The sequence below is a fragment of the Lutjanus erythropterus genome, chromosome 1, assembly GCF_056507025.1.
Source record: "Lutjanus erythropterus isolate fLutEry1 chromosome 1, fLutEry1.hap2, whole genome shotgun sequence".
NCBI classification, from domain to species: domain Eukaryota; kingdom Metazoa; phylum Chordata; class Actinopteri; order Lutjaniformes; family Lutjanidae; genus Lutjanus; species Lutjanus erythropterus.
In genome coordinates this window covers 45,550,299-46,127,014 of record NC_139317.1, presented here as the reverse complement: position 1 = coordinate 46,127,014, position 576,716 = coordinate 45,550,299, and the positions used below count along the sequence as shown (strand labels likewise).

Genomic DNA, 576,716 nt, shown 5'->3' with positions numbered 1-576,716 from the left:
AGTCCTCAGCCCCCCCGTAAGCTGCACAGCAAACAACCCCAGACGAAGCTGAAGTTCGGTCTGACTCTAAAAGGCTTTTCACACTGCACTTAACCCCAGACTAAGAGAGCTGTTAGCCCCAGACCAAGAACTCTCTAAAAGAGCTTTCATACTACCTAGAAACCTGGCCCATTCCAAAGTGGGCTAACTCCTACTTTAGCCTAAGGTTTAGATGACCAGGGAAGAAATATAGAGTGAAATAAAGTTAAATGAATATTATTTATGTCAGGGAAATAAATAGACAGGATTTATCTAATGTCATCATGCTGACTTTTATTTCACTAAAATTCAAACTGAATCCTTTTTTAATTATTTGCTTCCCCAATTATTGCTAATAATTGCTAATAATCGTGAGATGGGGGACTGAACTTTTTTCGGCTTTTGAAGGGGGGCATGCCAGAAGAAGTTTGGGAACCACTGGTGGCAGAATAGGGTTAATCCTGAGTTTGCCAATAGGAAATGTGTCTAAAAGAACGGAGCAGTCATGGAACTTTCTAAAATGTCAGTTGGTATACCAACATACATGTAACCCAGGACTAGATGAGGTGCAGTGTGAATCATGGAGCCCTGTGCTTAGCTTAACCCTGGCTGAACAATGTGTGTGTAAAAAGGAGCTAAATTAGCCCAAGCTTAACTCTTGGCCTAGTGTTCAGAATATGCAGTGTGAAAAGCCATTAAAATGAGTTGTGTGGCTCAAAAGTCAGATCGGAAACAGGTTCAACCATCTAATGGGCTGTAGTAATTATGACGTTACACAACAACATGGTTGGGGGGATGAATTCATCAAACAAACTTGTGACGCATGTGAAACCAAAAGTCAACACTGACTTATAGAGAAGAAAGACTAAACATAAGTACCATACTTATTTAAAACCAAACCATAACCTTTCTTAACCGTAACTACATATCTTAGCAAGCCTAAACCAAACTATGGCCGTTTCACAGCATTAACCACGTGTGCCTGTTACTGGTGCTCTCCACTGGTTGTCATTTTGGGAGTCATTGGCGATTGATCTATTCCGTCTTTTAGGTATGAAGACATGTCGGAATTAAATAAAGCAATGCTGGCCGTTTGAGTAAGATGAATGTAATGCTTGAATGGTACACGCTTGCGTTTGTGTGGACAGAGCTGCAAACAAACGCTTCCTGAACTTTGATCTGATGCTGAACCACATGCAGTGTATAAAGAAAAAACACGGAAATCTGCAGGGAATTGATAATATTCAGTGTTAGCTTTGAGGTGTTTAATGAGATTAGGTGGCATTAATCATTGAGCCGGTACCTCACTCATCACCCTAATTTAGGGAGATCGTCATTTTGAAAGGATGAACCTTCTGCTCGAACAGATATATTTTGGCTGCGGGGCTTTGACTTTAAGCTTGTCATACTGGAACAGCAGGGCCTCGGCGGCTGGCACACACTCTTTCAGGGCCTTAATCCACATTACAGTTGGCTGGCGTTCTCCTTCCCACCCCGCATCTTCTGCTCCATGATCAGACTGTGTGACAGACAGAAACACAGAGAGGGGGTGAGGAGACCTTCCTTCATCCCTGCATGTGTCTATCTGCTGAGTGGCAGGAAGAGAGGCGAGGCGAAGCGCTGGTAGTCGGCTTCATGAACAAATTTCTCTTCCTGTTCCAGTGTATGTTCATGAGTCTGTCCTCAAGAGTAAAAGTCTTTGTATCTGAGTTTATCTGGAGCAGTTTGCACACGCAGGATAATGACGCATTCTCACAAAACTGTAGGACAGTCCAACAAGGTGGACTATGAAAAGGTTCTGCTGCTCTCTTGCTTCTTTACCAGCTTTGCTTTTGTCAGCCTTATGTCTCCTGTTTCTATACATAACCCAGTAGCAGTGGAACAACTGGACAGTGTCACATGAGGTGCCACAGGAGTGACAAAAGTGTTTTGGCAGGGCAGCAGAGAGGTGTGGGACTTGAGTCACATCACTCAAGTCAGATTTAAGTCACAAATTTCAGGGGCTGGTTTCACAAAGATAGACTTTGACTGTGGCTTATACATAAGAGATTATCAGACTTCAGATTGATGTCTAACTTCATCTGTTGCACAAAGCAGTTTAGTTCTTGGCTATCTGATGTAGGACTATGGCACAATGAATTCTGGTTAAATTCAGACCCTTTTCAAAATAATAAAAATGGCAGACTGAGAGACCGCATCCAACCGCTGAGCTCCATTTACCCCAGCAAAATATGTGTCTTTTGGAGGAACTCCACAGTTACAAAGACATTTTACTTGGAAAGTTTAGTCAAGAATGTAACCAATATAAAAAAAAATGATAAATGAAAAAATGTCAGAGACAGTAAACAGAGTTAACTCACTGTGAGAGCAGCATCAAAGATGTTCAATAAAGATATAAAATATGGTACAAGACACAGAAATAAACAAGGTAAGGTGTCTGGCTTACTTTCTAGCAAAATTAAGACTAGTCTAAAACTACAGACTAGTTTAAAATATCTTAGTGAAACTGGCCCCAGGACTTGAGACTTGCTTAATGAAAACTGATTAAAGACTTGACTTTGGTTTGAGACTTGACTCAGACTTGAGACTTTTTTTAAATCAAATATTTAAATTTTTCTTAGCAGACCAGCAGAGACCAACACACATGGCAGCTATCATGGAGGGCCACAAAATGTCAAATATCAGCAAGAGTTAACTTTTCATGACCACTGTACTATTGAATATTTTCATTGGTGATTAATCTGTTGATAATTTTCTCAATTAATTGATTAGTTTTGCCAATAAAATGTTGGAAAATTGTTTAAAGCGCAGAAAAATATATTTCCAAAAGCCTATGATGATCTAAAAAAAAAAAATAGATCTAAAAGACCTAAAAACTAAACACATCAGCACAAAGAGAGTAAAACTACAGATTGATTTAGAAATAGTGGTGGGACAGAGTTTGCTGCCCTGATCTCCTCAGGCAGGTTGTTCCACAGTCTTGGAACTCTGATTGAAAAGGCTAAAAAAAAAAAATGTATATATATATATATATATTTCCAAAATCTCAAGATGTCAAAGGAATTCAGAGAATTTTGACTTTTTTTTTTCTTTAAAAATGACTCAAATGGACTGATCAGTTATCAAAACAGTTGTTAAGCTGTTAATTGTTAATCCAATAACATGGATTATCATTTTGTATAACCTGACTTATGACTTGTTTGACCCGAGCAATGACTTGACTTGCTGGAGTCACTCCACCTCTGGGGTTGCTGCCCTCCATGATATTTGTTTAATTTTATTTTTCTGTGAGGGTTAAGATCATATGTGTTGTATATAACTGTACTGTATCACACAAAAGCTAGACAAAACACATATGTAACATTACTGTATGTCTTTATTTTCCCACAAAAACAGAACATGAATGCATTCAGACTCAGTTAGGACATGAGGTAGTGGTGCACTTCAGCCTCCTGTGGGCGGAATGAATATTACAACAACATCTTCATTGATGAGAGAAACCCGTCTGTGTACATTGCTCTTGTATTATCCACACCCAGCCATGTTTGGCTAAAAACAACCACTCTGATTTGACTGGCAGTTGATACAATTAAAACAAGACTGATTTTCTGTCTCTCAACTGAAGTACAAGTTCCTCAAAAAGTAGAGTACTTACTGTAAAGTTACTGTCCACTTCTGATTATAACTCTGGAAAACTTTTGAGGGATGATTAAAGGATTGATTAAACATTGAATTTAAAATCAATTAACTGACTAATAACCAGGCAGCAGAGGTAAAGCTCAGTGTTATGTTTTAGTATTTTATATATTCTAAGATTCTATGCCAGATATGCTGTTCAATAAAGTTTTTTTTTTGTTCTGTATAGATCTCTTTATTCTTGGAGTGACAGATGGAGCAAACTGAAGGAGTGAGGACTGAAATGGGAGCGCTGGACCGTCAGGTGTGACTGTGGCAAATGGAGAGCCATAAGACTCAGAGGGCCCGTCAGCAGAATTTTGCTTCAGGCCCCAGGGGAGGTCAGGCCTGGCTCTGTTTCCATCCTCTGTGTCCATGTACATCCATCCGTCACATTCTCATGAACACCATATCCCAAGATCACCTTGAGGGAATTTATTCAAACTTGACATCTATACATGTAGTCTTTGTATCCATGTCTGTCCACAGTCATGCATGTTGTAAACTGCAACTTGACTAGTTGGTAGAAGCATACAGCTGCAAGGCAGTACTTTCTAGTTTTCACCTGTTTTCACTTTTACAGGCTGATTGCACTAAACACAGTATGTCTGCCCAGTTTGATTCATCCTCCACACATCTGCAGCCCTCTGTAGCAGTCTTTCACAAGTGTTTCAGCAGCAGAGTGTTTTGCCCACCTGATTATGTTTATTTGTTGAGATTTTGCTGCTCTTTGTGCTTCTACCATGCATAAGTACACTATGTAATTAAACAGTTGTTTTCTGTCTGTCTTTATGATCACAAGTCTGCATGGGTCTTTTATTTTGAAAATTGACCAGATCTTCTCTACTTTTTCTGTGTCTGACTTCCTGCCCGCTCAGTGTAGTCTGTGCAGATTAATGCTGTGCGTATTTGAAGTGGAGAGGACAGTTGCTCTTGGGATGCGCCGAGGCGCTGCTGGTGGAATCACAAACATTGGCCAGGATCAGCACTGGCTGCCAGGGCAAGGCCCGTAACGTGACGCAGCCGTGCCTGGTGGAATTTAACCATTACAGTTAGCTATCTAAACGACAAGTAAGCCAAAGCCACCTGCCAATCACCAAACTCTGTAAATTAATAACCTGAGACTTGGAGCTTAGCAGCCAGAGGATGACAGAGAGGAAACCAGAAAGAATTTGCTCCATAAAAAATGAGTGGTGCTTTTCTACAGTGAGGATCACTCCCAAGAAACACATCACTACACTCTGGTCAAAGGATGTATTTGTCTTCCATGCTCCGCCACGTCATCAGCAAGAAAGTTTTTCACTGAATGAAACTTTAATGCAGGATGGGCCATCATCAGCTATTTCAAATCATTTTGCAGGAAAAGACAAACTATGAAATATCATAAAAAATATCCAAAAATATCTACAAAATGACTTTTTCATCATTGTTGGACCAGATACTAATATAAGATGACATATAGATCAAAACATGTAATGAAAATACAATCAGTTTTGACTTCATGGCAACTACAGCTGCAACAAGTAATCGATTATTAAAGTAATCACCAATTATTTTCAATCAATTAATCATTTTGAGTAATTTTTAAAATAAAAACTGTGATTTCAGCTTCTAAAACATTTTCTGTTTTTTTATATGCTCCTATGACAGTAAACTGAATGTCTTTGGGTTGTGGACAAAACACATTTGAGGACGTCATCTTTGGCTTTGGGAATAACTGATTTTTCATGTTTTCTGACATTTTATGAAAAACACAACTGATCAGTTTATCGGGAAAATAATTGATAGATTCATTGATTATGAAAAAAAAAATCATTAGTTGCAATTCGAATGGCAACTTTAAATCATAAACACAGTAAAAAGATAAAAATTTAGATCAGACTTTGAGGATGGATCACAAGAATTTTTTCTCACTTGCCACTCAGGGCTTCCGTAGGATCATAATTTGACTTTTATATCTTCATACTTTGTATCATGTCACTCACTTATACTGAGTTTAGTTCTCTGTGTTCAGCTTGTCAAAAACAATAAAAACAGTGTTCAGAAACAGGCGGCCTAGTTTGCTGCGATGAACTCGGGTCAATCAGTAAATCAGTAAAGTTTTAAAAGGCGTGTTACCTCAGACCTCCTGCTCTCATTCTCAGCGATCTGTTGATCCTCCTGCTGAAAGATGAGAGACAGAGTTCATGGCGAGTTCGCTGGCACTCCGACTCCCTCAACTCACTTTCATGTCTTCACAGTGAGGCGGCTACAGTAAATGCAGTCTGTTTGAACATGACTGTCTGAATAATGAGCATTTCTATACTGACTTCTCTCACTGTTCATAATAAATATTCAATGACAGAAATCTATGAGAGTTTGATTAACACATCAGATCTCCCTGGATCAGGCAGCTGTTGCTCAAACATTTTATACAGCAATAAATGTTGTCTCAGATCATTATTCTAGTATGGAACACTGATTATTCTTGACAATACAGTATTTAAAATGCACAAAAAGTTTGAGAGGATGTATGTATGGAATGCTGAAGAATCTAAGACAAGCAGTCATCAAAGTGATGCACACGAGCCATACTAAGCTCTCTATTGCCATCGAGTGGTGTTGTTGAACATAACAGTTGTAAAGAAATGGTGACAGAGATGTGAAGGGACTGTCAGTGTAGTTTTAATCTTTCAAATTACTGTGTTCTAAAATGTGCATAAAACAAAAATGAGGCAAATGTTCACAAATAATTGCTTCATTTAACCTCATGACAGATGCAATAAATGTCACATGAAGATATGGCATCAACTTTTTGTAGCACACACGTAGATTTGCCTAAATTGAGTGAAATTTGAAGTCACAGTTGGAATAAAACAGAATGAAAAGAAAAGAATAAATAAAAAAATGTTCTTTTAGCCCCAAGTAACGGTCAAGCTCCAAAAACACTGAATCCTACATTTCCCATGATGCAACTTCATAGCATCTCTGTGTAAGACCCTTCCTGTCCAGCACTGCATTCAAACTCCCTACCACCAGTTCACAAAGCAGGAGCAAAATGGATCATAAATGCCATGTCAGACATGTAAATCTGGTAACTCGAGTGGTAAAAAAGATTTAAGCTATTAAACTATTTTGAGAATCGATTAGTCGGAAAGAAGTTTTTCAGGCAAAATGGCAGAAAATGCTGTTTTCAATCTCTCAAATATGAAGACGTCTTTTCTTTGTTTATGATATCTCTGGCTTCTAGACTGACAATATGAGACATTTAAAGACAGAAAAAATTGATGGACATTTTCCTGATATTTTAAAGACATTACAACCCTAGATTAAACATGACAGTTAACTTTAGCTTTATTGTTATTTGATTACCTCTAATCAATAAAATAATCAAATCAAATGTGCAAAAGTATTACATATCAAGAATGCAATGATATGTGCATTAATATGATACTGATATGGCATGTAGAGGGTGGGGGTGGTGGGTCGGTGTTATGAGAGACAGTGTCATTCAGGGTCCTGGGCCTTATGGATGATCCCAGCTGCATTCAGGGAGGTGGTGTGAGGTTTTGGTCCTGATGTAGCACAGGGCAGGCCTGGCCATTCTCTGTAATCCGCAACCATCTCCTCTATCTCCAGAGAACTGACCTCCAAGCTGTTCTGACTGCACCGGGTCACCAGATGGTCAGTCTACCACCTGTAGGCAGATCATCCCCACCAGAAACCAGTCCAGAGAGAGTGAAGTCATCTGCAAAATTTAGGAGATGGATGGACTGTCATATGTACTATGCTTGAGTGACTCTCCTTCATCTCAGACTAACAGATCTAAAATGTGACTGATAACTGACTGCCTTCATTGTTAAATTTGTAACTTCAGAAGAAATCTGTAAATTGACTTACTGTTCCATCTGACCTCTGGAACAACCTTCAGGTTGTCACGACTTCTGAAAACGGCTGAAAACTTGAGATGATGTAGCTTTTGTTATTGTTGGTGTCAGTAAAGCCAAATCAGTCGAACCTTTAACTCTTTTCCCGCCACTGACGAGATATTCTTTCATTTAAGACACAACGATTCCGTGTGTCATGCGTCTGAAAGTTTAAGAATATGTTTGATATATTCCATATTAAGGAATTCATAGAACTGAATATTCTATGTTGAAAAATCTGTGAATTTTGTCAAAAATGCTGGTGCTGGCTGGCAGCTTTTGTAAAAACACTGGTTAAAAAGCTTATTATAACTATTTTGATTTGTTTGGCTTTTTATTTATTCATTTACTTAAGTTTTATTCCTCCAGGTTTTACATTGTCTTTTCTGTCTCTGTCTGATTTACTGTAAGAGACTAAAAATACCAGAAATAGAAAAACAGAATGGATAATTGGCATTTTGACTTTTAATTTATTGTCTTCACTTGGTTTAGATGTGTGTATGACAGGAACAAATACACAAACACACACACATCAGAGTTATTAGTCATGGTAGCAGCAGAGCTGAACTGCGACTGTGGAGCAGAGTCTAGACTGAGTTGTACTTCCCCGCTGCTCCGTCTCTACTGTGTTTGGTTAAATCTTTTACAACCAATTTATCTTCATTTCAGCAGGCCTACAGCAGAGAGCCGCTGCCGGAGGCTCGGCGTAATTGGACTACAGACTGTATAATGAAGCCTTCCCAACAGGAGAGTAGCATAGACTGAGCCGGAGTTCCACAAAGCAGAACAGACTCCACTTACTGTACTACACTCTACTGTTGTCACTGTCTGCTGGGTCTCAGACACACAAACAGCTCATCTCTGCAGCAGCAGCTCAAGTGTATGGGGATAAAATGTCAGCACCTTTCTTCCCCTCAGCCAATTCTGTCAAGGTGCTCTTTAGCAAGGCACCGAGTGCTCCTTTGGCAATCACTTTATCTCTTCCCACCAGTGTCTTTTTAAAAAAATTGCCAGCCAGCAACTTTGGACAAAAGTCACAGATTTTTTAACACCCAGAGAATATTCAGTTCTAGCTTCATTCGTTCTTTGTTTTATAAGCACTTGAACATTGGTTGGTTGCTTGCATAGAAAAAATACACTTTTTGGACAAAAAACTGAGAAAGAGACATTTTTAAGCAGAATATCGACCTCACACATTCTTGTTTTTAGTCATGTCCATGAAGGTCCACATGGGCCCTCAGCTCTGAAAGACCCTTTATGGGTGTTGTGGATCCATACACTAAATTGACTGGTATTTACAGTTATAATCTTTAGCTGAGGTAATTCACTTTTCTTCTTTAGATAAACTTGAAACTTTGAATTTTAGAAACTCATCAAAAAAAAAAAAACATCAAAAACTGGTAACAGTGAGCTGCAAACCTTATTTGTATTTTTTTAGTGCCTGAAAAATTAAATAGTTTTTATTGAAAATATTAAAATGTTTGGGGTTCAAAAACACTTTGGTTGCTAGAGAGAATAAAGATTGGACTGTGAATCAATGGAAAAAGGTCATGTGGTCTGATGAGTCCAGATTTACCCTGTTCCAGAGTGATGGGGGCATCAGGGTAAGAAGAGAGGCAGATGAAGTGATGTTCCCATCATGCCTAGTGCCTACTGTACAAGCCTGTGGGGGCAGTGTTATGATCTGTGGTTGCTTCAGTTGATCAGGTCGAGGTTCAGCAACATTATGAGTCCAAAAACTGAGTTCAGCTCACTACTGAATATAATGAATGAACAGGTTTTTACATCAATGGATTTTTTTCTTCCCTGATGACACAGACAGATTCCAAGATGGCAATGTCAGGATTCACCAGGCCCAAACAGTTAAAGAGTGGTTCAGGGAGTATGAGCAGTGGCCCGACTCTTCCATCTCCAATACAAGATCTTGGTGAAAAATGAATGCACCATGGACAGAATGAATGAATGAATGAATGGACAGAAATAAATGTTGTGACATTGCATAAGCTTATCAAAATGATGCCATGGTGAATGCATGCCATAAGCTAAGGCGATACAATGAAATATTAGAGTGTGTGACTTTTTTTCTTGGCCAGGCAAGTTTAATACAAATGTGGTGTTTTTATTTTCATTTTACAATCAACAGGACCCAGAACCTACATTGCTGGGGACAGGTACATTTACACTAGGGAGAAATGTGAGAGAGACCACTGGGACCAACCTTGGTCTGGATGCCAAGGCCCAGTGGTTTGACTGGAGTGTCATGGTATGGAGAAACCTCCTCCCCTTCCTCCATCAGTGCCTTTGAGGAAGAGCTGTGCCAGACGTCCTGCTGATCCACTGTGGTGGTAAAGACCTGGGAAAGATCATGAACCTGAAGCTCGTCACAGGGATCAAGCAGCTTGAAAGATCTCCACCAGCAGCTCCTTCAGATGAAGATCATCTTCTCTGCCATCACCCAGCAATGCCAGTGGAGGTGTGCACACTTGATAAAGATGGACAAAGCCTGGCACTTTATAAATGATGTCAAAGCTACCTTTGTTTCATCTCTTGGTGGAGGCATTGTACATCATCCTCAGATAAAGCATAGTGGTCCTGGCCATTTTTTGCATGATGGAGTTCATTTCACGCTTTTGGGAAATGATATATTTTCTAGGTTCTAAAATTTGGCAGCAAAGAAAGAAGTCAGGAATTTTATTCTTTATCTTATTCTTTATCTAATGTTGCTTTATGTATTCATATTTTTAATTATTTTTTTCACACTTGTCGGTTCTGTCACAGCTCTCTCTCCCTCTGGTTTTCTCTTCCATCGTCTTAAAATCCACCTGATGGGACTTCCTCAATTGTTTTCCCAAAAGTCAATATAGCCATGATTTCCCCCAACACTGACTATTTGTCAGCAGGTTGTTGCATTACAGCTCCTCCTTTCTGCAGCGTGGAACAGCAGCCTGCATCCAGAGCTGCAGGAGTGGCTCAGCAAGACCCTCTTTGTCAAGAACCAGACAGGGAGGGCAGTCCTTTTTCAGGACCTCCAGCTCTGGTACCACCCGCCTGGGCCATTTAATAACAGGTCTCAACACCTATCCCTAATCATTTCAGAGAATGCCTGCAAAGACTGATCATTACGGTGTCCAGAATTTTATATGCACTCACAGTAACCAGCACATGTTCTGTTTTCAACTCACTGACAGTTTTGCCAACTTGGCGACTTTCCAAATCCTCTTGGCGACTTTTTTTTGTCTAGTGACAAAACAAGCAACTTTTTCTGGTGTTTTTGGAGACTTTTCCGGTGTCTTGGACACTCTGACGTGAAAGCACGTATCGTTCTGCAGTTTCTGTCCTCGACGAGCAGCGGGTGCTGCCATTAGCCCCTCCCCCATCCCAAAGCACTCACAGGCGGTCAGTCTCACAGTGCCCTCGCGCAGCAGTCCCAGCTGCTGTCAGAGCAGAGAGGAGACCCACACCACTCCGCGTCCAGACTGCAAATGAATTGTGCGTGAGCAAAGCCGCCGCTGATCCCACCCTGGCTTACAGAGCGGGATGAAAATGTCAACATTTCTTAACTGTCACACTAAAATAAATCACTGCATTTGACTCACACAGCCTCAGTCACTCACGTGAGGCTGAAGCCACCATGGCATTAGCTGTTGCTGAACACTGTCCCATGCTGGCATGCAATCAAATTGGGGAAGCATGTAAAGCTGCTTTCTCAGACTCCACTGCTGCTACTCACTTCTAAAAGAATTTCTAAAAAAGTTGGTCGCAGATGTAGGTGTCACGGGTTGATGGTGTGTGTGTGTGTGGCTGGTCCTGGTGGCGGCACTATTTTTAGGTGAAGCTCTCTCAGCTTTGGAGCATTTCTTTACATGACCCCGAAAGACACTGTGGGTGAGCGTGCAGTGATTGGTGGGCTGGGCTTCCTGTGGGTGTCCCCTAACTGTCCCGACAGGGCTAATTAGGTGATGCAGGGCAGGTGCGGAGAAGTGCGGAAGTGAGCGGAGCTCACGGAGACGCAGAGCACAGCGATGTGATCAATACTGGTGTGCAGGAAGAAGACCTACATGGAGAAGAACCTCCACCCTACGGCCCGGTCCGAACGAGTGCCACAGTCCAGGGAACAGCCCGCCGCCACAAGGGTCACCCAGGGAATGCAGAGGGAAGCAGGATCTGGCGCACATGCTGTGCCCACACGCCACTGCAGTGTGGGGGAGAGTGAGACACGCTTTGTTGGAAAGCGGAGGGGTGAACGTGCGCTTCACCCCTCCTTCAGTTAAGTCTCACTAACATATTTTACCTAGGGTTGGGAATCTCTGGCATGAAGCTAATTCGATATGGATCTAGATACATTGGTTACGATTCGATACAAATACTTTTCTAAGGCAGAGCAATTTGATATGATTCAATACAGTTTAAGAACAATACAGTTCAATACAGTGTGAAAACAATATGATAGTTAACATTTGTTGATGTAGACTTTAATCTAAACTATAAATTTGTCATGTCTATAAAATTATATTCTTACATTATTTTAAACAGGTAAAAGACCACATTTCCACAAGCATTTTTGCTTTCTGGGACTGTCAAAAATAAACAACAACAAAATTCCATACCAATGTATTTATTTTTGAGACATGAACAAAAAAGACTTGCTGAATGACCATCATTTTGTTGGATGGGATCAAGAAGAAATCGATGAGAAAATAAAATGTATATTTATAAAAACAGAACATTAGACTTTGTCTTCAGTCCATTTACTGCAGCCATTAATTAAAAAGTGCAAATACTCTCCAAAAATGACAAATATCCTATGGCTTAAATTGTCAAAAGTGGCAAATATTATTCCAGAAAGATATTAGCAAACATAAAACTTTTTCTACACATGTATGTTGTGAAATACTGTTAAGTTGAAAATTTTTAACTTTTCTAACATTCCCATACTGAAAATGTCATAACTGCTTCAGCCTAGTCTTTTGAACTGCAGAGACAGACAACAATAATAACAAAGTACAACGTTTCAGTCTGAGTATACCTTGGTGTTTTGAACACAAAAAGTAGGTAACTAAAGTGCAACATTTCAATGTAAACAACTTACAAACTGAAAATTGTAAGCAGCAGCTCTAGAAAAAAAGAACAATTAAACCTGCTAGTTATTAACCTTTACCACTGGCTTTCAATGTGAAGTGGGGATCCACAGGGTTCCTTAAAGAGTTATTGTTTAATAAGCCAGAGTGTATAAAAACATCCCAAAAGTAATTTGGTTCAATTTACAAACACAGTGTGAAATTATTAAGATTGAAAGAAGGACCTTTCCAATTCAAAAGGTTCAGAACCTCTGACCTATAAACAAAGTATGCTAATATAACCTTGTAATAATGACCCCTGGTGGTCATCTAATGATGAGGCTTCACAGGCATGGGGAGCCAGGGTGACAGGACAAAGCAGCTACTACACTCACCTAAACAATGCTTAACACACAATGAGAAGTGCACTGTGCTGAACAAGTCAAAGAAATGTAACAGCTGCTTTTTGATCTGGGAAAGGTAATCTGATCAAAAGTGCTGCCCTGCATTCCACGGTCACACATGGCATTTTAGCCAGACTGGTCAACAATCATTACTTTTGCCTAATACACAGCAAAGTCATTCACTTATGCCTGTGCTTCCACATTTTTTATTCCTCATCACTGTCCACATCTTTTTTGGAGGGCAGATTTTTCTTGAGGAAGATCAACTGATCCACATGCTCATGTTTAAGTAGACTGCGTTTTGTGGAAACAATATCTCCAGCAGTGCTGAAAACCCTTTCAGATGCCACACTGGTGGCTGGTATACAGAGATATCGTTTGGCCAGAGATGATAGCAATGGCAGGTCCTGCTGCTCTTTCCACCATTGTAGTGGCTTCTTTTTCAGGGCTAAAGACTCACGATCTCTGTACCTCTTCACTTCATCACTAGCCTTGTCCCATACAGATCAAGCTGCCGTCCTCACTTCAAAGTCTTCTCCGAACAGGTGGTCCAGAGCTGACATTTTCTTCTTTTTGCAAGGAGGGTCATCATCTGAAATGAATAACAATTATGGTATATTACTGGCTTTGTTTGCCATGACTCAGTGGTGCTTTTTTCAATCTGACTTTACCATTTTCTGCATAAATATTTATCTAATGTTAAGAATTAATTTATGTGGGCACTTTTGTGCACATATGTAAAAGTTAAATTATCATGATGATGATAGTGTAACTCTTATTGTCATTTGAATAACATTTTGGATTCTCACTATATAAAATGAGTTGTTTTCTGCAAATATTTAATGGCTGTAGCATGAATTCAAGCCAAAGTGAACTCTTTATTGATTACAAGTTATAAAACACACACACAAACCTTTGGGTACCCCTTCGGACTGGGGTCTATCAGTGGTGATGTCTGGGTCTTCATGGGCAGGCTCAGTCTGACATGGATCTGTCTGCACTGGTTCCCTCTCAGCTGGAATCCCTGTTGCTTAGAAGTAAAGAATAAAATTACAGTCAGTGTAAAGTATAGCTGGATGCAGTGTACACAATTAAACAGCCAGTGACAGTAATAGCAGTCAGAATAAATCTAGTAAAAACAACAGAGCACAGCAGACTGACAAACTGATAGGATGTGCTGTAATATGTATTTTAATTTGAGTAAATGACAGTGTGTTACCTTTTTATGCAAGGATGTAGCTTCTGCCAAGATGCTCATGAATGTCCTCTCAGCATCATGGTCACTCAGGAAGGGCAGGGATTTGAACCAGGGGTCCAGAGTGTTGCTGTGTTGCTGCAGTGTTGAAGAGATCATTGAGGCCAGCATTATGTTTCTCCAGATCATTCCCGAATGCCTGCTTCATCTCTCTGATTACCACTGAGTCTTTTTCTGATGCTTCAAAGTTCTTTTTAGGCTTTGCTTTGACTGGAGAAACCATTGAAAGTGTGGGCCGGTGGTCTTCAGACATGGTCGTGGGCACAAGTTTGACCGGTGCCATTAGCTTGACGTCTTCAGCATCACAAAAGTCTTCGTCCGTTAGTGTGTTCACCTCTCCTCTTTTTCTGAGATCCCTGGACAGGACTGCAGCAGAGATGGTAGAGTTTTGCTCCAAAAAGCGCTCCAGCATGTCGTAGGAGCTGTTCCATCGGGTTGACACATCTTGGATCAGCTTGTGGGAGAGCAATGCCAGCTGTTTTTGTTTCTCTTGTAGAATTTTTGCTGCCCTAACACTGTGGTGAAAAAAAAACAACTACTTTCCTCACTCTACCCAGCAACCTTGCTACAGTGTCCACTTTGAAGGCTTTCTGTGTGGTGAGATTGATAGTGTGTGCAAAGCACATGAGGTGAGGGGTCATCTCTGCTTCTTCTCCAGCTAACATCATATTACTGGCATTGTCAGTAACCAGGGCTGGATCCTTATCAAGAAGGTCCCAGTCGACACATGCTGGTTCAAGCAGAGCACCTATATTCTTCCCAGTGTGTGATCCTTTAAACACCCTGGTCTGTAAAACATGGACCTTTAACTGCCAATCTGGAGTGATGTGGTGGGCCGTGAGCGTCACATAGGACTCAGTTGCACACGATGTCCAAGCATCAGTTGTTATTGCCACTCACTCTGCATTTTTTAGTTCTTTTTCAACGTGGCTCTTCACTTGAGCATACAATGCTGGCATGCATGTGTTGGTGATATGCTTTCGGGACGGTACCGTATACCTTGGCTCTAAGGTACACATAAAGTCCTGAAATCCTTCCCACTCAACTATACTGTAAGGACATAAGCCCTTGGTGATGAAACGGGTTATTGCTGCCGTTATTTCCTTAGCTCGTGCTGAATTGTGGCCAAGTTGCCCGAAATAGTTTGAAATAACGTTACCCATTTTCACTGTGTGCTAGTGTAACCAAACTCAGTTAGGCCTGCTGTAACTGCTGGTAAGCAACTCTCAGAATCTGCGTTGTGATATTAATGAAGAGGCTCGTCGTCCATCTTTAAACTGCCATTTATTTCTGTACAGATTAAATACTGGTCAGTTCTCCGTTTGGCTCGTTATAGGCAGCTCTCACACAGCACACTCGGGCACGTCTCTAAGGAACTGGCAACGTTTTTAAGTCTGCTTACTGACACAACAACTTATTAATACAATAATAATAATACAAAAATATGTACCTGAACAGGAACAGATTAAATACTGGTCAGTTCTCCATTTGGCTCATTATAGGCAGCTCTCACACAGCACACTACAAAATAACAGCATGTTATTTAGCACGAAGGCCAACTAGCTTGTTCACAAAGTGCATTATGCCATCATTTAGATATTTTATTACTTAAAAAGTACAGCAACCTGCTTATAACTTTTTCCAGTAACATCTCTATAACTTACAGTGCATATATATTCATATAGTGGACATGTGGACAATATTTGTATCCAGTGCTGTGCTCGACAACTCAGCTCGGGCATGTCTCTAAGGAACTGAGAGAAGGCGCCCATGAACCAATAACAAAATTACAACTGTGTAACTACAGAGGTGCATGACTATAACATTACAGCCATAATAGCAAGTGGAATGAAATACAATACAACTCTGTTACACTAGCACTGTTAACATGCTCCTGCTCGTTGCTCGTCTTTAACTCACCATACTCGTCTCTGTGTTTTCTCATTGCATGAAAGTCAAGATTTGTTGTACTACCAGTGTACTTCAGAGCTGCTCGGCACAACTTGCAAATGGCATGGCTTTTATCGAGTTGCCCATCTTTCTTGAAAAATCCAAACACGCTCCAAACTTTTGACTTTTGTTTTTCTGGTGCGTTGAAAATCTGTTGCTGTGAATCACCACTTCCACCGGTCAAGCTGGCGCCGTTGCTGGCATCGGTGCTCGTGCTGTTGACAATATTTACATATGTTTTTTGCATGTTCTTTCGTCGACTTTGAGTCATATTAATGCTACTTAGTACTCTTAGCTTTGTTACGGAGCATACACAACAGTCGTTTCGTCAGCTCTCGCGTTATTTTAGAGATGAAAACTGTAAAGCCTCAGGCAACCGACTCCTAGTCTCGCGATAGCCGATCCATAGCTCTACAATCGATTCATCTAAGGATTTGTGGCTGAATACTATCGATTGGGGAGTCTGCTACCGACACAGCCATATCTCTCGCCTGTAAAACCAGATATCCGGTCATATCGGTTTATCGTACCCAATCCTAATTTTACCTCCTTGAATCGCTGGATGTGAGAAGCAGAATTAGTTCATGCAGTGGTTTGGAGACATCACAATTTAAAGCAGCTATAAGCTCAATAGGGGAAGAGCCTTTTATTTCCCGCCTGCTTTTATTTGTTTGCTCTTTTTTAACCTGAACGTGTGTTTTATTTGGATTGTAGTGTTTTTAGGAAGTAATTCGGCTCCCCTCGTAGCTTTTATAGCTTGATTGCATGAACTTTGATTTGATGGACTCTTGATGTACCAAGAAACAAATCTGCTGATGTCTGTCTGCCTCTGATTCCATTAGCAGGAGGAGTCTCTGAACAGCAAGAGGCTGGAGACCGGCGGGCTGCAGCAGGAGGCTAGAAGAGGACTGCTTTTACCTGGGCTAGGCCCTGCATGGACCCTTTTAGAGAGAGACTGGGACTTGGTGACATTTTATTTTTGCTCAAGGACTCTTTTTACCCCTTTTTAAAGAAACTGCTTTTAACTTGTATTTTTAATAAATTATTTTATGATTCACGTTAAAAGTCGTTGTCTGCATGCTGATTTGCGTCAGAGATATTCCCCAGTGGCAATTATTAAAATTTCCCTTTAAAAGTCACACCCCTTACCCGTGACATAGGTGACCAGTGTTTCAGCCTCCTCTTCAATGAGTCCACAGATAAGTGTTTCTAAGTACCTGTGTGTTGTGATAAACACACAACTGTCTCAGCATTTCTGGGGCTTGCTGAGTTGGAGGGAGGAGATGCCAGATCTATAGCCCGAGCTGTTGTGGCTTTCCTGGAGAGGTGTTGTCTTAAAAAAAAGAGAAACTCCTGTGGATAGGGACTGACAATGCCTTCAATAGATGGGGATTAACAGTGGGGTCAAAAACGTGCTGAAGGAGGCGTATGGCCTCAAAGATCTGGTTCTTATTCGCTGTGTGTGTCACTGTCTGCAGCTTGCTGCAAGTCATGCTTCCAATGAGACCCTGCCCCGTAGTGTGGAGTATTCTTTTTGTTATCGAAACATTTTTAATGCTCAAACTCTTAAAAATAAGTTGTGTCCCTGAGTCGACTGTCCATCCTGTTTAATAGGATGGCTTTTAACTTAGGATTCTTTGTTTTATTCTATTTAACTCTTTTACCTTTACTATTTTTTGATCATATTGATATTACTTTGTTGTGTACATACACAATACTTTTATGTTTATGCTTGTGAAGCACTTTGTGAACCTGTTTTTTAAACAGTGCTACATAAATAGAGTTTGTTATTATGGTGATACATTGATAATAATAATTTGTCAATTTAAAAGATAGTTTTTCAACACAACACAGTCAAGATTAATGGTACATGTGTTGTAGTTTTATGTGAAGCTGCTCAGTGAACTATATCAAAATATATGTCAACACTAACACATCACGGTTCCTTGTAACATTGTCTTACTGTAAGTGTTTTATTCAGTGACTCCTGGTCTTTTTATCAGCCAGGAAGAAAATGAGGAGGACCCATAGTTGTGTGACTACATCCTGGTCTGAAAGCACACAGGCATTGTAGCTGCAGTGGCTAACATTAGCTTTTGAAGGGAAAAAGTCATGTCAATCACATGACTTCTGGGTGTACGGTCTTCCTCATTACATATGTTCACAGACTGCTTATGACAAAAGGCAACTTAATTGTCTTAATTTGACAAACATCATATGTGTAATGTATAAGAAAAAAAAAACATCCTGTCACCGTCTTCTGACTCTGGTGACTTAATATGTCTAGACATGTCCAATGAAGCTGCTAGACGGAGTGTCAATGTTTCAGGCTGTTTTCAGGTGGTCTGATATGAAAGTAGACTCAAATAAGTGCATCACCGCTGGTGAAGGTGAGGAGGAAACCACTTAACAATGACTAGTAGAAAAAGTTTAAAGGTCACGTCACATTGAGTTACATATCAACACAAATAAGAATTAATTTAATGTAATGTTGAGCTCGCTCACCCTTTCTAGTTTGTATAACAGAATGTCATCAGATTTGCCTGACAGAATGCTCAGTCACTGATCAACCATGCACATCACTGAACCTCCACTTTGCTGAATCATGTGTGTTTGTGAAGGGGCTGAGGAGCCAAGTTGACAGAGGATACCCACTATTATACCTTGTAACAGTACCTATCAGTGATGTGGCCACCCTCTTCTTGTGCCAATTGGCTCAGTGTCTGCTGCTGCCAGCCACCGAGTTCTATTGATCTGATGTCACTTAGTGTCACACGTGGCACCTTCCTCACAGTGCAGATGACAGAGCGGTCAGAAACTACAACTGTACCGGCATTTATAGTCTGCAAACAGCTGTAGAGTGTGCTGCTGACGAGCTTCATTGCAAAGGCTCAGTACTGCAAGTAAAGTTTTTGTCTTTCCTTTTCCAAATTCACCTTCTTATGGTCTTATTTATGGAAAACCAGTGCCTCTGTTCTTGTTTTAACACATTTGTTACTTTTTGAAAAGCAAAGTGGTGTGTTTGTCTCTTTTGCTGAAAATCGTTATCTGTTTCAAGGTTGTATGAGCTTTTCCATTCATCTACATTTTAAGCACACATCATTTGTGTTGGCTAATTTTGTGGGTGTGCACAGTTTTTGTCAGGTTATTACCTGGCTGGCACCCCAAAAGAATAATTAATTAACAACTAATAAAGAACTTACTAAAATAAAAGTAAAACAGTGGTTGCACACAAAAGCCATCACAACTTACATGAAGATTGCACATTTTAAAAATCTGATCTACTAACCACTTAATTGGTGAATAAACAAGCCAGACATCATGCACAGCACCAGCCTCAAGCTGTCTTGAGTGAAGTGAACTCTCCCCATACTTTGCCTCTAAACGCGTGAGTCGTGGGTTGAACCAGGCCACCGAGCCACTACATTTGTGAGCATGGTCATGATTAACATCAGCAAACTCATTCTCATTTGGTGCTTTTATGGCAACATGAGTACAGTTCGTTGCTTTGATTAGATTTGGAAAACCAGACATCGCTAAAAATTGCATGTACATAGGTATGTATGTATGTACTCATTTCAATGAGGCAATTCCAGGCTGCTGACATAATTACACTCAGTGATGGCTGTGATGTCCACGGCCTGTCTGCCAGCTCGAGCTGGAAGGTCCCAGTTGCCAGGATGCTCAGAGAAGTCATTATGGACCTGTTCTGTCGGGTGACTCATCCCAAAACTGGGGCCAACTCGGCACAGATTTCCAAGACAATGGCTCTTGGTAATCTGAATCGACTTATTAGCCATTCATCATCAGGGGCCAGGAAGTCCTCATGGTCCCTTGTTCACACTTGTTCTTGCCTCCTCTACCAATGCCAAAGCAGTCATAATGTTGCATAACACAAGCCACCATGAGCACCATTTATATAACTGGCCTGCACGCAAAGTGACATTAATAATAACATGGGATTACATTCCACTAGTAGCTGTGGATTGTTTCTGACTCAAGTGAACCAAACATTTCCAACAACGTTAGATGTTATAATGCTGCTGACAAGTTCATTGTGTGTCAAAGCCAGCTGATGTTCTTATTTATCATTTGCCCTGCTTGTTATGGGGAAACCCAAAGAAACGTGGAGCAGCAGGAGAGAACTTAAATAAAAATAAAGCCAGCATTTTTCAGGTATCTGTACTTTACTTGAGTATTTATTTTGCAGACAACCTTTCACTTTTACTTCCTACATTCCAACACAAATATCTGTACTCCTTACATTTAAAAAACAGGCTTGTTACTCTAGTTTCAAAGCAGAAGACTAAAAACTACATGATGGATGTAAACAGATGGGAGAAGGAGACTTGATTGTGAAGAAAAGGTGAAGTTCCATCAGCTTTGCATAGAAACAGTCTGTAGAAATGTCCTTCTGATGGCAATGTTTTACTTTTATACTTGGAGTCATGTGTAATATCAGTATTCCCTGCTGTTTCTGTTCATATTGTATATATCAGTTCATTCAAATGATCAGCTCATCATTAAGCCTCTGCAGAGGCCTGAGAATAACCTGATCATTTGAATCAGGAGTGTTGGAGCAGGTAAACATCTAAAACCTGCAGGGCAGTGAGCCCTGAGGACCAGGGTTGGGAAACACTGGTATATATTATATAAATTGCTCATATGTTTTATATTTCCTCTGGTTTATTATGGAATGTTTGTGCTGTTGTAACACAGCAAATTTCCCTGTTGTGGGACTAATAGAGGAATACCTAATGTTTTCTGTTTATTTGAATTCCAGAGATGACATGCTTGATTATCAGTGTGTGGATCCGAAGGAAAGCAGAAAGGGAAGGGACAAGTCACGCTACTGGTAATAGGTAGATTATTTACATAGGTATAATATCAATTTAAATGTGAAGACTACCACTCAAGCTATGGTGACGGGGATGCTCTGTGTCTCTGACACAAACATTATTGCGATGCCCACCTTCCTCTCACATTTTCACACATGAGCGGTTCATCTTTATGTCAATAAATATCATTGTGATGTGTATTCACAATACATTTTAATAAGGGAGGGATAACATAATTTGGTTAAACATTATTTCATTTAAATTGGAACAGTGAACTTAAGCCAATTACAATGGCACAATATATTGACAGATTTTGATAAATAAAGGGGTTTCAACCATTCTGAAATGAAATACTTTTATTCAGTTGTCAAGGTGCAGGCTTCAAGTGGGGACAGTGGACAAGACATACTTAGTGGACTATAAATCACAACGGAGAGCATCACATCAGGAGGATCAGTCACATGCAGCCATCTTTTCTTTATGATTCAGTCCTGTTTAGCAGACTGAAATCACATGGATATGTATTGTTGGTGAGGTTTTCAAAGTTAAAACAGTAAACTGGACTGTGATAAATGTAACGTTCGGAGCAAACCAAACACATTTGGAGGTGGGTATGTGACTGAGATATGTACATGTGACCCAGGAGTCAGTGGTTGTGGCTGTGATAAGTTGAGTAGAGCCTCTGGACTGGAACACTTCTTGTATTGCCTTCTTTCCTCGGCTCAGAAGGTCCCAATGTAAGTCTCCACAAACAATGACTGGCTGGTGACTCCTCATGTCCAAAGAGTCCAAGAGGCTCTGCATATTTGGCAAAAACTTCTCAAGACTTAAGTTTGGTAGTCTGTAGACAGCCGCAATTAGTGCTATGACTGGGGCCTGGACTTTGCCAACTACAAAATCAAGATCACATTTCTCCACCACCATCTTTTTGGGCTATGTCTGGATGGTTTGTGTATGTGTGTGCTGCATGTAAACATGTTGTATCCTTCAAACTGGAACACATGGGAAACACAGGGTCCAGAAAAATGTGTTTCAGTTATGCACAAAACATCAGCAAGTCTCAGTTCATAGTGGCACTTCATGTCCTCAGTGTGAGATGGGAGTCCTTGTGTGTTGTGGTGAATGGCTGTTGGGTTGCTCATTTCACATGTTCCAACAGTGGTCTTGAGCTCTAGAATGTGGCTCGTCTCATATTTTGCAGTGCAGCCATGATTGCAGGATCGACGTAGATTTTCATTTTATTAAAGTCTGTGATGTAAGTCCCTGAGGTGAGGTTGTCCAACCAAGGGCATCATAAGCCATTCTAGGCTCAAACATGCGCTTCAACCACTGCAGACTGCATGGTCTACCCCTAGGTTTTGTGCACAATGCAGGTAAAGACCAACTACATTGGGAACTGATATCGAACCACTTTTTTGCCAAAGCTTTCCTAATTTCTCTTGATGCACACCAAGTTATCTGATGACTCTTATATCCTTTTGTGGAATTTTTGTCCTGCTGTCATGTAACCATTGTAACTGTCTCCATTTTGCTCCCTTCTCTATGTTGCCATTAATGTCCTATTAACAGTGCCATCCTCAATGCTGAGATTCATGATTAGTATTACATGTAATCCAGATGCAGCTTGTATATTGTCAGGCAAGTCTCTTATTTTGCCCTTGATGCCTCCGGTCCAGATCAATTCATTGTCAATGTCAGCCAGATCTTCTTTCTGACATGTCTGTGTCAGTTTGACCATTTGAAAGTTGTCTTTCATACACATGGAGTAGATTGGCGTTATCAAGGGGTGACAGCTGCTAGCAGTCTCCCACTGCTAGGACAGACATCTCTCCAAAAGGTCTCTTGTTGCCTTTGATCTGCTGCAGCCTGCAGTGAATATCCACAAACAACGCCTTAGAAATCATCAATATTTCATCAATCATGAGGGTTTCTGCAATGGGCAGTACTGGTCTCATTTTACCCAGTGCATTTCTGACTCTTTGATGTTGTAGTATCAAATACGTGGGCAATTTAAGGACGGAGTGCAAGGTTTTGCCAGAGATGTTGAAGGCTGCAGTGCCAGTAGTGCAGTCAGTATCACTGCAGATAGGAACATGTCTGCTTGGTTTCAGAATCTGGGGAGCTGGTGCAGAATCTTGGTTACCTCCTCATATATGCACCTGATGACATGAGATTTTCCACAGCCAGCTCCTTCAGAGACAAAACAGAAGAACTGCCCAGGATTGTGGCCGCACACAAGCTTGAGGCACCATTCACATACAGTGTAGAAAATGGATGTCTGGGTTTCACTGAAGCTTTGGTACAACTTTCTCACAAAGTCCAGACTCAATTTTGGTGCCTCTACCCATGTTGCAGTGCCACTGTTCTCACCACTGACTTGGTAGTCAAATATAATGTCTGGCTAATTCTCCTCATTGATGTTAATGGATTCTAGCTGGGTGATGTTCTCCATATGATCCACTTCAGCCTCGAGTGCAAAGGTGTTCCAAGCATTGAGAACCGGGCCTTGCTCTTGAATCTTTCCCATTACCTTATCCATTTTTTTTTTATCACATCTTTCATATTGTATTGTGTATTTTTCAGGTAATTTTGATATTCACACTTCCTCTGCATCTGACAGGATTTCCTGTAACCTGCTCATGGAAGACTCTTTTCTTCTGCATCTCCATCATTCATGAACACCACATTCTGCAAACACTATTTATGGGCAAGCTGCATGTTTGTGCCACAGACTCTTGAGTGCTGACCTCTGTGTTTAGCATGTGACTGCATTCTCTGCTTCATTTCGTCTCGCTCACTGACATCTGTTTTCCATACTTCATGAACAACTTGATACAGTAACTCTGTCATGTTATGTTCCAGGACAGCAATATGACAGGAAATATGGAGAGAGAGTAGGGGAATGACACGCAGCAAAGAGCCGCAGACAGGATTCAAACACACGGCTGCTGCAGAGGACTCACACAACCTCCGTACATGGGGGACACGCTCTACCAACTGAGCTATCCAGGCATCCCAGTAGCTGTACTTGTTGAGCACAAATTGAACGTCTGTATTGGCATTCCATTCTCTCAGCAAATCTGCATTTTATCCATTGACCCAACAGTCCTCTGGACTCCTCTTCGGCATCATTATTGATTCATTTCTTGTATTCTTCATAGATCAAGTTGCATTTCTCCAGTGGCTTGGTTAAGGCATTGAAAAACCCATTTGAGTCACAAAGCAAATTGCTCTGTGGTTGTGTTTTTTTCTTGTCATCCTTTTGGTCCTTTCGCAACAAAGCCCTTCTTTTTGACTTTGGCTTTGTGCTTTCTGATCTTGACTTTTTGCTTTTTGATTTGGACTTTTTGCCTTTTCCTCTCTCCACCGTTGCTTTTCTGGTTAACATCAACATTGTGTAGCTGTAGGTCTGCCTTTTGTTCAAACATCTGGCATATTATGCACTGGTTAATAAACTTGCACAACATGTCATCATCTCGGTCTCCAAACTCTGGAATTTTTCTTTTTTAGTAGTAATTCCTGTAACTTTATTCCCCAGGTGCCATGTTTGTCCACTTCGCTGCACCACCATGCAGAGACTACTGCTGCTACTCACTACAATACAACATTTTCCCATTTCAGTTTAACAGAAAGAGGAGTGTCAGTATTTAGGACAACACTGAAAATCATACTATCAGGATTTTTAATACTCTGGTACATGGTCATACCTTTATACCACCCAAGCATAATTAGCACATTACAGTGACAGGGTTGCTTAATGGAATGTCATGTTTTACATTCCAGTCGCTCTGTGTAAAGTCAGTTTGTTCACCTTGTTTAGCTTTTACTGCCTCACAGAGGGTAAGGAAAAATGTGGTCCCTCACATAGGTTGCATGAAGCACATTGCAACTTTGTTATCAGTCTTTCTACCTCTTCTTTATATTGAAGCATCTTGTTGGAAATGTTGCAGTCATCTGTGGTGATCAGTTAACTTTTATGCAACTGGATTGACATAATATTTGTTTCCAGTTTTGGGCATATTTTTTTATAGCCTGCAGTTTTTTCATCTGAAATTCTGAGCAGCTGGAATATTTGATTTTTTTATTTTTGTTTCTCGTATTGCTTATCATCAAGAGATGTTGGTTTGTCTTCTGTCTTTTTGCTTTTACTTGTGTGTAAAGCTTTAAGGTGCCATTGTTTGTTCAGTTGTTCTTTTACAGCTTTTGTGATTTGATCCATTTCTAACTTTGTGGTTGACCTTTGCCTGCATTGTTTTCTGGGTTCCACATGTTTCTGGACTTCCACATGTACTCGTGGGACAGCTCAACATTTGTGTCAGAGATTTGAGCTGTAACAGTTTCTGCTTGTGGTATGCAGAAAATAGATTGTGACTTGGTTTCCTGGGGCTGTGCAGGTTTCCTGGGGCTGTGCAGTTGTTTCTGGTTGAGGTTTAACCGAAGACATTTTTGACTCCTTCATGTTGCTCTCTGGGGTTTGTGCAGGTGTTCCTGGTTGAGGCTTGACCAAAGGCATATTAGACTTCCCCATATTGAGCTCTGTGAGTGGTGCTGCAACACATCTTTCTGGTGGTGGTGCAGCTGTAGCTCTTTGTGTGATCGCCACATCAACTGTATAGAACTACAGTTGTTCACAGACAGGAACTGGCATAACCATGGTTTTCAAACAGCATGCCCAGGTGGTCGTCACTCAGGTGAGTGAAAGTCGCCATAATCGCATTTCTTCCAAGTTCAGGTAAACCTTTTGCATTTCTTGAGTGAGAATTGAAGCGTCCATACCGTCCTGTTCCGTCATGGATCACTGCAGTGCACTCTGGAGATACAGTGAGTAAAGCTTGGCTGACATCTCGAGGGACTCAAATTATTTGGCAAGAGGTGAGTTTTGGGCCTACAAGTCTGATATCAGACCTGTACACCCTGTAGACATTTGTGACTGCAAGATAATTCTCTGGCAGTTCTTCTATTGTCAGGTGGTCATCTTTGAATCTGTTCTCCAACAAATGCTAGCTTTTGATACCAACAACAGTGAGTGAAGTTCCCTGTTCAAACACTCTGTCAAGGTTGACTGTGTTGAACTGTAATGGTATATGTGAGCCATAAAGGTGCACTGATGATATCAGTCATCATTCTGATGATGACTTGCCCTCACAGACTGTATATGTTGACTTCTTCCTCTTTGTGGCTCCTCAGTCTGTGGCTTCAAGCTTTCCAAAATGTGGCTCTCCAAGTGATTCTCTAAATTATATATTAAACGTTAAACAAACTGTAAAACATAACAGGACAAAATACCTTACGCTTACCTTACAATACACTTATGTTTATGGTGTCTGTGTCATAAGTCTCACAAATTCCTGTAGACTTTAATTGAAAATGTCAGGTCTGATAGATAATGTACAGATTTGAACTTAGACTGGGTCTAGTGCATTGTAGGCAACATACTGTGGAAAAGCAGAAGCTATAAAGGATGTCTGAAGAGAGAAACTCAGAATATATAATAGTTTCAAAAACAAGATTAAAATGAATGATGATTGATTAAAATGATTTCCCCAAATCAAGTTAAATGTTATCTTAATAACTATCTTACTCTTCCCAAAACTACCCTAACCTAACAACAAAACTAAACGAATTATATGTACTATAAATCTAATTTATTCCAAAGTTAATACAACCTAATCTGATGTAATACTGCCCTGCAATCCTAAATAATAAAAGTGTGATAAATATGAAAACTTATTCTGTCTCAAGGACGCTGGATACAGGGAACCAGAAAAAGACAAATACAGTGAATTTCCCTGATGATACAGAACTATTTCAACATTGAAAATCAGTGACCTTTATTTAAACAGGGAAGTCAGAATTAAGATCAAATTCATGTGCAAAATTCAAATTCTTAATTACATTGATGGCCTGTCATAAATAGTAATGTTGTCTTTCCTGTTCACCAGTTGATGGTAATCAACCCATAACCGTTTTTAAATAATCCTCCAGAAAAATGTAGTAATTTATCATTGAGTCATTGCTCTACAAAAGGCAGACACTAGTGAGCATCAGACATGTAACTGTAAAAGCTTAACATCAGAACCATGTAATCATTTATGATTATATGCTGTATTTCTAGAGCTGCCCTCTGAAAGTCAAAGATTTGAATCAAAAGTTGGAGAGCCCTGTCAGTCAGTGTTCTTTACTAATATTGCAGTCAAATTATGCCCATAATATACAAAAACATTAAGAGGTCATAAATCATAAAAGAATATAGAACAATTCTAAGATATGAATATTAAAAACTAAAGTGGATTTTGGTGAGAGTAGCAGCTGCAGATGAAGTTGAATACTCTGTGTGGGGAGTGGGGATCTCTATGTGCATATTTTTGCATATATCATATACAGAGTTCCCACAGTCATGAACTTCCTGGAAAAGTTATGAAATTATGTTTTCTAGGCCTGGAGGTGGTTTGGAATTAACAGAATGTTTTGGAGAGGTTTTGAGTTTACACTGTTTTTGGCTGTTGTTTCTCCTCCTCTCCTCCCTCTGTATTTATATATTCACTAATATGCAGCCATCACATGTTGTAAGCCATTTTCTGAAGGAAAAATCAGTGATCTGATTCAAATTTCAGATTGGTCTAGAATTACTCAGAGTGAAAGCAGTATTTTATAAGATCATAAACATGATTTTTTTAACATTAACAATAACACCTTTTCACTGAGAACCATGAGAAAAAATAATCATAGCTTATGGGAAAAGGCTGGAAACAATTACTATTTGTAATAAGTAAGGCCACTTTGTTTCAAAATTTGAGAGCTTAAACACAAAAATTCAATGAGTTATAGGTGCTGAGACAAAAAGTGTTATAACCATCCCTGGTCTTTCCTATTTTGTTTTTAATTGTGTCAAGTTAATTAATTATGTTTATTTTAATGTCAAGAAATTGTCATATTTTATTCACAGAGACAATGATAGTTGCTAAGCAACCAAGGTGCATCTCCAACTGTGCAAAAAGTAACTATATAACAGCAGCAATTTCCAAGTGGTCAGTATGACCAGCTATGACTGACATCAGGAAAATTATCACAATTTCTTTACCTTTTGTGTAATTTATATTAAAAAAACATTTTAAATGAAAAAACATACACTTTTAAGACATGTCAGGTACCAGCAGCATTGTATTTGTTAATTCAACAAAGTTATTGCATGTAAATTTGACAGTAGAGAAAATGACCATCTTGTCTGCTCTAGTGTTAAGAAAGAATGTGGAGGATTTCAAGTTGGCTGGATCTTTTTCAAGCTGATCTGCCTCAGGTGGAGGCTGACTCTAAGCTGAATAATAAACCTTCTTTAATCCACTGAGACTTCAACTGACAGTTGAACCACCATAGAGCCACTAGAGGGCGCCACAAAGCTGCATTATATGTTCTCGTGTTCAGTCTTCACTGTAGAAGGTGCATCCAGGTTTAGTGATGACTCAGTGCACACAGGGGCAGATGAAATTTAGTGTTATCACAAACAGGAGGCAGCACTGTAATGCTTTAATGTCTCACTGATTAATGGGCCCTACAAAATAATATGCAGACATAAGAACGCTTGCTGGAGCATTTTATTGATTTGTTTTTATCACCTGATGTGGTTTTTTGCACAGCTCGGCTATAATGTGCCCCCTCGCTCATCTCCCTGCTGGGCTTTATTTAGATTGAGGTCTCTTCCTTGATTGCAGCATGTTTGCCTCATACATAAATGATGCATCAGTGCATTAGTGTCAGGCTAATGAATATTTACGTTTGTTCACAGATTTGTTTGGTTTTCTTTATGGATCTGGGATCAAATTGTTTGCGAGCACGCTGGGATTGTAATATTGTGTTATTTCTTCAAAACTTCACAGAAACATGATCATGTAGTCGGCATCTTGGTTTAGCTGTGTCATCAAATTACAAGATAATGAATTTGTTGAAGCCCTGTGAGGATGATCTAAAAGAACCGAAGGAACAACAAAGTGAAAGTACTAGTTGACATACATACCTTCCATGCTGTCTCCCCCAGAGCTAGGTTTAAGACAGGATTATATCTGGTTATCTGGTGGATATTCCATGCCACGGTTGGTGGAGACAGTAAACATGTACCAGGTAGAGCTGCAGAACTTTTCCTAGTAATGAATTACTTTTATATGCAGTAATTAGGGCCTGGAGTGGCACGGTGGTGCAGTGGTTAGCACTGATGCCTGACAGCAAGATGGTCCTCCTCCGCCTGCATGTCCAAAGACATGCATGCTAGGTTAACTGGTGACTCTAAATTGCCCATATGTGTGAATGTGCGTGTGAGTAGTTGTGTGTCTCTATGTGTCAGCCCTGTGATGAACTGGTGACTTGTCCAGGGTGATCCCTGCCTCTCGCCCAATGTCAGCTGGGATAGACTCCAGCTCCCCACGACCCTTTGGGAATAAGCAGTTACAGAAAATGAATGAATGAATTAGGGCCTAAGCAAGGACCTAATCGACTAAAAGAGTCTCTTAATCCCACTATTGTTGAATGCATCAGAGCAGCTAATAGCACCCTAGAAACTGGTCAAGAAGTGTGCTGTGATACGTCAAGGGTGAAGGAAGAGAGAGGTTAAGAAAAAGGACGACACTAAGAACAGGATTAAGTTAAAGGTAACTAAAATATCCCAAATATAAATTGGCCTTAAAGTACCTAGCCCATAAAGATACATAGTCACTGGCTTCAAGTGTCGAGGATGATTTAGACAGGCTTAGTGTAAGCACAGATTTAACTGGTGGGCCACAAAATACATACGTCTCAACAATGCTGGCCTGTTAATCCAAGAGAAATGACCAGAGGTCAAACACTTGCCCATACAGATTATAATCCTCCAAACCGCCCGTCACCAACTCCTCTTCAGACTGAGAAGAGCCACTGTGCACAAATCAGTCCCTCACCTTCTCCCTCACAGACAGTTGATCTGTTAAACCATGCAGAGATCAAACCAGTTTACTCCAGAGATAAAGAGGTTATCCTTGTTTGGCCTTGGTGCCAGTAGGATAATGCTCAGAATGAAAAGGTCAGAGCAGCAGCAGTTAGTGTAAAAACAGGGTGCAGCAAAGACAGATCCAAAGTCCCATCCCTAGAGGACGTGCACGATCATTTCAAACCTTTGACTTGAGCAGCAAATATCACAAAACAGTGCAATTGGCGCTTTCTCTAATGCAGGAAATCCCACTGCATCCCATACAGTGAAGCCTCAACAGCTGAATAGGAATACTGGCTGTAACAAGCTCGCCACACAGGGTAGCTGTCTAAACTATTTGCGCAGTTCTGCTGGTCAACTCCAGTCTCTCTGTAAATTCAGATGATAAATATCTTAGTAGACACTGAAACAGAGAGGGCAGCAACAGTGATGAACAATTTCATGAATCTGATGATGATTTTGACCCCCGTCATAATGAGTACCCTCTGCTTCCTCAACCAGAACTGAGCCATACAACAGTGTCAGTAGCATACTTCTCCCCTATAATGACACAAGTGAGGAGAGATAAACCATCACTTTCTGAATCCAAACCCAGCAGCGCTCATTTGAGAGGCACTAGACCCCCATGAAAAAAAGTGACCTTTAATTCTCCAAATCCACCAGTTAGAGCACAGTACCCTACATGCAATCTGTTCAAATACCCGTCAACAGGCACAGTGAAAGTGATGCTTCCCTTTGTGTCCCGACAGCTGCTATTACCACAGAAAATCCCTTTAACATTCCCCCTAATGAAGACCCTGCAGGCTCAGTGATTCATGATGATTATACACTCAGCTGGGAAGATGCTAATGTTTATGTCACACAAGTTAGACAGACACCAGGGATAGCTGGCACTTGGAATGAGGGTTATATTGATGCAGGTTATGATTGCATGAAAAGTAGTGTTAAATCAGTATCTAGGCAGATGGCAGCCACCTATATTTCTGATCCACAGCAGAGTAACCCTGCACACATACTTGTAACAAGTGCAGCACCTGCTTACTCTAACCTGCAGCTTCCAGGTGTTTGCATGCAGACACCTATACTGCTATAATCTAGCTTTGTAGAAGCCAAGGGCGCCTAGACTTGAAATAAGCGTTAGATTGGAAGTCAAGCCTTTGTCCAGCCAGTGCAGCAATACCTCAAACGTGTGGTAGATCGAGTGCCTGCAGAAGTTTTAAATTCATTGAAAGCCACTCTACATTTGAGCATCAAATATGGGATTGCACTTCCCACAGGTATGAAAGTCCTAAAACCCAGAAACACCATCAGTCGCATGCCCAGCACCGACCCTAATACAGAATTAGAGAAGAAACTTGTGAAAGACTTGCAGTCATGATCCACTATGCTCAGTTTGGCCTTTTTGCAGGTCCAAAAATATGTTGATCTGACAGCCCAGACCACTATGCTTGAGAGAATTTCTAAGCAATACCAGGAAGAAGTCAACCAGTTGCAAAAATAGCCATCTTGTCCCTCCTGCAGCTGTCACAGGTCACAAGTCCATTCTAGATGAGTGAAGAGGAAAAAAAAAAGGCTGGTTATGACCTGAGAAGCAGAACTGATGCAAGTCTGCATAGAGAGGGGTATCAAAGGAAATCAAATCCACCCCAAGCTGTGTTTCAGGACAGGCAGGTTAGAAACCCGAAAAAGGTTTGATTGTACATAAACACTTGGAGGAAGAAGGCATTTCATGAATATATGTAATATGTAGTAATATGTAGCCATGTTTAATGTTCTCCTACACATTTAAAGCAGCTGAACAGAAATGCACACCTCAGGAGAAAACACTGACAGGGGTGTCATGATTTTACAACTCTTTGAGGGACATTGCACAGGGAGCAACTGTTTTCATCTTCTCCCTTTTCTCTCACTTGGTGTAGCCTCTACAGCAAAGCTTGTGGATGCCAAAGGATTGACCTCCAGGTGGGGAAAGTTGGACTTGATACTTCCACAGTCCAAGTTTTTGCGCAACGTAGAGCCAATACCAAAGCTGCCAGAGTCTGAGCCGCAACAAGGAAGAGAGCTGAGGTGGTATGTGTTCACAGACGACAGCAGATGAAACACTGAAGGCGCACATTGTAAGGAAGGAAGAGAAAATTTGGGAAAAAATGGTAGAGTAAGAGGATCTGCTCAGATCACTGAAGTGACAGCAATACTTGAAGTTTGACTATTCTGCAAAAAGAAAAACATTAAAGCTCTGATTGTAGTCACTGACTCTGACTATTGCTGTAGAGCAGGGATAGAAGAGTTTGAAAACTCTAAGCGGAAACCTTTAACCCACACAGAGCAATGGAGAGTAATTGCAAAAACAAGACTTTCCATTAAAGTTAAATGGATAAAAGTTGAGAGCCACACTGAAGCCACTGACTACCTATTTTGCAGAAACAGGGAGGTTAATAAAACTGCTCATGAGCAGCCAGCAAGCCAGGGGCCTTTTTGAAGTGAAAACAGTCCAATAAAAGTAGCACTCCCTGACCAAGTAAACATGCAAGAAAGGTTGGGTCGTGTTGGAGCTGATCGAGTTGTAAAGTGGCTAAATAGTGGAGGGGTATAAATAACTGGAGCTGGGGAAAAAGAGATCAGCTTAAAGAAAAGCTTTCCCATCCCATTTTCCCAGCTTTGTGCATGAGCAGGGGGGTTTGAAAGGACAGAATCTCACCTGCGTTGCATCATCACAAGCACACCTCACACACACTTCATCGCTGATGAGGCAGGGCCTCCATCAAAGCTGTCTAAAAGAGGAAACAAGTATTTCATCCTCTGTGGAGACAATGGTTCAAGTGCAAAGAGACTTTTTCCTTTGAAAACTGCAACAGCAAGAACAATTTCAGCTGGACTTGAAGAGTTATTAATTTGTTAACCTACTATCATCAGTCATTAAAAATGGATAATGGTAGGCACTTTAAAAACACTAATATAAGACCATTCTTAGACTCTAAAGGTGTTCACAAATTTGGTCCATCCCCTACAGGTCCGAAACAAACAGGGTTGCTAAAAGAGCAGTGAGAGCTGCAAACGAGTTGATCATAAAGAACACTCCAGGCAACTGGGATATTCCAGAAAATTAATGCACAAATACCTTCAGGCTCCTAAATTAAACAAAAAAAGTACCTGAAACCCACCCGGACCCTCATCGTTTTCAGGTTGGGGACAGTGTCTGGGTGAACAGAATCCATATGAATCCAAATGACACAGCTGTGCTAAACATTTGGACATTTGATCCAGTTCATTTTAAGCAAATTTGTAAGAAAAATGGATCATAAAATGGCCCTGCCACAGATCACACGTAAATATATTTAGTCAGCTGGTTATTTTGGCTCAAGAGTTGACCTCTTCCAGATGCTGATCCCGAAGGACAGTATTGGAGTGTAGCCAGTCTGCCACCACCTATTGCATTGGATATCCTGCCATCCAGGAGGCTGACATTCTTGGTCTGAAATAAGTGAAACAACGACAGTGTTTTAAGCTATGCTGAATTGTGTGGTCTCCTAAGCAGGCTACAGCTGTTCTGTATTTAGATTTTGGAGACGCATTTGAAACCTAAGCAAATGGGTGGAGGACAGCCGTCTGGTCTGGTGAAACCTTTACACACTCTTAAGAGTCTTGTCATTTTTGTGCTTTTGCCCTTTTCCTTTTTTTATTGGTCTGAATTAAATGTTTTTCATGATTATGATTCATCTTGTAGTTAGATTGGTTCAAGGCTTAAAATTATTACTTATAGGAATTTGGAAATTTAAAGATTACTTGAGAATCTTTCTTGACAGAGGCAATGATAGTTGCTAAGCAACCAAGATGCACCTGCTAAAATTAACAATATCACAGTGGCAAATTCTGTGTTGCCCATAGCTGAAATAGGTACAAATGACCACATTTTCTTTGCAGTCAGGTACCAGCAGCATTGTGTTTTGTAATTCAACAAAGTTATTGCACATATAAATTTGACAATGATCAAAATGACCACGTTGGCTGTTCTAGTGTCAAACAAGCAGTGAAAATGGTCCAATGAACAAAATGTTCTTTTTTTTTTTTCAGAATGTTCACACTCTCACCATTTGGATAGGCTGGATAGGTCAATTATCTTTACACCTGCTCTCATCTCCTCTCTCCTCCACTTCTTTCCATCTCCCAATCCATCCCCTTTTCCACTTTACATTTGATGATGTATCACGTCCTCATTTTTGACCAATAGGCTTGAACATTGATGGAGAACTATCCTCCCACTCAGCTCATTTGCGTAACACAACATATTGCACATGTGTGAACTACTGCTGACAATGACACTCCTGCGTTGATCACATGATCATTTTAAATCGAGGTATAAGATTATTTACAATAATTACAAAACACTTGGTTGTATAATGAAGTTAGAGGTGTCGTTCCTGTATGCTACAAATACATAGAACATATATACAGATAATTAATTAAAGAGTGCTGTGTTCTGTCAGCTCAGAGAACAGTACATCTGTCAAGTGCAACAGCTTGATCTGGGATGTTGTCTCTCTGTGTGGGCACAGTAGTCTCTGGTGTCCCGTTACTTGTCCAACTTATTTCATCCATGTCATTTTCCTGACCGGACATGATTCAGGAGCAGCATTTAGACCAGGCTGGGTTAGCATGGCTCTTATCCCTGCTCACCTCCACTCTGCTTTTTCACTTACATTAACAGCACTAAAATGATGAGCCAGTTTCTTTACAGTTCAAGTACAAGTTCAATCACACAGGTCTCATTACGCTGACATATCACTTCAGTTATTAAACAGGTATACTGACCACTGTACAGTTTAAATAATGAATAATTTTTCCCAAATACATACCAGTATATATGCATGTTAAATACTGCATTAGCACCACATTGAATAAATAGGAAATTAAATTAAATAATTAAAAAACTATTTAATTAAATCTAATTATGTACATACATGTATGTTGCAAACCTGTACATATGCACTGTCAAATATCTAAAATATAATCAGTTTTCAGGTGTGCATGTCAAATTTTCTTTCAGATCATGCAATAGGATGCTAACAAAGGAGTGGCAACAGAAACGGTGTCATTTCCACTGGTCAATACGATGCCGCATGTTCTATTTTAGCCATTCAGAGTGGACTAACAGCGCTGTGAGCAAAACTCTCATTGTATCACATTATGTGACAGGAAAATGCAGTTTGAAATGATTGTTCATCTCTCAGGGGGGTTGAGCCCAAGTTGAGCTGACACACAGCTGTCTGATTTACAGGAACGGTGGTTAGTAATCCAGTTTGAACTGAAATGGCTGATCTCCAGACAGATGGGTACACAAATATCTGCAGAAATCAGCCAATAGAATCATGTCATATCACTGTGACATAACAGAGATGCAGAGTTCTGTGATAATAACCAAAGGTAATATCATTTACAGCTGACAGGACTCATGAGTGTGATGGGTTGGACATCCTCTAGTTCTCAGCAAGGTCAGAGATGTTAGAGTCTTTTGGTTCATCAGTGATCAAAGGTTCAAAGGTACTGAAGTTGAATCAAACACAACCAGCTTTCAGGTGAATACTGGACACCACAGTGGATAAACCAGGCCTGCTGTACTCTGTTGAGTGCTGTTAAAGCTCAAAGCTCATTCACAGTTTAAGTTTTTGTTGTCATGAGATGTCATCAGAAAAAAAAGTTAGAGAAATATTAAATCTTGGAGAAAAAGTAAAATCAACAAGGTAGAAAAAAAAGTAAGATAAACACTGCATTTTAAGAATGGATTTACAACATGTTACTGACTAAGATTATTTTAAAAACATGACTGATGATATGCTGCTCAAAACCTACATTAATATCTAAGCAAATGCATCAGATTTTGTGCATCAGGCTTGACCACAGACAAAAAAAAGACTGAGTCAGTGTGCACTTTACATTTGATAAACATGAAACATATATTTCCAATGGAATGAATGAGTGACAGACATCAAAAACCCTGATAATAGATAAAAAAATTGATTTAAAAAAATTTCAGAGCCAAATATCCTTGCAATGATGTAAAGACAGACAGTAAAGGGGACCTTGTGTATGAGATACTGAGGTGACAAAATGTTGGTTTTGTCGATCTAGGCTTTGAATTGGCTTTAACTGTTTGCTGAATCATTCAAAGGGGTCTGTCTGGATTAAGCAGGTTTTCCATCTGAAGGTATAAGTTGTTACTGGTCCTGATGGAGGGACACATTGGTCAGAAGTGGTCCTCTGGGTGGAGTCAAACAGCCACCAATTAAAACAGAGACATCTGCCATGGTCTCATTCAGCTCTGTGATACTTCTGTTTCTCAGCTTTAATGATGAATTAACAGTCAGGAGCCAAGTGAACAGAAGGCACACACACCATCACTGTAGCACAGAGGCCTCACACACACTCAGAGATGTTGAATAAAATATGAATCATAAGATTACTGACAACAATTCTGATAAAGAAACTCAAGCATTTTTTAAAATAAATCGTCTCCCCCTAAAGTCTACTGGAAACCACTAAACCCAGCAACGTTTCAATCATCTCACATTAACAATTTAAGTTAAAAAAAAGTTTTTAATTTTACAACAGACTAATATCTATTTTTTGCTTTTTAGAGAATCATATTATAACAATTTATTTTACTACGATATGTAATAGGGCAGCAACCAGCTATTATATTTATTTTTGATTAATACATCGATTATATTTCGGGATTAATCAATTAGTTGTTTGGGTCATGGAAATGTCAGAAAGTGGTGCCAAATGTTAATCAGTGTTTCCCAAAGTCCAAGATGATGTCCTCAAATGTCTTGTTTTGTCCACAATTCCAAGATATTCAGTTTAATGTCAGAGACGAGTAAAAAAAAACAAAACAGAAATTATTCACATTTAAGAAGAAATCAGAGAATTTTAAACTTTTTTTCTTGAAAAATGAATCAGACTGATAAATCGATCATTAAAAACATTAGCATTAGCAATTAATTTAACAAATAAAGAGAAATCATTAAACATGACTGACTAAACTGACACTCTCTGCTCTGATTGCTGCTGTCCCTTTAAGCAGTCAGTGTGTCTGTGATTGGACTGATGAGTGTGTGTGTGTTTCAGTCTGAGTGTGTGATGCTCCAGTGGGGCTCCGGCTCAGCAGGTAGCTCCAGTACACACACACACACGCACACACACACACACACACACGCCCACACACTCCAGTCCAGTCAGGCTGTACAGTCCAGCAGCGTGCAGTGTGTGTTCACACACTGACCTGCACACACTCATCTCATGAACAGAGTCACTCTCACACACTGTGAGCAGCAGAGACAGCATGAGTACAGTGTCTGAGCCTCTGGTTGGCAGCAGCAGCAGGTCCCTGTCTGCAGCCAAGAGACACAAAAGTATCAGGAAGAACTCCAGGAGGATTTATTCAGCGTTCCAGGACCACCAGCAGGGGTGAGTCTCACTTCTTTCTTTTACATCGATCACTCTTTTTTCAGGATTCCTGGGAAGCCTGTCTGCTTTTGCCTCCATCTGTCACTCTCAGTCTCTCACTCTTTATGTCTGTCATCTTTCTGAGCCTTAAATGACATCCTGGACGTTACACAATTAGTCTTTAACTAAATCCAATCATGTGGGAAAACTACAAAGAGTTCTCTGTATTTACTACCATCCACTCTGACCTGCTGGTCATGTTTGTCAATTTAGTCTGAGCTCATTAATCACAAGTGGTTTTCAGAGTGGGTGACTCTCAACATTATTGATGTAATGCAAAGAACAAAATTTTTGATCACTAAGCACAGAGAAAAATCCCTTCCTAGAATAAGAGCTGAGCAGCAGGGATGAAAAATAAAAATAACAAGCAAGAAAAAAAGATGAGAATGAAAAAAGGTGGAATTAATAAAATAATAACTTGACCTATATTAATGCAAAAACTACAAAAAAGGGTGAAAAAAGACCAGAAAAAAAGAGGAAAACTGAGCCCCAATGTAAATGCACAAATATACAAATCAATATATTGATCACTTTTGAAAAGGGGTGCAAATTGTGAGCATTTCCCTTAATCAATCATTGAAAATGTTAACTATCAATTAATTGATTTTTATTTTAAAGAAAAAACTTTGCTTGTACCAAAGGAGACTAAATGCATTTTGTTCTTCCTCAATCAAATATTTACTTACAGCAACATGTTGCATATTCTCTGACAGCAGAAACATATAAAGACAGAAAGGCCTGCATATTTAACACATTTTACTTGATTGATCAAATTCTTAATGACTGATTACTCAATAATCGATGAATCGTTATCACTTCTAGTTTTGAATGAAACATTCGCTGTAAAGAAAGAAATGTTCTGCATGTGCATGAATACAGTTCAAACCAGAGAGAAGTCACTTTCATTGTTACATCATCAACCATTTGGTTTCATTTGACATTTTGATCATATTTTAAAAATCCACTGACGGCAAATATTACTCAGATATAATGTGGGCAAAAAGTAAATTCACGTTTCTCTATTGGTGATGATTGTGCTTGAATTGTGGCGTGCTACAGCGGTGACTGATGTATCATTTATTTGAAGCTGGAACGTTTTTCTTGTGCATCATAAGTATGATTTTCCTTCTTTTCTCTCTCTGTTTAGGGCTGCAACTAACAATTTTCATTACTGATTAATCTTTTGATCATTTTATGGATTAATTGATTAGTTGTTGAAAAAAAAAACATTAAAATTACAACAAAAAAAAACTGATAAAACCATGAAAGATGTTGATTACATCCTCAAAAGTCTTGTTCTGTCCACAACTGAAAGATTTCACTTTGGTGGACTAAAGAAACCAGAATATATTTTTGAGAAACTGTAATCAGAGACTTTGAAAAAAAACATTCAAAAAGTGACTCAAAATGATTAGTTTAATAGTGGATTAGTAATTTTTTTTTGTATATATGTTTATTTATTTTTCAAAGCAAAGCAACACAAAACACTTTTGAGACAACTCCCCTCCAAGAAACAAACAAAACAACAACATTTTTTATAAAGATTCCCTATTGATTAGTGATAGAATCACTCAACATCCCCACTAACATGCATTTTGGATCGCTTTCTATATTGATGGTTAAGATTTCACTCATTTTTTTTTTTTTTGGTCTTACAAATACACCAAAACCTCTTTATTTTCCAACAAGACCACGGGCAGAGGAGAGAAGTCAGCATTACAGTTCTGCTGTTGAGAAGAGGATATATGAGCTCTGTGTGAAATCTTCAGTTGAACAGCTTTTATTCTGTTACAGATGCTTAAGGTCTTTAATTAATAATCAATGAATGCAGCTCCATTTAAAATAACATCAGTTAAGTCAAGCAAAACAGCAGTCTCCTTCAAAACTCAGTACTAAGACTTATTTTTAACATTTATACAGCATTTATATATGAGAAGGTGCTGACAACGCAACTGAAGAAGAGCACTGGATATAAAGTTTTTCTTTTGTAAAGGTAAAATAAACACAAGTAATTTAAGACTTTATTTTTAAAATGCTGCACAGGATATGTTAAACCCCAATGAAGATACATCAGATGTAAGTGTCATGCACACAAAGAGCCCGACCCTCTCGGGTTTACAAGACACCAACAAGTACAGTTACAGTGTTAGAGATTACTTTTTACAGCTTGGTCTTAACAATGACACTTCTAGGGGTGTAGCTACAGGTGAAAATGGAAATAAATATTACATCTGTATCATAAATGGGAAAAGATTTTCAAGTACTTCACAAGCAATACAAGGTGTGAGGTCACTCTCCATAAGTAAAAGTACTGGTGTTTCAAATAAGTAAAAGTACAAAGTATTAAATAAACTACTCAGAGTATTAGTAACTTTCAACTGTGATGTCACAGTTACCTCTCCAAATTAGGGTTGCAAGTTTTGTGCGTTTTCTTCCAACAATAGTTTAAAATGCTAATAATCAATTATCATTAATAATTAATAAGATACAAAACTTCATTTTCATTTTTTTCTCCTTTTTTTTTTTTTTTAATAATTTTAAGTCAAAGTTTCCTGATTTAACAAATGGCTCCTCCAGACAAAACAATGTCAGATGAGGTGTAATTACAGTCATGTTTGTTGATTCAGTATCTATGAATAAATTTCTAATTGGGTAACTTGATTGATTAATGATTAATCATCAAGGTTGGTGATCAGATCAGCTGATTGGCTACTAAAATGTAGATGAAAGGTTTGGATATTAATTCAAATTGTACACAGTACTCAACTGTGACTTTAAAAGTAACTAAGTAGATTACATGGTGTAATGAATTCTTAAGTACAAGTAAAAGTACAGACTTGAAAATCTACTAATAAAAGTTCAAGTACTCCAAAAAAAACTACATAATTACAGTAATTTGAGTATTTGTAATTAGTTACTTCCACCCCTGATTCACTGTACACAGCACCTATAACAGATGAGCACTAGGCTTGGGTGGTGTAAATCTATTATAGTATACCAGGGAATTAAGAAATCCTGATGGTGTGATTTTCAATACCGTCATGAATACAGACGCTCCTCTTTCTCATAAACTCATACTGAGATGCTGTATTGTTGTGCACAGCTTCTGCCACTAGTGGTCAGTGTCTATGTGGCAGTGCAGTTGAGCAGACAAGAAGAAGAAACATGGCACCTTGGGGATTAAGTTACAGGACTTTAAAAGAGGTAAATAAAAGAAGAAGAGTTAAAGAGATGAAAAATCCCTCTTTTTCTTCACTGCAATCTGCAGATATTTTTGCAGCAAGTAAAACTACATCATGTTTTTGATTTGCATGCATCATTTTTTATCTATAAACACCCAATTTTTTTCATTAGGCACTACAAGACATGACAGTTGGAATTCACATGATGAAATACTGTATATACAGTATTGATCAGCACTACTGGCAGTTAGGAAATTCATTACCATTCACCAGAGGTTCCACGTTCCCTGTGTTTGTATCGTTTCTCTATTCATCTGAATTTTTCACTGAATAAAAATCAGCCACTTGAGGATGTTGTTATGATTGATAGATGAATAAATTAAATTGAACTGTACAACTGAGGGAGAAAATGAAACAACTTTAAAGGGACAGTTCACCCCAAAATCAGAAATACACATTTTCCACTGTCCTGCAGTGCTATTTATCCATCTGTTTTGGTGTGAGTTGCAGAGCTTTAGAGATATCAGCTGTAGAGATGTCTGCCATCTCTCCAAAATAATGGAACTAGACAGCACAAGCACAGAAAATACAGTTGAAAAACTCCATTATATTGGAGAGAAGGCAGACATCTCTACAGCTGATATCTCTAAAACTACAACTCACATCAAAAGTATCTAGATGAATAAACAGAGCTACAGAGTGAACTGTCTCTTTATGCATGCACAGGCATAAAAGATTATTTTTTTATCTCTAAACACTCAATTTTGTTCATTAGGCACTACAAGACATGACAGTTGGAATTCACATGATGAAATATGCAATATACAGTACTGATCAGCACTATTGTCAGTTAGAAAATGCATTACCATTCACCAGAGGTTTCATTTCCCCTGTGTTTGCATTGTTTCTCTATTCATCTGAATTTTTGACATGATAAAAATCAGCAACTACTTTTATTTCACACATACAGTACAAGTAAGGGGAGAAAATGCAAAGTTGAAATGACAAAACATAACTTCCACTGGGACATGCAGGCTTTGACCTGTGAGTGTCTGCTCTACTTTATATTAAATGAGACAAAAATTAGAAATATGTTCTTTATTAGAAAGAAGTTATACCCTAATTAGAGACTAGACAAATACTATATATAATATGTTCTTCATTAGACAGCATTAAACCCTTTATTAGACAGTTTTAGGCTTTATTAGAGAGTAATTAGGTAATGAATCCCTATTTATCCTCTAATAAAGTCTAATAAGGTTCCAATACACCAATACACTTAAATTTACAGTACAGTTCTATTGTAATGTGAGAAAGTCTTATAAGGGTCTGAGAAGATATAAGAACATATGTTATTTTCTAATTTGATACAAAGTATGGCTTATTATGTTCTGTGCTAGAAAATAAAGTGGTACCCAAAACTTTGCAAAACTCCACTGGTTGCATCTGGCAGTTGTGGTAGCATTGCAGTAGGTGCTTCACCATCTGTTGCCTGGCAGAGATCTGCACTCTACTCAGTGCACTCTTCTAGTTTTTTTTTTTTTTTTTTTTTAAATCAAGCTGTTTGATATCTGATCTCTACAAAATCATCTGGTCTAATTCACATTTATTTTCAGTGTTTGGAATGAGTAGATCAGTAACCATGCTAACCTAATAATGTATCATCTAGTTTCATTTAGTTTTCTTTTTCAGAAACTAAATCATAATGTAACACCATTATTATTTTCCTGCAGTGCCTGAGACAAGATTCTTTATTTTTTTTTTTTTTCTATTACGGTGCAACAGCCCGAGCCGTGTTTCATTGTGCCCCTGTGTCTCATCCTGCAGCTCCTCAGATGATGAAGATAAAGAGGATGAGCGGGTGGACAGCAACGACCCAGAGGAGATGTTCCAGAACATTCAGTACCAGAAAGAGATCATTGCCAACATCCGGACCAGACCCTGGCCGATGAGACGCAAGCTGAAAGTCCTCAAGTACCCCACTGTTTGTTTGTTTGTTTGTTTGTTTGTTCTCTCTCTGCTGCTCTTAACACACACACACACACACACAGAGAGACACACAAAAATCACACACCCTGTGTATATGAGAAAGGCTGCTTTTCTTAATGAAAGTGCTCCGGAAATAAAAATGTCACTGACTTTAAATAGCCAAAACCTGACATACTGAAGTACATCCATACATCAACCCAACCTTTAGAACACAAAGAATCTAACTTATTCTAATCTATTTGATTTATTACTTTGTTATCATTTCTCCATGTGTGCTGGATGAGAACAATGAGATAAAACAATCACTAACTCTTACACCAATCCTGTCTCTTAAAAATGTAAACTTCACGATTAAATGGTCTGTTCAAAACATTATGGTTTTACTGACAGGGTGACAAGTTACCTTTTGGAGATATGTGGTTCACACAGGTCAGCAACACTACAAACTTATAAACCATGATGCATTGCTGTAGATTAAACTAGCCAACAGTATATAAAGTTAAAATGAACTCAACCTTAAACATCTACAGCAGAAATACGGATCAAAAAACATCAGATATAGTGAAACCACTTTTATACATGAGCATTTTACTAGTAATACTTAAAGTATTTTTTGCTGATAATACTCACATACTTTTACTCAAGTAAGGTTTTGAATGTAGGACTTTTGCTTATCTTTTACATATTTTATACAGTGTGGTATTGGTACTTCTACTTAAAGATTGTGCAAAAGGAAAGGGGAGTTTTTCTTCTCAATACTTTACACATGTTAGAAAATAGTTGCTTAAAATGTGAAAACACTGAGAACTATGTAGTGCTGAATGAGTTATAGACCGTTAAACTGTCGTGAACTATTTCTGTGTTCAGGATTTTTTGGGTGGAACTGGAACATGGCTCGGTGACGTGCCAGAGCCATGATCCCCCAAAATTATATAAGCCCCATGTACCGACACCTGAATGACACCGCCTCCCCCTCCCCTCACCCTCACTAACAGTCAATTATGAGCGTACCTTCAGCTCACTTGAGTTCCAACAACCCGACACAGAAGACACAAAAACACCATCCTGTCACCGTCCTCTGGCTCTGGTGGCTCAAACATGTCTGGACATGTCCAATAAAGCTGCTAGACGGAGCGTCCATGTTTCAGGTGGTTTTCAGGACCTAGTGGTGTTTGACACAGACAGCGGAGTGGACACACCCCCAGTGTTTCAGAGCAGAGAAAACTGCTCATTTTTTCATGATTTTGTGACCTAATTGATATACTTATAGTGATTTTTTAATCATTAAAATTTATTTGGGTGGCTAATAACATGTTTCTGTGGTGTGACAAATTCATGACACACATTTATTGTTGTTTTATATGATGTTTAACTAAAAGTTCCAACACTGATCCCGCATGTGGTTTGATTTCTAAAAACACCTAAGGCACATTCATTGAGGAAATATTAATTTTGGTGTTTTCCCAACCCTGGGCAACATAACTATATGAATGATAATCATGCTTTACTTGCCACAAGATATTGAAGAGCAGCTAATATTTTGATACATTAATCAAAAAAAAAAATCCTGATTTTGTTAATACAAAAACAACCTGAAGAAACCCCATCGAAGAATTGTGTGGCCCATATATTAAGTGATTCATTCATTTATTCTTTCCATTTCTTTCCATTAGGGCTTCTTCATACATAAGGCAGAAGACATAAACATATAAATGTATGGTTATTTGTAAGAGACATCTAATATTTTGATTTTGATTAACATAACCATTTACCACCATTTATTAGAAACACCTCTGTGGAAAATGGCTCTACTTGTGTGAAATGCAAACTGATGTCTAAATGCCGATGTCAAGTTTATTCCTAAGTGTTGTGATCAGACATAACAGTGCAGGCTCACTGTGTTCTAACATTTGGCTGAATGTAATTAGACTGGTAGATAGAGAACAGGCTGAGCAGGGAGAACCGGAGTAGATGGAGAGCTTCTGAGATGTGCTGAGTATGTGCCGTGGATAACAGGTTTTATATGGGCAGTTTGTTATTACCGCAGAGGTTTTATTACTATCATCAGGGACGGGATGCAAGTCTGCGTTTTTACACCCTCTTTAATCTCAGGCTGAATGTCTGCGATTACTCCCGCTGCAATAACAGCTCATATTTCACATCACAAACCAGTGATTTTTAGATTTTCTGACAAATTTATTTGAGTTATTCTCAGAATTTGACTCTAACCTCAGCCACCAGCCTAACTAATGGCATCATATCATGAAATGAAACCAGGAGTGTGCCACAGTTATAAAAGCTACAGTTGTTTCAATCGGAGAGTGTATAAAGTGCACGTTGTGTGTCCTCATTGACTGATACATGGCTCATAGCCCTCTGAATGTCCCTGCTGCTGTGACAGGATGAGCTGGTTTTACTGTCTTATGGACTGTAAATCAGGATCACCTCAGACAGTTTATTTTATTGTGACCAGTCTGCAGGGACTGTTTTTTTTAGAAGACTCTGATTTTAGTACTGGTTTGCACCATCATTTAAATTGTTACAGTGGTAGTTTTTAACAATTTTAAAGAGTATACATTTTAGAATATATAAATTAGCCTCCTTAAACCACAGAGCAAACCACTCTGTAATTATAAAAGTAGAACCTAAAAAACAAGAATAAGAGTGCTAAAGCAAGTAAAAAATAAAATGTAAATTACACAGACAGCAGCATACAATAAAAACAGGAACTACAAAAAATAATCAAACAAGAGTCTGAGCCAGGTGAACATTTTGAGAAACATGCATTTCTTTTTTTCTCTGAGATTGAGATGAAAAGGTTTCAAAAATCAATATAAATCTCATATCTGTGTAACAAAATAACCTAAACTCAAACAATCAGACTTAGACTTTTATGGCTTTCAACCACATCTCACAGTCCTCATCAGTGTCTGAATCAGGCTCAGGTATCATCATGTGACATGCGAGTGTGGAGCTTTGGTCACAAGATAACATACGAATAAAGGGTGAAAGCTCCTAGAAGCTGCTACTGTAATTGCGTTCAGGATATGTTGGCACATGTACTATTCCCAAATCAAGCTCAAGGTGAAGTTACCATGGGGACAGCAGCTCATGCAGATGCAGCTGGCAGTTAAGTAGTCATTTTTTCAATTTTATTTCAGAAGCATGCGTTACCTGTGACAAACTTCAGCGTTAAGCTGACCAAGCTGGGACCTAAGGCTATTACACTACTCAGCCTACTTTGTTTAGTTGCTAGACAATAATTTGGCTGAAATAAGACTCAGGCTAACTCAGCAAGAGGCAATCAGAGACTGTTGTACCCTCATTTTTATAGGGACCTGGCTCCACCACAATATTCTGGATCAAGCTATCACAATCTACAGATGGAATGTATTTCACACTGAAAGAGCGCAAGACTCCTTGTAAGACAAGCGGTATTTATAACAATCGTGCTTGCTGCTGAAACGTAGTCTGTTACGACCCCAAGTTGGGCTAGGGGATGAGGGGTACAACATTGAATAAATTTACCTGGGAGAAAAAGGAAGGAAGGAGAACTGAGACAAGATGTAAACAAAAGTTCATTTATTAACAAATGTGTGTCAAATTAAGTTGACAAATTAAACTAACAAAAGAGTTAACCTACTAAATTAAACACACACACACACAAAAGACAGCAAATGTCCATGCTAGCCAGGGATGCTAACAAGAACATAAACACAGAACACAACAAGTGCCTTTGTTAGCTGGCAGGACTAGCAAAGCACATGGGGACACCCAAACGTGTGCCCTTGCCAACCATGAGGTAAACAAGGCACATGAAACACAAAGACAAGTGACTTCACTAGCTGAGCCACAAGTAGTCTAACCTGCTGCTGCAGGATTAGTCTGCCGAATGGCCCACTGGCCCTGACTGGCTGCACTCTCCAGGCTTTTCCTGATTGCAGAGCAGCTGCATGTGATGCCAGTCACTGCAATCTGCAAGGGAGGGAGGGGCAGAACCTGGGCACAGGAGAGCACAGCACCACACAGACACTGTGGCACGTAACATAGTCATAGAAGATGCAACAGCAGAGCCTGGAGACTTAAACACCAACACCAAAGATATATGGCAAGTGATCCAGAACATCACAGGCTACAAAAGCAGGAGTGCCTCCATCATGTGTGAAGCCTTGTTACCACATGGGCTAAACACATTTTATGCACATGTTGATCTCCTCAACAGAAAGACAGCTGTAAAGTTTACTCCATCTTCAGTGTCCCTGTACCTAAAAAGCCTGCAGTGTCTAGTCTAAATGACTAATACCCTGTGGCTCTCACCCCCATTCTGATGAAGTGCTTTGAGAAACTGGTTCTCTAGCACAGAAAAGCATCCCAGCCAGGCTGGACCCTCACCAGTTTGCGTTCAGAAGCAACAGATCCACAGAGGATGGCATTTCCTCTGTTTTCCACTCAGTCTTCACTCAGTCTTCATCAGAATACTGTTTGTTGATTTGATTGCTTTTCGGAGAAACGGGGGAAAGACACACACCCCAGTCTACATTAGTGGAGCAGGTGGACAGTTTTAGGATCCTGGAAATCAACATCACTGAAAACCTGCAGTGGACATCACACATCTCCACCCTGGGAAAGAAGGCTCATGATGTACAGGGCTCAAGACAGGAGGATGCTGCAGTGGGTTTCATTGATATCCATCTACCAAACATCAGTTAGGCTAGCTGTCTTTATGTGTAGCTAGGCTAACCACATGAGTGACCCCTCTGTACTTAAAACACAGACATGAGATTGATCGATCTGTCCGTTAAAGATATGTGCTGCCCGATTCTTTCATCTCATTACATTAAGATCTACATCTTGTCGTGTTTGTGTATGTGGTGGTTGAAGAAGTATTCAGATCATTTACAGAAGTAAAAATGGCAGCACCACAATGGACAGTGGAAAGTTCTCTAGTACAAATCAGAGTGTTTTAATGTCACTAATAAATGCATTAGGTTATTGGCATTAAAATGTAAGAAATTTCAGTCTTCTTTTTCTTTATCTCAGAGTGTTAAATAGCTGATACATAAATGATTTTGTACTACAGAAAATTATGGATGTGGTGGAAGACGCACCATTCGCTTTCACACTGGGGTTGTCCTAAGTTCCTGCTCATTTATTATTATCTTAACCAGAACACCTCAAACTGTGCAATCACACTCCGACCAGCAATCATTAAAAAACAAAAAGAATAAAAACTAATAATCATAGCCACCAGATGAAAGGACAAAATGTTAATATTTACATAAAAAAATATAAAGCAGTAGCAGAAGTGTGGAAAACAGAAATATCTGAGTAAAGAACAAGTGAATGTGAATAAACGTGTCTTCCATCTGTGTGTGTTTGTTTTGTAGGCAGGCCAGGGAGATTGTTCTGAAGTATGAAGGTCGCCTAACCAGAACCAGAGGTTACCAGACTGCAGGAGCTGACGTACGTACACACCAACACAATCACCGCTGTTGTTTTCTTCAACATGCAGTAACACTGATCTCACTTTGTAGAAAATGAAAAACAGTTTGAACTAGAAGAGGTCACTCATGTAGAGTGTAGATTTCTGCTGCACAACCAAAAGAATATTGGATGATGATCAGATGTAACCTGTTTGTAATCACCTACGCTTTGATTAGTCACTGTAATTTTCATTTTAAATTTCCTATTTTTACGTAAAATAAATACATATAGTATATTACAAGTTACGTATGAACACTGCTAGAAGGTAAGCCTTGTTTTTAGTCGACCAGTTGTTAATGACATGCAGTCCCCACCAGCCAGTAAGAGGAGTGAGAGTCTGTATAGATTATGTATAAGTTTTATTAAGATTTTTCAAGGTTTTGTAAAAATTGTGAATCACTGCAACCACAAGAGGTCCTTAAGCATACAGTCATAAATGTGCACAAAAAGTTCAGGCTGATGGGTTCGGTGGTTGGCGAGATTAGCTGCGGACGAGCTCCTCACCACCGATTGCATGGTCAGATAGCAATGGTGCCACAGAAATGTGAAAAGAAGACTCTGCTCTGGCTGACTTGTCACTGTGGGCAGTTTCAGTGAAATGTGCTCTGTACTGTACAGCTGACTCTGTTCTGTCTCACTGTACTCTGAGAGGAGCTTCTCTCTGTTATTTCACTGCACTGCAGTAACTTGATGATCAGAGCCAGAATCATAAAACATGTTTGATTTCCTTTGTGCAGCTGCTGAATTCTGGTGTTAACAAAGCTTTTAATCCTCCTTTGGGCTCAACAAACACACACTGCAGATAACTCTTACTGTCTTGCATCCACACACATGCAGAGAGGAAGACAGACAGAAAGACAGAGAGCGATGCAGCCATAGTGCAGCAGCATGAGTGAATTTATAGCCTGTTGTTATAGCTCAGTTTAATTAAAATGTTCAGGCTGCTCAGGCCCATTAGAATAAATTGACTTTTAGTGAGCGGTCTGATGATGACTTATTAATTCTACAGTTTGGCTCCCAGTTAATTGAAAATCAGAATCACTGGCCCAGCTGACTTTATCTTGATTAATAGTCATCATCTCTCATCTGACTTTATTTTTCATCACATTATAAGATGTTTCACAGTCACATCTTTCCATTCTCATGTGGACAAAATGTATTAGAAAATTCCATCCACAGTGATCCAAACTACACAAGACAATTTGTCAGCAATGTAATAACAGAAAGTTACTATTACTAACTATTGGTCTTTTGTTGAGATAATTTACTTTTCTTCTAAAGAAGAAAGGTACATTATCTCAACTAAAGATTATAAGTCAGCAAAACTTTTTAAGGTTTATTTTCAAATTTAAGAGTTTGAGTTGGACTCAAAACTCAAAAATCTCTTGCTGTGCTTTGACTTGAAATTTTAAGCCATCTCAACTATTTTTTACAGTTTATTAATACCCATGCAAAATAGCCTCTATAACCAACCTAACCAACAAAGGTAACAAGGACTAGTCAATAGGAGGGAACGTTCCTGAGAGCGAGTGGGAAAAAAATAAGTGGTTGATCAGTTAGGGCCTTTGATGTGTTACACTATAGTAATCCCCACCATCTGGTAACTGCATGTGCAAAAGGTTATACTTTAACTGAAAGGTGCTAAATGCAAAAGTGTGAAAAACCTCTTGGAGGAAGTGAATTGTCCTCAGTGGAAGCCACTACAATTGTCCCACAGTGGACAAACTGATCACTGGCTCTGTATACAGCCTTTTGCATTTTTCTGTTCTCCTACACTGTTGGAAGGGGAGAGTGAGGTGTTTGCAGTCTGCAAACTCACTTAGATGCCACTAAATCCTAGGTTTCTAGGTATTTAATCACCAAATGTTTCTTGTACAACATCTGTGTAGATTGCAAAGCTTCTAATCATTATTATAATCATTATAAGAAGATGCCTTCTGTCGTCCAAACTGATCAGATATGAACAGCAATTTGCTATTGATTTGTGTACCTGCCTTTCAGTATTAAAGGAATTGTACAGTATACTAAAATGACAATAACTGGCGTTACTAATGAAACTGTTAGAGATATAAAACCAATTCTCAGAGCTAACAGATTATAGTAAATCAGGGGTTCCTCGTGTTCTTTAAACCTCGGTTTCTCCTCCTGCAGCTGCTGAAGAAAGTTTCCCGGGTGCTGTACAACATCGTTGTTCTGTTTATTCCCTGGGAGGTGAGGATCAAGAAAATCGAAAGTGAGTTGTCTTTTTTCTCTACAGAATTAATGAACGCCATTCTGTCACTGAATAATACCCAAGATGCTGTAATTTAAGTATATTTTTCTCTTTTTTTAATTGGTTGTGTACTATCATATCACTGTTTGTGTGTATGCAACATGTCAGTCAGTCTCAGTCAGATGTTTCCTGTCTCGTTGAGGTCACTTTGGGTCGGGCGTGGCTTCCTACTTTATCTTCCTCCGCTGGTTGTTTGGGATCAACATCGTCCTCACCATTATGACTGGAGCCTTCATCGTGCTGCCAGAGGTCAGCAAGTCTCTGACTCTCTATACTGTACAAATGATCTTATATGCTACATTATCTATGTGAATCATCTGTGACCAGTGTGAATGTGAATGATTCATCATTTTGTGTTTGGTGACCGACAGTGGTCAGTGTGATGACAGGGAATAAGAACCACTTTGGTTTTCTTGCCAGGGCACCAGGCACCCCAGATCTGACTCAGCTAATAAGGCAAATAGCTTCATGGCTAGTCTGACTCACCTGATGTCTGCCATTAGTTGCTTGTTTCACACAGCATCACGACATCTGCTTTCTAAGTTTTCAAAGTCCCTGGGAAACAAGAACAACCTCCAAGCTGCAACCTACAAGCTGAAAACGGCAAATTATATTATTATTCCATACTGCTTGTCTGGCGTAAGTCTCCTAAAGCCCCGACATGCTGTTCACTTGCATATGCACACCATCACACCACACACACACAGTTCAGACGGTGTGCACACACAAACAAGGCTCCAAGATAAGGATCTACAGTGAAGACTGAGTCTATAAACTTTCTTTCAAGTCAACTTGGCATGTTGGGGCTTTAGGAGACCAGATACCACCCAGATTGGCAGCAGATTCTGTTTTCCTGTGAAACTCCAGCAGTGAACTAAAAAACTAACCCAACCTTCAATCAACATGAAGGTGAGTAGATAATAGAGTAGATATTAACTGAATTTTGATTTTTGGTTGAACTATCCCTTTAATGAAAGCACTCAAACATTCATAAATGTGGAGGTGTCTCCTCTCAAAAAGTTTTCCCAAAAACATTACCTCAGCAAAACAACAAAATCCATGAAACTCACCTGATGAACAAACTCTAAAAAACTCTTCTGTCACGTCCTACTTTAATTCAAATTTATCTAATTACAAAAAATCCCCATATGTTTGGTAAATACAAAAAAATGCTTTGTATGATTACACAATGTTTTGGTCAGTCAAATGCTGGTTTTGCATAGCCAGATGTCTCTCCACAGCGCTCACCGTTGGAGAAAGATCTGGCTTCACACATTAACAGTCTGCTATAGGGGGAAAAAAGGCCCTGCCTTGTTTGCATTTCTTTTAAGAAATTACAACCTTCTTGGGTGGTGCTAAACCTAGGATGTAGTGACAGTGCTGCTGCAAAATAGTGTTGAGGGGAAACTCGTTTTGGCAGAACATTTGTACGTCAGGAGGTGAGCTCTGGTATTGTCAGTGTGTTCTTGTTTCCCGGGATCTCTGAAAATGCAGATAGCAGACACTGCAATACCACGAACAGTGGCAGGACTTGACCCGGATTGCGTATCCAATCTGTCAGACTACTGAAATACTAAGTTAAAAAAATTTAAATAAAAAATCACACACTCCAGTTCAGTCACAGCTGATTGGTCGTAAATGTATAATTTTCTGATATTTGCAATGTTGTTAATGTCAGTTATTCTTAGATTCTTGGTTGACTTTGTCACCTCTGTAACTGTTCTGATCATCAGTACAGATCAGAGGATCCTTTATGACAGAGTTCATAGCTGGTGGTTCTCCAGCGGCTTCAGCTCTACAGACTGTAGATGAGAACGAAGAACAGTGGGGAAAAAGGCTTATAAGGATTTATGTTTGTCTCTGACGTGCAGCCACAAGCAATTTTCCCGGACATGACTTATTCCATCATCCCCAACACCTAATCTTCTTCCTCCTTTTATTTCTTCTCCATCTCTCCCTCCCTCCACCGAGTGTTGGGACTAACCTGCCACTGTCTCCTCTCACACATCCCTTTATCTTTATCTCACCTAATATCATCCAACATCAAACATCATGGATGTTCTGTCAGATTTGATGTGCGTGCCTGTGAATTGTGTGACCAAACATTCACTGATGGTCACCTCAGTTATTCTTCATGTTTTTATGTCTTCAGATTGCCTACTTTTTAGGGTAACACTACAGATACACATCGCACCTTAATTTTGTTTCAGCACGGAGGGCAGACAAGTCAAAGGCAATTTCAACATCAGACTTCTGTTTTGTTTTTATTTATTTATTATGGTACAAATTTTGCAACATAGTTTTTGTTGTGACCTCTCAATACTGGGACCCAAAAACAAGCACAGCCTGGAGAATGGAAGAGAGTTTTAACAGTTTATTGTAAATAGTTTCTGAAGACTTGGCGGGGACGGGCAGGATTCGGGATGCAGCAGACTGAGCGGGAGCAGGCAGGAAAGCTGGAGGCAGTGGGCAGAGATGAGGCTGGTTGGAGTGGCAGAGCAGAGCAGGCGACGGAGCGGGTGTGGAGAATCTGAGGCACAGGGAAAAAAGGTTAGAGAGGTCCAAGGAAAAAATCATCCGAAAACACAACAAATTCTTCAGCTGCGTGAGCCTACACGTTTGTACCATACAACTGGCTGAACGATCTGGCAGAGACTGGACTGCAGAGCCGGAGTATTTCTACTGCTGGAGTTGATTGGTGGATGGCCTTCAGGTGAGCAGGCAGATTGGTAGCAGGGGTTGATTGCAGCAGAGCTGATGAGCCACGCCCAGACACACAGACACAGAGAGAGAAAAAACAAGGAACCACAAGAAACAAAGGGGAGGGGGAAACAGCTGACACATGAGGGATGAAGGGAAAGGCAGATTATGACAGTTTTAGGGTTTGGTCACACCAGCATTTGTAACATTTGCTTGGAATAAATGTGAGTAGTAGATTCATTAATGGCAGCTAAGTGAGTCATCAAAAATGAAAGAGGCCTGGATATCATTTCGGTGCTACTGCTGTTACTTTGAATCTTAAGGTAAAAGTTGCATTTTGAAAAGCTGCATTACAGTTTTTTGGTAAAACTAAATGTGTGACAGTGTAACAGTATAGATGAAGCATTGTGCTGCAGAGATGCTTTAACCTGCAAATCATATTCTCCAGACTTAAGGGCACATGCTTCTCTGGTACAAACCCCAGCAATGAAAAATTAGTTGCCATAGTGTTATGACTCTTGTCTGACAGGTGCAAAGAAGGAAGTGGTGTGGTGTTGTTACAGAGCTGAGCTCAGGAACCTGCGGCTCTGGTTCTTTAATCCCTTTCTAGAGGCTCCCTTTTGCTCTTTGATAAAAAAAAATGGAAAGGAATAATAGTTATTTTTTAACATTTTAATTTTAATTTTTATTGGCGCCTGGGTGGTTCTGTGGGTAGAACTTCCACACCATGTATGGTTTGACTCCTGCCTAGCCCCCTTCCATCCCTCCAACCCCCCCCAAACTCTCTCTTCCCCTTTTTTGTCTTCACTTCGCCTGTCCTATTGATTGAAGACATAAAACCGCAAATAATAAAAGTAATTTTCATTTATCATTGTTGTAAGCATAAAGTGTTTTTTAACATTCTTCAGTTGTAAAAATGTGTAGCCTAAACTTTTTAAATATTTGATCAACTAAAACTTGCATAATAGCCTGTGTCAATGGCTGAAGGTCAACAAAGACAAAAAACACTTTATCCTTCTGCACAGTGAGTTCAAGTTTGAGTTCTTATAATCATGAAGAAAATTACAAAAATTACTGTAACGTCATTGGCAATAAAACAATTTTATCTGTACTACAGACATAAAAATATGTATGAACAAAAATCGCAAAAGATGAACAAAATCTGAGACATAAGATAGTGCAAATGCTAAAATACGGAGTGAAATATGATACTGAAGTACCTTATTTAGTAAACTGTATAATCTGTAATCTAAACAAGTTGTCATGCAACTGTAAGCAGTTCTGTGCAGCTCAGGCTGCCACATACAGTCAGTTAGGTGTTAAGACGTGTGGATCTTTGAACTGTTGAACTGAACAGCTAGCTGGAGGCTCCTGCCTCCAGTCTTTATACTAAGCTAGGCTTATTATGCTCTTATTCCAGCTTTGTACTTAACACACCACTACAAGGTTGATAAAGAAAGCAAAATGTTGAACTATTCCTTTATTTGACATGTCTGCTCACCTAACAGTGTGGTGCAGTCAGTAATTACAATGACCTGCAAAGACCTTATGGCTCCTCTTGACAGATTTAATGTCTTTATGCTGTTTTCCCAAACCTTATTCAATACTAAAATCTGTTTAACAAGATAAAAAGTGTGAGCTTTGAGATCCTCTCTCTCTCTGTCTCTCTTTCTCTCTCTCTCTCTCTCTCTCTCTCTCTCTCTCTCTCTTCCTCTCTCTCTCTCTCTCTCTCTCTCTCTCTCTCCCTCTCTCTGTCTCTCTCCCTGTAAGTACAATATAAACACAGTATATAAAAGGTATTTTATGTGTGATTATCCTAATGCATTGAACTGCTATATGTTTGTGTGTATTAGCTGCTGGCTGGAGCTCCGTTTGGAACGACGAGGAGTAAAACTATCCCCAAGGAGCACCTGGCTTCAGCCCAGGACCTGGACACCATCTGGTCTCTTGGGGCAAGCCTCTCTTTCCTTTTACTGTTCTGTCAATAGCACATTACTAACAGACACAATGGAGCATTATTCAAACATTACGTTACTGCCTCCCTGACCTCTAATCCAAGGCACCGTCACTCAACGATTGTCTCCTATGCATAAAGAAAATTAAACTGTGATTAAAGAAATCACTAAATCTTGTGAGTGAGCCAATTTTAACAGCTTTTTAACTACCTGCTGTTCCTCAAGAGTGACACCACTTCCTGTTTAGCAGTGCTGGAAACATGACACCGGGGTAAATCCACTAATTTTTTTTACTCTGTTTCAGCGGAGGCAATGAATGCTCGTTGTCTCTGTCGATTTCTGTGACTCTTTGTTATCTCAGCCACAAATGTCGCCTGTCTCTGATCACGCAGCACTCGAGCATCAAAGTAGTCAGTGTTGATTTTGAAAGAGGGAAACAGGTAACAGATATAAAAAAAATAGGACATAACCACTGTAACATTTCTGCTTTTTATGGTTTACGATTTCACATGATAGTGCCCTTCTGCATACCATGAATCCACTGCAAAATGAATGGCATTTGTGTCCATAGACTGCATAGTAAATAAATAATAAATGGTGGAATTTGTGATGTCACCCATTGGTTTGTACACTACTATTTTGAAGCCTCAAGTTTGGCATTGGTTTTTTGGAACCATAAGTGACCACATTTGGACAAGAGGGTGGATATGCATTGGATATGCATGTTTCTATTCTGACTTAAGTTGCCATGGTAACAACCTGTCAATTAAAAGGTAGCTAAATGCTTTATATGGTACTCTAAATAGGACCATGATTTATAAAATGAACATTGTGCTGTATTGAAGAAGACTTTAGGGAACTGCTGACTGAGGTCATAACTCAAGTGAGAGGTAGGCTCATTTTCTCATAAGCCTACATCCAGTCGAAGCAGATCTGAAAGCTCCATCCAATATACAGTCAAAATAATAAAATACAGTGTATGTTGGGGTGTGCAGTTGTTGTAGTACCTGGCTAAAGTATGATCAGATCATCAAACAGTTTAGCATTCATGATGATCTCTGATGAGTCTGTGTTTGCTTTGCTGTTCAGTTGTTAGATGTGTTAGACTGCATAGGTTTTATACTCCAGATGTAGCTCAGATAGCCTTCTAAACTTATAATCATGTATTGCGCCTCCTTGAGTTTGTTGTGAACGTGTTGTGTGTGTGTTTGATCTCCACAGGGCTACCTGCAGTACTCGGTCTTGTTCTATGGTTATTACGGCAGGGTGAGGAAAATTGGCAGTGCAGGGTACCGGCTGCCTCTTGCCTACTTCCTGGTTGGGATGGCTGTGTTTGCCTACAGTTTCATCATCCTGTTAAGAAAGTAATCATTACATTATGTACAACTCATGCTGTTGATGATGTAACAATGTGATGTAATGATGTATAAACTTGGTCATAGTGACCACATGATGTAGTGAGCCAAGTCACAAAAACTTGTTGCTCATTGAAAGGTTACAGTTGAATGACAACAAAGATTATTTTAATCTTAGATTAGGTCTAATCAGAGTGCAGCAAAATTAGGTTTAAAAGATTTTAAATTAATTGGTTGCAGAAAAAGGAATCTTAGTTTATACTGGAAGATTAAATTTTTTTGTACTTTATATTTGTTCACTTCTATATATTTGTCTCATTGTTCAGCAGCATTCAGAGTGGAAAGCAAAGGATGAACTTCATAGTACAGGAAGACTTGTTTTTAACTGTTATATGATCATAGCTTTGATTTGACTTCGATTTGAGTAAATCCAAGTTTATGTGACCAAAATTACACAGAATAGTAAAAAATAAATAGGACATACTTTTGCTCATATTAAAAGAATAAAAAATAAATTTGAGTGTTGTCTGGACCTAGTGTGTATAAAATATGGAAAACCGTTATCTTACTAAAACATCAGAAAAAAGTTATCGGCTACCTAAAAGTTAACGAAAAGTTAAATTGTTTGCTAGCTAGCTAAAGAGTTTTTTTTTTTAAGTTACATTGCTTGCTAGCTTATTATAAATTAAATAAATAAAAAAAAGTTGTGTTTGGTTGCTAGCTAAAAAGTGACTTAAGTTTTGGTGCAAAATAATTAAGTTTGATCTAGGTTTAGAGTAAAGACTAAACTGAGGTTTAAAGGGAGGTTTAAATTTAATCTTTCTTAATGTTAAGCTAGTTAATTTGGTCTTAAAATGAATCGTTGCTTTGGTTTGGAGGACATGACTACGTTTTAACAGGTTAAAGCCTCGTGTCTAGTCTAGTGTCTCTTAGAGGCAGCAATGTTCATTACAGCCCACAATACAAATGTAGTGGACATGTTGAAAAACATATTGAAGAATGATGAATGAATAGTTCTTAACTTCTTAAGAGTTGTGTGATTGTCATGGGGAAGACACCATAGGAAAAGTCATATAAAGTCAATGAGGTATTCTCATGAATCACTTCACAACAATCTACCAGTTCTAATACATATTGATCATTTTTATGTCAGCCAAAGGAAATATATCATGGTGATAGTGCCAGAAGAATCATCTGCATATTTAATGGATATCTAGCAGAGTTTGTTGAGAATCTCAGTCAGAAGCAAAGTGTTGGACTGGTTGCATGATAATGATATTGTATAATTATATTGTAACATGCTTTGAATAATAATCCTGCTGCAGAATGGCTAAGAACTCTCGTCTGAGCCTGGCCAGCGCCTCTGATGAGAACTTCACCTTCTGCTGGAGGGTTTTCTGTGCCTGGGATTATCTGATAGGAAACCCTGAGGCTGCAGAGAGCAAAGGAGCTGCCATCGTCAACAACATCAGGGTCAGACACTTTTACCACCATTTTTAATACGAATTTTTAGACCATAATTCTTATTTAGCCTTGATTTAGAGGGGCTATAGAGTCGACATGTTATTGTTGAGACACATCAGATAGCAATATTATTTAATGAATTAGTCAAAAATATGAAGATTACCAGTGCACAGGGGTCCTTACAGCTAACCTTTTTTTTATGCCTGATTAATTCATGTTTTTGTAAAAATCTTTGGGTGTTGACAGAAATCTGGGACACAACTCTAAAGGCCAACATAATTTAGGAAAGAAAATAGATTTTGAAACACACATGGTTATAGTAGCACATTTTTACACCTGTGTAATCAGTAGGTATTGTTGGTTTTAGATGTAAAGGCTTTTAACACACAAGGCTATTTTCTGGCACAGAGCAAGTTTAGAAATTTAAAAACATTAAAGCAGAACCAAACATTTCATAAATGACATATATTTCCAAATATATACAAATCCTTAAAGAACAAATTTTCACCAAAAATAAATAAATAATTTTCCCAGTTCATAAGAATGGGTGATATCTTTATTCACTGTTCTAGTAAGGACAACCAACCCCCCCCCTTGTATCTCTGCATAAATGTATTTCTAACACTTTTCACGCACAGATATTATAAATGGAAAATTGTGACGAGCTGCATTTTAAAACCAAATGTTTTTCTGAACAGGAAGCCATTGTGGAGGAGCAGGAAAAGAAGAAGGACACCAGTCTGTAGGAGCCTTTCTTGTTCTTCAGCCTGTGTTCTTGATTAGTGCTCAGTGTTCTCCCAGTTAGATCAACTGAAACAACCAAGCTGTCACCCCAGAAGCCTCTGCTCTTTACTCATTTTCAAATGCAGCTGATTTACAGCAGCCGGCATGTCAAATATCTAAAGTTTAGACACAGTAATAAAGATTCATCCTGACATAAGTAACAGAAAATAATGGTAGAAGGTGATGGTAAATGATAATGGAGTGACAGAAGAGATTAGAATGAGTGCACTTTATCTCCCTCTATATCTCAGCTATGACTCTTTAGATGATCTTTAGATGATTAATATTCTACTAATAATTATGTAGTGTTAAAACAACAATGTAATATTTAATATTTAAATACATTGTGAATGTTTATGAGTGCTTAAACCTATAATTGTAAATTGCTATAAGCACAGTAGAATGCATTATGAATATGTTTACTGCATGCATTATGCATTAATAATGCACTATAAGGCTTTCTTGGTGTCATAGAAAGTGTTAGTATTTCTGTGTATTCTGTGTGTCTGTTCAGGGCCGTTCTGATCAGTCTGCGTATCTTAGCCAACATCCTGGTGCTTCTGTCTCTGGCCGGCAGCATCTACATCATCTACTTTGTGGTGGACCGCTCTCAGAAACTGGAGCAGGAGAAGCCGGAGCTGACGCTGTGGGAGAAGAATGAGGTAACAGAGCAGAGCCGACATCATCATCATCATCATCATCATCATTAGCTTCATTAGATTATCTAACATACAATACACTTCCACGGAATCGATGAAAGCGGAGACCTGAGATGGATCCAGTGGAAGAGGACTGTTGAATGTCAACCTCCATGTGTCAGTGACAGCTCATCATTTCATCCACTTCAGAGAAGCTGCTGTTCTATCAGCCTAATGATCCCATGATCAGTTCAGTGCTCCGCTCTGGATCAAAATATCGTTTACAAGCCATCTATTGTAACCATGATGGCAAGATGATCCCCTTCTAATGAGCTACCACAGCCTCCTGCATGGGTCCAATTTTGCAAACTCAAAGCTGAGAACTAGAACTGACAACATTAATCCTCCCAGATGTCTGACTTGGCCTTCGACAATGTGTTAACCACAATTTGATATTTTCGACTGACTCTTGACTATCAGCTAGCCTACATCACTGTCACATCATACAATGATGTCCAGAATGTGGGGTTGAAGGTTGTGCTGAAGACTTTTGATAAAATCCTGCCAGCTGGTTAGTCTTGATATTGTGTTAGCAAATGTAAATGTTTAATATACTGTACAATCATTTTCATTTCTGGTTTCTCTAAGGAAAAAAAATATTATTGTACTGTATGTGATATATTTTCATTCTCACCTGCTGCCTGCTCACAATTGGTTTATTTCTATTCATGCCTGTACCAGGGAATTTATATAAATATATTTTCTACCCTTTACACAACATTTCTGAGGGTCACTTGCTGGGTACCGACGGGTACCTGACCTGGTGCAGGATTGTAAGCTACTATACTTTACATGGCAATATAAAACTGCATTTGGAGTAGAACGGTAACTGAGAAATAATTTCCTGTTTATCTGTTAAACACCCAAAGATATTCAATTTACAATGATATGAAACATATCTTCACATTTTTAAAGCTATAACTACCTGTGACCAGCATGTGAAGATGGGTTGCAAGGATGGGTTACAATTCTGGTGATACAAATATGAAAGGGCATGTGCTCATGACAGTGTGGGATGTAAGCATTTGTTTACCGTCAGCTGAGCAGTAATGTGAGCGCCACTAAACTAACCGGTGCAGTCTCAGCAACAGCTGGGGATGTGTTTGAGTGATCCTCTTCTCTGACACAGGGAGCATGCTCAGTCAATCCCCACTAATATGGGTGGGCAGAAAGTCAAGATGGACTGGATTTCTGGAGCTCAGGCAAAGAGAATTTTCCCATATGGTCCATGTGCGCTGTTGCTGCATCCCCACCATCCTGCTGCAGTGAACTTCTCCTATTCCCGCTCTTACTTCCTGCTGGACCAAGTGACACCTGCCTCAGGCTTTGTTGTAACAAGCTCTTGGGATGTTGACAACCTCTGCATGTCCAACCAGAACACTGTGATTCTGCCTGGTCCACTGCCTCCTGCGCCCTCCCCTTCCTCCAGATCCTCACTTCAGTGCCAGCCTTGGAGACTCTGATGTCAGTGCAGTCTCTGCAATGCAGCACCTCTCTGGAACTCCTCTGTCAGGCTGCTAAATGTTAGTTGTTGTATGTTTTTTTGGGCTGAACAAGGCAAAGCTACTCAGGCTTTGTGGTAGGCCCTGCCATTTGCAGATGACATGACTGACCTATCATTTGCAAGCCTTAACAGTTGTCAGTGGGGCCTTATAGACCAGTAGGGACCACAGGAGATGAGGAAGGATGCTGCTCTGCTAAATTCAGGTATTGAGTTTCCTTGGCAGCCCTAAATATGTTCACTGCTGTTAACCATGACTCAAGTCCCTTCTGGAGTGATGCATCACAGTCGTATCATGCCTTGGCTCCTGACTGGCTTATCTGAAACAGACAGGATCTGGGTGTCTGCTGGGCAGAAGTGAAACTCTGTTACCCACCCTTGCTTCAACATCAGTGCTGTGGATTTTGTTTGCTTTAAGCACATTCATGTGAGATCATGAATCTTTCAAGGCCTTGGAGGAACCATCTGCATCCAGGCACCAACACAGTTGTCACTGTCAAGTCATCCATCATAGGTACAGATTGTGAAGATGAAACATTTGTCTGTGGTTTTATCACACATGAGGGCTGAGCCTGACGAACACATGTCAATGAAGATCTAATTTCTCAACAGATTAACCCTCACATCAGTGTCTATCAGTTTAAAACCTTTTTGAAATATACCCTGCATGTCCATGACTTTCATACACTTGCTCTCTTTTCAGGTGAGTGTGGTCGTCTCTCTCATCACCATGATCGCTCCATCTGCCTTTGAACTGGTGGCTCAGCTGGAGATGTACCACCCACGAACCTCTCTGCGATTCCAGCTGGGCAGGTACTCCATCACTCCAACCACTGCTGCCTGATGCAACATCAATTACAGACTGCACAAAACATCACAGGTCTTACTGCACACTAATATTTGGTCGTATGTGTTTACAGAGTATTGGTTTTATATCTGGGGAATCTCTACAGCCTCATTATTGCCCTCCTGGATAAGGTCAACAGTATGAGCTCTGCTGTGAGTATAGACATTATATATCCTATCCTATAGAACAACGTTTCCCAGTCCTGGTCCTCAGGTCTCACTGCCCTGCATGTTATAGATGTTTCCCTGCTCCAGCACACCTGATCCAGATTAACAGGTTGTTATCAGGCTTCTGCAGAGGCTTGATGACGAGCTGATCATTTAGTTATCCCAGGATTAACTAAGGATATGCAGAGTGAAAAGCCCTCTGGTCTCACATCACAAAGTACCAATTAGTAGCCTGCATCGGTGTAGCATAGCACACAGCTGATGACTGTTTGTCTTCCAGATCCCAGTGACTCCAGGTAACTGGTCTGAGTCCAGCTCCTTCCTGGCCACCATCTCTCAGTCTGAGGGAGACAGCCTCTCCACATTGGTTTCTGACATCTCTGTGTCTGGGCATCGCAACAGCACCATAGCGACCATCGCCACGGTGCTGGACGTTACAAACAGCGGCAGGAGCAGCAGCTCAGGGACCATCTCCAACCAGACAGCTCTGTTTGAGAAGAACACCCGCTCTCAGCAGGACCAGTGCTGGGAGACCTACGTTGGACAGGTTCAGTCCTCTGATTAATGCACGTTATATTCACTTGACATATGTCTTGTAGGTTTGAAAGTAGGTAGGTAGAAGGTAAAATGTTGAAGAGGTCACACAAATTCTGATCATAGTTCACAATGACTCACATTTATAGAATTTATTATTAGATTCAGGACCATATCTACTAAGAGGATAAAGTCAAGATTCTGAGAATAAAGTCAGGATTAAAGGTTAAATTTTGATAACTGTTTAAGAAATTTGGCTGTAATTTCTTCCATACATATCTGAAAGTGGCTCAATTTAGAGATGGAAATGATTCCATCAATTGAGGTATGAGTTGCAGAGGTTTAGAGATGTCTGCCTTCTCCAATATAATGGGACTAAATGACACTGGGCTTGTGGTGCTCAAAGCACCAATAAATAAATAAATAAATAAATAAATAAATAAATAAATCTAAACCAGTACCTTTTCCTAAAAGTCATGACCCAGTTACTCAAGGTAATCCACAGACCTCGTGAGCAGTTTCCTGTAGGGACTATTTTGTTTCTATAGGAAAGAAAGTAGCTCCAATAAATTCTACTGCAGAAAGAAGGAAGTCATACTGGACAGAAGTCAGACATCATTACAGCTGGTATCTCCAAAACTCTGCAACTCATTCATTCATTCATTTTCTGTAACCGCTTATTCCGTAAGGGTCGCGGGCTGCTGGAGTCTATCCCAGCTGACATTGGGTGAGAGGCGGGGTTCACCCTGGACAAGTCGCCAGTTCATCACAGGGCTGACACATAGAGACAGACAAACACTCACACTCACACCTACAGGCATTTTAGAGTCACCAATTAGCCTAGCATGCATGTCTTTGGACTGTGGGAAGAAGCCGGAGAACCCGGAGAGAACCCATGCAGACACGGGGAGAACATGCAAACTCCACACAGAAAGGCCTTGACCCAGCCAGCTGGGGGATCGAACTCAGGACCTTCTTGCTGTGAGGCGGCAGTGCTAACCACCATGCCTCCCCCCTCTGCAACTCACAAAAAAAAAAAAAAAAAAAAAATTATGGAAGAGAATTTGGGGCACATGTTCTGAGTTTGAAGTCAAAATTCTGAGAATAAAGTCAGAATTTTAAGATTAGAATTCTGACTTTATTCAAGGGCCTATATGTCTTTTATGAAAATGCTGTACAAAATGCAAACATGTTGTAATTAGCAGTAAACACAAACTACTACAGAGACTGGTGGGAGTATCAGTAGTTTTGCAGATATTAGCTCATAAACTGAAGTAGTGGACAAACAGAAATTTTGACCAGATGATGGCGCTTGAGGAAAAGTCATTGCAGTTAAAAAGTTATTGCAGTTCATTCTGATGCTGAGAGTCCATGATAAAACTTGTAATACTTACTGAGACAATTCAGTCTCAACCAAAGTGGACAGTTGACCACCTGACCTGCCAGCTTTAAATATGTACATGAAGGCCACCTCTGCTTTAACTTTACTCTTCTCTATCATTCTCTTTTTAGATGAACAACAAGAAAATTATCAGAGACATTTGTGACATGCTCATCCTAATCAGTCTGTAGATGGATTACACTGACGAGAGAAATTTTAAAGACTCCTCATGCAGGTCCCTGAAACACACAACTCGAGATATTACTGATGTAATGAGCAGGCTTTAGTCTGGTTTGAGTGCTGAGTATATATTAGCATGTTTACCTGATGTATCTATGGGTAAGTGTGTGTTTGTGTCTCCAGGAGATGCTGAAGCTGTCCATCATTGACATGATCTTCACAGTGGCCAGCATCCTGCTCATTGACTTCATCAGAGGTTTGGTGGTTCGATACCTGAGTGACTGCTGCTGCTGGGATTTAGAGAGCAAGTTTGTAAGTTGTACACAAGTTGAATTCTTTGTTGTTTATGCAGTAAAAACTGTTTTTTTAACAGTTACTGTTTTGATTGTCTCCATAAAATCTCACTTAAGTGGATTTAAAAGTCAGGATTCAGGAATCAAGGATTTTCCACCAAAAACACTCAGCGTAAAGGGATGAATATTTTTTCCATTAACATCATACATACACAACATCATACATCTTCCAGACATGTTTTAAGATCTATAAAAATACTCTGTACTGACTTTAAAATAATTTGTGTTTAATGAATTTGTCCTACAAAGTTTAATTAAGTCTTTAAACATTTTTAAAATTACATCTTCTGTTTCTCACTCATTGAAAAATCCAGAATCTATAAATATGCAAATATTTTCCATACAAATCTGGCACAAGATGTTGAGTCTGGTCTGAGTATATGTGACTGAGGCTATCAGGTTTTCTCATCACACTTGTGTAAGATGATATAATAATAATTGGCTTCCAAACCAGCTGCGAAATCTGAATCTCTGTTGTACTTCATGTGTTAAACTTTGACTTCAAGGTGAGTGTCAAATTCTGCACACACCTAAGCAGCTTAAACATCCAAGTGAATTAACAGTAAAAGTAAGTGAAACACTTTTTTGAGTTTTATTATTGGCACAAATTATTGACAGAAAATGTGATGACAGTGTAAAAATATTGGCACAAAAATACTTGATAAAAATGTTTAAGAATGCCACATTATTAATTCCATGTTCATAAACATCTATTAAATCATAAATAAACATCTCTAAAATTTGTAACCTAGTTGAAGTTATTTTAGATAAGTTATCTGTGTGATCAATTCAGCTTCTAAACTGACTGAAACTTTTGAAAATGTCAGAAATTAATACAGCATCTTCAATAACCTCCAAAACCACCCCAGTATTGTACAAATCAGCCAAGCAGTTGCTGAAATATTGTCCACATAAGTAATTATGCTAATTAATGCTAGTTATTCAAATTGACCAGCATATGCAAGTTAGTATCTGACAGTTTTATAATGCTGCTGATCCATAATTTACATTTCTGGCATAAAACTTAATACTCAACGTGTCTCTAACTTAAACTGCATTAATGCTTTTTCTGTCTTTTCTCAGCCTGAATATGGAGAATTCAAAATAGCAGAGAATGTTCTGCACCTCATTTATAATCAAGGAATGATCTGGTAAGTCTGAAATCACTGACAGAAAATGAAAGATTGAGGATGTCTTTCTAACTGCACTGTATCACCTTGGCCCGGCCACAGTGTGTGTAATAGAGGATCTAACTCAGAGTTAATAGTGTGGCCTGCACTGAGCGGTCTCCCTGACCCTGTTTAAAAGACTGTGACCTCTCTAATGTCTTCATTACACCTCTGTGGCCGCTCCGCTGTATTTCCTCAGCTCATTTCAGAAACGTCGCCTCACAGTGATGAACATAATGAACTGAAACCACGAGCCGCTGGACGTAATGTCTTTTATATGGGCTGTGACCCTGCCGCCTGTGGGTGTGTGTGTGTGTGTGTGTGTGTTCCTGCAGGATGGGAGCGTTCTTCTCTCCCTGTCTTCCTGCCTTCAACGTGCTGAAGCTGATTGGTCTGATGTATCTGAGGAGCTGGGCCGTCCTCACCTGTAATGTTCCCCATCAGCAAGTGTTCCGAGCCTCCAGGTCTGACACATACACACACACACACACACACACACACACACACACACTGACTGGACAGCGATCCAGCTCTTATTTGTTGTTTAGAATTTGATGCTTTATTAAGTTTGCTACATGCAATTAAATAACCCACATCACAGACTAGATATAACTGATTTAGAGCAATAGAACTCACCATCTTTCTTTTTATGGGACACACATTAGACACAGGAGAACACTGCCATCTATAGAGACATGTGGACAGGAGTTTTGGTGTATCATTGTGAGTATTATGGTTGTGTCTTGCATGCTTCATGGTAGTGTTTCTACATGACTTTACTAGATGAAAACTGAGTAAGTGCATTTAATCTAAGTTCAAATTGTTTTTTGAGGTGATACATGTGTCATGAGGAACTTTTCAGAATGTATTAAAGCAACTTCCTGGATGTAGTAATGAATATCTGTCCACTCATATGGTTGCTTACAGTTTTTTTAGATTGCTAACATGCGTCAGTCAAAACTGAAGTAAAAAAAACTTCAGATAACTGTAAATGACCTGTCTGTGTGTATTTGAGTGCACATGCCTGAGACTTGGAAATTAGCATAATGCCATATAAGGATATGTTTCCTCCCCCATATGTCAGGAAGTGTTCATTCATGAAAATGGCATCAAAGAGAAAAAAGAAAATTAAAATCCTGCTTCCAGAGATTCATAAAGGAAAATTTGACACTTTTCACAGCGTCAGCAGTGGAATCAAAGGACCTGCTAAACAAAAGGAGGCAAAAGGGAGAAAAGGGGGTTCTGATGATGCCCTGTTACCTGAGGGTTGGACTGTCACTGAAATAAAAGGGAAACATCTGGATATGAAAGTGGCTTCAAAGAAAAAAAAAACATCTTGACAGCAACTTAATAAAGCTGCATGTGGAACATATACAGCCAACACAGCTAACAGCAGGTAATAATAGATGATTAGATTAATAATGAAAGACTTTATGTGTAAATCTATAATTATATTCAATTTGAAATGCAGTCAAACAGGATATTGTCGACATATTTAGTGTAATTTATTTTTCAAACTCAAAATGTCTTCAAACTAGTGAAATATACAGTCATTACTAAAAAATATCGGTTTGGATACCAGCAGACTGTAAATTACGTTCTTATCTGAAAGAGAATTCAAAATATGAGGAATGTTTTCAAAACTGCAAAAAGCACAGTCAAAATAGAATCTATTTTTGAATTTTTGAATTTTTTTTTTTATTTTTTATTCTATAATTTATTCTATAATGAAATACAGAAAAATCATTCAAACATTAAAGATAAAAGTTAAGGATTTCTGTGATTCTCCCTGTTGTCAGTGTTTTTGTAGGTCAGTGTGTGATTTTGAGTGAGTGAGTGTGAATGTTGAAGTGTTTTGCTGGTCTGAGTGAGTTTGGAGGTGAGATTAACTGTTTGTCCAGGATGCATGTTGGTAATACAGACTCTATGAAGAGTTTTGAAAAAGTGGCTTCAGTACTGATTGATGCTTGTAATGATGCTACAGCCAAGGGTTTTTTTTTATTTATTTATATTATATATTTTGACAATACATTTGTAATATTATGAACCAAATACAAGCCAAAACCTATCGGATTAATCACCAACATGACCACAGATATTGGGATATTGAATATTTTCTCATAACTAGAAGTGTTAACTTTATTCTGACAAGTGAGAAAAAAAATGGTGATCAATTTTTCTGATTTAAATTATTATCTCTGCTTTGCCACTGGAAACACAAATGCACAGTAGCCTTCTGACTATGTAATTTAGGGCTTTATGTGTGAATTAGTAAGCATCAAAAAAGTACAAGAAATTAGTTTTGTACACTTTCCTGATACTGGGTGTTGATTTCGGCGTTATGCTGGATATTTATTGTGAAAATAGCGCAAATAATTTCATGAATTGATCATAAAAAAAAATCCATGTCAGTTGCTGGACTTAGTTCAACAGTTGAGAACTAAAAGTGTTATATATCACTCCAGGCTCCTTTTGCAGAAACAGTCATCTTACCTCGCAAAGCACAGGAGGGACTGGATCTGAACTAATGTTCTAAAACACCAAAGTCACACAGTAACACAGATAAACTAACTGATCTAGGCAGCAGTAGAACAGAAAGTCTCATGTTCTGTGAGGTAAAATGTCAAAGGAGTCTGGTGGTCTGAAGAGGAGCATAAATGACGGCTTCAACTCCCCACTTGAAAAGTCTGTCTGACAGCAAAGTCAAGCTGTGAAAATCTTGTAAACATACCATACACTTGAACTGATATTGATTGTTTTTGGTGTCTAAAATACATTTTGCAGCTGATCCTGCCCACAGCAGTACTTTGCTGAGCTTCCTACACTGATACTCCTGAGGGAGCTATCAGTCAAAACACGATCCGTCATGCCTACACAGTCCTGAGGAACGGTCTCAAGAAATGTTTCTTTCAGCAAGGTTTTTTATAATAGTTAGGAACACATACTTTCACTCAGATTTTTGTGGACTACTCTTGTAGTTTTGTGGACTACAAGAGTCTTTTTCATTCAAAACAGGTATCACATTTATTATCTGCTGGCAAGGTATTTAAAGGGATAGTTTACCCAAATATGAGAATCCAGTCATTATCTACTCATACTTATGCTGACTGAAGGTCATGTTTAGTTTTTCAGTCCAGAAAATACTGCTGGAGTTTCACAGGAAAACAGTGTTGCAGAATCTCACAAGCGACCAGTGGTGGTGACCAGTGATCAGTTTTCAAACGTAAACAAAAACAACATAAAATGCCTCCAAACAGCTCATCTAGTTTAATCCAAGTGTCCTGAAGCCCCAACATGCCATTCACTTTTAAGTGCACACCATCACACCACACACACCCAGTTCAGACAGTGTGCATGTGAACGTGGCTCCAAACTAAAGATCTACAGTGAAGATTCAGGATAAAAACATGGTGGAAATGACGTCTTTCACGTCAGCCTGGCATGTTGGGGCTTTATGAGACTTGGATTACCACTAGATGAGCGGTATGGAGGTTTTTTTGTTTGTTTGTTTGTTTGTTTTGTTTTTTGTGAAAACCGGTCACCATTCACTTTAATTACTTAGGAGATTCTGCAACAGTGTTTTTCTGTGTTTCTTGGACTAAAAAACTGAACCTGACGACCAATCAGCAAGAGGGTGAGGAGATAATGACCAAATTTTCAGTTTTGGGTGAACTATCCCTTTAACATTTCTGACACATCTGTCTTTTGGTTAGAAATGTATATATAGTAAATTAAAACTCATCTGGAAGAAAACATGAATTCTTTTAGTCCTATATAAAACATGAGGTAGTGATGCAATCAAGCCTCTTGAGGCCTAAATGAGTATTACATTAACAAACACAAAAAATGATCCTGACTAAATTTTTTTTACCTGTTCTTACGTCACAAAACAGCAGAGATGACCTGCTGTGCATAAAGTAATTCTTATATCATACAGAGACAGATCAGAGTCAGGCTTAATGTCACACATGCACATAAGAGGTGTTTCATCTCACACACAAGGACACATGACTTTATGGCCATATTTTCTCTTACATCACATATTCCATCCTGGTGACTGAGCTGAGCACACTGTGATCATGTGATTGTCTCTCTGATAAAGATGAACCTGAATCAGCACCCTGCTCTTATAACATCTTATCACCAGTGCTTTTCCACGTAATTCATCTCATCCCTCTTCATTCTGCAGCTCTGCAGCGATGGTGGCAAACCAGTGTGTAGTCCTACACTACAGTGTGTATCCATCCTCCTATACATACACACACATACACAGACAGGCCTGAGGGGCTCAGCCCACTCTGATTTATGTAACAAGGCTGTCATTGCTTCTTTCACTGCTTATCAGTCACTCCCAGATGTGGGGGAACATCACATACACACACACACACACACACACACACACACACACACACACACACACACACACAGTCATTAAAAGAGAGATTGATGCTGACATGCTGCTGATAGTAAAGAAGGTTTTTCTTTATGCCCCCTCCTCATAATTATGGAGTGCTGAGACACTTGAATGTGTGTAACACTGACAATATTTCTGCTGGTGATAATGTGGATTTTATTTTGTTATCATTGAAGCGTAGTCTACTGTTTGTGTTTCTTGGTCTCAAAGAAGAAATGCAGTGACTAAAATGAGAGGATAGTTTGCTTGTTGGCTTTCACAGGTAATAACACTGTCATATACAGGAGCACCAACCCTGACATGATAGAATATTACTGGTTAATCATTCATTTTGTTACAGCCTGGGTAAAAACATGTAGCAATGTGGCTTTATTCATGGGGATTGTTTTGTGAATGACTGAGCATGAGCTTTAAAGAGACAGTTCACCCCCTCTGGTCTGTAGTGCTGTTTATCCATCGAGACTTGGTGTGAGTTGCAGAGTTGTGGAGATATCAGACGTAGAGATGTCCGCTTTCTCTCTGATAGGATGGGACTAAATGGCACTCAGCTTGTGGTGCTCAAAGGGCATGATTCCAAAAATCATGACCTGGTTACTCGAGATAATCCACAGACCTTGTTGTGAGCAGTTTCATGTAGGAACTACTTTCTGTCTAACAGAAAAAAAGTAGTTGCTACATGAAACTTCTCACAATAAGGTGTGCTACATACCTAAAACTTATTTAATAGCAATAACTAACTTCTAAACTTGATGAATCCACTTCTGAATCCAGTTTCAAGTACAGCTTAATGTATTTTTTATTCTTTTTATATATCTGACTTAATAATTAATGTGCTGTTAATTTGTCAACATTAAACATGAATATTTATTTAAAATGTATATTTTTGTTATTATAACCTAAATATTTAGTTAAAGGCAGAGTAGTGAAATTATAAGACCTAGAAAAATATTTGATTATTGTTAATAAAATTGCACTTGTTTAATTAACATTGTATGAATTGATTTGATTTGCACCATCAATTTTGTTTGTCAAATCAAAAATAACAGAATACTATTCAGATGTGTTAAAATATCAACTAATATTACTTCACCAATCAGTGAACAGAATATTGTTAGAAAGTTAAAAATAAAATGCATTTAAAATATCACATAACTGAAAAATCATGCAATGACACCAGTGAAGCAGTGTGATTTAAACAGGAATATCCTTGGTGTTACTGGTGTTAATATTTATTAATATTATATCATGTCTTCAGTCATTTCAAAAACCAAAACAATTCATATTAATCAGTTTTTAGGTTTAGTTTTCACCCTTGTGGCTAGAACATGAGTAACACAATGACAGAATTAAATGCTTCAGGCAAAATTCTAAAATAAGTCATGACATTTAAAACAAAAAACGAATAAATCTGACTTTCTATATGCCTGTGTTCATTGCACCTCCTCAAATGACGTCTTTATCCATGAAGAACTTCAAAGGGTGCATTATTTCAAAATAAAAGTGTTTTGTGTTGTAGTCAGACCTGTGACATAACTTTGGGTGACTGATATTTATCTCATATGTTATATATTGATAATGAATAGCTATTTTGTAAAATTTAAATGTTCTATTTAATGTATGCAATGGTAATGTAATGAGATTTAATTTATTTAAAATAAATTGAAAAATACTTGACTCCACAATTCCTTGAATTTGGCATTTTAAATAAATTGCTAAAATTAAACATTGAATGTTGGATGGATAAACTTTGCTTTATCATTGCAAGGACAGTCTTTATTTATTGAACATATTTAATTAATGTGATTATTAATTCAACTGAAATAATTTTTCTGGCTGAAAAAGTAAGTGACAGCACTTCAAAAGTCTAAATTTCACCATTTAAATGCTGGTTAATTAATTTTGTTCTGCTCATGCAAGTCCAGCTTTATTTTAAATAGCACTAAGTCTGTGCCATGTTATTTGCAGTGGGTGTAAAAGTCACATAAAGCTGAAGTGAGGGACGCATGAGTTCAGATCTGTTCGGTACAAACGTCCCGGCTGTCTTTCAACAGGATGTTAATTTACATTAGTGGCTCTACTGGCTTTTTATCTAATGAACAGACTGCAGCAGCCTTGGCTTTGAGGAACAGTGTCCATAAAAAACTATTCAACAGGGTTGTTTTGTTCTTTTAAAACTTGCTGCTATTCACCCTTTCTTGTAAGGAATTAAACCTGTTTCACTGGAACACTTCAATAGATCTAAATGGGACTAACTTGCGCACAGTGGATTACAGGTTCTCATGGCTTCAGACATGTTTTTAGCTTTACATCAATAGATTAAAAAAAAAAACAAGTGAAAGGAAAAATGCTGCATGTTCTTACAAACAGCACAACTCATCTGAAGTAGATGAACAGGGCCAAACATTTTACAGATATCCTGCTTTCATCACATGTCCGCACAATGACTGAAGTTTCTGCTGCAGAAACTGAACTGTTCAGTAGATTGCTATGAAAGCAGCGTTAGAGTATTTTTCTGAAAACAACAGGAATGTGGAAATTGTTCATAAATAACACACCCATGCTGTATTTGCTTTGCTCTCTTCAGATCAAATAATTTCTACTTGGCGATGCTGCTCTTCATGCTGTTTCTGTGCATGCTGCCCACCATCTTTGCCATAGTGAGATACAGACCGTCACAGCACTGTGGACCATTCAGGTAAACTGGAACTCTGTATGTCCAGTACACATTTATTATGGAAGACAGATGGGCTGTTTTTGACTCCATATAAGCAGCTGCTGCACTTTCTATTTTAATCAGGTTGGTTTAAGCTCCTCCTATTACTTTATGCTGTTTAAAAGGCTTATTATTAGAAGCTCAATTTATGTGAATCATTCATGTTAAAATACCCTCTGCTCCCTGCGGCCTTTCAAGTGGACACACTGCTAAGCCAAACTCCATTCTAAAAGCAGGCGTTTTATGATAAGGTCACATTTTTTCACAATAAAAACTTTAATTATACCATCACTAAGACTCTTCTGATTCTATTTGATCAACAAACACAATCGGAACCAATATAATTTAGTCACATCACTAACTACACTGTAAAAAGTGTATTTCAGTCATACAGAATAATATTGAATAAAGTAATATGATGTTTTGAATGAGTCTCAATCAGCTTTCTGCTTCTGTTTTTGTGGATTATAGCAGCAATGTCTTCCCCAGATTTTCATCTCTGCAGTTTAGCCAGAATTTTCTCTTGCTGACTCGGTAAGAAGGTTTAATCTAATGCAAGATATGTATATTATGTTAGTATAATAATAGTAATAATAATAGTTAAATTGGATTGTTTAAGTTTCTCACTGAATGAAACCATCTATATCACATCAATTATTTACACAAGATATAATTTTTTAAATGAAAAAAAAAATAAAAATTAAAATTAAAACTAAAATCATTTTATTCATTTAAAATAATTTTATCCCCTGCCCCCAGAGTTTGTTAGCAGAACTGTGTCCATAGCAACGGTTTGTTATTCATAGCAACAGTCTATTATTCACTAATAATGGATCTTAGATTGTCTTAATTGAATCAAATATATATATATATATATGAAGAATATGCTGACACATGTTCAGTCATAACATACACTTTTTAATTACAGTTAAACTGAACTGTGAACTTTTCATTCACCCCTCTCACTGCAATAAGTTAAAGGAAGTGAATAAATAATCATTCATTATAAAAACATTATTTTATGTTCAGTAAACTCAATATAGTGATAAATAAAGTAGGTATTTTTTAAATATCTTAAAATAGGCGTGTTTCAGGGACCTTTTGACTGACACTCAACATGTTAGTTGGTAGAACCTCTAAACAAATGAAAGTTTTCATTACGAAAACTAAGAGTAATTTATTTGAGCTTTTGGTTTTACAGTAATATTCATAATATTTAACAAAGTGAAATAACACTATGGTTACTATTTCAAAAACATTTTTCCTGAAACTATAATATTAGGTTGTTAAGGAGGAGTATTTTAGGGTAAGGCAATTGATTGAGTGTAAAACTGAAACTTTGCCTTAAATTTAGTTTGCATTAATGCAAAGTGATGATTATAATACGGAATCTGACAAATCGTTATCATTTCACTGCTTCCCAATTAATCAGCTACTTAAAAGACAATTCACAGTGAAAATCCCTGCATATATGTTGCCTGTTACATGCCTATATATATATTTTTTTTTATTTTGTTTTGTTTTTTGGCAGGACATAATGTAGATTTTTATGTGTTAGTTTTATGGGCAGAATTTTAAGTATATTTGATCATTTTTTAATTCAGATCTTTGTGTTTTTTAAATTTGTTTATAATTATTTAGAATTACAATAAAGTTTGTTAAACTGTAAGATATCCTGCCTGTATTGCATGTCTGTGTCACAAGTGTTGTCCACTTTTGAGAGGTCACTGCAAAAAAAAATGTATGTTTATGTATATATTCTGTATTAGGGGTCTCACAGTTCTTGATTTGATTTTACTTTCAAGGTCACAATTTGATTCAGTTTTTCAATTTGAACATGTTATTAAAGGCCTGCGTGCCTTGTCTAAGGTTTTAGTCTATTTAAATATCAAAGCCTTTATGTTTACTGATGTTTACCTGATGGGTTAGCTTAGATACTGAAAAATTGAATTTCAGATTATTAAAAGTCTTGAATTATCCAGATATACAGTGCATAAAAAGCAGGAGCACATTCATTTAACTTCCCACATGAGTTTAGCTTCATTCCATCAGGGTGGCACATGTTGGAAATTTTAGTGCACTAAAAAGAGTGTGACTTTTTACTTTTTTACTTTTATACTTTTTTCTCTTTATATTTTATTTAGGATTTTACCAATGTACAAAATACAAAAACAAAACAAAAACAGAAACCCTAAGCCCCGCCCCCTCCCAAACAAAAAGGCCAGAATATACAAAGTATATTACATTATTCTTAATGTATTGTACATGCATACATAAATACAGGTATGCAGTGTTGGTATTGCCAAGTACCAATACCACAAAAAGTCCAACAGTGGTCTGTAGCCAGAGGAAACTGAATTCAGTCACCAGGAGTGACCGACAACAAATGAGCAGAATTACACAAAACATCCATGTTTGTCTTTAGCAGTCTGGATTATGTCCACATGTTGGGACGTAAGGGGCTGAAGATGACAGAGAGTACTGCTGAGATATTAATGTTTGTTCAGTGACTGGCAGTCAGTACATTTGAACGACAGGCTGCTGTCTGCATCTTTACTGCAGGTATGGTTGTGTTTCTAAATGTTAAAGGGACATTTCACCCCCAAATCAAAAATACACATTAGTGCTATTTATCCATCTATATTATTTGGTGTGAGTTGCAAGGTTTTGGAGTTACCAGCTGTTCTCTCCAGTATAATTTTTCAATTGTATTTTTTGGTGCTTTGATCACAACAAGTTGAGTGCCGTTTAGTTCCATTATATTGGAGAAAAGGCAGACATTATTATGGCCAATATCTCCAAATCTCTGCAGCTCACACCAAAAAAAAATATATAGAACAATAAAAAGCACTATAGGCCAGAGCAAAAATATGTATTTTTGCGGGATCTGTCCCTTTAGCATCAGTAAAAATACTTAGATGTGTGCTTTATTGTAGTGGTCAAGAGAAGATCTATGACATCATCTCTGAGACGGTGGCCAGTGATTTCCCTCTTTGGTTCAGCAAAGTGATGAGTTACATCACCAGCCCTGTCGTAGTGCTGCCAGCACTGCTGCTGCTGTTGTAAGACTGCATACACACACAAGCACACGCATGCACACACACACACACACACACACACACACACACACACGAACATGTCATCTTGACTTGTCCCTGTGTGTTTCAGCATGCTGATCTACTATCTCCAAGCCATCGCCAGATCGCTCAAATTCACCAACAACCAGCTGAGGATGCAGCTGCAGACTGTGAGTTTCTGATGAGTCTGTGTCAGAATGCCGTTGCTATAGAAGCAGTTCTGATCACACAGTCTGGAGGAGCAATCAGATGATTTTTAAATCCATAAAATCATTTAAATATTAATATTTTGTGTCAAAATAGATTTTTTTGGTAGGTGACCATGTAATAGGAGGGATAATGTACAGTGAACAGGTCAGAATGATTCAGATCCTGCATCACCCTGTTAGGGTTTATTTCACAATAACAATGACAACCTTACATGTGATGGGTCATATGAGTGTGTGTTTGTGAGTGTGACCTACTGTCCGCAGGTGATCTCATATATTAGATGGACCCATCAGCCTAATATATTTTGTGAATATTTGTGACTGTATGCTCAAGGACCTCTCACGATTGTGGTGATTCACAGATTTTGGAAAACTTTGAAATACATATTTTATTGACTAAGTTGTTTTATACCAGCTGCCGACTCCTCGCTACTCTTAACAAGTCATCAATATCTGCTATCCTAAAAAACAAGGCTCACCCAGTCTGTTACAGGCTACATCTTGGCCTTTGTTGTGGCTCAAAAACTGACATTGACAAAAAAAGAAAAGGTTAATTTTAAACCAGAGTATCGGCAGATTAATTCCATATTCAATATGTTATGATTCACTCAAGTAAAACACATTTGGCACTTTGGCTGCTGCTGTATGTCACAGTTATGCATCTGTGTGGTCACCGTACTGGAGCATTCAAGGTCCTCTAATTAAACAAATGAGAGATGCAGGCTTAACAACAAAACTGATTGTAACTTGCTTAATTCTGAGCCAGTTTTCTAGAAATTTGATTTGTTATAAATGTGTTATTGAACATGATGAGTGGTTATTTGATGGCACTAAATTCAGTTTCTAGAGGCAATCCAGTCAGCTGTGTGCCAAAATATTCATATCCATAGGCTCCAACACAACATACATACACAAATATGAGTGCACTCTTCTAGTTAAAAATTGTGCCCAAGATTTGTACTGAATGGACAGTTTAAGTGCTCTCTGACAGACAAACTAATGGTTTTCGTGTAGTGGGTGGTAATTACTACGTAACATATTTGATTTTTTTAGAAATTACCCACAAATTACCACCAACTTCATGAAAGAGGTACTTGTTAATTATCACATACCATGAAATTAGTGGGTAATAATACATTTTACATATGTTACTTGGTAATTACCACCTATTTTACCTGAAAGTAAATTGCATTATGGACATTAATTGGCAACAATTTTCATAGCTTTTTTAGAAAATAATTACTGATAATAACCCTTAGAGCAGTCCTTAACTGAACATGACAATGATATCCAATGGTCTTAGTGTGTCTAAAGGTGGAATTTTCCTTAAATCATTTTAGGAACGGACTGAGGACAAGAAGAAAGTATTCCAGATGGCTGCAGGTATTTCTAGTGTTTTTTCAGTTGTTTCATTGTTTTTCTTGTCGTGTCCTGTCCCTCACCCTGTGACATTTAACCCACCTCTATAGCAAGGCTGCAGGCTCCAGAGGCTGCAGCAGACAAAAAGCCAGACCAGCAGGAGAGTGACGTCACGAGCCAGGAGGCCTCCATCCACACTCCATCTCCTCGACGCAACGGCAGCGTCACAAACTTCCAGTCTCCCGTTCGCCGTGGAAACAGCATCCGCACCATCACCCAGTCTGCATCCAGGACGGACCTGAACAGAGGAAATGTGGCTGGATCTGTCAGGAGTCCATCAGTGACCATACTGCCCAAACACAGGCTGGAGCACATACCTAACAGGTCTCACACACACACACACACACTCATGTATTGCTTTAACCAGTCAGGCTGACTTTATACAAGCTGACCTCTTATATGATGGATATAGTGCAAATTAATGGAATGAATTAATTGTAGAATTGAAATAGTGAAAATAAAGCCAATGAGAGTCTAACAACACATTTTGATCAGATCACAGACATATACACATTTTATTAGATTGTACTGGTATTTGTGTGTGTGTGTGTGTGTGTGTGTGTGTGTGTGTGTGTGTGTGTGTGTGTGTGTGTGTGTGTGTGTGTGCGTGTGTGTGTGTGCGTCATCATGGCAAATGCAGATGCAGTCTTTACAGGCCTGTAGTTGAGATCAAAATGAAAATCAAGTTAGAAGATGGGTGTGCTCTGAATAAGAGCCTTGACAGTAGGGGCCAGTGGAGCCCAAACTTTATGCTCTGGCCCAAATTTTTTAAATGTTTATTTTTTTTTCAAATAAGTGTAAATATAATAATATAGTAATGACTACTAAGTAGGGCTGGGTGTTATCAAGGTATTATGGTACCAGGGTATTTAGAAATTTACAATACCATCATCATCATAACTAAAGATATTTGAAACATTGAAGTTGCAAATGTTTTTTTTATTGATGGAAATTAAAATATAAAATGTAATTAATTTCTTACTAATAGTTAATTTATTAATAGTGAACTTAACCAACAGAAGAATTATTTGGAAGTAGAAAAGAAATAATTGGCCTGTCATTTCTGCTCTGTAGCTGTGGCCTCCATGCTAATAAATTAAATATGACTAGATGTGGAATCATGACAATTTTGCCACATATAACTTGATTCTGACATGACTTCTTCCAGCTATAAAAGCAGTCTATTAGTCACATGGTACATCTTTAAATCATCTCTGTTCAGCCAAATGATGTGCTGATAAGTGACAAGTGTCTTCAGGTCCTGTAGAATTTATGGAATAAGGATGCTGATTCCCTATGTCCTTATTTTTCTGTGGGCTATAAGTATTTAAACCTGACAAGTACTTGTCTAAGAAGGCTAATTGAATATAAGCCACAAAGCACTATTACCTAGACAATGTCATATATGCTACAAGTACTTCTACAACAAGCTTTTAATCATTTGTTTTTTTCACACAAATATTGTTGTATACTGTATACCCTGGTGAAATGTCAGGAAATTATGAAAAAGTAGATACCACCAAAAACTACTACTGAGTACTGAGGGGTCTGACTGTCAGCATGTTGACAGGTGGTGTGACCCCATCACAAGATGGTGTCTAGTTTTCCATAAATTTAACTTCAGGTCAGTAGTTATGGTCTAAATATTATTGAAGAAGATATATTTGTATTCTGTTGCTTCTACAGATAAAATGATGCACTTGCTTGTTGAACTCAAAAATACAGAACACTACAAAAAATAAAACACAATGGCAAAATAACAGTAACAAAATATGTTACTGTGATAGCAACAACAATAAACAACAGTGATAATAGTATCCATTTAAAAGCAGAAAATGTGAGTACGTAATGTGTAAAAGAGTGTGTGAGTGTGTTAGTGCACTCAGGAGTGAGTGTGTGTGTATGTGGGGGAGATATTAGTTTATACTGTATTGACCCCTGAGCAGTAATAAAAATGCATCACAATGAGTAAAACTAATAAAACATGGACAATAATACATGAGGAAAATCAGTTACAAAACAGCAGTTAAATGCTTTTCAGGCATCTGTTGTAACATTTTATAGAGATACAGATTTTTGTCAGGTGGAAAAATTCATTTAATTCCCTTAAATCTTATTGAAAATTGATCTCTACAAGTGAGAAATTTAGGAGGATGAAGATGTGATGACTTACGAGTTGAATATTGATGTAACTGTAAATTAGCTTTAAAATAAGTCTTGACAGTACAATCCAGTTCCAAAAAAGTAGGGACATTGAATAAAACGTAAATAAAATAAGAATGATCTGCAAATACTTTTTGTCTTATATTCCACTGAATATAGTACAAAGACAAGATACATAAAGGTCAAACTGGTGAGCTTTATTGTTTTGTTTTTAATATACACTCATTTTTAATTTGTTGCCTGCAACACGTTTCAACATAATGTAAGGATCAACGTTGGTTGCCTGTGACAGAAGACGGACAGATGTAAACATCTCAGACCCTCACTCACACACACATACAACCAAATGCATGATCCATTCCAGGTATTAAAATTAATATAAAATCATTCAGAATTGTTCAGCCCTAATCTTTACATACTTTATGATGGACCTGGGTTTCAGTGGACAGTTTTCTAAATGTTGACTAAGTCTTTTATCCATCCTGACAAGAAATATGTTGTGTGAGAAGAACTGAATACTTGTAAGTTACGGGAATGTTTTCTGGCATGAAGAATTTCAAATTTAAAAATGTTTACTTTTGGCTTTAAAGGATCATACCAGTATTTTTGCATGTTTACGATCATTCTTGAATGAACAGGATACATTACATCACTGCTGACTGCTGAACTCAAGCTTCCATGCAGTCAATGGCTTTCATTCATTTCAGCATCGAAACAGTCATTGAAAGCTGTTTAATTATCCATCACAGTAAACATCATGCCCCTTTAATTTTATCAGAATGATGAGATTGTTATGTGGCAATGCAGCACATATTTCAAATCAGTTCATGCTTTTAAACAGAATTATGCACTAATAACATACCACACTCATTCTTGAGAATTGAGACAAAACTGTATTTTGCAGGTGTTTTCATTTTTAATCTTCAATTATTCTGGAAAATATATTTCAAAAGATCAAACTCTTGGCTATTAAACATTGTAACAGGCCAACCTCCTAGTGACGACAGTTTTAAATTAAATGTAGACGTCAGCTCCATCACATGGAAAATCTGACAGAGCTGACCTCAGAGTTGACAAAATGTTTCATTTTTTCTTTTCACATCATAGTCATAGTGAGCAGCCATTTTATTTTTTAAAGTGTCTCAGAGTTCTCTTAATGTTAATCAAAATACACATTTTTAAACCATAATCCTTATTTATCTTTTATTTAGAAGAACTACAGAGTTGACATGTTATGTTTGAGACACATCTGATAGAAAATATTATTTAATGAATTTATCAAAAAATTGAAAGTTTTCCAGTGCTTGAGCAGTATTCCCTCATTTTTTAAACCAGGAAGTGAGACAGGGGTCCTTTGGGTATAGTTAAACATTTTACATGTAATTAATTCATGTTTTTGTAAAATTCTGATGGAGTTGACAGAAATCTGCAACAGAACTTTAAAGAGCCAAAATTTTCATAAATAATCAATATTAAAACAAAGATTATTATAATGGGACATTTATGTTATCAGTCAGTATTGTTAGGTTTAGATTTTGAAGCCTTTTAACACATTTGTTGTGAATTCTTGTCTAGGACGAGGGTGTTTTCTGTCCCAGACCAAGTTTAGAAATGTAAGAAGTTAAAGCAAACCAAAACATCTTACTTATATGTCACATATATAAATTGTTAAAGCTTACATTTTCACAAAAGAAAAAGGAATTAGACTGTTGGAATTATTAATTTTTATTGGTAGGACATGATTTGTCCAAATTCTCAAGAATGGGTGAATAACAGTAATATAACATAGTGAGAATATTTATTGATTCTTATGTGTTGTCTTCTCTTATAACAGGCCTCCACCTTTTCTTGGTGGCCCTAGTGGCACCTGCAGGTCCAAGTCCTACCACCACATGGCGTACAATCCTCGCTATTCTGACAACATCCACTCTGACCCCCTGTGCAGGAAGACCGTACGCTCTCTACATCCTGTTGAGGCTGCCGGGATCATCACTGCACAGAGTTATGGAGGACGCCGCGGTCACACCACCCGCTACGTGATCGTCAATGAGCACGAGCCCAGGAAGAAGCTGCTGCGCTCAGCTACACGCATCCCACGCCATTACCTCATGGAGGAGTCTGCGGAGATCCTGGAGCTGTACCCACGCAACATTAAACGCTACACACCCCGTGCTGCCCACCACCAACCGCACCCTCACCGCTCCCACCCATCACAGCAGCACCTGAGCGAAGAGGAAGAGGAGGAGGAGGAGGGAAAGTGCAGGAGGAGGATGTCATTGGGCAAATCTCATCGGCCACGCTCCCTCTCAGACCTCCATCAGCCAGCGCACTTCTACATCGGGGACCGTGTGGACAGCCACACGTCGATGACTAAAGACGGCCGCGCCACTCGGGGAAGATATGGAGCGCAGGACGAAGATGAAGAAGAAGACGGTGAAGGAGAGATGGACTGGGGAGATCTAGAGTCACATTCCCGCTTCCAGGCCAGCGTGAGAGGAGCAGACCCTGTTCTTGTGCGAACCAGGCGCCACATCCCCTCCCCAGGAAGACACTATCACCAGTCCCCAGCCAGGACCAGGCACATGGAGACATATGTGAAGCCCAAGACGAGACCAAAGCTGGAGACCCCTCTGACTGAGTCGGACTCAGCCTCGCTGGCCTCCAGCAGCGACCAGCAGAACAGCAGCACCGACCAGTACATCCAGGTCATCCACAACAAGGAGCGCTACCTAAAGTCTGACGCCAGGCAGGGAAAGACGGGCAAGAAGAAGTCCAAGACCAGCTTTGATCTGAATGTCACAGACTCAAATGACCTGGTCTCCTCCAACGTATGACTTCTCTGCTAAATTTATGTATTCTGCTAAAATGTCTCTCAAAATATCATACAGTATTACTAGTAGGGTTGGGTACCAAACACAGTACTTTTAAGGATACCAACTGAATTACATGCCTACTGCCGAGTATCAATTCATGTTCAATCATTTGGTGCCAAACTTCGGTAGCTGGGAGTGCATCTGGGTGAGAGAGCATCTCAGAGCATCTTAAAGTCTAGAGTGTTATGGTACAAGTCCATAGGAGTGTTTCTAGATGCAATAGATCACACCACTTCCCAGCTTTGGACACCTGATGGGCGTGATTGGCAGCATAGACTAGATGAATGACAGGTGATCTCTTTGGAAACCAGTACACAATGGAACAGTTTCCCAGTTTTATTTAAAATATTTGAGCGATAGAAGTGGTGCATAATCACAGGATCATTTGCATAGCCCACTGTTATCTACCATAGATAGAAGAAGAAAGCTAACACTTCCTAGAGGCACCTGATTGGACGAACGCTTTCACTCGTGGGCTTTCTTCTCCCGTATTTCAAATTGGACCAGCATGGCCGCTCTTTTGGAAACTTTCTCTCACATTACAAAAATAGTTCACTGTAACGTGTTTCTGAAAACATTTTAGGCAAGAAATAAACCATGCAGCTGCTGAATGGTCAGTTTATTGGAAGTTTCCAGAGGAGGCGAGTCGAGCTTGAAGCCCCTGATTTGCATAAAGTAGCCTAGACCTCAGCTTTATGCAAATGAGGAGCCACCAACGTGATACCCTGTATCTTGAAACACAAAGTGACACAAAGCCTCATAGATGATGAATGGGAAGCATGAAAATGATGGAACCTATGTACATGTACCATTAGCGCAAACAGCAGCTTGCTGAAGTCACAGAGTGGATTGAGCATGTTGAAAGTGGTCACAAGTGTCGTTAAACTTCTCAGAACCTGACACAGACAACAGTCACTGCAAAATTATGTAGTATGAAATGCCAAACTGACAAGGGCAACGAAAAATACAATATATCTAGGAGCTGAAGGGTAAAGTACAGAAAAAGACACCATTAGGTATCGGTACCACATCAGTTCAAATGTAAATGATACCCAACCCTAATTACTGGAGCTTACTATATTGCGTTGAAAGCACAGAGTTTATATCATCAGTATAAATGTGATTTCTTTCTCCTATGTGTGTGGTCTTGTGTCATTTTGAAACAGATAATCAAATGGATTATTGTGGGAATGTGTATAACAATAAAGCCAAATAACACACTATTGATGTAAGATCAAATATTAAAACATAGTTTACAGAGTTAATATAGATTTGTATTTTTAATACTTTTATTTTTATTTTGTTGCATTTATTTTATTTTATTTAAGACATTTGAGGACATCATGTTGGGCTTTGATTGACATTTCATACACCAAACAACTAATTGATTAATCAACCATGGATAGTGCTCTGACGGTCAAAGTCGTCACATGATCAAATAGATACTTGACAATGGACAACATTTACACACATATTACCCAGCAATCATCATTGCATATGACAAAAATACTTAAGACAATAAGAAAGAATTCATTTGATTAAATATTTTTTTAGTTTATAGTTTTTATAGTTTATGTAGAGTAAATATAAAAATCTTACATATTGCTACTGTTAATTTCACAAAAAAGAAAACTATGATGGAAGTGAGTTTGCCTTTATTAGGGCACATATTGGGAATTTGATTTAATGTGAGTTCTTTGAACAAAGATACATTTCTGAGGTGATAATCTGAATTACTTGCAAGGGCCCGTTCTCTGTCCAACACATTGTTGGAAGGTCCACCCACGTCATGAACCTCTTTTTGTTTTTTGTTTTTTTCTGTATAAGTTTTAGTTAAAAAAAAAAAAAAAATCTAATATGGGTGGTATTTGTCAGGGGCAATATTTAAGAGATTCACAATACGTATTACAATACAAGTGCAACACTTTGTGAAGGCAGCTGAAAATTTGAAAGTTATTCCCTGTATATTTTTATTCTATTTTAGTTACTTTTATAAGTACACGATATTGCTACTTAATGTTTCATTGTATTCAGGTCAGACAGAGCCGGGGTGCTGCCACAGTGCATGGTGGCTCACTGGAAAGGCTCTGCTACACTAAATGGCAGATGACCGTAATTAGTATCAGGGGTTACACCCGAGTTTTCGATGAGATTTCGTGTCAATATGGCTGTTATGATAACCCCTTAGACGTGTCACGATGATCTGACGTGGCCTATACAGTGAATACACAGCGTTTCATCTGGAATGAAGTAACCACTACAATTCCCGGTTTACTTAGCTGCAACAAGCGAGAACACCAGCTGCAGGTGCGTGAAGCCAACCAGATTTGGAGAGAGACTGAGGCGTCTTGCCTTCAAAGTAAAATACGTGGAACTTGGCGCTCAACTATGTATCATGCTCTGTACAAACCAATACAAAATAGTTGATGAAAAACCGAATGCTATTGAAAATATACTTAAAGTGTTATTACTCCTCATGATACGTTTCAACAAACGCTCAAGTTTGTGAATATTGGTTTTATTTTGAAACCAATAACCGGAAGGGCATTTTTTTCTGGATGATTTGACAGCTCTGCTAATGATTCCCGTCGTACTTCAGGGAATTCATTTAGCTCTTTTTAGATTTTAATGTTTTAAGCGAGTCAGGTGGGCTTTCGAGCGGCATTTAGACAACAAGACTGCACAGTTAACGGTATCTGACAGAGTTGTGGATGCTATTTTCTTGTCACATACCTCATAGCTGCGAGCTAGCTGCTAGTTAACGATGCGCTCATCGAACATTAGCACGTTTCATTCATTCAAGCTAACGCTAGCTTTGTAGCAGCGGCTCGCGCTCACCTGAGCGGCTTTTGCTGTACTTGGTAACGTTAGTTTACGCTGTTGTCTTGTATATAGTTCAGCTGCTAAGTGATTTAGGTTAAGAAGGTGACGCTCACTTTTGCTGTCAATTATGGATTATGAACAAAAAGCGAAGGACGTGGCTGACTGCCTGATGAGCTACAAGAGGGACGAGTCCGGCTGGAAAGTCTGCAAGAAATCGGTAAATCTTTGCTCTTATTATTGTCTCATATAAAACTGCATTATTCATCCACGTGTGCTGATACGTGCTGTTTTCTGATATAACCTTACAGTACCAACGGGTATGTCCATTGGTCAGTGTGTCAGATGATATGGCCCTGTCACTGACAGGTATCTTACCTGACTGACAGGAGAGAGTTAAATAACTTTAACGAAACTTGTGGCTCAGCTCTTCGGTTGGCAAGAACCCCATGCACTAAACAAGTGTCTAAACGTCACAGTTTCTGCTGTCCAAACTATACTGAAATTCACCATTTTGTTCATACTTTTTGGAAGACTGAGAGACAACTCAAAAGTTGACTTTGTAATTAAATGTTGTCAGTGTTTGATTATCAGATATGTTCATAGTTCACAGTGTTTGACACTGTCAGCAAATATGGCACTGAGTGTCTCTCAGCAGTGGTTCTTGTTAAGGGTCCACAGCAGGGGTCTGCAACCTGCTGCCAAAAAAATATAAGGAAAGAAATTATGGTATTTTTTTAAGTTTTCATTTGTCTTTGTTTTACGTCTAAAGTCATTCTTCAATTCCCTAATTGTAAAAATGTGTAAATTGAAAACTGTTTACGTAGGCGTGCTTCCTGGACTTGAAATCCTTTTTTTCTGAGATGCTCTTTTGTACTCAAAAATCACAAAAAAGTCTGTTAAGACAATTAAAATGTCTTTATTGCCACAGCATGATTATGTGAAACCTTCATTTCTAAAATTTTAATGTTCTGAAAGAGAGTGCCTTAAAGTTTTTTTGTGATTTTTGAATTAAAAATGTGCACCTTATATACCAAATAATAAAAAATGTTTTATTATTTCATCAACTAAAATGTGTCATATCTCCTGTATACTAGCTATGCTATGCAAAAGGGTATGTGTAAAGGTTGCAGATCCCTGATCTACAGTGACCACTGTACTTCTTTTCAATTTTTCTGTGTCATGTTGGTATGATCATCTCCAAAGCCATAATGTATAATGGTAGATTTATTTAGGTCATTGATGTAGTATGTGTAGTATAAAGTATTTATATCAAACTTTAATAGATGCCCAACTATTACAATCTTACAGTGGGGAGCAATTAGTCTGACAATATTTGCAGGGCACAGACATTTGCACATTCTAGCAAATATGTATCAGGAAATCAATAAACATGAAAAAGTCTGCATTTCATGTATATTTGCCAGTTAATATAATTGTGGTTTTATTTGTAGACATTTAAAATATGTACTACTGACTGTACTACTTATTACCATCTTTAGTCATAAAGCTTATTCTTTGGAATTCAAAATATTTAAAATTTGATTAAACAGAGAAATGATTTAGTTAACTGTTACCAAGTTACAAACTGTAGCCAAGCTATTGAAGTCACAGATAATGTGTTAAACAAAAGCATTTGATTAAAAGAGCAAAAGCGTTTGATTCTTTTAAAGGGACAGTTCACCCCAAAATCAAAACTACATATTTTTCCTCTGGCTCCTAGTGCCCGATTCATCTACATAGTTTTGGTGTGAGTTGCAGAGTTTTGGAGCCATTAGCTGTAGAGATGTCTGCCTTGTCTCCTGTATAATAGGACTAGATGGCACTAGTCCTGTGGTGCTCAAAGTACAAAAAGTACTTTTGAAAAGCTCAACAGCAGTGTCTCCTTCCAGAAATTCTGACCTGGCTACTCAAAATAATCCACAGACCTTTCTTGAGCTGTTTCATGTAGGAACTGCTTTCTTTCTGCAGTAGAATCTACTGGGGTGAACTGTCCCTTTAAATTGGGTTCTTTAACGTGCTACATGCAGAAATAACACTTTGACCAACCAAATGAGCTCAAACAAAAGTAGACATTACAAATAGAAATAGTGCAAAGGAAATGGATATTGAAGGCATAAACAAATTGAATCAGCTTAATAATAAAACATTCAACACAACACTGACAATATAATAAAGTCATAGCACAAAGTGGCTAATAATGACAAGTGGTATCATTAACTCTGTTGCACTGGATACATATTCCAAAAACTATGGACAGCAGCCGATCATGGTGCTCAGTGATGGCTGACTGACAGCTTGGTGTATCAAAAGGTGACTTTTGCTACTCAAGTAGGAATGCAGAGACATAAATGGTGTCTTATTTTGTTGTTTTGAAGTATGTGGTGTGTTAGAGGCAGCGGCATGTACCAAGTCTGCTGATCACATAAAGGCAAATGTGTCTCACTGTAACTGTACTCTTTTCTTTTGCAGAATGACGTAGTTGTGTCTTGGCGTCCCTCGTCTGAGTTTCCTGGGAATGTGTGAGAAAATTCAACTTTTTCTTTCTCATCGAGTTTTGATTCCATCACCAGTTGAAGACAATGATTCTGCTGATAGTAAATAGAAGAAGACTTTGTTGTTGTGAAAGTGTAACGGCAAACACATGATAAGATGACACACAGGATAAGGATAACAGTTAGGGTTTAGACCTCCAACTATGACCATATGTTCATAGAGCTGCAACAGTTAATCAACTATTTTGATAACTGATTAATCAATTATCAATAAATTGACATTTTTCACCATTGTCTGACATTTAATTGGCCAAACAATTGATTAATTTAGAAAATAATCAACAGATTAATCGACAGTGAAAATAATCGTTGCAACCCTGTGTGTTTATAATGCTAACTGCCCTACATCACTAAAACTGCACTGATTAATGAAAAGACTTTTCCTGACTAGATACTGTTTTCTTTTCAGAAATAGATTATGTAGTATTATGTTTAAAGAAGATGAGGTCTAAAAATTGGCCACTTGGTACCACAAGTTTGCCATGTTTTAGTTTTTTCAAGGCTTGAAACATATAGTGAGAAGAGTAGAATAAATGTGGTGTTTATCTGTGTGCAGGGGTTATATTTTTTGCCTGTAATCTCCTCTTCTGACCGCTCTCTGTCATCTGACTTCCTCTGCAGTTATAAGGGGGAGGGTATTGTCAGTGGCAGCCCAGAGAAGGTGTGGGAATGTCTGAAACCAGTGCCCAACGGGATCAGAGTCAAGTGGGACAACAATGTCAAAAAGTTTGAGCTTTTGGAACAAATCACAGAGGTGTGTTACTAATTTCACTCTTCTGAACACAGGATGTTTTGTCATGATCATTCTGTATTGGTTAACCCAATTTTCACTCCATACAGATGTCAGATTTCTTTTGATTTCCATCAAAGATTGTCTGAATTATTTTTAAAGCTGCACTGGGTGTATTAACATATTGGTGGCTTCAGAAAGCAACAAAACTGTCTGGAAAGAAACTTTGAACTGCAATACCAGGAATTTCATGTCAGTAAACTGGTAGAAAGCCTCAGTGAGCAGTTGGGTTATTAAACCATGAGGCATACATATATACAAAGGATGCTAAAGGAAGGCAGTGGTAAAAAGATCCTTTGCACAGGATACCATTTGTAATTATTATTTATTATTTATTTTTATGGAAAAATACATTTAAAAACTTTCCTGGTGCAGCTTTAAGTGCATACATGTGATACCAGAGGTGATACCCATTTTTTGCTTTTGCTTTGTTCAACTCAGTTTTTGAGTACATTCCCTTGTCTCCCATTCTTGCACAGGACATCTCTATCTGCCGAACAGTCACGCCCTCAGCAGCTATGGGTATCATAGCTCCACGAGACTTTGTAGATGTTATTTTAGTTAAGCAATACGAAGATGGCACCATTTCATCAAATGGTGCGTAATGACTCATTCTTGTCTTCTTTACTTGCTCTACTTGTTTATTTTGTACTCTGTAAGATTTATTGTTCCATATAGGGGCTGGACTGTTTTTATTCTGCTGAGGACACACCACAGGTCTGAACAGACTAAACAGATAATGTCACACGTCAATGACAAGTCCCTGAGTGACGCAACAGCCCACAATAAAAGAATTGTGCAGATATGACCTCAATCAAATATCTGATGTTAATGAGATAGCCAGCCAGTAATACTTTGTCAGTACAGCCTTGTTTTGATCTGCTACTGTTTGGCCTTTTAAAGTAACTGCATTACACTTCTGATATAAATTCAACATGTCTATATCTGTTCAAAAATAAAAGACCTCCATGGACAGGAACGCTTTATTACCTAACAAGGCTTTTATTGTGAAACATTTGCAGAAACGTTTTATGGAAAACTTGCAACTTGTGATCAAGTTCTTCTCAGGAGCGTCTGATTATCATGCGATACCTATTGGCAAATTTCAGAATTAACCTTCCAGTCTGGTTTTTCAGTGTGGGGTATTAGTACTTTTGCTTAAGTAAGGTGCTTGAATTACACACCCACTGCACCTGTGTTACCTGCAGAGCCTTCCTCTTCAAGGAACGTGGTCTTGTGTAACCTGACTGACAGAGATCTAAAGGGTTTTGTTGTGATAGTGAGTGTTAGCTAGTTAGCTGCTACAAGTCAGGCTAAACACAATTAAAATAGAGTAAATTTAGAGGTCTTGCTGATATGTTTCAGAGCTGGAAGACATGAATAGAGTAGGAAATGTGATCAGATAATCAGTCATTCTCTCATGTGATTTGTTTTTTTTTTTTCTTGCCACAGTGAAAAATACCACGATTACTTATAGCTGCTAACTAGCTAAGTTAGCTTTTCACATTCCAACTCTGTTATTAGGATTAGGGTGCAGGAAGATGCTGTAGTAATGTTACATGAATGGTGACTTTTCATTTCTTTTCTGTGGCAGTAAACACAACATGCTGTTCAGTAGTTATTATACTGCGATCTGAGCTGATCTACACATATAATGACTGAAGTAAAGTAACTGCCCCTCAGCAGAGACAAGTGGAAACACTGAAAACTACCTTATCACAATATGGTCATCTGACATAACGCACTTTAATTCATACTCAAATGGAACAAATATAATCCATATCCCCCAGCCGTAGAACCTGCAAACACCTGCAAATTTACAAAATTACAATACCCCGGATGCCACAACAGATGCAAGAAAAACAAACAAAGAAAAAACAAAAACCTTTACACCAGTTAATTTATATTAATAGCTATTTGTGTGTTAATGTCTTTGCTTTTCTGTGTTCTATGCAAGGAAATTTTGTTGGCAACTAAGGGGCCAAAATTTCTAAGTCTGGCTCTGACTAGTAAAGATAAACAGAGATAGGGCAATCGATCAGCCTGTCAGCCTCAACATGACCGTAGAGACTGTTAATCTCAGATTTAATTCAGTTCCTGCCCATTTTATTTGGCAGTAGTGTCACTAGAGCTCTGCTACACTGCAAGTTAATATGGTTGTGCTTTTCTGGGTCGCCCCAAAATGGTTTTGGTAAAATCATCATGTCTATAATTGGTCTGGCACAGATATGTAGTATGTCCTCAGTGTCAGGCAGTATTGATCTTGTTGTAACTGTCTGCTGCTAGTCTTATCTTATCGTTTTTTTTTGTTGGTTTTTAGGCAGACTGCAAGCCTGTTCTTAAAAATAATTCAAGCTGACTACAACTTGGTTGTTTTTTTTGTTTTTTTTTGTATGTTTGGCCATCAGTTCTATTGATTCTGATAACATCATACTCAACACAGAGTGAACATACAAATGCTAAAAATAAAGAAAACAAAGAATCTGAACTAATACATAAAAAAGAAAGAAACACAAGTAATATTTGCAATAATTTATCATAGTTCATAGATATGTCTTTACCAATTAAGTGAAGGGGATAAATGGTAAAAGGGGAAGATTAATCTAAGCTTTAACTCCCCATACATAGTCTCACCACTGAATTATCAGTTAAGAAACATTAAGAAAGCAATTCACATGTTCCAGGGACGGACTGGCCACCAAATTTAGGGGCTTGGTGGCCCCTAAGTGTACATATTGGTGGCCACTGTAATGTAACGTAAAACAATACAGAAAAGGCAATTTAATGTAATTTAACACTTAATCAAACTTGTGGCCACTCACATGGGATTTTTAGTGGTCACAGAGTAACTTTTTGCTGCCATGGACCATCAGTGATTAATTGTTGCAAACATAAGTCTTAAAAAATAACATTCAGTAGTGCATTACTTAGATCTGGAAAGTGTGCCTACTTAGTTTGATGAGCATTAACCAGTGGATCATTTTATGATCTGTTGTGTGAAACTCCAGTAACACCCCTGATGAGGAAATAAAGCTGAATGGTAAAAGTTCTTACCCAAATATCCATTCCATCTATCACAGTTTACAGGCCGAATTCCTGGTAGAAAAGTGATAATGCGTTTCTTTACAACCTGACTTATCATCTGACTGGACTGTGTTGTGGTGAACTGGTAGAAGTGATGGCCAAAATGTTGGAAATTCAAGAAACAGCTGAAATAAGGTCCTTTCCTTTCCTTTCCTTTCCTTTCCTTTCCTTTCCTTTCTTGCAGAGATGTTGATGAGAAGGTTGATATAATTCATGTATTGTTCCATTTAAAATGGAACTACAGCTGGGAGATGCTTGAGATTCTTGATACTGATTCTGGTACCTGAATTTTGCGTATCAGCTGGTACCAAGGACAGATCCAATACCAGTGTGTTTAAAAGAAAATAGTATGGGGTGATGCTGGGAAGTCACATGGTCCCATCTCAGGGCAAATAGATTATGTGATATCGAGTTGGTAGGGTGTAAAGAGCCGTAGCTTCATACCGATTGGACAGATATGTGAGTGATATTGATCTTCTCATGTACTTCTAAGTAGCAAAGCGAATAAGTTAGTTTCCCAAAAGTCAAGCTGTTCCCTCAATTGAAATTGAAATCAATTGGAGAGCCACAGTTGTACAGACAGAAGTACAGCCCTTCAGACGATCAATATGATGTAGCCAAACGTGTTTATGTGTGTGTTTTGTTTCATGTCAAACAGCCACCAACGTGAGTCACCCGAGCTGTCCTCCCCAGTCCGGCTATGTGAGGGGATTCAACCATCAATGTGGCTGCGTCTGTGTCCCCATCTCAGGGTGAGCACACCAACACACAAACACCGAACACGTACAGTGTGCCGAATTTTCCACCCACATTTTCTCTTACCCAGGAGTGCTGAATGATGAAGCCCACTTGATCATAAACTGGGGGGTGTGGCCAACTGTTTATTAGTAACAGGTAACACAGTCAAAAACCATATAAGGGCAAATGTTGGGCTGTGTGCAAACACTGTAGCACGACCAGAACTTGAGAGACACCGTGATTAAAGGTCTAACCTAAGAAGAACTTCAGCAGTAGTGAAAACCACATATTAGGATGCTGTAAATACCACGTCAGCAGAGAGACGCAAAGTAACTGAAGTGAGAGAATTGGGGAGTTAAGAAATAAGACTAGATTTGTTATTGTTTTTGATCAGATGGTTGGTGGTAAAGAAAAGGTCTTTTAAAAAATTTTTACCAACTTTGTAGCTTAAAGGAAAAGTTTTCTAGGTCTTTTTACACTTTTATTTCAAATTCTTAACAAACTATTTATTAAATGATAAATTTTGTTATATTTTTGACTTGTCAGATAAGTTTTTATCACATCCTGTCAGTTTATGGGCTCCATGAATGTCCTCAGATTACTGATTTAGTCCAACCAACAGTCTAAAATCCCTTAACTATTGAATTTAAGATGATTTATATGAGATCAAAGCAGCAAATTTGTGAAACAGGAAATAAAAGTGGAAAGACACGTAACTTTAACTGTTAGCAGGTTAATTGCAGAAATCAATGGGTACTAACAAAATAAGAATAAATTGTGGATATGAACAAAAATAAGAGAAACATTGTTCTTAAATGGCTTCCTGCATGAGGCCTATTGTGTGTTTGTAGAGTACATCTCTACTCTTGCTTCTCTTCTGTGTATCATAGTTCCTCTTGTGTGTTTCCTCACTGAATTTCCAGAGAGCCCAACAAAACCCAGGTGTTCAGTTTCTTCCAGACAGACCTGGGCGGCTTCCTGCCTCGCTCTGTTGTCGACTCGTTCTTCCCCTCCAGCATGGCCGAGTTCTACGGCAACCTGGCCAAGGCCGTCAAATCCCTCAAGGACTTCTGACACCGAGAGTTAAGAAATCTACCTTCAGACCTGAGGCACACTGACCTGCCAGGCAAAATGTTTATTCCCTTTTACACTGAGATTATCAAATGATCACTTATTTGAAATGGATCTAATCCTTAGTTTCTCTTTAATGTGCATTCCTTCACTCCTGTGTTACTGCGGGAGGAAACCAGTCAATCTTCAACAGACAAACCCCTTGTTTCATATCAGTTTACACATTGAAAAGTCTTGCATTTGACAAAACTCCAATCTTCTTACATCTCCATCGGTAGGATGAATTTATTTCCTCCAATCTAAACAATGAAACTAGATGTCAAATCTATACTTGTACTGTACATGTGGTAAAGGTACAGACTACCTTTACATTTTACCAGACTGATGACACACCAGACATTCCCTCTGCTTATAATTGCATACTTCAGTGTGTACAGTAAACATGCATGTTGCATGGACTTTATTTACCCTATGCTGGTATCAGATTATGCGTTCAGAGTACTGACTCATACCTCATTTAGTTGTTTGTGTTGTACTTGAATTGCCATAGTTTTGTTCATCTCTGCTCACCTACCTACATGGATATGTCTGCCTCCTTTATCAGCTACACTGAAGCACAGGTGGGATGACACAGGTGGCCTTTTGAAACAAAGGCAGCTTTTTTTTTCCTTTGTAAAAGAACGCCTTTTGAATAGGACATGTTAAGTGCTGCTCTGCTGAGCACAAAATTGTCTTCCTCTTTTTCATGGCATTGGTTTCTGAAGGATATTTCCCTTTTCTGTTTCTTCATAAACATTCCCCGAGACTGCACAGGCAGGTTTAAGATTAGGGCTGAACCAAATACCTGCACTTTCAGCAGAGTCTTAGTATATTTGAGCTCCAGATAGTCAGGCTTCTGACTATCAGGGCTGACAAAGCTGACAGTGGATTTCCAATGCCAGCTAGCAAACCTTTCTTCATCAAAGGCATGTAAGATTAAACTATTGTGGTGAAATGAGGTCACTGCATGTGTAAAATAACAGTGGATAATAATAAAGATAAAGAAAGAAAAAAATAAAGTAATCACTCATTCTTGAGAATTGGGACAAAATAGTTTTTGGGGTTTAGATTTATATTCTACGATTATGCTGGAAAATATATTTGAAGTCTTGGCTATTAAACCTAGTAACTTTACCTCTGTCAGAAGGAAGGTCTGACAGAGTTGACGTCTTACAGATTCAACAAAATACAGAGTTGACATGTTGAGATTCGTGATAGCAATAATATTTAATGAACTTGACAACAAGACAGGGGTCCTTAGGGTATAGGTGACCCTTTTTATGCCTGATTAAATCATGTTTTTGTAAAAATCAGTTAACTAAAATCTGTGACACAACTTTAAAGGACCAACATTTTCATAAAAAAAATCAGTTTTAAAACAGAGATGATTATAATAGCACATTTTTACACCTATGTAATCAGTAGGTGTTGTTAGTTTTATATTTTGAAGGATTTTAACACATTTTTAAATTGTTCGAAATTGTGAATTCTTGTCTGGGACAAGGATGTTTTCTAGCACAGTGCAAATTTAGAAAAAAAAAATACAAACCAAAATATTCACATATATTACCTATATTTCATACTTATAAATCCTGAATGATTTGTTTTTCATTAAAAAATGGAATTAGAGAGTTGGGATTAATCAATTTTAAAGTTTTTTTTTTTTTTGTAGGACATGATTTGTCCCACTTCTGAAGAATGGGTGCTACATGACATTTTATCACACTTTATTTTCTACAGTCTACAATTCTAACATACCTTTAAAAAACTAATATTTCTCCCAGTTCTCAAGAACAGGTGATCACACTACAGGCTGATATGATCAAGACATCAGGCTATTTTCAGTAGCTGAACTGTAAAAGTGAGAACTGGAAAGAAGTGATTCACTGTCAGCTACGTTCTTCTCTCAAGAAGAACCTGTTCCTATGCATAATTATGGGCAAGGAGTCAAAACTCAAAGTACATAAGTAGATCAGAAAGTGATGTGACAAAGCTTCACTTGAGATAGTGAAAAGGACTCATTGTTAAATTGAAAAATGCTCCATGAGGGGCCTCAATGTAACGTGTCTCAGTAATGTCAGAACACCTTGAAGTATGTTAGTGCTCTTACAGCATGGGCAATAACCAAAGTAAAAACAAAATGATTTTAATTGTGATTTGTAGGCAGTTTAAGCCATTGTTATTCTAGATTCTAAACAGCTGATAAGAACTACTCACAAAAGTTATAAAGATATAAAAGTCTAGTCCTATGATCTGGGATGGGTTTCCAATAGCTGGTTCTGTTTTTGATCCAGTTTGGGTTAGCGATAACAAAATACCTGGATTTGTTAAACACAGTCATTGATAGTTGTATATAGTGAAAAAAGAAACGGGGGAAATGTCCTTGTGGAACTTGAAGTGTCCATTGATGAGAGTATCTCCACTTGTCCAGATGAGGGCAGTCTTCAATTCTTACTCCACACTTAAAAACACATGAAATAAGTGGACACACAAACTGATCATTAGCTTAATTAAGTATGTTGTGTTTTGAACTTTCAGGTCAGACAGGCATGGATCTGCTCTGTACCGGCACACTAAAAGTCATCAAAGCTTACAGCACTTGACAGAAAAAAGAAACTAAAATCATGTCTGTATTTAATAACTTAACAATATAAAAGTTGCTGCCATATTATATTTACTTAAATGTTATATACAAATGTTAGTTATTCCACAACTGCCAGAGTCCTTTTCAGGTATTCAGAAAAACTTAATGTACTGTACTCGTTTGAATCTGCGCACACTGAGGCTCACTGTGGCCAAGGGAACAAGACTGCTACATGTTGATGGTTTGAAAGACGCTGTGTAAGCCTGCCCTTCACTCCACTTTCATTAAGGTAGAAGTGGACAGTCCCTTAATGACAACCTATGGATTTTCTCACTGGATTAAATATATTGCTTGAACACACTCATATCTTTATGAAGAAATCCCTCAGTATGAAATGAGTCAGTGAAGGCAGGATGAAAGACTTGATATGTTTAGTGACTGTATCCACTTTCTCCGGAGCCTTCACCTGTATGATAAGCCATATAGAGTGACACGTTTTAACCAGTCTTTTTTAGGAGTGTCAGGATTCCTTTTGAAATGTTTTGGCGCTTTACCTGTAACATCTTTTTTACCTCACAGTGTAGCCAGTAATCTTAATCAAAGACCTCTTAATTGCATTCCACCGTTGCCCGGTCATATGAGCTTGATATGTTATTGCTTATATGTGGATATAAAAGCATTTTCATGTGTGTATTGTTTAAATGCAGCCAGCAGTTTTTTTTTGGTTATGTGAAATTGTCTCAATGTACATACAGGTAGCTGCTAAAGTAGAAGAAACACCCAATGACACGAAGAATACAAAGTGAATAAGTACTGTAAATCAACAGTTTATGACTTCTTGATCCCATCTCTACCTGGTATTAACATGTGATCTGTATCTTATTACATAGTGTGGATGAAGATATTTGTTGTATTCCGTTTGCATTGCACTCTGCATGCATGTGCACATGCAGGGACTCATGTTATTTTCCCTGATCCAGATGTAAGATATCCAGATCGTAATACTAGATGGAAATGGGATACTTATCCAGCTCACAGGAAACACCTGCTGGGACGTCTCTGTTTGGAACACAACCAGAAAGTTGTGACTAGGGATGCCTCCGATCACGATACCAATTGTAGTGTTATAGGTCAGTTTGATATTGTGCCAAATACTGGACAGGGCTGGTAATTCAGAATTTTACCACTAGGTGTCGCAGGTGACTCTGCTCCTCCCAAATGGAACGTAATAAGAGCCGAAAAATAAGTGGAGGTGCAAGTTTTCCCACAACATGTCATTATAAAGGCCTTGTTAGGAAATGAAGGGTTTCTGTCCACTGAAAGGCACAAAGGCCTTTAATTTGATTCAGGAAGTGTTTAGTCTGTACTAACAGAGTAATGCAGCAAGTTTAACAGGGCAAACCTGAGAGGATGAAAATGAGGCTTCATACCTCTGCTATGTTACTGTAATGGCAAACTATAGCTGGCTAGCTGCCTCGCTAGCATAGCAAACAGTTGTGATAAGCATGATTGACGTCGCAGTTTTTAGGGACAGGGTTATGGTAGACTTATATTGAAAAGGGAAAATCATAGTGTCACTGTTAATTAAAGGGACAGTTCACCCCCCAAATCAAAAATGCATCTTTTACCCCTGGCTTAAGGTGCTATTCATCCATCTTTATTTTTCGATGTGAGTGGCAGAGTTTGGGAGATATTTTCCGTAGAGATGTCTGCCTTCTCTCCAGTATAACAGGACTAAATGACACTCAGCTTGTGGTTCTCAAAGCACCAAAAAAACCCGGTCACTCAAGATAATCCACACATCTTGTCTTGAGCAGTTTCATGCAGGAACTACTTTCTGTCTGCAGAAGAATCTACAGGAACTACTTTCTGTCTGCAGAAGAATCTACAGGAACTACTTTCTTTCTACTAGAATATGTATTTTTGATTTTGGGGTGAATGGGTGTGTAGTACTAGTTTTCCTAAAGGACTTTCTGCCAGAAATGATTTAACTGGCAGGTTTTTGGGAAGTATTAAGCTTATGATCAGATAAACGAGGCTTAGAATACACTGTGTGAGTTTGGCAAAAGATTTTAAAAACAGGAGCGCCATCAACTTCAACAAGTCAGGATAACATGTTTTTGATTAGGTTCATGTTCATGTGGTGGCATTGGCCTGTGAGGAAAAGAAATGGTGCAAAATGAATGATGCAAAAGGAGGTGCTTGGTCTGGAGCGGGGCTGGTTCCATGTTGGTGGAAAAGGCCTCAGTGACACAACTCAGCTGAGAATCAGCTTGAGATTTTTGCGTCTGATGGCGATTAGAAAGCTTTAATCCTGATCACACGTTTTTACTGAAAATCGTCCGACAACGATCAGCAGTGATCGATGGGCATCCCTAGTTGTGACTTGTTTGCACAGCACCATCACCAGCAGCTTTTCCACTAGATTTCCATTAGTTTCTAAACATGTTTTGAGTCGCCCTCAACACTACAGGACCCTGATCACAACAGCAAACACAACGTTTCATCATTGGAAACTCTGCTTGAAAATTGGCCTCTGTAGTAACATGTGACTCTGTATTGATCGACCCTTTGTGCATCCTCTGACCTCAGTGAACTTTGACCAACGAGCACCTCTCTGTATCCACACTGACACACCGGTCAAAGAGCATGTACACTATGACAGAAACAGCCCCACTTCAACCCTTTAAGTATTACATTGTGACTGTGATGGATTCTACACCAATAAGACCAAATACCCAGAGGCAATCTTGTGTTCTGTGACTGAAATTCAGAAATAAATCCAAAGTTTCCTTACTGTATGTGCATTGCCCTGGCAACTTGTGCTCCAACAACCACTTCAGTAATTTCTTATCTCCTGTGTTACACTAGTTGCAGGTTGTCTTGGGTAATTTAATGACCTGTACAACAAAATATGCTGTATGTCGAATGATACACGTCAAATGTTTATAATTTACTGCTCTCACTGAGAGCATCTGCTGCTGCTCTCAACAGTGAGTTTTACGTCTCGTCAGAACACATGAAACTGTTTCTCTTGTACTGTTCTTCACCCAGTTAGTTTTGTATTTCACCAGCATTAAAATGATTAATAGGAACATCTTGTTGTTGTCCGCTTGTCTTCTTATATGGGTTTATTTATCGGGTTTATTTTTGTAGTCCACGAATCACTGCTGGAGTTTCACAGGAAAACAGTGCTGCAGAATCTCCCAAACAATTAAAGTGAATGTTGACCAGTTTTCAAATGGGGAAAAAACGCCCCCCCCCCCCAAAAAAAAAGCCTCCATACTGCTCATCTGGTGTGATCCAAGTCTTCTAAAGCCCCTACGTGCCAAGTTGACTTGAAAGATGTCATTTACATGTTTTTAACTTGAATCTTCACTGTAGATACTTAGCTTGGAGCCTAGTGTGTGTATACACTGTCTGAACTGTGTGTGTGGCATGACGGTGTGTATGCTCAAGTAAACAGCATGTCTGGGCTTTAGGAGACTTGGATGAGCCATACTGAGTCACCATTCACTTTAATTGTTTGGGAGATTTGCAAACTCTGTTTTCCTGTGAAACTCCAGCAGTGCTTTGTGGACAAAAACACTAAACCTGATCTTCAATCAGCATGAAGGTGAGTAGATAATGACTGAATTTCCATTTTTGAGTGAACTATCCTAAGCCTTCTACAAACTCAGAGAATGAAACACCACTCAGATTTTGGCTCAGTTTTGAACAGTTTTATACAAGTTATTTTGAATTCTTACAGCAGATGTAAGTGACCATCATTTTGCTTTGTACAGATATTTTTTTAAGCGTACCATAATAGAAAACATTTGTTATGTGGTTGCATACAAAGACATTCTGAGTGCACAATGGGACATTTAAGCACAGAGGAAGATTAAAAACACGTTTTTTCTTTTATTGAGAAATAATTCCCATGCATAGAATATTTTAATTTGAGCAAAAATCACATCAGATTTAAAAGTGTAAAAAAATTACTTTTTCCTTCTCTCAAATCTCAAATCTCCTGCTGACAGTGTCTGTTATTATAGTGCACTTTTGTGAATAATAAACACGCAAATACTGTTAGTGGGCACCAAAGGGATTGAGAGAGCTTGCAAAAAAAATCCTCTGTGCTTAAAATGTCCCTCTGCATTTAGACACAAAACTGCGGCTGCGTTTCATTGGTCGTTCAACACGGCCTCGCTGATTTCCCCTCTGCACTCGCCCTCAGGGGAACCTCTGCACCAACATAGCTGTTGTTCCATTTGTCTGAAAAACCTGAACCAAGTGAACTTGGGTGAGATCGACAGAATGTATCGACAGCAATGATTATTCTGTTTCTGTGTTCATCACCCACAATGCATTGCTGTCATGAATTTTGTACAAAAACTATATATTTCACCCATTCATGCGAACTGGGACAAATCATTTAAGAATGACAAACCTTTAAATAATGATTAATACCAACATCCTGTCCAACATTTTAGTGACAATGCTTTCTTTAAGGATTTATATAAATATGTTATTTATGAAATGTTTTGGTTTGTTTTTGTTTTTTTGCTCTGTGCCAGAAAACATCCTTGTCCCAGACAAGAATTCACAACTTCAAACAATTAAAAAAAAAGTGTTAAAATCCTTCAAAATCTAAAACTAACAGTAACTACTGATAACATACGTATAAAAATGTGTCATTATAATAATCTGTTTTAAAATCAAAAATGTTGGCCCTTTAAAGTTGTGTGCCACATTTCTGTCAACTCTGTCAGATTTTTACAAAAACATGATTTAATCAGGCATTAACAGGGTGAGCTATGCTCTAAGGACCCCTGTCTCACTTCCTGGTTTAAAAAAAGCAGGAATTCTACTCAAACACTGTTAAACTTTATCTTTTTTTTTTTTTTTTTTGACAAATTCATTAAATAACATTTCCAGCAGATGTGTCTCAACCATAACATGTCAACTATGTAGTCCTTCTAAATCAAAGCTAAATAAATATTATGGTTTAAAAATGTGTATTTGGCGACTATGCTGTGCAAGGTTTAACAGCTCAGAGTTTAATATTTTAAAATATTTTCCAGCATAATTAAAGAGTAAAAATCAAAACCCCTCAAATTACAGTTTTGTCTCAGTTCTCAAGAATGAGTGATTTATTTATTCATGTACCAGTGACAATGCAGATTTATCAACATTTCATGCATGGAAGAAAAATAGCTGTTTTGCAAGGAATCATAAAGCTGCAGCAGAAACAGTCCTGATAGTCTTGATACATCTGAATCAAACTGATGCAGATCCATCTTACCACGTGCTTTGCCTCATTGAAATGAATCTGCAGGCGTTTCTGATGACTCGTTAAAAGAAGCGTAACACTGAAAGCTACAACTGGCAGTCGGTCCAGGACAGTTTTGGCTCAAAGTGAACAGGGGCGAGTGTGTTTCATTAAAATGCCCCTGATGTTACGTCATACTGAGCGACTGAGGGGAAGAAGAACTACTAATGAAACGCAGCGTCTGTAACATTCCAGTTGAGTAAAATGGCAGGAGGGTCAAACTCAAAGCTATAAAGTCAACCAAAGTGCAATAAACAGTTTGACCTTCTGATTCCACACACGTACAGTACCACTGCTCAGAAAAATAGACCTTTACTCTGATATATAGAATTCTCTTCTTTTACATGTGAACAGGTTTGTTTTTTCTGACCATTATAGACTAATGTGAAGGAACACAAGTGTCACAGGGATAGTGATCAAGTGTTTCATTCATTAATAACTAATTGTATAACAAAAATAGGCACTCATAACTTTGTTTACAAGTTAATTAATAAACCAATAAATAAACTAAATTACAAAGTAATTTATTATTTGATATTTTAATGGGCAATAAAATGAGGAATTATAAAAAGAATTTAAAAATGCAATATTAATCCATCCAGCCACTTTAGATGCAGCCAGGGTGATCAGGCATCCCAAATTACAGGACAGTCCCAAATTAACTGCAGTTGCCTTGAATTAGGAATCCTGTCCTTTTTGTCCCAAAAATGAACCTTTATATTAACAGCTAATATCAAGAACACATGAACTGGTGAAAATATTCTGACTAAATCTCTTATAGACGCTGTAATTCCTGCTTGTAGTTATTCAAAATGTCCTGTTTACTGTAAAACAAACTAACAAAAAAATGTAAGTTTTGAATGAAACTTAAACTTAATTAAACTAAAGTTTTGCCAGCCTATAATCTAGTTGAGATAATTTACTTTTCTTCTTTAGATAAACTTGAATCTGAGTTTTTGGAACCCCCGATAATTTGTAGTTCCTGGTTTTTTGAGTTTCTAAAACTCAAAGATTCAAGTTTATCTAAAAAAGAAAAGTAAATTATCTCAACAAAAGATCAGTAGTTGGTAAAACGTTTTCGAAACTTCAGAATTTGAGTTGGGGTCAAAATTCAAAAATCCACTGATGTTTTTTTTTACTGATTTTGTTTTTACTAATTATGTCAGAGTATTACTGATGTGTTTTTCTTGTGTATTGCACTGATCAGGCTGATTATTGTTGATGTCATTCAGTTTAAACCAGATGATGGAGAGTTCAGCCGCCTCTGTGGGAAGAGTTTGTGATAAGAAACACATTTAAGAAAATGTGTTTCAGCTCTGACATCTTAATCACAGAACATTTTCAAATGAAAATCCATCATTTATTTCTGAATTAATTCATGTATTTTTAAATGATACTGACTTATTGAACTATTTATTGATGGATTCATATTTCATTTGTAAATTCCTTTGTATTGCCCATTAAAATATTAATGAATTACTTTGTAATTTAGTGATTTTTAGGATCGATTAATGAACTAATTTGTAAACAAATTTATTAATGCTTATTTTTATTGTACAATTAATTATTTCTTAATGAAAAACTGTGTTACTATTTCTGTGAGACTGAGTTTGGTCCTCCACAGACTAAACACACAGGAGCGTTAAGACACCTGATGAACATCTGTACCTCCGACACACAGCTGTAATCAGCCCAGCAGCACAGATGTGTTGTACTGGGGTGTGTGTTGGTCTGCACAGGTTACTGTGTCGTTCTCCTGTAGTTCTTCCCTTCTCCTTCAGTTTGTGCAAATGTCTGACCTGAATCAGACCGAGCCGATCTGTAGACATAAACACTGATTTATATTATAAGGCAGCTGTTAAAATGATCTGAGACCTCCTGCATCACATCAGCTCAAATCATCTCAGGCTTTAATGAAATATCAAGCGGATCACATGACCTGACTTGTAGCTTGTTAGGTGCTGTGATGGATAGAGTTGAAAAATGCTCAGTGGATGAGAGCAGCCCATCCGGATACTTTTAAATCCCTTTTTGTGTGAAAACAACCGCTCTAATTGAAATAGTAGTCAATACACATTCAGAGGTCTTTGGTCAGAGGATTTGGGCTCCTAATAACTAAACGGCAACATGGTTTTAATATTTGTTGCATTTAAACTGCCAGTCAGGTGAGGGTATTTTGTTAAGACACTTTATTTTGTTGCTTTAGTACTGTTAAACCAAACTCCATTCTAAAAACAGGTTTTTTATAATAAAGCTATATTTTAGCACAGTAAAAACTTCAATTACAGCATCACTGAGACTCATTTTGATCTACAGATACAATCAGCACATCATTTACTCAGTAACATCATTAACTAACTTGTGAAAAAGTGTTTGCCACAGACACACACACTGATTGGCATGCTTGCACAGTGCTTATTTTCACCCAAAGGGGGTCGTGTGACGTGACACGTGGCTGCTCTCATCCATGTGAGCTTTGTTTACGAATATCTTTGGCCTAAATCTGCTGATACCAATTTTTTAAATAGTGTTTTTTTAATTGAAATTTTACTGCCTGTTACTTAGCCGTAGTTTTTGCTAGTTTTTGCTCCTTCTTTTGGGTGAACTAATTGTAAACTTTTATATCTGATCAGAAATGTGATATAAAAATAATAGAACTTTATTCAGAAGTGATGTGGGCTACACTGATTGGCTGTTACCTGATTACTATGATACTGTTAATAAAAGCACCAACATCAGTGTTGGTGAAGTGCTACTGTTCATCTGTGTGCAGCTCCCAGCAGTCTGTCTGTCTGTCCATCTGTCCGTCTATCACTCCGCCCCCCCAGGCCTCCTCTTGATCACCGCTGTGATTGGTCCTTCAGGTAAAGCCTTGATCATGTTCCAGGCTTCAAAGCGGGTCATGTCCTGCAGACTGACTCCCTGCACCTGCAGCAGCTCGTCTCCGTGCTGCAGACCGCACTGCTCCGCTGCTCCACCTGACACACACACACACACACACACAAACACACACACACACACACACACACACACACACACACACTTGTTTTCACTATTTTTTTAACGAGAAATCTGCAATACATTTACTGTAGTAAATCATAAAATGACCATGATATGCCATCCGAGATTACAGAAACAAATTGAAATACTCGCTTCACTGACAACAATGATACAGCCGAGGTTCACCCTTTGAAATTTCTATTCCGTGCCAGAACAACTGTTTTTGTTTGCCTGTTTCACTTTAATCAGAGTTCACATTAATGCTGAATTATTGCCAAATGAGTAAGTGTCTGTTAATGAGTCATAAGAAAACATCAATAATCTTGTAGAAGGCGTAGATGCTTATAACGGTTAAAATGAGAAACATGTTATTGGAGTTTGGCAGGCAGTGAGGCAGGCAGCTACTGAAACCATTCTCAGTTTTGAAAATAACTGCACTTCAGAAATTAATCACATCCTGTACTCCTTGAAGAAAATCAAGGTATTTGAATTCTTCCTCCTTTCTCTGACAACATTTGTTCACTGTACATCTGTAAACACTCACTGTAATTTTAATGAAATCAAACAGTAAAGTGTCATGATGATGATTGTACCTTTAAAGATCCTGTTGATGACTAAAGGTTTGTCTCCATGGATGGATCCTTTTCCTCCCTCCAGAGTGAACCCGACTCCTGCTGCTCCCTTCTCCAGCTCCACACTCATCGGAGCTCCCTGCTCCTCCGCTGCTACACACAACAGTCAACAATTAACACAAAGTGACAAATGCAGAATGGACATACCTCCATGATACAGAAAAAAACTTCACAAGTTTAATCCATGCATGTACTTCACTGTGCTGCAAACTCATTGTTCCGTATCAATATCATCATGACAAAGAATAACCGTAACATTATTTATAGGTCAATATATTAATATTATATCAATATTTAAGTGAGAAACAAACAAACAAAAATAAAATAAAAAATTAATGTCAATAAGTCATAACATCATCACAATAATAATATTAATAATAATTATCAAAACAATAACAAAAACCATAACACAGATAATAAGAAATGAAAACCTTAAAAGTTAAGATATTATATTGTGTTATTTATCACATAGTGCAAAATGTGAACCTTTTTTTAGACTAGTTTCATCAATTTATACAATTTATACTATTTTTTATAGCTGTATCCATAAGGGTTATAGATGATTCAATGGAATGAAATTAAAGTAAAATAAAAACAAAACTTCACTACAACTTAAAGTATTAATGCTTGCAATAAAATCAGAGTACAAACTGGAAAATAGATAAAAATCCAAAATTAAAAGAAAGGAAATAAAAGTGGAGGTCAGAGAGGGGAGTATAAAGGGTTAGGGTTAGTTTGATCTTGTATAAGATTTTGTAAGATTTTGATGAAATAGTGCCTCAAAAACCTCAAACAAATCCGCAAAAATGTCCAAAATATGTGGGTATGGTGCAGTGGTGGCTGGTCAATAGAGGGCGCCGCCCCACCTCTCCCCATGTGTTGTTAAAAATGTTTTAAGATGTCTAAAGTTACAGGTAGGTCATGTGTTTTCGGCTTGGGGCGCAATTTTTTGGCCCATTTACTCTCGCTATAAGTTGTACATGAACAGTTCAATCCTCTCAATACAAGAGACAGGAGGTTGATGAGGCGCACAGAAGCTGCGACCTCAGCATTCAAAACCTTACTAAAAGTATGTAAACATTATTAGCTGTTATCAGTATGAAAAGTAAAAGTAACCACTGTGCAGTAAAATACTTCCTGTCAGTAACTAGTAACTGTACCTGTCAGGTAAATGTAGTGGAGTAAAAAAGTTAAGTACAATTATAAAGTAATATAATATGGATGTAATTTGAAATTGGACTTAGGTAAAGTACTTGAGTAAATGTACTTAGTTACATTCCCTCACTGCAGATGATAGAAGCTGAATGTGTGGTGTTGGTCTGTTACAAACTTTTAAATAGTTATAAAAGTGTGTGATACACCTTAAAATATGTATTTTATAAGAACCTGTCAAAGACATTTAACCACAGAGTCTCTGAGACATTTACATCTCTCAGAGAGAATTTATGGACAAAAAGTCAATTTTAAGCTACAAGATGGCAATTTTTAACTATTTTTTAATTTATTATTAAATCTTGTTATTGTCTAATAGGTTTTAGTGTGTTTATAATTTTCTTCCATTGTCTGAAAGTTTGTGGTATCAGATTTCTTTCATACTTATTGAGGTACTTTTTGCTGACTTTAGTCTTTCATCATAAATTGTAAAATAAAATATAATTATTATAAAGGATTTGCACAAATTGAAGTACCTTAACTTACCTTAACTAAGTAAGTTCCATTAGTTTATAAAACATGTTCATTTAGTTCTGCAAGTACAAATAAAGGTCCTTTTCATATATTAAAATACACTGGTGTGATACATTACGATGTTTTTCTGATTTTTGCTATGGCCCCCCTGGAGAAAAATTTACCAGCCACCACTGGTATGGTGGTCAATTTGTGTAGCACAATTATCCCAACATTTACTCAAGTTTAAACCATTGTAGCCACAATTTCTGGTGTCTGAAACAATCTCACCTTCCATTTGAATTCCCTCCATGTATTTGAGTTGGTTACTAGATGTGCTTCAGTGCATATGTCTCAAGGTCCTCAGTTGAAAATATCTAAAGAAGTCTGAACTGTTGAAATGATTTAAGGCTGTCGTCACTATGGAGTTAGTGTAGATTATTTCTCTAAAATCTGCATCTAAATGGGAGGGTGTGAAACTGTTTATAAATCCAGGTTTAGTTAGTGCTGATATTGTTTCAGGACATCCAGATGATTTTCCTCTAAAGGTTTTAGTCTGGTCCAGTCACCTAAAACCATGTTTTGGAAGAGCTTTGGAAACCTGGAGAGGCTCAAACCCTCCAGGACTACACCCGTGTGTGTTGTTGTGTGACTCACCTGCAGGGTGGGACTCTTCGCTCCTGCAGGCTCCTCCCTCTCTGCCCTCCTCCTCTGCTCTCTTGCTGATGACCACCACGGCCAGCTTCGGACTGCGGGCCTGACGCAGAGCGGCGGTGGCGTCAGCGTGCGTGACGCCGCGCAGCGTTTGTCCGTTTATGGACAGCACCTCGTCCCCTTTCTGAATGGTGCCCTCCTGAGCTACCAGACCGCTGGGAAACACTTTGTGGACCTGGACAGAGGACAGGCAGTGTCACACAGAGACGGAGCTTCAGACAGTGTCAGCTACAGAGTTGACTAAATGTTTTTTCATTTCACAGCATAGTCATAGTGAACAGCCATTTTATCTTTTAAAGTTCTCTTAATGTTATTCAAAATACACATTTTTAAACCATAATTCTTATTTAGCTTTGATTTAGAAGGACTACAGAGTTGATATGTTATGGTTGAGACACATCAAGAGTTGAGGAAAATCTTTAACAAGTTTAAAGGGCCGACATTTTCACGAAAAATTTATTTTAAAACAAAGATGATTATAATAGCACATTTTTATACCTATATTATCAGTAGGTGTTGTTAGTTTTAGATTTTGAAGGCTCTTAACTCATTTTTAAATTGTCTGAAGTTGTGAATTCTTGTCTGGGACAAGGCTGTTTTCTGGCACAGAGCAGGTTTAGGAATTCAGAAAATAAAGCAAACCAAAACATTTCATAAATGACATGTATTTTATACATTTATATACGGTACACTTATAAAGAATACATTTTCACCCCAAAATATCTATGTGAATGTGTAGAGAGCTGCTTACTGTTGTAGCTTTGTTCTCCAGGTCAGAACCTCCAGCGATGCTGAAGCCCAGCCCCGCCCCCTCGTCTTTATGCAGGATCACTACATGGATGTCCACCAGTTGCTGTGGAGAAACAGGCAGAGTAACAACTGCAGGGTATTTACTTTGAATATGCGTACCAAATGTCACGGCAGTTGATCCAACTGTTGAGATATTTCACACAAAAACACAAACACGAACATCACGGTGGCAGCAGAGAACAAGCCAGGGGACCATAGTAGTAGGAGTCATTGTCTAACCTGGTTGATTCCATCAAGCATGGTACATCTGCACCACTGATCAGAACCGTGACGTTTTCCCCACCTGATTATGTTTACTTGCTCAGATTTAGCTTTTTGTGCTTCTACCATGGAGCACGAGGAAAATACAGAAATCCTCTGTGGGAACATCTGCAGACAGCCAAGTCTGTTCTTACCCACCTCAGTGTGTTGATGGATGTGATCTTAAAGTGGATGCGCAAGCCAGGAAGTTTTCAATTAGCATATAGAAAGGCCCTAATAAATCCATATGAGGGCAGCTGACTGAAGTGTGGTGTGTAAACCACAAAAAAACAAGCTACTGACATTTAAGGGCTGATGTTAAACTCAGAAAAAAGAAGAACAGAAAGGAAAGGAAGAGATGAACTTTCTGAACAGGAGGAGCGGATTGAAGCATCACTGCAGAGGTTCTGAGGTCATGGGAACAGTGGATTAATCTGCTCTGCCGTGCAGAGGTTTGTAATACTTTGGTGTTAATGGAGAACTTTAGGACGTCCTTGGTGCCTGCAGCTGTCCGTGAGCACATCTGTTTGGGAGTAATCCAGCTTTAATGCCGGTTTAACAGCAGACTGGAACATGTCAGACTAATCACCAAACTCTGAAAGCAGTGAGTATTTACACGAGGTGGATTAAATCATTTAGACTCTGATCTAAGTTGAGGCTCCAGAGTGGCACACAGGTAAACATTGAAAATGATTAAATGAATAAATAGTTTTAGAACATTTCTCTTCTGTGTTTTCATAAAGTAAATTAAGTTTTCTTCATGATTATAAATATTTCAGTTACCTTTGTCCACACTGGCTTACGTGTGGTCTGGGTCACTCAGAAATTTTGTTCTTACCTAAGAACAAACAGGAAATATGAAAGTATTGATGAATGCCACAAACGTTTTCAATTGTTCGCACGCAAAATTTAAGGTGGGCTTCAGCAGGAAGGGTTGGGCAGTACCATAAAATCTGTTGTCAGTCCAATACCAAGTTAAAGCAGGGCCAGAATCACCAATATCAATACTGATATTTTTTATTATTAAAGGAGTGTATATACTCATGTAGGGCAGTAACATATGTCTTAATTTACCACTATTCTACTTCTGAATATATTAGCAATTTTTTAATTATTATATATTAGCAAATTTGCCAAACATGAGACATTTTTTTTCTTTGTTAGTTACTTAATCACATGGATGTTTAAACAAACAGTTTATAATAATAAATAAAGAAATGTTATATGCATGAACATGACAGCAGCAGAAATATAAATATTGCAGCTCTAACAAGTATGTTCATGTTCCCAGGATTTCATCTACCATGTGATGGATCCATGTGTCATGCAGTTGTGCTGTTTCTGGTTGTATCAGTAGCATCGATACTTTGGGGATTAATCCACCCACTTCCACAAGCAACAAGTGCATCAATGTGCACAGTGCAGCCAAACATGAGTGTGTGTAGGCTTGTGTATGTGAGAGAAAGAGAGAGACGTGTCTTTAATGAAGAGTTATTTGTTTTTCTTGTCTTCCCACTGCTGTGGGCGGAAAAGAGAACACTGACAGCTTCTCTGCTCCCAGCAGCAGGATCAGACCCTTGGAGAGCGTTGCAGCGCTGAGTCCTAATAATTGTGCGACTATAATGCATAAAGTCAGAGCTCGGGTTGTGTTCGGGTCGTTGGACGGTGCAGATTAGCTGTCATAATGGATCTGGTGCAACCTGACATGCCTGGCAGAACCATCTGGGGAAATCGTTTGTTTTGGAAAAGGGCAGGCACTTTCAAACAAAACACTTGGCAGGTGATCGGATGATCTATCTGTCTGTCTTGGGCTACCTTCAACCAATCAGATCAAACTCCATGGAGAAAAGCCTTCAATGCTGTTCTTTGCTCTTCTTTCAATGAAGAAATACTCTCCACTGATATAAGTGATGCTATCACAGTAGCTACGCTAACCTCTTCAGGAGCCGCCATTGTTTGTTTGTCTGTCATCACACCTAAAACCACGGCCACAGCTGCCAGGAGTCCCTCCTAGGACGCTGATTTGCTGCGAAACATTTGGTGCGGAAACAAACTGAGAACTTGAAGCCTGGCTAGACAGATTCTGGTCTGGTGGGTGCAAAAACCCTGACCTGTGCATCAGTACTGTACTAAATTTCATGGCAATTCATGTAAAAGTTGCTGAGATTATCAGTCTGGACCAGAGTGCGAGGACTGACTGATCAACAGACTGACACTGCCATCCCCAGAGCCATGCTGCTAGCATAGCATACCAGACCATCTGCTGACTGTCTGAGTCTAAACCAGATTAGATTTTGTTGCACTAGGTATAAATCTAAAAGCTAAAGGGAACACTGATGGTTAACAGTTTAACATGTAAAAACCTTTGTGGGAGTGTGAGGGGTTGCTATACATAGAAGACAGTGCTCTGATCTTTAAACTGAGGCACCTTGTGTTCTCAGATCTTCTCTATCCACAGAAGGATCAGTGTGTGTTTAACACACAGCAGATGTTGAGCACATGATTTCTCTCAGATGGCCACATATTTGAGTTGTAACTGAGATTTCCATCCGAGCAGGAGACGTGTAGAGTTTCCCTCGGGCCACACACACACACACGCACGCTCACACACACACACACACACAGACCAAAACATGGGCCCCAAACACACCAATTACAAGACCTGCGTGCCAGTTAACATTATTCAGATGTATCATAAAGGCACACAGGCCTTTGTAGTTTGCAATCACAGACAGCTGTGCAGTATCTTAAATCAAATACAAGAACACTGCAAAATATGTAATATATGCAAAATATACAACATAAAAGTTTACAGTAATATTATTTTATTATATTGACAAATCCCCCACAGCTTCATAAGATACGTGACTTTGTCTTCAACCACCGAGGGCAGATTTACACCCACACACTCAGCAATCATTATGTTCTCTCAAAAGTCACCCTAAGAAACTCTAGGAAGCCTTTTGTGGCAGAAAGAGATAAGACTTTTAAAGGAATAGTTCACTGTTAAATAAAAATGTTCAGACTGAAATCAATTTCAGATACAGAGCCAAGCTAACAACGGGAATTGAGGACAAACAGCTGGCCTGGCTCTGTTCAGACTTAACTTATATGTTCGTGTTAGCTTACTTAAAAGTAAAAAAATATAGATATATTAATTGCGTCAATGAGAACTCTAAACCTACCTGTAGTACAGTTTATCCGTCTAGATAGTTTTGGTGTGAGTTGAAGACTTTTGGAGATATCAGTCAAAGAGATGTCTGCCTTCTCTCCAGTACATTTGGCTCACTTTGAAAAACTCAACAATCTCTTGCAAGAACCACTCCTATGTGCAGATGTGTTCTTAAGTGGTTTATATGAGTGATTTTGTTGAACTTGATGCATTCATCAGGTACGAATGCAAATCACGAGGTCCAGACCTGTTGTATGTGTGCAGTCAGTCTGCTGGTATCCTAGTCTTGCATAAACAGGCCTCTCCCCACAGCGTTGGAGAAAGGTTTGATTCCAACACATTCTGCTATAAGGGAAAAATGGCCCTGCCTTGTTTGCATGTCTTTAAACCAATCACAAACATCTTGGGTGGTGCTAACCAGGTGCATCTGGTGAGTCAGACCACTGTTATTCAAACCAAAGTTTTGACTGTTTGAAGAAAATTTACATTTGGAAAATAAATTACACTTCATAAATATGTCATCATCATTAATTCAATGATGTATTATTGCCTGCTGTCAGGTGTGTTGGATGTTGACTGTCACTGTCCAGGTGAACATCCTCCATTATAGTCATTATAATTCCAATGCAACGTCACCCACTATGACATTTATTCTGTCCTCCATCTCTGTGATGGACACTTCACCTTGACCCCCTCCTCCCTCACTGCCAGTCATCCTTGGCCTTGCTGAGGCGAGACTTTTTTTTTAAGGTCAATTTCATATTGAGCTATTTCTTCTTTATTTCAAAGACAGTCTGATCTTCACGTCATTAACAGCACTCACTTTTCCTGTTTCTTTGCTTTAGCAGGTCTTTTAATTCCACTGCTGAAGACAAATGACAGATTTTCTCTGAAAGCAGGATGCCAAACTCTTGTAAAGTTCTTCAAATATATATTTTGCACTTTGAGAACAACAAGTTGAGACCCATTTAGTCCCATTATATTGGAAGAGAAGGCAGCCAATATCTGTGAAACTCTTCAACTCACACCAAAACTATCCAGATGGATAAACAGCACTACAGGTCAGGGGGAAAATATGTATTTTGAATTTGGGGTGAACTGTCTTTTTTACCTCATCTCCATGAGTTTTAGTACTCAGTGAAACTGGATTTTATCAGGTGAAAGTCTGCAAGGTTTTTTACCTTTAGTGTGTCTTCATCCAGAGCTTTGACTTCCTGGATCATCCTCTGTATTTCCTGTGAGGGGATGGCTGAGATGACAGACTGAACGCAGGCGGAGGTGACTGCTGCTGCCTCGTCCTGACCTCCCCCCTCCCCTCGCTCGATGGTACATTCCCTCAGCGTGGCCAAGCTGGGGTTAAAAAGACCAAACACATCATGTAAAGTCAGTTAGCACCTCTGAGCTGTGTGCGTGCCAGCAGAATGCAATGTGCTGTAATTAACATCAATAAAAACTCGCCACTTCTTCTCTGATAAAACAGGAAGTCTTTTTTTTTCAACCTGAACCCACTTCCTTCTGAATATAAAACAGGCACAGTACGCCTTCTGTTCATGTGCACCCAAACCTCTGTGCAGAAGTCTTACCTGACAGAGAATCCCCTGTCGCTGCTCTCCTGAGCAGACTCACACTCCTGTGGGTTTGTAAGATCCTCTGCAGAGGCGTCCTGCAGGCCAGTGCCGGGGTATGTGGGTAAAGAACGCATCAACGCTTGTGAAACCTGGAACAAAGACAAAATACATTGAAATGGAATAAGATGCAATTAAAATCTAGTTAGTCTTGCACCAAATAGTGTGGGGAGGCTGCAAAGACAATCAGATTAGAAATCAAAATGTAATAAAAACAATAATATTTGTAGATAAGTGATAAAAGATAAGAAAGTGATAAAATATGATATTGCACCCATTCTTGAGGATTTGGACAACTTATGTCCTACTAAAAACAACTTAAAAAATGATTGAACCCATGTTTTTTGTGAAAATTTATTCTTTAAGGATTTATATGTATGCAAATTTATTAAACATTTTGGTTTGCTTTAATTTTTTTAATTCCTAAACTTGCTCTGTGCCAGGAAACAGCCTTGCCCCAGAGAATAATTCACAACTTCAAACTATTTAAAAATGTGGTAAAAGCCTTCAAGATCTAAAACTAAAAACAGCTACTGATAACATTAGTATAAAAATGTGCAGTTATAATCATTTTTATGAAAATATTGGCCCTTTAAAGTTGTGTCCCAGATTGCTGTCAATTCTGTCAGATTTTTTTAAAGCCTTCAAAAAGTAAAACTAGCAATGTGTATTGATAGCATAGGTGTAAAATGTGTATGAATATTGTCATATTTGTTTTAAAAATCTTTTTTTTTTTTTTTATGAAAATGTTGGCCCTTTAAAGTTGTATCATGGACTTCCAAAGATTTCAACAAAAACATGATTTAATCAGGCACAAAAAGGGTCAGCTATACCCTAAGGACCCCTGTGTCACTTCCTGGTTTAAAAAAGGTGTGAATACTGCTCAAGAACTGGTGAACTTTCTATTTTTAGACAAATTCATTCAATAATATTTCTATCAGATGTGTCTCAACCATAACATGTCAACTCTGTAGTCCTCCTAAATCAAAGCTAAATAAGAATTATGGTTTAAAAATGTGTATTTTGATTAACACTAAGAGAACTCTGAGACACTTTAAAAAATAAAATGGCTGCTCACTATAACTATGTTGTGAAATGAAAAAATATATCATTTAATAAAATCTGTAGTCACTAGGACGTTGTCCCACTACAGGGTTTAATAGCCAAGAGTTTGATCTTTTTACATATATTTTCCAGCGTAATTCGAGAGTAAAAATCAAAATGTCCCAGGTCTCAGAAATGACTGATAGATGTACACATAACAGCAAAACATGCTGAGACAAAGAACATTATTAAAACATAGGAAGGTAAATGAATTGCAAAAAATAGTTGATAAAGGACAAAGTCATAGTGTGAGAAATATTCACTTCAATAAGGGATCATTCTGGTTTATTGTAACTTTGAATCTTGCTTACAAGTTTTGGTTATTTCAGTTATTTCTATCAGTAAATTTAACACTGTTCACACTGACCTGAAGTTAACTGTCAAATGCTGATATCTGGGAAAAAGACAACTGATAGTCAAGAATTACGAGAAGCAGTCAGATGATCAGACAGGTTGGAAAGAAACCCAAATGTAAGCCAAACATACAGTGTCGTGCAAGTTCACACTTTAAAAGCTCAGTTCACACAGATTAAAATGAACTAGTTCACGTTCATCGTTCACATTTTTAAATTGTGAACTAGTTAAATGAACTAGTTCATGTTCATTTCTTGTATTTTTTTTTTTTATCTAGGAGGTTGGTGTCTTTATAATGATGTCATACTCTATACTTATTAACAGCAATTCACAACAATTTGAGACTGTTTTACACTACAGCAAACATGAACACCTGTTCACTGTTGAAATTTCCAACTGGGAACCCGAAATTTCGACTTTACAGTACAAATTGAATGCCCCAAAATACATAATAAGAGCAGGGACATGAGGAGGGAGACCAGACAGAGGATCACGTCATTATCTCTCTCAGCAGTGAAGGTTGCTCACGTTCATGATCCGTTCACTTCACCGTCCACCAAAAATATGAGCATGTTCAATGAATGCTTTGAGTGTGTTTATACCCAACACTGCAAACACTGGAGGAGACATTAAGATAACTGCTTAAAGGGAAAATTCTACAATTTTTAGGTGGATGTCCACTCAGTGTTTGATGGTAAATGAAGTCAGTTGAAGCAATAAATTCAGTGTGTGCTACATTGCAGCTGTGCTGGCAGGATCTACATGCACCAGGATGCAATGTGCACAAGCTTATGATGCCCATCACCCTTTCTTCACTAGTCTGTAGCTATTACTTTGTTGACCAAAACACAACCTTTGGTGACAAAAATACTCATCTAGCATGTCCCCTGCCTAATGACAGAGGAGACCAGAAATCAAAGCTGAAACAGCCTTTAGTTCTTCTTTTACACCAACTACATCACTGTACTATACTATACTGTACTATATCAAGTTTGAAACATGTCAAATTGTGCAGTGAATACCTTGTGACTCAAAGTTCACACAGTGTATAGAACTATAATGATGCACACACATAGTTTTCCTGTGCCATATCAACACTCACACCCAACCTGTCAAATTTGGCAGCTTGGTGTTTGACCCTACGTTTCAAACTGTGACACTGTAGGTACACTTCTAGCACCAGTGTTGCATATGCAGGGCTCTGCAGTCAAGACAGCCATAATAAATAGCCTATGTAATGTCAGGGTAGACTTTCAAAACAGAGGCACAAAAAGTACCTGTTAGGTTCAGGAAGAGATCATGGTTTTAGTTAAAATGTTACTGAGGTTTGTGTATATATCTGTTAAAGAATTTCAGTGTCCTTCAGTGGCACGCTTACTATGCAGACTCTGAGTGTCTGGAACAACAGCTTTTGTGACACTGACATCGTTGCTTATGTGATGTAGCGTCCTCCTGTCAAGTGTTCTGATGATACATGACTCTGCATGATGTGAGACAAACTGTAAAAAACTATCTATTGTATTGTTTCTATTGTATCTTGACGTGGTCAAATAAACCCATGATAAGGCCAACATCCAATGTCATCTGTATTGTCGCAGCCCTATGTTGCACCTTAATAGAAGTAAATATTAAGCTCTGGTTTCATAGGGGACACAAACCACAGTTTCCTGGGTAAAAGGCCTGTGTTTGTTTGACTCATCCATCTACTCCACCTCCTATATATGTGGACACTTTATACTATGTCTCTTGACTTTGATAGCACATTAAAACATAGGCCTAACACTAGAGGTACGCTTCCAGAAATTATGCTACAAGGGTTCCCACAGTGTCATAATTTGAAGGGACACTGACCACGCTGCTGTATTTGATGCACTGGGAGCGAGAACTGGCTCGCAATAAAGGGTTTTAAAATGTATAATAATATTATGGGTGTGCTTACCTCCAAATAAAGTGGTAAAGATAATCTGGATATATTGTTTCTGTAGCTTGTTTACAACTGTATGATTGACTGCTTGTGTTTCTTGACCCATCAGAATTTGTTACAGCAGTGTTGTCATGTTCCCAGATCTCAGTGCTTTGGTGAAGTGATGGTCAAAACTACTAAATTAAGACCCATGTTATAATAAACTGGAGTTTCTCTTTCATTAACATTCATGAGACAAATGAAGAACATTACCATACGTTACCTGGTTACTGAAGGCAAGGATTCTCCCTAAACTCTCTCCTTCCAGGCCTCTCAGGGGTTGACTGTCCGTAGGTGATGCAGCACTCATAGTTGTGCTCACAGGCATTCCTTGGTTCTGTTCTCCATCCCTGTCCATCCCCTCTGCAGGACTTTTCCCTTCAGCTTGACTGGATCTCACAGATGTCACAGGAGGAGGGACCTCGGACTCTGTGGACCTGCTGAGATCCTCTCTGTTCAACTCAGACTCCTGTTTGGATGGTGAGTCTTGGACTGAATCGTGTATCACTGAGTCCAGATCAGTGCCAATGGTGTCAGAAGGTGCGGGACATGTAGGGGACTGGACGGGGGGAGGTTCTTCTTCAGAGGACTTGGCTGTTGTTTGACTACAAGCTTCAGAGGTGGAGGAAGGGACAGCAGAGGGTGTAGCAGACACCATTTCCCTGACAGATGCAGACTGGTTTGTCTGGATCTCTTTGGGGATCTCATCTTTGCCCTTCCCATGATCCACATGTGAGGTGGGGTGACTCCTGGACTCCTTCTCCACCAGAGGAAGGGAGGTGGAAGGGGCCACTGGCCTCCTGTTGCTCCCCTTCTCCGGACCCTCTGGACTGGAGAATGTCTCAAACGAGTGGATCTTCTGTTTGATGGACAGGTTGGCTCCGGATGAGGCTGAACGGACTCCAAAGTTTCTGTTGAAGCCCACCGTGGACCGCTGGTTTCCTGGGTTATCTTGCTTCTTCTGGTCCTCGTCCCGAATCTTCCTCAGACTCTGACGAAACCAGGCAGGCTTGGGGGCCACCGGAGGCCCCTTCTTCGCTCCTGGAGGAGATTCAGATGTGTTTTCAGGGGGCATGTCAGACGGGGGATCTGAAGGGGCCTCCATGGCTGTGCCGTTGAGCTCAGGGGCATTTTCTTCGTCACTCATAGCTGCTGGCTGGCTGTGGACTTTCGGAGGCTGTGTCCTGTCTGTAGCGGGGTGGTGGTGGTGATGACTGTTGTGATGGTGGTGGATCTCAGGCAGCTCTTCGGGGGAGCTGTCTGAGAGGCGAACCCAGGGATCCTGATGCTGCTCTTGGGTATGTGAGTCGATACGGGCCTGTCTCCTCAGAGCTCCTCTCTTCGGCTGAAAGCAGAGCACAGCTGATGGATCACCTGTAACACAACACAGAGGAGAGGAGACCAATCAGATATGTATTTCATAGAACATACTCATAAACAGATATAACTGCATTCACACTGTGAACCACATGATGGGTGGAACAGTCACCATGCAGGCCTCTGCCAGTGTTAGTGCTATTATCATGACAGCGTTATGAAGTCAAAGATTCTTCAATTCAAAAAAATCTTTTTGATAACACTTTATATTAAGGTGCTCATAATAAGCGTTACATAGGTAATAAGGCCCTTAAAGGATGCTTATTAACATTACTATGTGTTAATAAGACTATATAAGTATTGATAATAGCATATTAAATATGTTTATTGTGAAATTACAACACATTTATAAGCACTTGTGAGAAATTTAACAGTTCATAGGCTCTTAAGAATGTTAATAAAAGCCCTATGATATTCTTATAATTGTTTATAACACCATTACAAACACATTTGTTTAACTTCTGTAGTATGTCATTATTAAACCTTCCCTAAGCTTTTGTTGTTGCTTTATTAAGATTTCTACATAATGTATTATGCATTCATTAGCAGTTAACCAAGACCTTACGAACAGTTAACTATACATTTTAAAGATGCCTATATATAAGAGTGAACAGGGCTTAGTAAGGTTATTAATTATTTCTAATGCACTTGTTAAGGATTAAAAAAAATTAAATAAATAAATAGTTAACTGCTAACAAATGTATAACAAAATATGGATACATTTTATTATCTTTTTATTAACTAGTGCTTATTAAAGGTGCTCCAAGTTTTACATACCATTTTATTTCATGCATTTAAACACATTTACACCAAACTAGCAAAACCCAAATGGGGTGTAACAAAACAAGACTGTAGTTGCGTTACAAAATGTTATGTCTCAATATACAGTATGCAAAATGCAATATGTAAAAATTACCAAGATGTTTTACTACATTCAGTTGTATTTTGTAGTATGCAAAGCAAGCATGCTTTTCTGGCTAACTCTCCGAAGGCAGCTTATTTGTCACATTGTCTGACCCACAGAGAGGTTTGTTTGGCCTTTGCAGTTCCAGGAAAAATAATGTTGCAGCCAAGTTTGCATACTGTATGCGACATACTTTGTAAGTGCAGCCGCAATATGTAGTTCCTGGTGTGAATAGCCAAAAAGCTGCCATGTGCCTATTGTCACCTGGGTGAAGACACTGTTGCACACTGTTGGGTGTGGTGTCTAAATTTGTCAAGCCAACCATTTTTTTTTTTTATTCAGGAAAAGTTCTCTAAGAGGAAGTTTCTGTTTTGCAGAAACACCCTGATCATCATATGCCTGGTACACAACAGTCTGGTCTGCTGGCCAGTTGCTGCTCCATCGGAGCGGTCGGGGTTATAGTCCTTGCTTAAGGACACCTCAGTGGTGGTGATGAGGGAGGGGCAAATGCTGCCTTTCACTTTCCCCACCCAGATTTATCCTGCTGGTTGTCACAAGCAGTCACTAGCTTCTCTAACCTTTAGGTCATAACTGCCACAGTTGGTCATCATCATATAATTTAGGATCATTTCAAGTGAAGTTAAAAGTACTGCATTAACTATTTGTGCTTTTGCTCAAAGATCCCTGATAACTTTGGTGTAACTGGTGATCATCAACATTGCTGCAGGCCCAGCTGAACTCCATCCTGATTGAATTTTATCCACTGACCACCACACAGCAGTCTCACATTATTGAATTAACTGCACAATTAATCAGCTAATTCTGAAGTTGCATTCAGGTTCTTAGATGTCAGGTAATAGCACCTACCTGTGTATAGTCTGTCCTCGGTGCAGGCTGCAGTGTCTTTGCTCCCCTGTGACTCTTCTCTTATTCGTTCTCCTTCCTGCTACACAAACAGGAAGTGTTGTGTCACAGCAGCTTCTCTACCAGCGACCACAGAGAGGTGCAATCATGAACCCTGCTTCCGTTCAGACACTCGTCCACAACGCTGCTTACATTCAGTCAGTAACAGGCCCGTAATCTCAGCAGCAACAAGTGTGAAGCAGGAGTTGAATTGGGATTTGTGAGGAAGGAGGGCACATTTATTTAATAAAGTCAAAGAAAAAGAGCCCGCATTCTACATCTGTTGGTCAGTGTAAGACAGTGTCTGTAAGCAGATGTTTCAAGGCAAACGTGGCAAATCTAACACTGGAGGAGACGGAGCTGTGGTTTGACGATTTGGACGTCAGGAGGCAGAGCTCATGTGCAAATCGGAAGTTGATAGTACAACTGAACAATTAATCGAAAATTTATCAAAATCACAATATGACCTACAGCCATTTTCAAATCGAAGGGGGCACAAAAATGTGTTAAATGCAAAATGTGTGTCAAACTACCATTTTAAATTAAATCATGCTGCAGAAATGTCCTGGCCTACACATATTTTTACAGACTTGCAGATCCTTGCAAAAATTACACCATAATGTTTTTTTTTTAGATTATTTTATGTGCTTTTTGCCTTTATTTGACAGGGACAGCTGAAGAGGAGACCAGAAAGAGGGTAGAGAGAGGAGATGGCACACAGCAAAGGGCTGCAGGCAGGAGTCAAACCAGCGGCAGCTGAAGAGGACTGACAGCCTCAGCACAGGGGACGGATGCTCAACCAACTGAGCTGCAGGTACGCCCCCATAATGATAAGTTTTAAATGAATATGAGGATAATTATGTAAAAATCTGCATTCCTTCTAATACTGCAAATCATATCGCAATTGGAATATCAGTCAATATAATTGCAATTAGTTATTTTTTTTATTTATATATATTTTTTAATATATTTTTCAGCCCTAATCAATAGTTCCCAACTTCCAATCTAAATACGTGCATGCGCTTGGGAAAATGTGGACGCCTGTGGCAAACTGATGTTTGTACAGCAAGTCTGTAAACTTCACAATCATCTACAGCAGGTGATTTATCAGAGTAGTTTATCACGTTTCACAACATAAAAAGTAGTAAAATAAGTAAAAACTGATTTATAAAAGGTCATTCAGCTTGCTGCTTGTGTGTGTGCTGCTGTATTGTTGTGACGTCAGAGATGACATCAAGATTTATCCAGCCAGAGTTTCCAACGTGAATGAGCATTCCATTGCACTTCTCCATGTACAAGTACGATGGATTGCAGCATCAGCTCTGGTGGGCTCCATCCCTGTTTAACACATTTAACACATATGTGCACACAACATGCACTGCCTGCATGACATGTACACAAGCACACACATGCACAGATTCATGAAAAGCATGCATAATAATTATGCATTTGCACTTTTTATTCATTCTAACACCTGAATAAGTTTTCAAGGCCACTTATACACAAGCAGACATATACACTTACACTACATGACTAAAAGTATGTGTACAGCTGAACATTACACTCCAGCCCAGCAATCCCTAGAAATCACAGTCATATCAGATGATTCTGCAGCACACAATATACATCCGGTGCCAACGTTCAGTGCCACACAGGAAGTAGTGTGTCTGTTTTGCAGCAAAGTTAAGTAAAGAGATCAGAATCAGTTTTTCTTTTAATAGACTAAAACTCTTTATCTACACACAGCAGCTGCCATGCTGCATCAAGGAACTGTAGAGACAAGGAACTGTAAAATCCTTGGCATTTAATGTTGAAATACATCAATGAGTATAATTCAAGGTGCTGCAGAAGCATCCTGACCGGCTGAAAATCAGCTCCAGAGGAAAATTACACTAAAGTAAATGGATAGCACTGTCCAGATACTTTTGGTCACTGAGGGTGCATACAAAAAGAAAAACTAGGAAGGAACAATGAAGACACAACTGATTTATGTACAGTGGTCCTCATATTTTGGATGAACTATTTTCTATTAAAGGACCAGTGTGAAGGATTCAGTGGCATCTAGCGCTAAGGTTGCAGTTTACAAACAACTGAATACACCTTACAGACTCCATGGAGGAGGACCCACTCCCTCTGCTGATATAAGGGGCTCATTCTAAGAAGACCTTGACTGGTCTTGGATGTTTGGGGCTGATGGCGATACTGATATTAGGGAGTAAATAAATGTTAATATCAATATATCTGTTGATATTCTTTATATAGAATATAATATACAGCATATAGAATATATATAAACATATATTTTTCTACAATGATGCCTCAAAAGTGGTTGACACTTGTAACAAAGATGTCCAAAATATCATCAGGGCACTGAAACAGTCAACTTTCTCCAATATTTCTCAATAATTATAAATAAAAAAAACACAAATAGAGCAAAGTATTGGCCCTTTATTGAACCTGGATTAAGAAAAAGGATCAAATATACATAAAATGCTTCCTATAAAGTTAACACATAAACACAATCTGCATTTTGTTTTGTTAAAAAAATTAAGTTTTCATATCTGTGCATATGAGACAACATAGACACTGATCAGGCATAACATTATGACCACTGACAGGTGAAGTGAATAACACTCTCTTCACTCTCTCTTATCTCTTCATCATGGCACCTGTTAGTGGGTGGGATATATTAGGCAGCAAGTGAGCATTTTGTCCTCAAACTTGATGTGTTAGAAGCAGGAAAAATGGGCAAGAGTTTGACAAGGGCCAAATTGTGATGGCTAGATGACTGGGTCAGAACATCTCCAAAACTGCAGCTCTTGTGGAGTGTTCCTGGTCTGCAGTGGTCAGTATCTAAATTGACCCATCAGTATAAACAGTGGTCCATGGAAGGAACAGCGGTGAACAGGCGACAAGGTCATGGGCGGTCAAGGTTCACTGATACACATGGGGAGCGAAGGCTGGCCCGTGTGGTCTGATCCAACAGATGAGCTACTGTTGCTCAAATTGCTGAAGAAATTAATGCTGGTTCTGATAGAAAGGTGTCAGAATACACAGTCCATCACAGTTTGTTGTGTATGGAGCTGCATAGCTGCAGACCAGTCAGGGTGTCCATGCTGAACCCTGTGCACCGCTGAAAGCACCAACAATGAGCATGTGAGCATCAGAACTGGACCACAGAGCGATGGAAGAAGGAGGCCTGGTCTGATGAATCATATTTTCTTTTACATCACATGGATGGCTGGGTGTGTGTGCGTCGCACATGGCACCAGAATGCACCATGGGAAGAAGGCAAGCTGACGGAGGCAGTAGGCGTTTCTAAATACCAAGTACGCCAAGTTCGGATTTACGGACTTGGCAGTTCGGACTTAGCAAGTTCGATCTGGGAGTACAGTCTCTCGAGGACGGGAGGACACAGGACGGTCATTCTGCTATTGGGACAGTAGCGTACTTGATGATGTCACCATCTCAGCTCATCCTGGCTTACCCACTTCCAGTTATTTTCACCATTAATGTATATTTGAAATAAAACAAAATATGATATAAAACACAACCCTGTATCTTTTGGTTTAAATGTGCGGAAAACGAATTATATCTCGTTTTATTACTATAGAGACATCAGAGCCAGCGGCCAATTTCAAAAGGTCATGCCAGGATAAGGCTGTTTTAGCGGGGTAACATGTATGCTATCAGCCCGGTCATCTTGCTAGCCGGTGAGGTATGCTGGCCGTCCCGTTAGCAGGACGACACATCTCCGAAAACGTCGGAGCAAATTTTAAACTATGTGCTATCGTGATGAATCGACCACAGATTTGAAGTTTTAATGTCTACATTCTCGCATAAAATAATCTTAAAATTGCATTCCATGGTACTAAAACAGTAGTATTTCGACACTTGTAACTTAAAGTTGTGGGTCCTCTCCTCTGCCATTGTTGCTACGAAATGCATTCTGGGATACGTGGCTGCCCCAAGTCCACACAAGTCACCACCCGATGCATCCTCGATAAAACGGGCGGGGCAAGAACACATCCGGGTATTTGACTGTACTTGGCGAGATGCAGACTTTTGAATTGGAACAGTACTTGGACTGAGACTGATGACGTTTCTCAAGAACACAAGAACACAAGAACAGAGAAGAACGCATATTGAGAAACGGCTAGTGTGATGCTTTGGTCAATGTTCTGCTGGGAAACCTTGGGTCCTGCCATCCATGTAGATGTTACTTTGACACATACCACCTACCTAAGCATTGTTGCAGACCATGTACACCCTTTCATGGAAACGGTATTCCCTGATGGTTGTGGCCTCTTTCAGCAGGATAATGCACCGTGCCACAAAGCAAAAAATGTTTCAGGAATGGTTTGAGGAGCACAACAACAAGTCTGAGGTGTTGACTTGGCCTCCAGATTCCCCAGATCTCAATCTAATCTAGCATCTGTGGGATGTGCTGGACAAACAAGTCCGATCCATGGAGGCCCCACCTCACAACTTACAGGACTTAAAGGATCTGCTGCTAACATCTTGATGTCAGATACCACAGCACACCTTCAGGGGTCTAGTGGAGTCCATGCCTCGACAGGTCAGGGCTGTTTTGTCAGCAAAAGGGTAACCAACACAATATTAAGCAGGTGGTCATAATGTTATGCCTGATCAGTGTATGCCAATACTGATATAGACCAAAATAGATGCAATAGGTAAATACTGGTCTGATATATCAGTCAACCAACATATCAGCAGGCTCCAATTCTAAGATAAAGAAAATAAAATGATTCTTACTTTCAGGTGATTCTAAACTAATGTAAACATATTTATAAATATTATATTCCATTTCTGACATATTCTGACAACAGAGCCTCCTAAATCTTACACACCGGTTCCTTAATACATTGTTTATAAGAGTTTGTACATTCATTAAAATGATTGCCCCATTCTCTGTAATGTCTCTGACTAGAGTGACAGCTTTATGTTGGATTCATAAAAAGCCATACGTGTTCAGCATGCTGTCATCAGCAAAACACTGAAGCCACATCACATCACATACATTCCTTAAGAGTAACCTGAGGATGTTTCGCAGGGCTTTGTAAATACTGCTGAAGAACTGCAGGCGGTGAAGGAGAAGAAGATTAGTACAGTGAGGGAAACATGATTAGTACGAGCAGAAACACTGAGAAAGACAGTCGTCTCTTCTGATGCTTCATAAATGGAACTCAGAGTGGAAGTGAAAAACACTGTGATGCACACAGAGGTGACAGCTTCTGTGGTCTCACAAACACTTTCAGCATCCTTATATGGGCACTGAACTCAGGCACTGTGTGATAAAAACAAATTAGGCACTGAGAAGCATCACCCAGATACAGTCTCTGACAAATACACTGTTGTCATGGTTAATGTCATGTTGTCATAACACAGACATTGACAGGTTATATCGTCTTGGTTAATGTCAGGTTGTCATAACAAATCATTTGACAGGTTATGTTGTCTTGCTTAATGTCAAGTTATCATAATGAAGACATTATTGTGTTGGTTAATGTCACATTGTCATAACAAAGACATTAACCAGTAATGGTATCTTGGTTAATGTCAAGTTATCATAACAAAGTATTTGACAGTTTTTGTTGTCTTGGTTAATGTCAAGTTGTGATAGCAAGAAATCTCAAACAATGTCAACTTTGCATTAAAAATTAAAAAACTGATTACCTCGTGCTCATGACAGGTGTTATGTCATGGTTACTATGATGTTATGTCAGTCTAATGCAGACCCCTTCAAATTAAATGTTAGGGGTTACATTATTTATCTGCATTATCTGCATATGCAGTAAGAATGAGTATCTGCATTAAATTTAGGACCAAAGATTGTTAAAGTAAATACCAGGGTTCTTATCAAATATAATTTAAAATGTAGTTATACACCAGCAGAAGGTGCTAGTTGCTAGTTAGCAAACATGGCTGAAAACAATCAGATGAAGTCAAATGTCAGTTTACCAGCGTACCTTCAAATTCTATACTTGTGTAGTCAAAGGTCATAAATATAAATGTATTATAGAAAATAGAATAAAGGCTTTTTGAAGAAGTGTTCACCAAGCACTAGCTGGTCAACAGAAGAGAACCATTTTTAAAGCTTCTTTAACTTAATAATTCCCTCTGTTGTTGAGCAGTTGTGTTCAGAGTGATGTATGTACCTGGCAGCTGGTGTGTGATGACGAGGGCTCCAGTCCTTCATCATCTCGAACTGGGGATCCTCTACTGGAGCCACTGGAGTCCCCATTATAACCCTCCTCACTGGTCACATCCTGAGGCCAGCAGTACCGACGTGGAGCAGCTCTCACCCTGCAGGTGGACTACACACACACACATTTTATCACTACACTTTACAGATGATACAATAATATACAAAGTAATGGTAAAGTTCAAGTGTCTGGCTAACAGCAGTTCACGTTCACTGGCATGTGTCCCATGAGCCACGCGACTGGAGAAACCTTTAGGGTTAAGAGTGAACAGTTTAATGTCAGGAAGTCAGATGTCCGTTATCTTAATTGTTGTATACACCAAACTTGGTATGAACTTGTGACTCTAAACTCTTCCTCTGTGCCATTTGAAGTGAAGTCTGTTGGAGACCAGAGGACATGTAGACAGAGACAGAACCAGTGGATGAGGATTTATGGGCAGTAACTGATGAATAGCCATCCCATCCTCATACCTAAATGATCAGTTGATTGCCAATAACTCAGAAAAACACAGATACAACCATTGGAGAGTATGGGAGCTGTATGGGACCTTAAGCACATTATGAAAGTGACCTGATGTAAGTCATGTGACATTTAACAGACACTGCGGTCAGATTAAGGCACCAAAACTACATGGGTATATTTGGGAAAGGATCACAATTTGGGTAAAAGTAAGTATGTTAGGTTGCCTGGAAGCTCATTTGGTAGAGCATTCACCCTAATTACTGAGGCTGTGAGTCCTCTGCAGCGGTCGTGGATTCAACTCAGAATGATTTGATCCTCTGGCCTGAACTTTAATATTAGTTTATGCCAGAGATTTACTCACTAGTTTTCTTTCATGTATTTATTTTTGCCCAAAAAGAAAACATGGCATATATTATAAAATGCTTGCCCCTTCCTTGAGAAACTAGAATTCTTCTTTCAGTCTGGTTTGGTGTAGCTGTATTGTTGTGGTACACAGAGCCGGCCTGAGCTCTGAGGGTTTATACAGGCTGTACAGCACCAGAAAAGGATTGTGATAATGACAAAGAAAAAAAAGGTGTGACAATTTGTTGGCAAATATGCTCACACAGGTGATGTGTGTAGTGTAACTTTAGCAACTTAAATTTTAAAATAAGTAAAAGCTGACTTTTGGTTTCACACAGCCTTCAAACCCCGGCCTCCTCAGTGAAAGCCTTGCGTTTGTTTAGTCCATCCATCCACCCATTCTCCTCTATATGCTGACTTTATTGCTCTTTATGTTGCTCTCATTAAAAGAAACTGCCACTGAACAATAAACAGAAATATAGGTTGTACTGTGCTGTTTGCACAGAAAACATATTGGCTCATTTTTCTGGTGCAGATGGTCTGTGAGAAACTGTTTGGTCTGTCTGGGTGACTCTTGGTACTAATCTTATTTTTCAGTAAAACATTTAGTATTAAACAATTCTGCTGTTGCAATATAGAATTTAAAAGACTTTTGTCTTTAAGTCAAGCTCAGTATTTCATTCCTGTAGGAGACCTGTCATAGCAGCTTGTCCCTGTCTTTTACCTCATGAACGTGATCAGGGTATGTGGATGTAGAGAATGGATGACTGGGCTAAGTTTGCTTAAACTGAAAGACTTTGAACATCCCTCTATGGTACTGTGTTGCCATTTTTAGCCCTTGACACTCACACAGCACTTCCCTAATTATGGTGCAATACTTTCAAAATGAGGCAGGACCTGGAGGAAACTAAGACTTAGTTCACATAGCAGGTCTTAATGCTCAATTCCAATTTTTTACACAGATCCGATTTTTTTGTTTTGCAGTTCACATTACTTTTTAAATGTGACCTATATTTGACCTACATTGATTCCCGTGTGATCAGTCCACGGCCCAGAACAGAACATGCACAGAAAAACAATAACAAAGACATCAGGACATCACGTGCAGCACACTTTTTACAGTGTTGCACCGAGAAATGCACCCCTGCCTTGAAATGCACCCCCTTATGTCACTCTGTTTGAAATCTACTATCACAGCCAAACGGATTGGAAAAACTCTTAACATTTTAGCGCAATTATTTCTGAAGGGAGTGGAAAAGAAGAACATCGGCTATTTAACTATTTAAAATACTGTAAATATCCATTTCACAATTGTGACGATTGTCACTTAGTCACTCTAGAGTGACATAAAATTCGCATTAAACCCGACATGACTGTTCAGACGGTGGGCACGTTGCAAAATATCAGACATGTATCTGATATAGTACCACCTCTGAAAGCGACCCAGGTCGGATTTAAAAAAAATCAGATTTCATGTGACTTGAGCTGTTCACACGGTCATAAAAAAAAAATCAGACCTGGGATGCATGTAGGCAAAAAGATGGGATTTGGGTCGCATTTCACTGCTGTGTGAACTAAGCCTAATAACAGTGTTTAAAGTTGTCAGATGATTCTCTAGAGTTTGTATGGAGTCCTTTTTTTGCAGCCTTCTTCACCTGGTTCAGCACCATCATCTTATCACACAAATGGTCTGAAAGCGTCTTTTTCTGTCATTTTACAATCTGGAAAAATTTGATTCAGATTCATAGGTGAGTAAAGTCCAGTTTTTAATTGTTTAATGTACTTTATTTTATAACTAATTGGTTGAAAACCGCCTTGAAATAACACCATACTATAATGATTCCACCATAACACTTTGGCATTGTGTATTTAGGTTTATATACCGTTCATCCAATATAAGACAGGGTATGAAATACATTGATAACTATTTTATTTTATTTTAACTCACAAGTAGTGAATGAAAGTTGGCAGCAATACGACAACATCCCGTCTGTTGGGAGAGACACACATCAGGAAACTGAAAACAAGCATTTAATTTTAACACAACCGATCAAACACTGAAATGTGACTCACTGTCTTCTTGTAAAGATTGTGATAGTTTCGTTTGATGGATTGTTGATGTAAAGTTTGCATAAATGTGTTTACAGTTTCATTCTACAGTCTATTCCACAGTGGTACAATGTTGCCTGAAGGTAACGTCCAGGCAAACAAACTTATTATAATTCATTTTGAACATTTTGCATTTTTAGATGGCACCCTAAAGTTTACCCTAACAATTCTGCTCTGGCGAAAATACCAAGGAAGTCAAGTCATGTAAATTTTATTTACTCAGGGTAGGGCTGGGCAGTATGACAAAATTTTCATATCACGTTTTTTTTTTTTGTTTTTTTTTTTATCATATCGGTTACAGAGTATTTGACGGTATTTTTATTTTCATTCAACAGTGTTCTTACCCACATTTTCTTCTACTGAGAACATAATTACTGCAGTTGATTGTCTTTAAATAGCCCATTTTACTGTCATAAGGATTGTATCATGTTTTTTTTCATGTCCAGACACAGAAAAGCATGACCCCTTCAAAGTATGGTTACCATCACATGGACGACTATACAATTAAACATCCCCACCCACGCTAGTCGGCACCAGAAATACTAGTAGTTTAAAATATTTAAAATATTTATCAATATTTCATTCATGCACGATGCCAGTTGTCTGTTGCCTCTAAGATTTTATGCAGCCGCATGGCACTAGTCAAGGGTTGCGGCTCTGTCACCGGATGTTTATATCAGCAAAGTCAGATTGATGAATGTAGACTGTGACAGAATAAGCTGATATATATTCACTCGACTGGAGAAACGTGACCACATTAAGCACAGACACAGACATAAACCTGCAAGCGGAGCTGCTGCTGCTACTACTACTAGCTGCTAACGTTAGCCACACTGTGTGTCAGGCTGGAAGCTAACGTTTAGCTCTGGGTCCTTTACCTGCAGACACTGTGACGCTCTTCAGTCTGAAAAGGTGAAGCGTTTAGTGAGTTGTTGTCATGTTTTGTACATTAACATGTAAGGCTTGTATTGCACAGCACAAAGTGTTGCGCATTTCAGCTGCATTTAAAGTACGATTTGGCGATTGTAAACTGTGACTAACGGCTTCAAATGGCTCTTAATACACACTATTTTTTTTCGGACAGTGTTTAGCATTATAAATTAATAAATTCTGAGTGTTTTCTTAGTGTTACACTAGTCGACTAGTCTAAATTAAATTTTGCGTTTAATCTACAGGGAAATTTGTCGCCAGGAACGTCCCTACTGCACACGCTCAAGCCAGCACGCCTGTGGTGTTGGTGTAAAGCAGTGAAATGGGTCCCCGCTGAAACACTTTCCAGCCGTGCACGTTCCAGACATTGTTTGGGCTATTCACCGGTATGGCGATATATGAAAAATTAATATCATAAAAAAAAATAAAGACCGGTTTTCCGTATGAACCGGTATACTGCACAAGCCTAACTCAAGGGATATTTCATGTAGAGCAGGTCTAGACTACACTCTGTATTATTATTTAAAGACCCAATAGTTCCCACCATGAGCAAGCACTAGATAAGGTGAGTGGTGAGGAAAAACTTTGTTAGGAAGAGAGGAAGGAAATGTGTGTGTGGTACCTTGTTGCCCCTGAAGGCCAGATCCAGGGCCTGCTGAGTGGACAGGTTGGCAGCGGGAGAGTTGTACGGGACGTTGTAGTCTTCATCAGGATACACAGGCACTGACAGTCTGTTGTCAGACCAGGTCTCTGTCACAGTCTGCTCAACAGGAGCGGGACAAGATGAGATGAGACACTGATAGATTCAATCAAGAAACTTCTACATCGACATTTGAGAGGTTACAGAAAAAATGGTGGTGTTAAGTGATGTTGGGTTACCTTTGGTGCGTCCAGGCTGTGGACGCGGGCAGACGGGTTGTGGTGCATATTGTGGAGGTTGTGGATGGTCAGGCAGCGGTTGTGGTGGTGGTGGTGGCCGTTGGTGTTGTCGCTGCAGGAGCGGGTCATGGTCTTCTGTGTTCGACGGACCGTCAGCTGACTGAAGCTCCTCTCCAGACAGCGCTCACACCTCTGCCGGCTGTGGGAGCAGGACTCCAGTCTCCTCAGTCCTGGCACACAAACAGAAATATGAGAATTATTCTAAAAATATGGAAGGTCTAATTAGTGATTGACTGAAGCTGCTGCCAATCACTGCAGCTGCAAGGAGGGGGAGGGGCAGAACCTGGACACAGACAGCACAGGAAGGACATTTAACAGCAGCCGAAAGCAGAATAATGTGCCTTCAAAAAATATCATAATATAATGAAATAATGATCAAAAGTAGATATGCATTTCCTAGAGAACAGTTGTGTGTAATTAGTGTTTGTAATGACTTTACTGTCACATGAAAACTCACTGATCTTAATGCTGAATGGAACTGTGCTGCATACACACACACCCACAAACTCAGTACATTTACCCTTCTTGAATAATTCTACTCAGTCTGTGAGTTACTTTTCCTTTTGTGGCTTTTTTGGAGGAAGATTTCTGATAAATGATAAAATAACACTGATGATCTCATTAAGGACATCTTGGATTGCGCTGAGAGACAGTTTTATAAATTTGTAACAGAAAGACTGAGTTACAAACTTACAAAGCAGGGTCTGATGAACAATGCATCTGAGTATGAGAAGTCTTGAATCCAGTGTTTTTGGAGTGTAAACCTCACAAAGAACTTAAAGCCGTGGGAGATCAAACTTTCTGCAAAGCCAACTTTTGTGTGAATCAGCGGCTGTGAGTTCGGCTCCTGCCTGTGGCCCTTTGCTGCATGTCATGCAAATATATATCATTGCATCATATACTTATATAATGCGTAATTTATGCATGACTTATAATGATTTGATGCATGAATTAATACAGTATGAATTCCTGTTGTTCACCACTAAAACAGTTTTGCAGAGTGATTTTCATTTTGGTCTTATCTGTGTGTCTTCTGTAACATGTGCAACCAGCCTGTACTCCAAACTCATCATCCAAAAAACAGGAAAGGTCTTACAGGACAGAACTTGCAGAACCCATCCCCTTCATTCTACATTAATTTACAGAAAAAATTAAAACAAGCAGATATAAAAATGTATTTCTCAAGCCATCAGTCTGTGAATGAATTCCCCTTTGTGGGATAATAAATTTGATCTGAATCTGAATCTAAACTCACCATTTCTTATTGCATTAATTTATCTTTAATCAAATTAGCTACATTCCAGTTAGATTAAATAGATTAATCAAATTGGTGGCCAGATGCAAACATTAATATAACAAACATAAAGACAATAACATAAATAAACTTAATGTAACTTGATGCATACTAGTTAATGCAAAAAGTAACTGTGAATTAACATTCTTTAACTGACAGTCCATTAAGTGTGTACTGATCACATGAAGTGATTTGATCATTGGATAGTGGTGAGCCACAGGATTTCAGGATATATCCTGCATTAATTTATGCGCTACATCATCATAAGTAATGCATTAGTTAAGCTTTACTGAGGTATATGAATTGTACCTTTATAATAAAGCGTTACCAATTTGTTTAATTTAAAAAAATGCATAAGATTCAGCACTTATTGGCACATTAATAGTCCATGAAGTGTAAAATGGGGTGAATATGCTTCATGAGAAAAATATTCACTCAGTCATGACCCTGAATAAAAATATGTGACTGTGGAAAATGAATAATGAACAAAGTCATATTTCACCATCAATACTCCACTGGCTCTTCTCCTTCCTCAGTTTGCTGTTCTCCACGGCCTGAGCGATAGCATCATTCAGCTGCTGCTCTGAGACCTGCAACACACAGCGCAGAGGACGGGAATGTCAGTGTATGAATCAGGATGATGAAAAGTATCGAAGCTCAGCGCAATTCACATTTTAAATTTGTTAAGGTCAAGAAGGAGAGGTACAAGGGAACAACACATCAGCCAATGACAGACAGAAACCACAGCGTTGTTTTTAAAGATCTGTTTGAGTTGCAGCATATGAACAGAATAACTGAGGGCCTTAAATAGAGGCTTGTGGTGGGCCTGTTTCACAGATGATGGGTGCAGGGGACAAAAAGTGTGTGTTTTAGGTGAAAGGCAAACCACCAGCACACAACAACATGCTAAAGGCAGTTTAAGAAACAATGTCAAAGCCAGCAGAGGGAAAATAAGACTTGTGTGTAGATTTTTCTGAAGTTTGGACACCTGACCTCAGAATTTTATAAATTCTGGCCATGGTCCGTCTGTGTTCTCTAAAAGGAATCTGATTGATTTGTAATTAACTTGCATTGTTTCAAACAGAAGGTTTTTAGAAATGCTGCCTTAAAGTCTTATTGTGTACAACAATAGGTTGATCCTTAATTATTTCAGTAAGTGTAAAGAATGAAAAAGTCAAACAACAGAGGAGCTTCAGTCAAAGAACAACATGGACATAATCTGTCAAAAACGATACATGTTTTAGCCACATCAGTGGCATAGTTCTCAGGATTGCAGTGGCAGTCAGTTGGACATTCCAGACTAATATCTACAATCCAAGGATTGCCATGAAATGTTTTATTAACAGTCAGAGTTCCTGGACAGCAAATAGATTTACTACTAACTTGACATAACTCCCGGACTTTTCATCTGGTGCCATAATCAGATCATTTAATTTAATTAAATTTAATTTGTGAAACACTTTGATGAATTCAATGTTTGACCTATGTGACCATAAACCAGGTTTATGACCAAACAGGCCTGCCTGTAAAACTTATAACATCAGCCTCAACTGTACCTTATTATTAGTGTTTGTTAGTTAGTGAATGTTAGCATGCTAATATGTTAAACTATGAAATAAACATGGTAAACATTACACCTATTTAGGCTGATTTGTACATAAGTCATAGCCTATGCAAGTGCAAGTGGCCTGTGCTGTTGTGTACATTTATACTTGTGCACTGGCATGTCTGTGTTGCTCTGCAGTTACACTGTCTTTCTACTACTTTCTTGAAGTACTTCAAATAATGGCAACCAAAATTGACCATGTCATGTTGGCATTGGAGCAACAATTACCTTAAGTAACTTTGAGTAACAGTTACTTTGGTAAAACTTTCATTGACGCCTATGCATTATAATGCATCATTAACATACATAACGTGTTATACTGTGCTAATAGCAATGAATAACATTAATTCTAAACACTCATAACTATTAATAATGCTTTATAATACATTATAATGCATTATAAAAGTGATTATGATGATAAAATGGTTATAATGAATTACAACTATTAGAATTAAAATACACAATGATTCTTGTCATAAAAGGTCAACAATTATGAGTTATAATGATATTTGACCTTAAAATGTTATTACATTTTTTTTATAATGTATTATGATTGTTGTTATAAAGCATTGTGAATGATTTATAACTTTAATTATACAAAGCTATAACCACAGTACATGTACAGTACAATAACACATTATAAGTATGTTTGATGCTTTGTAATGCATTATAGACACGGGTGTGTTATAGTTTTGTGTGTTTCACAGAAATGACTGCAGTATAATAAAGAGAGTAGATGGAGGATATGATCTGTATGACCTCTGAATGAACCGAGGCAGAGAGAGGGTGAGTCGTACTGTCCAGCTGCTGAGAGACATGGACGAGGAAGTGGACTAAACATAGTTGTTGCGGTCTGCGTCGCTGCAATGTGTAGGTACATTTCTGGGGAAGGTGCACATCAGGCTAAGGTGTAGGGTACGTGTAGGAGTACCTACATTCAATGCAGAATTATAAATCCAGCTTTAGAAAACAGCACATTAGCACGGTCATTGTGAGCGCGGTAACATGCTGATGTCAGCATTTAGCTTGAAGCAGTGTTGTGCTGCTAGCAGGCTGCAGACTCAGTCAATTTTTTACATTTATTTAGCCCGAAAAGTTGCGCAACAACGTTAAACCTCCACTAATGACCACTCCACAGTTATACTAGTGTGAATGTGTGTTACATAACTTTGTAAAGGGCATCACTTCAGCCAATTACTGCCTGTCACTGAGACCATTACACCTTATTAATCATTTATTCGTCATCCCTGCTTATTCCCTCTCCAGCATGCACTGGGAGGAAGTCCCAGAACCATTTTAAGACACACACACATTTACAGACAGGCAAGTTAGAGTCTGCAGTCCAACCTGTTGGATTCTGGACCCACAGTTGAACCCATGAGGCAGCAGTAACAGTGAGCCAGAGGAGGCTTTGCCCTCTAAAGCTCATAAATCTGCTCTGCACTGGTTACAGTAAATGAGGTGGAGGCGGCACATACTTTTGGGTCGGGGTGTCGACTGATGATGATGTGGACTGGGCCCGGTGTGCACTGGCTCAGGACCGTGTACACGTCATTCAGCGCCATGTTGTAAACCACAGTGTCGTTGATCTCCATGATCTCATCCCCACACCTAAAGATGGAGGGAAAATTCAGGAAAGACAAACACAGACAAGAAAAACCTTTTAACCTAACACCATACCACAGGCTGTACCTAACAACACCTTCACACACTTTATTACTGTAGGTATTTTGATGGTGATTTGTCCTTACCGGAGTCGACCATCCATGTGTGCGACAGATCCAGGAGAGAGGGTGTGGATGTAGATCCCTGGACATCCGTCAGCTGATGGAACACAGCACAGTCCAATACCCAGACCAACACCAGCCTCTGGGAAATGACACATGCAGATAAATATTTATTAGCATACTTTTATAAGGATATTATGAATTATGATAAATCATTAAAGGTGGCTGACTCACGTCAAAAGATATTTAGGATTTACACCCCAATGGTCCTCTTTTCTTTTCTCTGTATTGATGTAAAGTACTTTGGTGACTTGTGTTAAAATGTTCTATATAAATAAACTTTTACTTTGCTTACCTACAATAAAACAGGGTATAATAGAACCATAGAAATCAGGCACCAACTGTCTTTAATAGAGCATCATTTAACTTTAATTTTTTATTGATCAATCAATAATTTAGTCAATAAAACATAAAACATAATGACAAAGGACTATCACAAATGACCATGTGATGTATTCAGAAGAACCCAATTGATTTTACACAAACCTGAAAACCTTGTGAAGACAGAGACAGAAAACCTGTTTTACAAACAAGGACTTTACCAGGCAGAGAGGATGCCATCAAAAGATGCTATTGGTTGCCCCATGGGAAATGTAGGATCCAAGCTTTGGACCATTTTTAAAAAAAATCTTTTGATCATTTTAAACAAAATCTCTCTAGAGAAACCCCCAGTGCAATGCAACATTAACTTTCTGGATCATCCCTTTAAAGTTGCTTATTTAGTTAAGTAAAGAAAAAATGGTACACTTTTTATGACACTATCTGCAGGATTACCAGTACACTCTGGCCCTCCGGTGTGTTATCATGTTGTATATATCCATGAATTAAGAAAAGAGGTTTGACTCAGGCAGTTTGACGTCTCACAGAGTTGACTAAATGCTACATTTTTTCATTTCACAGCATAGCTGCAGTGAGCAGCCATTTTATTTTTTAAAGTGTCTCAGAGTTCCCTTGATGCTAACCAAAATACAATATAATTTAGAAGGACTACAGAGTTTACATGTTATGGTTGAGACACATCTGATAGAAATATTATTGATGAATTTGTCAAAAAATAGAAAGTTAACCAGTGCTTGAGCAGCATTCACACTTTTTTAAACCAGGAAGTGAGACAGGGGTCCTTAGGGTATAGTTGACATAAATCTTTACAACTTCACAACTTTTAAGTGCAAATAAATATATTTTCAAACAAAGATGATTATAATATCACTTTTTATACTCATATTATCAGTAGGTGTTGGTAGTTTTACCACATTTTTTAAATAGTTTGAAGTTGTGAAATCTTGTTTGGGACAAGACTGTTTTCTGGCACAGAGAAAGGTTAGAAATTAAAAAAAGCAAACCAAAATTATTTAATAAATTACATACATTTCATATATAGATATCCTTAAAGAATGCAATTAATCATTTTAAATTTGTCCCAGTTCTCAAGAATGGATGATAGACTATGAGTCTTGCAAAGAAAATGTCAGTAAGTTCACAGCAGTGATGAGTTATTATGATACTCGAACTCATAAGTCATTATCAAATGATTTGCAATGTGTTATGATTATCCTTATAAAGTATTATAAATATTTGAGTGCTTTTAACTAGAATTATACAGTGCTATAAGTAAATCAGAGCACAGTCTTACTGCTTTGACATGAGATGGGCATCATTGAAAGTCTTACTGAAAAAATAATAAACCTCTGATATTCTATTTATAATCAGGAGAAATCAACTCTTCCAATGAAAAAGTGTTGGTGGAATCTTTTCGTATTTTCAAGAAGATCTGAATAAACATCACTAATGTTAACCCCGCCCCCCTCAGACTGACCTTTGTGCAGGATGATCTCGATCATGATGCGGTCCCGGGGTTTAGCAGGCTGACCCGGGATGCTCACTGTGTTGTTGTTCAGGTAGTTGTAGTCCCCCATGTCGGCACTGACCCTGGCCATGCCTGTGGTGGAGCTGAGGGAGCGCGACCTGCACAGCTGAGCCACCTGCGCCTGACCACACAGAGCCCCCACCCGCAGGCTGGTCCTCACCACCAGAGTCAGCAGGCCCTTCTTGATTTGCTGCACGAAGAAAAACACATTTAACATCTGAATTAAAGGACCAGAGTGTAGGATTTAGTGGCATCTAGTGGTGAGCTTGCAGGACTCACCAAAACGAGATCTCTAGATAGAAAGGGCTCATTCTAAGGTTACAAAACCACAATGATTCTTATTTTCCTGTGGTTATACACTAATGAAAACATATTCATGAATATTATATTCAATTTCTGCTACACTCTGCCAATAGATCCCCATAAATCATATTAGTTAGTGATGAAAATGTAATTTAGTGTGTTAACTTGATTGAGCACATGTTTTATTTTGGAATATGAACCAAGCACAAGATGCACTAAATAATAAAAAGTGTATGTCACTCATTTGCATAATGTGCAGTTTGGAACGCCCACAAACAAAGCATACAGAGCAGAGGCCGGCCAGACTGTGGTTAGTACAGGAAGTCTGTTAGTGGTATTACCATGTTGAGAAGACAGATTTTTTCATTGCAAGTACAAATTCCTTTTTTATGGACTTCCAGAGGAAGATTCAGTGGTTAAACTTAATTTCTACCACAATTCCTCTGCAAATAAACCACAACCTTTTGTGTTCCTGTTATTTTACAGAGGACTGCTTCTTGAAATGGGTACAGTTCAATGCGAGTGATGAAAACCACTTTAAATAACTCGACTCCTTGTTTGTTCCAGTAAACAACGTAATTTTAGTGCTCAAACACATTTTAAAAGACATTTTCATCTTTGACCAGCAGCTCTGTAAGTCACTCATTCAGTTGCTCGGTTGACCAAAATTCCCCGTTCTCTGGTGGCCACAGTTTTCACCCTGGGAGGCTGACATTTTAGAACGGAGGTCAAGTGTGTGTGTTGATTCCATTTGGCTAAAAGGGGGCGTGGTAATGTGAGTGGCCTATCACAAAAAGGTGCATAACTTTTAAATGGATTCACAAATTCACACAAGATCTTGTTGAAAGGTTTGTCATGAGCCATGTGATGGCCAGGGACACACAAAGACACACTCACCTCACCACTTCCAGTGCACTGGTTAATTTCATTTGCAGTCAGCCAAACTCCAAACAATTCATATCCACATGACACAGTTTATTTCATTTATCTGATGCACTGTTTAGATGGAGCACATACATTTTCACATTGTAGGGTTCAAGGGGCAATTTTCTAATATATTAATAATTTTTGTTGGTTTCTTTGCCAGCTCATCAGGCCATACCATCTGCTGCCATGTCAACCGGTCACCATTCACTTCCATTGTTTAGAAGATTCTCCAGCAATGTTTTCCTGTGAAACTCCAGCAGTCTTTTGTGGAATAAAAACTAAACCTGACCTCACATTAAACGAGAGTGAGCAGATAATAACTGAAGTTTCATTTTGGGGTGAACTATCCCTTTAAATTGATTCACGTAACATGGCAAAACTACTGAACCATTTGTTGTAGACTCTAACAGGAGGCATCATGCACTTCTTAGTTTTCTTATAATGTGTGACTTGTGCTGTTTGTCTCAGACTCTTGTTGGAGGTATTATTGGACTAAGCAAGCTTCGTTTTGTTCATTGGTAACAGTTTGCCTCACCCCTTATGCCTTGGCCACACCCCCTTTATTAACTTTTAGCCATGTAGGTAAAGTGGTTGTGTGCGTGTGTGAATGCATGCATGTACATACACCGCAGTAGCTGGTCACAGCTACTGTAAATCCTATAGTCAGTCCCATGTGACTGTTCTAAATAAAGGCTTTTAGAAGGAGTGTGCTGCTGCCTCATCAGCCAACTTAGTGCTCAAGAAACAAAGTATGAAATGTGAAAGAACAGTGACTTATTTACTGGAAGAGCCCGCTCTTTATTCAACCATCACATTTCAGCGCAGAGTAATAATCAGTACAGAACAGGCCAAAGCACCGTCAATAAAACACTACAAGATGTCTGAATCTTTGTCAGTTATCCAATTTACAAGACGCCTCGACAGGAAAAAAGTCTAACTACTGGGTGTTTTTTGTCTCCCCTTTATTGGATCATCATGATGCTATGATCTATATTCTCCCAGGTGAACAGTGCCTTGCAGATTCTTCCACTAAGTCAGTGTGTGAAGCCGAGTTCTGTTTTCAGATTTGGAAATAAATACATCTGGTTCAGTAGGTCATATTTGTGTTACTAGAAAACACCCTGAACTGAGAGGAACACTGCTGGTAGTTGTCTTACTTTGAACTTGTGCAGCGCTTCATCATGAGTCAGACCATGCAGAGACTCTCCGTTCAGCTCCAGGATCTCATCACCTGCACAGACACAGAGACAAAAGGTCTGAGAGCATGGAAGGCTCTGAATCATCTACTGTCAGATCGAATTACACTAGTTAGAGATCTGATGTGGAAAAGACTGATCTTTTTTTAACACAGTTATTCTCTGTGAGACTTCATGAACACGTCATTTCTAACACTTTGCTTTCTTCTTTTATGTCTGAGCTGACGGAGCTTAAACCTCAACCAAAATGTCAATGCTTTAAAACACAGACACTTAAACATAAACTTCAACTTGACATATCATTTGGGTTAGTACTTGCCCCTCAACTGTGCACGCTACACCAAAACCACTTTTCATTACTTACACATGTTCAACTGCTGTAATATTGTACTTTTTAAATGAGAGTACAACTGCATTTCATTGTAGACAAACATTTATTATTGTGGAAAGTTACACACCAAATCTTTTCAACATTTAATCAGTAGCAACTCTAGATATCTGCAGTTATTTTTTGACTATTCCTAGCAAACATACACTGTGCATAATGTAATTTTGGTAACAATTCTAAGTAAATATATCTACAATTCATTTCTCACCGGTCAGAATGAAATTCTTGCTATCAACAATTAATTTCTTATGAGTGAAAATGTTCATTGTAGATACCTGTTACTTAGATTAATCAGCTTTTACCATCGACTTCTATTAAAACTTAATGACAGATCTATAATTCAATTTTGATTTTGTTATAATTCCAAGTCAACATATAGTTATTGATATTTTCAGCTCAGCACTCATTAGTCAGAATATTAATTATTGATATTAACAATCTAATTCTTACTAGTGACAATGTTTCTTGTAGATATCTATAACTGCTCTTGCTTTACAAATATCACAAATGGAAATAGATATCTATAATTCAAATCTGATGAGTCAAAATTATATTTTGGAATTTTAACTAGAAAAAATGTTATTTCAGATGTATGTATTTTAATTTCATGGAAAATTTCCATGTAATTTTATTACAGAAGTTTAATGTAAAGTGTTGCATTTAATACAATGTTTTTTCTATAATGTTGAGTTAATAAATCAAATACCTCAAGTCAGATTTGATTAAATGAATGCAAATATACATAAACTTTGTTGGAGTGTGATGCACAGCCTCCTTAGATGATCTGGTAAATAAGTTTACTTGATTTGTTTACATCCAGTTTATACTGAGCATATTCACATCATGTTTACATTTTTGGATAAATGAACTTAAACTTTTTCAGTTACATTTTATTTAAATAGTATTATATTGTTTCATGTTTATCAGAGCCAGGTATCATTTTCTGAGTGCATGTCCAACCAAAAAATTATCACTATCTGTTATCATTAACAGTCTAATTCCCAATTTGTTGGTGAATTCTTATTCTTCAAGGATTTATATACCTGAAATATATGACATTTATTAAATGTTTTGCTTGCTTTCATTTTTTTAATTTCTAATTTTGCCAGAAAACAGCCTTGTCCCAGACAAAAATTCACATCTTCAAACAATTAAAAAATGTGTTAAAAAACCTCTAAAACTAATACTACAATACTTACTGATAAAATGTGCTATTATGATCATCTTTTTTAAAAATTTATTTTTTTAATGAAAATGTTGAAGTTTGTCCCAGATTTCTGTTAACTTTACAAAAACATGATTTAATCAGGCATAAAAATGTTTACCCTAAGGACCCCCGTCTCACTTCCTGGTTTAAAAATGCAGGAATACTGCTAAAGCACTGGTAAACTTTCTATCAAAAAAATTAATAATAATAATAAAATAAAAAAAAGAACAACTCAATAAATAATATTGCTATCAGATGTGTCTCAACCATAACATGTCAACTCTGTAGTCCTTCTAAATCAACACTAAATAAGAATTATGGTTTAAAAATGTGTATTTTGATTAACATTAAGAGAACTCTGATAAAATAAAATAGTTGCTCACTACAACTATACTGTGAAAAAAATGTAACATTTTGTCAACTCTATAAGACATCTTCTCTGACTATTAAACAAGGTTAACACCCAAGAGTTTGATCTTTTAAAACATATTTTCCGGCATAACAGATGAGTAAAAATCTAAACCCCTCAAAATACAGTTTTATCCCAGTTCTCAAGAATAAGCAACAGGTGTCTTACAGTAATTAGTAACACAGAGCAGCAGGATGATAACTCTGGAATAAAGATTGTTTGTGTTTGTGTGTGTGTGTGTGTGTGTGTGTGTGTGTGTGTGCATGTGTGCTTCCTGTACAGTGTGTTGTCTCTCACCCTCCTGCAGCCGTCCATCAGCAGCTGCTGCTCCTCCAGGGAAAATGGTCTTCACGTAGATCCCCATTGGTCCATACATGCTGTCCCTCCCTCCCACGATACTGAAGCCCAGCCCCTGCAAACAGCAGCACAGTTATTATGAATTATATCAGCAATGACTCACATTTTTTAAAGAACTGTAATCATATAATCATAATTGTTTTGTCATTGTTGTTGTATGGTTCCTACCTTGCCTTGACCCTTCATCAGCACAATGTTACAGATGATGAAGGCCTGCACGTTGCTGCAAGAGTGCACAAGCTGGGCAGAGCTGAGGGAGCGAGAGGGACGGTGCACAGGCTGGGACACACACACACACACAAACATGGCAGGGAATTATGTCACAATTTAATTTTCCCTTTACTAGAGTTAGGGTTAAACATCTGTTAAAACACTAACACAACCCTTCATACGTCTTCTACTCCTGGCTCATCCTGGGTACATATTTTTGGATAGTGTCAATGACTCATGTTCTATTATTTCTGTTGTCATCTAACAAAATAAAAGCCAAACTGTCCTCCTGGCAGATCACAAGCTTCCTCACTGACCAACTGAAAAGAACACTCTGTTTTTCAGTTCAGAGACTGAAGCTTTTCTTTGTCTTCTACCTAAACTGACACTTTAAAAATCACAGCTCTTCTTTAATCATTTAGAGAACCTCCAGGCTGCGTCTGTTATGTTGACCATGCTCTGTAGTCAGCAAACTGATTAAATCTGTCTGTTTGAACTCCCCGATTAATTCCTAATGTCTCCAACTCTCTATGGACACTGTAGAATGAGTGGTAATTTGATTAAATACAAATTTATTTAAGAACATCCAAAAAGCAAGCAAAAAAAGACAATCTAACCCTCTTCAAGAGAGCTCTAGTGGAGCACATTTGATCTTTAAAGGCAAAATTCACTTTTCATGTGGACTTAAATGCAGTCACGTAAAATAATACATTTCTCTGGAGTTGCTTCTCTGACAGAGAAAATTCTCTGCTGCAAAATCTGTTGTTCTTCCTGCATTCACACTGTAAAAAAGTAAAATAAGAGATAACTCAAAATTTCAAGGCAACTTACTGCAATAGATTTTTGAAGAAGATTTTTAGAAGTTCTGAAATAAACTAAGCAAAGTCTTGCCAATCTATAATCTTTTGTTGAGGTAATTTATTTTTCTTCTGTAGATAAATTTCTCTAAGTTTTAAAAATGATTCACGCGAACCTGATTTGTCATTTTTTGGGTGCATTAAAATTTGTTTGTTTTTATTGAAAATATTAAAATGTGAAGTGTAACAAATTTACTCAGAAATTTAGGAAATTCATTCATTTTGTTTATTAAACTCAAAGATCCAAGTTCAATGGGAAATTATCTCAACAAAAGATTAGAAAACTCTAAAAAATCTATTGCAGGAAGTTGCCTTGAAATTTTGAGTTTTCTCAACTTTTTTCATTGTTACATTGCAGTGATGTCACAATGATGTCACGGTCATGTCATTGGTGTAGAAGAACTACAGGCTATTTCGGTTTGGATTTCTACTCTCCTCCTCTTTTTAGCCAGGGGTGTGCTTGATGAGTATTTTTGTCACCTAATGCTGTTGTTACTATATGGTGACAAATGGCAACATGGGCATCAACGTCAGAAGCTTGTGTACAATGCATCCTGGTACATGTAGGCACTGCCAGCACAGGTCTGTGAGCAGGAGAACTCCACTTTCTTTGTAAATATAGTACAAACTGGAATTAATTGCTTCAGTTGGCAACATTTACCATCAACATGGACTGGATATCCATATAAAAATCCACATAAAAATTGGTGAATTTTCCCTTTAATGCATTGTGTTTATAATCAGACAAAGATCAGATATATCAAATACCTGTGTAACGGTGTGAGGAAACTCCAGCTGCTGGGACAAAGACTTCCTGTTTCCATAGAAACCACCGTTCCCATGAGGATGACTTGTATACAGCTCTGGGGTCTTCATGATGATGCTGTCCAGGTCCCCGATCCAATAAGGATGAACGCCTGCTTACACACACAGCATGATCAGAAAATGAGCATCAGGTTAGAATTAATTTCCCTCAAAATTATAAAAGACCCAGAGGCCTCATTTAAACCAGCAGGGGAGAGTAAAGTCTATAAAATCAGCTTTAATGAACTTCTCTGTTACTCTGTCTAATTATATACAGAGCAGCCAGCAGCATAGAGACACCAACATGTGGTACAATGTAATACTACAGCCTTAAAATATTCTCCCTTATACTTTCTTTCTATGGTAGAAATGACCAGAACTACACTAGAATCTACTGAAACTACTTTCTTGCTACTAGAAAGAAAGTAGTTCCTACATGAAACTGCTCACAAGGTCTGTGAATTATCTCGAGTAACTGGGTCATGATTTTTGGAAGAGACACTGATTTTTAATTTTTAAAATATACTTTTGGTGCTCTGAGCACTGAGTACCATTTAGACCCATTTTACTTGAGAGAAGGAAGACATTTCTACGGCCAATAAAAAAAATCTAGATTGATAAATAGTGCTACAGCCAAGGGGACAAATATGTCATTTTGATTTGCAGTTGCAGTTCTATGTGGAACATTCACAAAATCCTTGTTTTTAATGTCATCAGTGGCTGTTAAGTGAACTGCAGTCAGCATGGTGTTGCTCGAGCTCTAACTCAGTTACTGTTGGCTAAAATCAACACTTTTTGTTTTTGTTTAGTTTCATGGATTTTGGTAGTTAATGAAGTAATTTGGCATGCTAGCCAACTTCACTCAGTATTTAGCTGGCAATAAACTTCAAGCCTCAGGTTAGCCCACCAGCTGCAACCCAGGCATGTTGATCCAGCACCAGCTACCCTGCAATGCCAGCCAACAGAGCAACCTGCAAGACAGCCAATCTACCAGCCAGATCAGCCAAAGCAGTCTGGATGAATTAGCTAACATTATCCACTCAATGCAGTATTTTGTTGTATTAGCTAGTTAGTAATTTATCTGCATTAGCAAGAAGTTAATTATAGCTAACATCTGCCAGCTAAAACCACAACAGCACAATATACTTCACATAATTTGTGGTAATGTGAGCTTTGACTTTAGACTTTGTGTTGTTCTCTGTTGTGCTGTAGGGGAGCTGAAAAGAAAGCACCTGGGAGTGCATACAAATAGAAATCAGTCTACAGGCAACTGAGAATTTCAGGAAAGGTTACATTACTGTCCACTCAAGCATTATTAGTAAAAAGTGATTCAAAGACCAGTCAGGGTTGCCAGGTCTGTTATAAAACCAGCCCAGTGGCAGATCAAAACCAACCAAAAACACACCAGACAGCAAAGAAAAATGGCGCTGGCAGGCAGAGAGCATAGGCACATTGTATTTGTGTGTGTATATATATGCGTGCAGGTGAAGTCTGCTATGTCCATGTTCTGTCATTGTTTACCAGTGAACGCAGTAGTCTAAGTCTTACACACTGGCCCTTTAAAATGCTCAGTTTATGTCGACACTACTACATTAGTTGTGTGATCACTGAGATACATTTTGTGTCATTTTCATTTACTTCATGATTTAATATTTTTAACAATAAAATGTGTCTGGTACAGCAGCTCGGACACTCACAAAAAAAAAAAAAACTGCAGCATGTTGTCAACTGATCCTCCAAAATCACAGGGGTTTCATATCAATTGAATTACTGCACAAGAAACACATGATTAAAAAGGTCAAGTAAAATTAAATCTGAGCCTTTCCACATCGCTCAATATCTCTTAACCTCTGCCCACTGGAAGGCGCTACAAGGTCTTGTTCACCAAAACATCCATTTTGAGAAGAGCTCTTTTCCTGCTGCTATAAGGACTCAGAATTCTGCATCCTCATGTCTAATTGTAGCATCTTGCATTGTGATACCTGCAGCTCTTCACAGCACACAGAGGACAGGTGTCTGCAACCTTCACTTCACTGTGATTAGATGTATGTCTTAGTAAAACTAGCTTTGGATCACTGCAAATCCACAGTACCATCGACAGTCTGTTCAGTTAAATCTCACACCGGTGGAAGTTTGAGTGCAGCACTTCTCACAATCAGGACCACATTTCCCAGAAGCGGTGTGGCTTCTAGTGCTAAAAGGATATTACTCCCTAGCCTGACACCTCCCTGAAGGCAATAAACATATTAGAAACAATTTTCTCATCCTCCTCTCTCTCCTTTCATCATCTGTCATCACTACCCAGTCTAAAAGCTTTAGCTGAGCTCCTGTACAGAACAGCAGCTCCTCCTGTCTGTGCAGCTTTCAACCCAAATCTGACTCGCTTATGTGCAAGGCGAAATGCAGTAGAATTTGTTGTTGCTGTTTGATACACACTGGTTGAATTGGAGCGTGTCCTGTTGTTGGACTGTCCTGATGGGCTCTGCTCTGTCTTCTCTGTTTCCCAGCATCTCTCCTCATTCACCTCTGGGATGGGTAACTACAGAGGGGACAGAGATTAGAAAAGAAAATTTAAATATAATATAATAGTAGGTCAGACTACACTTCGGTAAAAGATTTTTCTACCTTGAGGTGGTTGTTGTTGGCCAGAAGTTCTTCGTCTGTGTATCCAGGCACTGATAGAGCATCAGAGGGGGAAATGAGAGCAGGATGCTGTGGGCTTGTACTCACACTATGCGAATGGAGAGTGTCCTCACATGTGGACATGTCCTAAAGAACACAACACACGAGACCAGAAAAACATTTCAACTATGGCCCAACATAAGGCACACCTATGGCAGATTGAACCTTTACAATAAAGCTGACCTCAGTCTTACCTCATTTATTAGTTCTCATGGTCATCTCTGTACTAATTCTGCTGTACAATACAAAGTAATACATCACACTGATCCTTCTAATCGTATGTTAGATTATCATAGTTCGTAACCTGAGCTAAACATAGTGTATTCAAAACACTGTAGTATTATATTATAGTAAAGAATAGTTTACAATAGTGTTATAACAGTAGTGTAGTATAGCACAGTGTAGTGCAGTTTAGTATATTATAGTATAGCACAGTATAGCATAGCATAAGACTGTGTAGTGTAGTGTAGCATAGCCTTGTATTTTATAGTATAGTATAGTGCAGTGTTGTGTAGCGTAGTGTAGTGTCTTGTAGTGTAGTGTAGCATAGCATAGCTTACCATATATAGTATAGTATAGTGCAATGTGGTGTAGTGTAGCATAGCACAGCATAGTATAGCATTGTGTAGTATAGCATAGCATTAGATAGTATAATATAGCTTAGTATAGCATAGCTTATAGTATAGTGTAATGTAGTGTAGTATAGCATAGTGTTGCATAGTGTAGTGTAATATTGCACAGCATAGCTTAGCATATATAGTATAGCATATAGTAATGTAGTGAAGTGTAGTATAGTGTAGCATAGCATAGTGTTGCAATGTGTAGTGTAATAAAGCATAGCCTAGCATAGCACAGTATAGCATAGTGTATAGTGTAGTGTAGCGCAGTGCAGCGAAACTTAGTGTAGTGTTGTACAGTATAGTATGGTGTTAAGTTAGATTCATAAGCAGTGAAACAGGATAGTTCCATAGAGTTGGGTTTTATGTTAAGACTTACTATGACCAGTGGTTTACTGTAGGGAGGTTAATGTCAGCAAACTGTATGTTAGTTATGTTATGTTAGTAAACTACTGTAATTGATAAATTAACTAATTCAATTAATTCTGAAACTTCAAAGCCCCATGTATCCATGGCAACATGGTGTATATATCCTCGGTATTAATATGAACTAGTCTTTGGAAGCACTGGAACAGGGACATTTCATCGCTGAAGGGAGGAATCAAACAGAGGCTGTTTAAAACAGAATCAGCTGAGCCCAGACGTCACATGTTAGACATTCTTTCCTACTGCTCTTTCTCTCCATTTCTGCTTCATTCTGCTGTGCAGGTTTCCACAGCCTCTTAAAAGTGACTCAAATAGACTTGGCAGGATGACAAGGTGTTACGCTGCTCAGCAGGAAAGCTACCACAGCAACAAAAATACTAAAACCTGAAAAAGCCCTCATATACTGACTCTGTGGCTGCTGAGGAGCAATGAAAACACACCATGCTGGGTTATAATAGTCTAAAACCTCTGCTCAGATGACAACTTCATACACACATACTGCATCTGCTCAGTCCTAATTATATACATACTCATAATACTCACTATATATGAATAACATTATTACCTGACAATATTTTGAAGATTTTACCTGATGTAAAATTACATAACATTACTCTGTATTTTCCACAACTAGCTGAGCAGCTTCCCAAACTGTGCTTTATTCCTGCTTTGTTAATGATGTATCACATTCCTTGACTGTCCCTGTCTGGAATATGTCTTTTCCAGACTCCATGTTATTCCAGAGATTCCACATGCACAGTGAAACCTGCAAATTATATAAATGTGTTTTTTTTCTTCTCACTTTGCTCTTTTTTGTTGACCAAATACAAATTCTTTAAATTCCTTTATGTGTTACCATTTCTGTCTGAATTCCAAAGAGCCTTGTGTTTGAGTGTGTGTGGGAGGACTGGGAATGTGATTGCAGCATGAGAAACATGCCATGCCCACACAGAGAGGACTTACAACGATTGTACTGTCATTTTTAACCCATCAGCAGTTTACCCAGGGCATGCATCTGATAATTATTCATTTTTTATCTATTTCTTTTTCTTCAAATTTCAGTGAGTGCATCACACAGATGGGTACTCACAATATGAATTATTCATGCATTTATTACTTTTGTCTATAATACTGTAATTATGTGCAAAAATAAGACTCTCTTCACATTACTCAAAATTCAGCAGTCAGGCTTTTACTCTAAATAACAGCAGATAATCTGCTCATATCACTCAGGCTGCAGCCTTTTAACACTTGTAGAATTCAGGATAGGATTCTCTTAAATACCTGAAAGGTCCTGCATGGCATAGCCCCAACATTAACACATTACTGACCTTATAAAGCCTTTCATTTTTTAAAATTTGGAAGACTGCTCATGATATTAACCATATTGATAAGAATAGAGCAAACCAGAGGTCATATACAGCAGTTTGGTCAGAGACCCTACGCTTCAAACTGTGACACTGTAGGTACCTTTCTAACATCTTTCATGTTCGCAATAATGAAAGTGCAATGTCCAGAGAGACTTTCAAAATAAAGGGCACTATTTGGATCATCTATAGTGCATGGTGTAAAGTGTATGGAGCATGTGCATTTAGGGCATGTCCAGCTCCACCTTGCTATTTAAATGGCGCATAATCTCGGTGCAAACTAAGATGCAAGGCACCATGAGGTTAATCATAGGTGTGTTCATCATCAGTGTCATCTGATGATCAACTGGTCGTGGGTGGGGTGGTCCGGGTCATAATTTTAACATTATGATAAACAGCAGAGTGGCTGCAGGTGGTTGAAATATGCAGAATCATAATGTTACTACTGTAGTCTAATTCCTGACAAAAGCCTTGATGGTCATCAAAGTAAATTGTTAAGGACAGTAGAAAGCTATGTAAGTTAAAGAGTGGTTTAATGATCAGAGAGGCTGCTTTCAGTTTGGTTTCCAGTTAATAATGCCACTGCAGCATATATTGTCAAAAGTTACGCAGAAAAACTAAAAACTGTAGTTAAAAACAGACAGGATACAGGGAAATCTGAAGAGGAAAAATGTTTTAAACAGCTCTCATGTAAGTCAGGATTTATAAGCTGCTTTACTCCAAGCAGTTTAACTGTATGAACTTCGACTGCGTATGAGACCTTTTGGATATGCAGAACCACACAGAAGCTTAATTATCAGATAATGTAGATCCTGTTGGATTCAAACAATCGATGAAGTTACAGCTGCCATGCGTAAATTGACATGTCTATCTCTTATGCGCATACAGCTTCACTCACCCACCTGCAATCATCCACTATTCTTCAGAATATTATTTTTACGATCTGTGGATAAACTAAAAGGAGAGTGAACATGCCTTGCAAACCTGTTGATGGAGACACATCCTAAAATCCTGCGCTATTGACTTTAGACCAAGTTTTTGTCTGTTTACACATCATAAAATAGCAGAAAATAGTGTGCCACTTTGCAGAAAGGAGACCCCAAAGGCACAAAAACAACTTGGTTAGGTTTAGGAAAAGATTATGGGTTCAAAATATAATAGTTGCGTAAATTAACATATGTAACGTTACATGTGTAAGTCACATAAAGTAAGTTGTGTACATTACATAAGTTAAAAACAAGTCAATGCTGACTTTTGACTTCATACAGGACACAAACCCTGGTCTCCTTGGAGGAGTCCCATGTGTGTTTGTTCCATTCATCCATCACATCCAAATGTGGACTTCTTGTATACTATGACACCTGACTTTGACATCATATCACATGAAGCTAGACGGGCACCTCCAGCAATTATGCTACAGAGATACCTACAGTGTCATAGTTTGCAGCATAGGGGCATATTTGACACACATGGATGTGTGAGGTTGTAGCGGTGCACTATGACATAGTGAAGTTCAAGATGCATTAAGCAATATGTAACAAATTTACAGTATACGTGCAATGTGCATGACTCATGTAGGTCAAAATTATCTGCACACAAAGATTGTATGTACTGATGAATTGTCAATGTAGAAACAATTAATCTTAATAATGCATCAATTACCAACATGTAGAAATGCAGAGATACGTAGTATTTGGCTTAATCAGACTTGAGACAGTTGGACAATGTTTTCTTAAAGACTTAGGACAAGCAGAACAAATGTGACACTATAGTCCATTCCATGTGTCAGCACCCATTACCTCACTATAGGCTTTAATGTGGACACTCCTCGTCCCCTCCCCCGCCATCCAAGCACTGCCGTTTAGAAACTGTCCGTTAAAGGGTGCCAGCTTGTCTGGGCTCAGGAAGCTGCAGCCTCTGAAGAAAAAACACACAGAGACAGATGAAAACCAACACTGTCCAAAAGTCTTCAAGCACCAACCTCACATGACTCATTCAAATAAACATCCTATTAGCAGAGCTAGATTGATATGCCAAAAGTCAAATATTTGTGGTTTTCACTAATCATTAGCATATTGAAAGTGAGGAGATTAAAGGTATCCTGTGGAGTTTTTGACCATTAGTACTTCTATAAAGCTGACAACATAACCTGTCAATGTCTTTGTTATGACAGCCTGACATAGCCAAGACAACATAAGCTGTCATAGCAGGCCTAATTATCAAACTCAGAGAAAGTATTTAGCTGTATGTGTTAACATGACATTATACTGTTATCATATGGTTAGGGTTCAGATTGGCCATCATGACTTGACCAAAAATGTTATTACACCATCAAATGCTTATGACTGTTGTCATTCACTGTCATTCAGTAAGTGATGTCATTTCTGATGCAAAGTTAACATTGTTCCAGATGTCTTTGTTATGACAATTTGACATTAACAAAGACAACATAACATTTCAGTGTCCTTGTTATGGCAACTTGACTTTAACCAAGACGACATAACTTGTCAATGTCTTTGTTATGACAACTTGACTTTATGTTAACATTACATTACCCTGTCATATATGGTTGGTGTTGACATTAGCTGTCATAAGACCATTATAACTGAGGCACTGTTGTCTTGGTTGATGTCAAGTTGTAATAACGAAGACATTTTAGAATTTGCATTGAAACTGAATTAACCGACCAAATGATAATGGTTACAAACACACATAAAGACTATTTCGTTTTAATGGCAGGGGTCATGTCATAGTTATGACGGTGCCATGCCAGTCTTGCGCACACCCCTTCAACTGATGCACTGCACAACAAACCTGCCACACTGGCTGTTACAAATAGCAAAATGTAATCCTGTGAAAACCAGCTTGGTGATTTTGAAGTTTTTGATAAAACTGAAGGAAGGAGTTGATTTATGAGTTGAGACAATATCTCCATTTCTTAAGTCAAACAAGCCACAGATCATCTGAAAAAACTACGGCTACAAAGCTGAAAACCTGGCTGTTTTTCTTAGCTCCCGAAAAGTTGACATTCAGGAGATAATTTTCATTGGACAGCAATGAAATAGATCTTTACCACTGAATTCTCAAGATGAAGTAAGCAAGCTGAGTCATCAGTGCAGCTTTGTAAATCAGTAGCTTTAAGCACTCTCTCTCACTGGAGACTGGGAGCTTCATTGTCAGTTCACCTGTGATATAATCTACTGAAAGAATGCAAAATCAACACACAGGATCATGATGTGCCCATTCTGTTAGATAGGTGGTGGCAAAGCTATTCACTGCTAGAAACAGAACAAGACTGAATTCGACTGAATTTTAATCCAAGACTGAACTGAAGACAGGAGCAACACTTTAATGTTCTTCTGACTGACATCACTCAGTGATGTAGGAGATTTATTGTATTTCAAACGTACACTGTGATACAGTATGTCACTTCCTGTGTAGACAGATAACAGGCCTTTGCTTTAAACCTGGTATGAATAAATATTCTATTTATCTCAATCCTGCCTGCACTGTGATCAGATACTTTAAATATTAGGTAGACTGGCAGGCTTGTCAAAAAATGCATATTGCTGCACTGGTCAATCAAATACGTGCGAGCACACATTCCCGGTAAAGGAAAAAAAATAATTAAAAGTCTTCTGGTAAAGCAAATCCCAGTTTTTCATTCATGCAGAGTTCCCACCTGCTTGGGCACTACTGGTTTCCTCTGTTGGCTATTTTTCACAGATATGAGTACAGGTGTGCCTTGAGATTTTGGCTTGTCCTTTAGTGTGCCAAGTTTGAAAACCACTGCGCGAGGCCCACATAACCTAAATTTTGTGATGGGAGGCAGTACGCCTAGGCTCTCCATGTACCCCATATTTATTGTGACCATGCAGACTTGTCTGCCGACCTGTCCGTGGGGCAACTACAGATGCCAATCTACTGCGTATCTGTGTGGAACACGCTCTACAAGCAGACTCCATAAAATGAACACTGAGTCTGTGCACACTTCCATTCAGGAGTATAACAGAGCCCTTAAACAAATGACAGAATAGGCCGTTTGCTAATGATTCCCAAAACAACATGTACTGTTAGAGAGTACCAGTGACAGGTATATTAAGCATGTGATGTAAGTCCTTAAACACATGGATAACATTGTGCAACATTGCAGTTTGGTTAGGTTTAGGAACCAAAACTTCTGTGTTACATTTTGTAAGTCACATGACTTAACTGATGTAAGTCACACATGTATCACAACTTAAGCTTTAAGTTTTAGATGAGGTCTGGCCATTCTGACTGCAGAAAGTCACGTGCATTTACAGCTATATTAACATGCATTTTTTCTGATCCACATACAGATACAGATTACATGTTAATGGAGGCCTGGTAGCTCAGTTGATAGAGCATTTGCCCCCTGTGCTGAGGCTGTGACTCCTCTCCGTGGGTTTGACTCCCAGCTTGCTGCATGTTATTCCCCCACTTTCTCTCCCAACATCCTGTCATATCTTCAGCTCTTCTATATATTAAAGGCATAAAAGCCCCTCAAAATAATATTTAAAAAAACAATAAAATATATATTATAAAGATTGCATGTTAATACCAGGTGGAATTGTGGTCATCTGTGGCATTTTATTCACCTATATAGAATTAATCAAGACCATGTTCCCTGATAAGAAGAATGTGTTTTTGTATATCCATCCAAGTGTGGCGTTCACCTTTTTTTCAGGCACTTAGAGTTATGGGACTGTTTTATTACCTGTGTAGGTTGACTCCATTCCTCCCCGGCTCCACATTAGCGTCTTTGCCCTCTGTCTGGACGCTGTTATCAGCCATTTGTGGTCCACACACCTCCTCAGCGGGCCCTGTGGCTACACACATCCTCCAGATACTACTCTCCTACAACGACACACACACATATACATACACATACATACACACAGTGAATACGTACAAGTGAGGCTTTATACTAGGAGGTAGAAAGTAGGCTTTATGAGCATATCAACCATCTGGCTGAGCGAGGTGACAGCCAAGGAAAAGGAAAACAGCAGTAAGGTTTTATAGGTACATGAACTGGGCCATAGTGTTTGGAGGTTAAACTTATGGGGCAAAGTCATGTATGTTTCAATGGCTCTTAAGGGGACAGTACACAACCAGATTATTAAATGTTATAACATAGACAGAATGGCTGTGCTCTTTATGTTGGTAAGACAGCATCCCTCTTATGTCAGTTGCTATAAATACAGATCAATCATTTTCACATGCTCTCACGTGACATATTGTAAATGATCAGCAAGAATGTGTTCTTGTTGCTACTGTCTGTGTGACAATGAAGTCTTTCTTCATTCATAAAGCTGTTTGACTGTAAAGGATTTAGTCTCAACATGAAAGCCAAAAGGATATGGCTCTGCTATTGTTTCTGTCTGGTAGGTGATTAACAGTGATTGATGCTCAACCTGGCATGAATTAGCCCCAGAGGAGAAACACTGCTCCATTCAATTACTGTTGAGCTCAGCTTTGGTCAGCGTTGTTTAGCAGCCCAGGCTCCAGTCCATGAAGCCAGCTGTAGAGTCTTCACTGCTGGCATGGAGCCTCTGTTGTTGATGGTTAATGCAGTAATATAGAAAGAGTAGCTTTTCTCTCAGGAACCCAGCACATTTAATTCTTGTCATGTGTTATTGAACTGTCAAAAGTGCATAAATGTGTTAGGCAACATGTTGGTAACACTTTGCAAAAAGGGTCCGTTAATTAACATGATTTAATACTTAATAAGTATTAACTCACAGTTAATTAATGGTTAACCGATGTGTGTAAGAATTATTTACTGACAGTGTTCAGATTAACTATGGTATTAATTGTGTTCATTATTGACAGTTTGTAAAGTTGTTGTTTACATTAGTCAATACTATAATTAGCATCCAGTTAATTAATATAATATGCATAATGTAACAAATAATAAGTAAAAAGTATGTACACGCTGATAAGGGCACTAGCTAATGTCAGTATATAATTGATAAAAAATGTTAATTAGCATGTATGTCATGAAGTTCATAGCAAAGCCATTTCATTAGAGAAAAACATTTTTATAAGTTTGTTTGATGGTAATAATTGTCCTCTTCCTTGTCCATCCTCTAACTCAGAATTTATGTTTGTTAGAGGTTAAAATCTGTGAAGACAGTTAGTTAAAGGATACATGTTTTCAGCTTTACAATAAGGGCAATAAGGAGCGTCATCACATGGTTAATTATGGTTTAGTGATGCTTATATATAAATGATAGGTTAGGCTGTAAGTTAATGAATATCTAATAACAAACAAAGCTCCACATGTAGGCCATGGACTGTGTCCACTGATCTCAACTATTACCAGAAAACAGTTGGGGGATGGGAGTGACAAGAGTGTGGACAAACCTTTAATAAATGGTAATGAGACATTCATAAACAGCTATAATAATTTTTATTTAGCACTAACTAATCAATGGATGCTTATTGTAAAGTGTTACCATGATAATGTTGGTCACTCCATCACAATGGTCCAGACTGAAATATCACAACAACTATTGAAGGGATTGTCATGAAACTTGGTTCAGACATGAATCCCCCTCGATGAGGGACGAACTATGAAAACTTTATTAATCTTCTGACTTTTCATCTAGCGCCATCATTAGGTCAAATATTTAAAATGGCATCTATTTTACTATGACCAAACACCTGTAAAACTAACTCTCTCCTGCTCGTACTCCCAAATCATCAAATATGCTGGTGGTCAGTGATCCCACACTAATGACATCATGGGTACACCTCTAGTGTCAATTTTGCATGTGTAGGCCTCCACGATTAAGTTAGTATTAATAAAGTAAAAAATAGGAATAAGGAATAAGAAAGTAAAAATAATAATAAAAATAAAGGCATGAAAAGTACTTGGTTTGGTTCAGAAAAACATCATGGTTTGTGTTAAAAGTACATACATTAGTTACGATACTTTATAACATATGTAACAGAACATACTTATATAATATATGCATGTGAGTTACATTTTGTACTATTAGTTTCTCCACAGTGCTCAGTGCTGAAGAGACGTCACCCTTCACACATGCACTTTCTATTATAGAGAAAAAAAAAGCCCTTTCTTTAAACCAATCACAAACAGCTTGGGCGGAGCTAAATGAAGCTACGGTGACGCTGCAAAATAGTTTCAAGAGGGAACTTGTTTTGGTGGAACCTTTGGACATCAGGAGGTGAGCTCTGGTATTAAAATGATTACACCACCCCAATAGAAAAGATAACAGCTGCCAGCTTGTTCATGTTCGGACTATTTGCGTCCCCCAAGCTATTGCATTTGATGCACTGGGAGTGACAAAGGACAAATAATTAAGTGCAATGCTTAATATGAATTAAAATGTCTAACTATTCTGATCAGTTACTCTGTACAGAATGAGGAGATAGAGATAGCGATGTAGAAGTATTTTACAATCTGTGTCCAATCTGCACATGGAAAATATCTAACTTTTTGCTTCTTTATCTAAAAATTGCAGGCAATAACAAGTGCATTAAATGTTAACATCCTGTAATAACTGGTGTGTATGTATGAGTGCTGCTTCACATCTGTACAGAATATGCTTGTTAGAACTAATAGAAAGCATATGTTACTATAACATTACTCTAAGGTTCCTTTGGAGTGCATTTTCATTATATAACCACGCAAGTAGCAATAAACAACACTTCCAACAGAGTCTAATGCCAGGAGATAAACATTACTCATTTATTTAGGTACTTAAGGCAGCATGCTCTTTAGCTATGGTATTTTGTCTCTTGGGACTGTCATTGTAAACTTTGGAATAAATGTTTCTTTACCACTGATATGTACAGCTATAGGTATTAATTTAACTCCCTCCAACCAATCAAAGACAAGTATTGTCCATGAGCATCATACTGGGGTACACATAGCCACATTGTCCCTGTGCTCATGTTGCATATTACCCACTTTTATATCACGACAGTGGCTGTTAAAACCAGGCAGAGATTTAAAGAAACTAATTCAGAATGTAAGAAAATTGCGTAAAGAATGTGTAATGTATTGGAAACATAACTAATGACGCTCACTGGTCCAGAGTTAAATGTTAAGAATAAGCTCAGTGTTGACAACAGATACAAGATCAGAAAACCATGATGAGTCTCACCTGGTCACAACCACAGACATGGTAATTATAATGTTGGGATTGTAATAATTTATGCAAATTCAACCAATCCCCATGAATTCTGCAAAGCCTTGCAATTTTGTTCAATCACTACAACTTTTCTGTTAATTTGACCAATCACTTGCTTTCTGCAAGTTCCACCAATGAAAACAGTCCCCTTGTGCAAACATCATACATGCACGTCTCAATGAATCGACTCAGTGTATTTCTATTTTTTTATTTTGTCACAGGTACTAAAAAAACACAAGGTTTGTCATTGTTATTGAAATGTAACAATGCACTGGCACTTTTATATCTTATAATTTTGTGGTTGCTGTTCGAATTTGGGCTTCAAAAATATTTAGCTTTTTTGTGGAATACCCTCAGGTGCACTTCTTCATTCACAAATAAATGATATTTTGTAGAATGGTCTTATACTCCCTGCAACAAGTTCCCTTAGATTTTTAAGGAAATATACAAAACACTGCAATTTTTTGCAACATGCATCACAGTTTTATAGAAAATTGCTGTAAAATCAAGCATTATAGGCTGCAACAATCCCTGCAAGATCCTGGAGGAACTATTTAAACTACTGCACAGTATCTATTCTTCATTTATGTAAGGTGAGTGACAAGTGGCCGCCAGTCCAACCGCATTTGACATGAGTGGAATGACAGTGAGCTGCAGACACAGAAGAGCCAAACAAACCCTGTCTTTGTCTGAATGTTTGACATTCAGGCCAGACACAGCTCTCAGTCTACCAACACACCAACACAGGGCATGTGATTATCATTTAGACAAGAAACATCCCCCACAGTAGCATTAGCATGTTGATACCATGTTGAGCAACCAATCGTTTCTACATATTATTTTGTCAAGAATGAAAACTGAATGTAGTTTACCGATGGCTAAGCAATAAATCTGACCATCTAGAACAAAGCAGAAGAAATAGTGTGTGTTTCAGTAAGTCATTTAAGGCTGCAGCAGCCGTGTGTCGTGAAACATGTATGCTCAGCACATGTTTCAGCACACATGGCCACTATTGCTGTAAAATGAATATGAGCATTCATCCTCATATCAGCCTCAGAGTTGGTCAAGTGACTATGAAGGAAGGCTTCCACACACACGCACACACACAAAGTGAATACCTCGTGACAGTGATGTACTAAACCTGTTTCTGACTTGTTAGTTCAAAGAAATACAAATTGAATCAAATGTATTATCACATTGTTGGAATTCATCCATGTCACAGTTTTAAATCTAACTACTGTGTAATGAATGGGAAAAAACACATTTTAACTGTGCAGAGACTAAGAATTAGGCCTGGGTGATATATCTGAAAAACCTATCATTATAGTGAAGTTACATGTTGCTCGATATTAATATTTTTTAACAAATACCTCAACATTGATATTGTAACATTATTGCAGGGATGAGTATTGATGCTTTCACAAAATATTAACACAATGAGATTTTTGATAAGTAATCAAAAATAATGAGGATGTAATGACTAAGTGGGTAAAGATAAATAATAGAACAGCTAGAACTGTCTGGTAAGTTCAGAAAAGTTGATCACTTTACTGTAATGCAGCCTTTAAAACCAGGAGAACACTTATACCACATCACGATACAATGATATCCAAAATCTATCACAATATCTGATCTCATATCATGATATGACATAATATCAATATATTGCCCAGCCTCTTGAATCAGTTGTTTTTATGACATCATCATTAGGCGATAGAGTTGAGAGTAATGCCACATTCACACCATAGATGTATTATATAAACCTGGATATGGCATTGCTGCTCAGCCTTGCCTCCCATTTTTCCCAGTGGCCACTCAGAGTATTGCAGAAAAAAAAATCAACTACGGCCCAATACAAATAATAATAAGTGCGTCCCCATAAGCCACCATTATACAAGAATGGTCTGTAAAACTGTTGACAGTACACCTCAGACTGCAAACAAGGTCAGTCGTGATTATTTCTGATATGAATTTCTGATCCACAAAATGTCCTTGGAGTTTTGTAAAACTTTCCTCGAGTGATTTAAAAATCTGTGACTTCATCACAATGTAAAGTCTATGGGGAATTGTAGTTGGACTGAATGGGCACCATCATTATTATAATACATCTATGGTTCACACCAATTAGAGATGGGAAAGTTTGCAATGGGAAAGATTATGACTTGCGACATACGTCTCACATCCCAAGAGACAACTCAAGACAGTTTGACTGCAGAGTTGGTTGAGTGAGGGTAAAAACAGAACTGTGCATTAAAAAAAATAACACCATTCAGTAAATTTGGGTTTAAATATTCTTGCCCGTCCTCACCATGAAAAACGACATGTTCATTGTTACATGGTGACCTCTGATGGCCATGTTAGTTGAGTGAGAAAGTCTGCATAGGGAGAATTATAGGGTGGATGTGTCAAACACAAGAATTCACCTAGGAAGCTGGGGTCCCACGTGTCAAAGATGAGTTATTTAAAGTTTTAAGCTTTTGTCACATGACATAAATAACGGAACTTATTTCAGTGCAAACCACCACCTTTTCCTAAACCTAACCAAGTAGTTACGGTGCCTACACCTAAAGCAAAGTAAGTCATTAATGACACATTTAACATGATGTTATGTCACATAGTTAAGGTCCAGTATGCCCAACACTGTTACTCTTCAGCAGCCATATATGTCATTTTGGAAGTCATTTGCAAACAACCTATTCTGTCATTTAGGTATGAGGATGTACTGTTTTTAAATTATGGACTTTGGTTGATGTTAGCTGTTTATGTTTTTCAGGCGCTATTGCAGTCTGAAGCTCCAAGTCAATTAGTGTGCTCAGAAAAGTTAATGTTTCCCAGTTATAATTATACCCTGGATGTTGATGTGAAAGCTATTTCAGAGTCACAATCTCAAAATTCTGACAATTCCAATATGACAATAATATGGCTTTAGGCTATGTTCAGACAGGAGATTCAGAACAGACCACCATGACTCACTGAAGCTGAAGCTGAAGGCATCAGTAGGGGAGTTTTCTCTAGTCTGAGCTTGTCTACTTGTACAGTAGAATATGGTTAACAGTGAGGAAACAAAAGATTTAGTGAAACTTTCTGCAACAAATGCAGCAACGTTTGTTAATCCTTGTTTCTTCATTCACCTCCAGTTCTGACAAATTGTGATATGAGCAGTACAGACTTTTCAAATGTAAAAAATGCCAGAGACAAGACAAACCACTGTGAAGAGTCATGCAAACATAACTGCTAGTTTTGGGTCTGTTTCCCAGCAAAGACTTTCAGCAGCACTGCTGACAATGTCTTGGGAAATATAGGATAACAAAAAGGTCACAGCTCAGTGTTGGAAAAAGGCATTGAAGAAAAAAGACAACAAACTTTAAGAAAAGTCACCAGAGTCAAAAGAACTCATCCATTGGGGTGGACTGACTAATCTAGCACCATTGCCATCCCTAGAGCCATGCTGCCCCCATGCCCAAATAATTACTAAAAAAAAATATGATAACACTGATAACACTATGAAGGTGTGTGCATAACACTGACATTGCACTGTCATAACCATAACCTGTAATAAACATGCCAAAACAGGACTAATTATCAAACTTAAAGAATGTGCTAACATTATACTGTCATATTAGGTTGGTTTTGACATTGGCTGTCATAAGACCATTATAAATGTGATGATTATTCTGCTTGACCTCAACTACATAGGTACCGTTTGGACTTGTCATTATATGTTATAAGGCGAGTTTGACGACAGGGAATACAATACTGAGGTGATTTACAGAGATGGACAGATAGCTTTAGTTGTTGCAAAAATAACTGCTAAGTGCAGCAATCTGTGTGATTAGCTAGTTAGCTTGGTTAGCAGTGCAGCTTTAATCTATAGTAAAGTAAGTTTGAGAACATTTAATAAGAATATGCTTAGATTATATTTATATGCAAATAATCACTCTAGTACAAACTATTGCAGTCGTACCTTGATGCTGAAGGACCTCCTGATGCTTCTTTTATTCTCCCTGAGTGTGCTGCTATGATGCATCTGGTTATCCGTCTCAGTGCCGCCTCTTGTCTCCAGAGCTGACTGCTGGGTTGTCCTCCAGTGTCTGTTCTCTGTCTCTCTGTACTGTGTTTGTTCCCCAGCAGTCGTGTCTGTATTCCAGCCTGGACCCCATGTCCTGCATTCCCCAGCATGCCTCTCTTCTGGGTAGTCATCATTAGTCTTGGAGTGACACAGGATGAGGGACCTGGACAAAGTCAAAGTTAGAAAGTCAGTTTCAGGCATTAAATGACATGAATAGCAACCCTGTATGACTTTAAAATACTGAAGTAATTCTGTCCACACATTGTTCTCTCAAGTAGAAGTACTGATTCAACTTCTTTACTCAAGTGAAAGTGAAAAGGTACAGATTCTGAAATGTACTTGAAGTAAAAAGTCATCCTCTGAGGGACATTTCTTCTGACTGTTTCTGTGCAAAGCTAACTGAACCTCAGCTTTTCTCCACGGTTGAATCTCCCTCTCTGTCTGCTTCATCTTGTTATGTTTCTTACACTGATTTTCATCTTGTTGCATCTCTTTTGTCTAATTATGTCTTTTTTGTTTTTTACATCATTTTTTGTGTTGTGTCCTTTACGTTGTTTTTCGTCTTGCTATGTCTTTTCATCATTTTGCTCTTCTTACATTTTTTTGTGTCATTTTCTGTCTTGTCTCATATTTTTTTAGCGTTTTTTGTCCTGCTACGTCTTTTATGTCATTTTTTTGTCTTGTTACGTCTTTTTCATCTTGTTATGTCTTTTTTGTTTTTTGTTTTGTTGTTACATGTTTATGGTGTTTTTCATCTTGTTACGTAATTTTATTATTATTATTTTATATGTCTTTCCTATGTGTTTTTGTCCCATCCACTTAGGTTGAAATCGGTCATGATTTGGGGAAGGCGGCGTGTAATTATGCAAAATTAATCATTCCTGTCAAATGCATTAAAAATTGTAACAAGCCTGTTTTGAAAATGTAAAGTGTATAAAGTACAGAATTTGTTTTAAAATGTAGGGAGAAAAGTAAGAGAAAAGTAAAAAGTTATCAGTATAATAAATATTCAAGTAAAGTTGTGATGCCTGTTAATTCTATATAACTTCAATAACAAAGTATTTGTACTTTGCTACATGTCACCTCTGCATAAAAGCAATATAGATGTGGGAGTATATGCATGAAATAAAAAGGCACTCCAACTATTATTTCTCTGATAATCATGAGCAAAAACTCAATTGATATAAAGAATATTCTAGACTATAAAATTGCATCACAACATATAACATCAGGATTTATGCTCTTTCTGCCAAGTAAGTAACCTAACTTTATGTGTCTTGAGCCTCCTGAACAGTCCTAGTTATAAGCCTTTAAGTAGTGCTGGTACCTGGAGAGCATGGCCAGCTTCTTGGAGCGGTGATTGTGGCTGCTGGTCGGGTTGTTGTTGCTGCTCTTCCCCTGGTCCCTGCGTCTCCTCTCCATCCTCCGTGCAGCGGCCGTGCTGGCTTTCCTCCTCTGGTGGGAGTATCTCTGAGGCATGGCTGTCAGCGCATGTGTATGTGCGTGCACCGCGAGCTCGGGAACCAACACACTCCTCCCAGCCGGCCCGAAGCCTAATGGAGAGGGACGCTCTGGAGGGCAATTAGAAAATTCAGTTAGGACAGTCTGACTGCATCCGTGTGTGTAAGTGTTCTGAGAAACTGCTGAGGCAATTGTGGAGGCTAGCAGAGATAAAAGTGCTTTTCTTTCCCTGCTTTGGAAAAAAAAAGGCAAAGTTTTCCTCAGTCCTCATGACTGTAGCTTAATCAGCCTGCTGTCGAGAGAAACATATGATGCCCCACACACACACAAACACCCACAGTGATGTGCAAAGTCTGGAAAGAAACAGGGAAAATGGACAAAACAGCATCTGATGAAGGAGAAGAGCTTCATTCTTAGCTCGATTCCTGTTTTAATGTACACACTATACTCTGTGAGAACAGATAATGGTGTTAGCTGTGTTGTACTGGTCCCATTAAAGGGCTGGAGTGAATGATGGTCTGTACACTTGAACGCTTCACACTCCAGAGAGCACTGAAGGATGACCCTCAAATGCATTATACATGCTGGTGTAGATGGCCTCTCACATTCACCATGAACACTTAGTAAACAACGTGCAGATGCTCTTTAACTGAAACCCGTAAGGCCTTTGGTCTGACATCATTATCTCGCTACCTTCTCTCCCAACCCCCTCACGGTCAGAGCTTGACTCATTCAGAAGGTTTGAGCAGGTCTCCAGCAGCACGTGATGTTGATGCTTCAGTTGCACTGGACTTTCCCACTGTCTTGCTTGGGTCTATTTAGCTTCAGAGGAGCTGGGAGGAAGATTTAGACAGAGCCAAGCTACTTGTTTCCCCATCTTTCTAGTGTTTATGCTAAGTTAAGATAAACATCTGGCAGTCCAAATATTGAGTTGCAGCCGTAGACTGTCGATCAAATAAATTGATATCCTATTTAATACATAGCCTATGGTTAACAATTTACAATGTCATTTAGATGATGCTTTTATCCAAAGCAACAAACATCTGAGAGCTGATACCACACAAGCAAGGATCTAGTCAGGAAAGAACAACCTGAGTAAGTGCCTTAAAGCAAAGTTTGAGCCTGATAGGATACAGATGCCAAAAAAAGTGCAAGAGGTGATGTAGGGGAAATTTTCCCCTGATCCTCCCCTCCCCAGACTTGCGGAAAGCTCTGCAGGAGTCTGCAGGAGCACTGCAGGAGCTCTGCAGGAGTGCAGGATGCGCACAACATTGTAAATTGACAAGTAACAACAAGTCCTACTGTTAATAACCGTCATTGTCTGTCAATGTAAAGTTAAGCCCATTATACTGAAAACAAAAGCCCACTGCTCTGAAATGACACGTTCTGAAAGATAAGTTAAGTGACTGCCTGTCTCACTGACTGCCAAACTCCATTAACATTTTGCTCAATTTAACAGTATGAACATCTATACCTTCTAAAAGATCATTCATGATTTCTCATGACTCACAAAAAGACAGACACTCATTCGGTGATCATTCAGTATTAAGGGACACTGCGGCTGCAGCATTGATGTCAGAGTAGTGAGTATTTCAACTTAACATGTTTCCCTGGTCTCTGATGACACATCATGGTCAATTTATGATCAACTACAGTAAATATATTACACATTTGTCCTTTTATGTTCAGACATGAGAATGGTGTCAGTCTTCTCATCTTACTCTTCAGAAGAAAGTGGATCTATACATCTTCATCTTCAAATCAATCATCTCATAGGACTCTGGATAAGACAGTAAAAACAGAGAATGTGTAGTTGTAGATGTGAGTACTCAGTGCAGCTGGCTCGCTGTTCGCTTCCAGTGATGTGGCAGTCCATGCTGACAAATACCTCTCTGTGCTGTGAATACTGCAGCACGCAGGTGGAATATAACACACCTCTTCAAACAGTAAATACTATATGTGTTAACCACAACGCAGCTCTGAATATTAACTACATTTTAGCCAATACAACTACAATAAGTAAGAAATTTAAACTATATCTGCAATCCTTACTATTATACATAACATATTAGATTAAGAATTAAATTACAGACTATATTAAAGGTTTAGGTGTAGTGTTTATGGGGATTAATCGGCAGAATATGGCAGAAATAGAATGTAATATAAATACAGTACCAGTCAAAAGTTTGGCACATCTTGTCATTCAATATTTTTTCTTTATTTTTATTATTTTTCTTCATGTAAAGGACAATGTACAGTGATTCAAGACCCTGTCTGTGTTTATGTCACAATAATGACCAGCTCACTGTACATTATCTTGCTTATTACATAGTTACTTGCCAAAATAAATCAATAAATTGGCACAAAATATTAATTCTAAAAAATATGTTGTTGATGTATGAAAAAAGAAAGAATAATCTGTCTGCAGCTGCAGTTATTTCTATATTTTCCTTAGAGACTTTTCTTTTTAGAGGAAAAGATGTGGAGCTGTAGGTGTAGGCTATGACACATTTTTAATTGATGAAATATTAAAACTTTTTTTAGAATTTAGTGTATAAGCTACACATTTTTACAACAGGGGTATTTAAGTATCAGTTTAGACTTACAACAATGAATCTGATGAATTTTTGTCAAAGCCACAGGGAGCCACTGGAAATAGACAAAAGAGCTGCATGTGGCTCCGAAGCCGCAGGTTAGATTAGGTTATTAGAGGATGAGACGGCGTGTTTGTAATCTGCAGGCTCACTGCTAGATGCAGCTGAATCCTACAAACCTGTCCTTTAAATAAATGTTTGCATTAAAATGGCTGCTATATGTTAACAGTAAATATCCAAATAAATGAATGAGTAACCCAGTGAATGATTGTGGTACAAAGGCTTTGTTTTCTGGTGAATCAGTGGCTCTGATCCTGGAAGTGTGTTAGCAATTATGGAGCATTAGTCTGCTTGTTGTGTTGGCCAGATAGACAGGAAACAGAGACATGGATCTCTGTGCCGGAGGCCTATAAGCCCCATAGACTCCATATCTCCCCGTCTCTCCTCTGTTCAGAGGCTCATACACTCTGCAGCTGGACGTACGCCAGCACAGTGGGAACACTTACAGTAGTGGGATGGAAATCAATCTCAGCTACTGTCTCTAAACCAGCTATTGAAACATCATTTTCATTCTGAACACTACAGGTGAATTATAGTGAAGTTTGTAAAAGTGTAACCCAGCACTGCAACTTAACCCTGCGAAAGAGGATACTTAATATTTTTTTAGCAGTCCCTCTAACCCCAGGCCCACGAGGATCATGGGTTAAATGGCAGCAGACTGATAGACTGAAGCAGGGAGGGTTGAATGGCATCTCTTTAAGAGAGAGATTTGAGGTTTGAAGAGGGTGGGTGGACAACCGTGGATAAGAGAGCAACAGATACAGTGAACACACACGCTAAGGAAGGAAGAGGCCAAAACATCATTTAATAAAAGTCAAATGTGAGAGGAAGATTTGTGAGTGCTTGCCTAATATGTGGTTTCTGTGAACATGTTGTACCTTGTTTGTTTACTTCACACTTACACAGACATTTTAAAATCATAACTTGTGCTTTTAGGGGCATTTTATCATCCTGTACATCAGTGCACTGTGTCTCTGGCTATATGTGAGTTGCTTATTGCAGTCAGTGATTGGTCTAAGTCTCTGTACGCGATGATTATGGTTTTGGCAGCATCACTGTGATGTGCTTGGCTGTTAGGAATATTTCATGCAAGTAATTTTCCCTAAATATATCTGTGTTTCCACATCTCTTCATGTCCTGATTAAACAAGCAAGCAATTAATGAGTTGAAGAGGTAATTGTTGTTTTTTCCACAATTTATGAAGTCATAGGAGTGCCATAAAAAGAATAAATCTGAAAAAGAATATGAAAAGAAAGGGAAAATAGTAAAAGAGGTCTCTCAATAGAGAGCAGATCTCCACCAGACAACCTGAAAAGAATATTAGGATGTAGCCTGTTTGTTATTACCAACATTTTGATTAGTAACTGTAATTTAATTACAGATTTTTTTTTCTCAGAAACCGCGACAGATTACATTAATTATGTAATTTAATTATATGTAGTTACTCCTCAAACACGGCACACAGCGGGTTAGCTTTGTTTTTAGCCTAGCAATTGTTGATGTCTGTACCAGCTGGTTAAGAAGAGGGAGGATTTTCAAGGCTTTTCAAAAATTGTGAATCATTTAAACCACAACAGATCATCAAGCATTAGAGATGCAACAGTTGACCAATTGCTAATTCATTACTAAATTAATTACCAACTATTTTGATAAATAACTGTCCGAGTCATTGTTTAAGAAATAAATATCCAAATTCTCTGATTTCAGCTTCTTAAATGTGAACATTTTCTGGACAAAACAAGACATTTGACTGATTGGCATTTTATGGTCCAAACAACTAATTGATTACTGGAGAAAATGATTAACGGATGAATCAATATTGAAAGACGTTAAAGAAAAGACTTGAAAAATAATTATATATTAATCAAGAAAATCATAGACAAATTAATTGACAATGAAAATAATCAGTAATTACAGCCTTATTTAGCATAGAGTCATGAATGTGCATCAAAATTTAAAGATGATAATTCCAGCAGAAATGGAAATAAGCAATGGACAAGGTCCAGCTCTGTTACGCCTGACAGAGATGATAAGAAAATAAATGATGAAATGTATAAAGACTAATATAAAAAATACAAAAGAATAAGGATAAGCATTTTCATTTATTTTCTCATTTATCTGTCATTTTATTTTCTACATATATCAATTTATATATTTTTTAATGTATTTTTTCATATTTACTTAATTTCTCCCCTACTGGTTAAAGAAACACATGAATACTGATTCTTGTGTGCAGGAATTCACTAATCAGCCTGGGCAGGAAGGCCCGCCCAAAGCCAGTTGATTGACAGCTTGCCCCTTCAAGGAAAAGCAGAAGCAAAAGAGTATAGAAAAAATAGTGATATATGCTATAAATTAATATAAATATTTAAAAAATGTTTTATATTAGTTATATAAAAGATTGACAATGTGTATACTTGTTCTTTTGGATGTGGCTATTCCTATTTCTTTGACAAATGTGTTCTTTTTTATGACACATGTGACTCCATACCAATTGATCAGCTGCTGCTCTCAGTTTCACTGTCACAGGGTCTTCCACATCCATTTAAAGCTTCATAAAAAGCACTTGTTTCAGAGCCTTGAAGATGTTGACTGACTCCTGTGATCTCAGCAGAAGTATAAAGAGTCCAACTTTCCTTTGACTCTCTCTCCATTCTCTTGATGTAATGGCACAGCAGTAACACTGCAAGCATGAAAGTCAGAGGGAAAACTGGGAGGAGGAGTGTGAGACGTGGAGATCACGTTGAAAGGTATGTTTGGGATAGAGGCTGAGTAGTGTGAACAGTTTATACACGAGTTTGCATATTCATATATACATATATATATGAGTCCGTGTGTATGAATGTGTTCATGCCTTCACAGACAGCATACTCTTTGCCTCCAGCGTTAGCGAGGCAGGAACTGCAGCCTAACAGAACCTGATTGAGAGAAGGCAGAGGGTGGGGTCGCCGCGCAGCTGAACAACGTGTGTGTTGTTTGGAGATTTCACTGGGGAATTTTTCCAGCTTGTGAGACGGAGCAGGAGCTGGCGAGGACAGCCAAGAGAGCCACCTGAAGGGAGTCAGGCTGCAAATAAATAATCCAGCACTTTTACAACGTGGACACTCACAGACATTGTTTATGACCTCGGTCCCTAAGGGGACACGACTGATCTTGAATTCCGCAAATGATCTCGCGCTCTTGAGGGAGGCTCATCTACTTTGTGTGGAATGACGTCGTCATGTTGTGTATGACCATGTGGTCGTGTATAAGCCTGGGCCTGTGGCTTTATGCGTAGCTGAGGAGAGAGCCAAGAGGAAGCCATGTCATCCATGGCTGGCCTCATTGGGCTACTTTACTGTAAAAAAAATCATACAGGTATGTAGTGAAATCAACTAATCCTTTCCCATTAACTATACATACAATTTCAGAGAAATTTTATAGCATTTTGTCCTCTAGAAGGGCACCATAAAGGGCACTTTATCATGTCTTGCCCACTACAGGCGTACCTTCGAGGACACTTTATGACATTGCCTACTAGGAGGACACTCTAGAGGGCACATAACATGTTTTGCCCACTGGAAGAGGTCTCTAGAGGGTTCTTTATCATGTTGTAATTACTAGAATGGCACTTTAGAGGGCATTTTATCACATTTTGTACCCTAGAGGGACACTCCATAAGACGCTTTATCATGTTTTGTCCACTAGAATGGCACCTTAGAGGACACTTTATCACATATTGTCCACTAGGAGGACACTCTAGGGGGCACATTATCACGGTTTATCAAACATAGGGGCATCCAGGAGGACACTTTTGCATTGAAGAAGAAATATGATCAGCATATTAGCTCTTCAGCATACATTGTTTGAGAGTCTAAACTCTCCTGAGACCCTTCTTTTGTATAGTTTGAAGGAAACATAGACACTAAATTCTAACAAGTTAGTAAAATAACTGCATCAAGTTGTTCTTTGATGCTAGCAACATACTCAGTAAAACAAGTAAATATTTTAGAATGAAACAAGTATGAGCGGGAAAAGAACACTGTGTAGGCAAGTAAAGGTAATGGCACTACGAAAGGACAGTATTTGCATTTACAATGTATAATGATAATTTGCTGTGTGTCACGTCTTGTTTCCTTGTTTTCACAATAATGAAAACACTGAGTTATGATGTCTGTGAATATTCTCAGTCATCCAGGTCATGGTATTTGTATCAAGGCTTGTAGCAGGCAGCTGGACTTGATAGAGTTCTTGAAACTTCAAGAACTCTATCAAGTTCAGTTACCTACTACAAGCCTCGATACGACTGAGTCATGATGAAGGTTCAGTCAGCAGTTCAGTCTCTACCCACTTACTCTTAAAATGCAATAAAATCTCTGGGAGCAGTTTCATAAATTGTCTTTGTGCCAATTCTGGAACAACGTGTCTCCAACAGGAGCAGCTGCAGCTGGAACTTCTTTGTGTGAAATGAAGAAATGACTCTTCAAACTGAGAAAATATAAAAGGAAAGGCAAATGTGTTTGTAGTATTCATTCGTGGCAGAAGAGTTGTTGGTATAACTTAAGCTGACTGAGCATATTTTCTCTTCATCTGAAGTATATTTGACTAGAAAAGTTTATTTGTTTTGAATCATTAAAAAATAACCTCAACCTGTCTGTTTAGATTCAATCAATGTAAACCTTTAAGGCTGTCCAAGACACAATATGTAAATTCTGCAGCTAGGGGTCTCTCACATTAAATCAATAACAAAAGGCGTAGTGTCATGACATCATGAAGTGGTATGAGATTATGAGGGTTGTTGTCTTCATTGTTAAACAACCACCATAGCTGATGAAAATCTATAATGACAATGAGGTCGTTTTAAAGCTTTAGTCACATTATGTTTAGTCCAGTGTGCCGACTTCCACCCTCACTCTCTGATGTACCCAACCTATCAGGTTATCAAGAAACACACTGTTATCTTGCATAAATTATATGGATTTCACTGCATTTCAAAGTTGTTGGAGACATTTATGATAATGTAGGAATACTCTTCAACAAAATACACAACATAGGCTATGTCTAGTGTTTGTAGATTTTAGATTCAATTGAACATGTTTTCTCAAGTGCAAATGTTTACATCAAATTTATTTGTTTTGAACCATTAAAAAAAATTACCTCAACTTTTTTTTTTTTTTTTTTTTTTTTTTTGTGAACACACAATTTGTAAATTCTGCCACTGCCATCTGAAGTTATAGCAGCTAGCTAACAGCAACCATCAGGAAACACAACGTTACCTTCAATAAACTATATGGATTTCTCTGTGTTTGAAGTGTCCTTTGTGTTTCAAGTTACTATTACAGACAAAGTTAATGTAAAGACATGGATAAAAAAATCTGCATCATTTGGGGAATGGTCAATCAGAATGGGACAACATGAACATGTGAAATTAGGCATTGTTTGTGTAGTCATGCAAGTTAAAAATATTCAACCTGAGCGAAATATTTTCATCAGTCGTAAGGCTTTTGCCGAGTCTTGTGTGGAGTTGACAGACAGCTGCTGAGAGCTGGGGAGCTTTGGAGAAGAGAGCTGGCGACAGAGCAGAGCTTCTGAAGGAAGAAACACCAGAATCACGCTTATTTTTCTCGGATGTGGATTTCTGTACTGCTAGGATGAGAGGTCAGAGTTTATGTTTCAAACTTTTGGGATTAAGAAGCAGATTTTTCCTCATTCCTGCTACTCAACCTGTTTAGAGCAGTAACCCATGGAAGAGCCAACCTCACTCATCTGGTTTCAGTAAAATAATTAGTCTCTCTGCACATGTTGACTGCTGACCAGAGGAGAAATGTATTTTAAAGTTACTTTGTGAACATACCGTGAGGAAGGAAGGTAAGCAGAGAGATAGGAGGGACAAAACAGAAAGAACCAGCTTTTCTGATGAGTGCTGTCAGAGGCTGACACACAAACATGTAGCTGGTGCCTGCTCACCAGTGCTCGCTTGCTGTTGGCAACCAAACTTGTGCAAGTAATGTGAGATGAATATTTGCTTCACTTTTGGTTTGAACACATTTCAACGCATAAATGTTACACATCATCATTATTTGTTTTGAATAATTGTAAAATTACCTCAACTTGACTTTTCAAATTCATTTAACTTAACAATTTGAGGCAGCCCAGACATAAACCTTTTTTTAAAGTTAAAACAAATCATTTGTTTTTACAGTGCTCTAAAGGTCGCCTTGGAATGGACGTACACAATGTTATGTAATGTGTGTTAGGAGAAATGAGTTCTGTGTGTGTCTGTATGCGCACGCACACGCACACAGAGGACATCACATTGACTTACCCTAACCATACCCTTAACCACTACTTACCTAACACTTACCTAACCTTACCCTAACCTTCACCCTGAAGTTTAATGATTTACATTATGGGGACTTACGCTTAGTCCCCATAAGGCAGATGGGTCCCCACAATGTGAGTGCGAAAACAAGTTCATGTCCCCACAACTCACAACACAAGCGCACACTTATTACGTTATCACACACATTCAGCCTTCAGGCCAACAAGTGCAGGATTTAACTTCCCTGCTCTGCAACTAATTTTGATCGTTACACAATACTCACTCAGACTGAGCTCAGAAGCAACATTTTCTTTCTTTTCTTTCCTGCCATATAATGTTTATAGTCCTAAATGTTAAAATGGATAGCAGATAATGCTTCAGGACTTGGACATCCCTGTCAAAAACACTTTAGCATTGGGAGTGGAAGTTCTACTCACCGTAGTCGATCATGTTGAAAACAGGGGGATCCAAAAGATGGATTCAGAAGAAGGACAGACAGAACATCAGGTCAAAAACTGATGTATCACTCAGAGCGTGGCTTCCTCGCTGTGATTCATCTGTGGTAACGTGCTCGTACCTCTCCTCCTCCTCTTTGTCCGTCCTCCTCCTCCTCCCTCCTTTTCCTCCTCTCTGTCTGGAGAGCACAACAGTGTGTCTCAGTCAGGCACAGCTCCCCAAAATCACTGCCCCTTTCCTGTGAGCCAGCTCCACAGAGGAAAACACACACACACACACACTGCACTTAACTGGGCCTGACCTCACACCCACTTTGCATCACACACTGGCTTTAGTCTTTTACAAGGTTCTGTGAGTGCGTGTGTGTGTGCCCTCAGTGTGTGTAGGTACACACTGCAGAGGATGAATAGATTCTCTGTGGCCCGCTCAAGTTTACACATAAACACACTACCCTCATTTAAATGTATGTGTATGTGTGTGTGTGAAGGTAGATTTCAGTCTGGGTCGGTGCTGTTTGAACTGGGTTGATGCTGGCATGGGCTGTGGATGGAGTGAAGCACTGTGGGAGAACTCAGTTTGTTTTAGACGCGCTCTGATGGGAGGTGAGGCCTGTGCAGGGTTTGGTCTGTGGTTTAGGATATGGATAGACATTAAATGTGGGCTATTTTCAAACTGTGAGGAAAACCAACATTCTTAACAAAAGGGTGCTGTCTGGCAGGAGCTGTCAAACCATTTTGCCACAAACACTCATTAGATGAGATTTAAACCAAGAGACAAAGATTTTCATTGTTGAGCTACTTTTGAATTGTGCTACATGTGTCCAGAAAATAGACTGAAACATTCTCATCACTCTCTAAATTTGTAAATGTGCTACAGTGCATAGTTTTCAGAGGCGGTTGGCCCTATACACACAATATGCAAGTTGCACAGGGCCCCATGAGGCACACAAGAGCCCCACCTCCCTGTGACTCCTCTGAGGCAGCCAGGAGTGTAAAAAACATCCTTTACTTCAGCAAAAGTACTAATTTCACACTGTAAAAATACTACAAATAAAAGTCCTGCATTCACAAAACCTCACTGATGTAAAAGTATGAAAATATTATCAGATAAATATTATAGGTTTTGCAGGCTTTGCAGAATTTTGCTTAGGGCCCCATGGAGGTCAGGACTGGCTCTGATAGCTCTAGACATTTGTCAGATTTTCTTTAAAGACCTCCTCCAGTGAAAATCAGGTTTTTAACTTTGTTACCACGTCTGTTATTTTTACAGTAAAATACCGGCAGCTGTGGTTGCTGAAACTCTACCGTTAAATTACGGTAAAACATCTTCTACATTCATGGTAAAAATGCACTGATACTGTTGATTTTACAGTTAAAAATGTACCTTATTCAAGACTTTACTGTAAAAAAAAAAGTTTTTACATTTTAAAAAGACAACTTTTTACCTGAAAATTTACATTAAAACATTGTTATTTCTATGATAAAATACTTGCAGCTGTGGTTGCCAGAACTCTACCGTTAAATTATGGTAAAACCTTTTCTTCCTTTACAGTAAAAAAAATATATATATATTGATACTGTTGGTTTTATGGTTAAAAATGTGCTCAATTTGATATTTTACCATAAAAAAAATGTAACACTTTTTTTAAAAAAAAAACATTCTTTTACCTGAAAATTGTTACCAAAACAGCCACAAAAAAATATCCACCTTAAAATTTCAAATATAGAAACATTTTATTTGAACAAACTGTAACAATTTGCCAAGAAACCTTTACGGTTAATTTGAGAACATTTTGAGAACATTTAAGTGCATGTTTTGGTACAAATCTAACCATAAAGTGATATTAGTGTACACACAGTGTATCATTTTCACATTATCAAAATAAAATCATCCCTGAAGGGGAGCAAAAGTTTCAAATCTTACATCATAAATCTAAACAAATACTTTTCCCTAAGACTGCAAGTAATCTTTAAAAGATACCACTTCACTTGAGAGATACAAGTCATATACTTAAGGAATGCTTAATTATGCATCATTCATGATGAATTACTACATGCACTAACAAAAGATGGACAATTAATTATGAAGTCACTATAATTTTGTTCATACTTAGTAGATCATCAACTAAGGATTATAAGTCACACATACTTAATATGTTAATTGATATTTGACAAGATCAGCTTGATTTATTTAATCTAAAAATTCATGAACACATGAATCATTATGGTATCATGCCTAATAGAATTTGTTGGTCACCTGATGGTATTATTTTGTTAGCGAGTGTCCTTTACACTCAATTGACCATTTCTTGGCACGGCCTGTGGCACACTGCTGAGCTTAAAAATATCTGATCATATAATATTCCACCCACTGTGTTGTTAATCTATCCAAGAATACCATTCAGTCTATTCCCTTAAAAGTTTTAAGGAAAATTAAGGTGTTGTCCATAAACTTTTATACTAAAAAAAAAGAAAAAATCAAGCCAATTTTTTTTTTGCCAGAACAATGGAAGTCTATAGAGATCTGCAGTTAAAAGCAGATCACTCATCTGTATAGACTTCTGTTGTTTGGAAGGAATGCTGAAAGCTGTTTTGCTCTGTAACTCCATTAGTGTTTTATGGATTAAAAACCGACACTAGACTTCTCATCTGCATGAGGGTGAGTAGATAATGTCTGAATTTAAAGGGAACTATTCCTTTAAGTATATGAATTGTATACCTCCAGTTAAGTGTTGCCATTTTAATCTCAGACATTCCTGGAACTAGCAAATTTAACTCAACTTGTTTAAAGTACAAAACCAGTGTAGTAAAGCTGAACATGTACAAACTGTACAAGACAATTTATCTAGTAAAACTATACATCCTGTAAAACTTTCAGAAATGTTACTAACACAGTATCTGCAGTGTATATAACATCCAGTGTACTTTTTATCATATCATCCCTCAACATCACTGGAAGGTCCACTCATGGTCAGCAAGGTCTGAGATCAGAGTGAAGACTCTGGGATTGACTGACAGCACTTTTTTCTTCTTCTTCCACTCGACTTTGGTGTCTTTCTCTGCATTTATTGAAAAGAAACACCTTTATGAAAGAGAGAGAGAGAACAACTTCGGGTGGGATATCAAATGCCTTGCATTTTCAAATATTATAAAAAGAAAGAAATTTTACTGTTGGAGGAACTCCAGTGTAGACCGTAGTTCCACTGGGTAGTGTACGTTGAAGCAGTAGTAACTGCCAAACATCAGGCAGATGGCAGATGTGAAGGAAGTGATGTGGTCGTTGACAACCTCTTTGTCGATGCTCAACATAAATGTCTCAGCGGCAAAGCAGGAGGACCCTAAGAATAAACAACATGAAAAAAAAAATAATAACTTTAATGACAAGGCCTGCAATATCAACTATGAATAGAAATTCAATGGTACTTATTTCAATATAGGATGAGAGTCATACAATCTACTGTTGGCAGAACTTGCAATCAGGTAAAATGTTAGCCAGTGTCTCAAAATGGTCTACAAGCTAACATGAAATTAAACAAGCCAAGAGTACAAGTGGGTGTTAGTATAGTGGTGGAGAAAGCTTGCAGATTTGGTTCAATTTAATTACCACACACAATAAGGAGGGTGTTGGTGGCACACTCTCCATCTGAACCTCCTCAGCAAGATTTGTCTTTTCGACAAAATGGAACAGATGCTCTTCCTTCTCAACAACAATGTTTTGAATGGTAGACACTGGAAGAAGATACTGTCCCTGTAGTCCCTGCAGCATACACATCTGGCGTTGGTCAGAGGTTAACAGGTCATGGGAGTCAGATACAATGCGCTGATTTGCCTATTTGAAATTTGGCGCATAAATATCAGCAAATGAAAAATCCCAAGCTGTAGGGAAGAAATACTTACACAGTTTCGAGGTGCTTTTATAATCATTCCCATAACTTGAGATGCTTTTAAATTTAGCAGGTAGGGGATGCTATTAGAATCAATCATATGTTTTGAGATGCTTTTAAAATCAAACAGATGTTTCAAATGGTTTTCATTATATAAATTGAATTTACCTCTGGATGGTAACTAAAGAGGGACTGTAGGTCTACAGAAAGAACAGACCACAGATTAATGTTTTAATATTTTTTATATTTTGACATAAAAATGTAATTGATCACAAAACCCAACATTTCACTTTATGATGTAGTATAACAATAGCCTAAAGGGTGTATATGGAGGCCTTGCTCTACTTAAAGCTCCTTTTTGGGCTGTTTTAAATAAACCTGGCAAAAAAAGTTTGGAAACTTGTGACTGATCAATTATTTCTCTGTTGTTGTAATGCTAATTGGCATTGTATTTTATATCATTGGAAAGCCTGTTCTTTAATGATGTCCAACTTGCAGTGGCGATTCTAGAGTCTGTTCGAGCCCTGGGAAAAAATTAAAAGGGGGCCCCTCGATCCAGTGTTAATCACCATTATATTCTAAATATCTTGACACCAACAAAAATTGCAAAATATATGCATGTTTTAATTCTAGAGGTTCATATGCGAGTTATTTCCAAGAAATGAATTTAAATAACATTTAAAAACAACATTTAAAGGTAATATTTTTTACTACTAATAACAGCAAATAATATTATTTAAACATATATGTTTTTCATTGAAATCAACATTACTTTACAAACATACCATATTTTTAACATATTCTTCCTGTAGAAATGAAGGTATGATTTTGCAGAGTGTTAAACAGTTTTATACTGTAAATTCAAATGTACACATCAGCAAAATCTTTAATTTAGGCGGAATAATGCCATTAATTTTAGGGTAATTACTCTTTTGTAACTTTACGGTATCCCATTAATTTTCACCTTTTTTTTAATTGTCACAGAAAAAATATGTTTTCTACATATTACCACTGTAAAAATTAAAGTTATGTATTATTTCTTGATTTACAGTAATTCTATGTATTTACTATGGTCATATACTATTTTAGATTTTACGGCTTTTGACTGTTGCTATTTGACAGTTTTTTACAGTGCATGTGGTGTTTTTCATGTGTTACAGGACAGATCAGGAGTGAAATGAGCAGTAAAGACCACGTCTGAGCATTTTTTGCTTTGAAACTGCAGGGCAGTCTCAAAAAAACAGATTCAGTAAGGCTGGGTATATGACATCATAAACCTAAGGAACCAATCCGATCAAGTGGGTGGCGCTATACATATCATTAGTGGGGATGCCCAGCCCACAGGAGAAGCTGGACCTAACTACTGTAGTAATTGTAATTAGTAAAACAGAGGAGAATCCAGGTGAAGCTGCTTAGACGTAGAGGTGGGGGTTGATGTGTGTGGAGAGGGCAGGGACAGTTAGCACAAAATTCTTGGTGTAGAGCTATGTAAGACACTTTTTAGAAGGTATTTGAACTTATTCTGCAACCATACAGAGGCATTTTGTTTTTTTCCAGTTGTTTTTTTTCATTTGAAAACTGGTCACCATTCACTTCCATTGTTTGGGAGATTCTGTAACACTGTTTTCCTGTGAAACTCCAGCAGAGTTTTGAGGACTAACAAAATAAAACCGACCTTCAATCAGCATGAGGGTGAGTAGATATTGACTGAATTTTCATTTCTGGGTGAATATTCCTTTTATGTACCATTCCTCATATCTGCTTTAATTACAGTATCTTAAAGTTTCTTATTCCTGTGTTTAAAATATGGATTTCAGAGTTACATAGGCCAACAAATGACCTGCACCTATCAACTGTGCACAAGTGCCTTGATTAATTCACAGGTGTGTTTTAGGCTTAACAAGCAATAAATCGATCCGAAAGTCAGCTCTCATCGACTTTGAGAAGCAGGTGCGCCCGGAGCACAAGCGTTGGCAGCGTGACGGCGAAATAAGGAAACAAAATGAGGAAACAAAGAGGAAAGTTTTTCAAGCGAGGAGACAGATCTCCTGGTTTGAAAAGAGAAAGTGTGAGAGTGCGCAGTATATGGAGATGGCAGGATACCTCTGAAGCAGCTTCATGTGTAAACACCTACACCTGCATAAACTCCTCCAAATTCCACCATTACAAATTTAATTATTTTATTATTTATTGTTTAAATCATTTATTAAGTAGAAAAATTAACCTTGTAAATACATACAATAATAATAATACATGTGTAATATTGACTTAAATTTACAGTAACTTAGACAGTAACTCACTGTGCAATACGTACCCCATTGTGATCACACCATTATATTTAACTGTACCTTGATGCACATTTTTGTACATAATTTTACATCCATTTTCGTTTTCTATTCAGTGCAGTTTTATATTTATACATTACTGTTATATATTGTAGATAAGGAACATGCACATTTACACACATATTTTTATTATTATTGTTATTGTTATATTATCTCTAATATATATATTTTTACATACTTCTTATTTTCTATTCTTACATCTTCTCTATGCTTATGTATATTTTCTCTTGTTGAATGGGAGCACCTGTGACGTCAACAGTTTCCCCCTGGAGATCAACAAAGTATTCCTGATTTTGATTCTGAAAAAAATGGAGGTAGGCTACATACAAAAGACAACAGTGCACATTTAAAAGTTAGATTTCAGGGTGGGCAGTACACCCCAACAGCTCACCCTGTCTCAACAGACACCCCTGCTCCCTAATAAGAATAATATCAACAGGGCTATTGCAAAATGATCATAGTCAGTGTACATAAAACAGATGACGCTTTGGGCCAAGTAACTGTGTGGAGACAAAATATTACTAATACTAATAACATATAATATATGCTTCATTATTATGTGTTATATTGTAGTTGCTGCAACAAACAAAGATACAGCAATGACCCAACACAACAGACCCTTTGCTAAGCCCCAGCTCCAAACAGCAATTGTCCAATCATAGCTTAGCAACCGTAACTAAAGCTGACAAGCTTTCCATTTCCAAGAGTGATGCTCAGTGTTTCATGAGGCTGGACGGTGACGTCTTTTCTGTAGTCTCTCAAAAAATGTGAAACACAAAAGCACACATAAGCTACTCTAGCATAAGCTGTGAACGTTAGCATGTCCAGCTAACTAACCCTAGCTTACTAGCTGCAGTAATTTTACCTCCAGCTGAACTTGTCTGCATCTGCATTTGTTCTGTGGGGGCTTGAAGAGGAGTATTTGGGCTGATGTAGTATCATAGTGGGTCGAGGACGATGCATCTCTCTCAGGCTCGCCGTCTCAAGTCTAAGCCAAGTTAGCTTAGCGCTTAGCTCAGCTCTTCCCGGCTGTCTTCCACGATTGCAGTCCAGCTGGTCTGGCTGGGTGACCCGTCTCAAAGTCAGCTGCACTAACCAAGCCTCTGTGCTTCCTTTTCCCACATTAATGAGTGTATTTCTGTCATCTATCATGTAGATATTTCACCAATATTTGCTGAGATATAAGTTAGATGTTAGCCCCAGTCTTTCAGCATTAACGTTATATCATGCATTTACCTTTACATAAAAACTTTCACAGGTTTCTTGTTTTAAAACATGTTAGATGAAAACATTAGAATGTCAGCTGGAGACAGACTCCTCGACTGACTCATGGAGTTAACAGTAGCTTACATCAGCCAGCTACACTGCTTGTGAGTCATTATTTTAGCAACAGACTATTCTTTATACTCAGATGGATTCATTTTCATATTACGAGTACTTAAGCACACCTCATCTCTTTCCTCACCCTTTGACTCTGTTTGCACATCCCTCCCTCCCCGACCCCCTCTTTTTCTTCTCTCTTTGCCTAAATACAGGAACCGAGGGGCTCCGTACACCAGGAGTCTGAGAGTGATGGTACCCCGACCCAGTGTCTCAACCCTGCCTGGTTCCATTCCGTCTTCCAGCCACCAGCCGACTCCACCAAACCCATCCATCCATCCAACTCAAATCCCTCATCCTTTCCACCACTTCCTCCCATCCCATGCATCCCTCATCCAACAACCCCCCATCCCTCACCCCTCATCCCATATCCCTTTACCCTAATCCTCTCCCTCCATCCCTCCATCCCACATCCCTTTACCCTCATCCCTCACCCTACATCCCGCATCCCCCTCCCTTCATCCCGCATCCCTTTACCCTCATCCCACCATCCCTTAAACCCTAACCCCTTACCCCTTCCCTCCTTACCTCCAACCTGCACCTCCTTCCAGACCGCTACTTCATCATCCAAGCTCTCCTCCAACCATCATAACCAATGAACCGTTTATATACAAATCTACGTTGGCGTGGTCTTTGTTAGTGAACAGCGCTTCCACAATATATTTGCATATTGGCTGCATACAGTAGGATACAAAATATCACCATATCACTCAGAACAATGGCTCTCCAGTACAGCATTCAAATAGTGTTCTCACCTTTATATTTTCTCGTCCCCAGAACAAGAAACAAAAAAGACAGACTGGTAAGTACGGCCTCTTCTCACGGGGGTTGTACTTCTCCACATGCTAATTTAGCAGGAGGTGCAGCACCAGAGACACATTTCTTTTGCAGTCAGAGAACACTGATCAGACCAACACTCACTGCACTGCACCAGAGAGATACTTCATGTCTTACAATATCAGCTTCAGCTGCTAAAATACTGAGCAACTTTCAGGTAAGGACCAATGTGGCAAACTGTGGACTATATGATGAGTTATCAGTTACAGCTACAGATGTATGTGTGTGTGTGTGTGTGTGTGTGTGTGTGTGTGTGTGTGTGTGTTTACTCTAACAAAGTATACACATATGATATTTGTACTTAACTTAAATATTTAAATTTTATGCTCCAATAACATTAGAAGTGTCAGAATGGCCATGAGTGGTCATTTTGACCTTTGACTTCCAAACTCTATTATCTCTTGTGATAAATACCAGACTAAGAGATTATTGCATTTATTGTGTTAGTTTGTCAATTTTTTTAAAACAATATGTTTGTTAATGTTTTACACACTCTTATCCACATACATATAGCAGCATAAATATAAAAAAACAAAACAGAAATCCTGCTTCCTTCATCTTATATACGTCACTCTTTCTAATGGAAAAGTTGTTAACATTTGCTTAACCCAATATGTCATACTTGGTCTGATAGTCTTCTTCCAAAATATTGCAATCGATCTTTTAGCATGCAGAAGACATAAATCTATCATTATTCGTTCTCTTGTGGCACACTTGTGGTGTTCTGGGTGCAACCCTAAAATAAAAAACCCAGGATCTAATGGAATATCTTTTGCGAGAATCTTTTCCATTACTTTTTTAACCTCCTCCCAAAAAGGTTTTATATACTAAACTGCTAAACACAATGAATCAGTGTCCCCTTCACCTCAGTGCATTTTGTGCATAAATCTGGAATATTACTATTATATTTGTTCTCATCAGCCACCTATATTGTAACAGTCTTAATGCAGTATTGATTGTTTGAGAATGGGCCTCCATACATACTAATTCCCAGTCCTCTTGTGATATATCTCCTTCAAGATCTTCTATCCCTGCATTCTGTTTAAAATTAGAATTCTCAGTTGAATTGGACGGTAATAAATTATATATATCTGAAATAGCACCTTTGCTTAAACTATCCTTAGACACTATTTTCTCCAAGTCAGATTTTGAGGGCTTAGAAACTTCATTAGAACGAGCCAAAGTAATGTTCTAAGTTGAATAAAGTTATTATACATGTGAATTTGAAAATGGTTAAAATTACCATCTTGGCTGTTCTAGTGCTAAAGGAAATGATTGCACTTTTACTTAATTATAATTATTTTTTTGTTTTACTAATTAAGATTTTACCTAAAACAAAAGGCATTTAATTGCCCTGAGTCTTTTTGCTCATGATTGTAAAAAAAAAATCATATCTTCTGATTTTACAAAATTATTGAGTGGTATTAGACAAGGTTGGACACTTTCCTCACTCCTTGTTGGTCTAGCAAGAGAACCACTTGTAAAGGAAATTAGACAAGTTCTAAAAGTTACATTCATCAATGTAAACTTGTTTTATTTGATGGTGATGATCCTTTCAATTTTTTTAACTAACTTGGAAAATCATTTAACACCTTTGAATTTTTATCTCAATATTCAACCATCACAGGTTATAAAAACAAAAACAATGGCAGTAGGAAAATGTACAAACATAACAGAACTAGAGCCTGACAAATGCTGAATTTTTGAGGTGCCAGTAAAGTTATTAGAAGAGTAGAAAAATTCTGATATTCTTTATACAGAATATAGAATATATACATTAGCATAGGTTTTTACAATGATCCCACATGTGGTTATCAAACACTCATGACAAAGTGATGGAAGCAGGATATTTTACAGTTTATCAATAAACTTTATTGTCCAAAATTCCAAAATGACATCAGGACATTGAAACATTGAAACAGTAAAAACTTTAATTCGATATATCTGTCAGGCTCTGCATGACTCTTACAGCAATCACTTTAGTGCACAGTAGGAAAGATTTAAGTGACTGTATTGTATTGAATGGATAATCTTCAATGACAAATCAATCTATTTCAAATGATGTGGCTTCCTAAGATTATTTTTTCAACAGGACCAATTATACTCACCTAAAATATTCTTTAAAAAAGCTTTTTCTATTTTTACACACTTTATAAGGGGAAGAAAAATCATAGAATTAAAAGGAACGTTTCACATTTTTTAAAGTTGGGGGGAGATTTATTGGGTCAGATCTATATCATTACATTTACATTTATGCATTTAGCAGACGCCTTTATCCAAAGCGACTTACAAAAAGAGGATTAACAATCAAGCTACATAGAAGAGTATCGCTAGATCAGGACAGGAGATGCTCTCTGAAGAGCTGGGTCTTCAGGAGCTTTTTAAAGGCAGAGAGGGACGCCCCTGCTGGTCATTCCACCAGTGTGGCACAACGCATGAAAAGAGTCTGGATTGTCCTGTGCGAGGTGCTGGGACAGCCAGGCGGCTTTCCTTTGATGACTGGAGTTGCAGAGGGGTAACATGAGCTTTAATGAGAGCATTTAAGTAGGTAGGTGCAGAACCTTTGAGTACTTTGTAGGCTAGCATTAGTGATTTGAATTTGATGCGGGCAGCCAGGGGTAGCCAATGTAGCTCAATGAACAGAGGGGTGACATGTGCCCTTTTGGGCTGATTGTAGACCAGACGCGCTGCCGCATTCTGGATCATTTGTAGCGGTTTCACAGCACAGGCTGGGAGGCCTGTTAGAAGTGCATTGCAGTAGTCGAGGCGAGAGATAACCATGGTTTGTATTAGCAGTTGGGCAGCTTGTTTGGTTAGGTATGGTCTGACCTTCCTGATATTGAATAAAGCAAAGTGGCAGGACCGGGTGACAGAGGCAACATGATCCTTAAAGATCAGCTGGTCATCAATCATGACACCTAGATTTCTTGCTACTTTGGTAGGAGCAAAGGATAGGGAGTCAATTTTGATGCAGATGTTATGATGTATGGTTGGCTTGGCAGGGAAAACCAGCAATTCGGTTTATGAGAGGTTAAGCTGGAGATGATGGACTCTCATCCATGCAGATATGTCAGAGAGACAATCTGAAATTCGTGCCGAGACAGTTGAGCTGGAGATGATGGACTCTCATCCATGCAGATATGTCAGAGAGACAATCTGAAATTCGTGCCGAGACAGTTTCACCAGGTGGAAACGATAGATAGAGGTGGGAGTCATCAGCATAGCAGTGATATGAGAAGCCATGTGAGTGGATGATCTGGCCCAGCGAGGTGGTATATATGGTGAACAGGAGAGGGCCCAGCACAGATCCTTGGGGCACCCCTGTGACAAGGTGGTGTTGTGCAGATGTGTGACCTAGCCAGGACACTTTGAACGACCACCGTGTGAGGTAGGATTCAAACCAGGAGTGCGCTTTACCGGTGACGCCCATGTTTGAAAGTATAGTTAGTAAGATACTGTGACTGACTATGTCAAATGCTGCTGATAGATCAAGCAGGATGAGTACAGAGGACTTCATTGCTGCTCTGGCTTCCTTTAAGGCCTCAGTTACAGACAACAACGCTGTTTCAGTGGAATGGCCACTTTTAAAGCCAGATTGGTTGAGGTCAAGGAGGTTGTTTTGAGTGAGGAAATCTGTCACCTGTTTGAAGACTGCCCTTTCAATGGTCTTAGACAAGAACGGGAGGAGAGAGACCGGCCGATAGTTCTCCATCTGAGTGGGAGGGAGCGAAGGTTTTTTGAGTAGCGGTGTTACCCGAGCCTGTTTGAATGTGGTAGGAAATGTTCCTGATGTCAGTGAAGCATTAATCACATGTGTGATTGCTGCTGTGACAGTGGGGGCTATGGATTGCAGGAGGTTGGTTGGAATAGGATCCAGGGGACATGTAGTAGGATGGCTACATGCAAGTAGTTTAGAAACCTCACTTTCTGTGAGAGGTGTAAATGAAGAAAAAGATGCATCAGGGCTTCTGCATGTTGAGTTGATTGATATCATCCTGCAAAATGTAATTTATTGATTTGTATACATGGACATAGTATTCACAGACATTCACAGACAGACATTAACACAGACCAGGGGTAGTTGTTATTTTAATACAAATTACAATCTTTTCCTAAACCTTCTGATGCCTAAACAAACCTAAGACCTTTGTTTTGAAAGTGTGACATAATTATTATTGTTAACTTGACCGTAGAATGAGAATGACAGTGGATAATACTTAAGAAAAACTTTAAACCTTTAATTCGTGTTCATGTACCCTGCCACTTAACCAACACCATGCAGCTAGAACCTAAACAGAGGAGCAGTGAATTCATGTTGAAAATGAACCAAACACCGCTAAACCTCTTCTCATACATATTTCAAACATACACTTAAGCCCAAAATTATTCATACCCCTGTCAAATACAAGGGATTTCTTAATTTTTTCACTCACAAATTAGTATTTCACATCAGTTTTTACTTAAATAGGACACAAAAGAAAGTCTGAAGCCATAACCGATTTGTGTTTAGATAGAATGTGTAAATAAACATCTTTAACAGAGTGAAAACAAAAAATCACACTGTCCAAAATTATTCATATCCTGTCTCAGTAATCAGTTGCATACCCCTTATTTTTTATTACAGTCTCCAAACGATTTTTATAATTGCTCACAAGCTTCTTGCAAGTATCGGCAGGAATTCTGGACCATTCCTCCTTTGCAAATGTTTCCAGATCTTTGAGGTTAGAGGGTTTCCGTGCTGTCAAGCATTTCTTGAGCTCCATCCATAGGTTTTCGATGGGGTTTAAATCAGGACTCTGACTTGGCCACTTCATAACGTTAATATCATTGTCCTGGAACCATTTCTTCACCACCTTGGCTGTATGCTTCGGATCATTGTCCTGCTGATAGGTCCAATACTCCCCCAGGTTCAGGTTCTCTGCTGCCTGCTTGAGGTTTTCTTCAAGAATCTTGATGTACTGCTCTTTCCTCATGATTCCTTCCACTTTAACCAAGTTGCCAGGCCCATTTGCTGAAAAGCAGCCCCACAGCATGATGCTTCCACCTCCACAGTAGGTACTGTGTTCTTTGGTTTAAATGCTTCACCCTTCTTTCGCCAGATGAAAGCCACATCTCTGTGGCCAAAAAGCTCAATTTTTGTTTCATCTGACCACAGAACAGACGACCAGAAGCTTTCATCTTTCTTTAAGCAGGTCTTTGCAAAGGTCAGACAAGCTTTTACATGCTTTGGTTGAAGCAGGGGGGTCTTTCTTGGTCGACGTCCATAGAAGCCATTTTGGTGCAGTATCCGTTGGAGTGTCTGCCTTGATAGAGTCACACCACTTGAACTCAGTTCCTTCAGGACAGCCTTGGTAGTAGTCCTTGGATTGTTTTCAACATCCCGCTTGATCTTTCTGGCAAGCCGAGGTGACACTTTTGACTTCTGGCCACATCCTTTGAGGTTTTTGACCATGTGAAATTTTTGGTACTTCTGGATGATGCTTTGCACCGTTGCTACTGACACCTGAAATTGTTTGGCAATTTTTTTGTACCCTTTCCCTTCCTTTTTCGCATTTACTATGCGTGTTCTCAAGTCCTCACTGAGCTCTTTGGTCTTTGCCATGGCAAGTCTTGTGTTGACTCGAAAATGACTGAAATGTCACAAGCAAGTCGACTTTTATAGTCTGAAAACTGGTTAAAAAACAAAATACAACAACTCAGCAACACTGAGAACAATATTAAACACTTTAGACCCAGAGACGACAGTTCGTTTGAATATCCTGTAGCTATCGGTCTTTGTATCACTGGGGTATGAATAATTTTGGACAGTGTGATTTTTTGTTTTCACCCTGTTAAAGATGTTTATTTACACATTCTATCTAAACACAAACCGGTTATGGCTTCAGACTTTCTTTTGTGTCCTATTTAAGTAAAAACTGAGGTGAAATACTAATTTGTGAGTGAAAAAATGAAGAAATCCCTTGTATTTGACAGGGGTATGAATAATTTTGGGCTTAAGTGTATAAAATGTACGGAGAAATCCTCTCCTAAACCAAGCAGGTTTACATGGATGGTCAGAAACTGATTTGCAAAACAAATTCAAGGCCCTATGTTATGCTGATCAAAAGTGCATGGTTGCAAAGTTGAAGTGCAAAGGTTTCAATTTATTCAAGGGGTGCAGGGGTATCCTGCTCTGTCCTGGCCCTCGCCCTGCATTCATGACGCACACAGGATACGCCTATCAGCTGTGCACAATTGCCCTGATTAATTCATGGTTGAGTTTTAGGCCGAACATCCAATAAACCAATCAGAAAGTCAGCTCTCATCACCTTTAATGATACATATTTAGGGCCCGAGCACCGAAGGCGGTGCGAGGCCCTATTGAAACTGAAGGAATTATTCTTCTTCTTATTATTATTTATCTTTTTCCCCTAAGATCGCATTTTTGAGGGCCTAAACAGGCTCAAAAAGTCCCAGATTTTTGCACACTCATCAGGTCTTGCGAAAAATTCGATATTTTATGGTCGTTACAAAGGGGCGTGGCAAAATGGCTCAATGGCGCCCCCTAACAGTTTTCAAAATTGAAGCCCCCTGCTTTAACTTTGACCTAGGCGTACGAAATTTGGTACACATATGTATCATGCCGGGACAGACAAAAAAGCCTCTTGGAGCAACCCCCTAAACCCAACAGGAAGTCGGCCATTTTGAATTGTATTTTCAAAATAAGGTCATTTTTGGCCATTTTCACACGTCATACTTTAACGAACTCCTCCTACAGATTTCATCGAAATGACTTCAAAATCGGTTTGTGTGAGCTCCACAACTGTGTGATCAAAAGTTATTAAAAGATCTTCGTATCGTTGAAGGGCGCGGTCGCTGCGGAAGGGCGAATTTTGATATCTCGCAACACCCACATCAAAAACCACGAAATTGCTATAACTTTAGCATAAATGGTTCGATCTGCACCAAACTTGCTGTGATGGATAATAGTCCCGCCCTGAACACATCTATGTCACAATATTCTGTGATTGTCATAGCGCCCCCTGGTGGCGACAGGAAATGACATGTTTTACTCTTTGAGGTCCTGCTCCAAGCACGTTGACCATATCCAACTCAAATCTGGTCAAACCGTCTTTAACATGTTGATAATCGTGTATTATGAAAATCGTGCCATGATGTCACACTGTCTTTCCGTGACGGAGCGGCGAAGTTGATGTTTCGCCAAAAATGAAAAATTAGCATTAACTTCACTATACTTAGTCGAATCTGCCTGAAACTTGACATGTGCGTTAACGGTCCAGGCCTGAACATGTGATACGAGTTTCGTTAATGGGCGTGGCCAAATAGTTTGGCCACGCCCCTTAAACATCAGCCCCTGCGGCACGTTTCACCGACATGCACGAAACTTGGTACACATATGTATCACACCCAGACGCACAAAAAAGCCTCTTGGACCCATTGCCCAAACCCAACAGGAAGTCAGCCATTTTGAATTTTGCGTCCATTTTTGGCGTTTCTCACGTGTCGTATTTTAACGAACTCCTCCTACAGGATTGATCAGAACGGGTTCAAAATCACTGTGTACCATCTAGACAACATTGTGATCAAAAGGTATTAAAGATTTACGCCCTCATTGAAGGGTGTGGCCGTCAGGTGGCGGCGAAGTTTGATGTCTCGCCATGAAACACGAAATTGTCATAACTTGGGCGGACATGGTCCAATCCCCACCAAACTTCACAAGTGTCATAGAAGTCCTGGTCTGAACACATCCACGTGACAAGCAGGAGACATACTCACAGCGCCACCTAGCGGCGTCAGGAAGCGACGTCGAATTCCTTAAGGGGACGTCAAAAGGCCGTGACAATCACAGAGCCTCTTCGCCCGGGGTGAATCCTGCCACGAGGCCGCGGCCGCCGGCCCCCCCGAGTGGCGCAGGGGTGCGAGGGCCCGTAAAACGCTGCTTGCAGCTTTAATTTATTTTGTTTTTACTTCAATGTCACTTTCAATAAGTATATTTACAGTGTGGTATTTCAACTTTTATTTCCCCACCACAGAAAATAAAATAAACTTACCTGTACTGATCATTTCAAGGTGGAAGAAGCTGTCTGTTGGTACACGATGAAAGCAACTACAGTTATACTGATAGTCTTATCAGGTCAGTATGAGTCATTTATTTCCATAAACCTCTCAAGTTCAAATGCCTCACATTGATTTTTACGTGAATTCATGTTATGAAAAGAAGAAGAATCTAGGGTCTAAATTTGTTTGATGCAACTTGTACAACTTAAGGTGAGTGTGAGATAAAGTCTGAAACAAAGGTCTTGTCCATTATTTGTGCATGGCTCTGCCATACGTATGTCACATTTAATGAGCGTTTGAGAGGACTCAAACTGTATAAAGTAAGTTTATCACTGAATGCAGCCACATAATTATCTTTATCACTACCACAGGATTGTGTCTTCTACCTTCCTGTTTTCCTCGTCTCTACATCCTTGTTGAAAAGCCAAAGACCTGGGTTGAAGCTCAGATGTACTGCAGGTGGAAGTACACTGACCTGGCCTCTGTGCATAATGAGCGAGACTTGGCTGAGCTCAACAAACTTTTAGCAGGGTATCTCAACGTCTGGATTGGACTGTACACTGACACCGAGGCATGGAGGTGGTCCTTGGAAAACCAGGGTTACTATGGTGAAGGAAAGGCTGGGTTCAGGATGTGGGCTGATGGTCAACCCAATGCTGGTCCGGGATACTACAAAGTTTGTGTGTCATTGCGTGCGTCAGTGGATGGGAAATGGGAAGATCAAGATTGTTACTTGCCAGCCCCATTCTTCTGCTCCAACGGTAATTAAATGTAGATTGCTCAGCTACTCATATTCATTCAGGATCATTAAGTGCAACTCTTAAAACATTTAAATCGATATTTTCAGGCACGGTAAAAACAAGTGACACTTCATCGAGCCACATTTTTGTAAATAAGTTACTGACCTGGGATCAGGCTCGGAACTACTGCAAGCTGCACCACACTGACTTGGCTAGTGTGAGGAACCAAACTGAGCATGACCAGATGAGGCGCATGACCAAGAACCTGCGTACATGGATCGGCCTCTACAGAGACTCGTGGAAGTGGTCCGATGGGAGCGCACATTCATTCAATAACTGGGCTTCCGGTGCGCCATCTCCCACACACACAGAGTCTTGTGTTGTTTCAAACTTTGGAAAATGGGTTAACCAACACTGCAACCAAAAGCGGAATTTTGTTTGTTACGTTGGTGAGTTCTGATTTGCATAATTGTTGGCAAATTGTAACTATTCAGTTCATACAGAAACACTGATTGTCTTCATTTTTACAGCTGAATCTTATATTTGCAACATGAAAATATTTGTATTTCCTGATGTGAAACAGCTCCCATGATGAAGAAGCATTTGGTGCGGGTGGAACTAAAGAAGACTGGAACTTCTGTGGACATTGAGGTCCTGAAGGAAGACATCTTGCAGGAGGTAATGATGTATGAGTATGATGCCTAGACTTTTAGACTTTTGGGGGGCTTGTAGAATCCAACTGCTTAATTAAAACAGTCAAAAAATTCATTCTTTGCTAAGAAATCACTATACAGTGTATATTTGATATTGGTTTTGACCAACACATTCTCACTCCCAACACATCAAATACAGCAGTCTGATGCTGTAGGTGTCGCCCTAGCATCAGTCTAGCACATCCAGGAGCTCTGCAATCAAGGTAGCACTGTTTAGACTTTCAAAATAAATGCCCAAAACCTTCTTGGATAGGCTTAGGCATGTGTGTATGTAATATATGAAATGTTTTGTGCCAGAGAACACCTTTGTCCCAGACAAGATTTCACTACCTCAAACTAAGTAAAAATATGTTAAAAGACTTCCAAATCTAACAATACCTGCTAATGACATCAGAGTCAAAAAGTGCTGTTGTAATAATGTTTTAAAAATATACTACGACACCTGACATGTACGCCACAGTAAAGCAACACTAGAGCCATGAGTTTCAAAGTGGGTGCCTCAGAAATAAGGAGGGTGAGGCCACATGTTTTTTTAAAATAATATATATAAATATATTTATATTTATATATATATATATATATATATATATATATATATATATATATATATATATATATGTATGTATATATATATATATGTATATATATATATATATATATATTTAAAGAGTGACCTACATCTTCTTTTCATGTTTTCTGCAGACATTACTGCTTTTACTTCTACCTTAGTACTTAAGTAAAAGTGAAGTAAAGCAAGGTACTAAAGTAAAACTAAAGTAAAATGTACTATGTCAGGTACTAAAGTAAAAGTGAAGTAAAAGTACTAAGTAGGGTACCACAGCAAAAGTAAAGTTACTTTCCTTTACTTAATACTTTTACTTTAGTACTTTTTGTAGGACTTTAAATGCAGTGAAGTATTTTAAAATTTTGGTATTAATGCTTTTATTTAAGAAAAGGATCGAAATACTTTTTGTATCCCTGCAGGTCACAGAATCTGATGGGTCAATAAATACAGTGTAACACGTCACTAGGACTATGACTTATTTTGCTTTTGTCACCAGTCAACACTGTCACTCATTAAGCCAGAACACCAGTGGGTCTTGTTTCATTATGTGTTCATTTTTATTTCCCTTGGAACTCATGACAATAAAGGATGTTAAAAAGAGATAAAAATGTGGATGCAGTGGGAGTTAGCCTTAACTCAGCACAATTCACTTAAGATAATGTTGACGTGCTAACAAGCTGGCATGCTTTCCATCATAAACAGGTTGGGAAAGATTTGATAGGTTATGTTAGGTCGCGCTTGAACTTGATTTGGCAAGTTAACATTATTTTAGCAACTAGTTAGCTAACATTAAGTTAGTTAAACAGCATATTACATAGTCGGTAGCAAACAAGACTTATTCAACCTTGTGATTTGAATCCCAGCCGACCTAATGGAGCGCTGAGGTTATAAGACTACCTGTTGCTGTAGGTTTGCACAGTCTGGTCATTTGCCTGTAAACCACCCTCTTGTCTTTTGCAGTTTAAGCAGAGACTGAAGGACCATGGACTGAATGAAGACATCAACTTGAGATGGGTTAAGCAGCCTGATGGAAAGGTCTTCCGTAAGAAACACACATAGAAGCAAGAGAAGTTGAGGTGTACCCTCAAATGATGCTGTAAATGATCTGAACATCATTCTTCATATTACACTGCTTTTAACTATACTGCTTTTAGTTGTAGGCTCAGCATCCAACATCTTCATATCCCTGCACCATATTTCTCACATGATGATCAGTTCCCTGTTCTGGGAGTTGCTCTGCTCAGCCTGTGAAAACAGTTGTATAATGTCATCTGTGGCAATCAAGGAACTTTGTCTCAGAAAAGTCTGAGAAAATAACCTTGCTCATGTCATCAGGGGCTTTCTCATCTGAAGGCCTGTACCTCTGAATTGCCCCCCAAAAAAGATTAATTTATTCTAAGATTAACGCTAATCAGGGTAGCTTGCTAAAAAGTTAAAATCTTGCATGGTTTGATAGCTAGCTAAAAATTGAAAATGTTACACTGTTTGACAGCTAGCTACAAAATTAACAAAATGTCACACTGTGGATAGCTAGCTACAAATTTAACTAAAAAGGTAAAATGCTACACAGTTTGATAGCTAGCTGGAAAGGTAAAATGTTATACTGTTCGACAGCTAGCTAAAAAATTAAAATGTCACACTTTTGGGTAGCTAGCTACAAATGTAACAAAATGTCACACTGTTTGATAGCTAGCCAAAAAGTTAACAAAAACAAAAGGTTACATTGTTAGCTAGCTTAGCCTAGTTAGCTTTCTCATGATGGCTCGGAAAAGAAGCAACAAATGAATTAATTCTCATCAAAGAACTTGATTCTCTTTATCAAGGCATCCCAAAAGGCAGCCATTTTAAAAGTTAATATATATATAAAAAATAAATAAATACATTTAAATAACATTGTATAAGATCTCTCTCTCTCTCTCTTTCTCTCTCTCTCTCTCTCTCCCTCTCTCTCTCTCTCTCTCTCTCACAGACACACAGTTTTTATTGATTGTATTTTACTACTGTGAATCATTTTATTCATGATATATTTCTTCTATTATTATTCTCTATTACTTTTTATGTATTTGTTTTTCTTGGTATTATTTGTTGTTTTTAGTAGCTAAAATAGAGCAAATTGGACTTTGAAGAAAAAAGAATGATGAGTTAATTGATGAATTAATCATGTGTACACTATACCTGAGTTTTGTGTGAATATATTGGAATTGTTTGATATTCTTTATCATTCTTATCAATTGTTGCACTGAGAATTTCTCACATTTATACAAATTTTCCAGAAGAATAAATACACATAATAAACACAGGATTATGCCTGATTATTGGATTTGTATCCTTAAGAATTATTATTGGTTTAAATTATATATATATATATATTTTAATGGAACTAATATGCTTCAGTTCAGTTAAATGTATAAGTACTGGATCTGTCCAAGGGTAACAATTCATAGAGGCTTGTTTATTTTAAGACACTTCAGATATTTCCTAGAATATTTCTAAAGCTGCAGTATTCATTTGTATTTATTTGAACACATAGATTTTTGTCTTTGCTTTGTAGGAAATTATTCCTCATTATGTATAACTTGAAAGAACCACAGATTGTATCAGGAGTCAGTGTGTAATCTTTAATCACAGTGCTTTAGTTGTGTAAAGTTGTACAAGTTAAAGGGGTAGTTTGGATTATTTAAGTGTGGTTGTATGAGGTACCACTGGTGGTCTGCTTACTCCCTATAGTGGAGGAAGGAATTAATGAAGTTTTTTTGTTTTTTGTTTTTTTATTGAAATTAATAAATTGAAAAACATAGCTGATTTACTAAGATCCCAAATAAAGAATACTAAATTGTGTGTGCATTCCAACATATTGCACGTTGGTTTGCTGTGTGTTTTGCGGGTGATCATCTAAGAATAACTGCATAAATGACAACAGGTGCAAACACTGTGGAGACAGCAGCATGTAAATGAGGGTTTTGCATGTGTCACAGGTTTCTGTCACAGGGAGTTTGGACGGAAAACAGAATGACTGAAAGAGCAAAATTCGACCCCATATAGGTGTTAGTGGAAGAGGCAAGTAAACATTTTGAGCAAAAAATGTTAAGAACAACAGATGAAATTAAGAGAAGATGGCAAGATACATATAAGGTGAAGAGCAGAAGAAAAATTGGCTTGTAATAAAACTTCTTCACCTATCTTAAATAAATAAATAAAAAAGTTGGTGGGATGCTCTGGCCATTTTTACACACCAGGCAGCTGGTGAGCCTGTATCTGGTCTGACAGTGGTCATAAATGCCATGACAAGAGGGACTGAAGACGGGTACGGGCTGTGGTGAGGTCTCTCAGTCTAAGTGGTGTGCATGCTGTTGGAGAGGAGCGCACTGGGGGCAGAGACGCACAACCTGCCAAAAAACCCCGGTTAAAAATGTGATGTTGGTGAAAAGACATAATAAAGGTCTGTTAATTTTCTTTCTTTCTTTGCACATTAGGGCTGAAATGCTCTTTACTGCATATTCATTATGACAAACAGTCAGTCCTGTGATGAACTGGTGACTTGTCCAGGGTGAACCCCGCCTCTCGCCCAATGTCAGCTGGGATAGACTCCAGCAACCCGCGACCCTTACGGAATAAGCGGTTACAGAAAATGAATGAATGAATGAATTATGACAAACATACTGAATGGACAGTGCGTGCTGTCTTGCACATTTGAAAGATGCGATCCTCAGTGCGCACTGTCAGTAGTCAGACTTTGAGATGACTTCTTCTAACTATAAAAGCAGTCTATTAGCCACATGATATATCTATAAATCATCTTTGTTCCGCCATATAATTTGTTGGTATCCATGCCAACAAGTTTCAATCAGTCCTTTAGCAAGAACTTATGGAGTAAGGATGCTTATTTTCTATGTATTCATTAATCTATGGGCCACAAGTATTTAAACTCAGCAAGACTTGTCTAAGAAGCTTAAATGCATATGAGACATGAAGCACTGTAAAGTAGATAATGGCTGTTTTGCAGCTGTGAGTTGCTCCCCAATGTTTCAGTGAATTTATCAACAGAAAGCAACATCATCCTTCAGTGTCCATCCTCTGTTGACCACTGGGGCACTGAGCTGCACCTGTGGCAACATTATTGTGCAACTTCAGTGGTCCCTCAGTGGATCCTCACGAGTCTCCCATGCTGACGTTGTGCAGGCCTTCCACCTCCACAAACACGTGTGTAATAGAATTCTTTGTGTCCTTTAATAAATGAGTCAGAGATCCTCTGTGTGAGGAGTTTTCTGTGTGTTTTGTTGTGCCTCCCTCTAGTGGCTCACCTGTGTCACTGCAGATGGGACAGGGAACAGCCATTTAGAGTTAGATTTTGTAAGGACGGGTGTTCACACACAGTATGTATATTTGTGAACTAAGTATGAGATATTAGCATTACTATTCTGTAAAGAAAAATAGTTGAGACAACCTTAAACTTAAGGGCAATGCACTGCAATAGATAAAAATGATTTTATTGGTCCTCCAGACTCTATGATAGTAACTGTGTCCATAGCAACAGTTCATCAGTTCATCATAGCAATGGTCTGTTATACAGAGATAACAGATCTTAGAATACCACGCCATGTAATAACTGTTAGTTAATGCCTATAACTGCATTAACTGATGTTAATGGATGGACCTTCATTGTAAAGTGTTACAGATGTGTCTTGTTTCTTTCTCTGCTGGCTGTTCCAGTGGAGAAATGAACTCAGTCACAGTGATCTAATAGCAGGCAGCACACAGGCTCTGCTTCTGTTCTGTACTGTGTGAAGGAAGTGGACCACACCTCAGAGGGAAAACAGGCAAAAAACATCCCCAGTAAACAGGCTGAGAGCAGGAAACCCTCTCTGCAGCCCTGAGTAACACTGTTTCACTTCCATCTCTGGGCTCAGCCGGCACAGATACAGTCCTCCGCAGGGAGGAGTTTCTTCTTTTCTTTCAGTCTTTGATAAAGGCTCTTCTCATGTTTCATTTTCAAATGAATGACAAATGAAAAATTCTTTCTCATTTTTTTTCTTCCAGTGTGTCGTGGACAATTCCCCTGTACTCTCCTTGCTTGACCTCTCTGTGGGCGTGATCGTGCAGACCATGTGCCTCCTACGTGATGCAGAAACATTGGTTTTGCTGTTGGAGACCTACCAACAGTTTTACATATTTCCAGTCACCACCCAGTCATGATCCCACACTGGCTTCCCATTTGCAACCATGCCAGTTGTGTTTACTTGGACATGTTACCAAGCCAGGTGCTGCTTTGTCCTGAGCCAATACTGGCACCCGTACCCAGTGGTGGAAAGAGTACAGTACATTTGCACTCAAGTACAAGTGCTGTTACATTACTAAAATATCACTCAGTTACAAGTAAAACTACTGGTGTTAGGAAAATACTAAAAAGTACAAAGTATCCTTGTCAAAAACTGCTAGAGTACTAGTTACTTTTCAGTTGCTTTTTGACCGTTGATGTTTAGTACATTATCGCTATCAGCATTCAATCAAAGGAGTTTCTTTCTCCATAAATAAACCTGTCTCATAGTGTATGTGTTTGCCTAATTTTCCAAAATAAAATTAGTTTTTACTTTGTCATTCCATCAAACCCATGAGCTTGTGGAAGCATGCACTGCTATGTGGTCAGTTTATCTTTTTGTTGTTGGATTTCTCATTCAGAAATAGGTATTAAGAAACAAAAAAATATTGTCATTTAAAAAAAAATAAATAAATAAAAATAAATTGAAAACAATGCATTTTTCTTTTCGTCCAAAAGAGTTGGTTTGATTTTCATTTCTTTCAAGTTTTTGAGAAAATTGAAGGGAAAGTCAGCTCAAATTATGTTATACAATTCATAATTTTCTATAAAACTGAACAGTAAAATAACTCCAGATTTCACATGGTTATGATTAGGGCCATCATGAACTAGAACTTTGATAACTGAATGATTTAAATGATTGAATTGATAATTTAAGTAAACCTTTCAAAGAAAAAAAGAAGAAAAAAATATGGCAGTTCAAATGTGAGGTAATTATGGATAGTATAACGTCATTTGAGCTGACTATCTCTTTAATTTTCTAATACTGTTTTTTTTTTTCATCAAATTAGGACTTATTTGGTGATGTCACATTTAACAAGACATCATGAATCATGATGTGTAGTATAATGTGAGTAATTATTGCTGTTGTGTGAGTCTTTCATCCTGTTTAGCCTGCATGCACAGGTACCGTAACTGCACAAATAGAGGTGCATCAAAATCCAAGTGGCAGCTGGTTCGACTGAGTTTTTGCAAATGGTGGTTCACTTGTATGCAGTGAGACTTCTTTGGATGACAGGTTCTGTTTTTGCCAAGTCTAAAATCATATTAGAGGTTTTCAAGACATTTCATTCTGGGATTAAAGCAACTCTAGCACACTGGGAATCTTAGATATGTCTTGTAAATGATCACATCCGGTCTCATAATATGAAAAAACAGGCCTTTATTTGTTAGTGGTTTTTGTGATTTTATTTTTTGTTGTATTAAACAGAAAATGAAACAACTTTTAAAGTTTCGATCAGCACTCTTGACCATGAAAAATTCTCCAGTATTTCCATTTTATCGTATTGTCAAGTAAAAATCAAATAACTTGTTTCACCTGTTTCTGAAAAGAAAATCAAATGACCAAAAAACACTGACCCTATGTTCTGCAAAACTGCGCCCACCTGGACAAAAAAAACACAGGACTTCTGTGAAGTATTTACAACAGTAGAACATTAAACCACAAAGGCATACCAGCAACAGCACTCTTTCCTTGTCTCTCACAAGCCTTAAGTTTGGGGACATTTAACATCAGTTTAAATTATTATTATTACTATTATTATTATTATTATTGTTGTTGTTGTTGTTGTTGTTGTTGTTGTTGTTGTTGTTGTTATTATTATTATTATTATCTCTATATTTTGATGTGTTTCAATGCACTGATGGTATTTGACACATTTTAGTCTGAATCAGCATGTTTTTTATGCTTCCTTTCTCAATGACTAGCATCCTATCTTCACTGTTTGAGTGTGTTTGGTTGAAAATGGTGTAAAAGAAAGTCAAAGTGAAACCAGAATCATTCCAGAAGTAAGAAAACATCATTACAAATCACACTGACATTGATATTTGCACTGTAATAATGCAAACTAAGAATCCAGCACTACAAAACCTTGCTCCATGGTATGTTTTCCATCACAGTGATTCCAACGTAATACATATAGAAATATCAAAATGTGTATTTGTGAAGAGAAAGAAACTAAAAGATTTTCAGCAAGTCAGCCTCGCTCCAAAATGCCAATATACCACTTCTCTGCAAGTTAAATACTTTTTAACAGTTTGTCTGCTCCAGTTTTGCTGTCATTATGGGTGTCTGTCAGGAACTGTGTCTTGAGCCCCCTCTGCTGTCAAATATAGATCTGTGCTTTTTCCATTTCCACTTTCTTTGCACTGGGTTTATTTATAGACAGAGTGAAATTTTAACTGAACTCCACGGAGCAGAACCTGAACAATGCACCACACTTTGTACAATGGTGGCTTTAAATTCACAATCAGTGCATTCCTCTGTAAATCCTGGCCAGCTGTTTTATTTCAAGGCTTGCGAAACAGGCAGAGGGGGAAAGAAGTATCCAAATCATTTACTTTAATAAAAGTGGTGATTTCACACCACAGAAATACTCGATTATAAGTAAAAGACCTGGGGCTTCATTTATAAAATAAACTTACAATTAATCTTTCTTAATCTAATTGATGAATAAATGAAGTATGACTTAAAACCAAGTACAAGAAGTTATTTATAAAACCTTCCTTTGCCATGGAAATGATCTTAAGTCTGAGCCAAGTCTGGACTTGACCTAAATCATTTTCTTGCTGGTTATGTCAGAGTGCTGCAGCCTGTGGTGACCTTCTGAACAGTGTCACAAGAAACAAAGTTTTATTACTACATTCAGGAACAGGACCACATTCTCCTAAAATCTATCACCTGCATCTTGCCAATTAAACCTCCTACAAACCAAGATCACCTGTGTCTCATTAGTCACCTGCACCTCTCTACTCCAATCACCTGTTCATACCTATACAGAGGACGTCTAACCCTCTCCCTTTATTCTCAGTGCTCATCAACCCTCCACATTCAAGACCCCGCACTCATTTTATCTGCAGGCATCATGCAGCTCAGTGATTGCAAAGCGATCCCTCAACAAGAAGATCCCAGGTTTGACCACATCCATTCTAGGTGTCCTTCAAGGGCAGTTCACTCATCTTCCCTGCATCCACTTGGGTCTCTGCCAGGACACTTGGGGAAGAAAACACAAAAGCTCATCGAGACGTGCCTGAAAAAAGTTTTGCTGGCCTATAATCTTTTATTGGTTTAATAATTCACTTTCTTCTTTGGGTAAACTTTACCAAAATTCTGTATTTCAGAAATTGTTCACTATATTTGTCATTAGTTTAGTACTTGACAATTAAATGGCTGCAATTAAAACTGTAACTATAACATTTGCTTGAATGATGTACAAGATGTAACAAGATGAAAACGACATAATATATAACAGTTTGTATATGCAAATGACATAAGATGAAAATGACGAAAATAATGTTAACGTCAAAAACAGCATAACAATATCATGAGACCAAAATGATGCAAAAGATGTAACAAGACTAAAACGATGTAAAGGATGTAACAAGACAAACACAACGTAAAAGACAAAAATTATATAAAAGACGAGATGAAAATGATGTAAAAGATGTAACAAAACAGAAATGACGTAATAAGATGTAACAAGATGAAAACAACATAAAAGATGTAACGAGACATAACAAGACAAGAATGATGCAACAAGATGAAACAGACAGACGGGGAGAAAAGAGGTTCAGTTAGCTTTGCACAGACAGTCTGTAGAAATGTCCTCCAGAGGGCGACTTTTTACTTTCAGCCGGTACTTTTTCACTTCTAGAAAAGAAAGTAAAAGTAAAATAAAGTTGCATCAGTACTTCTTCCTTTAAGTATCTGTACTTCTACTTGAGGGCCTGATGTGTGTACTTCTGCCACCTCTGTCGGTACGTGGCGAATTGGGATGAGAACACATTGGCTGAGACCACATGACAGCACCCAGGTACGTGTGGGACTGAATCCTCACCAACTGCAGAGAAAAGTTCATCCTGTGACTGTGTCACAGTTGATGAGCAGCTTGTGTTGTTCAGGGGCGGGTTCTGACACAGAATTAAAGAAAAAAAGCCCTCTGGGTGTGTGATACAAAGGCACCTTATATCATTGATGGAACAGTCTACAAGGAAAGACAGCCTGAGGAAAAGTACAGACAAGCCTGGGAGAGAAGGCCGTCCTACATTTGAACAGTGGAACCAGATAAACAGGTGACAGATAGTAGTAGTACTGTATAGTATAAAATACAGTATAGTATAGATGTGAAGATCATTTCAAGAATTTCACACTGATTAAATGAATATAATCTTCTTGGTTTCTTTGTTTTATTTGTATGTCAAAACATAACAATGGATCACTCCGTTCCCAGAGTCCCTTTAGCTGAGAAGCAACTTGAGAAGCAACTGACCGTTATTAGGACCCACGTGACCCTGTCAGAACAAGCCAGACAAACTGGCCCTCAATGAAACCATCCAAATCCAGCGAGGTGTGTAGCTCTGAATTGGGTTTCAACAACAACATGGTTACGTGCCAAAAAAGGGAAAGGCTATCATCCTCCTGAGCACCATGCAAGATGATTAAGTGGAGTGAAGAGAAAGCCAGAAATAATCCTGCACTATAGCAGAGAGAAAGGAGGAGCAGACGTGATGAATCAAATGGTGAACACCTACACATGGAATCCTGGGTAATGATATCATTTTGTTAAGAAGAAACAAAGAAATCTGTCAAATAATACTGAAAGTTAACGGGGGTCACATCAGGTAAAGGTGCATCCACCAGTGTGTTATGTGTATAACCTAAGTCAGGGATGCTCTACTTGCTTTATCTGGGGGCCACATCTGCAAACTGACAAGAGGCCAGGAGCCAATTAATAAACAAACTTTAATCATTCTTCATTTATCAGCTAAAATTATGACTAAAACCTTCTTGTGGCGCTACCGAAGCAAGCATGCTTTGACTCTTGATGGTGCCTGATATTAGCAACTTTGCATACAGCTGTCGTCATGTGGAAAATTAAACAGTGTTTTAGGACTGGGTGTGAGGCGGCAAAATAAAGGCCAGTTCATCTGACTCATTAATGAATTACCTGTTGTCATTTTTGACCTTTCCATGTTTGCTGTCTGCACTCATCTCGTCACCAAGCAGCAAATCTGACTGCAGCAGCCTGGCGCAGGTCAGCTGTATGCCACAAATCAGTGGTGGAGAGTACTGACAATATGTACTCAAGTACTAGTACTGTTACATTGTTAAAATATCACTCAATTACAAATAAAAGTATTGGTATTACAAAAATACTTAAGTATTTAAGTATACAGTTTGAGTTTCTGTTTGTCCAAATCTTCAGTCGAAATTACCATCATCTCCATGGCAACAACTGGAAGTGCAATTACTGCCATGACTATTGATTAAATATCCAATACATTTAATTTAATTTTGTAACTGTGATTAATCAATTAATGATTAATCATTAACATCCGAGCAGATCGCCTTATTGACTACTAAAATGCATTTAAAATGATTTAACCATAACTAAGTAGATTACAAGGTGTAATAAATCCTTAAGTATTAGTAAAAGTAGAGACTTGAAAATCTACTCATAAAAGTACAAGTACCCCCAAAAACTACTTAATCACAGTATGTGTGTCACAAAGATTGGAAGTTATGGGGGAATGGGAATGGTGACCCCCATTCCTGGTTAAACATTCATTCATTCATTTTCTGTAACCGCTTATTCCGTAAGAGTCGCGGGCTGCTGCAGTCTATCCCAGCTGACATTGGGCGAGAGGCGGGGTTCACCCTGGACAAGTCACCAGTTCATCACAGAGCTGACCCTGGTTAAACAGTGTGAATTTATTTTCCTTGTTAATTAAAAATGGTTGGAGGACCACCCACCACCAGTGGTGGACAGTAACAAAGTACCTTTACTGTACTACTGTATTTGAATATATTTTTGAGTATCTGTTCTTTACTTGAGTATTTGTTTTTTGGAAACTTCCGACTTTCACTCCACTACATTTCAAAGACAAATATTGTACTTTTGACTCCACTACATTTCTGTGAAGGTTGTTGTTACTCGTTACTTTTAGGCGAAGCAGAGCTTTGAAGTCAGCTGTTGCTGTTTTTTCTTTTCTAAAATGCAATTGGCCACACGCTGTGTTCCTCACAGAAGGAAACCAATACAAACCAAAACAGTACCCACTCTCAACTGGGACTGATGTAAAAGCAGAATCCAGGCGCTCTGTAACAAGAACAAACAAGCTCTCCTTCTTTGATTCAAACTAAACGAGTAATGACAACAGCAGGAGAAAGACTAAATTAAATCTTAAGATGTTATTATAATTAGAAAAAGATAAATAATTCCAAGTAGACTTTTAAAGTTGGATTGTTTTTATCAGAGTGAAAAATACCACATAATTCATGTATATTCTGCTCCTGAAGACAGAAAGAAATTTCAGTTATTTAACAGACTTGGAGAACTTCTTACAGTCGGCTTCAATCTAATGTTATGATGTGATTTTAATACAGTTACATTAGAAAATGACAACAGCTGTCCTTTTTGTTTTTGATTGTATTTATGTATCTATGTTGAAGTTTTTATAGGTGTTTCTATAGACTTTGTGTAGCAGAGTGGTTCTACAAGCAGGTCAGTTCATCATCAGGTGGTTTCAGAGAGTTACAAGCTTCTGTAAATGCAAGTACTCTAGTAATTTAACTTGATATATATAATATTTGACCAGGAGTGTCTACACTTTGACTCAAGTCCTGGGGTTGAGTACTTTGTCCACCACTGCCCATCACCTTATCAGGGGCCAGATTTGTAGTAACATTACTTTAATATTGTGATACTTGTTAGTGGCTTAAGTGGCAATTAGTAACTGTATCAGAATACATTTTTAAAGTAACCCAAACCCCCAACCCTGCCTGTGGTGGAGGGGCCCAATATGATATCTTTTCATGGGGTCTAAAATCCCTGGTGGTGTTGTTGTTGTTTTTAGCAGCGAGCAGGAAAGGCAGTCGGATCTACAGACTTTTCATCAAGACCTGCTGCTATCTTGTTTCCACACTCTGATGGCGGTAATATCACCCAGCCTCCACCTGGCTGCAAGACAAGAGGAAGTCAGGATAACAAATAACCCTCCACCTCCCACCAGAAACAGGATATGTGAATATGTGCTTTACATCACAGTGAAATCACACACACTTTTGGGTGATCACTGAGGTGAAGTGACTGCTGAGGTGGACTGAAACACGTCCCACTGTAAATATTTGTGTTTGTGTGTGAGGACAATAGTGTGCAGGGTGTGGCAGGGACAGGATATGAAGTGTGTGTGTGTGTGTGTGGGGTAGTGGGTTTGTGTTAACAATGTGCACACTGTCTGTTCATCAGAAGGAAGCTCTCCAATGACTGTGAATCCAAAAAAAGATCCTGAAAGCATTGTGGCTCAAAGGTCAGCGTGTGGGTGTGAAAGCGTCCAGCCGACCATCCTGTCCCCGCGGGTAGTCCCGGCAGAGAGAGAAAGAGAGGGGGTCCCAACATGGCTAAGGTAAAAGGTCAGTCTTGTACTGCGACGGGAGCCAAAGAAGGGCTGGGCCTGGAATTAAAAATGGACTTGAGAGAGAGCCAAGTTTCCACATTCTGCGGCTGGATGTGAACGGAGGGTGTTTTCAGTAAAATAGAGCAGATGTCAAGGCTGGGGAACAACTGTTTAGTTCCATCACCTGCAATAACAGCAGAGGATCACCTCCCATCACTGCTTGCAAAGCACATCTGCTGGGAGCTGCCATGTGCACGCCTCCACTGAGTGCATTATGGGAAAGATGTTGAGCCTATATGTAACTGCTCCTTCTGAGACAAGTTTCAAGACATAAAAACTACTCTGCTTTGAACAATAATTTGTGTCTGATACTTTTTTCCATAAAAAAGCTAAATGAAATTGATTAATATCTTTACTCAAGTAGAAGTACGGATATTTGTGTAAAAAATGGTAAAAGCAGAAGCACTGATCCAACTTCTTTACTCAAGTAAAAGTGAAAAAGTTCAGGCTCTGAAATGTACTCAAAGTATGAAAGAAAAAGTCGTCCTCTGAAGGACATTTCTACTGACTGTTTCTGTGCAAAGCTAACCGAGTCTCACTTTTTCTCTGCGGTCTAGTCTCCTGGTCTGTCTCATCTTTTTACGTTTTATACATAATTTTCGTCTTGTTACATTGTTTTCGTCTCGTTATGTCTTTTTCATCTTATGTCATTTTTACATTTTTGTAGTTTTTGCCCTGTTACGTCTTTTTTATGTTATATTTGTCTTGTTACGTCATTTACATCATTTTCATCTTGTTACATTGTGTTGTTTTTTCATCTTTTTCCCATGTATGTTGTTTTCGCACTGCGAAATGTTGTTTTTTTCTTGTTACATCTTTTATATCATTGGGCCTCAATCACCAACTGTTTTCTTATGTGTGATTTGTTCTTAGGTAAGAACAGAATCTAAGAACACTCAAGCACACTTATGCACATTTGAGTGCTGACATACTTGTGCAAAATCATTTCTAATTGCATTTTCTTCAATTCTACAGTTGTATTATAATACAGGATTCAAACAAGAACAATATCTGTATAATTTAGAATACTTTAATAATTATTTTCAATATTTTACAGAAACGTCACAAATGAAACAGGTTTAAGTGCATATCTTTATTCTTTCTTTTTAAAATAATGTTTTACTTTTGCCCCTACTTAATTTTCAAGTGTTTCATGGTTTTACAGCTTTTAGATAAAATATACTGTCAAAAAACAACAACAACAACAACAACAACAACAACAACAACAACAACTATACCACCACTTCACTGTCTTTAGATTTTCATGTGGGATTCTTGTCCTCTCTCTTAACTTGTCTCTGTGTGATCTCTGTGTGATCTCTGTGTGTTGACACAGCCCTGGAGTCTCATGACCATATTTGGGCATTGGTGGGGCGTTTAAGTACACTAATTAGGAAGAGCTGGCAGTCATGAAGGCAACGGCATTCATCATTATAAGAACACATGAACAATTCTGCAATTTAAGAACACCATCATGAATCTGAGTTAGACTTTTCTTTGGATTGTTCTTAAGAGGAACTTTAAGATAAAACTCATGAAGACAACAGTGAATGAGGCCCACTGTCTTTTTTTAACATCATTTTCGTCTAATGTCTTTTGCATCCTCTTCATCTTGTTACATTCTTTTGTCATTTTCATCTTGTTATATACTTTACATCATTTTCATCTTGTTGCATCTTTTATGTCATTTTCTCCTTATGTCATTTTTCATCATACATCTTGTTATGCTATGCTTTTGAATGACGTATGTCATTCTCATGTTGTTACGTCTTTGACAGAATGTTGTCTTGTTACATCTATTATGTTTTTCAGCTTTTATTTGGGTCGCCAAATAATTACAGAGGAAATTCTGCAAATTTTATATTTATATCTGCAGTACACCTTTTATAAAGTATTTAAAATGGGTATATTCATAGTTTTCAGTCACGTGACATACACGGTGACCTGGAGGACAAAACAATGGCCCAACATGACGGCTCACAACAAACTCTACCTAGAGATGCAGCACAAGCCACTAAGTTTCCCTTCAGTTTTAAGCCACAAACATTTGTATCACCTCTCAACTACATAAAAACAAAGATACAAAAATAAAATACAAGTTTTGGGCACTTGTGAGCCATATACAGCATCTGTCACCATATTTGAGTCACTAAAACAACCAAGTCCCTGCCAGAGCTTCACTTTGGTGAAGTTTACATGTATCTTGTGGAGAACCCCTCACCTTACAGTGTCGATCCGGATGACAGCGTACAAAAGTACACACAATTGTATGTATTTTTGATCTGGATGGGTCAATAATGCTGCTGTTTGGGAGGTGAAGGACAAGAAATTCTTCATTGTCTAAGCAAAAGCAATGTTAGCAATCTAACATTAATTCATGTTTTTTTACGTTAGTTTCAGGGTCATTGTGGTCAGTGTTGCAGGTCTGTAACAACAAGGCAGTATCATTTTGTTAAGTTAACATAGTATCTTATGACATAAATCTTGTTCGCTGCAGATACGTGTGTTCTCTGATGGCTGCCATTGTTTGCCCTCAGAGGCACCTTTAATGGCACAAATCCACAATCTCCTCCTTACTGGGTTTTCTTTGTCGGACGGGATTCTGTAGAAACACAGCCCTGGCTTTTCCACTCGTCAGAAAGTGTGTCCCATCGCGCAACAACTATCCGACATTTTGGTGAAACAACAGAGACTATTCAGCAGCGGAAGATAGCATTGTTCTACCTTCCAAGGGGACATTCCCATATGGACGTGACGTCATGTGCAAACTGTGAATAGTTTTACAAGTGGAAAAAATGAGAGCCTGTTAATTCCACACTTAATTTGTCTCTTAAACCGAAAGGTTTTTGCTATACTTATTACAACTGATTAATGTGAGCATTTGGTTTTACAGTGTAGAGTATTTAGATTATTAGTTGTAATGTGGTAACCATCACAGGTAGACTGACCACAAGCTGTGAGACTGTGAAACGATGGTATATGTCCCTGCAGAAGAAGAATCAGTATGTCTAAAATCTTGAACAGATCTAATAGTTAATGGTAGTAAATGAGATAAGTGAGTTTGCTCCTAAGAACAAGTCATTATTAGTGTTAGACAACAGCGGTGTTACATGACATTGTGTCTGTCTTTGACAGCGTTTGTAAGGTTCCTGTTTCACAGCAGCGGCACTGTCATTTAATCAGCCAAACCCATAAATAATGCACCCAGGATCAGTTTGCTCTTCTCAGGTTACAGCATCAAACTGGAAACCTAACGAGCTCACCTGCCTGGCAAACAGGAAGAACATTTACCTGTGCAGTGCCAGACTTGAGCATTAAAAATAAAAAACCCACATTTCTCCAAGGATGGCTTTTTCCTGTCGAAAACCCACCAACAAAGAACCTGAGCTGCAGTACAGCTGGCAGCCAGAGCAGGTCAGCGTGCATGTGTGTGTGTGTGCGTGTGTGTGTGTGTGTGTGTGTGTGTGTGTGTGTGTGTGTGTGTGTGTGCGTGTGTGTGTGTGTGTGTTTGTGTGAATCAGAATAAAAGCTCCGGCCCGGTCTCCTCAGAGACGGGTGTCGTCAGCGTTGCGGGGATGGGAGCTCCCCCGGGAAAAAGGATAGGCAAGTGTTTCCCTCCTGCAGCAGGAAATGGGCGAAACCTTGCCCGAAATTATGACTCCAGCATGTTGTCGTGTGAAGGAAGCCACTCCTGATAGCACAGGCTATAGGTTTCCTGTTGTGGGCCAACAGTTTTGGCTTCGCAGAGTGCTCTCAGGGAGGCTGAAAAATGCTGGCTCAAGAGCTGCTGAGAGCTTTTCAGCTGCGTATCAGGCCACAAAAAATAAAGCACTGAATTCACAAACTGGCATTTACTGTTAGATGGTAAAATTTGAGGTTGTAAGCACCGTAATACAGTAACTGCATACAGGAGCATTTGTTAAATTCAGTCCAAGTAAATATCATGTTTGTGACAGGAGGATTGTTTGCAGTTTCATCTCAGTCCAGGACTCATGTCTTATTTTTCTAATTAAAAAGAATAATCTTCGTATTGTACAACAGTAATAAGAATCCAGTAAAGGAAATAGTGCAAGTTGCAAGATAATTTTATAGGTGAAGTTTCTGGCCTGCAGTGCTATTTATTCAACTAGATAGTTTGGTGTGAGTTGCAGAGTGGGATTATGGGACCAGATGGCACTCAGCTTGCGGTGCTTTAAGCACCAAAAAGAAAAATTACCGTTGAAAAACTTGACACCAGTGTCCTGATTGCTCAACATAATCCTCAGACCTTGTTGTGAGCAGTTTCATGCAGGAACTACTTTCTTTCTGTCAGAGCGGACGTCTGCTCTGGAGCTGCATGTGGCTCTTTAGACCCTCTGCAGTGGTTCCACGTGACCTTGGCAAAAATGATGTGGAAATGAATAACTTATTTTATAAACATTTAAATTTTCATTTATCACTGTTGTAGGTCTATACAACTCAAAATTTCAAGGAAACGTACTGCACTAGATTTTTCAGTTTATATACATACACACACACACACACACACACACATATATATATATATATATATATATATATATATATATATATATATATATATATATATATATATATATATACATATATATATATATATACATATATGTATACACATATATATATATAATTTATGTGTCTAATTTATGTGTCTATGGCTCAGTGCCTTTTCCTCTAAATTTTTGTCTTCTTGAGTCTCCATAAGCTAGCTATGGATGCCAAATTAAAAATACATGGGAAAAGAGAGAATTTAATAGTTGCAGCTTCAGAAGGATTTTTTTCCTTTTTGTTGGCCAAAATTTGCTGTTTTAATCATAAATGTTGCAGAGCTCTGTGTTAGACAGAACGTAGTTTCGGCAGATTCTACTGCAGAAAGAGAGTAGTTCCTACATGACACTGCTCACAACAAGGTCTGTGGATTATCTTCAGTAATCAAGTCATTGGAGCTTTGAGCACCACAGGACTGGTGACATTCAGTTCCATTATACTGGAGAGAAAGCACACAGCTCTATGGCTGATATCTCCAAAACTCTGCAACTCACACCAAAACTATCTTGATGGATAAACAGCACTACAGGTAAGAGGAAAAATATGTATTTTTGATGAACGGTCCCTTTAAATACATCCAGGCATAATGGTGATCACATCTGATTTATTTCTCATAGCAGACTGGACTATTGGCCTTGGTGGAGGTCTGCACTCTCTGAGTGCCCCTTTAGTTTGATTTATGACAATACTGTCTCAGTTAAAACATAATCTCTCTTATCTCCATAAACTTTACATACAGCAACATTTCTCTGAATTTACTCCCTATTGAATATATAGTGCACTATATTTACTCCATTTATTTGATGTCCAAGTTCTGAGTGTGAAATTTATTCAATATGTTGTGCCCTTTAAAAATGTGACAATAAAAGAAAAAACAGTAATGTCAGTGACATGTATGTGAATGAGTTAGTACATTTACATTCACACAATATTCCAGTTTTTGCTCTTAATCTAAAAAGACCATATTCCCACAAAGAAAATATAAATGAATATACCATTAATATTTCTGTTTCTATGCAGCTGTGCACGCTCTGGTTATGGACGTGTCTGTCTGTCAATATAGTAGTATTAAAAGTTTTCCACCGGTGGTGGATTTGTTTGACTGTGTAAACACAGCCGCCCTCTTTCATCCATTAAACCACCTTATTGAAAATGTCAGCACTGTGATCTTTACACAAATCAAATATAAATATATATATATACATATTATAAATAAATATATATATATATATATATATATATATATATATATATATATATATATATATATATATATATATATATATATAATATGCTGATATCAAATTTAAAAAAATTTTAAAAGTAGGTGTGTTTCTCCCTCTGACCACAAATTAAAAACATGTATTTTGCGCATGCATTTCTACCTCAGCCTTGCAAACTGTTGGCTCATTGGTTTGTTTAGAGCAAACTGCTGTAAAACTGAGACACATATTCTGAATTTGCTGTTTACATGTCCAAAGAATGTTCCTAAAACCAGAATAATACCAGCGTATCCCATACGTCTAAATCAGAATTTGCTCCGATCAGAATAAGGCCAATTTCAGAATATCCAACTGAAACTGTTGAACTGATTACATGACCTGTGTCACATTCAGAATATTGATAACTAAATTATTTCTGATAACACCAGACAGGTCAACCATCTTCTTCCACATACTGCGTGGCCAGTGTCCTCTGAGATACTGTGCCGGACAAATATTTGTCTTTCAAAAGAAATTTTTTACATTTAACTCATGGTGTCCTCTTACTCTTGCAATCATTTGATTATTACACTCTGCTGTTGTTGCTCCCTCCTGTCATGCCTTTGCTGTTTGTATAAATTAATTGATTGTAATAATTAATAGTAAGTTGATCAGAACTTATCATTAAAGAATAAGTGGTCTAAGGTCTCTTTCCTCTGTCAGCTGGACTGAGCAGCAGTTTCACTTTGAGCTGGCACTCACACTGAGTCGACATATTTGTTTAGTTAGTTTATCAGTGAGACTGCGTGCAAAACTCAGTTCCTACCAACAGCCAGGATGGCAGACTTGGCCGACACTATCCAGAGTCATATCAGGGTTACCTCAACTGTGTTATAAAGGGATTCAGCTCAGATCCAACTTCAAATGCTGCATGCAGGACATCCCTATATAATACATTTCATTAAAAGAGGATTTGGCTGCTGTGAGATTACCACAACCCACATCTTATGACGGCTTTACTCCAGAAGGTAAGAGTGTGACCTGGGCTGAACTGGAGAGAGCTCCATGCTCTGGGACGTGTGGACGAAGAGGCTGCGTTCATCATGTGGGACAAGGGTAGAAAGATTCCTCCCACTTGACTGCAGTGACTGATACAAACCTGAGAAAAACACAACACAGAGGACAGACGGCGTTCACTGTGATTTAGAAGCTGTAGAGAGAGAGCCACACGTCTGAACACAATGTCAAAAATACAAACGTATCAGAGAAGAGTTTTTCCAATTTTGCCCCAAGTTCCAAAATTTAACAGAAAGGAAGAAAAGACTTTTCCTTCTGAAGGAAAAGAATGAATCTGCAGTGTCGGCTGCCAAATAACGTCATTTCCTGCCTCAAGAATATAAATAAATAAACAAAACATTTGAAAGTTTCAATTTTTACAAGTTTGGAATTACCATACAATATGTGAGGGATAATATACAGTGAGTGGAGAATTTATTTTTCTGGAATAAATCCTGACAGGATGATGCAGGACATGATGAACCCTGCTTATTAGATGGTTACTTACCAAAAAATAAAACAATATTTGGCACATATTTATGAAACACAAAATATAAATTTATAAATGATTTCATGGCTTTATTTTATAACAGTGAGCTGGTCACTGTACATTATCCTGCTTGTTTCATGGTTTTCATGGTTCATGAAAATGTCATTAATGTTAAATATCAATAATTTGACACAAAATATTAATTTTGAAATTATTATAATGATTTAACAATTATTTTATTGTTCCCTCAGACTCAATGATCAGAACTGTGTCTATAGCAACGGTCTGTTTCAAGTTTCGGATTTTCCATTTTGAAATTACCATAAATGATTCATGATTAATTAAAAAAAAAAAAGTAATCAGGGCCATGGGATTTAATTTAATTACATGTTATTCTCCATTTTTTCTAATGTAGGTGTTAGACTATTAGCTGACCTACCACATGAACTGGAACATACTTTATATCTCATCATTGGTACGATCAGTCTCACGTGTTGATCAGTTTTTTGATTTAAGGTTTGGGTGGACTGCAGAAGATTTTCAGATTGGGCTGTGGCATTCTAAAGTTTGGGAATGCCTGGTCAATAGAAATGTATAAATCATACTGTATTTAACTTATACCACCAGCATCTTCATTTGTTTGCTTGTCCCCGTCAGATTAGTGGTCGTCTGGCCAATGTAGGGAAAAGACAACTATTATGTGGTGCAGTCATTTTCAAACACTGGTTTGGGAACCCCAGGTGGGTCACGGGAAATTTTATTTGGGTCCCCAAATAAATAAAAGACTATGGAAGAAATTCTGAAAATTTTAGATTTATGTCTGTAGTACACCTTTTATAAAGCATTTAAAATGTGTTGTTTTACTGATGACAGGAAAAAACACAAGCCTGTTAATTTCATCTAAATGCACTTATTTTGTCTCATTTATGAAACAGGCTAAAATTTCCTAAATTGTTTTCCTAATAAGAGGAAATAAAAACAATGGGATGGCCTGTAAACTCAGTCTAAATGCATTTATTTTTCATTTCTAAAGGTTTAACTTGTGTTACTGTCAATAAAGCATCAAGATAATATAAGGTGATGCAGAAATGGCAGTAAAAATGGTCATAAATGTTCATGCATGCATAAATGAATTTTTCAAATTTATTGATGAGGCCTGTTGTGATTTGGATCAGGGTGGTTTGTCATTTTTAAAAAGTGGGTCCCCAGGAAAAAAGTTTGGGAAACTCTGGTCTATGTACTTGATTTAACTGAATAATAACTTAATTATTTATTTTACTTATATACTATATATATTTTTTCAACTATCTATTTTATTAGCTTTTATTTTATGTACTATTGCTATTTACATTATTATTCTACTTACTGTCTTTGTTATTGTAATTGTACTTTGGATGTCACAAGACCTTTGGTGTTGGTCTGTGACATCTGACTTGTCACTGGAGGAAAAGCACAACATTACTGACAGCTCTGTTCTGTTCTAATGCCCCATGAAGCCATGACACAAGCCACAAGCCACTGTGCCACACTACCAGGAGCCTCAAACTGAAGCAGCTAAATGGAATTGAGCCATCAATCATTTGCCTATTTACACTTGTGCTTTTCCTACTGTGACATGTCAAAAAGGCCTGACACAACCTGAGGTCTGTGACATGACCTGAGAATGTAAATAGAACACACACAGCCAATAAAGACAAACTGTTATGGTACTTAACGCTCATATTCAGCTTGATAAATGAATGAAATACAGATGAGAACTACCTTGAATCCATTTGTCCTTGTCTGCTGGGAGGTCAAAGCTCAGGTCAGCTGCAGAGTAGCGGCCTGGAGCTGCTCTGGATTCAGTATGTTGCTCAACAACACTTCAGCTGGGTGATTCCTGACAGAGGAGCATGAAGGCAGGTCCAGGTGAAGCACAGACGCTCTTAAACACATCATGTGTCAACCACAGCGGCAACTAATGATAATTTTTTATGTCTGAACCTCTCAGTCTTCTTTACTGATTGATAAGGTGATTTGTAGTCTCAGAAAATAGTAGAAAATGCCTGTTGCTATTGCACAGAATCCAAGGTGACGCCTTCAAATGTTTTAATGGATCAAAAGTTGAATCCCAGAGATATTCTATTCAATGATATAAACAGCGTTCCTGCACATTTTCCATTTCAAAATTCATAACACTCATATTTTCAGACTTCTCACTAAATTATTCATATTTTAAATCTAGCTTTCTTTTTCCATTTCAAATCCTGAGGGGTCGGCTTTGTATTTTGAATTGTCAAGCCAGCCCTCGACAAACTTGCATTTACCCACCAAGTCCCTTGCGTCCTACGTTCCACAAACATCTCAGCCTGAGGAAGTAAACTTGACTGTGAAAGCCAAAATTTGGTGGTTTCTGGCAAAATCTAAGACCATTATTCTATCATATACACTGATCCTAATTATATTTTAATTTTAATGTTTGCCTACCTGATTGTAAATGAGTAGTAAATTATTGTAAAGAAGAATTAGGCTTCTTGTGCATTTTAGTCTACACAGTCTGTAAGCAGCTTTAATTAACATTTAAAACCACAATTATTCCTGACTGATCAGAACTTTTGTAGTTAAAGGTAATTAAAACATGACTCGGGACATTAGTTTGGATCACATGAAAGCATTCTAGTTCACTTAAACTGTAAATTTCAATGTGAGGCTGAGGCAGAGACATTTTCCTCGTATGAAACAAGCCTGGTAGTTTGACAACATCGCCTGAGCTGGCTGCCTGCTCCAAACACCATGAAAAATACACTGCCTGTATGATCAATGTGTCTCTAGAAACTATGAATTTCACATTTTAGCAAACAGAACAGGGCCAGTACTCTGGAAACATAATATTTTTTTCATACTCCTCTTTTTCTCCACACTCAAACAGACCTGAAAATGACTAAAATCAAATTCTGTACTTTTCCATACTGGGAAGAAACCCTGCATAAAAGCAACAAATGTGTAGCAACAAATATCCAGTATTTCTGCTTGATTGTCTAATGATTAAAACTGTTGCTAATAAGTCTGGATAACTTTGAATCAACTAATTAGTTAATCAGCATCTTGTTTCAGCACTCATGTAGATGCCAGTGGTGGAAGAATGAGTATAATGTTGTTCAGTACTGATCTTGAGTACTGTGTTTTAGTATTTGTACTTTACTTATTTCCATTTTATGAGACTTTATATTTTTCATCTCTGTTAAAGATTAAACTGCCCAGCTGTTAAAATGAGCTCCACTTCAACCTGCTACAACACAAAAAAGCTACTTACACATCAAAGGAACAGTTCATCCCAAAATCAAAAATACATATGTTCCCCTGGCCTCTAGTACAGTGATTTTTTGGGGCGTGAGTTGCAGAGATTTGGAGATATCAGCTGTAGAAATTATTTTCTCTCCAATATATTGGAATGAAATGGTACTCAGCTTATGTACTTTCTTTCTATTAGAAAAAAAGTAGTTCCGGTAGATTCAAGTGCACAAATAAAGTAATTCCTACATGAAACTGCTCACAACAAGCTCTGTGGATTATCCTGTGTAACCTGGTCATGATATTTGGAAAGAGACACTCATGTTGTATTTTTCAAAGTTATTAGTGCTTTGAGCACCACAAGCCGAGTGCCAGGTGGTTAAATGGATAAACAGCACTACAGAGCAGTGGAAAACGTAGTTTTGATTTTGGGGTGAACTAGCCATTAAAGGCAGCAGTGATAATAATCTGATAGTATAATTAACAATATAACACTTACAGGAACAGCTTTCCTACATTATTATGTCCATTACTATTTTGCTAATCAATTAATTGGTTTTAGTATTGTAGGTCAACATTTTCCAGCAGCTTGGATGTGAATATTTTCTGGTTTCTTCTGGAAAAAACAAGACATCTGAGGACGTCATCTTGGGCTTTGGTAAACACTAATCAACATTTATCACCATTTTCTGACACTTTATAGACCAAAAAACTGATTGATTAATTGAGCAAATGATCAACAGACTAATTCAAGATTGAAAATAATTGTTAGTTGCATCCTTGGCACATGTTACTGATAATTCTCCTACAGTGTGGTGTCACAATTTTGACTTCAGTAACTGACTGAATAGTTTCAGTTTTAGTTTGATACTATTACTTGGTGAGAGTCGCCAGAAGTGTAACACATTACAGTTCTAACACGCACCATTTTCCTTGCTATGCAAATGTCATCATGATGTCAACACATCAGCATGTGGTCAGTGTAGTTCTAAACCTCCATAACAAGTATCAACAACATTCATCCACTTTGCAGGGAAGAGCACCTGAAAAACCAGTTTAGCACAAATAAAGAAAAAATTAAGCTCCAGGAATATATTGTTGAATATAAAGTTGTTTGTATGTTGTGGAGATAAAATCCTCACAACTGTCTGCAGGTATCCATTTTTTGTTATCAGTTAGCATAGTTCCCACATGTCATGCATGCTAGTTCTGGTCTGTAAGGAACATCAAAGACCTGCAGCTCATTTGTAACACAGGGTCAATGCAGAATTACAGGAGTCTCCAAAAAGAGCATGAGCTCCACCAGCCAATAGTCAGCTCTGTGATCAATCATATGTTCCTCAATTACACTGTCATTCCATCAATAACCTTTGTTAACTGTCGGTGTAATCAATGTATTGCCAACCACAAATGCACTCAGTGGTACATCTGGTAATTTTTCACAACATCATCATGTTTTATACATTTTCTGATAACAACTTGTCATTAAATCAGCATATAAAACATTTCCTTGACTGAGATACTGATGATTTATCATGAAAAGTGTTTAATGCTACAAATGTTACAAATGTATCTTGTGCTGTTAAAGGTGAGATTCACATGTGGTTCAATTATAACATCAGATAGTGCCCCACAACTTGTTTTCTCTGTTAAAAACTGAAATGTTTTATGGAAGCAGACACATGCAGGTAGTTTACCTGAAGATATTAAATATGTAGGTCAAAAATCTGAGTAAGAGTGAAAAGTAAAAATGTTACAATTGTGGCGACTCTCCCTGACTGTTGTAAGAAGTCAATATTAATAATATTATTATAAAATTGACCACATTCTACCATTTCTGTCATTCTGCCCTGCAGGAGAACATCTTCATCTTCTCTTATAAGGTTCATTCATTTTAACTACAAAAATGTCCATAATTGCTCTCATCTCTACAGTGGTAACTAAGTTTGGGTTTTATTTGTCCAGATTTCTGCCTCCTTACCAAGACAATAGTGAATGACAGCTACTTTTCACAAAAGAAAAACTGTTGACACCAAATTCTGTGGATTAATTATAGTGACACAAATTTCTATATAGTAAAAAGCCTGCAAATATCCTGAGAGATGATGATATCTTTTGTCAAGTTTCCAACTTTTTGTTCACACGATTTCTGGAATTAAGAGACTGTGTATTAAAGAGATTCTGATAATTAATTTTTGGCAGGACTTTCTAATAAGGTGCCCTGTATTAAATACATTTATTATGCTTTACACATTAATCATAAGCCATTAATATGAATGCTGGGGTTGCCAGGTTGTAAATAATCCCTCTGGCTGGTTTCACAATCCAATAGATTAACTGAAGGGCAAAGATGACATTTCAAAAACGGTTTTCTTATTAAAGGGATAGGTCGGATTTTTTGAAGTGAGGCTGTATGAGATATATATCAATAGTCAGTGTATTATGTAGAGTGGATGGTGGTCGACACACCAGTTTGGAGAAGCAGCAGGAGTACTGGTGTAGGAAGCTCAGCAATGTACTACTGTATACAGGGTCAGCAGCAACTATTTTTTCACCTGGGAAAAAAAACAATAACAGTTTCAGTGTATGCCATATTTTGAAAAATTTTTCACCTCTTACCTTGTCGTCAGTCAGACAAGAAACTGCTGTTATATAAAAGCCAAATATCACACATTACGTTGACAAAAACAGCTGCCGGTCTACCACTGCTTTGATTTGTTAGTTTGTTTCTGTGATTGTGTGACTTAGATGAATCCAAACTAACTATTTTAACATCATAGTCACACAATAACACAAACTAACTAACTGATGGAAGCAGTGGTAAACTAGCAACTCCTGTGTTCTGTGAGGCTTTGGACAGCGGCAGCTGCCTAACATAACGCTGGTTTCCTGTCAGAAGAGTCTGTTTGACAGCAAGGTAAAGCAGTGAAAATATTGAATATTATATTTATGGAAAATATAGTGTAGATTTAAACTTAAATTGTTTTTTAGGTGTCTAAAATACATTTTGCTGCTGACCCTAACCACAGTAGTACATTGCTTCACTTCCTACATGACAGTCCTGCTGCTTTTCCAAACTGCCAGTGTGTTGACCACCATCTACTGTAGGTAACACACTGACTGTGGATAAATATGTCATACAACCCCACAATCAGAACCATCCCTTTAAGAGCTCATAACTCATGTACTAAGCATTATTTCACATCATTTTCATTTGACAAACCATGGATACAGTTATTATTTACATCTTATAAAACCATTTATACAGGGTGCCTTATTAGAAGGTGGGATTTTGTCTTTTAATTCTACAAATACCACAATGTTTAATTACCTCCACTGTATTGGGCTGGAAGCAGAAATCTCAGATATTAATCTCCTAACCTGGACAGATCATCTTAAACATGGACATATACTACCATAGATCATTTTAAGGGATAGTTTGGGTTATTTGATAGAGCAGTGTGTGAGGTACTTATCGACAGTCAGTGGATTAGTGACAGTAGATAGCAGTCGACAGTTTAGAGAAGCAGAGAAGGGCACGAGCATGGTAACTGAGCAATGTACTGCTGTGGACCAGGTCAGCAGCAAACATTTATTTTAACCACCTAAAATAATCAAGATCAGTGTACGCTGTACAATTTCACCGCTTTACCTTGTCGTCTGATGGGAAATAACCCTGATATAAGCCAAATATCACCCTCTCCAAACTGACCAAACTTGATTTGTTCATTTGTTTGCCTCACTGTATGTCAGTGAATCAGAACTGTCCTGTTAAAACACGTGAATCACACCAACAAACTTACAAATCAAAGCAGTAGCAGCGCCCGACTCCTGCTTCTGCAAGGGAAAATGACTGATTTTGTCCGTTGAATCTGGTTGTTTTGCAGAGAGTGATATTTGGCTTATATAACGGTGGTTTCCCATCAGAAAAGGCTGTCTGATCGAGAGGTAAAGTGGTTAAAATATTGTAAATATAGCATACACTAAAACTGATATTTATGTGTGATGATATTATGACCAATTTTAGGTGTCTACAACACATTTTTATGCTGACCCTGTCCACAGCAGTACATTGTTTTGCCTCTACTGTAGGTAATACACTGAGTATTTATAAGTACCTCATACAACAACACTTTAAATAATCCAAACTATGCCTTAAGATCAATTTGGCTTTTCAAAGCACATTAGCCCAACAACAGCATATCAGAAACAACATTTTTAATAGTTGAAATAAATACTCCATTACATGCATGATCCAAAACACTTTAAAATACTATGGGAAGTCTGGTAAATAGTGTAAAACCTATGGCACACACTCACAGCAGCTTTTACCAAATAAGAATTCACACATTGGAAAAAAAAAAATAAACAAGCATTGAGACACTCAGATCACTCTTTCCAATCTCACAAAGCACATGAAATCGAGTAGGTCAGCCAACCATAGGTTCACACAGCGAGGCTACATCCATCATCAAGGCTGGTGTTTCCACCGGAGCTGAAAACTGAGGTAAACTTTTCAGGTTTGAAGGCTGCTGTCTGCTGGTGAGAGCGGCCCGTCAGCTGAGCCCGGGTCAGGCCCAGAGAGCGGTCAGGTGGTCCGTTTCTGACGGGGTTTGGGTCACATCCAGCGCGACGCCAAACCCCGCCTGCAGCGGTTGTTTTTTAGTGCTCCTTCAACTGCAGGGACAGACCCACAGGCAGCCTTCTGCTGATGTTACTCTGACTCAAAACCTGATGAACAGGGACAACCCAGGTGAGTCTCTTTGGTACGTCAGAATAGGACAGAGGGGACCGGAGCTCGCGTCCCCTCCTCCTAAACTAATTCACAGAATGAGAGTTGACTGGCGGCAGAGTCCTTGGAGAGGAACGTTCTCTGAGTGCCTGAGTGAGCAGAGTGCAGCCGTCGGACACGGCACACGCCGAGTTACGCAGGCGCTCACGGTAGTCCGCCATTTTGGAGCTACTCTCGGGATGCTGTGCCACATCCCTGAGGCCCTGAGTGAGGAGGACACAGGCTGAAACCACACTCATGGCCCCACCCAGCACTGCAGTCTGTACCCCCTTCCCTTCAGTGGAGATACTCGCAGCTCGTCCCAGGAACTGAGGCTCTGTGGCGAACCCGACCAGGGCGCTGACGGCCTGGACCAGAGCGGCGCTGAAGAGGACGCAGCGGTTCCTGGTCAGCTCGCTGGGCTGCGTTTTCACCTCTTTGACGCACGCCAGGAAGGCTGTGCCGCTCGTGCTCATGCTCTTGACGCTCAGTTTAAACTGCTCTTTCGCAAAGCGGTCCCTGGACCTCTCGCTGGCCAGCGACGAGATGTCTGTCAGGTTCTTGAGGTTGGTGGAGATGTTCTGAGAGAGCTCGAGGAGGAGCTGGGGGGTGAGGTCCGGCAGGGGCGTGACTCGGAGGAGGCTGCAGCTCTGCTCCACTTCATGCCGGCAGCGGGTCACCTTGTAGCGGTCCACCAAGCCCGGCAGGCAGGGCTGAGAGCCTGGGGTCTCCACAGCCGCCAGGTAAGCGGCATGGGCTGAGCACTCGGTCAAAGACACCACCAGGTCGGCCATCTCCAGGAGGCGGTCCCCCACCTCGGTGAAGCGGCCCATGTTGAGCTGGCTCTGGATGTCGTGGGTGAGGATGGAGAGCTCTTTAGTCCTGGCGATGACTGTGTCGCGGCACTGATCGAAGGTGTCAGCCACCGCCACGCCTTCAGAGGTCATGACCGGCCTGGTCTCGCTGGACAACAGGAGGAGGTCGGCCACCAGCTGCATCTTGCCCTTACAAGTGTCACAGATGGAGGAGAGACGCTTCCTCTGCTGCAAGCTGCCGGTGGGTGTGCTGGTTGATCCCTCACTAGCCGATTTACCAGAACCACCACTAGCCATAATAAGGAGGGGAGTGGGTAGGGGAGAGGGTCAAACTGCTCTTGTGGAGGGGTTCAGTTATTTATAGTTTTCTGCTGCTGCTGCACACTGCATTGTACTGTTTAAGACATTTCCAAAATTCCCAAGAAGCCTCACCTCACTGCTTTTAAATAACAACTGGCCAAACAGTCTTCTTTAAATTCCTTCAGAGTATAGGTCATCAACTGTACACTATATGTCGACACACAGGACATGTATTCTCAATGTAAACATGTAGAAAGAGCAAAACTCAGTTACTGCATTTACTTATGTTTGAATAACATCCCCATTATCAAATTATGTGTCTTTAAAGTACATTAAAAGTCTAAACTATAATCTGGCATATTCCCAGATGCCTTGGTTATTAGTAACTTTACAATGTAACAGAGTCAATCAAAATTCCCCCAAAACTTCTGAGTAATCAGTGTAATAATAAGCTATATGCTCTTATTTTGACAAGTTAATTTAAATGCCCTGAACACCATCATCCAAAAGTCTCATTGTTGTCCCAGGTTTTTGTGGAACAGAAGAATTCACAGGTTGTTGAGTTAAAAAAAAAAAAAAGAAATCACACACAAACTGCAGTGCCACCAATGTGCCCTCTAAAAAGGCAAAGTGCAGATTGAGAATTATAAAAAATAATGTCAAAAAAGCTCCTTATCTTTCCAAAAACATTCCCAATTGGAATTACATATGCTGAACTGCCTCTGTGCTATATTTTTCTGAAACGTTAGATGCCTTGTCTTTACTAAGGGTCTTTTTTAGGACTATATTGAATCATTTTGTGTCCACTCGCATCGCAGCAAGTAGTCTGAAACAGCACCGAGATCTTGTCCGCCTTGTTCCCAATGAGTGTGACCGGCCTGGCGTTCTCCTCATGCTGGTAACAAACAGGGCACCACCCGGGCGGCTCTTCTGGACAGCGGGAAGACTTGTGTTTCCCTCCAGCACCATCGTTTAATGAGTCCTCCCGAGTAAAATCCACCAAAAAGGCCGACTTTCCAACAACACTCACCCTCCTCAGTCCACTTTCAACCTCTTCTTCTTCAAACACAGCCCTGGGTTAGAAGCTAGCAGTTGCTCCGGTCGCTTCGGCTCCATATGCATCGTCCGTCTGTCCGCCCTCCGCCGCCTCCTCCTCCGCGTCTTAACTCGGGACTAGAGACTGTGTAGCCCCGCATGTCCTCCGTGGGGACCCGCTGCTCATATCCATAACAGTCGGTGGTCTTTGGAAATTTCACACGCTTGTCTTGGCGGGTCCACGGTCGTGAAACCGTAAAGGCAGCCCGAAGAAGTGGCCGTTATTCCCAGAGATTCAAAGTGGTGCTGCGCGCTCCCGCTGCAGTACTATGAGGAAGCAGGGAGGGTGTGGTCGCGGCTGAACGGCTGCTGGACTCACTGAGCAAAGTTGTAGCAACGGAACAGCACAAGTGGCCCCTCGGCTCAAATTAACTGTCCACCATGTCCATGAAGCGGCCGCTGTCTCACGTTAACGACGTCGCGAGGGAAAACTGGAGTTACACGGTAGCCGGAGAGCTCCGAAGACTTTTTACGACTGCTTTTACTTTCAGGACTGGCTGCTGAGCTGCCATGAGACATCCCTGCTGCTGCGTCAAGTGAGCTCACAGCGCAGCTAGCTGCAGCGGGACCGGAACACGGGTTTTCAAAATAAAAGTAGAGCTTTTCCAAAGAGAAACAACTTGGGAGTTAAAACACTACCACCGAGACCTGAAGAGACAAAATCCTGTAAATCATTATAATCTCTTTATAACTGTCTCAGAATAATGAGTCAGTAAATGCATCAAAATTATCAGTTTTTAGCTAGCTCAAAATAATGAGAAACTTTCTTAAAATAATGACTTAGATGTTAAGTCATATTTTGGCATACTAACTCATTATTTTTGATACAGTTTCTTATTATTTCGAGATACTAAGTCATTATTTTGCAATACTAAGTTATTATTTTGTGGAAATAAGTCATTATTTTTGAGATACTACTGATTCATTATTTTGCGGTGCCAATTCATTATTTTGTGGTAATAAGTCATTTTGAGATACTGATATTAATTCATTATTTTGTGGTAATAAGTCATGGTTTTTAGATAATAAGTTATTATTTTGAGGTACTAATTCATTATTTTACAATACCAAGTCATTATTTTGAGATACTAAGTCATTATTTGAGATGGTAACTAGTAAGCATATTAAGATACTATACTAAGTACTTATTCTGAGAAAGTTTGTCATTATAATGATTTGCGTATGGAGGAGAAAAGAGATTCTTCATTTAAAAACATAATTGAGTGTGTATGAAAACAGGGTAGAAGTGGCATAAATTGGAACACTTACTAGATAAATTATACTAATAATTAGTACATCCACACCAGAATTGTATTCCTGCATTTAAACCTCTGTATTGGGAGGTAAATGTTTACACAAGCGAGCCATGAACATTTGCTACTACGTTTTAAAACCTGTAAATATTATCTGCAAGATAAGAAACACTTCGCATAATGTAAAGTGGCTCCTTACAAAGAATTATATATTATATTGTATTATATTATCTATAAATGAGTATCTTATCATTGAAGCTAGAAGTTACTTATAACCGATTTACACTGTTGGCTGGTTTATTCAATCACAATTTAATAAGATGATTATACTGTATATTTCATACCATATTAATCTGTAAAATAACTATGTACTAATTATGGGTGTCAAATAATTTTAAAGGAGTAAAATGTACAATATTTGCCTCTGACATATTGTGGGGAAGAAGGAGCATAAAATGGAAATACTCAAGTAAAGTCTAGTAGCCTACTTGAGTAGATATACTTGTAGTTACTTTAATCTGTTGGTTCTTTCTGACAAATGTTCACATTCTGTAATGTTGTCTCTTTGGATTTTTAACATTACATTAAAATCATTTAGGCAGTTATGTTGCTTTGAAACAGCAGCTGGGCAGGGCATTTCCTACATTTGAAAAACTTGGCAGATCTGGTGTAGTCTGTAGGTATTAATCTTATTAAATGGCATTTAATTTAATAAAATTTATAGATATATTTGCACTGGTTGGTAAATGACAGTTATTTGACACACATAGTTAGACATGTGTTATGTTTGGGAAGTGTAAATGACACAGCAGCACGGATCATTCCCTCCCTGCACTGCTCCATAACCTCATACTGTGGTTTTTCTCATGGGCAGTGAAATGTGAATCCTGTAACTGCTGAAAATAATGACATCATAGTAATCGTCCAATAGAGACATGCGGATGTGGACAGTATCCAATCATCAAAGTTGAGGGGAGGCACTGAGAATAGAGAAAACCAATCCAGTGGCAGTATGGGAGGGACTGTGTTTAATGGACCACTGCGGGAGAATGAGTCAGTGTGACAGCCAAAACATTGTGTTTGTGTGCCTTGAACATATTCATAACACAACAGGATTATTAACTGATTGAACTGCACAACTGATACACTGTCTATAAATCATTTGTATCATGGTCATGAATTGAATTGTTTGTATTGAATTAAACTGTGTATAACTATATTCATTAATTTGATCAGTTTAATATTTTGTCTGATCTTTTTAAAAAGATTCTTTATTTAAAACCACAAAGTAAAGATACTGTATTAAAAGTACTGCAGTACAGAAGTATTATCAAAAAGTTATACTTGAAGCATCAAGGTAAAAGAATTAATTATGCTGAATGGCCCACGAGAGTTTTTTTGTTAATCAGTATTATTATTATTATTATTATTATTTTTATTGTAGCATATTATTATTATTGTTGTTATTGTTGGTGTGTTAAAATGTTAGCAGCATTTTAAGATAGCAGTGGTGAACTATTTTATGAAATGGAATGTAGTAAGATCCCTGTACATATGTCGTTCACTTTCCTCATACAGTAATTTGTTGTTCCTGTTAGGGCAGGCACTACTTACATCTTTATCTTTCTTATTCATGAAGTACACAATTATACACAGGTACAATAGTTTGAGTATATGGATGGATTATAATGTGTCCTGCTGGGAACACAACCCAGCATGGAGATCCAGGAGAAAAGTTGTTTTTCTAGTCATTTTGCATGTCTTTGTGGCCATTTTGTGCCTCTCTGTGGTCATTTTGTGTCTCTTTGTAGTTGTTTTGTGTCTCTTTTGGTAGTTTCATGTCTCTTTGTGGTTTTTATGTGTTTCATTCTTGTTTAGCATCTATTTAGTGTTTCTTTGTTGCTGTTTTGCGTCTCTCTGTCATTTAATGTTTCTTTGTGGTTGTTTTGTGTCATTGTAGTTTTATTTCACTTTGTGGTTGTTTTGTGGCACTTTGTAGTCATTTTGTGTCTTGTGGTAGCTGTTTAGTGTCTCTTTACAGTTGTTTAGTGTTTCTTTGTTGTTTTTTGTGTCTCTTGGTCATTTCACATTTCTTTGTGGCTGTTTTGTGTCTCTTTGTAGTTGTTTAGTGTGCCTTTGTTGTCATTCTGTGTCTCTTGGTCATTTCATGTTCCTGTGTGGTTGTGTTGTGTCTCTTTGTAGTTGCTTACCATTGCTTTGTGGCATTAATGCAGAAAATATGTCAAACATTCTCAGTGAAGATTTTGTGATTTAGTTGTTTTATATCACTGTAAACCAAAAGTCTTTGGTGTTTGTACCACTGGCCTGCAGCATAAAAAAAGAAACCCACTTAAATCACAAATCTGTACACATCTGTTGTTTAAAAGCAGACTGAAAAAGAAGTGAAAGCATTCATTACTGTTACTGGTGGGTGGATTAATACAGATATACAGAGAGGTGTTACTAAACTTGAAACTTTGGGAGAGCATTACAGGGATGGTGCATGTGGTTCTAGTGTAGTCCAGTGTGATAAACTGTGTGTGTGTATGTAATTGATTGGATGTTGTGTGTCTTTCATGGACTCATGGACTGTATATTTTGTACGTGGGGACAGATGCAGCTCAGGTATGTTGCGTGGTAACAGCCCCTCTCTTCTTCTTGGTAGGAGGTGGTGATGAACACACAGTCAGTGAATGTGAGTGCTGTTGTACTGACTTGCAGCTGCACAGGGCACGGTGCCATTGGGTGGAGTCGGCCAGAGAGGAAACAGCTCTACAGTTTGTGTCAGCTCGGCTGATCTCTGATCTCCACGACCCTGTGAGCTCTGCTGGCCTTCACACACACTGATTTCTAACAGTGGCTCAATAATACACACACATGCTCACTGAGGAAACAAATGCTTTTGTTTTTTAGGGTGGTACCAGTGAAGTTACAGTAAGACTAATGCATTAGTCTAATAGTGGCATTTCTGATATCCCCCACTGTTTCCTTTTCCTGCCTCCCAACATGATGGAGGTTCCTTCCGGACTGTATTATTGTATTATTATGCTTTTTGAACATATTAAACTACAAAAAAGATATTACACTCCAGCACAAAAAACAGATATTAATACTTAGCCTAAAAACTGTTGTATAAAAAGGGACAGTTCACCCCAGAATCAAAAATACACATTTTCCTCTGGCCTGTAGTGCTGTTTATCCATTTAAATATATAGTCTAAAAATAGTAGTAGTAATAGTAGAAATAGTACTTCTCTCTAGTATAAAGGGGTTAAATGGCACTTGGTGCTTGTGGTGCTCAAAGCACCAAAAAATACTTTAGAAAAAATTAAAACCAGTGTCCCTTTTCAAAAATCAAGACCAGGTTACTCAAAATAATCCACAGACCTTGTTGTGAGTAGTTTCATGTAGCAGATTCTACTTGACTTCCAAATAGAATCTACCAGAATTCATTTCTTTTCTGCTAGAAAGAAAACAGTTCCTACATGAAACTCCTCACAACCAGGTCTGTACATTATTTTGAGTAACTGGGTCATGATCTCTGGAAACAGACGCTCTTCTTCCTCTGACAAAAAACTATTAAAGACACATCAATGAGCCGCAGTGATGAATTGTGTCACTAAAACTCATGAAATTACATTTTAGTATTGACGAGTGTTGGGTGTCCATACTCATTGCCTTTAAGGTGTTTACTAAAGTAACCCAGTACCAAGTCATCATGAAACATCTCCAGTCAAGTGATGCCTGTGATCTTTTTTGTACCTAGATCTTGAAAAAAATGACAATTTTAATGGTTTTGCTCACAGCCAATCACCAAGTGGTGGTGAGGTCGAGTGCAGTGTATCTGATGGAATTTTCAGTTGTGTATGCTGAGATGCCAACAAAACCAAAGAAAATGTATCGAATAAAGTAATCTATTAGTATCCGTATTACTTCAAAACTACTAATATTGGCAATGGTTTCGTATTTTTTTTTAATTATACCAAACCTAATGAAGACACACTCAGCCACAAATATTTGGCAGTACCTGATTTGATTCATTTTTGGTTTGGTGTTCATCATCGACTGGATATCAATTTGTGGACTTAACAGAACCATTTTAGCTCCATTAATGTTAATTCACAAAACAGTTAAATACAAGTTCAGTCATATAAGACATAATGAAGACATGTGACTAAGACACCCTGATAAGCAATCTGATGCTTGAAAAACAGGAGCAGAGACACCCATTATAAATATTTACAATATATGTTCACTGACATGTCTAGATTTGAAAAAGTGTATGTATTTTACAGTAACATTTGCAACCTACAAATCACCTAAGACTAACCAACAATCCTAAGAAGCTAAAGACTAACCTGACTGACAACTGACCAACCTAACAAATGAAATAGCACTACAACATAATGTAGCTGTGTGAGTAACTTAATTCACCTTTATCACAGCAGCCATTTTGATATGAAATAGTGTAAACACAGGTGTTACCAATGATACTAATTAAGGTTCCATTGCTTTCAGGTCAAACAGAGTCAGAGTCACTAGAAAGGCACCTTAATTAGTATCATTGGTAACACCTGTGTTTACACTATTTCATATCAATATGGCTGCTATGAAGGTCTGTTTTGAACATTTGTATCAGAGAAGTCAAAGAACACAGTGTGTTCACTGAATGCATTGAGATACAAGGAAGTGTAGTGATTTTTCATTCACAGATTTTTTTTTTTTAAATGTCAAAAATTGTGCGCATGTAAAACATTAAACGTATATATGGTGTGAAAAACAATTTCATTGTTTGAAGTTTTTTTTTTGTTTTGTTTTACACCCTTAATGATCAGTGCCACTGCAGTAAAAAAAAAAGTCGAAATTGAATAATTGTGGCTTTAATTTGAAATTTCCTCACGGAGTGTGCGTGCCCCCGGTCGGCTCTTTACGTGTCAGACACGCCCCTCCTGTCTTGTGACCGGCAGACTCCGGAGCCAATCAGAACACACCATCTGTAAACATGGCGTCTGACTTCAGGTTGAGATGTGTAGTGCTTCTGCTCTGCACGGCTTTGCTTTGTGTTTTAGCGGCTGACAGCAAAGATAAACCCAAGAAGAAGAAAGATATCCGAGACTACAATGATGCGGACATGGCTCGGCTGCTGGAGCAGTGGGAGGTACGATAATGAGCTGGTTTTCATTCAGTCAGATAGCAGCTAGCTACTAGCCTAGCTGACGTTAGCAAGGTATGTGATTAGCCAAACTATCAGCAATATCACGTAACTCCTCAGTGTCTAACAGCAGCGTCAGAACAAACCATTAGCCCCGTGTTTGTAGCGGTTTCTGAGATGGGAAATATAATTCTGTGTGGCATGTATAGAGATAAAAGCAAATATTAGCGTCTCACTGTTAATTTAATTGTTAAGGTATCTGAATGTAATGCTGTATTCACTGTCGATAAAATGCTCTCAATGCTCTTTATTATCAGTGGTGGAAGTACTCCCTACTACAGTAAAAGTAGCAATACTCTGCTTCAAGTAACGTTAGAAGTACTGAACTCAAACATAAGTAACTTGAGTTCAGAGTTCTTGAGTTCATCTTTGCTGCTTGCACTCTGTGCAATTCAAATCTCAGTCTCTGTGCAACTATCCATTTACAAGACAATGTTTATCTGTTTTTTTCTCTTATACAATGCTACACATCGTGTGTATGTACAACGTGTGCGCAGTTGTCCTGCACAATAATTCATATATAACCATCTGTCCATATAGCCATATGTTTTTTCCACATATCCGTAAGTAAAAGGTGTACAGTGTACACTGTCTGTGTGTATAGTCTTTTCAAATTTAGAATCTATATTTTTATTCTTATAGTCTTTTACTTGGTCTTTTCTGCATGTACTTTTTGAGCTGCTATAATGTGTGAATTTCCCCATTTTGGTACAAATAAAGTTTATCTTACTTCATCTTATCTTATCTTATATTCAAAGAACCTAAGTATTATCAGTGAAATGTACTGGAGAGTACTTTGGCAGAAAAAAGTGCCCATGTGACATGAGTGTTATATTATTACATATTTTACTCTTGGTTTCTTTTTAGTCACTGATCAATTAATGTGTAAGTAGCATTTGTTTTAAATATACAGTAACAGTCAGCAGTTCGGCCAGACCTTCTCATTCAGTGTTTTTTCTTTATTTTACAAGAAAAGGTTGAGATTAAACTTATTGTTTGAAGCTGTCCTCAAAGCAGAATGTGGCTGCTTTGAAGAATTTAAATTATCAAAGAGGAAAAACTTGAGCACTCCTGTAGGTTGACAGGTGTATAGGAGAAGACCATGTGTCAGCAATACAAAGTAAAAAGGACTCCTGCACACTGTCCTCTGCACTTTCACTCAAAAGATTTAATAACATTTTTGTTATTAACTCTTGGATCATGAGTTATGATGTCTCTCGTATTAATCTACAATGTAGAAAAATAACACAAATTAAGAAGAGCTTATAGTATGTCTGAAGTGAGGTCATTCAAATGCATTATTCTACACTTCATAATACATATTGAACACTGGACTAATGGGTTTACATTAAAATTGCTGTCATTTAGGATGGAAAAAGTGTTAACTTTTAGAAAAAATTAGGGTGACTAAGGACATTTAGACAAACATTTACAGTATGATGCATAAGAGTTATAGTGCAGTGGCCCTTATTACAGAAGAACTTCCTAAATGCTTGTAACATCTTAAGTTTCCAAGATGTGAACTTTAAGCCAGGAAATCCTAACTAGAGCTGTAAACTTGATTCTTCAACCTGCACTCGTCTCACGTCACTTAGCTTGCGACTGGACAAGAAAAGACTGGTGTTCAGTGTTAACATTGATCAGTTGGGGGGATTAATTATGTCAGAGGAAAGAAAAACACACCTTTTTGAGAAGGTTTCTTTTCAAATATCAGCCCAGGATAAAGATATGTACCCATTAAAACACCCTCTTGGAAATTTAAACCATCATCATAGGGTTTAAGTAGTCTTTCAGTCATAATATTTCTGTGTTCATGTTGTTTTTGCCATTTTTTTAAAATAAGGACAGGGTCTATGCCATCCTAATTTAGGACTCCCAATTTAGGGAATTCATCAGTTAGGATGCTTCTGTAGTAGCTCAAGTCTTATCCTAAGAAAAGATGGGATTTTTTCCCTGAATGCGGTTAAGAAACATGTTTCTGTGATACCACAAATCCTAAATATCATCCTAAGCTGAGATAAGAGAAGATCTCAGGCCTCAGAAGTGTCTGTAATGAGGCCCCAGGGTTCCAAACTAACTTTTTCACCACTGCCTCAAAACTCCAAAGGGAGCTCTAACATCGCTCCACAGAGGCCACACTTACGAGGCTGCTTGCTGATGTGTTTGCACACATTTTTTTGTTTATCTGCTGCGGGAGTACAGCCGTTGTCTGATTCAGATCATATCATCTTATCAAAATTCCAGACATTTGGTCAGATTAATTCGCCAATACATTGTTCTTTCACTCGTCTCTATGTTGACTAAACTGCAAAAAACTTTTCAGTGCTTTGACACAAAATGTATTGATTTACACATCTGTCAAACTCAGCCACCATCAACACATGGTAGTGATTCATATATTAATGCCGCCTGTTGTCGTTAGTGGTTTTAGGTTATTGTGTTATGAGTGGTTGAGTTTTTTTAGCGGGGTACAAATTCTTTCTGAGTTCTGGCTTGGTGGTGAAGTGATGTTGAGACATTTATGAAGTGCTTTACATCTTGAATGAGAGACTTAACTGTGAGCTACATGTTGGTAAAGAGAGCTGCTGTAAAGCGATTTAAACATATTATCTCAGTAATGGAAGTTGTGTGGAGGGCTGGGTATCAGTACCAACACCAGTACCCTTAAAGTGACACTGATACTAATGAAGTACTTCATTCGATACTTTTTCTTTAATACTTGCAGTGATTGGCTGTGATGGCAAAAACCATATAAAGTCTTTTTTTGTAGATCTGGGTACGAAAAATATCAAAAAAGATCCCTGCACCCCTGAACGTATAACAGGTGTGTTTGAGGAATATTCAACTTGAAGAAAACTAGACCGCACAGTCTTGCTTTCGGAAGGAAATGTTGGATATTTAATAAATCAACAGAAAGCGAGATAGTGTGCAGGAGTCTCTCCAGTTTTCTTCAAGTAGATCTGGGTACCAAAAGGATTGAATGCAGCTATCCTTTGATGAAATAAAATTCAATACAACTTGATAGTGGATTATTTCAATCAATATTGAGTACTGATATCCAGCCATAATTGTAAAAAAAAAATCCTGAAAAGGAATTCTTAAGTACCAAAAAACAGCTCAAAATTATATTCAAGTACACTACTTGAGTACTTTTAACATTACATTCCACCACGTGAAGAGTGGGATATGATGAGGTATAAACGTTGTGAAACAGTAGGTCATGAGGTCTGAGCTGTGGTAACAAGTATGCCACAATATTTTGACTGGGGTTTGGCACAGACAGTAACAGTCAGGCACTTACAGTATCATCCAGCGTAGAGCTGCAATCAACGATTCTTTTCATGGTTGATTAATTGGTTGATTATTTTCTCTAATTTTCGTTGTTTGTTTTAAAATGTCAGAAAATGGTGAAAAATGTTGATTAGTGTTCAGATATTCAGTTTACTCTCAGAGAGGAGTAAAGAAAACAGAAAATATTCACATCTAAGAAGCTGAGATCAGAGAATTTAGACTTTTTTTTCTTAAAAATTTACAGTTATCCAAATAGTGGCAATTAAATTAATTATTGATGAATCGTGGTAGCTTTAATCCAGTGTTTCATCACTTCCTGACCATCTGAACCTCTCATGATTCATGTATGTGTACGTAATTTCTCCTCTTTGTTCCACAGAAAGATGATGACATCGAGGAAGGTGACCTCCCAGAGCACAGGAGGTCTCCCCCTCCAATTGATTTCTCCAAGGTGGATGCGTCCAAACCAGAGGAGCTGCTCAAGATGTCCAAGAAGGGCAGAACTCTGATGGTGTTTGCTACAGTGTCAGGTGATCCCACTGAGAAGGAGACGGAGGAGATCACAGGCCTGTGGCAGGGCAGCCTCTTCAATGCCAACTTTGATGTTCAGAGGTACAGAAGTTACTCACCGAACTCATTTCACTTTGTTTAGTTTCTGCAGGGCAGGGTGACTTCTTATAAACCTGTCCTGCAGTCAGTGATAATGATGATCTTGAAGTGTCTCTCAGTTGGACTAGCCAATTTATCAACCAATAATTTTAATGAAATATGTAGTTATGCATTAACAAAGCCTGATGATGCTTTAGGGCTCTTTATATTTGTGGTGAATAATAGATGTGAAGCTGTGTTAAACACAGTGAGCACAGTGACATCTGGTGGTTTGTAGAGGTTATAGCAGCTGTTCAAGACTAAAGCCAAAGCACTGACGCCTGCTCATGTTCAAAATCCAAAATCTTTCAGCCACATCTCCAGGTTTCATTGATAGATGGAGTTTGCTGAGTTATCATCAGGAGTATGGAACATGTGATAATATACAGTGCAAACCCTATTTATGACCACCTCTTATCACGACATAGAATTTTTTAGGCACCAAATGAGGCCTGGAGTTTAATTCAAGGGAAATAAATCAAATTGCAACTTTGTTCAGAAAAATTGTAGCTCAGTGTGTGTATTTTCTTTGCCAGTGAAAAAAATGTCCAGCTGTCTTTTAAAACTAGACTCAGTTTATTTGAAATGTTTATATCTTATAAACTTGATTTCATTTTGATGACTGTATTCCAAATCTATTGGCATAATTAGGAAAGCAGTTTATTTTATGGACAAACAATATTTCAAACTAGGGCTAACCTTGTGCATTTTACTTGCAGGTTTCAACATCAGGCTTCCCTGTTGGGAAAGTGGGTCAGAGGTCTACTTGCCTGAAGTCAATTTTTACTTGATCCTGTATAAATAGTTGTATTTATTAGCATTTTATTTATTAGCATTTAAAAAAACAGCAAAGACTAAAGTTAATTATGATACTAAATTCAGGGCTGCAGTGTCTATAAAATGTTTTTCAAAGTCTAAAGGGATGTCTTTAAATCTTGTTTTGTCAATCTAAAACCCAAAGATATTTAGTTTAATACAGGGTGCAATTTGCAGGGGAGGATGGGGAGGACTTATTTAACAGGCCTACTTAACACTTAACTTTGCAGTAATCATCAGATAACATTAAATATTACACAAACTTTATTTTAAGAATTTGTTTTTGTTACAAAGGAAGTACTGGATCCAGTTAAATATGTGCTGATTCCAGTTTGGGAGGTTTCCGATCCAGTTCCTGCATGTTACTTTTAACAGCTGCAAGGAATATACCAACAGGCTTCATAATCTATAGACCCACTGAATAAAAATGTTTCAAAAATCAAACATCATATATATTGTAGTAATCTTCAGTAATGAACCTGGTTTCACCCCTCTGTGGTCTTGCAGGTTCGTAGTTGGCTCCAACAGGGTGATCTTCATGCTGCGGGATGGCAGCATGGCCTGGGAGGTCAAAGATTTCCTTGTGTCCCAGGACCGCTGCGTGGACGTCACCGTAGAGGGACAGGTGTTCCCCGGGAAGGCCGCCAAGAAGGATGACGCCAAATACAAGCAGCAGAACGAAGTCAACACCAAGAAGAAGAGCAAGAAGAAGACAGAGAGCAAGAAACCCGACCTGGAGGGGAACAGCGCCAGCCACCTGAAACAGGAGCTGTGATGGAAGGGTCACAGGTCGCTGTTCTTCTGGCCTCAGACACGCTTACTGTCACCACTGATCTGCAAGCAGTGAACTCATGAGGGGCTGCAGGAGCACGTGGAGAAGTGCTGGTTCAGAGTCAGTGGTGTGACTGAACTAATAAATCCTGTTGAGTAACCCTGACTGCTGAGCTGGGATCATAACTCACAGATTATTGTCTTTTCTTCACAGAGTGAGAACAGGCTCCTCACATCAGCTGTAATGCCAGTGCAGTCTGGTTTCTGTAGTTCTTTCTGTTGATTGATTATCACCAAATGAAAATTAATACATGCACGTATTGTTTGAACGGTACTCAAGATATGAAATGTACTACTGTTTGTGAAGAGCCATGTTGGGTACAAACATGGTGTGATTCATCAGGCCTTCAAGTCCTGGTCTGTGTTAAACTTTGTTTACATCCAGTAGCACAAGTTTTGATTCAAAAGCACCACTCACATTTTACATTTGATTTTTCACTGAATATGAAAATAAAAACTTTTTATATTATATATCCATATCTATCTTTCATTGTTGAGGTTTGAATCACGTCTGAACTTGAGGACGCTGCACTTTTCATCATGCTGGTCTTCAATCAATTTACTGTAAAGCTGGTAAACTTTGCATGTTCACAAGGGTCTGCTAGAGCCAGGCGTGCATTTGTAGGCCAGTGAATCTCAATTTACAGCCTGGAGGACAAATCTAGCCTCTAATTGGCTGCCACATGGCCCTCAAACCGTTTTATAATTCACAGTGAAACCACATTGATTCACACTGTTTTTCAGTACTTGGGGACAGATATGTCAGTTTTGTATGATGGAATAAATTACGCTTTCATGCGCTGTTCAGGCTGTGCAAAGTGCAGTAGGATCAGACGGTGAGCTCTGCTGGGGAACTATAGCTGAAGAGGAGGTAAAGTTACAGAGAAATGAGAATAATTCTGATCACATAAATGTGTATTTCATACTAAAAGAGCTGAAATATGCTAATTGTTTTTTCTCTGGTAGGAGTAGTCAGTCACATAGGCAGTTACATTGAAAATAATATTATCAGTGATATTGACAGGTAATAAAGTTATATTGCACCAGATAATGAATGTAATTGTACATGATAATAATGAAAGGGAGTGATAGTCTAAGTATTATTGCACAGTGTATTAAAACATCTGATTTATCTGTCAATCCTTGCATCAAGTTCCTTTAGTCAGTTTGATTAATTTTATTTTGAACACATTTAGAATAAAATAAAACATGTAGAAAGTGAAACATACAAAATAGAATAAATAATGAACAGACTTTCAATGAGCAACATAAATTAACATTACATGTCTGAAAAAGAGTAGGAAGAAGCAACATGTAATCATTTGTCAGGTCCTACCTCTATTCTGTACTAATCCATCAGTAATCAATCAATTACATAAATCTATTCTCCTCCCCAGAGTACATCTCCACAATTATACCACTAGTTTGCAAAAGTGATCCATGTGCAAAGCAAGTGGAGTATCGCTGCTGTAGGCTCTGTGTGGACATCCATTTACCCACAGTTTGTTATGACAGCATGGACAGCCACTACAGCCTGGGTTATACTCTTAAACAGACACACACAGACAGCTGCAGACACCACAGACGTGTGGTAGTTCTGTCCACTTGGAGAAGGCTTCTCACACATGCACAGACACGTGGTATTCTGGAGCTTGTTGTTGTGTTGTGGCCTCGCAGACAAATCCATGTCGTCACAATAAATTGGAGGTGAACAAATGTTGACACAGAGCCTACTGATCCACCCCTTTGATGATGAAAGTTACACACACACACACACACACAGGTCTATTACAAAGGAGTATAATCCAGGCTTAATGGCTGACATGTTGCGTCAGGGGTTCAACTATTTACTTAATCAATTAATCTGTTGTTTATTTTCTTGATTACTTGATAAATTCGTTGGTCTATAAAATGTAAAAAAAAAAAAAACATGAAAACCAATTAATCAATGTTTCCTAAAGCCCAAGGTGTCGTCCTCAAATATCTTGTTTTGTCCACAACCCAAAGACATTCAGTTTACTGTCAGAGAGGAGTTAAAAAACCAGAAAGTATTCACATCTGTGAAGCTAAAAACAGAATTTTAGATTTTTTTAATCAAGAAATGACGTAAATTGATTATCAAAATAGTTGCCAATTAATTTAATAGTTGATTTATAATTGATTAACCCATTAATCATTGCAGCTCTACACTGCATGCATCTAGTCGCCTGAATGGAAAATCATTTGCATCATTTAAAGGAGAGAAGCATGCACAACATGAGATAATTCTGCCCCGCTTTTATTTTCACAGGTTTCACATCTCAAAATAAACAGCATTGTGTCGCATCTAACAGCCCTGAAAGACTCACAAGTCTGTCTGCAGTTTCCAAGTGAAGATCATTTGTAGAATGACACACTACCACCCTTTGCCCCACTTTCATTTCAGTGAAACTCGCCCCGTGTCTTACCACCTCACTGATGCTCTGCTGGCTGAACTGAAGCAAATCTCTGCAGTCAGTCAGGAGGAAAACCTGAAACCACCACCAGACTTTCACACGATAGTCCACATACTTTTACCCATGTTGTATATATTCATTTATATATAGCTGGGCATTATTGACAGAATCAAATACATCATTGATCTATAACATTAGATAATATTTTGAGTGATTATTCCTGATGGCTTCAGAAGATCCTGTATATATGCTCACAGGTAAAGTTCAGGAAATGATCATTAATGTTTTTGATGTGAAAAAAAAAAAACAATCCCCTTCTATCATCACACACAAGCCCAGCAGAGGTATGTAGCAAGATTATTATGTTCTCATTTTTTTGCTGTGCTTTGGAAGCTTTACCAGCCCAAAATCTTGTATTTGGTGTCCTTAGAATGAGATTCAGTCAGCAATCAGTTGTCTTTCTGGTGCGTTTACAAACAGCTACTAACAAATCTGACTGATTCTACCTTTAAAGAATGATGGTGGAGGGCGAGGTAAAGGAAGGAAGTCATAATATGTCATGAAGTCATTGTGTCATCAATATTTCAAACTGATCATGATATCAAACTAATAACTAGAAATCAGTGTCTTCTGGGAAAAGGTGGACAAAAGATAGTTGTGAATGCATTAGTATTAAGATCACTGAGTGGGAGTTAAAGGTAAAGACAGTTTTATTTATTTATTTATTTTTTTTCAAACTCAGGCAGTCAGAGAATAACAAGATGTAACTAGAAAATTTTACATGAAATTTTGAGTGTGCCTGATGCTCACTGCCGACTAGTATCCCCACCATATTGCGAGAAGTATCAATAGTAGTAGATGTATCATTGAGGTTGCGTGTGTGTGTGCACATGCACACGCTGTCACATGCATGTGTGTATGTATGCTAGTGTGTGTCTGTATGAGCATGCGTTATCATGTACATTTGTATGTATATGGGTGAGAGAGTATGTCAGTAAAAGTCCCCTTACACATATAAATAACAGTTTTTGTGTGTGTTTATATGAGAAGGTGTGTAAGTAAGCAGGATAGAAGAACAATATGGCTGACATTGAAAATGGCACTAGGCAGCCGTGGATATTAGACTTAGAGCTACACATGTCAATTTCTGCCCAGCAACTGTGAGTGGACATGTATCCACTGAGATGGACATTTCATGAATGAATGAATGAATTTAACATTAACCAGCTCAAACTTTGAATTTATTAACAGTTAAAAAAGACTGCAGTCTAAAATGTCCAAGTTGGACACAGAAAGACACAGACAGAGACAGACAGACAGACAGGCAGGCAGTGTTTTTAATCTGTTAATAACTTCACACTTTGAGCTGCTTCAGGTGTATTTCTCTCTGTATGAGGTTTGAACTGCTAAAAAACAGCTTTAGATCAATCCACCAATCAGAAGACAGGACCAGTCTCAGGTTGGTGAATGGCCAGTCGCCTTTATGTTACAACACAGACAAATCTGAAGACAAAAATCTTAACCTGAAGCCAATCAAGGTTTGAATTTATGAACAATTGAAATAGACCGCAGACAAAAATGTCAAAATTGGACACAGAAAGACAAAGACAGACAGAAACAGACAGACAGTCATTTTAAACTGTTAATAATTTCAAACCTTGAGCTGCTTCAGGTGTATTTGTCTCTGTATGAGGTTTGAACTGCAAAGAACTCAGGTTGGTGAAACTGACCAATCACCTGTGGGCAACGGCACAGTCAATGTTAAATACTCCAAAAAAGGCAAAAGTTGAGACAACGTATCTCTCAAACTCCAGCTGTTTAATGAAACTCCATAACTGCTACAGCTAAGAACTGCATATGATGAGTGAGAGGACAGGTTGCCAAACGATGATGCAAATTTTATTTCTGTGGTGTGAAAAATGAGGCCACCACCGCGATGGATACAGACAAACTGACTCATGCAATCAACATGTTGATATCAACAATCCAAATGTAGAGCAGTGGGAAACAATTTTATTCTACAGGTTGCGATCAGTTCATTCACTTTGATTGAAATGATTTCAAAGTCTTTATTTAGAAGTGATTAAAAAGAAGCACAAAACTGCACCTAAAACCTGCAATATCTGAAGAGAGAATTAGCAATAGAAATGCAATGATTGCAAGATGAAATCAACAACATGGATTTGCTCTATGTAGCTGTCCTACATATGAAGTGGTCTCTGTTTGCAGATGTGACTGAACTATTCTGAATGTAACGTGTTTGTTTAGTCATAAAAATCTATTGGCTGTCTATATGTCTATATTTGGGGGGGGGGGGTTCAATCTCTGATTCATTGCCTTCAGAAGTTAGATCAATGTTGGGACTTTGAGGACTCAGGTTTAATCCTTGGTTTGATTTTGAGACCTGTTTCCAAAGGAAAGAGTAAAACTCTCTAAGAAAGAACTCGCCAGTGTCTCTGGTTAATTGACTTAAGAAGTAAAATCACCACTCAGTGGTTTTGAGGCTCCAGGTTTCATCAATACAACAGAAAGATTGAAAGGTTCTCAGAAAGAGGCTTGAGGTATCTGTGATTCATTGCCTTGTGTAGATAGATCACTACTTCAAAGTTCAAGGACCCTGGTTTGATCCTTGGCTTAGTTTTGAGACTCGTTTCCAAAGAAAGAGTGAAAAGCTCTAAGAAAGAGTCTTCATGTGTCTCTGAGTCATTGACTTAGGAAGGCAGATCACTGTTTTCAAGTTCTGAGGAACCAGGTTCAGTCCTTGGGTTAGTTTTGAGCTGAAGTTGATGCAGAGAGACGCTCAAGAGGATGACCTGCTAAGATTTAACTTCAACTCAGTGTTGGATTGAATCCGTCTTTAAAGACACCAGCAGAGCAACGCCCCCTACAGGCTGCTCTGGTTCACTGTGTGTGTCGTGGATATTAAAAAAGATTCAAGATTGATTTGTAGTTTTTATTTTATTTTGAGTGCAAATTGAATATAAAACTTAATATTCTGATTTTACTTTGATTTTGTTTGCATCTGAATCATCTGTTATTTTTCCACTGTGCTGCCTTCAAAATCCCTAAAAATAAATATGAATAAAAAAAATCTTTAATTAAATTAGATTATGTTTAATGATGATTTTTAGGTTTATAAGATCAATTAACTGATTAGTTGAATTTTGAACATAGATATGATTTGTGGTAAATCAACTACTATTTTACATATGGCCAACAAGAAACAGATGCAAAATAAATAAATAAATAAATAAATCCTATCCTAAAATAATTTTTAATACTTTCCATGAAACAACACATATCAATTGTACTTTTGCATATTGATAAGGGGAAATAGTCCACGCAACAGTGTGGCCATAACAGTTATGCAAATATTACATGCATTAATTCATTTTGCATTTGTGTTATAATTTTTTTTTAGAATTAATGATTCTAAAATTAAATTTAAATTAAACTTGAAAGCCATTATTACTATATGTTTTTAAAAAATAAAATAAAAATATGCATGATGAAACGATTCTCGAAGATCATACAATTTTTCTCCAGTTCCTTTGAAGATCGATAAACTTTTCATATTTTGATGCGACTGTCAACCTGCAGGCAGAGACAGAAGTTGGGGACTTTTATTTTGAAGGCGGCACAGTGAAAACTATTTTTATGAATTTGTATATTGATTTATTGGTTGTCCACTTTGCACTAAGATGTCCTGTCTGAATGCTTTTATGTCTTCACTTTGGGTGCTGGACAAAATTCACTGAACCTCATAAGAATGAAACCTAAGACAGTCCACTCTGATTCTGAACAGGCAGTTGGCGTCTGTTTCTTAGAGATTTTCACTCTTTCCATTGAACACAGGCCTGAAAAAACAAGGATTGAACCTGATTCTTCAGAACTTAAAGCAGTGATCTAACTTCCTGAGTCAATGAATCAGAGATACATGAAATCTCTTGATTAGAGTTTTTCATTCTCTCCTGTTGCACCAGGATTCAACAGTAAGCTAAAGAGTGAACCACAGTCCTCAAACTTGAAAGTAGTGATCTATCTAGCTGGATAGATGAACCAATGAATCACAGATACCCCAAGCCTCTTTCTGAGACACTTTCAGTCTTGCTGTTGTACAGAGGCCTCAAAAATAACCTGAGGATCAAGTTAGCACTGATCTAACTTGTGAAGCCAATGAATCAGAGAATCCTACAAAAGAAGCTACAACCCCCAAAATACAGACATCCAATAGATTTTTATAACTTTTATTAAATGTTTGATCTGTGAATAAATTGATAGCCTTAAAATAAAGTGTAACAGCATGAAATGAAAGGACATGGTGCACCCAACAAAGAAAAATACTTTAGTTTTCTAAAATGGCAAAAGTCAAATTTTTGTGTCCTGCATTCAATCAAATGGAAATATTCTATTTTTCTGCAGATGTGGTCTCACATATTTAGTATCTTTGCAAACCTTTGATCAGCAGTATCATTGATGATAAAGTTCAGTGTGTTTGATCAATGTTTGTCTGCACAGAATGAGTTAGAAACAGCTGATCTATCAGTGGGACAGTGGGTTCATTTGATTTTCTATTGTTGAGTTCACACTGAGATTCCTCTGACAGAGTTTCAGACTGCTGAGCTCTGGTGTACAGAAGCCTGTTTACACCCAGGTGATGGGAAAAAAAAAATCCATATTATTTTCCATGTTTCTAATGGATTGAATTGTGGGTGCAGGTGTTCACTGTATCTATGTTCATACAATATTATGTTAAAGTATACATGGATATGCATGTTTGTATTTTATCTGCAGGCTTGGTACTTTTGTGTACATGCATAACACAATATGAAGTCATTTAAGTTTATTTATTTAAAAAGTGTATCCATATATGTACACTTATTTTCTGTTTCCTCTGTCAACATGAACTAATAAAAAGTTTGTTCATAAAACAAAAAATAATACTGTGTCATGATGAAACTGGTGATTTACACTCCTACTCTTTATGCCTGATTAAATCATGTTTTGGTAAAAATCTGACAGAAAACTAGGAACATTTTTATAAAAAATATAATTTAAAACAAATATGATTGTAATAGCACATTTTGACACCTCATGTCATCAGTAGTTCTTGTTAGTTTAGCATTAGTGTGTTGGTCGAGTTTAAAGTCCACGTTTCATAAAGAGAAATATATGTAAATGATGTGAGTTTTTAATGCAGTCTTCAATGCAGTGCTGCCTGAGGGGTCAAAGGTCAGACATTTAATGTCGGTTTTCACCCTTGCCCCTTAAATGCAGAGCTTTCTCCGGATTCTCTGAATCTTTTAATGATATTATAGATTGTAGATGGTGAAATCTCTAAATTCCGGCAGCTTTGTGTTGAGAGATGGAGAGATGGACTTTCTGCACCACAAAGTGGTGAACCTCACCTCATTCATGCATGTGAACAACTGAGCCTTTTGACAACATCACTTTAATACCAATCATGATCCTGTCACCTGTTACCAGTTCACCTGTGTACCTGTGGAATGATCCAAACTGGTGTTTTTGGAGCATTCTACAACTTTCACAGTCTTTTGTTGCTCCTGACCAAACTTTTTTGGAATGTGTTGCAGGCACCAAATTCAGACAGCGTATTTCTGAATCTTTACACAAAACAAACATTAAATATCTTGTTTTTGTACTGTTTTCAACCAATTAGGTGTCATAAAGGATTTGCAAATCAATACATTCCATTTTTTTTACCCCGTTTTCTTTTGCTCAGTGTCCCAACTGTTTTTGGAAGTAGGGTTGTGTTTTTGTTTTTATTTTGGGTTAAACTGTCTACTCAAACCACCTTTGAGGTTGGTGTTGAAATCTACCCACAGTGCCTCACTCTGTCGGTCAGTCATTCAGTCCACAAAATTTTCCCCACCCTCTGGTGGCCACAGCTTTCTCTGAAACCTGCCACGAGGCCAAGTGTGTGTGAGATTGTGTGTGAATGCATGAACGTGTAGATACATACACATTTGAGGTCACAGCTATTGCAAATTCCAGCTTGTTTGTATATAATTTGTCTGTGCACTCCACCCGGTGCTGAGAATATGAAGAATACTGGAAATGACGCTTGTGTTTGCATTATTTGAGGAGGGTGTGTGACTCAAGCTGTCAGCTTAATACAAAGTATTTTGAAGAATATGTATCATTACATGTCCAAGCAGGGACGGACAGATGTGCGGACACAGAGACACTCAGACAAACTGTTCAGCATCATTTATTTCTGTACAAAAGTCCTCAAAGAAATTCAAAGTCATGGAGCTTCATTACTTTACAAGCCCAAGCCACATATACAGTACAACAAATCTATTTGGTGTACAGTTAAAACAAGCCAACTATACCAAGAGTCATATGCATGTATGCAGTGAGTGTCTGGTACAAATCTTTTAAACTGGAGCTATAATGGCTTCTTACATACAGTATACATACAGGACAGTAATAACATTACAACTCAAAAGATGTCCCTTGTAGATTTGGATCAACTGTGTCTGTACAATAAATAAGTATAAAATATATCTCTTAGCAATCTGTGGATTTTTAAAAACACATTAAACATACAAAACACTAATTTACTGCTACAACGTCCGAAAAAAGACCAGCTATTTCGGCAAATGAAGGGGGAATCCTTTTTTTTTTTCTCGCCAGATTGACACGAAGATCTCTCCGTCATTTTTGAAAAGGGGAAATTGCACATTTAAAAAGTCCCTGATTTAAACATTCAGTTGATAATTTAATTTAATTTTGATATCGTTGTGGGCTTCTTGCTGGTTCAGTCCAAAAAACAGACGGATGGATCACAAACACTGATATGAACAAAATGAGTAAAACATCACAATATCAAATGAGCGAGTGCTCAGAATGAAACAGAGCAAGTCAACAACCACAGGTCTGAATGCAAAACAAGGAATGTTTCTGCTGTTTTTCTTCTTCTCTTTTCTCTCTTTAAACAGTTTTCGTCAAACAAAGCGGGACGTCAAACCACTTGACTTTTACATCTGTCACACACCACAGAGACCTGCATGGGAAGAATGATACACATACATTATACATGCGTTTGATTCGCTGGCCCACACTTTCAGTATTAGCTCCCTCTGTTCATATAAAGGCTGTGCATTGCATCATAAATTGCCTAGCAACCGTGGCTGACATCATGGAGGTCCATTGGAGAATTGGCCAGTAGTTAGTAATATATATAAATATCAAACAACCAGGCTGGAAAAAGAGACTCTTGGAAATAATCGTGATCGACATAAAAGTGAATAATCTGATATCTCTAATTATGTTGATTATGGCAAGACAGTATTCTGGCCAACCCAGTCTCCTACCAGCTACAATCATACACAGCTCTTTGAATTAGCAATTTATGTTTATATCCAGTGTTTTATGCCAATGCAGAAAGTAGTGGGAAAAAAAATCTGGTGCATTTTCTAGTTTGGTTTGGTTTGTTTAGATTGGTGTGAAAGCTGGCAAAGAACTGGACTGAAAATGCTAGAAAAGGTTTCAGTCAAAATATTTTGTCAAGCTGTTATTCACTGTTGACTTAAGGCTTAAACTTTCACACTTTTAAATAAAGTTGTTATGAGAAAAAGGAGACAATGAGAGCCCTTGGCCCCTGGGCGCAGACATTGACAGGCATATTCATCATGTCAAAATTGACATTTTGAAGGTGAACCAGAAATCTGTAGTCATTTTATGTCTCTTTGTGGCTGTCTTGTGTCTCTTTGTAGTTCCTTTGTGTCTCTTTGTGGTTGTGTGTCTTTTTGTGGTCAATCTGTGTCTCTTTGTAGTCCTTTTGTAACTCTTTGTGGTCATTTTATGTCTCTTTGTAGTCATATTGTGTCTCTTTATAGTCATTCTGTGTCTCTGTAGTTGTTTTGTGTAACTTTGTAGCTGTTATACATCTCTGCACTGGTAGAGCACTGGCACTGATATTTTGCAGTTTTGTGAATTACAATTTAATCTGTCATTAATACAAAATATGCATATGATTGTCATTGGTAGGAGGTTGGTTAAAGTCATGTATGACACCAGTTCTTTGGGCCTCTGCATAGATCTGTAACAGACTTCACTATTGGTTGGACAACCTACACAAAACTTTTTGACATCTCAGTGAGGAACCGAGCAGGAGGGTCTCAGAGTCTGAACCCCTGGAGAAATGTTTTAAGCAGTTGGTTGTACACTGTTCAATAGTGGTTAAAGATGCCCTGTCTGTTACTGTAATCCAATAAGAGCTGAGTTGAGTTGGGTAAGACATCTGATGGAGGTATTTCGAGTCTGTCCAGCAGGGACAAACCCAGAACAAGCATGAGGGTTTACATATCCCATCTGGCCTGGGAACGCTTTGGGATTACCAGGAAGAACTGGAGGATGTAGATGAGGAAAGGGGCACCTGTTCTACTTGGCTTTACTCCTACAACTACTTAGAACTTTCACTGACACTCTTCTTGAACAGCAACTTGAAACAACATTTAAAGCCACCTGCCCACACACCTTGTTAGGTTGGCACAGTGATTGGCCAAGTGTGTGGTGGTGAGACAGTAGACTGGGTTTGAATTTTTCTTTCAAGCTCTCTTTTTCAATCTTCACACAACTACTTCCATCAAACACCACAAATTCCTTTGAGGAGAGTGTCCACCATTTGAACATTATTGCACTGTGATCCTCACCATGAGAAGAGTTTTTTGCCCCATTATTTAGTGTGGTCATCCTGAACAGCAAACAAACTTATTTGTATTCAAGGTTCTTCATTGATCAACACTGGATGAATGTCTACTTCAGGTCAAGGGCCTTGCTCTGACACTGTTAGCCCTTTTCCACCAACATGGAACGGGTACTATTCTGGTTTCCACACCTAATTCCAAACTGTTCTGAGCATTTCGACCGCCCAAAAACTGGTTTGGAAACCTGAAAAGCTCGTTCCTAGCTGGAACCAAAAAACATAGCAGTTCATCTTTGAAGTTGGCATGTCTGCAGGTCATTGTGCAACGCCTTCTGTTGATGCGTCTCCTCGATAATAACAGTACTGTTCAAAACTAGTGGAAGCACAGACTGTTTTGCTAGATACCACCAAGGTTACAAGAATCTTGAATGGAACTGGTTTAACCAGAGCCAGAACCAGAGCTACTTTGGAGGAAAAGGGGTAAGAGACAAACCAGCGGCAACACAGATACCCCTAGAGGCTCACAGCTGGTAAAATGATACCCAATTTGCATTTAGGTTGGGCTGATGGCTAAAAGTCTTCGACCACTGAGCCCTCTACCATTGTAACATTGTGATGCTGCTGGTCATTGCACTAACATTACATCTCCATGTCCTGTTTATTATTTAGCCAAGATAGTTTCTTTTCTGCAGACTGCTGTTTGTTTCTTGTCATTTATACTATTGTTTTTTTTGCTTAGCTTTCTCGGTATAGCTAGGCAGCTAACTTTAGCTTCAGAGGCTGGACATGTTATGGACATGTGTTGCAGAGACAAAGACCCACTCAATATCTTGCAAAAGTGAAATAGCAGTGCTGCTCTTTCTTTTTTTTTTATATAGGAGATAAAAGTGGGTCAGGAGACAAACACCACCTGGTATTCTGCCAAGGCAGCAAAAGAGAAGTAATGGCCACTCAGGGGAGCTACAGATGATGAGTATGTGCTGCAGTTTGTGTCTGCTGTCAATGATCATCATCATCTAATGCATAATCTTACAGTGCTATTGGAAGGGACATGACTATCACATCTTGCCCTCATCAATAACGACAGGGTTTTCACCCTACCCTCATGTATGACTGTTCATTTTGCTTTAAGACCTATTTGGACAATGTATGGCTGAGTTAATTCCAAGCACAGCGTCACCTGACACCAAATGGTACCAACCAATAGTGAAGTCTGTTAGAGGACAGAGTAATATCAAAGGTTGAACTTGAAGCTTTACTAGATGTAGTTTGACAAGAGCTGGTCCATGTGTTTGGCTTTGTGGAAGAGCTAATGAGCTTACCGTATATCCATGTTTACTAGTGCACAAAATGGATGTATTGACAGCACAGCAGTGATGGTCTGCTGACCACATCTAATGGTTAGTTTATCTGACAAGGACACATTATGGAAATGTAACAATGATGTTAGTGACGCAATGAGTGTTAAGTAAGAAACCAATATCAATCATGTCTACTAATGTCTGTGGAGACAGCCACATTTCTGGCCGTTCCAAAGAGCTGAGGACCTCCAATATGGCCACCAGAGGATGTGTTTGCACCTTAACGCCCTCTACTGATGGGCTGTGGGCAGTGCTTGCCACGGGAGAGGGTCTTGCTCTGTCCAACACACCGAATCACATAATTTTTCACCGCCAACCCTCAAAAAAACACCATTTGATCCTGGACCAATGGCTTGGAGCTCTGTAGTGCTGGCAGTGTGTACATGTATGTGTAACTGTGTGTCTGTACATGTTTTATTGGGGGGGGGGGGGGTATGTGAGTCAGTATCTGGGGGTACATAGTCTCTGTCCTCCCCACAATGCCTGCCATTCATAGCTTCATCTTGTGGACCACAGGGACAGGCAGGACCTGATGGATCTTGGCTCGTTCGGAGTCCACCTCCAGATGGACCCAGTCAGGGCGGAAGGAGCCCTTGAAGCCCACGAATGCCAGCTTATCTGCAGGGAGACCAGAGGACAGTAAAGTAAGTGAATCATCTGAGCTATAATTCTGAACAGGTTCTGCAATCCATAATACCTGCTGTGGCACTGTTTTGCTTGTTTGACACCACATACATCCAACCATACATCTATATCCAACATGTTCTCACTCCTCAAACACAGCAGTTTGGTCAGTGGCCCTATGCTTCAAACTGTGATGCTGGAGGTCTTCGTCTAGTGTCAGTTTTGCACGTGCAGGGCTCTGTGGTCAAGTTAGCAATAATAAATATTCAATGTCTGGGTAGAATTTCAAAATAAAGGCAACAAAATTATTTGGGTAGGCTTAGAAACAGATCATGGTTTGGGTATGTAATGCAACGCAATGCAGCACGATGTAACTGAAAGCAATGGAACGGAATAGAATGGAACTTACATCTTAAAAAGAAGTGAATGCTGATTTCTATACAAATACAACAATATACCAAAAATATTTTTCTGTGTTTTGTCATATCATCAAACATTGCTACCGTAGAATAATATTGTGACATTATTCTAGGCCCACACTGATTAGTTTGAAGCATAGAGGAAGTGATCAAGCTGCCATATTTGACGTTTTTGGAGTGAGAACAGGCTGTTATATCCTATAGTTTTATCATTTCCATTTTCATTAACACTTGTGACTCATGTAGGATTATTTCGTTACATTTTAATAAGATACTACGACCAATTGCTACAATTCTCTTCTACTGGTGGAGAAGCTGAGGAGCTCAGTGCCTTGCTTTAAGGGAGGGACAGCATCGCTCATTCACTTTAAATGTTTATAGCAGGTGCTGCGATCTGAACTGGAAAGTTTTCTGTCATAACCAAGAAAGATGGAAAGTACATTTTTTCACACAACTTCCAGGCAGAAATCACAAAGATGGATCTCTATCTGCCTCCAACCACAGACAAACACAACTACCTCCATGAAGAAGCCTTTATCTTCTCTAGGTCAGAAAGAAAGAATGCTTTCATAATTTGGGAAAGTCAACACTGATTTATTTTCTTTTTTATTTTCCCATGTGCACGCATAATACATATCTGTTTCCTTGAGCAGACATCTGTATCAACAGCCAGACAGTTGTCTGTTGCATCCTATGTTGTTTTCCATTCTGTTGCTTCGGGTTGTGCCAGTTTTGATGCATGTGAACTTGTATTTAAACAAAGCTGTTTTTACAATTGTGGATGTGACATAGTTTTAAAGTTTCAGAGTTCAAAAAAATTATTTATTATTTGAAATAAAGGACCAATGGCAGTTTTGGCAAAAAGTTATTATTAATTTTCTCAGTTATGAAACATCATAATTGTACACAGATGTATTTAACAGAGTAAATATCTCTAAAGTTGTTCTGAATCAGTCATTAAACCTGGTAAACACTGTAAAATGATCAGAAAATAATAATACCTGGACTTCACTGTAACATTGTGACCTGAGTAAAATGCAACAAATGAAGCAACACTGCTCTCTAGTGCATTTTTCTTGAAAATGCTAGATGTTTTGTCCAAAGCGTTCCAGGTACTGATGCTGAAATGCTCCACTGTGAGCACATTTATCTCAATAAATCTTGATCAAGATATAGTATAATTTAGAACTGCAATGATTAATCACCTATTAAATTAATTACCAACTATTTGGATTTTTTGATTAATTGTTTCGAGTCCCTTTTTAATTAAAAAACGTCCAAATTCTCTGATTTCAGCTTCTTAAAAGTGAATATTTTTTGTTTTCTTAGTCTTCTTTGACAGGAAAACTGAATATATGACATATATGTATATATGTATATATATGTATGTATATATATATATGTACATATATATATATATATACATATATGACATTTTAAGGACAAAACAACTAATCAATTGATTGAGAAAATAATCAACAGATTAATCGATAATGAAAATAATTGATAGTTGCAGCCTTGGTATAATTACCTTTCAATTTGATGCTCTTGTCTGCTCCAAGCCTCTCCAGGACTTTAGTCCAGGATCCTCTGGTAAACAGACGTCCCTTAGATGTTATGAGGACAACAGATCTGAGGACAGAGCGAGAGACAGCACATCATTTCAGTGTCCACTTTTAACTGATGGTAACTCCACGTGTCTCCAGAATGTATGCTGTATCTACTAGAGCGGCCTCTCACCCGTCCCTCAGTCCGCTGACGTAGTTGTCGATCTGTGCTGGGATGCCCTGCAGGATGGAGTTCCTGAAGTCTTTGCTCTCCACCACCTTCCCATCATGCCCGTCGATCACTGTCAGCTGCACCCCATCCTCTGGTTGGTACAGCTTCTTGCCATTCACCTGTTACAACACAGCCAGCCAATTGCGTTACAGCTCTGGGGTCAGTAAATGACAACACTGCATACTTTTCCAATAAACACGCTGTAAAAAAATGAATAAGTTTTTATCACTTTTAAAACTAAGTGAGCTACAAATTCATTTATTAAAATGGAGTATATTGAGCCTACATTTCCCATAATGCAACTGGATAGAATGTTTCATTAGACCTTCACTGTCATTAGACCCACATCCTCCAAATTCTACAGTTCCAGTTTGCAACTCAGGCTTTCTGTTATAAATTTGTAGTCTCCAAGCCCAAGCTGAGACAACCCTGATGACATCACTATGACATCTTCAGGGTTATTTTCTCACACATTGCAAACCTCAGACAAACCGTGACGAATAAACCAGTGACTCCCAAGAGGCCATGAGAGGTCATAAAAAATAAATTATAGTTTTCAAGTTTCAATTTTAGGAGTTTGAAATGACAATGAAATATCTATGATTTTAAAAAAAGAAATCAGAACTAATAAAACAAAGCTGTGGGAATTAAATTATGTGCTATTCTTCATTTATCTGACCCAGGTGTATATGGTGACCTGCCACATTAACACTGGCATGTATCTTATATTTCATCACTGGTATGATTAGTCTTTTGTCCTGATCAGTTGTGTGTAAAGGTTTGGGTGGACCACCGAACATTTTCTTTGTTCGCAAATGGTTGGAATAAACACATCCACATTTAAGAATTCCCAACAGAACCATGGAGAGTAAGAAAATTTAGCTAAAAGTGAAGAATAGGACATTTAGGTATATAACCAGATGTAGACTCTGAGTGTAACCTGCCAATCAGAAACACTACCACCACTGTTCATTCTTAAAAATCCTATACATTTTTCAGTCAGTCACACATTACTCAGCTCTGCTCTACTACATCATGCTCATTTCATCTGTATGAAACCACACTGGAACAGAGAGCAGGTAGAGGAGGAACAGCAGAGGAGACATTTAATAAGCAGAGTGTATCACCACACTGACAAATGCAAACCAATCAGAGGCAGAAAGTTAACACAAAAAAAGAAAAACAAATAGAGTCAGCTGTATTCTTGTGATTTGCATCACAGAGGAATGCAAATAAAACTAATTACATAATTCTGAAGTAATCAGAAAATTTTAATTCCTATGTTTGTGAGTGTGAGTAAAAGTGATGGACTTTTAATTGAATCTTCTGAATAGCAAGAGACGTAAATGTATTGAAGGCTTGAATCATAAAGTGAGAGCCAGTGTGAGTCAGCAGATACAGGTGGTGTGTTCTGTCTTACATGAGTTCATGAGTACTGCAGTACCAACTAGACTCTGGTTTGTTTACTTCAGCTGGTGAACAATAAACTGCAGTAATCCAGGCATGAAGCAATCAAAGCCGTAGATTTTCTCAGTTCTGTGTTACTGATGGAGCGTGATGATGTTTCAGTTTGTTCTGTCTGATAGAACCAAAGTTCTTTCTGATCTGAGGATTTGATGTTTCACAACAAGAAATCCTAACTTTTGTATTTAGCTGAAGGAAATTAACTGACATTCAAAACGTTAGATTTACCACTGGTCATACAGCAGATCTAACTGGGCAGAGTTACTGGGATAAATGGAAACATACAGTTACATGTCCTGGTGTGAAAGTGAAACCTGTATTGTGTCTCTGAATTGTGTCTCCTCTACAGGACTGAAGGTGACATTCTGTATATTATCATCATTTCTGTTCAGTAACTCAGAACCCGGTTCCTGCAGTAGAGGAGGCTGCAGTTTCAGGACCAAAGTACAAGGGCTCTTGTTTTTCACCACAGCGCCACCTAGTGATGTGACTGACTGTGACAAGACAGTGTTCCATCCAAAAACTCTGTTGTAGTTTCAAAGGCTTATTCCACCCAAATATTATGTTATAGTATAAAAGGTTTATTCCACCAAAATACTACTCTCTTTTTCACTACTAATATTCCACTCAAACAAGAGAAGTATTCCATTCAAATACTTTGCTATGGTTTAAAATGTCAATTCCACCTAAATACTTTCTGTCCAAGTATCTATAGTTTAAAGGTTAATTCCACCCACACAAGACAAATATTCCATCCAAATGCCTTGTTATAGTTTTAAGGTTTACTCCACCCAAGTACTACTGTCTAACAACTTATAGTTTTAAAGGGACTTTCCACTCAAATAATACTTTCTGTTTGACTACTTATAGTTTAAAGGTTTATTCCACCCAAGTGTTACTTTCCAACAACTTATGGTTTTAAAGGTACATTCCACCCAAATGATACTTTCTGTTTCACTACATATGGTTTCAAAGGTTTATTCCACCCAAATACTTTCTGTCCAAGTATCTATATTTAAAGGTTTAAAGGTTTAATAGTTTTAACGCTATATGCCACACAAATACTACTTTCTGCCAAGTACTTACAGTTAAGGCTTATTCCAGTCATATACAACTTTCTGTCCAAGTACCTATAGTTTAAAGGTTTATTCCACCAAAATACTGTCTGAGAACTTGTAAGCTGTTCAGCCATAGTTGTACACCTGCTATTCTATTGTGTGTATGAGACAAAGGATACCTCAGTAAAGGCAAAGTCCTCCTTGATGTGGAAGAAGCGTGTGTTGTAGGACTCCAGTTTGACCTCCAGGAAGTGTTCTGGTGTGTGCTGAGAGGAAACAAGCAAACGAACAGAGCTGGGATTAATACACACAGAAACAATTTAAAGCCAGTTTTCATCACACAGAGCTAAAACAAATGAGATGAAATAATCACAGGAAGAGATTACATTTGTAATCACTGCTGTGGGGAAATTGAGATTCAGCAGCATGAAAATGTAACAGGATGGAGTCGAGAGAAAAACGATGTAAATAAGAACACAGCAAATGAGACGTTCATTACGGTGGAATGGATTTCATAGAAATGGAATTGCAAAAATATAAGCACGATAAACTCACAGTAAAAGCAGAATGTACAGATTAAGATACAAAAATCACACATGTACACATCTACTAAATGTATTCAGAATGAAAATATATGAACATTTAATTATCATGATGATTAGCAGATGCAAATTGTGTAATATGGACATTCTTCAGGTTTATAGGACACCACAGGTATTGTGTGTGTGTGTGTGTGTGTGTGTGTGTGTGTGTGTGTGCTGTAGGCCTTTTTCACCGTGAGAAACTGAGGACAGGACTGCCAAATGATTTAAATTTGTAGATTTACAATTTTGTCAAATGTTTCACATTTCTGTTCCTTTAAGGAAAAGCACATTTGTTTGTTTGTTCTTGTATTTCTTGCTCAGATTTCTGAAACTATCTTTGATTTTACCACCTGACACAGTGTTTACGCACTTAGAAATAAAGGTGCTAACTAGAACTATAAAGGGTTCCTCGGCTTGTCCCCACCATTTTTGGTTTCCGGCAGAACCTTTTATAAAGGTTCCACTTGGATCCATTTCAGAGAGTTCTACCTAGAACCCAAAAAAAAAGGGTCATATCCAGAATCCCCGATGAGAAATTCTAAAGGAGAACTCCTCCTGGTTCAAACTAGAACCTTCTCTGGAGTTTCTATCCAGAACTTTTCCACCTTCTAAGGGTGCTAACAAGAATCAAGGAGTCTATACCAAGATCCTTTTTATATTCCAAGGGATATATCTAGGACCCACTCAGGGTTCTACCAAGAACCCTTTTATATTAGAGCACAAAAAACCCTTGACAAAAGAGATCCTCAAGAATTTCACCAATCCTAGAAGACCTCGTTCTTCTAAAATGTTTTCTTCAAAAAAAGGTTCTTCAAAAACAGATGGTTCTGGGTAGATCCTCAGCCCTTCATGAAGAACAGTGTGGTGAGTAGTAAATACTGAGTATATAAATGACGTAAGACACAACTTATCCATATTTGTTAATGGTTATAAATGGTTATAGTGCAGTAATAAAGTACCATATAGTATGGTAGTGGGAGCACTCAAACCCTGCAGCCAATCAAACGGTCCCAATCAAGTCAGGGTTTAATCAGTTAGTCAGTAACTTTACATGTGTCTCTAGCCACTCCCTACTTCTCCAGGCACTGGATCACTGTACCCCCTCCCTCCTCCTCTCACCAGCCGGGCGTTGGGTATCTTCTTGGGCATGGGGACGTCCACCACGGGCAGCTCGGCGTGTCTCGGGTAGGCCTGGGCCATGCAGTTGCTGGGTGGACTGCCTTTAGGGATGACGGCTGTGATCTTCACCCTCTCGCAACCTTTGACGGAGCAGAAGGCAAACTGGTCCCTGTCGTTATGGGCCTTCACCTTCAGGAAGAGCAGGCTGTAAAAAAACACACAGGGAAACTTCAGCCATCGCACACTTCATCTGAGACTTTGCAGCCAAAAAATGAAATTGTGAATTACAGATTTATCTTTGTTAACATGAAGTACTGAGGGTTTATGGGACCTCTGCTTATCCTTTAGTTCAGTCCCACATCTATCTCTATGGAGGCGAACTGCATTCACCAAGAACAAAAACAACTGGAGCCATATCTCATAATTATGACTTCCATATCTTATAATGACCCATGAGATAGGATGTGGAATTTAATAATTATGAGAAAACAATCTTGTAATGTCCCAGATTTCCATCAACTCTGTCAGATTTTTACAAAAACATGATTTAATCAGGCATAATAATGTTTAGCTATACCCTAAGGACCCCTGTCTCACTTCCTGTCTTAAAAACAGAGTGAATGCTGCACAAATTCATTAAAAAATATCGCTATCAGATGTGTCTTAACATAACATGTCAACTCTGTAGTCCTTATAAATCAAAGCTAAATAAGAATTATGGTTTAAAAAATGTGTATTTTGATTAACATTAAGAGAACTCTGAGACACTTTAAAAAATAAAATGGCTGCTCACTATGACTATGATGTGAAATGAAGAAATGGAACATTTTGTCAACTCTGTAAGACGTCAGAATTTCTATTTGATGGAGTTGACATCTAGCCATACATCTAACCTGGAGATGAATGACAGAAGTATGACATCCTGATCTCGTAATTATGAGATTGTTTTTTGTTATCGATCATGGTTATCAATCAGTGTTATTTGGGAATGCAGAGACCTGATGGCACGAACTGATTGATTTTATTTCCTCATTGGTGTGAGACTGTGAAACATATTCTTGTCACTGTGTAATTTGGATGTCGGTATCATTATTGTTGTGGCATTATATTCCTTGAGTGAATAACCAATCAGATGTCCTGATAACGTAGTGCTGTTAAGTATTTGAGGTTGATATGATGACAGAGGTGAAATAAAGCTACGCTGTCAGCGGAGAGTTATTAGATACCAAGAGGGATAGAACGATAAGCAGAACAATTAGAAATCCATATCAACAATGCACAGGCAGCTGAAGTCCTTGGGACTGTTCAGGTGAAAGCAAACTGTGATCGTCTCAAAGTCACTCTGTTCTGTTCCCTCAGGAGCTGCTCAGATAGTACAGAATACTTCATGGACAAAAAGTCGTGCATCTGTGATGCATCCAAGCTATCTCCTCCTTTCTGAGCTCATAGTAATCTCCAAGCTATGAAAATTTGTGACCCTATTTGAATACTTTGGTATCATTTGGTAACAGCTATCAAAATAAAGCATGCAATAAAGAATTTAATAGGGCTGAGCTGAATGTCTTTAAGCTGTTACTGAGGATTTCAAAAAGAGCTTTTATTGTCAAATTTCACAACACAATCACTTCAAAAAATCCTCCAATAAAATCAGCAATTTCAACAAAGCGATTCGTTGGATTAAATGAGTTTAGTCTTTTTTATTAAATCTTTCTTACAAATACATATTGTTCCTCTGGCCCGTAGGGCTATTTATCTATCTGGATAGTTTTGGTGTGGGTTGCAGAGTTTTGGTGATATCAGTCGTAGAGCTGTCTGCTTTCTCTCCATTATAATGGGACTAAATGGCACTCAGCTTGTGGTGCTCAAAGCACCAGAAAAATACACCTGAAAATTTCAAAATCAGCGTCTCTTTCCAGAATCACGACCATCTATTAGAAAGAAAGTTGATCCAGTAGATTCTACTGCCGAAAGAAAGTAGTTCCTACATGAAACTGCTCAACAAAGTGTGTGGATTATCTTGAGTAACCAGGTCATGAGTTCTGGAAAATTTTGAATTTTTCAGATGTAGTTTTTTGGCTCAATAAGCACCACAAGCCGAGTGCCACTTCATCCTCTATTCTAGAAAAGACAAACATCTCTACGGCTGATGTCTCCAAAACTCTGCAACTTGAAAAATAAACTGCAAATGCAGGCAAACCTACTGCTGTAAGTTTGCTTGTGTGATGAAGTGACTAATATGGTGGTCTGTGTGTGTGTGTATGTGTGTCTGACCCAGTGTCCTCCTCCCAGTAGTAGTATCCTCTGGCCAGATGGGAGTGGTTGACCTTCTCCCTCTGCATCGTCCTCATGAAGACGCCGGTCTTGCGGGTCTGTTTGGTCAGCCGGTTGTGGATGTCGGCGAGGATGGTGAAGGTGGTGCCTTGTGGGTAACAGATGCCCACGTTGATCCAGTCGTTTCTAAAACACAACAATGTAAATACAGAACTGATTTCATCTGACAGCTAAACCTGTTTGCACATCCACAGTAACAACACACACATGATTATTTATCTGTTCCTGTGAATATCACAGAGATGAACAAATTAGTTCATTAATCACGAGATTCACAGTCAGCAATTTAGTTTTTCTTTAAGGCATTTATAAAAGAAAAGTAGAAAACATACTTTGGTTTTAGCTCCAGTGTGAGGATTGGCAGCTTAATAAAACATGTCATTGTGAACTAAATATCTTTTAGGTTTTTACTGTTGACTGAACAAAATAAGACATTTGAAGACTTTTCCCACCATTTCATGATGTTTCAGTAGTAAAGGTCAAAGAATAATCTATTACTATTAAACACCTAACAGTTCAAGTAACTGATGAAAAACATGAAACCTGCCTGTGAAAAATGTGAATATAAGACTTGGCTGTTGCTCTAAGACACTTGTTACTTGAAGTTTGACTGTTAAACCCAAATGATGTTGTGTTTGCTGCATGTAGACATACATTTGAGAAATTTGAATCTGATGTCTAAATGCAACAGTTTAGACCTCATTAAGTTCCTCATTATCATTATTGTGTTGTTCCTTGATCGTTATCACTCCTACATAATAACTACATATTATTATATGAATATATGTGTGTATATGTGTGTGTTCACACAGTGGTACAGTTTGTATATATCTATGGGTCTGTAAGAGTATATACACACATTATATGTGAATGGTAGAAAAAAAAATAGGTGAGATTCATAAGTTGCTATAACTTTTCCTCCCCTTTCCTTCTTTTATTTATATCATATGTACTATATTGCATTATTTATATTATATTTCTATTTTTTCTTTTTATATTCCAGTTCTATTTTTTTATTGTTTATATTATATTTTATGTTTTTAAATATATTCATACACAGTACTATACATGGGTATTTATGCTTTCACTTGGGTAATTTTGTATATTATTTTCACTTTTTTTCCTAACACACACACACATACACACATTCACATGGCATATATATGTATATATATATATATATATATATATATATATATATATATATATAGTAATTGTGTTTGCCATGTGAATGAAGAATTAAGTCATTTCAATGACATATTTAAAAAAGGTGGCAGTATTTTGAAGCAAAGCTTCTGGAATATGAAGGAAATTTTTGTTTTTTAAGTAACATAATGCAGCATCTCATTTTTATCCTGATATTTTAAAGGGTCAGTGTGTAGGATTTAGTGGCATCTAGCGGTGAGCTTGCAGATTACAAACAACTCACCACCCCCTTCTCCACCAAGCATGTACCTGTGTAAAACCTATGGCGGCTGTGAAACTTGTCAAAAACACTTAAGGCAATATGTAAAGTTTGGTATGTCTGTTCTGGGCTACTGTAGAAACATGTTGTGCAACGTGGTGGCTGCCATGGAAGAGGACCTGCTCCCTCTTTAGATATAAATGGCTTGTTCTAAGGTAACAAAACCACAACAATTCTTTTTTTTTCCGGTGATTATACACCAATGAAAACATATTTATGAATTTTATATTCAATTTCTGTATTAATCTTCCAAAACATCCCATAAATCTTACACACTGGACCTTTTTAATGGTTGAAATGAAATGTTATCTAATATCCTGTATGCTGCAATAAACATACATGAAAAACAAGTGACACACAGCATGTCAGCTAATGTACAATTCCTGTTTCTTCAAGCACATATTATATTACAATCTTCATATCTGAATGATGCATTAACAATCAAACACAACTTGCACAGCCTTTGATTTATACACCAGTCTTAGTGGCTGGAGGTGTGTCTGTTTGAGTAGCATACAAAATGTATGTTATACTCACTTTTACTGAACATTTTTCAAAATATATAGACTTTCATATCCTAAAACCATGAACACAGCTGATCAATCCAATCCAAAAATTATTTCATGCTCATCAGCATTCTTCCACTAAATCAGGATGAAACAGAAAAGTTGAAAATGAATAAAGCAGAACCCACTATGAAAACTCCCCACAAAGTCAACAATTCATTAACAAGACAGCAAATGTAAAAGATGATAATCTATCAAGCTCAACAGCTTTCCACTGAGTCTGCTACACGATCCTTCAAAGCCTCACAACCAGCAGGAGGTGGCTACATTTTAATATATCACACTGCACGAGGCAAGAGAGAACGGCTCATTAAACCATGATCACTTAGTTTACTCTCAGAAGACAGACAGCAGCTGTTTCCTTAAATCAAGTCAAACATAAACAAGTCATATTTCAGCTCAGTCTGCAGAGAGTCAGCCTCCTGCTGTATTCCTCTGTGGACTGTAGATGGGGCCATTGGTGCGCGCAGCATCAATGGAAATCCGCTATTTTGGCTCTATACTGTCCATGTCAGGGTGGACTGGAGCCACGGGGAATAGCTGACATGCTTGAAATGACAACGAGCCTTTCTGCATTTTAAATAGCTGAAGGTCTCACTGTAAACACCATCTGAAGGGAGGAGGACAGAGTGAGACTCTCCCCATTTCTGTGGTCAATTTTCATGAATAGCAGGAGTGAGAGCAATGAGCTGACAGCCTCCATCACTTTCCTTCGCTCACCATGAATTATCAGAGTGACCTCAGGAGCTGCTCTGCCATTAAAGAGAGCCTTCAAGGACGGATCAGTTTTCAAAACTAAATTAATCCTGTCAGCTGACTTAGTTCCCATGTCAGCCACAACACTTTCCTGTATTTAACTATATGTGTTTGCTCTTTACATATATTCACCTCTGGAGGGTTCAGTCACCAGTAAGCTTCAAAGGAAGTGTGCATTAGTCTGAAACACCCTCCCCCACAGCTTTTCATTTTTGCTTCGCCCACTTTGGCTGGGCGTGTGAAACTAAACAGGGTTTGAACCCAACGACTTACAGCACTTTTTGGATGTGCAACATCATGAATGCCTTGGAGGAGACTCCATTGTACGCCACTGTCCACGTCTATATGATTCATCATGTTTTGTCCCTCTCATGCTTGTCAAGTGTGGCTGTTCAGAACATGTACAAACACTTCTGGACTTAAACACGGTCGGATAACACTTTAGACCTCACATGTCAATCTGAATCTGGCCCGGCAACTCATTTTAAGTGGCCTGCGAGAACATGCAAAGAATATCATTTGTGCAATACTATGCTCTCTGCTGTGTAATGCAAATACGGTGTCCATAAACTAGATGTCCCAGAATGCTTTCCAATGTTGTTTTCCCACATACTGAAGTCATGTAGCTGCTAAATCACTGTATATAACCCTTATAACCCTTTCCAGCAGTAGCACTCCAGCCAAGTGGTTGTAACTTGTAACTTTAATAGTAGCAGCCAAACAAATTTTGAAGCAAAAATCATTTTGGATTTGAAGCCTTGTAGGCAACACAAACTGAAACAACATTCAGTGTTATTGTGATTTTATTATTCTACTTTGTCTAACAGTTGTACACTGGAATGTCTGCTTGTCATTATTCCCTAGACTTCTGTTTTAGAATTAAGCTATTATTAATCCAATAATAATCAAATGCAGAGACAATTATGTAATATGATAACAAGTAGATACCTATCCAAAGGGCAACAAGACGCTTATGTGACCCAGGATGAAATTGAGTTTGACACCCTCTGTTATAGACGAGCTGCAAAGTAAGGCTGCACCCTGATAATCAACGATTCAAATCAGTAGTCACTGCCCCGTAGTCGATGAAAACATTTGTTTTTATCTTTTCCTTTGCCAGTCTGTGTGCAAGAAGCACTGCGCAGGTGATGCAGGACTGCAGCTGCAGAGAAGCTCCGCAGGTCCACTGACTTCAGAACTGAACAATAGGAGGACGCAAGCTTTTAATTTGTCGGACTGTGTGAATAACTTATGTTTCTAAATCACAGATGACAAAAACGACATTAAATGGGGGTCTAACTGGTAAAACATACTCATGTCAGCTCATACAGGAATTTACTGTGACACACTGTCCTGTAAAAAGAAAGAATTAACTGCCAAATCTGATCTGACTACAAGAAATGGTTGAAGACAGACCTACTACAAAGAATTCTGAACCCTTTAGGGTCAGTATCTTCCTAATATTTGATAATGGCACATCCGAACCCGCACCACATCATCTGACTCACGATGGACAGTTAAACAAAGGATCAGAATTGATGCAGCAGGACCAGTCTTTTTTAATTCCATGCATTTGTCTTCCTTGTCAAATATTACTGTCATCATTACTCACAGTGCAGCTTGACTGCCAACAGTTTAGTCAGAGAGTCAGGTGTGTTATGCTTGTAGCTGCTAATGTAGCCTCGAGCCTACAGCAGAGATGAGCAGAATACAACTGTCTGGTAAGCTCATGTCTTTCCGACTCTACAACCCTACAGATTTTTCTTCGTAATCTTCAGTCCCTACTGACAATGACTTAAGTGACATCACTACCAGCAATTACTCACATTTTCACAGCTCCCTCTGGAGCCACAAAACATGCATGTAACTTTTCTCACATACCTGTAAACAGACTGGTTTGTAAAGTCAGTTGAGCTACCCTTCAAAAAACTAGACCACATCATGTGTTGTTTGCTCTGTTCTGAATGATCCTGCTAAAAGGTGGGGGGAAAGCCTGTCATCAGAGCCTCCTCCTGGCTGTGTCCCACCGCCTCCCTGATCTCGTTCCCAGATTTCAGTGTCTTTTGTGTCTTTGTGGGCTTGATGTGATGAATCATACAAACAGGGTTAACAGCGCAGGCTTTCTAACAGTCCTCAAAGGCATTCATGATGTAGCTCTCAGTTGTACACATGAAAAGTGACAGAAGTGGGTGTCTGAAAAATGAAAAGGGCTTCTTGGATTGTCAGTTTTGAAAAGTCGGGCACTGTGTTTGAACGATCAGAACATCAGAGCTTCAGCATGCACTGGGGTGGTTTGCAGCTGAGTGTGAAGCGGTCGGGGTGAAAATGGTGGATTGTTTCCTCCGGGCTGGGAATGAGTTACAGCTGGAAGCTAAGGAGTTTAAGTATCTTGGGATCTTGTTCACGAACAATGGTAAAATTGATTGTGAGAAGGAAAGGCAGATTGGTGAAGCATCAGCAGGAAGGCAGGTGTGTTGTGGTGAAGAGGGAGCTGAACCAGAAGGCAAAGCTTTTGATTTACCAGTTGATTTACGTTCCAGCCCTTACCTACGGCCTCAAGCTTTGGGTAGAGACTCAAAGAATGGAAATATCCGGTTGAAATTTATTTTTTCTTGCAGGGTAGGGTGGCTGGACTCTGCCTTAGGGGGCCTTTACATGGTAAGAACTTTGCTCTTGGCTCACTGTGAGGTGCAGAGAGGCAAAGCACAGTGCTATACGTCATGTCTTCCTGGTTAAGTTCATAAATTATATTTTCAAATCTTGTAGCCCCACCAGTCTGCTGACATTTCACCATGCATCATGTTAACTGGCAAGATCATGGTCATGTTTTTAATGTTGTGTTATAGAGCCTGGAGAACTCTGAAACACTTTTCTTCCATCACTCTGTTATGTCAAGAAGAGGACCCTTGATTTGTGAAACTTGCATTATTTTTTTTTCTTGTGCACTTTGCACAATAATCAATAATCACAATTGCAAGATTTTTTTGCGGGTCTTGAGTTCCCTTCAAGACTTTGACCATTACTCTTTCCCTCCTCTGCTTGTGTTGCCTCCATCTATCTATAGTCACTCCTGGCTACCTTGTTACTATGTTGTCTCACTGGTTGTGCTTCGACAGGTCAGTGGCAAACTAGATCAAATTTCAAATATTTTGAACTTTGAACGCAGTGCCTGGGGGCAAATCTGAGCGTTGCACCACGCTGAGGGTGCCACTAAGTCAGGTGCCACTACTCCCTCCATAGGCAAACAATGGGATGGTCAGCGCAAAGTGTTTTTACTGCCGATCATGTGTGGTGGCCTTTAGAGACAGGGTGTGGAGCTGGGACATCTGGAAGGAGAAGAACTCCTGTCCCTTCATGTCAAAAGAGTTAATCAGGATACCTCCTGGGCTGCCTTTGAAGGCTTTCTGTGTATGTCCAACTGGGAGGAGACCCTGGGGTGGTCCCAAAGCACACTGGAATGGTAACACTTCAGTAGAGGGAAGTCTGACCTGTCTCGCTCCGCCTGCTGTCACCACAAACTGATTCGGGACAAGCGTTGGAGCGTGGATGGGTGGATGGACGGATGGATTAGCAGATGGGTGGACTCATTGTGTTTGAAGCACATCAAGTTAAGACCATCAGTGAAACAGCCAGGACCCTGGACAAGAGACTGACTGAACAGCAGAATCAGAATCAGTATTTGTCTGTGAACACCAGACCAAAACCACTCACTTCACAGTGGGACGATCATCAACTAAGAGTCAGTGAGGGCATCTGACACCACAGTCCATCTTTGACAGTTACAGGAGTTGCCATCTCTCCCCAATATACATCCACCTTTTATCACATATACATCCACCTTTTATCACATGACCAAAGTAGAACTTTGGTCCGTGACAGTTAGGAAAGCTCCATTCACTCTATGAAACACAACACTCCTCCTCTCCCTGTCATCCTCTTTTTGCTCCTCTGAGTGTTTGCTTCAGTGCCGCTTCAATAACAGTGTGATGATGGAGGAGTTGAAGGTAAAATATGGGCTAAAATTTGCTTCATGGATGGCTGACTGCAACAGATGAAGCCCTCGGGCTGCTTGGTGTAGTCAAAGAAGCAGGCTTGTAAACAGATCAAATGCTGGTCTGGAAGCTTTTCACTGGATCAAAAAGGTGAATTTGTTTCTCTGGGGTAATTTTAAAGTCTGTTTAGACATATACTATCCCTCACTTCTTTTAGATCCATGCTGAGTTCAAACAGACAATATCTTTCTTGAAATGTTGCATTCTCAATAAGGTTATAAGGAGCGAAAATGCAGTTCACACCCCTCTACTCCACTCCCACATTTATTTATCCCTGTCAAACAGAAATGTGTGGAGTAATGTGTACAAACAGCCATGTGGTTGTGTTTGTTGTGGTGTGTGCTGTCACAAGTCCAGCTCATGTGTCTACTGACTTGTTGAAGTTGATGAGCCAGATGGTGACCTCAGCAGGCGCCGCCATGTCCCAGTGGATGGTGTAGCCTTTGGCCAGTGTGATGACAGGCTGGAACTGCTGGTAGTGTTTCTTCTTGCCCAGGGCGCCCTCTAGCATCAGGGGCCGATCAGGGTACTCATCCCTCGCTATAATCATGTTCAGGTTGGCAGGGTTACGTGTTTGGACGTAGATCTGAGGAAAACATGACCAGCGAGTTAGATGGCTGATTCTAATATTTAGAAAAAAAAAACTGAAACATTTTCCAATTTTCTTATTTCATCTGACGTTTTAGTGGCCCCTGGACTCTATTGGGCTAGGCACCTAATGTTTCTCAGGTGAAGTGGTTTCAGTTATTTTTAGTCATTCAGAAAACTGTTATTTTATATAGAGCTGCTGGCTACTGTAAATGTCAAACAACCTGAGTACCTCAGTACTGAGGTGGGTTTCTTGCCAGGTTTGGCTCTTGGTGCCTTGGGGTTAATAGGCAAATAGGATGATAACCGAGCTAACTAGCTAATACCAGCGACAATTAGCAGCAGTTAGTGGTTAGCCTACTTTAGCAGCAAGTACAGCTAGCTATTTGTGCATCAGTAAATCTGTAAATCATCTCATTATTGTACTCGCCAATCAAGATATACAACAAAGATCTCGCTACCTTCCTGTTTTTACAGGAAACACATAAGTATGCAGAATCAAATAGCACTCTGGACTCAGCCATGTTCACTGGCAGCTCTGTTTCATGGGAACTTCAGATCCTCATCAAACGGAGCTCCCAGTGAACATGGCTCGACCAAATTGAATGTAAATACAGTGGGAATACAGTACTCAGGTGTATTTCTTGCCAGATTTGGCGCCTGGCATACCTGGACTGAGTCAGCCAATAGGATGTCTAGTTGTGCTGCTAACCAAGCTAACGAGCTAACTAGCAAACCCCAGGTACAGTTACCAGCAGTTAGCCATTAGCCTGCTTTAGCAACAAGTAAAGCGAGCTGTCTGTCTGTCACTTAACTCTATGAGTCACCACAGTACTGTACTCTGTCATCGAACTGGCCTTTTTTTTAATAACATTTGATAATTAGGCTTTCTATGCCTTGTTAATGACAGGTTAATTTGTCTTGGTTAATGTCAAGATGTCATAACAAAGACATTGTTGGCTTCATCAATGTCAAGTCATCATAACAGACATCTCAAACAATGTCTACTTTGTATTAAAAAGTGACAACTGACTTATTTCCCATAAACATTCATGCTCATGAAAGGCATCATGTCATAGTTATGATGGTGTTATGCCAGTTATGCACACCCCTTCAAATAAAATGTTACCACAGTCTGGTTAACAAAACAATCACGCACATTTCCCAAAACACATTCTGTACACTGAATATTAGAAAAAAACATATTTTCAAAAAATTGCATGAATAATAAATAATCTGTTCTTTGTTGGAGAGTTCATCTAGCATGGCTAATTTTGCTGATAACTACCAACGTCATTAATATGATTACACACACAGAGTGATAACAGATATCATCAGTGCATGAATAGATCTGAGATACAGAGATGTAGAGACAGGAAGGGAGGGGAGGGGAATTGGTGGGCGGACAGGAAAGCGGGTTGGATGAGGTGAACGGTGTTGATGGCACTGGAGCATGACACAGATGGAGATGGAGTGATTATTCGCAGGACAAAATGAATGCTAAGGTTTGATCCAATAGGAGGACGATATGGTAAATAATGGGTTCTTTATCCTCCATACAGTATGTTCTGATGAAGAATAGATAAATGTAGATTGAAAACTTTTGTATCAAAAAAATAATAAGTTGCAAAAAAATTTTAGGTCAACAGAATCTGCAATAGCATGGGCTAATGTTTGCACCACTTTGACGAATTCAGATTACTACCATAGCCAAGATATGCATGATTGATTTCTCATTTCATTTAGAAAAAAGAACAACATTGATTGGGATATGACAATGAATGTAATCAGGGTGAACAGGGTGTAACAGAAAGCAGATGTGAGTTCACCGCCCACTGACCCACCTGTGCGTAGTGGCCGCTGCAGATAGCAGCCCTCCAGTCGGGCACGTCGATGCAGTCAGGGTGACGGAGCAGCCAGTTGTCATCTTTGACCAGGAAGGCTCCGGGATACTCGCTGACTGAGCCATCGATATCGTGGAAGATGGTCGTCTTGTCCCCGTCCATCTGCATCTTATTGAACCAGGGACCCGGCTCCCCGAAAAACACCCGAGATGTGATCTACGGCAGAGGGATGAAGTGATATAGGCATGTGCTCAAACAGTTTATACTTCTCCAGTTTTTAACTCTCATTGAATTGGGAAAGGCCATATGGCAAGGGTCAATTTTGTGGTCAATTTTGATTAATTTTCACTAAACAATCACTATAAACTACAATTTATCCACGACTCAACATGTTCAGGACTGTTTATGTTCACTTGACACAATCACTCCTCCTTTGTGAGACTGACATAATCTTTTACGTTACAGGGGCTACATGAAGCCACTGCATGTGCAAAAATGTGTACTTCAGTCCAAATAGTAAGGTGGAGCCATAAACTGTATATTAAATAAGTTGTAATCTTGTTTAATATAAGATCTATGATTGAAGCAAGTTGTTTCCCCCCATCCCCTCCTCCCAGACACGGCAGAGACAGACAGTCTGCAGGAGCTCCACTGAGCGAAGAACTGCGAAACCTTATAACTTAACAATTTAAGCTGATCAGCTGTTTATAACTATAAATTGTCTGTCAATGTAAAGTTCAGCCTGTTATCCTGTAAACAAAAGCCCACTGCTCTGAAATAACACACTCTGGACGATGTGTTAAGTGGCTGCCTGTCTCACTGTCTGCCAAACTCCATTAACGTTTTGCTCAATTTAACAGTTATAAACATCTACGCCTTCTACAAGATTATTAATGATTTTTTATGACTCATAAACAGACACTGAATCATTCTGTGAAAATTCTGCATTAATTTGAACCATAATAAATGTGAAACAGACACAGTCATTCCAGTCTGGAATGTAAATTTCAAAGTGGAACACCATGGCTGTTGTGTTCATGACAAATGATGCAAATATTTCAATTTGACACATTGTGGTCATTTTATGATTTATTACAGTAAATTTATCACAGATTTCTCCTTTAAGTCAACAAGTTTTGATTTTTGAGTTAATTTTATTGAAATTTATAAAGCCAATAAAGTCTGATCACTTCAAGCCCAATTAAGAACACATACATTGTGCACTTTGCATATTTTTTGATAGTTGAATGAACTAAAAAAAAAGCTTGTAAAAATATGTACTCAATGTTGTTATGTTCATATGACAGTCAGTTTCTTGTTCAATGAAACAAATAATTTGTGTTCACTTAAAATAACAAAAACACACTATTTGAACAAGCAGTGCATTACACAGCATAAGGGCACTTTAGCAGTGGTGTGTCTGAGTTCACATGGTTACATCAAAGAATGGTTCAACTTAATATCTTGAGCATACTGAACATATTTTCTTAAATTAAGTAACTCAACTCATTTAGTTTTACAAACTTCAAATGAGACTTTAATTATTCAACCTAAGTTCAGTTAATTTTTAAGTTGAGCCTGTACACATTAAATGTGTATATATAGTTGACAGTAAATGGGTCCTCTGGTGGTGAGGAGAGCTCAGAATGTTTCCACTGAACTGCAACCATTTACATTAAAATAACTGTTATTGTTCATAAAAGACAAAATAGAAGTTTTGTATAAGTTGTTTTGTTTTGTGTATTTCACACAGAGGCTGACTCACAGGTACGTGGTCGAAGGTGATGTCAGTGACGTTATTGTTGGGGCAGCTCTGCCACGAGTTGTTTAGCCTGAAGCCAAAGGCGCTGGTGTGCCGCCCGTCCAGCGCTGTGAACTTCCGGAACGTGCAGTTCTGCATGTTGATTGGCCCGTCGTAGATCTGCATGCCCCGGATAGGAAAATCACTGCAGGGAAACACACACACACATACACACACACACACACACACACACACACACACACACACACACACACACACACACACACACACACACACATATACACACACACGCACACACCAACCCATTAGCAATTTACACTCAGTGATTAGTAGCAAAGCAAAAAGTAGTGTGATGTTGATGTGGTGCAGTGAAAATTTATACACTCTTACATGTCTATCAACACTAGAAAGGAAGTCCCCTCTCAATCTGTGATTTTTATGTTAAAGCTAAATTATGCTAATATTAACCTGGGTATCCATACTGGTTAATATTAGCCCTGATCCAGGATTAGAGTCTGTGTCTTATTGGTCGATTCTGATGCACTTTCATCACTGACTGGAGGCAATGTTTTAAGGATTTAAGACTTTTTTCCCCCCACAACTGGTCTCTGTTCACTATCATTACTTTAAAAAGCACAATTTCAACCAAATTTCCAGCTCCAAATCAAATCAAATCAAATCAAATAGCCCAAAATCACAAACCACAATTTGCCTCAGGGGCTTTACTCTCTGTACAGTGTATGGCAGCGCCTGTCCTGCTGCCTCTCTAAAGAGTAAGGAAAAAGTCCCCAAAAAGTTAGTCAGTTGCACACAGACTAGATCTGACTGTTTTCAGTTTCAATCATCTTCATCACACAAGTTGTCATTCATTCATTTTCTGGAACCGCTTATTCCGTAAGGGTCGCGGGCTGCTGGAGCCTATCCCAGCTGACATTGGGTGAGAGGCGGGGTTCACCCTGGACAAGTCACCAGTTCATCGCAGGGCTGACACATAGACAGACAACCACTCATACTCACATTCACACCTACGGGCAATTTAGAGTCACCAATTAACCTAACATGCATGTCTTTGGACTGTGGGAGGAAGCCAGAGAACCCGGAGAGAACCCACGCAGACACGGGGAGAACATGCAAACTCCACACAGAAAGGCTCTGACCCAGCCAGCTGGGGATCGAACTCAGGACCTTCTTGCTGTGAGGCAGCAGTGCTAACCACTGCACCACCGTGCTGCCCACAAGTTGTCATGTCTGTCTAAATATTATATAACAAAGATATATCTGTTGTCGACACTGGATCCTCTGGAAAAGATTAGAAGTATAGACTGGGGTAGTAGATAGTAGCTAAAAAAGAGGAACAGGCAAATTTGGCTCATATGCAAATGGGTGAAGAATAAACTCTTATCCACTTGGACAAAGTTAGTGGAATTTGACCAAAGGTGAATAATGCAGATCATTGTGAAAACACAATTTCATTCCTCAAGAATTTGATGAAACTATTTTAAATAATCAAATGTTTGCTACTGAAATACAGCTAAAAATTCTCTGGTGTTTACTTACACTGTCCTTGACAGGGATGCACTAAGTGGACCAGGGCTACTTATTTTAACAAAATTATCAATATTTTTCTAACCTTAATTAAGGCTGGACTAATCAATATTTTTTACTGATTATTTTTTCAAATGAGTGTGTAATGTGAAGGGGGTCACTTGATCACCAACTCTGCAGTTTCCTTCAGCTTTACTGAGGTTTTGTGTGCCTCACTGTCTGTTGTGGTTCCGTCTCACTGCTCTCAGTGTTGTTCCTAGCAGCAGCAAGCAGCTGTTTTCAGTGAAAAAGCTCTGATAAACCCACCGAGCACTACCGGCCCAGCAGACAGACAACAAACAAAATTAGAGACAAGCTGGTGAACATTATAAATCATTATACTGCAAAATGGATGCATACACGGACGTGCAGTAGTTCTGAGATGGAGGCACTGCAGCTGCACAGAGACAGTCAGAGTGTCCAAGATAACAGTGTCTTTGCCTTCTGCTTAGAAGTGGTGAATTTACAGCTTATAGCAGCTTAATACATATATATAGTCTCTATAGTCTAGTCTAGTCTATAGTTTGGCAATTTCTTTCTGATCTGTTCTGGCATAGTTGGCACATATTAGCTCAGAAGGCTGTCTTGGCTTGTTCACTATATTATGTGAGTGTCATTGTCACCCTTAAACTTTGTGTAAAGTAACAATAAATATGTATTCTGAGTTTGTCATATGACAGTAACATATGTCATTAACCACCCAAACAAATTTGAATGATTAAAAAATTCTAGTATAGTATGTAAAATTATAAAAAAGTATAAAAATTCTATATAAAATTAGGTCTCAAAATCATGAAAAAATTAGCATTTTTTTCTGCTTTGAAAAGGTGCTCCACTGTCTCAGTGTCAAACACCACTACAACTTGAAAATGAACTGAAACATGGACGCTCTGTCTAGCAGTTTTATTGGACATGTCCAGACATGTTTGAGTCACCAGAGGCAGAGGACGGTGACGGCATTTTTTTTAAGACGTTCATGACTGACCGTTAGGATGGCGGCATTCATGTGCAGGTTTGTGGGGGACCATGGGTCTGGCACATCGCCGAGCCATGTTTCACATCCACCCAAAAAATATTCTGAACAACCATTTCAGGTCTACCTCCACAATTCAGTACTACATAGTGCTCAGTGTTTTCAAATGTTTTCAGAATCTACAGTATGTTATAACATGTATAATGTGTTATATAAAGACAAACTCCCTTTTTCCTTTACAGAGTATTATTATTGTATTAAACAGCCAAATCCGATTTGAATGACAACATTCTGAGCTGGGTACAGCCCTTCTGAAAACCAAAATGACTTGGTCAACAAGGCAAAGATCTGTCAAGTGGAGGGAAACTGTAGGTTGGTGATAGTCCTCTGTGTGTTTGACATTACTTGATCCATTCTTAATATAAAGTTATTTACTAGTACCGCTTCAACTAAACTGTAGTCATACTTAAGGCCTGGAAGTTCAAGAATATTCCATTTGAAATAGACAGTGTCCTTTTTGCACACATACAATGTGACCATTCTGTCAGATATGTTCATGGTCTTACACACACACACACACACACACACACACACACACACACACACACACACACACACACACACACACACACACACACACACACACACACACAAACACTGGTAGGTGGTGGAAGAGTGAAAAAAAGAGAAAGACCAATTACCACAACTCACATCTTGCTGTTTTCAGACTAGAGTAAAAAAAAAAGAAAGAAGTGTGTACAGTTGACTCCCTGCCATGGACGGTGATGAAAAATCTTTTCTATCCAGAGACCTCATCAAATGTTCAACACTACACAGCATGGGGGCACTTGTGCAATGGTGTGCCCGGGTTCGTATGGCTGCATCAAAGACTGTCAGGCTGAGGACGAACAGTCCAGACAGTAGTGCTTTATGGAGACTCGACAAAAAGGGAATCTGTGATAATACAGCTGCTGAGACATTCTTTCAGAACTGCAATCAGAATCAGCTATTGGCCTGGTGTGTGTGTGCAAAGGGAAAGGAATTTGATGCCAGTTTTAAATTGCTCTCGGTGTTACACACAGTTCCAACACAAATAGACATGCTGTTGGTTGTGTGATGTCTGAGTCAGAGTGAGTGAGGGGACAATCGTCGCATGGGCTGCACAAGGCCTCACGCCTGATGCAAACAGGATGAAAATGAAAGTGAATCTACCCCAGTCTGAGAGCATACATGCTGGACCACTTTACTGTGATAGTAGACCTTAACTGGAACCGATCCAAGCAAGGGAACAGCTGATTGCTTCATTTTTTTTTTTTCCAATGAGGATGTCCTAATCGGCTTTGTTTGTCAGCAAACAGGCTGAACGGCATGCTGCTTGAAAACACTCACTCGCCCTGGCTCTATTTTAGGGAAGTTTTGCACAAATCAATGCTGACGTCTTTGAAGTTTCTCTGTCCCCTCATAAACAGGGAGGAGGAGAGAGGCACCTTTTATATGAGCCACAGCAGCATTTCATGGAAACATCTCCAAAAATGATGAGGTTTGGAGGGAAAACAGGGAGCTGCTGGGAGTTACAAGTACATAAACTGTCCTCAACCTATACAGAAAAAAGATTGACTGCAGAAAACTGCGTGAGTTATGAATAGACTTATTGGTATGCAGAGGGAGAAATAAACTGTGCTGCCATGACATCGCTCATATGATATCAGTATTATACGATTAATGCAGTAGAACTAGAATATGTGCGTGATTCATGTGCATGCATATAAGCAGGGCCTCACACCCCCCTACAAAGTGATGGCTTATCAGTAGTACAGTAAAACACCTTGAGATCATCAGCTACTTGGTGGTTCTCCACCAACCTGTTCTCATCCCAGGTTGTCAAATACTGACATATTTGTTACACCCCTCATGGCCCTTTTCCATACACAGAGCTGGCCTGGCATGGCAGGGGTTTGCATTTCCATTACAACACTTGAAGGTGAGTCTTTTAACTGAGGACGAGCTCAAGTCGAGTGGCTGTAAAGCAGTGCATAGGCAGTTCATATATGTCTCCGGGTTGAACATGCTGTTTGTTTTTTTTATGAGATTATTTTTGGGCCATTTTTGCCTTTATTTGATAGGGACAGCTAATGATATGACAGGAAAGAGGGCAGACAGAGGGGATGACACCCAGCAAATTGGCTGCAGGTTGGAGTTGAACTGGCGCCTGCTGCAGAGGACCAACAGCCCCAGCAAGTTCCACCAACTGCACTACAGGGGCGCCCCATAAACTCGCTGTTTCCTTAAATTCTTCATGATAAAAGTACCCTGCTGTTTTGTTATTTAAGCACCTTTATTGTGAAGCAACACAATCAGGAAATCTTTTCATTTGGGATTTCCTCAGCAGTAAAGCATCATGACTCCACTACACAGCTGAAAGTGAATATGAAACGATAAAATAATGACAACAAAAAGTACAACCAAAGAGAAACAAATTTCAAAGCACAAAGATTCAGTTAGGAGCTACAGAAGTACTGAGAGCCCAACATAAAGAAACTTTTAAAAACATCTCTCTTTCTGCTACCCTGCACACACCTGAACTCAGTATCACAACACTCGCTTGTTCAAGGGGGAGAAAAGGGGGTTGTCACGGATTGGCTGCAGTCGGTGAGACGTCACCGCAGCCCGTTTGGAGGCTGGTGTTGCTCACTTTGGCACCACTCCAGAGTAGATCTATTTCAGGTGTGGCTCAGGGCGATAAAAGCAGTAATGGAAATGCAAATCAGCGCAGCACAATTTGACTCTGCACGGTCAAAAGTACCAGTGGGAAAGTCCCATCAGTGTCTCATACTGATGCACAAAGTCCCCTTTCTGTAGAGACGCTGCCAGGAGGTCTTTCTAACACTTGTTTAACACTGTTAAACAACTGCAGTTTGGTTTGGTTTAACCACCAAAAGTACTTAATGGGTTTAGATATCATCGACTTTTGATTTCACGCGGGACACAAACCCCAGCCTCCTGGGTGAGAGTCTTGATTTAACCATCCACGCCACCTCCCCCATACATGGACTTTCTCACTCTTTATACATCACCTGACACAGATGGGTTTGCACTGAGGTTACTGATACAGGTGCTTCATACAGATGTTAATGCATCTATATGAAATGCTGAGGGCCGTGAAAAAATGTTATTACTAGGAACGGGATGGTTTCCTGTAGTTGGTGATGTCCTGCGCGGTTGTTTGCTAAAAACATGTTTTTCTGGTTTCCCTTCTACTCTCTGCCAAGTGGGCCAGAGCACGGACTGATTTCTAGCATACCAAGTCTGGTTCTCACACATACCAGCCTCTACTAAACTGCTACTCCACCCAAAATCTATCTTTGGGGTATTAAACACTTTGGCTTGAAAAGAGGCTGACAAATGTTTTCAGTTTGCTCCTTTATGAAGAGCAGCAGCTGTGGACAGTTTGAATACACGTCTGTTTCAAAGGGTCACAGTGGCAACAAGTTTTCATGACAGGGTGATGACCACAGCATTTCAAACCACTCCTCCACTGTCTATCCTTATATGCTCTGCAGCCATGTTCCAAACATGTATTTACATTTGTAGCATGACACAGAAGCAGTGTATTTTTTAGCCATATTTCGGCAAAACTGGTCAACATTAGAGTCTGTTCTAACTGACATTCATTCAGGCTGACCACATCAATAATGGCAGTTCTCTATAAAAGAACAAAATACACTCTTTCATAGCCAGCTGACTGTTTGACATTCAAAGGTTTCTAGTGAGCATGGTTTAGTCCATCGTGGAACACAACTGCTAGTGTCTGAAGATGATTTAGCGTCTGGGTCAAGGGTCTGCAACTTTTATGATCAAAAGAGCCATTTTTGGCCAACAGGAAGAAAAAGAAATCTTTCTGGAGCCATAACTATTAAATTCTCTTTTCCCTGAAGACTGATTTTCTAATTTGGCATTCATTGTGAGCCACAGACGTAGGCTGTAGACACACATGTTAGCTGACGAAATATTAAAGATTTTTTTTAATGTGGTGTATAGGCTACGTGTTTGTACAGTTGGCCAATGTGAGAATCACTTTATACTGTAAAGTAAAATAGCTGAGACAACACAAGATGTCAAGGTAACATACTGTAGTAGATGCAAGTTTTGAGTCCAACTCAGACTCTGATGTTTTGAAATAAACTTTATAAAGTTTTGTCAACCTGTAATCTTTAGTTGAGATAATTTACTTTTCCTCTTTAGATTACCTCGAATGTTTGAGTTTTATAAACTCAAAAAAAGTATTTCAGAATTTGGTCACAGTGAGCTGTTAACCTGATTTGTCATTATTTTGGCGCCTGAAAATGAAATAGTTTAAATTGAAAATATTAAAATTGCAACAATCATTCACTTAAACTTGAATTACTTGAACTGTTTGAATACAGTTTTTGGGAGTTTCTATAACTAAATGGTTTAAGATTATTTTAAGAAGAAAAGTAAATTATCTCAACAAAAGATCAGTAGTTGGTAAAACTTTCAAATCTGAAGAGTTTCAGTTGGGCTCAAAACTCAAAAATCTATTGCATTATGTTACCTTGAAATTTTGAGCTGTCTCAACATCTTCATAGACCTACAACAAGGATAAATGAAAATTAAAATGTTAAAAAAGTAATACTTATTCATTTCCATATAATCTAATTTTCACAGGGAGCCACTAGAGAAAGGTTAAAGAGCTGCATTTGGCTCTGGAGCTGCAGGTTGAAGACCCCTGGTCTGGGGGCAACAGCCAGTGTTTCAGGGCTTCTGTGAATATCTGGACAACAAACATCAGGGCCAAAATTTCCTCCTCTGTGTTCCAGTCATTGTTCTTCATCTGATTAGCAACTTGAGATGTGAGAGTTGGAGGCTGATGTCCAAACAAATCATTTTAGAAAAGCTAATACAAAAAGCTAAATTGTCATCGCACGATAGCCAGTGGGTTCCAAGATTGCATTTGGGCCAATGCCTTCTGCCAAAGTCAGCACAAATGTAATTGGTCAATACAACAAACACAGAGACTACAAGTGGAAACCAGAATGCATCTGATAGCAAAAAATCTTGTCCTTCGCCAAAGATTCTGCACTCATATGCAGATATCTGTTTATAGAGGTGAGGTCTGGCTGATTTTCAGGTCAAAAGGCATATTGATGTCTACTGTAGGTTAAAAACAGGTGAAATTTGCCTGAAAAGGGAAGGATATTCAGCATTAAAGGTTACATACAGTAATACAGTTTTAACAGCATTTCCCTGACCATATTGAAATGAGTGCACTTGCACTAGGATCTTGGTTTTGAGTTCCAATCTAGTTCTGATCATATTTGTGATGTGATGTTTACAGGGAACATCTAGAATTATTATTCAGCTCCACATGTACATGATTCTGTGATTATCATCTGATCATCTGCAGGTGTGTCGCTGACTCCTCCATATCCAGAAAATCTGACATTTCTCTACTGAGTGAGTTACCTCAACAGCTTATCACTGACTGCCTGGACTGTGTTTGACATTTTGTATTGATTTGGCTTCTCAACTGGGTCACCAGTAATGAAAAGATGAGTGCAACAGTACAATGGATCCTTGCTTTACGAGTGCCAGATTTTGATTTCATTTCATTATGATCATCTTATCATTTATCTTCAGATTATTGAGTCAAGATGAGGACGCACTTGCACATGAAAAACAGTGATCAGAAGTATGGATGAGGTGTTTGATTACCATAGTATCCAGGTTTCTGTTCTGTTTCATTATTCCAGCTAGAATTTAGCTTCTGACTTAACATCGGACCACCTTATAATGTTTCTATGGCAACATCACATTCATTTGGGTTTGTTTTTTTGATGCAGCTGTAAGCACGCTTGATGAGAGTGGAGTTTGTGGGCTGTAAAAAGCAAAACAACAAGCGGAACATAAGTTATGATTGTCACTTACATGCCACGCGGCAGGGTTCTGCCAACATGGTCAGAACCCCCGGGGCCCCAGATCCGGTTGTCAGGGAGCAGCATCCCGCGATTGTCGCTTTCACCCACAAACAGCGAGTTTTTCACCTGCTGACGAGAGCCGTCGTCATCAGGAAACGTCCCTCCACTGCACACACAGATGGGGGACAGTTAAGAGTGTGGAAGTGACATATAATAGATGTGGCAGCATCTGCACTGTTCCACTGATCCCACACCCTTTATTATTCATCAGGATCAAAACACCATTCAAGATTAAAAACTATGATTGTAGTTTCCTGTGGGGTAAATAACTTTAAAATGTCAGGCCATGTAAATATAACTCTTGTTAATATACAAAATACAGGTGGTTAATGATCTGTTTGTATATTTCGAGCCAAATGTCATCTGTAGCATTCAGACTGCCTGTTTCTCTTTTTTTTTTTCCAGCCAGCAGAACAAACAGCTTTAGATACAGAGGAGACCTGCACATAGTTACAAGCTGGCAACTCACACAAACCACTATATTTATTCCAAAAATAAAAATGAATACAGATGTAGATAAGGAAAAATAAGTCATCAGTCAGTGCACACACAACACAAGGCCAGTTTGGTACAAACCAGTAACTGCTGGCCACATGTTATAATAAGGTGCTTGTAATAGGTGTTAGTTAATAGGTAATAAGGCCCTTATAAGATGTGTATTAACATTAATATGTGTTAATAAGAGTATATAAGTGTTAAATAGCATAACAAACATGCTTGTTGTGAAGACATTTACAAGCACTGAGTTTGTTTTGTTTTTCTTCTAATAACACCACAAACATATTTATTGAATTTCGTCATGTCATTGTTAAACCTTTACTTTTTCTTTAATTTTGCAGAGAGACAGGAGAGGGGTGAGACGTCCTGAGCTGGATTCAAACCCAGGACATTGCAGTGATCAATCTCTGCATGAGACATTATCTATTAAATAATGCTCATTACCATAATATAAAGTGCTACCCAACTCCTCAATTACTTCTGAGGGTGTGTGTTGGTTTAGTTTAATGCTCTTATATTCTAACATCACATAATGATAAAAGGGAAATTCGATTTAATACAAATTAGTGATCTGGATGGAATTTGAGCAGATTATTTCCTGTGAATATTGTATCAGAGATTCTCCAGAGAGTTTTAGGAACGTTTTATATAATTCTCTGTCTGTATTATATGTTTGTTATTGTTCTATTAGCTCTTTGGTTGTTATAACTGTGTACTTTTCTTCTGCAGGAAGAGGCTCTTCAGCAGGCAGTGAAAGCTCTGTGAATATAGCTCACATTAAGGTCTTCAACTTGCCCTTATTCTGTCAGTTATTTTTTTTTTAAAGTTGATATGTTAAATAATAATCTAAGCAATTTCATCAAGTTTTCTTCACAGAGATGATTGAAATGCTCTTGATATATTTAAATAAGAAGTCAGGTGAGGTCAACTGTCCATGAGTCACACAAAGAAGAGATTATGGAGACTGCAGTGGATTGTAAGGAGTTATTATTGTAGGGAAAATGTTCTACAATATGACATACATTTGTGTTAAAAGTCGACTGATGAGAAATCATTTTGGTGATCAAAGGTGCAGGTAGCCTATAAATGATGAATCACACGGTGTACAGTAAGTAGTGATGTAGCTGTTGAAGTGGAAAATCAGAAACTTGAAAAGTGAAACCACACTGAATAATGAAGGTATAGAATTATTCTGCTGCAGTCCTCAAAATCTACAGTGTGGGCCGGTGATTAAAAGGCGCAGTAAATCCATCTACCAATTCAGTTAAAACTAGTTTTAGTTGTCCTTTTTTTCATCACATCAGTTGCACTTAGTCTCTGTGTGTAACGGTGTTTATCTCTATTGTGTTAAATTAATATTAGTACAGATTTAATCCCCTGATAATTTGGCTGAATCAACAGGTCAGATGCACACTCCAGCGTCTCTGCATGCTGAAGCATTATTGATTGTTATTCGTGTACTTTATGCACTTAGTACTATTCAGCATCCCTGCTGCTGTTCATTTCATGCCCAGAGACACATTATTAAACACAGAGCCTTTATTCGACGGTGCAGTCAGTCTTCATTTGCATCTCGCCCTCATTATCCGAGTGGAAGTAACAGGTGAAGCCAACATTGTTTGACCTTCTCACTCTGTCTTTCCCCAGCAAACAAAAAGCAACCAACCCTGATATTTACAGGGGGATTGCACATGAAGATCCGTTCTATAATCTCCTCTGTGGCTCTGCTGGAGCTTCATAACGTCTGATGGCACGGTTAGACATGATCCTGATTGGCCAGTACTTACTTCCTTTGCTGGTTGGGTTGGTTAGGTTTAGGCTTGAGGAGTGATTGGTCAGAGTTGGGGTTAGAATATCAGGGTAAGCCAATCAGAGTCAGAGCAGGGTGGGTCATGCGGTATCTATAAAATAGTGAATAATGAAATTGCCATAGTTCAGTGTTTAATAAATATCTAAAGATTAAATGGCATATTTTACAGCGTCCTTTTATTGCAGTCCAAGTCAAGCTGTTTAATCAGCTGCACACTGTAAGTGTGAATTTTAAGCCCAACTCAAACTCTTACATTTTGACATAAACTTTAAAAAGTTTTGCTGACCTGTAAGCTTTAGTTGAGATAATTTACTTATCTTTTGAATCTGTGAGTTTTAGAGACTAAAGAAAAATTCAAAAATTGAAAACTTGATTTGTCTGTTTTTAGTGCCTGAAAATTAAATTGATTTAATTGAACATATTAAAATTTTAATATCAACTTTCACTTCTATGAATTTACTCTTCTTCTCAAACTTTTGAGTTTTCGCAACTTTTTTGTTTTTACAGTGCACCTCACACATGGATGGATTATTTTGCTCTAACATGGATTTTAACACATTTATGAACAAAATTTTGTGTGCACAGAATTAGTCACAGATTTTTTTTACTTCAACTCATGAAAAGTGGGAGCAAAACCAAAACCAAGATGATGAAGGGTGGGAAGGAGAAAAAAATATGCAATTACAGATCTGTCTGCTTCTTCAGCACCATGGACAGCTCCATGGGTTTATCAATACACGGCAGTTTGACTGCCAGTATCTCAGAGCCATGGTCAGGGCCAAAGATTCTGACCTCAGTCAGATAGATGACTGCACTCTCTCTGCTACTAAAGGACAGAGAGAGAGGTTGGCAGGTTGTCACACTTGACACTTTGCTTTTCTCTTGCCCCCAATCCTCTTTTTAACATGTGTATTTTGTGTTATCTCTTGCATCTATACAGAAAAAGAACCTACACTGCCAGTGTGCAATACTCTGTCACTCTTACACACAATAGTTTTCTGTCCACATGCAAAAGGACCGATACTTAAAGTTCAATACCCTTTTAATATATCTATACAGTGTTAGTATTGATATTATGTCAGTATTGGTAAAGTGTTGTGTATAATGTCAGTATTTATATTATGTTGCTGTATTTTCACCCATTATTGAGAATTGTGATTAAAAAAAAACAAAAACAATAATTATTAATACCTCTAATTCCAATTTTGGGGTGAAAATCTATTCTCTGAGGATTTATACATATGAAATATATGCATTATTATTCTTATTGTTGTTATTATTATTATTATCATTGGTTTACTTTAATTTCTTGAATTTCTGAACTTACTCTGTCCCAGAAAACACCCTTGTCCCAGAAAAGAATTCACAAGTTAGTATAAAAATGTGCTGCTTGTTTTAATTTATTATTTTTTTAATGAAAATGTTATGATGGAATTTTTTTTTTTCCAGGATTTATGTCAAATCCCTCAGATGTTTATAAAAACATGATTTAATCAGGCATAACAAGGGTTAGCTATACCCTGAGGACCCCTGTCTCACTTCCTGGATTAAAAAGGCGGGAATACTGCTCAAGCACTGGCAAACTTGCCATTTTCCCACAAATTTATCAAATAATATTGCAATCAGATGTGTCTCAACCATAACATGTCAACTCTGTAGTCCTTCTAAATCAAAGTTAAATAAGAATTATGGTGTTATGTGCTGTGTATTTTGATTAACATTAAGAGAACTGCTCTCTACAACTACGCTGTGAAATTTTGTCAGCAATGTAAGACATCAACTCTGTCAGATTTTCCATGGAACTGACATTTACATTTAATAAAAAACATGTAATCCCCAATCCCCATGGTTGGCCTGTTACAAGGCCGAGAGTTTGATCTTTTAAAATATATTTTCCTGCATAATTGAAGAGCAAAAATCCAAACCCCCTCAAAATATGGTTTTGTCTCAATTGTCATATTTACTCAATTCATTTTATTTTCAAATATCTTCTTATCTTATTTGATCTCTTTTTAGCGCTCTTCCTGCTGAGCTGACACGTTCTTCTTCTTTCACATCTTTCATTGTACCGTTGACCCCGTGTTAACTTGACCAACCATGACCAATAAAACCTGAACTTCAGTTTAACAAGGCTGATGCACTGAGGTCATTTTTGTTAAGGAGTGGGATAATGTCCCCCCTCAAATGGTCTTAGAAGTGACTAAAGGTCATCTTAACTTTATTGGCAGACACCACAGACTCTCAATGGCCTGCTGCACGTCATCATCGTGCAAAAGCTCTGTTTACTCCGAACACACAGAAACACTAAGCCAGCCATTTTTAAATCTACACACTTTATACACTTGAAAAGCTGCATTTGGGGGCAGAAAAATGCTGTGTTTGTTGAAACAGAGAGGAAAAACATACATTCACAAACTTACACTTCATGTGGACTTTCATTATGCATCCCTAGGCACAAGGCTTTGTAAAGTCACTCGAAAATTTCCCAACAATTCCCACCTGTGTGACCATTGCACCCTTAAATTACTTTTCACACTGCATCAAAACGCCCTGTTTCCCAGTGCATGCTAAGCAGACTCCTCATAGGGCGTTTTTCAATTCACACTTCAGTCACACACACACTCACAAAGAGAGAGAGAGATAGAGATAGAGAAAGAGAGAGGGGTCCTGCATCAACACCAGCAGATGCAAACAGCAGCCCTTTATTTCTGTCCACAGAAACACGAGCGGTGATTTAATAGGGAGAGTCTTACCTCGCCAGAGTGAGGCCAATTCCATTATCAGCAAATCTAAACAAGAAAGAGAGAATATTACTGCTGTGAGCACAGCAACAGACTGAGGTCTCCTGGGAACACACACACACACACACACACACACACACACACACACACACACACACACACAGTCTGAGAGAGATAAAAAGTTATCATTATAAGGATGAATTTCTCACTTTCATCTCTGTCATCAATTGTGAAACGACCTGCGCCGCCTGAAACTCATAATTAGGATTTTCAACTACGCTTAGTCGCACTGAAAGTTGACAAACTTCATGCAGACAAACATATATTCACTCATTTTTTTTGGATATTTATATATCTCTCTATGGTACAGTGTTGCCTCTAGGTAACATACATTTACATTCACACAGTACATCCTAAATTATAGTGCAATACTTTAAAAAAGAAGCAGCACTCTAAGGAAAATAACAGCAGGGTTTTAATTTGTCACATAACTCTCTGGATGTCATTTTAAATCCCTTTTTTTATCCTCCTCCACAAAAATGGTCTGAAAATGTCTTTTTCTGTCATTTTACAATCTGGAAAAACTAGATAGAGTGAAAAGTCTAATTTTAAATTGTTTTTAATAAACTTTATATAATAATTAAGCCATGGAAAACTATTAAAATGTAAATTCTGTCTTGAGGTAACACCGTACCATTATGGATTACCGCCATGACATTTTGGTATTGTGTATTTAGGTTTATGTACTCTCTAACCAATTTAGACAGGGTGTAAATAAAATGCATCAAAAACCATTTTATAAGCAGTGATGGATTCAAAGATGGCTGCAAAATAACAAGTGGTTGCAACATACTGTCTGTCAGGAAAGACATGAAAACAAGCATTCAAATGCAACACAAATGATCAAACTCTGAAAGTGATTCACTGTCTTGTTTTGAGTTCTGATAGTTGTCTCCACCTTGTCCTCCTCCAGTTCTTCATAACCAGAGTCCAGGTTGAACTCATCAGAAGTCCTCTCCTCATCACATCCTGATCTTCAGTCATCTCTTCACCACCAACCAGTGTCTAGACTTCGTCGTAGGATTCCTACTTTAATCGCAGCTTCACTACCCTCTTATATATGATGATGTCACGATGGGGTTTAGTTGCCAAAGACTTTCCACATTTCTCATCCAGACTGTGCACACACACATTAATAAAATATATTTCGCAGACTCAGAATGAAGTCTCTCCTGATTGAAATATGTTTACTCTCTTTAACTCATTGATTCCTACAGGCTGTTCCACAATGGTACAATGTTGCCTGAAGGTAACATGCAGACAAACAAACTAATGAAAAGAGTTCATTTTCAATGTTTTTCAATTTCAAATGACATACATTTTAAACTGGTGATTGAACTGAATATTTTCCATCACTGTTCTAATAAATTTTATTCAAATTAACAACAATAATTCTCATTTTATATTCCTTACCCATTATGGTACAGTGTTGCTTTAAGGTAACACTTCCTAAAGTTTATCCCAACAAAATAATAGATTTAACATTTCTTCAAATTATGTTTACTTTATCTATTTTATGACTAAAAAACATTACTTTTTTACCAACCAGCATCATCATATGTACCATAGAGGGATATAAGTATGGCTCAGTATTTGATCCTTGCAGTACTCACTGGCAGTCATCCAGCCACACGTCCCCTCCTCTCAGCCAGGCTCCGTGATCCTGGTTCTTATAGGCTACAAAGTGGTGGATCAGAGCAGGGACTCTGGGTTTGAAGGGGTCAGCATCCTGGTGGGGGCCATACCTAAACAACGCAGCAGCATCACAGAAGTGCACAGAGTGGAGAAAGGTAATGTTAGCATTTGATTATATGTACTTAACTAAGTTACAAACACATCTGTTACTGTAATCCTGCAGCTTTTTTATGCTATTCGTACATCTGCAGCAGGGGTAGGTAACGTTTTTCAGGCCACACTCCCCTTAGCTGAGAGCCAATGAGGCAGGGAACGCCTAATACATATAATGCATTGAATATTTTCAGGTCTTCACTTGAAGCAGCTAACGCAGCAGCATGGCTAATGTTTGCCGCCTCACCCTCTATACTTTCTCTGGTGGTTTCTGAAGTGGGGGGTATGTCAGAGTCTCTTGCTCTTTAAGTTACATAATGTTGGCAGTTCAGCGTGCTGAGATGCCCCCAAAATGTGCAAAGATATGTCTGTGGCGTCTGATAAAAAAAAAGATGCATAAAATGCTGAAGGATCACGATGGACATCAAATACCGTCAAAAAAAGGTATCAAATAAATATTACTATCAGTAACACTTTAAGAGTACTGGTTTTGGTACTTTTATCCTAATTTTTTAAACGTTACCCAGCCCTAGTAATTATAACAGGAAGAGTGTTTTAATTATACAGGCCTGCAGAGTTCCATTCAAAATGACACCTGTATCAATCACAAATACTTGATCTACAGCTATTCTGTAGTCTGTGAACAGATACACCAGCAGCCAAACAAATTTGTCTGAGAGGATTAATCACATCACATGGTTTTAATTATGGAGACGAGTAGACAGACAATAACGTTGTCTCCTGTAGGCATTCACCAGCTTTCCTTTTCCACATTTCCACACAATTTTCCATACTACTCAAGTCCGATCTCAGTATGTTTTTCCTCCTGATACTTGTCCTGGTCTTCTTACTGATCTCAAGCATTACAGTCTTTGAGTCTTGATCGAATCAAGTAATTTTTTTCTCTCCTGCCTTGTTTTCTTGGTTGCTCCTGTAGCAGACCGGAGAGCAGTGGCTGATCATTATCGGGCTACAGGCACCGAGGGCTCCTGGTTACACAGAGCCATGAACAAAGGTCTGACTCTGCAAGACTACACTAGCAGGCTAAAAACTCCATTTAGAACTCAGCTTGACTACTTCCTTCCTCTAACTGTCTATTTCCTCACCATGCAGAAGTATCCTCTAGAACACTGGTTCCCAACCTGGGGTCTGCCCCCCCCCCCAAAAAAAAAACAGAAGGTCCACAAGGCTTTGTCTGCTCTGATTATAAAAAAGTCTGAACAGAACTATTTAAAAAGACATTTTTTTGTGTCCTCACTCAAAAATAGTAGGTTACATCTCTGTGACCTCTCAGCTCTGTGATAATTAATTATTATTATTCTAAGAATGGAAGCAATTATAACTGATGTTCATTTCTGACAATAAAGCCTTGGTTGGAAACAATGGCTCTAGAAAAACAACCCCAAGTTACATAAAACTAAGGGTAAAAGTAGATAATTGTAAACTTTCTATGACAGCTTGCATTTATTCACGCTCATACTGTAGAGAGACACCAGTGCAGGAAAGGCTTCTTGTTAATTTCTGGTACTTTGATGGATTCACCTATACAGTCAGGTGCCCAGGAGAAAGAAACTACAGAACAGATAAATCTCTGTGTTTGATACTGCATAGCTTCATTTGAAGTTATATTAAAATGCCTGGAAATTTGAAACGATCTAATTTGATCATCTCAATCAGTGAATTTGCAGATTGCAAGCACCTCACCTTCACCCTCCCCTTTCAAGTGTGCAGAACAGGGGTCTGCAACCTTTACTCACAAGGGAGCCCAAAAAAATCTGCTTTGAGATTCAACTATGAAATTCTCAATTTCCCACTGAGATTTTTCTTTTTTGGGATTTGGCATCCATAGCTAGCTAAGCAAGACTTGCCACTGGCAAACTGTGTTGGAAAAGGCGTAGGCTATGATGCACATTTTAGTTGATGAACATTTTTGCTATTCGGTGTATAGACTACACGTTTTTACAGTTGGAGAATGTTAGAATTACTTTAGGCTTAAATTTAAATGAAAATGTTACATAAACAAACTGTTATATCCATATAATTTTTTGTCAAAGCCTCTGGAGGGGGATGTAACAGGCCTCATCTAGAGCCAGTGTTTGGTTTATCTGTCCTGGTTTATTGCATGTTGATACAATATGGCGGATGATTCTTATTTTGATTGATTTACAGTGATTAGTCACTAATGAAAACATACTTGTGAATATTATATTCCATTTCTGCCATATTCTGCTAATAAATCCTCATAAATCTGACACGCTGGACCTTTAAGATTTAGTCTGTTCATATACTTCCCCTCCAGTCTGGACCACTTTCCATTACAAGTTGCTTTTGACGTCTTTTCAGGCGAAGCGATCTGTGAGAAAGCTTCCTGAGACAGACGAGACGTCCGCACTTTGAAGAGGGTGTATTCACAGTGAAATGATGAGGTCAGGATGACACTGGTCCTTTCACACGGACCACATGGGACTCTTACACAGACTGGTATTCTACTTTTGCACTTCCACTCGAGTTGATTTCAAGGCAAGAAATCCTTCCCGAGTAAGATTTAAAGTGACAGTCCTGCTGCGGTTCTATCGTACTAAATACCAATCTGTCAGTTACAAAACATCAGCAGGAAACATGACCGTCTGTAAATCCATCATGCTGGATTATGCTGGGTGTGATGTGACTGTGGCTCGTCATGCAGGGTGTTTGTTTGTCACAGGGTGAGGAGATTTACAGAGTCTGACCTGGCTCCAACCAGAGACAGGAAGGGTCTCTTGTCCTTGTCGTTTGCCTGGGTGGTTTTCACTCCGTTATCAAGAATCATCCCAGCCTGGAACAGAGAGAACTACATGTCAAGCAGAATAGAACACAAACACAATGATAAAGAATAAATGAAGTTGTGTTTATGAAAGACACTCAGCTTTACAAGTCAGACTGTGTTTCTTCATATTTTTTACTGCACTGCAATACGATCTATTTTTGATGTGAAAGGAATATGAATACAGGCTTCCAGCTCAAGCTTCACTCCAGTTATTGGAATTTTTACTCAATAACTAACCTTTTAGTTGTGCTGAAACCATTATTTTAGTGTTACTTCCTCCCTTTATGCAAGAGTGCGTGAGTTTAGTTATGAAACATGTTTATTGGCTTCTTCAACCAATAAATCAGGCTCAGTAGCAGAGGAACTTAGACGTTTTTCTTCCTTTGCAGACACATGTTGAACAGCCCTGCATCAGGTCTTAATTAGCAGCAGTGCATTCTGATTAAACCAGCTGCAGCTGCTCTCATTTATCTCATCAGTCGAAGTGAATATGCTGCTAAATTTTGTGGCCCTGGCAGTGCTCGTGGTACATTTAATAAAGCTGCCAATTAACCTTGACCCGCTCACTTCTCGCTCTGGTACTAAAACGTAAGTGGGAAGCTGCTGTCATCTCAAAAAATGTGAATTTGTTTTATAATGTCATAAAGGGGGCTGTAACTTCAAATCAGCGGGCCTGTGTGTGTGATAGTTGAAAGCAGCATTAAGGGTTTTTTGACAACAAGAAGGCAGACGAATAAAATAAACTGACTCAAAACAGCCAGAGAAATACTCTGCATTTAAAACCTTTAGAGTGCAGTTCTTTTCATTGACTTTACAAATCCAAAAATATAGGAGCAAAAGTATAAGAATAGATTAAACAATGTCTTTGTGTGTCTGTCCTACTATTAGCATGCCGGGCTACTTAGTAACCTACACGAACACTATTTCTTCTGCTATTTTTTCTGAGTAGGGATCAATATTCTTCCTAAAAATTAGACATTTTCTATCCTGGCAACAGAAGCACACTATCCCAATGTATGTGTGTTTCAAGCCTTTAGCATATTATCTGGTGGTATTAATAATTATTGAGGCAGAAGAATGCTATTTCAACATTAATCAACATTATAATAAACATAGATATAAAGTGCGCATGCAGCTTGACCTTTGCTAATGCTGCGAGGATGAAATGCCAAGTGGAGTGCCTGTGATTTGTCACTGCCTGACTGAACAGCTTCATGGAAGTGATATTTTACAATTAATTAAAAATACAAATTACAAACCAAATTCATTTAAACAAGTCAGTTGGTGTTTTCAAGGCCTTACTATTAAGCTGAGACAGATTTATTCTGTTTTTGCATTCAGATGCTGCTGCATACGTTTTAACTGAGTGATCATTAACTAACTTTTAATTAACTTTATTCCACCTTTGTTTGGCATCTGGCCTGTACGCTTCAGCAGGTCCTTTCCAGCTTTCCCTTCGATTTCAGCTTCAGCTGTATCTAACATTGTGGCATGCATGCTGAGGGACTGAGCTTCAACTCGCTTAGTGTGAAATTTTTGGATGGATTGTTCAGGAGATTTTCTTCAGTGAGAGGCGCGTTTCGCTACATCCAACTACTGAAGGTAAATCTCTCATATGCTGCAATCTCTGCCAGTGTTTCACCCCATAAGTGTTTCGGATAAAGTATGAATCCAGTGTTCTTGCACTCTTTGGGCTTTCACTTTCACCAGTCCAGCACATTTTATCCCTTGCAGACATCATGTTGTGTTTAATTTAGATGGTAGACCCACAAGTTACTTTACTAACTGCATTAACAGTCAGAAGTGTTTGAATTCATGGCACTCTGTGCTTGTTAACTAATCAATTAAAGCCCTCAGTGTGGTCAGCCAGTAACACAAAAGAGCAAGGAAAATACAGACTACACTTCACCACGTAAATTAAAGATTAAAAATAAAGTGGGACATGCTTTGACTTTATATGTGGTCTTTTTACAGTAAACGCTTGTAAAATTTATTAGTCTATGGCAATTTTCCAGCTTTGGATTGGTGTCCCTGTAGGTGGTGTCTATGAAAGTTACATTAAAGCCCTGTTCAGAACTGGTCTGGCCTACTTTTGTCAGCTGCTCTGTCCTGCTCTCTCATGGGTTTAAGGAGGTTTACCATGAGACGTTTTTGCCAAATAAGTTGGTCTATGCTCATTCACAATGCATTTTCTTGTGTGAAATAAAACATTCACTTATTATTCTTATTAATTTCATTTCTCTCTTTTGCATGGGACCTCAAAGTAGCATAGCACAATTAGCATAATGTTTGTGTCATCACAAGTATCAACCTCTGAATTAACACTTCACACACAAAATCACAAACTAATTAACCTATCAGGGCTGTGGTAGCACAGCAACTCATGTGCTCTGTGATGTTTGCATATTTGCCAGTGGGGTCTGGTTGCTTTGGAGAGAGTGATGTCTGGCTTACATAACAGTGGTTTCCATTGGAAAAAACTTAAACTCCACCTCCAAACACTTAAAGGATGCATAGAATCAGGGTGGATAATTGCCACTAGACAAAGGTTGGCAATTACCTTATAGGCTCCAAGCTACCAAGAGTTCCTTAACATAAACATGCTTTAAAAACCCTTTTTATTATGTCTTTCTAAAAGTCCCTATTAATTTGGACTATTCTATGATCATACTGCATATCTGTGGAAATGATTCATGAAGAGACGACTCCTGCAAACAAATGGCTTGGAGTGGTGTACAAACAAACAAACATTTTCAGTTGAAAAATGAAGCAAAGCTACCCAAGTGGTGCTGAAAAAAGGAAGAGGTGGGAGAACACTAAGACAATAACCACCACAGCCACAGTGTGTTCAACCTGCTGCTGTCTGGCAAGAGATACAGAAGTATCCTCTGCCACACCACCAGAGCAGCCTTGTCCTGAGGCTGTGACACTCCTTAATCCACCTTCCACACTCCCCCATAAATAAAAGTTTATTTATTCAAGGACTGAAAAAGGGGGAACAAGGGACATGGAGAGCCCTGTGCCTCGGTTTGCCTTAAGCCCTAAAACGACTAAATCCCTCCTGTGTAGACTCATGCAAATATAATCCCTCTAAGTCATCACCCTCGACCCAACAGAAGTGTGTGGCGGCGCCTGCATCCACAGTAACCCCGCCTTCTGTCTGCACCTTCTCATTATTTTGCTGTGCTCGGGACACTTAACCAACCCAAAACCAAACTGACAATACTACTGCTTTGTTGTTTCCCTTGGGAAACTCCTGCAATTTGCACGGCTCTCATACTTTATTATGAGTAATTGTCATAAATGCATCCATAAATTTTGTATGTTTGTAGGACACAGGTCTGGTTCTGGGTGAAAAAGCCTGCATTGCACCTCCAGTTTAATATTTTGCACCCTCAGTTCAAAATTTGAATAATACATGCCAAGTGTATGAGTGTTAATAACAGCATAATTAACATGTTAATTGTGAGAGAAGTACTTATAAACTTGTTCATAATATAAACAAACTGTTAACAGTTTATAGACTGTTCAGGAATGTTAATTACAGCCTTAAAAGTTTCTTATACTGTCCTTATACTTTCTTATACTAAACCTTTACTAAGCTTTTATTGTTGCTGTATTAAGATATCTATGTAATTTATTATGCATTTATTAGCAGCTGCCATATCAGTTTTTTACCTCTTCAGAAGCATTTATATTGAAGTTTTGATAAATAAAGAAATGTACAGTAATCTCTGTGGCTGTCACCATCCGATAAAGGCAAAAAGCCTCAAAATACTAAGAATTTGAAAAAGAAAAAAGTCATCTTTAACTGTTAACAAGTGCAAAATAAAGGGTTAATTAACCTTGATAAGCACTATTCACAGGTAACTGTAAAATAACAACAGTGCACAGTGCATAGTTACCTGCTAATAAATGAATAATAATGTATGTCAACATCTTAATAAAGCTTATTAAAGGTTTAACATTGACATAATAGGTTAAACTCAATAAATCTGTTTGTAATGTTATTGCAAACAAGTATGAACAAGAAACTCATAAAGCTTTTAAATGCTGCTTATAAATGTCTTATATTCTCACAGTAAACATGTTTATTATACTATTATTAACTCTTATATAGTCTTATTAATACATTAATGTTAATAAGCATCTTATAAGAGCCTTATTACTGACTGACTGATACTTATTACACGTACTTCAACACAGAGTGTTACCAGGGCTTGTCAAATGCCATCTACTGCTGATGATACACTGACTTTGGATAAGTACCTGATACAACCCCACTTCAAAAAAAACCCCAAGGATAAATGTAAAATCTCACTTAGTGGAGCTTTAAATCCCATAATAGGTGGGAAGCATTAAATGCAACCTCCATCAAAGTACCGATGCTAAGAAACAAGTTGTTTTGCAGCTCTTGAAGCACATCTTTTCCTTCCATAGAATAAAAATAGTCATAATGACAGAATCCATCCTCAGCCAGTTTGCCGCTTGAAAACAAAGACAGCAGCTCGGTGTTGCTGCTCTGAATGGCCAACCTGCAGCCCTGACACAGCCTCTCCTCTCACAAACATCCCGGGGTGGCAGTCTGACATGAGTTATGCTCCCATTAGGATGATCCAAATTAAAAGTGAAGAAGGGAAGGATAGAGAGAGACGGGGAGAGAAAAGAGATCACTGTTGGGGGCAGAGAGAGGAGGGAGATAACAATAACACTTCCTCTCCACCAGCGCCTCATAAATCTCTCTCTGCTCGAGCTGCGCTGGGCTGTGCTCGATGCCGCGGGCGTCTCCAAACTCCCTCCTGTCCTCTCCATCTCATCCTTCTCTTTTGGCTCACTTTCTCCGTGTCTGTTGTGTCTGGCCTCGATTTTGTTATTCTCACTATTCACCTCCTGCTCCTCCTCTCTTTCTTACTTAGCAGGTCACATGTGACACTTTGTTTTTCTCTGCCTTTAGCTCTTAGTGATGGAGTGTTTTCAGTATTTAAAATAAAGGCTGATAAATTATACATTTCTTTAAAAAGAAAACTGCATTAAGCTCCAAACGTATCAATATGCTGCATTAGCTTCTGGTTTTCAGCCTCTTTAAGCCCTCACTGAAACAACACCAATAAATCAGTAATTAATATTTTTAGGTCACTGTGATTTACTGACATCTCATATGGGAAGCCATGGAAACAGTCACCTGTGTCAGTCTCTTACCAAGGAATGAACAAAAGCTGAACACCTGGAGGGTTCTTATAATTTTATAAAGCAAATTCTCTAAATCAAAGGAGAGACAGATTAAAATAAAGAATCAGCGCAGCAGAGATGTTTAGTATCTACTATGGGTCAAGCTCCAAAAGGCTTAGATCCTACATTTCCCATAATGCATCTCAGTGCTGGGTTCCGTTTGATCCCCCTAGTCTAGTAAATTCCCACCTCTTTCAAATGCTATGAATCACTGTGACTTCATCAAGGTTATTTTCTCAAAATTTCAGTTTCTTTAGAGCCACAAAAGACATTCAAAGGGGAAAGTCTGTATTTTTCAGTCTGGACCCTAATTTTCCATGTTTTTGTGTCTAAGTGACTAATCGGGACAATTTGAAATTCAGAAATTGAAATCCAGTCTTAAGAGAGGACTGCTGCAGCTGTCAGATGCAAAATTATGCTACAATGTAATCCCTTCAGCCAACTGTGACATCAAACGTCCACTAAAAGTTTTTGCCACTGACAGGCTTAGGTTTGTTATTCTGTCTGACAACATTATGGAAAAGATCCTTACAGTGTTAGATCTTTTTGTTAAAGAATACGGTCCTTTTTGTTTAGCTAGGAACGGACACTATATCACTCCATTCTAACTGATCAATCCATTAGTTTTTAACCCTTAACAACACCAGAAGACAGACAATAACACCTTTCAAGGCAGTTGTAGTCAGAGAGGTTTTGTCAGTGGATTCTGGTGGCTGGTTCTGCTTAAACTAGAAGGATCTTGCACTTTAAAGAAAGGTGTATCTCTGCAGGGATCCTTTCCATAATGTTGTCAGACATGTTGTTAGAATAAGAATAAACTGTGAAATCTTTGGGAAGAGTTTTCCTGAATGATTGATAGGATAGGAGTTAATTAGTAACTGTTAGAGGTGTCGGGTAAATTGGATTTACTACGTATCTTTGTAAAACATTACTGTGTGCATGATGCAATATGATGGTAAAGACATTAAACTATGCTCACATCAGCTGACTGGGAAGGAGAATGAGACCAGCAACACACTGGTCCAGTGCAGGGATATTGTGCTGGGGGGTGGTGAGGCAAGTTGCTTGTAAGAGCCCAATGAAGTGTAACTGTGCCACCGTCCCTCACTGTTAGGTTCAGGATGCTAGTACAAATGTTGTGCCTCTTACAGTGGTTATCCATGTGACAGACAGACTTCTGTCAGTGGCAGTGATTACAGTGACATCTTATAATATTATTCTGTTATATTGTGTTTTCATCACCAAATAAGCTTTAGTGCAGTATATTATGTTCTAATTTGTTCTTACTCATGTAGCATTTCCTGGTCTGTCAAAAAGGACCCGATCACAGGAGAAGGCTGTCTATACATGAGCCTGAGTGAAGCACCCAGGTGAGAGCTACTTGACCTGCTTTACAGCCTATTTAAGAGTTTTGTTATATATATTTTTTAAACATTATTTTGGTTTGGTTTTGTTATAAATAATGATTAGAATGAATGAGTTGAATATGTTGTCGGGCCAAAGTAGCAGCAGGCAGACACTTGGATGTGTGGCAATATTATGGCTCTATAGTAGGTTATTCTGATTCGGCCTTTGCAGAGCTTACGACAAAATATTGGGTCACATCAAAAATACAGGCAGTAACTTCCATTTTATCTAAACACTTTGACTTCAAAAAGCAGTGTAATGTCAAATTCTTAGTCTGAAATGAAACTAAACCTTTTACTGTTATTTCTTACATCATTATTTATTTCTTAATTTATTTACAACATTTATTATTATATTACAGTACACTTGTGATGTTCCAAGTAACTTTTAAAATTGAATTACTTCAATGGTTTTGGAATATTTCTGAGCATTTGAAGCTGCTAATATTTATATTTAGATCATATAAAATTAGATTTTTAAATATAAAAGGCAATATGCTGCAATAGAACAAATATTAAGTACCATCAAACCTTTTCTGATAAAATATGACACTGATTTCTTAATTTTAATGCAATGCATTTTCACACCTAGGATCATAGCCATTGTAGTAGTGAGTTTGTGAGTTGTGACTCTGTGGTCTTACTTTTTTCTATACTGTTGTTATATATACTGTTATTATATATAGCAGTATAGCACACATAGGTCATACATTTCTTAAGCTTCTTGCATATAATTTACATGTTAATACTGTAACAGTTGGTTTCTCCAGGGCTTTTAAACAGTTACTGTAATTATGACCCCTATTTTCTCCAAAATAAAACACATTTGATATTTGTCCACATGACATGACATGTCTTTATGTCACAAAAATCATTATAACTCATTTGAAAAATAAAGTTAAAGCCTTTTTCCTGTGTAGGGCAGAGCAGTAGTCATATTATAGTTGTTTTGATATTGAGTTTGTTGGTATGATCCAGTGGAAAGAGTCAACCACATATAAACCATGTAGTGCTAAAGGTTCTGGCTCCTCCCAGTCCCTCTCCTCCCCCCCAGCTTCTGTCCGTCTGTCCTCAGACTCACCCTGTAGTTGGAATGGGCTCTGTTGTTGGTGAACTGGCCCATAGGTGTGTGTTCAGTGTGTCCCGGGGAGTAGAGCCCCTCCGAGGGGCCGGTGGGCACATGGTGGAAGATGAACCAGAAACCTGTTTCCTGATGGATCACACACAAACATATACAGATGAAAAAGAGACTTTCAAGATGGAAGTTTTTGATTTCACTGTAAACACAGAATAATAATGAAGCCGTGCATGTGTGTAGATGTACGTAGAGATCTTTGTGTTCATACAGAAACATATGCACACTCCTACACAAATGTAACTGCACTTTGCCATTCTGCATGTCAGCCTGTCTGTTTCTGTGTTGTTCTTGGCAGGTATGCAAATGAGAACAGTTATTACACTGGCGAGGATAAATGAGACTCCATTCCACTCTACGTATCCTTGTGAAATCCCAGAAGTATGATCATAATTGGCACTCGATCATAGTGAAAGCGGTGCAGTGCCTCTGTCTGTTGTCTACTTGATTCTGAAGTTAATAGGAGTACACAGCCATTAATCTGACCTGGCAACGTGGTAATGAGACAGACCTCCACCTGGAGAGAGACGGTGGAGGGGTGGGGGGTGGGGGGTGTGTGTGGGGAGGAGAAGAAGCGGGTGAGGAAAGAGAAAGTGAAAAGCTGAAGTGAGAAACTCACCTCTGAGCCTGCAGCAGCACAGTTGATGAGGTTGTTATTGGGGTTGGCGATCCAGAAAGTTGAAGTCGCGCTATAAAGAGGGGAGAGTGTTGGAAAGGAAAAAGAGAAAAGAGTTTGGTTATTGGATTTCACACAAATAGTGTGGATAGAAGCAGTAATGTAGTGGTAAATAAAGAACGTGTGAACGCTGCCTCTCAAAAGATAGCAACGGTAACAGATGGAGAGAAAATGACTTTCTTCTGACAGCAGCACTGTTGGTGCAAAAATTGACTATACAGCCTGTGCTCACCAGTTTATTACGGTCCATATTTACATTTATTGTCAAGCAGCAAACTTTAGTGGCTGTAGTAATCATGAGGGAGCAGTATAAAGAGCGAGAAAGTCTGCATAGGCAGGGGGAGGGTGGAGTTGATAGATGGATGGGTCAAACACAGGGCTCTCACTCAAGATCCAATGGTCTGCATGCTCATGAACTTCGCCCTGGGTCACTTAAGGTGAATATACACTCGTTCTGAATTTGATGCCTTGGACACGTTCCAAAAAAGTTGGGACAGGGGCAACAAAAGACTGTGAAAGTTGTGGAATGCTCAAAAAACACCTGTTTGGATCATTCCACAGGTAAACAGGTAAATGACAGAACTGATGACGGTATCATGACTCGGTATTAAAAGGTCAGTCGTTCACAAGTAAGGAAGGTAAGAATCATCACTTGGTGTTTGCTGCTGTTTATGAGCTTTCTCAGCACACAATGTCAATTTAAGGATTAACCATCTACAATCCATACAGAGAATCCAGAGAAATCTCTGCATGTAAGGGGCAAGAATGAAAATTAACATTGGATGTCTGTGACCTTTGACCCCTCAGGCAGCACTGCAATAAAAAACTGCATTAAAAACCCACAAAGGATGTCACTAAATTTGCTCGGGAACACTTTTGTCAGCAAACACAGTTTGTCTCTGCATCTATAAATGCAAGTTAAGACAGAAAGACAGAAAGACATATATCAAGAACATCCAGAAACACTGCAGACTTCTCTGGATCTGAGCTCATCTGAGATGGACTGACGCAAAGATGAAAAGTGTGCTGTGGTCTGATGAGTCCACATTTCAGATTGTTGTTATAAATCATGGACGTCATGTCCTCTGGGCTAAAGAGGAAAAGGACCATCCAGATTGTTACCAGCACTAACTTCAAAAGACAGCAGCTGTGATGGTATGGGGGTGTGTTAGTGCCCATGGCATCATGGGTAACTGACATATCTGTGAAGGCCCCATTAATGCTGACAGGTACATACAGGTTTTGCAGCAACATATGCTGCCATCCAGATAACGTCTTTTTCAGAGACGTCCCTGCTTATTTCAGCAAAGACAATGCCAAGACACATTATGCACGTGTTCCAACAACATGGCTTCATAGTAAAAGAGTTCAGGTACTAGACTGGTACCTGCCTGCAGTCCAGACCTGTCTCCCATTGAAAACATGTGGTGCATTATGCACCACAACAGAGACCCTGGACTGTTGAGCAGCTGAAGTCATATATCAAGCAAGAATGAGAAAGAATTTCACTTTCAAAACTTCAACAAGTAGTGTCCTCAGTTCACAAACACTGACTGACTGACTGTTGATGTATCAGAGTTAGACATGCTCCTGTCACAAATATTTTGGAATGTGTTGCAGTGATCAAATTCAGAGTAAAGGAAGTCTCTCTTCTTAATATATTGCTAAATATATTTTAAATATATTCTAGCGTGGACGAGAGGCTCGTGCCTGTGACAGCGTGGGATGTGACGGCGTCCTCAGCTGAGCTCTAACCTTTCATCCATGAGTCGATGCACGCTTCCTTTTGCACGGTTATACTCTTCCTGGGTATATTTTGGTGCAATGAAAAGTTATTTAAGTGCTCACAAGGTCTGTGGATTTTCTTGAATAAGTGGGTCATGATTTCTGGAAAGTGACACTACTGCTGCTGAGTTTTTCAAATGTATTTTTTAGCGTTCTGAGCGTGACAAGTTCCATCTAGATCCATTATATTGGAGAGAAGACAGACATCTCTCCAAAACTCTGCAACTCAGGCCAAAAATCTAGATGGATTAAAAAAACATATATTTTAGAGTTTGGAGAGTCCTGCCCCTGTCAGATTATTGGGCAGATTGTTTGGAGTTATATTGTGGATTTATGACTGATGTAATAACAGATGATTTTTGGTTGTACTTAATCTAATCGCTGTGCTACATTTCCATCATATCTTATCTTTACTTTGCATCTGTATTTCCACTGTATATCAATAGTCATATATATTAAAAGAAGGAAACCACTGCATTCTCATTCATGTCGTCTCCTTCCTTCTCTTGCCTCAGGTGGAATTGTACAGTATATCCCGTGGATATCCAGGGTAAAGCTCTGCCAGCACCTTTAAGAAGCTGCAATGTTCCTTATACCCCACAGTATGAAAGTGCTAGAATAAAGCATGGATGTATCATGAAGAGTGGATACTGTGTTCTTACCCAGACGACACACACCGTTTTTTCCCTGGTTTGCCTCTGAATTGCATGTCAAAAGTGTTACAGATATTAATTCTTTAAATTCAAGGGTGAATCATACAATCTTTTTCTCTTCTTGGTGCAAGCAGACATTTTGGAATAAGGATAAAAACCCAGCTCAATGAATTTTTTCACAACAATAATATTATCATTTCAACCTAGAAAGGGGACAAACTCATTTGCAAACAATTTGTGGCAAAGTGACTTTATACTCTGTGCTACATCCCTCATCTTGACCTATCTGTTAACCTCTCTCCTCAATTATGCAGCCTTAACAAGGATATACGCTGCTCTACCCATCACCCCCTGCGGCAGAGCAGTTTGGATGAGAAAGGAATTAGCTCTGGTGTAATCAAGGTCTCAGCCAGCCCCAATCAAGGTTCAGTCCCCCCCTCAGGCTCCACGCTGTGTTCTCTGTCAGACAGGATGAGAGGGAGGAAGGTCCAACAGAGAAAGACAGACAGAATCCCTTCTCTCTTCTCTCCTTTAGAGGAGCCATGTTTGATGAGTTGACAGAGAAGATGTACGGATGATCTGTGTGCGCAAATTGCAAGTGAAAAAACTGACATTCCTTAAGCAGATTAATAAAGTAGTTCCTCTTCTTCAGACTGAAAATGATGACTGTAAAATTATGATGTAACAGAGGCAGAAAGTTAAGCAGTCTGACACAGAGTAAAGGTCACACAGGCAGGGAACATTCAAACATGCTGGTCCGCTTCCAGGCAGCACTGAATCATTTACATGGAAGTCTCTGTCTGCAGTAACATTATGAGATCAGTAACATGGATTTGGCTTGAGGGAGGGGAAACTACATTTCTTCATATAATTCAGTTTCCGTCGAGGGAAAACATTACAGGATATAAAGATAAAGTTGCAGAGGAAAAATACTGACATAATATATTTTTAGGACAGCTTTACTGTGCATAATTGGATATTTTGCTTTTACTTAACCAAACAAATTGATAGCTATGGGAAAGAAAAGTTGCAATCAAAGGTAAACCACAGACCTGATGTTCAAAAACTGACTGACTGCTGTTCAAATTAAATTTCAATGTTTCAAATGACATAAAAATGTATTTTCTCACTTCCCACCAGTAGTGTCTCTCTGTGTTTAGGTTGAATTTGTCCAAATTGTTAAACATCTGTCTCTTGGCATTTCTGGCTCCAACCAATTCAGTGAAAGGTGGAATTTGAAAAAACTAATTTTTCACACTCACCAAGCACTCAAGTGCAACACTGTTCAGATTAGGGCTGTGTATTGGCACGAATCTTGGAGATACAATATATACATGATACAGTGGTTGCAATTTAAAATATTGCAATATACTGCAATACTGTAAGCAAGATGATATATTGCTGTTTTTTAAATCTAATTTTGGGAACAGTGTCTTGGTATGAAGATTGACCCATCATATGCATAACATTTAAGTTTAAAAAGTTGACTTTTTATGCAATCAGGACAGGAAAGATAGCAGCCACTAGATAACAGCACTGCTATCAAGTGGCTGGGGATTTAAACACAACCTCAAATTATCAATTGCCTTGTATCTTGCATGTGTCACAATTCAGTATATGAGAATCAATACAGAATTGCAAAATAAAGTATCATGATAATCGATATTTTGAATATTATCTTACAGTGCAAGTGCAGATGAAGAGTCTTGTTATACTTGAGCAGAACTAGTTCATGATATGTTGACCAACCACACTGGTTGCAGCTAACCTGATGTGCCAGATGGTTTGTTACACAGAACCACCTAAGATGTTGTCCTTGGACACTGTTTGGAAAAGGGCAGGCACTTTACTTGGCAGATGATGATAAGCTAATGTCAACCAATCGAACTAAGGAACCAGTCAGGGAAGACTAAAAACATATTTTCCATTGAAAAGCCTTCAGTGTGGTTCTTTGCTCTTATTTCACTGAAGAAATACTCTCCAGTTCTGATATAACTGATGCTATCACAGTATCTACGGTGACCACTGTAGGAAATGCCTTTGTTGTATTACTGCTCACTTTGTCACATTGAAACCACAGCTGTAGCTGCCAATGGATGAAAGCAGTCATAAGTCACGTCCCACAGCCATGCCCCAACAAGCACTGTAAAAGTGGCCAGTCAGTATGTGTGTCTGTGGCAAACTCTTCATCACAAGTCTTCACTGTGAAAAATACGGCCCCACCATAACACACCTTCTTTTAGAATGGCTCAACGAAACCAAAACAGCAAAATAATGTTTTAAAAAAGAAACAGAAGCGTGAAATACATGAAAATCAATAAGGTAGTTGTATGTCAGGTTTGTCCAGTTTGAAGAAGACAGACTGAAAGACCCCTATTTCATGATTTTTTTCTATGTAACAACGCTGATTTTTGATCGGCAAAGATGAAGCATAGTTTTTTTTTCTTATTTTATGTGTTTAAACTTGTGAAGAGCTTGGAATTTATATTGACCACCAGTCAAATTAGGGTGGTTGTTTTCGCAAAAAAGGGGCAGGGGAATGACGCAAGAGCAAAGTACCCCGATGACTTGCTGTCATTCATATTCATTCCTCAAAGGATGCTGATTGGTCCCAACCGCTGTGGTTCAGCCACAAGCACATAACTTGACGCCGGGCAGGATGGATGCTCATGTGATCCTGCAAAGCCAGCTGCTGAAACACACTGGGCAGAATTTCCTGAGCCAAAGTGGTGCACACTGCTTTGTTTTTCTGCCCGGATTTTGCTGCCAAAGCTCAACAAAACTGAATTTGAACTTTCACCTTAAAATGCTGACCCTCACATGTGCACTGATATTCTGGCACTGACAGGACTTATGGTGGCGATTTTGAAGAACAGACAACTGATGCAGAAGAAACAGAGACATAAATCTATAGACCTGGACCACTAAAACCATAATATCCTGCATGGAGAGCTGCCATTTGACCAGAGAAGCCAAAACTTCTTTCCTAGAAGGGCCAAAATTGACACTAAATAGTGGCTGAAAGGACAAAAGCAAACGCCAATTTTATTGTATTATATTCTTAAAGCAACTACAAGGAGTATTTAATTGGTTAGGAAACAGTTACAATTTATTACTTATGTCTTTATATGACCCACATAAGTTAATGAGACCATCAGAGAGAAGACTGACTCTTACGATCCAGATATTTTTAATGTCTGCCACAGGGTCGGATTCTCCATGAAATTAGATAAAACGAGCCAGAGGTTTACATTTTCCCAGGCAAAGTTACAGTGAGTAGCACGTTAGCCAGGTGAAAAGAAGCAACAGTAGATTTTTATGTGAATATTCTTATTTTTGACATCATAATTTGTGGTTGTGGTGGTGGAAACACTACCGCTTTTGTTCACAGGTGCCTCCAAAATCAACATAATATTGAAGTTCTTTGTAGTATCTTTAACATACATCAATTGTGAGACTTTGTGCAGAAAGGGTTACTCTGCCCACCTATTTGGATTATAAAAAATCACATCATGGACATTTTTATGTTTTTTCATAAATCAGTGCTATTGGTCAAACTTTGTCTATTTTTTACAACGATTTAACAGTGGAAAAGTATTATAAAGAGCTATTAATTTTGACTATGCTGCATTCAGTTGTAAAACATTTTTTTTCCATTTCCTCAGTTTTGGAGATGTGAGGTTTCTGCCTGACACAAGGATATTTAAAGAGAATTTTCACCTCACAAAATAACAGCATAAACAATGATTATCATTACAATGTTTTTAGTTGCTTTCTAGTTTTTGGCCACATTGACCGCACTAGAGGGGACAAGGGAAAATATGCCTTGTGTAATTTGGCAGACCCTTTAAGATTCATGCAAAGACACACCAGTCAGTAAACATGACAGTGATCAATGTAGCGCCCCTATAGCTGTCAGTGCACTTTATTTCCCCTCGTACCTGCATGTTTCATCCTCACAGCTTTGCTCGCATGTTTAAATGACTCAGACGTTTCCTGACAAAAGCTGCAGCTTCACGTTACACAGTGTTTTGACTGCTGGCTGTCAGAGAGGATGAACGCTCACATGCATACATGCAGGCAGCAGTATAGGGGTGCACAGTGAGCCACATACTTCCACAGCTGACCCTTGTTAGCTATTTTTTTAGCACTTGCAGTGTGTGCACAAACAGTGAACAGATGCAGTTTGTGTGTATGTTCATTTTAATCTTCATACTCTCCTCATTACATGTATTTACCATCACGTCTCTCGCTCTTTTTGTTTGCTGTTTTTGTTATTTTCTGCATCTCCCTCTTGAATTTCTAGATGTATAAATAAGTGTGTCCATTGTTGTTGGCTTCTTTTTGACTTACATTTTGTAATATACAACATTTCCTTACAGCACAGACATCTCTCTGATTCCTCTGGGTTTCTTTTTTCCTGTGCATGTCTGAACCTCAGGAAGCACCTTTCACACCTGCACCAGCATAATGAGAAAATCACTATAGCCTAGTTCTATTTGCAGGCATGTGAGAAAAAGCAGCTTAGGGTAATGAATATGAATAGAAAATGGTAGATATGCAGTTCAACTCCACAGCAGCAGCTTACCACATGGCAGCACTACACCTTAAACCTCTACTTCTCCCCTTTACTCTCTCTCTTTTTTTTGCCTTTCTCAGGTTCTTTGTTCCCCTCTGCCTCTATCCTAAAGCCCTGCTAACAATGTTTGTGTTGTTGCAGGTTAACACATTTTTGGGCAGAGTCAAGTAGCATATCACAACTATCTCATTAAAATGTGTTTGTCATTAAAAAGGTAGCAAATAGAGCACAGGTGGGGTTGTTTGACTGATATACACTGGAGCACAAGGACACTGACCACACACTGATAAAAAAACAGCAGGATATACAGGAAGCAGTGTGTCCTTGTCCTTGAGGTGGTGGATGGATGTGTAGCATGTCTGACTTTCATGCCTGTAAGCTTTACTTTGCATCCTGTCACAGGAAGTCGCTCACTAAAGTACAAATCCACGCCAGGCAACAGATGGTGAAGCACCTACTGCAATACCACCACAACTGCCAGATGCAACCAGAAGAGGTCTGCAAAGTTCCACAAACATTAAGATGATTAAGATGTTGTCCCGAGCTATCAAACTGAAGCATTTGTTGATTTCTTGGGCCCCCTAGTGGCCGGTTAAGAAGAATGAGAAGTCAGTTGTCAGAATGGAATGACCTCAAAACATAACACTTCTGGCCATGGCTGTTTCTCCAAAATTGTGAATCACAGAGGTTCTTCAGCAGACAGTTATGAATGTGTATAAAACTATTGGGCCAGTATATACCAGTTGTATTTGAGATTAGTTGTGGACAAGCTGACATCACTGACTCATGCACACATGGAAGCGATCGCATAATCCCCTCCTGCCTTACACCTGGTAGGGATAACAGTGCCAGCTTTGTTTAACCATATCCACAATCTTTCTCTAACCTACACCATACAATTGATTCCATGCGCAGATATTGCAGAAAGAAAGAATTTAAGCAACGCTTGCATTGAACTTCAGCTGATTTGTGATGCTGTCAAATTAGCACTAAACACAAATTACAGCTGTGGCTAAAATTTTGGCCTAATGATGGCAACAGATGACAGTTAAGGCAATCAAAGTGATTATAAATTCTCATCTTGGAACCATTAATGCTTGTGCCAAAATTCACAGCAATCTGTCCAATAATTGTTGAGACAGATTAAAAAACAAAATCATTCTCATGGTGGCGCCTGAAGACAAACAGGCCAGCCGGAGTCATTAGGCTACATTGCGCCAATCCATCACGTAGAAGACGTATAACTGAATGAACAGAGTGGCAGTGGTGCGAAAGGAAAAGCCAGAGGGTGACCAAAGTCATGTAGAAAATTTCATCCAATAGTCATCAAGACATTTCACTATGAGCCACAAATGACAGACTGAAATTTCAGGGTGGAGGCGGAATGCTCTGTAAAAGCAACTCCATAGAGTTTTTAACTGGTTATGAAACAACCATGATTTTATAATGATTACTTATGATGACCTACATAAACAAATGAGACCATAAGCAAGAAGACTGGCTATTTCTAAATAGTTCTTCTTAAAGGGATAGTTCAGATTTTTTGAAGTTGGGTTGTATGATGTAGTTATCTGTAGTCAGTGTTTTATATACAGAAGATGGCGGTTGACACACCTCCAGTTTGGAGAAGCAGAGAGGAGCACCGGCACAGAAGCTAAGCAATGAACCACTGTGGACAGGATCAGCAGCAAAATGTATTTTAGCCACTTAAAAAGGATTCACCTATAAAAATCAATATCAGTTTAAGTGTACGCTATACTAAGAATATTTTCTCATCTTTGCCTTGCTATCAGACAGCTTTTCCAATAGGAAACTGTTGTTATATACACCAAATATTACTCTCTCCAAACAAACCAAACTCCATAAACAAAGTCAGTAATTTTATCTCACAGAACACGGGAGGTGCTAGTCTATTGCTGCCTTGATCCAACAGTTAGTTTGCGTTATTATGTGACTTTAGTGTTTTAAAAGGACAGTTCAGATTCACCAAAGTTGCATAATAACACACACGCATTGACAGATTGAGGCAGTGGAAGACCTGAAACTCCCATGTTCTGTGAGGTCAAATTACTGATTTTTCCTATGGAGTTTGGTGGGTGTGGGGAGAGCAATATTTGGCATGTATATCAACAATTTCCTATTGGAAACATTTGTCCAACACAAGAATTTACAACCTGAAACAACTTAAAAATGTGTTAGAAGTAGGGGTGTAACGATTCACTCATACATCCAAGTCATAGGACTTAATGTTTAAGATTCAAGTGCATCGGCCAGTATCAGTAAAAAGCTGAACTTGAATTGGAAACAAATCGATGCAGCACGAGAGTATCAATACATCTGTGTGTGTTTCATTTTTGGCATCATCTTTCCTCCATTTTCTGTCTCTCCTCCTGCCTCTGCCTGCACTGTTCTCACTGGGCACCTGCTGCCCTGATCACACAAAACAAGCGCTCCCTCCTCCCTCTCCTGTGTCTCCTCTTCATTTACTCAAAACAGACGGCGCTGAAAACAGCAACAGAAGTGACAGTGTACTGCATCGCACCACTAAACTTTCATAATGCACAAGTGTGGAATAGGTTTTGTGTTTTATAAGAAAGATGAGAAACACTGCTGCAAATCATTTATGTAAAAGATGTCTGACAGCAGAGAACAGAGACACGAGTCTGACCCACAGAGACGTCATGTGACTGTGAGAGCAGGTAACACAGAGCATCACTGTTCCTCCACACTGATCAAAACCACAGCACTCTTCATATGAAACAGCAGCACATCATCTTACTGCAACAATACTGATACAGTTTTAAAGTTTGTTCACAGATTCTCATTTAGGCTACAGGATCTCATTTACACACGAGACTCATAATAAGATGTAAACATCACTGTAATGTCTCCTTCTCTCTGTCTCTACTGTTACTATATTTACTATTATCAGGATTTCTTTCTGCAACTAACAGCTCTCTACAACTGTAGCATTAATTCAATGAAAATGTCAAGATTCACACATTGTATTGTCTTGTATTGTATCATATCATATTGTATTGTGACTAGGGATGCACACAGTACAAGTACTTAGATTTGGGTACTTGTTGATACAGAGTACCGATACAAGGGCTTAATAATGCCATTAAAGTTCTTACAATAACTTTTAAAACGTGTTATTTTCATTAGATGGTCACTTTCAAAATTTAACAAATCATTGTTGCTGTTTCCTGCTACAAGTGTAACCATGGTTACTGTACACATCACATTTTTAGGTTATTTGTAGTAAGTTACTTTACTGATTTTGTGTTCCTTATTAAGCTGTGCAGTTTACTGTGAATGTGATATATTTCAGTATAATAATTTCACATTATGGACTTGCAGAATTAAGTTTATCATTATAAATGGTGTTATATATGATAATTATTTCATTATCATTTACAGCATTTTACCTAGTATTATAATTTAACATTTACATGTGTAGTATTTAAGTTCTTTCTTCATGTCCCTCTTGTCTAAGAGCTAATTAGTTCCAACCTGTCATTGTTTAGGGGGGACAGGTATGAGTGTGGTACCATATGTACAACAGTTTTGTTTACCCTGCTGTGAATCACAAACAGTGAAGTTGTGTGTCCTGTGCTGTCAGGCCGTTTTGGCGAAGAATACGTACACAAGGAGAAGTTGTAGCAGCTTATTACGAAGAAAGGGGCGGCAGTATTTTTTCTTCGTCTTCGGATTGATTAGCCAACGCATTCAGCTAGTTTACACCCGCCAGGACTTATTGGACAGCGGCTGGCTGCGGTCTACAGGTGGACTCTGCATTTATTTCAGTGTTACATGGACTTGCATGAAATTTTACAAACAGTTTCCAAAGTCGCTGCAGTCATCAATGGATGATGTTGAGGACAGCAAGTCCCTCACTAATGATGACGGCGCGTCCAAAAAAACAGGGTTAACATCAGCAAACGTCTTGAACTCTGCGTGTTGACGGTTCTTAAAATGTTTACTTGTATCGAGTGGCTACTTTTCGTGGTATCGGGTGTGTGCTATCAGCAGTGGTAGACAGTAACTAAGTACATTTATTTGAGTACTGTACTTAAGTACATTTTTCGAGTATCTGTATTTTACTTGAGTATTTGTTTTCTTGGAAACTTCTGACTTTCAGTCCACTACATTTCAAAGACAAGTATTGTACTTTTGACTCCACTACGTTTCTAGGAAGGTTGTTGTTACTTTTAGGCGAAGCAGAGCTTTAAAGTCAGCTGTCGGTGTTTTTTCTTTTCTAAAATGTAATTGGCCACACGCTGTGTTCCTCACAGAAGGAAACCAATCACAGTACCCGCTCTCAACTGGGATTGATGTAAAAGCAGAAATACATCATCCAGGCGCTCTGTAACAAGAGCAAGCAAACTCTCCCTCTTTCATTCAAACTAAACTCGGTAATGGCAACGGCAGGAGAAAGACAAAATTAAAATTAAATACTACTACTACTACTACTACTACTACTAATAATAATAATAATAATAATAATAATAATAATAATAATAAGAAGAAGAAGAAGAAGAAGAAGAAGAAGAAGAAGAAGAAGAAGAAGAAGAAGAAGAAGAAGAATGATGAGAAGAAGAAAAAGGAGAAGAAATTCTGACTTTAATAAAGAATTTTATTGCTTACAAAGTTTAATAGCCAACAGTTTTATCTTTTAAAATATTCTTTGCAGCATAATTGAAGAGTAAAAATGAGAAAAAAAACAACAACAATTCAAAATCGGTTTTGTCATAGTTCTCAAGAATGAGTGATAGACGTGCATAAGCACACACACATTGACTTTTGCAGTTAGCTAAATTTTAGTCAGATATTCAGACAGCAGATGTGGGAGTGAATATCTAGTAAAAAGTAAATTACTGTTTGCTCAAATGGAATGGAATGGAAGTGATGCTTAAAAACACAACCAACTGCAACTTCGCTTGCCATTTCCTCTGAAGGAGACGGCTTGGATGAATAATTTTGTTTTGTTAAATGCATCCTCAAGCACACACACAGCATTTAGGGACCAGCACATTCATCTGGCTCGGTTTAAATGACAGTCTCATCCTCCTTGTGCAGCCCTGTTCTTGGCAAATCTGACTGAAATTTATTGTTCTCTTCTGAGCATTTAAATTCAACACATACACAACTCAACAATGACAGGGGAAGAGACAGAGGGAGCCACGGGGGAGTGTTAAATAGCTGACTGGAAATTAATCATTATAAATCTTACAGTGGGGAATGTTGTTAGTGCAATCATGTTTGATTAAATTGGAATTTTTGAACCGCAGTAATAAATACACTGGGATTTGGAAATCATTACAGAATACATTGATCCAGACAAATTGGACAAAACGCCTCATTAGGAGTATGGTGCATTGTGTATTACCAGGCTGCTATAATTGGATAAATTAGGAGAGGATGAAGGAAAGGAGAGAAGAAAAATGAAAGGAAAGGAGCGGAGAGTAGAGGCCGAGATAACGTTAGAACAGCAAATCCCTGCAGCACCCTCATGTTGGAGAGCAGGTGGATGACTCTGTATCAGTGGAAGCTGTTGCCATTATGCATCCCTAACCTTGGCTTTTATTCTCTGCAGCTGAAGGCAGAGGCAACGTGGCGAGATAAAGAAAGTCACATGACCTGGATTAAACTGCTTTATATTCTGTGCTGCATCTTTATGCTTTAAATATAACGCCGCTCTAACAAAGCGAAGGTGCAAACGGGGGAAAACAGGCTACCTCTACTGATAAACTGTGTGTGTGCCTGTGGGCTGGTATTGTTGTCTTTATGAGGACCAGTTTGAGCTATAAACCATCGTAGTGAAGATGTTTCTATATTGTGAGGACATTCTGACCCATCCTGACTACTTCAAAAGACTGTCTGAATAATTTGAGGTAAAAAATTCCCTCTTTGGGCTCTACTGTAAGCTATCAACAACTGCTAGGCTAAAAACAAGGCTTACCAAGTCTGTTGCAGGACACATTTTGGCTGTTCTCATGGAACTGAAGGATCTGCTCATTAATACCATATCCAACATCTTACAAGCCACTAAATCTAGGCATGATACAATATGAATAAATTCACATTTTGTTATCTACGCCCCCATTTTGACTGTGAGGGAGCCGCTGTGTCTGTGTGGGAACCATATTGGAGCAATCAAGGTCCGCTAGCAAACAAATACAGTGTGTACTGAGAGATGCAGACCTCACTACACTGTAACTTGTTTAATTCTGAACCGATGTTCGTGAAATCTGTTTTGTTAGAGAGGTGAAAAATTAAGCATGATGTTGGTTACTTGTTACAATTAAATTCAGTTAGTGGTGGTGATCTAACCAGCTCTGTGCCAAAACATGAACCCTCTGAATAGCCAAAACGTCCACTGGGACATGCAGGCTCCAACCTCTGGATAGAAAACATTAAGTACAAATTATTTAGAGAACTGTTTCTCAAACGTATTACACTGCATACCACCTCAGAGAGTACTGAACTCTCCAAGTACCACCTAAGTGTTTTGTGTCATCTGGTGTGAGCAGGTTCAGTGAACACCTCACTGGTGCTTCTTAAGTAGACACTAGCTCTTGTAATTTGTTCACTGCCGTCCACTTTATTTTCAACATGGCAGGACAAAATATTCTCCCCCTAAACTGCACTCCTCCTGTTTGCATTCATTATCATTCTCTTTATTCTTTATTCTCTGCTTAGCTTGAAACTAGTGGATAAATATGCATCTGATACATGCATACATACATCATGACTACATAACAGACTGATATTGAAACACTTCAGTAATTTGATATTTTATGGGTTTTCATTTGAAATATTTTGTAGTATTTTGATAGTATTGTTTTTAAAATGTTCAAAAAAAAAAAAGGCTTTCCTTTGCACACCACTAGAGGGAGCTCACGCACCAGTAGTGGTACACATACCATTGTTTGAGAACCTAGGATTTAGAAGTTCAGATTCTGTGAATTTCTCCAGAAATAAAGATTTTTATATTTATCATATTCTTATAAAGCTGCCTGGTTGTTCTAAGTAAATAACAAAATGTTCTAAGTTAAAAAAAACATATTCCATTCATTATATCTTTATTAAGTTTCTACAGTTAGGTGAAGCAGGATGCCTGGTTAAAATACCATTACACCATTCTATGCATCTGAAAGAAAACTACGATTATACTCTACAAAAACACTTTACTAAAAACTGTGTGACTCTGTGGTGACATTGCAGTAGGTGCTTCACCATCTGTTGCCAGCTGGAGATCTGCACTCTACTGACTTTTTTGTTTTTGTATATTTCTATACTTATTTAAAGGGAAAATCCCACTCACTCTGCCCTCAAGAGCAAAACTATTTTCATTTGTTTGGATTTCTTGTTTCATTGACTTGTGTGATCACAAACTGTGCAACAGATCATTTGCTGACCTTTAAAACTTGGCAGACAACTGAAAATACCATCTATCATTTTGATTGATGAAAAATAACTGCAGGTGCTGCAATACTAACATAAGCCGACGTCACCAAACTAGAGAGTTTGCAACAGCTAATTCTCTAGTTGGATTCAGGTTCTGCCATTTCACAGTGTTAAGAGATTTCCACTGCTAATTATCTGTTTTCTTATCTTCAAAAACCAAGAGTAAATCACATATTTATTTCCTTGTCTCTACTTTTCTTCTCGTTGTCTGTCTCCCAGGTCAGAACAAAATAATTGAGTTGAGTTTCTCTGCTATTATGTGAAAGTGGCAAGCATCTTTTCTGACTTTATACCTTTAAATGGAAGAAATACATGTATGTGCTGAATTTTAATCACTCTAACTGTTTCTTTAAATAAATGAAAACTACTTTGCTGTAACAGTAATGTGTTGGAATGGCAAGTGAGAAAACTAGCTTGAAATTAATTAGTGCTCTTTGCTGTGTGGTGGTATGTTGGTCTGGTAGGACCACACTAAAACTACAAAAATGTAATTTTGAACATGATCCTGAGGTTGCTGAATTGTCACTGTGTTCAGTATAAGCAGTAGGTGATTTGAGGGGGGATGCCATCCAGCAAAATGACCCAAAATCTCTCCATCCCCGGTACAGAGACAGTGCAGGGGCAGAGGGACTGTTTAATTAAATTTGTTAGTCTAATCTGCCTGACTCATTAAACCTTTATCTGGCTGAGGTTAGAATCTATGGCCCCCGACCATGGCTCTGAAACAGCAGTTTAACTGCTGTATAGTGATGAATTCACAGAGCTCTCCGTGGTGCTGAAGTAGCAAATGGATTTGTATTTTCTTGCACTTCCCAGTCCTGCCCTTCTGTCAGTTTCCCCAGATTATGGGGGGTCAAATCTTCACAATGGGGGGACAGTGTCTGTGTTGAAACTTTCCTAGTTGTTGAGATATCAAGCTTTCAGAAAAGGAGATATGACCAAGATGGTAGTTCCCACGCTCCCAAACTCCCACAGGATTACAGAGTATTACTAGTCTGAAGAAACAACACTTCTTGAAATGTAACATTAACCTAGGGCCTTAGGACCACAGGCAAGGCCATTTAACATACACACTCTGTATGATTGTGTGATCACAATAAAGTTGTTGTTTAATGAGTTAGGTGATTATTTAAATTTGTACAGATTTAGATTTGTATTGTTATTGTTTGGTCTCTGTGCGGATGGTACAGGGCACTTACATTCTATGCATAATTCACCTTATTTTTATAATTGCAAAATGTCATATCCATAAATGTAAATGTACAGGTATAAAACCATGTGTTGTTATGGTCAGGGGAACTTATAGTACACACTACAGTGGACAGGAAATCTAAGCATTAATATACTGTTGAAACTTCCAACTGGGAACACAGAAATTCAGACTTTCCAGTTAACTTTGAACACAACATGGATGTGAAGTGTAAGGACATGACGAGTGAGGCAGGAGAGATGAGACAAGCTTATAATACGGATCTGTCTGTCTGCTCCTCACACCTCTGTTTTTATCAGCTGATGATGTGAGTGGGGTTATCTCTCTCTGGAGTGAACCACGCTCACGTTCATTACGTTCAGCACCGTTCACCAAAAACATGAGAACGTTCAGTGAACTCTTTTAGCACGTTCGTACACAACACTGCATGTCATAATGTCAGGGGGAAAAGAAACCCATCTGGGATTTTACAAGTTGTGAAAAGTAGAAAACAAAGTTAAATCCGCGCTGTGGGTCAAACACCAGGATGAAGTTAGTTTAACCATCAGATCCATCCCTTTCAAGAGAGTTTAAAGTTTGACTTATCCTTGCTGCAGCCTTGAACACATCTTATCTCCAAACTGAAATGCCTCTAGGCACTAAGAAAAACAGATTTGTTTTACCTTGAACACCAGTGATTTTCTTTGGTTTTGTGCTTCCATGGAAATGATAAGATGAAAGTTAACACAATTTCAGTTGACTCAATGGGAGTTTTTCTTTACCCCTGCCTTATCTTAAGCTTAATGTTTCCCCTTAAACAACCCTTAAGATGTGAAAAACAGTGTGATGATAGCCCACATATAGGTCAGGCTGAATTTGCATGCTCTAATGCTTCACTGAATCTGCATCAGACAAGACTAGACACAACAGAGCGCACCATTCCCTGAAACAGAAATATATAAGTCCAGCCTGATACATCTAATATTTTTGAAACTTTAGGATCTCCACCTGACAGATTCCTGGGAGATCCTCTATGAGTGTGCATGCATGTGTCCTACCTGCAGTCTTGGCGCGGGTTGGCCACATATCCTGGGAAAGCTCCGTCAGTGATGTCCCGGCACATTTTGCTGTCTCTGTCTGATGGCAGCAGCGTCCCGGCTCGCACCATGAGACCCAGACAGTGGTCAAACGTGTTCCTCTCCTCTGGACCGTCCTCCGTAAAGAAACAGTGGCCTAGCGTGTCGTAGCCGACCACGTCCTTTACCTAAGAGGGAACAGACAGGCTGAATCGAAGGCTTTCGTCCCAAAGTGTGCAACCAGTATCAACTCTCCAAAGCCTAACTTGCACAACTTTCTGTTATATGCACCATTATTTAACTTCTGAACTGACCATCAGTCCGTTGGAGCCGTGGATGGTCAGGCAGCGGGAGAAAGAGTGGTGGATGGATAGATCGCTGACAAAGGTCGGGGGGTCATAGCCTCCCCTCTCATCCACGTCTCCATTCATATGGAAATGGACCGGATAGTGTCCCATCGTCTGCTGGCCCATGTGCTGCAGCTCCATCCCAGAGATATGTACCGCCCTGAAGCCCCGCTCCACCTGATGATGACAGCAGATACATTTCAGTCACTCCTGCTGGGAGAGCAGGTTGTTCATCACTCAAATAAAGAAGTGTAATCACTGAACGCAGGAAAACAAGCTAATGGGTGTAATGAAATATCAATGATAGCAAGACTATTTCAACAGTAGGTGTTGGTGTGTGAAAAAATTTTAATCAAAAGAAGGGAAGGGGGATGATGAAGGAAGGAGTGTTGTAAAGAAGATTAAGTTAGGGAGGAACTGAAAAGGAAAGTGATGAGAGGGAGGTATGGAGTAAGGTAGAGAGGGGGCGGAATGAGGGAAGACGTGAATATAAGATAGCCAGGAAGAAAGGAAAGAATGAAAGGAGGAAAAGGAGGCAGGAAGAAGGGAGCATGAAGGAATTAGGAACTGAGAATAGGATGGAGGAGTAGAAAAAAGTAAGTCAGAAAGGAAGAATGGCAATGATGGAAGGATGGACAATGTGACACAGAGAGAGGAAAGAAGCAGGAAGGAAAAGAGGTGGAGGAGAAAGAGAGTAAGCAAGAAGGGGAGGAGGAAGAATGAAAAAGAGAGGGGCATGGAGAAGAGAGAGGAAACATGGGAAGTAGGGAATGGGATGTTATTATATACTAGGGCTGGGATGATACAGTACATTTATCCCTTGATTCTATACTATCATGATACTTGGGTGCTAATTTGAAAAGTACTATGATTCAGTATTATGATTTATTCTGTTTATTTTTTAATACTAGACCATGAAAAAGTTGTTAATACATATTTCCAAACCAATGCACACCACATGCCAGTCATCGCTATACTGCATATAAAAGTAGTAAATAAACTTCTTGTGGAAAAATCAACTGCTACGTTTGGCTGCTTCTGCTCATCAAGCTGGTGCCAGAAAATCAAAATAAAACAAGATATTAGGCCAAAGGGAACAGAGCCCCTGAAAACTGCACGCAGCATCTTTAAATTACATTCAAATAGGAAATTGAACTCAAAAACTGTCCCTTTAAAATTCGTGTTAAATAAAATGTTTAACGGGATGAATAAAATATATACTTCTAAAGTAAAGTGCTACATTTTAAGTATTTTAAGTATTGAACAATGAATAAAACAGAAAATATAAATATATGTGCTGCTCTTTCCAAAGTTTCTACCAAGTGGTGGCAGTAATTTTAAACTAATTGGGAATCTTGAATTTAAGTTTGGACCCTCTGAGGTTGCTGTAGCTGGTCAGTGTTGATACCAGAGTAATAGAATGAGTTAGTAATCTATTACCCTGCATCAACAGATATTTTTATACTTGTTAAGATAATATTACCGTGGTTGAGATGCTAATTTCTGTCAGCATGTCATTGGGAATAAGGTTAGGGGAGGTTTTATATCTTACTTCAGTCTCTCTATCATACTCAACGCCTGACTAATTTGGAAGAATGTTCGAGTGCTGCTTGAACAGAGGTGGATGAAATTTGTGGCTGAGATGATGAGATGAAGAGTTGCAGAGGGAGGTGACGGGCCTTCATAGCATCATGCCAGAAAAGGGGCAAAAAAAAATATATATTGTGTGTCCACCCAGGTGTCACGTTTCCATCACTGCTGATCGGATCTAGAGCTGATAAATACCCGTGAGTCATTCGACCCACTGAAGACAAAAGCCAGATGTTGGTGGGTGTTAGTGGGGGTTTTTGTCCAATGGGAAATGTGCCATAGATTGTAAAATGGAAAGATAAAATACAGGAAAAAAGGATGAATAAGAGAAAAGAGGGATGAAAGGACGTGAGGAAGGGCAGATAGAGATTCAAACGTGAACAACAGACTTTAGAGCAGACTGACCCAGTGATGAAAAGCAGCTTTGTTCCACAAACCAGAGCCACTGTTGGACCACATCATGAGGAAAACCTCCTGACATACTTTTGTTGATTACTGTAACTTCTGAACCTTTGAGAAAATGCTCCACCGCCCTGCTGTTGAAGAAACTAAGTTGCTAAAAGCTGAAATGAAACGAAGCTCCTCTCAGCTCGTAGCCAGCTGATATTAGCGGCGATACGAGGTTTTAAGACAGCAGTAATGGCACAACTGTCAGGGTGGGGTGGGGGTGGGGGGTGTGTGTGCTCTGAGGCGTTCATTTTGAAGGGCTTCACTGAAATCTCACTGAGGCTTTCCTTTCTGTGTGTGTGTGTGTGTTGCTCGTGCGTGCGGTACACACACCCATGCATGAGAAATATGTGACATGAGCCTGTGATGGAAATTTATAATAGGATATGATAGCTCACCCTGGGGAGAGAGAGGCATGAAGGCAGCAGGAGCACAACCGCAGCCTCTCTCTCTCCGTCTTTGTTCTTCTGTCCTTTCCTGTCTCTCAGTGTCTCTCTCCACTGTCTTTTTTCCTCCTGTTGACACGCCAACAGGCTGATACATTCTGGGTTTTGTTGAGCATCTCAGTCTGGTCTAATTTAACTTCTAGCTGTACATCGATGCTTTAAATTTTCACTGGTCAAATGTGAAAATAGTTGTGTGTGCAAATGGCCACATGGGGCTTTGCACATCCAGGAGCCTTATAATCCTTTTCACTTCAGCCAGTATAGCAGCGTGGCTCCAGGGACGGCAATGTGGGTCACTTCTCAACATCCATTGGAGTAGTGCAGTGCTTGTTGAGGGGTGTGGCCGTTCGGAATGCGTGCCCATTCAGAACAGGTCAAACAAGACTGGAAGTGCAGCTTGCAATGTTGTCCAGCACTGCTCATCTGATGACTTCACACTTAACACTCCCTTGGGTCCTCAGCAACACGCCCACCAAGTGTGAGGTCGATCAGATGAATGGCTCTTGAGATATGCAAAGGACAGAGAGAGTAAATTTTTCCAGTTTTGGCCCAGAAATGTTCTGTAATAGATTTGGTTGCTCAAAATTTGTAGGTGGAGTAGGGAAAAATAGTTTTGGACAAAACTCAAAATGACAAAAATGGCAAAACACCACAATCCAATTCACAATAGGCCTTACAAATAAATCTTGGGAGGGGTTAATTTGTGCATTATTGAACATTCCTGACCATTTTTACTGACAATTCGGAGTCAACGTATATTATCTTGACGCATGTTATTGAAAACGTGTTAAATATTTAATGAATGAGAAATTAACAGGCCATCTCATTGTTTTTATTTCCTCTCATCAGGAAAACAAAACAGGACATTTTAGCTTCCTTTATAAATAAGACAAAATCATTTTGTCCTTCAATGAGTATACTTGATAAGAAGTGTCGTGCAGATTTAAATCTTATATTTGCTTAATTTCTTCCATAGTCTTTTACTTATTTGGCAACCCTATTCTCAGAAATACAACCGCCAAGTGTGAGGTCGATCGGATGAACGGCCCTTGAAATATGCGAATGACACTCAGACACACATATGCAGAGAAAAACAGATGATGCTGCTACAGTGTCACCTGTTGGCCAAATTACACCAAATTTATCATGGCCACTCTGACATCATGCCTACACATCCACCAAATGTCATTTGAATGGAAATTCAAAATTCCAAAAGAGTGACTTCGTCCGGATTGGCCCACAGAGTTCTACCAAATCAGATGACCATTGCACAAAATTTGTAGGTGGGGTAGCGAAAAATAGATTTGACAAAACTCAAAATGTCAGAAAATCTATCTAGATGCAAATGACTGTGGCTTATATGATAAATTCATCCGGACCCTCAGAATTCTTTCTTAGACTTTCAGTTCAAATGTTACAAGCCAGAATGTATCGTTTGTTCTTATGGTGTCACCATCAGGCCAAATTACACCAAATTCACAACAGCATTCCCTTGTGTCCTCAGCTAAACACCTGCAAAGTGTGAAATCGATCAGATAAACGGTTGCAGAGAAAATTGAAGGACAAACATACATACAGTCAGACAGACTCGCTCAACCTTCATCAGATGAAGTTTGCCCAGTTGTCATGAAGATGGGTAGATCATGGTAGATCATCATGCTGTCCATGAAGACCACTGGATATGCTTGAAATCCATAGAACAAGAAACCATATAGATCTTGCCTTGGGATTGTTTAGTCAAACTACTATTTTCAATGTCAGGAATGTACTTGCCTCATATTGGATGCGCTGTTGTGAAATACTGTTCAGACATTTGTCACATACTCACTGTCAAGTCGTCAAATACAACTACTTGGTCGGTGGCCCTACGTTTCAAACTATGATGCTGTAAGGACCCCTCTAGAGTCAGTTTTGCATGTGCAGGACTTGCAATAAATAAATATGCTACATCCGGGTAGACTAAAAATAAAAATAAAAACACAAATACTACTTGGGTTTAGGAAACAAATACTTGGGCAGGCTTGGGAAAAGATCATGGCTTGGGTTAAAGTAAGTAAGTTTATGTAAAACCTTCGTAAGTTACATAACACTTTAAAAGAAGTCAGCGTTGACTATTGGTTTAACACGAGGTCTGTTCGACCCATCCATCTACCACACCTCTTCCATATGTGGACTCACCTGACTTTGATGGCATCTTAACATGTAATGTCAGAGGGACACCTTCCGAAATGATGCTACAGCGGCACCAAGAGCATAATATTTTGAAGCACAGGGGCACTGACCAAACTGGATAGTCAAGTCACATGTGATACTTTTTATGCACAACTTGCTGCTAAGAAATTGGATTTTATGACTCCCAACTGTAAATTCAATTTATCTGAATTCCAACCATGTGTGTCTAGTATAAAGTTAGGCTCTGTCTCTGCACTGGACATGTACACACACACACACACACACACACACACACACACACACACAATAAAATAATAATGATCTTCTGTCTGACTCTGCATAAGGCAGCAAATAAGCATATTCACAAAAATGCTGGACCTTTCCTTTACCTTTCATTATCTTTCATTTGTTTCAACTGTCAGCAGAAACTGACAGCGTCCTTCACTGTATCTGATCGTCCCATGTGCCCGTTCATGTCTGACACAGATATTTTTGTCAGGGTCTGTGTTGGAACTTAAGTGAACAGTGCTTCATTAAAATGCTGTCTCAGACTGTTATGCACTGACGGTCTGCGGGGGCGGGGAAGGCTTGAGGCGCGAGCTGTTCTCAACTTTTCAACAGGCAGATGTCCTCTGGAGAGGAAGCATCCAAGATAAATTAGCCTTGGTAGTGGGGTTGATGGGGCACCGTTATTGACTCAAACCATCATGTGGTGTGAAAATCAGTGTCAAATGCAACTAATTGGTGTTAGCTGGTGAGACAGTTTAGCCGGCACACACTCTGTCACACATCTGGCTTCACTTTAAGAGATTCAGCTCTGAACAAATTAAACACTTTAAGATATCAAAACCATAACTACTCAAATAAATAAATATATTCCATAACAAATGCTTTGATTGGCCACAATACTGATCCAACTGATCAGCTCAGGATGTGTCTCAGAAAAAATATCTACTCAGGCCATCCATCCATCCATCCATCCATCCATTTTCTGACACTTCAGGGCTGGGTCATAGTTGGAAGCAAGGTAATCCAGACGTACTTCTCCCGAGAAACATTTTCCAGGTCCTACTGGGGGATTCTCAGGTGTTCCCAAGCCAGATGGGATATACGTACATTGATTAGCCACAATGGTAAAACCATTGACAGGTAAAGTGAAGTACACCGCTCACCTTGTTACCATGTGTGATAAATTAGACAGGAACAGTTAGTTGTTGTTCAAGTTGATGTGTTGAAAGCAGAAAAAGAAGGGCAATCTGAACAACTTTGACAAGGAACAGATTGTGATGATTAGACCAGTGGTTCTCAAATTTATGGCGCCCAAGGCACACCAAAGGGCAAATAATTAGGCATCAGTCAATCAAGGCCTTTAATGCATCACTAATAATTCCCAGCATCTGGCAACAGTGCCAATGGCAAAAACTGGGGTTTGCTTTAACAGGTTTTTGGGAAATGAGTGGGTACTAAGTACTGATAAAATACATTAAAAATAATTTAACATTTTTTGTGCAGTTGTATATTGCAATAATAATGTATGGATGGAGGTTTTGTGGGGTGTTCCCAGTGATCAATGGCCCCACCTCTCACCTTACAGGATTTGCTGCACATACATTCGAAGGTCTTGTGGAGTAAATGCCTCGATGGGTCAGAGCTGTTTGGTGGCTCAAGGGGGACCTACACTGTATTAGGCTGTTTAGCTGCTGGTTGTAATGTTACAGCTGAGCGTGTTCTGGGTCTACCCTGTACTCTCCAACCAGTTGGCCATACCCAGAAAACCCAGGAGGCATCCTGGTCAGATTCCTGAACCACCTCAACTGGGTCCTTTCAGTGTCTATCTACTCCCCTGCCTTGTTTTATTGTGACAACACCCAACCGTCCACCCAAACCTCTGAGTTAAAATCTCTGATGCACATTTATTTACAAAGTTCACTTCCTGGCTTTTCTTGAGCTTTAGATTATATTTCACAGTGCTCATTTGCAGATTAGCTTTGTTCATTTGCCATGGAACTGTAGTCGCTCAAAATGATTTAAACAACCCAGGACTTTCTCATCCAAGTTGACTTACAAGTTTAAAGCTAGTAAGGTAGTTCCCATTAAGACTGTATTCTCCAATGCGGTTTCCAAGGTTATTCCAATAAGGTCAAATCAGCTGGCAGTGAAAGTGCAGATAGGGCTGCAACAAGCTCAGTGCTCATCCTTGGGCAGCATACAATGACCCCTGCTGGAAACTGGTTTTCTGCACTGTAAATGACAAGATTAGGACATCATACCTTCAAATGTCCTCCAAAAGTGTCGAAGTCAAAGAATTTGCAGGCTTCGTTGCCATAGCAGCCAGGTTCCATCTCACCACGGATCAGGATGTTACGACTCAGCATGCCCACTTCAGCCCTCATGTCCACCCCATCCACTTCCTCGCCCATGTGGACGAACTGGGGCTTACCTGCACACAGACACACAAGAGCTCAACATTGACACTTTACAACAAACACAATATAGAGACATCTGTTGGAAAGTGCTGCCTGGATCGATACTCATCTGCTGACAGTGCTGTCTGAAGCTTCACTGTTTCTACTAAACTGTCAATTCGACAGAGCTGAGCACAGTGTAAACAGATGCCACGAGAGACTGAGGAAAGTACAGTTTGTTGTTTGCTTGCTGTGTGTATGTGTGTGTGTGTGTGTGTGTGTGTGTGTGTGTGTGTGTGTGTATGAGTGGGTGGGTGTGTGACTGAGCAGATGTTTCAGATAATTGCAATGGAGGACATAATGGTGAAGCTGAGTCAGAGTTTGTAGCACCACTTTTTCTTGTTTTAAAGGAGAATGGGCAGGCAGCACTTATAATTATGGTGAACTTACAGAGGCACTCATATACACATTGATGCACAACACATACACACACAGTTTTAAACTTTAGTTTATGTAGAACAGTTAAAGAGTGAGTGTGTGTGAGTGAGAGTGAGGGAAAGGGAGGAATGCTAACTATGAGTTCATCCCTGAGTCAACCAAAGTTAGAGACCAAACCAGTTCTCCACCTCTCCCTGTACAACATTCACATTCAGATTTGCAGTGTGATCACACTAACCTGCCACTAACAGACCTGTGTTAAATAATGCAAGGGGCTGTGATAGCTGAGGGTGTTGTTTCGGGTACAGGTGAAATGCAATCCAGAAGTGTGATTCAGTTTAAATGCTTATAAGACACCAAAACACTGCCCAGTGTTTTCAGGAAATTTCCAAGGGTGACTCTGAATTTATGTTCTTTTCCGGGTTTTTCAAATGGAAACTCCTACTCCCACAGCACAAGAGTGGTGATGTAGGTTAAAGTGCTAATGCCCTTCCCTTCCACTCCCTCCTTCAAAAGATGGTGCAAGCAATTCCGGAGAATGATAGCCGATTTCTGAGTTTCATTCCCTGGTGGGGTTTGGATTTGCGGTTTGACTCGAAGCCTCTGAGTCTTGCTGCATCCTGGTGCTGTTGCTCACCAAAAATGTGGTCTTTTCTCCTTCAGCTGGCTGCTGCAGAGTGCTTGAAACAAAGGCATAGTGCACAAGACTTTCTTTTATTCCTGGAGCAGTTTTTGTGGTGGTACAATGATCGGCACGAGCAGCACTCTGACCACTTGGTATTACCCTAAACCTGAGATTGGCTTTGCCCACCGGTGTGGTATTTTGAAGAGGTTCAAAGGAGTTTGTTTCTGGACATGTCACTCCACTTTGGTGATTTTTTTAAAAGGAGCTAACCAACAACAACAACAATATTGTAATTGATCCGATGTTTTAAGTGTGGGGTACACAGAGGTCACATCTCTCAAATATCTCTGAAGTGTGGAAATTTGTTCCTCACAATATTTGCCATTTGCCAGACGATACTGAAGTAGAGAGCACCTTTTAGCTTAGGTTTAGGATGAGACCATGTTTGGGGTTAGTACAACTATGTTATGTTAGCTACATCACGTCGCAAAGAGTATGATCTTTTGATAGCTGCAAACGAGGCTCGTCATCTCAAAGGAAACACATCAACAGCTGCAAGAAGGTCACAGAGTTTATATTCACAGTTCTGAGCGGGTGCGGATTTGACGTGGAAATAATTGCGGGTAATGGGTTGGTTCCGGTTCTCATCTTTGTGGGTGAGGGTGGGTTTGCAAAACTAGACCTGTGCAGGACTCCGCATCCACCCACCTCCTCCAAATGTGGAACTTCTCCCTCTTTGTACTATCTCAGCAGCAAGGGGTATATTATACAGCAGTGCATGGGTTTACATTGAAGTCATTTGAAAAGCCTGGTGTGTCGGTTTCTGCCGCAAAGGAATACTGTTGGCATTTGCAATGAGTCGCTGAAGGGTGGTGAGAATCGGTATCTGACGTGAGACCAGGCTGACCAAACACATCATGAGACTAAAGCTAAGAGCTAATCTGTTCCACCCAACAGGGATTTCAATGTTAAAATGACTCCAGACTGCACTGGATTAGTTGATGTGTTTATGAGCCAGCTGTGTGCTGTAGTCAAACGGCAGGTTGTATGACCTGCTTTGTTTGAAGTGCACCAAGATATTTAGAAACCCTCCAGTTGTCCACACCGCCCACACTCACATTGGGGCCGCAGTTTGAAAGCTACAATATAATGCATTTTGTGTAGTGTAGCTCCTTGGAAGTCCAATTTACACCTCAGCAAATGATAGTGAGACTGAGGAGAACAAGAGGATCTTATAAAAGGCAGAGAGAAGAAGAAAAGGCCAACAAAATAACACAGTGAGTGGAAAAATGGTGCTATAATGGCTCTGTTCGACACATCCTCCACTCCTACACATTCACATCCTGAACAACGCAAATGTGTTGATTAGAAAAAAAACAAAGTGATGCCAGGAAAAAAAATTAAATCAAAGAAATGTTCAAGATCACACACCCACATGCTTAATCTCTTTTTCTCCTCCTACTCCCTCCATCAGCACAGCCAGGGCTCAAAAAGAACAAATGAACACTTTCATTCCAGCTGAGACTTAAAGCATCAACAGCTCAGGCTTAAAAGACAGTTTTTTAGATCTCTGTTTACTACAAGTGCCTTAAGCTAACCACAACTCATACGAGCTTTTTTTGGAATGAATAACTGCACTCTTAGAAACAAGGGTCCCAAAAGGTTTCTGTTGAAGTACTGAGGTCCTACCAAGAACAATTTGCCCCTGAAGAACCCTGTTTATGATCAAGTGTCCTTTGCAAGACTTAAGTTTCCATTAAGAACCACTTTCATCAAAAAAAAAAAAAACATCTGAAAGAGAGATTGTTGAAATCCTTGAAGACCTCTTTCATAAAGGGTTTGTCAAGGGTTCTTACATACCATAACATAAAAGCATCTGTGATAGAACCCCCTAGTAGGGTTCTAGTTACAACGTTATTTTCCTCTTATTTTCCAAAAGGGTTCTTCTTGAGGCTGACGTCATACCCAGAAGCATTTGGTTCTGAAGAACCCTTTTTTAAAGAAATTATTCATCAAGTGTTCTTTGTAAGTTAGTCTTACTTTTTCATCCAAAAAAACCTTTTTGAAAGAGAGAGTTCTATATGGATTGTTTTGTCAAGGGTTTGTCAAAGGTTCTTTGTACCACAATATGAAAGGGTTCTCAGTAGAACCCCATAGGTGAGTTCAAGATAAAACCCTTGAGATAGAAATGGGTTCTCGATAGACTTCCCTCAAAGAGGTCTTGTTAGCATCTGTAAAAGGTGGAAAGGTTCTTGATAGAATCCTCAGGGAGGGCTCAAAGTGGAACCATTACACCACTGAAAAGTTCTCTGTAGAACCTCTCACTGGGGAGTTTGGGTGGATCTTTCACTATGATTCTAACTATGATCCTTTATGTTGGGTTCAAGTAAGAATTCTCCAAAAAGAGTTCAAAGTGGAACCTTGAGAAAAAGTTCTACCAGGAACCAAACAGAAAAAAAACCTTCCTAAATTGATGAATAGTTCTCCTGGGGTCATACCATGTATGATACATGCTCCTGTGGCTGGTTCTGTAAACTCAGAGGATGTGAGTAGAAGAAATGTGGAAAAGTTCAGCTTAATATAATGTGGACTGAAACGATGTGAACGGCTATAACTTTTTAACTGACAAGAGCCATGATTTCTAGAATATTGCTAACCATTTCTATAAAACCACATGAAAATGTTTACTGAAAGTATAATCCACAACTGTCAAAAGACTCTTCACTGCAGACATTTTCATTCCACATACTGGTCAAGGTAAAACACAGGAGTGACTAATAACATTCATCATTTCTCTGTTCAACTTAAGTGTCCAGTAAGACATGTCAGTGAGCCAGCAATCCCTGGGACTGGAAAAACTCAATTGAAAACTGCCATCTGCCATCAATATGTTACATATTACACCTGTGCTTTTCATGCCATGAAAAGGCGAAATGTCAGGATGTCCATTTCTCTGACTATTAAAGGAAGACCATGAATCTTTTGAGCCACTGTGGCCACAGGTGCCTCTAGAGAGATGGCATTTTTCTTATTTTAAAGAGTGCTGCAGATTAAAGGTAGAATCAGTAGGATTAATCTGAGCTGTTGTAAACACAGATATACACATATATAAAATCCTCCAACTGGTGAAAATGTATTCTTCAAGGGCTTATATATATGAAATATAGACAATTTACAAAATGGTTTGCTTTATTCTTGTAAATTTCTAAATTTGCCAGAAAACACTGTGGTCCCAAGCAAGAATTCACAACTTCAAACACTTAAAAAATGTTTTAAAAGCCTTCAAAAAGTAAACCTAGCAATGCCTATTGACAACATAGGTGTAAAATGTGTAAGAATATAGTCATATTTGTTTTAAAAATATTTTTTTAAATGAACATTTGGGCCCTTTAAAGTTGTGTCCCACATTTCCAACAGATCTCAACAAAAATATGGTTTAATCAGGCATTAAAAGGGTTAGCTACGCCCTAAGGACCCCTGTCTCACTTCCTGGTATATGAAAGGTGTGAATACTGCTCAAGCACTGGTAAACTCTGTATTTTTAGACAGATTCATGAAATAATATTGATATCAGATGTGTCTCAGCCATAACATGTCAACTCTGTAGTCCTTCTAAATCAAAGCTAAATAAGAATTATGGTTTAAAAATGTGTATTTTGATTAACATTAAGAGAACTCTGAGACACTTTAAAAAATAAAATGGCTGCTCGCTATAACTATGCTGTGAAATGAAAAAATGTAAATTTGTAAGATGTCAACTTTGTCAGACTTTCATATCAGATTTATATATATATATATATATATATATATATATATATATATATATATATATATATATATATATATATATATTTTTTTTTTTTTTTTTTTTTTTTTTTTTTTTTTTTTCCCAAAGTTATGTTTTTGGGCTTTTCTTGCCTTTATTTATCAAATAAAGGCAAGAAAAGCCCAAAAACATTACAGCTGAAGAGTAGACAGGAAAGGGGATGGAGAGGGGATGACATGCAGCAAAGGGCCGCAGGCAGGAGTCAAACCAGCGGCCGCTGCAGAAGACTGACAGCTTCATTACATGTGGTGGACGCTCTACCAACTGAGCTAAACAGCTGCCCCGAGTATAGTTTTTTAAGGAAAATGTTGGGTATTATACCTTTAGGGTTATACCTTTAAGGTTATAGCTGTCTACAGTTTGCTAACATTAGCTAATATTAGCCACTACAAGCTAATGGTCATACTCAACAAATGAGGCCCTAACAGCAAAACTTGTATATTAACTAAAACATTGTGTTTCCTTGCATATAAATTTCACTTTTCTTTTACACGAGGCAACATAATTTCCTCTTCACATAGTCTCACTTTATGAAAAAAGGACAAAAGGAAAATTGTGGCTGATGGATTTTATCAGGTTAATGCAAGTGAGGATTGTATTTACGCTCTTGAAGAAGTCTTTAAATGAAATACCTACATGATTGCATCACATACTTTCCGGGTAGAAATTTATAGCAACTACTTAGCTAGTAAGTGGTCCTCCATGTATACAGGCAGCTCTGAAACACATCATGAGTATCATTATTGTATACCAGGGGTTCTTATTACTCAAAGGTCTGCATCTGATTTTCTATCAAGGTCCACAATGACTGGCAATAACAAAATAGCACGCGATCAACTCACTTATAGCTTTCAAAGCCATCAAACAACAACATCCAACAACACTCTCTCCAGCCGTTAATGTTGCTATGATAATGATGTCAGCATTGAGGAAATAAGCATTCAACATCAGTAATAAGTTACTGATCAGAAAATTTCAAAATGAATTCAGAACTCCAGGATTCAGAGCTGTGAAGCAGTCTGCCCTGACTGTCTTAGAGAATGCACCACAGATACCAAGACTTTTAGTTTGTCAGTATCACTATAACTCTTTTTACACAGAGATCCAGCAATAGTACTGCAACAAAGGCTCGCCTCTATACCACCTTGGTGTTTTTACACTGAACCAAGCAGCACTGGCATAAATGGCCATACATCAGACTGGCACATACAGGTACTTTGCCAAAACTTCATGGCCACACCCCCTTTTAGGGCATAGAAAACTTAAGATCCCATAGACAGCAATGTAATTTTTATTTTTATTGTGTTTTTGAACTACAGTTTTGACAAGTTTGTATGAATTCATGATGAGTTAAAGTTTGTTTTATAGAACTGTCTAATAATTATTCTGTGACCTTTGCCTGAGCCTGAGTATTTATGATATCTTAATAAATTAAGGTTGGTCAGTCAGCCGTCATGCTCTGCAGTCTAACAGTGCTTTACTGTAACTTTATGACTATACTCCAGCAGCCTCACGCTCAAGCTAACATTTGCTCTCCTTCAGAACTAACAATTACGTTGACTAACTTATCACTGCTCTCCTTTTGGGATCCTTTCCTTTCAGAAAATAAGTGTAGATCTTGCTGCATTTGTATGTTTATTATTTTACAACCTGCTACACAGCGACTTTTCAGTATTTTCCTATCTCTCCCATTATACAAAACTGTGACTTTTCCCCCAGAGGGGAGCCTTGCCAACTCAGACTTGATGACATATTGCCAGTCTGATGTGCTCATCTGCTCTTCTCTAATCACCTAAAGCTGATAACTGAGCAGATAAATTTAAAACATAATGCTTCTATGTGTTCCTGGATAAACGGAGCATAACTTAAATGGACACACAGAGACGGAGCATTTGTCTCCTGTCTGTGTGTGTCTGTTTAGCGCACACAGCTCTGTGTCAGCAATATAAAAAGTGTCCACTTGTCTCTCTCTTTGCTTAAATACAGCTGCCAAATATGTGGAATAAGTTTGTAATTTCAAGAACACAGTCATAAACAGCAGTGAACATGTGACTCATAAGTGTCCCGTCCCGCCGTGCCGGCTTACCCTTTCACGCAGATGTTGGCTTGGCTCTATCACGGCTCTGTTACCTCCCTCTGTCTTTCCTTCAAATATTTATATTATACAGAAAACCATGGCAGCTTTCTGGAAACCTACACTCTCCACCAAAAACAGCTTCAGAATAAATCTGCAGCAAGAAATCACCCAACCAACGTTTGAATTATACATCATTTTATACTACTGTATGTCCAATGTTTTGCTCTAGGCCAGTCATTCCCAAAGACACGGGAGCTTTTTATTTGGGTTCCCAAATAAATAAAAGACTGTTACATATTATAAAGCATTTATGTATATGTGAGCAAAAAAATTAAAGTTTGTTAATTTAATCTAAATGCACTTATTTTGTCTCATTTATGATGTTTTCAACATCATGTCAAGATAATATAAGGTGATGCGGAAATGGCAGTAAAAATGATCAGGAATTTTAATTAATGCACCAATGAACTCTTCCCAGAATTTATTAATAAGTGCTTTGAGTAACTTATAATGCAATAGTTTAATTTGGGGTCCCCAGGAAAAAGTTTGGGAAACACTGGTCTAGGCCCCTTAGTAATGAAGGGAAATCTTCATGTATATATTTTGTACTAATGTGTGATAAGAACTTTTGTTTTAAAGATGTCTCAGTGCACAAAACCAGGTCCATAAAGGAATAGTTGTCCCAGTTTGGTGTGGAATAACTTGACCGGCCTGCACGGAGCATTGATCCAACCCCACCCAACATTCTGGGATGAACTGGAACACTGACTGTGAGCCAGACCTGATCACCCAGCATCAGTGTTTGACCTCACTAATGCTGCTCTGGCTCAACGGGAGCAAATCCAGGTTCTGACATCTGGTGGTTAGACTGAAACCAGAAAAGCGGAGGCTGTTACAACAGCAGATTAAAGCCTGTGGTGTCATGTTACACATCACATCATCACATATTACTTTAATGTGTGGGTGTCCACATACTTTGGACCACGTCATGTATCTACTTTCCTAAGTTTTGAGAGCTGTTGATGGGGTCTGTGACTTCTGAAAGAGACCATCATGTGAATACTCAAGTTTATATCTACAGAGGGCGTGAGTCCACTTCCACTGGGGGCTGCTATGTTTCTACAGTAGCCCAGAATGCAAACCAATGACTGGCTCTGACCGTAATTTCTCCTACATGCTTGGAAGCTCACCTCTAGATGCCCCTAAATCCTACACACACTTTAAAGGGACAGTTTAAAGTAAATGGACTCATCTGGACTTACTTCATCCCTTATACCAACTTTAACCCCATTATTTATTTTCTATTTAAACTTTAACTGTGTACCTCTGACTGTCATACAATAACTCTGCAATAATCCATGTGTGGAATACTGACTTGAATTTACAATAACTTGTGCATAACTCACCATGCAATACATACAGCATTGTTATTTCATTGTTATATTTGTAGCTTGTTGCACATTTTGCAGATCATTTTACATCCATTCTCATATTTCTCGTTTATTTTCCATATATTGCAGTTTTAGATTTATATATTGCTGTTATATATTGTAGATAAAGCACATGCACCTCAACACACTATTGTTATTGCTATATTATCTCTTTTGTATATTGTAGTAGAATGTATATGTCTTTTACATACTTTCTATTCTTATAATTCTCTGTGCTTATGTGTATTTCATACTCTTGAACAGAAGCACCTGTGATGTCAACAAGTTCCTCCTGGGGATCAATAATCTGATTCAGATTCAGTTCACCTCCAAATCAAAAAATATTTTTCCTCTTACCGTTAGTGTTATTTGTCCATCTCCATAGTTTTGGGTATTTCTGCCTTCTCTTGAATGTAATGGAACTAGATGGCACTCGGCTTGTGGCGCTCAAAGCGCCAAAATAAATACATTTGAAAAACTCATGTCTCCAAAACAATGTCTCCTTCCAGAAATCATGACCCGGTTACTCAAAATAATCCACAGACCTTGTTGTGACTAGTTTCATTTAAAAACTATTTTTCTGTCTACATCCACCACCCATATCACCACATAGAAAGTGTGCATCTACTCATTAATGAGTGGCTTGTGCTTGTGTGTTTGGATTATTTGATATGGGATTTATCCACAGTCAGTGTATTACCAACAATTGATGCTGGTCGACAAGCCCCCAGTTAGGTGAAGCAGAAACAGGCGCCACTGAAATCCTCAGCTAAACTGTAAAGCCAGCACCACTGACCTAGCTAGCACGGTGATAAGGCTGATATCTCCAAAACTTGGCAACTCACACTAAAAAAATCTAAATGGATAAATAGCAATTAAGAGGAAACACATGTATGGGTGGCCTGGTAGCTCAGTTAGCAGAGCGTTCGCTCCAAGAATGGAGGCTGTGGGTTTGACTCCCACCTTGCTGTATGTCATTCCTCCACTCTCTCTCCCTTTTTCCTGTCATATCTTCAGCTCTCCTACACAATTAAAGGCACAAAAGCCCCCCAAAAGAATTTTAAAGAAGAGGAAAAATACTGTATGTGTTTTGATTTGGAGGTGAACTGTCCCTTTAAATCTCATGATGAAAGCTGACCTGCAGAGATGCAGCCTAGCTTTGCAAGACAAGGTAAATGTCAGGATAGAAATAGAATAATGATAAATGCTTCACCAGTGCTCCAGGCGATTGATCCACTCCACAACATTTGTTTTCTACACTCATCATCATTTATGCCATTTAGAACTGTCAAAAGTTCAACATGTAAAACCCAGGCACAAGTTATTGGACTCAAACTGATAAATAGCCTGCGGTGATCTGTCTCTGTGTCTCTCTCAACCATCTCCCAGCTCTCTGCTGCCAACAACAAAAACAACACACCCTCCCTGTTTGTGCATAACCTTAGGGGCTGGGGAATAGACTTGATTATCACTGCACGTTCAAAAATGGTGCTGCAAAGTGGCACGCAGGCAGGAATTAATGAATGGATTACAGACAGGGGAGAGTGACAGGAGCTGTGAGGAGCAGCCTCGGGGCTTGCAAAAATAGGATTTCCATCCTGGATGGCCAAGCGCCCTGTGATGTCAGAGAGGAAGGTGGGTGTTTGTGGGAGTTATAATGGACTGATCTCCTGATGCGGCCGGGCAGGAGAAGAGCGCCAGCAGCTCAGGCAGAGATTTGAAAATAAATCCTGAAGTCCATGGATAAGTTCGCAGCAGAGGACACGCAAACTTGACTTTTGTGGTGTGTGAATGGGCGCTGGGAAGAGACAGCTCTGTGAGGACACGTCACGTCACGTTACCGCTGACTTTTAGCTGCTGTGAGCACCAAGGGTTTCTCCAAGAGACAAAGACATTTGAATCATAAAGCAGGACAGTGGGGACTGACAAGGCTGACCTGAAGAGCCCTGCTGAAGTCTGTGATGCAGTCAGTGGGAGTACAAATACGTAGTTACTGTACTGCACTGTACTTTAGTATTTATTTTTCTGACAGCTTTTTACTTTTATTCCCCAGATTTGAATACATTACTTCAGTTTTAATGCATTCGATGTAATGAGGTGAAAAATTATGTAAAAGATCTAACAAGAAAAAATTAGGTAAGATGTCACAAGACAAAACCAACGTAAAACATGTAAGTGGACAAAAACAACATAACAACACCAAAAAGATGTAATAAGACAAAAACAACATAACACAACAAAAATGACACAAGACAAAAAAGATGAACCAAGATGAAAAAGATAAAACAAAACAAATGAACTAACAAGACAAAAACAAGGTAAGACACAACAAGACAAAAACACTGTAACAAGATGAAAATCAAAAATAAAATAAAAAAAATGATGTAGCAAGAAGAAAAAGACAAGATAAAAAAGATGTGACAAAACAAAACAGATGTAACAAGACAAAACAACAAAAAATCTAACAAGACAAAAATGAGGTAAAAGACATAACATGAGAAAAATGACATAAGACAGAAAAGATGTAACAACACAAAAACAAGGTAACAAGACCAAAACGATGTAATAAAAAAAACTATATAAGATAAATAAGATGTAACAAAATGAAAAAGATGTAACAAGATAAAAACAACATAAACACATGAAAAGATACAACAACATATGAGACGCAACAAGACAAAAATGACAAGAAGAAACAGACAGAGGGACACTTGACCACAAAGAAAAGGCGAGGTTCAATTAGCTACTTGTATATTTAGATATATTTATTACTATTTTTTTTTCTTTTTTTTACGCAAGTATTTTTACTTCTACTTGAGTAAAGAATGTGTGCACTTTTGCCACCTCTGGATGCTGTAAGAAAGATAGTAAATAAGTCAATGTGCTCATACTAGCATGCGTGTCAGTGTGTGTATCTGTGTGTCGGCTTGAATGGGCCCAGTCAGGACTCCAGGATGCAGGCTGAGACTTGGCTTCCCTTGGCTCTGAGTCAGTCCAAACACCTTCCACTGACTCCCACACACTGCTCTAGGCTGTCTCAACCTGGCCTCTATCAGACTGAGTGTTTATGTGCGCGCACACACACACACTCACTCACGCTCACACACCTCTGTAGACTCAGCCTTAGCACTCATGGAAGGGTTCCTAGGAATAAAGATGGTTTCAGTGTGCGATTTTAATTCGTTTGGGCAGATAGAAATGCTATAAAAAGGTGGCATTTCATTCCAAATAACTAAAGGCTATAAAGGAGAAACACATTCAGTCATTCTGTTTTCAATAAATGGAAATGATCTCATCCTGACAGAACGTCAGCATTTTGCCAGCAAAGATACTCATAGAGCCATAAAATCCTTAAGATTGCAGTTCTTGTTGAATTAGCGACACCTGTGGTAACTCGTGATAACAAAAGTACATTTTCATAAGAGGTCTGTTTAAAATGATGCATGCATGAACCGCTGCAGGCAGAGAACACCTTGAGCAGATACCGAGTCAGGACAACACCATTGTTTTAATAGAATAGGAGCAGAAGCATCCTATGGACCCTAGTCTTCCACCTGGAAGATCTTGACTTTGCTGATGATCTCGCTCTCTTTTCAACCAACCACCCCAACGTGCAGGCTTAAACTGATAAGCTCTACAGCTTAGCCAGACATGTCGGACCCAACATCCTTCTCCACAAGTGATGTGCGGTAGACTTCACCTGCCTGGGCAGCCTCATCAGTGAGAATGGTGGAGCCCAAGAAGACATCAAACATCAAAGCAAGACTGTATAAAGGTCATGGTGTCTCCTCCCACTTTTGTTCCATCTGGAGATCCAAGCAATGCAGCCTTAAAACGAAGATGCTCTTGTGAACAGAAACGCCAAGTCTGTTCTGCCAGATGGTTCAGAGAGTTGGCAAGTGGTCTAAACAGATTTGAGGAAAGGCAAAGCCTCAGACAAATACGCCAGATCTTCTGGTCAAACAAAATCTCCAACTTTCAAGTGTACAAGAGAACAGGTAGCTGGAGCATCACCAAGACGTTTGAGATGGCTAGACCGTGCAATAAGAACAAAGCAGGACCAGATCAAAAGAGTCGCCTTAAGATGGACACCACCAGGCAAAAGAAAACCTGGGGGGCCAAACAACACATGGCACAGAACTGGAAAAGATGAACCTGTCATGGGGAGACACACAACATACTGCCAAGGACCAACTGCGATGGAAAGGGCTCATTGAAGCCTTATGTCTCATAGGGAAAGAATAAGAGTCGGTAAGTAAAGTACACTGATTCCAGAGATAATTTTGGATGTTTCTTATTGAAATGCACCTTGGAATTTTCAGTTAAAGGGAAGCAACATCTTATTAAAATTTAGGTCTTATCTTTGTATCTCTTGCCATATTTCAGAGCTTTTGCAGTAAAAGCCCCGAGGCTCTGGAACTCTTTGCTGGAGGAAATTCGGCAAGCTGAGTCAGTGTCTATTTTTAAATCTAAACTCAAAACACACTTTTATAGTACCACCATCTTGATTTAATCTGATTCTAATTTTGTTCTTAGTAAGAGTTTGGCAATGTTTAACCTATTTGTATGTATTTGTTGTTCATTTTATTATTTATTTGTTTTTATTGTTTTATAGTTGTAGTCTTTTATAGTTTATGGTATGTTTTATGTGTTCTTTCCTTGCTATGTGACACTTTGTAGCTTTGCTTTGATAAGTGCTATGCAAATAAAGCTATTATTATATTATATTATTCTTTGTTGTATCTAGAGGTGTGGACTGTCTTGAGTCAGATTCAGTCACAAATCTGATGACTAAAGGCTCCACTTGACAAAATCAAAAAAGACCTGCAACTCTAATTCTTAACCCAATAAAATATGAAATCCAAGGCTCCAAGGCCAAAGTTATAAAAGTCTGTTATCTAAAAGTGTGAATCGACAAGTCAGCTCATATCCCTTCATTTGCTGAATCAACTAATGTTAATGCAGTTCATTCTCAGCAAGTCGAGACGTAATTCCCCTGATCCAGTGTGTTCGATGCCTGACAGCATCCAATCAAGTTGCAGGAGAGAACCATAAAAAACATAATGTTAGTTAACTGAGATCCAGATGGAAAAAATGCTGATCAGAATGGTCAAAGATAATTTCATTTGCATACTAAAACTATGAGGCGGTCATCAGAAAACTAATTGCAGTATTTGAAATACGCAGGTTGGAAATTACAAACAGACACAACAATTTCCAACTTTGTAGGTGGAACAAGTTGCAGAAAGAACAGTAAGTTAAGACTGTGCTGTTAAAATGGCATTACATTTGGTAAAGGATGCATTATGAATGATTTAGGACTTGAAACCACTACTCGAAACTTTAGGACATGGGACTTTGCTCGGCTGACTTGAGACTTGAGTGCAAAGATTTGAGACTCTAACTGCAAAACAACAACTTGGTCCCACATCTGGCTGTATCAGTTGTGATAACATTGTACTTGCCAAATAAATTGCCGAGAACAATTATGAGCAGTCAGACAATCATGCAGGATGTAAACAAGCGGACAATTTTGCCAGATTAGATACCACTTTATTTGGAAGTCAAGCTCAAAGTGAGAACACTCATAATTCTGCTGATTATCCCTCATTGCAAGAAATCCACACGCAAAACTGCAGTTGTAATCTGTGACAGATGTTTACAATGGACGGTTTGGATAAGTTCACCTTTGTTCTGTCTTGAAAATGAGTCTAACTAACCTGGGGCTTTGTTTCCAACCTGTTGGACTGTCTCACTGCTTATGTTTCTTGACCCAGACAGCTTTTTTTTAAAGCTTTGTTGCTGTATTCCAAGATCTTCACAATGACTTTGGTTTTGTCATAACTGAAAGAGCCTACGGCCACAACTGTGGAAGTAAAACCCAAGTTGTAATAAACCATGGTTTAACTGCTCTCCCTCAGTTGTTATGTACAAAGGCTTGAATGTTTATCAAAGAAATCAGATATTTGCTAGGATGCAGTGCATCTCTTGTACAACCAGGAGGGGTAAATGCCAATCCAAGGCTGCAAACGTCAGGCACCAGACATCATTAATGCCAAAAACGGACAGGCCATTTACTTCTGGAATCCTGGATGCATGAAACAACTCTTTAAACAAGACCTTGAACAAGTTTCCATAGTCAAAATCAATATTTAAGTGTTTTTATAACATATCTATTAGACTATAATTCACCCATTTGCCAATATCTGGTCCAGCAATGGCAAAAAAGTCATGGTGTTATAGAGTTTGTCATCAACTGGAAAACAATTACAAACTGTTGTTAATGTATCCTGTGTCCAGTAAAACACTTTCTCACTCAGCAGATTGGAGTGTTTCTGGTGGCCAGAGCTCACAGTGGAAAAGCACAACTTTATAACTTTATTCACTGATTTGGGTGAAACTTCTTGTTTCCCCTCTGATGTCCTGTGGCTGCTCAGCTTCAAGTCTCAGTAATTTAATTGTAACTGTTAGCTGACCTTAACGGGCAACATAACGGGATCAGCAGCCTCCCAGTGACAGCTGGTCATTGTGTGAATGCAGCCCCCAGACAGGGAATTACAGTTCCAAGGTTGTTTACAGAGTTTCCTGATGGAGAGATAGCTTTACTTGTTGCTAAAGTAACTTAGCTAACCGCTGACTGCTGTTAGCTCGCTTAGCTGCGACTGTGCTGGGAGCCAAACCCAGCAAGAAAACACCCCTGGTACTGTAGCCCATTTTATTCCCTGTTGTCAAAATGACCCCCATCGGTCTCAGACGCTGAACTAATAGCACTGCTCTCTAAATCCATATGATCATTTCAGCTCTCCCTCCTTAGTCTTCTGTTCTTACAGGAAACGTGAATATGCGTAAGTAGTAAGCACTCCACTAGCTGTTTCATTGGAACTTCAAGAAGACAATATCCTCTATTGAACTCATGGTTGAGCGTTGCTCTCATAAGGTATAATGTGTCCATACACCAGCTTTGTCTTCAATATCACATTCAATATACATGTTGTATTATTTCTTATGAATCCCACATGATTAGTACCATTGGTACACAACTTGAATCCTGTACAAGAAAAGAGACATTTGGTGCGTTCTTTTTGAAAAGGGAAGTTGGAATTTCCAAGTTCAGCTGGAAGACCTGAAGTCCCCTGAAGTCGGACTTAAGTCTCGGCAAGTCAGAGGAACCTCACCAGCCCCAGCCTCAAATCCAAGAGGGCTGAACCATGCATCAACAATAGTGAAAGCCGTTTATAAGCACTTACATCATACACACAATACTGTCCAAGTTCTATCTGTGGACAGAGTGCGGTATTTTGTGCATACAATGTGTTGTCATCAAGCACAACTTTTTGTCCCGACTTGTAATTGAAGGTGATAAACTCAGGTATGATGTTATTTCCAGCTCTAACTTCCGACCTCTATGGTAAATAAAGTGCACAATCTATCAGTAACAATTCAAACTGCTTTATAGAAATGAAAATACAGACCGTAAATAAACTGAATGACTACTGGAGAAAAGGCAACAGGGTGTGATATAATGAAAATCCAAAGGATTAGACATGTAATCACAGAAATAAGAAGTATGTGTATTAGATAGTCATTTCATAATGAACCTTCATAGTAGTTGTGTTCTCTCTGCTCTGCTTGTTCTTACAGCCAGACTCAAACTAAGTGTGATTAAGTTTTTGTTGTTCCAGCATCCAAACTGTGAAACAAGCTCCCTGACTGTGTTAAAGGTTATTAAAAGGCACTGCCATTTGAAGACATTGATTCGAGACAGAATTTTCCCTCTCTGTGTGATTGATGTATTCCCACAGCTTAATGTGCTTGGTCTTTTTTCATTAGTTTAGCTTGTTTCTTGTTCTGTCACCTTTTGCTGTTACCCACAGGGATCACTTTGCAACTTTGTCTGTGCTTTAAGTTCTACAACAGTACAGTTGACTTTGTGTAGTTTGGCTTCAATTTAGAATGAAATTCCTTCAAATGAAGTGAAAGATGATGTGTTTTCTGAATGTTCCTGCCTTATTTATTTTGTTCTGGCCTCAGTGAGTGACCTAAAATGTCCTTCCTGCTCACTGTTGATGTTATGAATCTCAGTGATTAACTGTGGTGAGATGGAAGGAAGCAGTGCACACAGTCAACCGACTGACACTGCCATCTTTACAGGTGTTAAAATATTTATTTTCACAACTGAATGTCATATGATGATACAAGATTATATTTTTCAAGCTATTTAATATGATTATCTGCTTTACCTTGCTTTTTTCCCCATTGCCTCTGTTTTTTAATCTGCCCTTTTAGATACACTGGGTGGTGGGTGCCTTCATACAGCGAGCGACAGCCTCCACCACCTCCGTTTTTTTCCTTGTTAACACAGTGGAGGTAACAAGGAAGGTGGTGTGCCACTCTCATGAACACAGCAGTTGTAGTTGCTTTCTATTTCTACTGAGCTCCATGAAACCATGTGCACACAGAAAAAAACAGTCACTTCAATTGCATCAAATATGGCAGTTATGTCAGTGCCCCGTGCTTCGAACTGTGTCATCTGTGTAATGTTTTGATGATATTTCACCCACAAGAATGGTCTTAATGTCCCATATAAAACCAACTGTAGTCATGTCTGGAAGGGAACCCCTGATTTGCAAAACTCTTGTGAAAAATGCATGCGTTGTTTCTTCATTGTGTGCCTTGTAGAAAAAACTAATTATGTTCCATAATGTGACAATGCTGTTGTTAAGATGTGGGTAGGTTTAGGAACAAAAAAAAACATGGTCAGGGTTGGGAGAGGATCATGGTTTGGATTAAAAAGATCACTCTCACAAGATCTTTCACAGGTCTGGAGTCTGGAGTCTAGACCTGACCACCAACGTTATTGATTTGTTTTTAACTTACTTAAGGTACTGAACTTAGACAAGCAGACACTTAATGTAATGTGATGATCCTTTTCTAACCTGACACACTAGATGGTTTGTTACACAGAACCATCTGGGAAATCATCCTTAGAAACTGTTTGGAAAAGGGCAGGCACTTTCCAAAAACTTTTTGTAGGTGTTTGGATGAACTATCTGTTCTATCACATCTAACACTGGCTAACTTCAACCAATCAGATCACACTTGAAAACATCTTTTTCCACAAGGAAAGCTTTCAGTGGCATTCTTTGCTCTTCTTTCAATGAAAAAATACTCTCCAGCTCTGATATAACTGATGCTATCACAGTATCTATGCTAACCTCTTCAGGAGCCGCCATTGTTTGTTCAAGACAAGTTGCTTCAATGGACGCTTCTTGCTGTCATCACACCTAACACCACACCCATAGCTGCCAGTAGTCCTTCCTAGGACACTGATTGGCTGCGCAGCTTTTGGTGCAGACACAAACAGATAACTTGAAGCCCGACAAGATGGATTCTCATGTGATCTTGCAAATCCAGCTGCCTTGTGAAATCATTTCCTTAACCTAACCAAGAAGTTTTTGTGCCTTTATTTTTAAAGTGTTGTATGTTACACATAAAATATTTACACGGTAGCTCTGTTTCAAGGAGCATATTTTTTCTCTAATTTTTATTCAATCTGAAAATGTTACGTTGAGCATAAGTATAGAACAAAAATAAAGTGGCCCAAAGCAGGTCAAAATATTGGCAGGTGGAGTGTGTAAACAGTTCAGCAGCTGATGGGGTAAAACAGGACCTCTAACTACCAATCTGACTACTGTCTTTTCACACACACACAAAACTGATCAGAGGTGATGCTCAAAAGAGATAAAAGAGAATGAATAATAATACTTGAATTCACTGTGCATCTAGATTTCTGCAAGCAGACTGTGCGTACTGTGTAACACAAGGTACTGCTAACCAGGCATTTACTGCAGCTGAGCAGTCAACTGACAAATACTCCAAACTTTTGGAGTTCAGATTAATTGACTTGAGACACATTTTATGTTTTGCTTAATACTTTGACAAATAACTTTGAAAATCTCATTTTCAAGCTAAACTCAACTAAGACGGCATTAGTTCTCCTTACACAAGACACTGAGCTGTGCCAGAGGCGACCCACAGGAGCAGGATTAGAGTGGAAAACACACCTCAGTTCTCTCTGACACACTCACTTTAAGCTTTGGAACCTTTCTTCTATTTTAGGCTCAAAAACAGCCTGACATCCTATCTGTTCAGATGACAGGTGGATTCCTCAGCCACTCTGCTCACTCACACTCTCTCCTCTCTCTCTTACACATGCTCACACCTACAGATCAGGCTGCAGCAGACAGAAGGACAGACTTTCACTGCTTTTATTAGGTCAGTCATGCTGAGCTGCAAGACACAAATACACTAGCTTGAAGTACTGTGGCCTGCAACTTTATGACTCTACTCTTTAGTTTTGAATTGCACTAATAAATAGACCTGCACTGTGTCTACACAATGTCGGAAAATAGTAAATAATTAGATGTTTTGCCTGACTAACAATCTAAGAGATAAAGATATTCAGTTTATAAATGTGTAAAACAGGAAAAAGCACATCTCATATATGAAAAGATGGAACAAGTGACTTTTTTGTGTTTTTGCTTGATTGGTGACTTCACAGAGTAATCACTTACCAGAAGTGCTGATGATTGTTTTGATGATTAACTAATCAGTTAATCAATTTATTTGTTTTAGCACTAATTACAATAAGCTGTTCAGTTGTAGGCATTCTTCATTTTTGTTCTTATTCCTTAACATTTTCATCATACCAAACCCCACTACTGAAAATATGCATGGCAATTTCAGCATACTGTATTCTCATTTGGATTGTGTGTTTCCTGCAAGGGATTCAAATAGCGTATTTCCAGGACATTCACAGTAAATAATGGCATGTTTCAAACATATTAAAGAACACTGTAGACTACACTATATGGGTATTTATTAGTGTTGTTATTTGATTCAGGTCCAGATCTTGACACTGTAGTGCAAAGTGTTTGAATTCAACATATTGTTATAAATATGCATGGTTGAGCTGGAGGCAGCTGATGTTTGTGAAGTTAGTCTGAGGTTGGATATTTGAAAGGCAGATCCTGCAGTGCCTTCTTGAATATCCAACCTCAAACTAACTTAACTGCTGCGGCTCCAGCTATGTACTGACACTGCCCCACAGAGCCCCACTCTCAGCTGTAAGCTCAGCTACAACACAAGTAACTTACCACCTTTACCTTTACAAAGGGCGTGAATAGTGACTGACAAAGCTCCAGCAGACTCTCTGTGTTTCCAGCAAGGACTCTGGAAGAGTCTGACTACCAGCTATCTTACCTCACACACTACAGAGCCTACAGTGGCTGTCATGTGTACCACATCCTAAGTCCTTGCCATTAGTTGACTTTACTTGACCTTGGCACATAAACCTGACACAACAAGCTGAATTGCACTGATAGTACATAAATGTTATGGTTTCGTATTAAGGTTGAGTTATTTCTTGTTTTATGTTGAAGAGTGTTTCCTCATGCATCTCAGTTTAGTTAAAGTGACTGTAAAACAGGAATAAATGTGTGTTCTGAGTTTGTCACACCACAGAAACATGTTTTATTAACCACCCAGTCAAATTTGAATTATTAAAAAAAATCGCTAAGATTATAAAATTAGGTCTCACAATGAAGAAAAATGATCAGTTTTCTCTGCTCTGAAACACTGGGGGTGTGTCCACTCCACTCTGTCTCTGTCTCACTGTCAAACACCACAAACTGAAAACCACCTGAAACATGGGACACTCCGTCTAGCTGCTTTATTGGACATGTCCAAACATGTTTGAGCCGCTAGAGCCAGAGGACGGTGACAGGATGTTTTTTTTTTTTTTTTTTTTTTTTTTTTTTTTTCTGTGTCGGGTTGTTGGAACTGAAGTGAGCTGAAGTGAACTGCTGGGCTGATTTGGACTGAGAGAGTCGCTGAAGGGATGTTCGTAACAGACCGTTGTCGGTTCCTAGGATTTATATAGTGTTGGAGGACCATGGCTCTGGCATGTCACTGAGCCATATTTGAGGTCTGTCCAAAAAATCCTGAACACCAAAATCATGAACAACAGTCGACCAGTCTGAATTTGACGTTTTCAGCAGCTATGTTCTAACATATATAACGTCTTTAGAAGAAAACCTCTCTTTTTCCTTTATAAAGACTTTAACGAACCTATCTTTGTGTGTTTCCTGCCTTTGTGATTGCTACTTTGTTTCACCTGTCCCTCATTAGCCTTCCCTCCCCAGTGTATATAGTGTGTGTGCTTCCCTTATGTCAGTGACAATTAGTCCTTGTCCACGTGTCAAGCATTCTAGCCTTTCCTAGTGTTTTTGCCCTGTTTCCTGTACCTTTCCTCTTTGTTGGACTTTGGTTATTGCTTGCACATTGACAGATATGTTTGTCTGATTGGACTGCCTTTACCTGACTTTTTTCCCCTATATTGACTTTTGCAATAAAATCACTGGACTGCACCAGTTATGCCATAACGTCTGTATTTGGGCCCTATTCCAAGTGTTCCTGGTTTCCCTGCTCATGTTACTCTGCATGGTAACATACGGTTGGTGACTGGTTCTCTTACCTTGGACCTTGACCTGGTTGGAGGTGCAGGTAGGGCAGGGCAGCAGGTTGAACTCTTCAGCCTGGTGCATGGAGTAGTCAGTACTGGCCACCACCAGCCGATCCCCAGCTCCCCAGCCCTCTGGTTGGTCGGCCAGCTCCAGGATGCTGCTGTTGGACAGTATATCGATGGAAATGGAGGCCTGTGGACGAACTACAGGACACAGTGAGTGTTAGAGATTGCAGAATGCAGCAAAGCTGACACACATACTGCTACATTCACACATTACAGTTACACATACAGCTCTACAACTCTAGTTTACAGTAGGAAGGTCAAACCCAATTCCGTGTGTGCATATGTGTGCACATGTGTGCATGTTTAAATCCATGGCTCATTTCCTATGCAGCAGCATCTCTGTGTGGCAGGGCTCAGCAAAATGGTTTAACATTATTTTTAGATTTTCTAAACCTTTTGATTTGACTACAGTTTCCAAGCTGAAGTAGCTTGCCGCTTTGCTCTATTTTGAGAAACAATTCTTATTTCATTTTTATATATTCTTATATTTCAAGGTGTTCTCAAAATCGCAGCTGTGCTGCAATATTCCGTCCCTGAAAGTCAAGAATAGAATCAGTGACGAGGCACACCCTGGTAGAGAACAACACCCACAGAGAATGTGCTTGGCCTCTCAGTGAGAATATGGAAACAACTCTTGCTCTGGTTATCCAAGCACCAAACGGGTCAAAACAACGGAGCCAGCACCCCATATTTCTTCAGCACACCCAGCAAGATACTGCAAGGGGCATGGTCACAAGCCTTCATTAACTCCACAAAACACATGCAGACTGGATGGGAAAAGTACCATGAATCCTCCAGTGTCCTTCCGAGGGTACAGAGTTGGTCCAGTGTCCCACGACCTGAATGGAATCCACACTGGTCCTCCCGAATCTGAGTCAACAATCTGTCAGCATTTGGCTGGAGTGCCTTTGCCAGGATAAGCTTTCCCAGAGAGGTTGAGCAGTGTGATACCCCTATCATTGGTGCCAACAGTCAGTGTAATCCATGACAATTTATTGAATGTTATTTATTTTTTAAACCATTAAACACATAAACATCTATTAATCTTTGGCTCTCTGTCTCTATGCTGTTGTGTTTTATGAGACAAAAAGAGAAACCGTGGAAACAGGCAGAGATTTTGATATCTTGATACAGAATATTCAGACATGTACAAACTCAGGATTCATGACAGGATGCCAAGTTCTTTGGTTCTTACCAAAGGGTGATTGAATTACAGAATAGTACTCCCCAACATTTGTTGCTGCAACTTGATCACGGAGTGTCAGGCTTAATTTTGAGTAATCACAGTTGGTTTCATGGACAGTGGCCAGCAGAGGATTTGACTAGTGATGCCTGAAGCACGACTGCCAAATTAGAGTGAAATTACATGCATGGATGATTTATAGTCAGTTTCCAAAGTCACTGTCCTGCAGATTGTACTGTAACAACATGCTATACACAATGCATACAAAAATATGAGGGCATTGATGACCAAGCCATGACCCAGCATCACTCCACATTATAGCCACTACCCTGAATCCAACTCTCTGTCTTTCATCCATAAAGATAAAATCACAAGGCTAGATTATCCGACTTGATGGTGTGCTTAAATATGCAATCAGTTCGGCATTATATCAAAGCAGAATATCCCACCCTCTGTCTGAAGACCATTGCTACCAATCCATATGCCTCTGTTAAGAATTTCTCTACTATGCCAGCCACACACTGGAAATGGTGATGGGGGTTAATAAAATATATGATATTATGATATTACCACCGCAAAGCTGTATCATAAATTATTAGACCACACCATGCTTTAGATTCCCCACAATGAGTGTGTTCACGTCACTTTATTTATGCTATGTTCTGATGTGACTGGAGTTACATCCAGACAACATAACATTAGTGGCATCACCTGAGGCCGCCGTGGTGCTGGGACACTGCACGAGCATGGTGTCACGTAGCCGCTCGTCCTCATCAATCTGATGAAGGAGAGAGACTCTTTCCTCCAGTTCAGCGACTTTCTGGTTCAGCCGAAGGCAGCCCTCACAGGGAGCAGGTGCCATGGTGAATGCTAGCTCTCAGTCTCTGTGCTAACTTTGGCCTCCTAGCTACCAGGCTAAAAGCAAACACAGGTATGCTAGCAGCAGTGCTAGACTGATCAACTTTAGTGGTTCAGTACTCATCTTGATCTTGTTGGCGCTGATAAAACCAACTTAAAACAACAAAAAAAAGATTAAAATCAAGTTTAAAACAGTGGGTTAAAATGAAGAAAAACTGTTAAAAGATGATTTCAGTAGGCAGACGTGGAGGCTGTCATCTTGCACATGTGCAATGAAGTTAAGGTTTGCAGTGTAATGGCCTTTTTAGATGTATGCTACTGAGGAGAGGGAAGAGGAGAACGCTACTGAGACTTTGTTCCTTAATGCTGTCTTCACTGCTCTACTGGCATTAGAAACAAGTAAGAGAAAATACAAGCCTAATACAAAGACTAATTTAAGTTATTCTGGTCCCCAAGTGGCATCTTACATTTTTGAGGACAACCCTTTAATTCCAGTTTTAGAGACACTCTTTTCCATCCATTCATTTTTGTCCACATATCCAAGATCGGGTCACAGTTGCAGCAGGGTAAGTAGGGTGTTCCAGACATCCCTCTCCACAGCATTGCCTTCCAGCTCCTCCTGAGGCATCTACCCCATGGTCTCCTCTCAGTTGGATGTGCCTGGAAAACCTTCAAAGGAAGGCATCCCGGAGGCATCCCCATCCGACACCGACCCACCCCAGCTGGTTCATTTTGACACGAAGGAGCAGCGGCTCTACCCTGAACTCCCTCTGGATGTCTGGGTTCACTCTATCTCTAACACAGAACCCAGCCTCCCCATGGAGGAAACTCAGATGCTTCTATCCACAACCTCATTCTTTTGGTCACTACCCAAAACTCATGATCATAGGTGGTGAGGGTTGGGAAGGAGATTGACTGGTAAATCACAATTTATCTTTGCACTTGCACAGTTGCTGCTAGGGTCATGGGAGTTTGAGCATCCATTCCACAAGTGTTTGGAGAAGACTTAAGACCGTTTCCCCAGGGACATCCTTTTGAAGTACAGTGCCAAGGGCACTGGGGCCATTGCTATGAGTGGCAACAGTCTCTTAATTACATTGCACAAAGGCAAAATAAAGTTCAAATCACTTCTCTCTTTCTGTCCATGTGCACTCCCTCTTTCTTGCTCAGGGAAATGTTCACTATGTTGTGCCGTACAAGGATTACCAACAAAGGCCCACACTTTCTTTGTTCACTTTTGGGGCCTGCATGTAACCATAAAAGCCTGAGACCACATGTTGGGTCCCAAGAGAACAAAGGACAGAGTCAACCCCCTCTTCTTGGATGACTCAGCAGAGTCAAACCCCTGCAGAACCCCCGCTGACCGGCAGGGGTCCCCAGGGAACCCACAGCTCCCATTGGGTGAAATCCGCCATGGCCAATGACGTCACGCACAACTATAATAACGCGAAGCGCACCCCAAGACAGCGCTTCCGACTGTGACCCCATAGTCAATGGAGGTGACCAGTAACTGCTCCTAAGGTTAGAAACTCGCCCCCCCGTGGCGACGCTTTAGCAAGAAGTTACTACTGCAGTACACCATTAGACGCGTTAGGCCTCCGGATTTCCCCCGCTGGTCCAGCTGATCTCCTCTCCTCTCCTCCACCCTGTGCGCCGAAGAACGCAGAGCCGCCCGGTACGAGACCACGGACTGACCCTCTCGACCGGATGCCCGCGGATGCGAAGCCTGGCAGATAACTAGGACTGCCCGCTTCAAAAAGAAGGATAAGTACACCTTCTTCCCCTGAGTGATTCCCTGCTACGAGCCGGAATCAGCTCACCTCGCCAGAGACCTGCCCCTCGCCGAGGATCGCAGAGCTGGATGCCCGCGGATGCGAAGCCTGGCAGATAACCAGAACTGCCCGCTTCAAGAAGAAGGACCAGGACGCCTTCTTTCCGAGTGATTCCCCGCTACGAGCCGGAATCGGCTCGCCTCGCCGAGGACCCGTTAGCCGCTGGGAGCCGCTAACCCCGTTACCTCTGCCACAACCAGGACGCACGAGGAACAACAACACATCACTTCACCTTCTGCAAAGTAAGAGGCTTTAGCTCTGGGCAGATGTCAGATAGTGTGTGCTTTCCTTTTATATCAGCTGTAAGGACTTGTGAATACGGACCGCCGCGTCCGGCTATATGCTGCAATTTTTAATGTGTAAAGACATTGTCTGTGTTACTGCATTTGTTATTCTGTTTCCGCTCATTTGTGTCTGCTTGTGATCCGACCTCATCGGACCGCTATTGTGTCGCCTCGCACTCGGGATTGGTCAGTACTTCGGCTGTGTTGGTTCAATGTCCAGATTCACGCCGCTCACCAGCTGAGCCGAGCGCGTCTCTGCGTAACACAGACGGGTTACTGCACCTCAATACCGCCTGCGTGACGACACCCTTGAGTGCTCTCCTTTCTCTCCCTCTTTCCTACTAACCTACACTTGGAGTTGAGCTACTTGAATCTCCCTCGCTACCTTCTCTCCTCCTTTATTGTGAGTCACGTGAGTTCTTGGCGAGACGCCGTTACGGGTGTAGTCAGTGGCCCTCGCGCGACGTAGTCCGCAGCGTCACCGCCGCCATCTTGCCACGTCTTACCCCCGCTCGGGCTCACCCCCCCCCTCTCTCTCTCTCACACACCTCGTTCCCTCACACTCACCTGCTCTCACACACACACACACACACACACACACACACACACACACACACACACACACACACACACACACACACACCCTTCGTGATGCTTGTTTGTGTAACACGTTGTAGTTAATAGGGTTTACACAGCAATGTTGATGTTGATTGTAAATTAATGTCATCAATGTGAATAAATCCTGTTATGTTATAAAGAGAAGTTGTCCTGGTTTTTCGTACATATTGTGATAAAAGCTGGTTGACAAGGTCAGTGCTCGAGCTTTACTCCTTCTTCTGAATATTCTGAGACTGAATTATGTCTGATCATTGGTCCGGGTTTTTCCCGGTGGTGCCCCGTTATAAGCTAATTAGAATATTATGCTTACGTAATAATTAATAAATTATTAATTAATTAATCAATTTTCTTTTAATAATCCATAATTAATATTATTAATTATGAATTATAACCAATGATCTTATGTAGCTCCTTCCCTGCACAACAACTATCTGTTCCCTCTCTGTTTTGATGATGTGCACAGTTCTAACACTTAATCAGGACACACATATTGCCTCAAAAACACTGCACAGATCAGGAATTACCTTGAAGTCTTGCATATATGTCTTGACTTTAATACACTTATTTGTGATTCAACATTTTTGAAGTTATATTCTTTCCATGTTTATACTGATCCAATTGCGTAAGATGTCTCAGCCCAAAATCACAGGTTTCAGTTCAGAATAAAGGCAAACAAAGATTTCTCTACATTTAGTGGGTGACTGTGTGACAATCTATGTGTGTGTGGGGTAATTATAGAGTGATGCAAATAGGTTGTACCCAGTGTCAACCCTGACAAAAGATCATGCCAGCGCAGTCTAGTGCACACTCCAAAATGCACACACACACACACACACACACACACACACACACACACACACACACACACACACACACACACACACACACACAGACACAGACAGACAGACAGACAGAGACGAGCCCAGACTGAGGTCCATGATATCTCAGTGTGGTTGGATGGAGCACTGTCTGTGAAGTCTGAGCTGATCATGTGGCAGTGTTTTCCTGCGCCATGATGTGGGTTCTAAGCATTCCAACTATAGAACCCTGACCACAAACAAAACATTGACTGGAGCACAAGTAGAGTTTGTCTTTATATTTAGAGGGAAAATTCACTCCAAAATCAAAAATACATATTTTTCACCTGGCCTGTAGTGCTGTTTATCCATCTAGATAGTTTTGGAGATATCAGGCATAGAGATGTTTTAAACACATTATGGAACTAAATGGAACTTGTGGTGCCCATAACACATCGTGTCCTTTCTTTCTAGCAGAAAGGAAGTAGCCTGGTTCTGGCTGATTCTACTGCAGAAAGAAAGTAGTCCCTACATGAAACTGCTCACGACAAGGTCTGTGAATTACCTCAAGAAACCTGGTCATGATGTCTGGAAAGAGACACTGGTTTAGAATTTTTCAAATGTATTTTTTTCATGTGTTTGAGCACCACAAGCCAAGTGTCATTTAGTCCCATTAGACTGGACATCTCTATGGCTGGTATCTCCAAAACTCTGCAACTCACACCAAAAAAAATCTAAATAGCACAAGCCATGGGAAAATATGTATTTTTGATTTTGAGGTGAACTGTCCATTTAAGCTCTGTATTAATGCTATACATGTGAGGGCCCTTCATCCTTGTTGAACAGTAACATTGTGTACCAAGTTTACATTCTTCTGTTTTTCCAAGAAAAGCATAGAAATGTAAAGAATGCAGATAATTTTACACATACCATGCTCACAAACGCCGACAGAAAGTGGTGAACTTACCCAATTTCCCACAAAGGAAACGGACCCTGTAATTGCGACAGAGACCATGAGCCTGGTCCTTGTTGAGGCAGACAAAGCCGTAGTCCTTGTCATTCTTGTAGATCACATCTCCTGTCTGGTTGGATGGTATGCCATCATGGGTTTCAGCCTGGACAAAGGAAAAAAGGAATAATAAAAATCACTGGAGGGTTTCGTGTGACATACCAATGGCACTGTAGGTGACAGTGCTCCTTAAGATTAAAGGAACTTGAGAAACATACAGAGAGATGGGTGGCCCAGTTGGCATCAGGACATCTCTTGTTTGCAGGCATCTGAAAGTATGTGTTTTTGCACCAGACGTCTGGAATCTGTCTAGTGTCTGGCTTTCGCTGGCAAACGGCAGTAATGTTGTAAAGGCAACCAATACTGCAGATTAAGTCTGAGTGTTCCATCAGTCAGGACACAAGAACTAACTTTATGGTCAGGTCTGGATGAATCAATTTTTGCAACATCATAACATAAAACTCAGTAATTTGCCGCAGCATGCATCTTCCATCATCATTCTGTGCTTGTTCGTTTCTACAGCAGTGCCTATGACATTTTGCAAACACCTTGTCTCACCCCTTCCAAATGTGTAGGAGAACTTACAGAGACAATGAAACTCAAACCTGAATATTATGTGAATATTATATCACAAACTGTATTTTGAGGGGAGCTTGATTTTTATTCTTCAATTCAGCTGCAAGATATATTTAAAACCTCAAACTCTTGGCTATTAAACCTTTTAACAGGCCAACCTCCTAGTGATGACATTTTTTATTAAATTTAGATGTCAGCTACGTCAGATGGAAAATCTGGCAGAGTCGACATCTTAACAAGTTTGCAAATGTAAGGCAACTTGTAAGTAAGTAACTGTTTTATTTTATAAAGTGTCTCAGAGTTCTCTTAATGTTAATCAAAATACACATTTTTAAACTATAATTCTTATTTAATTTCGATTTAAAAGGACTACAGAGTTGACATGTTATGGCTGAGACACATCTGACAGCAATAATGAATTTTTCAAAGAACAGAAAGTTTACCAGTGCTTGAGCAGTATTCCCGCCTGTTTTAAACCAGGATGTGAGACAGGGGTCCTTAGGGTACAGATAACCCTTTTAATGCCTGATTAAATCATGTTTTTGTAAAAATCTGATGGAGTTGAGGGAAATCTGGGACACAACTTTAAAGGTCCGACATTTTCAATTGGACTTGTGCTTATAATAGCACATGTTTATACCTATGTTATCAGTAGGTATTTGTTTTAGATTTTGAAGGTTTTTAACACATTTTTAAACTGTTTAAAGTTGTGAATTCTTGGTTGGGACAAGTGTGTTCCCTGGCACAGAGCAAGTTTAGAAATTAAAAAAAAAAAAAAAAAAAACAGTTTTACCAAAAAGTTGGAAATAGAGTGTTGCTGCTCTCGATTGTTTGGTAAGACAGGATTTCTCCCACTTCAAAACAATGCATTCAGTGCACCCAATACTTTTTTCTGCTACACCCTGCCAGGACATCCACATAAATCTTACACATTGGACCTTTAAAATTGCTCCTTTACACGGGATCTGTAAAAGCTTCACCACTGTGTGCACTAAAAGTGCTCTTGCGCAATCCAGAAAATTTCCCCTCAGAACAGAGCTGGTGGCATGACACAGCGGAGGGGCCAGCAGAGGTTTTCAATTCTCTTTGTTTTTATATGTGGTTTGATTTGTTTAATGATGTTGATGTCTTGAAATGATGTACCCAACATCACTTTTCCTCATAAACCTTTCTAAAGTAGCCATAAAACAGTGACCTCTTGAACTCCAGTGACCCTCAGTGTTACTATTACAGTACAAAGCCAAACAGCAACAGCGAAGTGCAGAAGTTCAGCCTCGGGCACTGAGCCTCCTCACATTTCTTTAGGATGGTCAGATCTGAACCACATTACATAACGTTTTGGAGCGAGACAACAAAAAGCACTGCTAAAAATAGAGATCCCACAGAGGCAAATTAGACAGTGAAAACTGCAGACTGAGGAAAACTTTGACTATGTCCAGACTATGTGGAAAAACGATGACACACACAGAGTCGGCAGCCTGGGGAGGACATGGAAGTTCTTTTTAAATGTTATTAAAGACACAATGAATTTTACTAACTACATGGTAAAATACAGATACTAAAAAATAAAAAGGATCAGTACATTTCTGGGTACCATTATCGCATGCCAGTAATCCATTTGGAATAGATTTTTATTTTAGCAAACAGCAAAAAGGGACAGTCCAGTAAGAGAACAAGAGAACATAAAGGAGGGAGAAGCAATGAAGCAAATTGATCAGGTTATACCGTTGCATATTAAAAAAGGCGTAAAAAAGGAGCAGCTGTAGCCTACAGTGGTGATTTTTGTGGTAATGGTATGGGTGTTGGAGGCAGTGTGGGCAGACCTGGCACTACTGCTTATCTTCATAGAAGGCTAACAGCTGCTGCTTTATGGTGCCAGGCTGGTCCACATTCATTGGCTGAGGCTGTGTCAGGTCCCAGCAGCACAGTAATGGCAGGTTGGCTTGGCGCTGATGACCAGCAGAACTACACCCCCGACAAAAGTGGACACAGGAGCAGCTGGGGGCTGGCGGCTCCTCTTTGGTGCACCAACACCCCGAATCTGGCCTTATAGACGCTACATGTAGATGTGGGTTTAAAGTTATAATTCTAAAGGTTTTCATGAAATCAAACCCAATTTTGATTCTATTTATGTTCATTTTTATAGTTTATATGGTGGCGGAGTCTGGCACTCCTGCGTTGCATTCAAATCGCCTTCACATGCACAAGGGATGTGGTGTAAATTTCACCAGTGGTTTTTAGCATGGAGATCATGAGATAGTTCTGGGGGGTTGCCAGAAGCAAGCAGCTTTGTACATTTTATTGCCTGCATCAGAGATTTAATGTGAGTTTGGTAGCTTTCATGTGTCTCAGAGTGATTCTCGGGCAGACAGGGAGGAGGTTGTGAACACCAAATTGATTTTTCTGTGGGGTACGACCCAAAAACAGGTAGAGACCCACTGTCTTACACTGTGTCAGAGCTGTATTAAGTTATTACATTACTGCTGATGCAACTGTAACATCTTTCTGCTGCTTCACGTCAAAGGGATAGTTCAGGGTTTTTGAGCTGAGGTTGTATGGGGTACTTGCTGTTCTATTTGAGATTTGTTTGGTACATGGTGTTTCTAGTTAAAAAAAAAAAAAAAAAAAAGAACAATAAAAATTCTTCCACTATAGTTTCAGCTTGAATTTACATTTCAATATGATGTTTGTTTGTTTTGTATGATGTTTCAATCATGTGATAATTGAGGTAATACTCTAGGAACTGCAGCTTTATTTTCGGTATATTATTGAGCTTAATCCAATTGTACTTGTATTTGTGAATGTATTTGCAATTGTGTATTTTTGTAATTTTGTATTGTTCCTGTGGTGTGTTGTATTCTTTTTGTGTATATCCATGATTTGTGATCACATGATATGTCAGGTGACCACCTCATAGAGGTGTGTCTCCTTATCTTGTTCATGTCTGACGAAGGGCCTGAAACGTCACATGTGGTGATATTATTAAAATATCTGAAAGGAGCAGTTTCTGGTGCTCAGATCTTCTTTTGTAATTTTGGTACTTTTCCACAGTCAGTGTATTACCTGCAGTCGATGGCAGTTGACACGCCCCCGGCGTGGAAAAGCAGCAATGGGCCTTTTCCGCTGGCACTTTTGGCTGCACCAAGACAAATTGTACTGCGCCGAATTGCATTTCCATTATCACTTTCACCGCACTGAGCTGTGGTGAGCCGAGCCCAAAATGGACCAACTCTGGAGTAGGGCCAGAGTGAGCCCGACTCGCCCCCAAGTGGGCTGCAGTGACATCTTGCAGGCCGCAGCCAACCATGATGAGCCTCCTTTCTCCCCCTTGAACAAGCAACTGATGCTCAGATCATGTGTGCAGGAGAGCAGAGAAGAACACTTCTTTAAAGTCTCTTTATGTTTAGCTCTCAGTACTTTTGTAGCTTCGAACAGAATCTTTATGTACTTACTCTTTAGTGAAATGTAGTTTATCTCCTCTGTCGCTGTTCCAACTCTCAGGTATCTGCACAATCTGCACAAAAAACTGCTGTGGACAGAGTCAGCAGCAACATGTATTTTAGCCCACTTTACCAGTTAAAGTGTATGCTATATTTAGGATAATTTCACAGCTTTACCTTGCTGTCACACAACCTTTTCTGACAGGAAACCACAGTTATATAAGACAAATATCACTCTCTCCAAAGCCACAAGATTCCTTTGACAAAATCAGTAATTATACCTCACAGAAGACAGCAGCTGCTGGTCTGCCGGTGCCTCGATCGGTTAGTTTATTTGTGATATTGTGTGACTTAAGTGTTTTAAACAGTTAGTTTAGTCCAACCAATCGAGCCAGCGGTAGACCAGCAATTACTATGTTTTGAGAGCGATATTTTATTTACTTAAAGATGGTTTCCTGTCAGAAAAGTCAGCCTGACAGCAAGGTAAAAGAGGTCTAAAATAGATTTTGCTGCTGACCTAGTCCACAGCAGTACATTACTTTGCTTCTGCGCAATACTCCTGCTGCTTCTCCAAGCTTGGGGCATGCCAACAACAATTCACTGTAGGTAATAGGGAAAAGTACCTCAAAAAAACAATGCTTCAAAAAATCTAAACTATCCCTTTAAAAGCATTCACCGGGCAGAGCATGGAGCCACTGTGATACACTGAGCGACTGCTGTGTGGGACACATTTTAATTTTTGATTATAGACTTTAACTTTAGTCTTTTGATCTGGAATGACTTGGTATCATCTCTAAGCCCAAAGATAGAAGTGCAGACCCACAGACAGACAAAAGATAACCCCCCCCCCCCCCCCTTTTCAAATGTTATGTAAATGTTTAAATGTTATAAAGTTTATCACACTCACATTTTTTTTTATCAATCATTAACAATATTTGGGGAAGCAAATAAATAAAAATAAATTCAAAAGTTAAATTTTAGTGAAGTAAAGGTCAGCATGATAGCATCAGCAAACTCTTGTTTGTTGATTCTCCCTTCATAAATCATAATTATTTAGTTTAGTTTCACTCTCTATTTTTCCCCTGGCCATCTGCGCCCCCCCTGGAGCCAGATGACGGTGACAGGATGGTATTTTTTTCTTCTGTGTTGGGTTGTTGGAACTGAAGTGAGCTGAAGTGAACTGCTGGGCTGATTTGGACTGGGAGAGTTGCTGAAGGTACATTTGTGACTGATGGTTAGGGAGAGTGAGGGGAGGTGGAGGTGGTGTTGCTCTTGTGTAGGTTCGTGGGGCTTATATAGTGTTGGGGGACCATAGCTCCGGCATGTCACTGAGACATGTTTCAGCTCCATCCAAAAAATCCTGAACACAGAAACAATCAGTTTAACAATCTAATTCCACAATTCAGTACTATATAGTTTTCAGCGTTTTCATGTTTTCAGCAGCTATGTATAATGTGTTTAGAAGAAAACTCCCTTTTTTCTTTACACAGACTTTATGGTCCCAAAACAAAAAGTTTAGGACATGGGCGAGATAGTTATCTAGGGCACCACCGGAGGGGTGCTAAACCCAATGGTCCCTGACAGTCTGCAGGCTGACACTATAATGGGACACTCTACTGGGGGCTCAGCCTCATATCATTAATTAAAAGTGCTTGCTGAAGACCAGAATAATCATATTAGGCTAATATCATATCTTGACTATGATCTAAATCGGGAAAAGACTCATAACTGGAATAGTGTGCATGATTGTGCACAGGTACAGCCTCAACTTCAGTCTTGTAGTAGTTGATCAGCTAACAGAACATATAACGATCAACATTAGACACAAAGTTAGACTATGGACCAAACTGATACAGGCTGAAGAGCAGGGCCGGTGATAAATACAGTCCAGGTACAGCATCAGCTACAGAGCCACTGAGCAAGTGAACTGTGGAGCCGTAAAATAAATCAACTGCAGCCAACAGTTTTAATTAGTTATATGACAACAAAGTGTTGTACCACAACAAAGACTTGTGCATCTATTCCACTGATATTTTCACCTGTACCTGGCTGCTGTTGATTTAAGACCTGTATAAACCCCAACCAGAGCTTCTTGCTACAACACATCTGACATCCTCACAAAATATGATATGAGACTGAGAAAAATATTATGGAAAAGCAGCAAAGGAAAGCTGTGAGGTGGGCTTTATTTTCTCAGTGCAGAGGTATTCAACTGTCAGACACCTTCATTTCTTTCTTTTATTAATTTTAAAGTGTGCACAAATCAGTAATGTAAATCTCATTAAAAATACTGTATAATGGATCATAATATGGGCATTTATAAATGTCATAACCGACTGATAATACTTGTGCCTCAGTGCTGCAGTAACAGTATATCCTAATGAGGACGCAAAGATACTGCGATGGTCAGTAACATGAGTAATTAATAAATGTCCCCAATATAATGATAAAAAGCATTAGGTCATAGTTTGCACAAACATATGAGGCCCTGTGTCGTTGATGACATGAGGCAGGACAGACGTTGACAGAAGTTTAAAAAAAAGACGAATTTACCAAAATATCATCAAATTACTGAACAATGAAAAGTTAAATTCCCTCAGGGCACTTGTGGGTGTCCTAAAGTTGACATAAATGCAAAATATCCTCATACCTGAAAACTAGAATAGGTCGACTGTAAATTACTCCGAAAACAACGTATATTACCAGCGTCACGTGACATAACTCATGTGACATTACACATATGGTTTACGTTCTAAAACGGTAGTGGTTTGATTAGGTTAAAGTTTAGGCACAAAACTACTTGGTTAGGTTTTGGAAAGATTGTGACGTCACTCATGAGAAGGAAGTGACACGACAAAGTCACATCCATGACCACTTTTTAGTGACTCAAAACTTTAAACAACTTTGACTTTGTTCCACACAGGACTCGAACTCTGATGTCCTGGGTGAAAGTCCTGTGCTTGTTTGAGACATTTTTTATACCGCACGTCCTCCAAATGTGGACTTCTCTCTATTTACTTCTCATGTCATACTTACTTCTTACACTAGGGGGCACCGCCTAACAATAAAAGGACATATCAGGCAAAATAAGCTGTCTGCACTAGCGACGACGAGATGCACTTTTTTGTGGTGAGGACAGACTGCATAAATGGCCACACTTGCTGGGCTTGACTTGACTGTGGGTCTTTATATGCTATGTCTCAATGTCCCTTCTCCTTATCTTACTTATTGGAGAAATGATCCCACTGAATGGCCAGAGGTAAAATACTTCACAATTTTTAGATAAAATCACCCGGAAAGATCATCATTAACCTAAGAAAGATTAAGACAAGGCCTTTTATACCTTAGCTATCTTCAACCTCTACAGTTTGTCTGGCTAAATTAGCAACTGTAACTAAAGGTTAGGCAGACAGAGAGTCAGGATTCCACAGTTTTTCCATTCTTCCTCTGATGCCTTATGTCTGAATCCACTTTTGTCTTCTTAAAGGCTCAGTTTTTTGGTTCAGCAGCTCATAAAAACTTAGCTCTGAGTTCTTTCCCCTGCTGGCAAGCTTTGGGGCATTTTTTTGTTTGCAGACTGAAATGACAAGGAGGCACCTTCACGCAATACCAGTCAATGAAGAGCAATGAATTGTTTTCTCCTCCACTGAGGGCTGGACTTAATTGTGTTCTGTCTCTATAACCAAGACTTGAGATTTTACATGTGACTTGCAAAACAATGACTTTGTCCTGTCTCTTCTTCACAGCACGTTATGAGTGGCTAAATTGCATTTCTGGACAAGCATTGCTGCCAAAAAAAAAATAATTTCAATTTCTCAACCTGTCTTTGTTTCAAATCGTAAAGTGGAAGACACCATCAAATGCCTGAATGGACAGCATGACATGGGAAAAAAAGTGCTTTCTGGATGCACAGTGATGTCAGTCCTCCAACCTGAATCTGGGTAAGACAATAACCAGGCATAAGGACTTTTCACACCAGACTTAGTCCAGGGTTAAAGGCATTCTTTGATTTTTTTGGCCCCAGGATAAGAGAGCTGAAAGGCACAATCCAGGCATACTTTATCCCCATCTTTATCCTAAGACAGGTGTCTGCAACTTTTACTCACAGAAGAGCCATTTTTGGACAAAAGAAAAAATAAAATAAGTCTTTCTGGAGCCACAACTATTAATTTCTGTATTTTGTTCTGGTACTTTTCTCTTTTTGGATTTGGCATGCATAGTTAGCCCAGGGAGACTTAAAACTAGCCTCCAGGAAAATTTTGAGGAAAGGGTGCCAAACTGTAGCCGTAGGCTTTGATGCATTTTAGTTGACAAAATATTAAAACATTTTTCATTTGGTGTGTAGGCTACACATTTTTACAACTGGAGAATGTGCACTTTACGCCTGATAAAAACGCTAAATGATTTTTTTTTCTCAAAGCCACAGGGAGCCACTGGAAAGGGAGAAAAGAGGTGCATGCTGCTCCAGAGCTGCAGCTTGTAGACCCCTGTTCCAGGGGGGACCCTAAGCACCTCAGTTATCTCCCGAAAACTGACTTAACATGGGGCAAAAAGGTGCCCCTGTGAAACGGGGCTAAAGGTTGTTGAAGGGGCTGATCAATGTGGCGTCCCGAGATGCTCAACCTGTGTGCATAGCAATGCCGTTACATTACACATTGATTATGACGTGCCTGTTTCTTCAAGTCCTTACTACTTCTTACTACTTTTGATACCAAAAGACGGAACAATGCCTGGAGTTCTATCAGCTCAGAACTTTGGATAACTGATGAACATGATGACTAGTGTTTACCAGGGTGTTCTTTAACAAGTATAATCAGCGCCTCTATCCTGTCCTGTGGAGCTGATTGCTTAGCAACAGCATGACCTCCAAAGCACATTGGATAAAAAGATGGAAGCAGCACAGGTGGCTTTTTTCATTTTTAGACACAGTTCACCCAAAAATGACAATGCAGTCATTATCTACTCACCCTCATGCTCACTGAAGGTTGGGTTTAGCTTTTTAGTCCATAAAACACTGCTGGAGTTTCACAGGAAAACATTGTTGTAGAATCTCTAAAAACAATTTAAGTGAATGGTGACCAGTTTTCAAACAGAAAAAAATAACCAGAAAAAAAAAAAAAACATAAACTGCCTCCATACTGCTTGTCTGGTGTAATCCAGGTCTCCTTAAGCCATTCACACAACATCACAAACACACACCCAGTTCAGACAGCAACAAGCTAAGGATCTACAATGAGGATTCAGGCTAAAAACATGGTGTAAATAACTTTTTTAGTCAACTTGGCTTGTTGGAGCTTTAGGAGACTTGGATTACACCAGATGAGCAGTATGGAGGTGTTTTAACTTTTTTTTTCCTGTTGTTTTTTTACATTTGAAAACTGGTCACCATTCACTTCCATTGCTTGAGAGATTCTGCAACAGTTTTCCTGTGAAACTCCAGCAGTGTTTTCTGGACTAAAAAACTAAATCTGACCTTGGCATTTAAGTGAGTAGATAATGACTGAATTTTATTTTTTGGGTAAACTATCCCTTTAAGGATAGCAGTGTGAAAAGCCCTATAGTCCCCCAAAATGTTGGAATGTTCCTTTAAGTGTGGGTGTGTGAGCAGTGCGGGGACGCCGGCCTACAGACAGCTGATGTTTACATTAAAGAATGCTGCAGGCGTGTAATTAGCAGAGTCACTATTGTTTCATCTAAAGACGAAATAATCCTCGATTCCACCTTTGCAGGAGGAAACAGACATCACCTCAGGCCGTCAAACATTTAAACAGAGCGAGCTGGAGGGATTCTGGGTAAACTGACTCAGAAAAATGATACCTCAGCACTATATTAAAGTTTTAAACAGAGTCTTTGCTGATAACCTATCAGTGGATTTTCATGTTGCTTCACAAGAATTTGATAATGACTCAGCATCAGCAGCTCTGAGCTCAGAGGCTTGGTGACTGCACTTGTTATCAGTGAGGTGTGTGTGAGTGTGTGTGCACAGACTCTTACATGTCATAGAGATTTACCTGGATGTCCAGTGGACTGCTACACAGCCGGTCTGGATAGGCCTCATGCAGGTCGGAGAGTTTCTCCCAGTCTCCAGATCCCCTCTCATCATCCCTGTCAAACCACTCTGTCCACTCTGCCTCTGTGAAACACACACACACACATACACACACCAGTTGCTCCCAGTCCAGTGGTCAGACAGCCAAGCGGTAGATATTAGACTAATCTACGTCAAGGCTTTGACTTGCAGTCCATTTAGGCTGTCAGAGAGCATTTGTAGCAGAGTAATTGAAGGGCTCTCTCCTCCCATTATGTTCTGTGTCTGGCTGCCACAGCGGGGATGTGCATTTGACTGTGGGCCGGAATTTCAATCTGAAGCTCGACACACAAGACCTGCGATCAACCGCTCTTGTGCGTATATCTGTGTGTGTGTGCACGTGTCCATATCTGCATGCCGGAGTGTGGCAGTTTCATTAACGGAGCTGCTATCTGATGGGAGACGAGAAGCATCTAATTGGAGCGGGCTTTGAAGGAAAAAGGAGGAGTCAATAACCGCAGAGAGGAGAGAGCTGGATATGAGGCAGACTTATTGATGAGATGATGTGATGATATCACAAACCAAGGCTGATCAATGACACTTCAGGGAGAATTTTAAGAGCCAAAGTGAGATGATGGAGCATGAGAGGTTTTGTTTTGCTCTGTCTGCAGGCAGAAAAACAAAGTAATCTTTCTCTTGCTACCATATGATGCATTTACTGACCCCTGAAGTATTTAGTTTTACGTAAGAAAATCCTATCAAAGATACTTTCCTGTGCTGGACACACATGCAGTGAAAAAAATGTGAAATTAGAACCAAAACTGGAGTTATATTTCATCATATTCCTTTCAATCAAGATCGCAGTGATCTGTGGGAGAAAACTACAGAGGTGTTGATGAAACATGGAGCCCACAGCATTCTGAACTCTTTGCAGGAATCGTTTTATAAATGATGACTTTCATAATTCAAAAGTTAAACCCAGATATTCTACAAGAAACACTGTTTGGATTTGTTATGTGTGTTAAAAGGATGGTTTGGGTTTTTTGAAGTGGGGTTGTGTGAGGTACTTGTCCATAGTCAGTGTATTACCTAAAGCAGTGGTTATCCAACTTTTTCATGTCACGCAACCCGCTTTGATAAGATTTTGTCCCAGGGCCGCCTGTCTAATAAGATTTTTTGCTTTGTGAATATTTTATTACAGAAAGTGTATGAAATCCATGATTATACATTATTGAACAGTTAAAGGGACAATCCCCCCCTCGCCAAATCAAAATCAAAAATACATATTTTCCTCTTACCTGTAGTGCTATTTGACTTTTTTTGGTGTGAGTTGCAGAGTTTTGGAGATATAGACAGACATAGACAGAGGGTGACTGGACGAACATATTGTCTACTGATGATGGCTTGGATCCATCGCCGATTGCTTTTTTGGGACGATTTTTTTGTCATAGTCATAGTCATAGTCTACTCTGCATCACGCTCTCATCCAGCGGTGCAGTTCACACCCACTCAGCCGACCATGAGTGAGCTGAGCTGGGTGAGGAGTGAGAGGAAAACAGTCTGCAGAGTCTCTTTACACTCTTTTCACACGGTGAATTAAGGATTTATTTTGACCAAACCAGAGCTGGTGATTGTTGGAAGAGTGGACAGACTAACAAAAATGGTTTTGGTGAGTTTTACATGTTTTTCTGTTGAGTTTGAATTAAGTGTGTTTTCCGAGGAGTTAACAAGCCAATTAAGGTCGTCTTAGGTTGGTAAAAGACAGAATACAGCAAGATGACATTTTCTCTTGCGTTGTGACCTTCCCTACAGTAATTTGCCTCCAGCTTTTCCTTCGTCTTGCCTTGAGCTGACACTGTGACGTAATCATGGCTTGGGGTCTACACCTCGTGGGTGATAAATTATATGTACCTTCTCCTCTTTTGTGTTACTGCCAATGATTTTTTCCCCCCTTTCTTTCCTTCTCATTTTCTTTCCTGCACATTTGATGTCTGTGTTTGTTCTGCTGCATTTCTATACCACGAAATCAATAAACAGATGTTAAAAATAAACACGACCATGGGAAATGAAAAGGCGATGAAGTGATAGAAGACAAACCAAGGACACACTAAACAAACACAAGGCACCAGTGAACAGAGCATTTCAGAGTGCAGCAGGTGGAGGTAGAGACGGTATGCTGATGAAAATACACTTCAATGTCTTAACAAAAGAGAAGACAGTGTTCGTCTGTGTGAGTCATGAATACAAGCCTAATTGTTTCAGTCTTTTAATGATTTCTAATTTGTTTACACCTGGTCTTCATGTTTGGAGACTTTTCCCTAAAAAACTGTTGCAAATTTTGTGATATGACACACAACTTGTTGTGAGCAGTTTCACATTGAGATCTGCAATGATTAATAGATTATTAAATGAATCGCCAACTATTTTGCTAATAAATTAATCAGTTTCAGTAGTTTTTTTAAAGAAAAAAGTCAAAATTCTCAGGTTTCAGCTTCTTAACTTAAAATGCCTTTTTTTTTAATAAAAAAAAAAGTGCTTATAAAAAAAGAATGAATGAAGGTAGAACAAAAGGATTATCTGTGTCTGAAACTATCAGATCTGTTCTTTCTTTTGACATATTCCATATTAACATATTCATAGAACTGAATATTCTGTGGGTGTTGAAAAATCAGTGAATTTTGTTAAAAATGCTGGCACTGGCTGGCAACTTTATTAAAAAATGCTGGTGGGGAAAGAGATAAATGTGAATATTTTCTGGTTTCTTTACTCCTCTCTGACAGTTAAGTGAATATCTTTGGGTTGTGAGTAAAACAAGACATCTGAGGATGCTGTTTTAGGTTTTGTGCTACACTGATGGACATTTGTCAACATTTTCTGACATTTTAAAATTATTAATTGATTAATCGAGAAAATAACTGACCGATTTTTGATGAGACATCTCTAAACAGCACTACAGGCCAGGGGAAAAATATTTTTATACACCATCTGACAAAACCAGGCTGGTTTGATTAATACAGCACGTGTTAGGGGCAGAATGCATCACATCTGCACCACGTGTCGTACAAGCCTTGACGTGTGTGTGTGTGTGTGTGTGTGTGTGTGTGTGTGTGTGTGTGTGTGTGTGTGTGTGTGTGTGTGTGTGTTTGTGTGTGTGAGGAGTTACCTTGGACCCACTGACTGCTGGTGGTGATGGTGAAATGTTCCCCGTAACTGGATTGAAAGACTTGTGAGCTCAGGGCCTCTGAGGACGCCTTGGTACCTGACAACAACACACACACACACACACACACACACACACAGATCAATTATAACATGTGTGCTATTGTTTTTACTACATACAAAACATCAGGCTGGCAGCAGAAATAAAACTTGATTCCAACCTTGGTAGACGGCGTGATCCTCAACAACAGAGGAAGTGTCACCTTTCGTCACGATAAAAGTCCAGGGATGCCTGTGGAGGAAACAGGAGAGAAATGAAGCAGAGGAAAGAGAAAATAAGTGATATTACAGAGGATGGAGAGACAGACAGACGTGTGTAGAGAAAAAGACATGAAGCCAGAAACAGAAAAAGAACAGAGAGGAACATCTACATTAAACTGCACACACACACAAATTCTATTTCTAATGTTGATGTAAGGGGTGAGCGGCTGACATCCACGAGATGGGGAGTCTGGGTAATTACATGAGCTATCCCAGCATGCATCACTTCAAGTAATGACGTGCCGGCTGTCAGACAGGTGCAGGAGGACGTGTGATGTGTGTGTGTGTGTAACTGTGTGTTTGTGTCTAACATGTCACCATGTACAGCACGTGTGGATGGAAGTGAGAGGTGTGACGGTGGTGTTGGGAGGTGGAGATGAAGAGCTCCAGTATGTAGTGAACTGTGGCTGCACATCTGTGCTGTGGGAGCTGAAACACAACACTCACGTGTGTGTTGCCATGTGAAACAGCTGTTTCTGAAAGGGGGTGATGCGAAAAATGTGCTGGCAACAAGAGAAGATTGATCCATTTTAAAAAGATTTTCATGATCTTCTGCCATCAAATTTATTGGTCTCTTATTTTAAGATATAGTGTGAGGTTCGCTTTTATGCACTTTTTATGCACTTTCATTCACATTACAATTTTTAACTTAAAGGGACAGTTTAAGCCCAAAATCAAAAATGCGTCTTGTTTCCAGAGTTTTGTTTGCCTTAAGTGCCAAAAAAATACAACTGAAAAATGTAAAACCAGTGTCTCTTTCCAGAAATTATGACCCAGTTACTCAAGAAAATCCACAGACTTTGTTGTGAGCAGTTTCATGTAGGGACTACTTTCTTTCTGCAGTAAAATCTACCGGAACTACTTTCTTTCTACAAGAATGAAAGTAGTTCCTAAATAAAACCGCTCACAGGAAGGTCTGTGGATTATCTTGAGCAACTTGGTCATCATTTCTGGAAAGACACACTAGTTTTGAGTCAAATCTAGTTTTTGGTTCTTTGACCATCACAAGCCGTTTAATTCATTATACCGGAGAGGAGGCAGACATCTCTATGGCCGATATCTCCAAAACTCTGCAAAACCATCTCGATGGATAAACAGCACTACAGGGGAGAAGAAAAATATGGATTTTGTATTTTGGAGTGAGCTGTCCCTCTAAATATTTTTATTGTTTAATAACAAAATAAAACAACCATAACAAATATACCAATGTTTCATATTACTCAGGTTGCAATTACAGTATAATTGCTTCATTACTATTTTAGTTGTTGTTCATTTTTTCATTTAAACAATTAATGTTTAATGTATAAAAAGTCAGAAAATAGAGGAAACCATATGTGATTATTATTGGATTCTTTTTTGAGGTTTTGTGGATGTGTACAACATTACTGTGACTTCATGGTCAAAAATTCCCATCAGATTTTCACAGAATCCAAGTCATTCAATTTCTTACTTCTTTTTTTCAAGCAATAGTCCAAAGATAATCAATTTACTATGTAAAACAGAAAAACAGAATATCCTCACATTTGAGAGAAAATGCTCGGCACTGTTTCTTAATAACAAACTTAAACAGTTAATCAATTACCAAACTTTTGTTTTGGTGAGAAAATCACACCAACAAATACTTCATTCAATTTGTGGATGCAGTACACTACTCAACAAAGCACGCATGCACACAATCAGAGCAGTGGATCCAGAACACCTGAATAATATGAAGCCTTAATTAATGTTATTATTTAAACCTGTGTACATTTTATATCAACATCTGCTGCACAGGTAGTTCTGAAATAGTTTCTACTAATTAGGCTGAAAATGTATGATTTGAAGGTGCTGTCTCTAAGACAGGGCTTTAACACTTAGTGGCAGCCACAGAAACTACTGGATCTGCAATCACACTGTCCTCTGATTTCATTTTCTTTTGTGACAGCCCCTCTAACATGTGCTACTTTGAGTCGCAAGTAACACTTCAAAGACCAAAATAAAAAATGCTGGACAAGCCCCTATTTTATCACAGCCCATGACACTGTTCAGGGCTCAACAATAAGGATTGTGCACTTACCCGGGGCAAGTAAGATGACATGTCGGACAAGTAAAACTGCCAACTCACTTGCCTGACCGGGCAAGTCATAAAAAAGAATTAAACATTAAACTATTTGGATAACTAATTAATTGTTAGGCACTCTTTTCAGCCTCTCAACTAAGGAGATTTGCCACTTTTAGATTGACAAAACGAGGCATTTAATCACCTTGAACTTCATTTTTCAGAAGGAAAAAAAAAACATTAATGTTGAGCCTGTGGCATCGTTCATATTGTTTGTTGGTTTGTGGAGCCACGGCTCCAGCATGTCACCAAGACATGTTTTACATCTGCCCAAAAAATCCTGAACACAGAACAGTTTCACAGTTTAGCTCCAAAAGTCTTTTCAGCAACTGCTTTCTAACATGTGTCATGTGTTTAGAATAAAAACTCATTTTTTCCTTTACACAGACTTTAACAATGCTGGCTTTTAAAAAACTCCACAGGGCAATTTAAGTGAAGTGATGAACACTTGGTGGGCAGTTCAGTGGGCATTAGTACTAAACACATCCAGCAGGAGCAGCCTGGCAGCAGAACACTCCAAATCTCAGTGGCCATTGAAGTCACAGAGGAGTGACTGACACCGATCAGTAACACTTGTGATGTGCTTTTGATTTACTCTGGTCACTCTGAGCAGCACTGTCTCCACCATTAAAACAGGACATGTATGATTAGAGAGTAATTAAAACAGTCCAAGAATTCATCTGAAGTCGACACAATTTGGCTCGCAGCCAGAGAACACCCCACAACTTTATCACGTCTAGATGTTCCCGGCTGAGTTCAGACTCGTTTTTGCTGAGCTTCAAAAAAGCAGCAGCAGAGGTGTGCTGTAGTATTTCTCCGCGCTGCCACCAGCAGCACTGTGGCAGCCGCAGTAAACATATGCAAATTACATAACTAAGAATGTATTGCAGAGTCGACAGTGTCTCATAAATTCCAGCTTATTAAAATGTCTCTGGGTGCGCCGCAAATTACACAGCCTCCCTCTCCTGATGACACCAGTGTCGGCCTGTTGGCAACAGCGCGAGCAGAGAAGGCGACAAGAGTCATTAGGCAGGAATCCCTCTGCCGCCTCGCCATCGCTCCCATCCATTTAGCCTGTCCTCCACAGCATCCACAGCCATGAAGCAAAGTGCAAAGCGGGAGAGGCAGGGTTTGCTCGCAGCCCATCCTCGTGCCGTTTATGAAAGCCTCTCAGTGTTTCCTGCGGTCTCCTTGGCAGCATTAAGTTTCATAACACCGCCCGGCTCGGAGGTTAACCACGGGGTCTGCGCTGCCAAGACTCACCAGCATCTTCTCTCAGGCCACAACAAGGCCACTGAATCGACAAGCACCGTGCAAAACAAAACACTCACACAAGCCTGTGGTTTACACTGCAAAGTCATTTGGTGCAACAGTTCTGTGTTCTATCTGCTGAACAAGAGCACACTGACTCTTGTTGGAGGAATGTGTGTCAGTGTACAAGTGTGCATGCTCTTATTCACTCTGATAGTCCTCATGTCAGTAACTTCGAGACATCTCCTAGGGTTTGTTATCATGGCGTGATTCAGTTTCCATTTCCCATGCATTCCTGACATAGTAACATACAGACACACACACACACTGACAGGCCGAGCAACACACACACACACCGACAGGCCAAGCCGTTTCCCCTAAACACACTCTGCAGAGTGAGATACAGTACCACTAAAGCACACACAACTGGATTAGCTGCTCCAGCATTCCATAACAAGTGGGAGTGTGGGTATGTATATGTGTGCGTGTGTGTGTGTGTGTGTGTGTGTGTGTGTGTGTGTGTGTGTGTGTGTGTGTGTATATCCAATTTTGTGAGTGTTTTTGAAATGTCTTGCTGGAATCAGAGTCCAACTGATCCTGGATTTTTGGGGCCAAGGCCAAAAGTGGTTAAAGGGTCAGTTGACCCCAAAATCAAAAATACATATTTTTTCCCCTGATCTGTAGTGCTATTTATCCATCTATACTGTTTTGGTGTGAGTTGCAGAGTTTTGGAGATACTGTCTGTAGTGATGCCTGTCTTCTCTCCAATATAATGGGACTAGATGGCACTAGTAGTACTACTAGTTCTAACTTGTAATCTAGAATAATCTAGATCAGACCTGGGAAAAATGCAGCCTGGAGGTTGGATGCAGCCCTCTGAAAGGTTTCATGTGCCCCATAAGGTCATCATAGAAATACCAAAAATTAAAAATCTTGCAGTGACAGTCAATAGAAATTTTTCTGTTATCAGACCTTTATTTTGAAATGGGTCAGTGTTGTGTTCATTGGTAATGATAACGAACTATATCTTTTATATTAAACTATAACTTTATTCACTCAGTGCTGTACATCTGTGTTGTTTATGTTACTTTTGCTGCTACTATCCTTGCGGCCTGTATGCAGTCTGCATGGTACACTGTAAAACATCAAGTTTTGGACATTGCCAACAAAAATATTAGCCAAAAATTCATTACTTGGCAATATGGAAATGGTGACCAACAGCAGAAGTGTCTGACTGTTCCATTATTAGAGATTTGGTCATTATTAAGACCTTATATAATTTGTGTCTGGCTCACAGCAGACTGATCTATTTCTCATGTGGCTCCCCTTGAAAAATAATCACCAACCCCTGATCTAGCTGACTAAACAGAACAACAGGCAAAAGGTAAAACATGTTATCTTTGATTTAGGTGTGAACTGGCCCTTAAACTTTGTTGTCCAAAATCAAACCAGGGCTTCCACCGGTAGTTTTACTAATTATAAACAACTTTAAATAAAAAAACAAAAAAAACAAATAACAATAAGATATATTAGGCCAATATCAGGCCAATAATATTGATCAGGCACTAGTGGAAACAGGGAACTGTGTGCTAAAATATTCACCATAAAACTTCTGTCAGTATTTTCTTTACAGCTCAAAGCCCACCAAATAAAAAGACACATAAATAAAAACAATTAGTGTGTCTCTAAGCTATAGAAACATTTGCTAATATTAGCCACTTGTAGTGACCCTGTCTAACACTTAGGTCTTTATTACAGATGATAACAGTTAATCAATGATCAATTAAACTCTCGTCAAGAATTTGATCAATTGGATAAAACTGAACCCATCTACTATCAACTAAAGATGTGAAATATAACAGAATGATTATTTTATGAGCATGCTGCAGATGTTAGCTGATATTCATGTGGATGTGTTTAATATATCTTTATTTTCATAGGTTCTGTAATGCTGTCAGATGCAATATGTTGAGGGGGGAAACATTTGGTCTTGTTTGTTATAAGCGAAGTTTTAATGTTTCTTTTTAAAATAACAATTAATTGATTAATTGATCATTAATATAAGCAATTCTTGATTGAGGAAAGTGCTTACATTTTGCAATATGCAACTTAAACAGTAAATACATTTTGAAGGAAATATAATGCAGCACAGATTGTGTTTTCTATGAAATTCAATACAACAACATACAGTTGTTGTATTGAATTACAATAAATCAGAGCTTTTTCAAAGTGGCCTCCCTAGAGGGGCTCCAAATAGTTCCAGGGGAGGCTCAGTGAATGGAAATGAAAAAAATCTTATATTTTGTTTTTAAAAAGAGACCACACACAACAGTCTAAAGGCGTGTAATCTGGTTACAGAGACAGTTCAGAGATACAGTTTGGGGGAATTTTACTGTTTTACCGAAACCAATAAATGCCTTTGCACATAACTTTTTTATGTATGTAGTTTAGTCTGAACTAATGCAAAACAGAAATATTTGGCTGTCTTGGCTGGGGGATTTTTCCAAGCTCGGTCTGAGGAGATGCCCACAGTCGCACTTTGAAAAGCCCTGATATAGATTGTACAGGCGTACCTAATAAAGTGGCCACTGAGTGTAGATATTTTATACAAATAGTACACCAGGGAGAGTTTATTGAAAACCATTAAGTACCAAAGGGTTCCAAAAAGCTGCAGGGATTCATTAGAAAAAGATTAGACACTGTGACTCACCTGAGGTTCTAACATTTTCTCATTAATTCACAGCAATCAATAAAAAGAACGCTCCGGTGCTGCGAGCTTCAGCACACATTTTCTGTCCTGACAGTGTGAGCTGAATACCTCTGACTGTGCCGGAAGAACCGAGCAGAGGTGCTGAGCCCACAGCACCGATCAGCAGGGTGTAACTAACAGTTATTGTCATGATTAAGTCTCCTATTAATCTATTCGTTTTTTTGAATTATGAATATTGGCTGTGTCTCTGTGTCAGAAAATCTAGATTCATTTTCCATCAAAGGAGGCTAAAATGATGTCATGTAATTTCAGGACCAGTATTTCAGGAGCTCACCGAAATCCCAGACTGGTGATGTGCTGGCTGCCCAGCCTGGAGAGGCTCTTCTTGGCCGAGTCCTCCAGGTTGTTGGAGCCTTCGTCGTTGACCACCATGGCCAGTATGAGCCCCGCCTCCACGCCATCCACGTACTTTGCGAGGCGACGACTCTCATCCTTACTGCGGTACGTGTCAAACCTGCAGGAGTGAAGGAACAGGAGGAAGAAACAGTATCATTATTGCGTGTCTTTTGTTCATCCTAAAGCTCAGACGGAGCAATCATTTTGTGTGTGATTTTGGAGAAATACAGTTGATGGAGTCTTATTCTCAGGTCTTTAAATACCGACTCTTGGTGGTTCAGCCTCGGGGTTAGGAAAGAAGCTCAACATAGCAAGGCTTTCTCTGCATGAGCTGGCTCAACAAAACCTAAAACTGCAGTCAGACATGACGGTATCACTATGGCGGCAATCAACTGTCTTTGTTAACTCAGGCTGTCTTCTACAGGATCTCTGCATGGTCACATAAAAAGGCACATTTGGTGCGTCATGCGACTCTTTTTCTGCACAAAACAGGCCAATCCTTCAGTCAGGATGAACAATAAAATATATTACAGCAAAAATGAACACTGCTGCTACAAATGAGGCGAGAGAGGAACGTGGGTAGAAAATTGCTAATTTACATAATGCACTCTTAACGCAAGCCATTTATTTGACATTATTTATATGTGCAATTAAACAATTACTCTTGATATTACATATTTAAACATGATGTTGTCAGTGTGACTCTGTCCCGTAATAAAGGATTGGTGGAAATCACTTTAGTTGCTGGCCAAAACAAAGTGAAATGAATGTTATTTATTGAATATTACATGTCATAAATATGATAGACTAATCTATTCTCTAGAGACTCAAGAAAGACTCACCATACCTGGCTAACACACTAATCTCACTTCGTAGCACAACCCTCTGGCAAACTCAAAGTGTCAGTAAACATGGATACAAACAATGCAGGATTAAAACTACTTCAAAAATCTGCAATTGTTTCATGAGGATGGGAATGTACTATGTTAGACTTCAAGGATACGCACAATGCATTTGATGATTAACACTGAATATTAACAGAACTTTTGTTTGTTTACAAGAAAACTCCACTGCAAACTTCAGAGGAAAACAGGACTGGAGAACACTGATATGCAGCCTTTAATGGTGGAAACAGACCAATATTTCAACGCTACTGTGAATTTATAAAAGTTAAGAACGTGGGATTAAATAAAAACTCCTGCAGGTGCAACAAAAATGAAAATGTGCACAGAATATGAACCAAATATTATCAGTTTTAGTAATGAAGGTGCCAAAGAGCATGTGTACATACTCATTTACCTAGCGTGAATGTATAACCATGGTACGAAATACAAGGGGGGTTTGGGGGACAGTTCACCCCATAATGTTTTTCCCCTGCTAATTATCCATCTAGATTTTTTGACGTGAGTTGCAGAGTTTTTGAGATATCAGCCGTAGAGATGTCTGCCTTCTCTCCAGTATAATTGGACTAAATGTCACTCGGCTTGTGGAGCTCAAAGCACCAAAAATACACTTGAAAAATTCAAAACCAGTGTCTCTTTCCAAGAATCCTGACCAGGTTACTCAGGCTCCACAGACCTTGTTGTGAGCAGTTTCATGTAGGAACAACTTTCTTTCTAGTAAAAAGAAAGAAGTTCTGGTAGAGTCTACTGCAGAAAGAAAGTAGTTTCTACAAGAATTATCTTGAGTAACAGGATCATAATTTTTGGAAAGACGTGATGATTTTAGGGTGAAAAAGTCTAAGTCAAATTGCGAAACATTTAATCATGCAGATGAATGCAGAAAAATATGGTTATGGTGTTTTCTTTTATATTGCCATTGAACTATTTCTTCTTTCATGGGTGGCGCTGTTGCAAATGATCCAAATGTTGTGTGGTTTAGAAAATCTATCATTAACTATCGTGGTTAGACTCAATATGCATCAAGACGTGAAAATACATCAAAGAAAGAGCAAAGTTCAGTTTTTGCTGACTTTGAATTCACTCCTAAATAGCTAAATCAGAATCTGCAGCTCCCAGCACAGATGAGCTGGGGGCTTCACTCCTGCATAGTCACTCCTCAGAATCAGGTCAAGTTGAGACTGAGAGCTCCTTTCAGGGAGACGGAGGCGATGCTGTGTGCTGGAATAAGTCACCTGGATGACACACCAGATGGGCAAATTGAATCTGAATATTTTTAGAATATCTCTAACCCGTGTTTGACTAATCTGTGATAACTTAGACCAGCTGTGTGTGAGGTGAAAAGCTGTACAGTGACATACAAATGCCTATGAGAGGCGATTGTGCTGTGTGGATTCTGTTGCAGGACGTAGCTGTTGTGTGGTTGTTTGATGATATTAGCTTTGGTGATGTGTGTGCAAACCATGTATAGTTTAGGTAATTGCCTTGGCTTGCGTCCATGAAATCGAGTGTATTGTGTATTGAGTCTGTGTAAGACTGCAGTATAACACTGGAGCACTGCATAGAGGGGACCCCCTGACTGCCACTGGGTATTTTGCACACTGTGTACAGCCACAGCACAGACGACCACAAAACACTGACTAAACCTTTAAAAATGACGCCTCGTGATTTTCTACTGCAGATATGCAGGCTGTAGTTTATGCAGCATGTATATCAGGCAGACAGGTCATAACATATCAGATTAATGATGGGTGGGTTAAAAAATATATCAGGAAAACATTAATTACATTCTGTAAAATGTGAACACATTTTAAGCTTAATTTTTTTGTCAGGCAGACAGGAAGGCACTAATGAGTCGGCTTGTGCGTGTTGTGCCACACTCAATTCCTCTATCAGCCTACATGAGCTTGTTTTAGCAGTAAGATTGGTGTTTAATACCTTTTGTCATCATCTGTGATGTGGAAACATATTTTCACACAGTCAGAAGCATATAATTTAGCTATAAAATCAGTGCACCTGCCGCAGCCCCTGTCCAGTGTCACCTGCCCTCCACACTCCTTCATGTGGTCAATTAAGGATTGACAGTTGAGTGATGAACCAAGATGTTGTGGGTGAGTTTTGTTTTGTTTCTGTTGAGATAGAATGAAGCTGATGATGAAGATGATGTTTCACAAAGGGAGTCAGGTGTGTTTGGCAAGAGCAATACAACGACATATCTTATTTTCACAGTTGCGATCCTTTCCATAAAGGTGTCAGTGGTAAAATCAGGCACGTTTAACAAGCAAGGGCCACATGTCCTGCATACTCTGCAGTGCTCTCTGGACGAGGTGGCTGCTGCAACGCTTTAGCTGCGCTCCAATTCTATCACACTTCTCCTCTTCTATCACAGTTAGTTTTATGGTTTGTGCTGTTGCATTGCTCTGATGCAAAAAAAAAAAGAACTGAAACTTGTTTACCAAACATTCATCTCATCTTCTCTTATCAGTCAACCACCAGCACATGATGTTCTGAAGATTTTTTTTAATAAGTGAACCATTAATATGAAAAAATAATTATTATTGCCTTTATTCATAAATGCTTTTGTAAGCTTCTATTTGTTTTGTTCTGGAACTGTAATGCAAACAGACAAAGAAAAACAAACGAGAAGAATCTCAGCTCTACAAAGACAATAATTGGTCTGGGTGGGCGGCGGGTGGATGATTTAAGTGTTCATGCGGTTTCGGGTGACATCAGAGCTGATCCGTGCATTTCTACTGTCCACAGAAAAATCAGATGAAATATTGGTTGTTTAAAGTCCAACTGAAATTAAACAGCTTGTTATTTTCTGTAACAGCAGATGGTCTGTTTCGTAAATTACACGTTCTATGCTCACTTTTCGAAAAAGGAATTAGTTGCCAAAAGGGAGCATTATCAATGTACAGTAAATATATAGTATTTTTTCTATCCTGTTTGTGTTGCTTGTCTGTCTACATAGACAAAGCTTTTTTCTTTGTAAGTCTGCATTGTCTTTCCGTGCCCTTGCCAGCTCAGCTGTCAATCAAACTCTGACCCCAGCTCGTCTAAACTAAAGGGGCATTTCTGATGTCTCTCCAAGTACCTTTTTTCTTTTTGTCACTGAAAGCAATTCATTTATAACTGAGTTAAAGTTTTTGTAAAGTAACAATAAATGTGTGTTCTGAGTTTGTCACGCCATAGAACTACCCAGCTAAATTTGACTGATTAAAAACATCGCTAATAAGAATATAAGGTCCACTGTCTCAAACACCACTATGACTTGAACGCGACCTCAAACACTGAGGCTCCGTGTGGCAGCTGTATTGGACATATCCAGACGTATTTGAGCCACAAGGGGCCGAGGCCAGAGAAAGGATGGTGTGTGTTTGCCGTTCGTGCCAGGTTTTTGGAGCTGGAGGGACCTGAAGTGAACTGTTTGGGCTGATTTGGACTGAGAAGGAAGGAGGAGGTGGTGTCATTCGTGTGTCCATTTGTAGGGCTTGTATATTATTGTTCGGGGACCATGGCCTTAGCATGTCACCGAGATTTGTTTCAGGTCCACCCAAAAAAACAGTTTACTGGTCTAACTCTTTTTTTTTTTTTTTTAAAGTTTATTTTTTTGGCATTTTTGCCTTTATTGACAGTGACAGCTGAAGGTATGACAGGAAAGGGGGGTGAAGAGTCAGGGGATGACATGCAGCAAATGAGCCGCAGGCGGGATTCGAACCAGCGGCCGCTGCAGAGGACTAACAGCCTCAATACATGGTGCGCACGCCCTACCGACTAAGCTATAGGGGCGCCCCACTGGTCTAACTCTTTAATTCAGTGCTACATACTTCTCAGTGTTTTCACACGTTTTCAGCAGCTGTGTGTATAAATGTATAATGTGTTCAGATGAAAAACTCCTTTTTTTCCTTTGCACAGACTCGAAAAGAAAGAAAGAATTTCAGTTGAACTTTAATGTACATATAATGCCCCCTAATTTCAAGTGCTCTGTGTGCTTGAACAGGATCAGAGAGTGTACCTACATGAAAAAAAGAGATCAAATATAGCTTGAACAACCATCCACTAGTAAAACTCGAGCCCACTTCAAAGCAATATTTGCGATCTATCCATTATAATTAATGTTTAATTGTTCTTTAAACTCTATCTGCAGTCACTCAGTCTGCATACTAACTGTTCTGTAATAACCATTTATTAAGTACATTTTATGGATGTCACCTTTAATCAGATGGAGTCTAATGGCAGTAGATTAGAGGAGACTGGATACAGTCCAGTGCCCTGCCTCCTCCTCTAAAAATGACCCAGTCATCTATTTACCTCGATAAAAGCAGCATATCAGTTAATCTAACTTCTATCTGGAATAAAATGTTCTGGATAATGAATCATGAAAGGATATAAAGGATGACATTGATTTCTAAATTTAATATCCCTGCATGAAACAATGCCAGAGCCATTAGAGGCATATTTGTCTGCTTCATTATAACCCTGTGGTTACACAGCTCAGGAGATGTCAGCCTCCACATCATTTCCACTCTAATTAAGAGTCTCGGGGTTGTTCAGCAGCTGCCTTCAGGGGGCGACCCTCACCTGTCATCGTGCAGCACCTCTCCGGTCTTGGGGTCGATGACGTGGATAATGATGCCTCTGTTCCCCCAGCTCCTCTGGAACAGGTAGTTGTTCTGGTTGCTCTCGCCTGGCTGCAGGGTCTGGTTGAGGAATGTCCATGACAGCTTTTTCTGTCCGTGGATCTCCAGCGACCCTCCTGTCCCCACGCCAATGTACTTCCTCCCAAAGTAGCTGTGTTCCTGATCACTGTCATCCAGTCTGAGAACAGGGGGAGAGAATTAAAAACATTTTATTAATAGACGTTACTTTGGCATTAGGAATTATGCTTCGGTGTTCATGTTCATGACTCTAATGCAGACATCACACGTCATTATTTTTAACAGGTTTTATCAGTCATTTAGGGGATTTTTAAAAAAACAGTAGTTGGCAATAAAGAGCAAAAGGAAAAACAGTAGTGGGGTAGACATCTGATCTACTCCCACTCTCAAATTTCCTGATATCCCAGCCTGCCTGTGGCTCAGCCCTAACACCTTGATTCCACTGGGCATGGCTCCATGACGTCGGATCTTGCAACACAGTTTTGATCTGTTCTCCACACTAGTGTTGGTCAGAGTTTTGGTGACTTTGCATCTGCCTGACTTTTTTAAAAAATAAATTAAGACTGACTCACCACCTGGCGACTTTGTATCTTCAACTGTCTTCCTGGTAATAAATTTGGTAGCACTTAATATTAAGGTCCATGTAATAAGCATCAGTTAATCGGCAATAAGGCCCTTATAAGTCCTCATAAGAAGCTTATTAACATTATTTTGTGTTAATAAAACTATATAAAACTATGTAATTTTTGTATAGCACCATAAACATGTTCATTATGAGACAAATGTTAACAGTATATAGAGAGCAGCTGCAAAAACTAGAGTTAAAAGACTTATCAACCTTAATATGACATTATATGTGCTTTAGATCTTTTAGGTGCAAAAAAGTACAGTAAACTGTTCATATGGTTGTTGGCTGTAAAGAGTGAAAGGAAAACAGGACAGAGTGGGTTTAGACATGATAAATTTGGGGACTGTCCAAAAATCCCATGAAAAGACTGAAGGCCGAAAATGTGCTGGGTCCCATTCTCAAATTTTCCTGACATCCCACCCTGCCTGTGGCACTCAGCCATAACAGCTTGATTCCACTGGGGACGACGTTGCATCTTTTTTTTTACTGCTTTGCATCTGCCTGACTTTTTTAAAAATAAAGTTGACTCACTGAGACTGACTCACCACCTGGTGAGCTTGTATTTTCAATTTTCTCTCAGCTTATAAGGCCTTCATAAGTCCTTATATGATGCTTATTAACATTAAGTGTCAATAAGACTATGAGTGTTGATAATCGCATCATGAATATGTTTACTGTCAGATTATAAGATATTCATAAGCACTTATAATACACTTAAAAGTTTATAGCACCAAAACATATATTTAACTGTTAATAAATCCATAATAAAGGATTTATTCACCTTAAGAAGACATTGTTCTCACTTTAGATATGGTAGCTGCTAAGAGTATACTGAACTGCTAATAAGTAAACAATTAAGGATTTATTAAGCTTAACAAAGCACTGTTCACACTTAAGATCTGGTAGCAGCAGAAAGCATAGTTAATTGTTGAGGTCATAATTAACTAATAATAAATGGATAATAAAGTATGTATTAATCTTAATAAAGCAACAAAAAAGCTTAATAAGGTTTGAACAATGACACAACAGGTAAGCTGTAATGCTGTTATAAATAATACTTTGTTAAGGTTAATGCCTCCTCTATTATGGACTTTTTAAAAGTTAACTATACTTTTTGCAGCTACTGTCTATAAACTGTTGATAAGTGTCTCATGAGTGCTTTTAAATCTCTTATAATCTAACAATACACATGTTTATGGTGCTATTATTAACATTGATAATCTTATTAATTATTATTAATATGATTCTTATAAGGACTTATAAGGGCCTACTTATCTATTAACTAGCACTTATTAGAAGGACCCTAATGTAAAGTGTTACTGTGCATTTTATGAGTGTACTGTCCTGGATCAGGGCTAAGGCAATACATTTTTGCAGGATCCATTCAGTTTGTTGTTAGTTTGGTGTCCTCTATGAATGTGTTGACATAAGGTAAGTAAAAAACAGTGTCAGGCTTATGCTTTTACATGCTTGATATCTATCCAGTTTATAGTTCTTTCATTTTACAACAAATATCTAAAAATGACATCACATTTATCATATCAGAGAATGACCACACTGACAAGATGGAATTTTAAAGACAGGCAATATTCATAATATCAGATATATATTGGTTGATCCGGATTGTTAAATTGACTATAGCCTGTGTTACTGTGCTGATTCACTTTTTGCTGCATGCTAAACTCGGTGCGACTGTACCTTCCAAACAGGGAGATGGTGAGGTTGCCTTTATAAGGACAGTCTCTGCTCCCGATGTGCAGCTCCCCTTTGTTCCCGATCAGAATGTGTTTTGTTCGCAGCAGTATGGGCCGGTTGGTGTCAGCAATCACCAGCTTTCCTACAGGGCAGAGAGAAAGAAAGGGAAGGGTGGGAGGGGGCGGGTGGTGAGGGGGTGATGAAGTCTCTTGGCAGGTCTTTCATGCCCCAGTGCCCTCAGACACCTCCTGTCTTCCTACCATTTATGGCCCTGGGCTCAGGCTGTCCACACACACAAACACAACCACACACAAACACACACAAACACACACACACACACACCAGATGTAGCTGGCCAACTACCTGTGTGCAATCCAATGATTCCAGTTCGGTAGTGAATAGCTGTTGAACACCAAATATCATCTTGTATGTGCTACTTCTCTTGCTTTCATCACATTTTCTCTTAAATACTGTTAGGCTTGAGTTTGACTTTGCACAATACATTCACCAAGATACATTCAACAACTCTGAGTGCAAAATTGAATGTATTCTTTGAGGTCTCTTCACTTATCATTATATTAATTCAGTCAGAGACACTTCATTAAGGAACTGACCATTCATAGCAAATGGATCTGCAGTTAAATGTGAGAGAAAGGCTCTGCTCTTTGAAGGAGCAATCAAATAATCAGAGCAGCGATGAGGATTCTGCTGGGAGAACTGTAATAATATGAATCCTGTGTCTCTCTATGTAAATTATTCACTTTCCTCTTGGTATATGCTAAATGAGACCTGGGTAAAATGCAGCTGGTTTTGGTAAAGTGAAGGGTTTCATGTGGCCTGCAAGGCCATCGTGGAAATATCAAAAATTAGAAATCTAGCAAAGACAGTCAATAGCATTTTGTTTACCATTAAATGTTATCAGGCCTTTATTTTGAAAGGGCTCAGTGCTGTGTTCATTGGTAATGATAATGAACTGTATATTTCATATTAAACTGTAACTTTATTCACTCAGTGCTCTACATCCATGTTGTTTATGTTGTTCTTCTACTTTTGCTGCTACTATCATTGCAGCCTGTATGCAGCATAGTACACTGTAAAACATCAGGTTTTCGACATTGTCAACAAAATATTAGTCCACAGTTCATCACAATTCAGAAAAGGTTACCAACAGTAGAAGTTCTCTATATAGAACTTCTGACCAGTCCATTATTAGAGATTTGGTCATTATTAGGACCTTATATCACTTGTGTCTGGCCCACAGTGGCCTGATCAATTTCTCATGTGGCCTCCCCATAATAAATAAACATTATACCGTATGATACATATACATAAATAATCATTTTTGAGTCTTGTTTTTTTTTTTTTTTCATAACAAAGTCCCTTTCGTTTCCATTCCTGTAAAATGTTACATAAACACTTTATATTAAAATTTTTGTAATAAGTGCCAGTGAGTAGATAATAAGGCCCCGATAAGCTGCTTATTACATTAATATGAATAAGTAAGACTATATAAGTGTTAATATTAGCATAAGAACATATATATACTTAATACTTACTATCGTCCATAAAACACCTATTAATGTTAATAAGCAGCTTATAAGGGCCTTATTATCTATTGATTAATAACTTATTATAAATCGTTATTATCAATATTATTATAAATATTATGAATAAAGTGGTGCTAATGTGACAGTATTTCTGGTGAATCATGTTGGATTCTGGGATATAAAGTTCCAATCCAATCAAAGTATCCAATAAAGTGAGTTATGAGTTTGTTACTGGCTTATCCCGAGCATCTGTTTGTGTTTCCAGAAGAATTTGGTTGAGGTCGAATTCATTCATTTCTCCCTTGTCCTCCTGCTCCTCCTGATCTAACAATGAATGTGTCTCTGCACTTCATGTTGTCATGTCAAGTTGTATTTGTTAGTCACGCCCAACCCAATGATATTTAAAGGATTTGATTTAATTCCCCTTTGTAATGACACCCCACCCACATATTCAGTTTCACATCACATGCCAGACAACAAAGAACTCAAACTGATGAACACAGGATGGATTGGTCTGTCTTACCTCCGTTGAGAATCTCAATGGAGTGGACCGTAGCTGAAGTTGTGAGGAGGACCTTCCTGCCATAACCGATCGTAACACGGTGGTCTTCACTGTGTCCTGGCATCCATGGCTGCAGTCCTGGCTCTTTATCTGGACACACTGCAGGAGACGGAAAATACACACATATTTGAAAGTGTTAGTACATTTACCCAAGATTAGTCCTAAAGTACAATTACTTTTCTTGAACATTTTTGTTTAATGCTACTTTATACTTCCACTCCACTACTCCAGATCTAATTACTAGTTACTAAAACACATGGATAAAACATATTTCAGATGTCTGAAAGACATGACAGATGAGTTATTCTCTTTAAAACTTCTGAAACAGTTCCATGAAATAACTGTTCATGGCCCAAAGATATGAAGTTACAATAATTGAGTCAGATGTGAAGCTGTGCAGAGTCTGAGGCCACGGTCCTCTGCTGGAATAAGGTGCACTACTCTCTTCAGGTTGGGAGTAAGTTGCTGCCCCCTCTCAGGGAGTCTTGTTCATGAGTGAGGGTATGATGGAGCGTGAGACTGACAGGTGGATTGATGTGGATGGACCTCAGAGTAGAGCTGTTGCTTCTTCATGTCGAAAGGAGCCAGGTGAGGTGGTTGGGGAATCTGATCAGGATGCCTCCCGAGCGCTTTCTTTGGAGGTCCAAATGGTAGGAGAACATGCTGGACAGATTATAAATCTAGTGTGGCTTGAAAACATCTTGTGATCCCCCAGAAGGAGCTGAGAAACATAACTGTGGAGACTGACATCTCTGGACTACCTTAGTCAACTTGCTGCCACCACGACTTGGCCCTGGACACGTGGTAGAAAATAGATGGACGGATGGAAGGAAACCTACAAGTGCTACACTTCAAAATAAAGATGAAAAAATGGGACAGATGACATGAATGAATACAGACAAGTGCAGACAGAGCAGTGATAAAAGACTAAACAAACCTCTTCACAAAAATACAAGAAATAAAATGAAATAAAAATGTAGCCATGAGTCACCTTTTCTTTTGTCTCTACCTGGCCTTTAGTGTATCAACGGACAACCTTGTGACAACCCTTCAGTCGCTCTAATGTGACAGAATCACAAGAACTGATGGAAACATTCAGCTGCTTTTTGATCAAATAAAACCTTTTACAATATTCTTCATCCTTTACCAGGCTTAACTGTCACCTTGACGAAAGCTGCTACAGATGGAACATCGCTTTTCACAGGACAAATGTAAAATATGAAACACTCAGACATGTTTGAAGGAAAAAACAACTGTACATAAGCAAAGTGGCTGGCTTGAGCCAGTCCTTCAGAATCAAAGAACAAGAGCTCCATTCAACAATCAGAAAGAAATCCAGGATGCACCCAGATATTCAAATTTGTATACACTATACACCACAGCAGAGCATATTTAATTTATCTGTGCATGAATGAACCTTCCTGACCATTTGTACTGCCGTTTCTGCATCACCTTATATTATCATGAAGCATGTATATACATGTTAAATACTTTACAGATTAGAAATAAATTAATTTAAGCTGAGTTAAAAGGTCATCTAATTGTTTTTAATTACTCTCATCGAGGAAACAAACAAAAAAAAGTTGAGACAACCCTAACCCTAATTTCAAGGCAACTCTCTGCAATAAAGTATATTTTTGAGTTTTGAATCAAACTCATAAGTTTTGAAACAAACAAAATTTTTGCCCACCTAGTTGAGATAATTTAAAATCTGAGTTTAGAAACTCAGAGAAAATTGTATTTTACATTTTTGGGAGGTTTCTTAACACTCAAAGATTCAAGCTTATCTATAGAAGAAAAATAAAGTATCTCACCAACACATTATCAATTGGCAAAACTAGTTAAAACACATTTTACACACTTTATAAAAGGTGTACTGCAGATATAAATCTTAAATTTTAGATCTCCTTTATATCTCCTGTGACCCACAGGTGGGTCATGACTGGGAATGGCTGCTATACACAGACCAACCTGTCTACTTAAACTGAAAGCAAAATGTTAGAACAGGTATTTTTGAGACAGTTGAAGGACACTGAAGAATATGCTTAAAAGGAATGAACGAAACAGAAGAGGGAACAAGGGCACAAACTGTGAGGGACAGAACATCAGACAGTTTCCAGTAATCTATCACTGATAAGACCAACAGTGTGTTCCTTCTGCTTTGTCAGTGAGTTCTCTGCTGATCTGATTTGTTTCTTTCCTTGTCTACTCTGTAACTTTCTCAGCCCCCAACTATCTAAATGGGGATAAAATAGCACACAAGGTTATTGGATTGCTCACTGAAGAGTAAGAGTGACTGATAAACCCATTTAGTTTGTGTCTGTTATTGTCAGGATAGCGCTGAGACACTGTTTGTAGCTGTCCAGTTTGCCCAATAGCATTTCAATCTATTGCTCTCCGGTGTGTGTGTGGTTGTTACCTCATCTCCCTGCCACCTAATGGATCCGTCAATGCCATTGACTGCAGGGACCTGAATTGTCAAGTAGATTTCCCAGAGGGCTAACACAGATTCATAGGCAGTGACGTGCTATCAGCTGGTTTCTGTTTGTCTGTGAGTGAGGTCTGTTTGGCACTGGAGGACTCTGGAGAGTCTCTGTAGAGGTGTTTGTCTTTAAGAAACGATTCTCTTACCCACTCAATTATATTAATAAACTATCCATCTCTGCATGTTTAGTCTAGTGACACCAACATTTATGGATGCACCAATACCACTTTCATTTAGACCAAGTACAAGTACTTACATGTGGGTACTTGCCAATACGAGTATAATACCATTTCAGTTCTAACAATAACTTTAAAAACATGTTTTATATTCATCAGATGTTCCTCACTTTCTAAATGTATCAGATTGTTGTTGCTGTTTCCTGCTGCATTTTGGGGCTATTTCTTCTAAGTTACTTTAAGAATGAAAAAGTACACAGCACAATTTTTCCTCTTGCCTGTAATGCTGTTCATCAATCTAGATTTTTTTTGGTGTGAGTTGCAGAGTTTCAGAGATACCAGCCGTAAGGATGTCTATTTTCTCTCCAATGTAATGGAACAAATGGCACTCGGCTTGTGGCGCTCAAAGCACCAAAAAATACATTTGAAAAATATCAACACCAGTGTATCTTTGCAAATATCATGACCCTATTTCTCATTATAATCCACAGACCTTGTTGTGACCAGTTTCATGAGGAACTATTTTCCTTCTATTAGAAAATAATGCAGTCCTAGTAGATTCTATGGCCGAAAGAAAAGAAAGTAGATCCTATATGAAACTGCTCACAACAAGGTCTGTGGATTACCTTGAGCACATTCAAAGGTCTGAACCCAGGCAAAAAATTTGTTTAATTCAACATGAGCCTGCACACCTAAGGCAGATCACCACCTAAAGCCATATAATCCACAAAACTCTACAATCAGAAGCTCAGGTTGTTCATCCCCTGGAGCCATCTGCACCACAATTATACTGATTAGATTATGAAAGATCACTCCAGTGCAACAGACAATCTAACAAAGCTGGTATTTATAGTGAGAGGCCTTACTCAGGTTGTGTCTAGAGGGATCCCTGCTCCATATGTTAAATGTTATTTTTACATTCAGGTTTCTGCAAGTTAATTCATGGTCCGTAAACTCAGCTTGACTTGTTTTGTTTTTCCTTCTTGGCTATGCTGTGTTGCTTTTATCTCAGTAAACTACAAATGAACCTGAATTTGGAAATAAGTGGACTGTCCATGTTTCCACTTACCCCAAGCACTGAAGGATATCATAATAATAATACAAGTCATAAAATGGAAACCAAAGGCAAAAGCCTGCACTCAACATACAGTGAAAAGTTCCTCATCAGCAGCTGTTCACACACACATATGTGAGTGAGCGTCTGAAGTTAGTCCTTGGAGATCTGTGGCTGCCAGTTCCTGGAGTGTTTGACAGCTGGGAGGAAAACTGCTGAACCTGCTGCTTTCCCCTGCCTGAAATTCTTTCTTAATCCAACAACACAATGAACTGCGCCTGAACCCCACCAGAAAACCACCAACACGGGGTGAGTGAGGGAGAATCCTACCACAATAATAAACCAGCAAGAAACAAAGACTTCAAAGCTCAACACCTGGTTCCTTCACAACTCTAATCACAGGCGAGGACAGGATAATAACCCACAGTAACACAACAATGATCTCTGAAAGAGCTGTTGTATTACTGTCTTGAACTGCTATATTTACAGTGTGGTGTGTTCTGTCAGCTGGAGCTTGGATTTTTCAGGGTGGGTGAGGCCAAAAACACTGCAGCTCACAGTTGCGCTGCAACTCTGCACTCATCTAGACATTACTCAGAAGAGCTGCACATGTGAACGCAAATGTACAAATTATTTGCACGAATTTAAAGGTCCAGCATGTGAGATTTACAGGAATCTACTGCACTCTAAAAGGTAATAGCTATGCTTACTTAAATCATAATAGTGTACTTTACTTATCTGTCCCTATCCTGTTGATTTAACTCATGGAATATAAGTATGTACTCATTTTTCCTTAAGGAGGTTTAAAACTAAGTTCATTTGAGTAAACTGGACTTGTAACATTCAGTTCCTGGAATGAACACAGAGGCTCAGCAGAGCACTTGTGCAGTAGAGCAGTACAAGAGAAGTTTCCAGAAACCCGTGGACAAAAACTTGGGAAGAAAACAACATTTTCTGGGTCTCTTGGTAAGTTGTTCAGTCTTTCAATTGTCAGCTATACTTTAATTACTTACAACTAAATTTTTGGCAGGGCATTTTTTTCTGAACATAGGTATTAAAAACATCTCTGGAGATAACTAGGCTATGCTATTGTTAGCTAACATTAGCCAAGGCAGCTAACTAAAACCGCCATTATCATGTCATTCACATGATAATTTATAGTTAGCTATAGCACATAAATGATGTGATCATGATGCAAATGCTAATTTGAAGCAAAATTACAAAATAAGAGAGGTTATGGTTATTTGGCGACAGTAGCATGACACTGTGTTTCTCCAGACCTGAAGACCAGGCAGGCTGGCTGACCGACTGATCTCTTCTTGACCGGCAGAGCTGCAAACACCCCGCGGGTGATAGTGGAGCGGCTGGTTTACGCTCCAGTCCAGTTTCTCCTCTCCTGTCTCACACACTCTCTTCTCTTCTCACACACGCTGCTCCGCCATTCTGTTTTTTTTGTTTGTTTGTTTTGTTTTTTCGCTTCACCCGCGGGATTTTTGCAGCCCGGGGCCAATCAGGAAGGGCGAAGGACTGACAGACTGGGCGTCTCGGTCCCGCTGACCTGTGGCGCACCAGGACCGCGGAAACTACAGTTCGACTCCTTTCTAACAAGAAAGTCAGCCAATTACAGGCAGAGTAGTCGGGCTGTCAGCCAATCACAGGCAGAGTAGGGCGGGCCTTCACTGAATAGAGATGTTGAAAACAGCTGGTACTCTTGTGACAGCAACAGTGACAGAAGAGAAGAAGAGAAATGTAAAGGAGTGAGAAGACAAGAGCGAGAAAAAAAGCGGCGAAAGTGAGTCAGTGTGCCATGGCTTGTGCTAATCTATAAATTGTAATTTACAGTTAAATTATAATGTAGCTTAAACATGATGATGCTGCAAATCATAATTGATTACCCCTACCATAACTCTTTCATTTTGTAATTCTGCTTCAAAGTAGCATTTACAAATTTGGTAAATGAATTTGGGCAGAGCATGCAGGGCAGAATGACCACAGCCAGAACCAACTAAGGAACAACCTGACTTACATGTGTATTGCTCATAACTGTTTAGCTGTGGTCATTCTGGATCTTAGAATGAGCAAAAATGCCAATAAGAGATGCCCTGCTTGCTCTGCCAAAATTCATTGACCTCAGATGTCTTCAAGTATTTGAGCCATTTTTGATGCCATTTTTGTGACCTTATTTTTATTATTATTTTTTTTTTTACAGCTTGACGACAGACAACCAACACTGATGCAGTGGACATATAAGTTTTGCAACTTCACATGTGAAAAGAGAGGGCAATTACTTAAACATTATAGATTGAAACATGGTGGTTACACAAGAACATCACCATTACCATGTGTTCATAAAGAGTGCCCCTGCACATTCAAGTCCTTTAATGCTCTTAAGGTACATCTATCAAGAGCACACTCCCAGATTGATGATCATTGTGATGCCACAAAAAAATGTGTTCTGATGTCAGCTTTGTGACTTCAATGAGCCATGTGTAGAAAGAGATTTTTTTTCACACTTACGGACACATATCTGGATGCACCAAAAAGTACAGTGCCCTTACAGGGATTGTAATTTTGAAACCTGTGTCTACACTATATTTAATGCCCACAAAAGCAGGAACCATGATGGCAGACAGATACAACTACTTTAGTCCAGTTTGAAATCAGGTGGGTCTACACAAGCAATAAGCAATCAGAAAAATTAAGAGGGGTGGCCCAGTTAATAACATAAATAATACCACTGAAATGTCCAGGGTGCCACACATAATTTGCATAATTTGGTATGTTGAAGGTTTTGCACTATGAAGCCAAAATTTTCAAATTAGTTTTTAACCTTCCTTTATATCTGCAGGACACTGATAACACACAAGTTCCTGTTGGGGAATTGACTGTTATACCTGAAGACAGACAGCAGCCAGGTCCACACGCCCTGCACCTTGAACCCTCCAGCACTGCTATCATACTGGAAGGTAATATCGTTGTGGATGACATTGGAAGCCACGCACAAGCTTTTTGTGTTACATTTGGACTAATATATGCTCTTCATTTGGATTATCCAAAAAGACTAAAGAACACCTTTGACTTCATTCAGAGGGTGATGCTCAGCCTGGGTGTAGGTAACCTGAGACCAAAACTTCACAGCTTCAATGCTCTTTTGCAGTAGGTGGGTGTACTGCCAGCAGATCCTTAAAATAGCAAGGGATCCTGAAGCACAGATACTTGATTTGAGTGTTAAACTCATATATTTGCAACTAACCTCTGCAAAGTTCTTAGTAAGTTACACTCAGTCACAGATGGATGATTTTGGTTACTTGTTATACTTAAGTTTCTATAGTGTCCCAGTCTGTGGGATATCGGTTGGAGGTTTAATCCCATCTTGATTAATCTAAACCAGTTTGTGAAGTTTAGCAAATAAAAGCTTGATAGAATGTAAGTGGCATTAGCAGTCTTTTGAAGAGCAGAGTCATTTTGAGAAGTCAGACTCAGGGAATGAGTCAGATGATTGCAAAGAACCTCTTTGTGTATTTATCCAAATGTTTGTTTTAAAATGCTGGGACACACCACCCCTAAATGTTAAAGATGTTACAGAAAGATTGATGGCAGTGAGCCTTAACTACCAGTTAAGTTGTACTATAGATGCACCGATTTTCTGTCCTTGTGAAAAATTATTGAATTTATTTGTTGAATTGGTTGGAGTTGCTTAAATTATCTTGCGTTCTAGATAACTCAGACCATACCAGCATTAATACACCTAGTTTTAAATACTGGATAGTGACCGCAAAATCTTTAGGGATACTTCTACTGCAAGTTGTTAATGGCCATGGAGCTTTGGGAAATTCAAATACCCAGATTGCCTGTATAAATCCACCTATTTTTGCATTTTGTTTTGTTTATTGCAGTTCAAAGCATATGCATTGTTTGTCTTTCATTTAACTTGAAAGCTGGCTGAAGCTTAATTGAATATTTGTATTGTGATAAATGGAGCCTTGTTGAAGTCTTAAGCAATGTCAGAGAAAGTTTCTACATTTGTTTAGAAAGATTTGCTTATAAAAGATTATTTTACAAGACTTACATATTTGTCACATTTTAGAGTGTGGCAGAATATGGCAGAAATGGAATATAATACCCTCTAGACCCCATAGCTCCACAGAGCGCCCATTCTATATTTCACCATAGTGCCCAAAAAATCATCCCATGTATTAAAATATGAGAAAAAAAAGATACTTTAAATTGTCATCATAACGTTGACAGCTGTTTTTCTTTCTTTTTTTTTTTTTTTTTTTTTTTTTTATGGGACCTCTCCGAGAGACACACTGTAAAAATATAGTTGAGATGACTTAAAATACAATAGATTTTTGAGTCCTGAGCCCAACTCAAACTCTTAAGTTTTGAAATACACTTTAAAAACTTAATTTGAAGGTTTTGCTGATGTATAATCTTTAGTTGAGATAAGATAAACTTGAATCTTTGAGTTTTAGAAACTGAAAAAAAAAAAAAAAATGATAATAATAATAATAATAATAATAATAATAATAACTAGAACTGCAAGCAGTTATGAACGGGGGCCAAGCCTCCCCGCGCGATCCCGGTCCCCGCGGCCCTCGGAACCCGCCGCCGCGGGCCCCGAGGGACGCAGGGCTCGGGGCGATCGCGGGGACGCGCGCCGTCGTCCGAGCCGCGGCCTTCCAGTTCAGGGCAATTGTCAGGACACAGTATGATGCTGAGCTGCAGTATTCACTGTAGTGGGTGTGCACTGTTAGTGCCAAAGGCAGAATGCGTGGTGATTTTGATTTGTTGTAATAAATCCCGCCCACTTTGACCAATCATTACGTAAGTTGGCGGTTGGCATCAGGAGGGAGTCCACATCATGCGCAGCGAATTTCGAAGGAATCTGAGCAACTTTTCGGAAACTCGATTTTTTGGGGTTTGTAGCGCCCCCTATTGGCCGATCCGCACCAAATTTGGCACAGAGTCTGCGGATGACCTCTGGAACCACCGTGTTAAGTTTGGAGTCGAAAAACTTAAGTTTGACCGAAATATGACACAACATGTGTTTTTTAAGCTAGCCGAAAAATAGTTCGGTTATAATTAGCGAATTTTTTGTCGTGCAACAATTCTTTTGATAACTTTAGATCAGACACGTCTAGACATTGTATGTGCAAAGTTTGGCGCAGATAGCGCTTAAACTGTAGGAGGAGTTCGAAAAAGTAGGTTTCGGACACGCGGCGACTTAGCGACGGGAATTTTCGGCGAAAGTGGGCGGGGCCTACGTCAAAAAATCCAGCGCTATTTGGGGAATACGGCAATATAAGATTTTTCAACGGGTCATTTAAAATGTGGAAGTTATAGGTAAAAATGCGTTATAGCGCCCCCTAGTGGAGCACAAACGCGATTTTCGGTAGGCGGGGTCTGAGTCCTATTCTACATGCACCCATAAAATTTCAAAGCCCTAAGTGTTATACTTTGGCAGAAATTAATTTTTTTTGTTTATCTTGTCATAAGCCCCGCCCACATTGACCTGTCATGACCCCCTTGAAGTTATGGCCTCAGGACCGGCCCTACTTCGTACGGACCAAATTTCGTAGAAATCGGTGCAGCCGTTCTAGAGATATAAACTTCCCATATCTCTAGCGCCCCCTAGGAGCCAACATTCGCCAAATTCAGCTCATAGGCTCCCAGTCTCATGCCAACCAAGGATCTCTGATTTGGTGTCGATGGCATTTACTTTGACCGAGATATGCAAGATTTTCCATTTTTACGGCTAGCTACGCAAATTTGTTCGTTAATAATTCGCGGAATTTTCAACCCAAAAAACATCTCTTGATAACTTAAGCTCAGGAGCAGCAGAAGAGTGTCCGGGCCAATTTTCGTGCAGATCAAACAAAATCCCTAGGAGGAGTTGGAAAAAGCAGGTTTGCCAGTTTTCGCGATTTTGCGAAAAAATTATTTAGGCGGAAGTGGGCGTGGCCAATTACAAAGTGACTCAGCTCCATTCAAGGAATATGGGGATATAAGGTTTTTGAATGTGCGACATACGGTGTGGGAGTTATAGGCCAAAACGCGTTGTCCTTGGTTATAGCGCCCCCTGTAGACGGACGTGTGCAGTTTTTTGTGTCTGAGGTACGTGCGGGGGTGTGGGCCAACCCTCCAAATTGCACCGCCCTACCTTGCACGGTTTAGCCTGCAGCATGAGTTTTATCGGGAGAAGAATAAAAATAATAACTAGAACTGCAAGCAGTTATGAACGGGGGCCAAGCCTCCCCACGCGAGCCGGTCCCCGCGTCGCTCGGAACCCGCCGCCGCGGGCTCCAAGGGACGCGGGGCTCGGGGCGATCGCGGGGACGCGCGCCGTCGTCCGAGCCGCCGCATTCCAGTTCAGGGCAATTGTCAGGACACAGGCCAATGCTGAGCTGCAGTATTCACTGTAGTGGGTGTGCACTGTTAGTGCCAAAGGCAGAATGCGTGGTGATTTTGATTTCGATGTTTTGGGGTTTATAGCGCCCCCTATTGGCCGATCCGCACCAAATTTGGCACAGAGTCTGTGGTTGACCTCTGGAACGACCGTGTTAAGTTTGAAGTCGAAAGACTTTAGTTTCACTGAAATATGACACAACATGCGTTTTTTAAGCGACCCAAAAAATCGTTTGGTTATAATTAGCACATTTTTTTGGGTTTGTAGCGCCCCCTATTGGCCGATCCGCACCAAATTTGGCACAGAGTCTGCGGATGACCTCTGCAATGAGCGTCTTAAGTTTGAAGTCAAAAGACTTTAGTTTGACCTAAATATGACACAACATGCGTTTTTTAAGCTAGCCAAAAAATAGTTCGGTTATAATTAGCGCATTTTTTGTCGTGCCACAATTCTTTTGATAACTTTAGATCAGACACGTCTACATATCGTATGTGCAAAGTTTGGCGCAGATGGCGCTTAAACTGTAGGAGGAGTTCGAAAAAGTAGGTTTTGGACATGTGGCGACTTAGCGACGGCAATTTGCGGCAAAAGTGGGCGTGGCCTACGTCAGAAAATCCAGCGCTTTTCAGGGAAGACGGCAATGTGAGATTTTTCAACGTCTCATTTAAAATGTGGAAGTTATAGGCAAAAATGCGTTATAGCGCCACCTAGTTGGGTTTGTAGCGCCCCCTATTGGCCGATCTGCACCAAATTTGGCACAGAGTCTGTGGACGACCTCTGGAACGAGCGTATTAAGTTTGAAGTCAAAAGACTTTAGTTTGACCGAAATATGACACAACATGCGTTTTTTGAGCTAGCCAAAAAATCGTTTGGTTATAATTAGCGAATTTTTTGTCGTTCAACGATTCCTTTGATAACTTTAGATCAGACACATCTAGACATCGTATGTGCAAAGTTTGGCGCAGATGGCGCTTAAACTGTAGGAGGAGTTCGAAAAAGTAGGTTTCGGACATGTGGCGACTTAGCGACGGGAATTTTCGGCGAAAGTGGGCGGGGCCTACGTCAGAAGATCCAGCGCTATTCGGGGAATACGGCAATATAAGATTTTTCAACGTGTCATTTAAAATGTGGAAGTTATAGGCAAAAATGCGTTATAGCGCCACCTAGTGGAGCACGAACGCGATTTTCGGTAGGCGGGATCTGAGTCCTATTCTACATGTACCCATAAAATTTCAAAACCCTAAGTATTATACTTTGGCAGAAATTAATTTTTTTTGTTTATCTTGTAATAAGCCCCGCCCACATCGACCTGTCATGACCCCCTTGAAGATATGGCCTCAAGACCAGCCCTACGTCGTACGGACCAAATTTTGTAGAAATCGGTGCAGCCGTTCTAGAGATATAAACTTCCCATATCTCTAGCGCCCCCTAGGCGCCAACATTCGCCAAATTCAGCTCATAGGCTCCCAGTCTCATGCCAACCAAGGATCTCTGATTTGGTGTCGATAGCATTTACTTTGACCGAGATATGCAACATTTTCCATTTTTACGGCTAGCTACGGAAATTTGTTCGTTAATAATTCGCGGAATTTTCAACCCAAAAAACATCTTTTGATAACTTTAGCTCATGAGCAGCAGAAGAGTGTCCGGGCCAATTTTCGTGCAGATCGGACAAAATCCCTAGGAGGAGTTCGAAAAAGTAGGTTTTGCAGTTTTCGCGATTTTGCGGGAAAAAAAATCGGGGCGGAAGTGGGCGTGGCCAATTGCAAAGTGACTCAGCTCTATTCAAGGAACGTGGGGATATAAGGTTTTTGAATGTGCGACATACGGTGTGGGAGTTATAGGCCAAAACGCGTTGTCCTTGGTTATAGCGCCCCCTACAGGCGTACATGGGCAGTTTTTTGCGTCTGAGGTACGTGCGGGGGTGTGGGCCAGCCCTCAAATTTGCATCGTCCAAACTTGCACGGTTTAGCCTGCAGCAGGACTTTTATCGGGAGAAGAATAAAAATAGAAAATAAAAATCTGAACAATTACAATAGGGTTCCCAGCACCGCTGGTACTGGGAAACGCGTATGCTTGCATCCGCGTTCCCCAGTCCCCGCGGGCTTGGCCCCCTAATAATAACTAGAACTGCAAGCAGTTATGAACGGGGGCCAAGCCTTCCCGCGCGACCCGGCCCCAGCGACCCTCGGAACCCGCCGCCGCGGGCCCCGAGGGACGCGGGGCTCGGGGTGATCGCGGGGACGCGCGCCGTCGTCCTACCTGCGGCATTCCAGTTCAGGGCAATTGTCAGGACACAGGACAAAGCTTAGCTGCAGTATTCACTGTAGTGGGTGTGCACTGTTAGTGCCAAAGGCAGAATGGTGATTTTGATTTGTTGTAATAAATCCCGCCCACTTTGACCAATCATTACGTAAGTTGGCGGTTGGCCTCAGGGGGGAGTCCACATCATGCACAGCGAATTTCGTAGAAATCGGTGCAGCCGTTCTAGAGATATAAACTTCCCATATCTCTAGCGCCCCCTAGTGGCCAAAATTCGCCAAATTCAGCTCATAGGCTCCCAGTCTCATGCCAACCAAGGATCTGTGATTTGGTGTCAATAGCATTTACTTTGACCGAGATATCCAACATTTTCCATTTTTATGGCTAGCTATGGAAATTTGTTCGTTAATAATTCGCGGAATTTTCAAGCCAATAAAAATGTTTTGATAACTTTAGGTCATGACGAGCAGAAGAGTGTCCGGGCCAATTTGCGTGCAAATCGGACAAAGTCCCTAGGAGGAGTTGGAAAAAGCAGGTTTTCCAGTTTTCGCGATTTTGCGAAAAAATTATTTAGGCGGAAGTGGGCGTGGCCAATTGCAAAGTGACTCAGCTCTATTCAAGGAATGTGGGGATATAAGGTTTTTGAATGTGCGACATACGGTGTGGGAGTTATAGGCCAAAACGCGTTGTCCTTGGTTATAGCGCCCCCTACAGGCGGACATGTGCAGTTTTTTGTGTCTGAGGTACGTGCGGGGGTGTGGGCCAGCCCTCCAAATTGCACCGCCCTACCTTGCACGGTTTAGCCTGCAGCATGAGTTTTATCAACGGAAGAATAAAAATAGAGGAAGAAAATAATAATAATAACTAGAACTGCAAGCAGTTATGAACGGGGGCCAAGCCTCCCCGCGCGAGCCGGTCCCCGCGGCCCTCGGAACCCGCCGCCGCGGGCCCCGAGGGACGCGGGGCTCGGGGCGATCGCGGGGACGCGCGCTGTCGTCCTAGCTGCGGCATTCCAGTTCAGGGCAATTGTCATGACACAGCCTGACGCTGACCTGCAGTATTCACTGTAGTGGGTGTGCACTGTTAGTGCCACAGGCAGAATGCGTGGTGATTTTGAGTAGTTGTAATAAATCCCGCCCACTTTGACCAAACATTACGTAAGTTGGCGGTTGGCCTCAGGAGGGAGTCCACATCATGCGCAGCGAATTTCGTAGGAATCCGAGCAACTTTTCGGAAACTCGATTTTTTTGGGTTTGTAGCGCCCCCTATTGGCCGATCCGCACCAAATTTGGCACAGAGTCTGCGGATGTCCTCTGGAACCACCGTGTTAAGTTTGGAGTCAAAAGACTTAAGTTTGACCGAAATATGACACAACATGTGTTTTTTAAGCTAGCCGAAAAATAGTTTGGTTATAATTAGCGAATTTTTTGTCGTGCAACAATTCTTTTGATAACTTTAGATCAGACACGTCTAGACATCGTATGTGCAAAGTTTGGCGCAGATGGCGCTTAAACTGTAGGAGGAGTTCGAAAAAGTAGGTTTCGGACACGCGGCGACTTAGCGACGGGAATTTTCGGCGAAAGTGGGCGTGGCCTACGTCAGAAAATCCAGCGTAATTTGGGGAATACGGCAATATAAGATTTTTCAACGTGTCATTTAAAATGTGGAAGTTATAGGCCAAAATGCGTTATAGCGCCCCCTAGTGGAGCACAAACGCGATTTTCGGTAGGCGGGGTCTGAGTCCTATTCTACATGCACCCATAAAATTTCAAAGCCCTAAGTGTTATACTTTGGCAGAAATTAATTTTTTTTGTTTATCTTGTCATAAGCCCCGCCCACATCGACCTGTCATGACCCCCTTGAAGTTATGGCCTCAGGGCTGGCCCTACATCGTACGGACCAAATTTGGTAGAAATCGGTGCAGCCGTTCTAGAGATATAAACTTCCCATATCTCTAGCGCCCCCTAGGCGCCGACATTCGCCAAATTCAGCTCATACGCTCCCAGTCTCATGCCAACCAAGGATCTCTGATTTGGTGTCGATAGCATTTACTTTGACTGAGATATGCAAGATTTTCCATTTTTACGGCTAGCTATGGAAATTTGTTCGTTAATAAATCGCGGAATTTTCAACTCAAAAAAAATCTTTTGATAACTTAAGGTCATGAGCAGCAGAAGAGTGTACGGGCCAATTTTCGTGCAGATCGAACAAAATCCCTAGGAGGAGTTCGAAAAAGCAGGTTTGCCAGTTTTCGCAATTTTGCGAAAAAATGATCTAGGCGGAAGTGGGCGTGGCCAATTGCAAAGTGACTCAGCTCCATTCAAGGAATATGGGGATATAAGGTTTTTGAATGTGCGACATACGGTGTGGGAGTTATAGGCCAAAACGCGTTGTCATTGCTTATAGCGCCCCCTACAGGCGGACCTGTGCAGTTTTTTGCGTCTGAGGTACGGGCGGGGGTGTGGGCCAGCCCTCCAAATTGCACCGCCCTACCTTGCACGGTTTAGCCTGCAGCGGGACTTTTATCAACGGAAGAATAAAAATAATAACTAGAACTGCAAGCAGTTATGAACGGGGGCCAAGCCTCCCCGCGCGATCCCGGTCCCCGCGGCCCTCGGAACCCGCCGCCGCGGGCCCCGAGGGACGCGGGGCTCGGGGCGATCGCGGGGACGCGCGCCGTCGTCCGAGCCGCGGCCTTCCAGTTCAGGGCAATTGTCAGGACACAGTCTGATGCTGAGCTGCAGTATTCACTGTAGTGGGTGTGCACTGTTAGTGCCAAAGGCAGAATGCGTGGTGATTTTGATTTGTTGTAATAAATCCCGCCCACTTTGACCAATCATTACGTAAGTTGGCGGTTGGCATCAGGAGGGAGTCCACATCATGCGCAGCGAATTTCGTAGGAATCCGAGCAACTTTTCGGAAACTCGATTTTTTGGGGTTTGTAGCGCCCCCTATTGGCCGATCCGCACCAAATTTGGCACAGAGTCTGCGGATGACCTCTGGAACCACCGTGTTAAGTTTGGAGTCGAAAAACTTAAGTTTGACCGAAATATGACACAACATGTGTTTTTTAAGCTAGCCGAAAAATAGTTCGGTTATAATTAGCGAATTTTTTGTCGTGCAACAATTCTTTTGATAACTTTAGATCAGACACGTCTAGACATTGTATGTGCAAAGTTTGGCGCAGATAGCGCTTAAACTGTAGGAGGAGTTCGAAAAAGTAGGTTTCGGACACGCGGCGACTTAGCGACGGGAATTTTCGGCGAAAGTGGGCGGGGCCTACGTCAAAAAATCCAGCGCTATTTGGGGAATACGGCAATATAAGATTTTTCAACGGGTCATTTAAAATGTGGAAGTTATAGGTAAAAATGCGTTATAGCGCCCCCTAGTGGAGCACAAACGCGATTTTCGGTAGGCGGGGTCTGAGTCCTATTCTACATGCACCCATAAAATTTCAAAGCCCTAAGTTTTATACTTTGGCAGAAATTAATTTTTTTTGTTTATCTTGTCATAAGCCCCGCCCACATTGACCTGTCATGACCCCCTTGAAGTTATGGCCTCAGGACCGGCCCTACTTCGTACGGACCAAATTTCGTAGAAATCGGTGCAGCCGTTCTAGAGATATAAACTTCCCATATCTCTAGCGCCCCCTAGGAGCAAACATTCGCCAAATTCAGCTCATAGGCTCCCAGTCTCATGCCAACCAAGGATCTCTGATTTGGTGTCGATAGCATTTACTTTGACCGAGATATGCAAGATTTTCCATTTTTACGGCTAGCTACGCAAATTTGTTCGTTAATAATTCGCGGAATTTTCAACCCAAAAAACATCTCTTGATAACTTAAGCTCAGGAGCAGCAGAAGAGTGTCCGGGCCAATTTTCGTGCAGATCAAACAAAATCCCTAGGAGGAGTTGGAAAAAGCAGGTTTGCCAGTTTTCGCGATTTTGCGAAAAAATTATTTAGGCGGAAGTGGGCGTGGCCAATTACAAAGTGACTCAGCTCCATTCAAGGAATGTGGGGATATAAGGTTTTTGAATGTGCGACATACGGTGTGGGAGTTATAGGCCAAAACGCGTTGTCCTTGGTTATAGCGCCCCCTGTAGGCGGACGTGTGCAGTTTTTTGTGTCTGAGGTACGTGCGGGGGTGTGGGCCAACCCTCCAAATTGCACCGCCCTACCTTGCACGGTTTAGCCTGCAGCATGAGTTTTATCGGGAGAAGAATAAAAATAATAATAATAATAATAAAAATCTGAACAAAAACAATAGGGTTCCCAGCACCGCTGGTCCTGGGAACCGCGTATGCCTTGCATTCGCGGTCCCCAGGCCCCGCGGGCTTGGCCCCCTAACTAGAACTGCAAGCAGTTATGAACGGGGGCCAAGCCTCCCCGCGCGATCCCGGTCCCCGCGGCCCTCGGAACCCGCCGCCGCGGGCCCCGAGGGACGCGGGGCTCGGGGCGATCGCGGGGACGCGCGCCGTCGTCCGAGTCGCGGCCTTCCAGTTCAGGGCAATTGTCAGGACACAGGCCGATGCTGAGCTGCAGTATTCACTGTACTGTGTGTGCACTGTTAGTGCCAAAGGCAGAATGCGTGGTGATTTTGATTTGTTGTAATAAATCCCGCCCACTTTGACCAATCATTACGTAAGTTGGCGGTTGGCCTCAGGAGGGAGTCCACATCATGCACAGCGAATTTCATAGGAATCCGAGCAACTTTTCGGAAATTCGATTTTTTGGGGTTTGTAGCGCCCCCTATTGGCCGATCCGCACCAAATTTGGCACAGAGTCTGCGGATGACCTCTGGAACCACCGTGTTAAGTTTGGAGTCGAAAAACTTAAGTTTGACCGAAATATGACACAACATGTGTTTTTTAAGCTAGCCGAAAAATAGTTCGGTTATAATTAGCGAATTTTTTGTCGCGCAACAATTCTTTTGATAACTTTAGATCAGACACGTCTAGACATTGTATGTGCAAAGTTTGGCTCAGATGGCGCTTAAACTGTAGGAGGAGTTCGAAAAAGTAGGTTTCAGACACGCGGCGACTTAGCGACGGGAATTTTCGGCGAAAGTGGGCGTGGCCTACGTCAGAAAATCCAGCGCTATTTGGGGAATACGGCAATATAAGATTTTTCAACGTGTCATTTAAAATGTGGAAGTTATAGGCAAAAATGCGTTATAGCGCCCCCTAGTGGAGCACAAACGCGATTTTCGGTAGTCGGGGTCTGAGTCCTATTCTACATGCACCCATAAAATTTCAAAACCCTAAGTATTATACTTTGGCAGAAATTAATTTTTTTTGTTTATCTTGTAATAAGCCCCGCCCACATTGACCTGTCATGACCCCCTTGAAGTTATGGCCTCAGGGCTGGCCCTACATCGTACGGACCAAATTTGGTAGAAATCGGTGCAGCCGTTCTAGAGATATAAACTTCCCATATCTCTAGCGCCCCCTAGGCGCCGACATTCGCCAAATTCAGCTCATACGCTCCCAGTCTCATGCCAACCAAGGATCTCTGATTTGGTGTCGATAGCATTTACTTTGACCGAGATATGCAAGATTTTCCATTTTTACGGCTAGCTACGGAAATTTGTTCGTTAATAATTCGCGGAATTTTCAACCCAAAAAAAATCTTTTGATAATTTTAGGTCAGGTCGAGCAGAAGAGTGCATGGGCCAATTTTCATGCAGATCGAACAAAATCCCTAGGAGGAGTTCGAAAAAGCAGGTTTTCCAGTTTTCGCGATTTTGCGAAAAAATTATTTAGGCGCAAGTGGGCGTGGCCAATTACAAAGTGACTCAGCTCCATTCAAGGAATATGGGGATATAAGGTTTTTGAGTGTGCGACATACGGTCTGGGAGTTATAGGCCAAAACGCGTTGTCCTTGGTTATAGCGCCCCCTGTAGGCAGACGTGAGCAGTTTTTTGCGTCTGAGGTACGTGCGGGGGTGTGGGCCAACCCTCCAAATTGCACCGCCCTACCTTGCACGGTTTAGCCTGCAGCATGAGTTTTATCGGGAGAAGAATAAAAATAGAGGAAAATAATAATAACTAGAACTGCAAGCAGTTATGAACGGGGGCCAAGCCTCCCCGCGCGAGCCGGTCCCCGCGGCCCTCGGAACCCGCCACCGCAGGCTCCGAGGGACGCGGGGCTCGGGGCGATCGCTCATTGATCGATCATTAGGTAACTTTGTGGTCGGCCTCAGGAGGGAACCCACATCATGCGCAGCGAATTTAGGACGAATCTGAGCAACTTTTGGGAAACCTGATGTTTTTGGGTTTGTAGCGCCCCCTATTGGCCGATCCGCACCAAATTTGGCACAGAGTCTGTGGATGACCTCGGGGACGAGCGTCTTAAGTTTGAAGTCAAAAGATTTTAGTTTGACCAAAATATGACACAACATGCGTTTTTTGAGCTAGCCAAAAAATCGTTCGGTTATAATTAGCGCATTTTTTGACGTGCAACAATTCTTTTGATAACTTTTCGTCAGACACGTCTAGACATCGCATGTGCAAAGTTTGGCGCAGATGGCGCTTAAACTGTAGGAGGAGTTCGAAAAAGTAGGTTTTGGACATGTGGCGACTTAGCGACGGCAATTTGCGGTAAAAGTGGGCGTGGCCTACGTCAGAAAATCCAGCGCTTTTCAGGGAACACGGCAATATGAGATTTTTCAACGTCTCGTTTAAAATGTGGAAGTTATAGGCAAAAATGCGTTATAGCGCCACCTAGTTGGGTTTGTAGCGCCCCCTATCGGCCGATCCGCACCAAATTTGGCACCGAGTCTGCGGATGACCTCTGGAACGAGCGTGTTAAGTTTGAAGTCAAAAGACTGTAGTTTGACCGAAATATGACACAACATGCGTTTTTTGAGCTAGCCAAAAAATCGTTCGGTTATAATTAGCGAATTTTTTGTCGTTCAACAATTCCTTTGATAACTTTAGATCAGACACGTCTAGACATCGTATGTGCAAAGTTTGGCGCAGATGGCGCTTAAATTGTAGGAGGAGTTCGAAAAAGTAGGTTTCGGACACGCGGCGACCTAGCGACGGGAATTTTCGGCGAAAGTGGGCGGGGCCTACGTCATAAAATCCAGCGCCATTCAGGGAATACAGCAATATAAGATTTTTCAACGTGTCATTGAAAATGTGGAAGTTATAGGCAAAAATGCGTTATAGCGCCCCCTAGCGGAGCACATGTGCAATTTTCGGTACGCAGGATCTGAGTCCTATTCTACATTTACCCATAAAATTTCAAAGCCCTAAGTGTTATACTTTGGCAGAAATTAATTTTTTTTGTTTATCTTGTAATAAGCCCCGCCCACATTGACCTGTCATGACCCCCTTGAAGTTATGGCCTCAGGGCTGGCCCTACATCGTACGGACCAAATTTGGTAGAAATCGGTGCAGCTGTTCTAGAGATATAAACTTCCCATATCTCTAGCGCCCCCTAGGCGCCGACATTCGCCAAATTCAGCTCATACGCTCCCAGTCTCATGCCAACCAAGGATCTCTGATTTGGTGTCGATAGCATTTACTGTGACCGAGATATGCAAGATTTTCCATTTTTACGGCTAGCTACAGAAATTTGTTCGTTAATAATTCGCGGAATTTTCAACCCAAAAATAATCTTTTGATAACTTTAGCTCATGACCAGCAGAAGAGTGTCCGGGCCAATTTTCGTGCAGATCGAACAAAATCCCTAGGAGGAGTTCGAAAAAGTAGGTTTTGCAGTTTTCGAGATTTTTCGGGCAAACACGTCTAGGCGGAAGTGGGCGTGGCCAATTGCAAAGTGACTCAGCTCCATTCAAGGAATGTGGGGATATAACGTTTTTGAATGTGCGACATACGGTGTGGGAGTTATAGGCCAAAACGCGTTGTCCTTGCTCATAGCGCCCCCTGCAGGCGGACGTGTGCAGTTTTTTGCGTCTGAGGTACGTGCGGGGGTGTGGGCCAACCCTCCAAATTGCACCGCCCTACCTTGCACGGTTTAGCCTGCAGCATGAGTTTTATCGGGAGAAGAATAAAAATAACTAGAACTGCAAGCAGTTATGAACGGGGGCCAAGCCTCCCCGCGCGAGCCGGTCCCCGCGGCCCTCGGAACCCACCGCCGCGGGCCCCGAGGGACGCGGGGCTCGGGGCGATCGCGGGGACGCGCGCCATCGTCCGAGCTGCGGTATTCATGACCAATCATTAGGTAACTTTGCGGTCGGCCTCAGGAGGCCTCATCATGCACAGCGAATTTAATACGAATCTGAGCAACTTTTGGGAAACCTGATGTTTTTGGGTTTGTAGCGCCCCCTATTGGCCGATCTGCACCAAATTTGGCACAGAGTCTGTGGATGACCTCTGGAACTAGCGTGTTAAGTTTGAAGTCAAAAGACTTTAGTTTGACCGAAATATGACACAACATGCGTTTTTTGTGCTAGCCAAAAAATCGTTCAGTGATAATTAGCGCATTTTTTGGCGTGCAACAATTCTTTTGATAACTTTTCGTCAGACACGTCTAAACATCGTATGTGCAAAGTTTGGCGCAGATGGCGCTTAAACTGTAGGAGGAGTTCGAAAAAGTAGGTTTCGGACATCTGGCGACTTAGTGACGTGAATTTTCGGCAAAAGTGGGCGGGACCTACGTCAGAAAATCCAGCGCTTTTCAGGGAACACGGCAATATGAGATTTTTCAACGTGTCATTTAAAATGTGGAAGTTATAGGCAAAAATGCGTTATAGCGCCACCTAGTGGAGCACAAACGCGATTTTCGGTAGGCCGGATCTGAGTCCTATTCTACATGTACCCATAAAATTTCAAAGCCCTAACTGTTATACTTTGGCAGAAATTAATTTTTTTTGTTTATCTTGTAATAAGCCCCGCCCACATTGACCTGTCATGACCCCCTTGAAGTTATGGCCTCAGGGCTGGCCCTACATCGTACGGACCAAATTTGGTAGAAATCGGTGCAGCTGTTCTAGAGATATAAACTTCCCATATCTCTAGCGCCCCCTAGGCGCCGACATTCGCCAAATTCAGCTCATACGCTCCCAGTCTCATGCCAACCAAGGATCTCTGATTTGGGGTCGATAGCATTTACTGTGACCGAGATATGCAAGATTTTCCATTTTTACGGCTAGCTACAGAAATTTGTTCGTTAATAATTCGCGGAATTTTCAACCCAAAAATAATCTTTTGATAACTTTAGCTCATGACCAGCAGAAGAGTGTCCGGGCCAATTTTCGTGCAGATCGAACAAAATCCCTAGGAGGAGTTCGAAAAAGTAGGTTTTGCAGTTTTCGCGATTTTTCGGGCAAACAAGTCTAGGCGGAAGTGGGCGTGGCCAATTGCAAAGTGACTCAGCTCCATTCAAGGAATGTGGGGATATAACGTTTTTGAATGTGCGACATACGGTGTGGGAGTTATAGGCCAAAACGCGTTGTCCTTGCTTATAGCGCCCCCTGCAGGCGGACGTGTGCAGTTTTTTGCGTCTGAGGTATGTGCGGGGGTGTGGGCCAACCCTCCAAATTGCACCGCCCTACCTTGCACGGTTTAGCCTGCAGCATGAGTTTTATCGGGAGAAGAATAAAAATAATAACTAGAACTGCAAGCAGTTATGAACGGGGGCCAAGCCTCCCCGCACGATCCCGGTCCCCGCGGCCCTCGGAACCCGCCGCCGCGGGCTCCTAGGGACGCGGGGCTCGGGGCGATCGCGGGGACGCGCGCCGTCGTCCGAGCTGCGGTATTCATGACCAATCATTAGGTAACTTTGCGGTCGGCCTCAGGAGGGAACCCACATCATGCGCAGCGAATTTAGGACGACTCCGAGCAACTTTTGGGAAACCTGATGTTTTTGGGTTTGTAGCGCCCCCTATTGGCCGATCCGCACCAAATTTGGCACAGCGTCTGTCGATGACCTCTGGAACGAGTGTGTTAAGTTTGAAGTCAAAAGACTTTAGTTTGACCTAAATATGACACAACATGCGTTTTTTGAGCTAGCCAAAAAAATCGTTCGGTTATAATTAGCGCATATTTTGGTGTGCAACAATTCTTTTGATAACTTTTCGTCAGACACGTTTAGACATCGTATGTGCAAAGTTTGGCGCAGATGGCGCTTAAACTGTAGGAGGAGTTCGCAAAAGTAGGTTTTGGACATGTGGTGACTTAGCGACGGCAATTTGCGGCAAAAGTGGGCGTGGCCTACGTCAGAAAATCCAGCGCTTTTCAGGGAACAAAGCAATGGGAGATTTTTCAACGTCTCATTTAAAATGTGGAAGTTATAGGCAAAAATGGAGGGAACCCACATCATGCACAGCGAATTTAATACAAATCTGAGCAACTTGATGGTGTTGGGTTTGTAGTGCCCCCTATCGGCCGATCCGTACCAAATTTGGCACAGAGTCTGCGGATGACCTCTGGAACGACCGTCTTAAGTTTGAAGTCAAAAGACTGTAGTTTGACCGAAATATGACACAACATGTGTTTTTTAAGCTAGCCAAAAAATTGTTCGGTTATAATTAGCGCATTTTTTGTCGTGCAACAATTCTTTTGATAACTTTAGATCAGACACGTCTAGACATCGTATGTGCAAAGTTTGGCGCAGATAGCGCTTAAACTGTAGGAGGAGTTCGAAAAAGTAGGTTTCGGACACGCGGCGACTTAGCGACGGGAATTTTCGGCGAAAGTGGGCGGGGCCTACGTCAGAAAATCCAGCGCTATTCGGGGAATACGACAATGTAAGATTTTTCAACGTGTCATTTAAAATGTGGAAGTTATAGGCCAAAATGCGTTATAGCGCCCCCTAGTGGAGCACAAACGCGATTTTCGGTAGGCGGGATCTGAGTCCTATTCTACATGTACCCATAAAATTTCAAAGCCCTAAGTGTTATACTTTGGCAGAAATTAATTTTTTTTGTTTATCTTGTAATAAGCCCCGCCCACATTGACCTGTCATGACCCCCTTGAAGATCTGGCCTCAGGACTGGCCCTACATCGTACGGACCAAATTTCGTAGAAATCGGTGCAGCCGTTCTAGAGATATAAACTTCCCACATGTGTAGCGCCCCCTAGGTGCCGACATTCGCCAAATTCAGCTCATAGGCTCCCAGTCTCATGCCAATCAAGGATCTGTGATTTGGCGTCGATAGCATTTACTTTGACCGAGATATGCAACATTTTCCATTTTTACGGCTAGCTACGGAAATTTGTTTGTTAATAATTCGCAGAATTTTCAACGCAAAAATAATCTTTTGATAACTTTAGGTCATGAGCAGCCGAAGAGTGTACGGGCCAATTTTCGTGCAGATCGAACAAAATCCCTAGGAGGAGTTCGAAAAAGTAGGTTTTCAAGTTTTCGCAATTTTGTGAAAAAATTATTTAGGCGGAAGTGGGCGTGGCCAATTACAAAGTGACTCAGCTCCATTCAAGGAATGGGGGGATATAAGGTTTTTGAATGTGCGACATACGGTGTGGGAGTTATAGGCCAAAACGCGTTGTCCTTGCTTATAGCGCCCCCTGCAGGCGGACGTGCAGTTTTTAGCGTCTGAGGTCCCTGCGGGGGTGTGGGCCAGCCCTCAAATTTTCATCGTCCAAACTTGCACGGTTTAGGCTGCAGCACCACTTTTATCAACGGAAGAATAAAAATAGAAAAGATGAATAATAATAATAAAAACCAGAACAAAAACAATAGGGTTCCCAGCACCGCTGGTACTGGGAAACGCGTATGCTTGCATCCGCGTTCCCCAGTCCCCGCGGGCTTGGCCCCCTAATAATAACTAGAACTGCAAGCAGTTATGAACGGGGGCCAAGCCTCCCCACGCGAGCCGGTCCCCGCGTCGCTCGGAACCCGCCGCCGCGGGCTCCAAGGGACGCGGGGCTCGGGGCGATCGCGGGGACGCGCGCCGTCGTCCGAGCCGCCGCATTCCAGTTCAGGGCAATTGTCAGGACACAGGCCAATGCTGAGCTGCAGTATTCACTGTAGTGGGTGTGCACTGTTAGTGCCAAAGGCAGAATGCGTGGTGATTTTGATTTCGATGTTTTGGGGTTTATAGCGCCCCCTATTGGCCGATCCGCACCAAATTTGGCACAGAGTCTGTGGTTGACCTCTGGAACGACCGTGTTAAGTTTGAAGTCGAAAGACTTTAGTTTCACTGAAATATGACACAACATGCGTTTTTTAAGCGACCCAAAAAATCGTTTGGTTATAATTAGCACATTTTTTTGGGTTTGTAGCGCCCCCTATTGGCCGATCCGCACCAAATTTGGCACAGAGTCTGCGGATGACCTCTGCAATGAGCGTCTTAAGTTTGAAGTCAAAAGACTTTAGTTTGACCTAAATATGACACAACATGCGTTTTTTAAGCTAGCCAAAAAATAGTTCGGTTATAATTAGCGCATTTTTTGTCGTGCCACAATTCTTTTGATAACTTTAGATCAGACACGTCTACATATCGTATGTGCAAAGTTTGGCGCAGATGGCGCTTAAACTGTAGGAGGAGTTCGAAAAAGTAGGTTTTGGACATGTGGCGACTTAGCGACGGCAATTTGCGGCAAAAGTGGGCGTGGCCTACGTCAGAAAATCCAGCGCTTTTCAGGGAAGACGGCAATGTGAGATTTTTCAACGTCTCATTTAAAATGTGGAAGTTATAGGCAAAAATGCGTTATAGCGCCACCTAGTTGGGTTTGTAGCGCCCCCTATTGGCCGATCTGCACCAAATTTGGCACAGAGTCTGTGGACGACCTCTGGAACGAGCGTATTAAGTTTGAAGTCAAAAGACTTTAGTTTGACCGAAATATGACACAACATGCGTTTTTTGAGCTAGCCAAAAAATCGTTTGGTTATAATTAGCGAATTTTTTGTCGTTCAACGATTCCTTTGATAACTTTAGATCAGACACATCTAGACATCGTATGTGCAAAGTTTGGCGCAGATGGCGCTTAAACTGTAGGAGGAGTTCGAAAAAGTAGGTTTCGGACATGTGGCGACTTAGCGACGGGAATTTTCGGCGAAAGTGGGCGGGGCCTACGTCAGAAGATCCAGCGCTATTCGGGGAATACGGCAATATAAGATTTTTCAACGTGTCATTTAAAATGTGGAAGTTATAGGCAAAAATGCGTTATAGCGCCACCTAGTGGAGCACGAACGCGATTTTCGGTAGGCGGGATCTGAGTCCTATTCTACATGTACCCATAAAATTTCAAAACCCTAAGTATTATACTTTGGCAGAAATTAATTTTTTTTGTTTATCTTGTAATAAGCCCCGCCCACATCGACCTGTCATGACCCCCTTGAAGATATGGCCTCAAGACCAGCCCTACGTCGTACGGACCAAATTTTGTAGAAATCGGTGCAGCCGTTCTAGAGATATAAACTTCCCATATCTCTAGCGCCCCCTAGGCGCCAACATTCGCCAAATTCAGCTCATAGGCTCCCAGTCTCATGCCAACCAAGGATCTCTGATTTGGTGTCGATAGCATTTACTTTGACCGAGATATGCAACATTTTCCATTTTTACGGCTAGCTACGGAAATTTGTTCGTTAATAATTCGCGGAATTTTCAACCCAAAAAACATCTTTTGATAACTTTAGCTCATGAGCAGCAGAAGAGTGTCCGGGCCAATTTTCGTGCAGATCGGACAAAATCCCTAGGAGGAGTTCGAAAAAGTAGGTTTTGCAGTTTTCGCGATTTTGCGGGAAAAAAAATCGGGGCGGAAGTGGGCGTGGCCAATTGCAAAGTGACTCAGCTCTATTCAAGGAACGTGGGGATATAAGGTTTTTGAATGTGCGACATACGGTGTGGGAGTTATAGGCCAAAACGCGTTGTCCTTGGTTATAGCGCCCCCTACAGGCGTACATGGGCAGTTTTTTGCGTCTGAGGTACGTGCGGGGGTGTGGGCCAGCCCTCAAATTTGCATCGTCCAAACTTGCACGGTTTAGCCTGCAGCAGGACTTTTATCGGGAGAAGAATAAAAATAGAAAATAAAAATCTGAACAATTACAATAGGGTTCCCAGCACCGCTGGTACTGGGAAACGCGTATGCTTGCATCCGCGTTCCCCAGTCCCCGCGGGCTTGGCCCCCTAAAAATCTGAACAAAAACAATAGGGTTCCCAGCACCGCTGGTACTGGGAACCGCGTATGCCTTGCATTCGCGGTTCCCAGCCCCCGCGGGCTTGGCCCCCTAACTAGAACTGCAAGCAGTTATGAACGGGGGCCAAGCCTCCCCGCGCGAGCCGGTCCCCGCGGCCCTCGGAACCCGCCGGCGCGGGCCCCGAGGGACGCGGGGCTCGGGGCGATCGCGGGCACGCGCGCCGTCGTCCGAGCCGCGGCCTTCCAGTTCAGGGCAATTGTCAGGACACAGGCCGATGCTCAGCTGCAGTATTCACTGTAGTGGGTGTGCACTGTTAGTGCCAAAGGCAGAATGCGTGGCGATTTTGATTTGTTGTAATAAATCCCGCCCACTTTGACCAATCATTACGTAAGTTGGCGGTTGGCCTCAGGAGGGAGTCCACATCATGCACAGCGAATTTCGTAGGAATCCGAGCAATTTTTCGGAAACTCGATTTTTTTGGGTTTGTAGCGCCCCCTTTTGGCCGATCCGCACCAAATTTGGCACAGAGTCTGCGGATGACATCTGGAACCACCGTGTTAAGTTTGAAGTCGAAAGACTTTAGTTTGACCGAAATATGACACAACATGTGTTTTTTAGGCTAGCCGAAAAATCGTTCGGTTATAATTATCGCATTTTTTGTCGTGCGACGATTCTTTTGATAAGTTTTGCTCAGACACATCTAGACATCGTATGTGCAAAGTTTGGCGCAGATGGCCCTTAAACTGTAGGAGGAGTTCGAAAAAGTAGGTTTCGGACATGTGGCGACTTAGCAACGGGAATTTTCGGCGAAAGTGGGCGGGGCCTACGTCAGAAAATCCAGCCCTATTCAGGGAACACGGCAATATGAGATGTTTCAACGTGTCATTTAAAATGTGGAAGTTATAGGCAAAAATGCGTTATAGCGCCACCTAGTGGAGCAGAAACGCGATTTTCGGTAGGCGGGGTCTGAGTCCTATTCTACATGCACCCATAAAATTTCAAAGCCCTAAGTGTTATACTTTGGCAGAAATTAATTTTTTTTGTTTATCTTGTCATAAGCCCCGCCCACATCGACCTGTCATGACCCCCTTGAAGTTATGGCCTCAGGGCTGGCCCTACATCGTACGGACCAAATTTCGTAGAAATCGGTCCAGCCGTTCTAGAGATATAAACTTCCCATATCTCTAGCGCCCCCTAGGCGCCGACATTCGCCAAATTCAGCTCATAGGCTCCCAGTCTCATGCCAACCAAGGATCTCTGATTTGGTGTCGATAGCATTTACTTTGACCGAGATATGCAAGATTTTCCATTTTTACGGCTAGCTACGGAAATTTGTTCGTTAATAATTTGGGGAATTTTCAACCCAAAAAAAATCTTTTGATAACTTTAGCTCATGACCAGCAGAAGAGTGTCCGGGCCAATTTTCGTGCTGATCGAACAAAATCCCTAGGAGGAGTTCGAAAAAGCAGCTTTTGCAGTTTTCGCGATTTTTCAGGCAAAAAAGTCTAGGCGGAAGTGGGCGTGGCCAATGGCAAAGTGACTCAGCTCCATTCAAGGAATGTGTGGATATAAGGTTTTTGAATGTGCGACATACGGTCTGGGAGTTATAGGCCAAAACGCGTTGTCCTTGCTTATAGCGCCCCCTGCAGGCGGATGTGTGCAGTTTTTTGCGTCTGAGGTACGGGCGGGGGTGTGGGCCAGCCCTCAAATTTGCATCGTCCAAACTTGCACGGTTTAGCCTGCAGCATGAGTTTTATCAACGGAAGAATAAAAATAATAACTAGAACTGCAAGCAGTTATGAACGGGGGCCAAGCCTCCCCGCGCGAGCCGGTCCCCGCGGCCCTCGGAACCCGCCGCCGCGGGCCCCGAGGGACGTGGGGCTCGGGGCGATCGCGGGGACGCGCGCCGTCGTCCGAGCTGCGGTATTCATGACCAATCATTAGGTAACTTTGCGGTCGGCCTCAGGAGGGAACCCACATCATGCGCAGCGAATTTAGGACGACTCTGAGCAACTTTTGGGAAACCTGATGTTTTTGGGTTTGTAGCGCCCCCTATTGGCCGATCTGCACCAAATTTGGCACAGCGTCTGTGGATGACCTCTGGAACGAGCGTGTTAAGTTTGAAGTCAAAAGACTTTAGTTTGACCTAAATATGACACAACATGCGTTTTTTGAGCTAGCCAAAAAATCGTTCGGTTATAATTACCGCATTTTTTGGTCTGCAACAATTCTTTTGATAACTTTTCGTCAGACACGTCTAGACATCGTATGTGCAAAGGTTGGCGCAGATGGCGCTTAAACTGTAGGAGGAGTTCGAAAAAGTAGGTTTTGGACATGTGGCGACTTAGCGACGGCAATTTGCGGCAAAAGTGGGCGTGGCCTACGTCAGAAAATCCAGCGCTTTTCAGGGAACACGGCAATATGAGATTTTTCAACGTCTCATTTAAAATGTGGAAGTTATAGGCAAAAATGGAGGGATCCCACATCATGCACAGCGAATTTAATACAAATCTGAGCAACTTGATGTTTTTGGGTTTGTAGCGCCCCCTATCGGCCGATCCGCACCAAATTTGGCACAGAGTCTGCGGATGACCTCTGGAACGAGCGTCTTAAGTTTGAAGTCAAAAGACTGTAGTTTGACCGAAATATGACACAACATGTGTTTTTTAAGCTAGCCAAAAAATTGTTCGGTTATAATTAGCGCATTTTTTGTCGTGCAACAATTCTTTTGATAACTTTAGATCAGACACGTCTAGACATCGTATGTGCAAAGTTTGGCGCAGATAGCGCTTAAACTGTAGGAGGAGTTCGAAAAAGTAGGTTTCGGACACGCGGCGACTTAGCGACGGGAATTTTCGGCGAAAGTGGGCGGGGCCTACGTCAGAAAATCCAGCGCTATTCGGGGAATATGGCAATGTAAGATTTTTCAACGTGTCATTTAAAATGTGGAAGTTATAGGCCAAAATGCGTTATAGCGCCCCCTAGTGGAGCACAAACGCGATTTTCAGTAGGCGGGATCTGAGTCCTATTCTACATGTACCCATAAAATTTCAAAACCCTAAGTATTATACTTTGGCAGAAATTAATTTTTTTTGTTTATCTTGTAATAAGCCCCGCCCACATTGACCTGTCATGATCCCCTTGAAGTTATGGCCTCAGGGCTGGCCCTACATCGTACGGACCAAATTTGGTAGAAATCGGTGCAGCCGTTCTAGAGATATAAACTTCCCATATCTCTAGCGCCCCCTAGGCGCCGACATTCGCCAAATTCAGCTCATACGCTCCCAGTCTCATGCCAACCAAGGATCTCTGATTTGGTGTCGATAGCATTTACTTTGACCGAGATATGCAACATTTTCCATTTTTACGGCTAGCTACGGAAATTTGTTCGTTAATAATTCGCGGAATTTTCAACCCAAAAAAAATCTTTTGATAACTTTAGCTCATGAGGAGCAGAAGAGTGTCCGGGCCAATTTTCTTGCAGATCGAACAAAATCCCTAGGAGGAGTTCGAAAAAGAAGGTTTTGTAGTTTTCGCGATTTTGCGAAAAAATTATTTAGGCGGAAGTGGGCGTGGCCAATTACAAAGTGACTCAGCTCCACTCAAGGAATGGGGGGATATAAGGTTTTTGAATGTGCGACATACGGTGTGGGAGTTATAGGCCAAAACGCGTTGTCGTTGCTTATAGCGCCCCCTGCAGGCGGACATGTGCAGTTTTTAGCGTCTGAGGTCCCTGCGGGGGTGTGGGCCAGCCCTCAAATTTTCATCGTTCAAACTTGCACGGTTTAGGCTGCAGCACCACTTTTATCAACGGAAGAATAAAAATAGAAAAGATGAATAATAATAATAAAAACCAGAACAAAAACAATAGGGTTCCCAGCACCGCTGGTACTGGGAAACGCGTATGCTTGCATCCGCGTTCCCCAGTCCCCGCGGGCTTGGCCCCCTAATAAAAATCAGAACAAAAACAATAGGGTTCCCAGCACCGCTGGTCCTGGGAACCGCGTATGCCTTGCATTCGCGGTCCCCAGGCCCCGCGGGCTTGGCCCCCTAACTAGAACTGCAAGCAGTTATGAACGGGGGCCAAGCCTCCCCGCGCGAGCCGGTCCCCGCGGCCCTCGGAACCCGCCGCCGCAGGCTCCGAGGGACGCGGGGCTCGGGGCGAACGCGGGGACGCGTGCCGTCGTCCGAGCCGCAGCCTTCCAGTTCAGGGCAATTGTCAGGACACAGCCTGATGCTGAGCTGCAGTATTCACTGTAGTGGGTGTGCACTGTCAGTGCCAAAGGCAGAATGCGTGGTCATTTTGATTTGTTGTAATAAATCCCGCCCACTTTGACCAATCATTACGTAAGTTGGCGGTTGGCCTCAGGAGGGAGTCCACATCATGCACAGCGAATTTCGTAGGAATCCGAGCAACTTTTTGCAAACTCGATGTTTTTGGGTTTGTAGCGCCCCCTATCGGCCGATCCGCACCAAATTTGGCACAGGGTCTGCGGATGACCTCTGGAACCACCGTGTTAAGTTTGAAGTCAAAAGACTGTAGTTTGACCGAAATATGATACAACATGTGTTTTTTAAGCTAGCCAAGAAATCGTTCGGTTATAATTAGCGAATTTTTTGTCGTGCCACAATTGTTTTGATAACTTTAGATCAGACATGTCTAGACATCGTATTTGCAAAGTTTGGCGCAGATAGCGCTTAAACTGTAGGAGGAGTTCGAAAAAGTAGGTTTCGGACATGCGGCGTCTTAGCGACGGGAATTTTCGGCGAAAGTGGGCGGGGCCTACGTCAGAAAATCCAGCGCTATTCAGGGAATAGGGCAGTATAAGATTTTTCAACGTGTCATTTAAAATGTGGAAGTTATAGGCCAAAATGCGTTATAGCGCCCCCTAGCGGAGCACACGTGTGATTTTCAGTATGCAGGATCTGAGTCCTATTCTACATGTACCCAGAAAATTTCAAAGCCCTAAGTGTTATACTTTGGCAGAAATTAATTTTTTTTGTTTATCTTGTAATAAGCCCCGCCCACATTGACCTGTCATGACCCCCTTGAAGATATGGCCTCAGGACTGGCCCTACATCGTACGGACCAAATTTCGTAAAAATGGGTGCAGCCGTTCTAGAGATATGAACTTCCCATATCTCTAGCGCCCCCTAGGTACCAACATTCGCCAAATTCAGCTCATAGGCTCCCAGTCCCATGCCAAGCAAGGATCTTTGATTTGGTGTAGATAGCATTTACTTTGACCGAGATATGCAACATTTTCCATTTTTACGGCTAGCTACGGAAATTTGTTCGTTAATAATTCGCGGAATTTTCAACCCAAAAAAAATCTTTTGATAACTTAAGCTCAAGAGCAGCAGAAGAGTGTACGGGCCAATTTTCGTGCAGATCGGACAAAATCCCTAGGAGGAGTTCGAAAAAGTAGGTTTTCCAGTTTTCGCGATTTTGCGAAAAAATTATTTAGGCGGAAGTGGGCGTGGCCAATTACAAAGTGACTCAGCTCCATTCAAGGAATTGGGAGATATAAGGTTTTTGAATGTGCGACATACGGTGTGGGAGTTATAGGCCAAAACGCGTTGTCCTTGGTTATAGCGCCCCCTACAGGCGGACGTGTGCAGTTTTTTGCGTCTGAGGTACGTGCGGGGGTGTGGGCCAGCCCTCCAAATTGCACCGCCCTACCTTGCACGGTTTAGCCTGCAGCATGAGTTTTATCGGGAGAAGAATAAAAATAGAGGAGGAAAATAATAATAAGAATAAAAATCTGAACAAAAACAATAGGGTTCCCAGCACCGCTGGTCCTGGGAACCGCGTATGCCTTGCATTCGCGGTCCCCAGGCCCCGCGGGCTTGGCCCCCTAATAATAAAAATCTGAACAATTACAATAGGGTTCCCAGCACCGCTGGTACTGGGAACCGCGTATGCTTGCATTCGCGGTTCCCAGCCCCCGCGGGCTTGGCCCCCTAATAACTAGAACTGCAAGCAGTTATGAACGGGGGCCAAGCCTCCCCGCGCGATCCCGGTCCCCGCGGCCCTCGGAACCCGCCGCCGCGGGCCCCGAGGGACGCGGGGCTCGGGGCGATCGCGGTGACGCGCGCCGTCGTCCGAGCCGCGGCCTTCCAGTTCAGGGCAATTGTCAGGACACAGTCTGATGCTGAGCTGCAGTATTCACTGTAGTGGCTGTGCACTGTTAGTGCCAAAGGCAGAATGCGTGGTGATTTTGATTTGTTGTAATAAATCCCGCCCACTTTGACCAATTATTACGTAAGTTGGCGGTTGGCATCAGGAGGGAGTCCACATCATGCGCAGCGAATTTCGTAGGAATCCGAGCAACTTTTCGGAAACTCGATTTTTTGGGGTTTGTAGCGCCCCCTATTGGCCGATCCGCACCAAATTTGGCACAGAGTCTGCGGATGACCTCTGGAACCACCGTGTTAAGTTTGGAGTCGAAAAACTTAAGTTTGACCGAAATATGACACAACATGTGTTTTTTAAGCTAGCCGAAAAATAGTTCGGTTATAATTAGCGAATTTTTTGTCGTGCAACAATTCTTTTGATAACTTTGGATCAGACACGTCTAGACATTGTATGTGCAAAGTTTGGCTCAGATGGCGCTTAAACTGTAGGAGGAGTTCGAAAAAGTAGGTTTCAGACACGCGGCGACTTAGCGACGGGAATTTTCGGCGAAAGTGGGCGTGGCCTACGTCAGAAAATCCAGCGCTATTTGGGGAATACGGCAATATAAGATTTTTCAACGTGTCATTTAAAATGTGGAAGTTATAGGCAAAAATGCGTTATAGCGCCCCCTAGTGGAGCACAAACGCGATTTTCGGTAGGCGGGGTCTGAGTCCTATTCTACATGCACCCATAAAATTTCAAAGCCCTAAGTGTTATACTTTGGCAGAAATTATTTTTTTTTGTTTATCTTGTAATAAGCCCCGCCCACATTGACCTGTCATTACCCCCTTGAAGATATGGCCTCAGGACCGGCCCTCCTTCATACGGACCAAATTTCGTAGAAATCGGTGCAGCCGTTCTAGAGATATAAACTTCCCATATCTCTAGCGCCCCCTAGGAGCCAACATTCGCCAAATTCAGCTCATAGGCTCCCAGTCTCATGCCAACCAAGGATCTCTGATTTGGTGTCGATAGCATTTACTTTGACCAAGATATGCAACATTTTCCATTTTTAAGGCTAGCTACGGAAATTTGTTCGTTAATAATTCGCGGAATTTTCAACCCAAAAAAAATCTTTTGATAACTTAAGCTCATGAGTACCAGAAGAGTGTATGGGCCAATTTTCGTGCAGATCGGACAAAATCCCTAGGAGGAGTTAAAAAAGGCAGGTTTTCCAGTTTTCGCGATTTTGTGAAAAAATTATTTTGGCGGAAGTGGGCGTGGCCAATTACAAAGTGACCCAGCTCCATTCACCGAATCTGGGGATATAAGGTTTTTGAATGTGCGACATACGGTCTGGGAGTTATAGGCCAAAACGCGTTGTCGTTGGTTATAGCGCCCCCTGTAGGCGGACGTGTGCAGTTTTTTGCGTCTGAGTTACGTGCGGGGGTGTGGGCCAGCCCTCCAAATTGCACCGCCCTACCTTGCACGGTTTAGCCTGCAGCATGAGTTTTAGTGGCGGAAGAATAAAAATAATAATAATAATAATAATAATAATAACTAGAACTGCAAGCAGTTATGAACGGGGGCCAAGCCTCCCCGCGCGAGCCGTTCCCCGCGGCCCTCGGAACCCAGCGCCGCGGGCTCCGAGGGACGCGGGGCTCGGGGCGATCGCGGGGACGCGCGCCGTCGTCCTAGCTGCGGCATTCCAGTTCAGGGCAATTGTCAGGACACAGCCTGATGCTGAGCTGCAGTATTCACTGTAGCGGGTGTGCACTGTTAGTGCCAAAGGCAGAATGCGTGGTGATTTTGATTTGTCGTAATAAATCCCGCCCACTTTGACCAATCATTACGTAAGTTGGCGGTTGGCCTCAGGAGGGAGTCCACATCATGCACAGCGAATTTCGTAGGAATCCGAGCAACTTTTGGGAAACTCGATTTTTTGGGTTTGTAGCGCCCCCTATTGGCCGATCCGCACCAAATTTGGCACAGAGCGTGAGGATGACCTCTGGAACCACTGTGTTAAGTTTGAAGTCATAAGACTGTAGTTTGACCGAAATATGACACAACATGTGTTTTTTAAGCTAGCTGAAAGATTGTTCGGTTATAATTAGCGCATTTTTTGTCGTGCAACAATTCTTTTGATAAGTTTTGCTCAGACATGTCTAGGCATCGTATGTGCAAAGTTTGGCGCAGATGGCGCTTAAACTGTAGGAGGAGTTCCAAAAAGTAGGTTTCGGACAGGCGGCGACCTAGCGACGGGAATTTTCGGCGAAAGTGGGCGGGGCCTACGTCAGAAAATCCAGCGCTATTCAGGGAATACGGCAATATAAGATTTTTCAACGTGTCATTTAAAATGTGAAAGTTATAGGCAAAAATGCGTTATAGCGCCCCCTTGTGGAGCACAAACGCCATTTTCGGTATGCGGGATCTGAGTCCTATTCTACATGTACCCATAAAATTTCAAAGCCCTAAGTATTATACTTTGGCAGAAATTAATTTTTTTTGTTTATCTTGTAATAAGCCCCGCCCACATTGACCTGTCATGACCCCCTTGAAGATATGGCCTCAGGACCGGCCCTCCTTCATACGGACCAAATTTGGTAGAAATCGGTGCAGCCGTTCTAGAGATATAAACTTCCCATATCTCTAGCGCCCCCTAGGAGCCAACGGTCGCCAAATTCAGCTCATAGGCTCCCAGTCTCATGACAACCAAGGATCTCTGATTTGGTGTCGATAGAATTTACTTTGACCGAGATATGCAACATTTTCCATTTTTGAGGCTAGCTACGGAAATTTGTTCGTTAATAATTCGCGGAATTTTCAACTCAAAAAAAATCTTTTGATAACTTAAGCTCATGAGTACTAGAAGAGTGTACGGGCCAATTTTCGTGCAGATCGGACAAAATCCCTAGGAGGAGTTCAAAAAAGCAGGTTTTCCAGTTTTTGCGATTTTGTGAAAAAATTATTTTGGCGGAAGTGGGCGTGGCCAATTACAAAGTGACTCAGCTCCATTCAACGAATCTGTGGATATAAGGTTTTTGAATGTGCGACATACGGTCTGGGAGTTATAGGCCAAAACGCGTTTTCCTTGGTTATAGCGCCCCCTGTAGGCGGACGTGTGCAGTTTCTTGCGTCTGAGTTACGTGCGGGGGTGTGGGCCAGCCCTCCAAATTGCACCGCCCTACCTTGCACGGTTTAGCCTGCAGCATGAGTTTTAGTGGCGGAAGAATAAAAATAATAATAATAATAATAATAATAATAATAATAAAAATCCGAACAAAAACAATAGGGTTCCCAGCACCGCTGGTCCTGGGAACCGCGTATGCCTTGCATTCGCGGTCCCCAGGCCCCGCGGGCTTGGCCCCCTAATAAAAACCTGAGCAATTACAATAGGGTTCCCAGCACCGCTGGTACTGGGAAACGCGTATGCTTGCATCCGCGTTCCCCAGTCCCCGCGGGCTTGGCCCCCTAATAATAACTAGAACTGCAAGCAGTTATGAACGGGGGCCAAGCCTCCCCGCGCGAACCGGCCCCCGCGGCCCTCGGAACCCGCCGCCGCGGGCTCCGAGGGACGCGGGGCTCGGGGCGATCGCGGGGACGCGCGCCGTCGTCCGAGCCGCGGCATTCCAGTTCAGGGCAATTGTCAGGACACAGCCTGATGCTGAGCTGCAGTATTCACTGTAGTGGGTGTGCACTGTTAGTGCCAAAGGCAGAATGCGTGGCGATTTTGATTTGTTGCAATAAATCCCGCCCACTTTGACCAATCATTACGTAAGTTTGCGGTTGGCCTCGGGAGGGCGTCCACATCATGTGCAGCGAATTTCGTAGGAATCCGAGCAACTTTTTGCAAACTCGATGTTTTTGAGTTTGTAGCGCCCCCTATCGGCCGATCCGCACCAAATTTGGCACAGAGTCTGTGGATGACCTCTGGAACCACCGTGTTAAGTTTGACGTCCAAAGAATTTAGTTTGACCGAAATATGACACAACATGTGTTTTTTAAGCTAGCCAAGAAATCGTTCGGTTATAATTAGCGCATTTTTTGTCGTGCAACAATTCTTTTGAAAAGTTTTGCTCAGACATGTCTAGACATCGTATGTGCAAAGTTTGGCGCAGATGGCCCTTAAACTGTAGGAGGAGTTCCAAAAAGTAGCTTTCGGACATGTGGCGACTTAGCGACGGGAATTTTCGGCGAAAGTGGGCGGGGCCTACGTCAGAAAATCCAGCACTATACAGGGAATACGGCAATATAAGATTTTTCAACGGGTCATTTAAAATGTGGAAGTTATAGGCAAAAATGCGTTATAGCGCCCCCTAGTGGAGCACACGTGCGATTTTAGGTAGGCGGGATCTGAGTCCTATTCTAAATGTACCCATAAAATTTCAAAGCCCTAAGTGTTATACTTTGGCAGAAATTATTATTTTTTGTTTATCTTGTAATAAGCCCCGCCCACATTGACCTGTCATGACCCCCTTGAAGTTATGGCCTCAGGGCTGGCCCTACATCGTACGGACCAAATTTGGTAGAAATCGGTGCAGCCGTTCTAGAGATATAAACTTCCCATATCTCTAGCGCCCCCTAGGCGCCGACATTCGCCAAATTCAGCTCATACGCTCCCAGTCTCATCCCAACCAAGGATCTCTGATTTGGTGTCGATAGCATTTACTTTGACCGAGATATGCAACATTTTCCATTTTTAGGGCTAGCTACGGAAATTTGTTCGTTAATAATTTGCGGAATTGTCAACCCCCAAAAAATCTTTTGATAACTTAAGCTCATGAGGAGCAGAAGAGTGTCCGGGCCAATTTTCGTGCAGATCGGACAAAATCCGTAGGAGGAGTTTGAAAAAGGTGGTTTACCAGTTTTCGCGATTTTGCGAAAAAATTATTTAGGCGGAAGTGGGCGTGGCCAATTACAAAGTGACTCAGCTCCATTCAAGGAATTGGGGGATATAAGGTTTTTGAATGTGCGACATACGGTGTGGGAGTTATAGGCCAAAACGCGTTGTCCTTGGTTATAGCGCCCCCTGTAGGCGGACGTGTGCAGTTTTTAGCGTCTGAGGTACGGGCGGGGGTGTGGGCCAGCCCTCAAATTTGCATCGTCCAAACTTGCACGGTTTAGCCTGCAGCAGGACTTTTATTGGCGGAAGAATAAAAATAATAATAATAATAAAAACTAGAACTGCAAGCAGTTATGAACGGGGGCCAAGCCTCCCCGCGCGAGCCGGTCCCCGCGGCCCTCGGAACCCAGCGCCGCGGGCTCCGAGGGACGCGGGGCTCGGGGCGATCGCGGGGACGCGCGCCGTCGTCCTAGCTGCGGCATTCCAGTTCAGGGCAATTGTCAGGACACAGCCTGATGCTGAGCTGCAGTATTCACTGTAGCGGGTGTGCACTGTTAGTGCCAAAGGCAGAATGCGTGGTGATTTTGATTTGTCGTAATAAATCCCGCCCACTTTGACCAATCATTACGTAAGTTGGCGGTTGGCCTCAGGAGGGAGTCCACATCATGCACAGCGAATTTCGTAGGAATCCGAGCAACTTTTGGGAAACTCGATTTTTTGGGTTTGTAGCGCCCCCTATTGGCCAATCCGCACCAAATTTGGCACAGAGCGTGAGGATGACCTCTGGAACCACCGTGTTAAGTTTGAAGTCATAAGACTGTAGTTTGACCGAAATATGACACAACATGTGTTTTTTAAGCTAGCTGAAAGATTGTTCGGTTATAATTAGCGCATTTTTTGTCGTGCAACAATTCTTTTGATAAGTTTTGCTCAGACATGTCTAGACATCGTATGTGCAAAGTTTGGCGCAGATGGCGCTTAAATTGTAGGAGGAGTACGAAAAAGTAGGTTTTGGACATGTGGCGACTTAGCGACGGGAATTTTCGGCGAAAAGGGGCGGGGCCTACGTCAGAAAATCCAGCGCTATTCGGGGAATAGGGCAATATAAAATTTTTCAACGTGTCATTTAAAATGTGGACGTTATAGGCAAAAATGCGTTATAGCGCCCCCTAGCGGTGCACACGTGCGATTTTCGGTATGCAGGATCTGAGTCCTATTCTACATGTACCCATAAAATTTCAAAGCCCTAAGTGTTATACTTTGGCAGAAATTAATTTTTTTTGTTTATCTTGTAATAAGCCCCGCCCACATTGACCTGTCATGACCCCCTTGAAGATATGGCCTCAGGACCGGCCCTACTTCGTACAGACCAAATTTCGTAGAAATCGGTGCAGCCGTTCTAGAGATATAAACTTCCCACATGTGTAGCGCCCCCTAGGTGCCAACATTCGCCAAATTCAGCTCATAGGCTCCCAGTCTCATGCCAACCAAGCATCTCTGATTTGGTGTCGATAGCATTTACTTTGACCGAGATATGCAACATTTTCCATTTTTACGGCTAGCTACGGAAATTTGTTCGTTAATAATTCGCAGAATTTTCAACGCAAAAATAATCTTTTGATAACTTTAGGTCAGGAACAGCAGAAGAGTGTACGGGCCAATTTTCGTGCAGATTGGACAAAATCCCTAGGAGGAGTTTGAAAAAGCAGGTTTTCCAGTTTTCGCGATTTTGCGAAAAAATTATTTAGGCGGAAGTGGGCGTGGCCAATTACAAAGTGACTCAGCTCCATTCAAGGAATTGGTAGATATAAGGTTTTTGAATGTGCGACATACGGTGTGGGAGTTATAGGCCAAAACGCGTTGTCCTTGGTTATAGCGCCCCCTACAGGCGGACGTGTGCAGTTTTTTGCGTCTGAGGTACGTGCGGGGGTGTGGGCCAGCCCGCCAAATTGCACCGCCCTACCTTGCACGGTTTAGCCTGCAGCATGAGTTTTATCGGGAGAAGAATAAAAATAATAACTAGAACTGCAAGCAGTTATGAACGGGGGCCAAGCCTCCCCGCGCGATCCCGGTGCCCGCGGCCCTCGGAACCCGCCGCCGCGGGCTCCGAGGGACGCGGGGCTCGGGGCGATCGCGGGGACGCGCGCTGTCGTCCTAGCTGCGGCATTCCAGTTCAGGGCAATTGTCAGGACACAGCCTGATGCTGAGCTGCAGTATTCACTGTAGTGGGTGTGCACTGTTAGTGCCAAAGGCAGAATGCGTGGTGATTTTGATTTGTTGTAATAAATCCCGCCCACTTTGACCAATCATTATGTAAGTTGGCGGTTGGCCTCAGGAGGGAGTCCACATCATGCACAGCGAATTTTGTAGGAATCGGAGCAACTTTTTGCAAACTTGATGTTTTTGGGTTTGTAGCGCCCCCTATTGGCCGATCCGCACCAAATTTGGCACAGAGTCTGCGGAAGACCTCTGGAACCACCGTCTTAAGTTTGATGTCAAAAAACTGTAGTTTGACCAAAATATGACACAACATGTGTTTTTTAAGCTAGCCAAAAAATCGTAAGGTTATAATTAGCGCATTTTTTGTCGTGCAACAATTCTTTTGATAACTTTAGATCAGACACGTCTAGACATCGTATGTTCAAAGTTTGGCCCAGATGGCGCTTAAATTGTAGGAGGAGTTCGAAAAAGTAGGTTTCGGACATGTGGCGACTTAGCGACGGGAATTTTCGGCGAAAGTGGGCGGGGCCTACGTCAGAAAATCCAGCCCTATTCGGGGAATACGGCAATATAAGATTTTTCAACGTGTCATTTAAAATGTAGAAGTTATAGGTCAAAATGCGTTATAGCGCCACCTAGTGGAGCACAAACGTGATTTTCGGTAGGCACGATCTGAGTCCTATTCTACATGTACCCATAAAATTTCAAAGCCCTAAGTGTTATACTTTGGCAGAAATTAATTTTTTTTGTTTATCTTGTAATAAGCCCCGCCCACATTGACCTGTCATGACCCCCTTGAAGATCTGGCCTCAGGACTGGCCCTACATCGTACGGACCAAATTTCGTAAAAATCGGTGCAGCCGTTCTAGAGATATAAACTTCCCATATCTGTAGCGCCCCCTAGGGGCCAACATTCGCCAAATTCAGCTCATAGGCTCCCAGTCTCATGGCAACCAAGGATCTCTGATTTGGTGTCGATAGCATTTACTTTGACCGAGATATGCAAGATTTACCATTTTTACGGCTAGCTACGGAAATTTGTTAGTTAATAATTCGCGCAATTTTCAACCAAAAAAAAATCTTTTGATAACTTTAGCTCATGACCAGCAGAAGAGTGTCCGGGCCAATTTTCGTGCAGATCGAACAAAATCCCTAGGAGGAGTTCGAAAAAGCAGGTTTTCCAGTTTTCGCGATTTTGCGAAAAAATTATTTAGGCGGAAGTGGGCGTGGCCAATTACAAAGTGACTCAGCTCCATTCAAGGAATTGGGAGATATAAGGTTTTTGAATGTGCGACATACGGTGTGGGAGTTATAGGCCAAAACGCGTTGTCCTTGGTTATAGCGCCCCCTACAGGCGGACGTGTGCAATTTTTTGCGTCTGAGGTACGTGCGGGGGTGTGGGCCAGCCCTCCAAATTGCACCGCCCTACCTTGCACGGTTTAGCCTGCAGCATGAGTTTTATCAACGGAAGAATAAAAATAGAGGAGGAAAATAATAATAAGAATAAAAATCTGAACAAAAACAATAGGGTTCCCAGCACCGCTGGTCCTGGGAACCGCGTATGCCTTGCATTCGCGGTCCCCAGGCCCCGCGGGCTTGGCCCCCTAATAATTAAAGCTGCAAGCAGCTGTGACCGGGCCCGAGCACCGCCGTGCCACTCGGGGGGCCGGCCACCGCCGCCTGCCGGCCGGACCCGCCCCGGGAGCGGAGAGGCTACGCGTCGCCGCGACCGTCGGACGTCGCCCCGAAGCCACGGTCCGCCCCGAAAACCAAACAACTCTCGACACCCACTCACCCCCGTGCCGATGCGAGGACGGGTGACGACCTCAAGTGCGCACAAATAACCCACAAACTGTCTCTGTACTGCTCCTGTGGTGTGATTTAAGTGTCTGTAAGAGGTGACAGTAAAATGTAACCCAAAAAGACACCATTTACACTGTGTTTTCAGCCTCATTGTCAACTGTAGCCTCTGAGACCGGAAATGCATGCACACGGCTGAAGCACGTACACAAGCTCTATCCCAAGCGGCACAGCTGCAGCCAAAAAACACCATTTCTCTTCTATGTCCAAGTGCTCAGACATTTTCTTCCTTGTTGAAAGTTTGCTAAGGAAACTCTATGCATAACAAGTCACTGTTTCTGAGAAAAACTCTGTCTGTTGTCTGAGTTGTTTCCAGGATTAAATCTTTCGTGCAGCATGGAGACATTTTGTGGGCTTTTTGTGTTCATTTTTTACACTGTAAAACTGATCACTTTTCACTTCAATTGCACTGGATTTGACTACAGTTCTGATTTCTGCTTAAAGTATGGGAGTGTCTTGTGTACTGGAGATCTTAATCCATCCTCACATCAGCACAGGAATGAGTAGATATTGAGTGCAATTTCATTTTTGGGTGAACTACTTTTTAAAGGAATTCAGTGTCATTTCCTGCTCCCAGTCTTACACAGATGTGTTCAGGACATGCTTATTATCACACATGTGAAGTTTGATGCAGATTGGACAATTTACACTAAACTTATAGCAATTTCCTGTTTCATGGCGAAACGCCAAAATTTGCCGCCACGCTACAGCCACAGCGTTTAACGCTGACCAAATCTTTTAATAAGTTTTAATCACACACTTGTCTAGATGGTCCACTCAAGTTTTCAAGTCAATTGAAACATTTTTGTAGGAGGAATTAGTTAAAACAGGACATGTGAAAAACGCCAAAATTGAGCACGAAATTCAAAATTGCCGACTTCCTGTTGACTTTAGCCTATGGGTCCAAGAGACTTTTTTGTTTATCTCCATGTGATAGATATGTGTACCAATTTTTGTAAACATCGGTGAAACTCACTATTTGCGGCGTTGCACGTCAAAAGGCGTGGTCAAGCCGTTTGGCCACGCCCATGGACAAAACTCATATCACGTGTTCAGACTGGGACTGTTAATGAACATGTAAAGTTTCAGGCAGTTTTGACCAAGTACAGGGAGGCTAAAGCCACTTCCTGTGTTTTGGCGAAACGCGTTAATGGGCGTGGCCAAGCCATTTGGCCACAGACATGGACGAAACTCATACCATATGTTCAGACCGGGACTGTTAATAAACATGTGAAGTTTTAGGCAGATCAGACCATGTACAGTCCAGTTATAGCAACTTCCTGTGTGTTGGCGAAACATGGACCTTCGCCACGCCGCCAGGGCCACGCCGTTTCACGAGACGCCCTGATCTTCATGATGTAGCATCATCATGGTCTTAAGGCTTTTCAGACCAGATTGCAGAGTGATATGGTCAACGGGCTGGGATCAGGACCTCAAACTGTAAAACATGTCATTTCCTGTCGCCAACAGGGGGCGCTATGAGAATTATTGAATATTTTCATACAGGTGTATTCAGGGTTGGACTTTTATCAGACATGTGAAGTGTGGTGCAAATTGAACCATTTACACAGAAGTTATAGCAAAAAATTTAAAAATTGAATTCATGGCAAAACGCCAACATTCGCCGCCCCACTATGGCCACGGCCTTCAACTTGAGGAATATCTTTCAATAACTTTTGATGAGATTGTAGTCAAGAAGGTAGCCAGCGAATTTGACGCCGTTCTGATTCTTCCTCTAGGATGAGTTCGTTAAAATGCGAGACAAGTGAAACGCCAAAATGACCAGGAAATTCAAAATGGCCGACTTCCTGTCGGGTTTAGCCTATGGGTCCAAGAGACTTTTTTGTGCGTCTGGGTGTGATACACGTGTGTACCAAATTTCGTGCACGTCGGTCAAACGTGGCGGGGGGGCTGCTGTTTAAAGGGCGTGGTCAAGCCGTTTGGCCACGCCCATCGACGAAATTAATATCATATGTTCAGGCCGGGACCTGTCACACACATGTGAAATTTCATGCTGATGTGAACTTGCACACAAAAGTTATTGCTGAATATGTCATTTTTTCGGACCGCGGTCCTTCGCCGCTCTCTAGCGTCGACACCCTTCGCCGGACCGTCACGCCCTTCAAAATGTAGCATCACCCACTTCTTAAGGTCATCTTCACTAAATTTGAGCTAAAAATAATGAATGCATTTGGAGCAGCATGTCAAAACCCGGAAAAAGTCATTTTCTGCCACCACCAGGGGGCGCTATGACAATTATGGAATATTTTCATATATTTGTGTTCAGGCCCATACACTGATCAAACACATGAAGTTTGGTGCAGATCTGACCATGTACCCCAAAATTATAGCCATTTCCTGTTTCATGGCGAGACATCAAAATTCGCCGCCACCTGGAGCGCAGGCCCTTTATCAAAAACGTAAACCTTCAATAACTTTTGATCACAATGTTGTCTAGATGGTACACAGCGATTTTGAAGTCGATACGACGAATCGTGTGGGACGAGTTCGTTCAAATACGACACGTGCGAAACGCCAAAATCGGCCGCGCCGTCCAAAATGGCCGACTTCCTGTAGGGTTTAGCCCATGGCTCCAAGAGGATTTTTTGTGCGTCCCAATGTGTTCTATCTGCGTACCAAGTTTCGTGCACGTCGGACAAACATGCCGTCGGGGCTCGTCTATAGATGGCGCTAATGAGCCAATTCGACGCGCCCATTTTCGAGACCCTTAAAATACGTAATTTTTCGCCGGGACTGACGCGCCCGCCAAATTTGGCGGCCCTACCTATATGGCAAGTCCCCCAAAAATGCGATTAAAGATTGTGAACGAGAATAATAATAATAATAATTAAAGCTGCAAGCAGCTGTGACCGGGCCCGAGCACCCCCGCGCCACTCGGGGGGGCCGGCCACCGCCGCCCGCCGGCCGGACCCGCCCCGGAGCGGAGAGGCCACGCGTCGCCGCGACCGTCCGACGTCGCCCCGAAGCCACGGTCCGCCCCGAAAACCAAACGGCTCTCGACACCCACTCACCCCCGTGTTGATGCAGGGACGGGCGAAGACCTCAAGTGCGCACAAATAACCCACAAACTGTCTCTGTACCGCTCCTGTGGTGTGATAAGTGTCTGTAAGAGGTGACAGTAAAATGTAACCCAAAAAGACACCATTTACACCGTGTTTTCAGCCTCATTGTCAACTGTAGCCTCTGAGACTGGAAATGCATGCACACGGCTGAAGCACAAACACAAGCTCTATCCCAAGCGGCACAGCTGCAACCAGAAAACAGTGTTTCTCGTCTATGTCCAAGTGCTCAGACATTTTCTTCTTTTTTGAAAGTTTGCTACGGAAACTCTATGCATAACAGGGCACTGTTTTGAGAAAAACTCTGTCTGTTGTCTGAGTTGTTTCCAGGAGTAAATCTTTCGTGCAGCATGGAGACATTTTGTGGGCTTTTTGTGTTCATTTTTTACATTATAAAACTGATCACTCTTCACTTCAATTGCACTGGATGTCACTATGGTTTTGTTTTCTGTTGAAATTCTTGGAGTATTTTGTGAACTGGAGATCTTCATCCATCCTCACATCAGCACAGGAATGAGTAGATATTGAGTGCAAGTTCATTTTAGGGTGAACTACTTTTTAAAGGAATTCACTGTCATTTCATGCCCCCATTATTACATAGATGTGTTCAGGGCATGCGTATTATCACACATGTTAAGTTTGATGCAGATTGGTCAATTTACACTAAACTTATAGCAATTTCCTGTTTCATGGCGAAACGCCAAAATTCAGCGCCATGCCACAGCCACAGTGTTTAATGCTGACCAAATCTTTTAATAAGTTTTAATTACACACTTGTCTAGATGGTCCACTCAAGTTTTGAAGTCAATTGAAGAATTTTTGTAGGAGGAATTAGTTAAAATAGGTCATGTGAAAAACGCCAAAATTGAGCACGAAATTCAAAATTGACGACTTCCTGTTGACTTTAGCCTATGGGTCCAAGAGGCTTTTTTGTTCATCTCCCTGTGTTACATATGTGTACCAATTTTCGTAAACATCGGCGAAATTCACTATTTGCGGCGCCGCACGTCAAAGGGCGTGGTAAAGCCGTTTGGCCACGCCCATGGACAAAACTCATATCACATGTTCAGACTGGGACTGTTAATGGACATGTAAAGTTTCAGGCAGTTTTGACCAAGTACAGGGAGGCTGAAGCCACTTCCTGTGTTTTGGCGAAACGCGTTAATGGGCGTGGCCAAGCCATTTGGCCACAGACATGGACGAAACTCATACCATATGTTCAGAGCCAGACTGTTAACAAACATGTCAAGTTTCAGGCAGATCAGAGGACGTCCAGTCCAGTTATAGCAACTTCCTGTGTGTTGGCGAAACATGGACCTTCGCCACGCCGCCAGGGCCACGCCGTTTCACGAGACGCCCTGATCTTCATGATGTAGCATCATCATGGTCTTAAGGCTTTTCAGACCAGATTGCAGAGTGATATGGTCAACGGGCTGGGATCAGGACCTCAAACTGTAAAACATGTCATTTCCTGTCGCCAACAGGGGGCGGTATGAGAATTATTGAATATTTTCATATAGATGTGTTCAGGGCCAGACTATTATCAGACATGTGAAGTGTGGTGCAAATTGAACTATTTATACAGAAGTTATAGCAAAAAATTAAAAAATTGAATTTATGGCGAAACGCCAACATTCGCCGGCCCACTATGGCCACGCCCTTCAACTTGAGGAATATCTTTCAGTAACTTTTGATGAGAGTGTAGTGCAGAAGGTAGCCAGCGAATTTGAAGCCGTTCTGATCCTTCCTCTAGGAGGAGTTTGTTAAAATGCGCGACAAGTGAAACGCCAAACCTAACAGGAAATTCAAAATGGCGGACTTCCTGTGGGGTTTGGCCTATGGGTCCAAGAGACTTTTTTGTGCGTCTGGGTGTGATACACATGTGTACCAAGTTTCATTCATGTCCAAGAAACGTGGCGGGGGGGCTGAAGTTTAAAGGGCGTGGTCAAGCCGTTTGGCCACGCCCATCAACGAAATTAATGTCATATGTTCAGGCCGGGACCTGTCACACACATGGGAAATTTCATGCCGATATAAACTTGCACACAGAAGTTATTGTTAAATATGTCGTTTTTTCGGGCCGCGGTCCTTCGCCGCTCTCTAGCGTCGACACCCTTCGCCGGACCGCCACGACCTTCAAAATGTAGCATCACCCACTTGTTAAGGTCATCTTCACCAAATTTGAGCTAGAAATAATGAATGCATTTGGAGCAGCATGTCAAAACCCGGAAAAAGTCATTTTCTGCCACCACCAGGGGGCGCTATGACAATTATGGCACATTTTCATATATTTGTGTTCAGGCCCATACACTGATCACACACATGAAGTTTGGTGCAGATCTGACCATGTACCCCAAAATTATAGCCATTTCCTGTTTCATGGCGAGACATCAAAATTCGCCGCCACCTGGAGCGCAGGCCCTTTATCAAAAACGTAAACCTTCAATAACTTTTGATCACAATGTTGTCTAGATGGTACACGGCGATTTTGAAGCTGATACGACGAATCGTTTGGGACGAGTTCGTTCAAATACGACACGTGCGAAACGCCAAAATCGGCCGCGCCGTCCAAAATGGCCGACTTCCTGTAGGGTTTAGCCCATGGCTCCAAGAGGATTTTTTGTGCGTCCCAATGTGTTCTATCTGCGTTCCAAGTTTCGTGCACGTCGGACAAACATGCCGTTGGGGCTCGTCTATAGATGGCGCTATTGAGCCAATTCGCCGCGCCCATTTTCGAGACCCTTAAAATACGTAATTTTTCGCCGGGACTGACGCGCCCGCCAAATTTGGCGGCCCTACCTATATGGCAAGTCCCCCAAAAATGCGATTAAAGATTGTGAACGAGAATAATAATAATAATAATAATAATTCTTGCGATTTCAATAGGGTCCTCGCACCGGTTCGGTGCTCGGGCCCTAATTAAAGCTGCAAGCAGCGATGAACGGGCCCGAGCACCCCCGCGCCACTCGGGGGGCCGGCCACCGCCTCCCGATGGCCGGACCCGCCCCGGAGCGGAGAGGCTACGCGTGGCCGCGACCGTCTGACGTCGCCCCGAAGCCACAGTGAGCCCGGAAAACCAAACGGCATTCGACACCCACTCTCCCCCATGCCGATGCGAGGACGGGTGAAAACCTCAAGTGCGCACAAATAACCCACAAACTGTCTCTGTACCGCTCCTGTGGTGTGATTTAAGTGTCTGTAAGAGGTGACAGTAAAATGTAACCCAAAAAGACACCATTTACACCGTGTTTTCAGCCTCATTGTAAACTGTAGCCTCTGAGATTGGAAATTCATGCACACGGCTGAAGCACGAACACAATCTCTATCCCAAGCGGCACAGCTGCAGCCAAAAAACACTGTTTCTCTTCTATGTCCAAGTGCTCAGACATTTTCTTCTTTTTTGAAAGTTTGCTAAGGAAACTCTATACATAACAGGTCACTGTTTCTGAGAAAAACTCTGTCTGTTGTTTGAGTGTTTTCCAGGATTAAATCATTCGTGCAGCATGGAGACATTTTGTGAGCTTTTTGTGTTCATTTTTACATTGTAAAACTGATCATTCTTCACTTAAATTGCACTGGATGTCACTATGGTTATGTTTTCTGTTGAAATTCTTGGAGTATTTTGTGTACTGGAGATCTTCATCCCTCCTCACATCAGCACAGGAATGAGTAGATATTGAGTGCAATTTCATTTTTGGGTGAACTACTTTTTAAAGGAATTCAGTGTTGTTTCCTGCTCCCAGTATTACATAGATGTGTTCAGGGCATGCCTATTATCACACATGTGAAGTTTGATGCAGATTGGACAATTCTGTAGCCTCTGAGACTGGAAGTGCGTGCACACAGCTGAAGCTGGTACACATGCTGTAGCCCAAGTAATACAGCTGCAGCAAAGAAATGATGTTTCTCTATGTGAAAGTCTTCAGACATTTTCTTCTCTGTTGAAATTTTGTTAAACTGTGTGCTTAACAAGTCACTATTTCTGAGAAGAATGCTGTCTGTTATCTGAGTCGCTTCCAGGATTACAAGCATTAGTATGGAGGCATTTTCTGTTGTTTTTCTGTTTATTTTTTTCATTGTAAAACTGATCACTCTTCAATTGTGCTGGATTTGACTACAGTTCTGTTTCCTGTTGAAACTCAGGGAGTGTCTTGTGAACTGGAGATCTTCATTCCTCCTCACATCAGCACAGGAATGAGTAGATATTGAGTGCAAGTTCATGTTAGGGTGAACTACTTTTTAAAGGAATTCACTGTCATTTCATGCCCCCAGTATTACATAGATGTGTTCAGGACATGCCTATTATCACACATGTGAAGTTTGATGCAGATTGGCTCATTTACATTAGAGTTATAGCAATTTCCTGTTTCATGGCGAAACGCCAGAATTCGCCACCCCGCTACAGCCACAGCGTTTAGCACTGACCAAATCTTTTAATAAGTTTTAATCACACACTTGTCTAGATGCTCCAGGCCAGTGTTGAAGTCAATTGAAATATCTTTGTAGGAGGAATTAATTAAAATAGGTCATGTGGAAAACGCCAAAATTGAGCACGAAATTCAAAATTGCCGACTTCCTGTTGACTTTAGCCTATGGGTCCAAGAGACTTTTTTGTTCATCTCCCTGTGATACATATGTGTACCAATTTTCGTGCACGTCGGCGAAACTCACTATTTGCAGCGCCGCACGTCAAAGGGCGTGGTCAAGCCATTTTACCACGCCCATGGACAAAACTCATATCACATGTTCAGGTGGAGACTGTTAATGAACATGTAAAATTTCAGGCAGTTTTGACCAAGCACAGGGAGGCTAAAGCCACTTCCTGTGTTTTGGCGAAACGCGTTAATGGGCGTGGCCAAGCCATTTGGCCACAGACATGGACGAAACTCATACCATATGTTCAGACCGGGACTCTTAATAAGCATGTCAAGTTTCAGGCAGATCTGACCATGTACAGTCCAGTTATAGCAACTTCCTGTGTGTTGGCGAAACATGGACCTTCGCCACGCCGCCAGGGCAACGCCGTTTGACGAGACGTCGTGATATTCAGGATATAGCATCATCATTGTCTTAAGGCTTTTCAGACCAGATTGGAGTTTGATATAGTCAACGTGGTGGGAGCAGGACCTCAGACTGTAAAACATGACATTTCCTGTCGCCAGCAGGGGGCGCTATGAGAATTATGGAATATTTTCATATAGGTGTGTTCAGAGCTGGACTATTATCAGACATGTGAATGTTGGTGCAGATATGACCTTTTTTACTAAAGTTATAGCCATTTCCTGTTTCATGGCGAAACATCAATATTCGCCGCCACACTATGGCCACGCCCTTCAACATGAGGACAATCTTTTAATAACTTTTGATGAGAGTGTAGTCCAGAAGGTAGCCAGCGAACTTGAAGCCATTCTGACTCTTCCCCTAGGAGGAGTTCGTTAAAATGCGTGACAAGTGAAACGCCAAAAATGACCAGGAAATTCAAAATGGCCAACTTCCTGTTGAGTTTGGCCCATGGGTCCAAGAGACTTTTTTGTGCGTCTGGGTGTGATACACATGTGTACCAAGTTTCATGCATGTCCGAGAAACGTGGCGGGGGGGCTGAAGTTTAAAGGGCGTGGTCAAGCCGTTTGGCCACGCCCATCAACGAAATTAATATCATACGTTCAGGCCGGGACCGGTCACACACATGTGAAATTTCATGCCAATATAAACTTGCACACAGAAGTTATTACTAAATATGTCGTTTTTTCAGGCCGCGGTCCTTCGCCGCTCTCCAGCGTCGACACCCTTCGCCAGACCGTCACGACCTTCAAAATGTAGCATCACCCACTTGTTAATGTCATCTTCACCAAATTTGAGCTAGAAATAATCAACACGGTTGGAGCAGCAAGTCACAACCTAAAAAAACTAATTTCCTGTCACCACCAGGGGGCGCTATGACAATTATGGAATATTTTTATATATTTCCATTTAGGCCCATAGACTGATCATACACATGAAGTTAGGTGCAGATGTGACCATGTACCCCAAAGTTATGGCCATTTCCTGTTTCATGGCGAAACGCCAAAATTCGCCGCCACCTAACATCCAGGCGCTTTAACATGACGTGAAACTTTTAATAACTTTTAATCACAAAGTTGTCTAGATGGTACACAGCGATTTTGAAGTCATTATGACGAACCGTGTCGGAGGAGTTCGTTCAAATACGACACGTGGAAAACGCCAAAAACAGGCGCAAAATCCAAAATGGCCGACTTCCTGTAGGGTTTAGCCCATGGCTCCAAGAGGCTTTTTTGTGCGTCTCGGTGTGTTCTATCTGCGTACCAAGTTTCGTGCGCGTCGGAGAAACATGCCGTCGGGGCTCGTCTGTAGATGGCGCTACTGAGCCATTTCGCCCCGCCCTTTCGCGAGACCCTTAAAATACGTAATTTTTCGCCGGGACTGACGCGGCCGCCAAATTTCATGAGTTTTCATATATGTTAAGGCCTCCAAATATGCGATTTACTATTGCCAGAATAATAAGAAGAAGAAGAAAAATAATCCGAGCAATTTCAATAGGTCCTCGCACCGAGGTCGGTGCTCGGGCCCTAATTAAAGCTGCAAGCAGCGTTGGACGGGCCCGAGCACCCCCGCGCCACTCGGGGGGGCCGGCCACCGCCGCCCGCCGGCCGGACCCGCCCCGGAGCGGAGAGGCCACGCGTCGCCGCGACCGTCCGACGTCGCCCCGAAGCCACGGTGAGCCCGGAAAACCAAGCGGCTCTCGACACCCACTCACCCCCGTGCTGATGTAAGGACGGGTGAAGACCTCAAGTGTGCACAAATAACCCACAAACTGTCTCCGTACCGCTCCCATGGTGTGATTCAAGTGTCTGTAAGAGGTGACAGTAAAACGTAACCCAAAAAGACACCATTTACACCGTGTTTTCAGCCTCATTGTCAACTGTAGCCTCTGAGACTGGAAATGCATGCACACGGCTGAAGCACGTACACAAGCTGTATCACAAGCGGCACAGCTGCAGCCAAAAAACACCGTGTCTCCTCTATGTCCAAGTGCTCAGACATTTTCTTCTTTTTTGAATGTTTGCTAAGGAAACTCTATGCATAACTGCTTCCAGTCTTACACAGATGTGTTCAGGGCATGCCTATTATCACACATGTGAAGTTTGATGTAGATTGGACAATTTACACTAAACTTATAGCAATTTCCTGTTTCATGGCGAAACGCCAAAATTCGCCGCCACGCTACAGCCACAGTGTTTAACGCTGACCAAATCTTTTAATAAGTTTTAATCACACACTTGTCTAGATGGTCCACTCAAATTTTGAAGTCAATTGAAACATTTGTGTAGGAGAAATTAGTTAAAAGATGTCATGTGAAAAATGCCAAAATTGAGCACGAAATTCAAAATTGCCGACTTCCTGTTGACTTTAGCCTATGGGTCCAAGAGACTTTTTTGTTTATCTCCCTGTGTTACATATGTGTACCAATTTTCATAAACATCGGCGAGACTCACTATTTGCGGCGCCGCACGTCAAAGGGCGTGGTCAAGCCATTTGGCCACGCCCATGGACAAAACTCATATCACATGTTCAGGTGGGGACTGTTAATGAACATGTAAAGTTTCAGCCAGTTTTGACCAAGTACAGGGAGGTGCAAGCCACTTCCTGTGTTTTGGCGAAACGCGTAAATGGGCGTGGCCACGCCATTTGGCCACAGACATGGATGAAACTCATAACATATGTTCAGACCAGAACTGTTAATAAACATGTGAAGTTTCAGGCAGATCAGACCATGTACAGTCCAGTTATAGCAACTTCCTGTGTGTTGGCGAAACATGGAGCTTCGCCACGCCGCCAGGGCCACGCCGTTTCACGAGACGCCCTGATCTTCATGATGAAGCATCATCATGGTCTTAAGGCTTTTCAGACCAGATTGCAGAGTGATATGGTCAATGGGCTGGGATCAGGACCTCTGACTGTAAAACATGTCATTTCCTGTCGCCAACAGGGGGCGCTATGAGAATTATGGAATATTTCCATATAGGTGTGTTCAGGGTCGAACTATTATCAGACGTGTGAAGTTTGGTCCAAATTGAACCATTTATACAGAAGTTATTGCAAAAAATTAAAAAATTGAATTTATGGCGAAACGCCAACATTCGCCGCCCCACTTTGGCCACGCCCTTCAACTTGAGGAATATCTTTCAGTAACTTTTGATGAGAGTGTAGTGCAGAAGGTAGCCAGCGAATTTGAAGCCGTTCTGAGCCTTCCTCTAGGAGGAGTTTGTTAAAATGCGCGACAAGTGAAACGCCAAACCTAACAGGAAATTCAAAATGGCGGACTTCCTGTGGGGTTTGGCCTATGGGTCCAAGAGACTTTTTTGTGCGTCTGGGTGTGATAGACGTGTGTACCAAGTTTCGTGCACGTCGGGCAAACGTGGCGGGTGGGCTGCTGTTTAAAGGGCGTGGTCAAGCCGTTTGGCCACGCCCATCAACGAAATTAATAACATACGTTCAGACCGGGACCTGTCACGCACACATGAAATTTCATGCTGATGTGAACTTGCACACAAAAGTTATTGCTACATATGTCGTATTTTCGGGCCGCGGTCCTTCGCCGCTCTCTAGCGTCGACACCCTTCGCCGGACCGCCACGCCCTTCAAAATGTAGCATCAACCACTTGTTAAGGTCATCTTCACCAAATTTGAGCTAGAAATAATCAACACAACTGGAGCAGCATGTCAAAACCTGAAAAAAGTCATTTTCTGTCACCAGCAGGGGGCGCTATGACAATTATGGAATATTTTCATATATTTGTGTTCAGGCCCATACACTGATCATACACATGAAGTTTGGTGCAGATCTGACCATGTACCCCAAAATTATAGCCATTTCCTGTTTCATGGCGAGACATCAAAATTCGCCGCCACCTGGAGCGCAGGCCCTTTATCAAAAACGTAAACCTTCAATAACTTTTGATCACAATGTTGTCTAGATGGTACACAGTGATTTTGAAGGTGATACGACGAATCGTGTGGGACGAGTTCGTTCAAATACGACACGTGCGAAACGCCAAAATCGGCCGCGCCGTCCAAAATGGCCGACTTCCTGTAGGGTTTAGCCCATGGCTCCAAGAGGATTTTTTGTGCGTCCCAATGTGTTCTATCTGCGTACCAAGTTTCGTGCACGTCGGACAAACATGCCGTCGGGGCTCGTCTATAGATGGCGCTATTGAGCCAATTCGACGCGCCCATTTTCGAGACCCTTAAAATACGTAATTTTTCGCCGGGACTGACGCGCCCGCCAAATTTGGCGGCCCTACCTATATGGCAAGTCCCCCAAAAATGCGATTAAAGATTGTGAACGAGAATAATAATAATAATAATAATTCTTGCGATTTCAATAGGGTCCTCGCACCGGTTCGGTGCTCGGGCCCTAATAATTCTTGCGATTTCAATAGGGTCCTCGCACCGGTTCGGTGCTCGGGCCCTAATAATAATAAAAATCTGAACAAAAACAATAGGGTTCCCAGCACCGCTGGTCCTGGGAACCGCGTATGCCTTGCATTCGCGGTCCCCAGGCCCCGCGGGCTTGGCCCCCTAACTAGAACTGCAAGCAGTTATGAACGGGGGCCAAGCCTGCCCGCGCGAGCCGGTCCCCGCGGCCCTCGGAACCCGCCGCCGCGGGCTCCGAGGGACGCGGGGCTCGGGGCGATCGCGGGGACGCGCGCCTTCGTCCGAGCCGGCATTCCAGTTCAGGGCAATTGTCAGGACACAGCCTGATGCTGAGCTGCAGTATTCACTGTAGTGGGTGTGCACTGTTAGTGCCAAAGGCAGAATGCGTGGTGATTTTGATTTGTTGTAATAAATCCCGCCCACTTTGACCAATCATTACGTAAGTTGGCGGTCCGCCTCAGGAGGGCGTCCACATCATGCACAGCGAATTTCGTACGAATCCGAGCAACTTTTGGGAAACTCGATTTTTTGGGTTTGTAGCGCCCCCTATTGGCCGATCCGCACCAAATTTGGCATAGAGCGTGTGGATGACCTCTGGAACAAGCGTCTTAAGTTTGAAGTCAAAAGACTTTAGTTTGACTGAAATATGACACAACATGTGTTTTTTAAGCTAGCCAAGAAATCGTTCGGTTATAATTAGCGCATTTTTTGTCGTGCCACAATTCTTTTGATAAGTTGTGCTCAGACATGTCTAGACATCGTATGTGCAAAGTTTGGCGCAGATGGCGCTTAAACTGTAGGAGGAGTTCGAAAAAGTAGGTTTCGGACATGTGGCGACTTAGCGACGGGAATTTTCGGCGAAAGTGGGCGTGGCCTACGTCAGAAAATCCAGCGCTTTTCAGGGAACACGGCAATATGAGATTTTTCAACGTGTCATTTAAAATGTGAAAGTTATAGGCAAAAATGCGTTATAGCGCCCCCTAGTGGAGCACAAACGCGATTTTAGGTAGGCGGGATCGGAGTCCTATTCTAAATTTACCCATAAAATTTCAAAGCCCTAAGTGTTATACTTTGGCAGAAATTATTATTTTTTGTTTATCTTGTAATAAGCCCCGCCCACATTGACCTGTCATGACCCCCTTGAAGTTATGGCCTCAGGGCTGGCCCTACATCGTACGGACCAAATTTGGTAGAAATCGGTGCAGCCGTTCTAGAGATATAAACTTCCCATATCTCTAGCGCCCCCTAGGCGCCGACATTCGCCAAATTCAGCTCATAGGCTCCCAGTCTCATGCCAACCAAGGATCTCTGATTTGGTGTCGATAGCATTTACTTTGACCGAGATATGCAACATTTTCCATTTTTATGGCTAGCTACGGAAATTTGTTCGTTAATAATTCGCGGAATTTTCAACCCAAAAAAAATCTTTTGATAATTTAAGCTCATGAGGACCAGAAAAGTGTACGGGCCAATTTTCCTGCAGATAGGACAAAATCCCTAGGAGTAGTTCAAAAAAGCAGGTTTTCCAGTTTTCGCGATTTTGCGAAAAAATTAATTAGGCGCAAGTGGGCGTGGCCAATTACAAAGTGACTCAGCTCCATTCAAGGAATTGGTAGGTATAAGGTTTTTGAATGTGCGACATACGGTCTGGGAGTTATAGGCCAAAACGCGTTGTCCTTGGTTATAGCGCCCCCTACAGGCGGACGTGTGCAGTTTTTTGCGTCTGAGGTACGTGCGGGGGTGTGGGCCAACCCGCCAAATTGCACCGCCCTACCTTGAACGGTTTAGCCTGCAGCATGAGTTTTATCGGGAGAAGAATAAAAATAATAATAATAATAATAATAATAACTAGAACTGCAAGCAGTTATGAACGGGGGCCAAGCCTCCCCGCGCGAGCCGGTCCCCGCGGCCCTCGGAACCCGCCGGCGCGGGCCCCGAGGGACGCGGGGCTCGGGGCGATCGCGGGCACGCGCGCCGTCGTCCGAGCCGCGGCCTTCCAGTTCAGGGCAATTGTCAGGACACAGGCCGATGCTCAGCTGCAGTATTCACTGTAGTGGGTGTGCACTGTTAGTGCCAAAGGCAGAATGCGTGGCGATTTTGATTTGTTGTAATAAATCCCGCCCACTTTGACCAATCATTACGTAAGTTGGCGGTTGGCCTCAGGAGGGAGTCCACATCATGCACAGCGAATTTCGTAGGAATCCGAGCAATTTTTCGGAAACTCGATTTTTTTGGGTTTGTAGCGCCCCCTTTTGGCCGATCCGCACCAAATTTGGCACAGAGTCTGCGGATGACATCTGGAACCACCGTGTTAAGTTTGAAGTCGAAAGACTTTAGTTTGACCGAAATATGACACAACATGTGTTTTTTAGGCTAGCCGAAAAATCGTTCGGTTATAATTATCGCATTTTTTGTCGTGCGACGATTCTTTTGATAAGTTTTGCTCAGACACATCTAGACATCGTATGTGCAAAGTTTGGCGCAGATGGCCCTTAAACTGTAGGAGGAGTTCGAAAAAGTAGGTTTCGGACATGTGGCGACTTAGCAACGGGAATTTTCGGCGAAAGTGGGCGGGGCCTACGTCAGAAAATCCAGCCCTATTCAGGGAACACGGCAATATGAGATGTTTCAACGTGTCATTTAAAATGTGGAAGTTATAGGCAAAAATGCGTTATAGCGCCACCTAGTGGAGCAGAAACGCGATTTTCGGTAGGCGGGGTCTGAGTCCTATTCTACATGCACCCATAAAATTTCAAAGCCCTAAGTGTTATACTTTGGCAGAAATTAATTTTTTTTGTTTATCTTGTCATAAGCCCCGCCCACATCGACCTGTCATGACCCCCTTGAAGTTCTGGCCTCAGGGCTGGCCCTACATCGTACGGACCAAATTTCGTAGAAATCGGTCCAGCCGTTCTAGAGATATAAACTTCCCATATCTCTAGCGCCCCCTAGGCGCCGACATTCGCCAAATTCAGCTCATAGGCTCCCAGTCTCATGCCAACCAAGGATCTCTGATTTGGTGTCGATAGCATTTACTTTGACCGAGATATGCAAGATTTTCCATTTTTACGGCTAGCTACGGAAATTTGTTCGTTAATAATTTGGGGAATTTTCAACCCAAAAAAAATCTTTTGATAACTTTAGCTCATGACCAGCAGAAGAGTGTCCGGGCCAATTTTCGTGCTGATCGAACAAAATCCCTAGGAGGAGTTCGAAAAAGCAGCTTTTGCAGTTTTCGCGATTTTTCAGGCAAAAAAGTCTAGGCGGAAGTGGGCGTGGCCAATGGCAAAGTGACTCAGCTCCATTCAAGGAATGTGTGGATATAAGGTTTTTGAATGTGCGACATACGGTCTGGGAGTTATAGGCCAAAACGCGTTGTCCTTGCTTATAGCGCCCCCTGCAGGCGGATGTGTGCAGTTTTTTGCGTCTGAGGTACGGGCGGGGGTGTGGGCCAGCCCTCAAATTTGCATCGTCCAAACTTGCACGGTTTAGCCTGCAGCATGAGTTTTATCAACGGAAGAATAAAAATAATAATAATAAAAATCTGAACAATTACAATAGGGTTCCCAGCACCGCTGGTACTGGGAACCGCGTATGCTTGCATTCGCGGTTCCCAGCCCCCGCGGGCTTGGCCCCCTAATAATAAAAATCCGAACAAAAACAATAGGGTTCCCAGCACCGCTGGTCCTGGGAACCGCGTATGCCTTGCATTCGCGGTCCCCAGGCCCCGCGGGCTTGGCCCCCTAATCAGAACAATTACAATAGGGTTCCCAGCACCGCTGGTCCTGGGAACCGCGTATGCCTTGCATTCGCGGTCCCCAGGCCCCGCGGGCTTGGCCCCCTAATAAAAATCCGAACAAAAACAATAGGGTTCCCAGCACCGCTGGTCCTGGGAACCGCGTATGCCTTGCATTCGCGGTCCCCAGGCCCCGCGGGCTTGGCCCCCTAATAAAAATCTGAACAAAAACAATAGGGTTCCCAGCACCGCTGGTCCTGGGAACCGCGTATGCCTTGCATTCGCGGTCCCCAGGCCCCGCGGGCTTGGCCCCCTAATAATAAAAAATTACCCAAGTACTCAATTTGAGTTTCTTATATTCAAAGTTTTAAGTTTATCTAAAGAAGAAAAGTAAATTATCAGTAGTTGGTGAAACTATTTCAAAACTTTTTTTTTGAGTTGGGCTCAAAACTAAAAAATCTATTGCAATCCATTACCTTGAAATTTTGAGTTTTTTCAACTTTTTCATTTTTACGGACGCTGTTGTCTGAGGGGAGGTGTGACGTAGAGGACAGCTGATCAAGTCACAACTTTTCCGGCATTATAGTTAATTATTTTTCTCATAACTTGCCAAAAACATTACATCTACATCGCAGAAAACAACAAAGACATAGTGAGTTTCAAACCACATTATCACCATCAGTAAACAGCTCTCCCTGCCCGAGATTGAGGCTGTTTACTGGAGTGAAGTGCAAGGAAGTGTTGGTATAGACAACTGATCGGGCTGCAATGTAAATTCAGTGATTTTTCACATATAAGTTGCCAAAAACCCGACGTCCTACCACATTACTGTTGTTTGTTCTTATAACAGAGCTGTGTGTAGTAAAGTGTGGAACATTTCTCTTTTATTTTGAAGGCCCAGTTAAGGGTCTGTCATTGTCAGACTATGAGAGTCAACCCAGAAAGCGAACAGACAGAAATGTTGTGGATCATATTTGTTATAAAACTGAGCTGAACTTACTTTCTCTTCTTTCAGTCAGACTGAGATTTATTCCATCACAGCTATTTCAGTAGCTTTAGTGCTACTTGTTGTTTTGTCTGGTATTCTATCAAACTTGGTCTAAAAAGCTACAAATGCCACATACATGGTATCGATTTAAGAGGAAATTATAACTGTTGTTTGTGAAAAAAAAAACAACTTGTGATTGTCAGTTTCTTTCTGTTTTTCAGACAGAGCTGCTTGTTTGGGTTGAGTAAGAAAAATGCTCATTTCAGTGAGGAGTCTCAGTGATCTGCAGCAACATTGTAGAACTGTGCTGGGGTCTAGAGGGTTAAGTATGTTTTTATTGGTGTATAATCACCTGAAGTTAAAAATTGTCGGCTTTTATTGCCTTAGAATAAGTCCTTTATATCTACAGAGGGAGCAGATCCTCCTCTGTGAAGGCCACAATGTTTCTACAGTAGCCCAGACAGACAAACCAAAAGTGGCTCTAGATACAGTGTAATGGTTTGATCCCACAGATCATGGCTGCATCACAACTGCCAAAGCAGAATGTGGCGTTTCTAAACAATGATTGCGATTCCACCAGAAGCGCCTCTCCACCCAGCTCCACAAAAAGTATGCATGAGTCCCGGACAGTATATAGAATCAGGTCAATTTTCAAAATAAAAGACTCCATGCAGACTCCTGTTCATACCAACAGATTAAAAAAAGAAGCTATTTAACTACATAAACTACTTACCCATGGTAAAAGCACAAACATGAAGGAAAAATGAACAACTCAACAAAAGCAGGGAGGCAAAATGCTCTGCTTCTTGTCACTAAATCCTATACACTGTCTCAGGTTTTCCTATAATTCTGCACAAAGTTCAACAACATCTTCTAAACCTTTGAAAGTTGCGTTGTGAATCAACACCAATACAACCCTGCCAAAGTCAGTGAATAAAAACTATTCACATCAAAGTGGAAACAGACAACTTTTCACCTGTACAAAACACTAGATCACGTTCCATTTCCTCAGAACTTTGCTCTGTGTACATATGATTAAAAATACTTTGGAAATAAGAGAGAAGTAAGAAGCATTTTCACTGCAGAGGAACACTGAAAGCTATTGCAATCGTGGATTTCGTAATAATAACAGTCTGACTAACATTAAACTATAGCTTTGCTCACAGCAGCAGTTGGAGGGAGGTGGAATGTTAGAGGAAAACATTAAGAAAGAAATTGTGAATTTGATCATTTTCCTGAGGAATATCATATCTGAGCGAGGCCTATAGGGAACCAGTCTACAGACAGATGATGCATTATTCTATAGCCATTACACTGTGCATCAACATTTACTTCATAATGATAAGGTAAAGCAAAAAAGGTGTCTATTTCCACTTGAACATAGTGTACACAGTGTATTTACAGCCATTCATTCCAAGTATGCTCTGCAGTGCAATCACTGCAGCATTGTTTTCTTGAAGAACAAAAGATAGAAAGAAAGGTTTTGCTATTGTGCTGACAGCAGTGAAAGGATTAAAATTGATAGTCAGATCACTGCTGCATTTGTGAAATGTGTTTTCGCAAAGAGGAAATGAACTGATGGCATACACTGACTGAACAAAAATTAATCAGTCTTAACAACATATTTTGCTAATGAGCTGAGACCAGCTTAGCGCTTATATTTTTCACACATTTTGCACATTCTCATTTACATACTTGCTTCCCTCTTACTCTGAGGATTGTCTCTGTATCCGCTATAGATCACCCTCATTTGCATTTTAGATTCTCTGTGATGTATTCTATGGCTGTTTGCTTCAGCAGCCCGGTTTTCACGCGGCAAATATCATTAAACTTCCCGGCAAGAAATTGCCAAAATCAAATGAAACACAGCAGCCTTACCTGTGGTGTTTATAGCTTCACTAGCAGCATGGCATTATCAGCTGCACACTAAACTATCTCAACAACTATTGAACGGGTTTTGCACAGACAGCTGGGCTCTCCAGGGAATCAGACCAACTGACTCTGGTGATTATCTGGTAGTTTTGGTTTTGAGTGGAATAGAGGCTGCTGCTTTCCAACAATATCCATTAATTCATATAAAAACATCTCATCACTTAAATTCATGGTTCAAATTACAGTGGAGCTAAGAAAGGACAGAAAGGACATGAGCTCCCTTGAAATGCCACTTTAAGGAATTTCGGTGGAGCTCTAAGACATGATGTTCCTGAAATAATTAATAATGGAAAAATATTCCAATGCTGTGTGTTTCTTGGCTCCTAACATTTTAATTTCCAAATATTTATCATCAGTAATCATGCGCTGTCCATGGTGCTGACTCAGAGATGATCAATAAACGGACATACAGACAGAACATGTCAGTTAGTTTGGTTCCTGCTTTTCCTGGGTGCAGACAGAACTGTTTGTCCTAATTCCATTTTCCCAAGATAACAATCCACAGAAGGGAAATAACAGGGAAGTGAAGGTAGAGTCAATGACAGAGATGTGCGCCACATAGCAGCTGTTCCTAGATACTTTGTGTAAAGTCCTCCTGTGTAAAAATAAATGTCTCTGTGGGTTCATTTCTGATTCCAGAGCTCTTCGCATTAGCTTACATTCACACAGCTCACATGATAATGTTGATACCCGAAACCAGAGCCTTAAAAGCCTAAAACAGCTCGCTAAAGTTTGCTAAACAGTGTGGAACGTACGCCATGATTCATGACCGTGTGTGTATGAGAAGGACAAAAACGTTGCCTGTGTCCTTCTGCTGATTTTGAGATTCTGTTCCTTGTATTTGCTCTGATTCATTATGTATTCTTGGATTTTCAAACAGTAGCCTCTATGAAATGTTATTTAGAGTAGGAGTAACCCTGAAATTTACCACACACACGCACACTTCCATGTATAATAGCAACAGCAAGGCGCATCAGGAAATAGGGCTCCACTGAAAGCCAAGTGTAATTCAAGACCCTGCTTCCACTGATGCTCCTTTCAGCGTGATATCACTGCGTTCCTGTGCCTGAGCTTCTCATTGGGATGCAGGCCCGTTACTAAAGCCCCAATAAAAAGCCAATCTGCCTCAGATTGAGATGCTCTCGTTGTTCTGATTAGAAGGAGTCGCTTACAGCTCGGAAAGCTTCTGTTTGCGCTCACAATAAAACCGCAATAAACGGAGCCTCTGAGAGAGATGTGTGAAGTTTATAGTCGAGGAACTTTTCTAATGCCTTGAGTTCTATTCCACACACTCACACACACACACACACACACACACACACACACACACAGAGCTGAGCCGGGATCAGTTGTGGCGTTGCTTGGCTAGATGCCTGTTTGCACGACTGTCAGGAGAAGAAGAATCCCACACAACATAGAGACAAACACAAGCCTCCAGCGTGTTCTTTTTAAAGTGTATATGCATATGTATGTTTACTCATCATTCTCATTCCTCCTATATTCTCTTATTTGAGGGGGTTTTGATTTTTATTCTTCAATTATGCTGGAAAATATATTTTAAAAGATCAAACTCTTAAATATAGATGTAGAGAGAAATGACAAAATGTCTCATTTTTTCATTTCACAGCATAATCATAGAGAGCAGCCATTTTATTTTTTAAAGTTTCTCAGAGTTCTCTAAATGTTAATCAAAACACACATTTTTAAACCATAATTCTTATTTAGCTTTGATTTAGAAGGACTACAGAGTTGACATGTTATGGTTCAGACACATCTGATAGAAATATTATCGAATGAATTTGTCAAAAAAAATAAAACCGGGAAGTGAGACACAGGTCCTTAAGGTATAGTAAACCCTTTTTATACCTGATTAAATCATGTTTTTGTAGAAATCTGAGTTGATGTAAATTTGGGACACAACTTCAAATGGCCAACAATTTCATTAAAAAATTGATCTGAAAACAAAGATGATTATAATAGTATATTTTTATACCTGTGTTATCAGTAGGTGTTGTTAGTTTTAGATTTTGAAGCTTCTAACATATTTTGAAATTGTTTGAAACTGTGAATTCTTGTCTGGGACGAGGCTGTTTTCTGGCACAGAGCAAGAATGGGTGATATATTTCTGTGTGTGTGAGGAGTTTGTGGTCTGACCTATGGACTTAGTGTGGCAGGGTTACAAAGAACTGGTAATCATCATGAATTCATACATGATGTCTTGCATGAGAAAGCATGAATTCATTCACATAGTACTTTATGAACTCTCAGGAATGTACAAGAATCAACAGTATCTCATGCAGGACTTAATCAGAACAATAGATAAATTAATGCTGCGACTAAGGTATTTTAATCATCATCATTTCTGAGGTATTAAAGATGTTCATGTCTTCTTCATAGGTGAGTTTGTGGTTAAAGGAGCAGGTCAAAAAAGCTGACTAGTCATTACTTCATGGTGACTTCATCATGTTTGTGGTTCTGCAAATAAAGTCAAATAAAGGCCCTTAAAGGGATACTTCACCCAGAAATGTAAATTCAGTGATTATCTAGTTTCCCTCATGCTCATTGAAGATTGGGTTTAGGTTTTTTGTCCTCAAAACACTGCTGGAGTTTCACAGGAAAACAGTGAATCTCTGAGACAACTGAATTTTTCAAACATAAAAAACAGTGGGAAGAAATTATATTTCGGGGCTTTAGGAGACTTGGATTGCACCAGATGTTTTCAGGCGTTTTTTCTTTTTGAAAACTGGTCAGTATTTACTTCCACTGTTTGGGCGATTCTGCGACACTGTTTTCCTCTCAAAGTCCAGCATTTTTGTGTGAATTATCCCTTCAAGTCATTTTGTACTCATTTGTATATATTCACATTTTGCTGAGAACAAAACCACAATTCTTCTCTTTATGTTCATTTTTGTGTTTTTTATTTCACTTGTTTTGGCATGTAAACACCTGTTTCCCATGCAAATAAAGCTCTTGTTTAATTCTTGTACATGCCTAACATGACTGAATTCATGCTTTTACAATATTTGATTACACATGTTGAGATGAATGTTTCTGCTTTATCACTGTTAGGTAACACAAGGAGCTTCAAGAGCCTCCTTTCACTTGTGTCCAGCTGTGTTTGTGTGTGTGTGGGGACTGACTATCTGGCAGTCATGATTAGAAAGACCTTGAAAATGTGCTCTGAAATGCGTGTGTGTGTGTGTGTGTGTGTGTGTGTGTGTGTGTGTGTGTGTGTGTGTGTGTGTGTGTGTGTGTGTGTGTGTGTGTGTGTGTGTCACGAGTGTGCAAACTGGTTTTATCCTGTAAGTGGAGACACTGGGACTGGCTTATTCACATATCTGATATGACATGGCATACAGTACTTCTGGACATATAAGCTCAAGACATATCTTAAATTTTTGGTGTGACTGTGTCCATGTACACGTGCTGTACAAACGAATTCTCTGATTAGACAAAACATTCTCATTCCTGGTCGTCATATCAACGTTTCGTCATGCCTCTTGGCATCTCATAAGGCACAAGGTTCCCTATGAGACGCTGCCTGAAAGCTTTTTTGATGTGTTGTGAAACAGTCGTGGTTTTGTTCAGTTTAGGCACCAAAATTACTTGGTTGGTTTTGTGAAAAAACATTTGGGTTTAGGTTTAAATAAGTATGTTACTCTCTGTAAGTAAACTTTAGATAACATATAATAAAAAAAAAAGTATACTGCAAAAGCATTCATTTTACTTTTAATTCTCAGAACAAAGGAACACTTTGTAGGTGCATACAAGAGGTGCAAGTAGACCAAATAGTTGCAAAAAGATTCTTGGGGGAAAATGATGCAGCAGATTTTGCAAAATACATGACCTTTTCCTTTACAACTTCCCTTATGAAACAGGAGTTCTTCTTAAGAAGTCTGGTTTTCCTGTATTATTGTCTGGGTGGAAACAGTAGACTTTTAATGTTGTATAGGGCTTATACATGCTGTAGTGTTGTGATAATGAAAAAAATGGAAAGAAAAGTTTGAGAGAAATTATGAGAACTACAGGAGAATTTTGATCCCAGGAGGAAATAGGGAGAGGGGAATAAAAAACCAGGAGTCTCCAGTGAAAATCGAGACACATATGACCCCAGCCTGTGTTTGTGTGCTCTTTACACTACGTCACCTGATGAGGGCGGGTTTACACTGAAACACTGGAACATGTGTGAGATTCTGAGGGGCGTGACAAAAAGTTGGCATTTCGCATCCTGGGAATGAGAACGAGTTGGATCGGATTTGTGTGTCAAAAAAAAATAAATAAATAAATCACATACCCAAGTGACCTCAGTTTGGGCTGATCATGTTTTATCACTTCACTCATCAAAGTGGCGACTGACCACAAGTTTTTCGTCATCACTCGGTTTACAGAACCGAGAGTCCTTAAATGACCCGGTCCTGCAGTTCAATTCAGTGAAAGCGAACAGCGGCTCTGCCTGTCTCTGTCAAAGCTCCTCTCTCATCCTGGGAAATGAATTTGATGCAGGGATTAATATCCTTCAACACCTCCTCGGCTGTAAATCCATAAACTGATATATTCCTGTGACACTGCGGGTGAACACTGTGCATCAGTTACCCTGAGCCAACTCTCTGACTTTCATTAGAACGAGGTGTTCACGATGAAATGTAGCACTGAATTTAGTCATTTAAAGAATCATTGTATTCGAATTACAAACATCCTCGTCTCTCATGCTGTGTAAGTTGTAGGTTTTATTTGTTCACTTTTGTGATATTGCCTCTGCATGCCCTCCCTAATAGAAATTACATTATATACTACTAAATAGTTTTGCCTAATATAATATTTTTGAAGAAAAAGTTCAAGCTGCCTGTGTAGCAGTGTCACCAAATTATGAGCAGGACATTAAAACCAGCAGGCACACTGCTAGAATCAAGCATGGCAATCGCCCCCTTTGGTGCCCCCATATAAGAAGAAATGCCACAAAAGTACCCTCATGGATGCCCCTAGGATAGACAACAAATCATAAAGTGGCCTATTGAGTGCCCTTCAAGCAGAGAAAATGTGATAAAGTGCATCATGACTTTCAGTGCATTGGTGCCCTTTTTTATTTGTGTTGCCCCTGCCCCTCAGACAGCCTGAGTGCACCACTGAGTAGGCAGATACCTTTACTTTGAGATTACAGATGATATTTTCAGGTTTTTCTGCCATTTTTTCCAAAACTAATTTGTTAGAGGGAGTAATTATATTTTCAGATAGAATTCACGTGCTTTCTTATACAATGTAAAGTTCTGTGTTTAGAGGTTGTTATAAACGGTGCATGTTGCACTTGATTCACTTTATTTCCTTTTTGTTCTGGATTTTTCCCTGCAAAGGTACACATATGGTTTTCTCTGTTCACTTTCAGTGTTTCTACTGTGTGCCATATTTGTTTGCATACTGTATTTATTTTCTTGTATACATTGTCTGACCCATCTCATATTCTGCACTATGAATATGAGCTCTGACCCTCTGGCAGACAGGGTTTAGAGTAATCCAGGAGAAGGCCTTTATCTGTACTAGTTAAACTAGAACATTTTATTAACTTTCATGACTGTGGCTTAAATTTGGTTCAGTTAGTCAGAGACTGTGGAGTCCTGGAGTATGGGAAGCAACTAATGATGCTCACAAAAACCTGGACAGGAATAGAAAAGAGCAGGATGGGTATAAATCTGGAGACAAAACATCAGCAGAGACGAAAAAGAATTCAGTCAAAAAAATTTACTGTGGATGAAAAAACACCACTAAAAAAACCCTGTGTCAAACCATCCAGTTATTAAAAGTAAAACCCAGACTTGTTTGGCCTCTGATGTTGGTCTTCATTTAGATCAGGGCCATAAGGTTTCATATGGTCTGCCAGATGTTTCTAGCTGAAAATGAATAAATAAGATTAATTAAAATATATATAGAATATAAATCGTAATTTATGCTGTTTTATTTTTATGAGTTTTTTAAGAGGTGCCCTGGTAGCTCACTTGGTAGAGCATGTACTCCATGCATGAAGGCTCCTGTCCTTATCACAGCGGTGTTCAACTGCAGCCCGTGGCCCTTTGCTTCATGTGGTCTTCTCTCTCTCTCTCTGTCTTGTTCCAATAAAGGCAACAGGCCAAACAATCATCCCAAAAAGCTCTTTGAATATATAGGCTCCATAATTATTCATTATTTTCCATAATCTGAGCAGGCAGGCAGACAAACCCTTTGCATAGGAAGTCAGTCAATTTAGGGATCTTACCATTTTGCACCTTAACAATACAAAAGGTGTGCAAGTGTGTGCAAGGGTGGATGTTTTGTGCCACGGTTGGTGGGGACATATACATAGTAAAAGCTGTCTGTCTCCTGCCTGAGGCGCATGGAGCGAAGGGAGACAGAGAGACACTGTTCTGCTGTCAGGGGAGAGCCGACTGAGCTGATAGTATACATGGGAAAAAATGACAAAATCACAGATCACTTTCCCCATGATGGTCTGAATAACTCAATAGATTTGTCACTTAATCCATACATTAAATATTTTGGCAGTAAAAAGAGACCTATGGCTTTAGATAGGCAGTGGACCAAACCACCGTGAGACATTATGAGGGGAAGCACGCAATCTTTCAAAAATTAAAAATGCATTGTTTTGTGTCTGTAATCAACAGTAGATATATTTTAATTTTTTTTTTTTTAATTGCTGCTCGGGGAAATTCACAAATCCCTGGATCCCTTCCCAATTCTACACCCTTGGGTGTGTGCTTTTGGCCCATGGCTCACCATTAAGTTTAAGTTTTGACCCTATGAGGGAAAAATGTTGGCCAGCCCTGATTTTGATAATCCAAACAGTCCATGCTTCCTCACAAACAGCACTAAGTAAAGGCTTAACCTGCCTCTTTGAAGGATTAATTTAAGGTTCAGTTTAGTCCTAGATTAGCTCTTATCCTCCCTCTTGAAATCAGTTTAGTTTAATCCAAAAGAGACTAAATCTATATCTACTTTAAGATAAGTTTTGTGCAAGTCGCTTTGAGTTAATACAGCTTAAACAGGCATTTTAGTCTGGGACTAAGCCTTGTCTGAAACTGGCCTATAAGTATTCTAATGTAAACTCAACCATTTTAAAAACTAATTGCGCCTACCTCAATTAAATTTTAATTAATGTTGCTGTAGGCTGCAGGGCTGTACAATAGCTTCATGGTGTTATCACTGCATGTGTAATAAGTGCATTATGTGTAATTTGTGGTTGTGTGTGCTGCTCTGTTTATCATTCCAAGACAAAATTTACCTCTGGGGGATAATAAGGTAAGTTGTATCATATCATAGTTAAATTAGAAGACAAGTCTGTCAAAGTGTGTGTGTAGCTGCTCTGCTGCGTGACTTGCAACCTACACTTCAATGTACTGTTGGGATTATGGTGGCTGGTGTGGTGCTTTTCACACTGCACAGGGACAGAGAGCGCCTATAGAGACACCCTGTGAGTGCTTCATTTCTCTGCAGAAACCTGTTACCCAGTAATGACCTTTACATACTAACATATTACTATGGCGATATTATGTGCAGTGGCATGAGGTGAATGGTGGCTTCACAAGGCAAATTAGTAGTATATAAAAATAATTGGATGGAACAGAATTTATCTGCATAGAGCATAGAGGATCCTTGACCTCACTGTCTTTTTAAACATGAACCAACAACGTGTCTTTGGGTCATTCAGAGTAAACAAATGTTGATCATTTTTTTTCTACATCAGTGCTGCGATTTCCATTTACCTCCTTTCAGTTCCACTCACAAGATTTTTCTGCAGCTTTTAACTGCATCCTACAGCACTCAATCTGATGAGACCTTGAGACGCTGTGAAAAGCACAGGAAAAGGCTTGTAAGTGGACCTCAAGTTAAAGGACCAATATGTAGCGATTGCATGTGCAAAAATGAGTCCCACAGTCCAAACGGAAAGTTGGAGCCATAGACTGTATATTAGTTATACTGTGATCCTGTTTTATATACGATATATTATTGAAGTGTGTTGTTTCCACCATCCCCTCCTCCCCAGAGACAGACAGGCTGCAGCAGGAGCTCTACATGAGCTCTGCAGGAGCCCTGCAGAATGCCTGCAGTCTCGTAAATTGACATTAACAAATGATGATGAGTCCTCCACTGTGAGATGATCAGCTGTTTATAACTGTCACTTGTCTGTCAAAGTAAAGTTAATCCAGTTATCCTGAAAACAAAAGCCCACTGCTCTGAAATAACACACTCTGGACACTACTTGTCTCACTGCCTGCCAAACTCCATTAATATTTTGCTCAATTTAACAGTTACAAACATCCACGCCTTCTACAAGATTATTAATTGTTTCTTTCGACTCATAAACAGACATTCTGTGAACATTCAGCATTAATTTGAACTCTGATTAATGTGAAACAGACATACAAAACAGTCATTCTGGTCCAGAATGGAAATTTCAAAGTTTTTTTTATGAAATTTGAGCGAACCAACCCTTTAATAACTAAGCATTTGCATGCCACATGCATCACTAACAGAATATCACACACATGATCCCACCTTATGTACTTAAAAGCACCGTTCATCAATCTGAAGCGCAGTGGCATCATAACCACCTTGTGCTGCATTCAGGGACTAATCCGTCACAGGCTCTGACAGCTGCTGTTGTTTACATCTGGAGCAGATGCTACAGGCGCTACACTGCACTGCAGATTTTTACACTGCAATAATGTACAGGGAGGACTCAAAGCAGCAAGCTGGGATAAAGTGAAAGAGGAAACAGAGAGCTGACTGGAGAGCAGAGAGCAAGAGTGCAGCAGTGCTGATCTTAATGGTCAACATGGAGTGACTCACACTGTATGACTGACTACACCAAACAATGAATGTACCGTAAGCGCCGAAGTATCGACGTTGTATCCAAGGCCTTATATAGCTCTGTACTCTTTACCACATCAAAACCTATTAAAGACCAGTTGAACTTAAAGTGTATGTTTGTTTTCTCTCTATGTAACGTCCTGTGCTGTCGAATGGGGGTAAGATTAAAGTGATATTCTGTATTCTTCTTAATGTCAAAAAATCCCATAATAAGACCACTGCAGCAACACACCGATGCTACCAACAAGTATTATCTGTGAGAATTAGAATTATTAAAAGAAAATCAATGAGCCACACTGATGCATTTGCTACAGACTACAGTGTCCATCTCTGTTTGACAATTAATGAGCTTTTTTATGTGAAAGTAACACTATTGTTTTCAGTGTAATTTGCTCAAAAAATCATTTTTTTAATCAAAACTCCCACACTAATAATTCAGTGAATCAGTTTGCTCTATTTGTACAAGTTATTGAAAAAGCTTAATTTTCATTCATGTCCTGTTAAAATCTTTTCACTTAATTTGAAGGTCAACATCCTGATATTTTAGCGAAGATTTTTCTTCCTTATTTTATCCCCACCCTCCTTTTTGCTTACAATACTCAGTAATCTGTTTTATATCACACCTGCCAAGACTCCTGTTTTTCCTGGGTTTCTCCCATATTTCATGGCCATCCTCCCGGCACCCTCCCGTTTTATTGTTTCTCCTGGGAAACTCCCGAAAGCACTCCATATCTGATTCATAAGTTCTCTATTTTTGTCACAGGCCCGGCTCAGGGTGGAAGAGCATGCATGACAGCCTCAGTTTAATATTTTGCAGTTGACGTTTGAATAATCTGGTGCATGGACTCTGCGTCTCCATGCAAACAGCTGTATCAGTCACAGTTAAGGCTCATTCTGTCTGTACTTGTGCACGCTTTCTGAAAGCTTACAGAGACAGACATAACGCAGCCGTACCTTCGGCTGTCGTGGGGCCAGTGCAGCAGTGTGGCCAATAGTTCAAGCAAGACACGACCACAAGGCACGACAAAGACGTTTAAAAAAATCAGTAGTCTTGTAAATGGCGTTTGTCCTCAATTAGGCAGTGAAAAAAAACTCTCCCTCCATATGGTGTACATTGTTACAACCTCCTCCGGCATCACCATGTTTTTTCTCAGAAAGTTTTGATGCTTCTTCTTCTCCTACTTTAACTAAAGTAGTTAAAGTTGTAACACGTTTTGTCTCAGCACCTATAACTCACTTAATTTTTGGTTATTATCCTACAAAAAAATACTGCTGTGAATTTATGCAATCATTACTGTTTACATCAGTGGCGGCTGGTGAACATTGTAATGTATCACACCGGTGTATTTTAATATATGAAAAGGGCCTTTATTTGTACTTGCAGGACTTAATGACCATGTTTTAGAACCTAATGGAACTTGCTTAATTAAGGTAAGTTAAGGTACTTCGATTTGTGCAAATCCTTTATAATAATTATATTTTATTTTACAATTTCTGATGAAAGACTAAAGTCAGCAAAAAGTACCTCAATAAGTATGAAAGAAATCTGATACTACAAACTTTCAGACAATGAAAGAAAATTAGAAACACACTAAAACCTATTAGCATATAACAAGATTTCCACTGTCACTATGTTCTCCTCAGAGAGTTTATCATTTTCATCTGACTGTTGTTGCTTTATGATGTCAGCTGATCAGGCTGATGTTTATAGTGACTTCATGGATTTCATGACTCCATTCTAGCAGTTAATGTGCTAAACTCTTCAACTATCAACAGGTCTGAGATCTCACTCTGTTGTATTAATTATCAGATGTAGATGGAGCCAGTCGCTCTCTGCTGCCACCCAGAGGTTGATGATGTATAAACCAGCAGCATTCAGATGAATGCTGAGGTCACAGCTTCTGTGCGCCTCATCAACCTGCTATCTCTTGTATTGAGAGGATCCAACTGCGTATGTACAACTTATAGCGAGAGTAAATGGGCCAAAAAATTGCGCCCCAAGCTGGAAACACGTGACCTATCTGTAACATTAGACATCTCAAAACATTTTTAACAACACATTTTAGTGCAGATTATACATTTTACTCACTAACTACACAATACTTTAATTGTTCATTTAAAGAAACCTACAGTATATATTTTAAAGTAATTAAGTTTTCTTCACTGAAGTTTTAGGATGTGGGGAGAGGTGGGGCGGCGCCCTCTATTGACCAGCCACCACTGGTTTACATGTTATTTAATTTTTAAAAAGATAAACTAGCAGAACAAATGCATTAATCTCTTATTCTGGCTTCGAGTTTTGAAGTCAAAGGCCAAAATGAGCGCTTATGTCCATTCTTGTAGTTATGGAAATCTGGCACTTGTGATTGGTAAAATCTGATTACTGACTGATGGATTGTCTTTCATGACATCAAGTGTCCTTCGCCCACTGAGAAAATAAAGATCAGTAAAAAGAAGAAAATGATGTCCTTAGCTCACCTGCTTGGATGCTGGGGAGCAGCAGAGCTGCCAGAAACACAACGCATGTCTTCATCTCTCTCAGCCCGCCACTGACCAGCTTCACACCTGAGGCCTTCAAAGGTTGCTGCAGACCCCCCAGTGGGCTTCAGAGGGGGTTTCAGAGTGGGAGTGCCAAGTTCACAGTGGGAGGCCACCAAAGGCACCTGGAACATCACATTGAAATGCAGAAGACTCAGCAAGACACGTACAAATAGGCGATTCAAAAGGACTCTCTGGTGTAGGAGACTGGCAGGAGGTCTGTCACATTTCTGGACATCATGTCACACAGGGGAGTCTCTCACAACACCAGCTTTAATATGTTGATTCAGACATTTTCAAAGAGATAATGACAGTATACACCATCGCAACATCACACAGGTTTGCTAAAGAAACACAGCAATGTTTCATACGGAGGAGATAAAACCAACTTCACTGCTGTTTTCTTTAATATTAGGCCTTTGGTCGTCCTCACATGATGGACAGAAGAGACACTCTGAGCTGCATGGACACTGTTTTTTATGGACGCAGTGCAAATGCCAAATGCTGCAGCTGTGTTACCTTTGGCAGTGAGTCCTGCTCTGAATTCACCCTCACTGCTGCACTCAAAATGTTCAACTTTGACCTTATTTGTCAGTGGCATTTAACTCCTGCTGACCATGTGACTGCATAGAAATGTGTTATGGACAAAAAGCTTATCTAATTTATGTTTCACGATCCACGATCTTGGACTGGAGGTAAAGGGCTACCATGTTTAACTCAGTCCTAACATTCTTCAGATATGAACCAGTGAACTGCACTCAGAGCAGAGAACAGAGCTGTATTTGTTTGAAACTTGAGTCTGTTTTTTTTTTTTTTTTTTTGAGATTACTTTTTGGGGCTTTTTGCCTTTAATCACAGTGACAGCTGAAGACATGACAGGAAAGGGGGGTGAAGAGAGAGGGGATGACACGCAGCAAATGGGCCGCAGCGGGGAGTTGAACCAGCGGCCCCAGCACATGGGGCATGCGCCCCACCATCTGAGCTACAGGGGCGCCCCGAGTCTGGGTTTGGTCTCAGATCTGGTCTACAGAGGGTTTTAACTACAAAATAACATGTTAGAGTATTCAGATAACTTTTTTGCCTTAGTTTTACAATTCAGGTAATCAGTTCTTTAGTAACATTTTCAAACAAGGAATCTGTGACTGTTGAGATTTCCCTGTATGTGCCACATATAAGCCTAACCATTACCCTAGTTAACAGTTTCATTAGTTTATCTTGGAGTGTGGGAACCCACTGTACCAGATCACAGACATGGCTGACCCTGCAGGTCCTGGAAATTTATGCAGAGTTAGGAAAATCAGCTTCCTGAGAAAATTCCAAGGTTTATTTGCTCATTTTATTAATTGTAATTACTACTGTTTTTAATTTTCAATCACTTTTGCTGGTTATTACTTACTGTTACAGCATGCAGTGTTGTGTTTTATGTTAATTAGGCTGCGTGCGCATGGCTGGCTCCAGCTGGGGAGGCGTGGCTTCCTGTTTGGTGCAGTCCCAGTCAGCTCCACCAATCCCCGGGTTGCAGCTGGGAGAGCAGCAGCCAGATAAACTTGGCCAAATCGTCAGTCGGGGAGGCTGAGGAGCAGCTTGCCAGACGTGCCTCTTGACTGTGGTTTTGTTAAAGTTAATGGCTGCATTAACTTCAGTAACTCTGTACAGCATGAGGCACTTTTACACAATACCTGGGACTCTGTGAGGGAATAGATTCAACAACTGATTTAATCTTTTTCTTGCATGCAGGATTGGTATGAGGATATGAAGCACTGGCTCCATTGTCTTTCTGTTTTTGGTATGCAAATTAGTGAGGATTTTCAGGATCATTAGTTAGGAGCTCCGCTTTTCAGAATCTTCTTTCGATTATCTCTATTTCTTTCATTTGAACAGCCCATTTCCTTTGTAGTTCTTGCCTCAAATTTCTGTTCATCAATTACCCAACTTCTGTCAATAAATAATGTTTACCATTTACAACTGGTTTAATGTTGCTTCCCTTTTCCCCACAAGCTAAGGGTCATAATACTTATTTATTTGTCTCGCTGCCAACTGATGCACTTTTACCTATAAACATTGTTCATTTTACTTTGTTTAAACCCTGTATTCTTCCTTTATTGGTACCTCAGAGCTTTCTTGATAATTTTAGTTGTGTCCTTTTTGTATGTTGTGTAAGTTGTGTCCTCAATGTGTTTTCCGAGCATTGAAATAAATGAATCATGATGATGTTGATGATTGTTTCATTGTTTGCAGCCAAAAGGCTGAACAGGTGCTGACTGTCAGGTACCCTTAGTTTGCATTTACTTTCATGTACCCTCTTGATTTTATATTTACATGCAATGGAACATGATCATTAATCAAGAGCTGTAAAGGGAATAATTCATCTGTTATTAGCCTGCAGAGTTATAGATTATGGATCATAGCTGACAGTATAACTAACATGCACAAGAAATTGCGAAGCAGCTTTCATTTTTGGTGACACAAAAGTACTACAAAAATAGTAACGAATTACTTTTCTCAGTAGGTGATGCTGTAATGTAACAAGTTACTTTTTATAGCAGTTATATTAAAAGTTACAATTATAAGTCCCATTACCCAACACTGATTATAAAAACCTCTGTTGGCGAATTAGCTCTGATTTATCATCAGGTTGCCAGTTACTGTACAGTCTTTGGTCTGGACTGGACCCAGTTGTTTTCTTTTCTGCTTTTCTAGTCTCTCAGCAGTGTGAAGAGGCTGCTCTGCTTTCAGTCAGCTGTCAGGTAACCACAGAGACACAAAATTACACGCTATGACCTGCACTTTTCTGCTTTGTACAAGTACAAGTAATGGTAATATATGTCATTGCCATGTACAGTAACAACAGATAATTTTCATGTTTACTTACATGCACTAATGTGTGGAATGATATTACATTTTCATAGCTTGTACAAAAGCATTTCATTACAAATATGACTAGACTTTTTGACAGCTTGATTTTAACAAATAATTTAGTCAGATTTACATTATTTCCAGTTCACATTTCTTACCTTTCAAAGGCACTATTATATCATGTAACAGTATGACTATGAACAGCGGTGAGATAACTGAATTAAGAGGACTGAATGGACCCTGATTTTTGTTTTGGTCTAGGTCTTGACTTGGTCTCAAATTGGATAGTAAGTGGTTTTGACTACAGGAATTATGCCATGCCCAAATGTGCACATACCCCCACTTTTTTCGGGAGAGGGAGCATGGAAAATGTGTGATTTTCAGAAATCTTTTTGACAGATAAATAAACTGCACAACTGTTTGTGCGGTTTTGCCGCCAAACACACACAGTCATATTGTCCTCCATTGTCCAGACAGTGGCACTGACCGTGACCCTGTCTTGGTTTGTGAAGAGCTGCTTTTGGAAACACACTCATGAGTCTGCAAAGTCTTGCTGCAAAGCTGCCAAGTTGGCAGTGGCAGCAGCAACTAGGAGCTTCTTCCTGACCACGGCTACATTAGAGAGACTGTAAAACATGCTGTGACATTTTGCATTTTTAATTACTCATTTAATGACTTAACAATGTTTACTGCAGATTAATTAATCGAACGGTAGCTCTGCCTTGTGAAGATTCTTCTACCAGTGCGTGACCTCCAGAAAATTGGCTGAATCGCTGTAAACTGTGCAGCATTCTGATGCTGCCTTTGATTAGATTTAATTAGCTCACGCTGCCACGAGGAGAGCTCAGTGAGAGGCTGTAGGCATAAAGGAACAGTATAATAATTTATCATCATTTATTTTATCATGTAATTAGCTTGCTGTTTGACTGCTGGTGACAGAGTTAGTGGGAGTTTCTCTGTGCACTCAGATACAGTATGCTGGCCTATTTACCATGCATGTAGATACACTGTTCACACTAGTGCTGACTTAATGAGTCATACACAGCCTTATATTTCATTCAGTTTGTTAACTAGATGTTATGCTGCTAATGCTGTTTGTCCCTCTATAATTCTTTCCAGCACACTTCATCTCCAGTCCAGATGTCTGCTGTTTACGGATGCCAGTGTGTGCATATGCTCCGCGGTCGATCTGGCTGTGTGCACATGTGTGCACAGGTCACAGCTGTACTGTACGGCAATCCCTGGTAAACATTTCTCGCAGGTAATCTCCTCCGCATATTGGAATCATGTGATTATCTTGTCTCGCAGCAGATTAATTCCTGAGCTGCAGCGGCAACAAAAGAAAATGAAAGATTCCATTTCTTCTGGCTGGCAAAGTGCCAGTTTGAGCAAATATGTGACTTCTGGCAGTTGCAGTTAGTGTGATTTAATGACTTAAGCAGCAAAATTGCCATATGGAAATCACTGTTTTTAATCTAATCTTATGTTTAAAGGGAAGCCCTGGTGGTGCAGAGGTTTTGGAGCAGTTTAAGTCCTGCAGGAATCCACAGTCTCCAGGCAAATGCGGAGATGCTCGCAATAATTTCTTTCATAAGAAAAAATCTTATTTAGAGACTGTAGAAAGATGATTGCTGTCCTTAGAGGTATTACACTGGACTATTATAACCACATGCACAGAGCAGACTGTAAACAATTCTATACTAAATCAAAAACAAATAACATCTTTCATACAGTTCTTGAGAAAAAAATCACATCAAATAAAACAGACGAGATCAGAGAAAGTGGCAGCATTCTCTAATTTTTCTGCTTAATAGAAAATGTGCTGAATGCTGCCTTTCAGTTGCATTGTGGGATGTCAGCATGAGGGCTGTTTCAGACACAGAATGGAAATTTTTCTTGTTACATTTCAATGTGACAAGTACTGAAGGTTTTCTTACAGCCTGTTCTCGCTCCCAGTGTGTCAAATACAGCAGCTTAGCCAGTGCCCCCATGCTTCAACTTATGACACCGTAGGTACCCTTCCAGTGTCACGTTATAAAGAGACGGTAAAAAAAAAAAAAAAAAAAAAAAATCAAAAATACATGTTTTTCTCCTGGTCTGTAGTGCTGTTTATCTGTCTAGATAGAGTTTTGGAGATATCAGCCATAGAGATGTCTGCCTTTTCTCCACTATAACAGGACTTAATGGCTCTCAGCTTGTTGTGCTCAAAGCAACAAGGAAATACATTTGAAAAATTCAACAGCAGTGTCTCTCTCCAAAAATCATGACCCGGTTACTTAAGATAATCCACAGACCTTGTTGTGAGCAGTTTCATGTAGCAACTACTTTCTTTGTAGTAGAAAATAAAGTAGTTCCAGCAGATTCTATTGCAAAAAGAAAGTATCTCCTTGATGTAGACTTTTGGTTTTTAACTTACATCATATATGCAGGTTAAGTAACATATATAAGTTACATTATGAGCATAAATTATGCTACATACAAGAACTTACACAACTAACATACTTATCTAAACCCAAACAATGTTTTCCTGAACCTAATCTAGTATTTTTTGTCTACTTGCATATTCATTATTATTATTATATTTATTATGTATTATTGTGTTATTACTGTAGGTATTGTGTATTTATTATTACTGACACTCCAGGGTATGTAGAGTGCCATAGTTTGAAGCGTAGAGACACTCACCAAGCTGCTGTATTTGACAAGCTGGGAGTGAGAACATGTTGTTTATTAGAACTTGGCTGTGTTTCTGTAGCTTAGATCATTAATTCTTCAGTTATGACTCAACAAAGTAATTGTTGAGGTCTTGTAATTCATTGAAACAAGGTCCAGCAGAGCAACAAAACACAAGCAGTGAGATGGTTAGCCAGGTTTATCCAGATTACCTAAACCACTTTATTTGGATATCAGTCTGAAATGAAGCGAGGCTCATGACTCCTCATTGAACACTGTGCAGCAATTTACAGTTGATCAAAAAAAGGGAAGAGGGTCAGTAAACAGATTGATTGATGACAGCTTGGGTAATAATTTTGCCATCTGCCATCATTTTCTCTTCCAAATAAGCCTGTCTGGGGGTTTGTTTGCAACCTGTCTGATCATCTGTCTGCTTGTGTTTCACCACACTTGTAATAAACTTTAGTTTGCCCTCAACCGTACCTTGACAAGGGTTTGATCAAATAGATATCTGTTATTGAAAAATAACACACAAGCCTTCTGTGTGCAATGTGATAAACAAAAGACATGAGAAAATTCTTGTGGATTATTATTTATTCTATTGAAAAAATTGTTTCAAGTTACAAAAAACTCTAGACACATAAAACAATTTCTTCAGTGTCCTCAGTTTCCAGTGATACTTTATATGACTGGGTGACTTATCTTGATTTATGTCATGTTGTCCATAACAAAGAAATCTCAAAAAAGTTTCAACTTTGCATTAAAATTTAACCAAATGACACTTAATGACAACAGTCATAAACTTAAAGACGCCTTCATGTTCATGACAGGTGTCATGTCATGGTTATGTCAGTCTTACGCGCACCGCTTCAAATAAAGTGTTTTATAATGAATGCCTGAAGCAAATAGGACACCGTTTGGAAACGTCTGATCATCAGCAACATCTGGCAGGATCCTGCATGTTGATCCTGAAAGAATAAAAACAGGCTTCAGTTTTCACATTTGTGCTGAGTCATCAAACATGACACACCGATTTGTCAGATCCACTGTACATATTCTTGCAGTAAAATCATTGGGGGAATATTCATTATGACTGGGTGTATAGATTTACTTAAAAAAAACTACTTGTATTTATCTCTGCAAGTGTGAGATGTAGATTCTCCAAATTCCTGGAGGAACTGGAGTGACCCACACATCTGCCGGCGTGGAAGTAAATGTGAGACTGATTACGGGGCTGTTCAAAGTAATTGCGCTTGTATTCCCATTGATGCATTATGAATGTGATTGTCTCATGAGGGGGCTCACATGTTTCCTTCTCAGGGCCAAAAGGCTCCTGACTTGGCAGTGAAAACTAGTTCACTACATGTGTTCCTGGCTCACAGTCAGCAATGCAGCCCCAGAGGAGTACACTATACTTTGGATCACTATCGTAAAACATAGGTCTTTTAAAAAACAGAAGAAAGCCTCTGAAAACAACAAAATAAATAATTCAGGTTTTAGAATTATTACTTTATATAAAAGTGCTTGTAATAAGCATTAGTTAATAGGTAATAAGCAGGCACTGTGCCATACTGGGGCTATGGAAAGTTATGGCCACAGCACCAATCTACAGCTACTTTCATTTTATTTGTTTATGTTTAGGTTTTTAAACTGAGAAATATGTAATACTCAATAACAAAGTGTTGTACACGACACAGGGGTAAATGCATATCTTGTTGTGGCTGCACTGTGGATATGGATATTATTCCTTTTATTTCTGACACTGTAAAAGACATTTAATCCATAACATTAACCTGGTGGTGCAGAGGTTTTGCACAGAAGGATATAATGTACTGTCTTTTTTGTTTGTTTCTTTGCAACAGAAAAACAAGCACTAACATTGTGATGACAGCCAGTTCATTTCATAAGTGTATACACAGTTAAAAGGCAAATATTATTAATTACAACACTGTGATAGATATTTTATCTGTATATTATTACCCTTATATAGCTGTCTGACTATGTATATGGATGCACGTCTTATTGTTGTTGCATTTGTTTGCATGGGTGCTGTCCGGTGCTGAAGTCTTTCACCTTTGCATGCCGAACAGCATTTTTGTCACTGTCTTGTGGTCAGTTGCATGTTGTTGAATATTCTTTGTCCAAATTCAATGAAAAATACATTTTCATTCAATGTTGGGTTGTGTCTGTGTTTACAGTAACTCTGAAGTCATGAAAATAGATGATTTCCTCAGCACCCCACATATTAATCAAGCCCCTCCTTAACTGTTGGAATCAACAGTTTTTGTAACCAAAAGAGACAAGCTGACAATCTTGCCAAATTTACATGTAAAGAGGCCATTCTTCACACAGCTACTTGTGTTATTTCTCATATTCAACACGGATGCCTTTGAGGAGTGACCTTACAAAAGTATGTACCCAATTATCCCATTTTCAGCCGTATTGCAAGACAACAATATCAATACTGCATGATTCTGCGAGACCCTAGATTCTGTCCAATCACAAGTTTTTTAAAATTGGTGATGTCAGGTGCAGGTCTGTGAAGTGATGCAAACTCCAGTCTACTGCATGAAAGTGAGATATGCTACACACCTCTATTCATCACCACCACAACTTTACTTTCTGCCTTTCTACAAATAGGACACATTATTTCCTGCGTTCACACTTAATCTCGGATTGGATTTACATTGTGAGGCGTGGAAGAAAAGGGAATTCTGAGGAATACTGGGCTGCCCATTTGTAAACACACAAGTGGCTACTTTGACTGGCCATTAAGGAGAACTCCTTAGAGATCTATATTAGGGTTAACCTGCCAGCTGCCGGTATGTTTACATGTGTGAGCTGACTTTTACTGCAGTTTTACTGTCTTTTAAGGAAACTCCAAAAGCTAAGTGCAATGATTATCCTGTGGACTGTTATGAGGATGTTTATGAGTCATTTCTCTTTAATGGCTGACTGTATTTGAACTGGAGTACACAGGCGAGGTATTAACAAGGAATAAATCAAGTTGAAAAGGAAAGTCAAAGCATGACCATGGAGGCAGAAAGACAACAGGACTGTCCCAAAAGACAACATACCAAAGAAAACTAGAACATAGCGGTCACTGCTCTCCACAGCCAAGTGAAGAGGAAAATTCTTGCTGCCAAAAATGGGACCTGTTGATGCCAGACATGGAAAGTCTAGATGTGTGTGCAGATGATACTGATCCCAGCTGTGTAACTGAAACATAAAAAAGAATTTGCAGCTCTGATTGACATCCTGCACACTGTTTCACCCCTCCAACGACAACTGGAAGACAACAATGAGGCTGTAAAAAGAATACATAAAATAATTTTTTTATGTGAGGGATTGCAATGTGTGACTCACCAGCAATAAACACGAGCGCCTGGTCATAGGCTACATTTTCCTTGACCCACTGTAATCCAATAACACAATGGAAGCAGAGAAAAAAGTAGCAGTTGTGTTGGACATGGATATGAGTAGTTATTTTAGGTGGCCAGTTGCCCTGGATTTAGATCCCGATGTATTCTGCCATAAAGGCTATTCCAGGTGGTATAGCAGTCCTCATTCTCCCAAATCTCTACAATGTCAGTGATCAGTGCACATTACAGTGGCATGATCCAGTGTCACAATAGCCACATCTATGGGAAATATGTCAGGCTGAAAGATGCAAGAATTTTGTGTTCAAGAAAGGGGGAGGAACTTGGACATTGGGAAGGAGTTTGTAGTAGTGCTGCTTCTTCACATCAAAAAGAGTGCTTCAAGGGTCCTGGACTCCTAGACTCACAAGTGAGCTGCTGTTCTCACCGTCAGTCAAGCATGTATAAATCACAGGCAGCAAAATCTCCATTTGTCTGGTATAACAAGACTACCTGGTCGCCTTCTTGAGGAGGTATTCTGAGAATGTCCAACTTGAAGGAGACCACAAAGCAGACCCAGATCAAACTGGTGGGATGTCATACTATTAGGGTTAGGCAATATGCTAAAAATTTCCATTTCAGTGTCCTCACCAAACTTCTTGGTTCATCTTTCCACCATTCCAACAATCATCAACTTTGATTTGGTTGAAACAAATACCCATGTTTACCACATTAGATGTGAAAAGATTCTGCCTCTTCCCACTCGTTCTTTGGTGGCTGACCATAAATATAGCAAACTAAAATGCCAAAAATGGCCCCAAAAAAGCTGCTCCAAAAAACAACCAGTAATGGACCCAGCCAATCCTCGACAGCTGATATATTCATCCAATTGCCCAACCCTAAATTCCATCTGGCTTAGGAATGCTTCAGGAAAAGCTAGAGGGCATGCCTAGGAGAAAAAAACATGGGCTACCTGGCAGACAATGGATTAAAAAGATGGGTTGCCAACTATTTCCAAACTACAGAGCTGAGTCCTTGTAAGGCTGTGTACAGTATTCTTCTGATACTCAGTCTCAAACCTGATGTTTATGTCACATTCGCTACTTTCAGCATAGCATCTGCCTTAACATATTTAAGCATTTACAAAGATGTTATCCCAAAGAAAGATGAGCCACTCTGGAAATAGCCCTTAGAAATACACAAGAAGTCCTTAGCTTATAGAAGGGAACAACCGAAGATGCCGAGTGAAGTGCTCTACAGCGAAACATCTTTGGCATGCATCATCAAGTGGTTGGATTCATGTGTTTTTTGCTAATGCAGTGGAAAAAATTGAATTGGATTAACATTCATACGAGCAGAAGAATCTTCACATGTGTCACTACAGTTTTGCTTACTGCAGCTATGAGCAGAACCGTATTAATCAAAGTATGGTGTGTCCGTGAGTTCCCCCTTACTTGCGTTACTGCCTTAATCGCATTATGACTGGATTACTGGTGTGCATTTAAAGCCATTGATGTTCCCTACATGAGAGAAATATGTTCCCCCCGCTAGGAGAGCATTACATAAAGGATTCATGACAAGAATCAGCACAAGTTTCACATTGAAGCAGGGCAGAAAGAAGCCAGGCTGTGTAGCTTTGGGTGGTGGATGAACAGATGCGTTTCACTTCAACACTAACAGGTTCCATTCCAAACTCATGCCAAGAGGGTTTCAGCTGGGAGGGATGTTTTTATTTCAGCTACAGTTTTCTGTATTTATCCATGACCAAACCCCATCCCTCATCACGCTGTCTGAACTACCTATACCCGACCTTTTCATGAGGTAAATACTGTGTGTTACTGTCATGTGATTCAATTTATGTTGGAGAGGAGACGTTATAACGAATCACAGAGAAAAAGCCGAACAGTCCAGCACACTCACAGATTGAATGTACTCATGTTCAAAAAGAATATGAAGTGTTTCATCTGCCGATCAAATCAATTCTGGCAAATCACACACACACACGTGAGCGAAGGCGGTGGCCACTTAAGTAAAGCCCTCATGCATAATTCATGGAAACGTGTTCTGCCTTGATTTCTCAAACTTTAAGTGTTTCCTGGGCTGTGATAGCAGCGCTGGCAGCCAGTCAGTAGGACGTGCAGCCACTTTACTGCTCAGGATTCCTCAGTAGGCCTGTCAACATGATGCACAGCAGCCAGCTGGCAAGTTAGACAGTCTGAAAGACAGTCAGCCAGGAAGAGGGTCATGCTTGTGTGTGAACTGCTTCCAGTGTGTGTGTGTGTGTGTTTGTGTGTGTGTATGTGTGTTGTGTCGGGTGGTCTCACACTCTATGGCCATGTCATCCTTTTCTCTGTTTGGCTTTTAGCATCTTGATTGTTTTACTGATTTGTCATTTTTGTTTTAGAGTAGAAAAGACTAGTTGATTTATTGATTAATCCATTATTTTGATAATTAATTAAACATCCATATAATTTTTAAGCAAAAATGCTAAAACATGCACCGGTTCTATCTTCTGAACAGCCCATGCTCTTCAGAAAAACTTGTGTTGATCGTCAATACAAGCCGCTTATTCTAACTGATACGTATCCATTTGTTGTTAGGTGGCGCCCCCTAGTGGACGTAGTAAATAAGACAGCATTAGGAGCAAGAAAGACTGAATTTGTAGGAGATGAAGTGGATGGATGGTTCAAGCAAGCACAGGACTTTCACCCAAGAGACTGGGTTTCAAGTAAACAAAGAGTTATTTATAGTTTTGAGTAACTTAAAATGGCATTTTGGATGTGACGCCCACCACGTCACTTCTGTCTGTGACACATGTAATGTTAAACTTAGTTTAACATTAGTAGTTTTTGTGCCTAAAGCTAACCAAACCACATGTGTAATGTCACATGAGGTCGTAGCTGAGGTCCGGTACTCTCCACTGGCTATGAATGTGATTTTGGGAGTAACTGACAGTTGACCTGTTTGGTTAGGTATGAGGATTCGATCATTTTGGTCAAACAAAATGAGACACAATCTATTCATTTTCTGACTCTGTGGACCAAACAGTTTATCACCCAAGAAAATAACTGAGAAAATAATCCATAATGAAAATGATAATATGTATATTCTGCCACTAGGGGTCTCTCTCACATTTAAACAATAGCAAAAGATGTACTTTGATGACATCTTAAGTAGCATGGGATCATGGGAGTTGCTGTCTTTGTTGTTGTTGAAACTCCTACTGTAAATTGACAAAGGTCTTTTCAATTTACTTTTCACTTGTAGGAACAAAACTGCGTTCTTTGTTTTTCTTGTTCTCATTTTAAAAGACTAATCTTCTACTTCCTCTGATGATCACTCATTTAATATGTTAATATAGTTGATTACACTACGTGTGACATTATCAAAATGTAGTTAATACTGCAAGTATAAATTAAAGATTTTATCAAAGGTCTCAATTAAGCTGCCTGGGAATTACCATTAGCTGTGGTCAACATATGGAATTTATGAGCCTTAAGGAACCAGTGTGTAGTGCTTCACGCTCCCCTTCCAAACATGTAGGAGAACCCCTATAGGAATTCACAATTCTTATTTTCAGGTGATTATACACTAATGAAAATGTACTTATGAGCAGTTTTATATTCCTGCTCTGCCATATTCTTCCAGTAAACCCCTAAATCTGACACACCTTTAAATAACTGTTTTAAAGCAGAAACAGAGAGCTAATTCAATTTCAACATGTGTTATCTTGTTTTCAGTGGTGCTGAAGCACCAAATAAGTGATGCTAGGGAGTCAAAGATAACAGAATGGAGGTTCTCTTATCTCTGGCCAAGTCTGTCAAAGCAGTCCATCCATTAGAACACACTCCTTAACAATCGGTGCTGGCAGCAATATGGGGTTCTGTTCTTTTGCCAACAAAAAGGAGGAGGAAGGTACGTAACTCTTTTTCTTATTCTGGTGTTTCAGTGAGGACTGTGAGGTTTGAGAACGGCGATGAAATCCTGTTTTACATGTGCGATTTCAAATTTATCCGTTCAAGGAATCCGCAACGGATTAGAGCCTTTAATCACAACTTGACATTGTGGCTTTCCTGTGCCGGAAGATTTTCATTCTCCTCTGAGGTCTGCCAGCTCCAATCCACAACAGGGGGTTCATACAGCCGACAGGGACAGATAACCTCCCGTTCACATCTTCAGCCTTTCACCTTCAGCCCAGTTGCTGACAAAGAGACTACACACACATACATGCACATGTATGCATGTTCATGCCTAAAAATTATGCCTCTATTGCTGTCACAGTGTAATTCTTCAGTATAACGGTGTAGAAAAGACAGTAACATTAGGAACTCCATTGTAAATTCAGATTTATGTGAGAGGCAGCATGCGGGGCTGAGGCCATACGGTAGCTTATGTGCTTCCAGGCCCTGCTGGTTATTGGACACTTTATGAGCTCAAAGCGACTGTGAAATTTCGAACACAAGCTGGCACTGCGCTGACAACGCTCACACACACACACACTTCCTAAAAAATGAACTTCTGAAAGAAATTACCACATTCTCCGACTGCCACACACACAGTGACACAGCCACACACACACTGACACATTTGCAGGCAGGGTGGAGGACACTTTTAAACATGTTTTTATGGACTTCCACGCTAACAAAGACTTACAATTAATCTCTTGCAGAAACAACATGGAGTTCATGAACAGTATGTAATAACATACCTCTGAGGGAGTGTAGGGTGTTGGGTGGACCTCAGTTAGCTGCATTAGCAGCAGCTCTGTCTGAGGTCTAGCTAAACACCGGCCATATGGAGGTGAAGAAAATCTGCTGACTTCACACACAAGCTTACTCTTTCCAAGTACATTTATGTCTGCATACATGTTTTCATCCCTGTCTTGTCTGCAGGAAGCCAATCCCATTACAGCCTCCAGAATAACGTGCCTAAAGATTCTAACCAGCTTACTCTGCATATCTTTTAAAGTGTCGGATATCCCAGCTGACGGGGTTTAGTTACCATTACATGGCCCTTTTCCACCAAAGTCGCTCTGGTTCTACAACTGGTTCCATTTAGAATCACTGGATCCTTGATGCTATCGTGCAAACCAGCGTCATCAATGAAGGGAGTTGCATAATGGACAATGACCTGTAGAATGACACACTCACTTTGATTTGCACTTCAAGTCAAAGAAAATGCTATTTTTTGGTTCCAGCTTAGAATCAACTTTTAGGGCTCTGAAACAATTAACCAATTTGGTCGAAAGGCTTGAACCAAACTGGAACCAGTTCTATTTTAGTGGAAAGGGGGCTACTGTGGTATTTTAATACATTTCTAGGCCTTTTCCACTAACATGGAAGTGACCCCGTTGCGTTTCAAGCACCTAATTTTGAACCATTTTGATCATTTCCACCAGATATTAATTGGTATGGACCAAAAGAGTTGGTTCTGGAACTAAAAAGTGGCAGGTTTTTCTTGAGTCCCAAAGTGGGCATGTGATATTCTACAGGTTGTTGTGCATCGTGTTGACGGTCTTGCTATCACACGGTGCTGCTAACCCACCTGTGCAGCCCCCCAAACCACCATTAGAGACCAACAGTGCAGGAACAAGGTCATGATCCCTCACAGGCTTCCAACCTGCACGCTGCCAACTGTGTTTCATCGACCACCTGTTGTTTAATCCTGGTTTCTGACCTAGCAGACAAACTTTTACATAGTTGAGGAGGGAGGAAAGAGGCCAACTGATTAAGGGTGGATACATGTCATGATATTCAGTTGATAGATTACAAGCAACTGGAATAAAGAAATGCCAAATACATGTTTGAGGTCATTTAAAAACAGAGTCTCCATTACATAACAAACTGAATTAAAAAATGTCCCACTCAGTACACACCATGGTCATTTACCAAAGATTTTTAGCATTGGTATCGGCCTAAAAAAATTCAACATCAGTCAGCCTATAGTGCTGAACACTTGCAGCAGCATACAGCAGAGTATTCTGTGTGTCTGCAGTGTCTGCCAGACAACTTTTTCAGCATACTACTTTTCAGTATGATTGAAAGCTACATGTGTAACCACACTGTAATATACAGCTGCAGTAGGTGATTTTTTACTGCTAGAGGAAAGGACATACACTTTGTACAAAGGGTCATACAAAGGGTTTTTTGTACACTATGTTCCATCCATCCATTATCTATAACCACTTATCCTTTGTAGGGTTGTAGGGGGGCTGGAGCCTATTTCAGCTGACACTGCGCATCACAGAGCTGACAAAAAACCATTCATGCTTACATTCACACCGACCTTTGTGTATATCTTCTGGTTAATAAGTTAGCAAACCATATCCTGATGCACACATACATAAAGCAGGAACAGAGCAACGTGGCCATCCTCAGAACCGCTTTCATGTTTTTCAGCATAAAGTCTCAAGTGAAATGAGTAGAAGAATTTTAAGGGACCCTGTGGAGTCCAAATCCAATGCCACAGCAAAATTAGGGAGTGTATCTCAGATAGGCTATAAACACTGCAAATTAAGCTTTATTTCATTTTACATCATTATTTGATAAAGAGCTCCCAGGTTCACTCTGGATAAGGAAATGAAGCTGATAATATACTGGTGAAAATAATTTTAAACCTGACGGAAAACTCGGAAATCCGACTACTTTAAATTCATTAAAACTGTCAAAAACCCATCTACTCAGGCACAGTAAAGAACCTCTCCTCTGGTCAGCCAGTGACACCATTACAGTATATTGTATGTCATGTGGCACCCAACTAACAGGCCCCTGCCAGGCCCCTACAAAGGGTCAGTAATTAAAATCTACCTGCCATTCAGCTGAGGTTTATATTCCAGCCGAGCAAAAACGCACTCAAGCGGAAATGAATGCAGACCTTGTCTGCCGTCTTGAAAAAACACAGGAAATGAAGGGGGCATATTAGTATGAATGAATTTAAATCCAATGGTATTGTTCCTGCAGGGGTGACTATGGCTGCTGTGCTCCTCTCCAAGCAGCAGTCAACCTTTGCAAAAGCCTTATTACAGCTTTGTGCTGGCTGAGATAGAGCGACGCAGCAAGTCATCATTTACTGCCTTTTGTGCAGAAGGCACGAGCAGAACAACAGGAGTAAAGACGCAATGCAAAGGACCTGGCAATAAACACAGTCGGCTGACAATAATTCAAACTAGAAGGGCTCACGGAGAGCACAGACCTCAGCCAAGGTCCACTTTTCTATGATCGGCAAATCTGCATGTCCAAACTTCATGGTCTGTATTATTGCTTGTTCTTTGTGAGGCGTGAAGTTCAAATGTTTTCCCTCAATATCTCTGGTGGAGTTTATTGCAGGCAGTTCACATCTGGATGTGACTGAGAGTTGAATTAATTGCATGAAAAGTGTGTAATTAGTAGGGCTGTAGTCAACCAAAAAAAATCTTGGTGGCCTGAAATTCTGTTTCATCTTCAACCAATCGATTGGTTGATGGGAAAAAAAAACTGCACACTTCCTGGTAGCCTAAATGGATGCTAATCAAAGTTACACAGTGTTGCAAGCAAATTAATTCCTGCAGTTTGACCATTTCTTTTTCATGAGTGGCTATATAGTTTACCTTCAGGGGTATGTCTGTCAAGTAAATTTATATACAGGGACAACACACACGCATTTCACACACATCAGTGATGAGAGTCACACCAGCTTCCATATATATAAACAAAGCGCAATGCTAACACAGCTCATGCTGACGTATAAACTTTCACAAATTGTCTAACCTTTAGTTGCTTTAGTTTCTCTCGTCTGGCCCCTAATATTACAACATTAGTCCAGCATCGACTCCAGCTTGAATACCTATATTAGCAACATGCTAGTGACAAATATAAGAGGATAATCTATGGAGTAACAGCATAAAACACAGCAAAACCTACAGCTTTCAAGTTTGAAGTCAGGTCATGAACAGCTGGTATTTATACATCATTGAGCTTGAAAAGTTACCAGCAGGTGCTCATTAAGAAAGCAGTCAGACAGAGTAAAATCCACATTTATTTTGACGTGGTGTCAGTTAGTTTGGAGCCATGTAAATGTTGAGCAAAGAGCCTGTCACTCAAATACATCAGGTCTGCATATGTGCCATCCCTGACAATAATAGATTAAGAGGTGCTGCTCTCCTTGTTATAGTAACACCAGTGACTGTCCGACCAATCAGAATTTGGTCAGAGAGGAGCATAAAGGTCAGCCAATCAACCAACCGACCACACGGCGTCAGCCTTTCTAATGATGTTTCCATAGCTACGCATTAGTTCGAGAAAAAAGTGTTCTTACTGTGGCAATGTTAGAATTGCACTCATTCCCTGAGTGATCCATGATGACTGCTTCCTCTATGAAGTTTGAGTAGTTGCATGTTAAGGCTACACAAGAGGATTGCTGGTACTGGGGAATGTGGGATATGGAGTTATCAAATTGCATCCATCTGACTATGTTCTGTCACTAATGAACTTTACTACCATCTCCTGGATTTTAAAGTGTATGGTATTTATTCTGCCAAGGCTAGAAGGCCCATCTCACAATGTTAAATAAAGTGAAAAATATCTTGTGTATTCACCCGTTAAAGATTTTTTAGGTCTTAAAATTCTTTCTTGGCCCATGCTTTATCATTCTACCAAGTATCGTGAAAACAGGGTCAGTAGTTTATCTGTGATCCTGCTGACAAACAGATGAATGAACAAACAAATGGAAGTGAAAACTGGGTAAAGACCTAGGTTTGTGTTGTCCTCCTATGAAATGGCACCATGTTCACTAACAAACGTCACTTTGACTTGACCTCTGCAGCCAGAGCTCACTAAGAGTCAGTCAGTGAAAATGTGAGATGCATCACTTTCCAGTATTTGAGATGTGACCAGTTGTGGTGTATGAAGTCTGACAGCCAGACAAGCAGAGACTGATCCACAATTCCTTTTAATGGAAGTCGACCAAGACCGAAAAAAACAGGAAAATGACCTCAAATCCTATCAAGGACTTGACAGGCAGCAATTATCAACAACAATGGAATGTATCAGTGTCTTCTTTAGTTGTCTTTCGTATGGCAGAACATTGGACAGTAACCAAAGTATATATCCAAGTGTGCAATTTCTATTGGGCACTTTCCAAAATTTCACTTTTTCCACCAACTTTTCCAATTTCTGAATAGTGTCCTCAAACCGTCCAACTGCCAAAAAACAGATTCAGTTAGCATACACTAGGGTTAAATGCCAGGAATTGAGATCCTGGGGGACAAAAGTCCTGTGCAATCCCTGGATTCACTGTCTCATGTCCTCACAGTTCTCAAACAAATGTTAGATTAGAGAAAATGAAAAAGACACTCCTTGACCAAAAAAAAAAGAAAGAAAGAAAAGAAAATGAATGCAGGTTATATAAGTATAAGCTACCTCTGGGCATCAGGCTATTTTCCACATTTCAGCACAACACTTGGTTCATAAACATTTCAGCACTGATACTCAACTTGCAGTCCATGGGCCAAATCTGGGCCCTGATGAGGTGTTTGGTGGCCATCCAATCATTTTCTAATTCACTATGACCATAAACTGATTCACGCTGGAAATTTTGTTTCTTTATGCATCAGTAAATGTTCAATAATATCTCTTGATTGTTAATTGGGAAGCTGCACATAAGTCTGCACACACTAAAAGAGCTTAAATATGCTATTTATTCTGTCCCACAGGAGCAGTTTATGGTTTATGTTCATAAATCCAACATTTGAGTGATTCCATGATGGAAGAGGCTCCAGGCAGCTATATTTAGTGTTGTATAAAGTCTTAAACATTTACAACTAAAATGCAGTTGCAGCTATTACATGCAGAAAAAACGATTTTTTTCAGTCACACAGGCTTAGTGTCAATCCATGTACCAAGTTAATTTAGTTAATAAGCTAAATTAATCAGTCAGTTCATTTAAAAATGTGAATTACCTTATAAGTAATTTTTTCATTTTGATTGATAAATTATAAATTGGCCTCTGGCCAGCTGTCATTTTGCAAAAGTGGCCCCAGGCAACACAAGTTGCATTACAAAGATCATGAAGAAAGATAATAGAGGAAAAAACAAATTATTTCATGCTTAATCATCTGCAGGTTATCTGCCAGTGCACCAATCATGGGAAAACTGTTCAACCATAATGTATCCTCACAGTAATAAGCTATACAAGTAGCAGTGGGTGCTTTTGAATTCTTTTATTTACCCTGGGTTTTGCTTCTCAGGCTACATACGGGCTGCCCTATCCTATACATGGAGGTTGTTGGTGGAGGTGTTGGTGTCTGCCTCTGAGGAGTTAAAAAAAGTGCTGCTTCTGAATGTTTTTCAGGTTTAAAAAAAATCATTAAATGTCTGTTTTTACTGCAAGTGAATACTTTTCTGAAAATATGCTAGAAGTAAAAATCAATCAGTGATAAGTCAGTGAAGCAAAAGAGAAAAACTGGGAAAAACTCTTTATGCACAGTTCTTAAATTTTTACAAAGTGAATAACTATTGTAGGTCAAAGTGCTGCTAACATTAGATGGTGGGATAGGGTGAGGTGAGGTGAGGTGAGAATCAAATTCCGCTCAGGTCCACAAAAAGGCTTGTGCCAGCCCTGTAACACGCCCACACACAACTCAGCCCACAGAGCTAAAAATATGTATATCATTAGTAACATCCTGAGGCCTGCAGTGACAATGGATAATATGATTCACTCAGCAGCCAGTCAGCCAGTTTTGATAACAGACCTGTCTCAACACACATGCTAACAGGCAGGAGGAGTAGGAGCAGGTATGTGTATCTGTGTGTGTGTATGTGTGTGTGTGTGTGTGTGTTTCCTGAAACCCTGTCCGGATTGTGTTGCTGAAAAATAACATTTGGCTACATAGTGAACATGCTGTCCTCAACCTGATCCAGGTACACTTAACAAGGTTAGCGTGAGCATGGAAACATGTGGCGAGACACAGATGAATACACTCTGTCAGACAAGAATGTACACACACACACATATACACACACACACACACATGCACACACACACGTAACCTCACTGGGGGTACTGCCTGTCATGCCGGCTGCTTTACACGCAAAACAATATACGCACGTGAGATGTGGCCACAGGCAAAAATAAATAAAAGGTCATGTCAAAAGTTTAACATGGTCTGTGTGTTTAAGTAAATATATTAGAATAATGTTTCCTGCAAAGCTAATCTTTTGGGTAACATGATAGAAATGCACGATTCTCACTTGACTTAATTCTTAGTGCATAAAGGTTTGGATTTCAAAAAATTTGCCTCTGAACTGAGACGCTATCAGTACTTTGATTTTTGTTTAACATATAAGATAACCTGTCATAAACATGCCATAGCAGGCCTGATTACCAAACTTAAAGCATACTGTCATATGTGGTGGTTTTGACACTGGCTGTCATGAGACCATTATGTGTCATATAAATATGATTAAAAAGTTGTTAAGGGTTATTACACTGTTAAAAGCTTCTCTGACTGTGTCATGCATAATTTCTTTGCTCTCATGTAATCTTGACACATAAAGCTAAATAATTTCATGAAGTTTAATAATTAGGCCTACTATGGTGTCTTTATGACAGGTTATGTTGTCTTGGTCAATGTCAAGTTGTCGTAACAATGAGATATCAAACAATGTCAACTTTCCTTTAAAAATGACACAGTTGACCATATGACACTTAATGACAAGATTCCTGCCCGTTCATAATAGGTGTCATGTCATAGAAATGACAGTGTTATGTGGCCTATGTGGACATCTTCTCAGGTGGTTCTGTGAAACAAACCATCAGGTGTTTCAGGTTAACATCCCCATTTCAGTGCTTTAAAATTGTGGGACAATTGACAAATGACAACAAGTAAACAGTAATTAGATGAGGACAAAATGGTTAAAACCCATTCAGGCTACAGTCACTGACAACAATGTTAACACTGCTTTACTTACAGATAACTTTCTCATGCTGCCAGATTAAGTTAAATTAAGTAATAAATTTTTCATGGCATGATTTGAAATCATTCATTTACACTTAACCCTCACTTCACACTACATAGAGGAATCAAGAACCCTGTCTAGAGAGGGTGGTTTACCAGGCAGGGATGGATTTGAGGATGGATGTTATAACCTGACACGGCAGATGGTTTGTTACACAGAACCATCTGGGAACACTTTCTTAGAAACTGTTAGGAAAAGGGCAAGCACTTTCAAAAAACACTTGACAGGTGATTAGATGAAGCATCTGTCTTTCATGTCTAACACAGCTTCAACTAATCAGATCAACGCTTCTGTGGACGTTTCTTGCTGTTGCTAAATCCACACCTGTCGCTGCCTCCTAGGACGCTGATTGGCTGCGCCCCTTTTGGTGCAGATAACTTGATGCCTGGCAAGATGGATTCCAGTTGTCATGCAAGGTAAGGATTGTGAGGGAAAGTATTAGTAGAAATTATTATGAAAACATTTTTTGGGGGATTCACCAAAGGACCTGTTGCTAACATATAGTGACCATGCAGTTAAAGTTAAAGGATTGAGGTTGACTGTCTTTAGGAAACAGTTGTCTGATGTCTGTTGTTTTGTTGACCCATCTATCCACCTCATCCTCCTTTACAAGAATTATAATTACTACAGCTACAATGGCTTAGTCACTTGAATGTTTACATGTTTTTGGGGAATTTGCTTTCCTTGGGGGGGATCAGTCTCTGTTTCTTTCATATTTGTTGTCTGATTGTGCCTTCTGAAAATGAGATGTTGATCTCATTGAGATTACCTGATTAAATTATGTCACTTGATAGGATTAAAGATATGAAATTTGTATGTGTGGTAGACTGTTGCACAGGAGGACATGGAAATTTTTATAGAACACAGCAGGGAGCTCAGTTTTGACACCTGCTGGCTACAATGGAAGATCAGAGGCAGCCAGGTGATCTGAGACTGACTGACGGGCCAACATGCTCGCGTTCCAGCTTTCTGTCTTTCTCTAATCCCTCTGTCGCTGCGATGAAATGATGAAATCTCTCACGAGTTACATTAAAGAGGAGGAAGGGGAGAAATGACCTCATTAAGGCTGGCAGTAGCATCACCAACAGCATGGAGCGTGATTCTCGGCGAGCCCTGCAGTCACACTGTGTGATCCCCACACAGCCCAGAGATTACAGCAGCTGAAAATGTAAGTGTGATGAAATTGAAACACACGCTGCAAATGATGAAACTTATATGATGTTAGTTATGGGGGGGGTGGGCGCGCAAGGTGCCAAGGTTCGGGGTGGGTTGTTTTTTTGTTTTTTTTTCCTTTTCCTCCTGACTGTTTGAAAGTACCTTTCAGTATGTCGGTGCTGCTGTCAAGATGCTGAGTGGGGAAAATAATAATGCAAGAAGATCAAAAACAATGCAGAGAATCAAAAGAACTGGAGGGAAGGGGAGATTATAGTGTCGGAATTGTGAAGTATTCAAAACCAGAGATAAAACAAAATATATTAATGTGGCTAAAATTGGTACTGATCTACATCCTTTTTAATCTATAAAAAGCCCTCATCCAAGAAGGTTTCATTCCTGTCTGTTTGCTGACTGTACTGCAGCCTGAACAACATAATGGCTCTGTCTTGCATTTTAGTCATTACAGCCCATCACAGTCCACCCCTCATCAAAGACAACAAACACAGACATAGTCACACTCAGTCAGGAGTGGACACCAAGGAGGACGGAGTTTTTATTCCGAGCAGAGCTGACCGCACTGATGAAAACACCTAAAGAAAAAGTGCTCAGTCACATCACCTAGTGTAGAGGGAATTCAACGCCTCATGATACATTCACTGCCACCGTATGGTGTCAGTATAGGTAACGGTGTGTCCTGTGTTATGTAACAAGACAGAAAGGAAGGTTGTGGATGACATACAGGAGACTGGCTTTACTAACCTGGGAGCCAGATGAATCTGCAAGCTCATGTTTTATTTGCTCTGGCAGATATGTCTGGTCCTTGGATTTCCACCTGTCCTGGATATCCTTGGACCAATCACAATCATTTATCTAATACAGGATGGTTTTGATTCAACGTCTGTACAGTGGGGTGCAACCCTACAATGCTTCTTATATGACTAGTTTTTCCACTTGTTTTGATGCCTTTATATGTACAAAGTTTATGTGTAACAAGAGAGAGACCTGTACTGTATTTATGCTTCAGTTATTCTCAAGCAGGGGATCCATGAGGTCTCCTAGTGACCTTTTTTAGAGAGTACTGAACATACTCTTAAAAATGTGTAAATAGTAATTATCAGTAGTCCTGTTATCAGTACCACAAAGTCATAATATCAAAGTCATAATTTTAGTTATCTGCAGGCATACTTGTATATTCAAAAATCAATCCAGGTGGAAATAGAGGAAAAACTATTCATTTACTGTGTTAAAATTCTATGACTCAATGCCAGTAGCACTTACAATGATTCTGACTGTTGAGGACAAGAAAACTTCAGATTGTTACCTTTCAAAAGAGACCAATACCATGCATGTACTCCACATGGTTCAAGAGCAGCTTTCAATTTACTTTAGGTATCAGTTGGATTTAATGCAAAATATGCATACCTCATGAACTGAATGGTATATTCTCTCTAAAACTGCACTTGAAGCTTTTGTTGATACTTCTGGCAGGATTTGGTAAGCTTAATTTATGCATGTTCCATTGCTCTGATTGGTTGTAGGTTTATACAGTTGCATCCTGAGGTGTTTTGGTCTATGATTGCCCAGTGATAACGCCCCTTGGGAATCAAAAATGAACTGAGAGATTCCAGACTAATTTACATTTGCAAATTGGTCTGGTGATGCCAAGGTAGGAGTTTAAATTCTATCACACCTGCTATTAATATTTATCTGTTGGTAACCAAAATGTTTCCATAACCTTAACCAGATGCCCAAACCTAACCATACCCTAATCATAGTTTATATGCCATGACCACAAACTTTCCCTAACCTTAACCATCCCAAACAATAAATGTCATGCTCAGATAGAGACTGAGAGTTGAAATATAAACTTCAGCTTCATCCAACACTGACATATGTAACATGTCTGATCATTTTGACATTGAAGACATCTCTGGCATTCATTCTAAATGACATATATAATGTAAATGTATAAATTATTCGCAGAGCTTTCGATCATATCCCACAGCCTTCTTTCCATTTGCTGAAGAAGACTATGGGGCAGTTGAAAGCTATGGTAATAGCTAAATAAGTGGACCTTGTATTTAAAATATTCACAACAGTAATGTCAGTTATGACTCCCAATGTGCATTTTAGTAAGAAACATCCAAAAGCTGTTGAATGCAGCACTAAAAAGTGAGCTGAAGCTAAAATTAAGAAATCCAATAAAATTTAAACCTGTTCACCAAAGATTCACATAACTGTAGCACCGTGTTTTGTTGAAAATCCTTAAATGATGTGTTTTGAATTTGCAGAAGTTTGGATTCACAGTTCTGACTAGGGATGTTCCTGGCGACTAATTTCCCTGTCGATTAAACACAAAATTTAACTTAGACTAGTTGACTAGTCTAACACTAAGAAAACACTCAGAAAGCAGTTAAAATTTAGCAGAATTGATTAATTTATGTTTAACACCATCCAATAAAATACTGTGTATTAAAAGACATTTGAAGCCGTTCACAATCGCAAAAATCGTACTTTAAATGCCACTGAAATGCCTACTTTGCGCTGTGCCATACAAACCTTACACATTAATGTACAAAACATGACAACAACTCACTTAATGCTTCACCTTTTCAGACTAAAGACGGTCACAGTGTCTGTTGGTAAAGGACCCAGAACTGATGTTAGCTGCCAGCCTGACACACAGTGTAGCTAACGTTAGCAGTGCTACCAGCAGCAGCTGCTGCTGTCCTTGCAGGTTTATGTCCGTGACTGTGCTTAATGTGGGCACATGTTTCTCTAGTCGACTGAATAGAATAGAATAGAATTAACCAATCAGCACCACAGGCAGGACTAACACCATTTGCCAATGGTTGTCAAGATGCGCATGTGCAAGACGGAGTGGAGATATTGTCAGACTGAAGATGGAAATGCTGTGTAACAACTTGATCATTCCGTCTGATATGAGGCAACCAATCAGAAACAAGTGTTTTCTCTTTGTGTAACTAATGCATGCTCCCTATCAACAGCCAGTAGGAGCTGAAACAGTGACAGAACTTCTTATACATTTTTAATGAGTGGTTTCATCTAAAAAAAAAAAAAAAGAAAAACTGGGCGTACATACAGTATTTAGGCCATATGTTCCAAACCAGCCTCCTTTCAGCTCAGCACTGATTACAATCCTTGTTGATAGAACTGTTCTGACTGGGAGATGCCTCCAGTGCCTGCTGCCTTGAGATGTTCCTGGCGTAGCACTTGTGATTATCAGTCCTGGCTGACAGAGCACACAGCCAGCAGGTTCCCACTGATGTGCTAAATAAATATATAAGGCACGTCGTTTAATTACTTCTTCCAATTAAGAGTTTTCTCCTGGTGAGGCACAGCAGCCATGCTGAGAGCAAGAGAGGAGCCAGAGTGAGACAGGGCTGCAGAGTTGACAGTCTCATGGGTTCAAAGAGAGAGACCTGCTGCGCAGAGACAGGCAGTCATACAGATACACAACCACTGTGCTGCTTCACCATTAACTAGGACAGGGACTGCAAGCATGTTCTACAACAACAAAACACTTCACCCGTGCTACACCCGCACTTTGAAGAGCTATGGACTATGACACATTGACACACAAAAACAAGCCCTACCAACAGAACAGTGTATTATTAATACACACTTGCCATTACCATCAGGTGTCACCGATTTAAGCAACACAGAAATCTTTAAAGTTAATGTAAAGCAACAACAAATGTGTGTTCTGAGTTTGTCACACCACAGAAATGTGTTGTTAACCATCCAGACAAATTTGAATGATTAAAAAATGTCAGTGTCAAACACCACTATGAGCTGAAAATGACCTGAAACATGGATGCTCTGTCTAGCAGCTTTATTGGACATGTCCAGACATGTTTGAGCCACCAGACCCACAGGACGGTGACAGGATGGTATTTTTTTTCTTCTGTGTCAGGTTGTTGGAACTGAAGTGATCTGCTGGGCTGATTTGGACAGAGAGTTGGTGAAGGCACGTTCATAACTGAAATCAGGGAGGGTTAATGTCATTCATGTGTCAGTTCATGGGGCTTAAAGTGTTGGGGGACCATGGCTCCAGTGCATCACAGAGCCATGTTTCAGGACGGCCCAAAAAATCCTGAACGCAAAAATTCTGAACAACAGTTTAATGGTCTAACTCCACAACAGCAACTATTTTGTATAATGTGTTTAAAAGAAAAACTCCCTTTTTCCTTGACACAGACTTTAAATATTCTGTAAATCTGCAAAATATGATATAATATTATGCAATTTTGTGCAAAGCAGCACTTTATTTTGTTACCTGTGATCTCCAGAGACAGTTTTACACAGTTGCTACAGACTACACTTCTTTCCCTCTACTTTATCACTTTTCAGGTCAACTAAAGACAAATTAGCATCTGTTCTTGTACACAATCTTGCCACCTCTGAAGTTCACATCACATTCAGTCTGAACTTACTCTCAGGGTGTCTTCACACTAGTGCTTTGGTTCATTTTCCCCCTTGTTGCAGTTCATATTGGCAGGTGTGAACACAGCAATCACACTCTGGCGTGGTACAAAGCAACAAGACCCTTGAGAGGAGGTGATCTCCATTCCTAAAATGAACTCTTGAGCAGTGCATTTGAGGTGGGAATGTGATCCAGCTTCGACTCAGGTACCACGTTTACTCTGCAAGGTTAATCTAAACAGCTCTGCAGTTCAACATGTTGAGAGTTAGCATGTTGTTGTACATGCTCAAAATTAGCTCCATTGTTCTGCTCAGTTGTCTGAAGGCAGCACGTCTTCTTTGCAAAGTGTGAAGCAGAGTCGCTGAAGGCACGTTTGTAACTGACCGTTCATGTGTCAGTTTGTGGGGCTTATATAGAATTGGGGGACCATGGCTCCGGCATGTCATCGATCCGGTCAAAAAATCCTGAACACAGAAATCATGAACTACAGTTTAAACATCTAAACCATCTTGGTCTCTTCACATGTTTTCAGCAACTATTTCCTACCATGTATGTCTTGGAAAACTAATGAAAAGCTTTTTTCATTACATGGGGATTTTTCCTTTCCTGCCTTTCTTTATATGATCTTTAAATGGCATTGGCTTAACATACTGTGGACAGCTAGTATAGTATTGATCAGCAGTACAATATAACCTAAGTGCTAAATCATAAATCAATACTGTATATTGCTTATGGCACATCGATAAAAGTTGTTCTACTGTTGATGCAAAATGAGGAGACTCTTGAAAATGGGGAACATTTCCAGCAGTGCAGTGCTGACAGGATGGAATGAGGAGTGACAGATGTTGATGTTATTCAGCTTGCACACGCAGCACAAGTTGTTGTCCAAACTGCTGCTGAGCGTCCTGCCCTGCCCTCTGCCACGGTGCCCCCTGTCCACCGGAATGACTAACTCCCATTTCACTGACCTGGCAACCCTTGGAATCTGCCAGAGCTGCACATCCATTCTAATCCTGACACAATATGCCCTGAATGTTTCCCAACCCCTCGTCTTTTCTGTTACACAGTGAGGCAACACTAGGACACAGTCAGTGCTTATTATTAGCTCTAGTCTCTAAAGAATATTTCCTTATCTAGTCACTTCAATTCAGTCTTCTTTATTGGAATGAAACCTCTTGAGCTCTGCTGTATCCATCGGTTGGTCTGTTTATATGAACTCATCTTTAAGCAAAGCACTGCCAGGGTTTCTGATGCTTCCAAATACTTAAAGGTCAGTTTTGTATAAATATGCAGAAATTGATGAGTCCGATGTAGCTGGAGCTCTCTCTCAAAAATTAGCAATTGCATGTTGTTTTCATTTGAAAAATCCCAATATCCTCTTTAATTTGATGCCAGATATGTGGTATTTGTTTGATTCAACGTCTTTCTAAAAACAAGTGGCACTGAAACCGCTGTAAATAGTTGATGATAGAATGAATCTCAGTCAGCCCTAACAGAAGAGAAAATAACATCAGGTCAATTTTATAACAAATGTGATTCACTACATTCTCTCTGTTTGGTTCCTAAATCAATATTGTGTCCTTCACAATGACTCTCCCTCACTTTACCCTGGAGTATAGCCTCCATCTTTGCAGTAAGAGCCAAGTAGGTCCCACTGCTTACTGATGGTGATTATGTGATTTTATTTTGAACCAAGAAACTCAGTTTCAAGTTACATAAGAAAAAAATCACTGAATCTATAAGTGGAAAAGTCTCCACCCAGTGAGTTGTCCCTACCGACACTACATCATGCTTCTGTCTAGACAGAAACGTCCATCTCTGGCAGCGAGAGCCATGAAAACAGTGAACCCCCCCCCCCCCCCCCACAGATCTCAATGTTATGATGAATATATCCGCTTCCTGTTATCAGTGACAATTTAACGTATCTACAACACAAAGCTCAGAACTTTTTTCCCTATTTTAATACGCTGGGGATGATGGTTGTTCCAGGGCACTATAGGGAAACATAGAACAGGCAGTCTGGCCTGGTATGGGGTCTAGAGGGTTAAACATACCTCATAAATATATGGTTCGATTTTTAAAAAAAGGGTCAGAAAATTGTTAAATCAGTTTTAACCAAGTGGCAACCTTTGAAGCTGGAAAATGAAGCCAACGAGGAAGTACCAAAAACATGCAGTTCCTCAAATGGCCACTTGAGGCTGGCTCTAAAAGCAAGTCAATCCCCAAAGTCCCCTTCATCAAAATGCTCAACTTTACAGCAGGAATAAACATATTCACAGCCTGGTACAAAAAACAGTTTGGCTCTCCATTCTAATTTCCCCATTCATGACAACTGTCCGGGGGTGGTGGTGATTTTTTTATAGCACTCACCCATTTAAATTATATTTAGACTTTGAATGACAGGTGGGTACCATCACAGATGGCTAGCTGCTAGGTAGCTGCTTCATTTGGCCGCCTCAGCTCCACCCACGGTCCACCTCTTTGCTCATTTTTGGATTAGCTGCGAGTTAGCCGAGTCAGCCACTGCCAAGATGGGGACAGCCAGAGCCAACACACCGAGATCTTAACTATGGCTCTGTCCGCTATTTATTATAGTTTTTACCGAATGTTACTGTGACAGGAGGAAACAGTGCACTTGTTGGGGACTATTTTCTGTGGCGGAATTGTACACATTTGGTGTTTAGAGCAGCAGGACAGTTTATGTGGGATTGAGTAAAAATAAACTGTGTGTGTTCATGGTAACGAAAGAAAATATCTCATCCAGTGCAACAGAGTGGATCATAAATGTGTTTTAACAAATTCTGGAGTCCAGTGGTGTAAGATACAATGCTTGAAAGAAAAATCAGTTCATTGTTGCTTTAGGTGGAGGGACAGAGAGTTTTCTTTCCTGCCTTCAAAATGCTGGAAATTCTCTGAGTTCATGCTGCTGAATGACAGCAGTCAGAAAAAACGGTTTCTTTTTATTTTTTATTTTTACACATGAACACACATTTTCTTCAGGCCAGCAGTCTGTGCAATGTAGTTCCTCTGTGTGCTTCCGACCCACACCCACTAGGTCACATGCAACCACCGGGCTAATCAAATGCAGCTTGAAACCGGACCGAAACTTTGAATTGAGCAGGAGATGCAGCAGTCACGCTAACATGCCTGCTTCAAGCAAAACTGTCAGTGAGCCTGGAGCTCCGCACCTCCTCAAAGATCTGAATCATTGCCTCCTCACGGCCAATCACTGCCTCGGGAGGATGCAACACAGTTGCAGAAATATGCTGTAGTGTGACTGAGAGTGGGTGTGTGGAGGTGGGCAGACTGGAGAGGTGAGGAGGGAGAGTGGAGGGAGGAGAGGAAATAACTGCTGATCCTCATGGAGATGTTTCTGGTTTAAACCAACAAAACGTTTAACAAACCAGCTACCTATCTATTTCATTCCTCGCACGGTCTGCATGAACAGCAACAAAACTCCTTCTTACATGCTTGATGAGAGGCGCAACTAAAGAGCTAACAAATCTCAATTTCCTGATAAATGACTCCTGACACAGGAGGGAGCTGCTCTGATAACTTTCCTGGAAACCTTGTGGATGGTTTTTAATAAGATCACCTCGTTCCTTGTTTCTATGGGAGCCGTGCCAAATGCTCCAACATTTGAAAGTCAGATGAGAGGAAGGATTTTAAAGGAAAAAAAGCAAATACACACACACACACACACACACACACACACACACACACACACACACACACACACACACACATGCTCACTTAAACAGTCAGCAATGCCAAACCACACTATATTAGCAAGTCCAATGTGTGAAGGTGAGGCATGAAATGGCTGGTTCACTGAGCTGGCCTGTCACGAGCAGAAGATGGAACATTCACCTCTCCTCTATTAATCTGGCTAAATCTCATCTGCCTGACAGGTTTGTTGATCTTTAAACCTGTAATGTGGCTGCCTCGGCACATCACATATCCATAATGTATGACTCATCCTGATGCCTATACCTGCACGACCACGGCCGAGCTGCCGTCAACGCTACAGGGACACATCAGTGCGTCCTGACAGGATGGGGACATGAATCCATGGAGCCAAACACATTTGCACATGTTGACATGCCTGTGATTTGCAGCGATACAGTGACAATGTTAAAGGGACAGTTATTTAGAATATTTTCACCTTTACCTTGTGGTCAGACAGAATTTACCGACAGGAAACTGCCATTATACAAGCCAAACAGATATCTCCCCAAAGCAGCCAGACTCCTCTAGCAAAAGCAGTAAAATCTTATCTGGCAGAACACATACTGCAATAAATTGCCTTGAAGTTTTGAGTCATGTCAACTTTTTTTCTGCAGCCTAGATCAGCAACTTCTATTTTTGACTTTTGAGCTCAACTCAAACTCTCAAGTTTTGAAATAAACTACAAAAAAGTCCAGGGGAAAATATTCTAAATATAGGGCACACTTAAACTAACGGTGGCTAAAATATGTTTTTTCTGACCCTGTCCACCAAACTCCTACTGCTTCTACAAATGGGGGCATGCTGACTGTGATCTACTCTAGGTAATATACTGACTATGGATAAGTAACCTCATACCACTTCAAAAAAGCCCAAACTATCCCTTTAATCCAATAGGAATCCAGAGGTTTGACCATAAGCACAAAACTGCAAAATATTTTTCTGCACATAATTGCCTTTCTTGTTCTTCTACAACCACCTCTTTTGTTTATCATGTTTGAAGCCTCCAGCTTTAATGCCCATGTAGGGAGTGATCCTCAGGAGCGTAATAATTTAATCTCATTTAGTCCTCAGAGGAGACGGTGTATTAGTGTGTAATGGTTTAAATTAGACGACGTTCACTACCCTTAAACACAGGGTGATGCCAGACTTTAATCTGATGAGCTTCAGTCAGTTGTTAAGAACAACAGAGCACTGCTGGATGTCATTAAACAGAGCCAACCTGTATTACAGGGTTCACTTTGGGAGCTTTAACAATTAGAAAAATCTCTTTAAAGCGGCGCAGAGTCACAGGAAGGCAGGATCTCAGTGTTAAAATGTGAGCCCTCAGCTAACAGACTTCACAGGACCCCGGCCTCCTGTAACTATTCCTATTACTGAATCATGACAACATGTACAAACAGAGCTATCTATCAGCTGCTGAGAAGAGAGACAGCAGCGAGAGGGGTGTTATCACACTAAGCAAAGACGTTTCTAAGCAAGACCACATTAAGCTGTTAGCTATAGGGCCCCTGTTGACCTTCACACCACACTCCTCAAACCTGCCACTCTCTGTGAATTGCGGTTGTGCTCCAATGCCTTCAAGTTCCCATTCAGTACAGTGCAAACATCAGACTGTAGCGCTCATCTTGAGAATTGGGACAAAACCGTGTTTTGAGAGGGTTTCAACTTTGACTTTTCAATTATGCTGGAAAATATATTTTGAAAGATCAAACTCTTGGCTTTGAAACCTTGTGATGATATTTTTGTTAAATGTAGATGCTGTCTCCGTCAGATGGGAAATCTGACAAAGCTGACATCTTACAAAGTTGACAAAATGTGACATTTTTCTATTTCACAGCATAGTCGAAGTGAGCAGCCATTTTATTTTTTTAAAGCTGCTCAGTGTTTTTTCAAAAGCATAATTCTTATTTAGCTTTGATTTAGATTTATGGTTGAGACAAATCTGATAGTAATGTTATTTAATGAATTTGTCCAAAAATAGAAAGTTTTCCAGTAAGCACAGTATTCCTGTCTTTCTTAAACCAGGAAGTGAGACAGGGGTCCTTAGGGTATAGCTAAATATTTTTTTTTATCATATTTTTGTTCAAATATGATGGAGTTTAAAGGGCCAACATTTTCATAAAAAATCAAGTTTAAAGCAAAGTTGATTATAATAGCACATTCTTATACCTATGTTATCAGTAGGTATTGATAACTTAAGATTTCAAAGGCTTTTAACACATTTTAAAATTGTTTGAATTCTTGTCTGGGACAAGGGTGTTTTCTGGCATTGAGCAAGTTTAGAAATGAAAAAACAAATATATAGATTTTTTTGGTAGGACATGATTTATCCCAGTTCTCAAAAATAAGCGATACATGGTGGTTAATGACATGGCCAAGACCCAAAGAATAACCAGTCCAATGCTCCTATATACCAATGGACCCTTGTCTATTATTGAAAGCTGGGACCTGGACTCATGCAGAACTGAGAAATGTTGGACCCAAACTTGTCCACAAGACACAAACCAATCGGCACCGATTTCATAGCTGATTGCTAATACAAGTCAACATTCATTTACAAGTTGTCAAAACAAAACGTAATATAAAGTTGTTAGACTTCTCCTCTGTGCTTGGCCGTACTGCATTTAATCCATCCTCCTGCCAAGAAAGTTGGTTAAATACATTTTCTGTTCTTCCTCTCTTGTTGATTGAAATAGCATGGCTAATCCACTGGTTATTACAGCTTACATGCTGTCAAACTAATGACAAACACTCATTTGGAATGAACTTTGCAGTTCTGTTGCATCAAGCAGAGTAAATAGAACTTCCACTGTTTGCTCTGTAATAACGATTGTTTGTTCATTGCCACGGCTGATAATGCTAATTTGCTATCATTTGTGCTCTATAATGTGGGTGCTGTAGTAGACTGTTGTGGTGAAGAGGGAGCTGAGCTGCTTGATCTACGTTCTAAACCTCACCTGTGGTTATGAGGTTTGGGTAGTGACCGAAAGTATCAGATGGTGGATTAAAATGGCCGAAATGAGTTTCCTTCATGGGTTGGTTGGGCTCAGACATCTGGAGGGAGCTTGGAGTAGAGGCTTGGTGTAGAGGCACATCCCACTGGGCAGAGACCCAGGGATAGACCCAAAACTGGGGTTACATATCCCATCTGGCCTGAGGACACCACTCTCATGACCGGGTGTTCTCACATCTGTATTACACATAATGTTAAGCAGACCTGGCGTCTGCTGTAATAGAACAGGACCTGACCCTGACTCAACTGACCATATAAAAGATGGATCCAAACCCATGCAGGTCCATGAAGACCTCCTGTGTGGTACTTTGTGGTACTTAATAATTGTGACTCAAGTTTTCAGCCACATCTTCTCATTGTCTGTGGATGGACTTTGCTCAGTCATCACTCAGAAGACTCATCGTGCAACGAACTCTCTAGGTTATATTGTATGTGCAGGTTCTTCTGTCAACCAATCATCAACCTGACATCTCTTTGTTTTTATTGCATTGTTTGCTGCTTCACCTCTCCACCTTCACTACCACTGTCATGACTCTGAAAGAAGAAGAAGAAAGGAACTCTAATGTAAATTGATTGGATTCACATGGACAATGCCATGCAGGAAATATTGCAATAGGGTTTTGCATTTTGCTCACTGGTGTCTTCCCCTGAATGAAAAGGCAGTTTATCATGGACAGATTAAAGGGGAATGACTTTTTCAGTCTAATTTAGTTCAGAACCCTGTGAGTCGGTGTGGTATTTAACGCCTGCTGCATCATTCATGGGACGGGACAGATGGAGAGCTCAAACACAACAGGAGAGTTTTTTTTTTTTTTTTTCACAAATGACTATTTGAGAAGTTTGAGCGTGAGATGAAAATAGATACAGGCTGCCATGAAAGAAGAAAGAAGGCTTGACTTAAGTTTATATTAGGCTTGCAGCTGTATGTGTGACAGGCACAGGGAGGAGGATGTAGCAGGGTAGTACCAGGGTTCCACTCATCCACTTTTCTGTGCCAGTTCCAAAGACTTAGTTGATGTCACGTGGTAAGTGTTTGAGCACAAGAGGCTGCCATATAATTGGAATGGGACGGCACTTTGCAACATCACATTATCTTGAAAATGGCGAGATGTACAATTGTAGGTTTGGGACTTTTTATTTTCTGTTTCTTATTTTTTTCACAGTTAAGGCACTTAAGGGACCAACTGCCTGATTTTGATCTTCCAGCCTTTTCCTTACGGAGTACTTGAGAAGTAACTGTCAAATGGTAAATACTCAATTTACTTATTTTTGTCAAGACTGCTCAAAAAGGCCTCAAAATCTCTGTGGTAGAGCACTCATGGACTTGACAGTTGGACAGCCCTAAGCCCTCGAGGACTCAAAGCCGGTGAGTCCGTGAGTGTGGACATTGGGATTGGGCCATCTGGCAATAATGAGTCTGAACAAAATTTTGTGCCAATCCATGCAGCAGACATCAAGATATTTCACTGGGTAAGTGGAAATTTTGACCTGCTGCTGGCACCAGAAGAAGGGTTCAAGGATTCATCCTCTTGGCAACATGTCTGTACCATTTCATGGCAATCCATCACACAGTTGGCAAGAAATTTTAGTCTGGAGAAAAGTGGCGGACACTCCTACAGCGAGTCAAAGTTTGGCTAAAAATGTCAACAAATACGTCAACAGTGTAGAAAAGAGGATTCTACCAGAACTACTTTTGTTCTATTAGAAAGAAAATCATTCTTACTTGACTTTTCAAAATATTTTTTTCAGCCTTTTAGTCCCATTTTATTGGAGAGATTGCAGACATCTCTACAGCCAGATATCTCCAAAACGTTGCAACTCACACCAAAACAATCTAGATGGATAATTAGCCTTACTCCTAAAAGTCTGGGGAAAATACACATCTTTGAGATGAACTGTCCCTTTAAAGTTTAGATGAAATAGAATCGGTGACATCCCTGTCACACTGTGCATGTTCCATGGGAATGTGGAAGACCAGGAGAGTGAAACAAAGTTGAATGAATATGACTTATGAAGGGGAAAGAAACAATCAAGTGTTTGCTGATTCTATCCTGCTGAACTTTAATTCTCTAAAATTCAGTTAAAGAAAGTTTTGGAACCACTGGCTTGCATGCAGAGAGACGTGTTGATGGAGAATACAGCCATATGATGAGACTGATGTGTCCTATTGACAAGGAAATGCAGCTGTAGCTACATGTAGCAGCTAAAAAGCCATATATTATTCTAGTTGGTAAAGACCACAGACACAGTAAAGAGAGTGAATAATGGACTTAAAGTCATCAGGTGGACAAAAACATGACTCTAAATGACAGATCCTATAGCATAGATCATATAAATAATAAACTGCTTCCTAACATATCAAGTTGCCAATCAAAAAAAATCAAAAACTAAAACTATATATACAAGAGCAGCTGCCTGTTTTATTCCCTTGAGCAGTCTGCTACCTGAAACCTGCTGTTTAACTTTTTTTTAAAATCTTAATTAAGTTTCCAAAGTACACAATCACTCATGTAAACCAAGTATATAAATATGTTTATGTCTCAAATGAAAAGATCCCATCATTATGTTTGCCATTCACAGCAAGATAAGTCCTCTGATGATCAAAACATGCAATCAAAGTTAACATGAACAGCTGGTGAAATAAAGTGACAATATTGCTGTGGGTATCAAGGGATTTGTATTTGCATTTATAGTAATTTATATGATCAGATGGGGTGATATAAGGCTTTGAGAGACTGGCAATTTTTGGTTCAAGTGCCTTGAAAGTACTTTAATTTTATTCTCAAAAAGCTGTAGGAACCCTGAGGAGAGATCAGTGGGTGTTTCATCATAATAATGATTTTTAAGCAGAGAATTTAATACACAGTGTATCAAAGGCATTTTGTGATCTGTCTTGCTTGATTACATGCAGTTTTAACACTCTATACTATGTGCAAAGAGTGCAAACATCTTGTAAATCTCTCTGTAGCACTGACATACTCTCACCGGCCACTTCGTTCAACTGCATGTTAACGCCAATATCTAATCAGCCAATCACATGGCAGCAACTCAATGCATTTAGGCATGTAGACATGGTCAAGACGACCTGCTGAAGTTCAAACCGGGCATCAGAATGGGGAAGACAGGTGATTTAAGTGACCAGGAGGCATAAGGAGGTCCAACCCAGTACTAGCAAGGTGTACCTAATAAAATGGCCAGTGAGTGTAGTGTCAGATCACTACACAATGGTCTTTATATATGATGTGTGTACATGTGATCCTGTTAACCCAGTCCACCTCCACGAAATAAGAAGAGGTTCAGCGGTGCAAGACCAAGTGCAGCGACCCCTTTTGAAGCTTTTCAACGCGACACAGGATATGTCATTTTTGTCACATGCAAGCACACTACAGCGAGCAAAAATCTAGCTTAAAGGTGGGCGCCTTTTCCAAGCTGTGTCTGAGTCTCAGACTTTGAAAACCCTGCTCTGGATCTTAATGATCGTAAATGTACATACCATGAAATATGACATATGCTCATATTTTTAGCAACCTGTCAGCTCTCTCTGCACGGTGATGTGTAGGAGAATTCCACAGATTTACCTTCCACCATGATATATATATAAATATATATATATATATATATATACATTACATCAGGAGTGTCACAATCACTCTTTCACTGTGTGTGGGTAATTATCCCACAGGCAGCACACGACATGTTCACCATCACATTTATTTTCTTTCCTTGGCAGGATTCTTCCTGCCACAGAAGCATTAAATGAAACATATCCAAAGATCTTTGCATTTAATGAAATCTCAGGCTGTCTGCTGTGCTGTGCAGGACGCAAAATCAAATCTACATTCTGCCAAGCTTGTAAAAAATAGTGGACACATACACACACTCTCCAATTGTCGCTTTGTTTGGAATGAGAAACCTGTGAAAATGTTGATTTTTGAACTGGAAGGATAGAAGAGTTGTTGAGGAATTGAGAACATGTGTTCAAACTGACACTAGGATTTGCTAAGTGACCTGCAGTGTTTTTGCTTACTTTATTTCTCAGACTGGAATGAGATAATTATCTACATCATATAGTTAAAATTGCAACAAAAGAGCAGTGGATTCACATTAAAATTGCAGTATATCCTCAAAATAGAATAGAAATAGAATAGAATAAAGGATAAAAGGATAAAAGGATAAAAAAAAGTTCTGGTTCATGGAACATTCTTAGGAAAGCTCTTCAAAATTCACAATTGAGCTGGTCTACATGGAGGGACAGGAGTATAGAAGTTGTAGATTTAATGAATGGAAAAAAAAAATTCTTGGATGAATCTGCAAAAAAAAAGAAAAAAGTATGGTCTGTCTAATCAAAGATTTTTCACATATTCACACAGAGCAACATAAATTAAATTATATGTGATTCAGAAAAGATAATAAATAAATAGGTAACCAAGATTTAAACAGAAATTATATTAATTTAAAATGGAGTGATAATTGGAATTTAACAAGAGATATAACAGTAACATATAATCCAATATAAAATAATGTACAGAACAAACTGTACGAGAGATAATATGATGGAAATCAGGGAATTGTTTCAAATGTGGAATAACAAATTGATCCATGTATATTGGGACTTGATTTGGTTTAACATAGAACATTGGTTATCAGAGATATGAAGATGAGATGTAGAATTTGATTTTAACGCATCATTTTGTGTATTTCCAAGATATGTTACAATACACAGTGGGGAGTCCATGGAGCTGGATTATCTTTTCTTTGATTGTATTAAAGAATCTAATACTTAAAGACTGGAAAGCCGTAAACCCTCCTACACTGGGAAAATGAAATGTTTTAGAAGAAGAAAATACTTTATTAGTCCCCCTTGGGAAGAGTCTTTACACAGTGAGCTACCAGTGTATTTGAAGATGGCAAAGACAACAGCCACGGATCAAATTAACTCAACTGAAATCATATGGGTCGAAATATTACAAGCATTGTGTGCATAAAGAAAAGAATAAAAGAGAATGGTGCTGAACTTGGTTTGAGGTTGTATTTTGTATGATTTTATTTATTCATTGTTTTTGTGGACAGAACTTTTGCTCACAATCTGACACATAATTTCATTGGGCAAGATCTGAATTGAAGGAATGAGTGAGTTGATCAGGTGGGAATATATAGATGATGAGTTTATGCATTTATATGGAGTTGATGTGTGTTGGTTGCTGTTGCAATTATTGTTCTGTTTTGTCCTCTGTTTCGTTTCTGACTCACGCTTTGTATTGTTATTAAGATTGCGGGACTTCTGGAATGAGAAATACAGAGCAGAATTTAATTTTTGAATGTGGGTGGGACACTTTGAGTCAGGGTGAAGGCTGGAATTAAAACTCATTTTTTAAAAAACCGTAAAGGTTAATTAAAGTGTCGTAAAAGTTTTAAAAAGTGTTTTAAAACATGTTCTTTGATGTAACAAAAGCTTTAAGATACACCATTTGACTCTTTTCTTTATTTTTCATTTATTTCTTTCTTTTCCTTCTCTCCGCTGACTTGATGTTTTATTTCTTGTTTTGATATTATGTGTCAGTATATGTAGGAACCCCCTGTGACTGATGAAAAAAGAATAAAACTGGAAATATCGAGAATAAAAAAAAGTCTGGAATGAGATCATGATGAAGGCAAAAGTGTCAGGTGTAAAACTTCTGATCACATGAAAGGCAGATGTACAGCGTGTGTGTACATATATGAGCTCCTGTGCAGCAGGGACTTCCCCTATCTGTCTGTGTGAGAGGGATTAGAGAGGCCTGCTGCCTCACAGGCAGGCAGATAGCAGCCGCGGGGCTGAGGCAGGTGGCAGCGTGGACGGGATTTTTTATAGAAAACACCACCCATAAAAACCAGCACGCCATTACCTTTACAGCCATGTAGATCTGAGAAAAACACGAGACGCACTGTCAGCTCCCGTCTGCGTGTGCATACGTGTGTGTGTGTGTGTGTGTCTGGGATACACAAACATGTTCAAACACACAGTGCAGATGTTGGGAGGCAGGAGAAGCTACTTGTCTGTCACAGGGACAGTAAATCTGAACAATCAAGACAGGAATGACACCGTGGTGTGAGGAGGAGCTTTACAAAGACACTTTTATCCTCTCAGCATCTCACTAAATCACTGCAATCTCTGCTTGGCGTGGTACAGCAATTATCCTTCCATTTAGCATTCCTCTGCGTGTGTGTGTATGGGTGTGTGTGCATCAACTGCACGAGGGTTTTTATTGCAGCAAGAAGGCAGGCTGGGCTGCAAACTGATAAATCAATGCAGAAGTGAGGAAAGCAATTATGATCATTATTATTTATTTGGAAAGTGGCATTTAGCAACGCACACACATGTATACTTCACATGCATGTGCATGCACATCTGAGGAATAGTGGAGATTGAAATAATCCACTGCCACGTGTCAGTGAACGCATCCCAGCACTGAAGCAGATGTTTAACTTGGGCTCGTAAAATATGTTGAAAACTATGGCTGCTCCTCAGCGACGCCCTCGCTACATTATCACCTGTGTTTTATAGTTAAACATTATCGCACCATGAAGAGATTTATATATCGATTCCTGGGAAAAATAATTAGTTTTGACACTCCCTTCTTTTAGGTTACGCCATAAAATCACTACTTGCACGCGGTGGATATTGTAGATCTAAATCCAACCGGTGGCAGGAGCCGAAGCAAAGATGGACAGAATATTTTATGGTTTTTAATAAGCAGACTCAAGAAGAAGAAGAAGAGTGCTGGTTTACTGTTGTTGTCCTTTTGAAAAACACATGAAAGCTCCCGATTCTGACACTGGGAGCTAAAGTAGGCCCTGTAGGGCTTTTAGCTTTAAAGATTGCCTAAAAGCAGCAATAAATGTGTGTTCTGAGTTTGTCACACCACAGAGACATGTGTTATTAACCACCCAGACAAATTTGAATTATTAAAACATCAGTAAGTATATAAAATATAAATATATAAAATTTGGTCTCAAAATCACAAAAAAATGATCAGTTTTCTCTGCTCTGAAACACTGGGGGTGTGTCCACTCTGCTGTCTCAGTGTCACTATAAGCTGACAACAACCTGAAACATGGACACTCTGTCTAGCAGCTTTATTGGACATGTCCAGACATGTTTGAGCCACCAGATCCAGAGGACGATGACAGAATGTTATTTTTTTCTTCTGTGTCAGGTTGTTGGAACTGAAGTGAGCTGAAGTGACCTGCTGGGCTGATCTGGACTGAAAGAGTCGCAGAAAGTATGTTCAAAACTGAAATCAGGGAGAGTTAATGGGGTTAACCCTAACCCATTCATGTGTCAGTTCGTGGGGCTTAAAGTGTTGGGGGACCATGGCTCCAGTGCATCACAGAGCCATGTTTCAGGACGGCCCAGAAAATTCTGAACACAGAAATTCTGAACAACAGTTTAACGGTCTAACTCCACAACAGTAACTATTTTGTATAATGTGTTTAAAAGAAAAAAATCCCCTTTTCCTTGACACAGACTTAGACACAGAATCTGAAAAATATGATATAATATTATGCAATTTTGTGCAAAGCAGCACTTTATTTTGTTACCTGTGATCTCCAGAGACAGTTTTACACAGTTGCTACAGACTACACTTCTTTCCCTCTACTTTATCACTTTTCAGGTCAACTAAAGACAAATTAGCATCTGTTCTTATACACAATTGTGCCACCTTTGGTTCATTTCCCCTCTTGTTGCAGTTCATATCAGCAGGTGTGAACACAGTAATCACACTCTGGGGTGGTACAAAAAAACAAGACCCTTGAGAGGAGGTGGTTTCCAGTCTTAAATGAACCCTTGAGCGGTGCGTTTGAGGTGGGAATGTGATCCGACCTCGATCCGACTCAACTACCACTTTTAATCCGTGAGTTTAATCTAAACAGCTCTTCAGTTCAACATGTTGAGAGTTAGCATGTTGTTGTACATGCTCAAAATTAGCTCCATTGTTCTGCTCAGTTGTCTGAAGGCAGCACGTCTTCTTTGCAAAGTGTGGAGCAGTTAAGTGTTGTCTAAGACATTTCCTCAACGTGCATCCAGCATTCTGTTGGTATAGTGTATCCTGGAATATTGCCTATGATAACCATGTTGCTACCTGTCAAACTTTCTTTTACAGAGGCACTTACAATAACTAGGTGAACATTCAAAGGCAGTAAGCATTACACCTGCAGGATGACCTGGTTGCACTCACTTGTGTTGCACTCAGTGACCAGGCCGGACAACGGAGAGGTCAAACGGAAACAGGGGTCACAGTCTAAATGAGGCACAGACTGAAAGATTTAAAGTTGTTGATGTTTGAGGGCTGGATTGCTTTGGCTCCAGCGGACTATTTGGGGAAGCTAACCTGAAAGCATATAGCCAAAGCTATGACAATACAATCTATGCTGCAGAATTTCCCTTTAAGGTATCAAAACAGAGTGCTGCAGCGGTGGAACGAATCCACACATTTCACGTCAGGCATCATAGAAAAAAGCACAACAACTAACTGAACAGTGAGTCTAAACAGAAGCTTCCATACTTCCACTTTTTCACTGAGCTGTCAGCTGTTTTCACTGCCTTTATTTACAGGCTCATGGCAGAGTCTGATATACCACTATGCGAGAGTAAGTCATACTGTTTCTATCAGTGTGTAGACCGTAAAATGTTAGTGTTGAGTTATAACTGAGAAGAAGTGGTGTGAGTTTTGACACCGAATGTGTGAAGGGCTTAGTATCACTGGTGGATTCAAGCAGGGGAGGGCAAAAGGGGCAATCAACCACCTGATGCCCCCATGTTTGAAAAATGAAGCAAAAGTGTCCTCTTAGACGCCCCTATGATAGATAAAATGTGATAAAGTGCAGTGCCCTTGAAGTTTTCCTTCTAGGGGGCAAAATGTAGTCAGGTGCCCTCTAGGGTGACCTTCTAGTTGAAAAAAAAAAGTGGTAAAGTGCCCTATAAAGTGCCATTACTAGGTCAAAATGTGGTACCCCCTGGTAATGTGTCCTCTAAACCTCATAATGTGTCCTCTAAAGTGCCCTTCTAGTGGACAAAACATGGTAAAATGCCCTCTAGATTGCCTTTTTTCTGTTCAAAATGTGATAAAGTGTCCCCTGGGTGGCCCTCTGGAAGACAAACCATGGTAAAATGTCCTATCAAGTGCCCTCCCAATGGACAAAACCAGGAAATGGAACTCATGCATGCATACATGCATAATGATTCTTAGCGCACTGGTGCCATACCGCATTCGCTGGTATCTTTTTGTTTTTTTTTTCTCCCCTGTCCCTGAGACAGCCCGAGTCCACCACTGCTTACTGTATAAAGTGCCCTTTGAGTGGATAAAATGTTGGGAAGTGTGCGCTAGGGTGCCCTACTAGTGGACAAAATGTGGTAAAGTGTCTTCTAAAGTCCCTTTCTAGGGGACAAACCATATTGTAAAATGCCCTCTAAAGTTCCCTTTCCAGTGGGTAAAACTTGATAACATGCCCTCTGCTTGCCCCTCTAGAGGACAAAACCTGGTAAAGTGTCCTCTGAAGTACCCTCCCAGTGGACAAAACCAGGAACTGGAAGTCTTTGACTTTAAATGCAAAAGCATTTGTGCCACACCACGTGCAGATGGTACCCTTTTTATTTCTTTATTTTTTGAGTCCATCACTGCTATTTCAGATTTTTGTTGTAGTTAAGTTGTAGCCATAACATGATGTGACTTATAAAGACATACTTTTTAAAGCATTATTTTAGGAGTGTTTGGGTTCCCATGGAGAGAAACATCTAGGAACAGTTTCTAGTAATGGTCCAGAATTATGGAGTGGCCTCTTGTTTTCAGTCCTCTTCAGACCCACTGATGAGAAGATCAATGTCTTTTTCATTTTTGTGTGTCCAGGACTCACAGACTCAAGTCCAGGATGTGTTTATCTTAGCTTAGCACAAAGACTTATAGCGGCAGAACTCTGAACCTCGGGCCTGTTGTTTTAACTCAGACGAGCCGTCTCGTCCGTCTATCATGCAAAACCCAATGTCTTGAAGGTCTTACATAACTCTACACATGTACTTTGATTCGTCATGGTTACTCCAGTCTCCAGTCACATGGACACACAGTTGGAGATCATTTACAGCAGCAGACGTAGAACAAGAGACAGGGTTGGGGGGGGGGGTTTGTAATATGCCGGTAATATGCCGATAATCTGCCTCCAGGACATGAGAACATGTCTCATGGTCATTCTGGGGCTGTTTGGTTGGGTACACTCAGTATCGAGTTACGCTGAAGACACCGGGGGTCAAAAGTTGTTTCATAAACAGCGTGAGAGACTGACAACCCCCTGGGAGGACGGGCGAGGAAATGTGAGAAGGCCACAGAGAAAACATGTTCTGAACCCCGCTGAGCACACGTGCCGCTTCAAAAAACACGCCACGCTTACATACACACACATCCATTCATGCTTAGTACCACATGTTAAGTCCAAAGCACTGTTCAGCATCAGTGTAGATTTGACAGGTAGGAGGCACGGCTTCGTGGAAAAACGTTTCATTCTGAGATTATCTGATGATTCATGGCCTTCTGTGGTTGGTTCTTTGATGCAGATGTGTCCTCCTGCAGTGGTGGGACTTCCCCAAAGCTATTAATTATCACAAAGATCTTTTATGGGCAGTAATGAGATTCTGGAGGAAGAGCGAGGAAACTTAGTCATCAATTACTCTTCTTTGTTGTTTAATATGGACATTTTATAACAAAATGATGCAGTGGTTTCAACCACTTGACACATTTGGAAGTTGAAGATATGAAAAGGAAGGTCAGTAACACTTTCTATGATGCCCATGTATATGATGCACTGTTATAGAGTGGCAACAATTAATTGATTAATCAATTATTAAATTTATAAGTAATAATTATGACAATAGATTTATCAGTTTAAGTCATTTTTCAAGCTTTTTAAATGTGAATATTTTCTTGTTTCTTTATTCCTTTCTAAGATGTCATCCTGGACATCTGGAGATAAAGACCTTTTTCAGCATTTTTTGAAATCAAAACAATTAATCAATCAATTGAGAGAGGAATCAAAAGTTTAATCAATTAGGAAAATAATCATTAGTTACAGCCTTATATTATAGTGCATCATAAACATACTTACATTGCATTACACTGTGCTTATAGCAATGTATAAATATAGCATTTATAAATATTCATAATGCTTTAGAAAATACTCTATAATGATTATTGTTATAAAGACTTGTATGCCATGATAATACTTCACAGTTCACTCACTGACTTTTTTTTGGAAAAATCATAGTGCATGACAATTCATAAACCTGGAATTTATACCCACTTTATGATGCATTATAATAACTGTTCAATGCATTATAATGTGATTTTAAGTTCCTCAAAGTGCTTTAAGTAATGAAACATATGCAGATATAATACTTCACAAGCTGGTTATAAGTCACTATAGGTGGTCATTGTTTGCTTAGTAAAGTGAAATGCAAGAACATCTTACAAATGTTGTAAAATGAATTTATTCATTTAGCATAACACAAATAATTTGTCACAACCTTCTGGGGTGAACAACATTACATTACGACTGTTATAATGCATTACAACTATGAGAATTATGATAAACTATGATCCTTGCCAAAAGAAAGTGAAGCAGTTATGAAGTATTATAATTATAATTCTATTTAATTATATGTATAATATTTCATTTCTATATTTTAAACTTCCAAACCATTGGTGTCTTTGACTTTGATTCTTTTTTTTTCTCACTTCTCTCACCCTGTCATACCACAGACTCTCTGTCCTTTCATGAACCTCCACAAACCCTCAGATCCTCCACAGCTGCTCTTTTTTACTATTCCCAACGCTGCCACAAAAGCCTTTGGGGATGCTGCTTTTAGCTGGCACGCCCCAAAAAAAGGGAACATTTTTCCCTGACATATTTGACTATATAGCTACAACTTGCTATAAATGATATCTTTTTCATGTAGCCTCTTTTGAAATAAACTTTTATTTTATTTCATATATAGTAACAATTTTTTTCTCCCTTCCTCCTTGTGTATCAGTTTGGTTTTAAATGTGTGTTTAATATTTTGGATGACAAATCGCAAAGCACTTCAAGCTGTATTCTGCGCATAAAAGGTGCAGATAAAAGTTCATTCATTCATTCAGTCTTTCATTCATTCATGTGATTTTCTGTTGTACATATTGTTTGGGCAGTATTGAAGGGAAAATGAGAACAAGAATGTCATTGCCAGTGACTGCTTCACTGTAATTGCTGTGCATAAAGAACATAGCTAACAAAGGAAGAATAGCTGGATGTGGGTGTAGAGAACTCATACAAACCAGCAAAGTTTCGACTTTTGGCAACTTTAAGTTGACAAACACAAACTCTGACTTTAAATCAAGGACAATCATTGGCAGGAGTACACTGATACTATACAGACTGTAAAAAAAGGGTTTGACAACAGCTTTAAAGGAGAAACGTAATATGACGTCTCATCAGAGATCAAGGAAACATGTTAATTGCTTGCTTCTTTTGACATGAATGCTGCAGCCACAGTTACTCCCTTTGAAATTTCCGTTCCAGGCCAAAATAACCGTTTTGTATGTCTGTTTTAACATGAATCGGAGTTCAAATTAATGCAGAATTTTCATTGGATGAGTAAGTGTCTGTTTATGAGTCGTACAAAATCATTAATAATCTTTTAAAAAGCGTAGATGTTTTTAACTGTTAAATTGAACAAAATGTTAATAGAGTTTGGCAGGCAGTGAGACAGGCAGCCACTTAACACATCGTCCAGAGTGTGTATTTTCAAAGCACTGAAACTAGAAGGGCTCTTCTTTTCAAGATAACAAAAAAACAGAGTTAGAAACAGCTGATCACCTTAAAGTGAAGGACTCTTCACGGCTTGTTATTCAATTTAGTCAATTTACGAGGTTGCATGTATCCTGCGCTCCAACAGAGCTCCTGCAGCCTGCCTGTCTCTGCTGTGTCTCTTGAGGAGGGGGCGCGGTGGAAACAACTTGCTTCAACCACAGAACATATATTAAGCAGGATTTCAACCTATTTAATATACATTTTATAACTCCAACTTGCTATTTGGACTGCTGGGCTCATTTTTGCATGTGCAATGGCTACATTTTCTGCAGTAGAGACATTTGATCCTAATGTGACAAACCAAATAAAAAAACAAGGCATATGGGATCAATACTCTGTGCAGGTATTAGTGAAAAACTGATGTCAGTGAATCCACACTCCACAGGGAAGAGGAGAGCTTTGCAGAGTTCCTCCATGCATGGTAAAGGTGTCAGAGCTGACGGGCTATCTGCAGCTCAGCGGCCGCAATCTGTCAGACATTCTTCTCTGAACCCTGGGAGAGAGGCGAGGGAGCAGGGGAAGGCGGAGGGGGACGAGGAGGCTGAGAGAAGATAGAAGCTCTTTTGATGGGTTCATCACTCTCAAATGTTCCCTTAATCACAGACAATGAAGCCATCACAGCAGAATGGGAGAGGCACAGAGACAGACAGGAGCGATCCCTCACCTCTCTCTTTTGAAGCATTAGTCATTCTCCTTCTGCGTTTCCATCCTCCTGTGAGCCCTCATTAAGTGATTCAGTCAGTGTAATGAAAGAGAAATGGCCTGCAGCCACTGGCTATGCGTGCAGCTCAATGAATAGCTAGTCATGACCGCTTAAATGCCACCTCTTTCTGCGTACATGTCGGCTATAAGAAACAATGAAGGCCACTGGCTGCGAGGGATAAAGACCGCTTGTTACATGGACACACTGCGTCTTAGCCTGTATTCAGACGCAATCAGGCTTTGTAGCGGTTAAAGCAGTGGTGTGGGCGTGTTTATTCGAAACAATCAGAAATAATTCTTTATTTCTCAGTGTTCACTCTTTAGCTCACTTGCCCACAGCTGTAAGCTCTCAATCTCTCAGATTCATGGGCACAAACCAAAGGAAACTTCTTGGTGTTGTTACTTTGCATCATAAACTGCAGCCAGATTCAGATGTGGAACTTGGGTACACAAAATACACCAACTGAGGACACAACTAGGAGATGATCATCATTTGGTCCATGACCTCCACTTTAATAGCGCCTAGTTTTAGACTAGATTTCAGACTGGCTGTGGAGCAGTCTGATCGGCTGCCTTGGGATGTGCAAACACGGCTAAAGATGCCTGGTTATGTTTTATAATACAGGGAGCAAACTTGTAAAGATGCACAAGGTGCTGGAGGTCCTCCCTGAGAAAAAACACAATTAATTTAAAAGAAATTTCCTGCATTTCCACACAGACTTTAGCCAAGACCTGCAGTGCATTTAACCGCCACTGCATCAATCTAAATGTATCAATCTGTTGCACTTTGAGAGGATATTTAAGAGGCTATCTAACATTTTGTGCTCTTATAAGCAATGTAATCATAAACACAATGGTTGTGTATGAATGGTGATGTTTCTGCAAAAGAGTCACACACAAGCATGGTAAACGAGACCCGGTCTGGTTCTACGATGGAGCTAAAGCAGGCATTTCTTGCATTATTTTGGGGATGCAAAACCATAACTTTGCTTCAGCTAACTTGCTCCATTGAAGACGCATCTATGAATGCAGCATGACACTGGGTTGCATTTCTCCAAATGTTTTTGTGGAGCTCAGGGTTGCCAGGTATACATTCCTCCTGTGGACTTGGATGTTTTTTTTGTCCTTTGTCTGGACATCTCTGCATGCAAATTGCATTAATAATGTATATAAACACACATCTGTATTATAAATGAAAAAAAAAAAGATTCCAGATGAGCATGAACACACGAATCTAGCACACATCACATGTATGCCCACATAAACACACAAAAATATGACATGCCTCTGCTCTCCACTGCCAGCACCAGTTTTATTGACTGTTGCTCTTGATTTACCATTGGGATGGTTTTGTCACACACATCTGGCAACTCTGGCTGGGCTGCTGTCTGTTTTTTTTGTCATCCCTTATGGTTTCCAGCGCTGCAGTCTATACACACTACCCACATTTGCATGAATAAGAGGACTGGCATTTTTGTTACAGCACATGATTTGGTCAAAACAGCCTTGGTGGTATCTGCTAACCCTGAAAAATGATTAAAAAAAAGACATTGGCTGTTTTCTCTGAACAAGGATCTTACTGTGATTCTGTTGTTGATTTAGGAGGTTTACTTTATCTGTCAGAAGTAAAATACCACACACACACAGTCAGTCCCACTGGAGGTTTTCACAAAACTTAACCTGTGGCAAAACTTGCCAAATCTGACACAAATAAATAAAAACATTTTTAAACTAGAAGGGATATGCAAATCTGTAAGTCCAACCACTACTTATGTTTGGAAATCACTCCAAAACTATTAGATTTATGTCAAAATATGGTTGTGCCTTATGATCTCAGCTGTGCATTTATTATGTACTTACAAATCCAGGTCATTTTTTCACTAGACACAGGGGTTACAGTTGACTTCTCCTGCAAGATTAAAGGCAAACTATGCAGGATTTCCCCCATAAAACAATATACGCCTACATCCAACCCCACCTTTGCCTGCATCTCATTATTTCTCATTAATTTGTTCTGCTCAGGACGCTTTACTAACCCAAAACATCATCACCTCCTGACTGACAAATGACAAGCCCCACAGAGTCTACCTTCATGAAAGTGGAAAATAATTTGCATATCTGCCCTGTGATTCGGATTCACTCCAAATTATTAAGGGTTCTTCCTTGGCCCATGGAACACCCTTCCACCAAGTTTCATGAAAATTGTGTTAATATGTTCTGTCTTATGCTGCAGACAAACAGACAAACAAACTGAACCAAAACCATAACCTCCTGGGTGAAGGTATAAGGAGACACCCGGTCTGAAGCACAGATACACCAGGCCCAAACAGACCACAGATCTGAATGAAGTTGACCTGAAGAGACCCAACAGAGAGAGAACACCAACAACAGCACCATGTTAATCAATCAATTAAGAAGCAGCAGAAAAGCCTACAGCCTAATAATCATGTCTTACTACCACACAAAGTCATAGAAGAATAATTTGTTTATGTGCATCAAAGACTAATCTACACAATAATTGAAAGTCTTTTTTTCAACTTCCTTTAACAACAACAAAAAATCCAATTTAATTCAAAAAGTCATTGTCATTAAATACATTTTAATAAGGGTTACTGATTTCCTGGAATATTTTAGTCTGTGAGAAACCCAGACTGTGGTTTGGAAGCACATGTTTGTTTTCTGCTCCAGGTTGTAGTTGCAAACTTGAGGAGCTGTCGCATTTATCTACTGAATTCACTTTACTGCTAACTTTACCCTGCCCCCATCACCAGCTCCTGCCCGCCCTGAGCAGAGCCACACCGTCACTCCTCTCCAATGCTCGACTGCACACTCGCTATACACACTCAGCACTGAGCTGATCCTCAAAGGCTCTACACTGCTCTTAGAACACACGTGATCAGAGCTGATACTGAGTACACTCAGATCCACTTGATCCACTTGAAGCACGGACCTGAGACAGTAACACACCTGACTGAGTCACCGTTCCTCAGAAATAAGTGAACCTGAAAAGACGTCACAAACACACAAATATCCAAAAATCCTGTGTTCATGGACTCTTGAACAAGTGAAACTGCTTCTTAAATGTGACACATGAACTGAGGTTCATTTCATGGTTTCACAATGAGCTCAGATTTAATGAATAGTTCTGGATTATTACAGCCTGCATGCTGTTTTGTTGTTTCCCCCATCTCTATCAGTACTGACAACTTTGTACCTGCTTTTAAGAAGCAATTAGATTTCGAAACATGGCTAAATAGCTACCGCAGTGTGTAAGACCTGGTTGGCAGGATTTGGGGCAACACATTCTCGTTCCAACTCATCAAATATGGCAGGTTGAACAGTGTCTGTACACTTCAAACTCTACTGTAGGTGCCACTCTAGTGTGAGTTTTGCACATGCCCAGCTCTGCAATCAAGTTACCAGTAATAACTATACAATGTCTGAGTAGACCTTTGAGACTTGGGTAGGTTTAGGAAAATATTAAGCAAGTACATTAGTTAGGCTATGTAAGTTAAAGATAGATTAGGTAAGATCTGTAAGTTGCTGTTTGTAAATGATATAGCTGATTGTTGAGTCTAATTCCCAGGGTGTCAGAATCCTGGGTGATGATTGAAAGACATTATGTTTGTATGAGTCTAAGCACGTTACGCACTTAAAGGAGAAATGTGTAATATATTTACTGTAATAAATCATAAATTACCACGATGTGTCATCAGAGATCAAGGAAACATGTTAAGCCAAATATGTGTTTCACTTGAGATGAACTCAACATCCTCCTTTGAAATATCCATCCCAGACCAAAATGTTTTGTATATCTGTTTCAAATTAATCAGAGTTCAAATTAATGCTGAATATTTGCTGAATGAGCCATTGTCTGTTTATGATCTGTAAGGAATTATTAATAATCTTATAGAAGGTGTAGATATTTAAAACTGTTAAATTGAGCAAAATGTTAATGGAGTTTGGCAGGCAGTGACACAGGCAGCCACTTACCTTATGGTCCAGAGTGTGTTATTCCAAAGCAGTGGGCTTCTGTTTTCAGGATAATGGGTTTAACTCAACTGACAGTTCTAAACAGGTGATCGACTTACAGTGGAGGACTCTGTGTCGCTTGTTATTGTCAACTTACGAGGTTGCTGTGCATCCTACCGGAGTGTTACTGTAGCCTGTTTGCCTCTGCTGAGTCTGGAGAGGAAACGATGGTGGGAAACAACTTGATTCAACTGTAGATCGCATATTAAACAGGACTACAACTTATTTAATGTACAGCTTCTAGCTCCCACACACTGTTTGAACTGCTATACTCATTTTTGCATGCGCAGTGACTACATATTGCTCCTTTAGGATAGAAACATATCTAAAGTATCGTAGAGAATAGGAGCACCGACCAAGCTGCCATATTTGATGCGGTGGGATTTAGAACGGCCTGTTTGGGGACGTGAAGCCAGTGAGGGATCAGGTCCTTGTCAGTGCACAAGTGGCGTCCACTGTTAGGTGTCAGGGGTCAGGCCAGGATCAGGGTTTAGGGTGCCTGCACAGATGAGGGCTGGCACTGGTGGGGACAGCGTGAGTCTCTCACACTTCAGACCCAGGTGCAAGAAGCAGGCAGTGGGTGACATGGATGAAAAGAGACAACTGACTGTCTCCACTCTCCTCAGATCCACAGTGAGTCAGCAGACAAGACCAGAGCACAGATGAACAGGATGGTAAAAACTGGGACAAAATTCCCCCAAAATGACAACAACCAACAAACAAATTTCTGTAATGAATGAAAAATATGTGAAATATCATCAAGCAGCTGTGGTCTGTTTGGATCCTGGGTATCATTAAATATTGGATCAGTGCTGACTCACTAATCTGATATTTATTCAGTGGATAATATAAGCCTCATATACGGCCCCGCACAGGCATAAAAATAAACACATACACACACCTCGTTCAAACGGTGGCCAGCAGGGGATCCTCACAGGCAGCGCACATGTTGACAACCAATTCACGTCTCTCAAGCCCTGATAATTGATTTCTCTGCATGCTGTAACCCTCACATCTGTCTCAGAGACTCCAATCAGCTGACAGGACCCACTTAGAGAGCTAAATTAAGAGTCAAAAACAAAAACTGTCAGAAAATCACAGCGGAGGCTGTCACAGAGCACTCACTGCGAGGCTGGAAGGAACAGAATAATGTCCTGACAACAGTGGGATCATGTCGGTACTTTAGAAAGCTACCACAGTCCTTAGATCCCCACAGTGTGATTCATACAGTACACAGCTAACAGGGCATGCTTTAGTACTTTTTTCATTATCACTACTATTAGTCATATTGTCACTTTTAAATTAGAGGAGAACAAAACAATGAAGCCAAAGAATAAGATGCAAGAATGAGCCCTGTGGAGAATCAATGTAGAACAGATGGGATGGGATGAAATGGTCAGATTACCCTCCCTCCCATGAATACCATGTGCAGACCAAACAACTGCTAAACAAATAAAAGAAAAAAAAAAACAAGAGTAAATAGTCTATTGAGCAATTTTACATTTAGTACACTGCATTTAGAAATATCTTGCAAACGCAAACAACCCAAGCAAATATTAAAGCTCCACACTCTTTAAAAGTTTTAAAACACTAAATTGATGAACATAATGTAAGCAAATTCTCCTCAATATCAAGTGATGTACAGGAAATCATACTAAGGCCTGAAGATCAGCAATAAAGTTTAAAAAAAAAAAAAAAAAAAGTATTTTAAATGTTATTATGAAGTTAAATTTCCTGCTGCTTATATAATGGAATATATGCAGCTACCACAATTTAAAAAAATGATGACATAAACCATTTTATTTCAGTTTTGAAGCTGTTAACCCACTGCTTCTGTCTTATTGTCAAAGTAATGCTCTGTATATGCTAAAAATACACAGTAACTTGTGGGCTGTAATGTAAAGCCTTGCATAATATGACATTTGTATAATAATATCAATTAATGGTTTTAATGGTATCTTTAAAGTCAAGAATATTAGCTCTTTAAGACTTGAACACTTTATTTCTAAAGTCAAATGACCAACTGAAAGTCTTCAGATGGTGAATAAAAGTTCTGTGTACATGCACACTGACATGTTGATGAGAGATCCATCCATGTGATGCTTGCATGACTTGTTAACTTACTGTGGGGCCCCTGTGAAGAAAATGAGGACCCCTACAGGCCACAAGATTAAAGCTGCCAGAATGATGCCAGAAGCGCTTTAGGAACCTCCCTGTCTCCACACCTTTCTGATGTCAGACTAAATGTTCTGTCACTTTTCACTTTTTGACGTGCAACACCATGAAAGCCTTCCAGGTGGGGCTGCACAATTAAGTTTAATCAGAATTGCAATATGGCTTTCTGCAATTTTCAAATTGCAGGCGGTGCAATATTTGTTAAAGGCAAAAAACTTCAGTGGCTCAGTCTGAAGGGGACTTGAAAACTGGAGGGTTACCAGTTCATGTCCAGAACGGAGCAGTCAGTATGCTCATGACAGTAACTAATTTATGTGAACTTGAGCATATCGTGAAGTGACGGAGAGGTTCAGCTTCTTTGTGGTTGAACACTTTAATCCAGTATCCTCTCTGTGTCTGAGCCTGTGCGTATCCACTGTCCAGACTCAGATGTCTCTTTGGATGATGGATTTGTCTTTTCATCCCCCAGAACTGACATTTTTGTCTCACAGCTCTTATCTGTCCAAAAGAGACCTTATGGACAGACAGTAAGAGAATGAAAAGAATGAAAGAAGGTGCATGAACAGACACAACTTGTATCTCCAGTGAAGTGGCATGTAAAAGGAAAATGTGCTGAGATGTTTGGCTGCGCTTCAATAAGCCCTGGAGCGACTAACGAGTAGCTTTATGTTGTACGAGCTGTTTTCTCCGCTCTGCTGTCTGCTCTGATTCTCTCTGTCAGCTGTCACACATCTATCTTCCTCCTCCAAACCCCCAAAAAACTCTTTTTTTTATCCCCTCTACCCTCCTTGATCCCCCCACTCCTACACCTACTCCTCCTCTACTGAGCGACTTTGTTCAGTACTTTGTAAAAAAAAAGATAGATGGTATACGCTGCTCATTTCCCCAGCTACCTGATAACACCACCTACACCCACCTCCTCATCTCCTACTCTTAACTTCCCTTTCACCTCTGTCTCCCAATGAAGTGCTGACCCTGGTTACCTCCCACTACCCAACCACCTGCCCTCTTAACCCTCTCACCTTCTTCAGTCTATTGCTCCTGACCTTCGTTCCTGTCCTCTCCTCATCAGCGCCTCTTTGACAACTGCTTGTTTTCTTAACACTCTAAAAGCAGCTAGAGTGAAGCCCCTTTTAAAGAAACCACGCAGGCCTGTCGCTCTTTTTTTCCCATTTCTGTCTAAAACACTTGAGTGCTGTCTTAACTGAACTTCCTTTATATCTAAACCAGAACAGCCTTCTTTACCCCCCAGCGGTCTGGTTTCAAGGCAGGCTGCTCAACTTCCAGGGCAGTCATCTGCCTTCCATTATCACAGGGGAGTCTGTAGCTCTCTGGCTCGGGCTGCAAGGAACGTAGGTGTGACATCGTGACCAGCTGTTAGTGATGCACAGGCCAACCCACAACCTGCAGGTTTGGTAGGTTTGGGTGGCCATGCCAGGCATACTTGCCAACCCTCCCAATTTTCACAGGGAACTCCCATGTTTCATTCCCCTCTCTCTATGTCCTCCTGGGATCACAAATCTCCTGTATTTCTCTTGATTTCTAACAGAATTTTCACCCAGACAATAATACAAATTCACCAAACCAGAGTTCCTAAGAAGAATTCCTTTTTCTTAGGGAAAGTGTTAAAGGTAAGGGGGAAGCATTTTGTAAAATCTGCCATGTCTGTCTGTTTAGGGGCAAGGGCAAAAATTAAATGAATGAAAGAAAACTGATGAATATTAGTTCAGGTCAGAGATTTCTGCAAGTTCATGCTAAAGGGATGAACTGTTCCATATTCTATCCATCTTATCATTTTCATCCTTTAAAAGTCACCATAATGAAGGAAACAAAGTCTCTGAAACTTTTTGGTATTGAAATCCTCTCACGGTCTCAAGGTTGACAAGTATGTTATCAGGTGACACAGCAGCATTTTGGTTTGGCGACTCAGGTCAGGCCTCTAACCCAAAATGACAGTGTTTGACAACGTGGATTTAAGACTCAACAATCAACTATCTTTCTCCAGAATATCTTGTAGGAGCTTTAAACAACGGTTACTTGTTTTGTTGCAATTCAACTATAAAGGCCACCGTTTGGAACAATTCATCTCTTTGTCTATCCAAGGTCTTTCTAAGGTCTAAGGGCGGGGGAGAAACAAAGCACCCTGACAGCTTCTAGCTGCTCCCAGCACCAGGATCAATTCATTGGGGAGTGCCATGGTGCTCAATCTTAACTACTGCGCTACTCTAATGTATAAAGTTGGCAGTTTGCAGGTTGGGTTGTTGATTAATGCATATTTCTGTGGGTCAGCAAGTGTGGACTGGCTCTTATAATGGGTCAGATGTGTGCAGGTATCAAAAAGACCTGATCCATGCATCGCTACCAGCTCTCCTTTGCTGACAACATGGATGTGACGCACCTGGACCACTGCAACTCACTCCTTCCTTCCAACCTACCTTAATTCTCCCACACTACACCACTGGGTCCCGGTGGCTAATGGAGACTGACACTGGTGCTTGCCTGCCATGCTGCAAATGGCTCAAGGCAATCTGACAGCCAGGACATGGTCAAACCATACACCCAAATCTGTCCACTATGCTCTGCTACTGCCAATCAGCAAACTATGGCTCAAGGAAACCACAACTGTTTGTTGTACTGGCTGCACAATGGTTGAACAAGCTCCACTGACATCATGGGTTGGGCGATGTCTACCAAATTGGCATATTATGATTTGCAACATCGTAATGGACAATGATATTGTTGCTAGGTCTAAAAGGGTCTCTGTCTCAGCATCACGTCTGTAACTTTGCAACAACTCAATGGCAACTCTGAGGGAGCAAACTACTTCAAATACAAAAGGCTTTTAAATCATGATGTCAGTCATTGCGATGGATGATGGAGTTGTCCATCAGCCCAACCCTACTGAAATCAGGACATCAGAAACTCTACACTTAGACTGCATCTGTCCCACAAAAGAGAAAAGCTCCTTGCAGTTTTAGGATTGTCTCCACATGGTTGCATGCACTGAATGTAAGTCACTTTGGGTAAAAGCATCAGCTAAATAAAAGTAATGTAATGTCTTTCTCTGCACTATGACAAGGTGTAAAAGCTCACTGATCAGCGAAAGATAAAATCCTCTCCCTTCTTTCCTTATCTTTTTTTTTCTCAGAAATCTTTTATCTGTTCCATCTCTGCTGCAAACACACACACACACACACACACACATACACACACACACACAGACAGAATATGTGTCTGTGTGACACACAGGCTGCTGTAATGACAAGCCAAAGAGAGCTCATGTCTTCTTGCCTGAAAGTGCCACTTGCCCTAAGAGTAGTGGCTCAGCATTTCCAAGCTTTGAACATCTCTAGCCGTCAGTCATAGCTGTCACATCTCATAGACAATGTCAGAGGAGTTCAACAAAAAAAAAAAAAAATCCAACAACAATATGAAACACTGCAACATTAACCATTTAAAAAAATGATGTTTTATGAACAGCAAGGCAATTTATCGCTCACATTAACCATTGTATTGCTGTGCATATTGGAGAGACAATAATTGTGTGTCTGGTGCACTCAGCAGCTCTTCTTATTATGTGGAATGGAACATAATGCAATCTTAACACAGGCAGACTGTGTATTGTGTGTTGCTAATCAGAAAATGTGTTTTGCTGTTGAGAATAAGCAAAAGACATTTTATGAGTATTGGGGAAATGGAGTTTATGCCAACTTCTGCATAAATCACAAGAAAAGCTACTGCAAAGCAAATGAGTGCTCTTACAGGAGTTAGTTTGTTTCACAAAATAAAACAAGTAATGAACTCTGCCAGTTTGGTGACAAAGTACCACTTCGGTTTTATTTTTTTAATAGTACACTAGCTACTAATAAACACCACAATTAGTGTCCAAAAATGTGTGCCTGAACCCCAAAAGACCTGAGACTCCCTGTGCCCAGAACTGTCTATTATTTGAAAGATAGGACCTGGACCCATTCAAACCTGAGACATGATGGACCAGAACCTGGGTGGGAGACACAGAGCTGATTAGCACCAGTTTTACAGATGATTGCTACTAACAGGTTAATGTTAATTCCATCTTTACTGTGCACCTTAACTCCGCTCTGCCTCAGCTTTATTTCCCAGTCTTTGTCATCCTAATGTTAGTAAGTAACAATACGGTGCTGTCCACATTTAAATCAGCAGTCATGAATGGTGGCAACTGTGACAGACTGCTTACACCCCATAAATCTGACCGATTTTTAACATTTTGTCTCATATTATACAGGCTCAGGAACAGGAACCGACCTGGACCAGATTGACTGTACCTGGGTCAGGTTTCTGGTCCTAGGGTTCAGGTGGTCCCATGAAGGCTTATACCACGAATACAGAAAACATGTTGCAAGTCATACAGAATGAAGTGGAACTAAGTTGAAAGACAATATCAGTTTCAAGGAGAACCTGTAAGAACACGCTAGCAATTAGTGAAAGGACTAATACTATATGTCTTGCTAAAATCTACATTAATATCACATGCACGCTATCAGAATGCTTAGACTAAAATAAATATTGGTGGTTTATTTTTATTTTTTTGAACAACAGTTATTTGTGATGTATTATTTTGCATTATTTGTGTCCCTTGTGTTTTAATTGATTTGTAGCATTTTTTCTTTTCACCAAAGGCTGCCTGTTTTTTGTCAAAGTGGTGAGGATGTTTTCTTCATTTGCTTGTGTCCATCTGCGTGACTTCTCTTAAAAAGTATGTTAAGCAAACTAATATGCAGAACAGACAATAAAGCCTCTAGGAAAAGTCAAACGATAAAAAGAGGCAGTAATGGATGAATTAATTTTTACTTTGTATCAGACGTAAGAAGAATATAATCTGTGCAGTTGTTTTGTTCCAATATGTAAAATTTATCTCATATCTAGACTTGATCCTGCTGTTGCATTAAATTCACAGTTTAAACTGAAAAGTAACACTGATGCTAGATATCAGCACTGGGTTAAATGCCTGAGATTTATATTTCTGCAGTTTAAGAGAATAAAAGGTAACTGTTGAGCAGGAGACAGGGCTGACAGACAGAAACCAAAGACAGAGAGGAGGAGGAGAAAACCTGAAGGGGAAATCCAATAAAACTAGAGGAAATCCAATGAAAGACAATGTGGTGGAGAGAAACAGCAGAAAATGGAGGGTTTGTGTGATAATTCAGTCAGTAAATGTCACATAAATACCAAGACGTCAGAACTCGGCTAACTTTGATTGCTCCATGCCTTTATCAGCCCCTGGAGCAGGCATCATGGTCAGAAATACACTTCACATATATAGTACTGGTGTGAAATGTCAGTGGCATGAGGGCAATTGCAGCTCATTAAACTTCTCCTGCCCAATCTTCCTTGCTTTGTTTCTTTCTGTCTGAGGAAGACAAAGAATCAGTTCAGGCTCAGAGAAGGACAGCAAGAAGAGAGGACAAGAGCTAATTATAATGTGCTAAATGAAATGTCAGGTAAGCTACTGTAGATTCCAGGAGATCACCGTTTCCTATCATTTACTGCCTGCGTGAAGCAGCAAATATGAAGCTTAAATTTTACTGACCATCATATGGTACTGAGTTATTATGGCAACAAGTACAGCCAACAAACAGAAAGGATAACAGAGCAACAAGGTGTCATTAAACATGTATGCTGGTCAGTATCCCTGACCAACATCCTGACACAGAATTGGAGCTGGTTAGAGTGGGTGCTGCACAGCAGCTGCCCACTGCACCTAAAACTGCGATGGGTTAAATGCAGTGAATAAATTTCACTGTATATTGTAATGTGTATATTTGGATGCATTCTGTCAATTAGTGGTAGAGGTGCTGGCGTGCAAACAACTGACTTAAAAGGATAGTTCTGGGGGGAAAATTCAGTCATTATCTACTCATTCTCATACAAATTGAAGCTTGGGTTTAGTTTTTTAGTCTACAAAACACTGCTGGATTTTCACAGGAAAACAGTTGCAGAATCTCCCAAACAATGGAAGTGAATGGTGACCAGTTTTCAAATGTAAAAAAAGCTGCAGAATAAAAAACATAAAATGCCTCCATACTGCTCGTCTGATGTAATCCAAGTCTCCTAAAGCCCCAACATGCCAAGTTGACTAAAAAAATGTTATTTACACCATGTTTTTAGCCTGAATCTTCACTGTAGATCCTTTGATTGGAGCCACATTCACATGCACACTGTTTGGGTGTGTGTGGTATGATGGTGTGCAAATGGCATGTTGTGACTTTAGGAGACTTTAGGATTATGCCAGACAAGAAGTATAGAGGTATTTTATGTTTTTTTTTTTTTTTTTTTTTTTTTTAGCTGTTTTTTTACATTTGAAAACTGGTCACCATTCACTTCCATTATTTGGGAGATTCTGCAACACTGTTTTTCTGTGAAAATCCAGCAGTGTTTTGTGGACTAAACAAATAAAGCCGACCTTCAATCATCATTAGGGTGAGCAGATAATAACTGAATTTTCATTATTGGGTGAACTATCCCTTTAATGGTGTGTCCATTATGGCTAAATTAAAAAATAATGGTATCAACCCTATCACCAGACACAGTGTTGATATCAGTCTGCTGCATACTGGCAGAGATGGGAGTCCAACATGCAAGTCACAAGTCTTAATCATGCAATAGACCCCCCCGTTAAATTTGTTAAAAGTCATTGGTCATAAAGAGTTGAGTTTCATTTTCAACATTAACTTTTTCGACTGAAACAATGAAACAAAACATTTCTATCAAAATGTTAAAGCTCTCTGTGCTGACTGATTTCTCCTTAGCCTGTAAACACATTCGTCTAAGTTGCTTCTCGTATGACACTGCATACAGCTGTTCTCTTCTTACCACCATCATCAACAACATAATCTTTGAATCCAAATTTTATTATTCTTGGACTAGCTGCCTCCATGATAGCTGCCACATGTGTTGGCCTCTGCTAGTTTGCCTAGAAAAAAAAGCAAACATTTGATTTAAGAAAAAAAAAAAAAAAGCCATGTCCTTTTAAGTCCTTTCTGTTTGGTTAGATTTAGGTACCAAAACCGCCTGGTTAGCTTTAGAAATATTATTAAGATGACTGTCAGTATTATCACCAATACTGTCACTTTGAATCATCAAGTAAAGTTGTATTGTACTGCTGGATGTTCTGTTTCCTCCCCTCACCCTTTCTCTCCCTCCATCTCTCTCTCTCTTTCTGGCTGTGGGAGATGGCACCCACCCTTTATAGAGAGCCTGGATCTGCTCAAGGTTTTCACCCGTTAAAAGGACATTTTTCCTCAGTGCTTGTTCTTGTTGGGAGCAATTTGGTTTATAAGAGTACAGTGTAGACCTGCTCTATTTGAAAAGTTCCCTGAGATAACTTTGTTATGATTTGGCACTATACAAATAAAACTGAATTGAATGGAGTACATTATATAAGACACATGACTTCAAATAAGTCAGTGGTGACTTCAGGTTTCATACAGGACACAAATGCCTTCCCCCTGGCTCAACGCCCTGTATTTGAGACATCCATCCACCTCGATCGCTTACCTATATGGACTTTCTTGCTCTTGATACTGCTCACGTCATAATTACTACGGCCACAGGAGGTCGCTGCCTAAAAATAAACCTAAATATGGGTCATAATAAGCTGCATGCACAGATGAGCTATACGGCCATTTTTCTATTGGGGACAAGCTGGACATTGACTGTTGTGTTAAAGTCAATTACCAGTCTCTCTTCACCTGGCTTGTGCATATAGGTGACCAAAATGGTTCACAAGTTACTTCACAGGGTGTCAGGCTCATCCTTACAAGGTGTTCAGGCCAAATACAGCCTCATCTTAAAAGAAGACAAGCTGCTGTGTTTATTGGAGCATATTGTTTCAGCTACCAGTTGGACAATGACATATAATCCAGGAAGGCCAGGTTTAACTTTTGCCAAAGGATCCTGCAAGGTTGTAAGAACCTGAAACTCTGGATAGATAGAAAGGCACTTTTTTCATCTGATTCAAAAAGCATCCATCCATTTTCTGCCAATTATCCATGTCTGGATTGCAGGAACAGCACTGTTGTCTGTTTGAAGAAGGTGTTGCAGGCACAGGTTGAGTAGCTCAGACATCAGGGAGGAGCCTGCTACAGCACTGTTGTTTCTTTGCTTCAAAAAAAAAAAAAAGAGTGTTGAGGTTGCCCAGACTTCTGAGTAGGATGCCTCCCAGACGTGAAGGTATTTCAGGCATGTCCAACAAGGGGGGGAGACCCTGGAGCAGACCCAGAACTTGCTGGAGTGATTACATATGCCATCTAACCTGGGTAAGCCTTGGGATCTCCCAGGAGGACATGGCTGGGCAGAAGGACATCTGGGCTATCCTGCTTGGCCTGCTGCCACTATGTATCAGAGCAGATGTAGGCCTAAATGGTGGAAAATGGATGATGCCTTTAAAAATCTGACTTATAGAGTATGGTTTCCACCTTTGTATGGACACAGTCTTGTAGCAGACTTTCCTGTGATTCCACAACAGCGACGCCGACACACAAATATCTCAGCTAATACAAATCGCACACACACTTCACACATCTTACTGTGTGTATTCCACTGGCACGTATGATAAGCCCTCCTCTGTGGCCGCTCACGGCTGTACCTGAGTAAGCCCATATGTTATTTTACGAGGGATCACAAACTGCCATCACACCAGCAGATAGAGAATAGAGGCGTCATGTTCATCCAAGCATGAATGTGTGCATATGTGTGTGGGCGTGTGCGTGATCTTTCAACGACATGGTCTCACTAACCTACATAAAATGCTGGAAAAGAAAACCTGACTTCGACGCGCTCCCTCATTAGGTAAAAGCTCAATACATTGCAGTGATTTATGTGCACTGTCCATGCCAGGGACAGCTACGGCACAAACACACAAGCAAGTACATGTACACACACACACACACACACACACACGCATGAACCAAGTCAGAAATAGACCCGGCCGATGTTGAATAAAACCCTCTTTGTCCGCTGTTTACCCTGCTGCCATTTTCTAATTGGATGTCTGTGGTCTTAAGCTGGAGTTTATACAAGTGCCCTGTACAGCTGCAAGGAACCGCAGCACCTCAGTCCTGCAGCAAGTCTTCCTGCTTTCCCTCCAAAGAGACACTCAGAGAAATCACGCTCAGAATTTCCCCTGCTTATTTTGACATTTGACTACCAACACAACAAGGCCCAGTGGTTTTAGGTTTTACTTATTTTCATTGACAAAATTCACCCGCTTTTCCCCTCTGGACACACAAATGTGTTTTTCTTGCTGTAAGAGTTTTGTAGCAATTTTTGAAGAAAAAATTATACACGTTTTAAATGTTTTGTAAAAGGTGTACTGCAGATATAAATCTTAACTTTGCAGGATTTCTTCCATAGTCTTTTCTTTATTTGGTGACCCAAATAAAATTCCCTGTGGCCCACTTGTGGGTCACGACTTAGTCTGTGGAAATGACTGCTTTAGAGGATCTCCACTGTAAAAATTAAAAAAGTTGAGAAAATTTGAAATTTCAAGGAAACATACTACAATAGATTTTTGAGTTCTGACTCAAATCTTTTGAAAAAGTTTTTCCCAGCTGCTGATCTTTTGTTGAGATAATTTACTTTTCTTCTTCAGATAAACTTAAAGCTTTGACTTTTAGAAACTGAAAACACAAAAATGAATAAATTCACTGAAGTGAAAGGTTATGTTAAAAATTTTGATATTTTCAATTAAAACTATTCAATTTTTCAGCCACAAAAAAGACAAATCATATTCACAGCGTACTATGACCAAGTTTTGAAATTTTCTTTTTTTTTTAGTTTCTTAAACTCAAAAATTCAAGTTTATATAAAAGAGAAAAATTAATTACCTCAACTAAGGATTACAGGCCAGCAAAACTTTTTGAAACAGTGTTGCACACTGTTCAGATTGTAAAGCCCTCTCAGGCAACTTGTGATTTGTAATATTCAGTAGTATAATGATATTATTTATTATTATTTAATCATTTTGATTTATTTGACTATGGTCTTTATTGCTTCAATCGAGTACACTGCCACCATATAAATATTTACGTTTTCACATAGATGTACGTATGATCAGATTTTTACAGTTTACAGTTTTCATCATTTTCACTCTCTAAAATGTCTGACTAGAAACCAGCAGGGCTGTGTGAGAAAATATGCTTTGTTGTGATTTGGGAGACCTGAACCTTAAATATTAATTCTGTTAGCAATCGTTATTTATGGGTCATCAGTGCACTTCACTGAGTGTATATCTCATTTTGGAGCAATATTCCGTGTTTAGCAATATTTCCTCCAACACGCTGCCAAGAGAGAATTTCCATGCAAATTTGATGGAGCTGATAAATATTACATTGGCGTTTCCTGGAGCCCACATCTATCTGTCTATTTATCTGTGCGAGTGCCCCCAGCTGGGCTCAGCAGGGTTAAAGCTTTTCAGCCAGGCAGAAAACCTTCGGAAGAATCCTCAGGTGCCTCCTCTCTCCAAAACTAGGCCAGGCCAGTGCCCACACACACACACACACACACACACACACACACACACACAAAGAGTACACTTACAGTTTGGTATCACAGTCTAATTGGAACCCATGCTGCCCTCTATGTCCGTCTGTTCAAGTCGATCAGTCATTGCATGTGTGTGTGTGTGTGTGTGTGTGTGTGTGTGTGTGTGTGTGTGTGTGTGTGTGTGTGTGTGTGTGTGTGTGCCTGAGACAGAGAAAAACAGAGGAAATGAGCACCCATGAGCATGCATGGAAATTAAAATGTAAAAGAATATTTGCATTTTCCTTTTCCGATGTTTTTAACCGACCCTCTTGCAGAATGAACAGTCAGCAGCAGCAAATTTTCAAACAGGAGGTCAGAAATCGTTTTTTTTTTTTTTTTTTTTTTTTTTTTATGAAATCATCAATGTTCCTGAAATAAAAAGCAGTCCCCTTGATAATTTGTTGACATTATAGGTTCATATTACTGCCATCTCTTCTAATTATTTCAAATTAATTAAGAAATTCAAGGTGTGTTTGTAAACCTTGTCCGGGAAACAAAATGGAAAATAGCCTTCTAGGGAAAGTCTAGTTCATTTTTATGATCAGTGAGCACTGCCATGTTGTTTTATTGCTGTTTGCACAGTGGATGGCTCTAAATACCACAATACCCATGAGCCTCAGCTGCAGTTGCTATACATCAGACCGGCATGTACAGGTACTATGCCAAAATGTCAGGCTGCGATCCCGTACACAACAATGCAATTTCACATGGTTTTAATTACAGTTTTGAGAAGTTTATATGAACTTCTGTTGAGTTAAACAAACCTTTGTTTAATAGACCTGTCTAATAATTGTTCTGTGAACTTGCCTGAACTGGAGCATTCAAGATATCTCAATAAATTACAGTTAATCTGTCAGGATTGATCTTCCTTCAGTCTCCCCCTTTCAAAGTGGATCAGTGAGGCGACACAGTGACCAGACACTGTTAATACTGAATTACAAGGTGTTGTTAGGTCAGTGTTGTCTGTAAATAACAAAACCTGTTGAGCGTTATGACTAAACTTCAGCAGTTTCCCACTCAAGCTGACGTTAGCTTCCAATCAGTAGTAGCAATTAAAATTCTCTGGAGGTGCAGACGTTCTTACTGCTCTCCTTTTGGGATCCATTCCTCTCCGGGAAGGATGTAGAACCAGTGATCGTGATGGATTTGTGTTTTTATTCATTTTACAACCTGCTACACAGCAGCTTTTCTGCATCTTCCTCTCTCTCCCATTATATGAAACTGAGTTTTTTCCCAGACGGGGGCGTGGTCTTGCAAACTCGGGCTGGATTGATGGCGTATTGCCGGTCTAAAGTATGAGGAACACTGTGCTGTAGTTGGGATCACATTAATCAAGATTGACCCAGAATCCAAAACACAATTATTTAGACTGCCAAGTCTTTTATCAGATTTCAAAAGCAGCATAAGCTTTAGCCTCAACTTGTTGTAGCAGTGCACAGAAGTGAATTTCAAGCTCAGTGATTGGATGTTTCAATTCAATAGGCTTCATTGATTCACTTGATTTAACTGAATAACAACTCAATTAATCATTTTACTGACATAGTTTTTATTTATTCATTTATCTATTTCACTGTCTTTTATTTTATGAACTACATTATTATTGTTAATTGTCTTTATTATTGTTATTGTGCTTTGGCCACACATGTGAGATGTTATGCCAATAAAGCTTACTGAATTGAACAATTCTTACCAAAATGCAACTTGGGAGGTGTAACTGCTTTCTCTTCTTCAAGAACACACACAACTTTGATTTTATTTATGTAGCTCCGGCCAATGGTTCTACTAATTATGGTAACACTGAACTCACCAAAGTTATTACTAAGGTATGGGAATGCAGCAGTATGTCTAAAAAAATATGACTGAGGCAAATAAACTGATCAACCAGCCAATTAGACATGTTGGAGACAAACAGACAAGGTTTCTCAAGGTGTGTGAGAGGAAAAATGTGACAGCGGTGTAACAGTGTAATTGTAGTAGGTTACTGAGCCTACTCACACATCTCTCTACTGTATCTGTTTCTGAGCCTGCATGTCTCAGTCTCTTTGTTCTTTATACAACAGGCTGTGTGTGACTTCACTGCAATTTAATTCGAATTGTAGCAATATCTTTAATAGCATCTGAATGCACTGCCTTCACCATGGCAACGGCCATAAATAAGCCTCTTGTTTTTGAAGGTGTGGGACACTGGGAGTGCATCTCCCTGGTCAGGATGTTGAGAGGCTGGATGGCCTAAAAAGTCTGTGAACTGCTGATTTAAATTTACTAAACCACTTTATTTGCAGGTCAAACTGAAAATGTCACTAATGAAGTCTAAACTAAAAGAGGTTTGTTTACAACAGTCTGATCATTTGACTGCTTGTGCTTCTTTCTCCATCAGACTCTGTTGAAGTGACATCATGTTCACTTCAGACAGAGGACTGGAGCTGAAATGATTGGTTGATGATTAAATTGTATCAATATGTTCGATGAATAAACTGTTGGCCAGATAAAAGAAGTAGTTTCAAAATGTCAGCATCTGGAATTTGTCCCATTTTGTAAAAATACTTTTATAGACAAAGCTATTGATAAAATGAGCAGATTGATTGACAGAATTAGAACTACAAAAATGCAGCTTATTTTGTAATAAACTGTAGTTTTCCTTTAAATTTTAATGCTCACAGGCATTATTCTGAGACAGCTGCTGAATTTTGTACTTTCGATGAGCTTAAAGCCCACCCAAGTCTTGGAACTGCTGCGACTGTGAGTCAGCTCACATAGAATACATTTATATGCACACTAATTTTCCGTTATTATTCCAGATTTGATACAAGTCATATAAGCAGCGTATTCCATTTGGATATTCCAAATAGTCCTTATTCCGAATGTACCACTTTCTGATCAAAACGTGGGTCCTGCTTATATTATTCAGGTTTTAGGACCTTCATCTGGACATGCACACAGAACATTTGGAATATGCATCTCAATTGTGGCTTCTACTGCAGTTTGCAACACACAGCCTCTTTACGGCCTGTTTATGGTCAGCTCTGTGCTGTAAACAAACCAACTAGCCAATAATTTGCAAGGCTGGGGTAGAGCTGCATCCATTAAAGAAAAGCCAACTTTCTGGTTGTAAGAAGAAACACACCTGCTTTTAAATATTATGAAAGACTTGGACACCAGCGGGTGTTTGGATATGCTTTGGTATGCTTTGGATATGATATGTAATATAAAACATCTAAGTATGCACAGCTGCACGGCTGCATAAATCGAATTTTCATTTACATTTTCAACAGGAATATTGTCTTTTTCAGAAAACGGGCAAAACCAGAATATTTTGCGCATGTAAACGCAGTTGCTGTCTATGCAGAAAATGAATTCTTACACATACTTGAAATATCAGCTCCCACTCAGCAGCTCTACTGTCAACCTGTATTATTACATGACTGTCAGTCCTGTAATACAGTAGAAAGGTTCTAAATACCTCGATTATGCCGCTCTGTAAACTTGTCCACCACACACCTGCTGCCCTGCATATGTGGACAAGGATCCAGATGTTCCTTAACAACCGTTTCCCCTCCGAAACAGGTAATTACGCTCCTGCAGCTTCGCCCTTGGCCCAGTAAATGTGCACCATCTCCACGCATACCAGCACTGTCTCTTCCTACCCGCCACTGGGACACAGACTGGGCCTGAATACCTTCCACTGCATTGTTGTCATTTCACAAGTCTAATCCCCAATTCACTGACCTGTCGACACTCGTACCGCCGCGCAGACACCCACAGCACTCACGTGAGCCTCAACGTGATCTTAATAACATTATTCACAGCTTAATGTCAGTCTTCACAAGCTGAGACATGCTGAAAAATATATAGTTAACAAACAGAGCTTAGCCTGGAAATAATTGTGTGTGTTCGTGAGTGTGTGTGTCTCTCTCAGAGGGCTGTGTCAACACTAAATAATGGAACAATCATTGCTCTCACATCCAGTGCTGTATTTAATTACAGTACAAAGAAAACAACACAGTGTTACCTCTGAGACACTCTGACCTACACTGTTCTGACAGACAAGACAAAGTGTTTGTGAGCGTGAAACACCGAAGTTGTTTTCCTGAGAGGCTGTTTCTTTGTCCGTGACATGTCGCGGTTGCCAGAGATAAGAGCCACAGATAAGTCGGGCAGAGAGGCGAACGGGAACTCAAGCTTATCTTCCAAGACCAACAAGACAACAGCCAAACAGTGCACCCCTTCTCCTGCCCTTCAAATATGCTGCCACAAATTAATACAGCATCTTTGTGATTAATGAAAGCTGCGTCGTGTACATTGATCTGCTGCTCTACATTACACTCTGATAGTAGTAGTAGTAAGTAAGGGTCTTTTCTGAAGGGCTGAGGTTCTACCCAGAACCATTTACTTCTGAAGAACCCTGTTTTGAAGAAAGGGTTCATCAATGGTTCTATGTAAGACTGGGGGATCCGTTAAGAACCTTTTCCAACATTAATTTAAATTGTAACATAGATTATTAAAATGATGGATGATGACAATTTACAATTTACATGGGATTCAATAATTTTCAATAATTTTTTCCCTCATTTGAAAAACACAATATGGTTCTTCGTAGAACCCTCAGAAGAAAAGAGGGTTGTTGGTTAAACTCGTATAAAATGCATTTTTAGATCCCCCTGGGTTGGTTCTACATGAAACCCTTGGAATATAATAAGGTTCTGAGTAGAACCACCTGGGTGGGTTCTGATGAAACCCTTGTAATATAAAAGGGTTCCCAGCAGAACCCCCTGGGTGCATTCTAGATGAAACCCTTGGGATATAAAACAGTTCTCCTTAAACCACCCTGGGTGGGTTCTGAGACAACCGTTGAAATACAAAAGGGTTCTTGGTAGAACACCTAGGGTGGGTTCTGATTAAACCCTTGCAATATAAAAGGGTTCTCAATAGAACCTCCTGGATGGTTTCTGATAAAAAAACAAACTTGGAATTTAAAGGGGGTCACAGTAGAACCCCCTGGGTGCTCTCTAGATAAAACCCTTGGGATACAAAAACGTTCTTGGTAGAACATCCTGGGTATGTTCCAGATGAAAACCTTAAAATATAAAGGGATTCTAGAACAGCCGCAGCAGGTTCTTGTTAGTGCCCTTCAAAGGTGGAAAGATTCTGGATATAACCCCGAGAGAAAGTTGTGTGTGTAACCATTACACCATATTGTTGTCTGTACTTGAACCTCTCATAGGGGTTTCTGGGTGGAACCTTTCACAGATGGTTCTAGGTACAACCCTTTATGTTGGGAACAAAATAGAACCCTCTGAAAGGGTTCAAAGTAGAACCTTTATAATAGGTTCGATCAGGAACCAGAATACTTCTCCTGTGGGGAAAAGCTGAAGATCCCTTTATGGCTCTAGTTAGCACCCTATATTTCTAAGCACATATTAGCAAAGAAAAAGAAGGTGACAGTGGATTGATTCATTGGTCCAAACTGTGAGGCGACTCTAATACTGCTGTGTCCCCAGAAAGACAGACAGACAGACAGAGGGGACACACATTAACTCTATCTGTCCCTATCTTCTCCCAGCCTGCTCCCTGTCTGATAGCGGCTGCCTTTATTGACTCATTGCAACCCATCCCGCTTATTAGACTTTCATGAAGATCGAGCAGGCCAAGTTTTCACTGATTTCATTTTGCATTTATATCCACCCTCCCATTTTTTTTTGACATAATTTAGTATTCCAATCTTTTTCCTTCACCTCCGACAACATCAGACGCAGAGATGGTGATGGAGAGATGCTGATGCGCATGTCTAAGCTGCTCCCTTCCTTCATATTCATTTAGATAACAGTGAGGGGTAGAGCAAAAATACCAAACTGTTGGCCATTTACTGACTGGATCCCACGTCAGTGTGGGAGGACTGTACTTAACTGTCTATTAAAACCTGCAGTGAAAAGTGCCTCGTGCTGCCTTAAAGAAATAGCCTGCAACACGCTGCAATTTTCATGTTTAAATATGTGAAAAAACTTGCCAGCGTGCATTGATTTTTTTTATTTTTTTTTTTACAATAAACAGGACTAAATGTGCTTTCAGACAGAAAATGGTCGTCTTCCAGCCTGCACTGTTTATGGGCCCAAACTGGACGGTCAGACTGGTGTTGCTCACAGACCGTTTCACAGATCTCTCTGCTCTCTGCTGGTGAAAAGTATGGAGTTATATTAGGGCCAAAACTTTTGGCCCTAATATAACTCCATAGAAGAGGTGTATAATTCACAGAAATCAGATACAGTACAACTGGCTCCTGTACTATTCTGTAACTCTGACAGGAGCGGCAAATAGCTGTGCACACGAGAGTGGCAGCAGCACTCTCTTTTCACAGGTGCTCGCTGTGTGAAAGGACCTTAAAGCAACATTATGTCTCTCTTTTTTTTTACCTTGAAATAACACACCTCACTTACACCTGGTAACTTCAAAAGACGCTTGTTAATACAACGTGCAAATACTACATGATCAGAATGTGATCAGATGTGACCGAACACATCTGGAGGTAGTCTTGCATCCCGTTTGGATCTTAGGTAGGTGATGTACGCCAGTCTGGAAAAAGTATCCAGATATGCATTTTAATACCAGGTGTAAATGGGGTGTGACAATTTCAAAATCATATTGATGGTACAATAACTTGCATGGTGGCACAGTGGTAAGCACTCACACATATAAATATATGCAAACATATATGCTAGGTCAGTTCTCCTGTACCCAGTCTGACCTGACCTGAAGATGTTGGCTTAGATCTGGAGTCGGTCCAGGTTTGGATAAATGCATAAATGCATGCAATCCATAGAGATAAGAAGGTATTTTGATTAAGTGTTTGATATTTTTATTTAAATGAATTGAATGCATCCATCCATCGAAGAACAAAATGACTACGCCCCCACTCATAGACAGCCTGTCATAGTCCTTGATAGCAGAGTATGCTAGGAGTGACCCGCGAACAGCCAATCATTACACAGACAAGCCCCGCATGTGCTCATATCCCTAAGTGCTGCAGTGACCTGCGAACAGTCAGTCATTTCAGGGGTGTGTTTTTCAGTTGCCCCGTTGACACATGAAACGACAAACAGCATGAGTGGCACAAAGAGACAGACAGAAACGGTGACAAAATGAGTGCGGAGGAAAAACAACGGGTCAGCTCACTGATGTGAGGGGCTCATTCATACAGAGCCTTGGAGAACCGCTGGTCTTTCGCATCAAAATGAACAGCTGAATGAGCAGGAAAGTGTCGCAGAGGAGAGGGACGCCGTGCTCAGTCTGCTGTCACCACAACCCAACCGCTGATAACTGGAAGAAAATGGACGGCTGGATCAACAACTATCAGAAAAGCATTGTGTGTAAACTGCAATAAGTGTCTTGACCAACACAAACTTCTTTGATACAACAAGTCACGGACGACATGATCGATAATTATCGATATTTACCAATTTCACTTTTCAGCTATATCGCCCAGACACATCTGATAGCAATATTAAATAATGAATTTATCAAAGAAATATAAAGTTTACCAGTGCTTGAGGAGTATTCCCACTTTTTTTAAACCAGGAAGTGAAACAGGGGTCCTTAGAGTGTAGCTAACCCTTTTATGTCTGATGTGCTTTTAAAAATGTGACGGAGTTGACTGAAATTTGGGACACAACTTTGAAGGGCCAACACTTTCATTAAAGAATGAAATAACACATTTTTATACCAGAATGTTGCCTTAGTTTTAGATTTTGAAGGCTTTTGACACCTTTTTAAATTGTTTAAAGTTGTGAATTCAACAGTGTTTACTGGCACAGAGCAGAAATGAAATTTAGAAATGTAAAAATTAAAGCTACTTATATTTCACTTTTTAAAATCCTTAACGAATATAATTTGTACCCCTCAAATAATGGAATTCGAGTGTAGGTAATTTTTTTGGAAGGACATCATTTGTCCAAATTCTCAAGAATGGGTACTTCATCATTACAATGTTTTGCTTTGGATTTAAAAATGAAATATGGAGCGTACTGTGCAGTAGTAATGGCAGTGGTACATAGAAGCACAGAGCAAACAGAGAGTGTATTAAGATGCTTTCTGCACAGAGACAGCAGGCTGATTGTGCCTCATGTTTGGCGCGGGTGTGTTTTGGGGAGAAGATGGGAACTGCCGGTGAATACCTTGTTGGGCTGCTGTTACTCTGATTGCACAAAGCTCCGACACAAAAAGCCTTTCACAGGGCTCGTCTGATGTGTCTGCGGAGGAACGCAGCAGCTACAACAAACTTCTTCCTGGGGGAATAATGTGTGTGTGCGTCTACTGTTTCTCACCACACATTTAAACGCAGCAGAATACTGAGCGCTGCCGGCCCTGAGTCACAGACAGAGGAATTGTTTAAATGATGACGACAGCCGTCATCGCGCACACAGTAACGAAAGAGCGGTGTGTCATCCTCTGTTTTTTCTTCATCACAGAGACGCTGACATTTCGGAGATTCACGGTGTTTGCTGCCAGCAGCAACAAGCTGAGCATCCTCTGGGACATATTCTGGGGTCCAGACACCATTCACAGAGTGCACTCTGCCAACAACAAACAATAGGCAGTGAATGAATGTGTGAGCACATAACAGGTAATCCTCTGAGTGATGCACTGCTCCTCACAGCAGCAAAAAAAAAAAAAACCCTGGGTGATGTTATTCAAACCACCCAGGCACTCTGGTCCTACACTTGATTTGAGCACCAGAGTTTAAACAACAGGTAAACACTAATATACAGCACATTTTACAATATTCAGCATCTAAAGCCATCATCCATGTAAAACACCCGTCCAGCTGATGGTGAAACTTTCAACATCTGTCTCACAAATCTGATGTCTCCAGCTTCAACTGCTCTGATGTTAATACATCACTCTTAATTTAAACATGTGCATTGCAATAATAAGAAAAAGCAATAAGTAAGGGATAATCATTGAGTGTGTTAAATGGTTTGAAGGCATGATGTGGAGGCCAAGAACCACCCAACGCAAAGTGACTTCAAACCGTTTAACGCACACCTGCAAGTTGGTTATCCTGCTAATGCCATGGTCATTTTCCAAGAATATCAAATAAAAGCATACTTAAAGTATGTGGTGAAAGTTTTATGAAAGTTTTACACTCAAAAACAAAAGTTAAGACGCAAGAGCTTACTTTTGTCATGACAGGGAAAAATTCTAGTCCCTTTTACAACCAAACTCAGCTGCTTGCTGCAGTTGATGAGAAGTAGCACAGCGTCCCAACTACAGTTGATGTGAGCAAACATCTGTCCACATATACGAGCAACGTCGCAGTGGTGCACTTGAGATTCCTCCCTCTGTAGATGAACAAATTATTTTCTTAAGCTTTGTGTCTATATAGTTGGAGGACAGTTTACTTGCTTGTCCTTTTTGAGGATATTCCTATAAAAAGGCTGCTGTGAATCATTTAAAAGTCACACTTCTTCTCACCCCTGTTAAGTCTCTCATCCTCCCTTTGTCTGCTTCGATGAGAAGAAACAGAAACATTAAGGATGTCACATCAGTTTTAACCAGATAAAATATTTTGGAGGTGCGTGACACTTCTTTTTTCAAGCAAGCGACACGTCGCTCAGCCTGTTGGCTGATGCACGGAGCAGGTTAGGACATTCTCATTTAGCAAAACTGAAGCAATCAGCTGTTGAATCGCTCACTTGTTCACATCGCCTCCAGTTAGGAAGTGGTGTAAGCTTTGACAGCTGAGCTCTTTAATGTTGCTATGGCTACAAGTTGGGTAGCAGATGAATTTTGAGCGGTGATTAAAGTTGAGCTGAACTACATGTGCGTTAAACGGTTTAAGTGCACAGCTGCCAGCGAATCAGTAATGAGTATTCACCCAGACCATGGCTTAATAATCAAGGTAGATTTACTAAAACTCAAAAAAGTAAGATACCAAATTTACCATGAATAAAACCATATGTGCTGAATTAAGATACTTTACTGATCCTGAGGGAAATTTAGGCATCCCACTGAAAAAACACAGGAAGATAAGAATAAAACACAAGTATATAGAAAGAAAATCACAGCGTTGAAGTCATACTCAAGCTACAAGAAATTCTCCAGAGTGGTTATTGTAATAGAGTATATCCCTGTAATAGAGTATGTGATAATGGAGGTAGTGCAAATGTAAAGTGATTGAAAGGTATAAACAGTGCAAGAATAATGATTTGTATAGATAATATAAAATTAACTACACATTGAACAAATACAAATGCAGATTGTGCATAAGTGGCTTACAGTCTAGCAAATGTGATTACAAAGTAAAAGTTGTGCGTGAACAATGATTACTGTGGAAAATATAAAATACAAATGGAGATAAATATATAAGCAAATGCAAATTGTGCATGCAGCTAACATAGTCATTGACTGCAAATTTTTCTGTTGCATATAAATGTAACATGCAACAATACGCCTAAAATTACTGTATATCTTCCTTGTAAATATAATTTTGTTTTCCTTAATTCTTTTGGTGCTACTTTCACTGTTTTATTCTATTCTAATTCTAATTTTTTAAATATTTCTTTGTACATTTTCTGTGTTTGTAGTGTAGAGGAGGCTACAACTTCATGTCAATTTGCAACTCTGTGTTGTATAATGAGAATAAAGCTGAACCTTGAAATCTCTGTGGATTATCTCACTGGGTTCATCTTGCAAAATAATAAAATCTTTATACCCTGTTAAAGAAACCTCAACTGTGTTTCTTAAGGAAACTTAGGAGGGAAGAATTCCCGTGCCATGTTGTTGTTAACTTCTACATCCTGACATCCTGTCTGGAAACGTCACAAACTAGCATCATGGGATGTGTGCAGCCCAGGACAGGAGGATTCTGAAGCAGGTCATTAAAACTGCCCACAACATCACTGGTACCCGTCTACCGAGCAACAGTGATATTGGGGAGGTGAGGTGAGGATACTGAAAGACAACAGCCACCTGAGTGCAGATAACCACCAGACTGAAGAGCAGCTTCTTCCATCAGGCTGTGAGACTGTTTACTTCATCCTGCCCCATGTTTAACAGTTTGTTTTATTTCTTCAACCAATATACTGTATATAATCTTTTTTTATGAACAGAAAAGGTGGAACTACATCTACATTTCATTATACATCCCTGTTATATAATGATAAATCGATATCATATCACAAAACAAGTCTCCTGTCTGTCCCTGATTTACAGACAGAGATGGGAAAGAAAGCCTTGGTGTTGCTCCCGCAACTCGGAACATGATTTCTGCCTGAGTCACTTCAGATAGATTTTCTTTGGCAATGGTGGTTGTTTAACAATGAACACAGCAACTCCCAAGATCTCACGCTACCTCTGTCTATTGTTTTGATTGAGAGATCCCTAGCAGCGGAAATTACAATCTGTGCCTTTCAGTAATGCTCGCATGGTCTTTGCTCCCGAGGATATTAATGGGGGAATGGTCAAAAAGGGCGGAACAGCATTTTGTTTTTGCCAGGGCCCTCCTAAAAGGTCAATCCAGCCATGCAAGTACCCATCAAGGGTAAAGGGAGGTCCAACTAACTGCCCAAAAAACTCAAAGGGATTCGATTTACAGTGACACAAAATTTTGGTGTCAGAAGTGTTCTGGTTTTCATTTGTAATCTGAGTAGTATAACTGAGCATGCATCAGAGCTGAGTTTGGGAACGCCAGGCTCCAAAGGAAAGTATCTGAAATGTGGAAAAAAACATAAGGATCTAGCAATATTAACTAAGGTTGTTTTCAGTTGATTATAAAATTGTGTCCTCAAAGAAGACAACAGCACGAATGAAAAAGAGCAAAAGTGTTGTTGGACAAGTGACTGCAGTGGACACGGAAGGTAAAGAGGAAGACTTGCCTTAATTCACAGGATAATAAGACAAGAAATCAGCACATGAGAGACAAATTATAACAACAGCTAAACACTCTGAAGAATGACATATCTGTGTGCAGCCAAAAAGTTAAAAAATGTTGAGGGAGCATGTAATATGGAGAGTCGGATTACAGACTTGGAGAGTTACTCCAAAAAGAGAATTATGAACTAAAAGAAAAGGCCAAGTAGCTGTAGAGCCATAGCAGAAAGTACAACCTACGAGTGTTTGGCTTGACTGCAGACATCATAAAGGGAAATCCTCCAAGTTGCACGTCCGCACTCTTTGAGGAACGGAGAATGCTCATGGAGTTGGATCTGATCGAGAGGCTGCTGAGATACATGGTGAGAGAGGACATCTTAAAGATATCAAGGAAGGAAGGTGTCCTGGAGGTTGGTAGAATGAAGTTACAGATTTTTCCTGGCCTACAAAGGATGTCTGTTTTTGTGAAGTAAGAAAGAGACTGAGCAGTGCATATGTGGAGCATGGGATCATTCATCCAGCTACATTAATTATAACTTTCAGAGAAGAATCATAAGATCATTTAGTAGCAGAGACTCAATTGAATAATGAAAGACTGATTTAAGGCCAGATCACCTGACGAGAACTGGACTGACCTACATGGAACAGCACCTATCAACAGGTATGGACATAAGTGAATAAAGAATGAACTGCAAGAACTGATTATATGATAAAAAAATGGGGAGTTTGTTTTGCAGTCATTGTGAACGATGGTTTTGAGTTAAACGAATTAAGAGAACAAGGGAAATAACTGCAAGAAGACTGAAGTTGTACAGTAGTTGTAGTAGTAAAGATTTTTTTAAAAGTTAAGATCAGCAACTCCAGCCATCTAATGTACATCATCAGCACTTTTTAATAACCCACTAAATTGCAAATAATGCAGCAATGCAACATTTTAATTTGCTTAGCAAATCAACCTGGATGTGAGTTCTGGGAGGACCAGTTTAATAGTGGAGTAGAGGAAGAAAAATCAGTGACGTGAGCTCCAGATGGGATTAAAATCAGTGAGTGTAGCAAGTATTCAAACCATCCAACCTCTCCCAGTGGAATTAATCCCATCTGAATGGGGCTTTAGGCTTATGAGTGTATATTTATATAATACAAATCTTGCTTAGTACAGCTGTAAGTATAGCCAAAGCATAGATTAGCACACAGCTAATCTGGTTTCATTTAATTGTTATTGTTCTGTGGCGAATGTAATTCATTTTGTCCCCTTCAGTTTCCAATTTATGCTATCGCATGTCAGGTTAATAAAAGTAAAATGAATGAAAATAAAAGGAAGCGGAGGGAGAGACATAAGACAGATACAGAAGCGAGGCAGAGGGGACGAGGCAGGAGGAAGATGACAGACAAAGACACAGAGGGACAGCTCAGACAGTCATCTTATCCCGGCCTGACGTGAAGTGCCACGATTTAAGACATTCACATTCAATCACGGCCATAAAGGCTGCGAGCCAGCAACTCCCCAGAGCGGCCCTGGCATCCCACGCCAAATCCATCAGGTCTGACTGAGGGAGAAGGAGATGGATTCCCTGTTGTAAAACAATCTCGTGCTCGGCGAAAAAAGGAATCTATCATCGGAAATGAAGATCGGAACCGGCCTGGCTTTTAAATACGATAACCATCAGAGGAGAGAGCGGAGGTGACAGAGGGACGGGGACGTAAATAAAAGAAAAACAAGTGGATTCGTGAGTGTAGCAGACACCTCGCTGCTGGCTGAGCACGCTGTTCAGATACAGTAAAGCTGACGGCAGCAGACTGTAAACACACTGCACATTATCTAGGGATTAAACCAACTGTTCTCACAACGAACAACAAAGATCCTTCCTGTTTCTCTGCTTGTAGACAAAAATAACACTTTGAGGCCCAGTCCAGATGAGTTTTTCCTGTGCTTTTGAAATATGTATTGAGGGACATTTATGTATTATTTGTAGAGCGTGAAGTAAATGAGGAAAGTGGAACTGCACTTGTTTAAATTACAGACAGCTTATTTTTCCATCGACCAGTCTAAGTCTGTAGGTACATACATAAATATACTCACTGAGGCACTCCAGTCAGCTCCATGTAAAAACCCATGCAGACATTAAATGTTAAATACAATGATGTGCAGTCAGGGTAGGCAGTGCCTCACCAAAGCAAAACAAATGTTAAGATTACGTGATAGTTTTATATACTGAGCATTTTCTCATATTCATAATTTTATTTAGTTTACATTTCACTATTCATGTATCTCAGGATTACTAATACTGTAAGAAAACTGGTCTGTTTTAAAGTATAGTCTGCTCCTTTTTTGCTCTACAAAACTAACTTTATTGAATCTTAATCTCGAGCCCTGTTAGGGCTACTTATCTGCACTCAATTAATTTAAGATATCAATTGAAATAACCCAGTACCAAGTATTGTGAAAACTTCTCGATTAAAAAAATGAGCATTTGTATGGTTTTGCTGAAAGCCAATCACCTCAAGTGTTCTTCATGGAGAAGGACCTTTGAAAAAAGATACCGAATGAAGTACTCCATTTGTCGATCCATCTGTAATTTGTAAACAAAACCCAGCCCTATTGTCTGTGCTTCTGTCTGCACTGAGGCCAGCGTTTCTGTATGGTTGCACATGCGTAGTTGGTTCTCACACTCTGCTGAATGATCAATCTTGCAGCAAAAAATGGTACATTAAATAGTGAACGGAATTTCTTGGTTTGAAGAGTGAAGCCAATGCAGAAGTGCCTTAACTCAGCACACTTTGTAATGGCCAGCAGGGGGCGACTACACTGGTTGCAAAAAGAACATCTGATAGCATGTACTTATGTGGCAAAATGACCCTATGTGTCACTTGATTTATAACCTCGGTCAACAGTTTCCTAATGAGTTTATGACCTCAATCACTAGTTCCTAGTCTTCTTCAATACGGCCTGATTTTCATTTTGTAAATTATGGTCTCATTTACAGTCAAATACATGATAAAAACAGAGTTTGCTTTTAGGTGTGGCTACCTCATGATTCATTCTCAGTGAAGGCTCACAAAACTCAGACTAAACTGTCAAACTAGGCAGTGTTTCTACATTGTCCCACCTCAAATGTTTCAGAAACATATTTTAGTGACTGTTTAGCTGTAATAGGAGAAACTTTGTGGCCAGACAGGGTACACTTTTTTCCTGCTGAACAAATGAGCCAAAACCAAGTATCACCCAGGTCACAGAACATCACCCACTGTGACGGGACTGCCCATGCTCTGGTTGCAAAAAGCAAAGATGCCAAATCCCATAATGCCAAACCTCATCACAACAGTTGTACACAACCAACCAATGGGTGACATGACAGGGTTCACAACATGTTCCATGTCCAATCACATGACAACCTCTCTTTCTCACTCCCGGCTAGCAGTGCACCTGTTACAGAAGTGTAGACTGCCATCTGCTGTGAGTTGCTATGAGTAAGATAAGCAGTTAGCTTGTTGCATTTCATGCAGCAATGGCTTGGGGAGTCTATTAAAAGGACATATTTAGGCCACGTGGATATTATTTACAGTTTTAAAGACTTTTTTGACGGCTTGACTGCACATAGCTCGTGAGTCAGACCTCAGCAGCAGGGATCAGCATAGACACTTCTTACTTAAAAAGATTTTCAACCTTGTCTGGTGAAGAAAAAAGAGCTGTGGTCACTGATGGGAAATCAACACCGGACCTGCAGGATCTTATCCAGCGGAAGGGGCAAAAGATTACACAATTTATTCAAACAGTCTGTCAACTCTCAGACTGCCTTGAAAACCTTCAGCAAAGATTTGCATTGACGTGGCTCTGGATGAGCAGCACAGGCTCCATATCAGATAAAGGAAAACAGGCAAATCTTAAAAAGCCTCGTTGATGTCACCTGTTGCGTTGCCAAACATAATCACAACATACTGCCACAATGACTTTTTCTCTCCCCTTATTTGCTTTCATTGCGTTGCAGTCTGCAATGTGTGAACACAATGCAAGTTGAATATGTCAGCTTGATTACTTTTGATTGTGCATTAGCTCTGCGTCTGACTGACTCTGCAGTAGCCTCTGCACACTGTGCTCATTGATAGCTTGGCTAAAATAAAGGAACAGATGCGATATCTGTGCAGGTTTGTACTATACAGTGGGGTCACATCCAAATACATAATCTAGACTACAGTTTGTCTCTCCAAGCATAATATGAACTTGGTGATGTAGTTACACCTTTGCAAATTATCATTAGCACATAAAATGCACTGCAGTGTTGTACAATAAATTAAAAAGAAAATTCCCACTGCTTCCACTTGTTATGCTAAGCTGGGTTAACCAGGTCCTGACTCCAGCTCCATACTTACATACACACACAGGCATTAGACCGGCATTGTTTTTCTCAGCTCACTCTTCAACAGAAAGTTAATACAATTTCAACCTGTTCCTCTAAATATTGTAAATATAGGACTTCAACTTTTTTAGTACTTTATATTAAATTGTACCAGTAAAGGACACTACTTTCACCATACGCTGGCTAAACAAGCCAGTGAGCTGGGACTTTGGACCTTTGACCCTGACTGTAGTCGGATCACCCGGTCTTCCCGCTGGGATCGCAGCCTGAAGCCAGTTCTTTTTAATTTGGCAACAACACAGCGTAACCATGCTTGAACTCTAACACACACTGAGAGGAGAGATTCAGTCCAACATTCCTGAAGAAAATGGCCCAAATATTTCCTGGCCCAGGGAGACCGAGAACAGTTAGAGTGGGGTCACCTCTGAGTTTTCGATGTGTATCAAATATTCAGACAGGCGCGTCATAGACAGATAAAAAGGAAGAGAACAAAAGATGATGGAGGAGGATGGAAAAGCACAGCTGCCTCTTTACGCCTACTGACTCTCTCCCTCCATGACTTATTCTTTATTTACATACTGTCTTTCCAAAGTGAAGCTGAAAAGTTTTAGACATAATTTAAAACATAATTCTGAAAAAAAAAGTCAGGCAGGTAGATACTCTAATTCTTTTTTCTTTTTTAAAAGTTTTTTTTTATGTTTTCCTTTCTCCATCAGTTCAGCACTCACTTGATTGAACACTTTTTTCCACATGTATGCACTTAACCACTTACACTGACAGCAGCCCTGACAGATGCAGTCATTCCATCCATCCGTCCGTCCTCTCTGTCCCAACAGAACAGGGACATTGCAGAGCGGTTCACTGGCCCGTGGTCCACCTAGGAAGCTTCCCAAGAAGCAGTGAACTGCACACTCACAGCGGCTCCATAATAAAGCCCTTTCACTCCTCACTCGCCTCTTCTCTCCCCTCTGCAGGAGCATTTCCCAGCACTTCCTCCCAACTCCATGCCAGTTCTCTCCTCTCTAACAGGAAAATGCCTTCAGACAGAAAATTGGAGGAGTGAATCTAATTTATCGTGGCCTTAAGAGTCCTTGCAGCTGATCCAAAATGCACTCACACCGAGTTTGGGTAATGAAATTACAAGTAATGCCATTAGCATGATGATGAAGTGATGTTATTAGAGGCAGAATTCATAAACATATGATGGATATTTGCTCAAAGTCAAAGAGCCTGACAACTATCTCGCATGGTTGCATATATATTGGACTATTTTGCTGTTTGCTTGCTGTTTTTTGTGCCATCTTTGTCAAATCATTATTATTTCGCCCACTAGGATGATGTTGACTGTTCCAGTTACCTGGGCAGCTGCCCAGGAGACCTCAGAAGTCCAGGTGCCACACGGCTCAGCGCTTACTGTCTGCAATCTGTTTTTTGTTCATTTAAAGTCTGTGTAAAGGGGAAAAAAGGAGTTTTTCCTCTAAACACATTAAACATGTTAGAAACTAATAGCTGAAAACATGTGAAAAGACTGAGAACTATGTAGTACTGAATTGTGGAGTTAAACCGTTGAAACATGGCTCAGTGATGAAATGGAGCTATATCAGTCCCATGAATCAGCACACAAACGACACCGCCTCCCCTTCCTCTCACCCTTCTTAACAGTCAGCTATGAATGTACTTCACCGACTCTCTCAGTCCAGATCAGTCCAGCAGTTCACTTCAGCTCACTTCAGTTCCAACAACCTGACACAGAAGAGAAAAAAACTGTCCTCTGGTTCTGGTGGCTGAAACATGCCTGGACATGTCCAATAAAGCTGCTAAACAAAGTGTCCCTTTTTCAGGACACTTTCAGGTTGTGGTGGTGTTTGACTGTGAGACCTAATTTTATATATTTAACAATTATTTAATCATTCAAATTTGGTTGAATGGTTTTGTTTGGTTTCTGTGGTGTGGCAAATTCAGGGTTTATTGTTGCTTTACACAATCTTTAAAGTCAAAGAGGGGAGGACTATCTCACATGGTTGGATATATTGGGCAATTTTGCTGTTTACTTTCTGTTTTTTGTGCCATCTTTGTAAAATCATCATTATTTCACTCACTGGGTGATGTTGACAGTCCCAGCTACCAAGTGGGCACCTGCCCAGGAGACCTCAGAACTCCAGGTGCAACAGAGCTCAGTGTTTACCATCTGCAAACTGTTTTTTGCTCATTTAACTGAAAATTTGTTTGACAGCAAATACCACCAGGGCACAATGAACTGAAATGATAAGGGTTTGCTTCATTGCCTAATCTTGAGATCCTGTCTTGAAGGGGTTCACTCTGTCAAAACATAATTTTATGACTGCCATTATATCAGTTTTGTGCTTATGGAATCCCCAACACATCCTCATAGTTAAATGCCAGAATAGGTTGATTGTCAGTTACTCCAAAACTACATATTGCCACTGTCAGGCACAAACCACACTGCTATTTGTCACCTTTTACATCTCATTTACAAGTATTTAATTGTTGAAAAGTATTAAAGGAGCTACTAACCAAGCAGCATTCAGTTAGTTCAAAAACACAGTTTTTTTACTTAGTGAAAAGTAACAGTTTTGGACATACAAGGTTTCTGCCCAACAGTAACGATATATTTCTGGTGGAGAGTATGCTTATTGGACCTTTGCTACGCTACACAGGTCATAGGACATAACTTGAGATATTACACACGAGGTTTAAATTGAAAAATGGTCACTTAATTTAGGGTTAGGCACAAAAACTACTTGGTTAGGTTTAGGAAAAGATTGTAGTTTTCGTTAAAATGCCTACATTATGTATGTCATGTGACAGAAGTGATGTTGCTTGCGCAAAAACATAAATTAAGTGGCATGTTTATGTTGTCAAATGGTCATAGTTTGTTTGGGTTAAGGCACAAAAACTACTTCGTTAGGTTTAGGAAAAGATTGTGGTTTGGATAAAAAGTGACATCACTCGAGCTACATAAGTGACGCTATTATTAACTAAGTTTTAAGTTACTCAAAATTTTAAAGAACTCTACATTTACTTTTTGTTCCACACAGGACGTGAATCCTGGTCTCCTGGGTTAAAGTCCTACGTTTGTCTGAGCCATCCATCCATCCCACCTCCTCTAAATGCGACTTTCCTGCTTCTTATACTTTTCCTGTCATGTTCACCATGTCCATTGGGGGTGGGGGGGGTGGGGCCTATTAATAAACAGAAATATCAGTCGGAATAAGCTGCACTTTTTCAGGTGAGGATGGGCTGGAATCTCAGAACCCATCAGCTATCAGCTGACACCGATTTAGCCTCTATATTCTCTTCCATGTGCCAGTCATTGTTTACAGTCTGATTTAGCGACTTGAGACACAAGAATGGGGTTTGAGGCTACACTCTCTCTAAAAATATATCTGCATTTGAATGAAGATATACTTTTAAAAAGGAAACAAAAATTTTAATTGTACAATACAACAGATGATGGGTTCTGAGATGGTATTTTGGAACAATGCATTCCACTTCTTCTGCGCTCCATGCTGACTGTTTACATGCATGCAACCAAAGCCTGCTCAAATGTAATTGGTCAATACTACTGCAAAAACAGACTACAAACAGAAACCGAAGTGTCAAAATCTTGTCCCTCGCCTACAGATGCTGCATTCATATGCAAATACCTGTTTATTGTGCTTATGACAGACTCCGTCCAACCTGGTCCACTCAGTCATGACGGCCAAATCAGAGCCACAATCAGCCCAAAAAATTATATGTGTGTCCTGGCCTTAAATTACATTTCAAAACGGTTGGGTGACTGAATGCAGCAGATTGAATGAGGATCTGATTGAGAAATGGCAGAGACGCACCATCAAAGGCAGCGAGACAAAAGCATTTTGAACAGACATAACAAAAGTTCAAAATAAATCATAAGCCAAACAAAAGAAGAGGCTTGTTTACCTGATAGAGGAAATAATTTAGTTTTTCTTTTACAGCCTTTCACATTAGCCTCAAAGCAGAAAAAAACTGAATGTAAAATACAGCAGTCAGGCGGGTCAAGAAAAACACTCCTGAAATGTCTATTAGATCTGTCCACTGCATAGGACTCATTCTTCATCCATCTATTAGCCATACCTTAGCCTTTGGTGGTTCGCACGGCTGAGCTGGAGCCAATCCCAGCTGACATTAGACGACAGGCGGAGGATACCCTCGACAGCTCGCCAGTCAATCACAGGGCTGACATAGTCAACCATTCATACTCACACATTTACACCTACAGGAAATCTAGAGTCACCAATTAACCTGCACATCTTTAAACTCATTTGTATCCTAGTAGGCTGCATTCTGTGTGCACAATAACAATTATATTTCATAGTATGTATTTCCCCTCATGATTTCAATTAATGGGATTTAATTGCCGTAAAAGGTTCTGAGGGACAGTTTATACATGGTGGAAGAGAAGAGCTTATCAAGATGGGTGTGTGTGCTTGTGTGTGTGTGTGTGTGTGTGTGTGTGTGTGTATGTGTGTGTGCTCATCATGTGCACTCTCCTCCGACAGCCGCAACACAACTTTTTGGTTCAGATTGTGTTTGGGTGACTTTTTGAACTCAGTGTTTTCACCGCTGGCTTAGAGCCATATCAGCAACTAGTCACTGAGTCAGACAGGACCCAATTGTTTTTTCCCTCTGACATTTTACTTTAGAGTCGGAGGGATTTGCCCGAGCTGTTCTTTAACACATCAGGACGTCAATTACCAACATTGTATAAAAGCAAAGTGTACGCTATGTTCAGATGTGTGAAATCAAACATATTTCAGTGTTTTTGAGAGAAATTAATACTTTTATTTAGCAAGCGGCCATTAAATGAATTTAAACATATACCCCAATTCTTTATTTATGTTGCTAATGGCTACTACTGCTGGAAATTACTGATTTATAATTAATTAATTAACTATACAGCCCCATTTTCAGCAGACATTACTTTAGTGTGCTAATGATTAAGTGTTCTTTGATTAATTATGTTTAAATGCAAAATGGTTTGTGGAAACACCATTATACTAACACACCTGAAACATATTATTCTCTTTAATAAAGCAGGCAGATTTGATTTTCTTTGGGTTATAAGATACTGCTATTCCGCAGGAGGACAACGCTCCATTTCGGGATTAATCAATCCCAAAACTGCTTTCAATGACGTAGATTAGATGGATGAGAAAAAAACACCTGAAGAATGTTGACTGGTGTTTTCACTGGGCTCACTGGGAGCTGCTGTTGTGAAATGAGCGTGTGAATACCTGTGTTTTTTGTGATCTAAACTTCTTTCCTATTAGCGCTTCTTTCACGTTGTTCAGCTTTGAAATTCATGTCAAAGAATTCAGCAACGGTCCACTGCTGGCTGACAGATGGGCCAGTGTTAAAGGAGAAATCTGTAATAGATTTACTGTAATAGCTCCATGACCATGATATGTCATCAGAGATTAAGGAAACATGTTAAATACAAAGTGAAATACTCGCTTCACTGACACCAACAAAGCAGCCGCAGTGTCCCCCTTTGAAATTTCTATTCCAGGCTACAATAAATTTTTCTGGCCTGTTTCAGTTCAAATGAATACTGACTTTTTGCTGAAAGAGTAAGTATCTGTTTACGAGTTGTAAAACATCATTAATAATCTTGCAGAAGCCACAGATGTCAAATTGAGCAATATATTAATGGAGGCAATGGGACAGACTGACTGAACTTTAACTCCAGAGCGTGTATTTTCCAGGCAGTGGACTTTTGTTTTCAGGATAATGGGCTTAACTTTACATTGACAGACAGCTGACAGTTATGAGCAGCTGATCAACTTACAATGGAAGCCTTACTGTCGCTTGTTATTGTCAGGGTAGGGAGATTGTGGTGGCTACCCAGAACAACAGTGGTCAAGTCAGTCCACTTTTTTTTTCACAAATTTGTGTCCCCACCCACAGGTAAACCTCCCAGTTCACCTGATGGCCACTGAAATGGACAATCTCATTAGGATCCTAGTCAGGTCAAAATGTTTAAAAATAGGTAATGAATGGTCAGCTGTATTCCCATGTTTCTGCATGAAATAACAAACCTGAAAACTTGTTGAACATTAATTGATGCTGCACTTTGCATGGGCCTGCTGCAGGCTTCACATGTATGGTAGACCGGTTTTCTGTGAGAGTCCTTCAACCTGAGAGCTTCTCATCAGATGAAAAGCTTTTCCTCTTTCTCAAACTTCAAGCACGCACATCTGTCACAGAAAGCAAGGGTTCAAAGAGCCTCACATCACTCTTGATAGCATGCAACACAGTTTGCGAGCTGTCTAATTGGTACTAGCAGCTAACACGGATGATCTCGTACTGCTCAAGACAGTGAGAGGAGGATCTGCAGAAGAGAAGGATGAGGAGGCTCCAGAGACGCTCGCTGTAAATCTGTAAGAGGATGCTCACTTCCCTCCAGGTGCACCTGTTTCATTCTGTGTCTGAGACCAATGTAAGTAGCATGGCTAAAGCTGAGACATATTGAACATGGACAGCCTTGAGCAGTGTCACATGGTGTCCTCAGTGTTGGATGTATAACCACAGGAAGTGTATGCTTCTTTTGTTAAACCATTACAACAACAAAAAAAGGTGGCAACCGCCCCATCTCAAGGCTATCTCTGGGCAAAGAGCTGAATCAGAACATTCAATGACACCTGCTGACAGCCGACAAAAAGAGGAAAGCAGTGAGAGCAGTGAGACTGAACTAAAAGTGTTAAGTCGGGGTCCACAAACGAACAAGAACAATGAGCTGAAAGACGCTAAAAAGCTCTCAGAACTGAGAGGAACTGCAAAGCTTGTGATCATTTTCTGTGGGTTTATCAACTTTATACTTCAAGCAAGGTTGCAAAGTCGGTGCATAAAAGCTGGCAAACTGTACCTATCTGTGCAAAACACATAGGAACACAGCCATCATATTTAACCAGTGCTGAGGGTGTATTCAGATCCTTTACTCTGGTAAAAACCACAATAATAAATCCCTCCATTAAATATGCATGGCCCTTTTCTGCTAAAGTCATGAAAAAGAAAAGATCACTATTAGAAAGCTTCTTGAATTAAAAAGTTAGTATCTCAAAATAACAACAATATATTACATAACATAATGAGAAACTTTCTCAAAATAATGGACCACAAGTTGTCAGAACTATGTGCATGAGGAGACTTCAGATTAGTATGTAAGCCCATTAATCAAAATGTATCGCAAAATAAACGCAAAATAATAATTTTCTGCTGTTGCTTTGCTGCATATGCGAAAACAGCACATGAAATGGAAATTTGTAGAACATTTCTCATAATTTGGGGAGTCATAAGTCATTATTTTAAGATTCATAGGCCCTTTCTTTAAAATCATATTTGCAGTAATGACCTCCATAGTTACTAATAAAAGTCCTGCATTGAAAATGTAATTTAAATCTGTCAAGTATCAAAAGTAAAAGTACTCAAATTGCAGAAAATTTGGCATCATGCGATCTTGCGTGTGAGAGCAGCTAATCTTGCATATTACTGGACAGATCAACCTAATATTTTTCGTGATCATTGATGACTGTATGCCAAAGGACCTCCATAATGCATAATTTTTGAGAAAATTTAAGAAACCTTTTTATTTTAATGGCTCCAACTATGGCCACAGGTGTTGTGGTTTTGAGTCGTTTTGAGTTGTGATATCTCAAGAACCCCTTGAGGGAATTTCTTCAAACTTTGCACAAATGTCCAGTTGGGCTCAAAGAATAACTGATAAGATGTTGGTGGTCAGAGATCAAAGGTCACACCACAGTCTTGTGAGTATGATATCTCAGGAACATTTGGAGGGAATTTCTTCAAATTTGGTTCAAACGTCCACTTAAATTTTGGTGGTCAAAGGTTACTGTGACCTTAAATTAATGTACCAACACTGGATTTGACTGGATCCACGAGAAACCAAAATATCATTCTTTACCTAGAAGAAAGGTTTACCTGGAGCATCGTCAGTATGGCCTCTAGATAATTTAGGTTTAAGACCTCAGTACTGGACAGAGAGGCAGGCAGGCAAGATTATGTTAGCCTGATAACAGTATGTTAGCCTAAATTAGTGAAGCCACATTTGAAGAAGAGGGAACATGCTTGCCGCCACATGCCGTCAAATCTGCAAGAGTCCTCACCTCCAGCTGAGAGGAGGAGGGATGGAATCCACCATAAAGTGATGAGGAGGAAATGTAATGTGCTGCAACTGGAAACAAATGCAGCTTAAGGATACACGTGCAGCACAAAAGCAGTTTCAAAGTCGAGCCATTTATCATTAGCCTGGCTTTGTTATAGTCACTCGTTGTACACTTTGTTCCCCGAACACTCGGGCTTTTGTATGCTGACCCTGAATCTTTCATTTTACAGAGACTGCTTGCAGCTCCACTGATTGTTCTCTGTCTCTCTTTTATTCCCAGTAGACCTTCAGACACAGCCAGCTTCTACTGCTCCATGTATATCTATACGGTTGACACACTGTATTATATAACGTCTTTTGCATATGAACATGAGTAAGGTTGAGAGCTGATTGCATTTGGGTTTCATTTGATTTTCATTGTTACTTTCCCCTTGAGGATGTCCATGATATTACACATATTACTCAAGTTTGCCTCATTTATTTCAGCAAATTTCTGCTGATCTATTGTTTCATATGGTTTTATATATTTTAAAAGAAAACTGTGCAAATGATGAGCTAAACCACAGACTTGAGATTTTTCGGCAGGTTCTGTCACAGAGATCTGACAAATTGTCTGGAATATGAATATCAAAGCTTTTGCATAACGACATCTACCCTCCAATCAGGTTCTGAATTTTTTTTCTTTTCTGCTTTTGGAAGGGAGAATCTTTAAAACATAATCAAATCAATTTAGAGCAAAATATAGTGCCCTTGATATATACTGATGACCTCTTATGCCATTTCTATTCTCATAAATGCAGCTTTTTTGTTTTTTTGGTTATGAAAAATGAAAATATGACAATACTGTGTGGCCTTGCTAATCAGAAGGGAGCAGTGGGGAGATTAGGAGTATTTTCCCCATATTGCAGTCTGTAGAAACCGAACACATGTCTCTGTCAGCCCTTTTCACCAAATCAGCTCTGGTTCTTGAACCGTTCATGGTCCTTGGGAACATTGGTGCCATCTGGTGAACCAGCCTTCATTTTCAGCGGTTTTTGAGCAGAACAACTGTAATCAAAGAAGTCATCAACAGAGAGCATTTCAAAATGTACAACAGGTTGTAGAATATGACACGCCCACTTTGGTTCCCAAGGAAATATTGCTATTATTTTGGTTCCAGTTGGGCTAGGAGAGCTGTCAGCCCTAGTCTAAGAAAGCTTTCACACTGGCACAATCCTGGAACATTCCAAAGTGGGCGAACCTCGACTTTAGCCTGGGGCTTGCTGGCTCTGCTCCAGCGCAGGGTTATCCCCAAGTTTGTGGGGTTATCCCCTGAAAATCGACTAAACCCAGGGCTAAAAAGTGCCAGTGTAAAAGGGGTTTAAACAAAAGGAGTACTCATGGAACATGCTAAGACGTTCACTTAACCCTGGCTTAACAATGTGTATAAAAAGGGGCTAAGTTAGCCCTAGATTACCTCTTAGCCCTGGTGTAACAGTGTGAAAAGCCCCTCTGTGCGTTCAGTTCTCAGGTGATTTTTGTAGCTTCTAACTGAATCTCTGTGGTTTAAAGGTTAATTTCTGTTCTGGCTGGTATCTGCTTTATTTTGTTGTTTCATGTGTGTTTTCAGGTGAATAGGAGTTGTGTCAAATGACTCCAGATTAAAACCAAACATTTCCTGATTTTGCTGCTTCATTATGAAAACTTTTAGTAGACAGCTCTGAGTTCGGGAATTCACACCTGGCATTACAATGTGCCTCCAGATGTGTCCTTGTGATCGGGATCTCACCTCCCCATTCTATATGCAAATAAACTTTTGTCAGTTGAATGCCAATTACTGTCCATTTGGCCTTCTATTTGTTCCATCTTTTTTAGCTCAGCACCACACTAAACTCCTCTATCAGCCTACATGAGTCTCATGTTTTTATCTGCACTGTCAGCAGCCAAGGGATTTTTATAACTTTTACTTTTTCTGATGTTTTCATATCACAAAAGACAAAGAAAGGCATGAATGACAGTCAGAGAGGGTAAAAGTGTGTGTCCTGGCACACCAGGGAGCCTCTCTTCCTGTCTGCTCTTCTCAGAAACATGATGGCACGACAGTGGAAAGAAACAACTTAATGTTTTGCATTTAATGCCGAATTTACACGAAGGCACAAATGATTAAGAATTTGCAGTGGCAGTTTTACTTCCCCACTCTATATGCAAATAAAAAACGTTTGCAAAAAGTGCTGTTTTTGAGACAAACAGACACAATGTTTTTCCCACAATGAAAAGCACAACTATATATAGCCTACTTAATGTATAACAAGTGCCGAATTAACAAGAAGACCTAAATAATTAAGAATTTGTCATAGACAACATTTCACAAAGCTTGGAACATTTCTTCTCACTCAACAAGTCTCAAAATAATGCAATTTTTTAATGGAGTCTGGGGTTACCAGTGAGTTCACAAACATCCACTGCAGGTCAGAGAGCCCAAACATGTAATTTGTGATTACAAATGACAGGACATCACTTAGGTGGTCCACCAATGTGGCCCAGGCCACATTTGCATTCACACTGCTGAAAGAATGTGGCCACATGCGGCCCAGACCACCTCTGAATGTGGTCTGAGTAATTGGATCTCAAATGTGTCTTGAGTGCGTTCAGACCTGTGCTTAGCTGTCCACTTGTGATCTGATCATTCATGTTAATACCAGACCTGAAGAGGGCTTTTGCCTCTGCTGAAAAAGGTCCACTGGAGGTGGAGCAGATAAATACCTTTGACGACTGCAGCGTCATTTGACCCGTGAGTGAATAGCGATTGTTACCTTTCCCACTTCAGACAAAAGCCATATATTAGTGGCCAATAGTGGGATTTTTTTGCACAGTGTAGAAGGTTCTATAGGCTATGATTATTACAGATTGATCTGTTTTTGGCTGTGGCAAAGATTTATCTCTGATTTGAAACTACATGCATGACAACAGTCCACCTTCTTCTTTTCCCATTTCATTGACATAATTGGTCATTAGTCTGAAATTCAGTGAGGAGTTATAAGGGCTTTTCACACTGCACTTAGCCCCAGGCTAAGAGAGTTAGCCCAAGGTTAACTCTTAGGCCAGGGTTAAGGATAGCCCAGAGCTAAAAATCTACAGTGTGAAAATGATGCTCTTTTTTTACTTGGCTCTAAAATATTCAAAATTGTATATATTTGTTTCAATCAGGCCACATCAGCCTACTGTCCTGTGCACACAAGGCTGTCTCAGAGTATAAAAACACTGAGACAGATCCAAACAGTCATTATTCACAGAACTGCTTTCTGTATTCATCTCTGGCCTGCTTTTTGATCAGTGCGCCTGAAATAAAATCACATTCATAATGCATTTTTCTCTCTTCGGAGCAGAGCAGTGACTACATTTATCTGTGAACAAAGCCTCACCTGGCCACACTGTGCTGAGGAGTTTTATTGAAACTGCAACAAGGGACAAATATCTTTTCAAGCAGACAGTGAGGGAGAGGGCACAGAAAGCCTGTTGGAGCTTCTAATCCAATCAGTTGTCTTTTCCTGTGAGATATTACACAGGCTGGTGTGTATAATCAGGCCTGGCCTTCCGCTCCACTCATCCCTCTCTTTCTTTCCGTCATTGTGTGAAAAACAGACAGGTTAATATGGAACAGAGGCAGAATGAATAAAGCTTGGTCTCCGTTGGACAATGACAAGTATTCAATTGCATTAATCATTTGGCCATAGGTAAATGCTTAAGAGGCTGGTGGCCTGTGGTCAACACTCAGCCAAAGTTCCTTTTCTTCGTTAAGAGGCCCCTGCAGGGTGGGAGCTTATTTTAATTGGATGTGCTCCTTTTTTTCCTCCAGGTTTTGAAAATGATTGTCCATTAGTAGAACTGTAAATCCTCCTCCTGCTGGAGGAGTTGAGAGAGCACGCAGAGTGGAAGACAGGGAATGTAGGGGAGGTTTTCGCTGCTGATGTGATCTCTAGCCTGTGGTGTTGCCTCGGGGACCATTTAGGAACGCGTGGCCAACAGTAGTTAAAGCTCGCCAGTGCTCAGCAGGCTCATCCTGAAGCCTGTGAGACATAACTGCTTTCTGTGAGGAAATATTTCAGAATACAACTGTACTCTCTGTGGTGATCATTATGCCTGAATGTTGACTGGAAATAAATGGAATTCATATGAAGTTTAGAGATTTCCTAATGATGTCTGAGGGTGGCTTTCACACCTGGAGTTTGGTTCATCTGGTCCAACTCGACCAAGGAAACACAACACATTAGCCTTGTGTCTAGGGCTACACAATTAATCACAATAAAATCACAATATATCCAAGTGCAATATCCAAATCACAGAACAAGAACCAGTTGCAATTTTTTGAAAAACGAATGAGAAAACAGCATTATATTGAGGTCCTGTAGAGCTGCAGAGATGACCTAGCCTAAAAATCTTGTTCTCCAGATGAAAGAAAACATGTTTGTTTGGTACAGAACTCAATAAATATCAAGTTATCTCAATTTAATAGTTTTTTTTTTCAGTGAACATGAAAATTGTGATGCAAAACTGATCATTTCTGCTAATCATATTGGCACATACACATACTTAGAGTCGAAATTATTGGTATGACTTATTTACCAAATTGTGCAGCCCTGCTGGTTTCCATCAGTGTATTTTTACATGCACTTTGACGTATCACACTAGAACTTAATTTCACAGAAAAGTTTTTACACTTGCTCGAGGTGGATTTGCCTTTTCGAGAAAGAGTAAATGTACTTAATGGGAGATGGAAAAACCTTTTCTGAGTAAGTTCTGATGTAGCTGTTTCTGCAGTTGGTGGAAATTGCCCAGTTGAAGAATGCCAAGGCAACTGGTTGTTGGTCAAGTTTCTTGGCAGTTGCCAAACAATTGGTTTAGTCTCTAGTTTACAACCTCTACATCTACTAATCTGTTTATTAATGTAGCCATAAAGCTACCACCAACTTCTGATGAAACTACGCTTTGTGTAGCCTGGTTTATTCAGTCCAAACTAGTCGATGGAAACATACTAATTCAGATGTTCTATTTTTCTCTTTTTTGCTACATTTAAGTTTGACTCACCAGATGTAGATTGTGTGGGGAGCACAACCTACATAACCCTAACCTTAGCCTGGCTGCTAATGGTACAAACATTAACACACTAGCAGCTGTTGCCTTTTCTTCTGCGGGTATTTAGTGATTTTCATGCCAACACTCACCTCCACAATTGCGAGTTTTTCCCCCAACTGCAAATAACAATGATTAATCGCTGATTGATTAATCAGTCTTAAAGAATCTCTTTACACCTTTGCACCTTTATTGCATCCTGGACTTACTGACATCAGTTTAACAACTACATAAAAGCCAAAGTGTTTTCCCCCTGTAGCAGAACACTAATGTGTGAAACCAGACTTTTCTCCAGAACTCACACAGCGCTGTGGAGATACAGAGATAGAACATAATGCCAGTCTGATAGTTTAAACAAGTGGCTCCAAGTGCAACTGCTGTTCATCTGTTTTACTGAACATGTGACCGCCACTGTATCACAGGCTCGATGAACTACTAGTTAACTTGCATCATGTATTTGAACATATAATCCTTCAGACAGTACATTATAGTGACAATAGTGGTCGGCTCAGCATCGGCTCTGCTTTTTTTAATGTAGCCATTGTGCCAGGGTCAGTTGTGTTTGCCATAATAGTAAACTATGTTGAGAATGTTTCTTGTGTGAATGCAAGCACTTAGAGCTGCCAGCAGTCGAGGCCAACATCAGCACATCCATCCCACTCACAGAGCACAGCTTTTGATAGCTGCCAGTGACTCCTGCAACCGAAGACATTTGGGAAGAAATACTAAAATATCTCAGCTGTTTAATTCATCACTCTTCTGGCACATACTCCTCTCTCTCTCTGGCATACACCACAGTCAGCATGTATATGTGTGTAATGGTGCTAATAGAGGCTTCCTCTAAAGGCTCCTTGTAGTCCTTGACCTACCACATGATTCTGGGTTTCATCTCCACTCTACATGTGTAATTACAGAGGCAGAGATTTTAAGTAGGCCCTTCAGACAGCAGGAATTGTAGGTTCTCTTTTTGAAGTGTGTCAGCTGCATTCCTCATGAAAAAGCACCATAATGATGTCATACTTCTGATCCTATTACACGATGGTGGAGGGAAATGCAGACCTACAACAGAGCTGAGTTATGACTGTGGCCACTCAGATTTCAGAATGATGTCTTTTACAGTTCTTGACTGTCTTCTGTAGGACTATAAGAAAAAAAAGAGAAGAGAATGATTTTTTAAATTTTGCATTTTGAGAATATGTCTCACTGAATCAAAGGAGATGGATGTTTTTACGTTTGCATTTCAAGGATATAGTCGATAACCTGACGTGCCAGATGGGTTGTTGCATGGAACCATTTGGGAAGCCGTCCATAGAAACTGCTTGGAATAGGGCACATACTTTCAAGAAAACCCCTGGTAGGTGATTGGATGAACAAACTGTCACGTCTAACACGAGCTAACTTCAACCAGTCAGATCATCACCAATCAAACATCTTTTCCATTGATAAAAGCCATCAGTACCATCCTTTGCTCTTCTTTCAATGAAGGACTACTCTCAAGAACTGATGCTGTCACAGTATCTATGCTAAACTCTTCAGGAGCCGCCATTGTTTGAGACGAGTCATTTCCATGTATACTTTGCGCTGTTGGTGCACCTAAAACCACACCCGTAGCTGCCAGTAGTCCCTCCAAGGATGGTGATTGGCTCACACCACCTCTGGATGGCTTGGAGCCTGCAAGCCAGCTGCCTTGCAAGGTAATGTAGGTGACACATTGAGAATAAACTTGACATTTTTAAAGTCAAACTTTTAAGAATATATCAAACTCCTAACATTAGCGCACATGAATGCTATGTGTAGATGAATTGGTAAAGTTGTACTTTAGAAATGGCTTTGGTAACAAGAAAATTCCTTCTCTTTTAGTACATAAATTAATGAATCTTGAACTGTTAGGACTTTGAAAAGATTGTGCCAAACTGTGCAAACTGAAATAGCTGCATAGACAAATCCACGGATATCGATGGTTACATCTGCGTGCAATTCAGAGAGGATATGTTGTATTACAAGACACAGTAAGACAAGTTGTTTGATCCTGAAGGTGTGGAGCTCAGGCAGAAGCTGCATTTTTGATTTTTTTCTTCATATTTCAACTTTATTCTTGAAATGAAAAAGAAAATCATCCTCTTCTCACTTTTTTTTCTTATGCCTGGCCCTAATACCCCTCCGCAGTAGGACTGATTTATTGTGTATTCTGGGGAAATTAAGACTGAAACACAGCTGATTGCACTGCAAGCAGCTCGGCTCTGTTCACTTCAGAAAGAAACATGGGAATTTGGTTAGAATGTAACAATTATAGGGATGTTTTACTGCAAAATTCAGTTAGGTCTGAGATAATTATAGAAGAATATCTCCAAGGGTTTACTGCTACGTCTGAAAACTGTTGCTCACTCGTTGCAATGTGTTTGTCTGTTGGTCAGTCGTCACCACGGCTGAATAATCAGCAACTTCCCTGGAGCCCCAAACTCCAGACATTCATTAATTCAGTCTGGCTGTTATGTGTGACATATTCTTAAATGTCACCAGGTGTCATAGACTGATTGATTGGTAAGTCACAAACAGCTATTGCACTATGTTTTAATCTTAAAGTCCATTAGTCAAGGACGTTTTCTCTAGCTCAATTTCCTGACAGGATGCACTGGCCGGTCAATACTGTCTTCAGGGTGAACCAGCAGAGATCTGAAGGTGTTGAATGGTTTTCTAATGTAAGTGTGTTGGAACACAGCATCAGTGAAACAGTAATGACTCTGGACGAGAGGCTGGATGGACACCGGAAACAGACATCAGCTGTCTGTGAACACCAGGCTGAAACTGCTGACAGCACAGTGGGAAGAAGTCAAAGGTCATCGACCAGGAGTCAGTGGACAGTGGGAGAAAGACCAAGAGGGACATTCACATCCGACACCAGAGACATTTTTGAACAGAGGCAGGACTTACTGTCTCTCCCCTACACAACCACCTGTTAACACATAAAGTCAGGATCAACAACAGCTTGAAAAGCTGAGAGATTCAGGTTTTTATTTGTTGTTTGGTGGTGGTGACAGGTGTTGATGTTAATAGTAGATCTTTTAAAGGAGCAATCTGTAATATATTTACTGTGATAAATCATAAAATCATCATAATGTGTCATCAGAGATCAAGAATACTTGTTAAGTTGAAGTATTTACTACACTTGACATGAATACTACAGCCGCAGTGCAGTTCCTTTGAATTTTTTTTTCCAGACCAGAATAACTGTTTTGTATGTCCGTTTCTGGTGTGAGTTCACATTCATGCCGAATTTTTCCCAAATGAGTCAGTGTCTGTTTATGAGTTGTAAGAAATCATTACTAATCTTGTAAAAGGCGTAGATGTTTAAAACTCTTAAATTGAGCAAAATGTTAATGGAGTTTGGCTGATGGGTTTCATTTTGCATTGACAAACAATTGACATTATAAATAGCTAATCAACTTACAGTTAGGGGATTCGTTGGTGCTTGTTAATGTCAGTTTACGAGGTTGTGTGCATTCTGCACTCCTGCAAGCTCCTGCAGCCCACCTGTCTGGGGAGGAGGGGGCGGGAGGAAACAACTCATTTTAATTAAATAAGATTTCAACCTATTTAATATACAGTCTACAGCTCCAACTCACTATTTTTGTAAGTCAAATAGCTACATATTGCTCCTTTAATGTGCAGATTATCGATTCATCTCCATTGTATTCGGCACTGAGTCTGGAAAGAGATGTTGAACATCAAATATGTATTATTGAATGGTATGCACGCCACGAACAAAATTCCATTCATCTACAAAACCTGGACAAAAATGACAAAACTGTGATTAGACACCATCAGAGCATAGTGGACTGTAATTTTAGCTGTGATTTGGGTGAACTGACCCTTTAAACAGCCTGGGAGAAGAGAGGCTGCGGTGTATTACTTCTGTGAAGCTTGAAATAATACCACAAATATGCTGTTTGTGCTGTTTACAACTTTTTTCCTTTTAAACTCTGTTTAAATGTATAATTTTGTAAACACTGAAAATCCTGTCCATGCATAATTATAGGCTGCTGTCATACTTAGTCAATTACTTTGATGGTTAGAGGTTGTACATGGGAACACATCCACACAATAATGTCACTTCTGCAAATACTGGTTGACTGAAATTTAAAGAGCATAACTGAAACATCCCCAACAATAATAATAATAATAATTAAGTAAAGTAATTCATGTTATTACCGCTGTGCCACATTCACTTTGGAGACACATATCGATTCTGCTGCTGCAATGGCTACACAAATCCTGCAAAGAGCTGTAAACAACAGTGGGCCTATTCAAGTTTTGGCAAACCCAGTTTACATTCTGTGGTATAATCATTGATGAGTCTTGTTAATCTAACCTGTTGATGACATTAACGGACCTCAAAGTTGCATTTCTATAAACCTTGCAACATGTAATAGATGAGTAAAGCAGAGTGAATGATGCAAAACTTAACATGCATGAAAAGTTTTGTGATTTTGGACAGGTCTGTGTGCACTCCTCTGTGAACCCAAGTCATGCAAACTGTGTCTCTTGGCTCCCCGTAATGTTTATGGACCAATATTAGCGCTTAAATGTGGAAAAGCCTGATGTCCTGAGTGCAGGGGAAGCCTGTATTTAACTTGTATAACTACATTTTCTCATGAAGGAGTGGCTTTGTGGCTTCCTCTTATTTGTTTGGGTAGCGTGAGACTCAGCCTGAAAGTGTGTGCCTCACTCCAAAAGCGTGAGAGTTGGAAACCCTGCTGCAGTTCCACACATATAGGTCATGAGATGCAGCCACGCAGCCAGGAGAAACTTCTTGGACTTCTAGATATTGTTGGACAGACTTCAGGGAGGAATTGAGGAATTGATTTAGTGAGAGGCTGTTGCATCATGATCCTTATGCAAGATTCACATTTTTTTTTCAATTCAATGTGATTTTCTTACTTTATGCATGAATGCATTTGACATTATGCATTAGGCTTAATTACACCTTTGTACAAAATCCTTTAATAATGTCCTTTTAACATTTGAAATCTTGACAGCATCATATGATGTTTTGTCAGTGCAACAATTTTTTCCATGTATACATTTAAACGTTGTGTGTTTTGCACATGCACATTCATTACTTTAAACGACAAGTGTGCTCCAAACCAACAGTGACACATGTTGCAGCATGTAGTTGTTGTTATGTGACAAGAATTAACCAATCAGCTCCACAGGATTTGCTTCAACCTTTCTGCCCGAGGACATCAGAATATCTAAGATAAAAGTCAAATTGGCAGCTGATTATACTCATTCAGGGGTACACAGAGCTGTACAACCTGTCAGGAAGGGGCGTTTCTAGATGGGGGCCAGGCGGTGGCACTGGCCACCCCTGAAATCTGATTGGCCATCCCAAGTGCCACCCTGTCATCCTTAAGAGCATGTCAGCATGCTGATGTTAGCAATTAGCTTGAAGCACCACTGCAATACAGGCAAGTACAGCCTCACAGAGCTGCTGGCTGACAGGTGACACTTAACTTGTGACCCACGGCCCAAATCTGGCCCCCAGTTGCATGGCAGGTGGCCCCCGACTATTGAAAAATAATTTATTCACACTCTTACACTCAGGGAGGTCATTTTGATGATATATGCAGCATGATGGGATAAATAAGGCTGTTATTAACAGAGAAGGCTGATCTTTGTCTGATTGCCTTTGCAAGTGTAGTCAGGACAGGCTGTGAGCCCTCAGGGGAAGACGACTATTAGCTGAAGAAGAACAAAAGTAATATGGAAATGAGGATAATTCTGATCCTATAAATGTCAACTTTTCAATAAAACAGCTTAAATAAGCCCTTCAGTCTCTGGTGGTTTATATTTATGGTACATGTATCATTCCAACATTTCAGTGATTGCATAATTGAATGATGTTAAGTGCAAAGTTCATTTAGTTGTTACGTTACGTGAATTTGAAACTAAAGAATTTTAAGGACAAGTCATTTTATCTGATAACTGTTAAAGTTGGTTTATTAACTGCTCCCTGGCCGCCTGTCATTTTGCAATAGTGGTGCCCCGGAAATGCAAATTGATTATCCATGCTGTAGACGTTTTACAGCCTACACAATTAATCCCTCTAAACATTAGCATGGCTAATTTTTAAGCCCCACATTTTGTCAGTCTCTGTTGTTTGTGTAGCTGTCTTCTCCCATCTGACCAGTTTTAAAAGTGAAATGTGCTGAGCTAACTGTTGATGAAAACACAAGCTGTCTGCCACCAAAGAAATTATATGGATTTTGTTAACACACACCCACACACACACACACACAATCTCAGGCAGGGTGGCACTTAGTTATCTTCGGCAATGTTTAATTTCCTTCAACTGTGACAGTAAATCAAAAGACGGCAGGATATTTAACACAAGTGCGACAAAAAGAGTCTCCTTCATGCTAATAAATGCCTGCCCTCCCACTGGCACCCCAACACAGAGAATTAGCATCAACAGCAGGGCCCTGGTCTTTTCTACAGCACAGCAGCACACGGGGATGATTTTTGAACTTGTAAATAACAAATTATTTCCATTAGAGGGAGATTTGGAACTCTCATTTGGCCCATTGAGCTTCCATGCATAATTGATCCAGTGGTGTGTTTAGAGAGCTCGTAAGTGATGGTGATTGGTTCAGAGGATTCAAATTAAGACGCTTTCAGTGAGAATGATGCTCAAATGCAACCAGAGAGGCCCACAGCAGGGCTTCACACACAACTGAATGATCACAGACAAACTGAATATTTCACTAAAAACCCTTCAACTGTGTGTGGTAACATAGTGCTAAATATAATTACATGTCCTCATGGGTAGTGTGACAAATTGCTATTTCAATTTTATGAAACAATCTCCCCTACCAAGAAATACAGCTTTAGTTCTGTTGGAATTGGAGTGGTCTTTTAATGTCACTGCTCTCACAGCTTTGATTTATCTAATGCTCAGGATGTAATGGAGAAATACCATAAGCACATCATCACTGCCGTATAGAAAAAAAGCCAAGTGCTAATATTACTCTTGGCAGAGTTGTTAGCCAAACAGAGCGGCTCAGCGTCGGCGAATGTTAGTGATAACCTACAGCAATCTGGCCCAATTTATTATCAAGCTCCTCATCTGCTTCATTTTGTCCTCTGAGGTATGAATCTGGACACATGAGGATCAGACAAACCAGTGCGATTGCTGGCAGAGAGTGCGCTCTGTCTCGTGTGAAGATCACCTTGCCTCTAGCTAAAGGCAACCGGAGTGTCTCAACATGTGTTGAGACGCAGACAGACAGATAGGAAGATCAACAGGGAGACAATGAGATAATGGCAAAATGTGAACACAAGATCGAGATTGAGATCTCTGATACTGCTGATAATTTAATAATCCTTCACTCTACATTCCTGAATTCACTCCCAGCTTCTTAAACCTGGAAACTCACCTTATAATTATTAAAGACTTTAGTCACCAACAACAATGTATCGCTCATCCTAAAAATGGTGACATTTTCATCCTTTTTTGTGGAATAACACCGTAACTAAGAAAATAAAATTCAATTTGTGTATCTGGTTATCCAGTTAGGGAACTAAATTGTTTTTTAAAAGGAGCAATATGTAGCTATTGCATGTGCAAAAAAAAAAACCTTTAGGCCTTAGGTCTTCAACAGGAGGTCTGGGACACCCAGGGGGTCCTCAGAGTTACTGCAAGGGATCCCTAAAATTGTTGTTAATTGTTTTTTTTTTTTTTCAAAAAATGAAAATAAACAATAACACACTGACAAAAGGCAAGTCATTTGAGCTTTCTAACCCACTTAATCACTGTACAGCACCTAGCCATGTCAGCAAGCTAGTCAGCTACATGTTATAAAATGCTAACAAGAGAAGACATGAAAATACTCAACGCAATATATGAAGCGGGGGGGTCCCTGCTCCGTCTCTCTATCAGCTAAAGGGCCAGACAAACGTTGAAGACCTATTTAGACCTATTGCTTTGCAAGATTATTTCATTTGCAAGATATCACCGCTCGATCCGCTCAAAGTGTGTTTTTAGGTTGCAGCTAGTTTGCAGTTCTTACATGAGTGTTGCAAACTTTTTTTCAGGGACTTCTTTGAGGTGCTGTGCAGACCCCAGAGGATAGTATTAGCCAACACCCACCACAGCCACAGGCTGTTCACTCTGCTGCCATCTGGCAAGAGATACAGAAGTATCTACCGCAAGACTGAAGAGCAGCATCTTCCCTCAGGCTGTGAGACTCCTCAAAATCATCCTCCATACTCCACAGTTTTTCTTATGTTGTATAAAGGGACTACAATTTGCATCTCATTGTGCAACCCTGCATTGTAGAATGACAAATAAATGAACCTTGAGCATGAACAAAATATAGTTAAAAGGCAGCTTTCAACCAACAGCAGCACCACAAAAATGTGGTTTTATCATGAGTGATGACTGTGCTGTCAGTGCTTTTACACTGACATTTCTTAACTGTGCTGTTAGATGTCATTTCCAAAGTCTTTTGTACTGTGTGTGTGTAATTAAGTCTGACTGTAATGATGTGGTTTTATTGGCTAAATTACAATTGCACTGCAGGCATAAATTTTAAAAAACACATTGGAAAAATATTGTGAATCTTCCTTAAGGATCGTGATTCAACAGTATCACTAAATTAAATTAGCAGCTTCACTTGGCTTTAGAAACAGCAAAATAACTGCCTTTGCAATCAACACTATATCCTCTAAAATCAACTATAGCTGATTTAGAGTTCAAGAGTAACTTAGCAGCAGGCTGAACAGCAGCGTTTCACTGTCCTCTCTAGTCATCAGGGTGTGGTCAGAACTGAGCGCTGTTGTACCTGTAACCCCACCCTGGAGTACACTTCAACATCACTGTAGGGCGTTGAGAGGTTAAACCAAAGGACATCAGCAAAAATACAAATTTCAGCTGCTTTTCAGTCGCTCATTAAACAATTTACCTGATCTGATGTCCACTACCAGGCTGAATTCTTTAATGCTTCAGCTCTCAGGTCTGCTGTGCACTCATGGAACTGAATTCAGTTCCACAGGACAAGTACAGAGTACATGTATACAGTCTTCAGTTTGTATTTTAAGTAGACAACAGTATACTTCACACACTAGCCTGTTGTGTTATTCTAACTGTCCTTACTGGCATAGCTGTCTCTGTGCAAATGCTTGTGTGGCGGTGATATAGGCCGTGGAGAGAAATGGCCCACGGGATGCTGGGGAGCATGTAAAGAGCAGGGTGGAAAAAGAGGATTTTTTTAATTTTATTTTTGGAAATTTCCTGTGCAAGTAACTATCTCATGGAAGAAAAGTTAAATCACAGCCAGCAGCCACAGCCAACACAACGGGACTCAGCTCAGGCCCAATTTAACCTATGGCTAACCACTGGAAACCAGTATTTAATGGCTTCCAAATTGGCTAATAATAGAGCATCAAATAAAACACATTAGCAGCTGACACTCACTACTTAATGAAATAATTAATCAATACTTAATTCCTGTTCCATCTGCTTTGATGTTCTTTTTATTGACGGATTAGCTCCTTGGAGCCACTGGAAGTCTTTCAATGGGAAACATCTGGGCAGCAAGTGTTGAACTGGAAGTAATTAGTGAAACAGTGCTGGTGTTTAGAGTGGTGAGCATCACATAACTCTTTTGTTGCACTGATAGAATGATTGCAGTGGAAATGTCCGTGCTGGATTAATCAAGACATCAAGACAACATGGAGGAGGTGTTGAGTTTCCCTTAAGAGGATAGTTCACCCAAATATGAAAATCCAGTCCTTACCTACTCACCCTCATGCCAAGTGAAGGCCAGGTTTAGTTTCTTAGTCCAGAGAACACTGTTGGAGTTTCACAGGAAAACAGCTTTGCAGAATCTTAAATGGAGGTGAATGGTGATAGGTTTTCAAACATTAAAAAACAACGGAATAAAAACCTCCATACTGCTCGTCTGGTGTAATCCAAGTCCCAGCATGCCAAATTGACTAATGAAATGTTATTTACGCCATGTTTTTAGCCTGGATCTTCACTGTAGAGCCTTAGCTTGAAGATGCATTCATGTGCACATGCACACTGGCTGAGCGCAGGTGTGTGTGGTGTGACGGCGTGCAAACGGCATATTGAGACTTTAGGAGACTTGGAATATGCCAGACAAGCAGTATGAAAACATTTTAGTTTTTTTTTTCCAGTTGTTTTTTCAAATTTGAAAACTGTTCACCAGTCACATCATTTTTTTCCTGTGAAACTCTTTTTTCTCTCTTCTTTGTGGACTAAAAAACTAAACCCGACCCTCAGTCGGCATGAGGGTGAGTGTATACAGACTGAATTTTCATTTTTGGGTGAGTTATCCCTTTAATAGCAAATGAAAATGGGAGCAGATAAGAAAACTGAGAGATGCCAAGCTAAAATCTGTTTAATATTCAGGAATTATGGATAAAGGCATGCATGTAAGTATGGTGCAACTGACACTTCAGTGGCCCTGAAAGCCTAAACACCAAAATCTTGCTATATGTTACTTGCATTTGCCACTAAAATGTAATTTATAAACTGAAATATATGATAAGTATTCATTATTTAAATTGCAAAATATTTATTCACAAATATGAATACAGAAAAATATTGCTGTGGTGTTTTCTCTTAAACTGCCATTGTATACCACAGCGGTTCCCAAACTAAGGGGTGGGGCTGCATTTTTCGGCTCCTGGGGGTGGGGGGCATGACAGGGAATGTTTGGGAGTGACTGGTATACCTGGTTGTTTTTGTGTAAAAAAGAGTAGTTTTTTTTTTTTCTTTGACATATTTGTTACAGTCAGTTAAAAACACAGACTCAGTACACATCAATGCATTGGGAAAATATGTCAAAGACACATTCTCTTAAAAAACACCTATCAGAATAACAACAAAGAGCCAGGGAGAGCTAAAGCTGAAGCCTTTGCAGCTACCAGCACAGGGGCTCTGCTCCCATCTAGTCAAAAGGAAAAAGTTGTACAACATTTTCAACATTTTCATCAACTTCTCTCTTGTCTTTTTCAAAATGTTGGGAAAATAAGATACCCAACGGGTTATTCATCATGAGTTTATAAGAAGCTTATATTGCAAAACTGGAAAAATAAGGCAGCCCTGACATTTCAAAAATGGAAAACACTAATGAACTATTACTTTAATATTGAAAGAACAATGTGTGAGGACAGAAACAAAGAGAAACAGTGTCTCAAGATATGGCTTCAGCACAATTTATGAAGCTCTGTAGACTGACTGAGCTGCAAATTCACTCAGCATTCATAAACTCTTAGGAAACCATAGTTTGTCCTGTTGCCTTTAGTTTGTCTTTGTGTGTGTCCGTGTGCGTCACTGTGTGTGAGTGTATGGGCTACATGTTTGTGTGGGTGGGGATGCAATATGAGGATATTATGGGGATGGGGAATATAGGGATGCAATTTGATGACTGTAGGATGTTAGGGGATGATCAACTCACAGAGTCAAACCATGAAATCTGATTCATGTGTGTATTTATTTTGGTTTTCATTTTGCTGTTTAGACAATTTTTCAAGAGTGTGTGGGCATGGCAGCTCACATTTGATTGACGGCTGCCTCAGGAAGTCAACACAGAAGCTAAGTAAAGTCCTGCTGTGGACCACTGTGGACACAGGCCACAGCAAAATGTATTTTAGCCACGAAACAAAGGACCACCTAAAACAATCAGTATCATATGTACATGTTAGCTGCTTTACTTTGTCGTCACAGTGTTTTGCAAAGCTTAACTGAACTCGTTGTCTCTGCTTTCTTTACAATCACCAGACTCCCTGGACAGAAACAGTCATTTTACCTTTCAGGACACAGGAGGTGTAGGAGTTTGTGTTGTCTTTGTCAAAGCGGAGAAACCCCAGAACAGCAGGACTTTATACCACTGCAAACCAATAGTTTGACTTTGGAGTGACTTTGGTGTTTTAACACGTTTGTTTGGGTCCAAGCTAACGCTACTTGTTTCAGATTGAGGCAGCGGTAGAACGGCAGCCTTAAAATTATATTGTTTTTCAGTGTTTTTGTGGCTGCAAAGAGAGACCAGACAGCAACTTTAGTTCACCATCCGTAAAGACTGTCTAACAGCCAAGTAGAGCAGGTAAAATGTTCTCAATGTAGCTTACTTAAACTGATACTGATTTCAGCCAGGTTAAATCACTGTTTGTGTTGAAGGGGTGATATAAGATTGTTGAATTGGCTCAGACTCAGAGAGTGGTTGCAGCAGGAGAAAATGCTTAATTTACATAATAAATCTCTGAGCACAAACGCCCAATTTAAACCCCAAAGCGCACAAAAATCTAGATGACAATATCTAAAAATTTGGACTGAATCTGATTTCTAATACTTTTTAAATTCTTATTATTATGTACATGAGACCCTAAATTACATGGTTAGAAGATTATTGTGGATTTGGGTTTACAGAGGCTTTAATTTTAACAATATTAGCCAGGATGATGTGTGTGCAAAGTCTGTATAGCCTAGTTAATTGCCTTGGCTTGCATCCATGAAATCTTGTATATTGTGTATTGACTCTGTGTAACACTGGAGCTCTGAGTAGAGGGGACCCCCCGACTGCCACAGGGTATTTCAAACACTGAATATAGGCCTGTTTCAAATAAAGGCCTCATTCTTTTTGCAGCATAGATAAATACCACCTTTGATAATTTACAGTAATTTATAAACTGACGATAGAAGATAATTTAAAGGCCATGATGAAATGTTATGAAAAGGCATTTTAAAAAGACATATGTAACCAAACTACAGGGTATCATCACATGTTTTTCAGTAACTGTACAGAACACTGAAGGCTCCAGATGTGGACGCTGGCAGATGTGCATCTGCACAGACTTTCTGTCTCATTGTTGAGGTTCTAACTGCAAGCTATTGACATAAACACACTGTCTGTGTCTCTCATCGTTTTAAGCCCCGGGCTACGAGGGCCTGGAGTCGCAGCTCCATCATCTAAGCAGCTGACTAATTTACTAACACACACCTACTCTGTTCTCACATACAAGAGGATTACAGCCGCCCCGAATAATACTATCAACACACACATGCACATTAGATTGCACACAAATCCATGCATGCGAGCCATTGATTTGGCATCAGGATGAATTATGAGCTGGAGGAGTAGAGGCCTCCATTTGACTGCGTCAGTTTATTGACAAAAACCTTTTATAGAGGAGAGGTGGCAGCAGCTCAACACCGAGCTGCCTATTATACTATGGCTGTGTATTGGCTTTTCAATGAGGAAATATCTGCATCAGACAAATAGAAGGTAATTGGAATCTAACACATTGGCGTACAGAGAAAATGGTACGCTCTTCTTCCTCAATGGATTATTGTCACGTCTGAGCCATCATCCTCTCCGCCATCGACAAAATAATGTTAATGCCCTAAAAACTGTCTATAGCTGCACAGCCATTTCAGCAATGAGCGAAAATGTTTGTGTCTGTCGACGTGCATTTCAGGGGCCACACTTCAAAGCGATGCCTCGACAATAATCCCACTATTTTGATTGAAGCTTTGCCTGCACGAAGCAAAACACAGTTCACAATTCAAGGGAAACTAACTTTACAGCAAACAGCAGGCTGGCCTGTCTATATTCATACGCACACACTGCTGCACTTTTTTGTACTGCAATCTGAAAAGATCTCTCCCTGTCATCTCCTTCACCCTAGGTGGGCAATCACACACTCACAAACACACACACACACATGCAGACAGAGTGGGTGTTTAAGGCCTGTAGTAGAGGTAGCGGAGAGGAACATTTTCAGTCAGCTGTAGAAACCCAACTCCCTACAGCATCTTATGGGTCCCGACCAAGCATGAATACAAAATAGTAACCGTTCGACTGAAAGCACACTGCTGAATTTTAAAGGGTCAGTTCACCCAAATTATAGAAAAAACATGTTTCCCCTCTCACATCTTGTGGCAGTTTTATCTGTCTCTGAGATTTCTGCTTCAACTCCAACACAATGCAGGTGAATGGAATTCAGTTTGCGGTGCTCACAGCATTGAAAAGTTACTTTTACAAAATTCAACGGCAGTATTGCTTTGCAGAATATCTCTTCCCTGAAAACCACACCATTCACCTTTGAGTGAAAGAACCACAGTTTTTATTTGGTAGTTAAGAGGAAAACTTCTAGAGGAGCTTTGAAAGTTTAGCAAGGTTACTACTTTGAAGTGATTCCAAATATTTAAACTGAAGGCAGAGTAACATCTGTTGTGTTTGTGGCTAAAATCAGGCTGATTTATTCACAAAGAATGAGGATGAAATAAAAGCAGCAATATCTGTCTGGTCACATACCACGGGTGTCAGGTTGGGCTTTCCCACAGGAGTTTGTGAGGCTCTGGTGGGCGGATGTCAGAAGATTTTGTCCATTTAAAAATGAAATGCATCTCATTTATTGTTTCCGCTCTGGACGTATATAGTTATGTTTCTGTGTTCAGTCTTTGAAATTTAAAGGAAATAGGTCTATGACCATGACTGAAAAAAAAAACGGAAAAAAGGATGAGAGACTATATATTTGGTACAAAATATTCTCTTATGGCTTTTTTGTTTTTTCTATTTTGGACTTCAAAAAGGTACCACATATACATGGCATGTGTACAAATATGTATTATGTATACATATATCTTTTTCTCTCTTCTTTTAGTACCTATATACCCATTTGTATTACTGTACTTGAAAATGTAATATGTGTTTCTAGAATAAAAAAGAAATTACAAAAAGAAAAGACAATAAAGTGAAAAGCATCAGTCTAGTGCATTATTTATATACTGAATAGAATATTTTCTATAGAATCATAAGATAAGTGACTATTAACATTAACATGATTAAGAAATTATAGAAAATATAAAATGTAGAAAATAGTCAAATGGAACGCTTAGTAAGGCTCTGCTGTGTAATAATTATAGTAACGCTAATAAACTACTATTTATACTACAGCTTGGCTCATTACTTATTATTTACTGGGTGATGAAGTAAACCTGAAGACATATGTCATAGGTGTTATCTTTTTCTGTTTTTTAAAGGTTGCATTACAAGAAAATTCTCATTGTGTTAATATTTTTTGAAAGCACTAATAGTCATCTCCACAGTATTGTTGCAATATCAGTATTGAGGTGTTTGGTCAAAAAAATATTGTGACAACACAACAGACTTATCACCTTGGCTGCTTCCACCTTTTGAGTCAGTCACTCACAACCTACATGATCAATAATCATCAATATTGACTGATATGAAACTTTGCTATCATGATAAGTTTTTCAGCCATATCACCCAGGCCTAGACGTCCATATCATGATCCGATGTGAGTATCTTTCAGAGCTGCAGTTTATAACTATTGTTGCTTGTTGGCGTTTATCAAACGCAATAAATAGTTGCATTTCACTTTCATTTTTGTCAGGCACAGAGTCACAGAACACAGAGACACAGACAGACCAAGAGATGCACCGCTAACGTCAGCAAGACAGACAGACTAGAAAGACATGGACTACAATGTAACACACCAACTTAACATTACTGTTATTCGCAGATATCAAACTTGGAGAGAACACAAATGCACCTAATTGTTGTTATTACAGTTCACTCTCATGGTGTTGTTTTTTCTGTCTCGCGAGACCTTTGTGTAATTTAAGGGAGCCGACACAACTTTGCATAGAATCTGCGTTTGCGTGCGCCTACAGCGGGGGGGCAGGAGCTGAGAAGTGTAAAAATAATCTTGGTTCATTATGAAACTGTGGCAGGAGGGACCATCTACTACATAAATTGTATTGAATATTTTTGGGTCTTCTCTCATTTCTACTAACCATAACTGCTGAGTCAGCAGCACCCTCTGCACTTTCGCTGGCGGTTTCTGATGTGGAGGGTGTGTAAGAATCTCTTGTTTGTGAAGTGACAAAATATTTCATGTGGCTCACAAGTTACATATGTGGGATTTTTTACAAACAGATGACTCAAACAATATCAAACAATTTGGCAGAGTCCCTGTATTAACTTAAAGGACCCCCTACAGGTCACAGACCCCCTGTTCAAGACCCACCAATAATCAAACAAGTATTCAGACAACCTTTTGTCAACTTGATTTTTATGTGGCTTTTTGCTTTGTTTTTTGTTTTTTACAAATAGGCAAATCAAACAATTTGGCAGACTCCCTGGATTAATTTAGGGGACCCCCTAGTGGTTATGGACCCCCTGTTGAAGACTCACCAATGACTGCACTCAAATAGCCTTTTATCAACATGTTTATTGTGTTTGTTTTGTTTTGTTTTGTTTTACAAATAGGCTATTTGAATAATATCAAACATACTGGCGGACCCCATGTAGTGACTCTGGGGTCACGCACCCCTTGTTGAAGACCCATTATCTAGATAATTAACAAGAAACACTGGGTAAGTGAAAAAAAAACTTGTTTCTCCAGTTATTTAGACCAACTTTTCGTCAATTTTTATCAGCAGGGGAAAATAATATGTAGACAGCATCATAGTACACTACAATTCTCCACTGTGTCAAATCAAACTCTTTTAAGTGGGTTAGTGGCTCTTCCAGGCAGGTTGAGGCTGGTTTACTGAAGCTTTTACAGATAAGTAGTTTAGTAAAATCCCATCCTCGCCTTCATCACGCTGGTGCACACACACACATCAGCCGGTGCCCAGCGATGCGGGAAACATGAGGTCATAGCACAGCTGGCGAGCTGAATATTCTCGCTATCTTTTGCTTAAGTTCTAAATAATGGATAGGGGTTGCACAGAGGACCGTGTTGCACTGCAAGCATCCACACAATTGCCTCGATGTGGCTGTGCACCACCGGCTGAGAGCACATGAAGAGATTTAATCAATTCTTGTTTTTTCTTTCTCACCACCAACATTAATTCAAAACACGGGGAGTTAAATCTGAGGCTGCTGCTGGTGAATATATGAGGGGAGAGGCAGTTAAAGCCTGGACCAGCTGGAAAAGACAAACAGGCCTGGTGTTAATGTGATGTGTGGAGGTGATATTCTCCTCTGAAATAATCACATCAGCCAGAACAGGCAGTCCTCTGATATGATCATATGAAGTTTCCCAGGTGGTCTGTGTGAGGGCTCTTTTAGATAAGATCCGTCTGTAATGTCGCACATTACACACATGTGAGAGACCATAATGCAATAAAAGCCAAGACATGTTGTATTGTGGGAGGAGCGGTGCCTCATCTTTCTCAAGTGAAAATTTTTTTGTTATTTTGTTATTACAACAGTCTCTCTGTGCTACTACATTCCCACACAAAAAAAGTTGGTGAGACTTCTGAGTGACGGAGAGGTAAGCAGGGCTGTATCTAGTCTGGTGGGGGCTATGAGGGTGCAGAGAGAGAATATTACAATTTCCAACAGTCCAAAGCAGAACGTACCATCTATTATTAAATGCAAATTTTGTTATTTTTCTTTGGCTGTACTTTTTCAGCTGCTTTAATAAGAAAAATAGGGCTAAATATATATCACAGTAAATTATGATAAATTCAGCATATTTTCACAGATTAAGAAAGGTTTACATCCATAATAACTTTACACTGATAATATAAGAAGAAGAAGGAAGCAGTATTGTTGCATTATTAGTGATGTAATAAAATCCCAGTAGCCACACCAGCAGCAGCCAGTTCACCCTGCAGCTGTCTGACAAGAGATACAGAAGTATCTGCTGCCGTGCCACCAGACTGAAGAGCAGCTTCTTCCTTCAGGCTGTGAGACTGCTTCATTTATCCACATCTCCTCCTTGAAAAAATGTTTTCTTTTGATGTATGACTTATTATTTATTCACACAATCTACTGTATATGTTTTTTGTATATGTTTGTTTTTATGAGTAGCAAAAAAGGAACTACAATTTAATCCTCTTATACAAGGCCATGATAGATAGATCTACTTTGTATTTAATGCATCATATTATGTTAATTGAGGTCATGGCCTATAGTCTTATGATCATTATGATTTATATAGACCATATATATATAATATGATTATATATGATTTTACAAATTACAAAAATATGCCTGGAGATACATTTCTCATTGTTTTATTGTTTTTTCACTATTTGAATAAATGTAGCGAGCTGGTTCAGGCAGTCAGCTGGAGCTGCACAGCTAATCCCATGTGACATGCCTCGCTCTCTGTAGTACATACCAAACGCACCCTTCCACAATCTGGCGGTCTGTTTAAACTGTTATAACCTGTCAGTGCCATTGCTACCCTGCATCAGTGTCTCTGCCTGTTCTTTCAGCATCTCAGCGTTTTTGGTAAATTGGCTATTGTTGCTAAGGTGACTGTCATCTTACCTGATGTTGGTCGCTATGTCTCTCGCCATCAGAGTGTGGGTCTCGGTCTTCAGGGGAAGGAGTTAACTTTATTCCCAAAACACCGGCTCAGCCAACTAAGGCTCACTGTGTCAGAGCTCTCACGCCACCCGCAAACGAGTGGCACCCTGGAGGAGCTCTAGGCCCGTGACATTTCGGCCATGATGAAGAGCTCTTCATTTAACTCCCGATTCAAGAAAACTCCAGCAGCACTCCTCCCAAAGAGAAAGGGAAAAGGGAACGCTCCAGCAAGAGCGAGCCACTTTCCAAGCAGCCTCTCACATACCAGACAGTTTCCCCTCAAAAGGCCAACAAGAGCGGAACCCGGCACCTCTGCTGCCACCTCTGAATCTGCCATCTTGTCCTCTCTTCTGAGACAAAGTCAGCACTAAACGACATGAATGCCAGAATTAATTCCTTTGAATAAATATTATTTCCTCTGCCTGCATCATCTGCAACCTTTTACATAGGTCAAACGGCTCCGCTCCTACTGTTGTCACACCCTAGAGGACTCTGGGAAGTGAAGTTCCAGCTCTAAACGTCTTCTCAGTTCCGGCCCCCTGCAATTCCTGATTCCCTCAGGAATCAGATTTTAACAGGTATACTGTTCTGTTCTCTTATTATATTATATTATATTATATTATATTATATTATATTATATTATATTACTATTTTTATTAGGGGAAAAATAATGAATGAATAAATAAATGATCAGGTGAAAGTCCTGTTCTGCAGTTCCTAATCTACTAACCAAAGATTTGAGGATTGTGGGGATTTTTCTTTAATTCTTTGGCAACTTGCCCAGAGCTAAATGTTGCCTTTGGTGTCTTCAGAGACACCATATGTTAAGTTTACCCGTAACACAGGGAGGAGCTGGACACCTATTTGGCTGTTATCTCCAAAATGCAATGTGATTTGCGATAATAGATGGAATGCAAATTTTTGCATCAATATTGTCATTTTCATTTAAAACATATCATCATGGTGTGATTTTTGCGAGGATCTGTACCAAATTAAGTTTTCTTAAGTCTGAAAAATATGCTGTGATGGCCAGGACATTTCTGCAGCACAGTACACCTGCAAACTTCTCCTTGTCTGTCTTTCATTATTTGGATGATGTTTAGTGGTTGTTATAGAGTTAGTTAGTCAGAGTTAGGTGTATGTCTTCCAGAGGAGAAAACATGTAAACTCTTCTACACGCTTGGAATTTCTTGGTATAACCCTCAATAGTTTGCCTCCATAGTGGTTAACTCTACTAAAGCATAAAGTATTAAGCTACTGTATGTGTTTACACAACAACAACAACTAATATCCAGATAGATATTATAAGTGTTAATAGAACTCCCCACATCTGTAAATGGGCCTGATGTGTAAAATTGGTGGAGTGCTCCCTCATTGATGCCATGTACAAATACTGCTTTCATTCACAAAAACAAACAGCAAATGAGTGGCCTGCGGTAAAAGTTACCCAAGACCCAGACCTCTGGGACCTCAGTGGTAGCTGCTGCAGTGGGTTTAAAAATATTAATGGAACGTGGGCTCACTTAAATGCTTTCAGTGCCAGATAACCACTGAAATGACTAATCATATCTAAACCAGCTTTAATGCCACAAAGTATTTTTAGCTTCAGTTCAAAAATCTGCGTTCAAACACACACCAGTGGAAGGCAGGCGGGACGGGGCTCGATGCTGTGACAGCAGCCAGGAGGAATGACTGACAGGCAGCAGACAGATGAGAGATGAAACCCATCAACAGCACATCCACATGTTTTATTCAACACGCTGCACAAAGGACACAGTATGGGAACACAGCGGGTACACCCTTTGTGTTAATGGATGAATATTAAAAAGTATATAGGCTCCTGGGAGTACTGTGATATGACACATACTGTCCTGTGTCCTGGAATGAAAGCTGGTGTGTGTGTGTGTGTGTGTGTGTGTGTATAAGTAAGTTATGATGAGAAGCTGACAAAGTCCTCTCTCTGCTTCAAGCAAATAATCCCTGTGGAAGAGCAGGAGCACAGGTCTGACAGCAGCTCTGGACCGACACACACAGAGACAGAAAGATGAATAAGAATTAAAGTGAAAATCCAGACAAAATGAGAAGAAGAAGAAGAAGATCAGATATCCACTGAGCTCCTGCTGTTACCAAACCATTGCCACACACAGTCACATATCTGGATCTCATATTGAAGTTATAATATGAATAATAGTAGATAGTGAGGATTGTGTGAAAATATAAATATAAAAATGGTCCTGCAGTTTTTCAGTAATGAGTGATGCTCGATTCAATCTTCACAAATCAAGGTGAAAAAACATTATGTCACAGCAGCACAACATCCGGCAAACAACTGCGCATCAACAAAGAAGTTGGATTCCTGCACAAGGAGATTGAGAATATGAGTGCTGTGCTTGTGAGTTTTTTGGGGGGGCTGAAAATTTTAAAACATCCAGTGAAAGTTTGATAGTTGTGTTTTGCAGTGATCGTGACTATTAGAGGCGGGACTTCAGTTCAGCCAAAACTAAGCCAGACACACCAAAAATGCAGCAAAATGGGAAAAGTTTTTGCTGGAATAAGCAGCAGGCAGCCAGGTAGTTTGTGACATGTGTTTAAAGTGTGTAGTCGCCATATACAAAAAAACAGTAGAGGGCAGCAAACACCACACAATGATAGCAGAATAATATTTTTTTTTCTAGAGTTTTCTTTATTTAAGCTTTTATTAAACAGTAGATAATTACCATTTTATCTGTTAATGTTAGTATAAGTTATAATTAAGTTTGTGTTTGATATTAAGAGCTGTAATAATCTGTATGAATGAGTTTCTTTTTATTATTTTTATTTCTCTGTTTCAACACCACACACACACACAGTTATATGTAGCATAGATCTACAGTTATATTATTTCTGTTTACCAAAATAGCTCTGTCTGTTGTGCTGCACTGTTGGAAATAGCTTTTAAAAAAAGAAGACTCAACTGTCTGACATTTGCTTACTAACAGACTCGGGGACAAGCACATTTTCAGTCTCATAAATAACACAGTCCTTTGCAGATGCTCTGCTAAGCTGCATAAGTCTGCCTTGAAAAAGGAGGCGCTATAAAGTTAGCCACCTAGCAACAGCATTGGTCTCGACTACTTCGTCTCGTGCAAGATATCGCTGTCCTTCAGGAAGGCATAAAAGGATTATTTTTAGTCCCACCCACTATAAATCAAAATGTGATTGGTTAATTCACCTGTCAATTTCTAAACAAACACACAGTTAGCCTGTGTCTCTATTTTGCTGTTTTCAGGACAGTAACCATTTCATTTCTGAAACAATGTTGATGGAAAATGAGGTTGAAATTAGAATTAGAAAAGTCTAAAAATTAAATGAAATAAATCAAATATAATATCATTTGAAATACTGATATGTTAGGCCTTCTCTGAAGGCCTAGAAGGTCCGCAGGGTTCCCCTCTGGTGTTTTGAATGTTTAATTTAAATGAAAAGAAATTATATTAGCTGATACTTTCATTTTTAATTTCATCCTTTCAAGTTTTTAAAAGATTTAAATTCTTAGTCCCTTTTTTTAGGTAGGCCTTCATTTTAATACAAAACATTTTAAATAGTGTTTTTTTTTTTCTTTTTTTGTTAAACTAATTGAATGCTGCTTAGTAAGTTAGTAGCTTTCACTGGTTAAATATGTGTAAAACTGACAGACAGACATAAAGGGTGACCAATAGCAATTATTTATGAAAAAAATGACAAAATATGGTGATACATGGTTTGCACCAAATAGCAAATGTATATAATTTATGCTGCTATGAAATCTCTCACACATCAAAACAATAAGAAAAGATGTAGTTTGATGATGTGCAATATCATGGGATCATGGGTAACATACAACCACCTTGCAGGTTTCAAGTTATCTGTTTGTGTCCACACCAAAAGTGGTGCAGCCAATCAGCTTCCTAGGAGTGACGACAGCGAGAGGCGTCCATGGAAACGACTTGCCTCAAACAAACAATGGCAGCTCCTGAAGATGTTAGCATAGATACTGTGATAGCATCAGTTACATCAGAACTGGAGAGTGTTTCTTCATTGAAAGAAGAGCAAAGAACAACGCTGAAGGCTTTTTTCCATTGAAAAGGTGTTTTCACTCTTCTCCCAACCAATCTTGGCAAGAGTTTGATCTGATTGGTTGAAGTTAGCCCATGTTCAACTTGATAGACAGATAGTTCATCCAATCACCTGCCAAAGTTTTTTTTAAAGTGCATGCCCTTTTCCAAACAGCTACTTAGGACGACTTCCCAGATGGTTCTAGAAAACCATTTAGTGTGTCAGGTTAGATGGAAATGTATCTGACTCAGAAATGTTCATGGACAAGGTAATGTATTAAAGATTTATCCATGCAACATTTAGTAGTTCCTCGCTGTCTGACATATCTGACATATTCTATGAAAGTTATAGAAACACTAGGCTAGGAGGAAGCACACCTTTAGCTGGAATGAATTATGGATTTCTCTGCATTTGAACAAGGTTGTAAACATTTGAGATAATTTAAGTACACAGCTCAACAATAGGTCAAGTTATTTTGACATTTTAAAATGGAAATGTTCCATACTTTGAGATGAAATTGCTCCCTGCAGTCTGAAAGCCAGCCTGGGGCTGCAACTATGGAGGATGTCAAACAAGACTAGGTCAAAACCGAGAATATGGCTGGACTATGAACAGTATGAAATGCCTGAGGGCTTTTAATTTGTAATGAGGGCTTTTAATTTAAAATGGATACAGGAAGTGCAGGCATCTTTGATCTGCAAAGAAAGCGTTTGTCGCCTCACTGTGGAGCATTTTGTTATGTTTATGGTCAAAGCAATGTCACCAGTGTGAGGGTGCACACATCATGCGTCCTGTGTCATATGTGCAAGGACATAATTTAGGACTGTTCAAGCCTATTTATTTTGAAACAGGAACAGCCAATGGGGACAACATTTGACCAACCAGTGGTCTAACTTTGGATAGCTCTGACTCCCAGCTTTACTGCGGTCCAGCAAAAAAAAAAAAAAGATGTTAGCGAGTCATTACAGTTCCCATTCCAGCCTGCAGGGGCAGTGCTGAGTGTGAACTCTAACACCCCCTCACCCGTAGGTCACCTCTCAGCTAAAATTAAAACAAATTCACCAGAGGCTTTAACATGGTTTTAGGATGGCCTGATGCATGACCAACAGTAGGCCTCCAAAAAAAGTCTCCTGATGGCTCATCAGTTCACTGTCGGTGAGTGTGTAATGATGCCACGGTCCACTGTTGGATTTGTACACAAGTGCACCCGTGCTTTCACACACACACACACACACACACACGCGCGCACACACACACGCGCGCACACACACACACACACACACACACACACACACACACACACAGCTGTTCTTTTTGTTAACCTCGACAGTGTTTCTTTCTCTAATAGATGTAGTGCAAGTGTTCCAGTGTCGAAAGCAATCTTATTGTGGTTACAGGCAAAACCACTGCTCTCACTTTCACCTTTATTATTCATCACCAAAAGCATGCACATACAAGCACACACACACACACACACACACACACACACACACACACACACACACCTCAGAGTCCTTCCACATGCGGATAACGAGATTTGCCTGTCCAAACACATATCTTGGCACATTATAGGCGAGGCTCGATAAACAAGCAGGACTTCCAAGTACCTTGTGTGTGTGTCTGTTTGTGCAAATGTGTGTGCTCCTCCACCATTAATACGGGGTCAGTGCAGTGGTATCATGTTGAGATCTGCTGTTTCCAGAGCACAGACATGCTCCTTTATCTCTGTCGACAGCTCCATGCCTGCTCCGATTCTGCTTAAAAACTACTAATCACTACTGAGACATTCTTGGCCTGTTGCATAAAGGCCCTGCAGCAGCTTCACACACACTTGATGCTACAAAGCACCTCCAGCAGTGTTCCGTGCTGGAGTCTGCTCTGTGTGAACAAGGAGAATATTCTCGGAGAAGATATCCAGCTGTAAACAGGCTCCATGTAGCTGAGGACTGCTCGGACTGGAAAGTGAATTCAGAGTTGGTGCTCAATAACTGGCAGCCGCCTCTCTCACTGAAAAAGGGGAAGCCATGACCTTCAGAGAGAGAATTTTATGAAATATCTTTTATTACTTTTTACCCTTAAAGGAGCACTTCACTGAATGTATATCTTTGAGCATCTTTTGTTGAACTCCTGTAGGTTTGACAGGTGGCTCTGAAAAGTTTGTTGCTTTGTTGTGAGCAAATGTAGTCAGCACAAATTTACAAAAGTCCAAACTGTAGCCTGATTGATACTGGATTTTTTAACATGATACACATATTAACAATTTCTTGATTTTTTTTTTTTTTATCATTTCTTGGTCGATATAGCCCTCTATGAAAAGAATACAGAAATTGCTACACAGAAAAACACACTAGGCCCAATCTTGAAACCAACAGTCTATTGTCTGACAATGATTTAGTCTTTGGGGGAAATGGGCAATGTTTTAGGGGTTCTGGTGTTTGGTGGCAGATATAAAAAAACAGACAGGCTAACAGATATCCAGGCCAAGACTCCCTCTTCTGTGCATCAGTCATTTTTTACAGTCTGATTGGCAATCTGAGATGCAAAAACAAAGTTAGAAACAACACCCAAGCCAGCTTTGAACTCTGCCTGAGGCTTTATGTTTTCAGTGACCCACAAATTATGTCTTACCATGGAGCTAAGGACAAACTGGAGGAATCCAGGTGAACCCTCCATTCAGGAATGGACCACAGAGTTTGGCAAAGTGGCATCATGTGAACAAATAACTTTCATCTTTGATTACACTGTTAATGAGGACAGATCCTGAAGTAAAGTACACACCATGTGCATAATATTTATTTATTCAGTATCTGATTAATGATTTTATTTTCTACCTTATTGTTTTATTTTTTTGTTGGTTTGTTTACTTTTTGGATGCTTATTTAAATTTAATTCAATTTAATTTAGTGTTCTATCTTGCTATTATTTTATACATATTGAAGTCATTTGACTTATTGATCAAAATGTGACTTTCTTTTTATGAAAATTCAATAAAATACTAATTACAAAAGAAAGAACAGAGTTGGAGTTGAGATCTCTATAAACAAGCTAAAACAAAAGCTAATAAAAAGCTAAGTCATCTTCAGGCGATGGCTCATGGGTTCTGAGAGCGCATATCAGCCAATCCATCCTTTTGCTCTCCACATGGAGCTCTTATCTGCATGCAATCAAAGCAGACTAAAACACGATTAATCAAAACTACTCAGACCACAAACAGACGACAAACAGAAACTAAAAATCTTGCCATACCAAAATCTTACCCCTTGCCAACAGATTCTGCATTCAAATGCAGATATCTCTTAACAGGTCATGTTTAGAAGGGAACCCTTGATATGCAAAACATTCGCTAGATTTGTTTTCCTGATTGTGCGTGTTGTACAAACTGATTATGTTTCATAATGTGACAATGCTGTGCTTAAAATCTGGGAAGGTTTTAAGAGAAAAATCACTTGGTCAGGGTTAGGAAAAGATCATGGTTTGGGTTAAAATGATCACTCTCACAAGTTCTTTTGCAGGTCTGGTGTTCCCTTCTACACACGACACTGTTTATAAAGATTACACTGGGCATAGTCCGACTCACTGGATGGACATTGCGGGTATAAGCCAGCAACTGGTTGCCTTCTTGTCAGCTGGTGTCGCAGCATCTATCTACGCTTTAAAAGTCCCTGGAAATGTCCGAACATCTGAGCTGCAGTGATGCAAATGTTCCAGGTTCCCTCTAGATGCTTTTTTGAAAATGATCAGCTCGTCATCAAGCCTCTACAGAAGCCTGATAACAACCTGATCATTTGAATCAGGTGTGTTGGAGCAGGGAAACATCTAAAACATGCAGGGCAGTGGTACTTGAGGACCAGGGTTGAGAAACACTGGTTTAAAGAAATGCAAATGAGGCAGGGCGTTTTTTGTCATATGTCTAGCAGAATGTGCATGTGTGGAGGAGACACAAGGCCCATCTCTTTAACTGTACATCAGAAAAGAAAATGAAATAGGTAGCAGAGAGGTAATGAGGTAGCAACCTTCCAATCTTAGCAGACCCAGCCCAGGTTATGATAAAAATGGTAACCAAAGTGGTTTCCTTGCCTGAAAATAACAGCTACATTTATATGAGGCATACAGTCACCAGTTTGTGGCGAGGAAATTGTTTTCTTTCTTGTGTTCTACAACATAATCTGTGTGTCAGCTTTTGCACATTCGGCAATGTCTTGACAATATGTATGCTACTGTGTTTATATCCGTCAGAGACCTTTTCTTAGCCTGCAAAAGGTGGTAAACCCAATTCCTACAAATCAAAAAAGTGGGTAAACAAGAATTCCATTGGGTGTGTGCTCCACTACACCCCTCTTCCCGCTGCTTTGATCTAAATTGGACTCTTGGGATCCAAACTAAACACAGTCTGGAGGACGTGGCTGCGTTGTGTGATTTTAATGTCAGCTTTTAAGAGGCTGCAGTGGCACGTGGACGTGCAGATAGAGGAGGATATCTGTCTGTATTTTGTCTGTCTGGATCATATCAATCCACATAAAGAACAGGCTCGCACACAAAGCCCAAGCAGCTGTCTGTTGTAGTGCCAGGGCAGTGCCTGGAATTCATTTACACCATGTTATCCATGCAAGCCCTTCATTGCTGTTTTATTTCATTAATTAGGAGAACGGAGCAGGTGGAGGAGGGGTTGAAGTCGAGTTGACCAAACTTCTGTGGCGGGGTGGTAAGAACAGGCAGGAAAACAACTGTTCTAAACAATTTCACAGCCCATTAAGGAGTTGATGGATGGGTTAAAAAAAAAAAAAAGAAAGAAAAAGAGAAATCACTAGATTTTGTCTGGAAAACTTCGAATATGGAGCAATCATTCTCCAAAACAGAGAGGAGAAGAAAGCAGAGAGCAGCCTGCAGCCAGCAGGCCTGACCAGAGGGAGAGAAATTTTCCTCCTTCAATTGAGGCTAGAGAGCTGATGGTTTCCTCAAGTAAACTGTGGCCTTTGGCTGCCGGCCCAATCATCCACGGTGGCAGCTCCCTGCCAGTTCTTCCCTCTGACTGTATGTCTCAGACCGTATGTGTGGATGTATGCGTGGAAACTCAGCCCACACTGGAAAGTAAAGGCTTGTTCTCTGCCAAGATTAGTCTTCCTCACATTGGGAAAGAATTGCTTTCAACAGACAAAATACAAGAAAGGCCAAAAGGTTTAAGGTGTGTGCGTGTGTGTGCTTAGAGTTGTTGCTACATTTTTAAAAGTAATCGCAAGAGCAAAACTTTATGCAACTGATACCTGAACAAAAATATCCACTTTATGCAGCATTTTGCTTCTTCTCTGGAGCTTCCAACCTGTTCATGAACACACCAGAATTCTGTCAAATACCAACATTTTGGGTTGAATAAGCTTCCTGAGCACAGCAAAACGATGATAAAATACATAATTACAGGCAGAGGGCAGGGTCTCTGCAGACAGACACCACTTCACACTTCTAGTGGGTCATAAGTGATGATGAAAGGGATTATGCATCCAAATCACAGAAGCTGCAATATTTTGATTAGGGTAAAATGGTAGAAAAAAACAATATAATGAAGTACTGTAATGCTGCAGGGATGACCTGCCATGCAAATCTTTGTTTGGTACAGACCTTGACAAATGTCATCAGCATCATGATTTTAACATTTTTTTCAGTGAAAAAAATCTCATTCCTATTAATCATGAAACATTTCTATCAAATATCTATCAAAATAATTGCAATATGACTTTTTTTTTAATCACCATATCGTGCAGCCCCATGGACAGTTGACCCCCAAATCAAAAATACAATTTTTTTTCTCATACCCATAGTGCTATATATATTCTTCTCTATAGTTTTGCATGAGTTGCAGAGGTTTGGAGGTTTCAGCTATATAGATGCCTTCTCTCAAATATCATGGAACTCGATGGCACAAAAAAAAGTACATTTAAACATTCAACAGTCGTCACTCTTTCCAGAAAATATGACCTGGTTACTGAAGATAATCCACAGATCTTGTTGTGAACAGTTTCATGTAGGAACTATTTTCTTTCACCTGCTAAACGTATCACTCTGCTATCTAGTTCAGTGGTCCTAACATTACAGCTCAGCAGACATGATTAAAGTTTATATCCCTCTCTGTCACAGGCACGGGCCTCTTGTCCATGCGTAGATGCATCCATGATACGATTGGTGGGCGTGGCTTGGCACAAACTGCTTGCCTGTCTGAGGGCCATCCAGTTATGAAAAATAGATTTGCATTTATAAAGCACTTTTCTAGTCTATCAACAACTCAAAGCGCTTTTGCAACTACCTGACAGCGATGGCTGGCACCCAACCACTCACACACACATTCACACGAGTAACTTCACAAATTCGACGAGTTAACTCAGGGACCTAGAATAAAACCGCCAATCTTCCAATTAGTGGACAATACGCTCTACCTCCTGAGCCACAGCCACCATTATATTGGAGAAAAGGCAGACATTTCTACTCTGCAACTCACACCAAAACTATCTATATGGATAAACAACACCACAGGTAACAGGAAAAATGTTGATTTATTTATTTTTGCATCAACTGCCCCTTTAATACTCCATCCATCAGACATTAGTATTATCCCATCAACTATGCTGAAGTGACAAAATAGTACATCTTACATCTTGAACCTCATTAATATTCATCTGGAGTCATGTTTGTGTCCAGCTGACTCCAAGTTCTGGTTTGGCCTAGTTACTGTGTGTGTCTGCTGTTTGGCACTGGCAGTTAGTGTACAGTGGGTTCATCAGATCTTTTCCACTGAAAACAGCTGCATGCTGCTGATGGAAACCAGGCAGAGCACTGATACCGAACCAAACCAGTTAAGTAGTAGACTGGAAACAAAATAATGAACTCTGTGGGTTCATCATCGCATGCAGCACCTTTAACATTACATGTAATAATGTGATCCATTGTTGGGGATTTTAGTGCTGCTTTAAGTTTTTTTTGTGGGTGGTGCTGTTTTGTCTTTCTGTTAAGCCACTGTCTTAATCTAACTACGGAGTTCCTTTTCTAAACAAAGAACAAGAAGCAATCACCTCCTGTGCAGCAGGCACTCAGGGGGGATTTGCAGCAGAATGTGAGAACATATTACAGGCTTCTCACTCATGCCATACCCTAGCTCGAGCTGACAGAATTATTTTACTCCTGTTTTCTCCCAATAGCCTTCCTTCCTTCCATTTTGCAGGAAGACAACTATGTAATTGGTTCCTGGTTTCTTTAGCCAATATTTCAGATTCAGCAGCAGAGAACCTTCACACCCTGTTTTGTGCTCCATTGCTGTCAGACATGCTCGAGATGCATCCTTAACAGCCCAACATCAGGTCTTAATTAGCGGCAGTGCATTCAAATTAACTCAACCGCGGCTTCGCTCATTTACATCATCACTCATGCTAAATACCCCGCCAAATTAAAACAATTCAGAGACACAAAATGTTGTGGCCTCAGCAGTAATTTGTGGTAGTTTTGGGAAGTTAACTCCTCTGTGTTTAAGCAACAAATGCCAGAGCTTTCATGAGCAGGATTAAGTCAGATCACCACTGAGTTCAATCAGTGATACAGAGCAGCAGAACAGCCATCAACACAAAAATCTCCCCCATTATCACCTCAAACAGACTGTAACTTAAACTGAAGAACAGCCACTGTGGCTATAAATAACTGCATATCCTCTGTCATCCAAGTTGCCATAATGACATCATTAGTCAGCCTGACTTTGACCCCGTTCCACCTAGTAGTGTGATTTGTATCTGAATAAGAGAAAACGCACATCCATGTAGGTGTAATGCAATAGGAGTGTGATCAGATCAGCCAGACGGTGATCTCAGCCAGGTGTGAATTAAATCTGTACAGTATGAGCACATTCTTCAGAAAAATTCCACTGAACATGTGGAAAGGTCAGCAAACTCCAACGCTTCCTGCTATCTCATACTGTTTGTCAAAAGTTACAGACGGACCCTCCTCTGCAAAGGAAATATAAGTAGAGCCCACACAGCAGAACTTCAGGAAGGAACGCTATAATTGGCAAAACAAGGGTCATGTGACTGATTATCGTTCTATTGCGTAAGGACTCCTGACAAACTATAAGATTTGGTGTGGTTTTGCAGGATTTAGCAATGCAAGCTTCCATTTATAGTCATGTCAACATTAGAATGTTATAACATGAACCACGTCATATGCCATATGCATGTGCCTCTGTATAAATACATAACAAACATCTTGAATTACTTTGGTTTTATGATACTATTCAGGTTTTCCTATAATTTGCAGATTTGGTCTCTACATTAATATCTGAATACAGACCTCCATCTGAGTAGATTTTTGTTGCTGGACATCTAAATATCAATATATGTCAGCACTAATGCTCCCTTGTGGCACTGTGTGAAAATGGCATGCATTGTTTTGCTTGATTTTTCAATCCATAAAATCATGTTAAAGTTAATATTTTGTGTCAAATTCTTGATTTTTTGTAGGTAACCATGTAAGAAGTGAGATTACGTACAGTGAACAGGTCATTATTGTGAAATAAACACCTTCAGGGTGATTCGAGACCCCTCTGCTCTGTGTTAGGATCCTGCCTCACCCTGTTGGAGTTTATTTCACAATAATGACCTGCTCGTTGTACATTATCCCTTACATAATATATTACAAAATACCTGTGACCAAAAAATGTATGCAATATGTGAACTGATAAAAAGTTATCAACCAAACATTTATTTTCATTCACCATATTTCTGCATATATGTCAACAGACAACAACTGACCAACTCATGCAACAAATTGTTTTCCAATTTGAGGGGCCATTCATGTGAACTTTCCAGTCAGGAAATTATTTTTCCAATGCACAATAAAAAGGCATTGCAGTGCTGTGTGCTTGCATACACAGCAGGGTGTTCAACGCACCACAGTTTCTGTTTAAACAAACGTTTTGCTACATTTTGTCAGGGCTGAACGTGACCCAGGTCCATAGTTTACATAGGGTTCAGGTTTCAAAGTAACAAAGCCCTCTGGTGGCCATAGCATTTATGACAGGATCATGGAAGATGTGAAGCAAGGGTATTACAAAGCAAAAAAAGTCCAGGGGGAGGAGGCCAGGATGGATAAGTGAGCCAACAAAACTTTGGACATTGGACTAACACTGGAGGCCACAGATTATTACCAATTTCCAATAGATAGTCAATGTTGGGTTTTTTTAAACAGTAAAATATAAAATGCATGAGAAGCAAACACATCAAAGTAGCTGCAAATCGATAACTGATGCAAGAAGGAAAAGTGTCTCACACACACAGAGCCAGTCAGACTCACACATACCAGTACTTGGAACAGCTTGTACATTAAGTCAGCCCAATGAAAAGCAATGTGACTACACCTAAACAAGTGTAATCCAGCTTCACACCCTGGGAGAGACAGTTCTCCCTCTTATTTTTCAAGACTGTCTATTCTGTCATCATCATCATCATCATCATCATCATCATCAATATCACCCACAGATTGACAGCCTGGTCTTGCTTGATTCCTATTTTAGTCTCAGCCGGTTGTGTAACTTTGCTCATTTTTTGCAGGGCAGGTCACTCAGACACAAACTGCCACCATCATCCTCCTCCTCATTACCATCATCACTGCCACTCTTCCCAAGCTTCCCTGCTCCCACTCCTACTCTTTGTCACGGTGCTATTCTCCTCCTCGTCATCATGTCACCCTCTCTGGAGGACGCTGAAGGTGATGAGGGAACACAGGAAGGCAGCAGACAGCCACAGACAGCTCGGAGGCATCATCATTTCATCAGCCGGCGTGCAGATTCCACTTGATCCACACATTTCACAGTCACAAACACGGAGTCACTGTCAGATATCTGCCTCAACCGTTGCAAAACAAGACGCGAGGAGGAGGGTTTAAAAGGCAGCATGCAACCAGCACGGGCTGGTTAGGAGGTAACTGTAACGATCATTATCAGTCATACTGTTACAGTGAAGAGAGACATCATGACAGTTTAATACTGTACTGGAAAACTGTAGTTAAAGGGACAGTTCACCCCAAAATCAAAAAAAAAAATCTCCCCCCTGTCCTGTACTGCTATTTATCCATCTAGATTTTTTTTATGTGAGTTGAAGTTTTGGAGATATCAGCTGCAGAGACCACTGCCTTCTGTCCAATATAAAGGAATTAGAGAGCGCTCGGCTTGTGATGCTCACAGCACCAAAGAAATACATTTGAAAAACTGAAAACCAGTGTTTCATTCCAAAAATCATGACCCACTTACTCAAGATAATCCACAGAGCTTGTAGTGAGCAGTTTCATGTAGGAACTACTCAATTTCCATTAAAAAGAAAGAAGATCAGGCAGATTTTACTGCAGAAAGAAAATTGCCTACATGAAATAACTTGAAACAAGATGTGTGAACTAACCAGATCCTATTTTTTGGACAGAAACACTGGTTTTGACTTTATTTTATTTTATTTTTTTATTTTTTTTTATTTTTTGGTATTTTCAGCACCAGAAGCTTATATTATATTAAAGAGAAGGCAGACATCTCTACTGCTCATATCTCAAAAAGTCTGCAACTCACACCAAAACTATCTAGATTGTTAAATGGCAAATACTGGCCAGAGGAAAAATATGTATTTTTGATTTTGCGGTGAACTGTCCTTTAATGATATGATACTTCACAGAAATCATTTTCACATGTTAGTACTCATGTAGCCAACTTGTAAAGCAGCACAAGGCACAGCTGCAATGATTAAGTGATCAACTATTAAATTAATTGCCAATAATTAATGATTGATTAATCAGTGTGAATCATTTTTTGACAGTGAAAAAAAACTCCTTTATGACAGAAAGCTAAATATCTCTGGGTTGGTGGCAAAACAAGACATGTGAGGACGTCATGTTGGGCTTTGGGAAACACTGACCAACATGTTTTACTATTTTCTGGCATTTTACAGACCAACCAACTAAGCTATTAAGCGACGAAATAATCGACAGATTAATCCACAACGAAAATAATCATTAGTTGAGCCCTAGATGTGACTTGAGGAGTTATCATGGTACAATTACACACATACTGCATAGAATTTTAAGCCTTTTATGGATATCTTTCAGTGCCAAAATGGTTCTATTTGACAATAAAGCAAAAAGCACAGAGAAAAAACTCAGAGTAAGATGCATTCGTAAGTTAAATTTACACAAGAACGTGGAGAAATAAAAGTTCAGATTACGTGTTGCATTTGGGGACTCTTGACTCATGACATTAGTATACCTGGCTACACAGACCTGATGCACAAAGATCTACAGACACACAGCAGATAAGCATCATCCGTGCAGATATGAAGGAAAATGGTCCACTAACCTGTTGGAAGGAGACTGAGGAGCTCAGTGCACTTGTTTCCTCTGGAGCTGAACAGTGCGCACCATTCACGGAGCGCAGGAGGAGAGAGGAGACCTGCAGGCGGCTGCTGGAGACTGCTGGTGGATGAACAGGCGCAGATCTGAACACGTTCTGTTCTTAAAGAAGCTGAGTTTTCTCTTTGTTTAAAAGCAAAGTCTATTTTTAAAGGTCTACTGGCCCATTCATGTGGCAGAGTTGTGGCAGCATCTTGAGGTGAAGCCACCACAGAGCACCGCGCTGCACTCACTGTATTCTGCTGGAGACTGACTGCCCTCCTCCAGCAGCTACACTGCCATTTACTGTCATTTATGCATTTTACTTCCAGCTGCAGGCGCGGTGCGAGTACGGAGAGCTGCGCTGTCTGCGCGTCAAAGACAGCCGGGGGTTCAGGGAGCGTGTGCCGGAGACGGAGCGATGCTGTCAGCGCGCACTGACCGGAGTCCACTTACCTTTGGCTCTGGAGTCGTGGCAGGACAAGAGTCCAGCCCGCACACACACACAGCTGTTGCCTGCGGAGCGCGACCCTCTTCAGTCCGCTGTGACAGCATGGACCGAAAAAAAACCCCGCATTTACCGATCTTTCCCAGCACACCTGTGGCTCCCAGCGGCCAAATTACGCCCCGAAGTGCCACAGTATAACACACACATAACACACACACACACGCCACAGACAAAGGTGTTAAAGAGTCCACGCAGACCTACCGACCTGTAGTTTATAATCCACGTCTCGTCCCGGAGTCAGTGAGCGCAGCAGCTCGGAGCGGAGCGGTGATGGAGCGGAGCGCTGTGAGTGTGTCAGCCGGTGTCTGAGCGCACAGACACGGCCATTCCCTGTCCGAGCAGCACGCTGCAGCGCCGCCTCTATTTACTCCAGCTGGAGGAAAGACACGCCCACTGCCTGCCAGTCTGTGTGTGTGTGTGTGTGTGTGTGTGTGTGTGTGTGTGTGTGTGTGTGTGTGCGCGCGCGCGCGTGTGTGTATGTGTGTTTGTGTGTTGGAGGGGTATTCCTGATTCCTTGGAAATTATCATTAGAGGAGGTAAGCCATCATCCTGGAAATACTGAGGTCAAATGAAAATATTGAAAAAATACTAAATCATTAAATCATTCAACTCAACCCATTCTTGACAATTAGAACAAACCACGTCCTCCCAAAACAAACAAATTAAAAACCCATTATTGCTCTGTGTCAGAAAACACCCTGGTCCCATACAAGAATTCACAACTTCAAACAATTTAAAAATGTGTTAAAAGTTAAAACTAGCAATATCCACTGATGACACAGGTGTAAAAATGTGCTATTACAACCGTCTTTGTCTTAAATTAGATTTTTTTAATGAAAATGTTGACGCTTAAAGTTGTATCCCATCAACTCCATCAGACTTTTACAAACACATGATTTACCATGATCTGCTATACCAGGGGTCCCCAAATGGCGGACCGCGGTCCGAGTCCGGAACCACACGCCGTCCTATACGGACCCGGACCTATAACCAGTAAATTATCAAGACATTTTAAATTTTGACGGGACGCTTCAATTTTAACTGGACAAACTTTTCTAGTCTTTCTGGCACTGGTTTATCTGATCAGGAAACACACAGACCAACTGCAGAGAAGCTGCGTGTGGAGGAGACTGTTGTTAATGACGAGTTTATTACAACAGAAACTAACGTGATGGTTAATGACATCGACACCAACCAGATGCTCTTATAAAATTAATCAACTGTATAAGGAGGCCTGTATGTAAAACAGGAGAGTCTGTGTTTCTCTGTGAGAAACTTTCAGACCTTCTCACAGCAGAGTGAACAGGTGAGGAGAGGAGGACAGACTGATCACTAATCAATCACTGATACCATCATCCTCTCGGGCTGACTAAAAAATTAAAATGACAAAGTTGGTGACAAACCAAACCTGTGTCCACACAAATAAAGTCTTTGTGTGAAACACTGCAGAGTTTAACATCGTGCTATTTACAGACAGTCTGCTGTCTGTAGTTTGACAGAGAGACAGAGGGTCGTGTCTAGAAGGGAACCCTAGACCCGCGAAAGATCGCGCGAGTTTGATTATTTTAGTAGAAATAACAAACACAAATCTCGCGAGAGTTTTGTAAAACTTAGCAAATAAAGAGTTACCTTCTAGACACGACCGAAAAAGGTGCGCAGCTCCAAAAATAGAAACTCATGTCGTGGTGTCGATGTTTTTAATGTGGCGGGCTGCCATAAATAAAACTATTCACTGATCCACAGAGAGTCACTGAAACACTGATCACTGACCTGCTGTGATGAAAAAAATACTCACATTCTTTATATTAGGTATTTTTACATTGTGGTATTAGTGTTTTTACTTAATTACAATTGAAATATTTTGCTGTTGTTGTACTTTAATGGTATTCTTATTGTTATTTTCTGATGACTAAATACAGACGTGCAAACTCATAAGAGGAGAAAAAGGTGTCATGTTGGTAAACCAGTCCCCTGTCCCCTGTCCTCTGGGGGTCTGGGAGCGTCTGTCCTGCTCCAGAAGAAAAATAATGTGATTTTAACATGTGAACAAAACATTCTGGTGACTGTTTCAGTTAAAATACTTAATTCCATCTTCTGTTTGTTGTTTCTGCAGACATTACTACCTTTACTTTTACTTTTGTACTTGAAAAGAAAAGTAAAAAGTAAAGTGAAAACAGTAAAAGTAAATCTACATTAAAAGTAAAGTTACTTTGCTGAGTATTTTTACTTTAGCAATTTATAGTTGTTCATTTAATAGACCTGTTTTATCTTTTCTTTTGTATATTACCATTGTTCTTAAATAAAGCAAAAGTAATGTAATAGAAAAAAATGCAGAACACGCAATATTTCTTATCTGATTACTCGATTAATTTTACTGGTTCGGCCCACTTGAGAAAGTTAGACATTATGATGTTCCAGACCTTTGCTTTAGGAAATTTTCTCTAACTGGACCTCTTTGAATTTTAATTGAATACCCCTGTGCTATACCCTGAGGACCCCTGTCTCACTTCCTGCTTTAATAAAGGTAGGAATATTGCTCAAGCACTGGTCAACTTTCTATTTTTTACAAAAATAATATTGCTATCAGATGTGTCTCAATCATAACATGTCAACTCTGTAGTCCTTCTAAATCAAAGCTAAATAAGAATTATGGTTTAAAAATGTGTATTTTGATTAACATTAAGAGAACTCTAAG

General features: G+C 39.9%; 7 protein-coding genes and 2 long non-coding RNA genes across 12 annotated transcripts; 6 read left to right on the top strand and 3 right to left on the bottom strand.

Annotated features, from left to right (window-relative positions):
• Positions 1 to 37,333: 37,333 nt before the first annotated feature.
• On the top strand, positions 37,334 to 82,637 carry tmc3 (transmembrane channel like 3). Its single transcript, XM_084722341.1, has 22 exons — positions 37,334 to 37,519; positions 42,568 to 42,714; positions 48,117 to 48,192; positions 50,365 to 50,446; positions 50,628 to 50,734; positions 55,039 to 55,137; positions 56,362 to 56,504; positions 57,821 to 57,968; positions 58,658 to 58,701; positions 59,257 to 59,404; positions 61,645 to 61,754; positions 61,862 to 61,940; positions 62,236 to 62,502; positions 64,234 to 64,362; positions 65,487 to 65,554; positions 65,908 to 66,036; positions 72,571 to 72,681; positions 75,636 to 75,761; positions 75,868 to 75,946; positions 77,326 to 77,368; positions 77,455 to 77,728; positions 81,402 to 82,637. Exons 1-22 carry the CDS (start codon positions 37,395 to 37,397, stop codon positions 82,399 to 82,401), a joined length of 3,534 nt encoding a protein of 1,177 aa, XP_084578467.1. The 5' UTR covers positions 37,334 to 37,394; the 3' UTR covers positions 82,402 to 82,637.
• A 2,378-nt stretch (positions 82,638 to 85,015) lies between these two features.
• stard5 (StAR related lipid transfer domain containing 5) lies at positions 85,016 to 93,731 on the top strand. The gene is made up of 6 exons (XM_084722330.1): positions 85,016 to 85,480; positions 87,733 to 87,782; positions 88,437 to 88,569; positions 89,085 to 89,202; positions 92,348 to 92,441; positions 93,351 to 93,731. Exons 1-6 carry the CDS (start codon positions 85,391 to 85,393, stop codon positions 93,499 to 93,501), a joined length of 636 nt encoding a protein of 211 aa, XP_084578456.1. The 5' UTR covers positions 85,016 to 85,390; the 3' UTR covers positions 93,502 to 93,731.
• A 10,500-nt stretch (positions 93,732 to 104,231) lies between these two features.
• On the bottom strand, positions 104,232 to 172,455 carry il16 (interleukin 16). Of its 4 annotated transcripts, none has more exons than XM_084722297.1 (26): positions 172,317 to 172,455; positions 162,791 to 163,034; positions 161,359 to 161,626; positions 153,950 to 154,089; positions 151,011 to 151,128; positions 146,745 to 146,888; positions 146,556 to 146,658; positions 144,084 to 144,232; positions 142,417 to 142,527; positions 142,189 to 142,303; positions 139,849 to 139,922; positions 137,411 to 137,651; positions 135,559 to 135,676; positions 135,286 to 135,418; positions 132,704 to 132,791; positions 130,848 to 131,077; positions 130,591 to 130,728; positions 126,078 to 126,236; positions 119,863 to 119,941; positions 116,938 to 118,088; positions 113,252 to 113,385; positions 112,850 to 113,018; positions 108,198 to 108,299; positions 107,390 to 107,621; positions 105,029 to 105,160; positions 104,232 to 104,413 (listed from the first exon to the last, which is right to left on the bottom strand). In XM_084722297.1, the coding sequence occupies exons 1-26, from the start codon at positions 172,327 to 172,329 to the stop codon at positions 104,247 to 104,249; spliced, it is 4,752 nt and encodes a 1,583-aa protein (XP_084578423.1). In that variant the 5' UTR covers positions 172,330 to 172,455; the 3' UTR covers positions 104,232 to 104,246. The 4 variants fall into 4 exon arrangements, with proteins under 4 accessions (XP_084578423.1, XP_084578431.1, XP_084578440.1 ...); XM_084722305.1 differs by having other exon boundaries at positions 105,029 to 105,157; XM_084722314.1 differs by having other exon boundaries at positions 119,863 to 119,938.
• Positions 172,456 to 189,694: 17,239 nt separating this feature from the next.
• Positions 189,695 to 193,121, top strand: LOC146333366 (chondrolectin-like). Its single transcript, XM_084725370.1, has 3 exons — positions 189,695 to 190,027; positions 190,162 to 190,256; positions 191,817 to 193,121. Exons 1-3 carry the CDS (start codon positions 189,823 to 189,825, stop codon positions 191,913 to 191,915), a joined length of 399 nt encoding a protein of 132 aa, XP_084581496.1. The 5' UTR covers positions 189,695 to 189,822; the 3' UTR covers positions 191,916 to 193,121.
• Positions 193,122 to 199,877: 6,756 nt separating this feature from the next.
• On the top strand, positions 199,878 to 201,464 carry LOC146333365 (uncharacterized). Its single transcript, XR_014771331.1, has 3 exons — positions 199,878 to 199,982; positions 200,071 to 200,241; positions 200,400 to 201,464. It is a non-coding gene; the product is annotated as an uncharacterized LOC146333365 (long non-coding RNA).
• Positions 201,465 to 218,412: 16,948 nt separating this feature from the next.
• Positions 218,413 to 221,745, bottom strand: tlnrd1 (talin rod domain containing 1). The gene has a single exon (XM_084722285.1). It carries the CDS (start codon positions 220,090 to 220,092, stop codon positions 219,028 to 219,030), a length of 1,065 nt encoding a protein of 354 aa, XP_084578411.1. The 5' UTR covers positions 220,093 to 221,745; the 3' UTR covers positions 218,413 to 219,027.
• Positions 221,746 to 227,414: 5,669 nt separating this feature from the next.
• Positions 227,415 to 233,711, top strand: mesd (mesoderm development LRP chaperone). The gene is made up of 3 exons (XM_084725351.1): positions 227,415 to 227,600; positions 231,325 to 231,557; positions 232,917 to 233,711. The coding sequence occupies exons 1-3, from the start codon at positions 227,445 to 227,447 to the stop codon at positions 233,182 to 233,184; spliced, it is 657 nt and encodes a 218-aa protein (XP_084581477.1). The 5' UTR covers positions 227,415 to 227,444; the 3' UTR covers positions 233,185 to 233,711.
• Positions 233,712 to 245,883: 12,172 nt separating this feature from the next.
• On the bottom strand, positions 245,884 to 574,351 carry cemip (cell migration inducing hyaluronidase 1). The gene is made up of 29 exons (XM_084722276.1): positions 574,227 to 574,351; positions 446,543 to 446,727; positions 374,484 to 374,621; positions 372,417 to 372,555; positions 370,014 to 370,250; positions 364,469 to 364,648; positions 357,976 to 358,046; positions 357,759 to 357,854; positions 354,579 to 354,700; positions 344,510 to 344,657; positions 337,917 to 338,108; positions 316,851 to 317,020; positions 309,893 to 310,102; positions 309,561 to 309,766; positions 292,767 to 292,836; positions 292,094 to 292,222; positions 284,301 to 284,386; positions 281,397 to 281,528; positions 279,736 to 279,771; positions 274,625 to 274,780; positions 266,125 to 266,305; positions 264,360 to 264,575; positions 262,302 to 262,513; positions 255,029 to 255,214; positions 252,758 to 252,962; positions 251,234 to 251,320; positions 248,494 to 248,651; positions 248,285 to 248,385; positions 245,884 to 246,328 (listed from the first exon to the last, which is right to left on the bottom strand). Exons 2-29 carry the CDS (start codon positions 446,595 to 446,597, stop codon positions 246,201 to 246,203), a joined length of 4,047 nt encoding a protein of 1,348 aa, XP_084578402.1. The 5' UTR covers positions 446,598 to 446,727; positions 574,227 to 574,351; the 3' UTR covers positions 245,884 to 246,200.
• Positions 378,879 to 380,483, top strand: LOC146333362 (uncharacterized). Its single transcript, XR_014771330.1, has 3 exons — positions 378,879 to 378,930; positions 379,103 to 379,203; positions 380,447 to 380,483. It is a non-coding gene; the product is annotated as an uncharacterized LOC146333362 (long non-coding RNA).
• Positions 574,352 to 576,716: the final 2,365 nt, after the last annotated feature.

What these genes read in the sequence shown, in the direction of transcription:
- il16 (XM_084722297.1), bottom strand. An exon ending in AAGCTGGCCATGCTCTCCAG is followed by an intron (nt 161,627 to 162,790) that starts GTACCAGCACTA and finishes GACTTTGTCCAG; the next exon opens with GTCCCTCATCCTGTGTCACT. An exon ending in TCCTTGCCTTCAGTAACCAG is followed by an intron (nt 113,386 to 116,937) that starts GTAACGTATGGT and finishes TCTTTGTTCCAG; the next exon opens with GTTTCACAAGCGTTGATGCG.
- tlnrd1 (XM_084722285.1), bottom strand. Translation starts at nt 220,092, where the DNA reads ATGGCTAGTGGTGGTTCTGGTAAATCGGCTAGTGAGGGATCAACCAGC.
- cemip (XM_084722276.1), bottom strand. Translation starts at nt 446,597, where the DNA reads ATGAAGACATGCGTTGTGTTTCTGGCAGCTCTGCTGCTCCCCAGCATC. An exon ending in CTGTCTCTGGTTGGAGCCAG is followed by an intron (nt 281,529 to 284,300) that starts GTCAGACTCTGT and finishes TGCGTTGTTTAG; the next exon opens with GTATGGCCCCCACCAGGATG. An exon ending in CAAGAGCATCAAATTGAAAG is followed by an intron (nt 246,329 to 248,284) that starts GTAATTATACCA and finishes GTCTCCCTGCAG; the next exon opens with ATAAGCTGGCATTCGTGGGC.
- mesd (XM_084725351.1), top strand. Translation starts at nt 227,445, where the DNA reads ATGGCGTCTGACTTCAGGTTGAGATGTGTAGTGCTTCTGCTCTGCACG. An exon ending in GGCTGCTGGAGCAGTGGGAG is followed by an intron (nt 227,601 to 231,324) that starts GTACGATAATGA and finishes TTTGTTCCACAG; the next exon opens with AAAGATGATGACATCGAGGA. An exon ending in GCCAACTTTGATGTTCAGAG is followed by an intron (nt 231,558 to 232,916) that starts GTACAGAAGTTA and finishes GTGGTCTTGCAG; the next exon opens with GTTCGTAGTTGGCTCCAACA.
- LOC146333366 (XM_084725370.1), top strand. Translation starts at nt 189,823, where the DNA reads ATGAGGCGCATGACCAAGAACCTGCGTACATGGATCGGCCTCTACAGA. An exon ending in GAATTTTGTTTGTTACGTTG is followed by an intron (nt 190,028 to 190,161) that starts GTGAGTTCTGAT and finishes GATGTGAAACAG; the next exon opens with CTCCCATGATGAAGAAGCAT. An exon ending in AGGAAGACATCTTGCAGGAG is followed by an intron (nt 190,257 to 191,816) that starts GTAATGATGTAT and finishes TGTCTTTTGCAG; the next exon opens with TTTAAGCAGAGACTGAAGGA.
- stard5 (XM_084722330.1), top strand. Translation starts at nt 85,391, where the DNA reads ATGGATTATGAACAAAAAGCGAAGGACGTGGCTGACTGCCTGATGAGC. An exon ending in GGAAAGTCTGCAAGAAATCG is followed by an intron (nt 85,481 to 87,732) that starts GTAAATCTTTGC and finishes TTTCTTTTGCAG; the next exon opens with AATGACGTAGTTGTGTCTTG. An exon ending in TCTGAGTTTCCTGGGAATGT is followed by an intron (nt 87,783 to 88,436) that starts GTGAGAAAATTC and finishes CTTCCTCTGCAG; the next exon opens with TTATAAGGGGGAGGGTATTG.
- tmc3 (XM_084722341.1), top strand. Translation starts at nt 37,395, where the DNA reads ATGAGTACAGTGTCTGAGCCTCTGGTTGGCAGCAGCAGCAGGTCCCTG. An exon ending in CCTTCATCGTGCTGCCAGAG is followed by an intron (nt 50,735 to 55,038) that starts GTCAGCAAGTCT and finishes TGTGTGTATTAG; the next exon opens with CTGCTGGCTGGAGCTCCGTT. An exon ending in TATAATCAAGGAATGATCTG is followed by an intron (nt 65,555 to 65,907) that starts GTAAGTCTGAAA and finishes GTGTTCCTGCAG; the next exon opens with GATGGGAGCGTTCTTCTCTC.